The sequence below is a fragment of the Erpetoichthys calabaricus genome, chromosome 12 (genome assembly GCF_900747795.2).
Source record: "Erpetoichthys calabaricus chromosome 12, fErpCal1.3, whole genome shotgun sequence".
Lineage (NCBI taxonomy): Eukaryota > Metazoa > Chordata > Cladistia > Polypteriformes > Polypteridae > Erpetoichthys > Erpetoichthys calabaricus.
The window spans coordinates 145,881,676-146,458,391 of record NC_041405.2 but is presented as its reverse complement, the minus strand read 5'-3'; the positions used below and the strand labels follow the sequence as shown (position 1 = coordinate 146,458,391).

At 43.1% G+C, this 576,716-nt stretch overlaps 4 protein-coding genes across 5 annotated transcripts; 3 read left to right on the top strand and 1 right to left on the bottom strand.

Annotated features, from left to right (window-relative positions):
• The first annotated feature begins 136,482 nt into the window (after window positions 1–136,482).
• Window positions 136,483–365,820, top strand: sema6bb (sema domain, transmembrane domain (TM), and cytoplasmic domain, (semaphorin) 6Bb). 2 transcript variants are annotated; one of them, XM_028816503.2, is made up of 17 exons: window positions 136,483–137,268; window positions 295,378–295,563; window positions 311,722–311,836; window positions 312,676–312,736; window positions 315,261–315,323; window positions 317,713–317,814; window positions 318,178–318,268; window positions 326,726–326,848; window positions 328,193–328,281; window positions 333,035–333,252; window positions 335,720–335,851; window positions 335,962–336,108; window positions 336,276–336,455; window positions 343,052–343,192; window positions 343,353–343,430; window positions 354,778–354,836; window positions 364,278–365,820. In XM_028816503.2, the coding sequence occupies exons 2-17, from the start codon at window positions 295,380–295,382 to the stop codon at window positions 365,273–365,275; spliced, it is 2,781 nt and encodes a 926-aa protein (XP_028672336.1). In that variant the 5' UTR covers window positions 136,483–137,268; window positions 295,378–295,379; the 3' UTR covers window positions 365,276–365,820. The 2 variants fall into 2 exon arrangements, with proteins under 2 accessions (XP_028672336.1, XP_051791215.1); XM_051935255.1 differs by lacking the exon at window positions 136,483–137,268 and adding an exon at window positions 139,824–140,168.
• A 41,227-nt stretch (window positions 365,821–407,047) lies between these two features.
• plin3 (perilipin 3) lies at window positions 407,048–426,405 on the top strand. The gene is made up of 7 exons (XM_028816502.2): window positions 407,048–407,192; window positions 419,126–419,268; window positions 419,358–419,553; window positions 424,780–424,862; window positions 424,967–425,252; window positions 425,337–425,671; window positions 425,768–426,405. Exons 2-7 carry the CDS (start codon window positions 419,173–419,175, stop codon window positions 426,107–426,109), a joined length of 1,338 nt encoding a protein of 445 aa, XP_028672335.1. The 5' UTR covers window positions 407,048–407,192; window positions 419,126–419,172; the 3' UTR covers window positions 426,110–426,405.
• A 13,931-nt stretch (window positions 426,406–440,336) lies between these two features.
• hdgfl2 (HDGF like 2) lies at window positions 440,337–511,806 on the bottom strand. Its single transcript, XM_028816500.2, has 16 exons — window positions 511,640–511,806; window positions 504,140–504,216; window positions 489,267–489,405; window positions 486,859–487,035; window positions 482,932–483,060; window positions 475,619–475,687; window positions 473,644–473,881; window positions 471,450–471,534; window positions 470,821–471,142; window positions 456,903–457,012; window positions 451,551–451,612; window positions 451,377–451,447; window positions 451,149–451,250; window positions 450,895–451,057; window positions 449,175–449,307; window positions 440,337–443,059 (listed from the first exon to the last, which is right to left on the bottom strand). The coding sequence occupies exons 1-16, from the start codon at window positions 511,709–511,711 to the stop codon at window positions 442,984–442,986; spliced, it is 2,025 nt and encodes a 674-aa protein (XP_028672333.1). The 5' UTR covers window positions 511,712–511,806; the 3' UTR covers window positions 440,337–442,983.
• An 18,897-nt stretch (window positions 511,807–530,703) lies between these two features.
• On the top strand, window positions 530,704–572,338 carry ubxn6 (UBX domain protein 6). The gene is made up of 11 exons (XM_028816499.2): window positions 530,704–530,894; window positions 549,396–549,553; window positions 554,056–554,120; window positions 554,389–554,520; window positions 554,690–554,787; window positions 560,030–560,105; window positions 560,205–560,289; window positions 562,140–562,359; window positions 562,663–562,793; window positions 566,698–566,840; window positions 566,935–572,338. Exons 1-11 carry the CDS (start codon window positions 530,812–530,814, stop codon window positions 567,058–567,060), a joined length of 1,317 nt encoding a protein of 438 aa, XP_028672332.1. The 5' UTR covers window positions 530,704–530,811; the 3' UTR covers window positions 567,061–572,338.
• The last annotated feature ends 4,378 nt before the right edge of the window (window positions 572,339–576,716 follow it).

Genomic DNA, 576,716 nt, shown 5'->3' with positions numbered 1-576,716 from the left:
GCATTTGTTTGCGCTAATGTGATCTTTACAATCATTTTTTGGAGACTTTTGAATTTTCGTACTTCCATTATCTCTAACCTGCTCTGCATGTGTATTGCGCCAACGTTTTTGAATTCTTTACGACGTTCAACTTTGTCATCTACTCTTTGTCTCGCAAGACGTGAAAGTGTCTCTCTGAGAAAGTCTCATCTCCTCCCAAGATTTTTTTATATAACAGAGAGATACAGTACAGTGCGTCAAGAACGTATTCCCAGCACATCACTTTTTCCACATTTTGTTATGTTACAGCCTTATTCCAGAATGGATTAAATTCATTTTTTTCCTCACAATTCTGCACACAACACCCCATAATGACAACGTAAAAAAGGTTACTTGAGATTTTTGCAAATTTATTAAAAATAAAAAAACTGAGAAATCCCATGTCCATAAGTATTCACAGCCTTTGCTCAATACTTTGTCGATGCACCTTTGGCAGCAATTACAGCCTCACGTCTTTTTGAATATGATGCCACAATCTTGGCACACCTATCCTTGGCCAGTTTCGCCCATTCCTCTTTGCAGCACCTCTCAAGCTCCATCAGGTTGGATGGGAAGCGTCGGTGCACAGCCATTTTAAGATCTCTCCAGAGATGTTCAATCGGATTCAAGTCTGGGCTCTGGCTGGGCCACTCAAGGACATTCACAGAGTTGTCCTGAAGCCACCCCTTTGATATCTTGGCTGTGTGCTTAGGGTCGTTGTCCTGCTGAAAGATGAACCGTCACCCCAGTCTGAGGTCAAGAGCGCTCTGGAGCAGGTTTTCATCCAGGATGTCTCTGTACATTGCTGCAGTCATCTTTCCCTTTATCCTGACTAGTCTCCCAGTTTCTGCCGCTGAAAAACATCCCCACAGCATGATGCTGCCACCACCATGCTTCACTGTAGGGATGGTATTGGCCTGGTGATGAGCGGTGCCTGGTTACCTCCAAACGTGATGCCTGGCATTCACACCAAAGAGTTCAATCTTTGCCTCATCAGACCAGAGAATTTTCTTTCTCAAGGTCTGAGAGTCCTTCAGGTGCCTTTTGACAAACTCCGGGTGGGCTGCCATGTGCCTTTTACTAAGGAGTGGCTTCTGTCTGGCCACTCTACCATACAGGCCTGATTGGTGGATTGCTGTAGAGATGGTTGTCCTTCTGGAAGGTTCTCCTCTCTCCACAGAGGACCTCTGGAGCTCTGACAGAGTGACCATCGGGTTCTTGGTCACCTCCCTGACTAAGGCCCTTCTCCCCCGATCGCTCAGTTTAGATGGCCGGCCAGCTCTAGGAAGAGTCCTGGTGGTTTCAAACTTCTTCCACTTACGGATGATGGAGGCCACTGTGCTCATTGGGACCTTCAAAGCAGCAGAAACTTTTCTGTAACCTTCCCCAGATTTGTGCCTCGAGACAATCCTGTCTCGGAGGTCTACAGACAATTCCTTTGACTTCATGCTTGGTTTGTGCTCTGACATGAACTGTCAACTGTGGGACCTTATATAGACAGGTGTGTGCCTTTCCAAATCATGTCCAGTCATCTGAATTTACCACAGGTGGACTCTAATGAAGCTGCAGAAACATCTCCAGGATGATCAGGGGAAACAGGATGAACCTGAGCTCAATTTTGAGCTTCATGGCAAAGGCTGTGAATACTTATGTACATGTGCTTTCTCAATTTTTTTATTGTTAATAAATTTGCAAAAATCTCAAACGTTTTTCACGTTGTCATTATGGGGTGTTGTGTGTAGAATTCTGAGGAAAAAAATGAATTTAATCCATTTTGGAATAACGCTGTGACATAACAAAATGTGGAAAATGTGATGCACTGTGAATACTTTCCGGATGCACTGTATATCCAGGAAAAATAATAAGCAAATTAAGGTTGTATATATTTCAAAATAGAAAAGCAAACACAATATATTTATGAAGGCACATGCTTTATCGTGAATGTGTCCATGAAAGACACTTTACCTTCCTAAAGGCTGTTTTTTTAATTAATTATTTTTTTAAAAAATTGGAAATGCCTAAATATGCAAAAAAAATCCTAAAGTCGTGTCTTTGTTTTGTCATTCTGGGGCTTTGAGTGTTGCTTGACGAGAGAAAAATGAATTTTATTGATTTTAGCACAAGGCTGAAACTTGACAGAATATGTAAAAAGTGAGGGGTCTGAGGCCTGTGTGAAAGGCGCTATATTTACAAAGAGTCCTCAGCGCAGTGAGCAGATGGGTGCTTTGCTCAAAATCAGAACTGAGAAGACACCAACAGAACAGTCACTGTCACCACCCATTCCACCATTTACTGTAAAAGAAATAAATAAGAATGGTGACATTGGTGACATTGCATGAGATTAAAGGTCATTGAGGTTGTGGATGAAGTTAATGTCGTTGCTCCTACCAAAGGCACTTCAAGTTGACATTTAACAAATGAATGTCCGATCTGTAGCGCCACTGCCTCGCAGAAAGGAAACCTGGGTTCGCTTCCCAGGTCCTCCCTGCGTGGAGTTTGCATGTTCTCCCCGTGTCTGCGTGGGTTTCCTCCCACAGTCCAAAGACATGCAGGTTAGGTGCATTGGTGATCCTAAATTGTCCCTTGTGTGTGTGTGTGTGTGTGCGCCCTTCGGTGGGCTGGTGTCCTGCCTGGGTTTGTTTCCTGCCTTGTGCCCTGTGTTGGCTGGGATTGGCTCCAGCAGACCCCCGTGACCCTGTAGTTAGGATATAGCGGGTTGGATAATGGATGGATGGAAGTCCGATCTGAAAGAAACTGCTGTGCCCAAGTGAAAGTTGACTCGGTGTAAAGGTTTGTGTTATTCGTACATCTGAGTAGACCTGTGCTGAAATTGAAGGCAAATAAATTGGGGGACGCGTTTGTACCACAAACCAATGAAACAGAATAACAAATTAGAGCAGTAAACAGTGCTGGGGACCGGTGATATTTTCATAACAAAAACGAGAACTAGATCTAAAAATATTGTTTTTCGTTTTACAAATACAAGAACTGAAATTAAGGCAAACAGAGAAACGAAAACTAAATAAAAATTAGTGATATGTGAACGAAATAAAACGAGAACAAAAATTGAGTAAAAACAAAAAAAAGAAGCAATAGCATTTTCATTCGGTCGTGCAGAGGTGTTGTTTGTAGGTCGCCCTGAGCCTTCACTTACGTTGCGCAGTGGTCTTGTAACTTGGGCTTACTGTAGTCACGTGGCGCAACTTCCATAAAGGACCGTTGTTTGCTCGTTGGGCACATTTGGCTCGTCGGGGTTGAAGCAGTAAGCACGTGTGGTTGACGATGGCGAGTTTTGCACAGATGTTTGCGGGCAGAAATCGAGGAAGTAACGTGTGAAAATACTTTAATTACAGCGTAGATGATAATAAAAGCAACTATAGCGTGCGAGAAGAAGAAGAGAGTCTCGGAGCTTCAGTGCTGGATCAGTAGGCTACTTAGTGGAAGTCCAGCACTCCTCTGGCACCAGGACTGCACATCAGGGCAACAGAGTGATGCTGCAGACCGCAATACCTCTTATGTCAAATAAAAAAAATAATAATGATAATATAAAGTAAATGTGTCCACAGGTCTGTGCTATAAATTTGTTTTCTGTATATATTCAGTACTGGCAGCAGAAATCATCAACATACAGTCTGCTAGCTCCAGGACCTCGTCTGTGCGCCTGCATTACAGGCATTAATCGATCGAGTATTTTCACTGTGTGACTGTCTGTGCAATGGACGTCGCTGCAACATTAAGAAATCTCTCGAAATGCTCGCTCGTTGAAAGCTTAACAGCAGCACGCTCGCACAGACTGGTTTCTTGGGTTGAAACATTTGCTCTTGCTGACTACACTCATTAGGCCACTTAATCTGTTTGCTCCTTGATAGTCAAGTTGTGTTTAACGGCATTATGAACTGTGTGTGTATTTTGTTGACTGAAACATAACTTGCATTGAAATCTGTGTATGCCAACATCTGTGTGGTCTTGCAACAGAAAAAAAACTAAAATTGTACTAATATTATGTAAAAAGACCAGAACTAAATAAAATTAAACACTAAAATTTTAAACATGGTACTAAATAAAAATTAAAAAAATTTGACTCCACTGAAAACTAGAATGAAATAAAAAGTAATTTTATAAAATAAAAACTAAAACTATAATTAATATCAGAACTGAAATATCACGGCTGGGGACGCACTCGGGTCGGGGTGTGTGATGAACACAAGGTGGGCTGATTCCCCACTCTCAGTATAGTGGAAGGTGTATTCTCCTAAGTGCTACACCATGATTTATTATTATTATGATCTTATTATGGCTAACACTTTTATGCAAGGCGACTTGGCAATAGTTAGTTACTTTTCTTTTGTTTTCCAAATTGGAGCACAGCCAGGTGAAGTGACCTGCACAGGGTCACACAGTGTCAGTAGTGGCATTTGAACTCCAAAGCCTCAGCCATCCCGCCACACTCAATACAATACCATTTATTTTTTGTAAAGCCCAAAATCACACAAGGAGTGCTGCAATGGGCTTTAACAGGCCCTGACCTTTTGACAGCCCACCAGCCTTGACTCTCTAAGAAGACAAGGGAAAAACTCCCAAAAAAAACCCTTAATAATAATAATTCATTACATTTATATAGCGCTTTTCTCAGTACTCAAGCACTATAGGGAAAAATAATGGAAGAAACCTTGGGAAAGGCAGTTCAGAGAGAGACCCCTTTCCAGGTAGGTTGAGCGTTCAGTGGGTGTCAAAAAGGAGGGTCAATACAATACAATACACAGAACAGAACACAAGTAATCCTCAATATAATAGTAAAATAGCAATATTACAAGTACAGAGCAGAATTCAACAGTAGATAATATCACATAATATGATTTGGATTTGTTCAGAGAGTCCTGGAGACCTCAGCCATCAAGCTGCCTCCCCCTATTGGCCATTCCACAGCTGAGTTAGCGCTGGGCCAGCCAATCCGATGACAGGACCCCTCTACCTGATGATTCCTGTGATCCTCCATCTGGGATGACTTTTCCTTAGGCAGGCAAACAACTTGGCAGGTGGGCCGTGGCACCAAGTGCCACATTTGAGTACAGAGAAGAGAAACAGAATAGGTGAGGGTTAGTAACACAGTGAAATTTGTGAATTTCCCCTTGGGATTAATAAAGTATCTATCTATTATATAGTGCCTTTCCTTTCTATCTATCTATCTATCTATCTATCTATCTATCTATCTATCTATCTATCTATCTATCTATCTATCTCTAGCAATCAATCAAATTATAACTATCATATTACTTATATTTCAGTGTTAATGACTAACAACAGAGATGCAGTCTGCACCGTTAATCAGCAGCTCTAGTCAGGGTGTGCTAAACTGAAGTTGTGAGTCTTCAGCTGGGATTTAAAAGCTGAGACCGAGGGGGCATCTCTTATAGTAGCAGGCAGACCAGTCCACAGTTTAGGGGTCCTGTAACTAAAAACTCGCCCTCCCACTGTTATTTTATTAATCCTTGGAATCCATAAGCAGACCGGCATCTTGAGATCTTAATGTGCACTCAGATTTGTAAGTCATGATAAGTTCAGACAAGTAAGCCAGACCATGGTCATTTAAGGCTTTATATCTTAAAAGGAGGATTTTGAAATCTGCCCTAAACTTAACCGGGAGCCAGTTTAAGGATGTGAGAATGGGAGTTATGTGTTCGTACTTTCTTATTCTTGTAATAATTCTTGTACTTGAGCCCTGTCTGTGTAGATCAACAACACTTTGTACCTGCCTTGTGCCCGGTGCATGCTGGGAAAGGCTCCAGCACCCCCAAGACCCTGCACAACATGAGTGGGTTTAGGAAATGGATTTATGGAAGTCAATAAATGGACTCTGTGACTGCAATTAGCTGTGGGGAATGAGGGGTCGTTTGTAGAACTTGTTATGAAAATTCCACCCACCACTGAGAGCTAAAGGTATTTACAGTAAGCCCATTTATTTATGCTGCTCTACTAAATGAAGAATACCCATCTCTTGAACTCCCCCACTGTTTCCAATTTGGGATCTTCAGAGAGAGTCTCACTGCTCCCTCTTGTGGTCACTTCTGTTATTTTCCTTCTGTCCCTTCTACTAGAGTGTTGTGCTGTGTTAGCCATTATGGATGTAGTGAGAAGTCCAGCAGAATGACCTCTTTTATTGGCTAACTAAAAAGATTACAATATGCAAGCTTTCGAGGCAACTCAGGCCCCTTCTGCTTCAAATGCTTGCATATTGTAATCTTTTTAGTTAGCCAATAAAAAGGGTCATTCTGCTGGACTTCTGTCACTTCTGTAATTCGAATGTAGCCAGTACAGTACTTGTTTTTACTGCCCCCTCTAATGGTCACACTTGTGAATTGCAGGCTGACCCTTATGTGATTAGAGTTATGCCCAATTGTCTTTTAACTCACTTTTGGTCACTTCTTTCACCTCATTATTTATAACTGAGGTTCCCAAACGTTTTAAAATCAAGTGTTGTATCACCTGGCCACCCTTCTAGTATAAATCCAGTGCTGTGAAGGTGAGCATGGTCCTGGATGTTGGTTTCTGCTAATAGCAGCCCCACAGCATACTCTTGGATGATAACTGCCTTATTATTCAAAGCAAATGCTCAACAATAGCAGAATGTTAATGAATATGAGATGAAATGTCATACGATACCTTTAGGCAGGGGTCCTCCACCACCAGGAATTGAAATCTTCTGAAGTGCCGCTGTTCTTTTTGTGTTAAATTGTTTAAGTATTGAACTCCTACAAGGTACAGCTTAAGGTGATATTTCTTCATTCTTCACCCCGCCATATTGATTTGGGAAATTTAACAGGGGAATATTGATAGTTTTATGTGTGGGTCCATATTTTATAAAACGTTTCATGTACGGTATATGTCAAAGCCTTTTTAAATGTCATCAGTCAGTCATTATCCAACCCGCTATATCCTAACACAGGGTCACGGGGGTCTGCTGGAGCCAATCCCAGCCAACAGAGGGTGCAACGCAGGAACAAATCCTGGGCAACAACAACAGCAACATTTATTTATATAGCACATTTTCATACAAAAAAGTAGCTCAAACTGTTTTACATAATGAAGAAAATAAAAATAAAAGCCAAAGTAAGAAATTAGAATAAGACAACATTAGTTAACATAGAATAAGAGGAAGGTCCGATGGCCAGAGAGGACAAAAAAAAACCAAAAAAAACCTCCAGACGGCTGGAGAAAAAAATAAAATCTGCAGGAGTTGCAGGCTAAGACCACCCAGTCCCCTCTGGGCATTCTACCTAACAAACCACAGGGCACACACACACACACACACACACTAGGGACAATTTAGGATCGCCAATGCACCTAACCTGCATGTCTTTGGACTGTGGGAGGAAACCCACGCAGACACAGGGAGAACATGCAAACTCCATGACAGGGAGGACCCGGGAAGTGAACCTAACTGCGAGGCAGTAGTGCTACCACTGTGCCGCCCTTGAATTATTTTAAATGTTAAAACATTAGTTTGATTTGATATGAAATAAGAAAAAGTCATTTCAATGCTGTATATTTACAAAAAGTATTCAAGTTAGGAGTAGGAGAAAAGCAACTCATGGTGAAAAAAAACTAAAAATAATCCACAAATGACTCCAAGTTAATGGAAAGACTGCGGCTGCTTCATGGCTGCCCACTTCTGCTTCTGTTTTTATTTTTTAAGGAAGGCTGGAGGTTACCAAACATTATCGACTCTAAAGGCTTTCGCTATTATATATATATGTATATAAATACCTGGGAGTGCAGCTGGATGATAAATTGGACTGGACTGCCAATACTGATTCTCTGTGTAATGGAGGACAGAGCTGGCTATACTTCCTTAGAAGACTGGCGTCCTTCAACATCTGCAATAAGATGCTGCAGATGTTCTATCAGACGGTGGTGGCGAGTGGCCTCTTCTACGCGGTGGTGTGCTGGGGAGGCAGCATAAAGAAGAAGGATGCCTCATGCCTGGAAAAACTGATGAGGAAGGCAGGCTCTATTGTAGGTATGGAGCCGGACAGTTTGACATCCGTGGCAGAGTGACGGGTGCTGAGCAGGCTCCTGTCAATCATGGAGAATCCACTGCATCCACTAAACAGGATCATCTCCAGACAGAGGAGCAGCTTCAGCGACAGACTGCTGTCACCGTCCTGCTACACTGACAGACTGAGGAGATCGTTCCTCCCCCAAACTATGCGACTCTTCAATTCCACCCGGGGGGGTAAACATTAATATTATTCAAAGTTATTGACCGTTATACCTGCATTTTTATTACTCTTTAATATTGTCTTTATCAGTATGCTGCTGCTGGAGTATGTGAATTTCCCCTTGGGATTAATAATGTATCTATCTATCTATTATATTAAAGTTTTCTGTTGTGTCCGTGTTATTCAGCCTTGGCCACGCCCCTTCATGCCACTCGCCCAATCATGACTCCTACAGCGCACATCCTCTCTTTGCCCCGCCCCCAACTCTCTCAGTGCTGCTAACTCGCTGCTTCAGCTCAGTCGGTTATAATGGCAAGGCAGAAAAGCAAACCATCTGTTCAAGAGCATCAAATTTTACATTGTGATAGACCAGGGGTCCTCAATCACAGTCCTGGAGGGCCGCAGTGGCTGCAGGTTTTTGCTCCAACCCAGTTGCTTAATTAGAAGCTCTTATTGCTCAAGTGACACTTCTGCTTCACTTTAGTGGTCTCGCTCGTGACCCTTATTGCTTATTTCAGTCTTAAACAGCTGTATTCTCGGTTTTTAATGGCTCCTAATTAGCAATAACATGCAAATGACAAAAGAGACCAGCAGTTCTCCATTTAGCTTGTTACCATTCACACCGGTGTGCATTTATCATGCGCTGTTTGATTTAATTAAATACTTGGAAGGAAAGTGAAGAGGAAAAAGTGAAGGACTGAGAATTACTCCTCCATTTTAGCCTTCAAATCATTTGGATGATATCCTTAGAAAGGAGAAGAAAATCCAGGATATGAGAACAACATGACATGGCAGAGTTAAAGCACCAACAAGCCATGAAATTAAATTGTTGGCAAGAATTGCTTTCTAATTAAGCAACCGGGTTAGTACAAAAACCTGCGGCCCTCCAGGACTGTGATTGAGGACCCCTGTGATAGACAAAAGAGAGGCAAGAGCTGATAATACATCCATCCATCCATTTTCCAACCCGCTGAATCTGAACACAGGGTCACGGGGGTCTGCTGGAGCCAATCCCAGCCAACACAGGGCACAAGGCAGGAAACAATCCCGGGCAGGGTGCCAACCCACCGCAGAGAGCTGATAATGAACATCAGAAAAAAGAAAAATTAACAAAAAAGAGCTGCATATAATAAAAATCAAGAGCAGAGAGGATCGTCCAATAAATGAAAAAGAGTAAAATATGCAAACAGAAATGCAAAAAAGGAACGTTTATAGAATGCAAGTTAGAAGATAATAATAATATAATAATAATAATAATATTGTTTTTGACAAGGCGTTAATGTAATTTAATTTTTTATTTACTTTTTATTGTTTTACGAGCCATCCCCTGCGGCTTTGCCCGTGTATTAGTGAAACAGGACAGTGAGGAGGGACCCGTCCAGCTGTCTACTCCTAACTTCACTCTTAACACTCCCTCGGCCCGCAGCCTCTGTCTCGGATTAGCGCTAATATGTCGCTCCTGCAAGTGAAGTATGATGCTTAGCACGATGAGAGAAGTCGCAAAATCAACCAGAATGTTCAAGCAAATTACAGAAAAATAAGATCTAAATCCGTTAAGTAGTTCTCTTGTTGCGCATGAGTGAGGAGGGTCTCGGCCCGCTGCATCACTGTCAGATTTGCGTTAATAAATCGGTACCGCAAGCAAACTATGATACTTAGCACAATGAGAGGAGTTGCAAAATCAACCGCAATGTTCAAGCAAATCATTGAAATAAATCCGTTAAGTAGTTCTCTCTCGTGAAAAGCGGACAGACAAACAGAAGTTGGATTTTATATATATACTAGTCATTTAGCCCGTTACAATAACGGGCGCTAGAACAGTAGTGCATAAACATTAGTAGGAACAGTCTATATTAAATGGCAAGGGACTTTGACCTCATTCTTTTTGTTGGTCGTATTTTTCTTTGTCTTTCAGCCTTTCTTTTGTTGATGTTTACTTGCTGAGCTGACTGTTCTTCGTGGGCTGCCGCAGTGTATTGTGTGTCTTTAATTTTCTGTGACAGTAATACTGTCTTGTACGGCTCTATTCAATAAGGGCGCATAGATAATTTAGTTCAAATGGCTCTGGAATATGTGAAGAGCAACAGGTGCAGATCTTTTTTACATGCGCCTTTATTTGCTGCGCCCAATTGAGGTCGTCCTTTTGAGGCTCGCCTTTTTGTGCGTGCCCTTATTGAAGGATACCGTGTTGTACGTCCGCTGGCTTGTACGTCCGTACGTCCGTAATATACCTTTAATTTTCTCTGGCGGTAATACAGGCGTGCGCGTCGGTAATATGCCTTTAATCTCCTCTGACAGTAATACTGGCTTGTATGTGGCTGTAATATGCGTCACTGTATTGTGTACCTTTAATTTACTCTCACAGTAATACTGGTTTGTATTTCCGTAAAACGCCTCTAACTTTCTGTGACAGTAATATCGCGCACTCACCGTGCCCCGCGCATGCGCACTTCACCAGAAGACACCCACACACGGACACCTGGACGCACATAGGGATTTTATATATATAAATAATATATATATATAGAGAGAGAGAAGATCTTCTCTGCCTCCTTGCTCAGGTTACTGTTGTCATCTGGGATCGTCTAATCGATGAAGACGCATGACTATGCTCTTCTTGTTGTGGAACGCGATGTCCGGTGTCAATGACCGTATCTGGTATGTGCTTGTACCACTTGTTCTTATTATGTTGTATAATTCATATACCGAGTTGTTATTATCGTGGCCAGTGTAGTACCCCTCAGAGTTGGTAAATTGTGATGCCCACACTATTTTAGTTCCCTTTTAAGAGGGTCAATGCTGCGCATCTGCACTGAAGGACTGTTTTAATTGTTCGTCAGTTTCTATCGCCTACGTGTTGTCACTTCTCACAGCTCAGGAATATCTCAGCCAAGCTTCACCCCATCATGATCCCTGTGCTGGATGCCATTAACTGACTAGCGAGGTGTCACATCCAGTTTTCATTTGGTGTGGGCGCACATACATAACACATAACAAATCTTTGCCATCAATGAAACGTCGGTTTGTCACAGTGTCCAGTTCTCCTAATGTAACCGGAGCACTTCATGGCACTCATTTTGATTTAAGGGCATCTAGCAAGAATGAATCTGCGTTTTCTCAACCACAAACTGTTAGATTCCATTTACGCATGAGTCATCTGTGATGCCAAGGTGAGACTAACAAACCTCACGTCTCCGTCAGTCTGCCCCGTGGTTCTTTTATTTTGATGCAAAGTAGCTTTGATAGACGTGATGGTGCAATATGTGGTGAATGGCTTTCTGGTAAGGGCTCAACCCTCAGTGTTTTATATGGCCTATATGATTTATTATATCAGCATTCATTACATATGCCTGGTGATAGCGTTTACCCACTTAGATGCTGGCACCTTACACCTTTTCCGGACTCCCAGACGTAGAGCGAGATGCGCTATAATGCCACTCGTTTTTTTGCACGCTCAGTTGCTGAGCACGGGCAGATGCTCTTGAATGTAGTGGGCGGGGCCTCGACACATCAGGAGGGAGAGGCTGCTCTGCCAGCCAATGAAGTCCTGCAGCATCGCGATTGCATATGCATGAGGTTAATTAGCATTGGGGTGCGTTCACAGAAGCGCCTGTACAACATGATTGTGATTTAAAAAGGATACATTTCTTAGAAATGTGCGTACTGCAGGTTTTGAAAATCAGACTTTCTTTTATGGCGTCTGCGTTTTCATGTTTTTTTTTTTTTTTTTTTTTTTTTTAAAGGAGGCCCCAAGGGACCACCCATCTCTACCTACATTGATACAGAACTACCTTCGTGCAAACATTGCAGAACATTATTAGTTATGTTTACATCAAAACTCCATGAGGCAATTTAAAGACAACCTTCAAAATTGGAACAGATTTTTTTAAGAACGTCAACCTCGTCAGAAGGGCCGCAGCCCCCTCATTTGATAACCACTGGCTTATAAGACTCTGCACTCTTCTTGTAGGCATAATGACCCCATAAACTTTATATTTAGGCTGCTGATATGCAAATCAAGCAGGGTAAGTGACCCCATGGGACTGTAGCGACTTTATCACGGTCACAGCAGACAGGCTTGTTCCTGGGAAGAAGGCCACCTGCCTCCCCTGCGCTGTGAATATCTCCATGTTAAAACGTCCAGGAGAAAAATGTAACACAACGTTTAGCCCTCAAAAGGACAGTTAAGAGACTTAAGAGCTCATCTCAATTAACAATCCCCGGTGGGATTCAGAGCGTTTATTTGTCATTCAGCACTTAACGGCGTCTTCGAGATCACGCATGATGCTACTATGGTTGGCCTCTTCAGTGACAATGAGAAGGGAGGTATAAAAGACCTGAATGCTTGGTGCCATACCAACAACATCTCCCTGAATGTCAACCATGTTGACTTCAGAAAGAACAAAGGCAGTCGCTCTTCACTGCACATCAACGTCTCTCCTGTCCAGACGGTTAGCAGCTTCAGGGTCCTTGTTGTTCAGATCACCAGCTGCCTTTCGTGGTCAGTCAGCACCACCTGCGTACTCAGAAAGAGCTCAGCAAAGGCTCTTTATCCCGAGGAGGCTAAAGAGCTTTTGGGTGGAAACCAGAACATTAGTAAACTTTTACTGCTGCACTAGTGGAGTCATTCTGACCCGATGCATCGCGGTGTGGTTTGGTAATCTGACTTGCCAGAATCACAGACTCCTCTGAGGGACTGTCTGTACAGCTTCTAAAATCATTGGGGTTGACCTTCCGCACCTTCATACCATCAACTCAACCTAAATGTCTGAGGAGAGCCAAATCCATCATCTCTGATAGTCATCCAGCTCATCCTGTCTTCACTTCTGCCCTCTGGGAAGACCAAACGGAGACTCGGCACTCACTCCACGCGCTTTGTGAATAGGCTGTAAGACTGTAGCGGTTCGGGGCCGCTAAGATTCACACCGTCAAAAATGCCGGTGATTTATTTATTATAATAGAGGAGATCCCAGGAACGTCCCCAGCCTTGGATCGACCCACACACACTCACAACAGAGACCAAATGAAGCACACTGGGAACATTAAACAATTAAGTATATAATGCAATTAAATTAACTAAATGAAAACAATAATACCACCCCTGACCCTTCGGCGATATTACATTTAACATATAAATACAAACACCACACAGCAAAGTCCATGTACAAGTCCATGGATGATATGAGAGGTGACGAAGTTAAGTCCAGCGATCTGTATGTTGAAAGGGTGAAGGAAAACACAGTCCTACCGGTAGGATGAAGTCGGATGGATGTTTCAGGAGTGCTCCTTTTCTCGCGGGAAAGCCAATGAATCCAAACACAGTCCTCAGTATACAGGTAGCCAGACGATCCAGACCCCAACAAACAAATACACTCCAGGACACAATGGTTAAATAAGCTCACTTAACAGCAGGCAGTACGACAGATAAACGCAACACACTACTTACAATAACAAAACAACTTTCTTCTTTTTGGTCACCTGTCCTCCTTTTAACCTCATTTAACAACCTTTGACCCTGACAGCCCCTGCATGGACTGCTGGGATATGCAGTTCTTACTGACTGTAGTACTGCTACAAGACCACTGAACTGCCAGTAACATCATCCTCCCTGCCCTGTGCTATGTGCTGTACACTCCTGCTGGTTTATGTGTAATTGTACTGTTGTTACTTTTTAACTCTTATCTTGTCTTATTGTAACGTATCTTAGTGTATTTTAGCTAAGCTTATCTATTTATCTATCTTCTGCTAGTCTTATTTACAGTCATATGAAAATATTTGGGAACCCCTCTCAGCCTGCATAATAGTTTACTCTTCTTTCAACAAAAAACATAACAATGGTATGTCTTTCATTTCCCAGGAACATCTGAGTACTGCGGTGTTTTCCGAACAAAGATTTTTAGTGAAGCAGTATTTAGTTGTATGAAATTAAATCAAATGTGAAAAACTGGCTGTGCAAAAATTTTGCTGATTTGAATGCCTGTCACTGCTCAATGCTGATTATTTGCAACACCAAATTGGTTGGATTAGATGGAGAAGTTTAGAGAAGGCCAGAAGGAGTTGCATTGCATCTTTGTGGACCTGGAGAAAGCATATGATAGGGCGCCTCGAGAGGAGCTGTGGTATTGTATGAGGAAGTCGGGAGTGGCAGAGAAGTACGTAAGAGTTGTACAGGATATGTACGAGGGAAGTGTGACTGTGGTGAGGTCTTAGTTGGAGTGAGGCATTCAACATGGAGGTGGGATTACATCAGGGATCTGCTCTGAGCTCTTTCTTATTTGCAATAGTGATGGACAGGTTGACAGACGAGATTAGACAGGAGTCCCCGTGGACTATGATGTTTGCTGATGACATTGTGATCTGTAGCGATAGTAGGGAGGAGGTTGAGGAGACCCTGGAGAGGTGGAGATCTGCTCTAGAGAAGAGAGGAATGAAGGTCAGTAGGAACAAGACAGAATACATGTGTGTGAATGAGACAGTGGAATGGTGAGGATGCAGGGAGTAGAGTTGGTGAAGTAGAGTGGATGAGTTTAAATACTTGGGATCAACAGTACAGAGTAACGGAGATTGTGGAAGAGAATTGAAAAAGAGAGTACAGGCAGGGTGGAATGGGTGGAGAAGAGTGTCAGGAGTGATTTGTGACACACTGGTATCAGCAAGAGTGAAAGGGAAGGTCTACAGGACGGTAGTGAGACCAGTTATGTTATATGGCCTGGAGACGGTGGCACTGACCAGAAAGCAGGAGACAGAGCTGAAGGTGGCAGAGTTAGAGATGCTAAGATTTGCATTGGGTGTGACGAGGATGGACAGGATTAGAAATGAGAACATTAGAGGGTCAGCTCAGGTTGAACGGTTAAGAGACAAAGTCAGAGAGGCGAGATTGCATTGGTTTGGACATGTGCAGAGGAGAGAGATGCTGGGTATATTGAGAGAAGGATGCTAAGGATAGAGCTGCCAGGGAAGAGGAAAAGAGGAAGGCCTACGCGAAGGTTTATGGATGTGGTGAGAGAGGACATGCAGGTGAAGGGTGGAACAGAACAAGATGACGAGGACAGAAAGATATGGAAGAAGATGATCTGCTGTGGCAACCGCTAATGGGAGCAGCCGAAAGAAGAAGAAGAAGCTCGTTAAGCCATGAACTTCATAGACAGGTGTGTCCAATCATGAGATATAAAGGTATCTAAGGTGGTCAACTGCAAGTTGTGCTTCCCTTTGACTCTCCTCTGAAGAGGGACAGCATGGGATCCTCAAAGCAACTCTCAAAAGATCTGAAAACAAAGATTGTTGAGTCTCCTGGTTTAGGGGAAGGCTACAAAAAGCCATCTCAGAGGTTTAAACTGTCAGTTTCAACTGTAAGGAATGGAATCAGGAAATGGAAGGCCACAGGCACAGTTGCTGTTAAACCCAGCAGGTCTGGCAGGCCAAGAAAAATACAGGAGCGGCATATGTGCAGGATTGTGAGAATGGTTACAGACAACCCACAGATCACCTCCAAAGACCTGCAAGAACATCTTGGTGCAGATAGTGTATCTGTACATCGTTCTACAATTCAGCACAATTTGCACAAAGAACATCTGTATGTCAGGGTGATGAGAAAGAAGCCCTTTCTGCACTCACACCACAAACAGAGTCACTTGTTGTATGCCAATGCTCATTTAGACAAGCCAGATTCATTTTGTAACAAAGTGCTTTGGACTGATGAGACAAAAATTGAGTTATTTGGTCATAACAAAAAAGCGCTTTGCATGGTGGAAGAAGAACACCGCATTCCAAGAAAAACACCTGCTACCTACTGTCAAATTTCGTGGAGGTTCCATCATGCTGTGGGGCTGTGTAGCTAGTTCAGGGACTGGGGCCCTTGTTAAAGTCGAGGGTCTGATGAATTCAACCCAATATCAACAAATTCTTCATGATAATGTTCAAGCATCAGTCACAAAGTTGAAGTTACGCAGGGGTTGGATATTCCAACAAGACAATGACCCAAAACACAGTTCGAAATCTACAAGGGCATTCATGCAGAGGGAGAAGTACAATGTTCTGGAATGGCCGTCACAGTCCCCTGACTTGAATATCATCGAAAATCTATGGGATGATTTGAAGCAGGCTGTCCATGCTCGGCAGCCATCAAATGTAACTGAACTGGAGAGATTCTGTATGGAAGAAGGTCAAAAATACCTCCATCCAGAATCCAGACACTCATCAAAGGCTATAGGAGGACAGCGTCTAGAGGATGTTAGATTACAAAAGGAGGCTCAACTAAGTTTTGATGTCATATCTCTGTTGGGGTGCCCAGATTTATGCACCTGTCTAATTTTGTTATGATGCATATTGCATATTTTCTGTTAATCCAATAAACTTAATGTCACTGCTGAAATCCTACTATTTCCATAAGACATATCATATATTAGAAGGAAGTTGCTACTTTGAAAGCTCAGCCAATGAGAAACAAAAATCCAAAGAATTATGAGGGGGTCCCAAAGTTTTTCATATGACTGTATTTATACATCACCGCACCTATGGTGCAAGAATTTCGCTATGCTCTCACAATGGATGTGACGGTAAAGATCTCAAATCGAATCTAATTTTATGTTGTACCTCTCATAGGGGGATCATTTATGTCATTTCCATATATTTATAAATCAGCGTCTGTCTGTCTGTATTTCTGTATGTCTGTCCTCTTTTCATGAGAGAACTACTTAACGGATTAATTAAAGGTGTTAAGGGATAAAGTGGAACAAACAGGTTTGTCCTTCTAAATAGGTCATCATGGTCATTAGAGTGGGCAAAACCAACAGAAAAAAGATCTGCAGGAATCCTGGCCTCTGTGAGGGATGTGCAGCTGAAGGTGGACCTGGAGAGATATAGCTGAAGTTCTCTTAGTGCATTGCAGTCACTACCTTGAGGACACTTCAGAAGACACCAAACAAGTTGTTCTACTGGATCTGACGGCCCCATGTAAAGATCATATGGATATGAGGCTTTCAGGAGAAAACTCACCAAGGAGGAAGGATTGGTCAGTGATCGCAGACATGGTGGTTTTGCAGGCCGGTCCTTGATGAGAGTCCTTGAGTCGTTGGGCGTCAATGGAGTGAGGAGGAGAAAGAGCCATCAGCAACACCACGGAAGCAGCAGGGAAAGCTTCTGGACGGCTGTGGGTCAAGAGAGGAGAGCCAATGGCTTGGTGGGGGTGGGTGGGTTGGTGAAGTTGCCTGTTTCCTATCTGGCAAAAGCGGAGACCTGATGAACCTCAGCTGGGTCACCTAGAGGAGAGTGTATAATGTTGAAAGCCATGAATCACTGGCTGGGGCACCTCAAGATGTATTTACTAACTTAAGTTGTGGTGCTGCTATGACAAATGCAGCTTGGATACACCAAGTAGTGTGAATGGGACAGCTGTGCTAAAGAGTCCTGTTACATTAAAAAGAACTTTCCACTGCGTGAGGGCAGAAAAATGTGCCACAACAAACCACTTCTCGACCCAACAAAGACAATTTTATCTTCTCTTCATAGAAAACTTAGACCAATGTATTTCATAAAAGTGAAGAGCAAGGAAGATGATGGAGTTCGATATCTGAGAGAGATGGTTTCACAAATATCGATGCCGAGATTAAGGACAGCAGTTGTGTTGGTCCACAAATCAGACACATCATCAATGACAAGCACTTGGAGGAAGTCACATGGAAGTCATTCAAGGATGTTGTTGGCAACTACACAACACCAAACTCCATCCAGCTGGTGGACAACATGCTTCAAGCATATGAAACCATGAAGTGCAACGTGTCGCTAAAGATTAATTTTCTGCTTCATGTTTGGACTTCTTTCCGGTTAGTAGTGTTGAACATGTTGAAATGATGGAAACGTAAAATCCGGGCAGGTGGAATCCATAAGTGCTGACCGACTCTTGTTGGACACTGAAATGAGAAGAATCAGATGTGGAGTACAAACGATAAAAACAGCAGCAAAACATTTTCAGCTCAGTTGAACGAATGCAACGTGTCCGCATCATTAACTGAGTAAACACACTAAATTCAGTTGAAGTTAATTTCACGTTTCTACAGAATTCCTACGTGGTAGTTGGTCAAGAAGCAAAATATTTGAAAGCATTTGTTGTCCAGTGTTATATGATTGCAAAGCGTTTTAAACATGTGGACCACAGTAATGTACTGGAAGTCCTTCATCTTCATGGCTGCCTGCACCTTCACTTCTGTCCTGGTGGATTCTGGTTCTTCACTGGCCTAAGGTTGATGGTCACGGCCTACATTTCCCAGGTGAGCCTTCATTACTGTCCTGAAATGAGCTGGACTCTCATCCAGTATTGGCGGATGACTATAAGGTGGGCTTTCACCGGCGTCCTGAGTTCCTGTTGACCTTGGGGTTTATGATGGCTGCTCACCTACTTGACGAGTGGGCTGTCCTGACGTTTTCAACTCCCACTTTGCATCACACAGGGGTTTATCCTCCAACTCTGATTTTATTGGTGCTCCTTTCACCCCAGCTCTACTTCTTTTTCATCCCGGTAGAGGATTACTGCATGATAGAAGTGCCCCCCATGGAAATTACTGACTTTTTTTTTTACCATATGTGAACAGACAAACAGTAGATGGTCATGTAAACAGTGCCCACAGATGAAGGGGATGTCCTGGTGTTTTTATTCAAGTGTTATTTTGTAATGGTTGTCATGTGTATGTGGGGGTGTCACTGGCAGTTTGTACCTGCCCCTGGTCCTGACAAGGGTGGAATGGCTGGATTTGTAACGCCGGCCAATGGTTCATGGGGAAGGGAGCACCTGACTCGGAGGCTGGCAGACAGTGTGGCATAGTGGATAAAGCTTTGGGCTCAAATCCCGCTACTGACACTGTGTGACCCTGAGGGGGACCACTTGACCTGCCTGTGCTCCAATAGGAAAAACCAATAGAAATGGAACCAACTGCATCATAAATGGATAAAGGCATCAGTCAGGTCAGGTTGAGGAGCCTGCACTGATATACAGTGCATCCGGAAAGTATTCACAGCACATCACTTTTTCCACATTTTGTTATGTTACAGCCTTATTCCAAAATGGATTAAATTCATTTTTTTCCTCAGAATTCTACACACAACACCCCATAATGACAACATGAAAAAAGTTTACTTGAGATTTTTGCAAATTTATTAAAAATAAAAAAACTGAGAAAGCACATGTACATAAGTATTCACAGCCTTTGCCATGAAGCTCGAAATTGAGCTCAGGTGCATCCTGTTTCCCCTGATCATCCTTGAGATGTTTCTGCAGCTTAATTGGAGTCCACCTGTGGTAAATTCAGATGACTGGACATGATTTGGAAAGGCACACACCTGTCTATATAAGGTCCCACAGTTGACAGTTCATGTCAGAGCACAAACCAAGCATGAAGTCAAAGGAATTGTCTGTAGACCTCTGAGACAGGATTGTCTCGAGGCACAAATCTGGGGAAGGTTACAGAAAAATGTGTGCTGCTTTGAAGGGCCCAATGAGCACAGTGGGGACTCTTCCTAGAGCTGGCCGGCCATCTAAACTGAGCGATCGGGGGAGAAGGGCCTTAGTCAGGGACATGACCAAGAACCCCATGGTCACTCTCTCAGAGCTCCAGAGGACCTTTGTGGAGAGAGGAGAACCTTGCAGAAGGACAACCATCTCTGCAGCAATCCACCAATCAAGCCTGTATGGTAGAGTGGCCAGACGGAAGCCACTCCTTAGTAAAAGGCACATGGCAGCCCGCCTGGATTAAAAGGCACCTGAAGGACTCTCAGACCATGAGAAAGAAAATTCTCTGGTCTGATGAGACAAAGATTGAACTCTTTGGTGTGAATGCCAGGCGTCACGTTTGGAGGAAACCAGGCACCACTCATCACCAGGCCAATACCATCCCTACAGTGAAGCATGGTGGTGGCAGCATCAACCTGTGGGGATGTTTTTCAGCGGCAGGAACTGGGAGACTAGTCAGGATAAAGGGAAAGAAGACTGCAGCAATGTACAGAGACATCCTGGATGAAAACCTGCTCCAGAGCGCTCTTGACCTCAGACTGGGGCGACGGTTCATCTTTCAGCAGGACAACGACCCTAAGCACACAGCCAAGATATCAAAGGAGTGGCTTCAGGACAACTCTGTGAATGTCCTTGAGTGGCCCAGCCAGAGCCCAGACTTGAATCTGATTGAAGATCTCTGGAGAGATCTTAAAATGGCTGCGCACCGACGCTTCCCATCCAACCTGATGGTGCTTGAGAGGTGCTGCAAAGAGGAATGGGCGAAACTGGCCAAGGATAGGTGTGCCAAGCTTGTGGCATCATATTCAACAAGACTTGAGGCTGTAACTGCTGCCAAAGGTGCATCGACAAAGTATTGAGCAAAGGCTGTGAATACTTATGTACATGGGATTTCTCAGTTTTTTTATTTTTAATAAATTTGCAAAAACCTCAAGTAAACTTTTTTCATGTTGTCATTATGGGGTGTTGTGTGTAGAATTCTGAGGAAAAAAATGAATTTAATCCATTTTGGAATAAGGCTGTAACATAACAAAATGTGGAAAAAGTGATGCGCTGTGAATACTTTCCGGATGCACTGTAGCATGCTGCCGCAATCCCTCAGGTAGACAACCTCCAGAAATGACCGCAGCCAGGTGTTATGTGAGCGTCCCCTTGGTCTGGTCCAGCCACTCGGGTCCCCAACAATAAGGATCCTACGAGCTGGATTACCCTTCGGGGAATCGCGCCACATGGCTGTAGTGCTGTAACTGATGCTCCCACACAATGCAGGTAATGTCGGGACTCCATGAGCAACACAAAGTCAAACCAGCGGTACTCGAGGATTCTCCGAAGAGACTCAGTGCTGAAGGAGTCCAGTCTTCATCTCAGGTCACTGGATAGTGTCCATGTCTCACAAGCAGGGAGCACCAGGACTCTAAAGACTTGGACCTACGTCCTTTGACAGAGATATCAGGAGTGCCACACACCTCTTTCCAGTGACCTCATGACCCCTCCATGCTCTCCCACTCCGTCTACTGACTTCATAGGAAGAGTCACCAGAGACATGAATATCACCGCCGAGGTAAGTAAACCTCTCGACGAAGTCAACACTCTCTCCGCAGACAGACACACTGATGGTTGTGCCTAAGAGTCAAACAAGTAAAAAATGTCTAAATATGTTGAAAACGTTTCACAGTTCCTGTGGGGGGCACTTACTTTTCCACACGACTGCATGTGTCCGTTTTCCTTCAGGGAAGCACCTGCCAGGCGCCTCCATGTGTTCAAGGAGCAAGGGTCTGGCCTACTGCCGGAGCTGCCTGTCTCAGTCCGCTCCTTCAGCTGTGGTGGGCCCAGCGGGTGGGGTGCCAGCTGCTTTGCAGTGGTTTAACTGGCCTGGCAGCTGTGGCTTACTTGCACACTGGCTGAAGCCTCACTAGACAAGCGGCTGTTAATGCGGCCAAGTAGGAGTGCGGCTTCCAGCAGCGAGTATTGATGTTTGCAAATCAGATTTTTGTATAATGAAGTGAATTCATTGGCTTTGGGTTTCTTCTCGCGCTCTGTGCCTATCAATCACGCCAACAAAGACGGCCTTGAAAGGGGATCCTGGGCTGTAAATCCAAATCCCTCGGGAGCCTTTTGTGAAATTCAATTCCTCGTTCAACAGTTGCACTGGGGGGATGGTGGGGGGGGGTTTGGTGGGATTTGGCTTTTCCTTTAAAAGGCAGCCGAGCGGGAGAGTGGGCATCACGTGGCCCCCGGAGAGCAGGAGGCCTCGCTTGTCACAGCTGCACACGCAACTTAAAATATGACATGGGGGGCTTGGCACTTTCGCACCAGGCGGCTTGGCCGGGAGTTCAAAGCCACTGAGGTGATCTTCACGAGAAATGACCTGAGCCCGTGTGAGTGGACCACCCCCTTGCCATAGTTTTGAGATTTCTCTGGGATGTTGGCGGATTTTCTTGCTCGTGGTCTTTCTGCGTTGCAGGTCCTTCCATGTCTCCATCGTGCATCTCATCACTTATGAGGTGATGCTGTTGGAACAGGCTGGCTGCTTAATAACTCACATGAAAGTTGGGGTCTGACCCTGATTTAGTTCAAATCCCACCTCCCTTGAACAACCCTAAAAGATTTGCTTTGTCCTGGTCCTCCAGTCTTGTCGGAAAACCTTAAAAAGTTCTTGGAGAACCGGATGAGACCAAGATGTCTATCAAACAATTTGGAAGAGACGCCTTGGACTGGAAAGTGACGTGTCATTCAGTCAGATCATTCAAGGCCATCTCCTGCAATCGGCAAACGAAATGTCCAGACATCTGCTTGGGGGACACCTTTCCTGATTGCTCACTGCGATGGTGTCTTCTATTTTTGTTCTCCTTTTCATTCTGCTGTGAATCCGACAAAACAAAATGGTAAGACCCTGTGATATCCTTAAAGAAATGAAGCAAAGCCAAGACCAGGATCTGACTATTCTGCCCAAAAATAGAGACCCCCCCTCCCAGACAACCTGGCTCCCAACTCAAAATGCAAGCATCAAAGCCTGCACAGGCGCAAAAATGGGGCTCAGGCTTTTATACCTGAAAAAAAAACCCCACACACACTTCAAATCTTCAAAATTTTCAAAAACACCCTTTAAACGGAGAGGATAACCGTAAACCTCCTCGCTTGAAGGACACAACATGTAGAGATGTTTAAATAAAAACGATCAAAAGGTCACACCTACTCGATTAATCGAGCCAAGTTCATCTTCAAAAAGTCCAAACTGATCAGTCGTTAAGTCAAAACGCTACCAAAAATTAGTTCAAACTAAGAAACTCTCAGACCTTCCCGGTCCTCAAAGAAAGGCAGTTCATGAACTTCATACTGTAAAAGGCGCTATATAGCGCCCGACCCAACACAGACTGACGCAGAGGCATGTGTAAAATAAACAGACTTCTTATTTTTCTTCAGCCGTGGGGCACACCAACAACTCTCCACTTTGCACCACCACTCCTCCCAGGCAACCTCGTCCTCTTCCTCCCGAATCTGGCTCCTCAAGTGGTGGTGGCTGGGTGCTTGACCACCTGGTCCTAATTGCACTTCCGGATGGGGCTGAAGATTCGTCCAGCCGGGCTGTTGCATCCAGACAGCAAGCAGCCACCCCAGGCCCCAACCAGGCTGTGGAGGACTCCATCTCCCATGGAGCCCTGTGGGAGGTTGGGGAATCACCGTCGGCCAAAGGGAGGCTGCCACCAAGCGTCCCGGGGGAGGTATTGCACTGCCCATTTTTGCTCCCCCGGAACATAAGCAGCAGGGGCATCCTGGATGGGCATGGGACCCGACTGTTCGTCACAATATAAAACACATCACCCTGGCTCTGTGATGGTGCTCATTGACCCCTGTGCTACTGGGTCCTTATGGGGAGCTTCTTGAACCCACTGCCACCGATAACGTACCTGAGGGATGAGCCAGCGGGTAAGGACACAACACACAAAGCAAAGGGGTTGGTGCATAAAAGTGCCAATGAGTCGAAAACAAAGTGTCCAAAAGCGTAGCGCATCCAAAAGTTCGAAAAATAAATAATCCACAAGTGACAGTGATGCTTAAAAACAATTCTGCAAATAATCTATTCAAATGAGGGTTAAAATGCAGGTAGGTATCCATCCTTTTAACCTTTTTCACCCAAAAACGGCCCTCTACTCGGCGTACCCCCAGGTGAGGCCTTGCAGCTGAAGAGACGCCTGAGAGTCCAGCCACCCGTTTGCAGCCTTGCTGTTAGGCTCAGGCCCCTGCAGTCGTTTCTGGCTCCCAGCAGGGCAGCACCCCGTGTCTCCAACTCCTGCTGCCATGGCATTGCCCGCAGGATGCCTCATCGGGCCTTCCCAGTGCCTTTCTCCTGGCCATATGAGGAGTCGTGCCAACTGAGCAACACGTAAGACATTCCAGCTTCCAGGTCATTCAGCTGGATGGCCATGATGCCCACCCAAGGACTGTCTGCCTTCCCTCTCTCTTTCTCTCTCTCCTGTCCACTCACCCACAAGGACCAGCCCCATTTGCCTCTTTCTTTCTTTCTTTCTTTCTTTCTTTCTTTCTTTCTTTCTTTCTTTCTTTCTTTCTTTCTTTCTTTCTTTCTTTTCATTCTCCTTTGTGATTCTCTCAATTCTCTCTCGTCTTTCTCTTCCTTATACGCCTCCGTGAGCGCAGCATCCCAATCACGCACCCTCACATGCAGGCGCATCTCGCCCCCAAGTACTCAACCAACCTCCCGCTGATGCGAGAGCACACACACTCATGGAGATCGAGCTGGCCATTCATTTATTTACTTATTTAAAATAATCGGCCAGGTAAATTCCTAGCCCCGGACCCGCTATAGCACAGGGGTCACTCAGCCAAGGGTGTCGCTGCCTTTTTTTTTTTGTGCACTAACGGAGTGTAAACGATCCGTCGCCCTGTGCTGTGTGCCCCACTTTGTGCCTGCCCCCACTGTTCTTTTTATGGCGGCCATGTTGTGCGGTCACAGCGCCACTTGAATTTAGAAGGACCTGAAGCCCAATTCTGTGGTGTAGGTAGTGCACTCCTCCTCCTCTTTGTGGTCGTCTGTGACATTCTTTGGCGTTTGTGTAGCGTATGACTTGTGTTTCGTATTACAAACAAGCTGTCGATATGTGCAATGCGCCTCACTGTCAGCAGATGTCACTGCGGCTCTTTTTCTGTCAGGCTCAGCCGCTAAATTCTATAGCCAGTTATGAGGTTTTTGTGATGGTGATGTTAAATTAGCTCACAGCTAGTTGGCACTGGTTTACTCCTCCCAGCATAGTGTGTACTGTGTGTGTGTGTGTGGCAGATGCTGCTCTGAACCTCCTATAGGATTTAGGAAAAGAAACCAATAACAGCTAAAAACCTTTCCTTCACAAAGGTTCTTACCCTTCAGTTACATTGACACCTGTGTTGACTTCTTCCTCCAGCACACGATGAAGGATGCTTGCTGCTGCTGCTTCTTTCTCTGTTCAGGAGTTCCTCTCCTTCTCTTTGTTTGCTTTGGTCACATCTTCTGGTTGCAGGTGCCGCTTCGGTTTTCTCTCAGGTTTGACTCACTGTGGTCCTTGTTTACTTGCCTAAAATGGATGTCTGCCTGGTAGCCGGTGGTCAGTCGATGCACTTCTTTAGCAAGATGGATGCTCGTTTTTACCTATGGTCCCTCTGTTGCTCGTGCACCTTACTTATACAGATGGTCCTGCGCTCTTCCAGGTTGTCCTTCTGAGTATGAGGGGCCGCTCCAGTCTTTGTTGTAGCCAAACCCCGGCCAGCAGGGGTCCTGCTATGGAGCAGAGTCAGACTTGGGGGTATTCTTTAAAACTCACTTTATAAGCCCTCCACAGATTTTCTACTAACCAACTCTAAATTTGGCAGACTGTTTAAGACATCGCCTTTGTGCAGGGCAGAAGTCTTTTTTTCCCCATCCCCATCCCCAGTCTTTCACGTGTGATTCCCCGTATCACAATTCCAGTGGGTCACAAGTAAGTGTCCGTACACTTTTTTCATATTTGGTAGCATTGCCTTTAAATTATTTAACTTGAGCCAAACATTTTGGGTCGCTTTCCACAAGCTTCTTACAATAAGTTGCTGGAATTGTGGCCCATTCCTCCAGACAGAACTGGTGTAACTGGGACAGGTCCATAGGCCTCGTTGCTCACACATGCTGTTTCAGTTCAATCGGATTGAGGTCAGGGCTTTGTGATGGCCACTGCAATACCTTGACCTTGTTGTCCTTAAGCCATTTTGCCACAACTTTGGTGGTCTGCTTGTCCATTTGAGCCTGAGCTGTAACTGCCTTGCTGAGCTCTTGAGGTGTTGCCACAGTGTATCTCCATCATTTTCCTTCCTCGTGATGCCATCTGTTTTATAAAATGTGCCAGTCCCTCCTGCAGCCCCCACAACATGATCATCCCACCTCTATGCTTGACTGGTGTTCTTTGGCTTGCAAGCCTCACCCTTTGTCCTCCAAACATAACGATGGTCATTATGGCCTAACAGTCCAATCTTTGATTCATCAGACCAAGTGACTTTACCCCAGAAGGTAAAGTCGCCCCAGCAGTTTTACTATATTCAAGAACCCGGAGAGGCGTCAGCTAGCTCTTAAGAATTACCACCCATGGTAGACGACGTGGACCCACCTGTGCTTGCTGCCCCACTGGCTTTCGTAAGAAGACACTGGCGATACCATACCTTAGCTGTATTGCTGTCCTGTTAATCTTTGTCTCGAGAAAATACCTCCAGACAGACAAAGTGTTTAGTGAGAACTTCAAGGGGTTTCACTTGCATGTTGCAGAGCCGCGGCGTTTGCTTCATTTCGGTGTTGTGTCTCTTCATCTGTGTTATTAGCACAACGTTGGTGTTTGCTGCACACAGGGCTTTCATACTGAGAAGTGAAGTGCATGCAGGCGCCATCTAGTGGCTGTGGTTCAATGTGAGAAGAGCAGACTGCTCCATACACACACACACACACAAGTCTTTCATAGTCAGAAGTGAGGTGTGTCCAAGCACCAATAAAATATAAAAGTGCGTTTATGTGCCATCTAGTGGCTGTGGTTGAGTGTGACCAGAGTGGACTGCTCCATACACACACACACACACAAGTCTTTCATAGTCAGAAGTGAGGTGTGTCCAAGCACCAATACAATATAAAAGTGCGTTCATGCGCCATCTCGCCAAGTGCAAGTCACACTTGTATGAGCTTTGACATCTTTTGTAGAAGTCACACCAACTCACGTGGCTGTGGTTGAGCGTGAGCAGGAGAGTGGACTGCTCCATACACACACACACACACACACACACACACACACAAGTCTTTCATAGTCAGAAGTGAGGTGCATGTAAGCATCAAAAAAATGTAAAAGTGCCTGCAAGCGCCATCTAGTGGTTGAGCGTGAGCTGAGCAGACTGCTCCATAGATACACGCATAGGTCTTTCGTAGTGAGAAGTGAGGTGCATGCAAGTGTCGAAAAAATCTAAAAGTGTGTGATGTGCCATCTAGTGGCTGTGGTTGAGCATAAGCAGAGCGGACTGCTCCACACACACACACCCAGGTGTTTCATTTATACAGTATATGTCTAATAATAATTCAATGGAGTGGGTAATTATACATAAGGGAATGAAGAACGAAGAAGAACAGACCTGAGGTGAGTGCAGAAGGCGGATTGCAGGATGGTGGTCTCTTTGGTTTCATCAGCACCGATTGACAGGTGGCTGCGCTCGCACCCGCCTACCACTTGAAATGAAATCTACAACACAAGAAATTGTGCAGAAAGTGAAGGAGCCTGAGGGCTTTCTGAAGGCGTTGTCCTCGGGACACTGTTGACCCTAAGACCCTGCAGATGGTGCCCGCTGTGTCATCGTTGAACTTTTTGATTTTTCTGTGTGTGTCCTTTTATTGAGTTCCATGATGCTGTGTGCCCACAACCTTGAACCTGCACATAAAAGCGGCTCAATCTGAGAAGAGGCCTCATTTGTCAATCTGTACCATCAATATGCAAATGCAGGGACATTAATTTGCATATCGTTGATATGCACATTTGGTTAATTGGTGACTTTCAAGTGGCCCCATATGTGTGCCTCTGAGGGCGGGAGTGACAACTGTGCCCTGTGACAGACAGGCACCCCATTCATGGTTGGTACCTGCCTTGTGGCCGATGCTGCCAGGAGAGGGCCCGGCCCCTGTGACCCTGAACTGAATGGATGTCTGCACAAAGATCAAAACACGCGCCCTGCTGCTCTCCCTATCTTGTCAGGGGATCACAGGTTACATGTGGACATTAACAGAAGGCAGCCGTGTGTGCCAGTTCGTTGCAGGTCACTTTCAAGATGCTAATGGCCTAGCGCACATGTGGTGGGGATGTGAGAGGAAGCCCACTGGGATAGTAATTGAGCTGGGAATTAAGCCAAAGTCTTTGGAACTGGGAGAGAGCCATGCCATTCACGGTGCCACCCTTGGCTTAACACACTGACTGAAAATGTTACATGTCATTCATTAACCACTGGTCTACCTCTGTGCCAGGCTGTCAGAATTAAATGGGGCTCAGGAGGAGATGGCCAGACCTCCACAGTCGCGGACCACTCTGGAGGAAGTCCCCCTCCCTAGATCTGCAGTTGTGGTTGCATGCATTCCTCTGCCAGGGCTGCAGGCTGTCACTTTTAGACTTTTGGGACGCGCCTGATCTTCGCCATTATTCAGTCTCATTTGCATAATTAATGAGTGATAAACACAGCTGTCAGGCAGCTGGCAGGCTGGCACCGCACAAGCCGCGGGTCACGCCCAGGTAGGCTCATTCATGGTGAACCTGCTCTTGTTCGCGCTGTACCCAGAAGACAAAACAATTCCCTGGAGCAGTCGCCAGGTGGCACGACGAGTTGGGCTGCCATCAGTGAATGAAAAATTACCAAGAAAAAAAAAATACAAAAAAAGTACAGTGTGACATCCCATAATAATGTCAGCAGATCAGATGACAACAGGAGAAACAATTGAGTACAATAGCAGCTACAAAATAAATAAATACATGATATCTGAGGATGGCACAGTGGTTGGTGCTGCTTCCACACACACCTGCAGGGATCTGAGTTTGATGACTGGGATCACTGGTGCTGTGTGAAGTCCTGGGGGGCGTCTGAAGCACCTTGAGGGGGTGTGCGCCATGGACAGACGCCATTTAACATCAAAAGCCATCCCGTGCCATGACTCATCACTTCACTTGGCAGTTCTTATAAATATGGGAACCCGGGGGGCTTCTTTCTATTGTCTCTGAGGGCACGATGACGGTCCGGGTCAGCTCCACCCTTCCTGTCACATTCAGGAGCCTCTTGAACCCAAACTGTCGATAGACACCTACCGAAAATAAGGCCACGCGCACACACACACATCCAGCAATGGGTTAGGTGCAAAAAAAATGGGGTCTGGTGCTTTTCTTAAAATCCCAAAAGGAAAACCAAACAGAGTTCAAATAGGGCAGTGATACAAATCTACATGTCTCTCTGTATATAAAATCCAATGTCTGTCTGTCTGTCCGCTTTTCAATAGAGAACTACTTCACGGATTTAGATCGGGTTTTTTTCTAGAATTTGCTTGAACATTCCGGTTGATTTTGTGACTTCTCTCATCGTGTTAAGTATCACAGTTCACTTGTGGTACCGATTGAAAAGCGGGAATCTGAGGGAGACGCTGCGGGCCGAGGACCTCCTCACTCACCTGTCAGCCTTGGGGCGTATCTTAAATCCGCTTAGCCAACTACTTCACGGATTTAGATCAGGCTTTTCTCCATAATTTGCTTGAACATTCCGGTTGATTTTGCGTCTTCTCTCATCACGCTAAGCATCATAGTTCGCTTGCAGGAGCGACATATTCACGCGAATCTGAGACAGAGGGTGCAGGCCAAGAGGAGGGGAGCACTCACGCGCCAGCCTCCGTTCGAGTTGTTCTACCTCTCGCCACATGTTGGAGTGGACCTTACCTGTTTGTTCGGTACATCATCTAGTGCAGCGGTTCTCAAACTGTGGGGCGTGCCCCCCTAGGGTAAGTAACAATAAAGGGGGCGCGGATGTTGCCATATGTGGCGTAATTTCGCTATTCGTAGGGAAATTTTAAACTTGTAGCGGTGTATTGGCAGCAAAAAATATAGGAATACATTTTATTAGGGTTTCAAAAAAACGTTAGGGGGGCGCGATTAAAACTGTTATGAAAACTTGGGTCGCAAATACTTAAAGGTTGAGAAATGCTGAGCTAGCGATTGTTAAGGAGTAACGTTTGACGAGCGAGATCAGAGCTATGTGTGTTTTGGAGGGTATCACGGCCACGCGCTTTTCTCCCCTAGGGGGGGACGCTCTCCCGAACACGATCAGATATACAGTGCCAACATTTGACGATGGAGTGTACCTGCCTTTCGCTTGGCCAGAATTACATTTTTTTTAAAGATTTTTAAAGTTTGTCCTGTTTCACTACTATGTTTAGGGAGCCACGAGGGACAGCTAGTGTTCAATAAAGAAATCCATCCATAAAATCACGTGATGCGGAGGTCAGAATCGTTTCCATAAACGGTCCCTAAAAGTCCAAATCCAGAGACAGGTCTTTAAAATCTCACGAGCCCCAGCTCTTCCTTTTTCAAACCGATGTCTCCTCAGCTCACTCTGCGTGGGATCCTTTATAGGAAAGAATATTCTTAAAGTTGATGATTTGCATCTATTCAACAACAACAACATTTATTTATATAGCACATTTTCATACAAAAAGTAGCTCAAAGTGCTTTACATAATGAAGAAAAGAAAAATAAAAGACAAAATAAGAAATTAAAATAAGACAACATTAGTTAACATAGAATAAGAGTAAGGTCCTGACGGCCAGGGTGGACAGAAAAAACAAAAAAAACTCCAGACGGCTGGAGAAAAAAAGGTTCCAGGCCACGAGACCACCCAGTCCCCTAAAATGAAATAGTCCTCTTTGTAGTTAGGGTTCTCACGGAGTCACTTGATGATGGTGGTCATGCAGACTTCTGGCTTTTAATCCATCAATGTTGGAACATCACGGTGCTTTGAGTAGATGGTGGTAGACCAAAAGGAAACCGGAAAAAGAAACAGAAGAGAGTAGGGGTTAGTACAGATTTTAGAACCACCATGAATAGTTATTATAATGAATTGCATATACAGAGTATCAGGATTAAATTACAGTGAAGTTATGAGAAGGCCATGTTAAAGTAATGTGTTTTCAGCAGTTTTTTAAAGTGCTCCACTGTATTAGCCTGGCGAATTCCTACTGGCAGGCTATTCCAGATTTTAGGTGCATAACAGTAGAAGGCCACCCGCCTCACCACTTCTTTTAAGTTTTGCTCTTGGAATTCTAAGGAGACACTCAGTTGAGGATCTGAGGTTGCGATTTGGAATATAAGACGTCAGACATTCCGATATATAAGATGAGGCGAGATTATTTAAGGCTTTATAAACCATAAGCAGAATTTTAAAGTCAATCTTGAATGACACAGGTAACCAGTGTAGTGACATCAAAATTGGAGAGATGTGCTCGGATTTTCTTTTCCTGGTTAGGATTCTAGCAGCTGCATTCTGCACTCGTTGCAAACGATTTATGTCTTTTTTGGGAAGTCCTGAGAGGAGTGCGTTACAGTAATCTAGTCCACTGAAAACAAAAGCGTGAACTAATTTCTCTGCATCTTTCAATGATATAAGAGGTCTAACTTTTGCTATGTTTCTTAAGTGAAAAAATGCTGTCCTAGTGATCTGATTAATATGCGATTTAAAATTCAGATTACAGTCAACAGTTACCCCTAACCTTTTTACCTCTGTTTTGACTTTTAATCCTAATGTATCCAGTTTATTTCTAATGTTGTCTCCATTATTGCCAATCACTAAGATTTCAGTTTTCTCTTTATTTAGCTTGAGAAAGTTACTATTCATCAATTCAGAAATACAAATCAGACATCATTTTGTTAGTGAATCAAGAGAATCGGGGTCATCAGGTGCAATTGATAAATACAGCTGTGTGTCATCAGCATAGCTGTGGTAGCTCACGTTGTGCTCTGAGATAATCTGACCTAATGGAAGCATATAGATTGAGAAGAGCAGCAGACCCAGGATAGAGCCTTGTGGAACACCATATAGGATATCATGTGTCCTTGAGTTGTAATTACCACAACTAACAAAGAATTTTCTCCCTGCCAGGTAGGACTCAAACCAAATTAAGACACTGCCAGAGAGGCCCACCCATTGACTAAGGCGAATTGTAAGACTATTCAAAGAGAATCGTGAGCATATATGAAAATTAGCATTATATCTTAGCGCACGCTAGTATACTGTAGTAAGGGTTAAATCACTAAAAGGCCTGTGGCTGTGTATTTTTTATTTTTCTTAGCAAGCTGGAAACCACCAATATTTCATAAGTCAAGGTCAGGTTTGCAGAGAGGGGCCGACAGGCAGAAAATTGTGGTGAACGTGAGCTGAGGACTTTTGTCCATCTACCTGTTTGTGTCCCCTCATGACCCTGCTCAGTATAAAGCGGGTTAAACAACTCGACGGACGGATGATCCACAGCCGTACTTTCTGAAGAATCACCCTCACGCTGTTATGGCCACAGGAAATGCCTCGTAAAATACCAGCTACTGACACTAGCTGTGCTGACTCCGAAGTCGCATTCACTCTCCCAGTAAATCTTCCTGATCGTCTTCCAGAGTTGGGTGCTGTACATCTCTCTGTGATCCCCGCCCCCTCCCGCCCCCCCCCCTTCCCTGACAGTCTCCACCTGCCTTCTTGAACCTTCTTAAGCTTGTCAAATGTAATGCAGATATTCCAGGGGTTCATGGATTGTACCTGTGTGACATGTTGCTGTCAATCACTCATCCAGCCCTGCCTACCAGTAGGGTGTACTACTGCAGCACAATTTGACTCCACGACCACCGGTGATATCACTTGTGATTGACATATGTGTGCTCATCCACACTCGGGGCTGTGATCATCAGGCGTGTGCCATCATACCACACCAGCCACTCCAGGAAAACCCGTAATGCGCAGGAGTGCTTTCACATTATCTGCTGGGATGGTGGGGAAAAACTGTGTAAACGTGCATACCACCTCATGTGTCTGGCGCAAAGTTGGAGAAATGTTATCGGCAAAAATGGATATAGTGAGGTTATGAGTAAGAAACTTGACCCCTTAGGCTTAAAAGTCAAGTCGCAGCTAAAGAATTTAGGGGTAACTATTGACTCGGACATGAATCCCATCGGAATCAGATTACTAGGACTGCATTTTTTTCACTTAAGGAACATAACTAAAGTTAAACCTCTCATAACTTTACAAGACGCTGAAAAATTAGCTCACGTTTTTGTTTTCCTTCGGCTGGATTACCGTAATGCACTTCTAACAGGACTACCTAAGACAGACGTCAATCGTTGACCGTTAGTTCAGAGTGCAGCTGCCAGAATCCTAACTAGAAAAAGAAAATCGGAGTGCATCACACCAGTCTTAGCGTCACTGCACTGGTTACCCGAGTCATTTAGAGTTGACTTTAAAATACGAGACGCGACTTTCTCAGAGAGACACTTTCACGTCCCACGAGATGAGACTTTGTGCCAAGAGTTTTAACCACACCCAGGGCCGGAAATAAAAGACAAAGAGTAGATGACAAAGTAGAACGTCGTAAAGAACTCAAAAACGTTAGCGTGATACACAAGCAGAGCAGGTTAGAGATAATGGAAGTATGAAAATTCAAAAGTCTCAAAAAAATGATAGTAAAGATCACATTAGCGCAAACAAAACGGAAAATATTACTCGGTGGAATAACGGAACAGCGAAAAGAGATCGAATATATGTTCAAATTTAAACTTTAAGTCAGAGACTTGTAGATCGTCTAATTCATGTTGCCATCATTTATAAGTAGTGTTTCTTCCCAATGAAGAGGCCAATCTGTGAGAATTAAAAGGTTTGTTGTTTGGTGAAAGTGAAATCCACATACGTTGTCACGCTTGGGTCACAGAGTGGCACAGACACACAGTAGATTTTAGAGACAGTAACGTTATTCAGACACTTCAAACAAACATAAGTCTCTTTTAAGAGTAAATCGAGCTCCGTGTGTAGTCGGAGGGGACAGTTCCGTGTCTCAATTAAAAGAATCGAAAATCTTCCTCTTCATAGGGTCACACCTCGGTAGCGGGACCCCCAATAGGAGCTGATGATGTCTGGGGGGAGAAGAGAGACGAGGCAAGAGACAAAAGGACAGCCGCTGTACAGGCTTTTAAATGTTTGAAGCTCCACGCGAGATGCAGATCAGGCGGCATGGCAGCAGCAGCAGCAAGACAGCAGCTGATCGAGCAAAGAGGAGGTAAAAAAAAAAATTATTTGTTTCCCATTGTGTCACCGCTTAAGAGGGGGTTTCGGAGGAGCGACCACATCTCCTAGGGGTAGATCGTCTAAATTGTGTTTCCCATCAGGGAAAAGTAGTGTTTCTTCCCAATGAAGAGGCGTATCCGCGAGAATTAAAAGGTTTGTTGTTTGGTGAAAGTGAAATCCACATACGGGTGAAGCCCCCTAGTAAAGCCTTAAATAATCTCACCCTGCCTTATATTTTGGAGCGTTTGTCCCCCTTAAGCTCCAAGTCGTCACCTCAGATCTTCAATTGGTGGTCTTCTTATAATTCTAAGAGCCAACCTAAAAAGTAGTTGCAAGGGAGTCTTCTGCTGTTATGCACCAAAAATCTGGAATAGCTGACTGACAGAAATGGAGCACTTTAAAAAACTTCTAAAAATCTAATATTTTAAAATGACTTTTCCGTAGCTACGTTTTAGCCGTTATGCCTGTTACTCTTTATGGACACTGAATTGTCATCTTCCTCTCTGGGTTCTGCAGTTCCGTACTCATCCCCACTTTTCTCTGCTGTCTTTTCTGGTTCTTCTGTGGTGGTGATCTGCACCACCACCACCACCTGATCAAGGCACCGTGCTGCCCCCTGCGTTTATGGCTTGAATGGCAGGGGTCCCAGATATCCACCTGAACATCATCATCATCAAATCCTATCACGTGAAGCCTATAAACAATGAGGGCTGATTTAGAACATCTGTGTTAGGTGGAATGTCCAATGGGGGCTTGGGTGGTCTTTTTGGCCTTGGAACCTCTGCGCATATTTTTTTTTTTCTCCACCCAAACTGGAGTTTTTTTTTCTGTTCTTCGCTCCCCCTGGCCATCCGAACTTCGCTTTTTCTTTGTTATATACTGTGTAATATAATTATAAGTCCTCAACAGGTTTGTGGGGGTCTGCTGGAGCCCATCCTGGCTAGCATAGGACACAAGGCAGGAACAAACCCTGGGCAAGGCACCAGTCCATCACAAGGCAAACACACGCAAACACACACGCACACATGACCCAATGTCCGGGTCCTTGGGTACCTCCAGAGGGCGCTGTCGGGGTATGACAGTACTGGTCTCCATGTGACCCAGAAGTGCTTCCAGACTGGCAATGCGGTGACACTGGAAACAGGCCTGGGTTTTGCTTGGAAAAAAGCCCATTGCCTCCCATGGAGTCGAGAGGCAGTGGGCGACACTCCCTGGAGAAATTGATTTGCTTTGGGAAGTGTTTTGGGTGGCATTGGTGTATAAAATCTGTACATTTTGGTTTAATTTTCCATTATATTTTGGTAAAGATAAAACAATAGATGAACTAAATTAAAGACAAATCAAAGCAGGTTTTCTTACACCTCACTTTTAAAACAGCTGTTTCCAACATTGAAAGGAAGACATTTCTGGTGGCTCAGTTACTTTATAACCTGGGAAAGGAAGCCTGAGCTGATACCTCAGGCTATTGATTACTTTATGGATGGGCATCTGGGACAACAATTGGGTTTATGGTCTGGGAAAGGGAAACTGAGGCAATATCAAAGAACTTTAAGAGTTTGAGCAAAATTCATCAGTCACATTGACAGCCAGCCAATCAGGTGCATGTGTTGTGAAACCAAGGCATGACATTTCATAATAAATATGCCTTGGTTTGAAAGAGGAAGAAGAGGAGAAGGAGGAGAAGAAGAAAGTACAGAAGGAGAAGAAGAGGAACGGATGAAGACGTCAGAAAGGCATCATGAACATCGATTGCTAAATCAAACGCCTCCCTGTGACATTCATCCTTGTCATCTGTAATTTTTTCGTAAGCTATTCCTAAAGACTATATATATTCAGACTTTCCTATCAGTACCTATTTTCTATTATTCTTTGTTCCTGTGGTATTATTATTATTCTTGTAATAAATACCATGATGCTTTTAATTTTCTGTGCTTTGTCTTAATGTCTAGAGTGATTGAATTAATAAGTTAGATTTCTTTGAGCACCTGGTGACAGCCAGATTATTTGCCATTATATCTGTGCTGCGAGGTTTATTAGGCTGAAGGTGAGGGTGCCACTCAATAGAAGGGACAGTACGATAAAAAGAAGGTATTCTTGGCAGATAAATGGCCTATAGTCAAGAGTGCTGAGTCTTTGTATGTTTAAATGTATTCTTGTAGACCAAAAGTAATATTTAGGTCTGAGATATCACTAAAACATCGTATGTTGTTCGTACCGATAATAAGTAAGTCTCTTGAAGTGCTGAGTGACAGGCTGATGTGTGATTTGAAGTGCTAAGGGTTAATCAGCGTGTGTGTGTCATTCATGGGGCACTGTTGTGGTTAAGGTCTATGTGTGTGTGTTCACTTGACGAGAACATTTACCCTTGAGAAAACAGGTAAAGGGTAAGTAGAGGGAAATACTACGATAATACATGTTCAAAAGTGTTGGTGTAAAACAAGCACCATTTTATCTGAACCTGGACTTGTGCTGCGTTGGGTAACGCTTTGGGGCTCCCCCTTGTGGTCACATTTGGGATTTTTTTTTTTTTTATAACTCAGTCCAGACCTCTCCTTCTCCACAACTTTGTCTCTGACCTGTCTGGTGTGCTCCTTGGTCTTTATGTTATTTGCTTAGTGGAACTGCAGAGTCAGGGGATTTTCAGAACTGGTCTGTTTATCATGCGACACTTTGATGTTACGCAGCCGAACCCTAATCATGACTTCTGAAATTAATTGGTTGGCCAAGGTTTCAGTTGAGGGGGTTTCATACCAAAGGGGGTGAATACATACGCACTCACACCTTTTCAGTTTTTACTTGTTTTTTTTTTTTTTTATATATTGTGGACAGCTGGGGGCACTCCAGCCCCCCAAACACCCGACACAGTGGCTCAGACACAAGTGTATGAAATCAACAAGAGGATTTTATTTTGGGAATCTCTTTCCCAGGAAGTGTTTCCCACAGCACAGTCACAGTACAAAGCCCCAGCAATAAAGTGCAATACTGCAACTCTTTGTCATTTCCTCTCTCTCTCTCTTTCTCTCTCTCTCTCTGCCACCAGTCACTGCCTCCTCCACTTCTCTTCACAAGCTTCGTCCTCCTCCTTCCAACACTGGCTTGAGGAGCTGAGGTAGTTGGCTTCTTCTATGAAGCACCCAGGAGGGGTGGAAGGTGGCACCATAGTTTAGGCACGGCCCACCGGTGCTTTTGTTCTTTCAGTGTTCACTTGTTTGAGGAACAATGACAGGACCCAAACCAGCCCCCCCAATCATTATCCTGAAAAGAACTGGCCTAATGGTCTCCAGATCTTCATGAGGGTGCCAGTATCTCCTTTGTGTTCATTTGGGGCCATACAACACTGCAACTCTCTGTCATTTCCTCTCTCTGCCTCCTCCACTCCTCCTCGCAAGCTTCATCCCCCTTCCTCCCGACGCTGGCTCGTCTGCCTCGTCTGACTCATGAAGCTGAGGTTGCCAGTCTCTTTAATGCGGCACCCAGGAGTACCTCTGGTGTCCCAAAGGATTGGCCCGGGTCAAGTGGGAACCCCAAAGCAGGGTTCCTCAGTACCCACAGCTCCCATTGAGCTCAGTCGGCAAACTCCAAGTCCAGTGATGCCCTGTGGGAATCATTGCTGCCAACGAGAGGCTCGGAGGATGCAGTGCCCTACAGAAGCTGCCTTGCCCCATCGCTCCACCTCATGGGCGTCCTGGCCGGGGTAAGGATGCCAGCCGTCCCTCACAGTATTGTGAAGTCCATAACATAAAATCCAAATGAAAATGAATTTTACTTCCAGGTTGTAATGTGACAAAATGGGACAAACATGGAGAGGGATGAAGATGTTTGCCAGGCCCTGTAAATCCACACTTGAAGGGGGTGAGCACGTCTGACATCGACTGTTTTGTGTTCTATATTTCTAATTAATTTTGCCCATTTTGCAGAGATCTGCTTCTTTTTCCCACCTGGACGAGCTGATTCACTTGGCCGGCTTTCAGCTGTATAAATACTGTCTGACTGAAAGGCGCTATATGTAAGCAAGTTTGATCGGCGCCTCATTTGGATTTCTTTGCTTTCGATGGTAAGAAGCAGTGTGGCCCCCTAGTGGCTGTCACTGTCATCGCTTCTCTTTCCCCTGAAGGTCACGTCGATGGCAGCTCATCACGCAGGCACGAATGTCAGTGCACAGGCGCCTGCTGGCTTGCCAGGCTGAGTGTCACTTCTTGGCAGCTGAATGCAGGTGCCCATGACATTCTCCGACAGATGCATCTGGGAGATATCGGTGGGGTTGGTTGGGGGGGTGGGGGACTCGCTGGCACAGAGGTGGGGGTCATTGTGTTTCCAGCTGCCGCTGCCACATTCCCACAGATGGCCAGGCCGCTCCACAGCTTTTTGTTCACCCTGCCTTCAACAAGTCAGCAGCTGGCGGCCATGGCGTCTGGCCAGTGTGGAACAAAGGCGCCTTTAAAAAGCCGGCGTCTCACCCACGCTGCTTTTGGAAGTGCAAGGAGGTCACCTTCGACTAGGCATGTGACCCCCAAACCCCCCACACTGTGGTCCATACAGATGGTGATTTCCTCCCAGTATGTTTGCCCACCAGGAGGTTTCAGGTTGTGAAGTTGTGGTCAGTGGGCATTTGAAGATGGAAGTGCCGGTCGGTGAGAGATGCCCTCCAGTCCCATTCCCCGTTGCTGCCCATCACGAATTGTGACTCACAGTCATTTCAGTTTTTACTTGTTTTTTTTGGATTGTAGATAGTAGGGGGCGCTCCAGACCCCCAAGCACCTGACACAGAGGTTCGGACACAAGTGCATCAAATCAACAAGAGGATTTTATTTTGGGAAGCGTTTCCCACAGCACAACCACAGTACAAAGCCCCAGCAATAAAGTGCAACATTGCAACTCCTTGACTTCTTCTTCTTCTCTCTCTCTGTCTCCTCCTCCTCCTCCACTCCACTTCATCCTCCTCCTTCCTCCCGATGCTGGCTTGAGGAGCTCAGGCTGTTGGCTTCTTTTATGCAGCACCAGGGAGGGATGAAAGGTGGCACCATAGTTTAGACACGGCCCACCGGTGGTTTTGTTCCTTCAGTGTCCACTGTCTGGGTACCTTTGAGAAACTGTGACAGGAATCCCCCCCCCCAAACCCAATCATTCTGAAATGAACTGGCCTAATGGTCTCCAGATGTTCTCAGGTACAAATGAGGCTGGCATGAGGGTAAAAGCATCTCCCTGTGTTCATTACTGCAACTTTGTCTCTCTATCTCTCTTTCTCTCCTGCCTCCTCCACTCCTCCTTGCAAGCTTCATCCTCCTTCCTCCCGACGCTGGCTCATCTGCCTCACCTAACTCGTGGAGCTGAGGTTGCCAGTCTCTTTAATATGGCACCCAGGAGTACCTCCTGTCCCAAAGGATTGGCCTGGGTGAAGAGGGATCCCGACAAAGCAGGGTTCCCCAGTTCCCACAGCGCCCCCTGGTGGCACCCACGGGACACAACAGGACTGAGTCGGCAAACACCAAGTCCCCTGATGCCCTGCAGGAATTCAGGGCATCACTGCCACCTAGCGGCTCAGGGGAGTCAGTGCCTTACATCAAAAGAGGACAGACTCCTCCTTGCGAATGAGTCTTACCACCCCACCCTCGGTGATGGTTGTGAAAAGCACCCTGGGGGGCTCAGGATCCAAGCTGAGTGATGCTGGAAAGCTCTGCATTCGGCCTTGTGCTTACATTAAAAGCAATTAGTGGCGGGTGTTGTGGTGGAGGGAGGCAGAGGGTGCCACCATATTTCCATTTTTTTCCTTTGGCTAATGGTGTCCACTGTCTGGGTGTGTTTCAGAATCTGTGACCGGACCCCCCCCCCCCCAAGTACTAATCAGTCTGAAATTAACTCGCTTAACGGTCGTCAGATGTTCCCGGGTGCAAATGAGGCTGGCATGTGGGTGGCAATGTTTCCTTGTTTTCATTTGAGGCTGACCCTGCACCTTCGATATGGCGACTTCGGAACAAAAATAAAGCTGGCAAGGTGGGCAGCGTGAGGTTGGGAAGGACAGTGACATGCGGTCAGGCCTGGAGTGGTCCGACTTTTGTGTGAATTGGAATTTATGAATCATGTATCTTTTGGCCCACTTCTTTGCCCACTCACCAGTCAGGCAGCCGTCAGATGGCGCTTCCTCCATTAATATGCTGAAGAAGAGTCACAGGCGAGAATAAGGTCAAAAGCTGCTTGCATTTCTTGGATTCTGTGCCCCGAGTCTCAGTTGGCACACAAGGGGTGGGCTGGGGGGGGGCACACATGTCTTGTGAATAAGTCAGAAGATTTTTCTGAAGTGCAGAGCAAAGAGCTCTGAAATATTCATCAGAGTCGTCTAATGAGATGGCACTTGCTGAGACTGCGCTTCTTAGAAGATGCCCTAATAAGCCCCGGTTCTGTGGCGCAGTGGAGTCGGCACCTTCTCACGGCTCTTTGATGTCCTCCTAATGGGGAGCCAGGCAGCCTGGGATGGCCAGGAGCAGCGGGTGCCCTGGAGGTGACCTACTTTATATGTGGGGGCTGGCATCCCTGGGTGAGCAACAGGCTTCTGCTGATTGGGAAAGGGGGGTGGGGGGTGCAGGGGGTGGCCTGATTTACTCCCCTGACTATGAGAGAGGGGCCTGATATGCAAACTGAAGGGGGGGGGGGGGGGGGGGCTCGGATTCAAATAGGAGAGAGCAGGCTGATATGCCCCACCCCCACACACAGAGACAGTGTGGGGGGGGGGTGTTCTGATACGCTCCCCCTGACTAGGAGAGAGAGAAGGGTCTGATAAGCCCCCCCCCCATTAAAGCAGAGAATTCCAATGTGTTCTCCCCAGTTTAGTAGAGGGGCTAACCTGAAAGATAGGGGTCTGATATGTGCCCCCCCCTTGACTGAGAGAGTGAGAGATTAAAGGCTCTGATATGGCCCCCCCAACTAAAAGGGACAGGGGAGGGGGGGGCTCTCATTTGTTCCCCCAACTAGGAGAGAGGAGGGTCTAATAAACCAGTAATGAAATAAAGAGTGCTCTGAGACACTGTCTACGTTTAGAGCTGGGGGGCTATCATGAGCTGCTCATCCCACCTGGGAAATAGGAGTCTGATATGCACCAACCCCCCCGACCCCCCACCCCAGCCCACAGACTGAGAGACAGAGCAGCGGGTTTTGCTTGACTCCTCCAACTTAGAGAAAGGGGTCTTATATGACCCCCCCCCCACTGAAAGAGATGGGAGGGTTCTGATACAGCCCCCCAACTAGGAGAGAGAGAGGAGGGTCTGTAAAGCCCCCCCAAATAAAAACAGAGAATTCTGATCCACTCTCTCCAGTTTAGTAGAGGGGCTAACCTGGAAGATAGGGGTCTGATATGTGCCCCCTCCTTGACTGAGAGAGTGAGAGATTAAAGGCTCTGATATGGCCCCCCCAACTAAAAGGGACAGGGGAGGGGGGGGCTCTCATTTGTTCCCCTAACTAGGAGAGAGGAGGGTCTAATAAACCACTAATGAAGTAAAGAGTGCTCTGAGACACTGTCTACGTTTAGAGCTGGGGGGCTATCATGAGCTGCTCATCCCACCTGGGAAATAGGAGTCTGATATGCACCAACCCCCCCGACCCCCCCCATCCCCCAGATTGAGAGACAGAGCAGCAGGCTTTGCTGGTCTCCTCCAACTTAGTGAAAGGGGTCTGATATGCCCCCCCCCACTGAAAGAGATGGGGGTTCTGATACAGCCCCCCAACTAGGAGAGAGGAGGGTCTAATAAACCTCCAGTTTTCTGATACATTGTCCGCATTTTAGAGGGGGGGCTATCCTGAAAGACATAGTGGCTGATCTGTACATCCCACCTGGAAAATAGGGGCCTGATATGCACCCCCCCCCCCACCCCCGACTAAGAAAGATGAAGAGGAACGGGGGTTTGGTTTGCAGCCCCAACTAAGAGATTGGGGTCTGATATGGGGCTGGGGGGTTCTGAGATCCTCTCTCCACTAGGAGAGAAGAGAGAAGGGTCTCATAAACTCCCCCCAAATGAAAATAAAGTATTCTGATTGCTTTCCCCAGTTTAGAGAGGGGAGGCAACCTAAAAGATACAGAAAGGGTCTGATATGTGCCCCCCGGCTAAGAGAGAGAGCGAGAGAGAGACGAAGGGCTTTGATATGACCCCCCAACTAGAAAAGAGGGCTCTGATATGGCAGCCCTCCAACAAAGTGAGACAGATACAGGGGGGCTCTGATAAACTGACTAAAAGAGAGAAGGGTTCAGCCCCCCCTACACAAACCATACGTTAAACAAAGGTGGGGAACCTGGAAGATTAGGGTCTGAGGTACTCATCCCACTTGGAAAATAAGGGGATGATATGCACCCCCTGACTGAGGAAAGGTGATAAAGGGCTCTGATACGCTCCCCCAAGAGGCACCGAGGGTCTGGTAAGCCCCTCCACCAGATAAAGTTTTCTGATACCCTTCACTGGAAAAGAAGGTTTTGATATCTCTCACCAATTTGGAGATGGAAAGAGAGCAGGAGGGGGTCTGGGAATGAGGGGCCTGATTTGTTCAATCCCCCGGAGTCTGATAGAGCCCCCCCTACTGGATGAGAGGGGTCTGGTGCAGTACATTACTGGACTCCCAGGCTGAGTCTCTTTACCTGCCGGCCCTCGACTGGTGTGACTCAGAAGCCACAGTCCTGTCCGCTGCCTCAGAACGATGTAGGGGGGCTCAGTCCATGGACAGGCGCTGAATGTTTTGTGCGCTACAAAGGGGTCTTGATACACCACCCAAACTGGGAAAGAGGGGTCTGATACAACACCCAGACTGCAAAAGAGGGGTCTGATACAACACCCAAACTGGGAAAGAGGGGTCTGATACAACACCCAGACTGCAAAAGAGGGGTCTGATACAACACCCAAACTGGGAAAGAGGGGTCTGATACAACACCAAAACTGGGAAAGAGGGGTCTGATACAACACCCAAACTGGGAAAGAGGGGTCTGATATACCACCCAAACTGGGAAAGAGGGGTCTGATACAACAACCCAACTGGGGAAGAGGGGTCTGATACAACACCCAGACTGGGAAAGATGGGTCTGATACACCACGCAAACTGGGAAAGAGGGGTCTGATACAACACCCAAACTGGGAAAGAGGGGTCTGATATACCACCCAAACTGGGAAAGAGGGGTCTGATACAACAACCCAACTGGGGAAGAGGGGTCTGATACACCACCCAAACTGGGAAAGAGGGGTCTGATACAACATCCAGACTGGGAAAGAGGAGTCTGATACACCACCCAGACTGGGAAAAATGGGTCTGATACACCACCCAAACTGGGAAAGAGGGGTCTGATACAACATCCAGACTGGGAAAGAGGGGTCTGATATACCACCCAAACTGGGAAAGAGGGGTCTGATATACCACCCAAACTGGGAAAGAGGGGTCTGATACAACAACCCAACTGGGGAAGAGGGGTCTGATACAACACCCAGACTGGGAAAGATGGGTCTGATACACCACGCAAACTGGGAAAGAGGGGTCTGATACAACACCCAAACTGGGAAAGAGGGGTCTGATATACCACCCAAACTGGGAAAGAGGGGTCTGATACAACAACCCAACTGGGGAAGAGGGGTCTGATACACCACCCAAACTGGGAAAGAGGGGTCTGATACAACATCCAGACTGGGAAAGAGGAGTCTGATACACCACCCAGACTGGGAAAGATGGGTCTGATACACCATCCAAACTGGGAAAGAGGGGTCTGATACAACACCCAGACTGCAAAAGAGGGGTCTGATACAACACCCAAACTGGGAAAGAGGGGTCTGATACAACACCCAGACTGGGAAAGAGGGGTCTGATACAACAACCCAACTGGGGAAGAGGGGTCTGATACAACACCCAAACTGAGAAAGAAGAGTCTGATACACCACCCAGACTGGGAAAGAGGGGTCTGATACAACACCCAGACTGGGAAAGATGGGTCTGATACAACAACTCAACATTGGGAAGAGGGGTCTGATACAACACCCAAACTGAGAAAGAGGGGTCTTATACACCAAACAAACTGGGAAAGAGGGGTCTGATACAACACCCAAACTGGAGGTCTCATACACTCCTCTACTGGGTAGAGAGGGGTCAGATGTGCTCATCCCTCCATGTAAATAGGGGTATGATATGCTCCCCACAACATATATAACTCCCCCCTTTCTGAAAAAGAGGGGTCTGATGTTCTTCCCCCATATAATAGAGAGGGGTCTGATACACCAGCCCAGCTAGGAAAGAGGGGCCTGATGCACCTCGCTGACTGAGGGTGAGTAACCTGATATCCCAATGGCTGCTTGGGTGGTCTGATATATGCCATCACATGGGACAGAAGGGTCTTATATGCTCCTCCTTAGCTGAAAGAGTTTGATTTGCCCCCCTTGGTTAAGAAAGAGATGACTGATACACTTCCCCACACCCTGACTAAGAAAGAAGGGTCTCATAAAACCCCCCTTATTTGAAAAAAAGAGGCCTGAAACACTTACCCAAATAAGAGAGAGGGGGGTCTGATATGCTCATTACGCCTGAAAACGGAGGTCTCATATGCTCTCCGCAACTTGGGTGTGGTCTGATAAGATCTACACTACTGGGTGGGATGAAGGGTCTGATACATCCCCTTATTGGAAAAGAGGGGTCTAGTGCATAGAGTCAGCCAACCAAGAAAGGGGTCTGCTATACTACCCCAACTGGAGGACGCATACTCTCCTCTACCAGGTAGAGAGGGGTCTGATGTGCGTATCCCACCTTGATATGCTCCCCACAACTGATATAACCCCCCCCCCATTCTGGGAAAGAGGGACCTCATGTGTTTCCCTTAAATAAGATAGAGGGGTCTGATACCCCAAAACCAGAAATATGTCTGAACCACTCCCTTGAAAGGGGGGGTTGTCATTCACCTGGATGAGATGGGTCTAAAAAATACCCCCCCCCCCACACACACACTGAGTACTGAGTGTGAAGAGAGGCAGCTGATAAGCCCCGCCCATACTGGCCTGAAGCCCAAACAGACCAGTAAGATCTGCTTCTTGTATCCTAACAAGCCAAAGAGCCACAGACAGCACCTGCACATTGAGAACGTCACGCCGCTAATGGGGGGGACGTTTGTCTTCCGCTTCACGTGATGTTCCCCCGCTCCGCTTTATGAAGAGCTCAATCCAGGTCACATTAATGCTCAGCAGCTGGGGGGCCATTAATCCTAAAACTGGGTTCTGCAAGGCTCTTGTGCTAAATTAAAAAAATAAGGGTCTCTGAGGGGCACTGCTTCACTTTCACCTCAGGCTGATGGCCCCCCACGAGTAACTCTGAAGCTGGACCCCTGTTTCATTTCGGGGTGCGGCCTCCGCAGAAGTTCATTTTAATGTTTGAGGTCATTTGTTCATTTTTTTACATATTGTTCATTCAGTCCCAGTCAATTCAGCATTGGGGTGTTGCCCACCAAGAAGGCTGTTTGATATGGTGGGGGGGGGTGGGGTGGGGGGGTCCATATTGATTTATTATTACTTAGCTGCTGTCCTTATCCAAGATGACTTAACATTTGTGTTGTCCAAGTGGAGGAGTGGCAGGTGAAGTGATGTGCTCAGGGTGACACAGGGGGTCAGTGGGGGGAGATGAGCCCACAGCCTCGGGGCTTGACGTCCAAAGCCTTAAACGTGTTGACCCACACAGATTCACTTTACTATAAGATGGTTGTTATACTTTTATTCATTTTAATGGTGGGCTGCTGCCCCCCGCATATCTGGGTGATGTCCTCATCCTGATGCACTTTAATATTGGAATAAAACTGAATTGAATCAATTTGAATTAGTCTCCAGCTTCTCCTTTTGTCCACACTACCCACGGTGTTTTTCAAAAACGTTCTCCACCGTCCTGTACTTTTGGGAATGCCAGCTGAGTGTTGCAGTGTGGGTGGGTGAAAATGGGGGGCTTTGAAAATGCAGACTCCAGGCTCTAGTCTCTCAGGACATGTGGATTCGTATCCCACCGCTGCCACCATATGTCAAAGGTTAACATCACACCCAACTCCAAATAGACCATATGACCCCCTATCTAATGAACCGAGGATGGGCACAGAGGTGAGTGAGAGACAAAAGCGGGTTCAAAGTTCCAAATGTGCAAAGAAAGTCCGTAAATAATCCATTATAGAAATCGGTGCTATTGTGGAGTTTAAAATAAAACGAACAATAAAAACTTTAAAATGCCCAATTCGAAAAATCGCACATCATTGGGTAAGGCTTCTCCACAAGTCCCTCGAGACAAACCACCTCTGTCTCCCACTCACACTTTTTCTTTTGATCATGTCACCAAAGCCAAAATGACCAATCAGATTTTTCTAAGGGACCAGGGACACACAAACAAGCACACACACACACACAGAAACACACACAGACCTTAGCATTTTATTACATTGTCAGATAGCTGGTTGATTTCAATTTTGAGGGTCCTGTTGTGATTAGGTTTTGATTTTTAATTGTTTTCCTCGTTATCAAGTAGAGATTTCTGCAGTGACACGCTTATGACTCTTACGTTTTTGAGGTTCCTGAATCCATTCACAAACGTGATTTCATTTCCAAGTAGTTTAAAGATACAGAATGAAGAGGCCCTTCTGTCTGATGTCTCATGTTTGTCATGCCAGGTGTAAACAATAGAGGGTGCCACCAAGCCCCAAACCCCAGGGCCAATAATACTCAATGTAGTCACGGGTTCAAATAATAGATTTCTATTCCTCCAAACCTCTTGTACAATAAAGCACAGACCATAATCACACTGTGACGATGCGGGTTCTCTCTGGGAGCGCTAAACATGACACCGTCTGTAATGTCACCGAGATGAGCTGACAAATGAGGACAAATCTTACATGAAACTAGGGGATATGTCCAAAAAGTGCATAAGTGCTTTTATTAAAACAACAAAGTGTCCAAACAAAAGTGCAGTGCCTCAGGTTCAATAAATAATCCATAAAACGAGTGTCCAGTGAGGATAAAAACCATCAAGAAATACAGAAAATCCTTTAACATCAGAGGTAAAAATGCAGAAGTTACAACGCAATCTCTCTCTCTTTACTGTCTGGCCCACCTCCATCTCTCTTTCTCCCCGGCTCACCCATTGCTCCCTCAGCCGGCGGAGACCCCACAGCCACGAGCTCCTTCTGACAACCTCCGTCTTGGCCTCCTTACGGATGTCACTGACAGACCGTCCGAGGCCGGCTTTCCTCCCTTCATCTTTCGCGCTCTCGCAGTCGCTCCTCAGATCCCTGCCCGGGATAGACACCTGCCCTGCTCACCCCACTCACTCGAACTTTCAGTGGGGCGAACTGTCCCCCCAGAGCACCACCGACTAACGCTCCTTCGTGGGGCCCAATACTCGTTTGTCTTCCTCTTTCAGGTGGCCAGATCCTCCTGCTTAGACTGCCTTTCTCACGTCACTTTACCTTGATCAATCTTTCCTGTTCTAGATTTCTCCATTTATCTATCCCCCATTCTCTGGTGTCGACCCATATATATACACCCCCGTGCGCCTCTGTGGGTGCAGCGCCTTAATCACGCACCGCAGGAAGCCAATGAGGCAATCGAGAACGACCGCACCCTCAGGTGCAGGTGCGACTCGCTCCCACTACCCCATTAACTCCCCGTGGACAGGCAATTGCACCCACGGAGAATGGTACGGCTATACAGATTTAAAAACCCGCCATTTTTTTATTGGAAGCCGCGGACCCGCTATACAATACAATACAATACAATACAATACCATTTATTTTTGTCTAGCCCAAAATCACACAAGAAGTGCCACAATGGGCTTTTACAGACCCTGCCTTTTGACAGCCCCTCCAGCCTTGACTCTCTAAGAAGATGAGGGAAAACTCCAAAAAAAACCTTTGTAGGGAAAAAATGGAAGAAACCTTAGGAAAGGCGGTTCAAAGAGAGACCCCTTTCCAGGTAGGATGGGCGTGCAGTGGGTGTCAAAAAGAAGGGGGTCAATACAATACAATGCACAGAACAGAACAAATCCTCAATACACTATAAAAATAAAAATTTTACAAGTATGGAGCAGAATTTAACAGTAGATGATATCACATAATATGATTAGGAATTTTTTAGAGTCCTGGAGACCTCAGCCATCAAGCTGCCTCCCCCATTAGGCCAGTGTTGGGCCAGCCAATCCGATGAAAGGACCCCTCTAACCCACGATTCCTGCGATCCTCCATCAGGGATGACTTTACCTTAGGCAGGAAAAACAACTTGGCAGGTGGGCCGTGGCACCGAGTGCCACATTTGAGTACCGAGAAGAGAAACAGAATAGGTGAGGGTTAATAACAAATTCTAACGATCATGTTACTTATGTTTTAGTGCTAATGACTAACAACAGAGATATGCAGTCTGCACCGTTAATCAGCAGCTCTAGTCAGGGTGTGCTAAACTGAAGTAATGAGTCTTCAGCATCTTGGGAAAGGCAGTTCAAAGAGAGACCCCTTTCCAGGTAGGTTGGGCGTGCAGTGGGTGTCAAAAGAAGGGGGTCAATAAAATACAATACAATACACAGAATAGAACAAATCCTCAATACAGTATAAAAATTATAGAAATACAGAGCAGAATTTAACAGTAGATGATATCACATAAGAAGATTTGGATATATTTAGAGTCCTGGAGACCTCATCCATCAAGCTGCCTCCCCCATTTGGCCATTCCATGGCTGAAACAGCGCTGGGCCAGCCAATCCGATGAAAGGACCCCTCCTTCCCACGATACCTGCGATCCTCCACACACCTCGATATACCACACACACAAAATCAATGAAGCTCTTTCCTCGAGCAGAGTATCCACTGCTGCCTTACCTCGAGTCGGGCAGGAAGGAGAGGCAAGAGGTTCATTGATTTTGTGTGATTATGGTCTGTGCTTTATTGTACAAGATGCTTGGAGGATCATCAGCTTCTTTTATGCTGGACCCAAAATGGCTTCCAATGACCCGGCATGACTTGTGGGGAGCACTTCCGGGTTGTTTGGGAACCAGGGCAGTCCTCCTCTGACAGGGGTACCACATCTGGACTCCAGTTTCCATGAACTCCTGCGGGTGTCCAAGCTGGGACAGCTCAAAGTGGACCATTGCCACCCAACATATGGGGGATGGAACCACTCCTAGCCTCCCTGGGACCTTCCCTTCTGACAGGAGGTCATGCCATCATCCAGCCGGGATGCCCTTCTGTCCTCCATGACACTCACACAAGGACAGAACAGAAAAAGAACAGCAAAGGGCAGGGACGGCAGCTGAACTTGTCATACCAGGAAAGCTTTCCTACAGCACCGGCTCTGTCACCGAGCTGGAAAATTGTCACAGAGTCGTGTGACACCCTCAAGGTGATGAGATCCAGCCAACTGTAAGAATCACATGTGATACCCCTCAAGAATTTATAATGAAGGGACAAACGTATCAGGATGGGGTTGCCCGGCTCCTGCAAATCCCCAAACAAGATGCCTGACGATCCAAAGTGTTTCCAGCTTCACCCCTCTCTTTTATCAGGGACTGACATAAATCAGGAGCTAAAAAAACAGAAAACCAAACTTACACCTCTGAAAGTTTTTACACTGAAACTGTAAACGTGTGCTGAAGCTCAAGCTGGAGCTCTCACTAAAGGCGTAAAACACGGCAAGATCTCACAGTAGCAAACGATTCCACAACACGCCAGGAGCAAGCGGCCTTCAGCTGCCTCAGAACTCGCTGAAATTCTGTTTAGACGACATTCCATCAGAGACCACCAGGAGCAGCTGAAAAACGAAGAAGATGGGCATTCATAGCTCCTGAAATACAAAACCATAAAAAATGACTTGGCGGTTCTTCAGCTGGTTGTCCCTCGCTTTGCCATTGCAGTCTGCCCCACTCAACACTGCCACCCCATGCCAGATTGTGACCCCAGGCGTTATGAAAAACTCGCTGGAATATGGAGGAGCTCACCTAAGGCCATCTCGGGGTGGTGAGATATGGAATGACACAAAAAAATAAATTAATTAACAACAAAAAAGAGGCAATGAAGGTGTTTGGCGGAGCTGAAAGAAGCTTGTCGTGGTGACATGGTGCGTGTCTCTGCTCTCCTCTCCTCCTTTGGGATTCTTATGGATTCTTTTTTTTCCTCTGCCTGGCTGTTTACTTCTTAGTGAATCTTCTCCTTAGTTAAACGTCCTTCTGTTCAGAGCTGGAGCTGCTGTTCAGACCCAATGCAGTCGTGGCTGACACCTCAACTCCTAAAATTAGGTGTGCCGCACCAGCACATCACAGCCCAAGGAGGATCTGAGTGATTTAGAAATTGTAGAGGGAGACAAGCTGCTCTGATTGAAAAGGCTGAAGTCAAACAAAACCACCAGGGCCAGATAATATTTACCCTCGAGATCTTAAGGAGGCTAGCGACTGCAGATATAAACCCTCGGCACAAACTTTTAGGAAGTCACTGCACACTGGAGAGATTCTGGAGGACTGGAAAATGTAAAATGTTATCCCAAATATTTAAAAAGGGTGACCGGGCAGATCCAAATAACTGTAGGCCAGTAAGCTTAACGTGCATCACAGGAAAATTAATGGAATGAATTAATAAGGATAAGATGCAGCAACAACTGGCAAGGGCAGGAGATTTACTGGACAGTCAGCATGGGGTCAGAAGAGGGAGGTCATGTTTGACTAACATGGTAGAATTCTATGAGGAGGCAACCAAAGGATACGATCAAAGTGGAGCAGATGAGATTATTGATCTGGACTTTCAGAAAGCATTTGATGAGGTGCCACATGAGAGGGTGGGCATCAAACTAAAAGAAGTGGGACATGTTTTTAGATGGGTGCAGAATTGGCTCAGACACAGGAGGCAGAGGGTGATGGTGTGAGGAACTTCATCAGAATTGGCCGAAGTTAAGAGTGGTGACCAGCAGGGGTCAATGCAGGGGCCGCTGCTATTTTAAATAAATAGAAATGATCCATCCATCTGAATCTGAACACAGGGGTCTGCTGGAGCCAATCCCAGCCAACACAAAGCAGGCACCAATCCCAGGCAGGGTGCCAACCCACCGCAGGACACACATAAGCACACCAAGCACACACTATGGCCAATTTTCCTAACCTGCATGTCTTTGGACTGTGGGAGGAAACCGGAGCACCCGGTGGAAACCCACACAGACACGGGGAGAACATGCAAACTCCACGCAGGGAGGACCCGGGAAGCGAACCCAGGACCCCAGGTCTCCCAACTGCGAGGCAGCAGCGCTACCCACTGCGCCACCGTGCCGCCCCAATAGAAATGATTTAGATAGGAATATAAGTAACAAGCTGGTTAAAGTTAGATAGATAGATAGATAGATAGATAGATAGATAGATAGATAGATAGATAGATAGATAGATAGATACTTTATTTATCCCTAAGGGAAAATTACAAATTTAAATTTATAATACATTTTATGTACAGATTTATACAAAATACTATTTTATTTACATACAAGACACAATAATGAATTTTATTACTACAAATGTTTGTGATGTGCCATCTGTTGGAATGACAAATGCAATGCATTTTGTTACTGAACAAACTACAAGATACATTCCAACAGTTGGTGCACAGCCAGCATTAACGCTGAGGTCTCGGTTGATTTCTTAGATTTCAGCTCATCTTATGCGGGTGGCACTTTTAGCACAGACAGTTCGTATTCTACTTTTAAGTACAATACATAGCTTATAAAATAATTTAATATTGAAGACTGAACATTTCAATTACATTAGAGACTCCACCAAGGTTAATTAAAGACCCTATTTGGGCAGTTCAAGTCTCATAGGGGCCGAGCCCCCCCTCTCTATACGAATTTCTGTTCGTACTGGGGACTCTCTTTCCTATGGATGGGGATTCGTGTCCCTAAAAAGTACAAAGAGGCAGCCTGGTACTCCCTGGCCTGCTTGAGGACTGCGTTTCTCAGTCCAATTCATCTTCTCCACTCTTTGTTCTGAGAGGCGCAGTTACCTGATCTCGTGTCACCGCAGCCTGTGGGCACCCGACGTCTCTCGTGACAAGCCGCCGCTAACGACGCACATATTAGCTGATGATAAAAGCCCCCAGAAATGAGATCACTCGGACAAGATTTCGGTAATGGTGCAATCCAATCTGCCGCATGACAACCAGTTTTTTTTTCCTTCCTCCTAAGTCGTGGTTGAGTCCTAATGAGACTTTTAACCTAATATCCTGCAGGCCCGCGGCCTTGGAGGGTCAAGCTGGGTGCCACGCAGAGACATCTCCTCCAATTCTCTCCCCTTTGCTCTCAACTTTCACAGGACCAACCCCCACCTTACTCAGCACTCGCATACCTGGAGCTGCCATCGGCATGCTGGCACATCAAAAGAGGAGGAGGAGGAAATGGAAGAAGATATAAAGTGCGAGACACTCTTTATGGATCCATTTCCTGCTTTATTTTTCCTTGTAATAGGGGAGTCTCCTTTTCTGAAATCCCCCTTTTCACCTTTCCATCTTTGTGCTTTGTTTTGCGGTGGTGCTGCATTCCAATGAGTTGCCGAGTTTGGGGAGCTCTGCCTTTAGAAATTGTGTCAGGATTTCAACAGCAGCACTGATAGGTCAGGTCAGGTCAGGTGGGAGAGCATGCAGTGGTACACAACGTTGGCACACCCACCACATGACAAAACAGCTTGGGATGCCAGTTGGTAAACCCCCAGGGCAGACACACAGTCCAGTCCCAACCTCCTGAAATGACCCTCTATCTGCCGCAGCCAGGTTACATGGGCATCCCCTTGGCCTGGTCCAGCCACAACAATGAGGGTCCTGCGAGCCGGATCACCCTCAGGGAATCGTGCCACTTGGCCGTAGTGCCGTAACTGACGCTCCCTCACAATGCAGGTAATGTGCCCCATTCGGGACTCCATGGATTCTATTCAAGGAGTCTCCGTCTCAGGTCACTGGATAGCGTCCATGTCTCACAACCATATATCAAGACAGGCAGCACCAGGACTCTAAAGACTTGGACCTTCGTCCTTTTGCAGAGATATCAGGAGCGCTACACACCCCTTTCCAGTGACCTCATGACCCCCTGTGCTCTCCCAATCCATCTACTGACTTCATAGGAAGAGTCACCAGAGCCATAAATGTCACTGCCGATGTACAGTAAGTAAACCTCTCGACGCGGTCGACACTCTCTTCGCAGACAGCACTGACAGCCCATCAGAAATGTCCACTATGTGTTCAGACTTCAGCAACGTCTGCGTGAACTTAACCACACTAATCATGCCTGTCCTTCTTTTGCTAATGACCACTGAGACATGCAGATGTCACCGTTCACATCAGAAAAAAAATCCAGGAACGGGAGGCTGGTGCCTGGTCTGTCACAGCTGGCATCAGATCATCGTGATATCCGCTGCCATGGTCACCATCTGACACAGCAATGGCAGATTCCAATGGCAGGTAAAGGGAGAGCCTCACAGCTTCTGACTGCTCATGAAAATCTCTGGGCTATGAAGTGTCTAAGCTGAAACAGCAGCACCTCAATAATAATAATAATAATAATAATAATAATAATAATATAGAGCCTTTAAAGGACTTAAGTTTAGAAGCAAATGGCTTTGGGGTGTAAAAGGACAAGTCACAATAACACAGAGCCCTGCGATGGCCTGGCGTTCTGTCCGGGGTTTGTTCCTGCCTTGTGCCCTATGCTAGCTGGGATAGACTCCAGCTGACCCCCGTGACCCTGTTCAGGACTAAGCAGGTTAGAAAGCGACTGACGGACTGACTGAATATCAAGGACAGAACAAGCAGACAATCCACACGGCACGACTCAAACTGCACGCTGCATGTCCGGTGGCAGAGCTAACTAGCGTGTAGCCAGATGTCTGCTGGACAGCATATCAGGACAACAACCAAGTCCAAGGAACTCTCTGGAGGCCTCTACGGTCACATTCTGGTGATACATAGAATCAGGACAAGGGGGCCAAACTAAAGGGTGGCGCACGAAAAACCAAACCGTCTCCGACCGGCTGGCTTGAGCTATTATACAGGCGGGGTGCCGTCGCGTCATGGATGGAGCGACATGTCACACTTCTCGCGAGTTCACTTTCTCGAACGTCTTCTTCACAGAGGAATGAACTGTCAGCAAAGATTTGTGGCCACGTAGTAAGTCGATCTATCCACTTGCTACTTTTTCCTGTGGGGCAATCTGAAGAGAAAAGTGTATGTCAATAATCCAAAGACATTAGAGGAACTGAAGGACAATATTCGGAGTGAAATTTGAAAAACTGAAGTAATCGAGTTGCATCACGTCTATGACAATATGGTGCGGCGTGCAGAAAAGTCTATTGATGCACAAGGAAATCATTTCCAGTGCCTCCACTAACCAGTAAGTACAGATTTTGGTGTTGCATATCTTTCGTTATGTGTACGGGCTAAGAAACAATACGTCGATGTTGGAGTCGGAGATGGTTCGGTTTTTCGTGCGCCACCCTGTATTTCCAATAGCCTCAGTAATTGTGAAATGGGAGAAGTTTGGAATGACCAGGGGCCTCATGCATAACGCCATGCGTAGAATTCACACTATAACATGACGTAAGCACAAAAGTGGAAATGTGCTTACGCACAAAAAAATCCATCCATCCATTTTCCAACCCACTGAATCCGAACACAGGGTCACGGGGGTCTGCTGGAGCCAATCTCAGCCAACACAGGGTGCAAGGCAGGAACCAATCCCGGGCAGGGCGCCAACCCACCGCAGGACACACACACACACACACACACACACTAGGGCCAATTTAGAATCGGCAATGCACCTAACCTGCATGTCTTGTGGGAGGAAACCGGAGTACCTGGAGGAAACCCATGCAGACATGGGGAGAACATGCAAACTCCACGCAGGGAGGACCCGGTAAGCAGGCCTCCTAACTGCGAGGCAGCAGCACTACCCACTGCGCCACCGTGTCGCCCCACAAAAAAAATCCTGATGCATAAATCTGTGCGAACGCCAGCTTCCACGTTCTTCCACTACATAAATCCCGGTCAGCGTGAAAATTAACACATGTGCATGCGCCTGCTGTCCCGCCCCAACTCCTCTTTGAATATGCAAATCAATATAAATAACCCTTAGGATCAGCCTTCTGTGAAAAGACAATGGCAAAAGTATGAGGGAAAATAGAAGAATTTCAGCAAATACCATGTGGAGGCAAAGAGAAACGTACTACTTGTTGATTTAAACAGTGGGATAAACAACAAAAGGAAGTTGATTGAGTGATGTAGCGTGTCGGAGAAACTCGAAAGCTCAAGTTCACAAAGTCACACAGTGCCCGAAATAAAAAAGAAGTTGTCAGATATCAAAGTCGCCGTGAAAAGGTGAGTCGTAGCCCACCGTCTGAGTGTCATATGAAAGCTTATTAGGGTACAGAGAAAAAAAAAAGGCACACAGTGTGAAAAAAGCACGAAATGTCAACTTTAATCTCGAAATTTCCACTTTAATCACGTAGTTTATTTTGTCATTAAAGTAGAACATCATAAACTTCATTTTAAAATCGTTTAATTTACTAGTTTCTCAAATCCCATTGTAACTAAAGTAGTACATTAAATGCTTTGTTCTGTATTTGATCTTCTTTGTGCTCTGTGTGTGAATCACTATGTGCTTCCATAACGGGCTTTCTCTTCCTCCGACAGGACACAGAATCCATTACATTTGTGATATTACAGCTCTCTGAATAATTAAAATACTGAGATGTATACGTGATATCATTTTCATGATGATAGGAGTTAAAGCATGTTATTAAACATGGGAACATGGTGGCGCAGTGATTGTTCATGTCTCATGCAAGATGCTTGCTGCGCCCTCCGTGACCTTCGATGAAATAATTTACTACAGCAGTGCTGTCTCTTTCAAACGTACTAACCTCCAATTCCTGTCCTTACTTTTCTTTCTCCAAATACCCAATCGCCACACAATCAGCTCTGTAATAGACGTTAAGCCATCTGTAAGCTTAGAACGCTGATTCTTCAAAACTTTTAAGGAATGTTGAAATATCTTCGTAATGTTTAATTATTCTGTCCATCTGTCCTTCCAGTGTTGCGCCAGCTCTAGCAAGAATACAGCGCGAGGCAGGAACAGTCTGTGAACGGAGCTCCAGCTCCTCGCTAGCGCTGCGGCACCGTGTAGTTAAAGTTAAAGTTTTATCTGTATAATGTAATAAACATATTTTGCTGCATTTCATCTTAAAAATGATATCGTCATCATATGTAAATATGCGCTTTATAAAGTGGCTCAGGTTGTGCAATATTATAAATGTATCGCAAGTTTAGTGAGGTGATTGTACTAATAAGTACAAACAGTTCTACAAGGAGCACTTGATGGACTTGATTGAGTGCGTTTAGAGTTCTTGGGATGAAACTGTTTGTGAACCGCGAGATCTGCACAGGAAAGGCTCTGAAGCGTTGGTCAGATGAGAGCAGTTCAATAAACAGCATGGCTGAGGCAGCGTGTGCTTGATGCTGTATCCCGATAATTCTCTTTCCGATCAGCTGCTGTAGAGCTGTGATTCCCCACTCAGATACAGTGATATAAATACTCCGAGTGGTGCAGTGAGAGTAATAATGGAAAAAGATGATCCGATGTGGCAACCCCTAACGGGAGCAGCTGAAAGAAGAAGAAGAAGGTGCAGTGAGAGTAACAACACTAAAGCAGCTATTGTATTTAGAATAGTTTGACCATCCTGTGGACCATTATATTGCTACAGGTTAATTACAATCAGATGCATTACACTAATAAACAATATGCGGTTAATTTCAGTGTATTTATAAAGCTGCGTCAGGGATGTGGATCTGAAAAGGGGCCGCTAAGATTCACACCGTCCTGGCAGACGGTGATTTATTTATTTTAATATAAGAGATCCCAAGAACGTCTCCAGCCTTGGATCGACCCACACACACTCACAACAGAGACCAATAAAGCAAACTGGGAACGGAAAACAATTAATAGTATAATGAAACACAATTAACTAAAAGAAAACAGTAATACCACCCCTGACCCCTTCGGCGATATTACATTTAACATATATACACACACAAACACCACACAGCAAAGTCCATGAAAAGCAATCCGGATGAAAAGTGGGAAGTGACGAAATTAAGCCCAGCGATCTGTAGGTTGAAAGGGTGAAGGAAAAACACAGTCCTACCGGTAGTTACTGAAAGGATGAAATCAGATGGATGGTTCAGGAGCGCTCCTCTCTTCCGGAAAACCAATGAATCCAACACAGTCCTCAGTGCACAGGTAGACAGACGATCCAGACCCCAACAAACGAATACAGTCCAGGACACAATGATTAATTAAAGTTCCAATAAACAGCAGGCAGCACAACAGATGAATGCAACACACAACGCACCAAACAAAACAAAACAAAAAAAAAACTTTTTTTCCTTTTGCCCTCTGCCCTCTTTTAAACCTCCTTTGACCACCTTTGACCCCAGCAGCCCCTGCTAGGACTGCTGGGAGATGCAGTTCTTAGAAAGTAGCACTGCTACAACCACACAGGAACAGTAGCACTGCTTTGACGCTGGGTGCTGCCAGTCTGCAAAACGGAGCAGAGAGCTTGCATACGACAAGGTTGGAGCTTCCGTGGAAATGTGCATGGCTTTATGCCAAGTGTAGGTTTTATACATCGCGATTTGAACGTGGAAACATTCTTACGCAACATTTTTGTGCGTACGCATCGTTTATACATGAGGCCCCAGGAATATTCCTAGAGTTGGCGGTCCAGCTAATCTGAGTAACTGGGCAAGAACGGCCTTGGTAAGGGAGGTGACTAAGAACCCCAATGAGACGGGAAAACCAGTTGGAGAGACGAGCACCTCAGCAGCACCCCATCAATCAGACACATGGGACAGCATGCTTGGAGTTACCCAAATTGGTTGTAAAGGACTCTTTAGAGCAGGAGGATTAGATTGTTTGGTCTGATGGAACAAAAAATTTGGGTAGAACTCCAAGGACTATGTCTGGTGAAGATCAGGCACTGCTCTCCACCTGCCTAATACTGTCTCTGTGGAGAAGAATGGTGGTGTCAGCATCACATTGATTGGTCCGAATTGAGGGAAGGACGACTGCAGTCAAATACAAAGAGGTCCTTGAAGAAAACCAGCTTCACAGTGCAGCCCACCTCAGACTGGGGAGACGGTTCACCTTTCAGCATGACAATGACCTGAAGCGTAGAGCCAAGATAACACTGGAGTGACTTCAGGACAAGTCTTTGAGGGTCCTTGAGTGGGCCAGCCAAAGCCCAGACTCAAACTCCATACAACATGCGTGGAGAGACCTGAAAATGGCCGTTCACAGACGCTTCCGATTCAGCCTAATGAATCTTGAGAGGATCTGCCAGGAAGAATGAGAGAAACTGCACAAATCCAGGTGTGCAAATCTTGAAGAGATTTAAACATGGCGACTTGAAGCTGGAATTAGTGCCAAAGGTTGGTTGGGGAGCGTGCACTGATGGCACATTGCTGCACCCACTACACAACAGACCACCTGGATTGGGACCCGAGTGCTGTGAGTGACACCTCAGCACCACACTGGAGCAGTGTGAGGTTATTTACAGTGGCTGGAGTGCCAATCCTGCTGCCAGGCCCCAGGTTTTTCCTGTAAGTTGGAGGGCTTGATGCAAATTAACGTGATCCAGGATGAAGCAATGTCAGGTTAAGGGTCTTGCTCAAGGGCTCAGCAGAGTAGAGTCACTTCTGGTGTTTACGGGATTCGAAACGGCAACCTTCTGATTGCCAGAGCAGATCCCTAGCCTCAGAGCCAGCACTTCGCCCAACTGCCAAAGGAGCTTCTACTAAGTCCTGAATTGAGGGTCTGAGTACTTCAAAGACTGAGAGATTTCAGTTTTTCTTTTTTAAAATCTTTCTGAAAACGCTTTCACTTTGTCGTTATGGATTATCGAGTGTAGATTGATGGGCAAAGTTGTCCATTTAAAATGAAATATACAAAGTAATAAAGCCTGCAGGAAGTGAAGGGGCCTGAATGCTTTCTGAATCCGCTCTATGGGATGCGGTAAGAAAATCCAGAGGCAAACTGACACAGACAAGGGGAGACCATTCTGACACCACAAGGCCGAGTCCTGGGACGACAGCATCTGCTTTTCAGTGCTTCTGTTTCAGGGACTCCATTCAGTCCTTCCATGTAACAGTTGAGGAGGCCACTCCACTCCACACTGAATTTACCTGAAATGTTTATCCAAAGGAACTTCCAAATCACAAGTGCATGTTATGAACTTTCTTGGATGACTGGCGTGTAAAATAACTCACCAGGGGTGGGTGGCTTTACCATCCAACATCTCACCCACTTGACCCCAATACCTTCAATGCCACTGATGCTGCAACTCACTCACTTGTGTCTCCCTTAGGTGAGGTGGGTGTCCTTAGCATTGGAGATGTGATGGGGTCTCCCTATTTATGGCATCCCTCTGCTCATCTGGGTTAATGAATTGGGGTGGGTGGGGGGGGGGGAGAGAAATGCTAATTGTTAAATTCTTCTGCTTTCTTCTCTCAGGCTGTGTAAGGCGTTGTGGTGGTGTGGAAGGATATTGGCAGTGCAGTGAAGGCTATGAAGCCAATGACTGCTCGCTCAGCACTTTGAGGGGCATCTCTGGATGTTGCCTATCTGGGTCAGGTTTAATAATTTAGAAAGCATCTGTCTGGCAGTCCTTAATGGCATGAAATATTCATTTGATATTAGTGGAGGGCGGTTTGAAATGGGGTGGGGGGGTGGGGGCAAACAGGGAGCGCAACTGGGCGCAGACTGCAGCAGCAGCAGCAGCAGACGTTTCTAGGGTTTACGAATCCTGAGGCTTACAAGAGAGGAGGACGTCACATTAGGTCAGCAGAGGGCGGCTGAGATGGCCCTTGTGGAAGACGGCCCAGACACAGACAGACAGACACCGATGGTTCACCCAACACACGTTTATCTGTCATCCTATTTACAAAAGTGCACCTCAAAACCCCTAAAAGTCCCCAAAGTCCAGGCCACAACACAAATGCCTTTCTCTTCAGGCTGCCTCCTTGTCTCTCCTCCCGAGCTCCGTCCTTCTCAACTCCCAACTCAAGCCAACGAACGGAGGGAGGCGGCCCCCTTTATAATCACCCGGATGTGCTCCAGGTGCTTCCCAGCAATCTTCCACCGGCACTCCCCAGTGTGGTGGAAGTGCCAGCTGAGCACCCAGAAGCACTCCGGGTGTCCCAACTTCTTTTCCCGACAGCACTTCCACTACACCCGGAAGTCCAGAGCTCCAAAGGCATTGGGGCGCCCCCTGGCGGTGACCACAGGCCCCTACAGGGTTGAGCTTCAAAGCTCTGTATCCGTGGTCCCCATAGGTACCAGGGTGGTCAACCCCACGTGGTCTGGGGAAGGTGTAAGCCTCTTCTAGTCCTCCGGGGCGTCCCGGCTGGGTTGCCCCCCCAGCCACCTGCGACACCCTCATTCAGAAGATGACTGAACGATTGATTATCTCAAAGGCCCCCTTACTGGAACTTAAACAAAACAGACAGAATCCCATCTAATTTTCTCCTCCTCTCCTTCTGTGTGTAGTTTGCTCATTGCTCCCAATATCCTGTGGGGTTTCTCCTTCTCTTCTGGTTTTCTCCCTCATCTCAAAGTTTGGAAGGGTTTAGGATCACATTATGCTTCCAAATAGCACTTCTTATTGAAAGGCACTATATAGCGTTGCAGTATTTATGTTTGACATGTTCTGATTCCTTATTGTCATTTCTGTTCAGGTATCCTGTGTGTGACTATAATCCTCATTTTTGAAAATTTCACATTTGGGTTTACTTCCACTGGTGTGAGAAGTGGGATTTATCAGTGCTGCTTCCTCCAATTTGCCAGGGCCTGCTCACGATTGTGCATTCTGTAAAGACCATCAAAGAGTCTACCCACCTGGACCACCTTATTGAAAGGCTGTTTTATTCCTATGTGACTCTCCGTTCCCCTTTTGTGCTCTTTATTGTGTAGGCTTCATCAGAATGTCATTAAATCCCATAGACCAGGGTTCTTAAACTCCAGTCCTGGAGAGCCGCAGTGGCTGCAGGTTTTCATTCTAACTCTTTTCTTAATCAGTGACCTGTTTTTGATGCTAATTAACTTCTTTTGAGTTCATTTTAATTGACTTGTTTTTTTAAGATTTGTTCCCCAGAATTTCTTCATCGTTCCTCTGAATTGCTTCATTTCTTTCCTTAAACAGAAATGAAATGTGAAGTGAGTGAGCCAACAGAAGGCCAACTAAGTCAGGTCCTCAAACTCCAACCAGTTTCATTCCAATCAGTTGGTTAATTAGGCGCTGAGTCTTGTTGTTAACTCTTTCTGGGCTGATAGATAGATAGATAGATAGATAGATAGATAGATAGATAGATAGATAGATAGATAGATAGATAGATAGATAGATAGATAGATAGATACTTTATTAATCCCAATGGGAAATTCACATTCTTCAGAAACAGCATACTGATACAATAAATAATATTAAATTAAAGAATGATAATAATGCAGGTGAAAAACAGACAATAACTATGTATAATGTTAAATGTTAATGTTTACCCCCCCGGATGGAATTAAAGAGTCGCATAGTTTGGGGGAGGAACGATCTCCTCAGTCTGTCAGTGGAGCAGGACAGTGACAGCAGTCTGTCGCTGAAGCTGCTCTTCTGTCTGGAGATGATACTATTAAGTGGATTCTCCATAATTGATAGGAGCCTGCTGAGCGCCCGTCGCTCTGCCACAGATGTTAAACTGTCCAGCTCTATGCCAACAATAGAGCTTGCCTTCCTCACGAGTTTGTCCAGGCGTGAGGCGTCTTTCCTCTTAATGCTGCCTCCCCAGCACACCATTGCGTAGAAGAGGGCGCTCGCCACAACTGTCTGATAGAACATCTGCAGCATCTTATTACAGATGTTGAAAGACACCAGCCTTCTAAGGAAGTTTATCTAATTTATCATCCAGCTGCACTCCCAGATATTTATAGGTCTGCACCATCTGCACACAGTCACCTTTGATGATCACTGGGTCTATGAGGGGTCTGGGCCTCCTAAAATCCACCACCAGCTCTTTGGTTTTGCTGGTGTTCAGGTGTAGGTGGTTTGAGTCGCACCATTTAACAAAGTCATTGATTAGGTCCCTATACTCCTCCTCCAGCCCATTCCTGATGCAGCCCACGATAGCAGTGTCATCAGCGAACTTTTGCACATGGCAGGACTCCGAGTTGTATTGGAAGTCCGATGTATATAGGCTGTACCGGAAAAAGTACAGTCCCCTGTGGCGCTCCTGTGTTGCTGACCACAATGTCAGATGTGCAGTTCCCAAGACGCACATACTGAGGTCTGTCTTTAAGATAGTCCACGATCCATGCCACTAGGTATGAATCTAATCCCATCTCTGTCAGCTTGTCCCTAAGGAGCAGAGGTTGGATGGTGTTGAAGGTGCTAGAGAAGTCTAGAAACATAATTCTTACAGCACCACTGCCTCTGTACAAGTAAGAGAGGGATCGGTGTAGCATATAGATGATGGCATCCTCTGCTCCCACCTTCTCCTTATATGCAAACTGCAGAGGGTCAAGGGCGTGTTGAACCTGTGGCCTAAGGTGGTGAAGCAGCAGCCTCTCCATGGTCTTCATCACATGTGATGTCAGAGCAACAGGCCGGAAGTCATTCAGCTCACTAGGACGTGATACCTTTGGGACTGGGGTGATACAAGATGTTTTCCAAAGCCTCGGGACAACTGTAAACTGTGACAAAATCAGCCGTTATATAGGACTCTCATTGCTAGAAGGAACACTAGATTTGACCGAGATTCCCTGCACTCACGTGAGTAGCAAGGCGCACACAACGGCAATAATGGCACCGACATATGGCGAGAGGTCAAATCAAAAAGCAAAATACTCCGTGGACGACGTCTTGTCTATTATCTCTGAACTGGACTATGACTGGTCAGAATTTGATACAAGCGATCGAAAACGAATGTGAGGTTCCGGCTTCAACTTATCGGTCCCTAGCTAGTCGTGGTACTGACAATGTTCGCCAGGGTGGACTGCCACTTAACAATGATAAGAGGTAGAAACCAGATTGTAATGCACTGTAACCGTGACCGCCATTGCTGCTGTCCCAGCCATGTGAAGACAGCCTGGCAGCAAGCCTGCCACTCATTCTTGGCAAACTGGCAGCCACAGCATGCAGCAACAGACGTTTTATGTTGGTTTCTGTGTGAAACCATCCTTTTTTGGAAAACATATTTAGCCCTCAAAGAGTTAATTAAACCCGTTCTTTAATTCTGTGGTGTGTTGCTGCTCTCATCTCTCAACAGCAGACATTTGTGAAATTGTTGCTTTTCTCTTTTCCGAGAGCACACTGTTAAAATGTCTTGTGGACCTGAGAAGATCGGCATTCCTGAGACCTTCACCTTTCTATATTTTCAGACTTAGGGGGTTTTACCCCCTGCTCGCTTCGCTCACCAACCCCCTGGGCCAGCGCTAGTCTCTTTGTGGTTCTGCCGCTCGCGTATGGGGAGGTGGATGTGCAATTTAAACAGATTTTAATTTTCATTGGAATTGATACATTTGCATCCATGTGACGTGTAACTGGCAGTGATTGAATTTCGTTTTTATCTCTCTATTACATATAACGACTTTTTCGAATGTTTGTCCCTGTGATTTGTTAATTGTCATAGCAAAAGGTATTCTAACGGGAAACTGTAAACGTTTTAATACGAATGGCATATCAAGATCTCCTTTGGCGTCTCATGTTACCTGCTGAAGATGTACTACATTACCTGTCTTGGATACGTCCTTCTTTCTACAGTAATTTGTGCGGAGCAAGACCAGACGGTGTTAATGGTTGTAGATACTCTTCGTGATATTGTAAGTTGATGTTTTCATCTTCCGCACCATCACCACCAACTGTTTCAGTATAGTCTATTGATACATATTTAACCAATTTGCAGTGTAACCGATTAACAATTTTCGCGTTAATCTGTTTGACTTCATCGTTTCTCAGTGCTAGGATTGCCCGTGTAACTCATTTTTTCTGTTGATAACCCTTCAGGATGAAATTCTTCAATAAGATTTGGACATAATATGTCTTTTTTAATTGGGAACTATAAAGTGTGGAAAACGTTCAACTTTATAAGAGTTGAGAGTCTGTGTCTGTCAAAAGCATTCACACGAATTAGAGGTGAGAGGACCACGGTCTTGTTTGAAAATGGTTGAGTGAAGGGTGGGACTTGAAAAAATCTTCCAAAAAGTCTCGTCGCGTCGAATGATTTTTTTATTGTGGTGCCCGGATGGGGATGGTACCCAGCCGGGACGCCCAGGAGGACCGGAGGAGGGCTTATGCCTCCTCCAGACCACGAGGGGAAGACCGCCCTGGTTGCTTTGTGGACCACGGGTACAGACCTTGGAAGCTCTACCCTGTAGGGGCCAGTGGTCACCGCCAGGGGGCACCCCAATGCCTTGGGGACCCTAGACCCCAGTGCTTCCGGAAGTGCTGGGGGGAAGAAAAGAGGGGACACCCGGAGTGCTTCCGGGGTGCACTTCCGCCACACTGGGGAGTGCCGGTGGAAGATTGCCGGGGAGCACCTGGACCACATCCAGGTGCATATAAAAGGGGCCGCCTCCCTTCAGACGGAGACAAGAATCGGGTGGAAGTTGGACGACGTCGGGAGGAAGGCAAGGAGGCGGCCTGAAGAGAGAAAAGGCATTGTGTTGTGTGGCCAGGATTTGGGGTCTTTGGGGTTTGTGAGCACTTTAAAAATGATAAATAAACGTGTGTTGGGTGACATGAACGTGTCTGCCTGTCTGTGTCCGGGCCAACCTCCACATTATATAATAGAGAGATATTGTATAATGGTCACAGTTTACTGGTCATGTTTTGGTTCATTTTGTATCTCATCTAATTAAGGAAAAAGAAACAATTAAGGGGTCCGAGTCTTCAAGAGCAAGTGTTTTCCTCTAGGGGGTTCAAATAACTTCTTTTTAATTGTGGCGTTTTAAGTAACCTGAACCTGAATAGATATATTATAACGAGGCGATATCCCTCCCATAGTGATACGGCGATAAGAAATCAAATAAGAGAAAATAAGTTTGCTTTCTTTAATGACGATTTACGCAGCCTAACAGATGAGGAAGCCATAGCAAGACTATTATCGAAATGGGATCTCGATGTATAGAGTCTGCCGTTTTCGTCGCTGCACTGGGAGGATTTTCAGGATTGGATGATGTTATCTTCCATCCATCCGTCGGCTTCAGAGGTGTGCCGGGCAAAGGTGTTCCATGGCTTTATACTCTCTCTCCATGTGCAGGCCCTTACTTAGGTAAATCATGCCATTCCAAACAAGGCAAAGAGAGGCATGCTGACTCTAACACACAGAAATAGTACAATGGCCATTTTCGTAGTTGTCCCTTTCTCGTCTTCTAATGCTTGCCTAGCAGTTCTAAATGATGAGCCTCTGTGTGCTAAATCTGGCCTTGTGTTAGCTGTACACTAGGGGGCTTCGCCCCCTGCTCGCTTCGCTCACCAACCCCCGTGTTTGGTTAATCTGATATACAATTTAAATGTTTTTTTTTCTTTGGAATTGTTTCAATATCATTATTTGAACTTTTACTTTACAGCTTCATTAAAAACAATTTTTTTTGGAGACACATTTTGACAATGCCCGTAAGTGAATATTGTTTCTGTTTCTCTAATAAATAATCTGACCTTTTCTAATGTTTGTCCCTGTGATTTATCGATTGTCATAGCAAATGCTATTCTCACGGTAAACTGTAAACATTTTAATATGAATGGCATGTCACGATCTCCTTTGGTGTGTAATGTTATTTGCGGAATATATACATTACCTTTCTTTTTTGCCTGTTAAAATTTGCATCGCTTCTCCGTGATCATCAATAGACACCTGACTGAATTGTGTATTCTTTGAAATTTAACTTGTCGTTCCTTTAACTGTTCCGGGACCACAGATTCTCATAGCGTATGGTCCATTATTGTGTAAATCCACGTTTTGTGCATTGAATGATGCAAATGCGAAAGGACTTTGTTGTTTACTCTTTGCCGTTTATTTCTGACCCTGATTTGTCCTGCTATTTTTTTCAATTGCACCTGGCTCTGATGACTAATCACCGTTTGTTTGCGGTAATGCCATCTTTTCTATCTTTTCTTTGATACTGTAGCGACTGACATGATAAAATGTCACAAAAGTTTTACTTGAACAATCGCCGACTTCCTTTGCTTGCGGCATTTCAGACGCACGTTGTAGGCGCCTGCGTTCATTGATTCTATCCAGGCGGGCTCGTTTTTGTACCTCCGTCAGTTGTGGTCTTTCGTTTTGAACCCATGCCTGCTTTGCTTCCGCAGTTTCAGACGCGCGTTGTAGGCGTCTATGTTGATTGTATTTGTCCATGTGGGCTCGTTTCTCTAGCTCTGTTAGTTGAGCTGTTTGGTTTTGCAGCCGAGAGAGTTTTGCTTCCGCGGTTTCAGACGCGCGTTGTAGGCACCCACGTTTATTTGTTTTCTCCATGTGGGATCGGGCTGGTTTTTGGAGCTCTGTTAGTTGAGCTGGATCGTTTTGGAGCCGTGACCGTGACTCCATCAGTTATCCGTTGTCTACCGTTAGTAATATGGATAATAGCACTTACTGTTAATCCGGAGCGTATTCTGTGGTTGTGCTGTTAATAATGCATCAGTGTAATGTGATTCACATATATGCTATATGGTTTAGATGTGTTAGGATGCCGTACGTTTAATACGGAGAGTCCATTCATTGTTATTACTATGTTGTGTAATGTGGACGTTTAGTTCCGAGCCTTTCGTACTTTTTCGTGCCTTCCGTCCTATCATTGTGGACCTTTGCGGACTCCGTAGTGTCATTACGTTTGACTTTGGGGTGCAGTGCAGAATCCTCTTTTCTGTGTGGCTGTGTTGTTAGTCCTTAGTTATGGGCGCGTTGTTACTTCATGTCATATTTACGTTAGTTGAGCTCTTTCGTTTTCTTGCTGTATTGTGTTTGGATTTGGTGTAAAGCGTTCAGCGGTTTGTACAATCCCAAGCAGCACATTATTCCTAACTTCACTCCGCAGTAGTGCCACTCACAATATGGCGGTGACGCCTGCGCCTTCCGTACCATCTCGGGTTTCACTATGCTGTGTAGTGTGGACGTGTGCGCCATCCATACTCGCTCTGGTTTGACTTTGGGCGGGGCGCCGAATCCTGCTGTGTTTGTTTGTTCTGTGGCCGTTCTCTGGGGCCGTGTGTTAGTTAGTTGAGCTGTTTCGTTTTTGTGGCTGCGGTGTTTTAGACGTGCGTTGTAGGCGCATGCAACTTCCTTACTATGCCGGGTCTGACTATACCGTGTAGTGTCGGCGTGTACGCTTCCGTACCCCTCCATCTGGACTCGTGTCTGTGTGTCCATCGCCGTGTACTTGCGTCTGTGCCTTCTGGTTTAGCGAGAGACCTGCGTCCATGCCATCCAGTTTACCATTCTCGGTTAGTAATATGGATGCGAGAAGAAGCAGATTTTTAAAATATTTTTTATACAGAGCATAGTGACATATTAAACATATAAACTTAAATGGAGGGCCGCTGGTTTATTTTGTCATTTGAATCTCATTGCGCTAATAAGGAGCAATTAAAAATCGAGAATACAGCTGCTTAAGCCTAAAATAAGCAATAAAGGTTCAAAACCCTAAAGAGGGACACAATAGAAATGAAGCAGAAGTGTTACTTGAGCAATAAGGCCTTCTTATTAAGCACTTTGGGTTGGAACAAAAACCTGCAGCCACTGTGGCCCTCCAGGAATGACTTTGCTCACCCCTGCTCTATAAGTTATTGTACTTTAGCACTACTCCCCAACGTCCCTTCTACATCTATAAGCTCAGGCAATTAGATGGAGTAAAAGGACAGGCAGGAGTTAAGGTACACATTTTAATAATGTATTATTGATAATATTCATAAAATAATAATAATGAAGAGCAGAGTCCATGTGAATATTGGCAAACCCATACAATCTGATGAGTGCTTGATGTGTAGTTGCCAGCCACACACAGACTTGCAATCACTCAAATGTCTCTGGTCAACTCCTCATTTCCAGTCCGCTTTCCTCACGACAGGCCGCATGCCCGTCTCAATATGGTTGCCAGGTTGTGCTCCTCATTGTGTTCTCTTTATGGCCATGGTGTGTGTGTGAGAGAGAGAGAAAGGGAGAGGATAAAGCGACCAACTTTATACATTCCTCTCCAAATCCTTAGACCAATAGGGTGTTGTGGTATAGAATAGCCCTGTGATTCAATGCCAATCCCAAACAGCCATACTTCAGACCAACAGGGGCACACACGGCCTTTTCACGCCTGCCCTCAAGCATTTGTTTAGCTGAAGCTGACCAGCCACGTAGTTTTATGGCCTTCCTGCGGGGTGGGGTGGTGGTGGGGGGCTTATAGAATGTCTGACAATTGTATCTCCCTTGCCAAACCATTCCAAGACCAATCCAACCCTGCAATAAAATTCACATCCCGAGTCAGACATGAAAGTACAACCAGCCGAATGAAACACTGATATTACAATTGGCATTTCTAGCTTACAAATAATGACACAAAATATTGATTGACCTACGTACAAACCATCCCTCCACCACCAAGGCACTATATAAAGTGTAGTCAACAGGCTGATATTCCTCCTACAGAAGTGGAAACGGGCGGCACGATGGCGCAGTGGGCAGAGCTGCTGCCTCGCAGTTAGGAAACTTGGGTTCACTTCCCGGGTCCTCACTGCATGGAGTTTGCATGTTCTCTCCATGTCTGCGTGGGTCTCCTCCCACAGTCCAAAGACATGCAGGTTAGGTATATTGGCGATCCTAAATTGTCCCTAGTGTGTGCTGGGTGTGTGTGTGTTCTGCGGTGGGTTGGCACCCTGCCCAGGATTGGTTCCTACCTTGCACCCTGTGTTGGGTAGGATTGGCTCCAGCAGACCCCCTGTGACCCTGTAGTTAGGATATAGCGGGTTGGATAATGATGGATGGAGAAGTAGAAACGTGTTTACTTACTGAGCTCACTTGATTCCCGATTCATTTTTGCTCAGGTATCCTTAGTTGAGGTGGTAGTTCTCATTTGTTCGATTTATTTCTGTCATGTCGTCAGTTAATTTTTCTTTGTGATTATTCCATCTATTTCCATTATTTTTTCTTCTTTTTAGGAGTTTCTGAACACCTGGAATTCAGACCAGGCATGGGCACCCTCAGCCCCAAAGAAGGCACTCGGAGTCTCTGGACAGGCAGCAGAATCAGGCTTTATTTATTATGTGATGCACACAGGGTTCCAGGTCATATGAACTGAGCACCCAGCAATGGGTGGACCATACTTTTATTACACATCTTCTCATAGAACCCATTTCTTACTCTCGTCTGACTCCCACTCATTTTGTAGCCTTGGACCTGCCTCCAATTAGTTCCACCAGTCTTTCCCAGCCTAATAAGAATAGCACTTTGTCCTGCTCATCACGCCCACTTGGCAGGTCTTCATCATTACCTAATGCCCATTAACTGACCCCATGTCTATCATCTGATTAAAACTTTATTACCCAGTGCAGGTGTCTGAGACCTGTTTATCGATCGATTCCCACCAGCAAGTTGCAATCGGGCGGACCCCCACATAGGATACTGGGCCACTCAAATGAATAGCTTCTTGTTGCACACACACCCCTCATGGCTAGAAGTCTAGGCAGCTGCATCTTTAAGACAATGGCGCTGTTTCTTATAGAACACACTTTCCTTGGCTTGTCATCACCTCATGTTAGGGTCCAGACAGGCAGACCGGGTGGCAGAGGCCCACACTCTGCAAGTGAAAGCAAGCGGCCTGTTTGACTTTCTCTCACAGTTAAAGTCTCAGTAGCTGCGTTTCTTAAAACAATGGCCTGTTTAGCCCTCATAAAGTACACAGCGTCCTTGAGTGAAGGATTTAAACTTAGCAGCAAGATATTGGTGGTTTGCAGCTACAAAGAGAAAAATAATAAAATACGCAGGTACCGGCCTTTTATGATTTAACCCCTACTATACTAGCGTGCACTAAGACAATTTGAATTTATGCAAATCATCAACTTTAAGAATATACTTTTCTATAGTCGTTGGTTTTCTTACCTGACTCATCTTTGTGAATTGTGAATTTCCCATTGGGATTAATAAAGTATCTATCTATCTATCTATCTATCTTGAGTTTGTTTAAAGTATTTCTTGTCTGGGCTTTTCCTTTTGAGCTGCGTTGCTAGGAGTTGCTATGCCGGTTGCTATGCCATGTGACATTTGAAGGATGTGATGTCACCAGAGTGACGGTGTAAATAAAGGTTGGCATTGTCCTCCTCCTACTGTCCAAGTTTCTGGATGTGTCGTAACTTCATGAGTTTTCCTTTGATTTTTTGGTAATGAATTCTACCACATCATTTACACCGGTGGTGGTGGGTTTGTTAGGTGGAGGGGTGGTTCTCGGTCCCGGGGACCCCGTGTGGCTGCAGGTTTTTGTTCCAACCAATTTCTGTTGTTATTTAGACTCTTGAGCTAATTGAGTGAAATGTTACTTCCCAGATTCTGTGTTTTGGGTACAATTGAGAAATTAGAAAACTAAGTTTGGTAAAAAAAAAATAAATATTAAAATGTACTAAGCATCCATCCATCCATTTTCCAACCCACTGAATCCGAGCACAGGGTCACGGGGGTTTGCTGGAGCCAATCCCAGCCAACACTGGGCACAAGGCAGGAACCAATCCTGGGCAGGGTGCCAACCCACCGCAGGGGACACACAAACACACCCCAAGCGGCCAATTTAGAATCGCCAATCCACCTAACCTGCATGTCTTTGGACTGTGGGAGGAAACCCACGCAGACACGGGGAGAACATGCAAACTCCACACAGGGTGGACCCGGGAAGCAAACCCAGGTCTCCTAACTGCAAGGCAGCAGCACTACCACTGCGCCACCAATGTACTAAGCAGTTATATGGGAGTAAAGTATTTTTTTTTCTTTTTAACAATATTTCTAATTGTTTAATTAATCCATTGTTTTCTAATTAGTGGGTCTGATGCTGCAGTAGTTGCCTCCTGTCAGGATTCAGTGTTGTTTGCCTGGGTGTCTGCTCTGCTCGTTTTCAATTGTCATTAATAACAAAAGGGAGCAAACTGCACAGAGAAAGGGCAAAATATAATGAAACCAACAAAAGAGAGTTAAGAATTTAAGTCTATAGCAAAAATAGGACTATTTCTAAATCTATCTATCTCTCTATTATAATAAAAAAAATCCTGGGACGAGACAAGACTTTTTAACCTGGGACGAGACGGGACTTTCTCAGAGAGACACTTTCACGTCCCGCGAGACGAGACTTTGTGCCAAGAGATTTAACCACACCCAGGGCCGGAAATAAAAGACAAAGAGTAGATGACAAAGTAGAACATCGTAAAGAAGTCAAAAACGTTGGCGTGATACACATAGAGAGCAGATTAGAGACAATGGAAGTACGAAAATTCGAAAGTCTCAAAAAAATGATAGTAAAGATTGCATTAGCGCTAACAAATGGAAATGATTACTCGGTGAAATAACGGAATAGCGAAAAGAGATCGAATATATTGTTCAGGTTTAAAGTTTAAGTCGGAGACTTGTAGATCGTCTAATTCGTGTTGCTATCAGGGAAAAGTAGTGTTCGAGCAGCAGAGACGTGAAGTGGCTGGCGTGTAACGTGTAGCGCAGGTCGGGGGGGTTGGTAAGCAAAGTGAGCAGGGGGCGAAGCCTCTAGTATATATTTATATACACAATATCAAAAACATTTGCCAGTCCGTCTGTCAGTCCGTTTTTAACAAGAGAACTACTTAACGGATTTAGATTGTATTTATTTCTATAATTTGCTTGAACATTCCGGTTGATTTTGTGACGTCTGTCATCACGCTAAGTATCATAGTTCATTTGCGGTACCGATTCATTTCTGTTAATCCAAGAGATACTCTGCGGGCCGAGGGTAAGGGGCCAGGGCCCTCCTAACTCACGTGCCAGCTTTCGTTCGAGTCACTCTGCCTATCGCCACATGTTGCCTCTGCTTAGCTAGCGATTCCTGTTTGTTCAACAGACATTATCATCTAGAGATTGTTAAGGAGTAACGTTTGATGTTCTTCAGAGAGAGATCAGAGCTACGTGTGTTTTAGAGGGTAGCTGCTGATTGGCAGAGATATCACGACCACGTTCTTTTCTCCCCACACAGGGGACACTCTCCAGAACACGATCAGATACAGTGTCAATGTTTGACAATGGAGCCCACCTACCTTGGTCAGAATTGCTTTTCTTTTTAATTTTTTCACTGCCATGTTGGCGGAGATCAGTGTGATCAGGTGTTGTCACTGATTATAAATGTGGCTTGAACAAAAACCTGCAGCCACAGTAGACCCCCAGAATGGAGTCTGAAAATCCCTGATTTACACTGTGCTTTTGGTTTACAGATTCGTTTAGGTGCTTATTTGGTTTGACGTCCTGGTGCTCGGCCCTAGCCGGTCTCTTAACACTGATTCAGCGTTTCCCGTCTCTTGGTCCTGTCTGCAGATTCTTGTCTCTTTACCTTGCCAGAGAGTACATATTGATGTTAGCAGTGGGATGACTTTGGTGCTACATCACCAAATTTGTGTTGGCACTCTTATTTTGTACATGTTGTAGCATTGTTAATTAACCTTCACACTTCTGAGTGGTAATTGGCTGGAATTTTGTGATTTTATTGAAAGGCATCTGTGTAAAGTTTAAGCAACCCTGCCACATTTTCATTTGGACTCGTCCAACTAGTCTGTAACATTCACGTACGTCTGTGCTCCCAGAGATGCTCTTATTTTCATCTGAGAACAATGGGATCTTTTTCCTCACATTCTCTGACACCTTTAAAGTGTTCCACGTTCCAGTGACCTGAGATGAAGACTGGGCTCCTTCAGTACTGGGTGTCTCTTCAGAGAATCCTTGAGTACTGCTGGTGTGACTTTGTGATGCTCATGGAGTCCTGAATGAGGTACATCACCTGCATTATTCTGCTACTATAAGAGATGCCCCTTCACTCCGAGCTTTCAAATCCCAGCTGAAGACTCATTACTTCAGTTTAGCACACCCTGACTAGAGCTGCTGATTAACTGTGCAGACTGCATCTCTGTTGTTAGTCATTAGCACTAAAACATAAGTGATATGATAGTTAGAATTTGTTATTAACCCTCACCTATTCTGTTTCTCTTCTCGGTACTCAAATGTGGCACTCGGTGCCACGGCCCACCTGCCAAGTTGTTTATCCTGCCTAAAGTAAAGTCATCCCTGATGGAGGATCGTAGGAATCGTGGGTTAGAGGGGTCCTTTCATCGGATTGGCTGGCCCAGCACTGGCCTAATGGGGGAGGCAGCTTGATGGCTGAGGTCTCCAGGACTCTAAAAAATTCCTAATCCTATTATGTGATATCATCTACTGTTAAATTCTGCTCCATACTTGTAAAATTTTTATTTTTATACTGTATTGAGGATTTGTTCTGTTCTGTGTATTGTATTGTATTGACCCCCTTCTTTTTGACACCCACTGCACGCCCAACCTACCTTTCTCAAGGTTTCTTGCATTTTTTCCCTACAGGGTTTTTTTTTTGGGGAGTTTTTCCATGTCTTCTTAGAGAGTCAAGGCTGGGGGGCTGTCAAAAGGCAGGGCCTGTAAAAGCCCATTGCGGCACTTCTTGTGTGATTTTGGGCTATACAAACATAAATTGTATTGTATTTATTGTATTATAAGGGAGTGTCACTTACGGCACTACAGCCATGTGGCGCGATTCCCTGAGGGTGGTCCGGTTCGCAGGACCCACATGATTGAGGACATGAGTGGCTTGACCAGGCCGAAGGGATGTCCACATAGCACTTGGCTGTGGCAGATACAGTAGATGGACATTTCCAGAGGGTGGGAGTTGGGGTTGCCAACGGGGATTCCGAGCTGTTTCGTCATGTGGTGGGAGCGGCAACACGCTGTACCAGTGCAGACTCCCCAACCTGACCTAACCTGACCTGATAATTCTTGTCAAAATGGCTTATAGTGTCCTTTAAAGTGTTGGCGTTTCTATTTCAATCAACGTTTGACCTTAGAAAGAGTAAAGTACTATATGTCTATCTCTGGGATCATTGGGGACATCAGTATTGGGCACAAGAGACTGAAGGAGATGTGTCTTTTCAGATTAAGCAAAAAGAGATGAGACCTGAGGAGAGGAGACCTGACTGAAGTGTTTAAAATTGTGAAGAGAATCAGTACAGTGGATCGAGACGGTGACTTTAAAATGAGTTCATCAAGAACACAGGGACACAGTTGGGAACTTGTGAAAGGAAATTTCATACAAACATTAGGAAATTTTTCTTTACTCAAAGAACCACAGAGACCAAGGAATCATGTTGTTTTGACGCCAGTTATTTCCAGCAAGACAGGTTCCTAAATATGTCTGTGGGTGGAAGAAGCAGGACTTTCTGTCAAGAAGCAGAAAAGACATCAGAACTCCTTTGGTCAACGATCCTCAGATCTAGGAGGCAAAAAAGGGTAAAGATCTTAAGTGACTGTGACATCCTGCTACAAGGAGTGGAATTGCAGCCATTGCAGAAGACCTGAAGGTGCCCCTGCTACTCACATGACAATGTAGAGGTGGATCCATGTACCACCTACCCTGAAGACACTATTACCTATATACGCTCACTGGGCAAATTTGTATGACCACTGTACTATCTCTGGGTATGACCCTCTTTTGTTCTTCAGTTTATTTTGGTGGAATGGATTGAACAATCTTTTGAAATTCTGGTCCATGGTGACTTGACTGCTTCTCGTATCAGCTACACATTCATACTGTGCATCTCCCACTCAGCCACATCCCAAACGTGTTCTGTTGGACTCAGATCTGAGAAGGCCACCAAGTACTCTGAACTCATCATTGTGTCCGTGACACCAGCATCATGACGTGGTGAATTATCAGGCTGGAAGAAGCCTTTAGGAGGTGTATGTGGTCAGCAATACTCAGATAGGCCGTGCCATTCAAGCAACAACTGATTGGTATTAATTAGTCCATAGTGTGGCAGGAAAACATTCTGCGCTCCTTTACACCGGCACTGCCAGTCTGGACTGCTGACACAATGCATGCTGGGTGCACGGATTCATGCTGTCAGGGGCGCCAAACTCTGACCCTTCCGTCACACCAGGGGGCATTTCTCCGGCCTTCAGCTGCCCAGTTTGACTGAGCCTGTGCCCACTGCAGTCTCAGCAGTTTTGTTCTTGGGCAACAGGAGTGGAGCCCAATGTGGTCTTTGGCTGTTGTAGCCCCTCCACCTAAAGGTTCAACGTGTTGTGCGTTCTGAGATGTTTTTCTCCTCACTACGGTTATACAGAGTGGTTATGCGAGTTGCCCTTCTGTCAGCTCAAACCATTCTGGCCATTCTCATGTGATGTCCTTCATCCACAAAGTGTTTCTGTTCACAGAACTGCCTTTTATTTGATGTTTTTTTAATTTCTCACACCATGCTGAGTAAACTCTGGAGACTGTTGGATGTAAAAATCCCAGGAGATCAGCAGCACCATCAATCCCACCACGGCCCAAATCATATTTTGCCCCCATTCTGGTGTTTGAGACCAACATTACCTGAAGCTCCTGACCTGCATCTGTGTGGCTGATCAGATAATTTTTTGTTCTTTTTTTTTTGTTCTTTATTTCGTCTTATACAATTTCTTGTATTAGGAATTTGTTAGTTTTCGCATACCCCTTGGGGTCAGAGCGCAGGGTCAGCCATTGTACAGCGCCCCTGGAGCAATTACAGGTTAAGGGTCTTGCTCAAGGGCCCAGCAGAGTAGGATCTCTTTTGGCAGTGACGGGGTTCGAACCAGCAACCTTCAGGATACCAGCACAGATCCTTAGCCTCAGAGCCACCACTCCGCCATTGTATTGATTGTATGGATAGGCAGGTATACTGGAGGTCCTAATCATTTCCTCCGTGACTCTGTATTCTCATTACTAAAATTTATATTTTTTATTTCTTACTATATTGAGAAATTGTTCTGTTCTGTGTATTGTATTGTATTGACCCCCTTCTTTTGACACCCACTGCACGCCCAACCTACCTGGAAAGGGGTCTCTCTTTGAACTGCCTTTCCCAAGGTTTCTTCCATTTTTCCCTACTAGGTTTTTTGGGAGTTTTTCCTTGTCTTCTTAGAGAGTCAAGGCTGGGGGGCTGTCAAGAGGCAGGACCTGTTAAAGCCCATTGCGGCACTTCCTGTGTGATTTTGGGCTATACAAAAATAAATGGTATTGTATTATAATTGTATTGTATTACACCATTCGGAGTAAATTCTATTTGGACTGTTGTGTGTGAAAAATCCCACTTTAAACAGCTTGCTGCGCCTCCTGTCTGTCTGGGGTTCAAATTGAAAGACCCTCGTTAGTAGTCACAGGTCCCAGTGGCCTGACTAGAACTTGATGGACCCCTGGCACAAAAAACTAAATTAAATCCAACAAAAGTAAATTTTACACAAACCTTAGCAAAGAGCCATAGACCAGGTAGTATGATGGAAAGCAGGACTTTATGGACCTTCAGATTTGGACTTGATGTTATTCTGAACAATGCCAGTGGAGCACGGAATGAATGGGTGAGCTCACTGGCACTGAATGATGAGCTCTAATGTTCTAAAGATGGAGGCCAGCTGTAGACGGGGCTCCAACTCATCAAAGGGCACCCTAACTCACAGCTGCCCTATCCCAGGTCTCCCCATCCGTGCAATTTGGGTATGGGGTATCCTGGCACACACTTTACAGTGCCCACATCTTTGGAATGTTGCTGATAAACCAGAGGAGGAAAGTCCCACGGCAACCCAAGAAAAGTACACAAATGTCATAGAGACAACATTTAGCCCCCGGCTGTCCGGAGGTCCACAATGCCACCCTGCTGCCCACCACACATATCAGTTTCATCCATTTGCAGCAGAAGACAAAGAGCTGCTGTGCTTCTCTTCCCGGTGCCTGAACAAACTGGATTTAAAATCTCAGCAGAAGTTTATTTATAACTTTTTTGTCCCTCAGGTGGCCCCTCCGATGAGCGCACCTGTTCCTCAGCAGTCAACGTCACCCGCTGGGCACACAGGCGTCACACCTGTCCTCCGGAGAAGATCTGGGAGGAGGAGCAGAGCGCCACTCGGTCACATGGCCTGCGGCGGACCGCCGGCTACACCTGCTTGTCAAACACGAGGAGCAAAGACACCAGAGATTTGTAATCTGAGCCATCCAGCCGGTGTGCTGTGAGCGGAGCAGTGGTCTTTCATCTGCACGGCTCCTTTCACAGTACGTGAGGTCACAAGGAACTTCGTAGTAAATCAGTAATGATAAAAGGACAGCCCCACAGCGAAACCCAGAAGGATGAGATAAACAAATGACACAAAATGATGGAGAGCTTTTTAGGGAATGTATAGTGCCAACCATGTCTGAGCAGCACAGGCCAGCGTGGTCCCCTCCGAGTGTCACTAAAACAAGAAGACAGGTGTGACTTTCAAGTTCACCTCCAAATCTGTCCTCAGACTGTCACCTTCAAGTATCCCGGTGGCATTTTGACCAGTCCTGGTCCTTCTCTCCATACCAAGACTCATCAGGGTCTAACAGCCTCCATCCATTACTGAATACTTTGAGCCCAGTTTGGTGCCCGCCTCGCCAAAGACTTGCAGATGAGATTAGTTAGCATCTGTGTTTATGCAGGTGCCTGACTTGTACCCAGTTGTCACCTGGATAGCCTCTGCAGTTAACGATGTCACCCTCCAACTTGAAACCACATGGACAAGCAGGCACAGGATGGCACATACGCCCAGAAGAAACTGAAGCTATAATCCAATAGTGTGTGTGTGATGCGTAGAGACATATACAGACTGTTAATCGTGACCCCCATTGTGTCCGTTTGGCTCCTTTCTTAAACAGCCCGCTTAATTAACCTTCTTCCCAGCAACCCCTGATTCTGCCCAATAGCATAATACTGACAGGGCTGCTGGGAGTTGTAGGCAATTTTAAGCAACTGCACTTGTTAAAGTAATAAATGACTTGTGGGTACATGCAGACAGAGGCCATGTATCTGTTCTTATCCTCTTAGATCTGAGTGCCGCGTTTGATACCATTGATCACAATATTCTTATAAGTCGCCTTAGTCAATGGGTGGGCATCTATGGCAATGTCTTAAATTGGCTTAAGTCTTACTTGACAGGCAGAAAATTCTTTGTTAGTTGTGGTGATTGTACTTCAAAGCCACCTGTTATTCTGTATGGTGTCCCACAAGGATCTCCTTGTCGATCTCCATGCTCCTCCATGAGGTCAGAATATCTCAAGGCATAACGTGAGCGTGAACTTGGAGGTGAACTTGAAAGTCACATTTGGCTTCTTGTTTTAGTGACAGACTTAAAGCTGAGGACACTCGGAGGGGACCAGCTCTACTTATGACACACAACTGTATTTATCAATAGCGCCTGATGACCCCGACTCTCTTGGTTCACTGACCCTCAATGCATTACTTGTGTTTCTGAATGGATGAGTAGTAATTTTCACAAACTAAATAAGGAGAAAACAGAAATCTTAGTTGTTGGCAAAAATGGATATAAAGAGGATAAACTTGAAAAGTCAAGACAGAGGAAAAGAATTTAGGGGTAATTATTGACTCTGACCTGAATTTGAAATCACATATTAATCAGATTACCAGGACACCATTTTTGTCACTTATGGTATTTAGCAAAAAGTTAGACCTCTTATAACTTTGCAAGATGCTGAGAATTAGTTCACACTTTTGTTTTTAGTCGACTAGATTACTTTAACACACTCCTCTCAGGACCACCCAAAACAAGACATCAATCGATTGCAACGAGTGCAGAATGCAGCGGCCAGAATCTTAACTAGGAAAAGAAAATCCAAACCCATCACCCCAGCTCTGATGTCACTACACTGGTTACCGGTGCCTTTTAGAATTGACTTTAAAATCCTGCTGATGGTTTACAAAGCCTTCAATAATCTGCTCCATCCCGTATCCCAGAATGCCTGTCACCTTACACTCCAAATCGTAACCTTAGATCTTCAAATGAGGGTCTGCTTAGAGTTCCAAGAGCTAAACTTAAGAGAAGTGGTGAGGCGGCCTTCTGCTGTTATGCACCTCAAATCTGGAATAGCTGACCGATAGAAATTCACCAGACTGATACGGCAGAGCACTTTAAACAACTGCTAAAAACACATTACTTTAACATGGCTTTCTCAAAGCTTCATTTTAGTGTAACTCTGATATTCTATATATGAATTTAATTATCATTTTTATCATGGCTCTGTACTAACCCCTACTTTCTCTGCTGTTCTTTTTCCAGTTTTCTGTTGTGGTGATCTGCACCCACACCACCTGATCAGGGCACCATGCCATCCCTACATTGATGGATTGAAGGCCAGATGTCCACATGACCATCATTGTCTAATTCTTCCACGTAAAGACCATGAGGACTAATTGAGATCATTGATGTTGGGTAGAATGCCTAGTGGGGGCTGGATGGTCTCGTCTCAGAACCCCTGCAGATGTTGTTTTTTTTTTTCTCCAGCTGTCTGGAGTTTTTTTTTTTTGTTTGTTTTTTTCTGTCCTCCTGGCCATCGGACCTTAACTTATTTTTTGTTACTTAGCATCACCTAATCTTATTTTCATATTTTTATTTTTTCTTTCTTCATCTTGTAAAAGCAACATCATGTGTATGGAAACGTGCTCTAGAAATAAATGTTGCTGTTGTCTCCTTATTTATCTTTTTGACTGGATTTTCCGGTCTTCAGGTAACCATCTCCTGTTATATTTGATCTCACAATCAGACCCCGGCTATGAAAACCCAATTGGTGGTTTCATGGTGAGAATTTAATTCAACAAGTCGTTCCGACTTAGAGGATACTTTCTAGGTGTTGATATTTGAGGGGCTTAGCCAGACTAAATAGCCCCCCAGAGCCAACAGATCTTTGCCACCATCATAACACAAGTCGTAATATGGACAGACGCACGGTAAGAAATAGCTGTGTGCTTGAAAAGTGAATCTGTGATTTTGAGAGACACTGCCACAGGTCACAGTTTTTCTCCTTTTACAGAAAGTCTGCGCAGTTTCTCGCTTTTTTCTCAGCTTCGTATATTGAGAATGTATTAATAGAAAACTGTGTTTTAACCAAAGATAAAAAATAGCAAGCTGAGCAGTAAGACCACCAGAACATGTGACAGGAGGCCACGGCCCGCTGATGTCTTTCTTTCTTCTTAGCCTTCCTGTTTGACACGGCTGAGTCATTTCCGGGGACCCAGGTGTGAATCCATGGTGCAGTTCTTCTGGTCAGCCTAGCGCCCTGCTGACTGGCAGCCTATTTACAGAATCGCTCGTCTGACTGCCTCTGGTCTGCCCATTCAACACTCTAACCACACGGATGGCTGAGCTCTGTGTTAGTACCAGCAGGGTGCCAGGCTCTCGTATTTATTTAGGATGATCGGCAGCTTTGGTTTAGTAATGGCCTTCACACTTGGTTCACCTCAAACTTAACCTTGCATAATGTGTGAAGCTTCAGCAATGGCTGGCCTAGTGATGGCTTGGTGAGGCCCTTATGCTGTTCTATCTGTGTGTGTCCTGTGAAAGGTTCTGGGGTTGGGGGTAAAGAGAGCACTGAGGAAGAGTATGGTGTGAGGTCTGACCAGCGTAGGAGAGGAAGAAGAAAACCAACACGGACAAGTAGAGAGTGGCACTGTGAGCCAATCTCAATGGCCTCCCTGGAGAGAGAGACAGGAATCTCTTTCAGCCTGGTGAGTGACAATAGTGACGCCTCACCTGGGATTGTCTTATGGAGGAAACAGAAATTACTAAGAACTAAAACAGTCAGCTAGAAGAAGGTCAGGGCTTGGGTGGCAGTGGTGTCAGGGTCACCAGGGGACCAGCACTTCATTTTGGTTCTCCTTCTCTGGTCATTGTAGCCTGATGTTTATGCCTATCTCACTATTTCTTTGTTTTAAGTAAACGTTGTGATTGAACCAGGGGACCAGCAAGCCCCAAACCCCAACACAGTCACATAAATGGATGTTTATTAACCACAATACCTCCAAAGTACCCAAAGCACAAGTCGTGTCTCTCACAATTTCCTCACAGTTCTTCTCCTCTCCTCTCACCACCACACTGCCCTCCTCCAGTCGAGTGTTGCCTTCTGTCCTTCCAGCTCCAACTCGCCTGGATTAGGGAGTGCGGCCCCTTTTATTGTGGAACCGGGAGTACTTTCAGTGCCAGGGCTGTTACCCGTTGGAAGTACTTCCGGGTCGCACGGAAGTCCCATCTAATAGGGAGCACATCTCCCTGCAGCGCCCTCTTGTGACACCCACGGGCCCCAGCTGGGCTGCTCTGCCAGACTAAATTTCCCAGCATTCCCTGCAGTTTCCTGAATGGACAGCAATTTGGAGTGATGTTGCTTTTTAGTGCCTGATGGAAATAAGCAGCCCTTGGAGGAAGTCCTTCCCTGTCCTTCTCTTTGTTTCCCCCATAGAGGCAAGGTACTGAACCCCGTCTAGTCGGGACGCCTGTCCATTTGCCTGGAGCCTCCCATGCGGGTAAGGAATCTCCTTCTCTGTCTGGGCTGTCCATCCATAACCCTTGGGAAGTCCCGTTTGTGTATGGCACCTTTCCATTCTTTGGTCGGGATGCCTGAGTGACCTCCTGAAGCCTTCAGTCCAGGCAATGAACCATTCCTCTTCCTGGTCGGAATGCCTGTCCAACCCTTGTGTCACTTACAACCTAAAGAGGACTTTTCTTGAAGCTGTTTAGTATTTTTCAGACAGGAAGTAATGGCCCCTCTGTTTGATAGTCTTTAACAGTGTCTAGGATTGGACACTGTCCATCTCAGCGTTTCCCAACTGTAGGGCCATGATGGCATTGGAGGTGGGCCACAGCTGACCCCAGACAAAAGTAACCTCCCAACCATAGTATCTCTGTTGATCAGCCTTTATTCTCAGCTACAGCACCACATGTTAGATTGTGGCTCATCCTGGGTGACCTCCTAAACCCCCCACTCTGACGATCATAAGTGATTCACCATGGAGGAAAAGCATTGAAGATTGAGCTTGATTAATCTAACGCTCTGGTGCTCTGGTAATCACCAGGACCCCCACTAATCCCCCCAGCCATGCTTTGACAATCATGCTCAATCCACCAAGGGGTACCACCTGATTCACCTTACTGAGATGATTATGCAAAACTCACGACTGGGATCGCCACACAAAGTGGGTTGTGAACCACACTGGAATGAGAAAAACTGAGCTGCAACACCACCAAGACTGGGAAACCCTGGTCAGTCTTTTACACAGATCTATCTATCGATTATATAGTCCCTTTCACATCTATCTATTTATCTATTATCACACACGTGTGCATGGGAAGCAGCTAAAGGGCTCGAAAGAAGGTAATTCCATGCCAGACCAAGGGATGGCAAAGTGTGCTAACCCTTTCTCTCTTTCTTCTGCAGACCAACTATGGGAAATTCCACCTGGGCCCGATGACATCAATTCCGGTTCAGGACTCATTAACATCATTTCCTCTGACTGGCCTTAAAAGACATCATTTATGTGTTTGCAAGTCAGTTCTATCTATCTATCTATCTATCTATCTATCTATCTATCTATCTATCTATCTATTATATAGTGCCTTTCATATCTACCTATGTTCACACGACTGAGTCCAAATTAGAACTGCATACTTGGAGGTAAGATGGCTTTTCTAAGGGCTGGGAAAGGAAATGATGTCATCTATGCCTGAACCGGAAGTGGCATCATCAGAGGTGCCGGGACCTGAGAAACTGAGAGAGACAGTCAGCACATTCACTGTGTAGGGCCATCCACTGTAAGGGTGCATGATCCGTCACAAGAGTGAACTCCCGACCCAAGAGGTAGTACCTCAACTGGATAATTGCCCATTTAATCACAAGTGCCTCCCGCTCCACTGCCGCATACCTGGTTTCCCGATCCAACAGTTTTCGGCTGAGGTACATGATGGGGTGTTCTACACCATCAATGTTTTGGCTCAACACGGCACCGAGACCTGTGTCCGCAGCATTGGTCTGGAGAAAGAAAGGAAGAGAGAAATCAGGAGCTTTCAGAATTGGTGTAGGCGTAAAGGCCTGTTTTAAGTAACTAAATGCAGCCTCCGTCTTGGGCTTGGGCCTGCCGCTTGGTTCGTGGACGGGGCCATCGTATTATGGCTTCTATCTTTGAACACTCTGATTTGACCCACCAAGTAGCCCAAATATTTAGCTTCCTTCAATCCGAAGAACCATTTCTTTGGATTAATTTGAAGCCCAGCTTTTCCTAGCATTTGTAACACTGCAGTGACCTGATGTACGTGGTCCTTCCATGTGCTGGTATAAATAACGATGTCATCCAGATAGGCAGCACTGTACGCATTATGGGGGCGGAGCACTCTATCCACCAGAAGCTGAAAATGTCACAGGTGCCCCGTGTAACCCGAATGGAAGGACACGATACTGCCAGTGTCCTCTAGGGGTACCAAATGCGGTCTTAATCTTCGCGGAGTCCATTAAAAGAATTTGCCAGTACCCCTTAGTCATGTCAAGTGTGGTCAAAAACTTAGCTTGGCCATGCCTTTCGAGGAGGTCATCCACTAGGGGTATCAGATAAGCATTAAATTGGGATACTTGATTAAGCCGACGGAAGTCATTGCAAAACCTCCAACTCCCATCAGGCTTATAAACCAAGACAAATGGACTGGACCAGGGACTATAACTTTCCTCTATTACTCCTAGTTCCAGCATACGCTTGAATTCATGCTTTACTTCTATTTTCTTTGCCTCGGGAAGTCGATAGGACCGCTCTCTAACGATAACCCCAGGTGCTGTCACTATGTCATGTGCAATCAGAGGGGTCCTTCCGGGTTTTTCACTCACCACCTCCGGTATGGACAGGATAGCTGCTTCCAGCTCCTGTCTCTGTTTGGATCTTAACTCTGTGCCAAAATTAAGGTTGATTGTGTGAGCAAAGAATGAGCTGGGCTGAGCAGAGGTGGGATCAGGATCCCTCTCCTTCCATGGCTTCAGCAAGTTCACATTATAGATCTGCTCGCTTGGTCGATGATTGGGTTGTTTCACCAAATAATCGACGAGTCCTTTCCTCTCCTTAATTTCATAGGTCCTTGCCAATGGGCAAGTAATTTAGAATGGGAGGTGGGAACCAAGACCATGACACGATCTCCCGGGTGGAATTCTCGGAGGGTCGTACCACAATCATAATAATGGCCCTGTGCTGCTTGTGCTTTTTCCAAGTGACTTTTTAGAACAGGTCGAATTTTTCCAAATCGATCGCGTAACTGCGCGATATACTCCAATATATTGGTAGAGGGAAGGGCCTCTCCTTCCCATCCTTCTTTCAAAATATCCAATAATCCCCAAGGTTGTTGTCCATATAATAATTCAAAAGGCGAAAACCCCATAGAGGCTTGTGGGACTTCCCGATAGTCAAAGAGTACGAGGGGGAAAAGCTGATCACAGTTCCTCCCGTCCTCGCTGACCACCTTGCGAAGCATTTGCTTGAGTCTCATTAAACCTCTCCACTAGACCGTCGGTTTGAGGATGATACGCAGCGTTCTTTAAGTGCTTTATTTTAAGTAACTTGGCAACTTCCCTGAACGTCTCCGAGGTGAATGGCGTCCCTTGATCCGTAAGGACCTTTCTAGGGATGCCGACACGTGCAAAGACCCCTACAAGTTTCCGTGTGATTGCTTTCGACATGGCTGAGCGCAGGGGAACAGCCTCGGGATATCAAGTAGCATAATCAACAAGGACTAATATATATTTATGTTCTCGGGCTGAGTGCTCTAAGGGTCCTACAATGTCGACCCCAGTTCCCTCAAAGAGAACATCAATCCGGGGAAGGGGAACGAGAGGAGCCTTCTAGGAATTTGCTGTAATTGACAGTCTGGGCAAGAGTCACAAAAACAGCGAACCTCCTCATTAATTCCCGGCCAAACAAATTGGAGCTTAATCTACTCTAGTGTGTTTTTGGTGCCCAAATGGCCACCTAGGAGGTGGGCATGTGCTAATTCACAGACTTGCCGCCGGTAAATTTGTGGGATTAACAACAGCTTTCTCACCTCTCCCTCTTGCTCAGCTATTCGATATAAAAGGTCGTTTTCTATCACAAAGAGAGGACCCTGTGGCATGGGCTGATGAGTGCGTTGGCACTGGAAGACAGCAATAGTTCAATCAACCAGTCTTCATTCAGGCACCGGTTGGATAGGATGGGATTCATGCGTTGCAATGAGGACTGATTGAGGTCATTTATGTTAGGTAGAATGCCTAGAGGGGGCTGGGTGGTCTCGTGGCCTGGAACCCCTGCAGATTTTATTTTTTTCTCCAGCCGTCTGGAGTTTTTTTTAATTTTTTCTGTCCTCCCTGGCCATCGGACCTTACTTTTATTCTATGTTAATTAGTGTTCCGTTATTTTAATTATTTATTTTGTCTTTTTTCTCTTTCTTCATGATGTAAAGCACTTTGAGAGGCATTGTTTACATGAAAATGTGATATAGAAATAAATGTTGTTATTGTTGTTGTTGTTGTTGCAAGGCAGAAGAGCACATTTCACTTTTTGGTCGGCTTCTTTATATTTATTTTCCTCCTTCCCCTTTACTTGTGAAACAGCATCTAAGCGTTTCATCTTATATGCTGCAAATCGGCCAAACGTATCTTTTTTGTGTACATGTCCTAAAGAGGAAAAAGTCATCTTTATCTTTTTCATTTGTTCCTGTGTTTGACGGACGCGCTCCTATAAAAGGAAGTCACCCTGGGTCAGCTCACATCACCCGGTTTTACGGCGGGCGCCCGTATTAATAACCTTTTACTACAGCAGGTCAGCTTTGCCAGCTTTTAACCCTTTGTAGCTTGCAAGTAGTTTTTTTCAACGTCAGCCCCCGTGGTGGTCTGTTGTCGCTCGTTCAAGATGCCGTCCGGTGAGGGCTGCGTTCTGTACACAAATGTTAAATTCGGATCTGATTCGCTCGGCTGTAGCCCACTCTTCTTGCTGTTCCCCTTCGACTTCTCCCGAATCCAAAAGCAGTTCTCTTTCACAGAAAGTCTATCACTGGAAGTTTTTATCTTTTTACACCATTTACTGTAAACTCTCAAGCAGCAGTAAGTGAAAAGCTTGTGATGACAGCCACTTGTTGGGGGGGGGGGAGCTAGAAGTGACACCCTTACTGCCAACTATCATGGCACGCGCACAGAGCCCCTCGGCTCATTTGGTTTGCCCATTCCAACACTCGATTGAATTCCAACTGATGCTGGGAATGCTTGATTAAAACCACAAGCCGGCATCATGAGATGTGTTGGAATGGAGAAGACGCGTGAAGGTGGGGGGCCGTGGGGGGGGGGGGGGAGTACACCTAAGAAACTGGCCACTCAGTCAGAAACTCCTCATACTTTTTAATTATGTTGGCGATTTAAAAAAGTAAGCAAATGAAAACCTTAAATATCTCCTTCCTAGATGTGTTGAGACCCTCTGCTGTTTCACTCCACATTGTGCTCAGGTTGGGGGGATGGCAGCCTGTGCTGATTACAGCGAGTTGCCGCACCCACCATATGACGAACCACCTGGATTGGGATCCAAGTGCAGCTTTGCAACGGGTGACCCCTCAGCCCCATACTGGAACAGTGGGAGGTTTTTTGATTTTTTTACAGTGGCTGGAGTGCCAATCCTGTTTGGTTTAATTCTCCTTGAGATGTTTCTAGAACTTGATTGAGCCAACTGAAGTGATTGGACATCATTGGTGGGTATCTGTGCACAGTAGGTTCCTGTGCACAAGCCACACAGGACAGAAACCAAGCCGTAAAGACCAAGGAGCCCACTGTAGACCTCCGCCATCAAGCTGTGGGGAGGCATCCATCCGCACAAGGGGATAAAACCCACTGTAAGGCTTTGAGTGTCCCCAGGTGCCTCAATAATGGCTGCCGTAATTGTGAAATGGAAAGAAGTGTGCAGCAATCAGGACTCTTAGAGTTGGCCATCAGGCCAAACTGTGTAACTGGGCAAGAAGGAAGGTGACTGAGAACACAGTGGCCACTGCAACAGAGCTTCTGAAGTCCTCTGCTGAGGTGGGAGAACCTGTTGGAATGGATGACCATCTCAGCAGGCCTCCATCAGTCAGCTCTTTATGGTCGAGTGGTCAGACGGTAACCACACTTAAGTGAAAAGCGTAAGACTCTGGGAGCATCAAGAAGAAAGTTCTCTGGTCTGGTGAGGCAACAAGTGAACTCTTTGGGAAGCATGTCTGCTGAAGGCCTGGCACCACTCATTCCATATGGGGATCAATGCCCGTAGTTGCATCATGCCAGTGGGGGTTCTCGGTAGCAGGGTCAGGGAGACTGGATAGAATTGACAGAGAGGACCTGCTGCAGAGTGCAGACCACCCCAAACTGGGGTGACAATTCACCTTTCAGCATGACGATGACCTGATGTGTAGAGCCAAGACAACGCTGGAGTGACTTCAGTACAAGTCCGAGTGTCGTTGAGTGGGCCAGACTTAAACCCCATAAAACATCTGTGGAGAGAGCATGAGCTGCTTCTGCTGCTTCTTCCCTCTTTCGGCTGCTCCCGTTAGGGGTTGCCACAGCGGATCATCTTCTTCCATATCTTTCTGTCCTCTGCATCTTGTTCTGTTGCCCCCATCATCTGCATGTCCTCTCTCACCACATTCATAAACCTTCTCTTAGGCCTTCTTCACTTCCCCTTACCTGTCAGCTCTATCCTTAGCATCCTTCTCCCAATATACCCAGCATCTCTCCTCTGCACATGTCCAAACCAACGCAATCTCGCCTCTCTGACTTTGTCTCCCAACTGTCCCACCTGAGCTGACCCTCTGATGTCCTCAATTCTAATCCTGTCCATCCTCGTCACACCCAATGCAAATCTTAGCATCTTTAACTCTGCTACCTCCAGCTCTGTCTCCTGTTTTCTGGTCAGTGCCACCGTCTCCATCCCATATAACATAGCTGGTCTCACTACCGTCCTGTAGACCTTCCCTTTCACTCTTGCTGATACCCATCTGTCACAAATCACTCCTGACACTCTTCTCCACCCACTCCACCCTACCTGCACTCTCTTTTTCACTTCACTTCCATAATCCCCATTACTTTGCACTTTTGATCCCAAGTGTTTAAACTCATCCACCTTCACCAACTCTACTCTCTTCATCCTCACCATTCCACTGACCTTCTTCTCATTCACACACATGTACTCTGTCTTGTTCCTACTGACCTTCATTCCTCTCCTCTTTAAAGCAGATCTCCACCTCTCCAGGGTCTCCTCAACCTGCTCCCTACTATCTCTACAGATCACAATGTCATCAGCAAACATCACAGTCCACGGGGACTCCTGTCTAATCTCGTCTGTCAACCTGTCCATCACCATTGCAAATACGAAAGGGCTCAGAGCCAATCCCTGATGTAATCCCACCTCCGTCACTCCCACTGCAGACCTCCCCACTGTCACACTTCCCTCATACATACCCTGTATCCTGTACCACTCTTACGTACTTCTCTGCCACTCCCTGTGGTGTAGCGGGTCCACAGCTCAAGTCAAAAAGGCCACTTTTTAAATAAATAGTCGCCGCACTCACAGCTTAGAGAGGGGGTGTGGTAGTGTGGCGGATCGGTTCCCAGATGAATTCGTGATGCGGGCGGACCTCGCTTAAGTGCACAGGTGAGGAGTCATCCGCATCCATAATTGATGCCGGGAGCTGCTGATTGCCACACCTGATCCACGTCCCCGTAATAAATAGAAGCGTGAGGCGGCTAGGATGGGAGAACAAGGAAGGAGAAAAGAGAGGAGAGAGAACGGGAGGTTAAAGGAGAAGAAGGCTGGAGAAGTGGGGAGCCAGAGCGAGCGGGTGACAGAAGGCTCACATGAGCAAAGGCAGGCAGCTGGTAGGAGTGCAGCCAACTCTCGGAGGGGGCAGATTGAGCGATTAGGAGGAGCTGGAGTGACCAGCAGTGGAGTCGACTGGCCGTTGACGATAGTGGGAGTCGTGGAGGCGTTGGTGTGCCCCGGTGTGAGCGCCCTGGCCACTGGGGGAAGAAACCCAAGTCTCGGTCCGGCTAGAGCCCAACGTAACCGGGGATTGGGGGGCTACCGAACCAGTATTGAAGGAACTGCATAAGCTGGTAGGGCGACTCCCCTGTGGTCGGGCCCGGAAGGGAGAAGCAGGGGACTTGCCGGGTTAAAGAAGGATTTTTAAAAGACTGCTTCCAGCCGTTATTGTAACCTCGTTGTTTTTTACAGGATTTATTCATTGTGTTATTAACCTCCACAATTCACTCGTTTCAATGGATTATTTATATAATGACATTGCAACACTGCACTATTTATTTGAACACTTTGTTTTTGGTTTGTTGATTTTAAATAAAAGCACTCTGCACTTTTTGCACCATCCCCTTGATTCAGTGTTATGCCTCACTGTCCAGCTCATCGGTGACATTACCTTTGGTGTTGGGTTCGGGGGCTCCCAGAAGGAAGACAGAAGCATGGAGCAGAACCCGCATCGTCACACTCCTGACTTCCTCATACAATACCACAGCTCCTCTCGACTGTCATATGCTTTCTGCAGGTCCAGAAAGACGCAATGCAACTCCTTCTGGCCTTCTCTAAACTTCTCCATCAACATCCTCAGAGCAAACATCACATCTGTGGTGCTCTTTCTTAGCATGAAACCACACTGCTGCTCACTAATCATCACCTCACTTCTCAACTGAGCTTCCGCTACTCTTTCCCATAACTTCATGCTGTGGCTCATCAATTTTATTCCCCTGTAGTTACTGCAGTCCTGCACATCCCCCTTATTCTTACATATCGGCACCAGTACACTTCTTCTCCACCCCTCAGGCATTCTCTCACTTTCCAAGATTCCATTAAACAGTCTGGTTAAAAACTCCACTGCCATCTCTCCTAAACACCTCCATGCTTCCTCTGTTGTAGCAGACCCAGCTAAGATTCACAGCACCTTTGACGGTGATTTATTTATTTTTTTCGGTGGGGAATCCTAGGAATGCGCCCAGCCTTGGCCCGACTCACACACACACCCTCACAGAGACAAAAAGCAAACGCCAATAAAACAGAAATTGAAGAGTGTATTGAACAAATTAAATATAACTACTGTGTAGACTGGCCCAGACACAGACAGGCGGAAATCGTTGGTTCAAAAACCCACCACACGTTTATTTACAATATTTACTATTTACAAAGGTGCACACAACCCCAAAACTCCCCCAAAATCCAGGCCTCTATCACAGTGATGCCTATCTCTCTTCAGGCCGCCTCCTTTCCACTCCTCCCGAGCTCCATTCTTCTCTCCCAACTCCATCCACTGAATGGAGGGAAGCGGCCCCTTTTATAATCACCCGGTTGTGCTCTAGGTGCCTGCCGATAATCTTCCGCTGGCACTCCCCAGTGTGGCAGAAGTACCGGCCACGCACCCGGAAGCACTCCAGGTGTCCCTGGTCGTCTTCCCCCCAGCACTTCTGGGTGTGGCGGAAGTGTTGAGGACCAGGGCTCTCCAGGCATCGGGTAGCCCCCTGGCGGTGACCACGGTGCCCCTCTAGGGTTGAGCTTCCAAGCTCAGTTCCCGTGGTTCCCAAAGCCACCAGGGCAGTTGCCCCCTCGTGGTCTGGAGGAGGCGTAAGCCTATCTCCGGTCCTCCTGGGCGTCGCGGCTGGGTACCACCCCCAGCCACACGCCACACTACGCAAACTACAACAATCCCACCCCAGTTCCCTTCCAGCGATTATACAATAAACATCAATTCAACGATAACATACGGCTAACAAAACCCTCACACAATGAAGTCCATAAAAAATAGGAATGGTTGTAATGAAATGTTGTAGATAGACAGTCCAGAAATCAGCTCGCTGTATGTGAATGTACAGATCAGTCCTACCGGTATTTCCTGATGAAGGCGTGTGAGGGGATCAGGAGGGTTCCTTTCTTCGACATTCGCCAACCAATCCTACTGCAGTCCTCATGCAGCAGGAAGACACCAGACAGTCCACACACCGATCAGGAGATGATCCAAGACACACCAAGAATCCACAGGCAAACAGACAGGTAACTCCAGACATGAAACAACAAAAAAAACTCCGCTCCTCTGCAGAACTGGCCTCCTTTTAAATCTCACGATGGCCTCCTCGTCCCCAGCAGCCCCTGCACCCTCAGCAGAGCCCTTTGCAGGGACTGCTGGGAGTTGAAGTTTTCACTCCCCAGTAGCACGCGCTACAAGCTGAAGATGGCAGTTCACAGACACATCTCATCCAATCTGACAGAGCTTGACAGGATCCGCCAGGGAGAATTGGGATGAGCTGCCCAAAGCCAGGCATGCAAAGCTTGTAGAGACTCAGACAAGAAGACTTGACGCATTAACTGGACTTCTACAAAGTACTGAATGAGGGGTCTGAATACATCTAGGAATGAGAGATTTCAGCTCATTTGCAAGCAATTTTCAAACATGTTTTCGCTTTCTCATTATGGGCTATTAGGGGCAGGCAGATGGTCAAATTGGAAAATGGAGACACCTGATCAGGGCTCTATGCTGTCTCTGTGTTGATGGACTGAAGGGAGGACCCCAGATGTCCACATGACTGTCATCATCAAATTCTTTTCACGTGAAGCCTGAAAGCCATGAGGACTGATTGAGATCATTTATGTTAGGTAGAATGCCCACTGAGGGCTGGGTGGTCTCCTGGCCTTGGAACCCCCGCCTAACTGGAGGTTTTTTCTTTCGTTTTATCTGTCCTCCAAGCCATCGGACCTTACTTTATTCTTTGTTATTTAGTATTGCCTAATCTTATTTTTGTTTCATATAAATATTTCTTTCTTCATCTTGTAATGCACTTTGAGTTGCATCATTTCTATGAAAATGTGCTATCGAAATAAATGCTGTTGTTGTTGTTAAAAGGAAACCTAGAACACCATAAGGTGTGCAGAGCATGAAGGGGTCTGAATACGTTCTGAATCTACTGCATTGTGGTCTTCTTAGAAGAGCGATACAAGTTTAAAAGAAACCATAACTACTATTTTTAAAAACGCAGTGTCTCTGTTCTAATGAAATGTGCTGCATGTTTCCTTCCTGTGCCATTTACAGAGAATCTGAGGTGGCATTGATGCTCTTTGGCCAACTCGCCAACAAGAAGAGCTGCCAGCAACACTCACAACAACAACAACAATAACATTTATTTCTATAGCACATTTGCATACAAACAATGTAACTCAAAGTGTTTTACAAAATGAAATAAAAAGGAAGTTAATATGTAAAACATAAACTGACAAGTTGGCTGGCCTTCTGGTAAGGGGTCTTCTTGAGTGTGGCCCTGTAGCTGCTGCCCCCTTATTTCACTGAAATGATCGGTCAGACAGCCGTGGCTGCTGCTCAAGGGACTGCTGCTTCATTCAGATTGTTTAGTTTCACTCCCCGGCTTTGAAGCCAGCCTGTCACAGCAGTGTCTCAAACAGAAACAACAGGATTTGGGGTCACAAAAAAAAAATAAAGATCAGTGGTCTAATTTCACTTTTCTGTTTTATTTTAATTTGCTGAATTGTTTAGCTTTTATCCCTCACTATCTGGTTTACCCAGTGCTGACCCCGTGGGAAAGTGGAAATGTTAAACGTTACAAATGATATACTGCCAACCTTAATTACCCTTAAATGTGTTACAGTTCCAACATGTGGTGACCCTAAAAGTATTCACTCATCCTTCTAAGTTATTTCCAACATGTGTCACCTCTAAAAGTATTCACCCCCTTCTAAATTATTTACAACTTGTGGTGTTCCAAAAAGTATGCAACCCCTTCTAAATTATTTCCAACATGCGGTGCTCCTACAAGTAGGCACCCCTGTTCTAAGTTATTTCCAACATGTGGTGCCTCTAAAAGTATTCATCCCTTCCTAAATTATTTCCAACATGTGGTGCCCCTAAAAGTATGCACCCCTGTTATAAGTTATTTCTCTCATGTGGTGACCCTAAAAGTATTCACTCACCCTTCTAAGTTATTTCCAACATGTGTCACCTCTAAAAGTATTCACCCTCTTCTAAATTATTTCCAACATGCTGTGCCTTTGAAAGTATTCACCTCTTCTAAATTATTTCCAACATGTGGTGCCTCTAAAAGTATTCACCCCCTTCTAAATTATTTCCAACTTGTGGTGTTCCTAAAAGTATTCATCCCCTTCTAAATTATTTCCAACATGCGGGGCCCCTACACATATTCACCCCCTGTTCTAAGTTATTTCCAACATGTGATGCCTCTAAAAGTATTCACCCCCTTCTAAATTATTTTCAACTTGTGGTGTTCCTAAAAGTATGCAACCCCTATTCTAAGTTATTTCGAACATGTGGTGCCTCTAAAAGTATTCATCCCTTCCTAAATTATTTCCAACATGTGGTGCCCCTAAAAGTATGCACCCCTTCTAAATTATTTCTAACATGCGATGCCCCTATAAGTATGCACCCCCTGTTCTAAGATATTTCGAACATGTGGTGCCTCTAAACATATTCACTCCTTGAAAGTTTTCACATTTTCTTGTTGTACAACATTGAACCAGTGTGGATTTAATTTGACTTTTGTGACACTGATCAACAGGAAAAGACTCTTTAATGTTGAAGTGAAAGCAGGTCTCTGCAAAGCGGTCTAAAATAAATAAAAATACAAAACATAAAATAATTGATGCCAAGTATTGATCCCCCCTTAATATGACACACCTAAATCCTCACAGGTGCACCCCACATTGGCACGAGGAAGCTCAAGCCTATCCTAGCAAGCATCGGATGCAAGGCAGGAACAATCCCTGGACAGGGTCAGTCCATTGCTGGGTGAACACACACACACACACACACACACACACACACGCACACACACACACCAGGGCCAGTTTAGTTTCACCAGGCCACCTAACTTGCATGAAGAGGATTTGGAGGAAACTCACACTGAGAGCACCCAGTCCCCTTTTTGTGTGGCAGCAGTGCCATCTCGGTGCCACTATGCCACCCCAGCCTATTTACACTCCAGTTGTATTTTTAAAAGCCACTTATCCAGTCATAATTGATTAGCTTTGTTATATATGGAGTCCTACTCCCCCACCCCATACCTCTCAATGAGACTCCATCTTTCCTCGCCTCCAGACATTGGTTGCCCACGGGACACACTCTGGTCTGCTTCACACTTTATGAACTTTGAAACCCTTGGCTGGCAGGCCTGGATTGCCATAGGCATCACTTTTGAGTCGAGACTGATTTTGAACATGGACGCGCCATACCAGACCCCTAATTACGAGCCCGAGGCACAAGGGAGAGGAGCTTGTTCCCTTTTATAGTGCAGTGATGCACATAACAGTTGGTCTGTGCTGGGGGGGGGGGGTTCTGACAACTGAAAACATCAAAAATCATGAAACAATACTGCAACTCAGACAAAGGGGGTTTCAGGCATCATTATGCCCTGTGGAGATGGCGGCCCCCTTCTAGTTATTAGCGAAGGCCTAGAAAAGCTCAGCCACGAACATATAATTCAGTTCATCGTATACAGAATGTACAGCACACGTCTGAGTGACACGCCTGGACTGCTGTGGACATTTACATATAAAACATGAGATTTTCAACCCCACCTAATTCTAACTCAGGGGCCTTTTGGGGTCAGGGCCTATCCTGAAAGTGCTGGGAGGAAGGAGAGCCGATCCATCACAGGGCCCCCTGACACACACACAGAGGAACTGCCCACCAGCTTAACATGTGTGTGTTTGGAAAGTGGGAGGAAAAATGGAGGACCCAGCTAAAAAAACAAAGGAAACAAAACAAGGGAGACACAGGAAGAACACAAAGACCCCCCAGTCAAAGCAAAGGAGTATGGGATCTGCACCCAGGACTCTGATGTCAAACTCCCTCCATATGAAATCTACAGTGGTTTCAGAAGGTCATCAGAGCTCTTCACGTCCTGCACACTTCACTGTGTTGGGAGTTTAATTTTGCTATTTTGGCCTCTCATTCGACACTCAACATCCCATAATGACAAAGTGAGGACATGTGACCTACGGTGACAGACTCAGAGAATGAGACCTATTTAGTCTCGAGCTGTGAAGACTGCGTAGGGACCTCATCCAGGTCTTCAAAACCCTCGAAGGTGTTGATTAAGCAGATCCAGCAGCAGTTGTTCAGATACCAGAGGACATCAGGGGACATTAAGGAGGAGGGCATTGAGGACTAAAGCCAGGAAGTACTTCTTTACGCAAAGAGTTGCGGGACTCGGGAATAAACTGCTGAGACATGGAGTTGAAGCAGAAACCTGGATGACCTTTAAGAAGAATCTGGACGAGACATTAGGGACAGCTTAGCTGTTCGTGGGCTTGATGGGCTGAGTGGTCTCCTCTCGTCTGTCAAATTTCTTATGTTCTTATCAAGTGAGCAGCAAGACTGTGCAGATGTCCAATCTACAGGGACTAGGAAATGCAAACATTTCTGGGTGGTCTGACATTCCTGAGCTACACATCCAGCATCTTATTGAGTCCATGGACTGATGAATCCATGCTGTTCTGAAGACTGCAAGAGGTGCAACACCCTACTTGAAGGTCAGACCTAAGAAACTGGCATGATTGTGGCATGGAGATGCAGCGGTTGGCACACTCCCTCACAGGGTTCAGCTTGGCCAATGTCTTTATGGAGTTTGTACCTTCTGTCCTGGTCTGGGTGAGCTTTACTTCCCCCTCCATGAAGACCTGCAGGTTGGATTTGATTGTCACCTCTGGTTGCCACCATACCACCTGCACTTCAGAACAGGTAATCCTCTTAAAGCTAAGCATGTCTGTGTCTGCCAAGTGCTTGGATGGCAAGATCAACTCGAAAATGCTGGGCTTGCTGCTGGAAAACTGAGGGAACCAGAGGGTGTGTGGTCTGTGTGTGGACCCCAATGCCACACTTCTGTAAAAATGGTGGGACATATAACCGAGGTCCTGACACTCTGTGGTCATAAAAGATCTTAAAAGGGTAGGGTACCACCTAAGGTCCTGGCTAAACTGCCCGCCACAGCCTGGTCATTCTGGCCCCTAATAATCCCCCCGTCTCTAATTGGCTATCAGCCCCTAAAGTGTGGTGAGCATACAGGCACAAGAATGGCTGCTGTCACATCATCCAGGTGGACATTGGTGGTGGCTGCAGTGGTTCCTCATTGTCTATGCATAGTACCTTGAATGGGTCAGAAAAGCGTTTTATAAAAGTAAAACATTATTATAATACACAATAATAATACATCTGTGAGCAGCAATATGGTTTCATGCCAAGAAAGAGTTCCACAGATGCGATGTTTGATTTGAGGCATTGATGGAGATGTACAGAGAAGGTCAGAAGGAATTACATTGGATGGTTGTGGACTTAGAGAAAGCGTGTGACAAGGTGACAAGTGAGGAGCTCTGGTACTGAAGGAGGAAGTCGGGAGTGGCAGAAAAGTATGTGAGGATGGCGCAGGGTATTCATGAGGACAGTGTGACTGTGGTGACGTGTGCGGTGGGACTGACAGCCTGGGTCAAGGTGAGACTGGGATCCCAGTGCCACAACGCAGAGACAGGAATGTAGTGCTGTAAAAACGGAGAGACATAAAGCCGAGGTCTGTGACTCTCTGTGGTCATAAAAAAATCAAAAAAGGGGTAGGATATCACCCAACATCCTAAGTAAACTGCCCACCACGGCCTGGACATTCTGGCCCCTAACAGTGTGACTGTGGTGACGTGTGCAGTGGGACTGACGGCCTGGTTCAAGGTGAGAGTGGGATTACATCTGTGGTGGGCTCTGAGGCCTGTCCTGTTTGCAGTGGTGATGGACAGGATGACAGACGAGGTCAGACAGGAGTCTTGGTGGGCTGTGATGTCATCTGTAGTGATAGTAGACAGCGGGGTGAGGCAAACCTGGAGAGGTGGTGGTCCGCACTGGAGAGAAGGGGAATGAGAGTTGGTAGGAGTGAGATGGGGTACAAGGTGGTGCAAGGGTGTGACCACAAGAAATCAGAGGTGGTGAAGGTGGACGATCTTAAATACTTGGGTTCAATGGAGGGTGCAGCAGAGAGTGCAGGTGGGGAGGACTGGGTGCAGAAGAGTGCCAGGAGTGATTTGTGATAGAAGAGTACCTGGAAGAGTGAAAGGAAAGGTAGTGAGACCAGCCATGTTGTATTGTTTAGAGACAGTGGCAGACTGGCAGTGTGGCATGCTTGAAGATGCTATGAGTTTCGCTCTGAGTAATGAGGGTAAACAGGATTAGAAATGAGGACATTAGAGGGACAACACAGGTATGACAGCTTGGTGACCGAGTGAGAAGGGTGAGACTGAGATGGTTTGGGCCCATGCAGAAGAGAAATGAGGGGTACAGTATGTCGGGAAAAGAATGATGAGGATGGAACTTCCAAGCAAGAGGAAAAGAGGAAGGCCAAAGAGGAGGTTTATGGATGTGGTGAGGGAGGACATGAAGGCAGTCAGTGTGGCAGAAAATGATGGAAAAGACAGGAATAGAAGGAGACAGATGACCTGCTGTGGCGACCCCTAAAATGGGAGCAGCAGAAAGTAGGAGAAGAAAAGTAATAAATTGTAAATATAAATTGGTGCTGTGTGCAGTGCCGGTGTTTGGTTGTTTTGTGCCCTATGCCAAGCTTATTAGTGTGCCAACTGACTGTTTGATAGCTAAATCGTGCAGCTAGGTCCCCCCCCCCTTATAATCTGAGTGCCTAATTTTCTTTAATGGTGGTGCCAGCCTTGGCTTTGTGGGTACACTCAGTCAAGCACGCTAAAGTGGATTGAATCAAACTGAAGCGTGTGAGTGTGCCCTGCACTGGACTGGCACTCTGGTCAGAGATCGGTCCTGCCCTTCAGTCCACTGTTGCCAGATCCCTGAAATGCTAATACTGATTAGCTGGTTAAAAGTAAATATACAAATGGGTACAGTTTGCATATTGTGAAAGGGTGCGTCACATGAGCTTCTTGAACAGGCGCTCTATAAACCAAACGAAAAGAAAATGTGGCCAAGCCCCGGCCGTCTGCAGCTCGCTTTGGAGATCCCCAATCTAAATTATTAACGACGGTTGTAAATGAACCCTGCCGGCCACACCATTTGCATACAGGTCACTGACCAGTAACCACGGTCTTCAAGAGGGGAAAGCCAAGCTATTTAATTAAGAGTTGTCATCTTTAATTGATGAGGTCGCAAATGCTGCCCTGCAACAGTCACAGCCCGCTGAGCACCCGGGTTGCCAACAGTGGGAAAGGGCACCGCTGCGACATGGCATTTGTAGTTTATCTCCAAGACTGTCACACTTTTTGGCAGCTGCAATTCCCAGCGCTGCCTGCTTGCTTTCAATGCTGCAAGGGGAACAAATGAGCTTCCATGTGTGGGGCCAGGTGGAGATAAGATGGCAGGTACTGAGCTGGGCTGGCCAGAAGGAGCTGGCATGAGCTGGGCAGCTCCTGTCATGGAGGTTATGCTAACCAAGTTGAATTTGCTCTGCTGCACTGGGTGCTTCACCTCATTTGCATTTCTATGCATGTAAATGATGTGTTTTGCATTACAGCTGCACACGTGTTTTTGGCCTTGAACTTCATGAAGAGCGCTTTACAGAAATAAACTCCAATGAGCTGAACATTAGCTGGGCAGAGGGGAGAGTGGCAGAGCTGACGTCGGGTTCTCTAAGTGGTGCTTTAAGATGGCCGAAGTGGAGGTGGCCTGAGCTATTGTGATTAGGTGGAGCTGGCATGAGCTTTGACAGCAGGTTTGATATTAGTGGTGCTGTGCCTTGGAGTGGAAACATGAGTGAAGTGGAGCTTAGCTGAGGGGCTTCAGGCTTAGTGCTCAGCGATGGACAGAAGGGGGCCTGGGGTGAGATCATCTCAGCAGCCTTTTGAGGAGATGGGTCTAGAGGGTTTAGGGGTATCAGGGAGGTGGTCTAAGACGTCCCAAGTTGAGATTGGCTGATTATTTGTTACGTGAACTACAGTGGATGTAGATAGTTTTAGGACCCCTTCACTTTTTTTCTCACAATGCTAAAACTGCTTAAATTCCTTTTTTCCCCCTCGTCAAGCAATGCTGAATACCCCCAAATGACAAAGCAAAAACAGAATTTTAGGGATTTGTGCAACTTTATTAAAAGTAAAAAAAAAACAAAACTGAAATCTCACATGGACACAAGTATTCAGACCCTTTCCTTGGCACTTTGTTGAAGCCCCTTTGTCTGCCTTTCCAGCCAGGGGTCTTCTCGGATCTGACGGGACAAGCTCCACACACCTGGATTTGGAGATTTTCTGCTATTCTTCCCTGCAGACCCCCTCAAGTTCTGTCACATTGGATGGAGACCACCGGTGGTCAGCTATTGTCAGAGATGCTTGATTGGGTTGAGGACCAGGTTCTGGCTGGGCTGATCAAGGACATTCCAACAATTGTCCTTATGCCACTCCTGGGTCATGAAGTCACTGGACAGGGGTGTGTGGTGCTCCCGATATCTCTGCAAAAGGACGAAGGTCCAAGTCTTTAGAGTCCTAGTGCTTCCTGTTTTGCTTTATGGTTGTGAGACATGGACGCTATCCAGTGACCTGAGATGAAGACTGGACTCCTTTGGTACTGTGTCTCTTCAGAGAGTCCTTGAGTACTGTTGGTTTGACTTTGTGTTGCTCATGGTGTCCCGAATGAGGCACATCACCTGCATTGTGAGGGAGCGTCAGTTACAGCACTGTGTTCATATGGCGTGATTCCCTGAAGGTGATCCTCATTGTTGAGGAGCCACATTGTTGTGAACCCGAGCGGCTGGACCAGGCCAAGGGGATGCCCACGTAACACATAGAGGGTCATTTTCAGAGGGTGGGAGTGGACCACGTGTCTGCCTGGGGGGTTGCCAACCAGGATCTCTAGCTGTTTCATTGTGTGGTGGGTGCGATGACACGCTGTACCAGTGCAGGCTTCCCAACCTGACCTGTGTTGTCTTTGCTTTGTCCTGTTAGAAAGTGAACCTTTGGCCCAGTCTAAACTCCAGAGCAACCTAAAACAGGTTTTCATTAAGGATATCTTTGTCCTTCTCTCCGTTCAGCTTTCCCTGTCTAATCTCCCAGACCCTGGCACTGAAAAATAACCCCACCATGTTCATCTTTTGGAATAGTATTAGAACATTAGAACACTCTAGAGGAGAACAGGCCATTCAGCCCAACAGAGCTCGCCAGTCCTCTCCACATATTTCTTCCAAAAAAACATCAAGTTGAGTTTTGAAAGTCCCTAAAATCCTCCTGCCTACCACACTACTTGGTTGCTTATTCCAAGTGTCTATCGTTCTTTGTGTAAAGAAAAACTTCCTAATGTTTGTGTGAAATTTCCCCTTAACAAGTTTCCAACTGTGTCCCTGTGTTCTTGATGAACTCATTTTAAAGTCACCGTCTCGATCCACTGAACTAATTCCCTTCATAATTTTAAACACTTCAGTCAGGTCTCCTCTTAATCTCCTTTGGCTTAAACTGTAAAGGCTCAGCTCTTTTAATCTTCCCTCATAACTCATCCCCTGTAGTCCTGGACTCAGCTCTGTTGCTCTTCTCTGGACCTTTTATAGAGCTGCTATGTCCTTTTTGTAGCCTGGAGATCAAAACTACACACGGTTTGCACATCTTGTACAGGTGATGAGCGGTGGGAGCCTGGTTTCCTCCCACCATGATGCTAATCTTGGTTTCCAAGTCCTTTAGGTGCCTTTTCTTCAAACTCCAAATGGGCTTTCACGTGTCCTCTGCCCACTCTGCCATAAAGCCCAGATTGGTGGAGTGTTGCCATGGTGGCTGTCCTACTGGACGTTTCTCTTATCTCCACACAGGTTCTGTGAAATCTCAGCCAGAGTGACCATCTGGGTTTTTGTTCACCGCTCTTACCAAGGCTAGGTGTCCAGGTGACCAGCTCCAGGAAGTGCTGTGGTTGTTCCAAACTTATTCCATTTAAACATTATGGAGGCCACTGTGCTCTTGGGAATCTTCGATACTGCGGACATTTTTTGTCGTCTGCCCAAAATCGGAGGACACAATCTGAAGTCACGAAAGATCTGCATGGCATGTCCTTGGACAGGTGTGTGTTTTTCCTAATCAGTCCAATAGATTGAACTGGCCACAGGTGTGACCTTGGAGATTTTACAACGGTAAAGAACGTATACAAGTGCGAATATGAAATGATGGGGTGCCGGATGGATGAAAAACATGATAAAAATGTGGTGTGGAGGGGGCTTGAAATAACCCAAAAATAGACCTTTGTTCTTTTTTTTTTAAGTTGCCAAAAAAAAAAAATACACACAAACTCGCAAAGCCAACATTTTCGATCAAAAACAGCCAAATTGGGCGAGAAAACCGCGGAACCGCCAATACTGCTTGGAGGAGCGACACTAAAAACCCCTAAAACAACCACTGCCTCCTCGACCCTCTGGAACAATCATCTGAAACTGAACACATCCCTCCACCTGCCTTTCACTGAAAGGAGTCAACCGCAGCCGATCTCCCAGAAATGTCCTCCACAACCAATGAAATGTCTTGCCCCTGCCATTTCAAAATCCTTGCTCTGCCACTCCAAATAGGGTTTTCAAACACAACAGCAAAACATCCATCAGTGGCCCTTCATCAGGTAAGTTTATTTGTTTGTTACACAGAAAACACACCTCACACGACCCCTTCGCTGCCTGTATTTGCATATCTGCACCACTAACAGAGTTCTTGTGCAATCACACGTCATGTTGTCAGCCCGCCTAAAGTTCGATTTACACATGACGTGTCCTCGCGGGGGAAAATGACGTCAGACCTGGAGACACGCCCCTGTGCGCTGAGCTGAGAATTTTTTCCAATTACTCAGTGTGGCACACCTGTAACCAAAATGGTGAATTTTAAAGGAGAGGCAGGTGACGTGGGTGCCAGAATAATGAACAGATGGCTTTTTATGACTCAACAGATCATCAAAATGCAAGGAAGATATGCAAAGCATTTGAAATGCATCTGCCCATTATAAAGGTCCGCCACTCACGATAATATTCCTCTCGCTCTTCCTTCACCGCTTTTGGTCAAATAGGTCTGACACTCCACCTTCTCCATTCCGTTTTTTTTAATCTGTAATAGCAGGCACGACCCTCCATCCATCAACAGAGCCTCACATTATTAGTTCTGCGACACTGACCAGACACTGACACTTCTTGATTAGGAGAATAGCAACGGGACGATCGAACGGGGCGCAACAAGTAGAAATGTGTTTCGCTTACACACCGCGCGTGCGCATTAAGGTGCCGTCTGCGCGCCTGCTTCACGCGGTAAGAACAAATCAGACTTAAGGCCGACATGCCTACCTTGTGTCTCCTGCCGACCGGACATGTATTGTGTGATCGTTAAAAACATGGATGAGATGGGTTCAATTTGCTGGAAGTCCAAATGTAATTCTTGCGGAGGGACGTTGTTGTTAACTGGCGTTTGTGCTGTTCTCTTCTTGTAAAAAGGCTTAGGTTTTGTTAGCCTGATGTCCGAGGAGGTTAAAGCTGGCGTCATGTTAGCAGCTGCTTATTCGCACAGGTCTGTCCAACATTTTATTTAAAAAAATAAATAAACAAACACAGTGATATCTGTCACCAAACCTGATCATTAACTCAAAAAACAAAATGTCACATTTTAAGTTCATTTAGGGTTGCCAGATAAGAAAATTAGAAATACGGGACACTCTTAAAATCTCTCTCTCTCTAATTTATATATATATATATATATATATATATATATATATATATATATATATATATATATATATATTATACATGCCCCTACACACCCAGACCAATATATTATATAAAAGTAGAGATATAAGTTAAAACATAAAGCAAGGATTTTAATGGGTTATGAGAAAAGCAAAAGTAAAATTGTTTAAAATTTTTTTAATACAAGCTAGAAAAAATCTGTAAAAGTGAAATCATTTGAAAATATTTATTTAATACAGACAACAGAGAAATATTATTATTTAATACAGGCAGTTAGAAGAAAAGTGGCCATGGTGAGTAGTAAGAATGCACTTTGCTGACAATCACTGGATGTTGCAATGCTGATCCAGAACTGCACAGCAGTGCGGCTGGAGAGCAAAACAGTAAGAGTGTCGCCGTCCTCAGCCAACCACAGCAACTGAACAAGCTGTAAACAGGCAGCAAACACTTGTTTCCTCGTGACATTTGGGTTATTTTCATCAAGAGAATCTGAGAAAAGAAAGTACAATTACTTATAAACTTACAACTAAGTACCGTAAGAAGGTATTACGAAATTTGAAAATGAACTAAATACATATTTGTGAATTTCCCCTTGGGATTAATAAAGTATCTATCTATCTATCTATCTATCTATCTATCTATCTATCTATCTATCTATCTATCTATCTATCTACAGGATATTTGGGTGTCCCTGAAAGGTTATCAAATATAGGACATGTCCCGTATATAAGGGACGTCTGGCAACACTAAGTTCATTTGACTTTTGCCCAGCCCAATACTGAAAGACACCCCACTGTGGCATTAGCTCACATCTGTGGCACTGAACATTTAGTGAGCACATTAAAGGGTTAAACTGCGTGGCCCGCTTTCATTTCCAGGAGTGTTTCACCAAAAAAAAAGGATTTAGGTGTTTAGATTTTTAAATGCAGAAATGTGTCAAGAGCACCTAAAATGAATGAACAGTTAATGTAGACTATGAGGCTTTCATAGGAGATCTCACTGCAGTGAAAAGCAGGAAACAAATGTTTTGAAAGTAACCCACTCTGATTGTCGTGAATAACACTTATATTTTATATAAATTAGGCTGATATTTTAATGACTCATAATGAGCTAATAATATTTCATTATCTAATGTGTTTCATGATGAAAACAGCTGTTGTACTTCATAAATAGAGCATAAATAGCATCAATGTACCATTATTTATACTGCAGACACCTTTAATCACTTTTTAATTTTATTTTACACACACATACTTATTTATATATTGTGACGGGCTGTAGGAAACAAGAGCAAAGCAGCAAGGAATGTTGGGGAACCAGCCCAGTACTGCCATTTTACTGGTTTGAAACAGAAACCAAAAGGGTGCACAATGGCACAATAACAAACATGCTGACCACACAGACTTCTCCATCTTGGTTTCTAGCAGTCCAGTTTCACATGGTAGCTCATTTGGTATCAACTCCTGGTCACAAAGGAGACACCACCTTCCTGGGCTGTCCATTTTTATGGCATCCTGACTGGAAGGGGCAGGCTCTGCTCTGGGCATCATGGTTGGGTACCCTCACTGGGCGTCTTCTCAGGGCTGTAGGAAAAAGAAAAGATACCATTATAGATAATGCCCCCTCTCGTCCTGGAGTGGTATACCTCAGTCGATGATATATACTGTAGGAGATACACAGGCGGGACCGGCATCCCAGCAGGAAGTCAGGAAGATCCCTTACCTGGACAGGAGGCCCCAAGTGAACAGAAAGGGATCCCGGCCAAGATAGATAGATAGATAGATAGATACAGTGGTGTGAAAAACTATTTGCCCCCTTCCTGATTTCTTATTCTTTTGCATGTTTGTCACACAAAATGTTTCTGATCATCAAACACATTTAACCATTAGTCAAATATAACACAAGTAAACATAAAATGCAGTTTTTAAATGATGGTGTTTATTATTTAGGGAGAAAAAAAATCCAAACCTACATGGCCCTGTGTGAAAAAGTAATTGCCCCCTTGTTAAAAAATAACCTAACTGTGGTGTATCACACCTGACTTCAATTTCCGTAGCCACCCCCAGGCCTGATTACTGCCACACCTGTTTCAATCAAGAAATCACTTAAATAGGAGCTGCCTGACACAGAGAAGTAGACCAAAAGCACCTCAAAAGCTAGACATCATGCCAAGATCCAAAGAAATTCAGGAACAAATGAGAACAGAAGTAATTGAGATCTATCAGTCTGGTAAAGCTTATAAAGCCATTTCTAAAGCTTTGGGACTCCAGCGAACCACAGTGAGAGCCATTATCCACAAATGGCAAAAACATGGAACAGTGGTGAACCTACCCAGGAGTGGCCGGCCGACCAAAATTACCCCAAGAGCGCAGAGACGACTCATCAGAGAGGTCACAAAAGACACCAGGACAACGTCTAAAGACCTGCAGGCCTCACTTGCCTCAATTAAGGTCAGTGTTCACGACTCCACCATAAGAAAGAGACTGGGCAAAAACGGCCTGCATGGCAGATTTCCAAGACGCAAACCACTGTTAAGCAAAAAGAACATTAGGGCTCGTCTCAATTTTGCTAAGAAACATCTCAATGATTGCCAAGACTTTTGGGAAAATACCTTGTGGGCTGATGAGACAAAAGTTGAACTTTTTGGAAGGCAAATGTCCCGTTACATCTGGCGTAAAAGGAACACAGCATTTCAGAAAAAGAACATCATACAAACAGTAAAATATGGTGGTGGTAGTGTGATGGTCTGGGGTTGTTTTGCTGCTTCAGGACCTGGAAGGCTTGCTGTGATAGATGGAACCATGAATTCTACTGTCTACCAAAAAATCCTGAAGGAGAATGTCCGGCCATCTGTTCGTCAACTCAAGCTGAAGCGATCTTGGGTGCTGCAACAGGACAATGACCCAAAACACACCAGCAAATCCACCTCTGAATGGCTGAAGAAAAACAAAATGAAGACTTTGGAGTGGCCTAGTCAAAGTCCTGACCTGAATCCAATTGAGATGCTATGGCATGACCTTAAAAAGGCGGTTCATGCTAGAAAACCCTCAAATGAAGCTGAATTACAACAATTTTGCAAAGATGAGTGGGCCAAAATTCCTCCAGAGCGCTGTAAAAGACTCATTGCAAGTTATCGCAAACGCTTGATTGCAGTTATTGCTGCTAAGGGTGGCCCAACCAGTTATTAGGTTCAGGGGGCAATTACTTTTTCACACAGGGCCATGTAGGTTTGGATTTTTTTTTCTCCCTAAATAATAAAAACCACCATTTACAAACTGCATTTTGTGTTTACTTGTGTTATATTTGACTAATGGTTAAATGTGTTTGATGATCAGAAACATTTTGTGTGACAAACATGCAAAAGAATAAGAAATCAGGAAGGGGGCAAATAGTTTTTCACACCACTGTATACTACAACAACAACAGCATTTATTTATATAGCACATTTTCATACAAATAATGTAGCTCAAAGTGCTATATACTGTCACACACATTAGCATGGGAGGCAGCTAAAGGGCTTGAGTAAGGACAGTTCTGAACCAGACTGGGATGTGGCAGAGTGCAAAGGGAAAGGATATCACACTGAAAGGGAAGAATATCACACCCGGACAAGGCAACCCAAAAGAATGGATGAGTATCCCAGCCGGAGAAGATTCCTTACCTGGACAGGAGGCCCAGGGCAAATGGACAGGTGCCCCTACCGGACATGATTCCAGTACTTTTCCTGGATGGGAGAAAAGAGAAGGGCAGGGAAGGGCTGACTCTAAGGGGTGTTTATTCCCCCTAGGCACTAGATGGCAGCAGCCCTCCATACCTCCACATAGGTAGTTTAGGGATTAGTTTTCTGGCAGAACAGCCCTGCTGGGGTCTGTGGATGTCACAAGGGGGAGCTGCACGGAGATGCACTCCCCAATTTACTGGACTTTCGTATGACCAGGAAGTGCTTCCTTCCAATGGGCAGTAGCCCTGGCACCAGAAGTACTCCCCGATCCTCAATAAAAGAGGCCACACTCCCTTGTCCAGGCAAGTTGGAGCTGGGAGGATGGAGAGCAACACTCAACTGGAGGAGAGAGGAATTGTGAGGTATTGTGGAGAGAGACAGAGAACCTGCACTTGCTACTTTGAAGAGGTATTTTTGAATACATTTTTATTTGAACCTGGGACTGTGTCATCATGTTTGGGGCTTGCTGGTGCCTGGTTCCATTGCAATACACAAACACATGCATGCACACACACACACACACACACACACACACACACACATATATATATATATATATATATATATATATATATATATATATATATATATATATATATATATATATATATATATATTGTGATGGATGGCCTGCTGGCATCCCGGCTGGGTGGGAATTGCTAGAGGGCAGCCCCCCTGGTTTGCCACAGCACCACGGATTCCCACAGGGCATGCTGGGACATACTTTGGAGCAGCTCTGTTGGGTTCTGTGGGTCCCACCAGGGGGTGCTGCACGTGCTGCTGGGTCCTTGGAGGAACTACTTCCACCACACCTGGAAGTGCAACCGGAACAAGGTCGAGAAACACCTGGAGCACTTCTGGGTATGCTATAAAAGGAGTCACCTCACCACCAATCAGGGAGTCAGAGTTGGGAGGGGGAGGACAAAGAAGAAGAAAGCACAGTGATTATTTATATTGGTGCTTTGTGCTGCGCTGTGTAGTCGGGAAGCCAAAGAAAAGCGCTTTCCCACTGAAGAATAAATAAATGTGTGTGCTGTGTTGAACTTGTGTCTCAGCCCGTCTGTGTCGGGGTTTGGGGAGCGGTACGCCTCCTGGTGGTCTACAATATATATATATATTGTCAGAAACTCCACACAGAGCCATAGCAAGGTTTGGGGCAGCCACCCGTATAGTTGGTATCCTGGCTGCAAAGTCGAAAAATGAATACAGCACTGATGTGCACAAAACCGAGTCCAAAACAGAACTGAGGGATTAGGGGAAAGGTGGAGGTATTTAAAGGGGAAGACAGGAAGTGAAGTCAAAGGGGTCGGGCTCACAAGGGTCTTCAGCTATAGGCTCGAGCCTGGACGTGACATCAATGGAGCCGGAGCCAGCAAAGTCTTCCTCCATAGGCTCGGACGCGGAATTGACGTCAAGAGGGCCAGGTGGAAAGGAAAGGGAGAAAAAGAATCAGTGCACTCTGCCACATCCCAGTCTGGTTCGGAACTGTCCTTACTGAAGCCCTTTAGCTGCCTCCCATGCTCACGTGTGTGACAGTATATAGCACTTTCAGCTACATTATTTGTATGAAAATGTGCTATTTAAATAAACGCTGTTGTTGTTGTAGTATGTATATATATATATATATATATATATATATATATATATATATATATATATATATATATATATATATATATATATATATATATACTGTATATTTGGGCGGAGTGGTGGCTCTGAGGATAAGGATCTGTGCTGGTATCCCGAAGGTTTCCGGTTCAAATCCCCCATCACTGCCAAAAGAGATCCTACTCTGCTGGGCCCTTGAGCAAGACCCTTAACCTGTAATTGCTCCAGGGGCGCTGTACAATGGCTGACCCTGCGCTCTGACCCCAAGGGGTATGCGAAAACTAACAAATTCCTATTACAAGAAATTGTATAAGGCGAAATAAAGAACAAAATATATATATATATATATATATATATATATATATATATATATATATATATATATATATATATATATATATATATATATATATATGCATTCATTTTCCACTGGATTAATATATATATATATATATATATATATATATATATATATATATATATATATATATATATATATATATATATATTGATGGCTCACATATTCAAACACCAAATGATGGCTATCAGGATTACGTTAGCAGAAAAGGCTGGACATCTATTGTACTGCAGGCGGCCGCTAATGACAGATTAACAATTAGTGGCATTTGTGTTGGGTCACCTGGTAGTGTTCATGACGCTGTTGTATTCGCCACATCATTTTTGCCAGGTATTTGAAAATTTACGTTATGCCATGTGACCTAATGTGAAAAAAGTGTTTCCATCGCAGTTTTGCGAATTATTGCTTTGCCAAATCGCCTGAAAAAAAAAACACTCAAGCGAGTTGTCTTGCATGGGCATTGGAGGACTCCTGTAAGGGCCGGGGAAAAGTATTCAATAGCCTGCCAAGATAAGGGTGGGGGGTCTATCACTGACTTTGTCCTGTTGTTCTTCTTCCCTCACAGCACTGAGCAGCCACCTAGTAAGAGCACTTAACCCAACCCCTTCCGGAAGTTTTGCTATAAAAGAAGTGCTGATTAAGAAAAGGCGTCTTTTTTGCCGGAAGACCCAAACGAGCCGCACGGCGGAGCAGGTGACTCTCAAAAGTCCTTAAAGAAGGAGGAATCCCTGATCATTTTTTCGTTATTTTTTCATTTTTGTTGTTTCATCTTGCAACGATCAAAAGGAACGACCTGGCCCGCGTCCCAACATTTTGAGTGTATAAACTTTTTTTGCGATTTTTGAGAGGTTTTTTTTTTTCGAAATTCACGTGTTTCCATTACTTTTTTTTTCTCGTTTTGCAATTTCAAAATGCGCCTTAAGGAGGTTTATGAAAACGTGGCGGGTAACCACTCCAAGATGGCGGAACTTCAAGTGAAAAAGGACTTTCGGGAGGAAGAGGCAGGTCCAAGTGGGCAGACACTGGAAGTGATGTCAAGGGTGGTAGTGCTTCTGCCAGTCTTCCAGTCTGCAGAGGGAAGAAGAGAGAAGGTGTTTGTAAACAGCGCCATCCTGTGTGTCGGTGGGAAGTTACCATTTTCTGAGTGTTTAAGGTCACATGTGACACTGTATATGGGAAACGTTGGGTCACAACACTGAAAAGGCTACCTTATATGATATTAGAACTGACACTGGCTATGCTGGGATTAGACAAATTGGTCTAAACCGAGCTTGGTTGTAGCTCAGATGAGATTAAAAAAATTAGAATAACAAATTCATTATCTCCTTTAATAGATTTTATGGCAACCCTCAATTATTTAATAAAAAATACTGAAATGGTGCTTGCTGTGTGACAATGCTGATTGATGAATGAAACACATGACTGACTGATTCATGGTTCCGAAGCCAACGGTGGGCTAAACTTGGCATGGCATGCAACTGTTGAGTCATCCCAGTTTTCTGTGACTAGCTGAAAGTTGAACTCAGGTTAGTACATCACCTCTGGCCTCTGTCACTTGAAGAGCCCCTGTTTATAGACCCCTGTCATGCACGGAGCTAAACTCAGTTGAGCACACGATGCCTGTTGAGTCCTTGCCACTGCAAATTCATTGCACTCATTAAAACCGAGTCCTCCCTTCTCTTCAAAAGGCACCTGCCATAAAAAAACACAACTCTGGGCATGTGCCAGCCTGAGATGGCCTTTAGTTAACTAAAATGATGAGGCCGGACTAATCTGTGACATTTGTAACCTCTAATTATTATGGGGTGGCTGTGCGGCTCACAAAGTTTCAAGTCTGTTTAGGACTTTATCTTACCTGCTGCTCAGTTGCTCAACATTCAGTTTTAGTTGTAGTTTGACTTCTTACTCTTTTCTCATTCTTATGCACTTTATTGAAATCTGTAATTTGCTTGACCCTCGGCAGATGTTTCTGCTCTTTTTTTCTTTGTGCCATTATACTGGTTATTACTTCATTTTTTAGTCTCTTTGCCATAAACACACGACTACAGGTTACTTTACCATTCTTTATTTATGTTTAATAAAGTTTGATGTTCAATGATCAATAAACACAATACTTACTATTGACTGGGAATTATGAACACATCTGTACCGTGTCCTGGAAGAATACAAATAGATGTCACTTGTTTATTGACCCCTGAAACTCAGTTCAGCACACGATGCCTGTTAAGTCAATGCTGCTGCACATTCATAACGTTGCACTAATTAAAACCGAGTCCTCCCTTCTCTTCGAAAGGCACCTGCCATAAAAAACACAACTGTGGGCATATGCCAGCCTGAGCTGGCATTTAGTTAGCTAAAATGATGAGGCCAGGCTAATCTGTGACATTTGTCGCCTGTAATTATTATGGGGTGGTGGTGGGGCTCACATAGTTTCAAGTCTGTTTAATGTCAACGAGTGCAGCGGGTTCGTCTTCATCTTTGCTGCTGTCATCACATAAAACACTCATTGAGTGGTAGTGCCCCTTTAGGTGTCTGAGCATTGTGATGGAAACTGGAGGCGTCAGCGAGCCCCAAACCCCTAAACACGATCACACCAAGTCCCGGGTTCAAATAATGGAAGGTTTATTAAACAATTCCTTCACAAAGTCGCACAAACACAAACAGACAAGTTTTCTCTCTCCACAATTCCTCTCCCTTTACAATCGCACTGCCCTCCTTCACTCAAGCGTTGCCCCACATACTCCCAGCTCTAACTCGCCTGGATAAGGGAGCGTGTCCCCTTTTATTACGGACCTGGGAGTACCTCCGGTGCCAGGGTGATTGCCCAATTGAAACACATCCGGGTCATGTGAAAGTCAATTATAACAAGGAGGCTTGTCTGTAGGTTCCCTTTGAACTCAGCCACAGTGACCATTGGGTTCTTGGTCACCTCTTTTATCAAGACCCTTCGGCCCCCAGCTGCTCAGTCTAGTCAGCATTAAGGAAAACCTGTGGTTGTTCCAAACAAATTCCATTTAAGAATTATGGAGGCCACTGTGTGTGCTTCAGTGCTGCAGAAATGTTTTTGTGGCCTTTCTCAGATCTACGACTCAACGCAATTCTGTCTCTAATTTCTGCAGGCAGCTCCTTCGACTTCATGGTTTGGTTTTTGCCATCCTGTCATAAAGCCCAGATTGTTGGTATGTTACAGTGATAAGTTTACTTGTGGAAGCTTCTCCACACAGGTTCTCAGGAGCTCAGCCAGAGTGACTGTTGGGCTCCTGGTCACTTCTCTGACCACAGCCCTACTGCCCCGATCGCTCAGTTTAGCCAGGCAGCCAACTCTAGGAGGAGCTGTGGTCGCTCTTAACTGTGTCAAAGGTCTGTAGTGTGCCACTGTGACCTGTAAGGGTTACTCATACACAACGAGAATCTCAATGACACGGTGAATGTGACAGGGAGACAAGATGAGTCAAGTGTCACAAAGCTGAAGGGCTGATGAGCCAGGTTTGATCTGTCTATCTATCTATCTATCTATCTATCTATCTATCTATCTATCTATCTATCTATCTATCTATCTATCTATCTATCTATCTATCTATCTATCTATCTAAACCTGAAACTTGGGTGTGTCTGATCTTAGACAGCAGTCATTCCAAATACAGTAAAACCTCAATTATCCATCACTTCTTTAACCGTCACGACAAAAGGGGGTCCTCGGGTTACGACACAGTTCCGTTCGTACAACAATGATGTAACCCGAATTTTGGTGTAAGTCGAAACACACCGTAGCCTAAGTCACTTACCTATCCTAACACATTTGCAAAATCATAATCTAGAACATAAAAACACAACTAAGCCACAGAAAAAGGAAAAGGACATAAATATACTGTACTGTACACTGTACTGTAGTAACAGAAAAAATGAGTGTAAAAAAATCCTTACCTTTATTCCTTCTCACGTCTCATTTTTTTTTAAAAGTTTTTATGGGAGTGAGCGTTGTAAACTCGAAACGTTGTATGTCGAGACGTTGTAACCCGAGGACTCTATCTATCTATCTATCTATCTATCTATCTATCTATCTATCTATCTATCTATCTATCTATCTATCTATCTATCTATCTATCTATCTATCTATCTATCTATTATATACATGCATCTAACTATGTAAACAGGTAGGAAAAGCTGATCTGTCTGGGGAGATCTGGGGCCTTTCATATCTCTCAATCTTTCAATCATATAGTGCCTTTCATTTCCATCTGCTGTAAAATCTTAAAGACAAGACAAAAAAACCCTTTTTCTCTTTCTTCTGCAGACCAACTATGGGAAATTCCACCTGGGCCCGATGACATCAATTCCGGTTCAGGACTCATTAACATCACTTCCTCTGACTGGCCTTAAAAGACATCATTTATGTGTTTGCAAGTCAGTTCTATCTATCTATCTATCTATCTATCTATCTATCTATCTATCTATCTATCTATCTATCTATCTATCTATCTATCTATCTATCTATCTATCTATCTATCTATCTATCTATCTATCTATCTATCTATCTATCTATCTATCTATCTACTTTTTCCCCAGTAGACTGTTACATCTATGGATGTTTTATGTTGAATGCATGGTTGTGCTTTTATTTAAGTGGATCACCTTCGTCTGTGGACACGGTTTGCCTGTTTATATATTTACATTTACTTATTTGGTGAATTCACACTATTTATGATACAGTTGGTTGCATTTCTTTGGGTGTTTCAGTTGGAGCCCAGGCAGCCCAAATGACTTGCTCAGGGTCACATGGTGTCAACAGTGGGATCTGAACCAACAACCTCAGGGTTTGGAGTCCGAAGCCTTCACCACTACATCATTTTATGTTGTGTAGCCAGCAGTTTCCATGGGGTGTACTTAATTTTTCACACGACTATATTATCTGTGAACTGTCAGAGGTTTGGGAAGAAGATACTTTTAATGAGTTTATTTTTTTGCTCATTAGACAGCACATTATTATCTGATGATGCAGTGCACGGTACAAGCACGCTCAGGCAGAGCTGGTTGCCTCACCCCGGCCTGTTCATAAGAGAACCCCAGGCAGCGGCCTCCAGAGAGGGGTCTGTCCACAGATGCGTTTCGGGGGGACTGCTGAGTCTCATTCAGAAAAAGAAGAAGAAAAAAACTGCTTTATGTGTCTCCCGGGTCGCCTTCTGTGAAATCATCTGCGCAGCTTTCCATAACCTGCTAATTGTGTCAATACCAGAGTCTCAACAGCATAACAACAGCATTTGCCGTTGCACTTCCATGACAAATAATGAGCCACAGTAGAGACTGAGGGGCTCCTGGGAACGCCTTCTGCTCTTTCTGAAGTGTTTTGCCGCCATCAGATCTTTGCGTGCCTGCACACACGTGACTTGCAGGGCTCATACGACCCACCATTTGCATTTCAATGGACAGAATTTCAATGTCCCCCCACACCCCCTTGATGGAGCCACCCAACTAACATTTCACTAATGAATGAGCTGCGCTACTCGTTTGTTGTTGGCCCCCGACAATTTGCTTTAACTCGATTTCCTTTATTATTCCTTCTGATTTCATTTGATTAGAGCAGCCAATAGAAGTTGATTCACATGAATTGAATTAAGTCTTGGAAGAGAGCAGGGACCTTGCAATTCCCTGGTGGGAGGGCTGGTAATATGGGGGACGGGTAGAGTGGGGGGACTGGGCTTCAGGCAGGGACAGGGAGATGGAGCGGGTTGGCTTTTCATTTAAGCCATGAGCTCTGAGACGCTTATTTCTGAGGCACTGCCACGCAACAATTCATCATCCGTGTCACAAGAATGGGCAGGAGACATAAAAAGATTTGGGGCAGCCATCTGTATATTAGGCCCTGACTGCAAAAAGGGCTGAAATTTGTAGAGTTGTGTCTGGTTCAAAGTCCAAAACAGAACTGATGACATGTGGCAAAGATGGTGGTTTTAAAGATCTTGACCAGAAGTGACGTCATCATGGGTCCCGGAACCAGAAGTGACGTCACCACAGGCGCTGGAACCAGATGTGAGATCATTATGGGTGCTGGAATAAGAAGTGACATCATCATGGGCACCAGAACCAGAAGTGACATCATCACGGGTGCCAGAACCAGAAGTGACGTCACCATGGGTGCCAGAACCAGAAGTGACGTCATCATGGGTGCTGGAATAAGAAGTGACATCATCATGGGCACCAGAACCAGAAGTGACATCATCATGGGTGCCAGTACCAGAAGTGACGTCATCACGGGCACCAGAACCAGAAGTGACATCATCATGGGTGCCAGTACCAGAAGTGACGTCATCACGGGCACCAGAACCAGAAGTGACATCATCATGGGTGCCAACACCAGAAGTGACATCATCACGGGCACCGGAACTAGAAGTGACATTATCATGGGTGCCTGTACCAGAAGTGACATCATCACGGGCACCAGAACCAGAAGTGACATTATCACCGGTGCCAGAACCAGATGTGACATCATCATGGGCACCAGAACCAGAAGTGACATCCTCATGGACACTGGAACCAAAAGTGACATCATCATGGGTGCCTCGCCATCTCCTGGCCAAGCATGGAATCGTCACTATTCGGACCCTTTAGCTGCCTCCCATGTGCACATGTGTGACATCCAGCATTTTTATATAGCGCCTTTCCAATGAGCACAAAAGAATTATCAGAAGCATACTGAGAGTCACAGAGCAAATTATTAGGAACACCTGGGCTGACTTTAGCATTTTTTGCTGCCCAAAGCTGTAAATGGCTCCCCATGTGACCCCCCTTTGCTTTGAGTGGAATCTGTCAGGGTCTTCTGTTTTGAGTATTTTTTTTTTGCATTTTGCACAGTGGGGGGTGGGGGGGGGGGGGGGTCATGTAAAAATTTACCCCAAGGAATCCTTTGCCTTCATTTAATCTTGAATAACACCATTTTGGGTCGTTTTGTCGCGGCTACTTTTTGATTTTTGTTGCCAGGACCACCCCAGGGTGGGCGTGTCCTCAGAGGTCGTGGAGCTGTCAATCACAGCACAGTGAGGAAAAAAGTACATTGAAAGGTTTACTTCATCCAGCGACATGGAGATTCCAAAACCCTTCAAACTTTTCCAAAAATATTCTTGTTTTTTGAGCTCTCTGCAGTCCTTCTTGACTTCGGTTTGGTCGCACAATTCTTGGTTTGGGTTATGGATGGTTGTTCTCCTGTATCTGAGCCTCGCTCCAGTCGCCATCTGAAATTTGGTGCCAATGGAGCATAACAGGATCATTTTTTGCAAGACTTCAGGGGCCTAGGGAGAGTGAAATGTGTGTGTTGGGGGGTTTGGATACAAAATAGTTTGGATTTGGGTCTGGGATACATAACAGATACGTAACAGTTTGGGTACAAAACAGCGAATTGACAATTTGAGAATGTCACCGGGGACATCGGCAGACTTAAGAAGGTAGAAAACAGGTAAGAACTGGGCTGTGTTAGCAGGATTTATGTATCGATTTATTTGTTACATTTAATGTCTCACTATTATAAAAGAAGTTCTTGAGATGAGACGAGATGAGACTATTTCCAAGAGATTTTGTTAAGTCCCGCCCTCCTCTCAAACTTTTCTGGTTCACGGCCCACGCCCGCGGTCCTCTCACCTCTCATTCATGTGAATGTTTTTGTCAGACACAGTTCCTGCGTTCTCAGTGCTTATAAATTTTAACATTTTCCTCACTTTAAGTTCCCAATAAAAGAAGACGTATTATGTCCAAATCTTATTGAACAATTTCATCCTGAAGGGTTATCAACAGAAGAAATGAGTACACGGGCAATCCTAGCACCGAGAAACGATGAAATCAAACAAATTAACGTGAAAATTGTCGATCAGCTACACAGCAAATTGGTTAAATGCGTATCAATAGACTCTGCTGAAACAGTTGGTGGTGATGGTGCAGAAGATGAAAAAATCAACTTACACTATCACAAAGAATATCTACAACCTTTAACACCGTCTGGTCTTCCACTGCACGAATTACTGTGGAAAGAAGGACATATCCAAGTAAGATAATGTAGGACATCTTCAGGGGATGACATTAGACACCAAAGGAGATCTTGATATGCCATTCGTATTAAAACTTTTACAGTTTCCCGTTAGAATAGATTTTGCAAAGACAACATATCACAGGGACAAACATTCGAAAAAGTCGTTTTATTTATTAGAGAGAAAGAAATGAAATTCACTCACGGGCAGTTATACATTGCATTGTCACAATGTAAGACCAAACACAGAATCAAAATTCAAAGCGATATTGACGAACAGTTCATTCCAAATATTGTTTTAACTGAAGTTTTACAGTAAAAGTGTAAGTTTAAAAAGTATTTGCGTGTTAATTTCAAAGCCAAACATGAAACATAATTTTCTTTCAATTTATTACGTTTTACTATTTTTTAATGTGGTTAATTACTCGCTGTAATGTAAAATAGTTCTATTATATCCATATGTTACAACTCCCATGGAAATAACAATCTGTTTAAATTGTACATCCGCTTCCCCATACGCAAGCGGCAGATCAGTGAATTGACTAGTGTGTAGTGCTCACCCGGGTGTTGGTGAGCGAAACGAGCAGAGGGCAGAGCCCTCTAATCTTTAAAGAAAACAACTTCTCACATAACCAAATCCTCTTTAATAAAATCCCTGTGTGCGTCCATGTGTCCGTGTGTGTGTGTGTCTTCTGGTGAAGTGCGTATGCGCGGGGCATCGCTTCAAAGCAGATGCTTCAAAGGCCGCCTGACGCGTCACACAAGACAGAGAGGGCGGGGCCTATAAAATATTGCGCGGCCGATCCAATCGGATTTCGGTAAATGAGGTAACACCTAAAACATAAGGCACGAAAAATCCAATCGGGTACTGAGACGCGGAGACCAGCTTCCCCAAAGTGGTGGGATTAGTGTTTGTTGTTGTGCAAGTGTTCACTCTTGAGGATGTCAGATTTGCGATTAACAAACTTGGCCCGGTAAAGTGTAAAGTGTCAGTTGTTGAAGGGGTTTTCCTAAATATACGAATTTTCATGATATTACAATAGGATGACTTTTAAAAGTAGATTTATTTTCGCGCACAAAAAATCCGTTGCTGGGGAGACGTCACACATACTAAATAATCAGCTGCACACCAGCACAGATTAAAATACTTGCTGGGGAACTGCACAGTACTTGCTGGAGAGACATATTAGTGCGAGAGAAAATTAAAGGCACACAATACAGTGACGCATATTACAGCCACATACAAGCCAGGATTACTGTAACAGAAAATAGACGGTCCCTTGCCATTTAATATAGACTGTTCCTACTAATGTTTATGCACTACTGTTCTAGCGCCCGTTATTGTAACGGGCTTAATGTCTAGTTATTATGTAAACTCTAATGGTGTGTTGTAGCTCGGTATTTAAGCCACCAGCACAACATTTAACTTACAGTGATGGTGACAGTGTTGCTATAATCTTATTTTTAAGATAATGCCATCAACATAAACAGACCATTTTAGTTAGGTTACTGGTGTCACACACATGCGAATAGGAGACAGCTAAAGGACCTGAGTAATAGTAATGCCATGCCAGACCAGGGGGCGGCGAGGTGCACTAACCATCTTTCTCAATTCCTTGTAGGCCATTCTCGGGAAATCCTGCATGTTTCTGGCACATCTGATGATGTCACTTCCGGTTCTGGCCCGATGATGTCATTTTCTACACTGGCCTTGAAAGCCACCATCTTGCCTCCACATCTTTAGTTCTGTTTTGGACTCAGTCTTGTGATCATCTTGCAATTATTTCAAATCCCTTTTGCAGCCAAGGCACATTATACGGGTGGCTGCCCCAAACCTTTCCAATGTTTTTGTGTCATTCTTGTGACATTGGATTAAATTGACAAGTCTAATATAATGACAAAATTCAATAAATCTGAAGTATAAGGATTATCTTTAAATAGTTTAAACCCTAAGCCTAAGCCTAACCCTACCCCTAACCTTATCTTTAAACAGTTACACGATTCCATGTATCCTCACTAATGTATGCAAATAATGCAATATCACTATCCAATCAATGATAGGTCACGATTTGCTGCTGGGATGGTTCGAGCGGTGGGTCACAAATCTGATGACCATGTTTGTCACCCCCCCAGCCCCCCCGATTTTGACAATTGCTCTCAATTACCCCCGATGGGTAATGAGTGGTTATAACAGAAAGGTTGAGGAACACTGTCATAGATGGTGGTGAACAGCAGAGAACGACACTTGCCAAGTTTTATGGCGTCTTAATGCGAGTCCACTTGGGAGATGGTTACAGATTGAATTAAATCGGCCTTTAGCAATGCATTCAAGAATGACAGTCGTGTTACTGTTTTGATCATTTAATTTTGTTTTGCTATATCTTTGTGTCCTATGCTGTCATAGAAAATTACAATTATTATCTTTATCATAATTGTTGTTGGATTATTATGTGTTGTAGATAATCTTGTTGAAATGTTATTTTAAAGCTAAAACTACAAATGTGCACCTAAAGAACATTCTGCATAAAGAGAGCCACTGAGTTGCTGAGCATGGTGCATTCTGGGATTTGGAGTCCATTTTTTAATAGGCTGTTTAAGAGTAAACATCGCTAGTATGTGGAAATAATATAATTAGGCTAAAGGGAATCAGACAGTTGTACTGGATTGGAGGGTTCATAACAGATTATGTTTTGTTTAAAGAAATGCCATCCATTCCCTAATTTTGCCACAGTAGGGGACCACCGAGTTCACCTAACTGGTAGGGCCGGCCTAGTCTGTACAAATACTGAGTTGGGCCTCCTTTCGCTCTCAGAACAGCCTCAGTTCTTTGTGGCATGGATATCACAATAAGGTGGAAACATTCCTTGGAGGGTCGGGTACGTGTAGGCGTGATTTCTGCCGATCTGTCAGCTGCACGTTCTTGCTGTGAATCCTCCGTTCTTCCACATCCCAAAGGTGTTCTGTTGGATTTCAGATCCAGAGACTGGGAAGGCCACTGAAGAAAATTGAACTCATTGTCATGTTTATGAAACCAGTCGGAGACTTCAACGTTTGCTTTGTGATGTGGTGCATTATCATGCCATTAGAAGATTGATAAACTGTGGCCATGGGGGTGGTGGGTACACAAGATCAGCAATAAAACTCAAATAGGCCACGACATTCAAGCAATAACTGATTGGTATTAAAGGGCCGAAATTGTGCCAAGAACACATTGTCACCACCAGCATAGACTGCTGACATAAGGCAGGTTGGGTGCATGGAGTCATGCAGTTGGCATGACCTGTGTGCTACAGCAGAAATCAAGATACATTTCTGAGGTCTTCAACTGTCAAATTTTGCCGAGCTTGTGCCCACAGCAGCCTCAGCGTTCTGTTCTTAGCAGACAGAAGTGGAACCCAACGTGGTCTTCTACTATCGTCGCCCATCTGCCTCAAGGTTTGACGTCTTGTGCATTCTGAGATGTTTTTCGGTTATCTGAGCTATGGTAGCCTTTCAGTCAGCTCACACCATTGACTTCTGACCTGTTGCCATCTGGTTGTTTGTCTGGAGCTAACAGTCCCGTGGGAAGATCATTTGGATGAAGACTTTGAAAGGAAGTTCTCGAATTAGGCGGGACTGGTCAGCACCTGTCAGCAGTCAAAATGGAGAGCTAAGTGTCTCCCAGTGAAGGACAGGTACAGGGCAAGGTTGGGTGCATGGAGTCATGCTGTTGGCACTAAATACTGAGCTTACCACCCGTGTGCCTCAGCAGAAACCGAGATCCATCACACCAGGCTACGTTTTTTCCAGTCTTCTACTGTCCACTTTTGCTGAGCCTGTGGTCACTGCAGCTTCTGCTTTCAGTTCTTGGCTGATGGGAGTAGAACCCGAGGTGGTCTTCTGCAGTGGTATAGATAGGTGACCGACCCTCCAGTCTCAAACATCCACGTGTTGTGCATTCTGGGATGCTTTTCTGCTCACCACAGGCGGACAGAGTGGTAATCTGAGTTATATCACCTTAAACCAGTCTGGCCTCTCACATCAACAAGGTGTTTCCAACCACAGAACCGCCAATCACTTTCTGGTGTACGAGAGTATTGGAATCGTTCGAAAATTCCATTTCGAGATTTTGATGAATCTCGACGTTTTAGACCTCCCTGAGTCCGAAAATACCATATTTGAAATTGTCTGTCTGTGTGTGTGTGCGTGTGTGTGTGTGTGTGTGCGTGTGTGTGTGTGTGTGTGTGTGTGTGTGTGTGTGTGTGTGAACACGATAACTTGAGTACACTTTCACTTAAGTCAACCAAATTTTGCATACAAGTTTTAGGTACAAAACGTACATTTCTATCAATTTTTGGGCTGTTTCTGCTGCTTTACCTGTTATTCATGCAGCTTCAGAGTCCAATTTATTCAACTTTTCTTTTATAATAATTGTTCAATATATTATTCATTTGATTAGATTTTTTGTTGATTGTTCTTTAATGTACAGAATATAAAAATGTAATCATTGTCTTACTGTTTACTACATCCCCATATCTGAGTATATGAGAAGTTGAGGGGAGACCACTCCCGATTTTTTATTTCACACACCATTCTGAGTAAACTCTACAGTCGTGGCCCAAAGTTTTGAGAATGACACAAGTGTTGGTTTTCTGCTTCAGGGTTTTTAGATCTTTTTGACAGATGTTTCTATGGTATACTGAAGTAGAATTACAAACATTTCATAAGTTTCTAAGTCTTTTATTGACAATGACATGAAGTTTATAGTCAATATTTGCAGTGTTGGTCCTTCTTTCTTTTTCTCTGCAATTCGCCCTGGCAGGCTGGCAATCAACTTCTGGGCCAAATCCTGACTGATGGGAGCCCATTCTTGCACAATCAATGCTTGGAGTTTGTCAGAATGTTTGTCCACCCGCCTCTTGTGGATTGACCACAAGTTCTCAATGGGAGTTTCCTGGCCATGGGCCCACATTTTCGATGTTTTGTTCCCCGAGCCACTTATTTCTCACTTTTGCCTTATGGCCCGGTGCTCCATCATGCTGGATTGTTCATTGTGGGTCACCAAACTGTTCTTGGATGGTTGGGAGAAGTTGCTCTCAGAGGATGTTTTGGTCCCATTCTTTATTCGTGGCTGTGTTCTTAGGCAAAATCGTAAGTGAGCCCTGCACTGCCTTGGCTGAGAAGCAACCCCACACATGAATGGTCTCAGGATGCTTTACTGTTGGCATGACACAGGACTGATGGTACTGCCACTCACCTTTTCCTTTTTCCAGATGCCCCAAACAATCAGAAAGGGAATTCATCAGAGAAGATGACTTTCCCCCAGCAGTCCAATCCCTGGACCTTTTGCAGAATCTCAGTCTGTCCCTGATGTTTTTCTTGGCTTCTTTGCTGTCCATCTTGACACCCACCAGGCCATCCTCCAAAAGTCTTCACTTCACTCACAACTGCCTGCTGCCATTCCTGAGCAAACTCGGCACTGGTGGTGCCCACAGCTGAATCAACTTCATGAGACGGTTCTGGCGCTTGCTGGACTTTGTGGGTGCCCTGAAGCCTTCTTCACAACCATTGAACCTCTCTATTCATGTGATCTCCAGCCTCGTCCTCGGCGACACTCTCACCCGTGTCAACGAGAGGATCACTGAAGTGACGTCAGCAGGTCCTTTTGTGTCAGGGCTGACATGCAGTGGAAATGGGTTTTATGGGATTAAGATCATTTTCATGGCAAAGAGGGACTTTGCAATTAATTGCAGTTCATCTGATCACTCTTCAGAACATTCTGGAGTCGATGCAAATGGCCATCATAAAAACTGAGGCAGCAGACTTTGTGAAAATTCATATTTGTGTCATTCTCAAAACTTTTGGCCACGACTGCAGAGACTGTGCTGTGTGACAATCCAAGGAGATGAGCAGCTACAGAAACACTCCAGTCCAACCAGCCCACTGTGACGGTGCGGGTCCGGCTCCAAGCTCCCTCTTCCAGTTTTTGGGAGTAACGTATCTGGATGTGCTGCCAGGTGGGGAAAAAGCAACATGATGGTGCAAAGTGCATTTATTAAACAATAAAAAAAACATCAACACAGTCCAAAAAGAAAGTGCAGTGCTCCATAGTACCATAAATAATCCATAAAAACAGTGAAAATCCAAGGCTGAAAACGAGAGCAAAAAAACCCAACAACAGTCATTGGGTCAAAGGAGCCAAGCACAATGCCTTCCTTCTAAGTCTCCCCAGTTCACCCATCAATCAGTCAACTGGCAGATACTTGAGCAGCCTCTCAATCCCGACCCCCATCTTGGCTGCCTCCGTTGGCATCTGCCAGACCGCTCGGGGTTGGTTGTCCTCTCGTCATCGTTCTCACTCACGTAATCGTCCCTCGGATACCAGGAGAGGACGCCACCTCGATTGCACCCACTCCTCAGCACAATCAGTGGGTACGATCCGTCCCTAGAGCACCAATTCTTCACGGGACCCCTGACCGTGCTGTCATTCCTTTCTTTCTTTTTTTCTCTCTCTCAATCAATCAATCAATCAATCAATCAATCAATCAATCAATGCCGCACTGTCGCTCTTCATGTCTTTCTCTCTGTTTTACCTTTTTTTCTCCTGTTTCTGTGTCAGCCCGTACTTGTGTGGCTCCGTTGGGCGCAGCATCTCAATCACGCACCGCAGGAAGCCGTTGAAGCAACTGAGAAAGATCACACCCTCACATGCAGGTGCGACTCGCCCCAATTACCTCACCAACTCCCCGCAGCTGCGCGCGTGCGCCCACGGAGACACGGACACGGCCAATGGATTATTTTAAAAAAAACTGGTCGTTCTTTCAGAGCCGCGGACCTGCTATACCACACCCGACTGGCACCAACAATCATGCCATGGTCCAAATCCCTCAGATCACATTTTTTTTTTTCCCCAGTTCTGGTGTTTGATGTGAAGGTGAACTGAAGCTCCTGACCCGTATCAGCACTGCTGCCACATGATTGGCCGATTAGAGCAGGCGTGCAGGTGGTCCTAATCATTTGTCCATGCCATAAGGGCATCTAGAAAGAATGAAGGCCATCCATCCATCCATTTTCCAACCCGCTGAATCCGAACACAGGGTCACGGGGGTCTGCTGGAGCCAATCCCAGCCAACACAGGGCACAAGGCAGGAACCAATCCTGGGCAGGGTGCCAACCCACCGCAGGACACACACAAACACACCCACACACCAAGCACACACTAGGGCCAATTTAGAATCGCCAATCCACTTAACCTGCATGTCTTTTGACTGTGGGAGGAAACCGGAGCGCCCGGAGGAAACCCACGCAGACACGGGGAGAACATGCAAACTCCACGCAGGGAGGACCCAGGAAGTGAACCCGGATCCCCAGGTCTCCCAACTGCGAGGCAGCAGCGCTACCCACTGCGCCACCGTGCCGCCCAAGAATGAAGGCGTTTTTCTGAACTTTCAGCAGTCACATTACATTAACGTACGAGTCACCTGTGATGCCCAGACGAGACTGACAGCAGGGCCGTCTTAACAGCATTATAGCCCCCCTGGGCAAAGCAGTGCACCAGGGCCTCTACCTACACAACCAGTTTTTTTATTTTTAAATAAATATATAAAAATGTCTAAAGTCCTGTTTTCGCTTTTTCATTTTGGGGCCCCTTCATGATATTAGGCCTAAGGGCCACTGGTTTGCTTGCCAACTTTGAAACAGGAAGTTTTTCCACAGCAGTGACACTTTCAGGAGGCTTAGGGAGAAAGTGAACTGGCAACAGAGGAGCCCCATATGCCAACTCCATTGACGTTTCATGTCAGGCAAAGCCACCCTGGCTGAGGGTCACCCTGAGGATGATACGGAGTGGTCTTCTTTTTTTTCCACACCCAATAGATCCAACAACTTATGAATTAGCTAGAGTGTATGTGCAGTGAATTGGAGTCCGACAGGGTCACTTTGATAAGGACCTCCTGGGAAATGACCATCCCGGCTTGGACTTTCAGGCCTACGATACCTAAAGTGTCCGGCTGCTCTGGTCTCCACGTGAAGAGCTTTGCAAAGCTGCTTCATTATACGAAAGCAGAAGCTTCAAGAGAAGTGACTGATTGACTGATTCATAATAAAGGTCACCATATTGCTATGTAAGCATCTTCTTGTATTGCTAAAGCCTCATTATCTCATGAACAAGGTGGCCGTATGCTGGGATCTAAATGTGGATTTATTTGTGATTTGCGACGTTCATTCGTTCTCTTGACTATGAGCTCAAATTATACTCTTCCAGTTTCCTCAGTTCTGTTTGTTACCATAGAAACCAGCTTCTAAGAAGAAACAGAACTGGGATGTAGCCGACAGAGCCTGAGCAACAGCACCCTGGCACAGCACGGGGTAAACACCGCACCCCCTCTGCTGCTGTCGCCTGTGCGGTGGTCCTGCTTCTATTCAAGGCTCTACTGACGCTGTGAGCTGCTCCAGAATATTCTGTTTTAGACCACCGTGTCAGGCAGATGTGCAATCTGTTTGACATCTGATTGTGAGAGTCAACACAGCTGAGCAAACATCTGCAATCAAGTACCCCTTGTTTACGCCAGCGCCCTCTGTTGGACGCTCTGGTTTTATCTTATTTACACAGAATTGTTGGCCCTCTGCTGGTTTTCTCTGTCCCCATTGTTATTTTTATTAATATAGTGAGTTCTTTTATCTATGCTGGACCAAAAATCATAAATATGGAAAGACAACTGTGCACATGTTTGTGTCAAGTATAGAGTAACAGCCTGTAAATGATTTTAACTCCATACATGCGCCTTACAATGTAAACGGGTAGGGAAAGCTGATCTGTCTGGTGAGATCCGGGGCCTTTCATATCTCTCAATCATTCAATCATATAGTGCCATTCATATCCATCTGCTGTAAAGACACAAGACAAAAAATCTATCTATCTATTATGTAGTGCCTTTCACATCTATCTATCTATCTATCTATCTATCTATCTATCTATCTATCTATCTATCTATCTATCTATCTATCTATCTATCTATCTATCTATAGTGCTTTATAGTATATATAGTATATAGTATATATATTGTCACACATGTGCGATTGGGAGGCAGCTAAAGGGCTTGAATCCTAGTAGTACCACGCCAGACCAGGGGGTGGCGAGTTGCACTGACTTTCTCTCTCAATCCTCTGCGGACCATCCACGGGAAATCCCGCTCAATTCCGGCGCCTATGATGACATCACTTCTGATTCCCCTGGTCCCAATGACGTCACTTCCTGTCTCGGCCCTTAAAGCCGCCATATTCTCACCCTACAATCAGTTCTGTTCTGGACTCTGTTCTATAAACAACTCAACCATTTAACCATTTGCAGCCAGGGCTAATATATGGGAGGCTGCCCCAAACGTTTTTTATGTCTCTGGCTCATTTATATGATATATATTGTCACAGGTGGCTGGGGGTGGTACCTAGCCGGGACACCCCAGAGGACCGGAGGAGGGCTTATGTCTCCCCCAGACCACGTGGGGGCGACCGCTATGGTGGCTATGGGGACCCCAATGCCTATGGAGCCCTGGACCTCAGCACTTCTGCCACACGCAGAAGTGCTGGGGGGAAGAGGATCGGGGACACCTGGAGTGCTTCCGGGTGCGCAGCCGGCACTTCCGCCACACTGGGAAGTGCCGGCAGAAGATTGTCGGGAGGCACCTGGAGCACATCCGGGTGATTATAAAAGGGGACGCCTCCGTCCGTTTGGGGGCTGGAGTCGGGAGGTTGAGAAGACAAGGTCTTGGTGGAGAGGCAAGGAGGCGGCCTGAAGAGAGAGGCATTGTGTTGTTGGCCTGGACTTTTGGGGACTTTGGGGATTTGTGTGCACAATTGTAAATAACAGACTGGAAAATAAAAGTGTGGTGGTGCTTAATATGATGTCTGCCTGTCTGTGTCCGGGCCACGTTCCACAATATACACACTAGGGGGCTTTGCCCCCTGCTCGCTTCGCTTACCAACCCCCCTGCCTGCGCTACACACTAGTCTCTTTGTGGTTCTACAGCTCGTAGATAGATAGATAGATAGATAGATAGATAGATAGATAGATAGATAGATAGATAGATAGATAGATAGATAGATAGATAGATAGATACTTTATTAATCCCAAGGGGAAATTCACATACTCCAGCAGCAGCATACTGAAAAAGAAACAATATTAAATTGTATGGGGGCCACGGGATCAGAGCTTAGAAGCTCAATCCTGTTGGTGCCCTTGACCACCACTTGGTGGCGCCCAGAGGATTGGTGTATGTATAGTATGTCTTGTCACACATATGCATCATAGGGTCACCCTCCAAGTTCCTCCCACCCTGAGCTGAGAGGGGGCGCTGCTACTAACTGTCTTGTCTTCAGAAAAACCGCCCATTGAGGTTAGCTGACTCCGCCCCTTTCGGTCCCAGGGCCATAAAGCCCAACTGCCCAGAAGGAGGCGTCATTTCTTGTCCAAGCGATCTGAGCAGAGGAGCTCCACAGCTTAATTACAGTTGAAGAAGCCACTCAGACTGTCTTAGCCAGAGTGTTACGGTGGCAGCGTTTTTGTTTCTTTTTTCTTGAACGCCATCATGTTGTTGTTTTTATTCCAGTCTTTAAGTAAATGGGGACGGCCCCAGAATTTGGCCATTGTATCAGCCTGTCATTCCCTCAGACGACCACAATACAGTATATATCTACTGTATATATGAGTGTTTAGATCATTGCTTCCCAACCTCTCCCAAACCATGGCACCTTCAGTGAAATCTTTTCAGCTAACGGCACCCCTTCACTCTGATATGTAACTACTCAAATTAACAATTTAATCTTAACTCATCAGTTAAAATATCATCAGTAAAAACGCCTAAAATATGCCGAGTTCTTGTTATTTGCATTCTGATACTTGGTTTGAAAGTGACGTTGCAATTTGCTTGGAACCATGGCTTCATTTGCAAGGATATCACCACACAACAAACATCGCGGGTGCTGAATAACTTTTTTGACAACAAATGTAAACCCATAATTCAAGTAACTGCCCTGATAGTATTGTGTTTTCGTTTTTGCAACTTTACTGCTCCCCGCGTTATCATTTTCATTGAGGTCGTTGATGCTGCTGTTGTTTTTACGTTTACGACTTTCACTACAGTCGGCCATTTTCGGCGCAAAAAAACAAACAAACAGACAACAGGAAGCAATGTCACTTACCCTGTGGCAAGTAAGTAAATTAGAGCTAATATTTATTAATTCGTCAGACTGCAGTTGAAATAGGATCCACACTGGACTGTATTAAAGCACACAGGTAGCATGACTTTAGTCTTGAGGTGTAACTGGTATTATTATTATCAGTTCAAATCAAATTTTTTTATGTTCTGACACCTGGCAACGGCACCCTTAGTCCGTGCTCACGGCATACCAGGGTGCCGCGGCACACGGGTTGGGAAGCACTGGTTTAGAAAGACAAATATGAAAAGTACTATTTGAATGCGGTTGGCACCATGATGGGGTGGGAAGCAGGGCAGGGGTCGGGTCAATTTTGCCCACTGACTTTTTTACATGCGTTTTATATAATAAATGATATACATTAAAAAAATGAAGTAAAAAGACGTATTTTGCGAAAAATGTAAAACATGACAAAATGTAATGACGAGTGGAAGGCAAGCGTTTCTGTTTCCAGGCGACTTGCCGCATTCTGCTTTCCTATTGGTCAGTTCAGTGGTTTGACATCTTGCTGTTGTATTCCACCTCATCTTTCGTGCAGGTTGACGTTTCCCACAGGTGGAGTGTGTCGATAGCTCACTAATCTGACGACTGTGCATCATTGACGTTATTTCAGTGGCCTTGTTAGCTGCATGAAGTGGCCAGCTAAGCTACTGAAGAATCATTCTTGAGTTGTCTTATGTTGCCCTCCTGCTAAATCTGCTTTGACGCCCACCCTGTATATCAAATATAACATTACAGAGAGATGTAAAAAGTTATACCACCGATACAGAAATATCAGAAATTAAATTAACAGCTGAAATAGTCCACACACACAGTTATGAAATGCACTAATTAATCTAAACTGAAAGTCACTGATAGATATGGGGGGCATTGCTGAACCTGCTTACTCCATTTTAGGGTGTGGAGGGTAGAGGTGGGCCCAGCAGCATTTGGCAGAAAGCGAGAACCAACCTTGGATGGGGCAAACTTACACACAGCCAGTCTGGAGTTGTCGGTCAAACTAATATGTAATCCTCTGGGACGTGGCGGAGAGAGAGCCGTACATGAAGAGGAATAACAGGAGGCGTTACACAGACGGCTGGGATTTGAACTCAGGGATAGGAAGAGGCAGCAGCCATACCCGCTGTGCCACATAACACCACTCGCTACATAAAAGGTGTTTCCGTTTGTCTGCCTTTCTTCCTGCATTACTGCATGTTGTTCTCTATTAATTTACTTAGATTTTTTTTTTTTAATGTACTCCTGTTCAAATTTTGACTCTGAGAGGGGAAAATAACACTAAAGCCGAGCTCTTCTTTAATTAGAGTGGTGTGCAGGCTACTGAAACAGGCAATATGGGGGTGCAGAGAAGTCACTGTTGTCCCATTGAGCTCACCTCAACTGAAGTGCTGATCTGGGTCTTGTATCTGAACACCAGGTTCCAGTAAGCCCTGACGGGCCAACTCAGACCGGTTTAGACAAGTCCTCTCCTGCTGAGGCCAGCCAAGTCCAGTCCAGTCCAGCCCAGTCCAGCTCAGGCCAGTCAAGTCTGGCCCGGTCCAGCTCAGACTAGCTATGTCCATCCCAGTCGAGATCAGACCAGCTCAGACAAGTCCAGTCGAGCTCAGGCAGGCTAAGTCCAGCCCAGTCCAGCTCAAACCATTCTTCCCAGTAGCTCAGCCCAGTAGATAGATAGATAGATAGATAGATAGATAGATAGATAGATAGATAGATAGATAGATAGATAGATGTGAAAGGCACTATACAGTGCCACTCATGGACCCCGTGATCATCAGAGGTGACTGTGTGCAGAAGGTGCAGACCTATAAACACCTGGGAGTGCAGCTGGATGATAAATTAGACTGGACTGCCAATACTGATGTTCTGTGCAAGAGAAGACAGAGCCAACTATACTTCCTCAGAAGGCTGGCGTCCTTCAACATCTGCAATAAGATGCTGCAGATGTTCTATCAGACGGTTGTGGCGAGCGCCCTCTTCTACGCTGTGGTGTGATGGGGAGGCAGCATAAAGAAGAAGGACGCCTCATGCCTGGACAAACTGGTGAGGAAGGCAGGCTCTATTGTAGGCACGGAGCTGGACAGTTTGACATCTGTGGCAGAGCGACGGGCACTGAGCAGGCTCCTATCAATAATGGAGAATCCACTGCATCCACTGAACAGGATCATCTCCAGACAGAGGAGCAGCTTCAGTGACAGACTGCTGTCAATGTCCTGCTCCACTGACAGACTGAGGAGATTGTTCCTCCACCACACTATGCGACTCTTCAATTCCACCCGGAGAGGTAAACGTTAACATTATATAAAGTTATTGTCTGTTTTTACCTGCATTTTTATTACTTTTTAATGTAATAGTTTTTTTTTGTATCAGTATGCTGCTGCTGGAGTATGGGAATTTCCCCTTGGGATTAATAAAGTATCTATCTATCTATCTATCTATCTATCTATCTATCTATCTATCTATCTATCTATCTATCTATCTATCTATCTATCTATCTATCTATCTACGAGCTGTAGAACCACAAAGAGACTAGTGTGTAGCGCAGGCAGGGGGGTTGGTAAGCGAAGCGAGCAGGGGGCAAAGCCCCCTAGTGTGTATATTGTGGAACGTGGCCCGGACACAGACAGGCAGACATCATATTAAGCACCACCACACTTTTATTTACCAGTCTGTTATTTACAATTGTGCACACAAATCCCCAAAGTCCCCAAAAGTCCAGGCCAACAACACAATGCCTCTCTCTTCAGGCCGCCTCCTTGCCTCTCCACCAAGACCTTGTCTTCTCAACCTCCCGACTCCAGCCCCCAAACGGATGGAGGCGTCCCCTTTTATAATCACCCGGATGTGCTCCAGGTGCCTCCCGATAATCTTCTGCCGGCACTTCCCAGTGTGGCGGAAGTGCCGGCTGCGCACCCGGAAGCACTCCAGGTTTCCCCGATCCTCTTCCCCCCAGCACTTCTGGGAGTGGCAGAAGTGCAGAGGTCCAGGGCTCCATAGGCATTGGGGTCCCCATAGCCACCATAGCGGTCGCCCCCACGTGGTCTGTTGGAGACATAAGCCCTCCTCCGGTCCTCTGGGGTGTCCCGGCTAGGTACCACCCCCAGCCACCTGTGACAATATATATCATATAAATGAGCCAGAGACATATAAACCGTTTGGGGCAGCCTCCCATATATTAGCCCTGGCTGCAAATGATTAAATGGTTGAGTTTTTTATAGAACAGAGTCCAGAACAGAACTGATTGTAGGGTGAGAATATGGCGGCTTTAAGGGCCGAGACAGGAAGTGACGTCATTGGGACCAGGGGAATCAGAAGTGATGTCATCATAGGCGCCGGAATTGAGCGGGATTTCCCATGGATGGTCTGCAGAGGATTGAGAGAGAAAGTCAGTGCAACTCGCCACCCCCTGGTCTGGCGTGGTACTACTAGGATTCAAGCCCTTTAGCTGCCTCCCAATCGCACGTGTGTGACAATATATATACACACACACACACACACATATATATATGTGTACATATTGTGGAGGTTGAGCTCCGAACACAGGCAGACAGACACCAGATGTCCAACAACACACATTTATTATTTTTTTGTTATAAACAAAGCAGCCAAATACTCAGTCCCTTCTCTCTTCTCTCTCTTTTCTTCTCTTTCTGCCGCCTTCACTCCTCCCCATACCAGCTCCGTCCTCTTCCTCCCAACTCCGGCTCGACTAATGGAGTGAGGCAGCCCCTTTTATAACATTCCGGATGTGCTCCAGGTGCTCCATGATGATCTTCCGCCACACCAGGAAGTGCTGCCCTTGTACCCAGAAGCACTCCGGGCGTACTTAGTTCCTGTTCTGGCAGCACTTCCTGTTGTGGCGGAAGTGCTACAATCCCAGGATCTATAATCCTCTGGGCGCCACCAAGTGGTGGTCAAGGGCACCAACAGGATTGAGCTTCTAAGCTCTGATCCCGTGGCCCCCATGCAGACCAGGGCGGCTGCCCTCTTGTGGCACAAGGAAGGTATTGTCCCTCTTCTGGTCCTTCCAGGCGTCCCAGTTGGGCAGGATCCCCATCCATCTGCCACTATATATATATATATATATATATATATATATATATATATATATATATATATATATATATATATATATATATATATATATATATATACACTGTATATATGTATATATATATATATATATATATATATATATATATATATATATAGTGGAACCTCAGGTCACGAACGTATTGGACCATGTACAAATCAGGTTGCAACCAAAAAAGTTCGCCAGACTTTTGCATCTGTTCACGACCACACACTCGAGTGACGAACAAGCCAGTTTCCCTTCCGGTTCGTACACGCCGATGATTTCCGCACGTGTTCAGTCTCTCCCTGTGCAGTGAGCGAGTGAGAGAGAAAGAGCGCGAGAGAGAAGTAAGAAGTAAGTAAACATTTAGTTTACTATTACACTGTGCATTCTATGGTATAATTAACTATTTTTGTGCTTAAAAATCTTTAAAAAAATATATATTTACATACAGCTCGTACGGTCTGGAACGGATTAATTGTATTTACATACAATCATATGGGGGGAAATTACTTTGGGTCACGACCAAATCGGGTTACGACCAGAGTTTTGGAACGAATTACGGCCGTGACCCGAGGTTCCACTGTGTATATATATATATATATATATATATATATATATATATATATATATATATTTATATATATTGTGGGAACCAGCCTTGATGCAGATAGACACCAAGAAAACTTATGTCCAAAACACACACGTTTTATTCTCTTTTATCAAATACACTACAGTGCACTAAACTCACAGTCCTTTGTTCTCTCCGTTTCTTTTCTTGCCACCTCCACTCCTCTCTTGTAAGCTTTGTCACGCTCCCGCCCAACTCCGGCTTCTTGACTGGAGTGAGGCGGCCCCTTTTATACATTACCCGGATGTGCTCCAGGTGCTTCTTGACGATCTTCCTGCAGCACTTCTGGGTGTGGCGGAAGTTCTGCCTGAGCACCCTGAAGCACACCGGGTGTATTTGCCTGCTGGCCTAGCAGCACTCCCTGTTGTGACGGAAGTGCTGCAGTCCACGTCTCCTGGAATGTCTGAGCAGACCCTCGCGGTGGCCACGTGCCCCAACCGGGTGGAGCTTCCCAGCTCAGAACGTGTGGCTCACATGTGAACCAGGGCGGTTGCCCTCTCGTGTCCCGGGGGAGGTATTGGTCCTTTCCCTGTCCTTCCCTGTTCCACCTCCGTCTGTCACTATATATATATATATATATATATATATATATATATATATACATACACACACAGGGGATCCTCGGGTTACAACGTCTCGACATACGACATTTCGAGTTTACAACGCTGACTCCCATAAAAATGTAAAAAAATTGAGACGTGAGAAGGAATATCCATCCATCCAATACCCAGCCCGCTGAATCCAAACACAGGGGCACGGGGGTCTGCTGGATCCAATCCCAGCCAACAAAGGGGACAAAGCAGGAACCAATCCTGGGCAGGGTGCCAACCCACCGCAGGACACACACAAACACACCCACACACCAAGCACACACTAGGGCCAATTTAGAATCGCCAATCCACCTAACCTGCATGTCTTTGGACTGTGGGAGGAAACCGGAGCGCCCGGAGGAAACCCACGCAGACACGGGGAGAACATGCAAACTCCACGCAGGGAGGACCCAGGAAGTGAACCCAGGTCCCCAGGTCTCCCTACTGCGAGGCAGCAGCGCTACCCACTGCGCCACCGTGCCGCCCGTGAGAAGGAATAAAGGTAAGGATTTTTTTTTTTACACTCATTTTTTCTGTTACTACAGTACAGTGTACAGTACAGTATATTTATGTCCTTTTCCTTTTTCTGTGGCTTAGTTGTGTTTTTATGTTCTAGATTATGATTTTGCAAATGTGTTAGGATAGGTAAGTGACTTAGGCTAGGGTGTGTTTCGACTTACACCAAAATTTGGGTTACATTACTGTTGTAGGAACAGAACTGTGTCGTAACCCGAGGACCCCCTGTAGACAGATATATCGGCACCACAGAAAACCGGAAAAAGAACAGCAGAGGAAGTAGGGGTTAGTATGCTAGTCTGGGTTTGGCGGATGCCAGGATAATGTTGCCTGCCTGACTGTATTGTGCCAAATTGTGAAGTTTGGTGGAGGAAGGATAATGGCGGGGGGCTGTTTTTTTTCAGGGTTTGGGCTCGGCCCCTTACTTCCAGTGAAGGGCAATCTTAATACTTCAACATACCAAGACATTTTGGACCACTCTAAGATTCCAACTTTGTGGAAACAGTTTGGGGAAGGCCCTTTTCTATCCCAGCATGACTGTGACCCAGTGTACAAAGCAAGGTCCATAAAGACATGGTGGGTGAGTTCAGTGTGGAAGAACTTGACTGGCCCACACAGGACCCTGACCTAAACCCCATCAAATACCGTTGGGATGAACTGGAATGGAGATTGTGAGCCAGGCCTTCTCGTCCAACATCAGTGCCTGACTTCATAAATGCTCTACAGAATCCCACAGAGACACTTCATAATCTTGTGGAAAGCCTTCCAAGGAGAGTGGAAGCTGTTATAGCTGCAAAGGGAGGGCCACCTCCATATTAAAGTCTATGTATTTCAATGCAATGTCATTAAAGTCCCTGCTGGTGTAAAGGTCAGGCGTCCTAATACTTGTGTCCATATAGTGTATGGTGTCTGCAGAGATTGTCCATATACAGTGAATACATATATATATACAGTATGTATATATATATATATATATATATATATATATATATATATATATATATATATATATATATATATATATATATATACCCAGAGGACATGCCCTATATGTATATACACTCATGGAGGAAATGATTAGGACCACCTGTACACCTGTTTATCCATACAATTATCTGATCAGCCAATCATGTGGCAGCAGCCCAATGTATAAAACCACACAGATGCAGGTCAGGAGCTTCAGGTAATGTTGGTCTTAAACATCAGAATGGGGACAAAATGTAATCTCAGTGATTTGGACCATGACAGGGTTGATGGTGCCAGATGGGCTGGTTTGATTGTTTCTGTAGCTGCTGATCTCCTGGGATTTTCACACACCAGCAGACCCCAGAATATACTCAGAATGGTGTGAGAAATAAAAAAACAAAAAATCAATGGCAGTTCAGTGGCTGGAAATGCCTTGTTGATGAAAGAGATCAGAGGAGAATGGCCAGAGTGGATCGAGCTGACAGAAAGGCTACAGTAACTCAGATATACGCTCTGCACAACTGTGGTGGGCAGAAAAGCATCTCAGGATCCAAAAACACATTGAACCTTTAGGTGGATGGGCTACAACAGCTGAAGACCACCTCGGGTTCCAATCCTGTCGGCCAAGATCAGAAAGGTGAGGCTGCAGTGCGCACAGGCTTACCAAAACTGGGCAGTCCAGGACTTGAAAAACGTAGCCTGGTCTGACAATGCATAGTCTGTGCTGAGGCACATGGATGGTAGGGTCAGAGTTTGGCACCAAATCTGCACCGAATCCACCTTGTGTCGACAGTCCACAGTGGTGGTGGTAGTGGTGGTGGAGTAATAATGTAGGGAATGTTTTCTTGGCATAGTTTGGGACCATTAATACCAATCAGTCATTGCTTGAATGCCACAACCTATTTGAACATTGTTGCTGACCATATCATCCCTTAATGACCACAGTAATCCAAAGTAGAAGTCACCTCAAACTGGTTTCACTGGATCTGAATCCAATGGAACACCTTTGGGATGGGATGGAATGGGACATGCGCAGCATAGATAGGTATATATAAAAGGCTCTATATAACATAGATAGATAGATAGATAGATAGATAGATAGATAGATAGATAGATAGATAGATAGATAGATAGATAGATAGATAGATAGATGATATGAAAGACACTATATGATAGATAGATAGATAGATAGATAGATAGATAGATAGATAGATAGATAGATAGATAGATAGATAGATAGATAGATATGAAAGGCACTATATGATAGATAGATAGATAGATAGATAGATAGATAGATAGATAGATAGATAGATAGATATGAAAGGCACTATGATGATAGATAGATAGATAGATAGATAGATAGATAGATAGATAGATAGATAGATAGATAGATAGATAGATAGATATGAAAGGCACTATATGATAGATAGATAGATAGATAGATAGATAGATAGATAGATAGATAGATAGATAGATATGAAAGCCACTATATGATAGATAGATAGATAGATAGATAGATAGATAGATAGATAGATAGATAGATAGATAGATATGAAAGGCACTATATGATAGATAGATAGATAGATAGATAGATAGATAGATAGATAGATAGATAGATAGATAGATATGAAAGGCACTATATGATAGATAGATAGATAGATAGATAGATAGATAGATAGATAGATAGATAGATAGATAGATAGATAGATAGGGCACTATATAATAGCCCTACCCAGTATTAGTGTAGTGGTCCTAATAATTTGCTCATGGCGCGTCAAAGCCGTGCATCCCTGTTGCAGCGGCGCTAAGCACTGCGTCACCGTGGCGCAACACTAACCGAGACATATCCGTGAACAGACGGACACCGCACAGGCACAGCAGTAACTAAAAGTGCGATGTGCGCATCCCGACATTGCCGTCTGCTGCTGTCTACGCACGCCCCCCCACCCCGTACGGATCGCTCTCCCCAGTATTATGTACGGAAGCAGACGTGCGCTAACCTGAGAGGTGCGCTTCTGCCTGTCTGCCGTGTCCTTTTAGCTCTTATGGAGTCCCGCGCCAGCCGGTGAATCTTCTTTTGAAAGTCACACACGCGTGTGCTCGTATGTTGGTGTGCATGTACTGTATGTGTGCGCCTGTGCGCTGTGGGCTAGTTTTCCCGATGGCCGCCTCCCCTATAGCACACCCCCGCCCGCCCCCTCCTCCTCCTCCTCCTCCTGCAGCTGCCGAGTCAGGTACTGCAGGGTTAACGGCTGGGAGCTGTGAAACGCCACCAGAAAGAAGCTGGTGTGTTAAGCTGAATTGGCGTATAACATCGCCACATAATCTTATTATTTCTTCGTGTCTTTTATTCTTCTTCGCCTAATTATTTAATGTCTGTGTGTGTGTGTGTGCGCGTAACTGACAAGCAGCAGCCCGGCGCCGAGTTGCACCACACAGCGTCTCTGTTGTGCTGAAGCAGACTGGTAACGATGAACGCCTGAACGAGGGAGCAGATGCCATTTCCCGAAGCGCAAGTGTTTGCCGATCCTGAGAAGTCTTCTTGTGCATCGACTGTCCTTCCTTCGAAGGAAAAGGAAAGAAACAGCTTGCCTGCCATGTGTTGGGGTGCACCACAAAGGTGCCATTGTCTTCAGCGCCGTTCCTGCTGTCGAGAAGTCAACGTGCAGTTGTCTTGAGGATGTCACCCGCTCCGCTTGAAGACAGAGACAGGTGCGGTGGCGCAGCGGATTAGTTAAAAGAGCGCAGACGGGGCTGCTTTGGGGAAAAGGGGGGAAATCGGTCAACCTGTGTGTTTAAAGCTCGAGCATCAAGGAGCAGCCTGCTTGTCCGCCGTGCCTGGTAAGCCCACGCTGCTGACTAAGGAGCTGTGCCACTGTCCACCTCACTGGCACGGGTAGAGACGGTACAGACCTGTGCTTGATGCATGCCAGACAGGTCGAAGAAAAAAAGGAAATGTGTGACTTGGGACCATTGCCTCTGCATGCCAGGCAGGTCCAGGTAGAAGTTAGCAAATGCGGACTTTAGTGTCACTGTAAGCCAGGCCGTCTAGAAAAAAATAATATTTATTACCAATATATGCCGACGCCGCCAATGCATGCCACCAGCTTCCAGAAAGAACAGGAGATCCGCTCCGCCGCTGCTTGCCGGTCAGACCCGCGACCAAAACCGGAGGTGCGGCTGCTGTTGCTGCTTCCCAAGCAGGACTTGCGATTCCGAACCGCTGCTGTAGGTCTGTATGGTGCTGACCATAAATCAAAGGGGGCTTGGCTATAGGATGCTGGTGCTTGCGAGGTTATTAAAAAAAAAGGATTAGAGCACCAAGATTTACGCTTCGTAGGGATATCAAGGGCAAAAGACTGTTACACGTCCGGAGGGTCCAGAAAATACAGTTAAAATATTGGCGGACCGCCGCTGCCGGTAAACTTTTCTGTTTTGCCTTTAGGTGTCAATTTGTTTGTGTTCCATTTTGCATGCAATCGGATATTTTTATTTATTTAATTTTTTTTCCTTCAATGCTTTTGTCACGAGACTGTTTTTTTTTTTTGCAGTTTTATCTTTGATCAGTCGTCGGGTTCGTTACTGCTTACCTTCGTGGTCTTTAGAGGGAGGGACGTGGAGAGGTTGGGGGGGGGGGGGGGTCTTTGATGTCAAGCCATAAAAGTCATAGAAAAATATGAGACGACATGAGCATTTAATACGTTATTTGTCAATTAGTCCGCCGCCCGATTTAATTCGCCTTCCTAGATTTCCGTTCTTTGTAGTTTTGATCGTTAACCGCTTTATACACCTGCCTCTGACGGTTATCCTCGCGGTTTATTTAACGATGCAGTTTATGTTTTTTTTTTTCTTTATCAGTTTACATTCCATCGATCTTTTTTACTGATACTTTAATAACTCCCATCTAAACTGACCCCTGCATTAAAACACGACCCTTAATAAAAGGGGACGCCGGTTATTGTTAGTCGAGCTATTAACGCCTTTAATTTTACAATTACTCCTGACATTTATATAACAAAACAAGCTCCTAATGATGGACTATTATGCAACCGCGCACCAATGCACATCCCGTTTTCCCTATGCGAAAAAGAACATTCCGTCCATTGATTACAAATGCTTTATACAGCCACCGCAAAAGCCAACATTTAATATCTGTCTGAGGTGAATTTATATGTATAATAATCTCGGAAATACACAAAGGCATTCGCTCGCGTCCTCTTTTTCTTCTTTCACAAGACTAATTATTTTAATACTTAGACTAGGCACTGTAATGCCACTTCTTACAGTGCACGGACAGTACGCAGTACATTAAATGTATTTCCGACGTATGACCATCGCCCCCCCACCTACCCACCCGCTTACCACATCCAATGCACTCTCTTTTACCTTACTGCGTTATAAAACGTTGGGTAAGCCTGAAGTGATCTTATAAAAAATATTCAGTGTATTGAAAACGCATAAGCTGCAACTATTATCACAGTATAATTGCACACAATATTCCATCTGTTCGGGCGCAGGCGGATTTGTGGAGCGCGAGCTCGGTGGCTCAGCGGTTACTGCAGCTGCCTAACCCGCGCATCCGTGCGCACTTATGGGTCTCAAAGCTCACGGGGATGCAGTTCATCCTTGTCTCACCTTTGGCTAGTTTGGTTTAGGTTAATTCATCCATTGGTTCATTTTTCAAATCCGCTTTATCCCGAGCAGGATCGCGGGGTAGCTGAAACCCATCTCAGCATGCTGCTTCTTTAATGGCACTTTATGGTTCTTCACTGGGTTGCGTGGTTTCTTGTATAAAACTATTGCGTGACAAAGCACCATTTCATTCTGGTAAGGGTTATTTGCATATGAAGTTGACTTTTTGTATTTTCAAAAACGTTCTAATACGTGGGAAAACTGAATTTGTAATGTATGGTTGGCAGGACGCTAACAGATTAAGAAAAGCTGGACTTTACCTGTGTTGTTGTAAGCAGTAAGAGTCCTTGTAAAATCAGGACCCATTGGTGTTTCCCAAATCTTTTACCTGCTACAGTAGGCATACTGTAAGAAGCTTGTCACGGGTCTAAATAAATCAAGTAAAAAAATGTTTCCCCTGTGGCATCGCTCTGAAGAACCGCTCGGGCCCCTTTATTTTTAAGAGTGTATAGCATGGGGGCGTAAGGCAGGGGAAATCCCTCCAATTTGGTGCCTTTAAATTGTGTCTGACGTTGCTGGAAAGAGTTATGGCTTCCATTCGACCCCAACCAGAAATGAACAAGCTTAGAAAACGAAGGCGTGAGTGACGCTGGAAAATATCGCGAAAGGCTCGGCGGCAAAGCGTGAACGATAACCGGACGGGACGCAAAGCAGGACGAACACGGATTCAGTCATTCATAGCCACTTTAGTTTGGCCTGTTAACACGTCATACCTGTCCTTTGAGTACAAGCCGACGGAGGAAATGAGAAAACATGCAAATGTCACACACACTTGATAATCCTGGTTCTTCGTAGTGCGGCTGCTTCATAACGAGGCATTTCACTTTTGTTACGTATAGAGGCGATCTTCACTCTGGCACTGAGTCCGAGACACGGCCAGTACTCTCCGTTGTGGAAAACCCGAGGGGTTCACACTGAAGGTATGTTTCTGTTCTAGTTTTTATTCACCGAGATCTGAAAGCAAAAATGTTATATAGAAGTGGATTATATATATATTGTAACAACGGACAAGTTTGACATCCCAGGAGGCTCTGCGGCACTGCCCCTAAAATTAGACCTTTAATTATAATTTCTTTGATGCCGAGTTTTAAACAATTTGTTGTGTTTAACTTTGTTTTGTAACTTTTGGCAATAAGGCTGTTTTATTGGGGGGCGGGTCTGAGTTTGCCTACCACCACTAACTGATGCTGCCTACTGTGTGCGGTTCGGTATCGGGAGCAAAGGAGACTGGTTTAATTTGAATACTGTTGTTTGTACTGGTTGTCTGCATTACTTGAATGTGTAACGCTACTAGCATTAAGAAAAAGTAAAAAAAAAAAAAAAAAGTATTACTTTTGATATTTCGACTGTGTCTGTTTGTCGTAATAAATTTATAATTACACAACCAGACCCACAATTATCCCCGCTGCACACACAAGACACAGAAAAGAAAACGGGAAAACGAATTGCAATGGGGAGGCTAAGTAATCATCTTACAGTAAGTTATCATTTTTTATTCATTATATTTAAATAGTAGTAAAATAAACTGAACGGGAGATCACGCTTTACGCAGTTACCCCGAGGCAGACTTACCGCGAGAGAGGGAAGGCGCGCAAAGCTCGCGAGCGTTGAAACAACAGGGGCAAAGGTCAACAATAAAATAAATAAATTAAAAATAATTTTATCGTAAACTACATTCAACATAATTGCATAAATGAGGGATTTTGGATAAAATTAAACAACATTAAAAAAAAAAAAAAAACACGTAGGTTCTTTGGGCTTTACAAGGGATCCTAATATGCGGGATAAACAGATATAGCAGGATAGGAACAGATCAAGAAAACTTGAGCTCAACCTGTGCGATTGTATGCAGGTTAAGTCTTGCAGGTTGTCTTGATCTGTTCGTATCCTGCAGTCTACTAGACAATAACGATTTCTGTTTGGTACACATATTTTTAAAATGAGGAACCCATTGATGATTCACAAATCTGCCCTATCATTTGCGGAGCATGTTACAGATATAAATAAATCAGGGTTCTCTCTGGAACTTTCTTGTGGATGGTTCATTTGGAAATCAAAAATGGTTTCCCCATTTCACCCCTCAGAAGAACCTCTTCTGGCTCATTTATTTTGAAGCGTACAGAAAGTGGCCTGAAGGGAATTCGAGTTGTAAGATGAAAGCGCTAACTACTGCGTCACCGTACCACCACGTTGTTCTAATAGAGATGACCAGGTGACTTCTCAAGGGGCGAATACATGCCTGGTGTGTCATGCCTTCCACAGATCAGTGTTTTATAGCTCCCTCACAACCCTATAAGAAGTGGCACAATACAAAAATGGCTGGATGGTACAGTACAGCGCCACCTCCAGAACAAAATATTAAGGGAGGCCCTGTGAAACACTGAAATACGGCTTGTGGCAAGGTGTCATAAAGTCTTAAAAATCCAAAAGAGGAACATTATACTTGACAGTGAGGGTGGGTGGGCGTCACACGATATTGTGGATGGGCTATGCCCGGCTAATGTCTCCCTGGAGATGGACCTGCTACAGTATTAAGACAGATCTGACACAAATGTTGGACCTCATACGGCATTTTTCTGTATTAAAGAAATGGACACTAAATGCAAAGATCATTTGGAGTTCACGTTCATGCCTGAACCAATGCCTGTGTGTGTGTATAATGTGCCGCCTCTAGCTGTTGTGTTTTTATTTCTTTTTAAGCGGATGCACTGAGTATGCAAATCCGCTGCTTTGTAGCAGGCTCCTCATTTATGCGAACTGATTTGAAAACTCTGATGAAGGAGACGGTTGTTGGGCCCGGGTATTTGCATTTTAATGCTTGCTTTATCGCTCACGTGAGATCGAGGCCCTCTAACGTCGCGTGTCACTTGGTGCAAGAATGTTAGGAGCTGATTTGTGTTTGGCAGATGCCAAGATTAGAATACATTGAAGCTGCTTATACACACACACACACACACTCGCTCTGTGATGGACTGGCATCCTGGCCAAATGTTGTTCCTGCCTTGTGTCTGATGCTTGCTGGGATAAGCTCCAGCTTCCCTGGGACCCTGCACTGAATGAGATGAGTGGGGTTATGAAAAATAATGAACAGATGTGTGCGTGTATATATAATGTGTGTGTGTCTATAAACCGCTTCAATGTATTCTAATCTTGGTGTCTGCCAAATAGTAACATTCTTGCACCAAGTGACATGCAACATTAGAGGGCTTCAATCTCACGTGAGCGATATATTCATACGTCTGGGCCCTTGACCTGCAGTTGCTTCACCCTGGGTGTGACGTTATCCTGCATCCAGCCCTGCAATCCGGTCCTCCAACTTGCAGAGAAAACTTTGGGGCTGGTGGCAGGATTGGCACTCCAGCCACCATAAATAACCTCATACTGTTCCAATGTGGTGCTGAGGGGTCACCTGTTGCACGACTGCACTTGGGTCCCAATCCAGGTGGTTTGTCATATGGTGGGTGCAGCAGTGTGCTATCAGTGCATGCTCCCATCCTCTCTCCCCTCTGTATCACACACACACACACATATATATATATATATATATATATATACTAGAGGGCTTCCCCCCCTGCTCCCTTTGCTCGTCAACCCCCCTGGCCCACACTACATACCAGCCACTTCACGTCTCTGTCATTCACGTATGTGGATTTCACTTTTAACCAAACAACAAATCTTTTAATTCTCGCGGATACGCCTCTTCATTGGGAAGAAACACTACTTTTCCCAGATGGCAACACAAATTAGATGATCCACAAGTCTTCATCCATCCATCCATTTTCCAACCCGCTGAATCTGAACACAGGGTCACGGGGGTCTGCTGGAGCCAATCCCAGCCAACACAGGGCACAAGGCAGGAACCAATCCCGGGCAGGGTGCCAATCCACCGCAGCACAAGTCTTCAACTTAGTTTAAATCTGAATAATATATTTAATCTCTTTTCGCTGTTCTGTTATTTCACCGAGTAATAATTTCCATTTGTTTGTGCTGACGCGATCTTTACTATCAGTTTTTTGAGACTTTTGAATTTTCGTACTTCCATTATCTCTAACCTGCTCTGCATGCGTACCACGCCAACATTTTTGAATTCTTTACGATGTTCTACTTTGTCATCTACTCTTTGTCTTTTATTTCCGGCCCCAGGTGTGGTTAAATCTCTTGGCACAAAGTCTCGTCTCATGAAATTATCTCTTTGAAAAAGTCACGTCTCGTCTCATGATTTTTAAAGTTATTTTATATATACAGTCGACCCTTGATATACGACCGGCCTGACATGCGAACAACTTGGTTTACGACCAAAATTTACCAACGTCTTGCGTTACGACCCGAATGCGGTCACGTGTATCCGCTTGTGCGATTGTAAACAAACAGCTGAGAGCGTTAGTAAGTGTTAGTCGGAGCCCAGATACATGTGTTTGTGGACGTAATTTTGGTCAGTGCAGTGCTTTATATAATTTATTTTGATAATTGCTAAGGAAGGAAGAGAAGGTAAAGAAAGCGATCACAATCAAAACGAAGAAGGAAAATGTGCGGAAATATGAGAGTGGTGTTTGTGTGACCGATCTCGCTAATATGTACAGCATGTCGAAATCCACCATCTCGACAATTTTACAAAGAAAAGATTTGTATAAGGAGGCTCCTTCCAAACAATAACCACCTTCCATTTCATTCTCCTCCTGCTCCTCCCTTCCTGCAGCCCAAAGATATCAACTTAAATGGTGAGTACAGTATGAAATTGTTGTTTCTGGTAGGCTAGGCACTTTTTATAACTTTTTGGTTAGTACATTAGAAAAAGTATTGGTGTTTTTGGTAAATTATGCACATTATACAACCCTTTTTTATTAAAAAAAATTAAGTAAGTGTTGCTGTGGGAGGTTCGGAACACATTAAGGGCATTTCCATTATTTCTTATGGGAAAAATAGTCTTGACTTACAACCAACTTGAAGTACAACCAGCCCTCGCGAACGAATTGAGTTTGTAAGTCAAGGGTCCACTGTATATATATATATATATATATATATATATATATATATATATAATATTGTGAAGACTGAAAAACACAAGAGACTGTCGTGAAAGTTTGGGATGCCTTCCTGTATACCGCAGGTCGTTTGCTTCGTCTTACTGCACCGTAACCCAAGTACATAACAGACTTTTCATGAGACATTGATGAGTGGAACAAGGGGGACTTTTATGTCAGACAGACAGGAATTGACATTTGCACTAGAAGAAATAGACCGGAGATGATGATATGGAGGGAAGGTCATCGGGAGTGGACCGGAAGTGAAGTCATCTTAGTGGCATTGGATCTTTGGAACACGGAAGAGAGTTGCTTTTTGTGGACGTGTGTAGTTGTGGCTGAATTCCAAAACGAACGCCGTTTATTCATCTTCTTTTTTGTTGGAGGATAAGAGAGAGAGGCATAAGCATTCTGTATCAAATCCCCTTGGTTGTTACTTTCACGCAGCATCTGGCCTGTTGGCTGTCTTATATTCGCACGTGTGTGACAAAATATATAAATATATATATATATATATATATATATATATATATATATATATATATATATATACACACACACTAGGTTTAAGATGAAAGAACATCTATTAATGGATACTCACACAGAGTTCATTTGGAGTATCACTGTTCTGTGTGACATTCACAAGTTACCTGCCCTCTGTTGCCCATGTCACCCAGGCATAATAATAATAATAATAATAATAATTCATTACATTTATATAGCGCTTTTCTCAGTACTCAAAGCGCTATCCACACAGGGAGGAACCGGGAAGCGAACCCACAATCTTCCACAGTCTCCTTACTGCAAAGCAGCAGCACTACCACTGCGCCACCTGCATAGCACCTGCAAATGACGGTGGGCAACCCAGTCCTTATTAAACATTTACAGCTGAAGGGAATTAGAATTAGGGTTACCATATGCCTGGGTTTCCATTTGAATGCCCTCTTTTTAGGCACCTAGCTGGGTGTTTTTCTTTATAGGTCTGTCGGTTTGTCTGGGATTGTCGTTCTGCGGCCCTTCGCTCTTAACTAAGATTACCTTAATGATTTTAATTTAATTTAATATTGTTCTTTATCAGTATGCTGCTGCTGGAGTATGTGAATTTCCCCTTGGGGATTAATGAAGTATCTATCTATCTATCTATCTATCTATCTATCTATCTATCTATCTATCTATCTATCTATCTATCTATCTATCTATCTATCTTTTTTCAGTTCAAATTTTTTTTTTTTTTTATGTTTTACCTACTGTATAATTAATTCCTAACAAACATTAGATAAACCCACAACGATGATGCCACAGATCAGTGGTTCTCAGACAGAGAGCTCTTCACATTAAGGAAGTAACTAAGTAAATACTCTTCACTGGAGCCCCCCAGGACTTACATGGAGAGACCCCCCCCCCCCATATGGTGAAAAACTCCCAAGAGGGAAACCCCCCACAGTCTTTTCTCATTCTGTGCCCTCTTTTATGGCTTGGAAAAACATGGTACCCTTAATTAGAATGTCAATGTGACCACTGCAGCCATACGAGGACATCTGCTACCCGTATTCAGAACAGAAAGACTGAAAAATGTCCTGTTTAAAATCTGTAGCCTCATGGGGCAGAATAGGAGTCCAGACCCCCAGTGCTACTATATACAGTATATCTCTCTATTATAATCAAAAAATCCTGGGACGAGATGAGACTTTTTTAGAGAGATACTTTCATGTCCCACAAGACAGGTCTTTATGCCAAGAGAGTTAACCATGCCTCGGGCCGGAAATAAAAGACAAAAAGTAGATGACAAAGTAGAACATCGTAAAGAATTCAAGAATGTTGGCGTGATACACATGAAGAGCAGGTTAGAGATATTGTATGACGGGCGCAGGTTAGCTGGTCATGCACTCTTTCAAATGCTGTCTCTTTAATGGCACTTTATGGCTCTTCACTGGGTTGTGTGGTTCCTCGTAGCTCCACTGCTTGACAAAGCACCATTTCATTGTGGGATGGGTTCTTTGTGCTTTGAAAAACTTCATAATATGTAGAAAAAAAAATTGGACACCTTTAGTGTATGGTAGGCTAGATAAATGTGTGAATTTCCCCTTGGGATTAATAAAGTATCCTATCTATCTATCTATCTATCTATCTATCTATCTATCTATCTATCTATCTATCTATCTATCTATCTATCTATCTATCTATCTATCTATCTAAAGAAAACCTGGGCTTAGCCTATGTGATTGTATACAGCGAGAGTCCTTTTCAAATCAGGAACCTACTGGTATTTCACACATCTGCCGCCATCTTGTTGTGGCAGTTCACTGTATGGAGCCTGTCACAAACCTAAATAAATAAAAGACTCCTTCTGGAACTTTCACATGGATGGGTCTTTTGGCTACCAGAAATGGCTCCCCTATGGCATCGCTCTGAAGAACTGCTCTGCCATCTGGATTTTTAAGAGTGGGTTGACTCATTTTGTATCTCGTTGTTGTATGGCTATTTGGCCTGCAGGGGGCGCACCAGCCACCCAAACCTGACACAGACAGACGCAGACACAAGAAGCACAACACACACTTTACTGTTCGTGGGAAACGCCTTCCCTTCTAGGTTTCCCACATACCAAAGCGTAACCCAGAAAAGGTCCCCAAAAATAAAACTCCAATAATAAACAGTGTTTTTTCTTTCTCTTCTTCCACCTTCACCAAGCTTTGTCTTCTTCCACCCGAGTCTAGCTGTTGGAATGAAGGCCGGCGGCTCCTTTTATGCTGTACCTAGGAGTACTCCAGGTGGCTCGTTAGTGAGATCCGGAAGCACTCCCTGGTGTGGTGGAAGCCTGGCAAAATAGGGCTCCGCAGCTCCCCCGGTGGCACCCACAGAACCCAACAGGGCTGTCCCAGACTCCGAGTATCATGTTGCCCTTTGGGAATCCTAGGCATTGATGCCAGCCAGGGAGACTGCCATCTAGTGGCCCAAGGGAGGTACTGTCCTGTGTTTGCTCTCTCCCAGTCCTTCTGGTTTTAAAGAAAAAAGAAAAAATTAAAGGGGGTCTAAGTCTTAAATAGCAAATCAATTAAAATTAAGAGAAAAGAAGTTAATTAGCAACAAAAACTGATCACTGATTAAGAAAAGGGTGAGAATGAAAATCTGCAGCCACGGTAGCCCTCCAGGATCAGAATTGAACACTCCAGGGTGGTGATGGCCCAGGCTGACGTTTACTTGATTATGCTGTCTTGGTTTGTAAGTCGCTTTGGATAGAAGCAGCTGCTAAGCAAATACGTGTAAATGTAATACTAGAGATAGTTTGAGGGGTACAGACATTCGGTTGAGGTGACACTCTTAACAATAAACGTTCTTAAATGGCACTTCAGAGGGTCGTGTGCCTCCTCGTGACCCGTTTCATTCTGTGTAGCCTTCTGTGGCATATCAGATTGGTTCCTTGAGCTTTGAAGAGGTTCCTAATTTGAGGACAAAATGGAAATCTTTGACCTGGCAGGGTGCTAACAGATGAACTCCGGCCGGGGTGATTGCATGCAGCAAGAGTCCTTCCTTTTCAAATCAGGAACCCATTGGGGTTTTAGAAATGTTCTGCACTCTTAAAGAATGCTGGTTCTGTAACGGCACTTTATGGCTCTTTACTGGGTTGTGTGGCTCACCATTGGACCTTCGCTTGACAAAGCGCCATTTCATTCTGGGACGGTGCTTTGAAAAACTTCCTAAGATGTGGAAAACAACTGTAATCTTTAATGAATGCTAGGCTAACTAGCAGGACTCTTAACAGATTAAGAAATCCCAGGCCGACCCTGTGCTATTGTATGTAAAAATCATCACCCACTGGGATTTCACAAATCTCTTACCATCTCTTCATGATTATTTACTCTATGGAGCCAGTTAAGGGTCTAAATAAATGAAGTTCTTTCTAGAACCTTCACCTGGATGGGTCTTTTGGGAACCAAAAAAATGGTCCCACTATGGCATTGCTCTGAAGAACCGCTCTGGCACCTCTAAAGGGTGTGTATAATCTATTTATGGAGCCTGTTTTGTATCTAAGTAAATTAAAGAACTTTCTGGAACCCACATGCGGATGGTTCTTTAAGAGCGCCAAAAGTGGTGTAGCACGGACACATAAGCAGTCTCTGGTAGGCACCTTCCTCTCAAAAACCAACTTTTAATTCCAGGCTTCTAGGATAACAGTGGGCCCTCGGTAATCATTACCCTTCAGACTATGATACCCATGGCTGCCCTGTGGCATCGCTCTGTAGAACCACTCTGCCCAGTGCAGGATTTACGTATAAGCTACACAAGCTATAGCTTAGGGCCCCCACCTTCTTGGGGGCCCCCAAAACAAATTGTCCGAGTGAGCAATTGTCATATATACTTAAATATACTACAGCATTATTTGTCCCAATCAGGTCCGGCCTTAGGCATAGGCGAAGTAGGCGACCACCTAGGGCCCCGGCATCCGGGGGGCCCCAGATCGACTCCTTGGTCTAATATTCACGTATTTCACAGAGCTTCCAGGGGGCCCCTGGACCCCCCTTTCGCCTAGGACCCCATAATACCTAAGACCGGGCCTGACTCTGCCACTTTTATTTTTAAGAGCCTTGAGCATGGGAAAGTTGCTATATAAATAAAATGCATTATTATTAAGAGTGTGGTTCAGGCATCTGGTTAGGATACACCCCCGCAGAGATGTTTCAGTAATGTCCAACCAGGAGGAGATCCCAGGACACACAGGAGAGATTATATGGCCACGGTATCCCCAACCTTGGAAGTGTTGGAGGCGGTGGCAGGGAAAAGAGACGTCTGCGCATCTTAACGTAGACTGCGATCCACTCGACCCAAACGCAGCTCAGTGGTAGAAAAATGGATGGATGGTCACATGATATTCGCGTATATCCATCCATTCATCGATCCATCTTCAAAGTTAAATGCCCTCTCGACCCTGAACTGGGTTAAGTGGGCTTTAGATTTGAAGTATTTATAATTAAAGAAAAGTTTTTACTCAGGGTCACACGGGTTGGAATTTACAATGTCAGCCGATCGATTTTTTTTAATCTCCAGCGCCTCAACCACAAAGCCAGCCTTACCTGACGGTGGTTTACATGTGGTATGGAAACTGAGCTGGCAAGACCGCTCCAGAATTTCGAGCGCCTGATCGGCTCAGCCAAGCAGTGTCCATTACCTTCACGGGTTTCTTCGCGCGCGTCTTTCTCTTTTTTTTGCTCGGCAGCCGCCCCAGACAGACAGACTGACAGTGCGCTTCTTCCCCGCTATACGGTGCGCTCCCAGAGCTGAAGCTGTAATGTTGATGTCTTCTTCCGGTAGCCACACACACACACACACACGCAGACACACACATCGCGCTGCTTTATGAATTCAGTTTACTTGAACCAATTATCCAGTTGCTGGTATTGAATTTGTTTCCCTCCGGCGCTAACTCGCTGCAATTGAATTGGCGCTACACTGAATTTCGCGGCCCTACCCTTGTGTGTGGCGTGTATGGCTTTGACTGGCGGCTCTCCGCTGCAGAGGGGTCTCTATTGAATTGCCTGAAAGCTAGCAGACCACCCCCCCCCCGAACGCCCCCGATCCCCCTTTCTGTGATTCACAAGCCATTCTTAGTGTGTGTGTGTGAGTTCCTGTTTTCAAATTTAAATCTGCGCTTTGAGCTGCTTTTCTCGCGAAGAAATCAGAGGTTGCGGATTGTAAAGCAGCTGGCGAACTGGAGTTCGTGGGTCGCGGCTTTCTCAAAATAGAATAAAGGGGTGTGCATGTGTTGGTGGGGTATGGGTTGGTGGAGAGGGGCTTGGGATCGGCTAATTCTCATGAACGTCATACCTAGCAGACCAATCAGCTGGCCCGGGCCTTAAAGGAGGTGTTGCTTACATCATAATTCTTTCTCTTTTGAGGGACAAAAAAAAACCCGAACTTCAGTTTGGTCATAAAAGCTGACACAATCATCTGGAGACATTAAATTAGAGGGCCGAATGAGAATTGCATTTCATTATAATTTATGCACAAAATATGTTTCTCCTAAGTATAAAATGTCAGCATTTTTTTTTTTTTGTAAAATATGTATTGCTGCATGTGTAAAAAATAGTTTAGACAAACCGTGAAGAAAACGAATGCTTTGCTTTGCGTTATGTACTTTTTAAATAAGAGGTGCCAGATTGGTTCTTCATAGCGATGCCATAGGGGACCCATTTTTAGTTCCCAAAAGACCCATCCACGTGAAGGTTCCAGAAAGAGCCGTTTATTTATTTAGAATTGTAACAGGCTTTAGAAATAATCATGAATTATCGTGACAGATTTGTGAAATCCCAATGGGTTCTTGATTTTAAAAGGACCCTCGCTGTATACAATCACACAGGCTAAGGTCAGTTTTCTTTAATCTGTTAGTGTTCCGCTAGGCAGCCTACTTTACATTAAAGATTTAACGTTTCATCTACATATTAGGAAGGTTTTCAAAGCATAAAGGACCAGCTTCTTATGCACAGACCCCTCCCCAGATAAAATGGTTCTTTGTCAAGCAATAGTTCTACGAGGAACTACACGACCCTCAACATGAAGTGCCGTTAATGTGCCAGGATTGTTAACAGTGCATATGCACATTTTTTTCCTCGGTCTGTCTACGCAGAATAACCCACTTGTCCACAGAAGCCTCCTTTTTCTTTTGTGTTTCTTTTATCTTGCGCGGTCTTTTTCTCTCTTCCCTGCTTTTTCCATTTCGTGGTCACAGGGGGCGGAGCCTATCCCGACAGCAGCTGCCGTAAAGCGGCGGTGACCCTCGCGCACGCGCACACTCTCACTCATACACCAGGACTGTCCGCACATGGCACTTCCAGAGCGCCCTATCCTGGTCAAGGGTCGGCAGACTTGGACACAAGGGTGGGAACCAACCCGTCCGTCGTGGGGGCCAGGGTCGTCTAGGGACTTAGCACATTTTAGGGACTTCAAATCCATTCCGTTAGTTCTATAAGCATGACAGATGGAAAAGTGGCGAGGTGACTTGATTAAGGCGCCACACTCAAGCAGAGCAAGCCTTCTCAGAGCTCCCAATGACTTGATTTAGGGCACACTCAGACCCACAGAGCCCCCTAATAACTGCTTATGGTGGGGACACTTAAGCCTACAGACCCAATTCAGAGGCCTCAATGACTGTTGATTGCCAGGCACACTCACACGTAGAGAAGCATCTCAGGGCTCCCAGTGACTGCTGCTTTTAGGACTCACTGAAGTCCACGGCGCAATTCAGAGGCCTCAATGACTGTTGGTTTAAGGGGCACACTTACAGCCACTGAGCAAATTACGAGTCACCCATGACTGTTGATTTAAGGTCACACTCACTCACACACTTGCCCATTGAGCCAGTTCCGAGCCCCCATGACTGTTTATTTTAGGACACACTTACACCCACTGAGCTAATTCAGAATCCTCAATGACTGTTGTTTTAAGAGGCACACTTAGGCCCAACAAGCCAATTCAGAGCCCTTATGACTGTTGATTTTAGGGCACATTTACACCCACTGAGCCAATTCAGAGCCCCCAGTGGCTGTTCATTTTACGGCACACTCACGCAGAGCAAGCCATCTCAGAGCCCCGAGTAACTTGATTTTAGGGCACATTTACATCCACTGAGCCAATTCAGAACCCCCAATGACTGTTGATGTAAGAACACATTTAGGCCCCCTGAGCCAATTCAGAGCCCCCCAATGACCGGTAATTTTAAGGCACACTCAGGCCCACCGAGCCAATTCAGAGTCCCAAGTGACCGTTGACTGCTTAGAGCAGGGGTGTCAAACTCCGGTCCTGGAGGGCCACAATGGCTGCAGGTTTTCATTCTAACCACCTTCTTAATTAGTGACCTGTTTTTGCTGCTAATTAGCTTCTATTGCCTCAGTTTTAATTAACTCAGCTCAGACCCCTTAGTTCCTTCCATTTCCTTAATTAGCAGCCAAACAATAATGAGACACAAAACGAGCAAACAGGTGACCAGCTAACCACATTATCTGAACATAAAGAAAGGTGAGGGTCTCAGTAAGGTTGATCTCTCAGGTCAATAATCAGAATCGGAAAATCAACAGTTTGGGAAATGTCTTCTATAGTAGAATGAGAGCAGCAGCAAGCCGAGGAATTAAGTAACGGCTTTAATTCACAGCAAGAATCATTAAGAAACTGGTTGGAATGAAGTTGGTTGGAGTTTGAAACCCCAGTTTAGCTGGTCATCTGTTGGCTCGTTTCATGTCACATTTCTGTTTGGCTGCCATTTAATGAAGAAAAGAATCAATTGAGAGGACTGAATCCTTAAAAACAGGGCTATTAAAATGAAGGGAAAAGGAGTTAATTAGCAGTAAAAACTGGTCTCTGATTAGGAAAAGGGTGAGAATGAAAACCTGCAGCCACTGCCGCCCTCCAGGCCTGGAGTTTCACACCCATGGCTTCGAGTCTCCAATTAGCTTAACCTTTGAGATCTGAGGACAACACGGGGGTACAAAGAAGAGGAGAACATTCAGGGTCTGCACAGATAGGGATTCATAACTCTGGATTGGAGAGACAGCATCATTTACCTCTGGCGCATTTTGCACATTTTTGCAATTTTTCAACCTTTGACTTCCATTGACCTTAGGGGTGAGGCAGGTGTGGGTACTCGGACGACTTCTTAAATGTCACACTGGCAGGAGATCCCGTCCTGACGTCCTGTCCCCACGGCCTTTACTCTCGCACACTTGGTGGTGGCACAAAGCAATTTACTAATCAGAGCCTAACGAAAATGTCATCAGTCTCCAACTGGGAGAACTGGCCATACTAGTCTGAGATCCCGATTTCTGAGTGTGTGTGTGTGTTTTATGGCGTTGTTCTCCAATCAGCTGTGTATTGTTTGGTATTGTGCGGTCTAACGGCTCGTCTGGCTTTGTTTCCACCAGGCTGCATGCTTTATGGCACTTTATTCAATGGGTGTAACGTGATAGAGATGATCCTACTTGGGCATCTTGTGATACCCCCATGACGTTAACTGCTAGCGTCACTGAAGCTTTTTATTGTATGCAGGCAGGGTGGTGTAGCAGGTAAGGCTTTGAGCTTCAGACCCTGAGGTTGTGGGCTCAGACTCTGACACTGACACTGAGTGACCCTCAGCGAGTCGCTTCACCTGCCTGGGCTCCAACTGCAAAAAAAACAAAAAGCAACTGATTGTATTTCACATCACCTTGGAGAAAAGTGTCAGCTAAATTAAATACTTGGAGTTATTCCTTTATTATAGTGGCTTACTTGGTTAGCTAGTTTTCTTTGACACCAGCACAAGGCGACAGCATTTCTCATAACATGAACACATTTTAGTTAGTGTGGTGTAGTAGTTAAAGCTTTGGCCTTCAAACCCTGAGGTTGTGTGTTTAAATCCCACTACTGACACCAAGAGACCCTCAGCAAGTCACTTCACTGCCGTGTGTTACAATTAAGAAAAAACAAAAAACAAAAGAAATGGAACCAGTTGTATCTCAAATGCTGATAAAAGAGTCCGCCAAATAATAAATAATAATGATAGACTAAAATGAAAAAGAGGCATTGATATGAAAGTCGCTGCATTTGATTGCGAGACTAAAATAAAAAAGACAGAGATATGAACATCAGGAAATATCAAAGACAGATAGACAGACAGATTACAGGGTGATGTAGTGGTTAAGTCTTGGGCCTTTAAACCCTGAGGTTGTGGCTTCAAATCCCACTACTGACACCCCTTGTGAGACCCTGAGCAAGTCACTTCACCTGTTTCGGCTCTAATGGGAGAAACAAATGAAATGGAACCAGTTGTATCCTAAATGCTGTAAGGCACTTCGGATAAAATAGTCCGCCAAATAATAAATAATAAGGATAGACTAATGAAAAAGAGACATTGATATAAAAGTCGCTGCATTTGATTGAGAGACTAAAATAAAAAAGACAGATATGAACATCAGGAAACATCAAAGTCAGATAGAAAAACAGATTACAGGGTGGTGTGGTGGTTAAGGCGTTGAATTTCAAATCCCACTACTGACACCAAGTGACCACAAGGAAGTCACTTCACCTCTGCCTTGTGGTACAATTAGCAAAAGAAACATAACCGTTTGTATTTCAGATGTTATAAGTAACCTTGGTGTCAGCTAAATGGAATACGTGGAGTTATGACTTTATTATAGTTAGTTGTTTTCTTTGACGCCAGCACGAGGTGACAGCATTTCTCATAACATATTTGAGGCAGGGTAACAGCTTTGCTTTCATATTAGGACAGGCAGTGTGGTGTAGTGGTTAAGTCTTGGGCCTTCAATCCCTGAGATTATGGCTTCAGATCCCACTGCTGACACCAAGAGACCCTGAGCAAGTCACTTCACCTGCCTGGGCTCTAATGGGAGAAACAAAAGAAATGGGACAGATCTTGTAAGTCACCTTACAGAAAGGTGTCACCCAAATAATAAGTAACCGAACCTCTGCCCAAACCCAGCCATTTATTTTTTTCATATTCTCCCATCGCCCACTCCCAACGGATTGCCTTCTCCTTGGACACACGTGCCGGCGGGTGTCTTGCATGGATGCCGTTCACCTTCACACCAGCTCCACATGCTTCTGTAAATGTGTGGTTCGTTTTAATGACCGCCGCCTGGCCCCTGAGCTGTTCTCACAGTGTGGCAGCCTCGGGGTTAATGTGACCCCCCAGCATATCCACCCCCCCCCCCCACCACCGCCACCACCCTCCCCGTGGCCTGCAATTAAGTGCTTGAGTTGTCAGTCAGCTGGGGGTCTTTGTGCGCCTGTCACACTCAGAGGCACATGCCTGCGGTCGCATTAAAATGCAATAAAGAACGCACTTCTCGTATCCTCCCTGTCACGCTGTCTGAGTCAAGCTTGTTGTTGATGTTGCTGTCCATTCCTGTCACAAATATTAAAAAAAATATATATATATTCTGAAGCAATTATGGCATTGTCTTTTATATATGGTGGGCGGTTTTGGTTTGGGGTTGAATTGGGGCTGAGTGACTGCTTATATTTGCTTGAAAAATTCCATTTGATTGCAGCCTGGCGAAAATGTCGAGAATTTTAGATATTACAAAACAGTCGCTCCGGACCCCTTCTCTTGAGGGGGGTCACTTTTATTCTTTGCTGGAGCTTTGCTGGCTCTTTGCTAGTCATGGAAAACGTTCTAGTCATCACTATTCTGACAGTGTTGCCTTGCTGAGAACCCCCCCCCCCACACACATAATTCTTTCCTTTGAAGGCTTGAAGAGGTGGACCCCCTGTGACATTCTCTAACAGTGGGGGCAGTCCAACCCCTCTGTAGCTTTGGCGATCACAGGGAATCCCTTTTGATCCCCTGTGGGACACATCACATTCAAGGACAGGTGGCTAGAATGTTCCAGACCCCTGAGTAGCTTTAACACTGATGGTCTGGGTTTATGGTGGAAATGGGGGCTATAGTCTGGGCTAATTTTAAAGGAATACGCCACCCAAAAACAACTTTTATTTTTATATGTTACTTACCCCGTGTAGTTTGTCGTGGTGGCCGAGAAAAATTTTGTAATCTCATATTTTCATGCAGAATGGAGAGAGAGAAGATTCTCATATAATTGAAGCCAATGGTGACCAAAGCTGGACGACGGCAAATGACGTGAAAGACGGCCATGGAAAAAGAAAAAGAAAAATCTCACGTTGCATAATCGGAATATCAGTTACCAAATCCTAAACTCAAAATGGGCAAAGCACAGGCCCTTTTTGCTAAAATAATGTTCAAGAAATTATAAATTAGCATAATCCGCCCTAATTCAATGTAATGATATACTTCATAAAGGAGAGGTATTTAATAAGAAAGAATACATAGGTGAAATATTTGAACTATTAAAATATGTGCTTCAGTACAAATACTTAGTCATATTAATATTCTCGATTGTAATAGAAATTTATTGTTTGTCACCCTCTGATAGAGGCCCATAGAGGACTAAATCCCAAGTCTTCCTCTTCTTCTTCCTCTTCGTCTTTTTCCACTTCTACATGGGGTCGATGTGCTTGATCAACATTCTCCCTGCACCTCCTCGCCCATCAGGCCCTTTTCCTTTTACTTTATCCATCCACCTTTGCTTTGGCGTCCTTTGCTTTCTCTTCCCCTGGACCTCCATTCCCATCAGCCTTCTGCCACATTTTCCCTGTCTCTCCTCACCACAGGTCCATACCACTTCAGGTACTTTCTTCGATATCTCACCTACTTTTGTTGTACCATCTGATTGTTTTATTTCTAATTCTGTTCTCTTTTATAACTCCACATGTCCATCTTAAGCTTCTCGTTTCTGCCACATTGAACACCAACTCCTGTGCCCCCTTTACTGCCCGTGTCTCAGCTCCATTCATCATTGCTGGTCTCATCACTGTCATAGGAACCTCACCTTTAAACTTCATCTTAATTCTTCACTCACACAATAGTCCTGACACCTTCTTCTAATTGTTTCATCTGTGGGTTATCTCTGTATCTAATTCTCCATCTCGGGCTACCACTGGTCCCAGATATTTAAACTTCTCCACACATTTCAAAGGCTCTCCCTTGCAGGCTAACTTCTGAATCCTGCTCATCATCAAACCTCACATATTCTGTCTTCTTCTTATTTATCTTCCACCCAATTGCTCTGTCCTGGGTATGACGTTAATCTACATCCAGCCCTGCATGTAGGCCCTCCAACCTGCAGGAAAAACTTGGGGGTTGGTGGCAGAAATGGCACTCCAGCCACCATAAAAAACCTCCCAGTGTTCCATTCCACCTGAACTGGTGTGGTGCTGAGGTGTCACCCGTTGCATGGCTGAACTCGGGTCCTAATCTGGGATCCAGAGTTGGTTTGTCATGTGGTGGGTGCGGCAATGCGCTGTATCAGCACGTCCTCCTAACCTCTCTCTCCTCTCTATGTTCTCCATCCTTCCAACTTCCTCTCCACTTTCTTCTTTCTGGTGCTGCACAACACAGCATTATCAGCACAAAGTCTCCACCGGGGGGATTGCTCTTTTATCCCAGGAGTCAACACATCCATAACCAGACCAAAGAGTCCAGGACTTCAAGAAGATCCCTGCTGCAGACCTCCTCTCACTGGGATCTCATCTGTTACCCCACCCCGAGTCCTCGCTCCCTCATACACATCCCTGACAATCCTCCACAAACTTCTCTGGTGCTCCTTTCTCTCTCATGCACCGCCAGTCCTGTTGACGTGGCACTCCATCATAAGCCTTCTCCAGATCGATAAACGCCGTATGCAGACCTTTCTGTTTCTCTCGATGTTTCTCTCTCAGCTGTCTCAATGCAAAGGCTGCCTCAGTCGTTCCGCTCTCTCTGGCGTAAACCCAAACTTCTCCTTCCTTATGGTGGCCTCTGTCCCTAAGCCTTTTCTCTGTAACCCTTTTCCAAATTTTCTTTGTTCCTGACATCAGTTTTATCCCATTAAACTTTCCTCTATCCTGAATATAAATCTCGTCCTGGGTATGACGTTAATCTGCATTCAGCCCTGCAAGCAGGTCCTCCAATCTGCAGGGAAAACCTGGGGGTTTGGTGGCAGGATTGGCACACCAGCCACCGTGTAAAACCTCACAGTGTTCCAGTGTGGTGCTGAGGGGTCACCCGGTGCACTCGGCTCCCAATCCAGGTGGTTCATCATTTGGTGGGTGCGCTATCAGCGCCTGCACCCGACCTCTCTCCGTCTCTCTGTTATAAATGGTACAATCCCACTGCTCCTCCACTCTTCTGCTATTCTCTCCTGTTCTGAGATCTTCTGCATTCGATCCCACAACACATCTACTCCCTCTTCTCCTAAAGGATCAGAAATCAAAAATAACATCACATTTGTAATCACAGACCTTGAAATAGCCCTAAACGAGACCCCACACGCTTATGTTTGAAACCTTCTGGGAGTGGCTCTTAAGGGGTTAAGACCACCGATAATGAATCAGATGTCAAAAATATTATTATATTTGTGATGAGCAAACTCTCAATAAGATAAAATGACATACCCTTATGAAAAGGAGTAACTTTGACCCTTAGTATCCTATTAGGGGGTGAACCCCCTGGGGTCGGTTAATGTGGCATTTACAACGTCAAGTCCTTCTGATTGTTTTTGTTGAAGACCCCTATTGGCTTACACTTCAGCTTAAGGGTATAATTTCCTGCACAAAATAGGGTCGAAATAGTCCTACAAATGAGGGTGTTTTAGGTCAGGAGGTTCCAAAACGTTTGACGTCTTGCATAACTAAACATCAGGATGAGTCAAACAGTAAGTCAAATGTGTGGTTACATCAGCACCAGACCAAAACAACTGAAGTGATTTCAAAGCATTCATCAGTATGAACATAATCTACAGTATATCATATATAAATATAGGGGCTTTGCCCCCAGGTCACTTCGCTTGCCAAGACCTGCGCCAGCCACTTCACGTCTCCGTCACTCGTGTATGTGGATTTCACTTTCACCAAACAACAAATCTTTTAATTCTCGCGGATACGCCTCTTCATTGGGAAGAAACACTACTTTTCCCGGATGGCAACACAAATTAGACGATCCACAAGTCTTCAACTTAAAGTTTAAAAGAGAAACAACATATTCGATCTCTTTTCGCTGTTCCGTTATTTCCCCGAGTAATAATTTCCATCTGTTTGCGCTAATGCAATCTTTACTATCCTTTTTAATGAGACTTTCGAATTTTCGTACTTCCATTATCTCTAACCTGCTCTTTGTCTTTTGTCTTCTATTTCCGGCCCCAGCGTGGTTAAATCTCTTGGCACGTGTAAGTGTCTCTCCAAGAAAATCATGTCTCGTCTCCTTCCAAGATTTTAATTTATAATAGAGAGATATAAAATCCACTGTCTGTCTGTCCACTTTTCACGAGAGAACTACTTAACGGATTTAGATCAGGTTTTTTCCTACAATTTGCTTGAACATTCCGGTTGATTTTGCGACGTCTCTCATTGCGCTAAGTATCGTAGTTTGGTTGCGGCACCAATTTGTTCGTGTAAATCTGAGAGAGAGAGGCTGCGGGCCGAGGGGAGGAGGAGGTGGCAGGACCTCAGAAGTAGGGAGCCGAGCAGGGCCCTCCTCACTGACATGCCAGCCTCCATTCGAGTCGCCGCCACTTAGCTAGCGGTACCTGTTTGTTCAGCAGACATCATCATCATCATCTAGAGATTGTTAAGGAGTAACATTTGGCGAGAGAGATCAGAGCTACGTGTGTTTTAGAGGGTAGCTGCTGATTGCCAGAAATATCACGGCCACGTGCTCTTCTCCCCACGTGGGTGATGCTCTCCCGTCAGTGCTGAACACGATCAGATATACAGTGTCAACGTTTGACCCACCTTCTGCTTGGCCACAGATATCTTGCCAACTTTTTACATTTGTGGCAAAGGGATCACAGCTACTGTACATTCTTGCCCCTGATAGCAAAACCAAAAATATTGTATATCAAGAGGCCCTCGTTTACGAAGCTATCAATATAAATTCTCAATACAAATTATTACTTTTTTTATTGATTTTTAAAGTTTGTCCTGTTTCACTACTACGCAGGCAGAGCTGTGTGGGACAGCTAGTTTATAATATATATATATATAATATACTGTGAACCACCACGGGGCGCTCCAGCCGCCCCAACACCAACACAGACAGACGCGAGGCACAAGTGCAGCGTTTTATTTACGAGTGGGGAGGCGCTTTTCCCTCGCTGCCCACAGCAGCAAAATACAATGGCAGTACAGAGCCCAGTCAAAAACTGTAAGTACAACACTCTTCTTCTTTCTTCCTTTTCCCAGTCCTTCTGCCTCCACTCCCCTTCTGGCAAGCTTTGTCCTTCTTCTTCCTCCTGACTCTGGCTTCTGGAATGAAGGCAGGCGGATCCCTCCTCACTCACGCTCCAGCCTCGGGTGTACCTTACCTCCGCTTAGCCAGCGAACAAGACAACTACTTCACGGATTTAGATTGCAGTTTTTTCTATAATTTGCTTGAACATTACAGTTGATTTTGCGACTTCTCTCATCACGCTAAGAATCATAGTTTGCTTGCAAGAGCGACATATTCGTGCTAATCTGAGACAGAGGCTTCAGGCCAAGGGGAGTGGGGAGTTGGGCAGGGCCCCCCCCTCACTGTCCTGTTTCACTACTATGTGGGCGGAGCTGCAGGGGACGCATACATATCATAAACAGCAAATGAAGGCCTCATGGCAATGACTTTTTGAATTGAAGACCCACCTCTCCCCCAATTCGTTGGTCTGTCTTCTAATCAAAAAGTCCTGTGAGTCTTTATTTTCTGTTTTTGATGTGCACCCAGAAGTTCATATTTAACATTATTTAGCCAAAAAAAAGAGCCTGTGTTTTGTGCATTTTGAGCATACCACTGGATAAGAGACATCTGGATTATGTGGCACGAGTGACGTGACATTATTTTTTTTTCTTTTTTCCATGGATGTTTAAATAGCATTGGTCAATATTGGCTTCTATTATGTCATAAACTTTTTTCTCTCCGTTCTGCATGAGCATGAAAACATGAGAGTACATTAGGTACTAAAAAATATATATATATTGTATATACAGGGTTGGACAAAAGTAGGTGTACAGTTGTGAGTATGCAAAACATATATTGTGTATTATTATTTATTGTTATTTGTATTATTTGTCTTCATTTTATTATTGTTATTAGCAAGTAGACTGCAAGAATACTCTACATGTCTTTTTCCATATGAAGAGCTGTAAAGTACTTTTGCCCACCCCTTATATATATATATATTGCCTTTGATTCTTGTAAGTCTAAGCATTATCCTCTGATGAAGACCCCTGATAGGGGTTGAAAGCTCAGGAATAAAACTATTTTATTATACGTGATTCGTTTTTTCTCCCTTCGTGGATCTCCAATTGCAAATATGCAAACCGTATCACAGACCTTCTCTTCCATTCATATATATATATATACTGTATATGTACACCAAGCACACACTAGGGACAATTTAGAATTGCCAATGCACCTAACCTGCATGTCTTTGGACTGTGGGAGGAAACCCACACAGACATGGGGAGAACATGCAAACTCCACGCAGGGAGGACCCGGGAAGTGAACCCAGGTCTCCTAACTGCGAGGTAGCAGCGCTACCCACTGTGCTGCCCTATATATATATATATATATATATATATATATATATATATCTATCTATATATATATATATATATCAACCATTCTATGATCTGCTTCTCGCAACTGAAAGAGGGCACCGTGGCAGATGTTAGCTGACTTGCTGACCAACCACAAGCATTACCTGGTAGGTATCCACCCATACAATCAGATTGTGATTCAGACTACAAATGCCATGAATATATATATATATATATATATATATAATATATCTCTGCGGTGGGATGTAGTCCTGCCCGGGGTTTGTTTCCTGCCTTGCGCCCTGTGTTGGCTGGGATTGGCTCCAGCAGACCCCCGTGACCCTGTAGTTAGGATATAGCGGGTTGGATAATGGATGGATATATATATATATATATATATATATATATATATATATATATAATATATTTACACAATATACTGTATAACACAGTACCTATCAGATAATACAGACTACGCAGCACGTGTTTCGCCCTATTTGGGGCTCGTCCGGTGTAAGCACTTTGGCTTCCCTTTGCGGGGATCGAACCTCAGACCCCTGACGTTGTGCCACAGCGGCTGGCTCCCATACTTAACTGGGTGAAGATCGAAGTATTCCATTCATAGATCCGAATCGCAATCTGATTATCTGGGTGGTCACCTACCAGGTAACGCTTGTGGTTGGTCGGCCAGTATCCGCCACAACCTCTCAGGTGCGAGAAGTAGATCATACATAGATATGTGATACCGTACCTGCCATACAATGAAAAGAGTACATGACAAGTCACGTGTCGTCAGGTATACTCACTTTGGCTTCCCTTTACGGGAATCGAACCTCAGATCTCAGACGCTGGGCCACGGCGGCTGGTTTGCTTACTTGATAGGGTGAATATCGGAGTGTTATATTCATAGGTCCGAATCGCAATCTGATTATCTGGGTGGTTAACCTACGGTGCAAATGTTGGATTAAGACAGCCGGAGGGGCAGAAGGGGTTACCAGCAGAGGGCTTCGGCTACGATTTCAGGAGATGTGCGCCAGTTCTTGTTCCCCGGATGTCCGTGGCGGCGACGTGCACGTTCCTTTCCGTCCACTTTATTTTTTTGTATAGCGCTCTTCATTGAGTGCAGGCGCAGATCGCTGTGACAAGCGCTCAGTTAAATTCATTTACAAACTTCGCTAATTACATAATGAGTATATAAAGACACAGCGTACTTTGAAACTGATTAATATAAATGAAGCCAGCGCTATCTAGCCATTAATTAATTTGCAGTGTACTGCAAGCGTACCTGGCCGGCTGAGCTTGAATGGAACTCCGAATTTACTTGAACTTGGTAACTCGTGAGACGGAGGGTTGTGATAATAAGGGGTCGGCCTGGTGGTCGGGCACCTTTAAAAAGGGTGTGTCATGTGACTAAAACGAGGAATGAGGTCTCAATTATTAAGAGTTACTTGGCTGATGCTTTTATCCAAGGCGACTAACAAGAATTCAGATACAATCGGTTCCGTTTATTCAGTTTTTTTTTTTTTTTTATAATAAGGAGCACAGGCAGGTCACGTGACTTGCTCAGGGTCACACAGTGCCAGTAGCTGTAATTGAACCCACAAGCTCAGGGTTTTGTCGTGTGAAGTCACTACGCCACACTGCCTGCCCCATAATAAATTTCAGATATTCATAAATAATGAGGAAATAAAGATGAACACTTTTTTGTGTAGGGGATTCCGATGTAAAAACTAATATGTGCAGAACAGCCTTGGGATGTTTGATTTGAATTAAGTGAACGCTTTTGAGTTATTCGTGGCAAAGACAAAGTGGTTCAAGGAGCAGAAATGGAAAAAAATAAATAAATTGCAAGTTATTTTTTAATTGCGGTCATGTTTGATGTATTTACTGAAAACGCATCCCACCATCTCCATTTTTCTGTGTTAAGTGTACAACGCCACGCAGTCAATAAAGGAGGTTAACCTAAATAGTGTTGGAAGCCTTTATTGTTTTCTAATAGTTTCTATTTAGGTTTAAATGTTTTTTGATCCAAATAGAATGCAAGATTACTTTGTTTTATATTTCTCTATAGCATTTGCATTTTTGATTCGCTTTCCTTGAAACAGAACCTGGCACAATCAATAAAAAAGTGTTTGCTGTTTTTGGTATTATACCTTTTTATTTTATTGTCCTTCCCCAAAACATTAAGGTTTTATTGCGTTATTTATTTAGATTGTCACCTATCTGATCATACCTGGCGTATAAGAGAAAAAGAACAATATCAATATTTCTTGACTAATACTCTTTAATGCAAAAGTAAAACATTCTCATCTGCGTAAGAATGATTTTTATGTAATAAAGTAATGGTGATTATTTCAAATAACTATCAATATTCTAACTTTATAAGGTTCACACTACCACTACTTGTTAAAATTATTTTTGCTGTCGGGTTTTCTTGCATTTCTCGCATTACTTGCCTTTGTTACCATAACAACGTCAGCGGCATGAAATGTGATTTGGTCACAGACAGCGGACCGCTGGAGATCAGGCTGCCGCTTCACAGACCGCCGGTATGGGCTCAGCCTCGCGCTCTCGGTGCACTTCACGCGCTACCCTGGCTCGGGCAGGGCTTAGATTGCCTGCTTTGTGCTGATTAGACTTACAGACGTCTCTAAACGCGTCCAAGGGGGTTGGGGAGTTTACCGCGAGGTGGATCGGAGTTCAAGGAGGGGAGTTCACCGTGAGATGGTTCAGAGTTCCGTCCTGGTACTTATTTTGTACTTAGTGGAGTCGTGGGAAGCTCGGGCCCCAAGCCACTGAAAGAAGTGGATGGATACACAATATACTGAAATAATAGGTCATGAACTTGAGCAAATTGTTATTGCCATCGTTACCTGAAACTTCTATTGCTGTAGGTGCTTTTTGATTTTCTTCAATTGTGTTAATTACAATATAATAGACTGTAGCCTTATTGTTGTTGTTGTTGTTATTATTAATAATATAATAGTAGTATACTGTCTATAATCTTGAATTGAATTAAGTTATAACATATATAAAAGTATAGTATAAGGTTTTGATAAATTGTGTTAATTACAATGTAATAGACTATAGTCATTTCATTATTATTATTATTATTATTATTATTATTATTATAGCAGTAGTAATAGTACTCTGTCTGTAACAATGAGCTAGGGAAAGTGTATTACAAATAAATATATACATAATTTGTATTAGGTCTCTGTTTGAATTGTGTAAATTTCAATTAAACAGACTCTATTCATTGCTTTATTATTATTATTGTTATTATTATTATTCAGATAATAGCATGCTGGCTGTAATCTTGAACTGCATAAAATGTATTAGGTTTTGATAAAGTGAGTTAATTACAATATATTAGACTATAGTCATTTTATTATTTTTTATTATTAGTATTGTTATTATTTTAATAGTAGCGATAGCATTCTGTCTGTAAAAACGAACTAGATCAAGTGTATTAAATAATTTAAATGCATTATTAGTATTAGGTCTCGCTAAATTGTATTAATTACAATATAATAGACTTTAGTCATTGTTTAATTATTGTCATCATCAATAGTAGGAGTAGTAATCTACGGAGCCCCAGAAGGGACATGAGCAAAAAAAAAAAAAGTTAAACGTGTGGCTGCAGATGTGGTATACCGGAAGTGTGCGGAGCTCTGAAGGATTCGCGCATCCCAGAAACACGCAAATAGATCTCGCGAGTCGTACGCACGAGAAAGCGTTTTTGCTTTAGGGGCTCCAGAGTATTCAATCTGTGACCTGGAGCTAGATACAGTATGTTATAAAAAATACAGTACATAAACACGTTTGGTTTTACTAGATTGCGTTAAACTATAACAGACTCTAGTCATTGAATTATTATTATTTGTAGTAGTAGTAGTGTGCCATCTGTAATCTAGAATTGAATAAAATGTTAAAATTATAAATAACTAATATTACGTTTTGATAAAGTGAGTTCATTATAATATATTTAGACTAGTCATTGTTTTATTTTGTCATTATTATTATTATTATTATTAGTTATAAAATCGATTGACGACACACAAACGTTGATAATGATTCTTAAATATAGTTTTTAATAACTGTAAAATCGTGTCAGTTTTCTCATTAGGTTCTCTCAGAAAAAGACCAAAATGCCCTTTTTTAAGAACTTCCTTTTTTCCTTCTAAAATCCCACGCACTGACATTCTACTGGATGTCAATCAACACCAATATAAATTTAACTTGTTACTGAACATACAAATACACAACAGTAGTAATAATAGTATTCCATCTATAAAATTAAACTAGATCAAGTGTATCGAATATATAAATATATTATTAGTATTCTCGCTAAATTGTGTTAATTACAATATAATAGACTCTAGTCATAGTATTATTATCATCGTCAATACCAGTAGTAATTCACGTAGCCCCTCATAAAAAAAAAATAAAAAAAAAAACACTTAAAATTGGATATGCGCATCCCAGAAACACTATCGCGTGCACACGCAAAAAGATCTCGCGAGTACGGGGCAGTGTCACGTACGCGGGAGAAATAACTTCCTTTAGGGACTCCGGAGTATTCCATGTGTGACCTTGAGCTAGATACAGTATATTAAAAAAAAATGCAGTACATAAACACGTTAATAGCATTTGGTTTTACTACATTGTGTTAATTAAAATATGATAGGCTATTGTCATTGTATTATTATTATTATTATTATTATTATTATTATTATTCCATCAGTGACCCAGAATTATTTACAGCATGCTAAGAAATGGATGGACAGATAGAGTATGACAATTATTTAGTTTGTTAAATTATATAAGGTGTTTGAAAATGGATGAGAAGATTACAGTGTTAATTTGTTTCGTCAGTGCTTTGCAGTTTAATAGGCTCTATTCATTTTCACAATTACATGAATGTTCATATTGACATTTATAGCATTATTATTATTATTTTGTTTTTTTAAATATGGTTATAACATTATAGTGGTTCATAGTCATTTTATTATTATTGTTATTATGGTTGCTCCTTGTGTGAAGTTTGCAGTCCATCTAGGTTTTCCTACTCTGGCTGCTCTGGTTTCTTCCCACAGTCCACAGACACGCAGGTCAGGTGGATTGCTCATGTTAAATTGGCCCCTGACGTGTGTGTGTGTGTGTGTGTGTGTGTTTGTGCTCAGCTTCAGATGGCCTGGCGCCCTGTCCAGGTGGTGTTCTTGCCTTGTGCCCAGTGCTTGCCCAGTGCTTGCCCAGGTGCTCTGTAGCTCCCCTGCTCTGGATGAGTGCAGTTTAGCAGATAGATGGATGTTGAATGCTGACACCCCCTACTCCCTCATTCATGATGTCAGTTTTCTTTTATCTTTGACAGCCAACCCCATTAAAGCCATAATATGTTGATTGTGGACACAGCCCATCTCCTGTCATTCTGATGTTGTTTTGAACAACCCTTTTTTTGAAAGAAAATTGGTGAAGATGGTTCCCATAACTTTTGGGGTAATCAATTGTCTTGAAGCTGACAAGACTGCTCCTTTAGGGCATCAGATACAGAAAAGTGACAACATCCCATCTTTTACAGTTTCTTTGAGATGACACCTGTGCTTCTTAGGGGTGTGTGATAATGGAGATTGGCCCTGCACTACACCTCTGTGCTTTTGATCATCTTTAACCAGAAAGCCACACCCCCTTTGGCCACACCTCTCATATCTAGTGGTTCTGATTGGGTTAAAGTTGAGTGTCCTACCCCTTTTTGAAGAATTTTTGAAGATTGTTATGTGGTGGGCCGGCACCTTTTTCAGGGATTGATTGTTCCTGCCTTGTGCTGGATGTTTGTTACGATAGGCTCCAGCTTCTTACTGGAAAATGGATAAATGGATGAAAGCAGTTTTATTATGATGATTGTTATCCCCTGCGGTGGGCTGGCGCCCTGCCCGGGGTTTGTTTCCTGCCTTGCACCCTGTGTTGGCTGGGATTGAGTCCAGCCGTGACCCTGCAGTTAGGATATAGCGGGTTGGATAATGGATGGATGGATGGATGATTGTTATCCCTAACCCTGAAGCTGATAAAGCACATTCAAAGATGGATGGAAGGATGGATGGACTGATTGTTATTTGTTAAAAAGTGTTTTTATATATTACTGTGATGGACTGTCGCCCCGTCCAGGTGTTGTTCCTGCCTTGTGCCTGATGACTGCTGGGTTAGGCTCCGGCTGCCTTGTGTCTCCCTTGTGTCTCTGCTCTGGATAGGTGAGTTAGAAAAATAGATGAATGGACGTTTATAATTGTATTTAGTGGGTGTAGTGACGTCCATTACATAATCTAGAATTCTGTGATGGGCACATCTCTTCTGGGGAGGCCCACTAAATCAGCAAATTAATTAAAAAGACAGGCTCTCTCTGGTTACCCCTCAATGGACTTGTAATGTCATTTGGTTACTTGTATTATAATTATTATCATTTGTTTTGTTGCAGTTTGTCTTATTCAGTTGTGACACTATAGTGGTCCTTAGTCACTTTGTTTCATTTATAAAAATGGCACTGTTGCATATTATCTTTATTGCTGGTGGGCTGCCTGTTTGCTTTTTATTAAACTGTGTGTGTTACAATATAATCCTAATCATTTCTAGTTTTTATTATATTAGAGTTACATTCATTCCAATTTTTTGCCTATTTATTTGTAACCTTCGAAATATGCAGACCTATGGTCCTAAAATAAAACACAAAGAACTTACTCTTAATTATGACATCTGAGCACATACAGTATGTCCTGTGTCCTGGGAGACGGGGGTCATGCTTTAGTTGCCATACATTTTTCTGCCTGCCTGGTTGCTGCTACCTAACATTTTTTGAACAGATCAGGTCATAAGCTTTTGACTGAGACCAGGATCAGGGTTCTAGCCCCATCAGTTTGTGAGTAAGCGTGTTTCAGATGGACAGACATTAGCATTTTACATGTTTATGGACTAGCTGTGCTACCTGTCTAAGGCGGTTTGAAATCTTAAGCAATCCACATAGACCTCAGCGTTAATGTTTGCAGTACACCATCTATTGAAATATATTTTGTAATGCATGTAGGAATAAAATGCATTGCATTTGTCATTTCAACAGATGGCTCATCACAAACATTTGTAGAATAAAACGAGTTAGTACAAATGTTTCTGAGGCATCATCTGTTGGAATGACAAATGCAATGCGTATGTCTCTATTACATGACATTTGGTATGGGATTTGTAAAAGCAGTGTTAATGTTTGTGATGCTCCATTTGTTGGAATGACAGACACTTAGCGACCTGTCACACACGCAGGCAGATATACAGGCACTTATCGTTTTATTAAGGTTGTCGAGCTGTGCTATGCTAAATGTCTAAGACGGGTTGAAATCTAGATAATCAATGTACACCTCAGTGTCAACATTTGCAATGCACCATCTTTTGAAATGCTTTTTGTAATGCATGTAGGAATAAAATGCACTGCATTTATCATTCCAACTGATGGCTCATCACAAACATTTGTAGAATTAAACGAGTTAGTACAAATGTTTCTGAGGCATCATCTGTTGGAATGACAAATGCAATGCGTATGTCTCTATTACATGACATTTGGTATGGGATTTGTAAAAGCAGTGTTGATGTTTGTGATGCTCCATTTATTGGAATGACAGACACATAGCAACCACACAGACAGACATGCAGGCACTTATCGTTTTATTAAGGTTGTTGAGCTGTGCTAAATGTCTAAGATGGGTTGAAATCTCAATAATCAATGTAGACCTCAATGTTAACATTTGCAGTGCACCATCTATTAAAATGCATTTTGTAATGCATGTAGGAATAAAATGCATTGCATTTGTCATTCCAACAGATGGCTTACCACAAACATTTGTAGAATAAAATGAGTTAGTACAAATGTTTCTGAGCCGTCATCTGTTGGAATGACAAATGCAATGCAAATGTCTCTGTTATATGACCTTTGGTATGGGATATGTATAAGCGGTGTTAATGTTTGAGATGTTCCATCTGTTGGAATGACAGAGGGCATAGCCACTGGATGGACACGCAGACACTTGGCATTTTATTAAGGTGAATTAATTCACCTAGCCATCTAAGATGGTTTGAAATCTGTGTAATTAATGTGGATCTTATCGTTAACATTTGCAGTGCACCATCTATTGTGATGTATTTTATAATGCATGTAGGAATAAAGTGCATTGCATTTGTCATTCCAACAGATGGCTCATCACAAACGTTTGTGATGCATTATCTGTTGGAATGATAAATGCAGTGCATACAGTGGTGTGAAAAACTATTTGCCCCCTTCCTGATTTCTTATTCTTTTGCATGTTTGTCACACAAAATGTTTCTGATCATCAAACACATTTAACCATTAGTCAAATATAACACAAGTAAACACAAAATGCAGTTTTTCACTGATGGTGTTTATTATTTAGGGAGAAAAAAAATCCAAACCTACATGGCCCTGTGTGAAAAAGTAATTGCCCCCTTGTTAAAAAATAACCTAACTGTGGTGTATCACACCTGAGTTCAATTTCCATAGCCACCCCCAGGCCTGATTACTGCCACACCTGTTTCAATCAAGAAATCACTTAAATAGGAGCTGCCTGACACAGAGAAGTAGACCAAAAGCACCTCAAAAGCTAGACATCATGCCAAGATCCAAAGAAATTCAGGAACAAATGAGAACAGAAGTAATTGAGATCTATCAGTCTGGTAAAGGTTATAAAGCCATTTCTAAAGCTTTGGGACTCCAGCGAACCACAGTGAGAGCCATTATCCACAAATGGCAAAAACATGGAACAGTGGTGAACCTTCCCAGGAGTGGCCGGCCGACCAAAATTACTCCAAGAGCGCAGAGACGACTCATCCGAGAGGTCACAAAAGACCCCAGGACAACGTCTAAAGAACTGCAGGCCTCACTTGCCTCAATTAAGGTCAGTGTTCACGACTCCACCATAAGAAAGAGACTGGGCAAAAACGGTCTGCATGGCAGATTTCCAAGACACAAACCACTGTTAAGCAAAAAGAACATTAGGGCTCGTCTCAATTTTGCTAAGAAACATCTCAATGATTGCCAAGACTTTTGGGAAAATACCTTGTGGACTGCTGAGTCAAAAGTTGAACTTTTTGGAAGGCAAATGTCCCGTTACATCTGGCGTAAAAGGAACACAGCATTTCAGAAAAAGAACATCATACCAACAGTAAAATATGGTGGTGGTAGTGTGATGGTCTGGGGTTGTTTTGCTGCTTCAGGATCTGGAAGGCTTGCTGTGATAGATGGAACCATGAATTCTACTGTCTACCAAAAAATCCTGAAGGAGAATGTCCGGCCATCTGTTCGTCAACTCAAGCTGAAGCGATCTTGGGTGCTGCAACAGGACAATGACCCAAAACACACCAGCAAATCCACCTCTGAATGGCTGAAGATAAACAAAATGAAGACTTTGGAGTGGCCTAGTCAAAGTCCTGACCTGAATCCAATTGAGATGCTATGGCATGACCTTAAAAAGGCGGTTCATGCTAGAAAACCCTCAAATAAAGCTGAATTACAACAATTTTGCAAAGATGAGTGGGCCAAAATTCCTCCAGAGCGCTGTCAAAGACTCATTGCAAGTTATCGCAAACGCTTGATTGCAGTTATTGCTGCTAAGGGTGGCCCAACCAGTTATTAGGTTCAGGGGGCAATTACTTTTTCACAGAGGGCCATGTAGGTTTGGATTTTTTTTTCTCCCTAAATAGTAAAAACCACCATTTACAAACTGCATTTTGTGTTTACTTGTGTTATATTTGACTAATGGTTAAATGTGTTTGATGATCAGAAACATTTTGTGTGACAAACATGCAAAAGAATAAGAAATCAGGAAGGGGGCAAATAGTTTTTCACTGTATGTCTGTGTTAAATGCCATTTGATATGGGATTCATAAAAGCGGTGTAGTTGTTTGTGATGTACCATCTGTTGGAATGACAAACACAATGCATTTTATTACTACAAATGTTTGTGATGCTCCACCTGTTGGAATGACAGGGGCATAGCAACCAGACAGACACACAGACATGTATCCTTTTATTAAGTTTATTGATTGATAAGATTGTATTACAGTAAAACCTCCTAGCACAATCCCATTTTAATTTTCTTTAAATATGCTGCGTGTTTTTCCACAAGACCAGTTTGGTGTCTGTCACCTTGTCCTGCCACCTCTGCACCCCTCTCCCTTTTAGACCACAGTCTGCAGATCTTCAAGGGGGACGAGCAGCGGTGCTGAGCCAGGATGGCTCTTTTGAATTTGGGTTCCCTTGTGGAGTCTCGCCTGCCTGAATGATTGACAACGTATCCATTTTGCTCTGACCTGAGCCTGACATCTGTTAAAAATTCCAGAGCATTTCCTTCAGTTTAAATGTCTGAAAATAAATTCAATTAAACCAGCGGGCTGGAAAAGAAAAAAAACAACGTGAAGGGAGGTTTGGGTGTTGGAGCAGTTTTCCATTCCGTTTGGCTGCTTTTTGGATTCTTAAGCTCCTTTTTTTTTTTTTTCATTTTTCTTTTTCAAAGCGTTTTAAGATTTTTGCTTGGTTTCTGCCAAATGCGGTGCCAGTTCCGTTTATAGCAATTCATCTGTGCTGCCTTCTGCTATGAGAAGGTGGCCAAGTAGGTGGTGGCAGTGGGGGAAATAAATGTGCCCTATAGTGCCTTGCACTTAGACAGCCATCCTTTTCCTATCGTGCTTATCCTCAGCTGCAGGGGGCTGCTGTCTGTCCTAGCAGCACTGTAAACAGAAGGGGAACCCACCCTGGAGGAGACGTTCTCACAATTTAATCTGACTTACACGCACAGATTGCTTGAACTTCCATCACACATGGGAGTGATTCCAGGTAACGCTAATGAGCCACCTGGAGCACTCCCAGGAGTAACATAAAAGGGACCGCCTCACTCCATTCAGGGAGTGGAGTTGATAGAGAGAGAGAGACAGAAAGAGAGAGAGAGAGAGAGAGTGAGTGAGTGAGTGAGTGAGTGAATGAGCTAGGGAGAGAGAGAGAGAGAGAGTGAATGAGCTAGGGAGTGAGAGAGTGAGTGAGTGAATGAGCTAGAGAGAGAGGAGAGAGAGAGTGAGAGAGAGAGAGTGAGTGAGTGAATGAGCTAGAGAGAGAGAGAGTGAATGAATGAGCTAGAGAGAGAGAGAGAGAGAGCGAGAGTGAATGAGCTAGAGAGAGAGAGTGAGAGAGAGAGAGTGAGAGTGAATGAGCTAGAGAGAGAGAGTGAATGAATGAGCTAGGGAGAGAGAGAGAGAGTGAGAGCAAGGTAGGGAGAGAGAGAGAGAGAGCTAGGGGGGAGAGAGAGAGAGAGCTATGGAGAGAGAGAGTGGGAGAGAGAGAGAGAGAGAACAAGTTAGAGAGAGCAAGCTAGAGAGAGAGAGAGAGAGCTATAGCGAGAGAGAGGGCGAGCTAGAGAGAGAGAGAGGGCAAGCTAGAGAGAGAGAGAGAGAGAGAGAGCGAGCTAGGGAGAGAGAGAAAGAGAGCTATAGTGAGAGAGAGGGCGAGCTAGAGAGTGAGACAGAGAGAGAGAGACAGAGAGAGAGAGAGAGAGTGAGCTAGGGTTAGGAAGGCTTAATTAAGTTCGCTTTGCATGCAGGGGATTCTGGATCACGTATCGAATGGCCTCATTTTTCCATGTGTGGTGTCGCCTTGGCGTCGGGCGTGCTGCACTGTAATCTCGGCGAGATGAAGCTTTTTTATTGTGCTGGCTTTGCCTGTCATGTGCCTGGGTGTGTGCCATTGTTGTGCCAGTCATGTGATTTGCTGCCTTAATGGTGCCTATAATTAGGAACACTGAGTTAGGTGCGAATTTGACTTTTTAAATTGTGTTCTGTCAAGGCATTAACCTCTTGGGCTTAGTGCCCCAATTTTCTTTCACAGTGGGTGGTTGGGAATGTTGACCTTCTTTGTTACGTGGTCAGCATTGTGTCAATTTTATATTTTACTTCACTTTATTGCCATCACAGTGTTGGAGCAGCTGCATTTTCCTTGTTTTATTTGTCAGAATTTATAGTGTCTTTCCTATGGGGACCACCATCTTATTACACTTTGCCCACCTATGCTGTAACAGTTAATCTGTGCTCTACAGTGGGGGCACCGGCAGGTTAAGCGACTTGATCAGGGTGGGAGGTGGGGGGTCCATTGCTTTAACGGCTAAGCTGTGCTGCCAAGGCTTCTTCTATTATATCTTGGCTCCTGCATTGACCTCTGGGACTTCGCAGCGCTGGGCTGTAGAAATACAACGTGGTGTGAGGGCAGAGGGTTTCCATTTTTAATTTCAGTTTGTGCCAGCAGCATTGTGCCAGGTCACTGTCGTTCGGTCACTGGCTATTTGGTGTTTAGTCTGTTAAGCCCAGCTTTGTGCCAGTGTTTTATTTTTTAACTCCAGTCGTCTTCATGACAGTGAGCTTAGGTGACATCTGGTTTGTACTTCTGGCTCCTGAAACACCACTTTTTGTTTTTTGGCTCAGGCCGTGTCACATTTGATGACGTTTTTTTCTGCGATTTTCAGTCGTGGCCTTCATTAACAGTTGGAGGCAGGCTGCCATGCGCTCCTGTGATGGTCGATGGCCTAGGGTCACATCCCCAGCGACTTGCCCCAACTAAATCCGACAGGCTTGATTTTTGTCTTTAGTCATAAGGTGGGCTCTGTGTCCATGTCAGCTGACGACTAAAGAAGGCTCATCAGGAAGTACACGGCAGCGAGGAATAAGGAATGCAATGGCTTTGGACCTCTGAAGAAGAAGAGAAGCTTGTCTGCGTAATGTCATGTATTGGGGACAAAAAAAGAGGAGGGCAGTTGCAGCTGAACTTGGCATACCTGTTAACCCTTTGTACAGCATCGGCTCCGTCTGGTAGCCTGTCATTGGCTGTCACACAAAGGGCTGAGCTGGAAAGTCATCCTGTGGTCCCTAAGTGTGACACGCCCAGTATTTATTAAAGTCGTGTAAGTTGACCGCACACCCAGTGACTAGAAGTCCCATCATGTGACATCAGCTTTGCTGCCATTTAGAGACCCCCCCCCCCATTGTTTGGTTAGGCACACTTCAGCTGTCCCGCTTGTATGGCACTGAGTTCTGGCTTCTTTTGTTTTGCATTGGCTGGCATCAGATGTCTAGTGGTGGTTAATTGGGACTGGACATCTGTCTGTTTGAAGGCATCCTTACTGGTCTGGATTTTGACCTCCATTAAATGTTAGGAGGGGATTTGTCTCTTTTAATGAGTGGCAGCCCCTTTTCAGAACGCCAGCAATGTGTTATTTGGCTTTGCCCTGTGAGTTTTGTTTTAATGGCAGTTTCCTGGCTTTGCATCTTTTTGTAATTTTATTATTTATTTTTCTTGAGCTTTCCTTAAGCTTAAAAATTTAATCTTCATGTCTATTCCGGGTTTTTCCTGTCCAGTGAATCCATTTTGGTTGTTCATTTTTTTTTATTTGTGGCCTGTATTTCATAGTTGTTTATTTAATAAAGTTGTTTCAGGCGCCATTTTGTTTTGGTGATGGGCCCCACTGTTTTGAGAGCCTTGTGTCACCCATTGCCTCGGTAACATTCCCATCATGCATTGAAAGTATCAAGGGTGACGGTATATAAGGTCACTTCTCAGAAGCCCCCAAGCTATCTTACCGGAGATGACGTGCGATTCTCTCCGTTATTTTGGTATTCGGTCCCTGCCTGAATTAAGGCTTTGAATTTTACGGGTTTTGTCGATCAGTTCCTTTCCTTTGACCACGTTATTCTCCCAGTCCCTCCATTCAAACCCCTTTCTCCTTTCAGATCTGATTTGGACCCCCAGTAGACCTGTATCTTTTATTGAGTCGTGGCTCCTTTTTGGTTGCCTTCAAATATAAAAAAACAATTTCCTCTTGGGGATTAATAAAGTGTCGTCGTCATCATCATCATCATCATCATCATCATCATCATCATCATCAGGTCTCCAGCAATGTGTTATTTGGCGTTGACCATTTCTAATTTTTCCTGGCTTCATTATGCTGAGTTGCACTCATCTGGATTGGACCCCCCAGTAGATGTTGGGCCAGTCTTATTCTCCATCCGGCGGTTGTATTAGTGTTGAGTTGTGGTGGTCTTTATTTTGTATTGAACTGCTTTAGACTTACAGTAATGTTTTATTGGGACTGGATGGCTCTGTTTGATAATAAGGGGTCCTGACTTTCTTATACTTAGTTGCGCGGGTTTGGGTTTAGCCCCCTGTGATAATTGCCCAGACACCACCAGTCTCAGACCACATCTTTATCCAAATACTTTTATTTTCTTCTCTACATAACAACACAACTCACAACGTGCTTCTAGCCCCAGTCTCCCTTCTCCTGGGCCACCTGTCCTCTCTCTCTCCAGGAGCTTCGTCCTGCTCCTGCTCCCGACTCCAGTTTGTTGATTGGAGGGAGGTGGCCCCTCTTATCCTCACCCGGATGAGCTCCAGCTGCTCTACCTGATGTCACGTCCTGGTGTGGCGAAATCACTCCGGGTGACCCTGGAAGGATCGTCCTCCCTATGTGTGGCGGAAGTAAATAAATCCCGGGGCTCCATGAGGCTCGGGGTGCCCCCTGGCGGTGACCAGAGGCCCCAACAGTCTTGAGCCTCCCTGCTCTCCTTCCGTGGGCCTCTTCTACTCCAGGGCGGTTGCCCCCTCGTGGCCCAGAGGACAAATATGCCACAACTCCGTCCTTCCAGGCGTCCCGGCCGGGTCTGACCCCCAGCCATATACGACACCCCCAATAAATGAAGGGCTGAGATTTGTCTCTTTTAATGAGTTGTGGCTTCTTTTTGGCCTTCAAATGTGAAAAAAACAATTTCCCCTTGGGGATTATATCATCATCATCAAATCTCCAGCAACATGTTATATGGTTTGGCCACGTCTGTTGTTTTATGGATGGTTTCCTGGCTTCGTTATGCTGAGTTGCACTCGCCTGGCTTAGACCCCCAGTAGACGTTAGGCCAGGTTTCTTCACTGCCTGGCGGTTGTGTTAGTGTTGAGTTATGGTGGTCTTCATTTTGTATTGGCCTGCTTTAGACTTGTAGTAATGTTTTATTGGTGTGGCCATCTCGGCTTTTTATAATAGTGAGTTCTGAATATGTTATGATTTGTCTTGAGCTACGTCCACACGGCTGAGTTTTCATTTTAAAACAGTGTTTATAATCGAAATCACCTCCGTGCACTGCCGCGTTCTCACGTCACTGACAATCAATTCCTTTCTACCTGTTTGACCTCCTACTTTCTTTTCCTTTGACCTCGTTATTCTCCCAGTCCCTCCATTCAAAACCCTTACTCTCTCCTTTGAGATCTGATTTGGACCCCCAGGAGATGTTGGGCCAGGTGTATTCTCCGTCCTGCAGTTGTATTACTTTTGAGTTGTGGTGGTCTTTATTTTGTATTGGCTGCCTTTAGACTTGCAGTAATGTTTTATTGGGACTGGATGGATGGCTCTGTTTTGATAATAAGGGGTTCTGACTTCCTTATTCTCAGTTGCACTGGTTTGGGTTAATGCCCCCCAGTAAATGTTAATATGAGATTTGTCTCTTTTAATGAGCTGTGGCTCCCTTTTGTTTTGGTTGCCTTCAAATTTACAGCAACGTGTTATCTGGCTTTGTCACGTCTGAATTTTATCGATGGTTTCCTGGCTTCGTTATGCTGAGTTATACTCATCCGACTTTGGACCCCCAGTGGATGTTACACCAGGCTTATTCTCTGCCTGACGGTTGTATCAGTTTTGAGTTGTGGTTTCCTTAATTTTGTATTGGCTGCCTTTAGACATCCGGTAATGTTTTATTGGAACTGGACATCTTTGTTTGATAATAAGGGGTCCTGACTTCCTTATACTGAGCTATACTGATGTAGGTTCAGACCCCCAGTAAATTCTAGTCTGAGATTTGTCTCTTTTATTATGTTGTGGATCCTTTCTGGTTGCCTCCAAATGCGAAAAAACATATTCCCCTTGGGGATTAATAAAGTGTTTAATCATCATCATCATCATCATCATCATCATCAGGTCTCCAGCAATGAGTTATTTGGTGTTGCCATTTCTAATTTTTATTGATGGTTTCCTGGCTTTGTTATGCTGAGCTCTACTCATCTGGTTTAGACCCCCAGTAGATGTTTGCCAGGCTTATTCTCTACTTGACTGTTCTATTAGTTTTGAGTTGTGGTGGTCTTTACTTTGCATTGGCTGCCAGTAATGTTATATTGGGACTGGATGTCTCTATTTGATAATAAGGGGTCCTGACTTCCTTATGCTCAGCTGCACTGGTTTGGGTTTAGTCCCCAGTAAACGAAGAGCTGAGATTTGTCTCTTTTATTAAGTGTTGGCTCCTTTTTGGTTGCCTTCAAATGTTAAGACAGTTTCCCCTTGGGGTTTAATAAAGTATATCATCATCATCACCATCAAGTCTCCAGCAATATGTTGTTTGGTTTGGCCACATCTGTTGTTTTATTGATGGTTTCCTGGTTTTGTTATGCTGAGCTGTACTCATATGGGCTTAGACTCCCAGTAGATGTTTGCCAGGCTTATTCTGTACTTGACTGTTCTATTAGTTTTGAGTTGTGGTGGTCTTTATTTTGCATTGGCTGCCTTTAGACATCTTGTAATGTTTTATTGGAACTGGACGTCTCTGTTTGATATTATGGGGTCCTGAACTCCTTATACTGAGCCATACTGATATAGGTTCAGACCCCCAGTAAATGATTTGTATCTTTTATTGAGTTTTGGCTCCTCTATGGTTGCCTTCAAATGCGAAGACAGTTTCCTCTTGGGGATTAATAAAGTATATCATCATCATCATCATCATCAAGTCTGTAGCAATGTGTTATTTGGCGTTGCCATTTCTAATTCTTAATGATGGTTTCCTGGTTTCGTTATGCTGACTTGTACTCATCTGACTTTAGACCCCCAGTAGATGTTTGCCAGGCTTCTTCTCTTCCTGACTGTTGTATTAGTGTTGAGTTGTGGTGGTCTTTATTTTTGATATTTAGAGCTGCTGATTAACTGTACAGACTGTATCTCTGTTGTTAGTCATTAGCACTAAAACATAAGTAACATGATAGTTAGAATTTGTTACTGACCCTCACCTATTCTGTTTCACTTCTCGGTACTCAAAGGTGGCACTTGGTGCCACGGCCCACCTGCCAAGTTGTTTTGGCTGCCTAAGGTAAAGTCATCTCTGATCAGGGCCGGATTAAGATGAAATTGGGCCTGATGCTGCAGCGCAAAAAGGCCTGTTTTTTCTCACCATTGGTGTATTCGACACTCACCGTGCATGCGCACTCAAACCGACCAAGGAGCCTTAATTGCTTGCGACGCCTTTATTGAACATGAATAATAATAACGACATAGTATCATAAAAACTTGAGATTAACATCAAACTATGTAACATCAACATCCATCCATTTTCCAACCCGCTGAATCCAGACACAGGGCCACGGGGGTCTGCTGGAGCCAATCCCAGCCAACACTGGGCACAAGGCAGGAACTAATCCCGGGCAGGGTGCCAACCCACCGCAGTAACATCAACATTCAATAGCAATTGTCTGAAAAGTGCACTTAATGCAGAAAAGGCTAAACCTGATCAACTTAACCTTAGGCATATTGTCACCCTAACTACTGCGCTAGTGCTGCTTACTTCTATTGCTGTTTCTCGAGCTTTAGCAAGCGCAAATTCTTCGATCGAGTCAGTGAAGTCAAGGCTGCGCAGCATCTCATGCTCAATGCTCATAATCGCCAGCATGCTTAGCCTTTCCTGCCCCATTGAGGACCGCAGCTCTCCTTTTGACTATTCCAAACTTTGAGACGCTCCTCTCGCCGGAGGCATTGGACACCATCATGCACGGATAGATGCGCAACCAAATCTCGACGTTTGGAAATGTCTGAGAAAGATTCAACGATGACAAAAGCCTGTACATGATAATCTCAAAATTTCACAAATTCTCTTACGAAACAGAGTAAGAAAAAATGAATTTGCAGAGACATTGGGTCAAAGTGACTCAGTTCAGGCTCTTGAGGGTAAAAATTTGTCCACGATTTAAATTTCATAATAGACCAGAATCCTGTCGAGGATTTTAAAAATTCTAAACATCCGTGCCGGGCCCACAGGCCGGCTTTTAGTTTTACCTTTTACAGATAACCATTTAAGTAGCCATTGATTTTTACTGTACAACTAACTTTCAAGGTGAAAAATTTACTACGTGGCACTGACTGAACAATAATAAAGTGGCAAGAATCCCCAAGATATTGCAAAAAACGCAGCTAAATTACTAAGTAAACTGTTTAACGTAAAATTGATAGCATTAACTTGAAATCTTCGGTTAACAATAAACACAACGATGTTATAGTTGTGTCACAGTGCAAAGAACAATAGTAACTGTATAATAAGTAACTCTGTGTCTAGGCGTCTGAAAGTTGGACTCCAAATTTCATTCTAAGAATTATTTTGAGGTTAATGTTCAGCTTCCGGAAAATTCTCGTCTGTTTTCATCTGGGCCTATTTCAGGAATGGGCCTAATGCTGCAGCATCAATAGCACCCACCTTAATCCGGCCCTAGTCACGTGATGGAGGATCGCAGGAATCGTCAGGTAGAGGGGTCCTTTCATCGGATTGGCTGGCCCAACACTGACTCAGCTGTGGATTAGCCAATTGGGGGATGCAGCTTGATGGCTGAGGTCTCCAGGACTCTAAACAAATCCAAATTATATTATGTGATATCATCTACTGTTAAATTCTGCTCCGTACTTCTAATATTTTTATTTTTATACTGTATTGAGGATTACTTGTGTTCTGTTCTGTGTATTGTATTGTATTGACCCCCTACTTTTTGACACCCACTGCACACCCAAACTACCTGGAAAGGGGTCTCTTTTTGAACTGCCTTTCCTGAGGTTTCTTCCATTTTTTCCCAATATGGTTTTCTTTGGGAGATTTTCCTCATGGGCGGCACGGTGGCGCAGTGGGTAGCGCTGCTGCCTCGCAGTTGGGAGACCTGGGGACCCGGGTTCGCTTCCCGGGTCCTCCCTGCGTGGAGTTTGCATGTTCTCCCCGTGTCTGCGTGGGTTTCCTCCGGGCGCTCCGGTTTCCTCCCACAGTCCAAAGACATGCCGGTTAGGTGGATTGGCGATTCTAAATTGGCCCTAGTGTGTGCTTGGTGTGTGGGTGTGTTTGTGTGTGTCCTGCGGTGGGTTGGCACCCTGCCCGGGATTGGTTCCTGCCTTGTGCCCTGTGTTGGCTGGGATTGGCTCCAGCAGACCCCCGTGACCCTGTAGTTAGGATTCAGCGGGTTGGAAAATGGATGGATGGATGGATTTTCCTCATCTTCTTAGAGAGTCAAGGCTGGGGGGCTGTCAAGAAGCAGGGCCTGTTAAAGCCCATTGCGGCACTTGTGTGATTTTGGGCTACACAAAAATAAATTGTATTGTATTTTGAATTGGCTGCCTTTAGACATCCAGTAATGTTTTATTGGAACTGGACGTCTCTGTTTGATAATAAGGGGTCCTGACTTCCTTATACTGAGCCGTGCTGATGTAGGTTCAGACCCCCAGTAAATGACTTGTCTCTTTTATTGAGATGTGGCTCCTTTTTGGTTGCCTTCAAATGCTAAGACAGTTTCCCCTTGGGGATTAATAAAGTATACCATCATCATCATCAAATCTCCAGCGACATGTCGTTTGGCTTGGCCACGTCTGTTTTTTATAGATGGTTTCCTATGCTGACTTACCCTCATCTGACTTTAGACCCCCAGTAGATGTTTGCCAGGCTTCTTCTCTGCCTGACTGTTGTATTAGCGTTGACTTGTGGTGGTCTTTATTTTGCATTAACCTCCTTTAGACTTCCAGTAATGTTTTATTGGTGTGGCCGTCTCAATCTCCTATAACGACGAGTTCAGAATGTTTTATGATTTGCCTTAAGCTACATCCACACTGCTCAGCTAGCAGTGTTTTTAATCGAAAGCGATCTCCGTCCATTAGTTCTATCTTCGTCCATCCTAAAATGACTGAACATGCATCTGATGCTGCCGTTTGCCTACGCTGGGCGTGCGTGTAATGGAGGAAGCAGAAACGCAGAGCCAGTGCATTGTCAGATATCTCCGTTTTTGGAGGTTTAACAACCCCAGGGTGGTGTGCATGAAAGGCAAAAGAAAAGACTCTGATGTCTGCATTTTCAAACAGAAGCATAGCAGTGTGGACGTAGCATGTATTGCACTAAAGTGACCAGAAACGTATCAGACTTCGCCGTCCTCTGCACTGGGAATGTGTGACTCGGTGCAAACAGAAAGGGGAAAGTGTCCTCCTCCTCTTCCTCCTCGCAGTGATGGCTACACCGCTGGCCACAGGACTGAACACAACACAAAACTGTAGTGACCGGTACATTTTTTTTTTGTCTTTTGTACACGTATGCAGCATTCAAACAGTAGAAAACTCAAATTTAGATGCACCATGGAATGTAACCCCTCTTAATCCCTTATTTTGGAAAATAGTTCTCTTCCATGATGGCTGACCAATCAGCAAGTGAGATGTGGTGTTGAGCAGCATCCAATCAGGGAAGAGCCACGTAATTAGCATGAACCAATCAGAGCGCGATTTGGTCTGAATGTTCAGAACTCTCCCACCCACATTAAGCCGGCGTTTTCCAGAAATAAGACGGCTCAGCAGGGCATTTTCAAAGGTCGCCATTTTTCTGGGGTAGTGTGGACTGATGTCTGCGTTTTTAAATGAAAATGTATTGGGGACGTAGCACTTGGTGTTTAAAATTACAAAAAAAAAGAGGAAAAATTGTGACTTGGCGAATGATTAGAGAGACACACTTGTGTCAAGAAGAGCAATTGGGGCTCCCGCGTACCTGTGCCTTTATAGCGCCTTGCAGGGACTGTGAGTGCCCTTTTGCCTTTATAATACTACTTGAATAGTGACATCCCTGTAATACAGAGTTCTGCAGCAATCAGTCCCCCTCCTCCTCCCCCCCCCCGTCCCCCGGCTACCGCAGATGCCTTCCACGGTCCATTAGGGTTTAGGCCTCCAGTAATAGACTAAGATGGCCTCCACTTGTGTTTGCTTTAGAATTCTTATGTTCAGGCTAATTTGCTGCTACAGAGCTTTAGTCAAGTTTGCCTTATAATGTTGAGTTCTGGCTTTCTTGTTTTTGTTTTTAGGGGATCTTTGTTTAAGCTTTCAGTAGATAGCTAGTCTGGATGTTGCGTGTCTCCAATGAGGAGCCATACCTTCACTGCCCTGTCACATTGTGCTGCCCAGCAATGGTCGATCCAAATCGTTTTTTCTCAAGTGGTCCATCCAGACCAATGGGTTGGTTCCGCTCTGAGGTGACAGCGAGCACATCTTGGATGGTCTTGTCTGTCTTACCGCTCTGCTGACACCTTGCTGGTGGTTGGGACACCATGGAGCAGGACCCCCTCAGTGTCCATGTAGATTTTCACCAGAACCCCCTCAGTGCCCATGTAGGTGTTTTCTAGGACCCCTCAGTGCTCATGTAGGTGTTTTCTAGGACCCTTCAGTGCCCATGTAGGTGTTCTCCAGAACCCCTCAGTGTCCATTTAGATATTCACCAGGACCCCCTAAGTGTCCATGTAGGTGTTCTCCAGGACCCTGTCTGTGTCCATGTAGGTGTTCTCCAGGACCCCTCGGTGTCCATGTAGGTGTTCTCCAGGACCCCTCGGTGTCCATGTAGGTGTTCTCCAGGACCCCTCGGTGTCCATGTAGGTGTTCTCCAGGACCCCTCGGTGTCCATGTAGGTGTTCTCCAGGACCCCTCGGTGTCCATGTAGGTGTTCTCCAGGACCCCTCGGTGTCCATGTAGGTGTTCTCCAGGACCCCTCGGTGCCCATGTAGGTGTTCGCTAGGACCCCTCCGTGCCCATGTAGGTGTTCACCAGGACCCCTCAGTGCTCATGTAAGTGTTCTCAAGGACACCTCAGTGTCCATTTAGATTTTCACCAGGACCCCCTAAGTGTCCATGTAGGTGCTCTCTACGACCCTGTCTGTGTCCATGTAGGTGTTCTCCAGGACCCCTCGGTGTCCATGTAGGTGTTCTCCAGGACCCTTCTGTGTCAATTGATATGCTCGCCAGGGCACCCCCTCAGTGTCCATTTAGATATTGTCCAGGACCCCTCACTGCCCATGTAGGTGTTCTCCAGGACCCCCTCAATGTCCATGTAGGTGTTCGCTAGGACCCCTCAGTGCCCATGTAGGTGTTCACCAGGACCCCTCCGTGCCCATGTAGGTGTTCACCAGGACCCCTCAGTGCTCATGTAAGTGTTCTCAAGGACACCTCAGTGTCCATTTAGATTTTCACCAGGACCCCCTAAGTGTCCATGTAGGTGCTCTCTACGACCCTGTCTGTGTCCATGTAGGTGTTCTCCAGGACCCCTCGGTGTCCATGTAGGTGTTCTCCAGGACCCTTCTGTGTCAATTGATATGCTCGCCAGGGCACCCCCTCAGTGTCCATTTAGATATTGTCCAGGACCCCTCACTGCCCATGTAGGTGTTCTCCAGGACCCCCTCAGTGTCCATGTAGGTGTTCTCCAGGACCCCCTCAATGTCCATGTAGGTGTTCTCCAGGACCCCCTCAGTGTCCATGTAGATGTTCTCCAGGTACTTTCAGTTTCTTTCACATCTCAAAACACATGTAGGACCAGTGTGAGCAGTTGTGCCTTATGAGAGACTGGCATCCCCTCCATGACGGATTGCAGTCTTGTGCCCAGTGTTGCTGGAATTGGCTACAACTCCATTAACAAAATGAACGACTGACCTTAAATTCTCCACTGCCTTCTTAAGATGGAGAATGTCTGTCACTCTCGGCTGCTGTTACCTTCCAGTGCCTACAACAAGTGATGAGATGTCTTCACGTTTTCTTGTTGTACGACTTTGACTCCCAGTGGATTTCATTGGACTTTGTTTGGTACTGATCAACAGACGGAGACTGTTTAATGTCAAAGTGGAAGCCGATCTCTGCCAAGTGCTCTAAATTAATTACAGATACCAAACAAATAAGAATAATAATTCATTACATTTATATAGCGCTTTTCTCAGTACTCAAAGCGCTATCCACACAGGGAAGTGAACCCACAATCTTTCACAGTCTCCTTACTGCAAAGCAGCAGCACTACCACTGCGCCACCTGTGAGGACAAACCTAAAATAACTGATCACAGCAATATGTGAAAACCTCCAAGGTGGGTGAATCCTTTTGAGAATCGTGTGTTCCAGGACCCCCAACCCCCCGACACACCGGCGTTGTGTTATGATCGGCTGTAAGGTTTGTCCACATTTTGGGTCTTTTCAGATAAGCCGACTTACGTATTGTTCAGTGATTGGCAGCATGGTGGCACAGTGATTAGTACTGCAGCCCCACAGCTTCAGATCCTGAGGCCTGAATCCCGACCACACACACACACACATACGGTGTCTCTGTTGGCTTTGCTTCAGATTCTCTGGCTTTCCTCCCACATTCCCAAGACATTTTCATTATGTTAATTTACGCTCTAAATAGCCTGGTGGGAGTGCTTGTGAATTTGCATGGTGAGGGGCTGCTGCCCCATCCTGGATTGTTGCCTTCCTTTTTCCAAGCGTTCCCAGCCTAGAAAACGGCTCTCCCTGACTTCTCCTGGATAATCTGTTCAGAAAGAAATTAAAGATGGATGGCTTTCTGCCTCCTTCATAATTTATTAATGCGGGTTTAGGCCTCCAGTGAGTGCTCTTCACATCTCTGTTATGTAAGAGTGGATTCCTGGATTCAGGCTCACTTTGATTTGTAGGCCTTGCACCCTGGGCAGACTCTGACCCACTCCGTTATGTAATTCTTACTTATGAGGGGCTATTTTATGTTGTGTGTGTCTTTAGATATTTTTTTGTAATGTATGGAGAGGGGGTTTTATCGCGGAATTTGTGAGACTTATCAGGGTACATTACCGGATTGGTCTACTCCCTCACTTTAAGATTAACACACACACACACACACAGATACACACACATGTACATAGGGGTCCTATCTGGACAAAGTCTCACTCTCAATATTCCACATGGGACCCCCCTCACTTAAGTACATATAAGAGTGATGCTAAATGCCGGTCATTCTTAGTACTCCACACTGGAACCCACAGTCACACGGGCGTCATTGTGTCACTTGAAGGCTCAGTCACTTTAGTTATAGGGCCACTTTCTAACCAACAGGTCTAAATATCGAGGAGCGACCACTCAGCCTTGATAACCCTGCGGACAAGAAAGCGGCAATCCTCCCACATCAGGGGCTCTAATATTTACTTGAATCGCTCGAGAGCGGGCGGAAACGGCTTTAGCTATGGATGTCGAGTGAGTAACCTGTGCCAGAGTGTTATCGAATGTTATCTGAACCCGTAGACCCTATGCAGAATATTATATTGTGGGTTTTCTGTGTTATCGATGTTTAGTCAGTAGCTGCTTTATTAGGTCCATCTGGTAGGCCTCACCATTGACATTAATTCAAGCTAGCTGTGCTACCCATCTAGGACAGGATAAAATCTAAGTAATCAACATAGACCTCAGCCTTGACATTTGCAGTGCACCGTGTAATGGCTATGGCTCTGTTATATGCCATTTGCAATGGGATTTGTAAAAGCAGTGTTAATATTTGTGATGTGCCCAGTGCCAGTGTTAGGTTTTTTTGTGCCCTAGACCAAGTTTATTAGTGTGCCAACCAACTGTTCGGTGACTAACCTGTGTGGGTGGGTTCCCCCCCGTTATGATCTGTGCCCTAGACGAATGTCTAATTCTCAATGATGATCAGCATGAATGGGATGCCTCCCGAGTGCCATAGCAAAAGGGTCTAAATACTTGTGTCAATGTGAGATTTCCAACAGGGCAGTGAAGCAACAATAAAAAAATCATTGTAGCCACGGATTCAAGCATGGGTTAAACGCATGTAGAAAGAAATCTCTCAGTCCAAAAGTTCGTTTTAGAAGATTTAGTGAAAATTCAAAGCAAATAGAAGAATACACAAGAATAAAGAAAAAAAGGAGAATAAAAGGCAAAATATTATAAAAAATGTATCTTCTCTAAACTTAACTTTTCTTGTCAAACTTTAGTTGTTTCTATACTTAGGGATGCTTTACTTCTTCTTCTGTACACTTTAAACGTAAGGCACTGCACATTCAATAAAGCACATTGTCTTTCATGCTACTTGGCACATATGGCACAGTTTACAACCATGTGCCCTCTACACCTTAAACATGGCAAGGCAGATCACTGAGTATAAAGTATAGTCAGAGAGGCCAGAGATAGTTAGAATATACCAATTCAATTCAATATATGGGGGTCATGTGCCCTCAGCGCCTTACACCTGGCAAAGCTGATCACTAACTGAGTATAATGTATAGTCAAAGAGCCTAGAAACAGTAATATACCAACTCAGTTCAACTTAGGGGGTTGTAAGAACCTCCCATAGACTATGCATTAATATTTAGGCAAATATTTCTATAACTTAAATACCTAGCAAATGGCTCTTACAATCATTTTAAGTTCATTTTGGATATCCAAATGCCCATTCCAGAATGGCATCCTGGTAATGCCAATGGTGGCTCACTCCGGTCTGGTGATGCCTACACTTGAGACATCCAGAGCTCTCGTCTTCTCTCTCAGAGTGTGCCTTTAAAGTGCACTTCATATTCTTTGTTTTTTTCTTGTATACAAAGATGTCTTTCTATCATCCTGATAAATGAAACGTACACTTCAGAAAATTCCCCACAGTTCTAGGTGCCTGCAACATAATCAATCTGTGTTTCGAGGTTTGACGTGCTTCTTTCTCTAAGGCTCATCTGGGAGTCCGATTAAAGTGGTCTTCTCCTGGATGCAAACCTGCGGTAGCTTAGCTAATTACTGTAGTGGGTTTTGGTGGGGGGGTGGTGGAGGGGATGTCGGTGTTCACTTTTCCAGTCTCAAAATTTATTTAAACGTCACAATGCTAATCTTTTAGCCTCCTAGTGCTGCTAACACAGATAACAAACATGGGGGGGCTCGGGCCTCCCTGTTGGGCAGAACTGGAGTGTACGTGCAGCACAGCATCATCATGCAGAGCTGCTGTTTAGCCTGATAACAATAGCAAATCCATAATGATGGGTGCAGTTAAAAAAAAAAAAAATGCCACTGTACAGAAATCTTACGCCGCCACTGATCGATAAAATCCTGAGGGTGGGCTACAGCACAGTTACACATACGCACGCACGAAACCCCAATGAGGTGAATAACCCGGTTAGGGCAGAAACCTCCATTCTTCAAAATCCGTGTTTACATGGACAAGTACGGTTCAGGAGTTCTCCCATTCCTGGGCACTCTGGCGTCATTAAATTGCACAAAAGATAAAAGCTGAACGCCATCATCGCCCGCAGTGAAATTGAAGACAAGCATGAAGCTTGGGATCTTTTTCTGGTGTTTTTAGTAACACGTTTAGTTGCTCCTGTGCTGTGAAGTAACATCGATCTCCATTTTACCTACCAGTCGAGAGCCACTGATGATTCGTGGCATGGACACTGCCTGCCACGTCGCCCGATCACACTGTTATAACATATCTATAGCAAGTAGACGGATAAAAATCAGACCAAAGCTTTACTTATATGTTTCTGTCACTGGATTGCACGCAGTCTACTCTTTTCTTCTTGGCTGTGTGATTGAGCCCCACAATGGGGCGGCGTACACATTTGTATGTGTCTTGCCTTACACGGTGCTGCTGGAATGATAATAATAATAATAATAATAATAACTAGGGGGCTCTGCCCTCTGCTCACTTTGCTCACCCACCCCGGGTTTGGTTTACCGGATATACAATTTAAAGGGATTGTTATTTTCATGAGAATTGTTACATATGCATTATTTTCACTTCTACTTTAAAACTTTAGTAAAAACAATACCTGGAATTAACTTTTCTTCAAAATCGCATTCTGATTCCATGTTTGGACTGACATCGTGACAACACAACATATCACACTGCCTGTGAGTGAATATCGTTTCTTTCTCTCTAATAAATAAAACGACTTTCTCCAATATTTGTCCATGCTCTTTCTTCTTCGATAGATAGATAGATAGATAGATAGATAGATACTTTATTAATCCCAAGGGGAAATTACCATACTCCAGCAGCAGCATACTGATACAAAAACAATATTAAATTAAAGAGTAATAACAATGCAGGTATACAGACAGACAATAACTTTTTATAATGTTAATGTTTACCCCCCCCCCCCCGGGTGGAATTGAAGAGTCGCATAGTGTGGGGGGGGGAACGATCTCCTCAGTCTGTCAGTGGAGCAGGAACGTGACAGCAGTCTGTCACTGAAGCTGCTCCTCTGTCTGGAGATGATCCTGTTTAGTGGATGCAGTGGATTCTCCATGATTGACAGGAGTCTGCTCAGCGCCCGTCGCTCTGCCACAGATGTCAAACTGTCCAGCTCCATGCCAACAATAGAGCCTGCCTTGCTCATCAGTTTGTCCAGGCGTGAGGCGTCCTTCTTCTTTATGCTGCCTCCCCAGCACACCACCGCATAGAAGAGGGCGCTCGCCACAACCGTCTGATTCAACATCTATAATAAGATGCTGCAGATGTTGAAGGACGCCAGCCTTCTAAGGAAGTATAGTCGGCTCTGTCCTCTCTTGCACAGAGCATCAGTATTGGTAGTCCAGTCCAGTTTATCATCCAGCTGCACTCCCAGTTATTTAGAGGTCTGCACCCTCTGCACACAGTCACCTCTGATGATCACGGGGTCCATGAGGTGCCTGGGCCTCCTAAAATCCACCACCAGCTCCTTGGTTTTGCTGGTGTTCAGGTGTAGATGGTTTGAGTCACACCATTTAACAAAGTCCTTGATTAGGTTCCTATACTCCTCCTCCTGCCCACTCCTGATGCAGCCCACTGTCGTCAGCGAACTTTTGCACGTGGCAGGACTCCGAGTTGTATTGGAAGTCCGATGTAATATAGGCTGAACAGGACCGTCGTTGACTTGTCATCTAGAGCATTTTAAATTATTGTCCTCATAAAATTTATAAGAGCTGAGAGCGCAGGAAGTGTGTCTGTCAAAAGCATTCATACGACTGAGGTTAGATGACCGTGGTCTTGTCTGAAATAGTTGTGAGTATGGTGTGACTTGATAGAATCTCATGGACTTCATACCGCAACCACGTTTTTGGAGTCTCTTAATTCTCACTAGCAACATGAATTAGACGATCAACAAGTCTCCGGCTTAAAGTTTAAATCCGAACAATATACAGTATTCGATCTCTTTTCGCTGTTCTGTTATGTCACCGAGTAATAATTTCCATTTGTTTGCGCTAATGTGATCTTTAGTATCCTTTTTTTGCGACTTTGGCATTTTCGTACTTCCATTATCTCTAACCTGCTCTGCATGTGTACCGCGCCAACATTTTTGAATTGTTTACGACGTTCTACTTTGTCATCTACTCTTTGTCCTTTATTTCCAGCCCCGGGTTAAATCTCTTTGTTTCGGGGCGTATAACGCTGCTTGTGTTGTGAAGGGTGGGGGGGCTGAACGCACGCTAAGGAGATGCAGTCGGCTCAGCTGCTGCCTTGCTTCTGCTGCTGCCGACCTGCGTGTTCTGCTTGTCGCGCTGTGCGTCGATCATTTAAAAGCTTGTACAGCAGCTGTCCTTTTGTCTCACTGCCTTGTCTCACTTGATGTCAAAGTGTCTTCCAAGAAGATCAGGTCCCAAGATTTTTTTTTTATAATAGAGATATATAATAATAATAATAATAACAGGTGTTTTTTCCTTCACTTTAATTGCTCCAGGTCCCAAAGGGACGTGGCTGATTGCTCTCAGTGGGTGTCATCTCCCGAGCTGTGGGTGATGAGAGAGATTCGAAAGCCAGCCATTGCACCCCCTGGTGTCCCAGAGTGGTAGCGCTTACCTCAGACAAGCCCAGAAGGTGGTTGGCAAACTGTTCAGGCCCTGAACTCCTGATGCTCCCTCCACCGTACTTCACAGCTGAGACGATGTTGGTACACAGCTCCCTTTTTATAGTATATGCACTGCTGCATATTCTTCAAGAACAATTCAATCTTAGTTTCATCAGTCTACAAATCCACAGTTTCTCACTGGCATTGTGAAGTGTCGAGGTGGTCTTTGGCAAATTTCAGGCATGCGGTGATGTTTTTTATTTGGAGAGCATTGGCTTCCTTCCTTATGCCCTGCCATGGACAATACATTGCCTGTTGAAGGTTTTGCATATGGTAGACTCATGAATAGAGATCTTCACCTCCCAATGAGTCCTTCAAGTCTTTAGATCTGACTTGTGGGTCCTTTGTTGTCTCATTGAGTATTCTGTGTTGTACCTTTCAAGTCATCTTGGATGGGCACCCATTTCTAAGGATAGCATCCACAGCACTAAATGGTCTCCATTTATATACCAATGCCTGTCTAACTGTGGACTGATGAATATCTAAACTCTTTAAAATGATTTTGTAACCCTTTTAAAGCTTTATGCAAATCAACAATTATTGGTCGTTGATCTTCTGAGATCTCTTGTTTTGAGGCATGTTTTACTCTACTTGTAAATCGCAGACTCAAAATGTTAAAAAGTCTTTATTTGTTGGTCAGTGTATCACTAAACCACACCTCCAATCTCGTTTCATTGGTTAAACACCAGGCTTGCCAAAGCTAAACCACACCTCCAATCTCCTTTCATTGGCTAAACTCCAGGTTTGCCAACACCTAAACCACACCTCCAGTCTCATTTCATTGGCTATACACCAGGCTTGCCAAAGCTAAACCACACCTCCAATCTCCTTTCATTGGCTAAACTCCAGGTTTGCCAACACCTAAACCACACCTCCAGTCTCATTTCATTGGCTGTACTCCAGGTTTGCCAATAGCTAAACCACACCTCCAATCTCCTTTCATTGGCTAAACTCCAGGTTTGCCAACACCTAAACCACACCTCCAGTCTCATTTCATTGGCTGTACTCCAGGTTTGCCAATAGCTAAACCACACCTCCAATTTCATTTTATTGGCAAAACTAAAGATTTGCCAACACCCAAACCACACCTCCAATCTCGTTTCATTGGGTAAATTCTGTTAGCTTTTGTTGAAGTCATCAGCCTTGGGGTCCAGCCTACACCAGTGAATATCTGATGATGTATTCAATAAGTACATGAACAATAGCATAATTGTGCCTTATTAGTTAAAACTGACTGTATAAGTTCATTATTGCAAGTTAGATGAACATGAGTCCATATTTTAAGGCACACTTCTACATAAATGTATTATTTACGAAGGGTTCACTTTCTTTTTCTTGCTGCTGTATCGGAGAGCTGTGCAGGCTGTGCCTTTTGCCTTTTCCTAATGACACCGAGTCCTCAGAGTATTTTCTTTGGGTGGCTTCTCTTGTCCTTTTCTTCGTTGCCAAATGCCCTTAGTTCAATACTGTATATTTTGCATTGCTCCCTGCTTCTTTTTCCACTGTTAGCAGGCTTAAGAACTTAATTAAAGAGAAAAAATATGTCTATATATTATAAAGGATCGTGGCCTTCTGGAATTTCTCCACATTTGGAATGCTGCCTAGCTGACTTATTTTCAAATAAAGCACAGAGGAGAATTAGAATATGGAACTAATCCTGGCTTCTCTTTTGGGTCTGCCATCACAAGCTGTTCACCTGTCTGTCCTGTGGGGGTGACTCGTCCACTTTGCTTAAGTCAAAGTACCACCTAAGCATTCCCTCTCCTCTCCCATCCTTATTTTTCAAAATCCTAATGTCTCACAAATCCTGTTTGTGAACTCTCACTCTGAAGTAACTGTGCTTCCAGCTCCAGGATCATTGGAGCTGCAGGCCTGAGGTGGCTTTACACACCGTCCCGGGATCCTTTCTCGCCAGGTCTGGGGATTTCCTCCAGGATGACGATGGCTCTTCTTTGTCCATTGTAGAGCTCCCTCTGGTGACCACTAGTTTGTCAGCACCTTTAAGCCCCTCCCCTGAAAGGATCCACACAGTCCCATTTGTCTGAGTCAGTGTGCTACCAAACAAGCTGCCAGTTGAGAGATGACGCTTTGAACTTGTATTGCATGACATTTGTGTTTGTTTCAAAAATGTTTTGTGTTTAAATTTTTGTTTTTCATACAATATGTTATTCTTATATACTAGCTGTGCTACCCATTTATAATGGGTTGAAATCTTAAGTAGTCACCATAGACTTCCGTGTTAACATTTCCAGTGCACAATGCAATGCATATGTCTCTGTTGTGTGCCAGTTAGGGTGGGATTTGTAAAAGCAGTGTTGATGTTTGCGATGCACCATCTGTTGGAATGACAAATGCAATACTTTTTATAACTTAAAATGTTTATGTGCCATCTGTTGGAATGACAAAATCAATGCATTTTATTGCTACAAATGTTTATTGTGCCATCTGTTGGAATGACAAATGCAATACTTTTTATAACTTAAAAAGTTTATGTGCCATCTGTTGGAATGACAAAAGCAATGCATTTTATTGCTACAAATTTTTATGTGCCATCTGTTGGAATGACAAATGCAATGCATTTTATAACTAAAAATGTTTATGTGCCATCTGTTGGAATGACAAATGCAATGCATTTTATAACTAAAAATGTTTATGTGCCATCTGTTAGAATGACAAATGCAATGCATTTTATTACTAAAAATGTTTGTTATGTGCCATTTGTTGGAATGACAAATCCAATGCATTTTATTACTACAAATATTTATAATGTACCATCTGTTGGAATGACAAATTCAAATCCCATAGCAAATGGCTTATAGCAGAGACATATGCTTTGCATTTGTGATGCCCATCCTCTCCTGTGGGACCTTATCAACAGCATTCTTGTCTCGTTCTGCACAGTTTCTCACCATCATGCTTACACATAGCTGTAGAACGCCAAATGAGTGACCACAATCTGAAGTATTCCGGAGTCCTTAGCCTTTACTCCTCCAATCCTAGAAGCTATTTCTGGATGGATGAACACGGCCCAGTCTGCATCTTTTTTAGCTTGTCAGGCATGTAGGACACCCTTAGCAAGCCTGACATGTGCAAAGTCCTCATGGATGCCCTACTCTTTCTTGTTAATTTTAAAATGCATAAAAAAATGCCCCGAGGATGCTGTCATGAGGAAAGCCGATGAATGTCAGGATAAGGGCTTTAGGAATGGCTCCTTAATGAATGGAAGAAAGCATGGGGGGTGGGGGGCTTATGGATAGACCTAATTGACAGAAGGGAGACGGAGAGAGAGAGAGAGAGAGAGAGAGAGACTGACTTAGAAAGTCGCTCCAAAACAAACGCTTGGACTGTGTATTTAAAAATCGGTGCTCGGTGTGTGGGTGTCCGCCATGAAGGAAACGTGACCCGTGGATAGTCGACCGCTCCAATAGACAAAACCACAAATGTTAAATCCTGAAGGACAAGCCACTTTTGATCATACTTCATTTTTTACATTGTGATTTTATGTTTTTGTTTAAAAATGGATTTTCTGTATTGCCATCTTCGCTGTTTGGTTGTGTTTTTCAATCATGTCGATGGCCTTTTGTAGTCATGGCTGTGGCTGAGGACACGGTGGTTATTGTTGGAATCATATGTTCATGATGCATGTTGTATCAACATCACAATAATGACCCTATAATTATTATTTATTAATATTATTATTAATAATATTATAATTATTAACTATATATTGTGAATTTCCCCTTGGGATTAATAAAGTATCTATCTATCTATCTATCTATCTATCTATCTATCTATCTATCTATCTATCTATCTATAAGCTTCCACTTTGAAGTTGGACAGCTTGGCAGCCATATTACCTACAGGAAGGTCATCTGAAGTTGGCTTGAAGCTTAGACTACGTCTCAAGAGATTTTCCGACGCTATAATTAAATTTTCAGGAATTGATTTTGAAACGTCTCGTTGTCTGCCTGGTGTCTCAGATGTGATCCTGACCATCACATCTTATTGGACATCCCATTCCAAATCCCTGGGCATTAATATGGAGTTGGCCACCCTTTGTGGCTATAAGAGCCTCCTAGCTCTTCTTTCCATAAGATCCTGGAGAAGACCATTTGTGAGGTCAGGTGCTGATGTTGGGCGAGATTACCTGGCTCTCAATCCACATTCCAGTACAGATGAGGTCAGGACTCTTGAGTTTCTTGGTTTTGTGCACAGGGACACAGTCACACCAGAACAGGACCCAATTTAGTGTAGCCCACACCCTGCCATTATCCATCCTTCACTAAACTTTACACTTGGCACCATGCAGCCCAGAAGGTAGGGTTCTCCTGGCATCTGTCAAACCCATCAGTCTTCCAGATGGTGAATTGTGATTCATCTTGCCAGAGAACATGTTTCCACTGCTTTGGAGCCCATTGGTGGTGTGCTTTACACTGCGCCAGCTGACACTTGGCATTGTGTGTACTGGAAATCTACTTCGTGAAGCTCACATCTTGCGCTGATGTCGCTTCCAGGCAGGGATGCAGCACGGAACTCTGGACCCGATACATAAGCAGTCTCTGCGGGCCCCTTCCTCACGACCTACATCCGTCACACGTCCTGTTCATTCCAGTCTTCTAGGCCCCCCCTACCCAGCGGGTCCTCGATAATCATTACCCTTCCTAAACTATGACTCCCATGCTTCCAGGGGCAGTTTGGAACCCTGTTGTGAGTGGTGATTTTTATGTACTTCAGCCTTCACTTGCCTTACTCTGGTCTACCATTTTATGGCTGAGCTGTTGTTGCTCCTCAGGACTTCCACTTCACAGTAACGGCACTTACGGTTAACCAGAGCAGATCTAGCAAAGCAGAAATTTCACCTACTGACTTGTGGCATAGTTGGCATCCTATAAGAGTGGCACATTTAAAGTCACTGAGCTTTTCAGTACAACCCGTTCTGTTGGTCCATGAAGACTGAATGGCCTGGTGCTAACATCTGAACTCAATAGTGTGGAGGGCTGAGCACATACTTTTCCCACATAGTTGGTGTTGGACTGATCTTCACGAGCGCGACGGCTTACAACATGGTGTTGAATTCAGTGTTTTTCCTTCCTGGCTTGTACATGTTTTCTGTTTTATAGCTGCTTTTATTAATTTATTTCTTTATTATTTGTAGTCTGAATCTTTAAATGTGCTGCCATTCCTTGTGCTTTGTGGGTGGAGCCACCAGGAGGCAGAGCCACCCTGACATCATTACTGTCGCTGGCTCCGCCTTCTGCCTTTATATTCTCAGTCTGAAGCACGACCCGGCAGTGGACCTCGGTGTCTTGGTACTTCTTGATTTTTCTGGTTTTTCATGAATTTTTTTTGTGCTTCTCTTTATCGGATTCGGATCTTGAATGATACAGTGGGGCTTGTTCACCGATTTGCATTTTAGGCAAATTCTTTTTGTCTTGTTTTTGCCTGTCTCCTGTTTTTCTGTCTCTATATCTATCTATATATATGAAATTCTTTTCGCGTTTGAAACGGAAATGACATATGACCACGCGATATGGAAATTACGTATGAAATGGAAATTACGCATGACCACGCGATATGGAAATTACGTTGAGAACAAAGTGGATGCTGGGAGGCACGGAATGTCGGGCTGCTCTGCCAGGTCGAGAGCTTCACAGTTTCGGGCAGCGTCCTCTCTTCTTGCACCGTTTGTGACACTTCAAGTGCCCCGTTGGCTCCTGGGAGAGTGGCAGTCTTTGCGAATGAGTGTAATCGGCGCCATCAAAGCAGGACTCTGTTTGTAAATTGCCCTGCACTGCTACTTACTGTCCCTTAAGGTGAGTTCGGGTCACTAAAACCCCGCAACATTCAAGGTTGCTTTTGTAATCAATTATTTTAAGAAGATGAAGAGTTTACATCTAAGAAGATGTACAGACCTCTTCATGTAAAGTGTTGGACTTGGGAATTGTTTGGACCTTCTGTCCGTTAAGCACGGAAGGGTAGTGTCCACATTTATCAGAATTATTTTTCTCTTGAATCACAGACACACAGTGCAAGGTTGTCAGGCGCTGTAATTCCTTTTTGTATTACAATTAACCTGTTTCACGTCATCCCTCCGTAGGCACGTGATGACGTGAAAGTGTCTGCAAAAAGTGGCGTCTCCTGCCTTGCAAAAACACTATAAAAGTCGATCAGCCGGCGTGCGCGCACGCCTTTGAGACGGTGACTGCGCTTCTGCCTTAAGTGAAAGTAAGCACTTTTAATTTTTTTCCTCCTTCCCCTGAGCTATAGCCCAGACAACTGCAAACACGGGATCCCTTTTCTAGACTGCGGCAAACTAATATTAAGGTGCTTCGCACTTTCTTTTGCATGTATAGGGTTATGAGGTCGCGGGAGGCATGCACAGGAGTGGAGGACCGATAGTGCCATCCCGGCCGGTTAATAGCAGGGCCGTCTCTCCAGTCTACACGAGACCCGCCGCGACGCTCCCCAAAAGGCGCTCATATCGTCAGCGAAGACGTCTCTCTACACTACATAAAAGAAAAAGGCAAATTTCCTTTCTTTATAGCTTTTTTCCTTTTTTCCCAAACCAAAGCCTTTCTCTCTTAACACTGCAGAGGACACAAAACTCATTTTCTTTAATTGCTGGTAATGCCAGTAAGGCACATTACCACAGGCAGAAATTTGGACGTTCACATAGAAAATGTAATTTCTATACAACAGCGATCGTGTAGCGCCTCTCAAAAGGGATCTACTACCGAGAGATGATCCAAATACATTTTACCTGCTGTTAGTACCACTTACCTGTTGTGTTATAGCGCCTTTAAAATGTAGTTTACCCCAAACCACTCCAGTTGTGCTCAATATATCTTTACTTCTTAAATGTTAATGTTTTACTGTTTAATAACTTATAGACTACATTTTATTTTTTTCCCTTGCACTCAGTGAGCGAAGCCACTGGGTAATCAGCTAGTATAAAATAAATGTATAAAATCCAACGTCTTGTCTGTCTGCTTTTCACGAGAGAACTTCTTAACGGATTTAGATTGGGTTTTTTTCTAGAATTTCCTTGAACATTCCGGTTGATTTCGCGACTTCTCTCATCACGCTAAGAATCAGAGTTCACTTGCAGGAGTGATATATTCGCGGTAATCCAAGACAGAGGCTGCGGGCCGTGATGAGTGGGGAGCGTGACATCAGGAGTGGGGTGTGGGGCAGGACCCTCCTCACTGTCCTGTTTCACTTTCACGCAGGCGGAGCCACGGGGGACGGCTAGTCATTACTAAATCCGTCTTTTACAAAGATTACAAGTTGGATTGTCAACGTAAGCCACAGATTTTGATGGATGGTCTCGATTGTAAGCCATTTTCTTAAGTTTGAGACTTTAGTAACATTTTGAACTTTTAAAGCCAGTTCCCCATATTTTAGGCCTGTGTATTCCACAGCCTGCGGGTAGGCAGTTGTAGGGTTGTCTGATTTTTTTTTTTTTTTTTTTTGGCCTGCTTTGGGGGTCTTTTGGAGGCTCACACTCACAATGTGTGTGCGCACCTCCATACCATCTGAATGTTAAGGACATGTGAGGAACCTCAAAAAGTGCACACTGCAGGGACTGGGACATTGTAAGTCGGTGACAACTGTTCTTCATTTTCCTATCGCTGGACCAAAGATTCTCTCAAAAGTGAAGAAAAGTTCTAGCATAGTAAGGGGAAAGAACCCCGAGTCAGTGTTAGGGAAATCTTGGCTATCGGCTTTGGGTTTGGGTTTAGCATTGATGTGATTCACAACATGAGGGTAGTTTCAGTAACACACAAAATGGCACCACAATGATCCATTTATTATAAAGCCAGAAATACAAAATCAATATATTGTATGTAAAAATAATCAAAAAGGGCTGCCAAAACCTTTCCTTGAGCTCCCCAACTCAGTCCCAGAGATGTTCACCGATCCTCCCTCATCAATTTCATATGCAATTGTGAAGGCACTGATCTCCATGGGGCACAACGCCCAAACTTGTCAATTTCATATGCCATCGCGTGGGCACTGACCTCCAGGAGGCATCCGCCCAAATGGTCGATTTCATATACAATCGCGAAGGCATGGATCTCCAAGGGGATCCTCTCCCTGCTCGTACTCTACAGTTATGGAGCTGACCGTGCAGATCTTAAAGGGGGACGCTCTTTTGGATGTTTCTTGTTGGGTGTCCACGGGCCTAATGTTCCCTAAGGTGGTCCTGGGTGGTAAACTAACCCACAATCATGACAGTTAATCTCCTGGTTTTGGCCTCCCACTATATTACTATGACTATTCATGTGCTTTTGTGCCATTTGGCGCTGCCTTCATTTCCCTGATCCACAATGTGAAAATTATCCTTTTGAATGAACATTTATACTTCACTAATAAGAAGTGCTTTGTGTGGGAGGAAGATGTGATGCAAGAAGTTGAAAATAGATGGGAAGTAACAGAGATCTGAGAAAGAGCTGTTCAAAGATTAGGGGCAGACAAGAAACTTGTATCCTGAAAATTGTAAGTGTCACCTGTGGCGTCTTTGTCACATGTATTCATGGCGGTCTCTGTGTGTCTGAGTGACAGCAGCTTTCAGATGATGGGATCCCGACGACGACTTCACAGTCCGCTTTATTTCTCTTTTGCATTTGCTACACTTGGACCTAAATGAACCAGCAGGATGGGTGGGCTTAGTGTTGGGGAGTGGAGTGTTTTAGGATGCAAGGCGAGGAGTTAGTGGAGTCTGTAGGAGTCTGTGTTTCCTCCGCTGTGTAAGCCAAATTACAATACTTGGATGAAAAAAATAATAAAGACACAGGCGAATCCCAAGTCCTGGCGGGAAGAGCTGTCTGCAGCTCGGCAATCTAATTATTGTAATGTGGTTGTGCAAGTAATTCGGAGTTGTTAAGTGACAGGCCCGAGGTAAATGTTTTACCAGGGAGGATAATTCATTATCAAAGCACTTATTTACGTTAAAATACAGCTTCTGTTTATTCGCTTTGCAGGGAAGCTTTGACTCGTTCCCCTCATTGTGTCCTCCTCTGCCAGCATGTGAGCCATCATTCGCTTTTGGGTTTTTAATGGAGTTTATACCGTCGCCTCTCTGCACTTTCCTCCTCCACCTTGGTGCCTCTTGGAAGTGCATAAGTTCCACTGAGCTCCTCTGTTATCTAGCCCTTTGTAAACCTGTTTTTTATATTGTAAAATGTGCTATATATGCGCCCGACCTGACACAGACTCACAACGGAGGCACATTAAAATCAACAAAAGATTTTATTTTCTTCACCTGAGGTCCCGCTGCAGCACCCCTGGCGGCGCCTGTGGAACCCAACAGGGCTGCACCAAACTCCAACTCCCATGAAGCCCTGCGGGAGTCCGAGGCACTGCTGCAATCCGGGGAGGCTGCCATCTAACATCCAGGGGGAGGTATTGGGTCTCCCATGCTTGCTCCCCAGGAACATATGCTGAAAGGGCGTCCTGGCTGGGCAGGGGCCCCTGGCCATCCGCCACAATATATATATGCAAATATGTGTGTGTGTGTGACAGACTGAGATTTATTACTCTTTAATTTAATATTTTTTGCTGCTGGAGTATGTGAATTTCCCCCTGGGATTAATAAAGTATCTATCTATCTATCTATCTATCTATCTATCTATCTATCTATCTATCTATCTATCTATCTATCTATCTATCTATCTATCTATCTATCTATCTATCATATAGTGCCTTTCATATCTATCTATCTATCTATCTATCTATCTATCTATCTATCTATCTATCTATCTATCTATCTATCTATCTATCTATATATATATATATGCACATACAGTATAGAGTCAAAGAAAAGACAAAGAGCCACAAAAAGGTTTGGGGCAGTCACCTGTATACTTGAACCCGGCTGCAAAATTGGTAAGTGGAATTGTACGATTCTGTACAGATTGGAGTCCAAAACAGAACTAACTTGGCTGAGGCAAAGATGGCGGTTTTAAAGGAAGTGACATCATCAGGGCCAGAATCAGAAGTGATGTCATCGGGGCCAGGCGGAGTTTCCCATAACTGGTCTGTAGTGGAAAGAGAGAAAAGATTAGCACACTCCTCCACCACTTGGTCTGGCATAGAATTACCTTTATTCAAGCCCTTTAGCTGCCTCCCATGCACACGTGTGACAATATATATATATATATATAATATATAATAAATCTTCTTATATAATATGCTGCCATGGCTGTTCGTTTGTCTGTCCAGGATTTTAAATCACCTGTAGCTAGCAAACCGTTTTTATTGACCTGAAATTTGGTACACATATACTATGTGACGTTTACTGTCCCTTTTCGGGGTGATGATTGACCTCCAAGGTTATTCCTCTTTTGATTTTTATTTTATTCTATTGTAGAATCAACGCTTGGCAGTGGGCAGCAGGGTGGCCATGTGGCGCATGCATACGGGCGCTGTTCTCCTCCCTACCACCTTTGCCATCACTTCCCCTACCTCTTCATATCTGAAATCATTCTTGAGGCAGATTGAAGACTTAATTGCCAGCTTAAGTGAAAAATTAAAGAAATCACACTAAGTAATTGCAACATGAACACCAACTTAATCAGTTTTAACGTGAAAAGATGCCGACGGAAGAAGAGAAGAAGCGGGCCACTAGAGTGGAGGAAACAAGAGCTGCTCAGGAAGCAGCAAGCGCATCAGCCTCTGAGCAAACGAATGATAAACGTACCGAGAAAGAGGATGAAAACTAGAAGTCAAGTGTACTCACTGCACGTTATCGTGCAGTGTGCCATTACTGGTATAATATAATGTGTGTGTATGTGTGTGTGTGTTATATTAGCCATCCCCCACAGCTCCGCCCACATAGAAGTGAAACAGGACAGTGAGGAAGGCCCCACTCGGCTCCCCACTCCTGACGTCACACTTCCCACTATGTTGCTCCTACAAGCGAACTCTGATTCTTACCACGATGAGAGGAGTCACCAAATGAACTGGAATGTTCAAGCATGTTCAGGATGTTCGGGATGCCCATCCAACCCCTGTGGCATTTACAATATATATTTATATATATATATATATATATATATATATATATATATATATTATACAGTATGTACCCAAATGAGTGCTAACCTCTTGCTTGCCTGCAAATGTTTTTTTTTCTGGTTTGCTGTTGTTACTCTGGTATTTAATCTTTTATATTTATATATATATATATATATATATATATTCACAGCATTCGAAGTCTGTGTCACAATCTGATTGTATGGGTGGTTACCTACCAGGTAACGCTTGTGGTTGGCCAGCAATCTGCTAACATCCATACAATCAGATTGTGACACAGACTTCGAATGCCGTGAATGTAATTACCCCGATCTACATGCTGTCAAATAAACGAACCACACGCCGTGGCGCAACGTTAGGGGCATCGCCTCTGGCGCTAACGTCCGAGGTTCGATTCCGAGAGGGAGTGCAGTGGAGTGTGTACACCTGATGATCCCAGAATGAGGACGAAACACGTGTCGTGTACTCTTTGCATTTATTTGACAGTAAACTATTTCAACCATATATATATATATATATATATATATATATATATATATATATATATATATATATATACATATATATATACATATATATATGTATATATATATGTATATGTATGTATGTATATGTATGTATGTATATGTATGTATATTGTTTGATCATCATTCCTTCTTTCATTCTGATTGTGATTTTTTTATTAAGGATGGAGGTTTCTCTTCCATACTTTTTGCCCATATTGAAAAACAGCCTCTCTCTTTTTTTTTCTTTTTGAGTTGTTACTCTTGTTTTTTTCCTACATGTCTCGTGGCCATAATGTAATCCCTGCTTTTGTGGCTTTTTCTGTTCTTGCTCTTGTGTTGTTTTGTCTACTTGAAGGGAGATGGCTGCCCCTTCCTGCTTCTGCGTCACTTTCAGCTATGGCTGTGCGTGTTGTTTTTGCCATCACAGCATCTGCCAGGTGCTTTTTTTTTTTTTTTTTATTCTTCACTTCAAAAACAAAATCTCCTTGTGTGGCTTTTTTTTATAAAAGGATTTAGTTCTTTTATTCAGTGCGCGTTTTGACAGTAATTGTAAACGTGCGTGCGTTAGACTGATTGGTGACTCGAGTCGGTGGGTACAAAAGTGTAGAAAATTAAAAAAGGTGAGACAGTGAATGGAATGATGGGAGTCGCGTCATATTGTAACTCACTTAATCCACACCAGGGTGGCAGGGTGGCTGACTGGAGCTTGTGGCAGCTGGCATCACATACACGGCAGGAGTAAACCCTGGACAGGGTGCCAGTTCATGGCATGGCAAGCACAGACACATGAGCACAAACACACACACACACCTATACATGCACACACACACACATACTTACACACACACACAGACACACACCTACACACCCACGCACACCTACACATGCACACGCACACACGCACCCACGCACACATACCTATATACACACACACACCCACACACCTACATACACACACATACCAACACACACACACACACACGCACGCATACCTATATACACACACACACACCTACACACGCACACATCTACACCCACACACACCTACACCTACACACGCACACAGACACACACCTACCCACAACAGACACACACCTACACACTAGTGTGGCAGTTACACCTTTCTTTGTAGTTTGGCTTCTTTTTCTTGTATTTTTTTTTTTTGACTACAGATGTGGCCAGATGTCTTCGGTGGGCTGGCGTCCTGCCTGGGGTTTGTTTCCTTCCTTGTGCCCTGTGTTGGCTGGGATTGGCTCCAGCAGACTCCTGTGACCCTGTAGTTAGGATATAACGGGTTGGATGATGGATGTGGACAGATGTGTGTTGTTACCCCTCCATGAAAAATAGTCTCTGAAATAACCTGAAACTGACCAAAGTAATCGTCATCCATCACTTTTTATTCTGTATTAGCAAACTTTTGCTTTTGAATTTTGATTCAACAGAATTTTTCAAATTATAACACAAATGACAATGGCCAGGACACAAACGGTGGGACCCTTTGCCTAATATTTTGTTGCACCATCTGCACTCCATACAGCGCTGCTCCAGTTGCTCTCCGTGAGACGTCTGCTCCTGTTGACAGGTCGTTTGGCCCACTCGTCCTGTTCAAGGTGCTCCGGCTGTGTCAGGTTTAAGGGGGTCTTCTCCAGGCTTTCCATAGATGTTTGGGATTCAAATCAGGGCTCACAGAAGGTCACTTCAGAGTAGTCCAATGTTTTCTAGAGTGCCTTTAGCTCGCTGTGTGTTTTGATTCCTTACCCTGTCCATGACCTGTGACTCGGACCAAGCTTTTTGACTCTGGGCAGTACATTTCACTGCAGCATGTCTTGATGGTCTTGTAATTTCATTGTTCCCGGCACAGACTCGAGGCAGACGCAGCAAACCAGAAGCAAAACATAACCGAGACTCCTCCATGTTTCACAGTAGCTATGGTGTGCTTTTCTTTGAAGGCTTCTTTTTGACATCTGTGGACACAGAGCTAATGTGACTTGCCATAAAGCTCCAGTTTTGTCTCGTCTGTCCAAAGGACATTTGTGCCTAAAGCACTGTGGCCTCTCAATATCCATTTTAGCAAATTCCAGTCTGCTTTTCTTTCAACAGTGGAGTCCTCCTGGGTCTTTTTCCATTAGCAAGTTTCCAACCCCGTGTTCTAGAACTCATTTCGAAGTCACTGTCTCAATCCACTGCACTAATTCCCTTTGTAATTTTAAACACTTCAGTCAGGTCTCCTCTTATAAACTGTAAAGGCTCAGCTCATTTAATCTTTCCTCATAACTCATCCCCTGTAGCCCTGGACTCAGCCCTGTCGCTCTTCTCTGGACCTTCTCTAGTGCTGTTATGTCTTTTTTGTAGCCTAGAGACCAAAACTGCACACAGGACTCCAGATGAGGCCTCACCAGTGTGTTATAAAGCTTGAGAAGAACCTCCTGTGACTTGTACGCCACACATCAAGGCGCTATATAACCTGACATTTTGTTAGCCTTCTTAATGGCTTCTGAACACTGTCTGGAAGTTGACAGTTGAGTCCACTATGACTCCTAAATCCTCCTCATAAGGTGGAATTTCGATTTTATGACCTCTCATTGTGTATCCAAAATAACATGAAGTCGAGTTTTGAAAGCCCCTAAAGTCTTCCTGTCTACCACCCTACTTAGTCGTTTATTCCAACTTTCTGTGGTTCTCTGTGTGAAGCACAACTTCCTAATGTTTGTGTGACATTTCCCCTTCACAAGTGTCCAACTGTGTCCCCGTGTTCTTGATGAACTAATTTTAAAGTCACCGTCTTGATCCACTGCACTAATTCCCTTCATAATTTTAAACACTTCAGCCAGTTCTCATCTTCATCTCCTTTTACTTAAACTGTAAAGGCTCAGCTCTTTTAATCTTTCCTCATAACTCATCCCCTGTAGCCCTGGACTCAGCCCTGTTGCTCTTCTCTGGACCTTCTCTTGTGCTGCTATGTCCTTTTTGTAGCCTGGAGACCCAAACTGCACACAGCACTCCAGATGAGGCCTCACCAGTGTGTTTTAAAGCTTGAGCAGAACCTCCTGTGACTTGTACTCCACACATCAAGGCGCTATATAACCTGACATTCTGTTGGATTTCTTAATGGCTTCTGAACACTGACTGGCAGTTGATTGTGTCGAATCCACTGTGACTCCTAAATCCTCCTCATAAGGTGGACTATTGATTTTCTGGCCTCTCATTGTGTATCCAAAAAAACATCAAGTCGAGTTTTGAAAGCCCCTAAAGTCCTATTGTCTATCACCCTACTTGGTCGCTTATTCCAAGTTTCTGTGGTTCTCTCTGTGAAGAACAACTTCCTAATGTTTGTGTGAAATTTACCCCTAACAAGTTTCCAACTGTGTCCCCGTGTTTTTGATGAACTCATTTTAAAGTCACCGTCTCGATCCACTGGACTAATTCCCTTCATCATTTAAAACACGTCAGTCAGGTCTCCTCTTATAAACTGTAAAGGCTCAGCTCTTTTAATCTTTCCTCATAACTCATCCCCTGTAGTCCTGGACTCAGCCCTGTCGCTCTTCTCTGGACCTTTTCTAGTGCTGCTATGTCCTTTTTGTAGCCTGGAGACCCAAACTGCACACAGGACTCCAGATGAGGCCTCACCAGCGTGTTAGAAACTGAGAAACTCCTTCCATGCATTAACAAATATAATTTTTTCCAACATGTGAATTTCCTTCTTATTGTTTTTTATTTTCTTTTCTTGTTGTCCATATTGAAAAAGGAACTCTGTTTATCTTTTCATGACAAGAGAGACCCCTGAGGTTTTATTTTTTTTCGTAATAAAAATCCTTTGTTTTATACACAGTACAGTGTGCGCTAATGACAGTGGTGTTGCCCTGATATGGTGGCATAATTTATCTTCTGGGTTGTCGTCCCTTTCCATTTTTTTTTCATTTGTACATGGGGCTATTTATAGAAGTAATACATTTTGGTGATTATTTTTTGTTTCTCTCACTTGGTTTATGCACACAGTTTATATTATTTGACCCAAATCGTGTTTTACTGCAGCTTTGTCTGCACAGACGGTTCCTCCCCTTGTACATTTTGAACTGGCCGCCTCTTTAATATTTAATTCTCACCCCCGGTGCCTTTCTGTGAATTGGATTACAGCGGAGTCCCGTTTGTGATTTTGTTTTTTGTCATTTGCTCCAGAGGTTCCCTTCTGTAGTTTTTAATGGTGGGATTTTGCCCCCTTTATTTAAATCTCCCCACTTTAATTTAGAATGGTTGCATCGTTTTGTTCCTCTTGATCTTATTATCTCCAGGCCCAGGTTTGTATCCACACATTAGAGTCCGCTTTATTAGGATGATGGTGCCACAGAGGTCTGGGCAGGGCAGGGCCAGGTGGAATGAGATGCCAGTTCCTTGACTTGTCCCTTCATACTCACAGCCGCACTCTTCTGGGGTCTCATTTATAAAAACATTTGTAGATTCGAGTGTGAAAGTACAATGCCAAGGTTTTAAATTGTGCACAATGAATTTTGTTTTCTTGTCAAATATTTTTTATAACATATTTTTACGTAGGTATTTTAGTTTCTTCTTCCCTGGCACCATTCTTTGTGGTTTCTTCACAGTTATGTGTATCCTGAATGTAATGATTAATTAGTCACGGAGCCACAACAATTTATTTGGATTTATAATCAGGTGCCACCATGTTATTATTGCCATTGGTGGCACTTGGCTCCCAGTTGTCAATAAAGCTGCGCAGCACAACGTCACACCTTGCGTCATCAAATATAGCCAAAAGAGTTTTTTGGTACCCGTTATTTGGATAAAAGCTTTAACAAGCGAGTGCGTATTCTTTCTCGACTTTCTGTTTTTCGATTCTGTAGTTTCTATCTCTGGCTTTGATTTCTGTTTTACAATTAGACTTTGGTGTATGAGATTTAGTTTTAACAGTAAATTGAATTGTCTTTGGTTGTTAAATCATTTTGTTTCCGTGTCCTCTTCTCGCCTTTGGGCAGAATTTGTAAAAAAACAAGAAAATACATACACTAAAAATTCCTATTTTATAAAACCTGGTGAACCTTTGTAAGCTGCAATCATCTTGTGGTTGTGTGCACTAGATTACACGCCTTTGACTCCGCCCAGTTGCCACCCAGAAACAACCATACATGGAATATGCTAATCAACCTCATACATATTGAAGCGACGGACGGCACTGACGTCCCAGGGGGCTCTGCGGTGCTGCGCCTAAAATCCATCCATCCACTTTCCAATCCAAACACAGGGTCATGGGAGTCTGCTGGAGCCAATCCCAGCCAACACAGGGTGCAAGGCAGGAACCAATCCCGGGCAGGGCACCAGCCCACCGCAGGGGCCTAAAACTAGACAGTTAATTATGATTTCTTTCATGTTGGGTTTCAAACAGTTAGTTAGTTTATAGATTTTGGCAATGGGAGTGTTTTATTGAAATTTAAAGGTGGGATGGGGGGGTTTGAGTTTGCCTACCACTATTAACCGATGCTGCCTGGTATATGAGTCCCAGTATCGGGACTAAAGAAAATGTAGTGATTGTATTACCAGTATGAAGTAAAGAATAATTGATTTCTTGATAAATCACGTGTGTCTGTCTGTTACAATATGGAATCACAACGCTGCAGAACGTCATTGGCTGGGAGAGCAGGCGCCCACCTGACACATCGAGACACTGCCCCCTGCATTTGAGAAATGCTATGGTTTGCTCCACATGACATTGTACCACCTCTGCTCTGCACTCTGGGGGTCAATACCAGTATCTGAGCTAGGGCCGGATTAATACCTTTAGAGGCCCTAAGCACTTATATGGGGGCACCAAAATCTTTTATGTGAGCTGAACTCAGTCTCAGTGGTCAAATGAAACGGGACAGCCGACATGCCCAAGGCAAGAACAATGATGTGAGCCTCAGTGGACCGTGTGGCGCTTACCAGATTCTAATTTTGTTGCATTTCCAAGATTCATATATATCATGAACCTTTGTTATTACTATTTTATTATTATTTTAATTATTGTGTGTGTTGGAACCTGTGGATCCCAACAGGACTGCACCACATTCCAACTCCCATGAAGCCCTGCGGAAGTCCGAGGCACTGCTGCTGCCCGGGGGGGTTGCCACCTAGCGTCCCTGGGGAGGTAACGGTCTGCCCACGCTTACTCCCCTGGTCATCCCAGCGTGGTGGCCTCCCGGCCATGCACTTCAATAGATATATATTTTCATTTATTTTTGGAGCCCCATTATGTGGCACCTGGTTCAGCTGTGCCAGTTGCAGTTTTGCACCATTATGGTCCATGGTAAATCTGGCAATGGAAAGTTTCTGTGTTGCCCCAAAGCGCTTATTTTGTTTAATGATTGATCCAGCCCTGGTTGTGTCACTTGTACTGACAAATTGCTCTTACATTGAATAGTAAAGGCCATTTGTAAAGCTGAGCCATCAGGTACACCACAGCATGACAGGGATGGCGAGTTCAGCCTCAATCTCGGCTCTTTTTTCCATTTTTTTCTGTTCAATCGTTGTATAGAAAATATGCGACATCAGACAGACGAGTCTTTTGTTGGTTTGTCAAATCCAAAACAGCCACATTCTTTATTCCTCATATCTGCGTTATAGACATTGTACTGCTGGGTGAGTGCTCATTGGTTGTCCGCTCTCACACACACACGCCTGATTGGCTGGAGTCATTGGATATGTCGGACTACACGACTGGCAGTCATGCGGGTGCTCACTCGCAGCTTCTGACTCACTAAGATTATGAACATGAATGAAGTCTGTGGCTCAGAAACGCTGGAAAAGTCGTGTTAAAACGCTAATGGTGGGCATTTCAAAATTGTTCCCAATTCTTTGCCTATGCAAATTTTCCAAAAGCCAATGTTTTAGATAACTGGCTGAAGAAAATTTTGTATTTTTTTCAGTTTATTTTATGTTTAAAAAAGGTTACATCTGAATGATTTGAAATCAAATCCTGTCCTGCACCTGACTCGCTGGTACGAGAAAACCCCACAATATGACATACCTTTCAACTCGTCTTGAAGTCTAGTCATGCAATATGTTGAGCTTTTAGGGGGTCTTCCCTATGTCTGACCCTCTAGACCCAAACAAAAACTAATTTTAGCCCTGTTTTGAACTATATCTTTGTCCAGGAAATTGCACAAAAGAGTAAACCAATAGGTGTCATCAGCAAAAACAACCAGAAGGACTTCAAATTATGTAGGCGACATCAGCCGAACCCAGGGGGTTCACCCTCTAGTGGGATATAAGGAATCAAAGTTAATTCTTTTTACAAAACTTTAAAAAGAGGGGATTGATAATTTGGGCATGTGGAGTCTTGGTTTATTCTATTTCAAGGTTGCTGGTCCTAATCTTTACCGGTGATCCTAGGCCTCTAAGAGCCCCCTCTCAGAAGGTTAAAATTGACAAATTACAAAGATAAGCATGTGGGGTGTCGTTTTAGACTATTTCAGGGTCAGGGATTATGAATATGAGATTATTTTTGATATTTGGTGCTTTAATAGCCCTCAATGGACTTCAGTCAGAGGGTGACAAATGACAAGTTTCTATTACAATTAAAAATATTTGGACTTTAAACATTTTAAATGAAGCATGTGTTTAAATATTTCACACATTTGGCTCAACTATTCATGTTTATTAGGGACTTCTACCTAATGAAGTAGATCATTACGTTTTGTATGAACACCCGAAATTAGGGCAGCTTACGCTAATTCAGGGTTTTCTGGTTTGAAATTTTGTCTAGTGAAATATACATAGTAAAAGCAGCCATTTTCATTTGAGAATGTATTGAAGTAAAAGGAAAAAGAGACTGAATTTTATATTCAAATAAAGTAGAAATATTCTCAAAAGCTATTCAAGTACAGAAATTAAGTAGAAAATTCAACACTGCATTCATCCGTCCATCCATTGCTGAATCCGTATAATCCGCTTGAGAGTCCAATGAGAGGGGCTCATTTAGGGTCTCCGCTTTACCCAATGTGCATCTCTTTGGTTTATGCTCACTTGAGCATTCCTCACATTAAACTGGTATCTGAAAGGCATGGTGATGACTAACCAGGCATTTACTAGAATTGTTTATAAAGGCTCTGTAGTCAATGGGACAAGGTGGCTGATATTTTTAAGGAGCACCATCTTTAGTTTTGTAGTATACGTCACAAGTAGTCAGACTTTTTGACTTTTTTTTGTGCTGCAGAAAGTTACGTGTTGGCACAAAAGTGCCCAAAGAATTTTTTGTTTGCTTGATCTCTGGATGGCACTCCAGATTTGGCCCGCTCAAGGCACACAAGCATGAATTTTCCCTTTGCTGCGAGTTCACATTCTTGCATGCCATTCTGTGGGATTACTTTTTCTTTCTCTTTCTCTTTTGCCAGCGATTTCAATTAGAGAGAGCTGGTGCTGGCACCGTGGAGATGGAGAGGAGGGGTTAGACATTCCCAAAATGGAACAAAGAAACTGAGGGAAGAGGAGACAAAGACGTAAAACGGCTCAGATTGAGCTCCAGGGGTGCTCTGCTCGCTGTGCGCAGCAAGCCAGTTTTGAGAGACTGTGTTTAGCTGGAGTTCACTCCCACATTTTTTGAATGAATTCATATAAATTCTTTTTTTATTTTTGTGAAGATTCGTTATGGATTTGTTTCTCAAGCCAAAAGTCTGACAGTTTTGTGCATTTTTGTATATTTTGGGTCATTTAAAGTATTTTGAACATTTAAAAGCCTGTTCTCCAGTTTTTGGGGCCTGGACAGGCCAAAGCCTACCAGTAAAGGTTGGGGGTCAGTCTGCTTTTGGGTTCCAGGTATTTTAAGGTCTGACAGTTCTGCTTTCTCTTGAGAAGTATTGTGGTATATTTTGCGGCAGTTAAACGTATTTTGAACATTTCAAAACCTGTTCCACAGTTTTTTGTGCCTCAGCAGGCCCAAGCCTACCAGTAGAGTTTGGGGTCAGTCTGCTTGGGGTGAAGCCTGTTTTCAGGTTCCAGATATTTTAAGGTCTGACAGTTCTTTTATTATGGTATATTTTGGGACATTTAAAGTATTTTCAACATTTTAAAGCTTGTTCTTCAGTTTTGGGGGCCTAGAGAGGCCAAAGCCTACCAGTAGAGGTTGGGGGTCAGTCTGCTTGGGATGAAGCCTGTTTTTGGGTTCCAGATGTTTTCGTATATTTTATGACATTTAAAGTATTTTCAATATTTAAAAGCCTATTCCACAGTTTTTGGGCCTCAGCAGGCCAAAGCCTACCAGTAGAGTATGGAGTCTGTCTGTTTGGGGTGAGGCCTGTTTTTGGGTTCCAGATATTTTAAGGTCTGACAGTTCTGATTTCTCTTGAGAATTATTATGGTATATTTTGGGACATTTAAAGTATTTTCAACATTTTAAAGCTTGTTCTGCAGTTTTGGGGGCCTAGAGAGGCCAAAGCCTACCAGTAGAAGTTTGGGGTCAGTCTGCTTGGGGTGAAGCCTGTTTTTGGGTTCCAGATATTTTAAGGTCTGACAGTTCTGATTTCTCTTGAGAATTATTATGGTATATTTTGGGACATTTAAAGTATTTTCAACATTTTAAAGCTTGTTCTGCAGTTTTGGGGGCCTAGAGAGGCCAAAGCCTACCAGTAGAAGTTTGGGGTAAGTCTGCTTGGAGTGAAGCCTGTTTTTGGGTTCGAGATATTTTAAGGTCTGTCCCCCTTTTGGCCATTTCTTGTGCAGTAATTCATAAACTCATCCCCCTCAGCTAATGCTTTCCATATACAGGCTGGCACTCTGTTCTCTCAGAAATAGACAGAAGTGCTAATAAGGAGTATACTACTACAACTTTCACTTACAGTTGTTGTGTGGTGGAGCCATCTTGGATTTTGAGGTTGGGATTGGCTCTCTCGACGTTCCGAGTACAAAATCTACATTCCAGTTGAAACTTCCTACTTGGAACTTGCAAATTCTGACTTTCCAGTTCAAATGAAATGCAGCATCCATTTCAGGAATTTCGGTTCTTCCACAATGTGACCAGTAGTCAAAGATTCAGTGACTTGGCAGGGTTCGCCATCGCAACTTTGTGCACAGTTTGTTATGATGAAAGGCGATATACATGCTTTGGCTGGACTTGTAAATGCAAAGGTGCAAGAATGGTTCTTCAGAGTGATGCCACAAGAAAAACATTTTTGGTTTCCAAAAGTCCCAGAAAAAACAAGTTTATTTATTTAGTTAAATTATGAATAGAAAAGGGAGCCAGCAATGGTGGGACTGTGATTGTTGTCACAGCTGTAGCTCTCCTCCATTGCTGTTTTGCCACGCTGGTTGATGACAGGAGCGCTCATCCCATACATATAGGCAAAAAAGAAAAAGCATGAATTCTGATCTCAACGCTCTCATTCAGGTCGCACAGCACGGAATCAGATACGTGTCCAATTTAGGGCCACATATGAAAGTGACTCAAATGTGATTTAAAAAAGATTGGATTTCGGAGTCCAAATGGCTCTGAAAACATCTAATCTGTGTCACATTGAGACAAAAAAAAAATGGGATTTGAGTCACTTCGGCCTGGTCATGTGAACGTTGTCTTGAAAAGACTTCTTCCTGCATCTTGCATTCTGCTGGGGTGGCCCGGCCTAACTGATGATGGACTTACCCTTCAGATGGCCACTGTTATGATTCTGGACCGTGGAATGGTTGATTTCCAGTTGTTTGGAGATCTTTTCAAAGCCCTTCCTAGACTCACAGACATCTATGACTTTCCTCAGAAGGCCTTAGAGAGCTCTTTGATCTCCACATGGCGGTAACATAAACTTCATCAAGAAAGAGCAAGTCCATCTAAATGTCGCTGGAGTTTTAAATAGTTTTTCAGTGGGGTTACTCTTACTTTTTCCACTTGTGAAAATTGCATTTTTGTTTATTTAAATTCTACAAGGGCCTGCAAAATGCCAATGTAGCACAATGCTTGTTACTTCACCTTTATTTATAGACACTGTTTAAATCAGGGGTGTCCAACTCCAGTCCCGGTGGGCCGCAGTGGCTGCAGGTTTTCATTCTAACCGTCTTCTTAATTAGTGAGCCGTTTTTACTGCTGATTAACTTGTTTTGTTTTAATGAGCAGCCAAACAATAATGAGACACAAAACAACCAGCTAACCTGAAAATAAAGAGAGATGAAGGTCTCGGGCATGTCGATCTGCTCAGGTCACCCAAACATCTTGACGGTGGTCTTAGAAAAAACAGAAAATCAACAATGAGATCAGCAACAAGTCGTGATATTCAATAACGGCTTTTATTAGCAGCAAAAATGGGCTTCTCATTAAGAAACTGGTTGGAGTGAAATTGGCTGGAGTTTGATGTTCCAGTTTAGCGGGTCATCTTGTCGGCTCGACTCGCGTCTCATTTCTGTTTGGCTGCCATTTAATGAAGAAATAAATTAGGTTTAGGTTTATTTGTCATATATAGGTTAACACAGGGTCAACATACAATGAAATGTGTATGACGAGAAAAACAAGTCACTCAGCCTAGATCCATCCATCCATCCATTTTCCAACCCGTTGAATCCGAACACAGGGTCACGGAGGTCTGCTGGAGCCAATCCCAGCCAACATAGGGCACAAGGCAGGAACCAATCCCAGGCAGGGTGCCAACCCCCCGCAGGACACACACAAACACCACGCACACACCAAGCACACACTAGGGCCAATTTAAAATCACCAATCCACCTAACCTGCATGTCTTTGGACTGTGGGAGGAAACCGGAGCGCCCGGAGAAAACCCACACAGACACGGGGAGAACATGCAAACTCCACGCAGGGAGGACCCGAGAAGCGAACCCAGGTCTCCCAACTGCGAGGCAGCAGCGCTACCCACTGCGCCACCATGCCGCCCAGCCTAGATCCAATAAAGCTAAAAAATAATTTTAAAAAAATTACAAGTTACAAATAGACTAGCCATATAAAATAAAATGTGTATGTTTTAAAAGAAGTTATAGAGGAATGTGAGTTGAATGAGCAGCAAGTACAAATGACAGTTATTGCACAGATAATGTTTTATAAGTACAGATGCATATTCCATAAAGTGTAGATGCATGTTCCAGTCAGTATTCAGAGTGTGTGCAGGTACAGTTTGTGTGTGAATAGTGCAATGTAGGTGTAATGTAAGTGTGTGTAAGTGTTCAGGTGTTGCTGTTGAGGAGTCGAATGGCCTGGTGGTAAAAACTGTTCTTAAGTCTTGTAGTCCGAGCAGCCAGACTCCTGTATCGTCTGCCAGACGGTAACAAGGAGAACAGCTGGTGTGATGGATGGCTGTGGTCCTTTATGATGCTGTTTGTCTTACGCAAGCACCGTTGGAGGTAAATGTCTTCAATGGCAGGGAGATTCTTGCCCGTGATGTGCTCTGCTGCCTTCACCACTCTCTGTAGTGATTTCCGGCTTCTGGCAGAGCAGCTCCCATACCAGACGGTAATGCAGCCTGTCAGCAGACTCTCGACCACACTCCTGTAAAAGTTTGAGGTGATGTTGGCATTCATGCCAAACTTCCTCAGCCTCTTCAGGAAGTAGAGCCACTGGCGAGCTTTCTTAACCACAGTGTCTATGTGAAGGGTACACGAGAGATCCTCGGTGATGTTTACTCTGAGGAACTTGAAGCTGTTAACCCTTTCAACTTCTACGCCGCTGATGTAGATGGCCTGGTGTTCTCTGCCTTGCTGTTTCCGATAGTCCACGATCATCTCCTTGGTTTTGCTGACGTTAAGAGACAAGTTGTTATCCAGGCACCAATTACTCAATGCCAGCGCCTCCTCTCTGTAGGCCGTCTCATCGTTGTCAGTGATAAGTCCTATGATGGTTGTGTCGTCTGCAAACTTGATGATGGTGTTTGTGCCGTGTTTTGCAACACAGTCGTGGGTGAACAAGGAATATAAGAGGGGGCTAAGCACTCAGCCCTGCGGCGCTCCTGTGTTTAAAATGAGTGATGAGGACGTGTGTTTGCTGACTCTCACCACCTGGGGCCTGTTTGTGAGGAAAGAGAAAATCCGTCAGCAGATGGTCGTCCCCAACCCAAGGTCGTCAAGCTTCAAGACGAGTTTTGAGGGGATGATGGTGTTGAATGCCGAGCTGTAATCTATGAACAGTATTCTTACATATGTATTTCCTCTTTCCAGGTGGGTGAGGGCAGTGTTTATTGTTAGCGCAATGGCATCCTCTGTAGATCTGTTTGCTCTGTAAGCAAATTGGAGAGGATCCAGTGTGTCGGGGAGGGAGGAGCAGATGTAACCTTTGACCAGTTGCTCGAAGCACTTCATAATGACCGATGTCAGTGCAACCGGGCAATAGTCATTCAGACAGGAGACCACCTCCTTAAAAACAGGGCTATTAAAATGAAGGGAAAAGGAGTTAATTAGCAGTGAAAACGGGTCACTGATTAGGAAAAGGGTTAGAATGATTTAAATAGAAGATCAGATCTTAATATGTCCACATACACCCACTTTATTAGGTACACCTGGCTAGTAACGTGTTGGACCCCCTTTTGCCTTCAGACCTGCTGTAGTTCTTCATGGCATAGAATCAGCAAAGTGCTGGAAACATTCCTCAGGGATTTTGCTCCATATTAACATGACGGCATCACGCATTTGCTGCAGATTTCTCAGCTGCACGTCCATGATGCGAATCTCCTGTTCCACCAAATCCCAAGGTGCTCTACTGGATTGAGATCTGGTGGTGACTGTGGAGACCATTTGAGCCCAGTGAACTCATTGTCGTGGTCAAGGAACCAGTCTTAGATGATCTGAGCTTTGTGACATGGAGTGTTATCTTGTAGCAATCAGAAGATGAGTACACTGCGGCCATAAAGGGATAGACATGATCAGCAACAATACTCAGGTAGGCTGTGGCATTTAAATGATGCTCAGTTGGTACTAAGGGGCCTAAAGTGTGCCATGAAAATATCCCCCACACCATCACACCACCACCAGCAACCTGAACTGTTGATACAAGGCAGGATGGATCCCTGCTTTCATGCTGTTGACCCTACCATCTGAATATCACAGCAGAAATCGAGACTCATCAGACCAGGTAACGTTTTTCCACTCCTTCTCTTGTCCAATTTTGGTGAAACTGTGTGAATTGCAGGCTCAGTAGCCTGTTTGTAGCTGACAGGAGTGTCACCCGGTGTGGTCTCCTGCTGCTGTAGTCCACCTGCTTCAAGGTTTGACGTGTTGTGTGCTCAGAAATGCTCTTCTGCATATCTCAGTTGTAACGAGTGATTATTTGAGTTCCTGTCGCCTTTCTATCAGGTTGATCCAGTCTGGCCATTCTCCTCTGACCTGTAGCATCAACAAGGCATTTTCGCCCAGAGGACTCACTGGATATTTCCTCTTTTTCAGACCATTCTCTGTAAACTCTAGAGATGGTTGTGCATGAAAATCTCAGTAGATCAGCAGTCTCTGAAATACTCAGAGCAGCCCGCGTGGCACCAACAACCATACCACGTTCAAAGTCACCCCATTCTGATGCTCGGTTTGAAATACACTGAAATACACTGAATTGCTGCCATGTGATTGGCTGATGAAAGATTTGCATTAACGAGCGGTTGAACAGGTGTACCTAATAAAGTGGCCAGCGAGTGTATGTTGAAAAAAGAATGAAACATTCATGGGGTCGACTTACTTTTTTACTGGATTGTAGCAGCATTTCGTTAAATTGAAGAGTTAAGATCTAGAAGTTGGGGTGGGGGGTGCACAGCACATTGAAAATGCAGCTGTAAGAGATAACGGAGCGGCGGATGGAATAAAACCGATAAGACCGGGGAGCGTGCTAATCAGCGGAGAGCTCAAGATGGGATTCACTTCAGACTGGATCTGTGACCGCCATCCTCCCTGCCTTGGCGTTTGAAAGGTCATCTGGCGGGTATCACATGCTTGCCACAGACGGCCCTCCAGCGTGACTGCTGCACTGTACCGACCGCTGCTTGCTTTTCCAGCGATGGCGTGCTACTTAATTTTTCATGAAGGGGAACCTGAAGCGGCACAGTGAGCTACTGCTTCCTCCCCCAGCTCTGTTCCTCACTTGGCTCCATCTGTCTGAAATGAAATTTAAAACCGCCTCCCCCCCCCCCCCCCCCAAAGCCCCCCATCCTTCGCTTTCCAATCAGAGCAAGGGGCCAGGCATTAGGGGCTGTAGGAGATTTCATTGCCAAACTGGCTTGGCTCATGAGGAGAGGCACGGAGGCAACTTACTGGTGGAAAAGAAAGCAGAGAGGGGAGGCCCATTTTATCTTCAACAATGTCTACGGGGACCGGGGTGGGGGAGGAAAGGAAAGACCGCCAAGCCACAGTGCTCTTTAGAAAATTTCATAATGTGGCAAATCACAGATGAAGCAGGGCCTTCTTATTATTACCAAAGCAAAAAAAAAAAGCAGAAAATGGGAGAATCCCATCACTGAATGGCAGAAGTGCAGCAGCACATGTTGGGACCTTCACCTCCTAAAAGAGTTAAAGTAAAGGGGGCCGGCCCCCACCTCTCACACCCATCCCAGATCACCCCCTTACCTTGACCCATCCTGAATCCACACACCCAATGGAGTCTTGGTGGCTTTCTAGATGTTTTCTTGGTGGCTCCCCAACCCAACTTTAAAGACCCTTCTGTCCTGACCCCCATCCGGTTGTGATGACTCCAGGTCCTGTCCTGCTGATGCTTTGTGTCCAGAGTCAAGTAGTGAGGCAGTGCTGTGAAATGAAGCTGGCGGTTTTGTGATTTGTAATGGGACACCATCCCAAGGCGCTCTCCAGGACAGTGCGCTTGTTTCCGTGTGACTGCTGTCAGCGTCTTTCCCCCCCAGAATCGGCAAGTGAGCCACTGATGGAGACTCCGTGCCATTCAAAACCCACATGGAGTCCCAGTTGAAGAGGGTGGGGGGGGGGGGGGAAGTTTCCCCCTCAATGTCCATCGCACATTCAGTAAATTAGACTTTCAGAACTGAGTGGGGGATGGGAGGTGTCCCGTGAGTTTCCAAAATGGTGCCCAGAGATGTCCATGGCGCAGCTGGTTAATCAGAATCGAGCACCTCTTGAATTACATAAGTGGCACCTCACGGTGTCCGGAGTGCGCACCCCTCGGTGTCCATAACGCATTCAGTATTATTAGACTTCGCGGACTGGGTGAGGGGAGGGGCAATGTCCCATGAGTTTCCAAAATGGTGCCCAACAGTGTCCACAGCATGGCTGGTAATGTAATTTTGATTGAGCGCCACTTGATTTACATAAGTGGCTCCTCCCAGTGGCTGGAGTCCACGCCCCTTGGTGTTCATAGCGCATTCAGTATTATTAGACTTCTCGGACTGGGTGAGAGGGATGGGCGGTGTCCCGTGATTTTCTAAAATGGCGCCCACAGCACGGCTGGTTAGGTAATTGGGATCAACCGCTGCTTTATTTACACAAGTGACGCTCATCCCTTAACTTTCATAAACGGCACCCTGGGCAGTCGCCTGTGTTGCCCAATGGATTTGACCGTCTCTGTGGAGATTAAACCTGCACATGTTGTTTTATATACTGTAGCTTCTTTACACAATGAAGACAACCTAAAGGGCTGTAGAAGTACAGTTCATCTCTTTGCATGTTTAGGTGACTTTCTCAGGGTCATGGAGGGTCATGTTTGTTATTTAACTTTTGTAATGGACTCCATGGGGGAATACAGCCTTGGCAGTTAGAGTGCAGTTGAGCCAATGGCAGGTTAAGTGACTCACACAAGAGTCACACTGGGATTTCAGCTTCAGATACACAGCATAGCAGCCAACGTCCCTTCCACAGAGAGCAGACTCCCAAGACACTTCCCAGCACATTTCGACTACTGTGGTTTTGTCAGGGGCATCCAGTGAGTCAGAGGTGATAAATAAACCATATAGTGCCTTTCCGTAGACTTAATATATAGACACTGTTATTATGATTATTCAATCCATTCGTCCGTTTTCCTAACCCACCTAACCAGGGCAGGGTTGCAGGGTACCTGGAGCCAATCCCAGCAGTCATGGCAGGAACACTGACACTTGGACAAGGTGCCAGTGCATTAAAATAAAATAAATAATAATCAGTCCATCCGTCCTTTTTTTAAATGAGCATTGTCAATTTCAAGGTTAGGGATAATAATTATAGCATTATTATTATTGTTATTATTATTAATAATATAAATTTTCCAAACCTGCTTATTCAGAGCAGGGTCATTTGAAAGCTGGAGTCTATCCCAGCAAATATCCCTGGACAGGGTGCCAGCCCATCTAATAATAATAATAATAACGCATTATTATCATCATCACCATCATCTTCAAATATTTTTCAAAATGGACAAGGTATTCAAATTACAGTCTTGTGAAAAAGTAAGTGCACCCCATGGAAATGATTGATTTTTTTCCCACTTATTCGAATAAGGCAAACAGATTTTCATGCTAACAGTGCATACAGATAAAGGTGATCTACTCCAGCAGATGACCCGTCAAATCAACGTGGCTTATTCATTCTTATAATCTAAATTAATAAAAATGCAAAATTGTCCACACACACCCTCCCCCCATTTCTTACCACTTCAAATTCATCAATTTTGATTTGGGTGTTCCAGATAAAGTGCCCATCATTAGAAGCTCCTCAGGGAGTCTGCTGGTGGACCTGATTGTCTTATTTAAGCCTCAGAGAGATCGAGGGTCTGGTGTTTTCTTTGCTACTGACGTGTGTGGTGTCATAATGCCAAGACCAAAAGAGCTCTCTAAGGCCCTCAGGAAGAAGGTTGTACAGTAGATGCCTATGAGTCTTGCATTCGATTTGAAGAGATTGTCAGATTATTAGAAGTAAATCATTCCACAGTAAGGAGAGACATCTACCAGTGGTGTAGATTTCTAACAACTGTTGATTTATCCAGGACTGGCCGGCTCAGCAAATTCAGACTAAGAGCTGACCATTTGATACTGAACAAGAACTCTTCAAGAATCTTAAAATTTCATCACAGAATCTGCTGGTAACTCTTACAAAATATTGTATGAAAGTGCAGGCATCTACAATCGGAAAGAGCTTGTACACATTTCACCTGCATGTTAGATGTGCCAGGAACAAGCCTTGGCTCCCCAACAAGAACATCAGAGCAAGACAACAGTTTGAACATTTTGGCAAAGAGTGGGCCTTCTGGGACAATGTGCTCTAAAGAGATGAGTCAAAGATAAGAGCTGTTTGGCCACATTGACTGTGGTCTTGTTTGGAGCAAACATGAAGACAGCATTTCAGGAGGAGAACCTCATACCAACCGTGATGCATGGTGATAGAAATGTTATGGTTTGGAGCTGGTTTGCTGCCTCATCGTGTCAATTCTGCATCATATCAAATTATGCTTTAGGAAATTTGTGAAACCACCCATTTGAAAGTCTAAAGTTGAACTGGAAGTGGACCTTTCAGCATGATAATGATCCATACCATACTAGCAAATCCGCCAAGGAATGACGCATAAGAAGAAATGGAGGGCTGTGAACTGGTCTAGTCAAAGCCCTGATTTGTAACCCAATGAAGTATTGGAATTTGAAATGGGCAGGGTATGCAAGAAAACTCACAAACATCTTGTAAATTAGGGAATTAGGAATGGAGGAGAGGTCATCATTGACATCAGAGACTGATGGGAAGGCCTTCAAGAAGTCATTTCCACTAAAGAGAATAACACAACCTTTGGGACTTTGCCCATTTTATAAGTAAAGGGGGCAGTTCCCCCACCTCCCACATCCATCCCAGATCACCCCCTTACCTTGACCCATCCGTAATCCACCCACCCAATTGAGGTCAATTCTCGATGACTCACCCACACCGACCTTCCTGCCCTGACCCCCATCTAAGTGTGATAACTCCAGGTCCTGTCTTATTGATGCTTCGTGTCCAGAGTCAAGTAGTGAGGCAGTGCTGTAAAATGAAGCTGGTGGTTTTGTGATTTGTAATGGGACACACCATCCCAAGGCACTGTCCAGGACAGTGCGCTTGTTTCTGTGTGACTGCTGTAGGCGTGTTCCCCCCTCAGAATCAGCAAATGAGACACTGATGGAGACTTAGTGCTGGTCGAAGCCCCAGTGGAGTCCTAATTGAGGAGATTGCTGGAGCGCACACCCCTCGTTTCCCATAGCACATTTAGTATTATTAGACTTCCGGGACTGGGTGGAGAGAGGGGCAATGTCCCATGAGTTTTCAAAATGGCACAACAACAATGTCCATGGCACAGCCGGTTAGATAATCGGGATTAAGTGCTGCCTCATTTACATAAATGGCACCTCACAGTGTCTGGTGTGCGCACCCCTCGGTGTCCATAATGCATTCAGTATTATTAGACTTCCGGGACTGGGTGGAGGGAGGGGCAATGTCCCATGAGTTCCCAAAATGGCACAACAACAATTTCCATGGCATGGCCAGTTAGATAATTGGGATCGCATGCTGCCCCATTTACATAAATGGCACCTCACGGTGTCTGGAGTGCGCAGCACTCTCATTCAGTATTATTAGACGTCGCTGACTGAGTGGAGGGAGGGGTGATGTCCCATGAGTTTCCAAAATGGCGCCCAACGGTCTCCATGGTACGGCTGGTTAGATAATCGGGATCAAGCGCTGCTTGATTTACATAAGTGGCACCTCACAGTGTCTGGAGTGTGCACCCCTCGGTGTCCATAACGCATTCAGTATTATTAGACTTCGTGGACTGGGTGTGGGGAGGGTGGTGTCCCATGAGTTTCCAAAATGGCACCCAACAGTGTCCATAGCATGATGGGTTAGATAATTGGGATCGAGCACCAATTGATTTACAAAAGTGGCACCTCACGGTGTCCGGAATGCACACCCCTCAGTGTTCATAGCACATTCAGTATTATTAGACTTCGTGGACTGGGAGAGGGGAGGAGCAATTTCCCTTGAGTTTCCAAAATGGCACCCAGCAGTGTCCACAGCGTGGCTGGTAATGTAATTTTGATCGAGCGCCTCTTGATTTACATAAGTAGCTCCTCCCAGTGTCCAGAGTGCATGCCCCTCTGTGTTCATAGCGCATTCAGTATCACTACAGGGTGGAGGGAGGTGCACTGACCCTCGAGTTTTGGAGGCCAAGGGTGGTCATTTCCCCAGTAGACCATTATATCTTATGATACTTTTTGTTGAATACACAATTGAAGTGGCAGATATTCCTTGTGTTTTTATCCAAGTATGTCACTTTATCTGTTGGCACTGCTTGCATGAAGAGCACCTTTGCTCTGTTCAGATATGTTGAGAAAGTGACCCGTTTCCTTGGGGGTGCACTTACTTCTTCACATTGATGTTAGTCCAATCAAAACCATAAAGTGTGAGGGGGCGTGTTCAAAAGAGGAGTGGCCTTCAGGTTACAGATGACCAGAACCGCATAGGTGCAAGGCAGGCCCACTCCTCAGTTTTTAGCAGTCTAGTCACCTTCAAGATGATTGATTATCGTACATGATAGGGAGGAGCACCTTACGCAGCCTAATCAATCAATACTACAGCATGTCTTTGAACTGAGGAATGAAAGCCAGAGTCCTCAAGGAAGTCCTACAGAAGCACAGGGGGAAGATACAACCTGTATAAAGAAAATGAGTCCGGGATAAAGGAGTGAGGGGCGTCAAAAGTGCCTGCAGTTTGCTTGTCGTATTTTTATAACCATCTGAGGACCTCTTGAGCGCTTTGTCAGCCCATCCATCTCCGTCGCTTTCTTTTTGCTCCATTGCAACCTAGGAAAAGCAAGTCCACAAAAAGTGGATACAAGTATTGAGTATTTTTCTTGGGGGTTGGGGTGTCTCTGAAAGCTTTTATTGCCCTTCATACCACGCATTCCTTTTCCAAGAAGCAGTCAGATAAGGTTCACAATGTAAACGGTTAAGCGAAATAATAAACGGCCACCTTGACTTGAAGCTGACTGCTTAGGTCAAAGGTTGGGTTGCCATTGAATTCCATTACCTCTAAATTTTAATCTCCTTAAATATGAAGAAAAAAAGGCCTCTCATGGACTCTCGCTGCTCACCCCTCACTTCCCACCGAGCTCATTCATCAGAAGTTTAGGGAATGGTCATGGCAGCTGATGTTCCTGTTACACTTGGAGGCCCCTGATGGTGACCAGAATGTGAACATAAGAGGATAAACAAGAGAATTGAATGGAATCGTTAGGCAAACTTTTGTTAATGAAGTCTTCTCTTTAAATTCTCACTAGCAGGGCATCAGAAAGTGGTGACGTGTTGCATTTTTGGTCAGACGTGTAAATTAGAATTTCACCCTACTTTGTTAAACCTGACACTACCTTTACTGCTACGACTGTGGTTTTAAATCACAAACATTAGTCTTCATTTTCACTGTCCATCCGCACTACTCTGACATTTTTAAAATGGAGACTTTCTTAAGATGCTCTCCAGAAAACGTCTGGAAACGCTGGCTTGGCATTGCATTATGAACAGGTCAGAATGTATACCTCTGATTGCACTCTGATTGGTTTGTGCTTATTACATAGTCCCTTCTGATTGGATTGCGCTTATTACATAACCTCTTCTGATTGGATTGTGCTTATTACATAGCCCCTTCTGATTGGATTGTGCTTATTACATAGCCCCTTTTGATTGGATTGTGCTTATTACATAGCCCCTTCTGATTGGATCGTGCTTCTTACATAACCCCTTCTGATTGGATTGTGCTTATTACATAGCCCCTTCTGATTGGTTTGTGCTTATTACATAGCCCCTTCTGATTGGATTGTGCTTATTACATAGCCCCTTCTGATTGGTTTGTGCTTATTACATAGCCCCTTCTGATTGGATCGTGCTTATTACATAGCCCCTTCTGATTGGTTTGTGCTTCTTACATAGCCCCTTCTGATTGGATTGTGCTTATTACATAGCCCGTTCTTATTGGATTGTGCTTATTACATAACCCCTTCTGATTGGATTGTGCTTATTACATAGCCCGTTCTGATTGGATCGTGCTTCTTACATAGCCCCTTCTGATTGGTTTGTGCTTCTTACATAGCCCCTTCTGATTGGTTTGTGCTTATTGCATAGCCCCTTCTGATTGGTTTGTACTTATTGCATTGCCCCTTCTGATTGGATTGTGCTTATTACATAACCCCTTCAGATTGGATCGTGCTTCTTACATAACCCCTTCTGATTGGATTGTGCTTATTACATAGCCCCTTCTGATTGGTTTGTGCTTATTACATAACCCCTTCTGATTGGATCGTGCTTATTACATAGCCCCTTCTGATTGGATCGTGCTTATTACATAGCCCCTTCTGATTGGATCATGCTCATCACAATATCTCAGTCCCTCATTGGTCACCCGTCATGGAAGAAGAACACATTCCAACATAGTGGACGCAGACGAGGGCTTGTTGTGTTGTTTACCTTTATGCAACTAAATTGCGTTTTATACAGTTTGAACATTGCACTCGCTACAGTTTTGGCATTGCCACCCCTTCATGGCTTTCTCCACAGATGTCCATGCCCAGTGTTTGTGAACAGCTATGTCATATGCATTTGATAAGGTGCCACATGAGAGGGTGGGCATCAAACTAAACAAAGTAGTAGTTCAGGGTGATGTTTGCAGATGGGTGCAGTATTGGCTCAGACACAAGCAGAGGGTGATGGCGTGAGGAACCTCATCAGAACTGGCCGATGTTATGAGTGGTGACCAGCAGGGGTCAGTGCTGGGGCCGCTGCTATTTTTAATATATATAAATGATTTAGATAGTAATATAAGTAACAAGCTGGTTAAGTTTGCAGATGATACCAAGATAGGTGGATTAGCAGATAATTTGGAATCCGTTGTATCATCTCAGAAGGACTTGGATAGCATATGGGCTTGGACAGATTTGTGGCAGATGAAATTTAATGTCAGTATTACACATAGGAAGTAAAACTGTGAGGTTTGAATACACAATGGGGGGTCTGAAAATCGAGAGTCAACCTTATGAGAAGGATTTAGGAGTCATGGTGGACTCTAAGCTATCGACTGACCAGACAGTGTTCAGAAGCCATTAAGAAGGCTAACAGAATGTCAGGTTATATAGCACCTTGATGTGTGGAGTACAAGTCCCAGGAGGCTCTGCTCAGACTTCATAACACTCTGGTGAGGCCTCATCTGGAGTCCTGTGTGCAGTTTGGGTCTCCAGGCATCAAAAAGGACATAACAGCACTAGAAAAGGTCCAAAGAAGAGCAACAGAGCTGAGATTAAAGGATCTGAACCTTCTCAATTTAAGCAACCATAGATTAAGAGGTGACATGATTGAAGTGCTTTAAATTATGAAGGGAATTAAATTACTCCAGTGGATCGAGACGGTGACTTTAAAATGAGTTCATCAAGAACACAGGGACACAGTTGGAAACCTGTTAAGGGGAAATTTCGCACAAACATTAGGAAGTTTTTCTTTACACAAAGAATGATAGACACTTCGAATAAGCGACCAAGTAGTGTGGTAGACAGTAGGACTTTAGGGACTTTCAAAACATGACTTGATGTTTTTTTTGGATGAAATAAGTAGATAAGACTGGTGAGCTTTGTTGGGCTGAATGGCCTGTTTATGTCTAGATTGTTCCAATGTTCTAATGTTATCAGTCGTTTCACTTTTGTACACTATGTGAAAGTGCTAGTGTGGACAGAGCATTTGGACATAAGAGGATAAACAAGACAGAGACAGAGGATGACCCCTTTTGTTTTAAAAACGTCATTTTTAAACAAAACTGTAGCAGCATGACAGAGCCCATGAAAGCTGCTTTAAAATACAAATGATGGATTGGTTCTGCTGCATGCAAAACAGCCGCCGACACATTGGGAACAGGGTGGCACTTAATGCAAACGTTCAGAGTATGACATGAGCAATGAACCACGGAGTGGCAGGTTTTCAAAATGATGTGATTCTGGGAACCACCCAGTTGGCACAAGACCCAGCACAGCTGGTCCTGTTGGCAGGCAGGTGACATCAGGGATTGTTTACTAACCCATCCATCCAGTTTGCAACCTGCTTATTCAGGTCAGGCTTGTGGGAAATCGGAGCATGTTCCTATTCATTTTGGGGGCAAGGTGGGAACCAACAGTGGGCACTGTGCCAGTCCAAGTTGAGAGATACCAATTGACCAAATACTCGTCTTTGAACATTGGGATGAAAACCAGTAAAGTACCCAGTATAGTTGTGGCCAAAAGTTTTGAGAGTGACCCAAGTGTTGGTTTTCACAAAGTTTGCTGCTTCTGTGTTTTTAGATCTTCTTGTCAGATGTTTCTATGGTGTACTGAAGTAGAATTACAAACATTTCATAAGTTTCAAAGGCCTTTATTGACATTGACATTAAATTTATGCAAAGAGTCAATATTTGCAGTGTTGGCCCCTCTTTCTTTTTCAAGACCTCTGCAATTCGCCCTGGCAGGCTGGCAATCAACTTCTGGGCCAAATCCTGACTGATGGCGGCCCATTCTTGCATCATCGATGCTTGGAGTTTGTCAGAATTGGTGGGTTTTTGTTTGTCCACCCACCTCTTGAGGATTGACCACAAGTTCTCAATGGGATTAAAGGTCTGGGGAGCTTCCTGCAGAGTTACGGCACTACAGCCATGTGGTGCGATTCCTTGGGGATGATCTGGCTCACAGGACCCTCACTGTTGAGGACCCGAGTGGCTGGACAAGGCCAACGGGATGCCTATGTAACACCTGGCTGTGACAGATAGAGGGTCATTTCCAAAGGGTGGGACTGGATCAGGTGTTTGCCAGGGGGGTTGCCGTCTAGGATCCTGAGCTGTTTCGCAGTGTAGTGGATGTGGCAATGCACTGTACCAATACAGGCTCCCTGACCTGACCTGATAAAACAAACTATCGCATAAAATCACTCAATGGAAACACCAGACAATTCACATTTGTGTTTTGTCGACTTTTCAGAAGCATCACTTCAATTTTGCACATAACTGCAATGTAAACCCGGCTACTGTCTCTTGGTCTTGCAGATTCACACTGTATGACGTCTGCAATATCAGACTGTATCTGACAGAGTATGCAGCACAAACTCCTGGTCCTGGTGTTGGTCCTGCCACCCCTGGACTACTGTAACTCTCCGCTGGCATGGGTCACCAAGCTTCTGAAGATGATTCAGATTGCAGCGGCATATCTTGGTGTTTAACCAGCCAAAGAGGACACATGTCACTCCTCCTTTCAGGTCACTACATTGACTCTCTGAAGCAGCAGGCCTTAAGTTCAGACTCTTGACGCTTACCTACAGGGTAGTCAGTGGGTCAGCACTGTCCTGTCTATATGGAGACACTTGGGAGGTCCTATGCTTCCTTCTCGCCCCCTCAGGTCTGCTGATGAATGGCATGGTCTCAGATCTTCACCCTGATTCTCTTCATTGTAGCGCCTAGATGAATGAGATGCCCACCTCAACCTGAACTACTGAATCCCCTCAATGTGTGTTTAAGAAGAATTGGGTGAATTTCCTTCTAATCATTAATGGCTTTCATAGTTTCTCAAACCTAAGGAAGCGTAACTGGCTTGCATTTTGTTGAGAGCTCGTCACTTGTGATGGTCACCTTATCCTGTAAGACTTGCTCTGAAACGGACTCCCTGACTGATGTTTACTCGATTATGTTGACCTCCGTTGCAGGTCACATTTGGTTTAAGTATCCGCTAAGCAAATAAATGTAAATGAAATTTGGTTCTGCTTGTCCTCACCTTCTTTTGTGGACCTTGGCCTGGCATTGCTGTGACGTTAATTGATAATGAAGCCTTGCCTGTTGAGCCAGTTGTGAGCTGGTGGTTTGACCACAACTCTCTCTCTCTGTCTGTAAAGTCATTCAAAGGGTATTTCCAAATCATAATAGCCCACCTAGCTTAATGGTGCTCCAATTATACAAATCTGGGGACAATAACACTGAATGTGTAAAGGACCTTGGGATGGTAATTACCATGAAAGGCACTATATAAAGACATTTTTCAATGCTTATCACTGACTCGCGTTTTACTGATTGAGTCATCTGCCAGCCTTCCGATTGGAGAAATATGAAGTGAGCTGCCACTGTAAACATTAAGAAATAATTCTAGTGTGGCGTGAAGGTACCTATGCTTACAATTATCCGAGTAATAAAACACTTGTAGATGGCTGTGTCATTTTCTGTCCTTCACCTGCTCTCGGTTCTTTTCGTCAATGTCCTCAGTAGACCTATTGGTCCTGGCATTGTTGTAAGCATGGGAGTGGGAGCCTGGCAGCACCAGCACTTTCTTAGACAGACCTTATTCCTTTCTTAGTCCATCTCTAAAAATGAATCTTATTCTGGTGGTTCTACCATTGCCACGTGGTGCTGTAACGTCTTCCATTGGCTCCACCATTGCATATCGCAACAAGATTGAATGAGCAAAACAAGAAGGTACATTTTAGTCTGTTTATACCAATGATGTCGGATCTACTGATTCTGATCAAACCCATTGTGCCATTGGGTGCACTATTGGGTGAACCTGAATATGTTGGATTATCTTCTAGAATGACTTCAGAAATTTGGTTTTGTTTGGTTCTTGGCCTTTGGTTTCTCCGAGCCAACTAGTTATGTTACTGTGTAATAAATACATCAGAGCTTCTTCTGTTTGTCCCGATGTTGTTATGAATGTAGGACCTAATCTGGGAGTGGTGCCACTTAAGATTCTAGAATGACTTCAGAAGTTGGTTTGGTTCTTGGCCTTTGGTTACTTCGAGCCAACTAGTTACATTACTGTGTAGTAAGTACCTTATATACTCACGTTTAAGTCGGGTCTTGAAACCCAAAAAATCAATCATAAAATCAGAACCTGACTTATACACCCATTCAAAAATGCGACACTTCTGATCGAACGCTCCATCGTAGATAAGGGATGCTCTTACGATAAAGGTGTATGAGGGTGTGAGATACAAAAAACACAAATCAGTGCAAACATCACTTCGGAGTAGTTCGGGTATTACCGTGTGGTCACGTAGGCACAATACATAGAAGAAAAAAGGGCTGTGTGCTCCGTGATTACTCTCTCAGGTAGGAGTTAGCATATTGTAATCTCTTGGACCAATAGCGTGAGCTTTCCGCATTCGACTTATACGACTGACATTATAAAGTACCAGAAATTATACGATAAAGTCAAGTCCCAACTTATCCGCAGGAGAACTTAAACAATACGGTACATCAGAAGTTCTTCTGTTGGTCCCAACGCTATTATGAGTATGGAATCTAATCTGGTAGTGGTGCTACTTTCTTAAGCTTCTAGATTGACTTCAACTTCAGACGTTGGTTTGGTTCTTAGTGTTTGGTTTCTTCAAGCTAACAAGTCATGCAACTGTATAGTACATCAGACCTTCTTCTGTTGGTCCCGACCAACGCTATTAGAAAGGTAGGACCTAATCTGTGAGTAATGCCACTTTCTTAAGTTTCTAGAATAACTTCAGAAGATGGTTTGGTTCTTGTCCTTTGGTTTCTTTGAGCCAACTAGTTATGTTACTGTGTAGTAAGTTCATCAGAGCTTCATATCTGTTGGTCCTGACACTATTATGAGTGTGGAATTTAATCTGGTAGTGGTGTCATGTTCTTAATAGAAATACTTCAGATGTTGGTTTGGTTCATGGTCTAAAAAGTTATGCAGCTCTATAGTCCATTGGCGCTTCTTCTGTTTGTTCCGACACTATTATGAATGTAGGACCTAATCTGTGAGTGATCCCACTTTCTTAAGATTCTAGAATAACATTAGAAGTCAGGTTGGTTCTTGTTTTTTGGTTTCTTCAAGCCAACCAGTTACTGCATAGAACCTCAGAGCTTCTTCTGTTGGCCCCCACACTGTTTTAAGTATCATAGTTTATTAGAGTGAAGCTGAATCTGTTCGGTCCGCCACTTTCTATTCACGTGAAACTGGTCCTGTTCAGTATGTGGTACAATGAAACTCAGCTGGTTCTGACAATATTTATTACAATAAAAGGTGTATCTGTTGATGCTGCTATTCCTTGGGTCCGTTAGTTCTGTTGGTTTGAAGTTTAACGAAGCTCAGTTCATTGGTTTTGATGGTATTTATTACGATAAGGATGTACTGTTTGGTTCTTCCACTTTCTGTTACATTCCAACTGCTCTGTTGGTTTCTGTTGCTTTGCGTTGCAATGAAGATAATCTGTTGGGTTCAGCCGCTCCTTGTTACAATAAAGTTCAAGCCATTTCTGCTGCCACTTTCCTTTACTGTGAAATGTTGGTTCTGTCACTTGGTGGTACAATAACACTCAATGAGATGGTTCTCACAATGTTGAATACTATAAGAAGGAATTGGTTGGGCCTTCCACTTTCTTTTTTTGTGAGGCTGTTCAACTGGTTGTTCCATTTTGTGCTCCTGTCAAACTGAATCTGTTGGCTCTAGCTGTACTTATTACAATAGCGCTAAATCTGTGCATGATGGACACTTTCTACCACTATGAAACTGGTTCTGTCGGTTTTGTGGTTTAATTAAATTCTGTTGGTTCTTAAAATGAGGATGAAACTGTTGGCACTGCTGCCTCTCATTACGGTGAAGCTGGGGCTGTTGGTTCTATCAGTTTGAGGAGGGCCAGTTGAAGCCCTAGGTGGGGTGAGGGACGTTGCCTCTCACTGTCTTTAGTGGTAGTTGGTATTATTAGACTTTGATGACCTGTGGGGTGAAAGTGTGTGCCCCTTGGTGTATCGAGCATGCACAGCAGCCACTCAGTATCATCAGAGTTCAACAACTGGGATGGGCCACCTTTGTCACCTAATAGATTGTCCAACTCTGATTTTGAGGTTTAATGAAACTCGATTAGTTGATTCTGACAACATTATCACAATAAGGATGGATTATTTGGTTCTTCACTTTCTGTTTCAGTTGAACTGCTTTGTTGGTTTCTACTGTTTTGTGCCATAGTGAAGATTAATCTGTCAGGTCGACTGCTTCCTGTTATAGTAAACCTGAATATGTCAGTACAGTGAAGCTGGGTCTGCTAGTTGTTTAATGAAACTCAAGTTAGGTGGTTCTGACATTATGTATTTATTACAATAAGGATGTATTGTTGGGTTCTGTTCTGTTGGTTTCTGCTGTTTTGTGCCACAGTGAAGATTAATCTGTCGGGTCGGCCACTTCCTATTATAGTAAACCTGAATATGTCGGTGCTGCTGCTGCTCCTTGTTGCTGTGAAACTTGGTCTGTTGGTTTTGTCAGTTTGAGGTTTAATGAACCTCTGGTAGTTGATTCTGTTCTATTGGTTTCTTCTGCTTTGTGGTGCTATGAAGATTAATCTGTTGGGTTGGCCACTTCTTATTATAATAAAGTTGAATCTGTTGGCACTGCCACTTCCTGTTACTATGAAGTTGGGTCTGTTGGTTCTCTCAATCAGTGGCACAATAAAACTTATTTGGTTCTGAGATTTATGATACTAAAGATGAATCCGTTGGTGATGCCTTGTTTTGTTACTTTTAAACTGGGCCAATTGGTTCTGTCAATTTGTGGCCTGATGAAACTCCGTTAGTCAGTTGCAATGTGAGTTGTTTGGTTCTTCTGCTGCATTTTACTTCTATGACGCCGATTATGTTGGCTCAGCCACTTTTTATTGGGATCTCTTGGTGCTGACATTATTTATTACAGTGGAGCTGAATCGCTTTGTCCCTCCTGGAAAAGTAGTCTTGGGTGTCATGGGGTTCTGTGTTCCTTGGTGCTCCTTAAAGCCTTTTCACCTGTAGACGTGGTCTGTCCCACATCTGCACCTGGGGATTACCTTCCCAGGCTCTGCTGAGGTACCACGATGGGACAAGAGGAGGGCGTTGATGTAAATGGTTTCTCCCTTTCCACCTGCAGCTATGAGAAGCCACCAGGAGAGTTCAACTGGCACGACGGTGGCCCCCAGAGACTATAAAGACCTGACAGCCCCTAGAGATGGTTGTCTGCTTTTTGGTCCTGAACTGGGCCTGGGGGAAGCACCTGCAGAATACCCGAACCTCCATAAGAGGAACCTTTTTCTATTGAGCTGGCCAATGCTCCTTGATTTCTGTTATTGGTGCCATCAAGTACAGTTTTTGCTTTTTATTTGTGCATATTTAACAGGGACACCCGGTTGGTGTCCCAACATTTCAAAGCAGCTAGCTGTCCATCCTGGTACACAGACCCGTGGCAGGTGTGGTTTAAGGCAAATGGCCAAAAAATACAGTAAATGATCCAAAAATTACTCTTATCATAGTCCCAAATAAATGTGAGTCATCCTGGTGTTTTTGATTTAATATCACAAGTGACCAAAACTGGTGTGAAACCTTCAAAAACACCCAGGGAAGCAAGTCAGAAACCCACCAGCCTGCCTGGCGGAAATGCTCCAAAAAGCAGCCTAGCTTCCCACTTGAGTGGCCAGCTCCGGCCTACACCAGGCTAAAATGCACGTCACTTCCAGAGCTCCAAGCAAAATATATTCTGTAATACACTTGAAATGCCCCACAAAGGGAGAGGATAACTGTTAACCCCTGGCTTGTAAAAAGCAAGGACACAAGAAAGCTTTGAAAAGGAGGATTCATTGATGGAAAAGGAAAAATATACAAAAGAAAAGTGTAAAGAGTAAAAAAAATCAAAAAAGGACTTGCCTAAAAGGCAATCCAAAGCAAATGAGGTCCAAATCGAGAATAGGCAAAATAAGTGAAAACCCGAGGAAAAGTCAATATTTATGAACCCGACAAAAATTCACCAGGGTGCATTCAAAATGAACCCTCCTGGACTTGAATTCCCAACATCCATTGTACACCTAGGGGTGGTCCCTTGATCTATGGGTGGCCCCGCCTCCTGGGGATTCACCCACCAAATACAAGGAGTATGAGGAATTTTCAAGACACAAATACAGTAGATACTACACAATAACCAAACAGACTATACTGTACATAATTAAACAAATGCTAAAAGAACCTAACAATATTACATACATGAATAGAAAACAATGAACAATAAAGAAAAGAGAACAAATAAGATGACAAGCATTTTAAACATGAAACCTGGCTTGACCACAACACCTGGAGACGCCGTTGTGATCGAGAAGTGCTTGGTGGTCAGTTGGTCCTTGTAGCTCAGCTGGGCTCAGCCCCAGAAAAGCTGCTTGGAGCCTCCATGTGAGCTCACCACCCACTGGTGAAAGCAGGGAGAGGTGCCAGTCGCATGAATCAGTTAGCTCTGCCACTTTATGACACAAAGAAGATGAGTCAGTTGGGTCTGCCACTCTGTGCCCCTCTGAAGCTGTCTCTGTTGATTCTGACGATATTTACCAGCTGAGTCTGCCGGTTCTGCCACCTTTTTGTGACTATGACACCCAGCCCGACGGCCGTGACTCTTTACATATTTATTTGACTGGATCCAGCTCTTCTCCTGTTTTGTGTATAAATGGGTTGGGTTTCTTAGCTCCGACCCTTTCGTTTTGTGCCACCAGCATTGACTTGTCTGTCACATAAAGCTTTGAAAGGATTATGTGGCTCTTTGATGTCTCCACCAAGCCCAGCTTTCATATCAGCTGTGTAATGCTTAGGTTGTGCTTCTCTTTTCATTTTCTTGGGCCTGCTTTAGTCTGCCATAACAGTGAGTTTAGCTGTGCTCTGTTTCATTATGCTGCCTTCTGACTTGCCCTCCCGGTCAGTTGTGTCAGTTTAAGATTTAGACCTCCTACTTGGTATGTCGCACTTCAGCCGTCTGTCTTTGATAAATGCTGAGTTCTGGCGTCTTCTGTTTTGGACTAGCTTGCCTCAGATTTTATTGAGCTTGGCCATTTTACATTTCTAACAGTAGATGGCGCTATACCAGCGCTCAACCCAACACAGACAGACGCAGGAGGCACGCTGATAAAACAAATTGATAAAACAAGTAAATGTTTTTATTTTCTTCACCTCGTGGGAAAACACCTTCCCCGTTTCACCTACAGGCACAACACAGTCTCAAGCACAATACTTAATGCTATTTACTTTCTCTTTGCTTCTTATTCTTTCTCTTCCACTCCTCTCTGGCAAGCTTTGTCTCCTTCCTTCCGACTCTGGTTCCCGGAGTGGTGACTGCTGGCTCCTTTTATAACGCCATCCCGGAAGTGCTCCAGGTGCTCATTGACCTACTTCCGGGTGTGGCGGAAAACCCGCCCAAGAGGGCTCAGCAGCTGTTGCAGCACCCCCTGGCAGCGCCCCCGGATCCCAACAGGGCTATAGATAACTCCAGCTCCCATGAACCCTGCAGGAATCCGAGGCACCACTGCAACCCATGGGGGCTGCCGTCTAATGTCCCGGGGGAGGTGCTGTGCTGCCCACACTTGCTCCCCTGGTCCTCTCCGTGAAGAGGTGTCCCGGCCCGTCTGTGACACATTTTAATAACTTCTTGGTCATCATGACACTGGGGAATGGCAGCATGTGGCACTTTGGTGGAACGTACAAGTATGTTCATTGTAATCTGTTCGCATGAGAGTGCTTCTACTATTACAGTTACTGTAAGAATGCTTGTATTGCTACTGCTTGTCTCATTATGAAATGTATGCTGCCATTTAGCATAGTAGCAATTTAGTTTAGGTAGTGCAAAAATACACTCATCTACTCTTCTAGTGGATTCAGAAAGTACTCAGACCCCCTCACTTTGATGTGTCTGTATATGTTTGCTAGCCACGTTACTTGTAAAATCACTTTTAAAAAATTGCTATCTCTTACCCCATGTGCACTTTCGGCTTCTTTCTTTGGTATCTGCGTGTGTGTGATCACTAATTCACCAGTGTTCCCTGTCTCTCAAGTGTGTTCCCGTAAAGCCTGTATCTCAGACTCGGTCGTTATTTCTGCCGCAGCGTTGTCACCTCCCGGCCCCTGTGATACTCGCCATCTTTGAAGGTGACCCTCTGTGTGTCTCCTTGTGTTTCTCCTCCTTGTGTGTCTCACGTTTGCACTTCCTCTTTCATTGCATCATCAAAGCCAAACTAACCAATCAGATTGCTCAGGGAGACAGGGGGCACAGAGTTTGGTGTTTCATTGTAGTAGATCTTTAGTATAAACTGTGTATATATATATATATATATATATATATATATATCCATCCATCCATCCATCCATTTTCCAACCCGCTGAATCAGAACACAGGGTCACGGGGGTCTGCTGGAGCCAATCCCAGCCAACACAGGGCACAAGGCAGGAAACAATCCTGGGCAGAGTGCCAACCCACTGCAGGACACACACAAATACACCCACACACCAAGCACACACTAGGGCCAATTTAGAATCGCCAGTCCACCTAACCTGCATGTCTTTGGACTGTGGGAGGAAACCGGAGCGCCCGGAGGAAACCCACGCAGACACGGGGAGAACATGCAAACTCCACGCAGGGAGGACCCCGGGAAGCGAACCCGGGTCCCCAGATCTCCCAACTGCGAGGCAGCAGCGCTACCCACTGCGCCACCGTGCCGCCCCTATATATATATATATATATATATATATATATATATATATATATATATATATATATAATAATATAATATAGTATACTGTATTGTGTTGTAGATTTCATGATACATGGATGAATTTGCCATTTTTGCCCATCAATTTACACTCAGTAACCCGTACTGTGTATTTTTCACTTCCATGCATCCATTATCCAACCCAATATATTCTAACTACAGGGTCACGGGGGTCTTCCGGAGCCTATCCCAGCCAACACAGGGCGCAAGGCAGGAAACAAACCCTGGGCAGTACACCAGCCCACCGCAGGGCACACACACCCACACACCAAGCACACACAAGGGACAATTTAGTCACCTAACCTGCGTGTCTTTGTTCTGTTTGAGGAAACCGGAGCACCCGGAGGAAACCACGCAAACACGGGGAGAACATGCAAACTCCACGCAGGGAGGACCCAGGAAGAGAACCCGGGTCTCCTAATTGTGAGGCAGCAGCACTACCACTGCACTACCGTGCCGCTCTGTTTCTGAACTTATTTAGGTTATTTATTTATTTACTTATTTTTACTTTACTCCTTTTGCTGGACGTCTGATAACCCTACATACGTATAGGTGTTAGGGTTAGTGGAGAATGACCCATATAGAGTAAGCTCTGGCACACATACCCTAAAATATTAAATTTGATTTAATAAAAGTTCTTCAACCTGCACGGTTGTCTCCCTAAAAAATTAACAATCCTTAATTAATAAAATTTTCATATCATGTGCATAAAACTATCATATTATATCTATCTTATTTACATCCCTTACTCTATTAAAACAAGGTTAAAGGAGTAGGGTCTTAAAAAGATGCACCTCCTCCTATCTCCATAATTAATTAATTTTAAAGATCTAGGATATAATACATTGTATAAATAAATAAATATATTTTAATTAAATGCACATTAATCATAAATAAATAAATTAAATATTTCTATATTTAAATAATGGTCTTACATATATACATTATTTCAAAAATTAAACAATAAAATTAGGGTTTTTAGAGAAAAGAAAGGGCTCCACTACAATTTTTAATATTAGTGCCCTTTTTGTAGATATTAAGATTAGGGTTCCTATTTAACTATAAAAATAAGACTGAAAAAGAAAAACAGAAAAGAACAGAATTTTAACCTCAGGGTTCCCTAAGAATCTTTTTTAACATTAGGGTCCCTTATTTTACTCACTTTAAGGTTAGGGTAAAGGGTTGGGGATAGACCTTAAATTTTTCAGTACAACAGGGGGGACGCGGTTCTTGTTGTCTTTGTTTTTATATTCCAGAATGTTGTCTCTGGGTGTGGCAGTAACGCTACTTACTTTGGGGGGGGGGTTAAGTAGTTGATCCCCTGCTGAATTTGTATGTTTGCTCAATGCACACTCTCTTAATTTTTATGGTAGTTTCATTTTAATGGAGAGAGACAGAATATCAACTAAAAATCCAGAAAAAAAGCATTGCATAAAAGTTATAAATTGATTTGCATGTCATTGAGAGAAATAAGATTTTGATCCACCAACAACCCAGCCAGAATTCTGGCTCCCATAGATTGGCGCACAGGTTACAATCAATCAATCAATTGATCAATCACAGATACTCCTGATCTGAACTTGTGATGTGTATAAAGCACACCACTCCATAGAATCAATTTCTTCCATTCCAACCTCTGCACCACCATGGGCAACACCAAAGAAATGTCAAAGGACGTCAGGGACAAGACCTGCACAAGGCTGGAATGGGCTACAAGACCATCAGCAAGAAGCTTGGTGAGAAGGTGACAACTGTTGGTGAGGTTATTCAGAAATGGAAGATAAATATAAAATGACCATCAGTCGCCCTCGGTCTGGAGTGCCATGCAAGATCTTGCCACATGGGGTGAGGATGATCATGAGAAAAGTGAGGGATCAGCCCAAAACTACACATGAGGAGCTTGTTAACAATCTGAAGGCAGCTGGGACCACCACAGTCACCAAGAACTCTGTACGCAGTAATGGATTGAAATCTTGTAGTGCCCGCAAGGTCCCCCTGCTCAATAAGGCACAGGTACTGTATAGGCCTATCTTAAGTTTGCCAGTGAACATCTAAATGATTTCAGAGAAAGTGCGGTGGTTGGATGAAACCAAAATCAAGCTCTTTGGCATCAACTCGACCCGCCGTGTTTGGAGGAAGAGAAATGATGAGGGTGACCCAAAGAACACCATCTCCACAGTCAAGCACAAAGGGGGAAACATTAGGCTTTGGGGCTGGTTTTCTGCTAAGGCTATAGGACGACTTCATGCATTGAGGGACCAATGGATGGGGCCGTGTACAGTAAAATCGAGGGCGACTGATGGTCATTTTATATTTATCTTCCATTTCCGAATAATCGCACCAACAATTGTCACCTTCTCACCAAACCTCTTGCTGATGGTCTTGTAGGCCAATCCAGCCTTGTCCCTGACGTCTATTGACATTTCTTTAGTGTTGCCCATGGTGGTGGAGAGGTTGGAATGGAAGAAATTGATTCTGTGGAGTGGTGTGCTTTATACACATCACGAGTTCAGATCAGGAGTATCTGTGATTGATCAATTGATTGATTGATTGTAACCTGTGTGCCAATCTGTGGGAGCCAGAATTCTGGCTGGGTTGTTGGTGGATCAAAATCTTATTTCTCTCAATGACATGCAAATCAATTTATAATTTTTATGTAATGTGCTTTTTCTGGATTATTGGTTGATATTCTGTGTCTCTCCATTAAAATGAAACGACCATAAACATTAGAGACTGTTCATTTCTTTGTAAGCGAGCAAACTTACAAATTCAGCAGGGCATCAAATACTTATTTCCTCCCTCCCTGTATTTGAGCGTCTGTTGTTTTGGGGGCGTAACCTTGCTTGATGAAATCTGCAGTTGTTCATCCCGGTCTGTCAGGTCTGAGCAGATACGGTTGTAATGTATCGCTTGGCTGAAAATACTGGAGCGCCTTATATGCTCGGGGTGGAAGCTGTCACTTCTCAGGTCCGTCGTTGCAAGGGTGTTGTCTTTCAGTTGAACGGTGGTGTCAAGGAAGCGGAACTCCCTGAATGAGAGATCTCAGTTATTCATTTTGAATCAATTTGCTGACCTTTCTGGAAACATTACGGTTGACTTTTGTCTTTATCGAGTTTAGATTGACGGGCAAAAATGGCAAATGTATCCAGCTTGAAATGAAATCCACAACACAATAAAAGTGCGCAGAATGTGAAAGCGTCGGAATTCTTTCCAAATCCACTGCATGTGACAAATCCTCAGCAGAGGCCTCTTAGTAACACTTAGGTGGTTATTCATCTCTGCAGTACGTCCTACTAAATTAACTTCACACCTTGCAGCGGTCAGAGGTGGCTTGAGTGAGATCTATTTCTCATGTTATCGCATACATCAGTTTAAGACCTGAGACTCCTTCATATCTACGTGTAATTCTGCCGGCGTATCACAGGCCACCTTGCACCGAGATGAATCTGCGCTTTACTGACGCGTTGTCGGTGTCGTAAAAATCTGAAGGAGCTCTGTCGAGGTCTTGGTACGCAGGGGTATTTAAACGTAAGCGTTACCTCAAACGTTGCCCTGCCAGTGCCCCTTTCTCGATTCTCCGTTTCGGCTCCTTTGTCTTTTAAATCAGGGGTCGCCAACTCCGGTCCTGGGGGACCACCGTGGCTGCAGGTTTTCATTCTCACCCTTTTCTTAATGAGTGGCCTGTTAGTGCTGCTAGTTAATTTCTTGTAAATTCACTTAAATTGAATTGCTTTTTTAAGATTTCTTCATCGTTCCTCTGAATTGCTTCATTTCTTTCCTTAAATGGCACCCAAATAGAAATGAACTGTGAAGTGAGTGAGCCGACAGAAGCCCAACTAAGGAAGGGCCTCAAACTCCAACCAGTTTCACTCCAACCAGCTGCTTAATGAGGTGCCAATTCTTGTTGTTAATTAAACCCGTTCTTTAATTTTGTGGCTTGTTCGCTGCTCTCATGGTACATTAGCAGACATTTCTGAAATTGTCGATTTTCTCTTTTCTAAGAGTTCTGATAAAATGTTTTGATGACCTGAGCAGACCAACATTCCTGAGATCTTCATCGTTCTTTATTTTCAGATACTGTATGATGGACACCAGTTGTTTTGGCTCATTTTGTATCTCATTATTGTTTGGCTGCTTATTAATGAAAAAGAAACAATTAAGGAGTCTTGAGTCTTCAAGAGCAAGTCAATTAAATCGAACTTAAAAGAAGCTAATTAGCAGCGTAAAACAGGCCACTCATTAAGAAAAGGGTTAGAATGAAAACCTGCAGCCACGGTGGTCCTCCAGGACCCCTGTTTTACATGAAGCCTGGTGGTTCGGTTTCTCTAAAAGTTTTTATTTATTTTTTTTAAGTAGCCATGTGGCTAATTCACATCGACTTGAAATCCTGCTGCCGGTTCTCCAACATGACAGAACACTTGTCTGTGTCACATTATTGAATAATTAAAAGCTGCCTTTTATTTATTTATTTATTTATTTATTTTTTTGCCGTCTGCACCACTTTATTATTGAAATTTGGCCCGCCGGGCACACCACTTCACTTTGCAAGTAGAAAAGAAAAAACAGAAAAAAAGAATAAAGGGGCCTAAGCGTTCTCACATCGCCTAGCATTAAATAAAGAATTGTTTTGTTTGCTTTACAGGAAGCGCATGTGTACTTCAGAGCGTAGCGTGGATGTGTTTTTAATTTTATCTGACAAGAAGGAGCCATTGTGTAGCTGTCTGCTTCTTAGACGTTGAGCACAGTGCAGACATTTGCCGTACAATAGGTAACCAGCGTTACAATGAAAAGCCTTTCTGCGATGACCTTCTTGCTTAGCACAGAGCACATGGCGCCAATGCAGCTGAACAGGCAGCTCCGTGCCAATGGGGAGGTAATGGTTTGGCTCTGTGTGTGTGTGTGTGTGAATGGCTGAGGTCCACGGAAGTGATGAGAGCGTAAATCTAAATTCTGCTGCAGTGGGAAAAAAAAATATTCTATTGCTGAACCCTGTGATGTTGATGAAAAGGTCAGGCCTTGCAAGACGCTATATAATTACAGTTCACACTGAACGTTTTCTTTCAGACATTCATTGCCAATGTTCTGAGCTGACCTCACAGGGGTCAAATGACTTGAAGGCATTGAGAAAAGCTGATTCAGTGGAATTCTTTCAACTAAATGACAAAATAAAAACAGAACATTGTGTGTTTTGGACCTTCTGCTCTTATTGGCCCCTCAATAACAGCTACTGTAAGCCCCTCGCAAAAAATCTTGGTGTGATTTGTGATAATGCCCTCAAATTTGATAAACAAATTGCTGATGCCTGTTTCTGTCACCTCAGGGGATCGGCTAAGGTCAAGCCCTTTGTTTCTGGAGATGACTTTGAAACATTAATTCCTGCATTTGTCTCGTCTCAGCTTGACTATTCCAACTCCATACACGCTTGAGTTCATCAGTCACCCCTCACTCGTCTTCAGGTCGTCCAGAACGCTGCAGCCAGGCGTCTTAATGGGCACACGAAAAACAAAATCGCATCACACCAGTCTTGGCGTCTCTGCACTGGCTTCCTGTTTGCTAATGGATTGAGTTGAAAACTTTTAAGTGCCTGAATGGTGTAGCCCCCTTTAATCCTACTGACATCTTGCACCATTACTCTCCTTCACGATCTTTAAGGCTCTCTGACCAGAAGTTACTGGTTGTGCTGAATTCTAGACTGAAGCTTAGAGGGGGCCATGCTTTTGCAGTAGCTGACCCTAAACGTTGGCATTATCTATCTTTTTATATTAGGTCAGCACCAGCTTTGGTCACTTTGAAATCCCACCTGACAGCCTATCTATTTGACCTAGCTTTCAGTCTTGCATGTGAGTATTTATTTTTGGTGTATTTATTTACTGTATGCATATATATATAATATATACGTATATATACTTGTGGCAGATGGCCGGGGCCCTTGCCCGGCCGGGACACATCTTCTATATATGGTCTGGGGGAACAGGTATGAACCGAACAGCACCCAGGACACTAGACGGCAGCCCTCCTGGGTGGTAGTGGTGCCTCAGATTCCTGCAGGGCTCCATGGTAAATGGAGTTCTCTACAACCCTGTTGAGATCCGGGGGTACTGCCAGGAGGAGCAGCAGTTGTCCCTGAGCCTGTGTGGATGGCTGTGTGGGCCACACCCGGAAGTGCAGCCGGAAATAGGTCATCAAACACCTGGAACACTTCCAGGTGGGCTATAAAAGGAGCCAGCAGCCAGCAGTCGGGTGGTAGTGGATGAAGCTTGCCAGAGTAAAGTGGTGGAGAAAAGAGGAAGAGAAGTAGTATTGTGGGGATTGTGCTTGTGCGTATTGGAACTGTGTTGTGCCTGTAGGAAAAAACATTTAATTGTTTTATCAGTATGCCTACTGCGTATGTCTGTGTGGGGTTGAGCGCTGGTATAGCGGATTTTGTCACAATAATATATATTGTGTATAATACATATACAGTCATATGAAAAATTTGGGACCCCCTCTTAATTCTTTGGATTTTTGTTTATCATTGGCTGAGCTTTCAAAGTAGCAACTTCCTTTTAATATCTGATATGCCTTATGGAAACAGTAGTATTTCAGCAGTGACATTAAGTTTATTGGATTAACAGAAAATATGCAATATGCATCATAACAAAATTAGACAGGTGTATAAATTTGGGCAGGGGTGGCACAGTGGCACAATTGTAGTGCTGCTGCCTCACAGTTAGGAGACCCAGGTTCTCTTCCCGGGTCCTCCCTACGTGGAGTTTGCATGTTCTCCCCATGTCTGCGTGGGTTTGCTCCGGGTACTCGTTTCTTCCCACAGTCCAAAGACATGCAGGTTAGGCGCATTGGCGATCCTAAATTGTGCTTGGTGTGTGTGTGTGTGTGTGTGTGTGTGTGTGTGTGTGTGTGTGTGTGCGCGCCCAGCAGTGGGCTGGCCTTGCGCCCTGTGTTGGCTGGGATTGGCTCCAGCAGACCCCCGTGACCCTGTAGCTGGGATATAGCGGGATGGATGGATGAATAAATTTGGGCCCCCCAACAGAGATATGACATCAATACTTAATTGAGCCTCCTTTTGCAAATATAACAGCCTCTAGACACTGTCCTCCTATAGCCTTTGATGAGTGTCTGCATTCTGGATGGAGGTATTTTTGACCTTCTTCATACAAAATCTCTCCAGTTCAGTTAAATTTGATGGCTGCCGAGCATGGACAGCCAGCTTCAAATCATTCCATGGATTTTCGATGATATTCAAGTCAGGAGACTGTGACGGCCATTCCAGAACATTGTACTTCTCCCTCTGCATGAATGCCTTTGTAGATTTCAAACTGTGTTTTGGGTCATTGTCTTGTTGGAATATCCAACCCCTGCGTAACTTCAACTTTGTGACTGATGCTTGAACATTATCCTGAAGAATTTGTTGATATTGGGTTGAATTCATCTGACCATCGACTTTAACAAGGGCCCCAGTCCCTGAACTAGCTACACAGCTCCACAGCATGATGGAACCTCCACCATATTTGACAGTAGGTAGCAGGTGTTTTTCTTGGAATGCGGTGTTCTTCTTCCGCCATGCAAAGCGCTTTTTGTTCTGACCAAATAACTCCATTTGTGTCTCATCAGTCCAAAGCACTTTGTTCCAAAATTAATCTGGCTTGTCTAAATGAGCATTGGCATACAACAAGCGACTCTGTTTGTGGCGTGAGTGCAGAAAGGGCTTCTTTCTCATCACCCGGCCATACAGATGTTCTTTGTGCAAATTGTGCTGAATTGTAGAACGATGTACAGATACACCATCTGCACCAAGATGTTCTTGCAGGTCTTTGGAGGTGATCTGTGGGTTGTCTGTAACCATTCTCACAATCCTGCGCCTATGCCTTTCCTGTATTTTTCTTGGCCTGCCAGACCTGCAGGGTTTAACAGCAACTGTGCCTGTGGCCTTCCATTTCCTGATTCCATTCCTTACAGTTGACTGACAGTTGAACCCTCTGAGATAGCTTTTTGTAGCCTTCCCCTAAACCAGGAGACTCAACAATCTTTGTTTTCAGATCGTTTGAGAGTTGCTTTGAGGATCCCATGCTGTCACTCTTCAGAGGAGAGTCAAAGGGAAGGAAGCACAACTTGCAGTTGACCACCTTAAATACCTTTATATCTTATGGTTGGACACACCGGTCTATGAAGTTCAAGGCTTAATGAGCTCATCCAACCAATTTGGTGTTTCAAATAATCAGCATTGAGCAGTGACAGGCATTCAAATCAGCAAAATTACAAGGGGACCCACATTTGTGCACAGCCAGTTTTTCACATTTGATTTAATTTCATAAAACTAAATACTGCTTCACTAAAAATCTTTGTTCAGAAAACACCCCAGTACTCAGATGTTCCTGGGAAACGAAAGGCATACCACGGTTATCTTTTTTGTTGAAAGGAGAGTCAATTATTATGCAGGCTGAGAGGGGTCCCCAAACTTTTTCATATGACTGTATATACTGTATATGACTAGCTGTGCTCTGTGGCTCCACCCACATAATAGTGAAACAGGACAGTGAGGAGGGTCCTGCCCTGCTCCCTACTCCTGACGTCACGCTTCCCCTTCCACTCGGCCAGCCCCTTCCGTCTCAGATTAGTGCGAATATATCTCTCCTGCAAGTGAACTATGATTCTTAGCATGATGAGAGAAGTCGCAAAATCAACCAGAATGTTCAAGCAAACTCTAGAAAAAAGCCCAATCTAAATTCATTAAGTAGTTCTCGCGTTCGCTAGCTAACCGGAGATAAGGAACACACGGAGGATGGCGCGTCAATGAGGAGGGCCCTGGCCCATTGAGTATCTCTCAGTTTCATGCAAATAAATTGGTACTGCAAGCGAACTATGATACTGAGTGCAATGAGAGAAGTTGCAAAATCAAGTGGAATATTCAAGCAAATTCTAGAAAAAAAAGATCTAAATCTGTTAAGTAGTTCTCTCATGAAAAGCAGGCAGACAGATGTTGGATTTTATATATAAAGAGATCTATACAATATTAGTAAGAAAAACAAAAGAGACAAGAAAAAAGGTTTGGGGTCCCATCCTGTGTATTTGAATTCCTGCATAGAAAATTATTGTGAGTATCAATGGGGCCAAGTAGTTACTTTAGACAGTGTTCAAACGGGACTGAGGAGTGAGGGAAAAGGGGCTGCTGAGGAGGAAGGGGTGTGTCCAAGGGGACAGAACTAGAAGTGAGGTCACTGATAGAGAAGGTTCTGGAAGTGAAGGTGGAGTTAGGCAGGATTCTGTTGAGAGGGTCTGGAGGGGAGACAGAGAAAAAGGCATTAGTTTCCTGCCATAAACCCTTGTTTTGGCATATCACATCCTATCAAGCCCGCTGACTGCCTCCCATGCACTTGTGTGTATATAGAGAGAGAGATCCACAAAGGAAGAAAATGAGTCATGTGTCTTAAAAGAGTTTTTTATTTCTAAGCTTTCGACAATCTTCCAGGTGTCATCATCAGAGGAAAATGATTAGATGTACAGGAATTAAAAGCAAAGAATAGCTGGTGAAGAGTGGGGATGGAGAGAGAGATTATAAGGGGGGAATAATAAGGTGGAGTTCAGAAGGTGTTGGTCATATGCAAACCATATCACAGACCTTTGCTTCCATTTTTATATATATATATTCCTCCGGGCACTCCGGTTTCCTCCCACAGTCCAAAGACATGCAGGTTAGGTGGATTGGTGATTCTAAATTGGCCCTAGTGTGTGCTTGGTGTTTGTGTGTGTCCTGTGGTGGGTTGGCACCCTGCCCAGGATTGGCTCCCTGCCTTGTGCCCTGTGTTGGCTGGGATTGGCTCCAGCAGACCCCCGTGACCCTGTGTTCGGATTCAGCGGGTTGGATAATGGATGGATGGGTATATATATCTATCCATCCATCCATCCGTCATCCAATCCGCTATATCCTAACTACAGGGTCACGGAGGTCTGCTGGAGCCAATCCCAGCCAACACAGGGCGCAAGACAGGAAACAAACCCTGGGCAGGGCGCCAGCCCACCGCAGAGATATATAGATATATACATACATACAGTGCATCTGGAAAGTATTCACAGCACATCACTTTTTCCACATTTTGTTATGTTACAGCCTTATTCCAAAATGGATTAAATTCATTTTTTTCCTCAGAATTCTACACACAACACCCCATAATGATAACGTGAAAAAAGTTTACTTGTGGTTTTTGCAAATTTATTAAAAATAAAATGTATATATATATATGTGTATATATATTGTGAAATAATCATCTTTGACACACAAAGGTTTGGGGCAGCCACCTATATAATAATAATAATAATAATTCATTACATTTATATAGCGCTTTTCTCAGTACTCAAAGCGCTATCCACACAGGGAGGAACTGGGAAGCGAACCCACAATCCTCCACAGTCTCCTTACTGCAAAGCAGCAGCACTACCACTGCGCCACCTGTATATACTTGAGATTTGGCTGCAAAAACAATAAGTAGGTTGCATAGTTGTGTACAGACTGAGTATAAAACAGAACTGATTAACAGAGGAAAGATGGCAGGGTTTTAAGATCTGTCAGGGGAAGCGATGTCATCGGACCCAAGCAGAATTTCTCATTTTTGATCTGCATGAAAACAGAGAAAGGATTATTGCACTCTGCCACCCCTTGGCCTGGCATGGGATTACCTTCTTTTGAGCCCTTTAGGTGTCTACCATGCGTACATGTGTGACAATAAATATATATATATATATATATATATATATATATATATATATATATATATATATACTAGGGGGCTTTGCCCCCTGCTCGATTAACTCTCCAACCCCCAGGCCTGCATTACACGTTAGCCTCATTGCGTTTCTGCCGCTCGCTTATGGGGATGTGGATGTACAATTTAAACAAATTGTTATTTTCATGGGAATTGTTACATATGCATAATTGAACTAACCATTTTACATTACAGTGAGTAATAACCATATTAAAAAATAGTAAAATGTAATAATTTGAATTAAATTATGTTTCATGTTGCGTTAGAGATATTCGTTGTTTTATACGATTTTGTTCTGTTTGGTTTTATACTTAACAAGCAAAAACTTTTTAAATTTGCACTTTTACTGTAAAACTTAAGTAAAAACAATTTTTTAATTAACTTTTTATCAATATCGTATTGAATTTTTGGACTTTCATCGTGATAACACAACGTATAACTGCCCATGACTGAATTTGTCTTTGCAAAAGCTGTTCTAATGGGAAACTGTAAATGTTTTAATATGAACGGCATATCAAGATCTCCTTTGGTGTCTAATGTTATCCCTTGAAGATGTACTACATTACATTTCTTGGATACGTCCTTCTTTCTACAGTAATTAATGCGGTGGAAGATCAGATGTTGTTAACGGTTGTAGATATTCTACGTGATATTGTAAGTTGATGTTTTCATCTTCCACACCATCACCACCAACTGTTTCAGCAGAATCTATTGATATGCATTTAACTAATTTGCCATGTAGCCGATCGACAATTTTTGCGTTAATTCGTTTGACTTCATCGTTTCTTGGTGCTAGGATTGCCCGTGTACTCATTTCTTCTATTGATAACCCTTTGAGATGAAATTCTTCAATAAGATTTGGACATAATAAGTCTTCTTTAATTGGGACTTTAAAGGAGCTGAGAGAGCAGGAAGTGTGTGTGACAAATGCATTCACACGAATGAGAAGTGAGAGGACCGTGGGCATGGGTCAATATGGTTGACAGGAGGGCGTGACTTGAGAACATCTCATGTCCAAGTCTCAATTCGCAGGACTTGAAGAAATCTGTTGAAAAAAGTCTCGTCTGGTCACAGGATTTTTTTATATAATTTTCACACCTTGATTATCGTAATTCTTTACTTATGTGTTTAAAGAGGCTGTCACTGCTGCGTCTTCACTCTATTCAGAATGCTGCCTCTAGATTGTTAACCAGCTCCAGTAAGTGGGCTCACATTACTCTGAATTTTTTTGATTTTATCATCGGTTTATTGGCTTCCGGTGGAATTTAGAATCCGTTTTAAAATTTTAGTAATCATCTCTACAGCTCTGCACGGTCAAACACCCCAATATATTTCTGATTTTTTACAACATTATACCACCAGTCGCCCACTTAGGTCAACTCACCGGGGTCTTCTTACTGTTCCACGGCTAAAGACTTGTGGGGATCGGGCATTTCAGTCCATTGCATTAAAATGGTGGAATAGCCTTCCTTTTGCTTTATGGGCTGCTGATACAATTGATACTAGCATATGGGTGGCCATTTTTGGCTCTTCCATTTTATGTGCATTTGTTGAAATGTTGGTTTGATTTTATTTATTATTGCTGTGTGTGTTAATTGATTTCTGTGGCGTACAGCCCTTTGTTGACTCTTGTCTGCGAAAGGAGCTTTATAAATCAATTTTAAACAATTGTATGCAAACCATATCAAAGACCTGCACTTCCATTTGTATGTACTGTACGTTGGTGTATTTATGGAAGCTGGACAGCACTTTGGTCAACTTGTGGTGTTTTCAAATGTAAATTGACTTGACTGACTTAAATAGCAAATCATATACATGAGGACACCTAGAGGTCATTGACTTCAATAGCAAATCAGATACATGAGGACACCTAGTGGTCATTGACTTCAATAGCAAATCAGATACACGAGGACACCTAGTGGTCATTGACTTCAATAGCAAATCAGATACACGAGGACACCTAGTGGTCATTGACTTCAATAGCAAATCAGATACATGAGGACACTAGTGGTCATGAGGACACCTAGTGGTCATTGACTTCAATAGCAAATCAGATACACGAGGACACCTGGTGGTCATTGACTTCAATAGCAAATCAGATACATGAGGACACTAGTGGTCATGAGGACACCTAGTGGTCATTGACTTCAATACCAAATCAGATACACGAGGACACCTGGTGGTCATTGACTTCAATACCAAATCAGATACACGAGGACACCTGGTGGTCATTGACTTCAATACCAAATCAGATACACGAGGACACCTGGTGGTCATTGACTTCAATACCAAATCAGATACACGAGGACACCTGGTGGTCATTGACTTCAATAGCAAATCAGATACACGAGGACACCTAGTGGTCATTGACTTCAACAGCAAATCAGATACACGAGGACACCTAGTGGTCATTGACTTCAATAGCAAATCAGATACATGAGGACACTAGTGGTCATGAGGACACCTAGTGGTCATTGACTTCAATAGCAAATCAGATACATGAGGACACCTAGTGGTCATTGACTTCAATAGCAAATCAGATACACGAGGACACCTAGTGGTCATTGACTTCAATAGCAAATCAGATACATGAGGACACTAGTGGTCATGAGGACACCTAGTGGTCATTGACTTCAATAGCAAATCAGATACACGAGGACACCTGGTGGTCATTGACTTCAATAGCAAATCAGATACATGAGGACACTAGTGGTCATGAGGACACCTAGTGGTCATTGACTTCAATACCAAATCAGATACACGAGGACACCTGGTGGTCATTGACTTCAATACCAAATCAGATACACGAGGACACCTGGTGGTCATTGACTTCAATACCAAATCAGATACACGAGGACACCTGGTGGTCATTGACTTCAATAGCAAATCAGATACACGAGGACACCTAGTGGTCATTGACTTCAACAGCAAATCAGATACACGAGGACACCTAGTGGTCATTGACTTCAATAGCAAATCAGATACACGAGGACACCTAGTGGTCATTGACTTCAATAGCAAATCAGATACACGAGGACACCTAGTGGTCATTGACTTCAATAGCAAATCAGATACACGAAGACACCTAGTGGTCATTGACTTCAATAGCAAATCAGATACACGAGGACAGCTAGTGGTCATTGACTTCAATAGCAAATCAGATACACGAGGACACCTAGTGGTCATTGACTTCAATAGCAAATCAGATACACGAGGACACCTAGTGGTCATTGACTTCAATAGCAAATCAGATACATGAGGACACCTAGTGGTCATTGACTTCAATAGCAAATCAGATACACGAGGACGCCTAGTGGTCATTGACTTCAATAGCAAATCAGATACACGAGGACGCCTAGTGGTCATTGACTTCAATAGCAAATCAGATACATGAGGACGCCTAGTGGTCATTGACTTCAATAGCAAGTCAGATACACGAGGACGCCTAGTGGTCATTGACTTCAATAGCAAATCAGATACATGAGGACGCCTAGTGGTCATTGACCTCAATAGCAAATCAGATACACGAGGACGCCTAGTGGTCATTGACTTCAATAGCAAATCAGATACATGAGGACACCTAGTGGTCATTGACTTCAATAGCAAGTCAGATACACGAGGATGCCTAGTGGTCATTGACTTCAATAGCAAATTAGATACACGAGGACGCCTAGTGGTCATTGACTTCAATAGCAAATCAGATACATGAGGACGCCTAGTGGTCATTGACCTCAATAGCAAATCAGATACACGAGGACGCCTAGTGGTCATTGACCTAAATAGCAAATCAGATACACGAGGACACCTGGTGGTCATTGACTTCAATAGCAAATCAGATACATGAGGATACCTGGTGGTCATTGACTTCAATAGCAAATCAGATACACGAGGACACCTGGTGGTCATTGACTTCAATAGCAAATCAGATACACGAGGACACCTAGTGGTCATTGACTTCAATAGCAAATCAGATACACGAGGACACCTAGTGGTCATTGACTTCAATAGCAAATCAGATACACGAGGACACCTAGTGGTCATTGACTTCAATAGCAAATCAGATACACGAGGACACCTAGTGGTCATTGACTTCAATAGCAAATCAGATACACGAGGACACCTAGTGGTCATTGACTTCAATAGCAAATCAGATACAAATAGCAAATCAGATACATGAGGACGCCTAGTGGTCATTGACCTCAATAGCAAATCAGATACACGAGGACACCTAGTGGTCATTGACCTAAATAGCAAATCAGATACACGAGGACACCTAGTGGTCATTGACTTCAATAGCAAATCAGATACACGAGGACACCTAGTGGTCATTGACTTCAATAGCAAATCAGATACACGAGGACACCTGGTGGTCATTGACTTCAATAGCAAATCAGATACACGAGGACACCTAGTGGTCATTGACTTCAATAGCAAATCAGATACACGAGGACACCTGGTGGTCATTGACTTCAATAGCAAATTAGATACACGAGGACACCTAGTGGTCATTGACTTCAATAGCAAATCAGATACACGAGGACACCTAGTGGTCATTGACTTCAATAGCACTGGCAATCGGAAGGTTGCCGGTTCGAATCCCATAAATGCCAATAGGGACTCTGCTCTGGGCCCTTGAGCAGGGCCCTTAACCTGCAATTGCTGAGCACTTTGAGTAGCGAGAAAAGTGCTATATAAATGTAAAGAATTATTATTATTAAGAATTATTGACCTAAATAGCAAATCACATACATGAGGACACCTAGTGGTCATTGACTTCAATAGCAAATCAAATACACGAGGACACCAAGTGGTCACTAACATGGAAGTGCAGTTCCAACAGACTCCAGGAAGCACTTCTTCATACAAAGTGAGTGGTGTGGGGGGATCTGTGGCAAACTAGCGAGACGTGCAGATGAGGGGGAAGCTATGGTGACATTTAAAAAGTGTCAGGGTGAGACAGCAGAACAGCTTTAGTTGTCAGCTAACCCAGTAAGTCTGGTGGACTGAACGGTCTCCTCTTGTGATCTTCAGGAGCTCGATTTGGGGAAGTTGCCTACCTTGCCTTTTCTGTTCTGACTATTAACATTCACTAAAGGGTTTACCCAGACGTTATCTCGGCCCCCCTCTGTGCTGTAAAAATAATAAACCCTTGTGGTCCATTGCTTTGACACAATGTGGTCAAAAGTGTGTGGTGACCTGACCATCACACCCTAATGAGCTTGTTGGAGACCCCGTTCCAAATCCATGGGTGTATAGAGTTGACTCCGGCCCCCCACCGTTTGCGGTTACAGGAACCCTTTTTCACTTACAGGAAGGTCACCTGAAGTTGCCTTGAAGTGAAGTGTAAACAGAGCTTTTCTTTGATTTTCAGGATTTTCCGGAAGTCGATTTGAAAAGTCTCAAACTCTGATTCACATTATTCACTATTCACAGTCTCGCCTGGCATCACAGCCGTGATCTCGGCCCATCAGTGTAAATAATAAACACTGGGGGGTCATTGCTTTTAAACTATGTGAAAATTGGCTTTTTTTAATAGAAGCACAATAAACAAATAAATATTATTGTATCATGACAAACAACAAACCCCTCTCAAATACACACCAGAATGACAAAAAAATAAAGAAAACCTCCGACTTAGGAGGCCCGGTCCCTGTAAGGCACTGTAAAGGCGTAGATATGAAGGAGCCTCACACACCTCTTCTGGAAGTCCACGCGCTCGAGTGTGCATGTGTGTGTGTGTCACAGAGAGAGGACGCCCAGCTTCGTTCATAATGGCTATCAGTTTTGTCTTCATTCTCTTCTCCACTACGACCTCCAGCAGGTCCACGGTGTGTCCCATAACCGAGTCGACCTTCGGTTTAAAAGATGACAAAGCCGCCAACTTCTTGCATACCAAACAAATTGAGGAGGCACATGCAGCCTAATCAGCCAGCCATACGTTCATTTTCCAAGGTACCTAACGAATCAAAGAGTTACAAAACAAAGGAAAGACAAAGCCCACGTCACAAATACGCCGGATTAATGGATGGCAAGTTTCGGAGAGAGGCTGGGCCCTGTTTCATTCCTTTGATGGAGAGCCCGTCACATGGGAGTTCATTCTTTTGATGTCTGCTGTGCCCTGACTCAGCCATGCGTGCCGTCAGAAGAGCCCAGCGATCGCCTAGGCTTTGATACGGAGACGGCTCAGGTACCTCTGACTACACAAGGCGCCATGAATATTTCATGGGGAGCGCAAAGTAATCAGGGTGAGATGAGGTGTTGACTCCATTCAAGAAATGATTTCTGCTCTAATTCCACCAAAGAATGAAAGCATGTGAGGCCTACAGGAGCGAACGGCACATTATTACCGAGTAGCACACGACTCTCCTGCTTATCGATGTCACACGCTGACCTCTCCTGCACTGGAGCTCCTTGACTCTTTAGCTCCAGCACGGGACCACCTGCAGGCCTTCGTGGCTTTGATGGCCGGGGGGGTAACGCAAGTACATTTTGGTAATGTTAAGTCTTGAAGCTATCACTCCAAGCATACTGAACCTGATAGCTCTGTGTCTTCACTTTCTACAGACAATATCCATCCATCCATTTTCCAACCCGCTGAATCCGAACACAGGGTCACGGGGGTCTGCTGGAGCCAATCCCAGCCAACACAGGGCACAAGGCAGGGAACCAATCCCGGGCAGGGTGCCAACCCACCGCAGGACACACACAAACACACCCACACACCAAGCACACACTAGGGCCAATTTAGAATCACCAATCCACCTAACCTGCATGTCTTTGGACCATGGGAGGAAACCGGAGCACCCGGAGGAAACCCACGCAGACACGGGGAGAACATGCAAACTCCACGCAGGGTGGACCCGGGAAGCGAACCCAGGTCTCCTAACTGCGAGGCCACAGACAATATTGGATCTCAATTTATTTAAAAGCGCAAAAAAAACCCATCAAAGCCTGCATTTGCTTAACCTCCTTAGTGTTACATTTTTTCGCGGAAAAACTTGTCAAAAGCTTCTAAAAAACAGCACCCTCTGATGAAACCAACAGGCTTAGTTCATATTAAAGTGTCCAGTGCTGTACAACTGCAGACGATTTGAAAAATGTCCATGTGGAAAAAAAATATACGTTCACGGTACTTGTGTTGTATAATTCACGTGCTTGTTATCCAGCTGTATGCTCAAAACCTGCAAAACGTATGAATTTTTTTTACCATATATGCTCACGTCTGCGGTGGGTTGGCGCCTTGCCCGGGATTGGTTCCCTGCCTCGCGCCCTGTGTTGGCTGGGATTGGCTCCAGCAGACCCCCATGACCCTGTGTTCGGATTCAGCGGGTTGGAAAATGGATGGATATATGCTCATGTATAAGTCGGGTCTTGAAACCCGAAAAATCGATCATAATCGTTCAAAAATGCAACACTTTTTTTTTACATCTTCTTGCCTCCTCCAATCTCTCATCAGTTTCTCAGACACATCAAAGTTTGTTGCAGCAGCGCAGTTACCAACTTCTTTTGCTACTTCAACGACTTTTAATTTAAAACCAGCTTCATATTTTCTTCTGCTCGAACGCTCCATCGTAGATAAGGGATGCTCTTATGATAAAGGTGTATGAGGGTGTGAGGTACAAAAAAACACAAAACCGTGCAAACGTCGCTTCGGAATAGTTTGGGTATTATCGTGTGGTGACGTGGGCACAATAGATAGAAAACAAAAGGCCGTGTGCTCCGTGGTTACTTTCTCAGGTGGGCGTTAGCATATCATAATCTCTTGGACCGATAGCATGAGTTTTCCGCATTCGACTTATACGGCCGACATTGTAAAATACCAGAAATTACAGTATACTGTAAAATCGTGTCCCGACTTATCCGCGGGAGAACTTATCCACAAATATATACGGTAATTGGCGTGCATCATAAATGGGAAATACTATTTTTCTGAATTGAAGATTTGCCTCTTCCCCTCATTCATTGGTCAAGAGTCCTGTCCTGTGTTTAGGATGGCCAGACAGGTGTATGTTGTGTGTTAAAAAATAAAGAGAGGGCGAGAACCATGAAATGAAACCAGGTCAGAGATCAAAGTGAGTGTCCTCATCGAGAGGACGGTGGGGAGAGCTCAAGTAGTAAAAATGAGCACCCAAGATAATCGAAAGCAGAAAATCAGAATGTAACAGCACAACACGTTGATAAAGTACACAAACACGGATTATAGCACCAGGACATAACGAGTTGCACTAATGACGTCACACGTCACGTTACACCAAAACACAACTCCTGGCAACCAGGACTAGCACCTTGATGACAGATTCACAAAAATGGTGCTGTGCATCGAAAAAACTAAATTACAATTTAGTAAAAAAAAAAACGTACATAACAGAAAAGTAATCTTTCCATTAAGATAGAGAATAATCACAATCACCCAGTGGCGGGCCATCAGGGCCTGCAAGGCCTTCTTCCATCCATCCATTTTCCAACCCACTGAATCCAAACACAGGGTCACGGGGGTCTGCTGGAGCCAATCCCAGCCAACACAGGGCACAAGGTAGGAACCAATCCCAGGCAGGGTGCCAACCCACCACAGGACACACACAAACACACCAAGCACACACTAGGGCCAATTTAGAATCGCCAATCCACCTAACCTGCATGTCTTTGGACTGTGGGAGCAAACCGGAGCGCCCGGAGGAAACCCACGCAGACACGGGGAGAACATGCAAACTCCACGCAGGGAGGACCCGGGAAGCGAACCCAGGTCCCCAGCTCTCCCAACTGCGAGGCAGCAGCGCTACCCACTGCGCCTCTGTGCCGCTGCAAGGCCTTCTTTGCTGGCCTAAAAAAATATCTGAATCACAAACTGATGTTATTTATATTTTGTCCATGAATACTTATTAAATAATTCCAAATAGTCTGTCCGCTTCTTTTCATAGCTTTTCCGATGGTTGTGCAGCTTCCAGACATGTATTTTCGTATTAAAGCATTTAACCAATCACATTTCAGCCATCATTTGTTACCAGGCAGGGTCAAAGTCAAAGAAGTCTGCCCGGAGGGCTTCACAATCCGTTCTGCAGGCCCTCTAACACAAAATAATTGTCGATTAAACTGTTGCTTCAACCAATCAGATTTTGAGTTGGTTTCACTAGGGCCCTCTAGCAGGCGTACAGCAACATCACCGTATTCAGACCCGTTGATTGGATAGGATGGTGCGGATGGTGTAATAGAAAAATCTGAATGAGAGCATCATGGGGCAGCTGTACACATTGGTATGTTTGGCGGTGAGCATTCCCTTGTCCACTGCTTCTGTCGAGCGGACATTTTCAGCCCTAAAGCGAATTAAAACTTATGCCAGAAATACGACAGGGCAGGTTTGACTTTCAGCATTAGCTTCGATGGCGATAGAAAGGGACTTCGTGATGGAACTGAAGCACGGATAATATGTACAACAGAGTAATTGAACTGTTTTTGAGGAAAGAGAGGAGGATGGATTTTGTTTACAAATAATCCGAATTTTTGGTGAGTAAAATGTTGCGATTTTCCTAAATAATATTGCAAGTTTATGAGTTATTATTGGTGTTTTTTATGTGTGTTGTGGGCTGTAGATAGATAGATAGATAGATAGATAGATAGATAGATAGATAGATAGATAGATAGATAGATAGATAGATACTTTATTAATCCCAATGGGAAATTCACATGTAGCTGCAGTAGAAAGGAACTTGTTCACCCCTGGTTTGTCTATTCAATAAAGGCATTTATTGTGGCTACAGGAGTTATCTATCTGCGATGCAATGGCTCTTTATACTGTATTTCTGCATATTAAGATGGTTTTTATAAGCATAAATTAGTTTTTCAGGGGCGGGTTGATTCAGACGGAGCACTACTGAAGGCCTAGGTGTGAAATGCACGGTCTGCCACTGCAATCACCTCATGCTTAACATTATTCATGGAGAAAAATAAATTTCAAAAAGAACAAATGTGATTAAAACCCAGAACATCATTTACAAATAACAAGTGACTTTCATAACTGTGGGGAGTTCTGTGTAACTTTAGCACTGGTGTCAGTAGTGGGATGGCCCTTTAATTTTAGCAAGAAAACGAGCACAGATGGTCAGTAGGATGGGGCTCTGATCAATTTGCTATTTCCATCAAAGTGGACTAAAAAGTTAATATATGAGTGAGGTGGAGATTTTGTGCATGCAGAGTAATCCGGACAGAGCAGAGGTCACTTTACAAATTAGCCATCAAACAGATGGACCAGGCAAGTTTGAAATAGTAAAGGCTACAATTCAAAAGTATTTGGTGACTCAGTTAACTGTTGTGAAACTTGGAACATTTTTTATTTGTGTTTATTTTTTTTCACCGCAGACAGAGATGTCACATATTTGTTCATGGCTTATTTTTGTAACCATGAGTCATATTTAAAAAGTAACAGTGATAATAAGATGTGATGGCGCGTATTAGTACAGAACTTAAAATACACATCTCTAATAGCACTTTATGATATCATGTAGTTAAAAACGGAGCCTAAATAGCCTTGAAATAGCTTTTTCACAGACCACAGATTCCAACTCAATTGACGTAAAAATGGCATCAACTGATGTGCTGTTGTTGGTTGTGGGGAGCGAGTAGCGGACTGCAGGTCACATTTTTTGAACTTAAAATTTCTGAAAACAGTGACTGATGGAGATTTCAAATCTACAGTATGCTGAAGTCCACCACTCTAATGATGTTTCAGCAACTGGTATTACAGACATTTGTTTTTCACATAGGTGGCACTCAGGGCTGCTTGCCACCATATCCTTAAGGTGACTTACAACATTTGAGATATAATTGGGTACATTTTTTATTTCTGTTTTTTCAAATTGGAGCACAGGCAGGTGAAGTGACTTGCTCCTTGTCACTTGTGTCAGTAGTGGGATTTGAACTCGCTGCCTCAGGGTATGGTGACTTGGTGTCAGTAGTGGGATTTGAACTATATGGTGTCAGAAAAACAACCAACAGACACCATAAAGGTTTGGGGCAGCCACCTGTATAATATGCCCTGGCTGCAAAAGGTTGAAGTTTAACAGAGTTGTTCACAATACTGAGTCCAAAACAGAACTGAATATGTGGAGGTAAGATGGCGGCTTTGAAGGCCAGTGGACGAAGTGATGTCATCGGTGTCGGGAACCGGAAGTGATATCGTCACACATGCTGGGACTGGAAATGATGTGTTCGGAGGCTCTGGAACCGGAAGTGACATCATCAGATGTGAGAATGGTCTGCAAGGAACTGAGAGAGACAGTCAGCACACTCCACCGCCCCCTGGTCTGGTGTACAATTACAATTACTCAAGCCCTTTAGCAGCCTCCTACTCACATGTGTGTGGCAATGGTCACTTGGTGTCAGTTGTGGGATTTGCACTCACAGCCTCAGGCTGTGGTCACTTGGTGTCAGTAGTGGGATTGGAACTCTATGGTCACTTGGTGTCAGTAGTGGGATTTGAACTCACAGCCTCGGGGTATGGTCACTTGGTGTCAGTGGTGGGATTGGAACTCTATGGTGACTTGGTGTCAGCAGTGGTATTTGAACTCTATGATAACTTGGTGTCTGTAGTGGGATTGGAACTCACCACCTCAGGGTATGGTGACTTGGTGTCAGTAGTGGGATTTGAACTCTATGATCACTTGGTGTCAGTAGTGGGATTTGAACTCGCAGCCTCAGGATATGGTCACTTGATGTTAGTAGTGGGATTTGCACTCACAGCCTCAGGCTGTGGTCACTTGGTGTCAGTAGTGGGACTTGAACTCTATGATCACTTGGTGTCAGTAGTGGGATTTGAACTCGCAGCCTCAGGATATGGTCACTTGGTGTTAGTAGTGGGATTTGTACTCACAGCCTCAGGCTGTGGTCACTTGGTGTCAGTAGTGGGATTGGAACTCTATGGTCACTTGGTGTGAGTAGTGGGATTTGAACTTACAGCCTCGGGGTATGGTCAGTTGGTGTCAGTGGTGGGACTGGAACTCTATGGTGACTTAGTGTCAGCAGTGGGATTTGAACTCTATGATCACATGGTGTCTGTAGTGGGATTGGAACTCACCACCTCAGGGTATGGTGACTTGGTGTCAGTAGTGGGATTTGAACTCTATGATCACTTGGTGTCAGTAGTGGGATTTCAACTTGCAGCCTCAGGGTATGGTCACTTGGTGTGTGTAGTGGGATTTGAACTCTATGATCACTTGGTGTCAGTAGTGGGATTGGAACTCACCACCTCGGGGTATGGTGACTTGGTGTCAGTAGTGGGATTTAAACTCTGTGGTCACTTGGTTTCGGCAGTGAGATTAGAACTCACAGCCTCAGGATTTGAAGTCCAAAGCCTTAACCTCTACATCACACTGCCAGTAGTACTAGTAGGAGGAGGAGGAAGAGGAGGTACACATGCAGAGTAGAGTTGTGGTGGTTGTACACGTACAGCGTACACTGAAATTCCTACTTCCATGTCTGACCAAAACCATCCCTTGTAGCAACCCTCTCAAGACACTCCTATTTTGAGCCACACTACTGAAAATTGCACTGACTTCAATATGAACTACGCCTGTTGGTTTCATCAGAGGGTGCTGTTTTCTAGAAGCTGAGTGTGTGTGTGCGTGTGTGTGCGTGTGTGCGTGTGTGTGTGTGTGTGTGACACGCTCAGCTGATCCGAAGGAAATGCTGTACAGGGCTTCAATGAGAAGGAATTAAAAGCCTGTTCATCTGTATCACAATTCATTTCCTTCTCCCGATTAACCTGCCAAGAGGTGGACAAGTCATCTGCAGTTTAAGAAATTAATCTTGTCGCCAGGAGACAGTAAGCGCCTTCCCAGGAGGCCGGAGGAGAAGACTGAAGGCTGAGCTGTAAATGTTGCTCCACCTCGGCCTGGCCGCAGCCTGAGTCCTCACATGGTGGCTTAACTGTGCGTCCGTTTAATTGGTGAGTGTTTCTTTAATGAGGCGAGAGCGAGACTTGTGTGTCATTCTGACCTGCTCGCTAGCTGAAGACCGGGCACACGCACACTCTGTGACTTCGGCACAATTTTAAATCTGATTTGCAGTCGCCAATTCTGATTCAAAACGTGAATTTTAGCTTCATCAGTCGTCGTTTCATACGATACGTCTTATATTTTTGTATAGCGCTCTTTGTTGACTTCGTTGTGAACAATTCTTAGTCAAAACACAAGTATTGATGATATTAATTACTAAATGCATAGCTGGCACGTATAAATGCAGATTAGTTAAAACAAGGTAGAAGCTGATTAAACATAAATGGAAACCCAACATGAATTAATAGATGAACTATGGCCAGTTGACAACGGAGACGAGATTAAAATTGTAAAAGCTTCATGTGCAGCGTGAGAGGGGCCGTGATGCCCGATTGAAGAATTTCTGCCATGTTAGACATTTCAGTCTTGTCGCGTGAGCAGGCCTCACAAGCTGATCTTCTGATGTCGCCATCAAATTGCATTTCATCAGTGAGCTCCATGTGGCAACAATAATAAAGCCCAGATAGACATTTGTGTGGATGGAGAGCATGGAGGCCAGGTCAGCCGAGCTCTGGCAGCAAAACCCGGGCCTACGTGATGTCTCTGTATTGCCGTTGTCGCGCTCAATTTCACGTTTTTCGATTTCAAAAATCCAGCTATCATATAGCAACGCACATACAACGAAATGGCCAATGACAAAAGTGTCACACGCACACATCAGTAAATGACTTGAGATTACGGACCTCCAATTTGCTCCATAAAACAGACAGACTGTCATGTCCTCATCTTCCCAGCTGGGGATACCAAATTTCCTGTGCCAAAAAAGAGGTCATAGACATATACTGTAGGTATAGTAAGGGGGGATGGAGGGGTTTGGAGTTTCTCTCCATTCCATGTACAGTAAGTCCCGAGGGTGAGCATATTTACTTATCAACTTCCCTAATGTGTGCAGCACATCATTTGAGGACCACTGATCTATGGCATCACCTTTGTGGGTTCCCTTGATGCTTCTTAAGAATTACAGTTAGGTCCATAAATATTTGGACAGAGACAACTTTTTTCTGATTTTCATTCTGTACATTACCACAATGAATTTGAAATGAAACAACTCAGATGCAGTTGAAGTGCAGACTTTCAGCTTTAATTCAGTGGGGTGAACAAAACGATTGCATAAAAATGTGAGGCAACTAAAGCATTTTTTAACACAATCCCTTCATTTCAGGGGCTCAAAAGTAATTGGACAAATTAAATAACTGGAAATAAAATGTTCATTTCTAATACTTGGTTGAAAACCCTTTGCTGTCAATGACAGCCTGAAGTCTTGAACTCATGGACATCACCAGATGCTGGGTTTCCTCCTTTTTATTGCTCTGCCAGGCCTTTACTGCAGCGGCTTTCAGTTGCTGTTTGTTTGTGGGCCTTTCTGTCAGAAGTTTAGTCTTCAACAAGTGAAATGCCTGCTCAATTGGGTTAAGATCAGGTGACTGACTTGGCCATTCAAGAATTTTCCACTTCCTTGCTTTAATAAACTCCTGGGTTGCTTTGGCTGTATGCTTTGGGTCATTGTCCATCTGTACCATGAAAAGGCATCCAATCAATTTGACTGCTGTATTTAGCTGGATTTGAGCAGACAGTATGTCTCTGAACACCTCAGAATTCATTCAGATGCTTCTGTCCTGTGTCACATCATCAATAAACACTAGTGTCCCAGTGCCACTGGCAGCCATGCACGCCCATGCCATCACACTGCCTCCACCGTGTTTTACAGATGATGTGCTATGCTTTGGATAATGAGCTGCTCCACGCCTTCTCCATACTTTTTTCTTGCCATCATTCTGGTAGAGGTTGATCTTGGTTTCATGTGTCCAAAGAATATTTTTCCAGAACTGTGCTGGCTTTTTTAGATGTTCTTTAGCAAAGTCCAATCTAGCCTTTCTATTCTTGAGGCTTATGAGTGGCTTGCACCTTACAGTGCACCCTCTGTATTTACTTTCATGCAGTCTTCTCTTTATGGTAGACTTGGATATCAATACGCCTACCCCCTGGAGAGTGTTGTTCACTTGGTTGGCTGTTGTGAAGGGGTTTCTCTTCATCATGGAAATGATTCTGCGATCATCCACCACTGTTGTCTTCCGTGGACGTCCAGGTCTTTTTGCGTTGCTGTGTTCACTAGTGCTTGCTTTCTTTCTCAGGATGTACCAAACTGTAGATTTTGCCACTCGTAATATTGGAGCAATTTCTCGGATGGGTTTTTTCTGTTTTCGCAGCTTAAGGATGGCTTCTTTCACCTGCATGGAGAGCTCCTTTGACCGCATGTTGTCTGTTCACAGCAAAATCTTCCACATGCAAGCACCACACCTCAAATCAACTCCAGGCCTTTTATCTGCTTAATTGATAATGACATAACGACGGACTTGCACACACCTGCCCATGAAACAGCCTTTGAGTCAATTGTCCAATTACTTTTGAGCCCCTGAAATGAAGGGATTGTGTTAAAAAAATGCTTTAGTTGCCTCACATTTTTATGCAATCGTTTTGTTCACCCCGCTGAATTAAAGCTGAAAGTCTGCACTTCAACTGCATCTGAGTTGTTTCATTTAAAATTCATTGTGGTAATGTACAGAACCAAAATTAGAAAAAAGTTGTCTCTGTCCAAATATTTATAGACCTAACTGTATATAGTAGATAAAACTTAAAAAAAAAAAAAAAAATGATGTGAATTGAAAAAAATAATAAACTAGGTTGGGACCAATGGGCTGCAGTATGAAAAACACGACAGCTTTGTAAAATCAGCCCAGGATACCCAGAAAGGTGCCTGAAAAGAGAACATTTCTAGGGAAATTGAGACATATGGTGTCCCCAGCCACTCGTGTGCCCAGTTAAGCCAGTCCTGCAGGAGTTTGCAGAGCAGCTCTTTTGTTTCTTGATATTTGTGGCCATCATGTTTTTTGGTTTTTTTTTTTGGAATGGGTTAGCCTTTATTGAAATCAGTTAAGGAGTGTAAGAAAAGGCGCTATATTGTGCCCGACCCGATACAGATTGACATGGAGGCACGTGCGAAGCAAACTGTTATTTTTCTTCAGCTGGAGGGCACATCTTCCCCGTAATCCCTCCAGCCACAACACAGTCCCAAGCACAGTATTCAATAACCCAAAGCACTTTCTCTTCCTCCACCACTCCTCCCTGGTAACCTCATCCTCTTCCTCCCGATTCTGTCCGCTGAGTGGTGGTCGCTGGCTCCCTTTTATTGGGTACCCAGAAGTGCTCCAGGTGTTTGATTGGCAACATCCAGCTGCACTTCTGGGTAAGGCGAAACCAGTGCCCAAAAGGGGCCAGCAGCTCCTGCTGCAGCACCCCCTGGTGGCCCACAGATCTGCACAGAACTCCAGCCCCCATAAAGCCCTGGGGGAGTCCGAGGCACCGCTGCAACCCAGGGAGGCTGCCATCTAGCGTCCAGGGGGAGATACTGGGCTTCCCACCCTTGTCCCCCTGGCAGATGTGGTGAAGGGGCGTCCCAGCCAGGCATGGGCCCCAGCCATCCGTCACAGGGGTAAAACCCTCCCACAGTGGGATCATCTGAGTCCCCCCACATCGTGGTATGTCAATCAGACCGCACATGTTTGTACCGTTTGAGTAGACTGGCGATTCTGTCGTGCAGTGTGAGTAGTCGCTTTATAAAAATCTCACTGCGTATGCCCAGCCTTACTGAGAACAAGACGCACAGTGTGTACGACGTCCAGAATCTTGGGTTTGGATGGCAGGCCTGGGCATTGCCTGTGTGGAGTTTGCAGGCTCTCCCTGTGTCCATGATAGGCGGGTTGATCCTTGGCTTTGACTTGGTCTTTCACAATTTTCATCTCCTCCATTATATGGGTGGCACAGTGGCGCAATAGTAGCACTTCTGCCTAGTGGTAAGAATACCAGGATTCACATCCCAGTGTGGAGTTTGCATGTTCTCCCCGTGTCTGTGTGGGTTTCCAAAGACATACAGGTCAGTTGAATTGGTGACACTAAATTGGCCCTGGCGTGTGTGTGTTTATATGTGTATTTGCCCTGTGATGGATTGGCGCCCTCTCCAGGGTCTGTTCCTGCCTGGCGCCCTGTGCTGACTGCGATAGGCTCCAAGCCCACCATGAGTCTGGTCTGGATTAAACAGGTTAGAAGATGTCATGACATCTCCCCCATTGTCAAGTGGCCATAGTTGAACAATTAATTAATGGACAGATATTGTGGGCATCACTTTTTGTTAATCAGTTTCTATTTTGTCTTCTCTTGTCTTTTAGCAAACCGGCATTTTTATAAGTACTAATTCTGCATTTCATTATTAGCAGAATCTACTCTTGCAGTTTACCTGAAAAATTGTCACAGTGCTCTGCGCCTGCCCTTAGTGTAGAGTGCTATACAGAAATAAGCTGTGCTCTGTTGTATTACCCTAAACACATGTGGTTAGGTTACTGGGCAACTGTATCAATGAGTGTGCCCAGTGATTGGTTGGCACCCTGTCCTGGTTTGGTTCCTGCCCTGCATCCAGTGCCACCATGATAAGCACTGGCTGCCTGTGATACCAAACTGGATGGGAAGATTAGAAAAAGTTTGGGCAGGGAGATGCTTCTCTGTTTCGACAGCTCCCTCAAATATCTGCAGTCATCACACGGATGCAGTTGTAAATCCAGCTGATGATATTGTAATATTTAATCTATACAATAAGCCAGGGGCTGCTGTTCTATAAACAGGCAAATTATGCACATGTGAATCTATACATGAATACATCACCCATAAAAGAGCAACCGCCGCTGCCTATTTTATAAGTGAGTTATAGCAATATTACCAGCTGCCTTTTAAGAAGGGTTACAGCTGGCTGATACTGCCGCCATTCTCAAGGAATCAATTTACTTTAGAACTTGTAAAGGATATGGTGAAAAAAATCAAAACTGGTAGACTGGGGAAGGTGTATCTATTAAATCATCCACCTTAATAAAAGCATTAGTGTGTTTGTGACTGTCTGTGTATCCATCCGGCTGCTATGTCTCCATCACTCTAACAGATGGTGCATCACAAACATTTTTAGTAATAAAATGCATTGCATTTGTCATGCCAACAGATGGTCCATCAAAAACATTTTCGGTAATAAAATACATTGCATTTGTCATTCCAACTAATGGCACATTACAAACATTGTTAGTAATAACATGCATTGCATTTGTCATTCCAACAGATGGTGCATCACAAACATTTTTAGGAATGCATTGAATTTGTCATACAGTACCCACAAATGGCACATGACAAACATTTTTATTTTGCTTTCTTTCTCAGGATGTACCAAACTGTAGATTTTTCCACTCATAATATTGTAGCAATTTTGGAGCAATATTGTAGCATTGAATTTGTCATTCCCGCAGATGGCACATCACAAACATTTTTAATAATAAAATGCATTGAATTTGTCATTCCCACAGATGGTGCATCACAAACATTTTTAATAATAAAATTCATTGCATTTGTCATTCCAACAGATGGTGCATCACAAGCATTTTAGTAATAAAATGCATTGATTTTGTCATTCCAACAGATGGCGCATCATAAACTTTTTAGTAATGCAATGAATTTGTCAGGGCGGCACAGTGGCGCAGTGGGTAGAGCTGCTGCCTCGCAGTTGGGAGACCTGGGTACCCGGGTTCGCTTCCCGGGTCCTCCCTGCATGGAGTTTGCATGTTCTCCCCGTGTCTGCGTGGGTTTCCTCCAGCGCTCCGGTTTCCTCCCACAGTCCAAAGACATGCAGGTTAGGTGGATTGGCGATTCTAAATTGGCCCTAGTGTGTGCGTGTGTTTGTGTGTGTCCTGCGGTGGGTTGGCACCCTGCCCAGGATTGGTTCCTGCCTTGTGCCCTGTGTTGGCTGGGATTGGCTCCAGCAGACCCCCGTGACCCTGTGTTCGGATTCAGCGGGTTGGAAAATGGATGGATGGATGGATTGAATTTGTCATTCCCACAGACGGCACATCACAAGCATTTTTAGTAATAAAATGCATTGTTTTTGTCATTCCAACAAATGGCGCATCACAAACTTTTTTAGGAATGCATTGAATTTGTCATTCACTCAAATGGCAGATCACAAACATTTGTAGTAGTACATTGAATTTGTCATTCCCGCAGATGGCACATCACAAACATTTTTAATAATAAAATTCATTGCATTTGTCATTCCAACAGATGGTGCATCACAAACATTTTTAGTAATGCATTGAATTTGTCATTCACTCAAATGGCAGATCACAAACATTTTTAGTAATAAAATGCATTGCATTTGTCATTCCAACAGTTGGCTCTTCACAAACATTAACACTGCTTTTACAAATCCCATAGCAAATGTCATATAACAAAGATATACGGATGGCATGGTGCACTGCAAACATAACATGTGGTCTACATTGATTATTTAGTTTTCTTACATGGGTAGCACAGCTTGTATTAAACAAAATTAAGTTTTATGTTGTTAATACATTCTTGTTTATTATGGCACTAGTGAGTGGAAACATAGTGTGTGGCATGTTGGTCAGACATGCAAGTAAGAATTTTCTGTTCTTTGTACACTTGACAGTACGACTGTAACTACTACCACGACCACTGTTTAATAATACAGAGTCAAATATTATCTTTACTAATTGTGACACAAGACGAGAGGACAAGATGAAGATTTAGGTGGTCTGAACAACAAGTTCCCTTTAATCGAAAAGGAAATCAAAACAGTTAAGCTGAAAGAAAAAACCAAGGTTGGACTGTTGAGGCCCACCAGTCAGATGGTTGCTTCTGGTGGGGAGCTGCGTCCCTCACAGTTGTGGGTTCTCTAATGAACACCCACTTGCAGGTTGTCTTATTGTTATGTATCGGCATAGGTGGACGACATTTATTTTTGTATCATTGCTTTTCTTTTTCCAATTGGACCACAGGCAGGTGAAGTGACTTGCTCAGGGTCACACACGATGTCAGTGGTGGAATTTGAACCCACAACCTCAGGGTTTGAAGTCCAAAGCCTTAACCACTGCACCACACTGCCTGACAGCAGCAGGGCTTCTGGGCTCTGTACAGGAAGTGACATCACAGCTCATCCAGAAGTTCTTCATCCTCTCTACAGGCAAGAAAGGGAGCAGGAATCCCCAATTGTGCCCTCTCTCAGTTGGGGGTATGCATAACCTTCTTTGTACGTGGGTGTCTGCCACAGTTAATCAGTTGTAATTGATCTGCACCTTCCTCACCATCAGACTCCATGCTCGGCCAATGTCTAATCTCCCCCTGGGTCTGTCTGGTTTCTCTCACCAGCCTACACAGGCCTCAGTAAACATCAGTCTGACAAAGAAGGCTCATATTTATGGAGAAATTTTGGGAGGGTGATTGAGGGTTGGGCACTGTGGCAGGGGGTATTTGTTGCCTGCTGTTGTGTGAATTTCTTTTTCTGTGATTTCTGATAGTTGCTTCTACAGATAGAACTCAAAATAAAAATTTTGATTACAAAATAAAAGGAAACCCTTTCTAGCTAGCGTGTGTTCTTGACAAGTTTCCAACCGTGTCCCCCCGTGTTCTTGTTGCAGAATTTATTTTAAAGTAGCAACTGGGAGTTTTTTTGTTTGCAGACTGCATATCCATATATATATTGTGCCTAAGATATGCATATCTTACCTGGTAACATTCTCCGTTTGTAATTTATCGTGTATTCCGCAGAACCAGAGTTGCGATTTCAGTGTTCAGCCATCGGGACTCCCCCCGCTTACCACGGGATGTTCTGCACACTGGCCACAGGCCTATTTGCAAAGATCTGCTGAGGTAGAAATAACAATTTTTATTAAAACCTCCTCATTATTATTTCATTATTGTTACAAAAAGAGTCTCGAAATGTTTCATTATTATTATGTTAATGCCTCAGCAGTTTTCCCCTGAATTGCAATAAACTGCCCAGGCACAGTGCGGCCACCAAAAAAAACATTTATTTGAATAAATTTCTAACTTCAGAGGAGAGGCAGGCGGCTTTAAAACAATGAAACTTTTTATGATGAGGGGGCTCGACTTCTGTTATTTTGGGGAGTGGGAGGGTGCTTCATGAAATTTGCAGTACACCAGGCCTAGGGGTCGGAAGGTTGCCAGTCTGAATCCCGTAAATGCCAACTGGGGCACTTGAGCAAGACCCTTAACCTGCAATTGCTTTACTCTGGGTGTGATGTCAGTCTACATCCAAAAGCTGGACCTCCAACTCGTGGGGAAAACTATGGAAGATTGGCACTCCAGCCACCATAAAAAATTTCCCAGTGTTCCAGTGCGGTCCTGAGGGGTCACCCGCTGCACTCGAGTGCCAATGCAGGTGGTCTGTTGTGTCTATCAGTGCCTGCTCCCAACCTCGCTTCAGTAACTATACCATACATCCATCCATTATCCAACCCGCTATATCCGAACTACAGCGTCACAGGGGTCTGCTGGAGCCAATCCCAGCCAACACAGAGCGTAAGGCAGGAAACAAACCCTGGGCAGAGCCCCAGCCCACCACAGGGTGCACACACACCCACACACACACACACACACATGGGACAATTTAGAATCGCCAATGCACCTAACCTGCATGTCTTTGGACTGTGGGAGGAAACCCACACAGACACGGGGAGAACATGGAAACTCCACACATGGAGGACCCGGGAAGCGAACCCAGGTCTCCTTTCTGCAAGGCAGCAGCGCTACCCACTGCGCCACCGTGCCGACCACTGTACCATACAGTTGTTATTATCCATCCATCCATTTTCCAACCTGCTGAATCCGAACACAGGGTCATGGGGGGGTCTGCTGGAGCCAATCCCAGCCAACACAGGGCACAAGGCAGGGAACCAATCCCGGGCAGGGTGCCAACCCACTGCAGGACACACACAAACACCAAGCACACACTAGGGCCAATTTAGAATCGCCAGTCCACCTAACCTGCATGTCTTTGGACTGTGGGAGGAAACCCACGCAGACACGGGGAGAACATGCAAACTCCACACAGGGAGGACCCGGGAAGCGAACCCTGGTCTCCTAACTGTGAGGCAGCAGCGCTACCCACTGCGCCACCGTGCCGCCCGTTATTATTATTATTATTATTATTATTATTATTTAGCAGACCCCTTAATCCAAGGTGACTTACAAAGCAAGTTATAATACATACAAGAATGATTAGAAGGGGCAACCATCAAAAGCAACAGAGAATGAGATAAAACACCGAACGTGAGGGAGTCGCACTACTAATATACATAGTTAACTATGACACAAATCAACATCCGAAATACTCTGTCGTCAGCACAACAGCAGCTTTCCTGTAGAGGGGTCCCGCTAAGCAGATCTAAAATATTCAATGAACGAAAGGACACCTGAAGATTTGGGAGCACTTTGAACATCCAAAGGGTGATTGAGCCACAGCTTTGGAGCAACAACGGAGGAGCATTGTCCAGTCTTATCAATCACGTCTGGCAAGAGGAGGGACGGTCAGCAGTCAGGCAGAGGCAGAACGGAGACTTCGTGAAGGGAGTTACAGGGAGACCAAGGATGGGGTTGGGGACACTGAGGAGCAGAACCATTCAGAGAACTGAAGGCCAAGACATGAGCTTTGAATTGAATTCCTTCAGCAACAGGAAGCCGGTGGAGAGGAAGAAGCAGAGGAGCAGTAGGAGTGACATTGGGAACAGAGAAGAGCAGGCGTTGTGGAGGGGACTGGAGAGGTCAGTTAGGAGCTGAAGGACGTTGCAGTGGCTTAGCTGAGAGAGAACCAGCACCTGAAGGAGGAGCTGCACGGCATTCAATTATAATATTATGACGAAAGAAATGACATGATTGGGTTACTGAAGACAGTGAACGAGAGTGATTCTCGACTGTGACTGGTGGTGAACGGGTGACATCTTCAAGAGCAATGTTTAAGAGACCAATCTGAGGAGGGAGAAGAAGAAGGATGTTGACTTTAAAAGGTGGTGAGCATTCATCCGGGATGATATGGCAGACAAGACAGTTGGAGATCTGGGCTGAAACCTGTGGGTTGCTAGAGGGAAACGAGAGGAAGATCTGTCCATCATCTGCATGGAGGTGGGAAGGAGAAGCCATGAGACGAAATGACATTACCTGAGGAGTGAATGTAGAAAGAAAAGAGAAGTAGGCCCAGCGCTGATTCCTTGAGGCACACCAATGGAGACTTTCCATGGAGAAGATGATAAGCTTCACCAGTAGACACACAAGGATCAGATGAAAAGTGTAGGACTTGACCAAGTCCAAAAAAGAACCACAGATTTTGAGTTTACTGAGGAAAGAGATGAGCAAGGAGCGGTTAACAGTACTGAAAGCTAATGGAAGGTCAAGAAATGAGAAGAACAGAGGAGAAAGAAGCAGCTCAAACAGATCTAAGGGAAGCTGTGGCTGAAGCAGTTGTAAGAGAACAGATGGACCACGATAAAGACTTTGGGGCGCCCCCCTGGTGACCCCGTATAACTGGAAATTAAGCAACACGAAAGAAAACCGGCAATAATTGCTATTTTATGATGGTGGAACTTCCAGTCTCAAGTCCTTCTGGCAGGAAGAGGTGGGTCCAGACACTGGAAGTGACATCAGAGGTGTTGCAGCTATCAATCATCCAGCCTGGAATGGCAGGGAAGGTTTGGTTTGTAAGGTTTGAATACACAATGGGGGGTCTGAAAATCGAGAGGACACCTTAGGAGAAGGATTTAGGAGTCATGGTGGACTCTAAGCTATCGACTTCCAGACAGTGTTCAGAAGCCATTAAGAAGACTAACATAATGTCAAGTTATATAGCGCCTTGATGTGTGGAGTACAAGTCACAGGAGGTTCTGCTCAGGCTTTATAACACACTGGTGAGGCCTCATCTGGAGTCCTGTGTGCAGTTATATACAGCACAAGAGAAGGTCCAGAGAAGAGCGACAGGGCTGATTATGGGGCTACAGGGGATGAGTTATGAGGAAAGCTTAAAAGAGCTGAGCCGTTACAGTTTAAGTAAAAGGAGATTAAGAGGAGACCTGACTGAAGTGTTTAAAATTATGAAGGGAATTAGTCCAGTGGATCAAGATGGTGACTTTAAAAATGAGTTCATCGAGAATACATGGAGACAGTTGGAAACTTGTTAAGGGTAAATTTCGCACAAACATTAGAAAGTTTTTCTTTACACAAAGAACGATAGACACTTGGAATAAGTGACCAAGTAGTGTGGTGGACAGTAGGACTTTAGGGACTTTCAAAACTCGACTTGATGTTATTTTAGAAGAAATAAGTGGACAGGACTGGCGAGCTTTGTTGGGTTGAATGGCCTGTTCTCGTCCAGATTGTTCTAATGTTCTAATTACGATCACCAGAGCCCTTAAGCTGTCCCCAATGCGCACATGCGTGACACAGGCCAGTTTGGGTAGAGTGACCCTTGCTAGAATCCAGATTGAAGAAGATCGAGTAGATTGTTGTCAGAGAGAAACTAGGAGAGAGCGCTAGAGTCTTGGACAGGAATGGCAGAAGGGACATGGGATGGTCATTCTCCATGGCAGATGGGTGGACAGAGGGTTTCTTGAGAATATGGGGACACTTCTAGTCACTGATGTGTTCTGCTCATTGGTCATGAACTGTGATGCGCATGCCTTTGCCCATTTTCTTTATACTAATGATACTTGACAAAGTGCCATTTGTCTTTGATACCCGGCACAGGGTTGCAGCGGGCAGCCATATTGGGGTCATAGTGCTTGTGGCCCCAGTTAATTTTCCAGACTGGGCTGCCTTATGTGCGATTCTTGCATGTTCTCCCTGTGCTCCAATGCTTTTCATTTCCAAGTTTAGCTTTTCCGCCACAATCTTATTGACGGCTCTTTTCTTTCTAACTTGGCCTGATCCCGGATATAAATGTTCATGGATACAACTCTTCCCCCAATCCCACTGTTTCGTTCCATTGACATTCCCATTCTCAACACAGATGTCGGGCAGGTCGGCATTTTCCAGCACCTCAGGAGGTTTATTTGTTTTATTTTCCCTTTTGTGTTTGGCTGTGGTTTCAATTTGTAATACTCGTATTTCTAATTTTCTTACTATTGTGAAATATGATGATCCTTCTGTTTTCACATTACTTAACAGCTGCTTTTTTTCCAAAGCTATTAGGATTTTTAAATAACTAATTTCTTTTTTACTTACAGCAGTGATTGTTTTTTTCACTGCTTTTCAAATTGCATTTTCTCTGGAACTTTCCCATGAATGATTAATGCTATTTTGAACGTTCTCTTCTGTCTGATATTTTAAAGTTCACTGTGATGTGTAAAAAATTGTCCCAATTATCCATAACCTTCATTTTTTAGTGGCAAATTAATAATGGAATTGGAAACTGGGGTTGGAAATACAGCAAGCTAAAAATAGTGAATGTGATGGACGGCGCAGAGGCAACAGAGTCACGCCAATCCTGGGTTCAAATCCTGGGAGCCGTCATCATGTCACGTTTCAGCCAGCATTTCCAAGTCCCACTGCTGGTCTGTTTTGTCTAATTTTGTATCATTTAAATGATTCTCTTCTTTGTTGTGTATATTTTTCTTTGTGTTTTATTATGTAGAGGGTTAAGGCGGCACGGTGGCGCAGTGGGTAGCGCTGCTGCCTCTCAGTTAGGTGACCTGGGTTCGCTTCCCGGGTCCACCCTGCGTGGAGTTTGCATGTTCTCCCCATGTCTGCGTGGGTTTCTTCCCACAGTCCAAAGACATGCAGGTTAGGTGCATTGGTGATCCGAAATTGTCTCTAGTGTGTGCTTGGTTATTGTTAAACTGATGCTGTATAAATTTAAAATACAATTAATAATAGTTATTGAAAGAATATACGTTATACTGAATACAGTTTTAATATCGTGTACACATTTATATTTCCATGATACAAAACATTTGGATGGTTGCTAAAATAAAATACTACTTCCGGTTGGTTAGTTTTTCTCAAATGTCATATCTGTTTGCTTTTTATCATGATTGAAATTTTGCATAAATATTTATAATCTCTGTAATTATAACCATAGTTTACTTGAAAATTCATAAAAGTATTCAACTAAAGTACCACTTGCCGGAAGTACCCCAAAAGTTGATAGCATTCCTTATTTTTGATATAAATAAAGCAGGTGTACAAAACCTCACTGACCAGGCGTTTTCGAGTTATCGTGTTTAAACACAGATAGACAGACAGACATAATTTCAAAAACGGTATTTTCGGACTCGGGAAGGTCTAAAACGTCAAGATTCATCAAAATCTCGAGGTCGATGTTTTTTTCACGATTCCTATACTTTCTCAATACTACGAATACGAGAAAGTTAAAACTGAAATCCTTAATGTATGGCAGGCTATAGCAGGACACCAATAGATTAAGAAAACCTCGACTTAGTCTGTGTGCTGCGAGAGTCCTTTTAAAATCACGACATATTGGTATTGCACAAATCTCTTGCCGTCTGCTCTACTCTGTATGGAGCTTGTCACAGAGCTAAATAAATAAACATTCTTTCTGGAACCTTTATGTCGATGGGTCTTTATGAATTAAAAATGGTTCTCCTATGCCTATTTTATGAATGAAAAATAAATTTCATATGCAAAGAACCCTTCCCGGAATGAAATGGCTCATCGTGAAGCAATAGAAACCATACAGCCCAGTAAAGTGCCATTAAAGGACCCGTATTCTTAAAAGAGGATGTGTGTATGGCCCTCAAACCCGAGAGAATGCTCCACTCAATAGCGATGAAGATGCTGTGCTGGTCATTGCGCCCAATTCAGTTCGACCACATCACAAACGGAGAAGTCCTTTATTTTTAAGAGTCGAGCGTGCCCTGTGATGCGCTGGCACTCCCCTCTGTGCTGCTGGACTGGACTCAGAAATGAGTTACACGGGGTTGAAAACGGACGGATGGAATAATTCCAAAAACACAAAGGGTTTTTTAAAAAAAAATTTATTAAGGAAATACACCAACTGTCTTCACTAGCGATCCTAAACGATGCGACTCTTGTTCACTAACAGGTGCGTCACGTCACCACTTCTGGAAGTACTACAGCGAGTGTCTCAACGCGCATGCGCCTTTACGTCGTCATACCATTGTGCGTCTGCTCTTGCTGGACCGCAGCTCTCCTGTCCCATTCAGCTCACTTGCTCCTGTTTCCTCGTGCCATTCCACACCCATCCCCCCCTCCCAATTTTCGTTAGTCATCCTTCCAGCCCATCTCCACAATGTCGATCAGTCTTCTCTGCTTTGTCTCCTTAGCAACTGGCTCGCTAAACCGGGACGATTTTCGTGCTGTCATTGCATTGCTCATTTTCTTTTGAGATGTTTCCGAGTTGAGAACTTCATTGTCTGCTGTTCATTTCAATGATCCGTCGGCTACTTATTACTGTGTGCTGTGCATTTGCAAGAGAACATGCAAAGGAATTTAAATCTGCTCTTAACTCAAGCTGCGCGTAGTGAGTCCGTGATAAACCACAATAATTGGAAGATAACTGGGGCGGCGAGGGGCTTAGGGGGGCTCATCCAGCGGCAGCTTCTCTGTGTGATCTGAGAGCGAGTGCTGAAGCGTCAAGACCTGACCAGCGAGGGTCCGAGGGGGAGACCCCAACACCAGACACAACTTCACCAAACAGTTTAGGGTTAAAATAAAAAGGTTTTATGACACAGGGACACGTTCACAGGCTTTTTAAATCAATCCAACAATACATCAGCCATTAATAAAGGTCCATCTCCTCCTTTCACTCCCTCCAAGTGAGTTTTGCCCTATGCCTCCAGACTTGGTTTAACCTGGATGAGGATGTCGAATCTCTATTGCATGCCTGGGTCACAGGTAAGCTTCCCAAAATAGGGAGGTCCATTCTTCACAATGACCACCACCCGCCAACCCCAACTACTACCCCTCCAAACCCACCCAAGGAGCAGTCTGGGTCGCCTTTCATCACTACAATACCCAAACAACCTTGCGGGTGTCCATACTGGGTCCCAACCAGAGGAGTACTGCCACCTGCCATGCTGGGAAGGAGGAATTCTTCAAAAGATCCACTCATCCCTTGTCCATCCATTATCTGATCATCCAGAGTGGGACAGAAACTGAGGATCATCCTGGCAGGGGTGAGTCTTCATTTTTGTACTCCATCCATTACGGCTTCCTGGCCAAGTAGCAAATTTTGCCCAGCCACAGCTGGGATGCCAGCTCATACAGTCCGGCACTTACTTAATTTAGCATAGGAGACTCCCAAACACCAGACAAATCTTGACCATCTAAGTCCAGGGTGCAAATAAAGTAAATGAATTATTTAATCAAATTGTCTTCTCCCAGCTTTTCCCTTTTCACAATTCTCCTTCTTTCTTGATTCTTTGTCCCTTTCTCTTTCTCCTCCACTAATCCCAGGTGAACTTTGCCCAGCTCCACTCCTGAGTCTGACTGTGGTGTACCACCAGTGCAACAGCAGCGCCACCAAGAAGCACTTCCTGGTCAGGCAGAACCAGCCTTGGAACAAGAGGAGCGTCCTTTTGGTAGCTCCACCTGACAGCACCAAGTACCCTGACAGGGTTGCCCATTGGGACCACAGTTCCCATGCTGCCCTATAGGTGCACAAATGGGAGGCTCACCAGAGGTATGCTGCCACCCAATGTATTGGGGGAACTCATGTATGTCCTCAAGAAGGATGTCTCCCATTATCCTTCTGTTATAGATGCCACCCTGCCAGGAAAGATTCCAAACACTATTCCAACCAGGATTCCCATCTATCCACATCCTTCCATTCTTAAAGCTTCCCTACCAGTTAAGAAACCATCAATCCCTTCCAGATGGTAGCCATCCCATGTCGTCAGTGACATACGTCCATATGGTCATAAACACGTGTATCGCTATACGTGCATCCACTCCCACAGATTGAGATGTTCACCATAAACATTATAACAGACATAAGGGATGGACTGGCATCCCAGCTGAAATGGAGAGAGGTCCCTTACCCAGCTGGGATTCCATTATGGAAGGAAGGAACAGATGGATGTGCATGCTGGGCAGGATGGTTCCTATTCTCTATCCGAGTCAGGGAAAAGATAGAATGCATGGACACGTGGGGTTGGTGGAGGCTGCCTGCCAAGAAAATTATTCCCCCAGTATGGTAGTTGGCAGCACTCCTCTGGTCTCGCTCCAGTTTAGACCCCCACAGGGCATGCTTGGGACATTTAGTTCAGGAAGGCAGTCCTCGGTGGTAGCCAAAGCTTACCTGGGAGGATATGAGGAGGAATTGGCATTGGAATTGTGATGGTGGTGATTTGGGGAGAAGCTTCTGTGAGGAATTTTCCTTAAAAAATAAACAGCCATTTTAAGGCAGGCCTGAGTCTGTGCAGTTGTGTCTGCCACACCATACATATACATACTATACATACATACACATTTAAATACACATTGTAACACTACATACATAATACACACATACATACTGTGGTGGACATCACGGGTGAACTGGCATCCCCACCATGATGGATGGTGCTCTCTTATCTGACTGAAAGACACTTATGGATGAACAGCATGGATGGATGTTCATCCCGGGAGAGACGGATTCTATTCTCTCCTGGTCAGGAGATGCCTACCTTCCAGGGCAATGTGCTCCTTTAGTCCACTGGTTGGCAGCATCAGTCTGGTGTAGCTCCCGTGTGGGGGGTTTGTAGTGCTGGAGGGCGGCCCTGCTGGGATCCTTGGGAGCCATTAGACCATAGTTGTTGGAAAGAAGACCAAGACGTGCACACTATAGTTAACACCATGAAGAAATACTCCTGGGTCCAGGTTGTGAATTGAGTCAGAGTCAGAAGGGGAAGAGGATGAAGCTCCTCTGGAGGGGAGTGGAGGAGGAAGAGAAAGGGGGGATTGGATTGTTGGGTGGATTGGACTGGAGAAGACGCCAATCTGGAAAAGATGCTTTTTTGCATAAAGAAATATTTATTTGAACTCGGGACTTGTGTCGCTGTGGTTGTGTCTGTGGTTTGAGGCTCTGAGGCGCCCCCTAGTGGTCATATAGGGGCAAATTTAATGATTTAAGGCAAAGATAAGAACGGGGTCCTCATCAGTCACCATTTCTTGTGCTTTGCAGTCAAACCAGGGGTGGGCAAACTTGGTGGCAGCTTCACTGAGACACGTTTCGCTTGATAGTATGTTATTTAGTATAAGAGCCATGAATCCTTCACATTCTCAAGTCATTTTAACCAGCATGTCAGTATGCCGCACTGCACATAAATGAATAACCGACCTACTGATGTTTCAGAAGTGTTCATGAAGACTCAAAGAAACTTTCGTTAAGGTCTTGTTACATAAGCTTAAATGAGAAACAGTGGCATTTTTGCAGTACCTATGTTCTAAGAAACGGTTTCATTATTCCACTTTTTCATTAAAACCTATTAAGCGCAGTGCTCAAACACCAATAAGGGAGCCATTTTTGCTCCGGTACTGAACATCAAAACGCTTGCTTCTGCACGAACACTTAACATCAACTGAGATTCCGGACGTCACCACAATTAATTTATTGCAACGATTTCTATCTGTTAGTGCGCCTCTGTGTTTGCTTTTAGTAATTCTCATTTGTTTAAAGACTCGCTCGCAACTGAGATGGCACATAATGATGCAAGTGGGCTTGCAGAGCCTTGGAAACAAACCCTGAGTCATGTGCAATCAGTAGAAATTGCAAAGCAAAGAAACCTTTTTTTAAAACGTCTCGTCGCACAGGAATTCAGCTTCTTTCAGCTGCAAGATTTCTGGCACGTGAACAGCAAAAAGAGGTGGGAGAAAAATGGCAAATTCTGTCCACGGGGCTTAAAGTTATGGAAGAGAAATTCAGATTCAAGATGAAGGTGCTGGCAAAGTCCACACTTCTGTCTGCACGCTGTTGCTTAAAATTTGAAAGAGGAACGGGTTTTGATTATTGTAAAGATCGGAAGAATGGAGAAAATGGTAAATGAACAGTGGTAGAGTAAAGCTGATGGTGCTCTCCGTTGCTGTCCGCCAAATCGGAATGAAGCATTTGAAATACACACGCGCGAGCACATAAGCACACACGCGCACACGCATTGTTCAACTGCACCATCCCGATGCCACCATTGGTCAGTGCGATTTACGGCGAGCTCATCTCACCCACCACACAAACTGAAGTGCAGTATTAATCTGTTCTGGTGAATTGCTACCCGGAAAACCTTTCTTATTGTAACCTCCTTCTATCACATTTGTAAGTTGCGCTTTTTATGTTGATGCAGAGCCGGACTGATCCCCAAAGTTCCTTCAACAAAATCCCTGGCTGATATTACGCACGCGCAAACTCATAATAGGCTCTTTTCCCCCCACCGCAGAGACTTTCTAGAACTTCGGGAACTTTCGTAGCATTCCCACATTAGGAACTCGGGTCAGTTGTAGTTTCTGGTACTTTTTAGCTCCTACTCCTGGGTATGAACATTCCATTTGAGCAGGAACTATCGTAAGTAGGCCTCTATGAGCGATGAATTGTGCTATTTGGTTGGCCCCAAGGACTTTGTGGTAGTTTGGAGAGTTATTAGTGGAGATGGAGCGTCGCACTTTGCTCCGCAGCACTCTTAATAGCTGTCTCGCTGGTGTGCTACGCCATGCGGTATCCGTCAATAAGGGCGCGCACATAAAGGCGACCTCAATTGGGCGCGGCGAATAAAAGCCATGCACCACCACTTTGAAGTCATCATCTCCCACGTGAAGTCGTGATTGTTTTGAAGTAATAAGGTGTCAAAAGCTCTGTCATCACACAAGTACAGTGTACAGTACGGTGACAACACGTTTATATTAGAAAGTGTTAATTGTTTGGTTTTGTACAATTCATTATTTCAATTGTTTTAAGCGGATAACTATTAAAACTAATATGTTTATGTCCTTTGGTACATTCAACCAATTAGTCACAGAAAACTGAACCTTATAAAGTGTTGCTTTATTTTCTAACAATTATTTGCGTTCTGCTATTTTAGCGCACACTTTTGTACGCCTCATAGACTGCACTGGTCATGAATCATTTACTGATTTCTTTTGAGTTTGAAACGAGTCATTACCGCCGAACGAGTGACACGATTCTCATTCATTTGATTCGTGAACTGAATCATTACTCATAAAGGAGTCTCACGATTCAAATTCACTCGTGATTCTGTAACGAAACGTCTTACTTTAATTAAGCGTCTTAAATGTGTTGGCATGCCTTGTGCACTGAAACAGGACATAATCATTTGAATTATCATATACTCTGTATAATTAATTACAATAAATAAAATGCCTTAAATTATATGTTTGTGATGCAATCAGGGGAGAGGGCCTGTCCCGCCTCTAATCCTCGAAATAAAAAATGAACTTAAATGGGTAGTTTGACAAAATCAATTCAGTAAAGTAAATCAAAATGCCCATTACTATAGCACAGTAACATGAAATAGTCCATTATAGCCTGGGGCTGGGGAAGAGGGGGGGGTGGGGGGCACATTAACAGAGGGCCACTGAAAATACTAGCTACAACAGCCAGTTGGTAAGTTTAAAATATTGGAATAAGTTTTTTAAAAATATATTAATATATGAATGCATTTTATTATGCACTCCTAAGCTACCTGGGATCCTTGGTGCTTATCTTATTTTGCCTACTGGTTAAGTTCATCCCTGCATACATTCATGCATAATTATATAAATAAGTATATTTTATTCTCTCTCTCTCTCTCTCTCTCTCTCTCTCTCTCTCTCTCTCTATATATATATATATATATATATATATATATATATATATATATATATATATATATATATATATTCACGGCATTCAAAGTCTGTGTCACAATCTGATTGTATGAGGGCGAAACACGTGTCGTGTACTCTTTGCATTTATTTGACAGTAAAGTATTTCAACCATATATATATATATATATATATATATATATATATATATTATATGTCTGTATATCTGTCCACTTTTCACGAGAGAACTACTTAACGGATTTAGATCAGGTTTTTTCTATAATTTGCTTGAACATTCCGGTTGATTTTGCAAGTATATGAGAGTTCGTTTGCGGTACAGATTTATTTGCGCAAATCTGAGAGACACACAGCTGGGCAGGGCCCTCCTCACTCACGCACCAGCTTGGGGGCATATGGAATGAGAGAACTACTTCATGGATTTAGATCGGGCTTTTTTCTAGAATTTGCTTGATCATTCCAGTTGATTTTGGGACTATAGTTAAGGCTAAGAATCATAGTTCGCTTGCAGGAGTGATACTGTATATTCGCGCTAATCCAAGACAGAGGCTGGGGGCCGAGGGAACAGGGAAGCGTGACGTCAGGAGTGGGAAGCTGGGCGGGGCCCTCCTCTCTGTCCTGTTTAACTTCTACGCCGGCGAAGCCGCGGGGGACGGCTAGTACCACGGTTTTTAAACTTTCTTGAATAAGTACCACTCCGCGAGGACCAGCAAACAGAAGTACCACTGTCAATGAATCGTTAATTTACGCCCATGTTGTTTTGAAGAAAAAGTCACTATAATCACTATAATGACTATAATTATGACGATAAAGTGATATTAAACTAATTAAGGAAATGGGTGCCCGCGCTAATAAAAGCTGGCTTGGAGTCTTCCACGCATTTACAGTAGTATACTTATACTATATATGATTATATGCAACATATTGGCATTCTAGCAACATCGATTCGTGGAAAATAAAGGACCACACGAGTACCACTTGGCATGATTTGAAGTACCACCAGTGGTACGCATACCACAGTTTGAAAACCGTCGGGCTAGTATTATATATATTATGAACACAGATGTACAGGCATACATGTGTACATACCAATAGATACACATTGTAACAAGCATACTTTCTCTACACACATTCACATGTGTATAAATTCATATTTATATACAGTTTGGTCCATAAATATTTGGACAGAGACAACTTTTTTCTAATTTTGGTTAAAAAAATGCTTTAGTTGCCTGCACATTTTTATGCAATCGTTTTGTTCACCCCACTGAATTAAAGCTGAAAGTCTGCACTTCAACTGCATCTGAGTTGTTTCATTTAAAATTCATTGTGGTAATGTACAGAACCAAAATTAGAAAAAAGTTGTGTCTGTCCAAATATTTATGGACCTTACTGTATATGACAGTACCCGCCAGATAATACAAAGACTACGCGGCACGTGTTTCGCCCAAATTGGGTTCATCAGGTGTACGCACTTTGGCTTCCCCTTGCGGGGATCGAATCTCGGACCTCTGACGTTGTGCCACGGCGGCTGGTTCCCTTACTTGATAGGGTGAAGCTCGGAGTATTCCATTCATAGGTCTGAATCACAATCTGATTATCTGGGTGGTCACCTACCAGGTAACGCTTGGGGTTGGTCAGCCAGTCGGCAAACATCCACCGCGTCCTCTCAGTTGCGAGAAGCAGATCATAGATATGTGGTACGGTATCTGCCAAACAATGCAAAGAGTATGCGACACGTGTTTCACCATAATTGGGGCTCGTCAAGTGTAGACGCCTCTGTTTCCCTTATGGGGACTGAACCTCGTGTATATACAGTATATGCAGTATGTATGAATGAAAGCATAAACACTTGGGCGTAGGCATACATACGTGCATTTTTACAGAGTGATATTCACAGTGCTGCATAAGCACATATACATAAATGCATACACACGCATATTTAAATAGACCAATAAATAGAGGTGTGAAAGGCACTATAGTAGATGCATATTTAAGGAACTATATTATATAATGATAGAGGGATAGATATGCAAGAAATGAAAGGCACTATGTAATACAATGATATATCGATACATACATATGCAAGAAATGAAAGACAGAATATAATAGATAGATATGAAAGACAGTATATAATCGACAGATATGAAAGGCACTATATAATAGAAAGATACTGTAGAACTTTATAAATAAAATGCCAGAATATGCACATAGGGCGGCACGGCTGTGCGCTGATTAGTGTTGCTGCCTCAGAGCTCCAGAACCTGCAATTCAACTCCTGGCCCGGCCCAGTTACCACTGAGGTGGATTCTGCACAGTGTGTGTTTTCACGGGGTACTCCGATTTCCTCCCACATCTCAAAAGTCGTACACATGAGGTGAATTAGCCTGAGGGTGTGTGGCTGTGCTTTGAAAAAGGCTGGCATCCATCCAGGGTGGGCTCTTTACACCCAACGCTGCTGGAGTCCGCTTCAGCATATAACATGACCCTGTACTGGGAATAAAAGAGTTCTGAAAATTGGCATAATCATAAATCGAACATCACAGCAGGCTGGTAAAGAAGGGAGTGAGAGACATGAGAGGGTCCAGTTAATCTGGCGTAGGGTCTCAGAGATGGAGAAAAAAAAAATTCAGTTTCATATTGACAAAAGAAAAAGAAAAGATAGAGGCAGAGGAGGAGAGGCGGCTTGGCAGCACCAGGCGGCATATGTCATGCCAGTAAAGCCTTTTTGAATTAAAATTGATTTGGGAGAACAATTGGTCTTCTGGAGTCTTAGCTGCCCTGCTAGCTTAATGTTCTTTTAGATGCACAGTGGATTTAGAAAGTATTCAGACCCTTCACGTTTGACACATTTTGTTGCAGCCTTGTGCTAAAATCATTTAAAGTCATTTTTCTCCTTGCGAAGTAGCAAGAATGAAAAAGAGAAAACAGGATTTGAGAAATGTTTGCAAATTTATTCAAAATAAGATGCTAAAAGCAAGAATTCAGACCCCCTCCTCCTCAGCACTTCGCTGAAGCCCATTTGGTAGCAATTCCAGCTTGGAGTCTTCTTGGGCTTGTCGTGATGAGCTTCACACCTCTGGATTTTGAGGGTTGTCTGCCATTCTCCACTGCAGATCCTCTCAGACCTGTCGTGTGGATGGCTCTTTTCAGGGGTCTCTCCAGAGATGTTTGATTGGGTTCAAGTCTGAGCTTCAGCTGGGCCACTTGAGGACATTCACAGAGTCGTGCCAAAGCTGCTCCTGTGTTGACTTTGCTTTGTCCTGAACCTTCAACACCCTAGAGTGAAGTCCAGAGCTCTCCGATGCAGGTTATCATGAAGGACATCTCTGTGCTTTGCTAGGCCCCCAGTCCCTGTTGCCCACCACAACAAACGCTGCACCATTGGAGTGGTATTGCACAGGTGATGAGCACTATCTGGTTAGAATGCTTAGAATTGAGACCAAACAGTTCAATGTTGTTTTCAGCAGGTCAGAGAATCTTGTTTCTCATAGTCCTTGAGGGGCCATTTTGTAAACTGCAAGTGGGCTTTCATGAGCCATCTGGCCACTCTGTCATAAACCAAAAAAAAGGTGAAGATGACAATAACCTGCTTACAAAGAGAACAACAACACAAAAAGATAAGCAGAACCTAACAAATACACAATCATTTGAAGCATACATCAGTATATTGATTAAATCAATAAATAAATAACACACTGTATAATGAGGAATTTTATAAATCATGCACGGCATACATTGTAGCTGCTTGTGAGTAAGGCAGGATCCAGCATGAGCCAAACACTTACCGAAAGACATCTCTCAGTCCAAAAAAGTTTGTTTTAAAAATGTTTAGTGAACATTTTAAAAGCAAACAGTCCACACAAGAATAGACAAAGGTTGTTACACACGCAAAATACGAGGGGGAGTCAAGCTAAAGTTCGAAAATGAGATTTATCAGAAAATGGAACGAACCTTATAATGTCATTTCTCAATGTCGTCTCCACCCTTCTCAATGCACTTGCGCCACCTGCCCAGCAGAGTGTAAATCGCAGACCGCAGTACCAGTGAGGTCAGTCATTTAATGCCCCAGCATCACAAAACGCCCTCAACGTCAGTCACGAAAAACCCATCGCATTAGACTGTGGTGAACATTAGGGCCCCGTCACACTGTGGTTAAGATTAGGGTTGTGACGGATTGTCTGACTCAAAGGGTGTTTCGTGACTGGCATTGTGGGCACACGTTACCTGCCCTACAGTATGTCCCAGGTATTGCAGGCTGCAGTTAGCCCCTTCTCCACCTGCCTGGAAGTGCCAGGATTCCAGCAGAGTGAAAGGTTTTGTCTTGTCCTCGCCGCCACTCACACACCACTTTCTTCTCGTATGTCATCTGTCTTGAATCGACGACCACCCAGATGTTTATTTAGAGGTCCAAAAAAGGTGGAAATCACACGGTGCCAAATCTGGCGAATAAGGAGGACGTGGCAATACCTCAAAGTTCAGTTTCTTCAGATCCTTGGTGTTCTTAGCAGTGTGTGTGTGTGTCATTGTGATAATGTCAGTTCTCAATGTAGTCTTCATCCTCCTCAATGCACTTGCGCCACCTGCCTGGAAGAGTAGATTCCAGCCAGATAAAAGGTTTTGTCTTGTCCTCACCACCACTCGGGCACCGCTTTCTTCTCATCGTCATCTGTCTTGAATCGACGACCACCCAGATGTTTATTTAGCAGTCCAAAAAAGTTGGAAATCACACTGTGCCAAATCTGGTGAATAAGGAGAATGTGGCAATACCTCAAAGTTCAGTTTCTCCAGACAAGCCTTGGTGTTCTTAGCAGTGTGTCATTATGTTGAAGCCAAAGGACTCCTTGAGACAGCAGACCCCACCACTTGGATCGAATAGCAGGCTTCACAGTGGTCTCCAGCAAGTCACAGTAACCTGCACTAGTGACTGGAGTACCCCTCGGCATGTGTTAGGGTGCACGAGTGGCTGTGAGGACGAGACCAAACCTTTAATAGTGATGGAATCCAGGCAGGTGGCACAACTGCATTGAAAAAGGTGGAGATGACATTGAGAAATGACAGCATCAGTTTTGTGAAGGTTCATTCCATTTTGTAATAAGTCTAACTTTCTAACTTTAGCTTGACTCCCCCTCGTAAAAAGCAAAAAAGGAATTAAACGTTTCTTCTTGTTAAACTTCAGTTGTTTCTATACTGAAGGATGAGTTATTTCTCTGTGCTTTATTTCACATTCAGTACATTCTAAACGTACAGCTCTGCACATACAAGTGAGCACGTTAAGGCACAGTTTGAAATTGTGTGCCCGCCACACCTTACACACGGCAAGGCAGGTCACTAACTAACTAACTAATCTGCAATCAGAGGGACAAGAAATCGTTTAAATATTAAATTTCAATTCAGCTTGTTCAGGGGGTTATAATAGGACCTCCCATATACTATGCACTAATTTATAGGAAAACATTTAATATAACTTAAAAAACTAGCAAATGGCTCTTACATACATAGCAAAACGCAATAGACAAATCAATATAATGAACTATATTTATACAAGAAATATAGCAATACAAAATATAAGGTACTAGGGGGTTTTGCTCGCCAACCCCCCTGCTTGCTTTGCTTGCCAGCCACTTTGCATGTCTGCCGCTCGTGTTGTGAAGAGGGGGGCTGAACGCACCCCAAGGAGACGCGGTCACTCCTCCAAAACCCCCTGTTAAACGGTGACACAATGGGAGACAAATAGTTTTATTTTTTTTACCTCCTCTTTGCTCGATCAGCTGCTGCTGCCGTGTGATCTGCATCTCGCGTGGCGCTTCAAACATTTAAAAGCCTGTGCAGCAGCTGTCCTGCTCTTTGTCCTTTATTTCCGGCCCCAGAGGTGGTTAAATCTCATGGCACAAAGTCTCGTATCGCGAGACGTGAGTTCTTGATAGTTTTTTGTTTATAATTTAAAAACGGAATAAGAATCTGAAAAGCTAACAACATCACATTAAAGTTGGATACATTCTGATAAGAATGATACCAAACATATATACAGTATGTAGGTTTTAAAATAAGCCCGACTTAAAACATGACAAAAAAAATGTGACATAAAAACGTCACTGTTGCACTTTAAGGCTTAGGATTTTATATATGTAGAGTAGATGTGTACTGCCCCCCTTTTTTTGTTATGTTGGTTACTAGACACGTTAGATTATCTAAAAAAGAAATCGGGAGTGCTCTCCACACAACTTTCTCGTATACTCAGATATGGGGATGGATATTTGAGGAGTAAACCGCAAGACAATGATTATATTTTTATATTATGTACATTAAAGAACCATCAACAGCAAATCAAATCAAATGAATAATATATTGAACAATAATTCTAAAAGTAAAGTTGAATAAATTGGACTCAGAAGCTGGATGAATAAAAGGTAAAGTACTTCACTGCAGGTTAGCAGAAATGGCCCAAAAGTTGATAGAAATCTACATTTACATTTTCTAAAGACTATACTTCTTTAGATGGCTGGCGTCCTTCAACATCTGCAATAAGATGCTGCAGATGTTCTATCAGACGGTTGTGGCGAGCGCCCTCTTCTACGCGGTGGTGTGCTGGGGAGGCAGCATAAAGAAGAGGGATGCCTCACGCCTGGACAAACTGGTGAGGAAGACGAGCTCTATTGTAGGCACGGAGCTGGACAGTTTGACATCCGTGGTGGAGCGACGGGCACTGAGCAGACTCCTGTCAATCATGGAGAATCCACTGCATCCACTAAACAGGATCTTCTCCAGACAGAGGAGCAGCTTCAGCGACAGACTGCTGTCACCGTCCAGCTCAACTGACAGACTGAGGAGATAGTTCTTCCTCCACACTATGCAACTCTTCAATTCCACCCGGGGGGGTAAACGTTAACATTATACAAAGTTATTGTCTGTTATACCTGCATTTTTATCACTCTTTAATATTGTTTTTGTATCAGTAAGGTGCTGCTGGAGTATGTGAATTTCCCCTTGGGATTAATAAAGTATCTATCTATCTATCTATCTATCTATCTATCTATCTATCTATCTATCTATCTATCTATCTATCTATCTATCTATCTATCTATCTATCTATCTATCTATCTATCTATCTATCTAAAACTTGTATGCAAAATTTGGTTGACCGAAGTGAAAGCGAACTCGGGTTATCGTGTTTACACACAGACAGAATTCCAAAAATGGTACTTTTGGACTAAAACATCGACATTCATCAGGATCTCAACATCGCATTTTTGGACGATTACAATGCCTTCCCTACACTTCGTATACAAGAAAGTAAAAGAAAGCGGGTAGTACACATACCTTATATTTTGTATTGATCTATTTCTTGTATAAATATAGTTCATTCTATTTATTCCTCCATTGTGTTTTGATAAGTATCCTGTGCATTATTCATACAATTCCTCATTACACAGTGTGCTATTTCTGTCTTGTATGCTATGCTAAGATCTCATTCATCTACTGATTTATGTTTCAAATGATCATGTGTTTGTTTAACTCTGTCACAAAGCCCAGATTAATGGAGTGCTGCAGTGACGTTTGTTCTTCTAGAATTTTCTCCCCATCTCCTCACATGGTCTCAGAGCTCAGCCACACCAACCATTGGGTTTCTGGTCACCTCTCCTACTAAGGCCCTTCACCCCAGATTTGCTCGGTTTGACTGGGTGGGAAGCTTTAGGAAAAGCCATCATTGTTGTTCCAGACTTCGTCCATTTAGGAATTATGGGAGCCTTCTTTGTAGCCTTCTCCAGCTCTGTGGCTCCACACAATCCTGTCTCTAAGCTCTCTGGGCCGTTCCTTCGCCCTCATGGCTTGGTTTTTGTCAACTGTGGGACCTTCTGGTGACAGGTGTGTCTGCCTTTCCTAGTCTCGTCCAATCAGTCGAATTGACCGCAGGTGGTCTCCCAACACGGTGTAGAAACATCTCAGTGATGATCAGTGGAATGGGGTGCACCTGAGCCACATCTCATGTGTCACAGCAGGGGGTCCCAATAATTCTGATGTTTCAGTTTTTTAAAATCCTGTTGTCGCTTTGTCATTTTGGGCTGTCGAGTGTTGCTTGGTGAGGGAATTTAACCGATTTTCGCAGAAGGCTGCCGCATAACAAAACGTGAGAAAGTGAAGGGTCTGAATATCTTTGAACTTTTTTTTTTTTGTTCCGACCCCCCCCCCCCCCACAAACACGTATCGGTTTCCTCTGCACTTCTCTCCAATGTCTCACAGCCCTTCTGTTGGAGGACTAACCATCCCAGAACACTTTAAAAACGAGACGGCTTTCTTCATTTTGGGTAACAAGCTGAGCCTCTGGTGCTGCCAAAATATCCAAAGAATGTGGTCCTAGATCAAAGACCACCAAGTAAACTTTAGAATGAATTAAAAAAGGAAAGAAAAAGGATGTGGAAACCACCAGGCAGCTGGGAGAGGCACCTCTGACTCAGACAAAACACAAAGTTGGCCGGTTATGGGGGGCTTATGAATTAAATAAGGAACAGGTGCACCCAGAGGGATCGCCGTCTCGTGCCTGGGTCCATCTGCTTTAAGAAACAAACACGGCATCATATTTTTTGTTTTTTAACATCTGTTAAGGTTTGCTTTGTGAGGTGGGGGGGGGGGGTAGGACATAAGGAATTGGAATATGAATAAAGTAAAAGTGAGTGGAAAGCCCCTCCACATGCAACAACTTGCTGTCTGAAGTGAAGTGAGGAGGATCACAGGTGGCATGTGAGGTCAAGTGGTACACATGGGGGCCTCTTTTTGAATACTTGGAGGAGTGAGGGATGGGGGGGTCACTGGAGACGCAGTGGTGGGGGGGAAGTTGGCTTCAGTGGAGAAATGATGAGCATAGGGAGGAGACAGGTGTGTAACGTGCGCTGAGCTGCCTGCTTCTTAGGTCCGCCTGTCTAGTGGCGTGCTGTGCCTCCTTTACCCTTCAAAACAGCATGAGGTTTCTGGGCATGGATTCTACAAGACCACCAGATGTGCTGTTCAGAAATGTCCGACCCTACTGAAATGATTATGTTTGAACAGTTTATAAATCAGACAGCTGCACCATCCCACTGCCAACAGCCAACTTTCCACCTCATCCAAAAAGTTGCTCGATGGGGTTGTGATCAGTGGAGGGAGCCTGGGCAGACCACTGAAGTAGTGACAACTCACATCAGAACATTAGAACAATATGGACAAGAACAGGCCATTCAGCCCAACAAAGCTTGCCAGGCCTATCCACTTATTTCTCTCTATTATATAAAAAAAATCCTGGGACGAGACAAGACTTTTTCAGAGAGATAATTTCATGTCCCACGAGACAAGACTTTGTGCCAAGAGATTTAACCACACCCGGGACCGGAAATAAAAGACAAAGAGTAGATGACAAACTAGAACATCTTAAAGAATGCAAAAACTTTGGCGTGATGCATCATGCAGAGCAGGTTAGAGATAATGAAAGTACGAAAAATTCGAAAGTTTCAAAAACCTGATAGTAAAGATCGCATTAGCGCAAACAAACAGAAATTATTACTCGGTGAAATAACGGAACAGCGAAAAGAGATCGAATGTATGGACATAGGTGATATGACAGAAGTATAAAGATATTGTTATGCTTTAAACTTTAAGCTGGAGACTTGTAGATCATCTAATTGGTGTTGCCATCAGGGAAAAGTAGTGTTACTTCCCAATGAAGAGGCATATCCACGAGAATTAAAAGATTTGATGTTTGGTGAAAGTGAAATCCACATACGCGAGCGGCATAGACGTGAAGTTGACGAACAAAGAGAGCAGGGGGCAAAACCCCCTAGTCTTCCAAAATAAAATCAAGTCAAATTTTGAAAGTCCCTAAAGTCTTAATTTCTACCACACTACTTGGTTGCTTATTCCAAGTGTCTATCGTTCTTTGTGTAAATAAAAACTTCCTAATGTTTGTGCGAAATTTCCCCTTAACAAGTTTCCAAGTGTGTCCCCGTGTTCTTGATGAACTCATTTTAAAGTCACCGTCTCGATCCACTGGACTAATTCCCTTCATTAACACTTCAGTTAGGTCACTTCTTAATCTTCTTTTGCTTAAACTGTAAAGGCTCAGCTCTTTTAATCTTTCCTCCTAATTCATCCCCTGTAGCCCTGGACTCGGCCCTGTTGCTCTTCTTTGGACCTTTTCTACTGCTGCTATGTCCTTTTTGTAGCCTGGAGACCAAAACTGCACACAGGACTCCAGATGAGGCCTCACCAGTGTGTTATAAAGGTTGAGAAGAACCTCCTGTGACTTGTACTCCACACATCAAGGCGCTATATAACCTGACATTCTGTTAGCCTTCTTAATGGCTTCTGAACATGGTCTGCCAGTTGATATCTTAGAGTTCACTATGACTCCTAAATTCTTCTCATAAGGTGTTCTCTCGATTTTCCAACCACCTATTGTGTATTCAAAACTCACATGTTTACTTCCTATGTGTAATTCTATACATTTACTGACATTAAATTTCATCTGCCCAAGCCTGTCTGCTATCCAAGTCCTTCTAGGATGATGTAATTGATTCCAAATTATCTGCTAATCCACCTATCTTGGTGTCATCTGCAAACTTAACCAGCTTGTTACTTATATCCATCCATCCATCCATTTTCCAATCCGCTGAATCCGAACACAGGGTCACGGGGGTCTGCTGGAGCCAATCCCAGCCAACACAGGGCACAAGGCAGGAACCAATCCCGGGCAGGGTGCCAACCCACCGCAGGACACACACAAACACACCCACACACCATGCATACACTAGGGCCAATTTAGAATCGCCAATCCACCTAACCAGCATGTCTTTGGACTGTGGGAGGAAACCAGAGTGCCCGGAGGAAACCCACGCAGACACGGGGAGAACATGCAAACTCCACGCAGGGAGGGCCCGGGAAGCGAACCCGGGTCCCCAGGTCTCCCAACTGTTACTTATATTCCTATCTAAATCATTTATATTTATTAAAAATAGCTGCAGCCCCTGCACTGACCCCTGCTGGTCACCACTCTTAACATCACCCAGTTTTGATTTGGTTCCTCACATCATCACCTTCTGCTTCCTGTGTCTGAGCCAATTCTGCACCCGTCTACACACCACCACACCCTGAACTTCCACTTCGTTTAGTTTGATGCCCACCCTCTCATGTGGCACCTCATCAAATGCTTTCTGAAAGTCCAGATCAATAATCTCATCTGCTCCACTTTGATCGTATCCTTTAGTTGCCTCCTCACAGAATTCCAGCCTGTTAGTAAAACACGACCTCCCTCTTCTGAGCCCATGCTGACTGTTCCTAAAAACTCCTGTCCTTGCCAGGTGTCGTGCAATCTTATCCTTAATAATTCCTTCCATTAATTTTCCTGTGATGCATGTTAAGCTTATTGGCCTATAGTTGCTTGGATGTGCCCAGTCACCCTTTTTATATAATGGGATTATATTTGCCATTTTCCAGTCATTCAGAATCTTTCCAGTGTGCAGTGACTTCCTAAAAATATGCGTCAAGGGTTTATATCTGTATTCGTTAAGGTCAAGGCTCATTTCACGTGTGATGTAAGGCTCACTGGCGCATTTCTGGAGCCATTCATTGACAACAGATGCTGTGCCTGTCACTACCTGATCTGCACTACATTGTGAGAAGATAGCATTCTGTGCAGAACAACAACGTATTTGTATACCTTTTATTATTTGAAATACTTTGTTAATCCCCAAAGAGAAATTCTTCTCACATGAAATTAAGGGGTCAGAGCACAGGGTCAGCCATTGTACTACGTCCCTGGAGTAATTTACAGGTTAAGGGCCTCAAAGGCTCAACAGAAGTAGGGTCCCCTCTGGCCGTAAGGAGATTTTAACCAGCATCCTGTGGTATAGCGGGTCCATGGCTCAGATGAAAGACCAGTTTTTAAATAGATAATCACTGTACTCGCGGTTCAAAGAGGGGGTGTGGTAGTGTGGCTGGAGCAGTTCCCGGGTGCTTCGTGATGCAGACGGTCCTCGCTTATGTGCACAGGTGAGGAGTCGTCCGCATCTGTAATTGAAGCTGGAAACTGCTAATCGCTACACCTGAACCACGTCCCCATTTTATATGAGCGCAGAAAGGAGGAAAACAAAAGAAAAAGTGAACAGAGGTTAAGGGAGAAGAAGGTCGCTGGAAGTGAAGGAGCCCGTGCGTACGTGCGTGAGGAAGCGAGCGGGCTCACTGTAAGAAAGAAGGCAGCTGGGCAGTGAGCCCTAGCAGGGTGTTTGGCCAGCACCCGGGGGCAGTTGGTAGTGGTCGCTTCCGCTGAGCATTCGTGAGGAGCGGGAGTGACCAGAAGGAGGATGGCTCACTGCATATGGCTGCGGGAGTCTGGGACTTGGGAAGTGAATGCCCCAGCGTGAGCGCTGTGGTCGCTGGGGAGCCCAAATCACTGTCTGGTGGAGCCCACCGGAGCCAGGGATCAGGAAGGCGAACAGACCAGCAGATGTCAGAGCAGGTCAGCTGCAGGTAGGGTGGCTCCCCAGGTGCATAGCCTGGATGGGAGAAGCAGGGGAGTCGCCAGTAGAAAGAAGGCACCAGGCTTTGTTTTTAAAAGGACTGCATCCAGCCATTGTTTTAACCCCGTTTTTAACTGGATTTATTTATTGAATTTTAACCTCCACATTTTTCACTTGTTTAATTGAATTATTTATTTCTTGAACTTTATGCACTTGTTTTTGAACACTTTTGCTTTTGGTTTAAATAAAAGCACTCTTGCACTTTTTTGCACCATCCCTTTGCTTCGTTGTTGATGTCTTCACTGTCCAGCTTATCCGGTCACATTACTGACGGTGTCGGGTTCTAGAACTCCCCAGAAGCCAGATGGGAGCATGGAGCCGAATCCGCATCATCACACATCCTTCCAGATACCAGCGCAGATCCTAAGCCTTAGAGCCAATATTCTCCATATAGTCCCCCTCAAATGATAATTCTGCAACTTTTTTCTTGTTTTTAATGCATGCCAGGTGCTCAATAATGACATCACTCATCCAGGAAGCAAATTTGTGAGGTGGAGTACACCTACAGTACAGTACGCACCTGTGAAAATCCCCCTCATGGCTGATACAGCTCAGTGATGTCATGTTAGCCTCACAAAGCATCATGGGGTAGATAAAAAGAAGTTCATCTTAAGCTGACGTCCCCTTATGAGACTTTCTGTCGTGGCATATGTCAGATTTGCCAACCACAGTCACTGATCTGTTGCAGCACCGTGTCAGATTCCACAACTGGAAAAATCACAGCCCACGTCACTTTTACCGACTTAGCGCCGATCTTCCAGGTACTTTTTCTGACAGCCAATAGCATACTGTCTGATGGAGACGGAGCTGTACAAAGGGTTAATCGCCAGTCATGGTCTCGGCCCTTTTATTTAGTTTTTTCCATTCCGTCATGGAACACAAAACACGAGACATCAGACAGACGATCCTCTCTTATGTTCGTGAAGTTCAAAGCATGTGTGTTCATCATCACTTTGTTTATAACATTGTACTTCTGGTGGAGCATTTATTTGTTGTCAGCTGCTCTGCACACGCAGCCCACCCTCCCACTTAAGGCAAAGTCAAACGTGTATGAGGAGCGAGTCACAGACTAGTTGGAGTGAATCGTTGGGTATTTCACGTTAGACAATCGGCTGCACTGAGGCTACAACTAAAAATGACTGGAAAAAGCCGCATCATGTGACATAGGCTTAAGCCGGGCGTGCAGCAAATTCCTAGAAAAATATTTGGCTAACACGGTCACCAGCCATCACGGTGTATTCACTGCAAATTTTTGTCGATCATCACTTAAGAGATGTGGAGTGTGTAATCGAGCCGCATTACAAATGGATACCTGGGCTTGTTCAAGGGGGATTTAGTGGAGATGAATGAGTCTGTCGGGTCTTTAGGGGTGAGGTAAGGAGTTTTAGTTGACACACATTTTATGGAGCTCACTGGAAATAGATGAGGAAGTTGGATTAGTGGGTAAATGCATTCTGTGGGGTCACAGAGCAGTTAGAGGGGATAGCAGGAGATATGAGGGGGATCACTAAATGGGGCACCTTGGGAGGTTTCATCTGGATTACTACAAATGCCTGAAGGGGTTACTGGAGGTGCCATCTGTAAATTGGGTTGGGAGTACTGGACATGTAATGAGGAGAATGACTTAGGGGACATGGCCTTCCTTTTGTTGGTCAATGGAAATTATTTCTTTAGGGTCTCTGCAGACTTAGAGGAGATAACAAGAGATATTAGGGGATCACTGGTGACACCTTGTGAGGTTCCTTCTGGATTACTTCAGACACGTGAAGGGGTTACCCGAGGTGCTATTAGTGAGTTGGTTTGGGAGTGTTGGACATGTAATGAGGAGAATGACTTAGGGGACATGGCCTTCCTTTTGTTGGTCAGTGGAAATGCAATCCATGAGGGTCACCGCAGAGTTAGAGGGGATAACAAGAGATATGAGGGGAACACTGGTGACACCTTGTGAGGTTCCTTCTGGATTAGTACAAATGCCTGAAGGGGTTACCCGAGGCACCGTCAGTGAGTTGGTTTGGGAGTACTGGACATTTAATGAGGAAAATGACTTAGGGGACATGGCCTTCCTTTTTTTGGTCAATGGAAATGCAATCCATGAGGGTCACTAAAGATGCATTTGAGGAGAAATTCTGGAGATGTAACTGGGCACATATTTGGGAGTGGGTGGTTTTGCAGGGAGATGTTACTTCGGCCTTAACAAAGATGAATTCAGGGTGACTGGTATGATTCTGGTAGCAGGGAGCTGCAACGTGTGCCAGCGTGTGTGCATTCATGGCGTGTGGGTATTGAATGTGCACATCTCCCTGCAGCTCTTTGCATTGTCACAACCCACAGTTTCTAATTATGTTAGCTTAATGTGTGGGGCCTGACATCCTGTCATAAATTATTAAGCAGACACACACAGACACACGAGTACACAGATGCACACAGACGCTCTCCCATCGGTCAATGGCGATTTAGGATGCCGGCTGCCCCTTAATCTCCGTCTCTTTCATTGTTTCATGGGTGTCTCTCATTACTAAATTAAAGCTTTGCCATATTTCCAAATCCAAATTCCCAGCCCCCTTCACAGCCATAAAACTGCCCATTTCTGGAATAATTCCTCCAACTCTGGGGAATTAAACCATTGCTGAATTTGTGCAACATTGGCAAAAAAATTAGCAGAGTGGAGTTGAAATGGGAGCATGAGTGGGTGGGGGGGGGTAAAATGGAAAACAACTCTCAATTAAATAATCACGTATATAGCACCTTTTATATCATATCTGCTCATCCAGGGTGGCAGGAGCTGAAACTTATAGAGGGGGCAACGGGCGTGAGGTGGTGGTTTGGGAAATTACACGTGTGGACCAAGAGTGACTTGCCGAGTCCCAACCCAACCCTCCCATTTCATTGTGAGGCAACAGAAAAAATAAAACAAAACAAATATAAAAATAAAATATAATAACCAAGGTATAGCATAGGTTCATTGTGAGGCAACAGAAAAAATTAAATAAATCAAATAAAATATAATAACCAAGGAACAGCCAATCCGGCTCTGGCTTGTCATAGGCTCATTGTGAGGCAACAGAAAAAATAAAATAAACAAAACAGATAAAAAAAATAAAATATAATAACCAAGATATAGCCAATCCAGCTGATCCTGTCATTGGCTCGGCCTCATTCTGGGGATGGCCGTTTTTTATGTTCTGGCCCAGAAGGGGCGTGGCCTTTTTGGGGCCATGGGGGTGTGGTCAGAGGGTGTCTTGGAGCCATGGGGGTGTGGTCAGAGGGTGTCTGCTCTGAAGAGACAAGACAGTTGACGACAGCGCCCCCTCTCATCACGGGGTAGTACTGCATACCTGATCAGAGCCGGCAAGGTGAGCCTCGGACGCACATGTGTGACATACTGTAGGCCACATTAATAGAAGCAAGAAGGGGGCCTGTAAAGGTCCAGACTGGGAGCTGAGGTCACTTCATTGAAAGTTTCTCTCTGTTGCCAGTGCCTAAACTGGGTGAGAGGATCTTTTTCCTGGGAGGGGGGGGCACACTGGTAATTTGTGTCTGTCCTGTCAAGATGTGAAGTTAAGGTAATTGGCAATTTTTAAACTGGCTCAGTGTGGGTGAAGATGTCCTGCAGTGGTGTCTCCTGCCTCACAAGCAGTGACATTGTGACAGGTACCAAGTCCCCATGACTCTGAACCAAATGAGCGTCTCAGAACATGAGTGAATGTATGAGTGGACAGATGGTTCTGGAGAGCAAAAATGCTGAAGCTCAGGGAGTGCATGGATATCAATGGCAAGCAAACCCTCTGATCACAGAGCTGCAGTCTCGGACAGCAGGGGTCATCAAAAGCCCTTCATTTACTGGCACCTCCAGGTGTTGAGTGGCCATCCCAAGGTGGTGCTTTTTATTATACTGCCGTTTTTAGAAGTGTCTCTTTTGAGGGTCCTCGACTGCCTGTAACTGCTCTTTACTAGCTCAGCCACTCTGTAATAAAGAAATCTTTTTTTTTCTTCTGTTATTTCAGTGATGTCGGGAGGGAAAGAGACAATTCCAGCGGTGTCTGATGGCACACCTTTCTCTCTGACAAAGCGCTCTCCTGCTGCCATGACAACCCTGACACTGGCCTTGCTGCTGCTCGCTGTGCTGCTTCAATTGGCTGAGCCCGCCTTCCCCGATGAGCCAGCGCCACTCAGCGTGGCCCCCGTGAACGGTGAGTCTTTTCTTTCTTCGTCTCCTCTCTTGTTTTGGTATGGAGAGATTAAGGCGGGGTGGGGTGGCAGTTCGGTTTGGCTGTCCTCGCTAAACTCGGCTATGTCGCCTTCTGCTTACTCTGCATGTCGGAGTTTGCCACTTCAGAGCAGATCAGAGGATCCCAACTCAGGGAGCTGTGGTGAATGTTGCAGTCAGCCCACTAAGAATTGGACAGGAGCTGAAACTCGCGCTGTGCAAAAAATGAGCCTTAAACCGTCAGGGGTCTGATGGCTTACTGCTCTGTAGAGACGAAGCACGGAGCTTCACACCTCCTGCTCCCCTGTAAAACACAGAGGCTATGAATTGATGAGCAGCTCACAGCTTTTCTAGTTTTACACATGTCTATTTATAACGTGTGCGACTTATGGTTCACAGCTACTATCAAAACACTTAACTGACTGCTATGAAAGGTGCCATAGAAAATAAACACAGAACTGACGGATGGCTTCATCGAGCAAGTGAGCAGAATGTCTGACCAATGGCACTCAATGGCTCATTGCTTTCAAAACGTACTTAGGTGAGCTGATGCATGCACCCATAACTAAAGGCAGAGGAGACTCTTAGCTCTCTGGGGACTGCACTCCCTTAATGTGGGCAGTGACGTCCTTTACATGTTCTATGACTCTGTGGTGGCCAGTGTGGTGTGCTGGGCTGGTAACATCACTTCAAGAAGCCCACCAAATCAACAAACTAATGAAAGGGCAGGCTCAGTTAGGGGACGCCATCTGGTCCTGCTGGAGGTCCTGCTAGAGGAGCAGAGAACAAAGTCGAAATTGAGGGCCATTATGAGCAACGCTGCACATCCTCTCCCTGACACACTAGCAGGGCGGAGATGTGTGAAGAAACACCATGGGGTCTCCTTTATACCTACAGCAGAGGGTCTTTATAGTGCCTCACTCTGACTGTGACTGCTCTTTGTACCTTTACACACGTGACAAGTTTTCATTCCTTTTAGTCATTGGATAACTGTCTCTGTCACCCCTTGTGTGTGGCACACATACTGGCACATAAATGGCTGTCATGGCATCATCCAGGTGGACTATACACACTGGTGGTGGCTGAAGTGGCCCCCCAGTGTCTGTGTAAAGCACTTATTTATTTAGCCTGAAAAAAGACAAACTTCCCCCAAGAGAAACATAAAGTGCTATTCATCTCCTATAACGTGCCGTTCACATCTATCTATCTATCTATTATATAGTGCCTTTCATATCTGTCTATTATATAGTGCCTTTCATATCTATCTATCTATCTATCTATCTATCTATCTATCTATCTATCTATCTATCTATCTATCTATCTATCTATCATGTAGTGCCTTTCCTATCTATCTATCTATCTATTATATAGTGCCTTTCACATCTATCTATCTATCTATTATATAGTGCCTTTCCTATCTGTCTATTACATAGTGCCTTTCACATCTATCTATCTATTATATAGTGCCTTTCCTATCTATCTATTATATAGTGCCTTTCACATCTATCTATCTATCTATCATCTGTTATATAATGCCTTTCCTATCTGTCTGTCTGTCTGTCTGTCTGTCTGTACTGAATGCTATAACCACATGTGTACCACCCTGCCAGACTTCATACTGAGGACTGTGGTGGTAGCGCCCCTGCTGGTTATAAACAGCAACTCTACCTGCCATATCTTTACTATATTTAATAGTGTGGTAACCAGGAGGCGTGCATCTCCCCAAACCCCGGACCCAACAGGCACAGAGGCCAAGTCCGGCACACATCACACCTTTATTCAGCTGTGGGAAGCACCTTTATCTCACTCCCCACAGAAGCACACCGTACAAAGCACCAAATATTAAATTCCCAGTCCTTTTTCTTCCCATCTCTCAACTCTCCACTCCTCCTCCCGACTCTGTCTCATTCCCCAGCGGGTGGTCGGTCACATCCACTGTTGGACCTCTGGCTACTCGCTGATTTAAAATTAGCAGGCAATTCGCTCAGATGTCCCCTTTTATGTGCGGTGTAAGATCATTAATTGGTTTGGCCGGCGACAATATCGGGCTTTAGTGGGCTGCTCCGTCTGCTGGCCGTGAGCGGGTGAGCATGCAGCTCTTTCCTTTGAGTCCTGCAGTGTCTTATGGGAGATGGAGTTCTGGGGGCTAGCCAATAGCTGTCGGGATTCCCAATCGGCAGAGATCTCAGCCACTCCCCATCCTTCCTTACCTTTTGCGGAGGCGGTGCATCCGTCGCCCACCTCCCCCTTCCCTTTTATCAAGCTTCATCCTCTTCCTCCTGGCTTCGGCACCTTGAGTAGTGGCGGCTGGCTCCTTTTATAGGATAAAATGTTGTCTTTTATAGCACCTCCGGGTGTGGCGAAAGTGCTCCCAAACAGGGCTCGGTAAATGTCCAGGCACCCCTTGGTGGTTGCCACTGGCCCCAGCAGGGATAAGCTTCTAAGCTCCAAACCCGTGTCCCCATCTGCAAGCCCGTGGGCCTGCCCTCTAGCATTGAGATAGTGTCCAGAATAAGCTGTCTACCTTGGTCCTTCCATTATCAAGGTGTCCCAGCCAGGTAAGGGCCCCGGCGGTCTGCCACAATAGATATTAGTGAAAGACACAGTCTGCCGGTCACATGCACTTCTCCGTCTTTGTCATTCTTTCATTCTGTATCCCCAACTTGACACTCATCAGATGGTTCTGCTCTTCTTGTTTGTCTTCCTATCATGGTGTTCTTTGGCACGTCATCGGCCTCTGCAATTTGTTTGGTACTCAACAGATGTCGCTAGTTCATTTTTTCTTTGTCTCAATAAACCCATGAGCACCGGTCAGTTTGTCAAGGTTGCCATTATGTGAAATGCTTTGAATTTCCAGAACGTATGCGGTCATCAGCTTTCGATCAAGTCCAAGATCAAGGTTCTAGTCCCACTAGTTCACGAGTAATTGCGTGACAGATGGAGCTTTGTATTTCATATATGTGGACAGTAGTTTCAAATCACATTTTCATTAATATTAAATAGCTGTCTGATGTTAAATTATATACTTGGCATGCTGACAAATACTGTATTTAGTAGTGCCTGAATATTAAAGCCTGTTTATGATATGGTGACGTGTAAAAACGCTTCATAACATTGGGGAGAAGATAAAGTGCACTTAATAATAATATAATATTATAATAATGATTCTTTACATTTACATAGCGCTTTTCTTGCTACTCAAAGCACTTTACATAGTGAGTGTCAAGCCACTTCAGCGACCACTAATGTGCAGCACCCACCTGGATGATGCGACGGCAGCCATTATTGCCCCAGTACTCTCACTACATGTTATAGCTGTTAGGTGGCTAAGAGGTGAGGAAGAGAGAGAGACAATTAGAAACAGGGGGTGATTAGGGGGCCAGAATGACTAGGCTGTGGTGGGCAATTTAACCAGGACATCAGGATACACCCTGCTCTTTACAAAGGATGCCCAAGGATCTTTAATGACCACAGAGAGTCAGGACCTCAATTTAAGTCTCATCTGATGGACGGCCCCCCTTTTTTACAGGACAGGGTCCCCGTCACTGCACTGGTACTTTGGGATCCACACACAGACCTCAGGGTAAGCGCCCCCTGATGGCCTCACCAACTCCTCTTCCAGCAAAAATCCAAGCTTCTCCTAGATGGTCCCTCATCCAAGTAGCTTCAGGTGGATTACCTGTTCTGAAGTGCAGGTGATCTGGCAGCTTAGGGCATGCTGACCAGAGCTTCATGGCTGACCTGAGTTAAGAACACATCGAGTACTTCACGAAGACTTGTCAAACATTAAAGCCTGTTGATGACAGGAGGACATGTGTGTTTCTCATCAGCATCACACTTAGCTAATGTTAGCAGTCTCTCATAAAAGCACGGGAAAGGTGCTATATAAATAAAATATATGATTATTATTATGATGAAGAAGATGATGATGATGATTATTATTATTATATTATGATGAAGATGGTTATTATTATTATGATGATGATTATTATTATGATGGATGATTATTATTATTATTATGAAGATGATGATTATTATTATTATGATGGTGAAATTGATGATGAAGATGATGATTATTATTATTATGAAGATGATGATGATGATGATGGATGATTATTATTATTATTATGAAGATGATGATTATTATTATGATGATGATGAAGTTGATGATCGATTATTATTATGAAGATGATGATTATTATTATTATTATGATGATGATGATGGATTATTATTATTATTATTATTATTATGAAGACGGTGATTATTATTATTATGATGATGAAGTTGATGATGATTATTATGATGATGAAGATGATGATGATTATTATTATTATGATGATGATGATGATGGATGATTATTATTATTATTATTATGAAGATGGTGATTATTATTATTATGATGATGAAGTTGATGATTATTATGATGATGAAGATGATGATGATTATTATTATGATGAAGATGATGATTATTATTACTATGAAGATGATGGTGATGAAGATGATGATGATGGATGATTATTATTATTATGAAGATGATGATTATTATTATGATGATGAAGATGATGATTATGATGATGATCATTATTATTGTTATGATAGATAGACAGATCTTAAGATACATAGATGCCTCAACCGTCTGATAGAACATCTGCAGCATCTTATTGCAGATGTTGAAGGACGCCAGCCTTCTAAGGAAGTATAGTCGGCTCTGTCCTTTCTTACACAGAGCATTAGTATTGGCAGTCCAGTCCAATTTATCATCCAGCTGCACTCCCAGATATTTATAGGTCTGCACCATCTGCACACAGTCACCTCTGATGATCATTGGGTCCATGAGGGGTCTGGGCCTCCTAAAATCCACCACCAGCTCCTTGGTTTTGCTGGTGTTCAGTTGTAGGTGGTTTAAGTTGCACCATTTAACAAAGTCCTTGATGAGGTTCCTATACTCTTCCTCCTGCCCATTCCTGATGCAGCCCACGATAGCAGTGTCGTCAGTGAACTTTTGCACGTGGCAGAACTCCGAGTTATATTAGAAGTCTGATGTATATAGGCTGAACAGGACCGGAGAAAGTACAATCTCCTGTGGCGCTCCTGTGCTGCTGACCACAATGTCAGACCTGCAGTTCCCGAGGCGCACATACTGAGGTCTGTCTGTAAGATAGTCCACGATCAATGCCACCAGGTATGAATCTACTCCCATCTCTGTCAGCTTGTCCCTAAGGAGCAGAGGTTGGATGGTGCTGAACGCGCTAGGGAAGTCCAGGAACATAATTCTTACTGCATAATTGATTGATGATGATTATTATTAAGATGATGACTTTTATTATTGTTATTTTGATGATTATTATTATTATTAAGATGATTATGATGATGATGATTATTATGATTATTATAGTAGTCCAATGCGTATGTGTAGTACATGTAGACAAAGGCCAGGAGACAAAATGTCGTCTTTGGCAGAATCAAGGCCAATGTTTTCAGGCTGTCTTGATGTTCAGCATGTCTGTGACAAGGCGGCCAGTGATTCACAGTTTTCTAATGTCAGACGTGACATTTTGACAAATGGTTAGCTGCTGTTTACTTTTAAAGGACGGGAAAACGTTTCACAGCTCTCTTAATTGTTTCCTTACATCCTGACAAAACATTCTATGGCTGTTTAAAAGAAGGTGCGTTCACGACGTGTTGATAGATGCTTTGCAGCCACCTAAAATGAGTGTGTTTGTTGTTCCAGCGTGCCGATTGTGTGTCAAACAGCTCTCTTGTCATCAGAGGACGCTCAGGATGTGTGTAATACCTGAAGGACCCATTCACACGCACATCCGATCGGCCTTCTGAGAAATCCACGCTTCCTCTCTTCCCTTCACTTTGAAACATTTCCCCTGGTGGTATTGACAGTTTCCAACATTCCTAGGAAATTTGATGCTGTATTACATGTGTTTGACATGTCGACAAATAACCCACCACTGTCTGTTAGGATGGGATGCAGATTGCTCTGTCCGTGGAGGCATCTTTAGCAGTCTGAGACCATCCAACCATCCATCTGTTTTTCAGTCTGGATGGTGAACCCAGCAGTCTCTAAGCAAAGATGTCCAGAATTCTCTGTTCCCCACCAGCTCCTCCAGCTCCTCTATGGGGGGATATCAAGGCGTTCCCAGCATAGCTGGGAGATACACTATAATCTCCCCAGCATTCCCTGGGGGCTCCTCCTGGTTAGAAGCCTGAAACCCCTAACCAGAGAGCAGATGCTTGAACCACCTCCACTTGCTCCTTTCAATAGGGCCCATGTGTCTGTGCTTCTTATCCAATAAGGCTGAGCACCCGACACCCTGCGAAGAAAGGACATTTGCACCATTTGTATCAGCAGCTGAGTTCTTTTGGTCACTACCCAGAAGCTTGTGACCACAGGTGAGGGTAGGAACATCGATCAGCTGGTAAATCGAGGGCTTTGCCTTTTGACTTAGCTCTCCCTTCCTCATGACAAACCAGTACAAAATTTGCAGAAAAAGAATAAGTCAACTGTGAAATATCAGCCCAGCTACTGGCAGACACTGAGACAATGTCCAAAAGCACACACTTCTATTTCTTCTGCACACAAAACACAGCGACCCAAACCAGCAACAATACTGTTCACAGTCCTCTCTTTTTCCTCTTCCCTCTCTTTTTCTTCTGCCGCCTCCACTCCTCTCCCGCTAGCTCTGTCTTCTACCTTCTCAATTCCAGCTCCCTGAATGGAGTGAGGTGGCCTCTTTAATTCTGTACCCAGAAGTGTGGTGGAAGTACAGTGATCCCTCGCTATATCGCGCTTCGCCTTTCGCGGCTTCACTCCATCGTGGATTTTATATGTAAGAATATTTAAATATATATCGCAGATTTTTTTCTGGTTCGCGGATTTCTGCGGACAATGGGTCTTTTAATTTCTGGTACATGCTTCCTCAGTTGGTTTGCCCAGTTGATTTCATACAAGGGACGCTATTGGCAGATGGCTGAGAAGCTACCCGGCTTACTTTTCTGTCTCTCTTGCGCTGACTTTCTCTGATCCTGACGTAGGGGGTGTGAGCAGGGGGGCTGTTCGCACACCTAGACGATAAGGACGCTCGTCTAAAAATGCTGTAAGATTATCTTCACGTTGCTATCTTTTGTGCAGCTGCTTCCTGAAACGACATGCTGCACGGAGCTTCACATACTTAAAAGCTCGAAGGGCACGTATTGATTTTTGATTGAAAAACAAACTCTGTCTATCTCTCTGCTCCTGACGGAGGGGGTGTGAGCTGCCGCCTTCAACAGCTTTGTGCCGCGGTGCTTCGCATACTTAAAAGCAAAACAGCCCTATTGGTTTGTTTGCTTTCCTCTGTCTTTCTGACAGACTCTGCTCCTGACGCGCACTCCTTTGAAGAGGAAGATATGTTTGCATTCTTTTAATTGTGAGACAGAACTGTCATCTCTGTCTTGTCATGGAGCACAGTTTAAACTTTTGAAAAAGAGACAAATGTTTGTTTGCAGTGTTTGAATAACGTTCCTGTCTCTCTACAACCTCCTGTGTTTCTGCGCAAATCTGTTACCCAAGCATGACAATATAAAAATAACCATATAAACATATGGTTTCTACTTCGCGGATTTTCTTATTTCGCGGGTGGCTCTGGAACGCAACCCCCGCGATGGAGGAGGGATTACTGTACTGCAGTCCAAGGCTCCGGAGCTGTCCAGGCAGCCCCTGTGGCCCCGATGCAAACCAGGGGAGGGCTGCCCTCTCGTGTCCCAGGGGAGGTACTGCTGTTGTCATGTCCCTTCCCCCGGTCCTCTCCTCAGAAGGGGGTCCCAACCGTGTAAAACTCCCAGTCATTTACCACACAACGACAACAATTTATTTCTTGTACACCCCGAAATCAGACAAGGGGTGCCACAGTGGGCTTTCACAGGCCCTGCTTTTTGATACCCCCCCCTTAGTCTTTGACTTTTGAGCGGGAAAAAAACTCCCAAAAAAGACCCTTGGGGGAAAAAAAATGGAAGAAATCTTGGGAATTGCAATTCAGAGAGTGAACTCCTTCCCGGTAGGTTGGGCGTGCAATGAGTGTCAGAAAAATGGGGTAAATTCGACATACAAAACGGAACACAAATAATCCTCTTCACAGAGCTCGATGGCTAGAAATACAAAATGCCATCAGTAGAAACTACAAGGCAAAATGCAAAGATATAGAAAACAAAAGTTACAATCTCCACAATGAATGTAGGCTCTCCTACTCCTGAGCCTTCTCAGCAGACTTGTATGGCCAGGGGGAGGAGAGGAGTAGTGATATCAGGGTGGCCCCGCCTCCTGGGGCTCCAACCATAAAGGGCAAAAAACATAAGCACACCTAAGGGAACAGTACACGATTACAGAATTACATCTTGCCTGAAGAAGGGGCCTGAGTTGCCTCAAAACCTTGCATATTGTAATCTTTTTCGTTAGCCAATAAAAGGTGTCATTTTGTTTGACTTCTCATTACATTCATAATGGCTAACACGGTACAACACCCTAGTACTGCAGAATTACATTGGAAACCTACAGAAATAACATTAAGACATGAAAAAATGAGAGGTCAAAACTGACAAAAAAGAAACACCATAAAGCATAAAATATAAATAAATTAACACCGATACGTAACACTTGGCAGATGCTGACACTTGTTTCACAGCTATCAGAAATGACAACGTTCTGCTGTGCACACGTGTGTCCCGGTGTCCTAGTGCTGAAGAATGATGCACCGTATATACTCGCGTATAAGTCAGATCTTGAAACCCGAAAAATCAGACCCCGACTTATACGCACATTCAAAAATGCAATTTTTTTTTTTTACATCTTCTCACCTCCTCCAATCTCTCATCAGTTTCTCAGACACATCGAATTTTGTTACAGCGGCGCAGTTACCAATTTCTTTCCCCACTTCAATGACTTTTAATTTAAAACCAGCTTCATATTTTCTTCTGGTCGAACGCTCCATCATAGATAAGGGATGCTCTTATGATAAAGGTGTACGAGGGTGTGAGATACAAAAAACACAAAACAGTGCAAATGTCGCTTCGGAATAGTTTGGGTATTACTGTGTGGTGACATGGGCACAAAAGAGAGAGCGCGAGAGGTTAGGAGCACATGCCGGTACAGCGCAATGCCGCACCCACATAGAAAACAAAGGCCGTGTGCTCCGTGGTTACTCTCTCAGGTGGGCGTTAGCATATCGTAATCTCTTGGACCAATAGCGTGAGTTTTCTGCATTTGACTTGTATGACCGACATTATAAAATACTGGAAATTATACGGTAAAATCAAGTCCTGACTTATCCGCGGGAGAACTTAAACGCGAGTATATACGGTAATATAAGTTTCACAGCAGTGTGAGGTTCTTAACCTGTGAACAAGCGTTTTGAAACTCTTAATATTTGTCTGTGACAAGCTGAAAGATGTTCCTGGCTTGTAGACAAATGTTTACCAACGCCATCTGAGTGACTCAGGGTGGATCAGAGACAATTCAGACGCAAGACCCGCATGACACAGATTCTAAAAATGTGCTCGACTGATTAGTCAATGTGACTGCCTCTTTTTTTGTTCATTATGCTTTCACATCTTAGAATAACGCGGCTGAAAGTCTCCTCCGGTTTTTATTTTATTTCCACATGTTAGAGACACCCATAAAGGTGTCTCACAGTGTGCCGGACCAGAAGCACACACTTTTGCTAATTGCATTTGCATTTTTGCTATTGTGCTTTTTTTGTCTCCTCCATGTATTCTGTGAAGAAAAAAAGATCATCCTGGGCTTGTTAGGATTTACTTTCTTTTTTATTTTTTTCTGACTTTATTAGGATTCATTTGCAGTTTTTTTTTACTTAGTTTCAATGCCCGCAGTATCACATTGTGAGTCAGTCTGTCATTATCCAACCCACTATATCCTAACTACAGAGTCACGGGGGCTGCTGGAGCCAATCTCAGCCAACACAGGGCACAAGGCAGGAACAAACCCCGGGCAGGGTGCCAGCCCACCGCAGGGCACACACACACCAAGCACACACCAAGGACAATTTAGGATCGCCAATGACCTAACCTGCATGTCTTCGGACTGTGGGAGGAAACCCACGCAGGTCTCCTTACTGCGAGGCAGCAGCACTACCACTGCGCCACCGTGCCACCCATATCACAATGTCTGCTCTTTAAATCATAATTTAAGGATGTTAGTTTAGTTTCGACTTTTGTTGCATTTTGTTCCCATTGCCTTTGTTGTGATCGACGAGTCCCAGGGTCCCAATAAGTGCCAAAAGGACTTGGAAAAATCAGGAGTGGTCTCCCCTCAACTTTCTTGTATACTCAGATATGGGCATGGATATTTGAGGAGTAAAATGTACATTAAAGAACCATGAATAACAAATCAAATCAAATGAATAATATATTGAACAATTATTATAAAAGTAAAGTTGATAAAATCAGGCTCTGCAGCTGCAGGAATAAAAGGTACAGTGCCACTTCTGGTTAGCAGAAATAGCTCAAAAGTTGATAGAAATCTACATTTTGTACCTAATACTTGTATGCAAAATTTGGTTGACTTAAATGAAAGCGTACTCAAGTTGGTCTAAAACATCGAGATTCATCAAAGTCTCGACATCGAATTTTTGGACGATTCCAATACTTTCCCTATTTACTTTGTATGCAAGAATGTAAAAAATGACAATAAAATGACCACTAGAGGGGGATGTCAGCATCAAATCCTGGCTATATAAATAAACTGACACCAACATAAAGACCTGAAAAATAATAACTCAAAATTGACCAAAACATTAGGGTTGTCAGTTCACATGACTGAAAATCGCTGGCCATGTCGCGTTTATCGATCGCGCGCTCGCCTTCCAGCACAGTCGTTGGGCAGAGACGTAAATTTGTGAGGTGGAGTAGGCCTTGGTGAAAGTTCTGCACATGGCAGTTACAGCTCTGTGATGTCCTGCTGGCCTTGCAAAGCATCATGGGGCAGGTAAAAAATAGTTTGTCTTGAGTGGATTGTAGCGAGTTCATCTTAAAGTAGGATGAGGAGACCGGCACACACACGAATCTCCTGCTCTTAGGAAAAACTAATTCTATCGAAAAACGGAACCAGACAGAACCTTAGCCCCAATTTGATCCCCTTAGATAAGATAGAGATGTCCTTTATGTATTTAATGAAAGGAAATAACCACCCCAACAATAAATTCAATTAAACAAATAAGAATATATTTTATAAACAACCAAACAAAACTATAAACAACCTATAACCAATCCTACCCAAATCCAGAACAAATAAACAGAAACTAATTAAATATGACACCCTCCCCCGAACCCCTCTATAATGCACTCCCCATGTGACCATTTACAGACAGCACAAAAAAAATTTACAACACATACATATATGGATGGCACGGTGGCGCAGTGGTAGTGCTGCTGCCTCACAGTAAGGAGACCTGGGTTTGCTTCCCGGGTCCTCCCTATATGGCGTTTACATGTTCTCCCCGTGTCTGCGTGGGTTTCCTCCCACAGTCCAAAGACATGCAGGTTAGGTCATTGGTGATCCTAAATTGTCCGTGGTGTGTGGGTGTGCGTGGGCTGGTGCCCTGCCCGGGATTGGTTCCTGCCTTGCGCCCTGTGCTGGCTGGGATTGGCTCCAGCAGACCCCCGTGACCCTGTGTTAGGATATAGCAGGTTGGAAAATGACTGACTGACTGACATACATATATATACAAATATAAATTAGACATACACGCTCCCCACACGTTCCCCAGTCCCTTTTATATCGACTTTCTCTTAGCTTTGTTCCAACCGGCCTGGGAAGTCAGCCAATAAATCCAGCGTACTAGCCAGAGTATCCCACTGACTTGTTAAAAAGAAGCAATCTCACCGGCTTGGCAACGACTCTTTTATCAAATGCTGAAGTCTGCCTCACCCGGGTGTATTGGCATTAACATCCCTCCATGGAAGATGCAAGGGTCACAAATTTAAGTTACAGCCATGCGCTCCGATGACCTTTCCTCGTTAGCCAGCACTCTCTCTTTTCTGTGCGCCTGAACCGTTCTTGTTACGGAGCCTTATTTGCTTTACAGATCGCTTCCTTTCTAATTCACCTTCCCATCTCCTTCCTAAACAATTCTTTTTAAAATGCACGCCTCCTTCCCTTTTGACATTGGTTCTCCTTCTTCCCACATACACCAGCGCGTTTAGGCAAGGACCCACAGGCGTGGTTTGGCCCCCTGCTCCCCTTAAAGAGATATCCTCTAAGACACTCATTCCCTCGGATATCTATTCCAAAGGAAGCAAGCGGCAGAAACAGATAAAAGCGCATAAAATATGTAGCAACCGTTACAGGATTTCAAATTATGCAACTTTTTCTTGTGGTGTAGGTCAGATTTGCCAGTCTTGGTCGCTGACCTCATCTCTACATTTGTTATAGCGTATGCCAGATTTGCCAATCGTAGTCACTGATCTCATCACTACATTTGTCATGGCGTAGGTCAGATTTGCCAGTCTTGGTCGCTGACCTCATCTCTACATTTGTCATTGAGTATGTCAGATTGCCAATTGTAGTCGCTGACCTCATCTCTACAGTTATCATGGTGTAGGTCAGATTTTCCAGTGGTGGTCGCTGATCTCATCTCTACATTTATCATGGCGTAGGTCAGATTTGCCAATCGTAGTCGCTGACCTCATCTCTACATTTATCATGGCGTAGGTCAGATTTGCCAATCGTAGTCGCTGACCTCATCTCTACATTTGTCATGGCGTATGCCAGATTTGCCAGTCTTGGTCGCTGATCTCATCTGTACATTTGTCATGGCGTATGCCAGATTTGCCAGTGGTGGTCGCTGATCTCATCTCTACATTTATCATGGCGTAGGTCAGATTTGCCAATCGTAGTCGCTGACCTCATCTCTACATTTATCATGGCGTAGGTCAGATTTGCCAATGGTAGTTGCTGACCTCATCTGTACATTTGTCATGGCATATGCCAGATTTGCCAGTCTTGGTTGCTGATCTCATCTCTACATTTGTTATAGCGTATGCCAGATTTGCCAATCGTAGTTGCTGACCTCATCTCTACATTTATCATGGCGTAGGTCAGATTTGCCAATCGTAGTCGCTGACCTCATCTCTACATTTATCATGGCGTAGGTCAGATTTGCCAATGGTAGTTGCTGACCTCATCTGTACATTTGTCATGGCATATGCCAGATTTGCCAGTCTTGGTCGCTGACCTCATCTCTACATTTGTTATAGCGTATGCCAGATTTGCCAATCGTAGTTGCTGACCTCATCTCTACATTTATCATGGCGTAGGTCAGATTTGCCAATCATAGTTGCTGACCTCATCTGTACATTTGTCATGGCATATGCCAGATTTGCCAGTCTTGGTTGCTGATCTCATCTCTACATTTGTTATGGTGTATGCCAGATTTGACAGTTGTAGTCGCTGATCTCATCTCTACATTTGTCATGGCGTTTGGTGTTTCACCCTCTCCGGGGTGCAAGGGTCCAGATTGATGGTATATTTGGCCATTTATTCTGTAACAATATGGACCATGGCCTGGAGGCAGGGATATTTGTGCACCCATGGATGCACAGGCTAATGCACTGTTGTACTTTCTGATATTTTCCAAGAAGTGCTTGGAGTTTGGGTCTAAATATGTCAACAGGGTCTTAAACCTGTCAGGGTATCTGTAAGGGTTAATTCGAACTCGACCTTTATGGCAGCAATTGTATTCTCCACCTTGCTTGTTCTCACAGGTGAAGTTGAATGAATTGCAATGTTTGCATAGGTTGTCCAATGCGCCAGAGTGGTGCTCCAGAAATTCGTCCTCAATAATATCGGTGTGATTGCAGATGGCAATGCCGTGCCGCTGAGCATTGTCTTTCAACCCGTGCTGCATTTGCGGCTGATAGAGCTTCTTCAGTCGCTTGTGCACGATTTCTTTCAGCGTTAGTAGCATTTATAGCCGCACGCTGCTCATCCGTTTGTTGTGCACGTTGTGTACGTCTGGTCACATTAGCAAGTCTACGTTCCTCGTCAGTCATGTGACTTCATTTCCTACGCATCCTTTCCGCGGCCGCTGCTGTTGTGGCCGCGTTGCGATCGTCACTCATTTTAGATCTGAGATCAGCTAAAATTTAAACAATGACCGTTGTTAATACCCAGCCATCATTACTCATGCTTCTAACTTGTATTGAGTCGAGGTATTGACATGAACACCATACATACGGATACTATCAAATTGTATATAAGGATATAAAAAGTACTTTTTTAAAAACCACACTAAGTAAAGTAAAAAATAAGTCTCTCATACATCACTCATAAAATAAAAGCGTGGGCGCTTTTCAACAATCAACATTCAAAAAACACTTCTTAAAATCTTAGCAAAAGCACCCAACGTTTATTTTATGAGTGATGTATGAGAGACTTATTTTTTACTTTTTAGTACACTTTTTAACTTAATATAAGTGTGTTTTTTAAAAAGTATTTTTATATATATATTATTTTCAACTTTTTAGTCTTGGGTTTGTTTTAGTATAATTTTGTAATCCATATTTGAACACTTCCTTTAATATTGCTATCCATTACTAGCGCCATCTATTGGTGAAATCTTGAACTATGCTTCATATGAACATTTCATTTCTTAATTAACATGGATTAATTGATCAATTAGTGAGACTGATTATTGATTCCTGTATTGTCATCGGAAGTGAGTATGTGTGCAAAATTTCAAGTCACTTGGACAATAGGAAGTGGGTTAAATATCGATTACAGGATTTGTACCAGACAACAAACAGATGATGTTAATATAAAGCGTGGTACAGTAATCCCTTGCTATATCGCGCTTCGCCTTTCGCGGCTTCACTCTGTCGCGGATTTTATATGTAAGCATATTTAAATATATATCGCAGATTTTTTGCTGGTTCGCGGATTTCTGAGGACAATGGGTCTTTTAATTTCTGGTACATGCTTCCTCAGTTGGTTTGCCCAGTTGATTTCATACAAGGGACGCTATTGGCAGATGGCTGAGAAGCTACCCAACTTACTTTTCTCTCTCTCTCTCTTGTGCTGACATTCTCTGATCCTGACGTAGGGGGATTGAGCAGGGGGGCTGTTCGCACACCTAGATGATACGGACGCTCGTCTAAAAATGCTGAAAGATTATCTTCACGTTGCTACCTTCTGTGTGCAGCTGCTTCCTGAAGCAACATGCTGCACGGTGCTTCGCATACTTAAAAGCTCGAAGGGCACGTATTGATTTTTCACTGTTTTGCTTTTCTCTCTCTCTCTCTCTCTCTCTGCTCCTGACGGAGGGGGTGTGAGCTGCCGCCTTCAACAGCTTTGTACCGCCAGTGCTTCGCATACTTAAAAGCCAAACAGCCCTATTGATTTGTTTGCTTTCCTCTGTCTTTCTGACAGACTCTGCTCCTGAGGCGCACTCCTTTGAAGAGGAAGATATGTTTGCATTCTTTTAATTGTGAGACAGAACTGTCATCTCTGTCTTGTCATGGAGCACAGTTTAAACTTTTGAAAAAGAGACAAATGTTTGTTTGCAGTGTTTGAATAACGTTCCTGTCTCTCTACAACCTCCTGTGTTTCTGTGCAAATCTGTGACCCAAGCATGACAATATAAAAATAACCATATAAACATATGGTTTCTACTTCACAGATTTTCTTATTTGGCGGGTGGCTCTGGAACGCAACCCCCGCGATGGAGGAGGGATTACTGTAATAATAAAATAGTCACAATTTATTTTTTGCTGCATGATGTGATTTTGTCCACTAGATGGCAACAGAATCGATATTGAGACTCAATACTTTACATCAGATCATAAAAGCTGAACCCGAGGGGCACTCGGGCTTAACCGTTTTTACACAGAGTTCCAGCCCGAGAGACACTCAGGATTACCAACACCATGGAGGTTAAGACATCTATCTGTTGAAGCGGGTTTGCTTTGTTTTGGCGTTCCCTGGTGGCAGCACATGACTGAAGATCTAAAGTTTTTTAATACTTTGTACGGGGTTGAAAAATGAAAACTTGGAAAAATTGAATTCTGCTACTGGTGGTACATGTGTGCCCGTCGCCACCCCAACCTCACCCTTTGCTCCTCTTGCTTTTCTCCATTCAGCTGTGTCAGAGTATGCGGTGTTCACTGGACGGGCGTATGCATCCCAGTCGAGTCCGAGGAATCTCCACATTGTGACTGTGCTGAAACTCAAACGCACCCTGCTCATTGGAGGCAGGTGAGTGGTGCAAAACTCACCAATGAAAATGTGCCCACCTCAAAGGGGGGATCCCAAGAAGGAGCTCATTTACTTAATTTAATTTTTAGATTATTAATACTGTATGTCAATAACTTGGGATGGTGGAGTGAGTTAGTGGGGGCGGGGGAACAGTATTTGGGTGACTTGTAGTTTTAATTAGAAGTTTACAGATGAAGAGGTCAAATTCCATTAGAACAAACTCCATTTTAATGAGATCCTGGTCAATTTCCTGTGGAACTAATGTTAAAAAAAAAAACTCATGACAACAAAATTCATTTTATTTACAAAATTCATTACCACAATGTAGTTTTCCATGAAAAAAGCAGCAAAACACGTGTGCTTCTTCAGGCCCTCCACTCAGGAGCTCCGCTGAGAAGCCAATTAGATTGTGAGTTTATGTCACATTGGGTATTGCAGCAGACCGGCTTTCTTGTGGGCGGGACTAAGGGGCGAGGTAACCGTCAATCAAGTTTGACTTCAGCTCTACTTGTGGAGCTTTGGAGCTCCTTTGCAAGTCTCAGTGATTTGATGGGCACCCAGCCTGACTGTCTGAAGTCCCATTTCAACAAAGTCTTTATTATTAAGAAGGGACATCGGGGGGCCACAGAAGATCTTAAAGCAGACTATCCTGGCCAGTCCTTCACACAGCATTCCATTCCTGCTGGCAGACTTAGTGGGATGTATATAGCAGCAGTGCCAATTGGCTAAACACGTCTTTCTGTACTTACTGTAATTTGGCCAAAGAAATGGAGGAGGGGACCGAAGATGGTTAAAAAGCTCAGTCTAACAACTTGCCATCTTTCTCTGTGTCATGCCAGGGATAGCATCTACAGCTTAGACCTGGAACATCAGCCGCAAGATGAAATATTCTACCGCAAGGTAAGTATCACTGCCAAGGCCTGAAGCAGGGTGGCTCAGAACACAACAGGTGATAAAGCCGATTTCTATTTGTTCTCAGTTGTTGTTATGCCAATGTGCCCTATATATGCCCCAAGGCAGATGTAGCACTCTGAGTAGCTGTTACCTTACTGTGACTCTGGTTCACTCGGATTGACAAGGTCCTGGTAAGGTCTGCATTTTAAAGTTAAAGTAGATACCCTTGCCCTTATGTGCCACTCTGTGCTCTCCTGTCGATATGCCATTTAGTCTTTGTATTCTGTTTGCCTGTGTTCTAATATAGATATGCCACTCTGTGCTGCCAGTGCTCAAATATAAGTATGCCGATCCTTAATATGTTTCTCTGTACTGCTGCCTCTATAATAAGCCAGTCAGCACCGTCCCCTCCTTAATATGCCATTCCTGAAATATTGTATTGTTTTGAAACTTTTTTATGATTGTGTCTTCATTTTCTTCATTCCTCTCAAACTCTGTCCCTACATGTGATGTTATTATTACTTCTACTGTCCTTTCTGTAATATGCCAGTCTGTATTGCCCATTTCTTGGTATATCATTCTATAGTCATCTTCTTTAATATGCCAGTCTGTACTGCCTACACCTGAATATGCCAGTTTGTGTTTCCCCTGTCTTAGTATGCCAATTGGTGTTACTTCTGACTCAATATGCCAATCTCTACTGCCCCTTCCTTTGTATGCCAAGCTGTACTGCTCATTCCTTGACATGTCATTCTTTACTATGTCCGTTTTAATTGCCCATTTCTTGGTGTTTCATGCTATAGTGCTCCTTCCTCAGTATGCCAGTCTTTACTGCCTTTGCTTAAATATGCTAGTCTGTACTGCCCATTTCTTGGTATTCCATTCCGTGGTATTCTTTAATATGCCAGTCTGTACTGCCTTCACCTGAATTTACCAGCCTGTGCTGCCCCTGTCTTAGTATGTCATTCAATGCTACTTTTGATTTAATATGCCAATATCTTCTACCTCTTCCTTAATATGCCAGTCTGTATTGCACATTCCTTGATATATCTTTCTATACTGCACCTCATTTACTATGCCAGTCTGTGTTGCTCATTTCTTGATATGCCATTGTATAGTGCTCCTTCTTTAATTTGCCAGTCTGTACTGCCTTTGCCTGAATATGCCAGTCTGTGTCATTCTAAACTAGTCATCTTCTTTAATATACCAGTTTGTTCAGCACAGCCCATGATGTGCCACTCTGTACTGCACCTCCTTTACTATGCCAGTCTTTATTGTCCATTTCTTATTATGTCATTCTTTAGTGCTCCTTAATATGCCAGTCTGTGCTTCACTTTGCTTGAATATGCCAGTCTATACTTTACATTTTTTGCTATGTCAATCTATAGTCTTCTTTAATGTGCCACTCTGCACTGCCTTTGCCTGAATATGCCAGTCTGGGTTTCCCCATCTTAGAATGATGTGATATAGTCTTCTTCTTTAATATGCCAGTCTTTACTGCACACCTCTTGATGTATCATTCTGTACTGCACCTTCTTTTCTATGCCAGTCTGTATTCCCCCCTTCTTGGTATGTCTTTCTATAGTCTTCATCATAAATTTGGCACTCTGTACTTCCTTTGCCAGAATATGCCAGTCTGTACTTTCCCTGTCTTAAAATGCCATTCACTGCTACTTTTGATATGCCACTCTCTACTGCCCCTTCCAAATATTCCCATGACTTATCAGAGCACTTCCTCTGCCTGAATATACCAATCTGTGTTGCCCTGTGCCTTTGTGTGCCACTCTGTGCTTCCTCTGCCTTAACATAATTCTGTTCCTACCTTTGTATGCCAGTCTTTACTGCCCATTTGTTAACAGACCACTCTATACTGCTCCTTTTTTAATGTGCCTGAATATGTCTGTCTGTTCTTGCCCATGGCCTAATGTGCCAGTCTCTGCTGCCTCTAATCTGTACTGTCCTTCCCTTATTGTGCCTATCTGTATTGTGCCTTTCTTACTATACCAGTCCATACTGTTCCCTTGTCTATCTCTACTGTTTCTTCATTAATATGCCAATCTGTATTGCCCCTGCCTTAATTTGCCAGTCTTATGCTGTACTTCACTGCCCTTCCCTAAAATAACAATGTTGGGCTGTGCTGCCCATGCCCTGATTTGTCACCCCATACAACCCTCTTTAATTTGCCACACTCCACTACCTCTAACCTAATGGGATTTTGCCAGTCTATGCTGCACCTTTTCTAATGTGGAAGTCTGTGCCACCCTGTCCCTTCATACATAAAAAATGCAATCCAGTGTCATCCATGTCTTGGTCCAGTTTTGCCATCCTGCTTCCCTGTATTGCCCCTGGCCACTTTGTGCTGCCCCCTGCCTGATGCATATATGCCATTTTAAAATGATGTGCCCCCTACATTTCAGCAAACTCCTTTTCTTAAATTGCTGGGCACAGCAGAGTGAAGTGCTTACTATGTGCGGGTGCATCCTGTGTTATGTCCACTGGTCTCACCGTCTGTCTGTCTGTCTTCCTGCAGAAGATCACATGGGAGCCCACCGAAGAGAACATCAAGAAGTGCTTGCAGAGGGGGAAGAGGAAGGTGAGGCTGGCAGCTGCCCATCCGTGTGCAGAAGCCTGGCATGGGCCATGCGGTGCCCCCACTGTGCTCCACCTGCAGCCTCCTCGCATGGCTGCTTTGTCACGGCATGTTGTAGTTGGATTTTAACGAAATGATTTTGTCAGAAGTGATTTATTAGCCATCGAGGTAATTGGATTTGCAATTAATTATTTCTGGTTGGCCGATCAGAATGTGCAAGTCCTGCTAATTCGGTAGAAAATTACACTTCCTAATTCTATTACCGTCGGCTCTGGCCTCTGGTGAGTAACCCTCTCTAGGTGGTGATGTGGGTGGCGTGAGAAGCACTTGTGCCGGCACCCTGCCACTCTGTGCCCTCCCTTCAGAAATGCCAGCGTGCAGCCTTTTGAGCGGAGTGAGTCACTGGCATCACGCTCTGCTTACGCACAAACACCTGCCAGGCTCCCTGGCACAACCTCCTGGCACATCTCTCAACTTTTTACTGTTCTGGAAGCATTGGCACAACCTGTTTGGCGACCTGAAGCAACTGAAAGAAGCCAATGCTGCTTCACAACCACTCACACTGCTGCTTGGTGCCCTTGAAGTGCTGGCACCGCCCGCTTGTACCTGGCATATGCACAAGATACCCTGTTACCCTGTAAGCTGCCCTTGAGCCCCTGCCAAGACTTCGATGCCCTGCAGCAGAAACCCCTTTATTACAGTGGACGTGGAAAGAATTCGGATCCCTTTGGTTTTTACACACTTTACATTTTAAATGGATAGATGCCCATCAGTGTACACTCGGTAACCCATGACGACGGCATGTTTTCAGAAATGTCTGCAAATTTATTAAAAATCAAAAACTGAACTCTCTCATTCATGAAAGTATTTGGACCCTTCATTCAGTACTTTGTTTAAGCCCCTTTGCCAGCAATTCCAGTTTTAAGTCCTTTTTGGAGAAGTCTCTACGAGCTTTGTACTCCTGGATTTGGGAAGTTCATCTCATTGTTCTCCATGAGATTGGATGGGGAGCGTCTGCAGTCAGGACACTCTACAGATGTTATATGGGCTTTAAGTCTGGACCACTCAAGGACACTCACGGCAGCGCTGACTGGACTGTATGCTTCAGATGATTGTGGGGTCCCCAGTCTGAGGTGGTCTGCACTCTGCAGCAGGTTGTCTTCAAGGACCTCTCTGTCCCTCTTGTTTTATGCTGCCACCACTATGCCAACCATAGGGATGATGCTCTGTACTTGTAATATTTCTGTTGCACTGTTATACTGTATTAAGGATTACTTGTGTTCTGTTCTGGGTATTTTATTGTATTGACCCCCCTTTTTTGACTCCCACTGCACGCCCAACCTACCTGGAAAGGGGTCTCTCTTTGAACTGCCATTCCCAAGGCTTCTTCCGTTTCTTTATTTGGGAGTTTTTTCTTGTCTTCTTAGAGAGTCAAGGCTGGGGGGCTGTCAAGAAGCAGGGCCTGTTAAAACCCATTGTGGCACTCCTGGTGTGATTTTGGGCTATACAAAAATAAATTGTATTGTATGAGTTGTGCCCAATCTTTGCCAAACATAATGCTTGGGGTTTTGCCCCCAGAATTCATCTGACTCATGCTCTCCAAGTCTGACATTTGCTTTTCATTCAAGCGTGGCCTCCATCTGATTGATGGGGTGCTGCTGTGATGGTCGTCCTTCTCAGGGGTTCTTCCCATCTCTGCAGAAGTTCTGTTAGAGTGACCACCTCCCTTCACTAAGCCCTTCCTGCCCGGTTAGTCCGTTTGGCCAGGTGGACAACTCTAGGAAGTCCTGGTGAAGCCAGATTTGTTCCATTTCACCATCCTTGAAGCTAATGAGAACACTTGGCGTGTTACATATGGTCACTTCTCATTGGACCTCTTGGGTTTCTGTCCTGGCGTGCCGTGTGAATTGCTGGACGTGTGACTTTCTAAGTCACTTCAGTTGACCACAGGTGGAGTCTAATCAAGTTCTAGAAACATCTCAAGGAGAATTAAAGCAAACGGGAGGCACCCGAGCACAATGTGGAGGGGCACATCAAAGGCTCTGAATACGCCTAGGAAGAAGAGATTTCAGGTTTGGATTTTTTAATACATTTTCTGACCTTTCTGAAAACATGTTCACTTTCTCGTTGCAGGTTATTGAGTTTAGATTGATGGGCAAAAATGGCACATGTATCCATTTAAAATGAATCTCCAACACAGTAAAGTGCTTCCTAAATTTACTGCATGTACCAAGTAGCTTTCCATTGGCCTCAGACATACCTCTCACTTTTAATGCCAGTGACGCTCTTCAGGCCTGTAGAATCAGGGGCACTCCCAGGGTACCTTATTGCCTACACCGTTGGACCCCCAAGACGTGGTCTCATGATTTTTCTTTTTCTTTTCCTGCGCTAGGAAGAGTGTCGGAACTTTGTGAAGGTCCTGCTGTCCTTTGACAATGGAACTCTGTTCGCCTGCGGGACGAATGCGTTCAGCTCAACTTGTATAAAACTTGGGGTGAGTTGCAGCCATCGGTGGGCGTTGGCGGCGAGGCTCGTCAGAGACCCTCCTATTTCATTTCCAGTTCTCCTTCTCGGCTCGTTTTCCTTTCATTCTTCCCAACTTGACAAACCGCCCTTTCCCAGTGACACTTTTTTGTCCTCTGCTGCCCCCTAGTGGTTTTAGTACCCTTTTCTCTTTCTCTTGTAACAGGTGAGCTAGTGAGGGTGATTTATTTATTTAATTTTTATTTTTCGTTCTCTCTTTTCTGTTTATCGGTTCACCAGCCAGGCACCGTTTGCCTCTGGTAGTCAACATCTGTGCCTGAGTTGTGAAGCAGACGGCCAAGTGCGCCTCTAACGCGTGTTTATGTGCTTTCAGGCAGACTCTCTGGAGCGGATCGGAGACCCAGTCAGTGGAACCGCAAGATGCCCACAGGACGTCCAGTACAACAGCGTTGCCATACTTGCAGGTGATGTCTGGCGACCAGGGAGCTTGATGTCTAAATATAATAGTTTTTTTTTTTAACTTGATAGTTTATTTTTAAATGTTCTGTACATCCAGATGGAAAGGCAGATGTTAGCGCACTTTGGATTGGTAAGCGGAGGATTTTATTGTGTCGGGTACAGACAAAGTCCAAAGAAAAGATGAGGGGCCACTCCGTTTAATAACAAACCAACAAATAAAACGGCTCGGCAGCAAAATAAACAAGGCGCTCGATTGCGCAAGCTCAGAAAATAAAGCACACGAATCGCAGCCTCTGATGGTTCCCTGCTAACGGTCTGCCTGTGTCTTGTGGAGCTCCGTCCTGCAGGAGGCTCGGGTCAAGACTGAGCCAAGTCCTTCTGGAAGTGGGCGGGGCGTTTTAACGCGATGATGGCACCCTGAGACGCTTCCTTCTGGAATGGGGCGGGGCGTCTCAGCGCGATGAGGGCAGGGTCTTGTCGGAGCTGCGCGCACTCTGGCATTTTATGGTTCTTACTGGGATGTGTGGTTCGTTTGTAGAACCCATTGCTTCACAAAGCACCACTTCATTATCTTTGCATATGAAGTTTTTTTTTCTTTGTGCTTTGAAAAACTTCCTAATGTGTAGCGAGAGAAAAAAAAATGTTTGGCAGGCTACCTAGCAGGACAATAACAGATTAAAACCTGGATTTAGCCTGTTATTGTATACAGTGACAGTCCATTTAATATCATGAGCTATTGGTATTTCACAGATCTGTTTATCATCTACATGTGGTTATTTACTTGTGGTACCGGCAGTGGCGTAGCTATGGGCGAGCGGAGGGGGCGGTCCGCCCCGGGCGGCACATTTTTGGGAGCGGCATTATTGGCCTAAATGCTCAGAACACTTCACGTGTAAACAGCAGGGTTCGAAAAAATATCACTCATGAATGAAAAAAGTGAAATTCTCTGATTTTCATCCACAAATGCTTCAAAAATCATTTTCAGACAGTCCTTCTGTGACGGCATCAGACACTGCAGTTGAAATTTATGAGGCAATAACAAAAATAAACAGAAACATTAGACAGAGATAGATAGATAGATAGATAGATAGATACTTTATTAATCCCAAGGGGATATTCACAAATTCATTACACCGATAATAATTTCTAGGAAGATAAACAACTAATTCACAATGTATAATTTCGTTTCGTTAACAATCCGAATGCGTTCTTGCTCATCCCCACCTATCACTTGTACACCACACCGATTCTGGTTTTCGCAGCGTAATTATATTAAACTAATAATCAGAACACGGCTTATCAGTGCGTCTGTACTATATTCTTGTCTAGTTGATGCTTATAAATAATTACAGTATATGTGAAAAAAATATTGCTGTTTATCCTCTTTAATAAAATCCCCGTGTGAGTCCAGGTGTCCGTGTGTGTCTTCTGGTGAAGTGCGCATGCGCGGGTCACGGTGCGATGCGCGATATTACTGTCAGAGAAAGTTAAAGGCGTTTTACGGAAATACAAACCAGTATTACTGCGAGAGGAAATTAAAGGTACACAATACAGTGACTCATATTACAGCCACATACAAGCCAGTATTACTGTCAGAGGAGATTAAAGGCATATTACCGACACGCACGCCTGTATTAGGCCTACCGCCAGAAAAAATTAAAGGTATATTACGGACATACAAGCCAGCGGACAGTATTACTGTCACAGAAAATTAAAGACACACAATACACGGCGGCAGCCCACGAAGAACGGTCAGCTCAGCAAGTAAACATCAACAAAAGAAAGGCTGAAAGAAAGAAAAATACGACCAACAAAAAGAATGAGGTCAAGGTCCCTTGCCATTTAATATAGACTGTTCCTACTAATGTTTATGCACTACTGTTCTAGCGCCCGTTATTGTAACGGGCTAAATGATTAGTATATAAATAAATCTATGCAAAATGTATCTTAATTTTTCTGTATACGTCATTTTAATTTCCTATTTAAATAGGTTAACATATTCAGATACGTTGGAGGGCGGAAAATTGAAGCCCCGCCCCAAACCCCGAGTGGCACGAACTCGAGCTACGCCACTGGGTGCCGGTTACTGATCTAAATAAGTAAAAGCTCTTTCTGGAACCTTCAGGTGGATGGGTCTTTTGGGAACCTAAAATGATTCCCCTATGGCATCGCTCTCAAGATCCACTCTGTTACCTTAAGAGTGCTGGGAAGAAACAAGACTGTTAGCGACAGCGCCCCCTCTCGTCCCAGGGTGGTATCGCATACCTGACCTGTGCTGATAAGGTGATCCACAGACAGGCATGGGTACATGTCAGACTAGAGTACACTATATGTGTGCCTGTTTCTAGTGTACATTTGTCTGCTTATGTCACTACAGACTGGAGGAGCCCACAGCTTTCCAAATTGCTTGGGGTCTTCCTGGTCTACAGAGAGAGCAAAATGCAACCAATTAGCTAACACAACTAAATCAGGCTCTTGGTGGCAAAGGTGGTCTTTCTGTGGCAGACGGACTCCCATTTCCGCATCAGCAATTGAGACGATGGCCACCGTGGCTCATCTCAAACTGCTTGTCTTCATATTTGTAAGCAGAAAGCGGACGAGTGCAGTCCCTTCAGGAAGGATTCGGACCCCTTCACTTTTTCACATTGCGTTTGGTTGCAGCCTCGTGCTCTTCTCAGACAGCACATGGTATCCCAGAATGACCAAGCAAAAACAGGATTGTGGGGATTTTTGCAAATGTATGAAAAGTAAAAACTCAAATCGTACATCGAACACTTGCCATTTGGCTCAGATGCCTCCCATTCTAATGACAGTTGAAGCCCACCTGTGACCACTTGAACTGATTGGACTGATTAGTACAGGCCCCACAACCCACTTAGTAGAAGGGTCGTACAAGTGACAAAAACCAGGCCATGAGGTCGAGGAAGCTGCCTATTGAGCTTTTTTGGATTTAAATTCTCCCTTATTATTACGATTCTTTTCTCGCCCATCTCTCTACATGCCAGGGGTTTATGGTAATCCTCTCCCCTGTGAGCTGTTTTTGATTATATTCTGGGACTTTGCTAATATATTTCTGAAAATTCGAAGGCAAAGCTCACTTGGCCCAGCCCGACTTGTAAAAATTCCACAATGTTCCTTATCGGGGCAGGCTATTTCGGTTTCTGGCCTGCTTCGTGGTTATATTTTGGAAGCCTCACACCACTTTTTTTTTTTTGTGCCACAGTCACAGCAGGTACAGGTTGGCGTTTTATTTCCTTCTCTTTCCTCTCCTTCGTGGCTCAGATTGTTGTCGGGCAGGCCTGGTAGATCCCAGAGTGTGGCGTGTTAACAAAAGCCTGCTAATTCTCAATCCACACGATACTCAAGTTTGTTGTCAAGCCTTTTTTGTCCGTCCTGAGAGTGGCCTAACATTTCATTAGTGATTGATCCTTGTCTCTTTTGATTTTCTTCTACACCCCTTTGTTCTTCAAGAAAAGGGTTATTATAAGCAGCCGACGGTAAACCACTCTGCCACTGCAGCCGCCGTGACAATCTTGTGTGGCACGTAATTAGAAGATAATTTCAGGGACCTTTTGTGTCCTTTCCTATTGAAGGAAGGCAATTTACTCGAAATGCCAGCTCTTCACACATCTCCCTGGAATTTATTTATTTTTGCATTTGTTATTTTGGCCCTCAGAGCCTGCTGTTAAATGCTTACAAGTATAATAATCAAACACATCCCCCCATATTTTTTAATTGACCAGGGTAAGGTGCAGAACGGGGAGCAGCCCAAGATCACTCGACCCACTCCCACCCCTTTTTGGATTTTCCTTTTCCTCGTTTTTCACGTTGAAGGTTATCAGATCGTCATCCATCTGCCCATCCCTCCATTTTGAAATGAATTTAATTTCAGTTCAGGGTTGGTGGAGGCCTGGGTTCAGATTTAGAAACGTTGTGTGTGCACAGAAAGGGGGCCCAAAATGAGAGAAACCTTCCATGCAAAGGTGGGATCTTTAAAAGACCATTTGCCTGGTGGGAACAGGCGTGCATTGACTGACGACAACCCTGACCCAGGACAGAGAAACTGGGAAATGGCGACACCTGTGGTCAGGTAGGGAATTGCATCCAAACCTGCTGAGTAACCGAGTTGTGGATAATAATTCAAATCATGATGTGTGTTGACGGTGCAAACGTATTAAACCTCACAAGGACGAAAATGATGTGCAGACTCTGAGGGCCAATTCTGTGTTTTGGCTTTTTTGACGGTTTATATCCGTTGTTACTTGTCAGGGAACTGGTGAACAAGTCAGGAATATCAGCCACCTTCACTCTGTTACGCTCGCTGTGCTGGAAGCCATTAACAGAGGAGCGAGGTGCTACATCCCATTTTGGATGGTCCAGGTGCACATACATTAAAACGTCTGCACTTGTATTTGCCAGCAAAACAAAAAGTCCATTTGTCGCCATGTCCGGTTCTCATAACGCAATTGGAGCGATTCACTAAGGGCCCCTCGTGAGAATGGAGCTGCTTTTGTTAATGCACAAGTCGTGTGTGTGTGTGTGTGTGTGTGATCCCAAGAAGAGGCCGACAAATGTCATTGTGGTAAAGCGGCTTGCCAGGCACTACCATATTATAGGAGAACGTTCAAAGAGGAGGGCAAAACAGCAATAAAGGCGCTTACCTTTTAAACAGTCGAAGTGCAGATATGCGCCTCCATGAATGTTTTCATTTTTCTCCTCTAGGTAGGATCACGCTGTGTGACGCCGACGGCGGGGTGGATGCGTCTTCCAGGAACAGGAAAGGCCTACTGGACTCGACGTGTACCCGGTCAAAACGCAAACGTCGTCATAGTAACTGCCGCCGCAAAGTCAGAAGCGAGGAGCGTTGGGTTTAATGACTGCATGCGTTATAGCAGAGAAGGGGATCCCGCTGCGTGAGTGTGTGCACTTGGACACATCGTCAGCGACAGAACCTGCCTTCACTCCTACCAGGTGACCCAACTGAGACCGCAACTGTGTCCAGGAGGGCTCACTACAGCCAGAGCCACTCCTATGTTCTGTTTCTGTGCTTTTGACTTCAGGTCCCAATCTGTAATTCTTTTAACCCTTAAACTTCCACATATTTGGGGGGATTAATGCACCCCCCGATGCCAAATACTTTTTTGCTGCACTTTTTAAGTAAATGTCACAATTCACCAAGAAAAAGTGAAATTCTAATGGAACACATTTTATTTAATACAAAGAGCATCACAATTACTGCAACGCTTATCATTTTACACACAGTCAATGAACTGTAAAAACTACTGGAACAATCTCTTATTACATGTAGAAGGTGCAACTGACGCCATTGATGAAATTCAGTAAATCACTGAGCCAACTGCGCTTGAACTGGCTGCACACAGAGGCCAACGCCGATGATGCCAGCAGGCCAGTCTAGTGCAGCGCCTGAATCCCAGGGACACAGTGATGCTGATTCACTAGGGGGCGCCAGTGGTCATAATCTGGCTGCTCAACGAATGGACGGCACGGACTGATCAGCTCCGGCGGGCTGGCAACTAGCGCTGGGAAACGGTTATAGCTGGTTGTGGTGATTTAAGGGTTAACACTGCCACACATATGTGACTTCAACTATCGAAATTAGCTTCGTCCCTAAGGCAAGACGCAGGCTTGCTTCCTGCTCAATCCCAGTTCTGAACTTGGCCTGGCCAGTCTTAATAGTGGATGTCATGATTGAATGTTATTTGTTGACACTGCCACACAGATGTGAACCAAATGTGTAGACCTCACCTATCCAAATTAGCTTAGTCCCTAAGTCAAGATGCGGGCTTGTTACCTGCTCAATCCAAATTCTGGACGTCATGATTCTGTGTTATTTTTTGAAACTCCCACAGATGTCTTAACCAAAAGTTATAATCCTCATGTATCCAAACTGGCCGAGTCCATACCTCAGCATACACACTTATGGTCTGGCCAGTCTTAGTAATGGGTGTCATGACTGAATGTTATTTGTTGACCCTGCCACACAGATGTAAACCGAATGTGTAGACCTCAACTATCCAAATCAGCCTTGTCCTTAACTCAAGTTACAGACGTATGGCCTGCCTCATCTCAATAGTGGATGACATAAATTTATGTTATTTTTTTGAGACTCCCGCAGAGGTCTTAACCAAACATTGAGGCTAAGGATCTGTGCTGGTATCCCGAAGGTTCGAATCCCCGTCACTGCCAAAAGAGATCCTACTCTGCTGGGCCTTTGAGCAAGACCCTTAACCTTTAATTGCTCCAGGGGCGCTGTACAATGGCTGACCCTGTGCTCTGACCTCAAGGGGTATGTGAAAACTAACAAATTCCTAATACGAGAAATTGTATAAGGCGAAATAAAGAACAAAAAAATAAATAAATAATCCACGTCTATCCAAACTGGCCAGTCTTAGCAATGGGTGTCATGATTGAATGTTATTTGTTGACTCTGCCACACAGATGTGAACCGAATGTGTAGACCTCGACTATCCAAAGCAGCCTTGTCCTTAACTCAAGTTACAGACATATGGCCTACCCCATCTCAATAGTGGATGTCATGAATTTATGTTATTTTTTTGAAACTCCCACAGAGGTTTTAACCAAACATTATAATCCACGTCTATCCAAACTGGCCGAGTCCATACCTCAGCATACACACTTATGGCCGGGCCAGTCTTAACAATGCATGTCATGATTCCATGTTATTTGTTAACCCTTAAACCACCACATACTTGGGAGGATTAATGCACCCCCGGATGCCAAATACTTTTTTTGCTGTACATTTTAAGGAAACGTCACAATTCACCAAGAAAAAGTTACATTTTAATGGAACACATTTTTTTCATGCAAAGAACATCACCATTACTGCAATGCCGATCATTTTACACACTGCCAATGAACTGTGAAAACTATTTAAAAACTACTGGAACAATCTCTTATTACATGTAGAAGGTGCAACTGACGCCATTGATGAAATTCAGTAAATCACTGAGCCAACTGCGCTTGAACTGGCTGCACGCAAAGGCCAACGCTGTTGATGCCGGCAGGCCAGTCTAGTGCAGCGGCTGAATCCCAGGGACACAGTGATGCTGATTCACTAGGGGGCGCCAGTGGTCATAATCCGGCTGCTCAACGAATGGACGGCACGGACTGATCAGCTCCGGCGGGCTGGCAACTAGCACTGGGAACCGACTATAGCCAGTTCTGGCGGTTTAAGGGTTAACACAATTTTCAAGCCAAAATTTCTTTTGTGATAGTAGGGGGCATCATCTTGTCCCAAGATTTTTTTATATAATAGAGAGGTAATTTCTTGGGTACATCAGTTAATAGTTTCTTACGTGTCAATGACAAAACTATCAACTCTGAGCATCATATTTAGCACGTCTTGACGTCACATCATGACTCACTCCCGTGACTTGTCACGTCCTATCGACGTGGAAACTGTTTGATAATAAATGTTGACATTCTAAGGTGTTCTTCGATTACAATATGGCAGAATATGAAGTGTACTGTTCTTGCATTTAGTTAGACATTTTATATGTTTATCATATTTAACACGTCTGTTTTTCTGTTTTTTTCGGTTACACGATCAAAGTTTTTGCTGAAAGTTAGGGTGGCGACACTGATCAGCCTCCATGTTGTTCTTGATGGCTCTTGCTCTGCTCTTGCTCTGCTTGCGCCGGTGGAAAAAGTGATGCGCTGTGAATACTTTCTGGACGCACTGTATGTTGTATACATTTGACTTTATTGATATTTACCTTGTAGATGTACTTCTATATTTGTTCACAAAAAATAATACAAGTTCCATTGCCTCTGTTGATTTTATTGAACAATAGGTTATGATTTATGCCACAATTTTTGCTTTTATATGTTACATAAAACTATGTTGTTATTATTATTTAACCTCCCTACAAAAATGGGAATGGATGGATGTTTTTTGCCCCCCCAGACAAGCCAAATGCCCACCCACACATGATGTTCTGGTCACACCTCTGCTTTTAGAGAAGGTTTATTATTTTCTTCCTCTATTCAACTTTATTTAATTTGCCACTGCCATTCATTACCATGTCTCTCGGAACCTCTAGCGATGTCTCGCAGAACGAACCCCGGTTGAGAAAAGCTGCTTTACAGAGTGGTTTGAGAAGTTGCATTAAGCGCGTCGAAACGATGACGTCACGAAAGCTGAAGGCGCACCAATGAAATGTTCAAACGTCCGACTTCATTTTTTTTGGGGCCAGGCAGTGTAGATTGATAGCTGGATTGCTCTCAGTGTGTGGATCGTGTGGGGTCCGCCCTTGCTGGGTAAGTGAAGCGCAAAAACAGAAGCCATCATTTTAGAAATCGCGTTACAAGAAAACGTTCAATAGAATTAGCCTCATGGTGGGCAGCAGCCACACGGATAATATAAGAGGTTTCAGGTTATAATCTAATGCTCTTTTTTATCTGTAATTTGGCTCTTGTAGATGGAAGTCTCTACACTGCAACAGCGATAGACGTCCGTGGGATCGACCCCGTCATCTACAGGAGTCTGAAGGAGGGCACCCCAAACCTGCGTACAAACAAGTATGAATCCAGATGGCTGCAAGGTGGGCCAGGAAGATTGATTGTCTTTACCATGTGGTGTGGTGTGGTGTTCTGTCTGGCAGTCAGCATTGGCATAATGGGACCGGTAGAGTGGTGTGATTGGACTCGTGTGTGTGTGTGTGTGTGTGTTAAGGTGCCACATGAGAGGGTGGGCATCAAACTAAAAGAAGTGGAAGTTCAGGGTGTGTTGTGTAGACGGGTGCAGAATTGGCTCAGACAGAGGAAGCAGAGGGTGCGAGGAACCAAATCAGAACTGGGTGATGTTAAGAGTGGTGTCCAGTAGAGGTCAGTGCTAGGGCTGCTGCTATTCTTAATAAATATATATAAATTATTTAGATAGGAATATAAGTAACAAGCTAGTTAAGTTTGCAGATGATACCAAGATAGGTGGATTAGCAGATAATTTGGAATCCGTTATATTTTTACAGAAGGACTTGGATAGCAGACAGGCTTGAGCAGATTTGTGGCAGATGAAATTTAATGTCAGTAAATGTAAAGTGTGACACATAGGAAGTAAAAATGTTAGGTGTGAATACACAATGGGCGGTCGGAAAATCAAGAGTCCACCTTATGAGAAGGATTTAGGATATAGTGGACTTGACTATCAACTCCTAGACAGTGTTTAGAAGCCATTAAGAAGGCTAACAGAATGTGAAGTTATATAGCACCTTGATGTGTGGAGTACAAGTCACAGGAGGTTCTGCTCAGGCTTTATAACACACTGGTGAGGCCTCATCTGGAGTCCTGTGCGCAGTTTTGGTCTCCAGGCTACAAAAAGGACATAGCAGCACTAGAAAAGGTCCAGAGAAGTGCGACAGGGCTGAGTCCAGGGCTACAGGGGATGAGTTAGGAGGAAAGATTAAAAGAGCTGAGCTTTTACAGTTTAAGCAAAAGAAGATTAAGAGGTGACATGATTGAAGTGTTTGAAATTATGGAGGGAATCAGTCCTGTGGATGGAATTTAAAATGAGTTCATCAAGAACACGGGGACACAATTGAAACTTGTGAAGGGGAAATTTCACACAAACATTAGGAAGTTTTTCTTTACACAAAGAACGATAGACACTTGGAATAAGCTACCAAGTAGTGTGGTGGACAGTATGACTTTAGGGACTTTCAAAACTCGACTTGATGGTTTTTTGGAAGAAATAAGTGGAGAGGACTGAGGGGCTTTGTTGGGCTGAATGGCCTGTTCTTGTCTAGAATGTTCTCATGTTCTAATGTGTGTGTGCCGAGAGTGGGACAGAGGAAGAGAATAAGAATCATCAGCCTCCCTCTCTCTCTCTCTCTCTCTCATACTTTATGTAAGTCCGTGGCTCCATGATTTTCCTCCTCTGTCTCTTTCAGATCCTCATTTTGTCCACTCTCTGGAATGGGGAGAACACGTCTACTTCTTCTTCCATGAGATCGCGCAGGAATACCTCTATTTGGAAAAGGTACCCATCAACTTGTAATCTGTCACCGTTAGGCACTGAAGACTAGGGGTGGGTATTCCATGAAATCGAGACTTGGCTTTGGGGGCAAATCTACTGTGAAACTAAACAGGCTTAAGCTTTAGGGGCCCCAGAATCGACTTTAGTCCAAGATGCTTAAAAATGTTGTGGTTTTTTAAAAATAATAATAATAAGGTGTAAATCCATACAAAATAATAATTTAATTTTTTTTTATTTTAATTTTCACCCCCTCCCCCACCCAATAACTCATAAACTATTAGACCTAAGAAAATTGTATTCACACCAGTGACTTGGACATGTGAGATAATCTGGCACAGCAGTTTCATTCAAAATCTGAGACACAGTGGTTAAAAAAAATAAAAATAAAACAAACCACCAAAGAAGATAACGGGGGTCACCCAGACCTCGGGACCCTCATAACTGTTGAAGCTTCAGGGCCTCACTGATCCTCACTGAATAAGTCACACTCTCCAGTCAAGGCTCAGCTGGGTCCACAAACGCAAAGCGTTGACATGAGAAGGGCCTGGACAATCCACAATATGACGCTTAACGTTTGGCTTTACCGTGGGTGCCACCGCCACCGCCATGCATGTTGTTCATTGCGCCCTTCACCCTTTGGATGCCATCAGTTTCAAAATGACTTGGCTTTGTGTCGCCACTCCAAAGCTCAGAGTCTCAATAGTCTTCATCTTTGCCAGCATGGGCCCTGACACCTGCAAAATGGGCGTTTTTGTGCAGTGGCTTCCTCCCACTCAAGCGTGGTGCCAGGTGCCGTTATTGCTGGCAGGTTAATTAGTGTTGGCTCACACAGCTCACATTTTGAGTTGTTCTTTCAGTCCATTTCCTTATTTTATATGCTGATTAATGGATAGTTCAGTATTGCGAGTTTTGAACATTAAAATGGCTTATTTTATATAGCAATTCAGGATATTGAGAATCAATAGAATCAATTTGAGATACAGTGTTGGGCGTGAACGAGTTCAGAAGAGCGCCTTCATTGAACGGGCTCATGTTTCTTAGAATGGCGAACTTAACGTAACGTATTAAAAACTTGAACGTGAGCGAGTTCAGTTTTAGGTGACATTCCGGTCCTCATTAAACGTGTAATGTACAGGTGGAGCTGAATCCGAATACGGTATTCAGATAAGCACAAATAGTGGGTTTTTACAAATATTTATTTCCTACAAATTTTTTGCCATTTATTTGTATTTGGAAAAAATAACATAAAATCTAATTGGCACCGTCTGTGTCTGCCTGCTTGGGCTTAAGCTGCACCCCCGCTGACTCGAGCACGCGGTGAAGCTCCACTTTCACTTTTAGGAAAACGTTGGACTTCGCGAGGCCACTTGATATTATAACGGCCGACCCCTTACCCAGACCAGTCACTACACTACCAAGATTTATTCCTTGGATTACCTGAGGTTTCCTGCTCTAATAACAAGCCGTACTCCTTACAAGTTGTCTTATTTTTCCTGACACGACGAAATAACCAGAAACAGTAAACAGATACGTAAAATTAAACACTGATATATTGGAAAATGAAAAGACAGACAAATATTCAATAATAAATATATATGTGCGCGCAACCTACCACTTACCCCCAAAACACCAGTGACTAATCTATACTAATAAAAGGCAAAGCCCTCACTGACTCACTGACTGACTGACTGACTCACTCACTCACTCATCACTAACTCTCCAACTTCCCGTGTAGGTAGAAGGCTGAAATTTTGCAGGATCATTCCTTACAGCTCACTTACAAAAGTTAACCAGGTTTCATTTTGAAATTCTAAACGTAACCGTCATAACGTTCGACAACGTCCGCCATGTTAAACTTTCTTATTTATGGCCCCATCTTCACGAAATATTGGTAGACGGCTTCCTTGCGCTCACCGAAACCGATGTACGTACTTATTTTGGTGGTATGACACCACTGTCGGCCGCCATATTGAACTTTCCAACGGTCTTTGTTACTTAATGGGCCCATCTTCAAGAAATTTGGTAGGCGTGTTCTCAACGCTAACTGAATCCTACTTACGTACATATATACGTCCATAGCCTGCAGCTCGGTCCACACTCTGAATCCTCCAGGCACTCCTGAGCATAATCTAATTTTGAAGGTTGGGGCACCAATGATGTTATTGAGAAACTTACAGCCACCGAAACTTTGTAATGGCACGGGACTTCAGTTCACATGCCTGCAAAAGAACCTAATTGAGAGAGTTTTTATTCCTCGCATCCCCGTTATACCCTCTGATCTCCCATTTCAATTCAAACGCCTCCAATTTCTAGTAAGGCTCTAGTTCACAATGACAATTAATAAGTCTCAGGGACAGACCCTACAAAAGGTTGGCATTGATTTGAGGCAAGATTGCTTTTCACATGGCCAACTATATGTTGCATGGTCAAGAGTAAGCTCAGCGCACAGCTTGGTCATATTACAACCAGAGGGGCAAACTGACAACGTGGTATACAAAGAGATCCTTAACAAATAATTATTGGTACATTTTCCCTCAATTTATTATTTAAAATTTTAAAGCAGTACTTCACCGCTGCGAAGCACAGGTATTTTGCTAGTTACTATATATAAGAATACAGATATTTACACTAAACCCTCCCTTTCCCCTAAACAATAAACAGAAGCACACAACACAAATACAAACATGGATTGAATAAACACAGCAGTTGAAAATGTGGTGAAAAATGTGTCCCAAAATAAAGTCCAGCGGCATTGAAACTGGCTGTAGTGATATTGTGCTTCCTCCCGACAACAAAACGACCTCATAGTGAAAGTCCTGGCAATGGTTGGAATGAATTCGAACCCTGGGGGTTTCTCGGCTCTGGCTGTCGTGATGTAGGATCGGTAGTTGAAAAAGCAGGCAGCGGAATAAAGCAATAAATAGCAGGGATGAGTTGTGCTTTTTTAATTTTTTTTTAGATGGATGGTTAAATTGTCTTCGTCCGTCTGTGTGTGTGTGTGTGTGTGTGTGTGTGTGTGTGTGTGTGCGTGCGTCTGTCTGTCTGTCTCTCTCTCTCTCTCTCTTCCCTTCGCTCCTCCTTTTTAAATGTAAAATGTCCCGGATGTATCTGGTGCGTAAACAGGTGATTTCCGTCTTGGGGCTGCGGTCTCTCTCCATCATCCTTCCTCTCTGCACTTATGGGGAGAACATTCACTGACGCACACATAACAGACAGTAAACGGGACGATGAAAACAAAACGCACTCAGCACAAGCATAGAATATAGTATTATGTAGCCCACGCTACAATAGTTTTCCCCTTTGGACATGCAATATGTGACGCGAATTTTGACCGGCAGTGTAATCGGTTAGTTCAGGGCTGGGCAATGTCGGTCCTGGAGACCAACTGCAGGTTTTTGTTGCAGCTCAGTTTCTTAATGAGAAGTCAATTGTTGCTGATGAAGCACTTCTTGCTCAAGTGACATTTTGATGCTTCATTTTAGTGGTCTCGCTTGCTAAAGATCCCCACCCTTAATTGCTTATTTCAATCTTAAGCAGCTGCATTCACTGTTTGAATGGCTCCTTATTAGCAATAATGTGTAAATGACAAAGCAGTCAGCAGTTCTCCATCTCGCTTGTTTCGATTTACATCTCTGTGTGTTCATCATGCACTGTTTGATTTAATAAAACACTTAATAGAAAAATGTGACAGGCTTCAAATCATTTGGATAATATCCTTGGAAAGGAAAAAATCTACAATGTAAGAACCTGACATTGCAGACTAAGGAGGAGGAGGAGGTGAGGAGCAGGCGCTGACACAGCGCATTGCCGCACCCACCACATGACAGATCAACTCAGGATCCCAGATTAGGACCATGAGACGGGTGACACCTCAGCACCACACCAGTTCAGATGGAGTAGAACAGTGTGAGGTTTTTTTTATGGTGTCTGGAGTGCCAATTCTGCCACCAACCCCCAGGTTTTTCCTGCAGTCTAACAAGGCAAACATTAAATAAGGTCTGAGATTGGCAAGGATTGGTTTCTAATTAAGCAATTGGGTTGGAATGAAAACCTGCAGCCTCTGCGGCCCTCCAGGACCGATGTTGCCCACCCCTGGTTTAGTTCTACAGTCGCCATTTGTGTTGGAAATAGAGCAATAATTTATATGGATACTTGCATCTATTTAATTTCTTTTTTGACCAGGAGGATATTAGCATATAGGGTTATACATATTTGCTGCTGGGTATAACTCAATAAAGAGTATTTAAATTAAAAAGTCTTCCTAATTGTTGTGTTTTATTCAAGAACATTGTAATAAGGCATGCAAAACTGAAAAAAGTAAACTTGTGGGTCATTTATTCTCTTTCCTCAAAAAGTACAAAATGAGCTGAACATGAATGAGTTCAAAATTGAAATGGTGAACTATGAACGTAAATGTATTCATTTAAATCTGCGCGAACTGAACTTTGAGTGAGTTGTTGTGAGGTGTGAACTTGCACAACACTGGTGAGATACCTCCACGTGATCTTTAGCCGTTCTTTCTTCGTTATTCCCTCTTCTCCTACCCAGCACGGTTAACTTTGCGATAAACACCATGTGTTCCCCTAAAAGGTCAACGCCTTAGAGGCCCACAGATGCCTGAAGATGAAACCTGACTTTCGAGAAGCCCACTTGCTTGTGAATTCTGAGGGACTTCATTCGTGGCATAGAAAACTGTTGGCCGTAATTTCTGTTCATCGTCAAGGCTGGTGATGTCCTCCCTTTTCTTTTTTTTCAGATCTTAATATCCCGTGTTGCACGGGTTTGCAAGAATGACATGGGTGGCTCGCCGAGGGTCTTGGATGGCCAGTGGACCACATACCTCAAAGCCACCCTGAACTGTTCGGTGCCTGGAGACTCGAATTTCTACTTCAATATTCTGCAGAGCATGACCGACATCGTGACCATCAATGGGAGGGAAATGGTGCTGGGAGTTTTTTCCACCCCGTCCAACAGGTGAGAAGGAGATGGAGGTTAAAGTGCATGAACTATTGGGACAGACCCTGGTGGGGGACGCCGCTGTTGGGCCACAAATTTGTGAGAAAGGTGCTGGATGGAGAATGACGCTCGACTTTTCTTTTCAGAGCCCCACCAACAGGTCGGGTGACTTGCTTGGCCCCTGAATCGCTTTCACCCTTTGTTCCTCCTTTAGAAATGCCCTTGGACGCATGTTTTAGGTCATTATGGTGATGAAAGGGTGCCCGGCAACCTGGAGGCATGTCGAGATGGTAGCATCTTCTCCTTATGGGTTTCACAGCCCATCTGTGAATTCATGATGCCACCATTGAAGTCCCAGTTCCCAACAGCACTCATGCTGCCCACCACCGTGCTTTACTGTGGGTACCATGCGTGGTTCATTGTTAACTTTGTGCCACTACTCCAAATTATAAACTCCCAATAAGTCTTCACCTCTGTCATCGTGGGCCCTGGCAAATGCTAAACGGGCTCCTTTTGTGCATGGACTTCAGCAGAGGCTTCCTTGGTGGGCGACACCCTTGCATGTCACTCCTCGTCAGTATACATCATATTGTGTCACTGGAAATGGTACCCCCAGTTTCCCTCTCTACTGCTTTAGCAAACTGCGATGAACTGGCATGGCGACTTTCTTCCACTCTTCTCATCACAAAATGCTCACATTGAGGTCTTGGCTTCTGTGGACGGCTTGGACGTCTCGGAGGGCTTCCCGACGGGCCAATCATTTTTAGCAATGCTGTCCCTCGTGTTTGTGTAGGCCGTGACCTCAAGTCTTGAGACATTTCTCTTCCATGTGGTGCCATTAATGTCAGCGCTGACTGGGAGAGGATTTCAATTGTTAAATACAACCCCCCCCCCCTCTCAATTTCCAGCTATCTGGTGGTCACCTGTGTGATGATCGATTAGGCTCATCTGTTATTGAATTCCTGTCAGTTAGCATTTTATCAAAAGCTCCATTGGGGTGGACCCATTTTTACACCATGGTCAAAATTCATTTTGTTAAAAATAAAAATTTCCAAATTTGTTTTCTCTTCCGACAAATCGCATATGTAACCAATAAACCAGATTATGACAGACTGGACCCCCTAGAAAGTGTTCGTTCTAAAGGGAGAGCGATGATCTTCTAAAAATCTTTTCAGGTTGACTCATTTATGCTGGGCACTCTACTTTGGGGCACCAGTTGCCTGGCCGGGACCATTGCCTCTGTCAGCCTCCCATCCAGATACAGGAATGGGGTCCACCTCTCTGCATTTACTTATTTATGCTGGGCACTGAACTTGTCGGGGCATCAGTTCCCAACACCCCCATTCAGATACAGCAATGGGGCCCACCTCCCTCCATTCATTCATTTATGCTGGGCACTATATTTGTTGGGGCACCAGTCGCTTGGCCGGGACCATCACCCATGTCAGCCCCCCCATCCAGATACAGGAATGAGGTCCACCTCTCTCCGTTTACTTATTTATGCTGGGCACTGTACTTGTTGGGGCACCAGTCGCCTGTCTGGGACCATCACCTGTGTCATCCCCCCATCCAGTTACAGGAATGGGGTCCACCTCTCTCCATTTACTTATTTATGCTGGGCACTGAACTTGTCGGGCCACCAGTTCCCAGACCCCCCATCCAGATACAGCAATGGGGTCCACCTCCCTTCATTCATTCATTTATGCTGGGCACTGTACTTGTCGGGGCACCAGTCGCCTGTCTGGGACCATCACCTGTGTCAGCCCCCCATCCAGTTACAGGAATGGGGTCCACCTCTCTCCATTTACTTATTTATGCTGGGCACTGAACTTTTCGGGCCACCAGTTCCCAGCCCCCCCATCCAGATACAGCAATGGGGTCCACCTCCCTTCATTCATTCATTTATGCTGGGCACTGTACTTGTTGGGGCACCAGTCGCCTGGCCGGGACCATCGCCCATGTCAGCCCCCCCATCCAGATACAGGAATGGAGTCCAACTCCCTTCATCCATCCATCCATCCACATCCATGCATTACTACATACACATTCATAAACCACAAGCAACATGTATACACTGAACCAAGACCAATTCATTTTCATGTAGTTCTGCCACAAAATTTTGACCCCAGAGTTTCCTTGCTTGAAACGGTGGCACACCCTCTTCGGGGTGGGCGGCACTATTAATCACAGCTCAAATGATTGTCCAGCCTGGCAATGGTACTGGTGTTGTGCCCATTAGTTTAATAAGAGCCCCAGACACTGGTGGCATTAGGGATGTGCCTGGTGCCCATTCATACCATCCTCCCCCCAATAAACCCCCATACATTGATTGAGTTCAGCCGTTCAAACTGGGTTACCTAACTGGACCAACGAGCCAAGCCAAGTCTAAACCCTGAGCCCCTCTTACCAGCCAGTTGCCAGCTTTGATAAAGTCCACATCTGCCCACTAGTCCTACTCGGATGTCTCATCTTTTGTCCTCTCCAGCATTCCCGGCTCCGCGGTGTGTGCTTTCGACTTGCAGACGCTAAGTGCAACCTTTGACGGGACCTTCAAGATGCAGAAATCCTCCGATAACTATTGGACCGTTGTCCAAGATAACGATGTCCCCAAGCCCAGGTAATAGGCAGCCATAGGTAATCATTTTATTTGTGTTGTCACTTTTTCGCTTGGCTCTGGAGGTTGTACGTCATGAAATGCAGTCACCTTTTTCCCACCTTCCTTTTCAGACCCGGAACTTGCATCATCCCAAACACCACTTATAGCTCCAAGAATCTTCCGGATGATGTGCTCAGATTTGTCAGGGAGCACCCCTTGATGAACGATGGAGTCCCCTCGCTGGGGAACTACCCTGCGGTCGTACGAACGGTACTCCAGTAAGTCACGTAATGCAGGAGCCGCCATCACGAGTTTGAAATGTGTCTTAGATCCCTGGGTGGTAGTCAGCCGGCCGTGCCTGGCACTACATCGGTGCGTCCCGATCTGCTGGCTAACATGCATGACTGGCCCACCACGTAATAACGGCTGTGTGTGTGCTCTCCAGGTACCAGTTCCGCGAGATCGCCGTGGACACGGAGGCCGGCCCTTACGGCAACTACACGGTCCTCTTTCTGGGCTCCAGCTCTGGCATCATCTTCAAGTTCCTCTTCAGCCCAAATCTGACCCCGAATATGCACAGCTCCACCATTTTTCTGGAAGAGTTTGACAGCTTTAACCCTGAGAAGTAAGTTTTTATATTGCAATCTGTTGTCTTGCCTGAGTGTTGTGTCGCGGAAGACAGTTTTATAATGAGTTTAAGACGAGTCCACATAACCTGCCTGTCCACTCCGACTTTGGGTAACCGAGTGTGTAGAAACTGAACACATTTATTCTTCCAAAGAATGAGTTGAGAAAGCTCATTTTTCATTGAGGTCTCTCCAACAGAGCGTGTTGTACAGTTAGGTCCATAAATATCTGGACAGAGACAACTTTTTTCAAATTTTGGTTCTGTACATTACCACAATGAATTTTAAATGAAACAACTCAGATGCAGTTGAAGTGCAGACTTTCAGCTTTAATTCAGTGGGGTGAACAAAACAATTGCATAAAAATGTGAGGCAACTAAAGCATTTTTTTAACACAATCCCTTCATTTCAGGGGCTTAAAAGTAATTGGACAAATTAAATAACTGGAAATAAAATGTTCATTTCTAATACTTGGTTGAAAACCCTTTGCTGGCAATGACATCCTGAAGTCTTGAACTCCTGGACATCACCAGATGCTGGGTTTCCTCCTTTTTAATGCTCTGCCAGGCCTTTACTGCAGCGGCTTTCAGTTGCTGTTTGTTTGTGGGCCTTTCTGTCTGAGGTTTAGTCTTCAACAAGTGAAATGCCTGCTCAATTGGGTTAAGATCAGGTGACTGACTTGGCCATTCAAGAATTTTCCACTTCTTTGCTTTAATAAACTCCTGGGTTGCTTTGGCTGTATGTTTTGGGTCATTGTCCATCTGCATCATGAAACGCCACCCAATCAATTTGACTGCATTTAGCTGCATTTGAGCAGACAGCATGTCTCTAAACACCTCAGAATTCATTCGGCTGCTTCTGTCCTGTGTCACATCATCAATAAACACTAGTGTCAACCATGTTTTACAGATGATGTGCTATGCTTTGGATAATGAGCTGCTCCACGCCTTCTCCATACTTTTTTCTTGCCATCATTCTGGTAGAGGTTGATCTTGGCTTCATCTGTCCAAAGAATGTTTTTTCAGAACTGTGCTGGCTTTTTTAGATGTTCTTTAGCAAAGTCCAATCTAGTCTTTCTATTCTTGTGGCTTATGAGTGGCTTGCACCTTGCAGTGCACCCTCTGTATTTACTTTCATGCAGTCTTCTCTTTATGGTAGACTTGGATATCGATACGCTTACCCCCTGGAGAGTGTTGTTCACTTGTTTGGCTGTTGTGAAGGGGTTTCTCTTCACCATGGAAATGATTCTGCGATCATCCACCACTGTTGTCTTCCGTGGATGTCCAGGTCTTTTTGCGTTGCTGAGTTCACCAGTGCTTGCTTTCTTTCTCAGGATGTACCAAACTGTAGATTTTGCCACTCGTAATATTGTAGCAATTTCTCAGATGGGTTTTTTCTGTTTTCGCAGCTTAAGGATGGCTTCTTTCACCTGCATGGAGAGCTCCTCTGACCGCATGTTGTCTGTTCACAGCAAAATCTTCCACATGCAAGCACCACACCTCAAATCAACTCCAGGCCTTTTACCTGCTTAATTGATAATGACATAACGGCGGACTTGCCCACACCTGCCCATGAAATAGCCTTTGAATCAATTGTCCAATTACTTTTGAGCCCCTGAAATGAAGGGATTGTGTTAAAAAAATGCTTTAGTTGCCTCACATTTTTATGCAATTGTTTTGTTCACCCCACTGAATTAAAGCTGAAAGTCTGCACTTCAGCTGCATCTGAGTTGTTTCATTTAAAATTCATTGTGGTAACGTACAGAACCAAAGTTAGAAAAAAGTTGTCTCTGTCCAAATATTTATGGACCTAACTGTATGTACAAGTTTTTTGAATTTCAGAAGTCTGAAGTCTAGAAGTACATAATTCCTATTCCCTTTCCCAGTTACGATGAAGATGAACGTCTTTGCATCTGACAAACAATTACATTCCAAATGTAACTTTCCAGAAACACATTTCTTTCACTTCCTTCAAATTAGAAACTTTGTTAAACAAAACCTGCCCATCTTTCCTCACCTCCCACCTTTTTCTATTCCAGAAGGCCTCAGACTTTGCCCCCTGCTCACTTTGCTCGCCAACCACCCAACCAAGCGCTACGTGCCATTGTGAAGAGGGGGGGCTGAACGCACCCGTTGCTCTGCCACGGATGTCAAACTGTCCAGCTCCATGCCTACAATAGAGCCTGCCTTCCTCACCAGTTTGTCCAGGCGTGAGGCGTCCCTCTTCTTTATGCTGCCTCCCCAGCATAAAATCGCATAGGCGCTCACCACAACCGTCTGATAGAACATCTGTAGCATCTTATTGCAGATGTTGAAGGATGCCAGCCTCCTAAGGAAGTAAAATGATGAACTTCAGTACTGGACACTTGCATGGGCCGTTTACCATTAGAGCGTTCGTTTTTTTCTGAATGGTAACAGAATCAGTCACAGTGCCATTGGTTTGAAATGAGCAGGAATTGAGGAGATGCCCCAAGCTCTCACCGGTGAAGAGACGGGCACCAGGACTAAATTGGTTTGCAGCTTGGGAAAGGAAGACATGGCGAGGCTTCAGACTGTATCCGATTACTTTGGAGATGCCGTGGGACCAGAAATCCACCTTACAGCTTGGGACAGGAGATTCTTCAAATCTTCAAGTAGCTGTTCGTTTATCCATCTTTTCTGTCATCCATCACGGCCTCAGTCTCGACCCCGGATAGATAATTAAGGTTTTACGGTACCGAGAAGGACAAGAGTGTGTTTTATTAAATTTTATTTATTATATTTTTCGAGTGGACCAGACATTTTATTAAAAACAAACAAATCAAAGGATCACAAAGGATTCCTCATCACAAAGCCCATTGCATGCCAGTCTGCCCACAGACCCGAACTGCCACCTCCATCTGTAACAGCAGTTCCTGAAGTGCCAGTTCAGCTCAGCTTGGTGCTTTCATTTCCTTCTGGATGCCGCTATGCCGTGGGTCCTCCTCTCTACTTCCTTCTGCGGACAATCTCCAGGCTCCTCTGCTCTCCTTCCTTAAAATCAGCAGATCTGAACATGGCTGCACCCTAGAACCTCCACACCAGCCATCGGCCCTACTCCCTTAGGTACGTCAACAGGGCCAACGCGGCCTGCCCTCTCACCCTAGAACAGCATTTCTCAAACTTTAAAATTTTCCTACAAATAGCAAAATTACGCCACATATGGCAACATTCGCGCCCCACAGTTTGAGAACTGCTGCCCTAGAACACCTCTAAGCCAAACTGGTTTTGTCATAAGCATTCGCTATTATATTCTAATGCTGTCTCCCCCTCAGCACTAACAACCCACCTCTCTTATATTGTGCCCGCCTGACTCTAGTTAATTACGCTGTCACTCTCCTCCTGTAATTAACTTGACACGGGCGATCACACACACTCATACACTAAGCCATTGGGGAAGTGCACTAAAACCCATTAAAATCACAGATAAATGAAAGTAATAAAACGCCCCCCGGACACGACTCGTCACAAGGTGGGCAAAGGAAACAGAGAAGAAATTGTGTGTTGGAGTTAAACCTGTGAAGGCACTGCTTTGAATAAAAGGTGCTTTGAGGCTGGAACTGTGTTTGTGTGGTTTGCGACGCCCCCTACAGGTCACAAGTGTCATTACTGTCGTGACTACCTCACTAACACTGTAAATATTGACATAGCCCCTCAGTAACTCGCTGTCTGTTATGGTCGGACGCAGACTTTGATTGTAAATCTGCATCAGATGTTTCTTTAATAAATATGAACTCCGATTATGCCATAGTTAGTTGCTCCATAATCAGCAACTAGCAATAAGACATCAGTCGACACAATTTTTACATCACTTGAGTTAGAATCTGCTGTCTGGGAAAGCCACTGAGCCACCACAAGCCTACTTGGGCTACGCTTTTAACTGCCTGATGTTCTATAGTGCCGTACTGTACTCTGTGTTCTCTACTAATCCATTGATATAATTGTGACAAAAATATTCAAAAAACAACAATGAGATATTCGTCTCTGATCAACAAAAACTTTCAAAACTTTTATACAAGTCCCCAAATACATCTGACCATCACACCATTTTCAAAAAAATCTTCCTTTGACTTGTTTTTGACCTGGGTTGAAAGGTAGGGGTGGGTTTTTTATTCATTTGTTTCACGAACTGAATCACTGAATCATTACCTCTGAACAAGTCACATGATTCTCGGTCATCTGATTGCCAACGACCAATGTGATTGTCATTCATTTGATCTGCGATCTGAATCGCGGACTCATTAGCTGAGAGGAACTCACCCAATTCTCGTTCATCTGAGTCACCAACGACTCACACTGTGCTCGTTCATTTGATTTGTGAGATTAATCACTGATTCGTTACCTTATACCAAGTCACGTGATTCTCATTCATTTGATTCAGGAACAACTCCCATGGTCCTCATTCAATTGATCCGTATACTGAAACACTGAATCATTACCTGAGAACAAGTCACACGATTCTCATTCATTTCATTTGTGAAGTGAATCACTGAATCATTCAAGTCACATGATTCTCGTTCATTTGATTTGCAAACGACCAATGTGATAGTCATTCATTTGATTTACGATCTGAATCGCTCAATCATTAGCTGAGAGCAACTCAACCAGTTCTCGTTGATTTGAGTTACGCCAACGACTCACACTGTGCTCGTTCATTTGATTTGTGAGATTAATCACTGATTCGTTACCTCATACCAAGTCACGTGATTCTCATTCATTTGATTCAGGAACGACTCCTGTGATCCTCGTTCAATTGACCCGTGTACTGAATCACTGAATCATGACCAGAGAACAAGTCACATGATTCCCATTTATTTGATTTGTGAAGTGAATCACTGTATCCTTACCCAAGGGAGAGTGACACGATTCTCGTTCAATTGATTTGCTAACTGAATCACTGAACTATTACCCGTGAACAAGTCACATGATTCTCGTTCATCTGATTTGCGAATAACCAATGTGATTGTCATTCACTTCATTTGCGATCTGAATCGCTGAATCATTAGCTGAGAGCAAGTCAGCCAAATTTCGTTGATTTGAATCGCCAACAACTCACACTACTGTATGCTCGTTCATTTGACTTGTGAGATTAATCACTAATTCATTACCTTATACCAAATCACATGATTCTCGTTCATTTGATTTGTCAAGTGAATCACTGAATCATTACCTGAGAACAAGTCACATGATTCTCGTTCATTTGATTTGCAAACGACCAATGTGATTGTCATTCATTTGATTTGCGATCTGAATCGCTGAATCATTAGCTGAGAGCAACTCAACCAGTTCTTCTTGATTTGAGTCGCCAACGACTCACACTATGCTCGTTCATTTGACTTGTGAGATTAATCACTGATTCGTTACCTTATTCCAAGTCACGTGATTCTCATTTATTTGATTCAGGAACGACTCCCATGATCCTTGTCCAATCTGACTCACTGAATCGTTACCAGAGAACAAGTCACACGATTCTCGTTCGATATGTGCAGTGAATCACTGTATCCTTACCCAAGGGAGAGTGACACGATTCTCGTTCAATTGATATGCTAACTGAATCATTATCTGAGAACAACGATTCTTGTTAGTCAGTCAGTCAGTCATTTTCCAACCCGCTATATCCTAACTACAGGGTCACGGGTGTCTGGAGCCAATCCCAGCCAACACAGGGTGCAAGGCAGGAAACAAACCCCTGGCAGGGCGCCAACCCACAATTTCGGATCGCCAATCCATCTAACCTGCATGTCTTTGGACTGTGGGAGGAAACCCACGCAGACACAGGGAGAACATGCAAACTCCACGCAGGGAGGACCCGGGAAGCGAACCCAGGTCTCCTAACTGCAAGGCAGCAGCGCTACCACTGCGCCACCCTGATTCTTGTTAGGATTCTCAAATTTAGTGTTTTATTTTGATGATGCACTTTCACTGTATTGTCATGTGTCATGCGTTCAAACAATTTAATATTATAAGGTATGAATAACGTGTTTGATATGTATCATTAAAATTTAGTAAGTGTTAATTAATTTGCAATTCAATCAAGGGGGACCCACCCTGAAAGATTTGTTTTTTTATTATTGATGAATCAAGCAAATCAAATGAATTGCTCCACTTAGTTAGAAAGAATGAAATCAGTAAAGTGAATCGAAATGTCCGTCACTAGTGTGAATTGAACAGAAAGTGAGATTGAACTTTCGGGGGGGGGGCTGTTTTAGGACGATGGAGGTCTTGAATTCTATACTAGTAAGCCACATACCTTTTACTAGAATGTTCCCATGATCCCCCTTACTGACCTGCCAACCCCCTTCAATTAGAAAATGTGAATGAAGAGGCCAATGGCCCATAGGTGGTCAGTAAGACAAATGCAAACCCTGGAATCTTCACATGCAAAATCCTTCAGCTGTAATTAAGCACCATGTCCAACAGGTGGTGCCCTTTCATGACGGTGGGAGAGCCACAACTTGAGGATCCGGCCGAGGCTGCAAGTGGAGGTGTGACTGGCTCGACTCGGGATGAGCTAAGCAGTGAATCTTAAATTGATGGACTCTTAAGACATGGATGTCTTTTGATTTCTTTTTTCTTAGGTGTGGGGGGAACAGCTCGCAATTCAGGCGCTTGGAGCACCTCGTCCTGGATAAGCCCAGCAACTCCCTGCTGGTCACCTTCCCATTTTGTCTCGTCAGGGTTCCTGTGGCTCGGTGCCATCTTCACACACTCTGCATGAAGTGAGTATAGAGGTGAGGGTCAGCTCACCACCAGCAGGGGGCACTGTCTTGGGGGGCTGGGGTGGGCTTGGGGAGAAATTTCCGTTTGTTTTTTTTAAATTGAATTTTTTTTTAGTTGCTTCTTCTTAGTGATCACTTATAATTTTAACCTTTTTCCCAGAAACTGTATTTCCACTCGGGACCCCTACTGTGGCTGGACGAAAACCAACACGTGTACCTTTCTGGAGCCAGGGGCCAGGTGAGCTGAGCAGCGAAAAACCTTTTGAGAATGCTGAGCTGTAGGATAAAGTGCAAAAGTGTGAAAAAGTATTTGCCCCTTCATGATTTCTTTTTATTATTGCAGATGTCTGACATTGAATCCTTTCAGGTCTTCAACTAAGGCCTCGTTCACACTGTTTTTAAAATCACAGACGTTTGTCTCCATTTACGCCTTTTGCCCTCACTACCCTGGTGTTTTAAATACCCCGAAAATGGAGAATTTTGAAAAAGCTCTCCAGAGTTGTATACAGTGATACCTTGAGATACGAGTTTAATTTGTTCCGTGACTGAGCTCGTAAATCAAAATGCTTGTATCTCAAATCAATTTTCCCCATTGAAATTAATTGAAATTAGATTAATTCGTGCCAGCCCCCAAAAAAACCACCCCAATTTTTTGTTAAATGTTTTCAACATGAGGAAAATGTATTTATAATGAACAAATATTGTATACGGGCAGCACGGTGGCGCAGTGGTAGCGCTGCTGCCTCGCAGTTAGGAGACCCAGGTTCGCTTCCCGGGTCCTCCCTGCGTGGAGTTTGCATGTTCTCCCCGTGTCTGCGTGGGTTTCCTTCGGGCGCTCCGGTTTCCTCCCACAGTCCAAAGACATGCAGGTTAGGTGGATTGGCGATTCTGAATTGGCCCTAGTGTGTGCTTGGTGTGTGCTTGGTGTGTTTGTGTGTGTCCTGCGGTGGGTTGGCACCCTGCCCAGGATTGGTTCCTGCCTTGTGCCCTGTGTTGGCTGGGATTGGCTCCAGCAGACCCCCGTGACCCTGTGTTCGGATTCAGCGGGTTGGAAAATGGATGGATGGATGGAAATATTGTATACAAACCAAATAAAACATAATACATAAAAGAGAATCTAAAGAAATAAACAGTTGTTGGTGAAGCCGATAAGCGTATCGTAGTGTTTTTTTCTTTCACTTCACTTTCTTCTTCACTAGTTTTTTTTTCTTTTTTTCCACACTTTCATCACTTTCATTCTCAAGGCGTTTCAATAAAAATCTGTCCAAGGAGCTTTGTTTAGTCCTCCCCTTTATGAGTTAGGCAAGTGTCATTAAATAGCGCCGCTGCACCATCAGTTGTAACTTTTTCAGGGTGTTTCTTTTCTTTATAAAGTTCAAAACTTTTTCCCACATTGGAAACACTTCCATTATGTCACTTTAAGAGATAATCTCCTCCACCGTACCGATCTCCTGCAGAACCTCCGTATGTTGCCGCGTCTGTAGTTGCGTCAACTCCTCCGTCGTCAGTTCCTCGGAATGCTCTTTGATGGCTCGTATTTCGAATTTTTGGCTCGTAACTCAAGGTATACAAAATCAACCCTAGTGACGGCTCGTATCTCAAAAAACTCGCACCTTGGGGCACTCGTATCCCAAGGTACCACTGTACTTCTAAATGTGAAAATGCAGACTGGAATTGCACTGTGATTGGTTTGTGGTTATTCCGAAGCCCTTTTCTGATTGGATCCTACTCATTGCAACATCTCATTCCCTGATTGGTTACCCATCACCAAAGAAGACCCTAATCCAACCTAGTGGACACAAAGGAGTTGCTTTCCATGGCGCTTGTTGTGTACACATCTAAGTTATGTTTGGATACGCACGTATGTGTGCCAAAGGCAAATAATTTAGCAGTTGCTCCAGTTTTGCGCTAAATCTCGTAAACACATCTTCAAGAATAGGCAAATGTGTGCGTCATATGCTGTAACAGTAGGGGGCGCTAGAGCTCCCTTGAACCTTCAGGTACCACGCCAAACACCAGGTAAAAGTCCAAGACTTTTTATTTTTGTAATAATAACGTGCACTAAGCACCCTCCACTCCACACTACTCATACAATAATCACTAATCAAATAATCCAACACTAATACACACTCCTCCTCTCCCAGACACTTAGCCACCCTTCCTCCCAGCTCAGCTCAGTGTTCTGGTCTCCCAGAGTCCTTTATATAGTCCGTGACCCAGAAGCGTTTCTCTCTTCTGTCCATGTGACCGGGAACACTTCCGGGTCGGATAAAAAGCTCCTTTCTTCAACCCGGAAGCACGTTGTTTCTCCTGTTCACGTGATCAGGACGTACTTCCAGGTTATAGGGCACATAGCATTCCCCAAGCCTCCCTACAGCGGCTCCTGGTGGTCTCCAAGGTATACAGCAGGGCTGTGTATACAAACTACAAGGTCCATAAGGCCCTGCTGGAGTTCAGGGAACCTCCATGCTGTTGGGAGGACTCCACCTAGTGGCCTGGAGGTGTGGGCCAGAATATGTAGCCGGCCATCCATCACAATGCATTTTCATTTGTTTTAGTGTGGGCTGAAACACTTTAATAAGCAATATAAAAAGGCTGCCATGGATGGAGAAAAAAAACAATTTGGACATGAGCGTCAGTAGGCTTTGTGCCTTAGGAACCAAGGTACCTGAACTATTCTAGAACATTTCAGTAATTACCGCTCTGATGCTGCTCTTTCTAATCATTTAATAGGTCATTACGAAAGCAATTGACAAGAAGATTTCATAATTAATTCCAGAATTACGGTATCTGAGGGCTCCTCTAGAGTGCCTCTTCTTTCTCTTCCACGATTTGGCTCGATAAAACTAATCATCTCATAACAGGCTTAAGTCTCGAGTTTGGTATTTTTCCATCCAGCCATTTTAGCTCGAGGTCGTCCTCATGAAACTCTGACACACAGACGAACACACACCCATAATCGAGATATCGATGTTTTCGGTATCAGGGGAACCTAAAACATGGAGATCCATTGAAAACCAGAGATCGAAATTTTTGACGAATCTAAAGGCTTTCGCTCCTCCCCCGTTGATGATGGGTTATGGTAGAGGAGGGCGCAAAGCAAAAAAAAAAACTTTATTTAAGGAGAACTTAAATAGTGTGGACGTAGGTCAAAAATCGAATAAGAGATGAAGAGTGTCTGAGTGAACGAATTAATTTTACAAAATCATTTAACATCAAATGGAGTTGTGCAAGCAGGAATTCGCCCCTCTCTTGAAAAAGAGAGAAAGATTTGAAACAGAGGACCAAGAAACAAGACGTAACCTATGACATGCAAAGAGCGTAGCTGGGAAATCAAAAAAGTACCTAAAAGACTAAGCAGAAGCCTTAGCCAAAAAGTCGTTAACAACAAGAGGTAGCGGTAAAGAAATTTTTGCGAAATATGTCCGCAGACTCTAATCGAAAATGGCTGCCAAGATGACCTTTGTAACTATTTTTTTTCGTAAATGACATTGACGCACTTGACCACAACTCTGAGAACCTGACCAGTGTCAGGACGTGGAGGCCACAAAATGGCGTCAAAACAAAACGGTAAAGCTGTAAAGTAAATTTAGAAACGCTAAATTGATGTTCAAAAAATGAAATACGAAACTACTGAATAAGTAGTAAACATCCAGAATGATCATAAAAAAGGGAAACAGGAATTAGACCTGTATGTGTATAAATGTTCCAGGGAAGGTGGATCTGTAACCCCTTTGCTCCCCCTTTGTGTATTTCTGTCCATCAGATGAGGCTCCAGGCCGTCTTCAGAAGTCATTACTGTGAGCATTGGGCCCAGGTCCACCTCGCTTGTACATTTGGAGCTTGCCCTGTCGTCATTCCATGGATTAGCGCGCTTCGGCCACAGATAGGGATCCATGCATTCCCAATCTAGGAGGTAGGCTCACAAGACAAACATGTAGCACTCCCTTGGCTGATCTTCCCTGGGCCCGGCCCCTCGTACTTCTCTCCGAATCCCGTCTTCCAGAGCTTGCGCCTTCTGAGTGCACCTCTCAATGATAGTGTGTGCCTGGACCTCCTTTTCCCCATCAGGGCAGGGGTGGTGTTTCAGTGCCTGTTCGGTGAGCCCTGTGTGTGCTGTTGTTCCTGCTGACTATGCCGCTTGTGGCCTGCAGAGGTGCACCAGCTCCCCAAACCTGACACCGACTGTTCGTTCATGCCACACAAGTTTTATTCAGTGGGAAACACTTCCCAAATCATTTCCCTCCAGCACCAATGAACAGTACAATAAAGCACCAAGCAGTACACAGCACTTTGTCCTTTTCTTCAGCACCTCTTTGTCTGCCTCCACTCTTCCCAGCAAGCTTCATCCTCTTCCTCCCGATTCTGGCTCCTTTTATGCTGCACCCAGGAGTACTTCCAGTGGCCTGTTAGCATTTTCCAGAAGCACTTCTGGGTGAGGTGGGAACCCGAAGAAGTAGGGCTCTGCAGTCCCTGCAGCACCCCCTGGTGGCACTCATGGAACTCAACAGGGCTGTGCCAAACTTCAACTCCCATAAAGCTCTGTAAGAATGTGAAGCACCACTTCAGCTCAGGGGGGCTGCCATCTAGTGCTCCAGGGTGGTAATGTCTTGCGCATGTTCTCTCCTCTGGTCCTTCCAATATACAGGAGTCTCAGCCGGGTAAAGGTGCCGGCTGTCTGCCACTATATACATATATATATATATACTAGCAAAATACCCGCGCTTCGCAGCGGAGAAGTAGTGTGTTAAAGAGGTTATGAAAAAGTAAAGGAAACATTTTAAAAATAACGTAACATGATTGTCAATGTAATTGTGTTGTCATTGTTATGAGTGTTGCTGTCATATATATATACATATACACACATACACACACATATACACACATATACAGATATATTATATATACATATACACATATATTTTTTATATATATATTTTATATATATATATATATATATATATATATACACATACATACATACATATACACACATAGATGCACTTACAATAACATAGAAATCAATATAAACAACATTAACATCATTATCATATGAGAATATGAAGTAATATATAAGAAGCACATTTCATATAAATATAAATTATTAAACAGTAAAATCTTCTTCTATAATTTGCTACCGTGGCTTTTCGTTGGTCTGTCCAGGATTTTAAATCACCTGTAGCTTGCAAACTGTTTCACCTATTGACTTGAAATCTGGTACACATATAATACGTCACGTCTGCTATCCGCTTTATGGGTGATGATTGTATTACTCTTTTTATGTTTATTTTATTTTAGAATCAACTCCTATCTGCGCACACCAGGGCGGCCGTGGGCAGATGCGTATGGTGTATTCACTCCATGTTATCGTGCATTGCGCTGTCACTGGTATTTTGATAAAAGAATTTGAACAATATATAAGAAGCGTATAAATTATTAAACAGTATAACATTAACATTTAAGAAGTAAAGTTACATTGAGTACTACTGCAGTGCCTTCGGGTATACCTCATTTTTTCTTTGCCCATTACATGCTTAAATGTATACATTTTGTGGTGTACCTACCCGAGAACACGCGACATATAACCGACCGTGGGAGAAGCATGGATTTTAAACACGCGTTGAGTTCATCTGCTGGTCTCCCTCGTGGAATAACTGGTAATGTTTGACTAAAATCTACAGCGAGTAAAACGACATTACCTCCTTTTTTTTTTGTACGATCTCTGAGATGTTGCTTTTTTCGGTTCAAGGCTTCATAAGCTCTTTTATGTTCAATGTTGTACTTAATAAGTACTAATTATCCCAAACCATCATCTTTGAATGTTGCAAGACTTTCGCCTTGTATGTAGATCGGGGTAATTACATTCATTGCATTCCTAGTCTGAATCACAATCTGATTGTATGGGTGGTTACCTGGCACTGTAGGGTTGCCACCCGTCCTTTAAAATACGGAATCGTGCCGCGTTTGAGAATGAAATTGCGCGTCCCGTTTTGAATCAATACTGGACGGGATTTATCCCGTATTTTTTTAATCATTTTTTTTTTAAAGCAGCGTCTCATGCAAATCATCCCACACGCATTTTATGAAGATGCCTCCTTTCCTACTTTTGATTGGGTAATACTTGATGTCATCGTTAGTTTGATTGGTGTTTTTAACTGTCCAGTGAGGAGGGCGTGTCTTTTAAGTACAGTCTGCAAAGTGTTGGCACTGAGATGTGGCGTCAGCGCCATACTTGAAGCCCCTAACGTTGCGGTCAGCAAGTCGGCTAACATCCGCCATGTACCGTCTTTCAGTTGCGAGAAGCAGATCATAGAATGGTTGAAACTGTTGCCCCTAACGTTGCGCCACGGCGTGTGGTTCGTTTATACCTCGTGTCTTCTCATTAAACTTTTATCTCGCGAATATGTTATTGCAATCCGCAGCGGGAGCGTTTCTATAAACTTTATTTAAACTTACGTTTTACACCGTGCTTTGTTTCCCTTATGAACATGCTTGTATGCTTAACTCGCTCCGTTCTCAATTGTTTAATTAATTTTTTTGCTCTTCGCTGTTTGCAGCTGTTCCTCCATTTCCCCCTACTTCGTTCTTTTATCTCGCGAATATGTTATTGCAATCCTTAACGGGAGCGTTTCAATAAACTGATTGAAAATAGTTTTGCATTTACCTTTTTAGTAAAAGGCGAGCTTTTAAGCCTGAGAAATCACTCCGTAAATGCACACGTTTAATTGCACATGTGTTAATATATATGGTTACACAGTATTAAAAGACAGTGAACAACGTCAGTTACCTTTGTTCCCGCGTTTGATAAAAGGTGAGCTTTTAAGCCTGAGAAATCACCCCGTAAATGCACACGTTTAATTGCACATGTGTTAATATGTATGCTTACACAGTATTAAAAGACAGTCAAAAATTAACGTCATTTACCTTCGTTCCCGCATGCGACTCGTGCTGTAAATCTCTTCCTTGTTTTTAGTTCACGTGATTACGTAGGAGGCGTGATGACGCGATACGTGACTCCGCCTCCTCCATTACAGTGTATGGACAAAAAATATGTTCCAGTTATGACCATTACGCTTTGAATTTCGAAATGAAACCTGCCTAACTTTTGTAAGTAAGCTGTAAGGAATGAGCCTGCCAAATTTCAGCCTTCCACCTACACGGGAAGTTGGAGAATTAGTGATGAGTGAGTCAGTGAGTGAGTGAGTGAGTGAGTGAGTGAGTCAGTGAGGGCTTTGCCTTTTATTAGTATAGATATATATATATATATATATATATATATTGTGGGACACAGACAGGTAGACATTGTTTTATCACCCAACACACATTTATTTACAATATGTACAATACAGTCAACACACACAACCCAGTGCCGCAGCAACAATCACCCCAGAGTCCAGGCCCTCAACAATGCCTTTCTCCTCTCCTGACTGCTTCCACTCCTCTCCTTCAAGACTCCATCTTTCTCTACTCCCGACTCCAGCCATCAAATGGAGTGAGGTGGCCCCTTTTATATCCACCCAGATGTGCTCCAGGTGCCTCCCGATGAGCTTCCACCGGCCCTTCCTGATGTGGCGGAGGTACCGGCAGCGCACCCAGAAGCACTCCGGGTGTCCCTGGTCTTCGTCCCCCCAGCACTTCAGGGTGTGGCAAAAGTGCTGAGGGCCAGGGCTCTTCAGGCATCCGGGCACCCCCTGGCGGTGACCGCGGGCCCCTATAGGGTTGAGCTTCCAAGCTCTGTTCCCGTGGTCCCCATACCATCCAGGGCGGCTGCACTCTCGTGGTCTGGAGGAGGCGTAGTCCCTCTTCCGGTCTTTCCGGGCGTCCCGGCTGGGTACCGCCCCCAGCTGCTTGCCACAATATGTACATTTAAAATGCATTTATAATATAATGTGAATGTAAAAGAATAAAAAGGTTTGGGGTGAAACCGTGACCGTATATATTATAAATGAACAATAAAATAAAGTGTTTTTGAACAAAATTAACATTTTTCAAGATGCAAGTCTGAAATTATCGTATTTACTTGTGTACAACGCGCCCTCGTATAAAACGCGCACCCTCATTTTTACAAAGAAAATCACGAAAATATTTTTTGCCCCGTGTACCACACGCGTTGTGATTGTATAGGAAGCGTTTAGGGCACGTTTTCCGCAAAATGCCCTTCTGTTTTTGTTGCATGACGAAAGTTTTTCTTTCTCCCGAGAGAGAGCGAGAGAGAGTGCAAGGGAGCGAGCGAGCGAGTGAGTGAGTGAGAGAGAGAGAGAGCGAGCGAGACAGAGAGAGAGACAGAGAGCACAAGTGAGTGAGCGAGCGAGTGAGTGAGAGAGAGAGAGAGAGAGAGAGCGAGCGAGAGAGCGAGCGAGAGAGAGAGTGAGCGAGCGAGAGAGAGAGTGAGCGAGCGAGAGAGAGAGAGAGAGCGCGAGCGAGCAAGAGAGAGAGAGAGAGAGAGAGCACAAGTGAGCGAGAGAGAGAGACAGAGAGCACAAGTGAGCGAGCGAGCGAGTGAGTGAGAGAGAGAGCGAGCGAGAGAGAGCGCGAGCAAGTGAGAGAGAGAGAGCACAAGCGAGCAAGTGAGCGAGCGAGAGAGAGAGCACAAGTGAGCGAGCGAACGAGTGAGTGAGTGAGAGAGAGAGAGAGAGTGAGCGAGAGAGAGAGAGAGCGCGCGAGCGAGCAAGAGAGAGAGAGAGAGAGCGAGAGAGAGCGCAAGGGAGCGAGAGAGAGAGAGACAGAGAGCACAAGTGAGCGAGCGAGCGAGTGAGTGAGAGAGAGAGAGAGAGCGAGAGAGAGAGTGAGCGAGCGAGCGAGAGAGAGAGAGAGCGCGAGTGAGCGAGTGAGCGAGAGAGAGAGAGAGCACAAGTGAGCGAGAGAGAGAGAGAGTGCACGAGCGAGCGAGCGAGCAAGAGAGAGAGAGAGAGAGAGCACAAGTGAGCGAGAGAGAGAGAGAGAGAGAGAGAGACAGACAGAGCGCGAGCGAGAAAGAGAGTGCACGAGTGAACAAGAGAGAGAGAGAGCGCGAGCAAATGAGCGAGAGAGCCCAAGCAGAAGAAGTAAACATTACAGAAAAAATGTCCTTGTCTATGACGCACACCTGATTTTCTAATGCTAATTTTCAGGAAAAAATGTGCACGTGGTACACGCGTAAATACGGTAGACTGTTCAAAACAGCGACACTTCTGATTAAGTACAAGCCCGGCAGGAAGAGGTGGGTCCAGGTGGACTAACACAGGAAGTGATGTCAGAGGCGGTTAAGGTTGTCAATCATGCGGTCTGCAGAGGGAGGAAGCGAAGAGGTGTTAGTTTACAATACCATCCTGTGGATCGGTGAGGAATTACCACCACCAGAATGACTAAGCTGCCCCCAAAGCACATGGGTGTCACAATAAATATATTTTAAAATGATAAGGCAACACACCAAAGACGAACTGGGGGTGTGGGGCACCAGCAGGTGATCCCTGTATGTTATAAGAAAGATACACACTACAATTGCAAAGTAGCAAATTTAGAGGGACGTCTTTCCAAAGTCAAGTCCATAGTAAGACTGTTGGCTAGGTGGAGGCGTGGCCCTTAATTGGCTTCTTTCCCAGAAGGGGAGGAGTTTCCAGAGGCAGTAGATGAGTTTTCATGTACCATCGAGCCTCAGTGCCTCCGGTCTGCAGATGCAAGAATAGAAAATGTGAATGACGGCGCCCTCTCACGATTCAAAGTGGTATTGCAATCTGTACCCAAGCCCTGACAGTGCCTCTTACTCACCTGTGTGGGACAAAATATAAATATATATCTCTACCCCTTGGCTGTTGAAACTCTGTGCTGCCCCCCCACCCCCAATCCAATACATAGTAGCCTATTTACAAGCAGTTCATTTGTTACACTATTGTTGTTTTTATTACTAGTTATTTATGTATTAATGTATTGTAAGAGATCAGCCTCGGCACAGACAGATACAGACTCCCGATGTCAAAAACACTCACCGTTTATTATACACTACACACAATGTCATGCACAGACTACAAACCCAGTCATTTTCTCTATTCTTCTTCTACCACCTCCACTCCACTCCACTCCTCGCAGCTCCGTCCTCTTCCACCCGACTCCGGCTCCTTGAGTGGTGGCTGCAGGCTCCTTTTATAGCCCACCCAGAATTTCTTCAGGTGGTAATTAGCCTAATTAGGCTGCACTTCCGGGTGTGGCTCATTATAAATCGTTCTGCTCCCCCTGGTGGTGGCCACGGAGCCCAAAAGGCATGATCTCCGGTGTTACAAGATTGTGGCCCCGATACCACCCAGGGGGGGCTGCTATCTTGCTCCCAGGGAAAGATAGTGCCCCTCTCCCAGTCCATCCTTCTTCCAGGTGTCCCGGTTGGGCAAGATCCCTGGTCATCTGCCACAGTATTTATTTATTTATTACTTTCTGTTTCATATTGTTACTATCCACTACCTTAATATTTATTTACTTAGCAAATGACTTGTATTGCCATCCTGGGGAATGTTATTTCATGCCACTGTAAGCTGCAATACAGTGTATGGGTATAAAGCTACTTGACACTTTAACCTCGCACGTTCTCTTCCTGATGGAGTGTTAGGAAGAAATGTCAAAACTGGTTATGTAATTGTTTCCTATTAACTTTTTACTGGTCTCACTGTCCCCCGTATTCAACCCTGGGGACCTCCACTTGGTAAGCTGCTCCCAGACTAGGACTCTGCTTTAATTTCACTGCTTTACTTCAGTCCAGCTGACCACCAACAGAGGACTTCACAAAGCATCCTTCATGCCCTTGTGGGACTGCAGGTAGACCAGGAATGGCCAATCCTGCATTACACAATGTTATTAATCCATAATCAAACACATTGAGAGACACATAGTCGAGATATTGACTATAAGGTTTCACTCAAAAATGATATTTACTGTATTTGCATAATAGCCAGTAGCAGCAAACATAACCAGCACAAAGAATTTTAAAACCCAGGTGGGTTCATGCCATCTTCATTCAGTCCCAGATGGCAGTTTCTTTGTTACAGATTGTATATCCTTAATCAAAAAGTAACAAAAACACAAAGAAAAAAAAGATTTCTTGCCAGAGACGGAGCTCCTTGGAAAGTGTCCAGCAGCTAAGCAGACTTGTAGCAGGCACCATTGAAATGTCTGTGGCTTCCCTCAAAGTGTCAGAAACACAACAAAGCACCAACTGAACAAAAACTAAACTAAAAACTTGGCTAAAAAATTGAACTCTTCTAATAAATGGTAGCCACTCTACTCTCTTTCCTCATTTTCTCACCCAGATTAAGCACACATGTCTGGCTTACTGTCCACTAGCAAAGTGGCTAACACTTTTACGGTTTCTCGTTGCACAAGCTTCAAAGTCGGTGCCCACAGGACTCCAAAGCCGCAAAACAGACTGGCTCTACAAAACATTCCAACGTGTCCTCATTTGCCTTTCAATTTTCCCAGAATACTCTTCGCTCCTGTCCAGCTTGACATCTCTTTCAGGCCTCAGCTGTTTACCTTAAATCTGTCATTTTAAAAAAGGTTAAAACATTCCTCCGGTAACCCCAGCGTTTTAAGTTTGTAACTGTTTGTCGTTATTCTGACAGGTACCCCTTTGTTCAGGATGTGGATTATGGAGACACGTCTCATTTGGGATCCTGTGAAGGTAAGGATGGTGCAGCTTTTCTCACTTGGGGTGTGGTCAAGGTTGTGTATGTGTGAGAGAGAGAGAGAGAGAGACTTTGAAGCCCCTCCCCTAAAATGACATCACAAAATACACCTTGAAGCCCCTCCCTCCATGCTGACATCATAAGTGTCACTTTGAAATTTCACTCCTCATCTGTCCTGACTCGACAGGAAAACAGATGGCTAATTTGGCGAGTAAACCAGGAGAAGCAGGCAAAAGGCAAAACAAAATCCAGACAAGACGCAACGATTAAGGTCAAATAACAGGCAAGACAAAAAGAGTAAACACCCAATAAGCCAAAATGGAATTAACTCAGAGCAGAAGGCTGACCTTTAATGCTGTGTGCTGTGACCCTGGAGACCACACCCCTAGAAACGTGGGACGTGACCCTGACAACAGTACACAATATGGCTTCCCTAGCTACAAAACGTAGCTGTGACGCTGCCCTTGGGATTGACATCACAAGCTACACCTTGAAGCCCCTCCTCCTCATGCTGACATCTTGACCTACACCATGAAGCCCCTCCTCTTCAGGTTGACATCTTGACATACACCATGAACCCCCTCCTCTTCAGGTTGACATCTTGACATACACCATGAAGTCCCTCCTCCTCAGGCTGACATCTTGATATACACCATGAAGCCCCTCCTCCCCAGGCTGACATCTTGACATACACCATGAAGCCCCTCCTCCTCAGGCTGACATCTTGATATACACCATGAAGCCCCTCCTCCTCAGGCTGACATCTTGACATACACCATGAAGCCCCTCCTCTTCAGGCTGACATCTTGACATACACCATGAAGCCCCTCCTCCTCAGGCTGACATCTTGATATACACCATGAAGCCCCTCCTCCTCAGGCTGACATCTTGACATACACCATGAAGCCCCTCCTCTTCAGGCTGACATCTTGACATACACCATGAAGCCCCTCCTCCTCAGGCTGACATCTTGACATACACCATGAAGCCCCTCCTCCTCAGGCTGACATCTTGACATACACCATGAAGCCCCTCCTCCTCAGGCTGACATCTTGACATACACCATGAAGCCCCTCCTCTTCAGGTTGACATTTTGACATACACCATGAAGCCCCTCCTCTTCAGGTTGACATCTTGACATACACCATGAAGCCCCTCCTCTTCAGGCTGACATCTTGACATACACCATGAAGCCCCTCCTCCTCAGGCTGACATCTTGACATACACCATGAAGCCCCTCCTCTTCAGGTTGACATCTTGACCTACACCATGAAGCCCCTCCTCTTCAGGCTGACATCTTGACATACACCATGAAGTCCTTCCCCCTCAGGCTGACATCTTGATATACACCTTGAAGCCCCTCCTCCTCATGCTGACATCTTGACATACACCATGAAGCCCCTCCTCTTCAGGTTGACATTTTGACATACACCATGAAGCCCCTCCTCTTCAGGTTGACATCTTGACATACACCATGAAGCCCCTCCTCTTCAGGCTGACATCTTGACATACACCATGAAGCCCCTCCTCTTCAGGCTGACATCTTGACATACACCATGAAGCCCCTCCTCCTCAGGCTGACATCTTGACATACACCATGAAGCCCCTCCTCCTCAGGCTGACATCTTGACATACACCATGAAGCCCCTCCTCTTCAGGCTGACATCTTGACATACACCATGAAGCCCCTCCTCCTCAGGCTGACATCTTGACATACACCATGAAGCCCCTCCTCTTCAGGTTGACATCTTGACCTACACCATGAAGCCCCTCCTCTTCAGGCTGACATCTTGACATACACCATGAAGTCCTTCCTCCTCAGGCTGACATCTTGATATACACCTTGAAGCCCCTCCTCCTCATGCTGACATCTTGACATACACCATGAAGCCCCTCCTCTTCAGGTTGACATCTTGACATACACCATGAAGCCCCTCCTCTTCAGGCTGACATCTTGACATACACCATGAAGCCCCTCCTCTTCAGGCTGACATCTTGACATACACCATGAAGCCCCTCCTCCTCAGGCTGACATCTTGACATACACCATGAAGCCCCTCCTCCTCAGGCTGACATCTTGACATACACCATGAAGCCCCTCCTCCTCAGGCTGACATCTTGACATACACCATGAAGCCCCTCCTCCTCAGGCTGACATCTTGACATACACCATGAAGCCCCTCCTCCTCAGGCTGACATCTTGATATACACCATGAAGCCCCTCCTCTTCAGGCTGACATCTTGACATACACCATGAAGCCCCTCCTCCTCAGGCTGACATCTTGACATACACCATGAAGCCCCTCCTCCTCAGGCTGACATCTTGATATACACCATGAAGCCCCTCCTCTTCAGGCTGACATCTTGACATACACCATGAAGCCCCTCCTCCTCAGGCTGACATCTTGACATACACCATGAAGCCCCTCCTCTTCAGGTTGACATCTTGACCTACACCATGAAGCCCCTCCTCCTCAGGCTGACATCTTGATATACACCTTGAAGCCCCTCCTCCTCAGGCTGACATCTTGATATACACCATGAAGCCCCTCCTCTTCAGGTTGACATTTTGACATACACCATGAAGCCCCTCCTCCTCAGGCTGACATCTTGACATACACCATGAAGCCCCTCCTCCTCAGGCTGACATCTTGACATACACCATGAAGCCCCTCCTCCTCAGGCTGACATCTTGACATACACCATGAAGCCCCTCCTCCTCAGGCTGACATCTTGACATACACCATGAAGCCCCTCCTCCTCAGGCTGACATCTTGATATACACCATGAAGCCCCTCCTCCTCAGGCTGACATCTTGACATACACCATGAAGCCCCTCCTCCTCAGGCTGACATCTTGACATACACCATGAAGCCCCTCCTCCTCAGGCTGACATCTTGACATACACCATGAAAAGGCACAGCAAGAAATGTCGGAAAAGGCAAAGGCAATCCAGGCAAACAAGCAGCAATCACAAATCCAGCAAGTCAAAAAACAGAGCACAGAGATCAAAAAAATCCAGAAATTCCCCAAATAATCAAAGAGCAAAATAACATCATCACCACCTTCCTGAGTGTATTCAATGAACGGCAAGGGACTGAGGGTTGCCCCTGCCTTTATAGGGCTGAGGGAAGTCTCTTGATGGTGATGGACAGGTGGCCCCGCCTTTTGGGGGACCACCCACTAAAAACAAGGCACATTCTAAAAGATACTTAGACATAAAGAAACTAAATAATCAACATAAAAAACAAACAAAATAGACACAAAAAAGACATTGGAACCCAAGTTAGGGGAAGAACCCTGGCTGAAATACAACATTGACATTTTGTGTTTTATTAGTATTCTTCTGCTTATTATTATTAATTGACTGTGGCTTGATTTAACGTTATCCATCTCCTGATTCTCTTTTTACCCTAAATACAGTTGTTACCCACTGAAGCCATTACATCTGGACTGTGTGGAGACTGGCTCGGATACAGACAGGCAGACACACTCATGTCACCCAAACACATTTATTTACAACACTATTTACAATTACGGTGGCACAAACCCCAATCTTCCCCAAAGTCCAGGCCAACCACTCTGCCTCTTCGGACCACCTCCTTCTCTCTTTCTATCACCTTGTCCTGCTTCCACCCGACTCCAGTCTCGAATGAAGGGAGGCAGCCCCTTTTATCCGTACCCGGATGTGTTCCAGGTGTGCACCAGCAAACCCACGGACACACCCCAATGTGGCGGAAATGTCGGCTGTCCTCCTGGAAGCACTCCGGGTGTTCCCTCTCTTCTTCCCCCCAGCACTTCCTGGTGTACTCCTCCTGTCTTCCTGGGCGTCCCGGCCGGGCATAAGCCCCGTCTGGGTGCCATAATTGTCATCATTACCTTATAACATACACTTAAAAATCCCTCCCCCTTGGTTTGACATCATAACAAGCATGTTAGAACTCCTCCCCAGGACTGATAACATAACATTAACTTAAAAACTCCTCCCCCTGGACTGACATCATAACATACACTTCAAAGCTCCTCCTTCAATCTGACATTATAACATACACTTTTAATGCACCTCTCTCTACACTGACATTATAACATGCACTTTAAAGCCCCGCCCCCTGGATTGACATCATAACATGCACTTTAAAGCGCCTTTCCCTGGACTGACATCATAACATGAACTTCAATACCCCTCCCCACCCCCCCCCCCCCCCGGATTGACAACAAAACATTAACTTAAAAACTCCTCCCCCTGGACTGACATCATAACAATAACTTGAAAGCTCCTCCCCCTGGACTGACATCATACAATACACTTCAAAGCTCCTCCCCCAATCTTAAATCATAACATACACTTTAAAGCTCCTCCCCCTGGACTGACATCATAACATACACTTGCAAAGCTCCTCCTCCAATCTGACATCATAACATACACTTTAAAGCTCCTCCCCCTACACTGACATTATAACATGCACTTTAAAGCCCCGCCCCCTGGATTGATATCATAACTTTAACTTAAAAACTCCTCCCCCTGGACTGACATCATAACAATAAATTGAAAACTCCTCCCCCTGGACTGACATCATAACATGCACTTTAAAGCGCCTTTCCCTAGACTGACATTATAACATGAACTTCAATACCCCTCCCCACCCCCCCTCCCCCGGATTGACAACAAAACATTAACTTAAAAACTCCTCCCCCTGGACTGACATCATAACAATAACTTGAAAGCTCCTCCCCCTGGACTGACATCATAACATACACTTCAAAGCTCCTCCCCCAATCTTAAATCATAACATACACTTTAAAGCTCCTCCCCCTGGACTGACATCATAACATACACTTCAAAGCTCCTCCTCCAATCTGACATCATAACATACACTTTAAAGCTCCTCCCCCTACACTGACATTATAACATACACTTTAAAGCCCTGCCCCCTGGATTGATATCATAACATTAACTTAAAAACTCCTCCCCCTGGATTGATATCATAACATTAACTTAAAAACTCCTCCCCCTGGACTGACATCATAACATACACTTCAAAGGCCCCCCCCCCCCCGGACGGACATCATAACAAACTTCAAGCCCCTCCCCCTGGCCTGACATCATAACATACACTTCAAAGCCCCTCCTCCTGGACTGACATCACCGCTCACATGTTGACTGAAATGGTTACATATATTTTGAAGCCCCTCCAGCTGGGCTGACATCATAACTCTTAAACCCCCCCATCATTTTGAAGCCCCCTACTGACATCATCACATGTAACTTGAAGCCCCTCCCCATGGACTGAGCTCTTGAAGCCCACAGTCGATGTGCCGTTCCTTAAACTGACCTTGTGTTATGTTATCCCAACCTCCACTCCCAGGTGGCTCTCTGTGTTTTTCTCCCCTTTTCTGGAGCAGACACCACGGCCCGCCTTGTCTCTTCACTTCTCCTCTCCTCCCTGCTAAAGTTTACGTGGCTGAGAATCAGACGAAGCGTCCTTAAATCTTGTGACCTAATGGGCTTAATGTAGCGAGAGCCGGAATTGTCAACGGAGGTAATGAGGCTGACTGCGGAGCTCTTCCTCATCCCATTAGAGAGAGGGAGGATGCTGAAAGATAGAGATGCGGGAAACGAGACAAGACACTTGGAGGTGAAAAGAAAGAGAAGACAAGAGCAGAGGTGGGGGGGGGCACAGTGGAGGGGGCTGTTTGTTCTCAGGCGCTTGCTGTCGCTCTGTTGGCCAAGTTAATTGCAATTGCTGGCAGTGGATCCGTTAACTCTGTCGCTACTGCAGCTGGAGAGGAGGCGGACGAGATGCTGGCACTGAACACCCAAAGGGGCCTCACTCCGCCCAGTCTAGGGGGCAAAGGGGGGCTTAAATGTAAAGGTGTTCACTATAGCAGGGCACTGTATAAAATAAAGTAAGGTGGATCTTGTGTTTTCAAGTCCAAAATGTAACAGTAAACCTTCTTATGACGACATGTTTGGATGTGCCATCCTGGAGGAGCTGGACTACCGGTGCCACCTGAATCAGCTGCAGGTGCCACCTCTTGCTTCTAGTAGTGACAATGTCTAGGACACAAGCAAAAAGCAAAACTAGAGGAAAATCAGTCAGAAAGGATAAGGAGAGAACAATTGTCTGTGGCCACCACCTGCAAAACCATTCCCTGTTTGTGGGTTGTCTTGCTGTTGCTTTTGTGAGTTGGGAGTCCCAAATGCACATAAGATTCAGAAAAACTTTCAAAGAATTGGCCCTCTTAAGGGGCGGGGGAATACCATCAAAACCCGACTAGATACAAGAAAGGGCCCAGAAAAATCTTTATAATATTAAAGGTTTATTTTGACTAAAGTTTTCAAAGAGCCCAAAGTTCGAATATCCACAAACACAGTCCCAGTACAGAATCCAACGATGTAACAAACCACAGGCTCGAAAAAAAATAGGAACAAGCAGCAGAAAACACCAGAAACCCTCCAGTCCAGGAACTATGGAAGGCTCCTCCCATAAATAAGGTGGAGGGCTGTTCCCGGCAGTGATTGGCAGGTGGCCCCGCCCCTTGGGGAACCACCCACAAAAACACAAGGGACATTACGGCAGAGTGGTGGCTCTGAGGCTAAGGATCTGTGCTAACAATCGGAAAGTTGCCAGTTTGAATCCCCTAAACACCAGAAGTGACTCGACTCCATTGGACCCTTGAGCAAGGCCCTTAACCTGCAATGGCTCCATCCGGGGTATGACGTTAACCTTGTAGCAGTCTGGTGCTGCTAAGATTCACACCATCGAAGAGACGGTGATTTATTTATTTATTATTTTGGCGGAGATTCTAGGGACGCACCCAGCCTTGGCCCGACCCGCACACACTCACAAGCAGAGACAAAAAAGTGACCGGTAATAAAACCGCAATCAAAGAATGTATTAAACAATAATAAATGAAAACAACGACTCCACCCCAGTTCCCTCTTATGGCAATGTACAATAAACACGAATTCGACAATAACAAACCACTAACAAAAATCACACTCCATGAAGTCCATGAAAACGGCAACTGATGAAATGAAATGATGGTAGAAAGTCCAGTGATCAGCACGCTGTATATGAATGTGAGGGTCAGTCCTACTGGTATTTCCTGATGAGATGATGGTGTATGAATGGGATCAGGAGCGCTCCTTTCTTCGCAAGACGACAACAAATCCTCAGACAGTCCTCATGCAGCAGAAAGACACCAGACAGTCCATACACTCAATACAGGAGACGATCCGGGACAAAAACAAGAATCCACAGGTGTCAAAATGGAAGGAAGGTAGGCCGTGTGATAAGACAGCCCCCGGGCACAGACAGACATGACACCAGATATCCAGAACACGCACTTTTATGTTCTCCTTCTTTAACAGCACCTCACAATGTCCTTCTAGCCAAACTCAGTCCCTTCTTTCCTTCACTCTCCCAGTACCTCTACTTCTCTCCTCCTCCCGACTCCAGCTCCTCTACTGGAGTGAGGTGGCCCCCGGATGTGCTCCAGGTGCTTCCTGATGATCTTCTGCCACACCAGGAAGTGCCACATGAGCACCCAGAAGCACTCTGGGTGTGCCTGGAATCTCATCCGGTTGTGGCTGAAGTGCTGCAGTCCACAGGCCCCAACAAGGATGATCTTCTAAGCTCTGATTCCTTGGCCCCCATGCAGACCAGGGTGGGTGCCCTCTCGTGGCCCAGGGGAGGTATTGTGCCTCTCCCGGTCCTTCCAGGTATCCCGGCTGAGCAGGATCCCCAGCTGTCCACCACAACAGACAGGCAATCTCAGACACGAAACACAAAAGACTCCCCCCCCCCCCTTTTTGGTAACACTAGCACCCTTTTAAATGTCACGCCTGGCCTCCTTGTACCCAACAGCCCCTGAACCCTCAGGCAGATGACCAATCAGAGCCACTCCAGGGAATGCTGGGAGTTGAAGTTTCAAGCAGCGCTACAACCAGCATCCAGCGCTGCAAGCAGGTCCTCCAACTTGGCAGGGAGAACTCAGAGGCTGGTGGTAGGATTGGCACCCCAGCCACCATAAAAAAAAAAAAAAAAAAAATCTCACATTGTTCAGTGTGGCGCTGAGGTGTCACCTGCTGCACTCGGATCCCAATCCCAATTGTGTGTTGGATGCGACAACGCACCGTAATCAGCACATGCTCCCAGCCTCCTCCTCCTATTACCAAGTACAACTGCACACAAAGAAATACAAATAAATGGCATAAAATTACACAATGCAAACAAACAAAACAACTCAACTGTGAACCCCAGCCAGGGTGGCTGAAACATGACAGTTGCCCCTCCAGGTCACCCTGTTGTCACTTTCATTTGCACCAAAGCAGGTGAATTTGATTCTCCATCCCTTCCGCTTCCTAACTGGACAGGCTGATATCCCTGCAGCTTCACTGACTTGGTGGTCCCCTCTCAGTTCTTCCAGCAGGACATGTGTGATTTATGGCAGTGATTCAATTTATGTCACTGTACAGGTACAACAAAATGTGGCTATCACATTGCCCTTGTGGGGTCAGGGCACAGGGAGCGCAAACCCCCCTTCCCAAAGCCGCACACCCGGGCCAATTGCAGTGTGAGGGGCCTTGCTCAAGAGCCCAACAGAGTAGGATCCCTTCTGGCAGTAATAGGTTTTGAACGGGCAACCTTCTGGATTTAGCCTCGGAGCCACAGCGATGCCATTTTATGTATTTGTCATACATAATGCAATATTTCATAGCTGTTATTTTTCATAACTAATAACTAGGGGGAAGAAACACTACATTTCCCTGATGACAACACAAATTAGACAATCTACAAGTCTCTGACTTCAAGTTTAAATCCAAACAATATATTTGATCTCTTTTCGCTGTTCCGTTATTCCACAGAGTAATATTTTCCATTTGTTTGCGCTAATGTGATCTTTACTATCATTTTTTTGAGACTTTTGAATTTTCGTACTTCCATTATCTCTGCATGTGTATCACACCAACGTTTTTGAATTCTTTACGACATTCTACTTTGTCTTCTACTCTTTGTCTTTTATTTCCGGCCCTGGGTGTGGTTAAATCTCTTGGCATAAAGTCTCGTCTCGCGGGACGTGAAAGTGTCTCTCTGAGAAAATCACGTCTCGTCTCTCCTCCCAAGATTTTTCTAGTATAATAGAGAGGTGTGGGGTAGTAATTCACTTATTTATTTTAATCTGGGGTGAAAGGCAGGGTTATTGAATGATCCATAGTCACCTGGGCTGTATGTAATATTTCACACCTCTTATTTATCTTATGTAATAATCTCAAGCCAGGCGCCGTGTTAATAGGTTTGGTCATATGCAGAATTTCAGAGTATCTGTCCTCACCATGCCAGGCTGCCGCACCGCCGCTGAGATACAGTAGTTCTCTTAGTTAGGACATTTCCTCCCCAGCTGATGTTGTCTCATCTCTGACTTTCTTTCAGGGCTCCAGCAGGAGAACTTTGTGAAGGACCCGGAAGGCATGGTCTCCGTCAACATAGTGGTGGCATCGGCGGTGGCCGCGTTTGTCGCTGGCGCCTTGCTCTCTGGCCTCTCCGTCTGCTGGTTTATGAGGCACCAGCACCAACTTCGGAATGCTGTCAACTCGGGAAATTCCAGATTTCGAGGAGAGACAACACAAAGCATGATTACGCACTCGACGGGGTCGGTAATGAGCGTCACCCGACCCAATGGAGGCTACGGTGGAAATGACCAGGCACCTCCCAGGAGCCAGTCAGAAACTTTGCTTTCACCCCTGATAATGCAGAATGAATGGCATAAGGCCATGATGGGGTTGACCTCAACGGACGTCGACGGCGAAGGCATCTTGCCCACTCCAGAGCAAACCCCACTTCAGCAGAAACGGCGGCCGCCTGGGCTGCAGCTGAGCGGGCTGGATGGCACCTGGGAGCAGACCGCCGTGTACTTCGGCTCGGGCCCAGTGGCCTGCCAAGGCTTATCCACTTCTGTTATGTACCTGAGCTCCAAGAACCTCCCTTCTGCCGTCAGCATGGGAAGGGGGGTCCGGCAGTCCTGCGTGGACCGAGGCAGCACTTGTCAGCTGGCAGACCGCCCATACCTTGCGTTGGCGATGCCGGAGCATCGGCCTATGCCATCTAACCACAGGAACTCTTCGGGGGACTACCCGTACCCCGTCACCCCTAAGGATAGCCCCAACAGAAGAAAGGTGGTCTCTGCTCCCAATACCAATCTGGATTTAGGAGATCACATATGTGGTAACCCAGAAAGCCTTCGTTGTAACGGCAACAGTTCTTCCTCCATGCGGGCCAGCAGCCAGCACCTGCACCACTGCAAAAGTCACAGCCAGAGCAGCCAGCAGATGCAGCAGGGCAGCCTGGGCCTGCTGAGCTCGTCTCTCCACCAGACCTCGTTTCACGGCCTGGCAGACTTTGGCAGCGAAAGGACTCCTACAGGGCAGTGAGGAGGCACGGGGAGGGCCAAGATGGAGAGTGACCCGCACACAGTTTGGAAATGAATTGCCGCTCTTCTTTGCCGGTGAGGCTACGACGCCACTCCCCCCCCCCGGTGGGCTGAGCTTCTCACTTACTTGCTGTGTTTCTCGATTTACCCTTTTTAGCAAGTGAGCCGAAGTCCACACGTTCAGTCTACCTCCACCGCACCTCTTGAGGACAGGGCCGACCTGCCAGGCAAGGGGGCATCACCTCCTGCTGCTGCTGCTGCCCCCCCTCAGGCATGTACCGGTCCAAGGTGGCACCGAGTGCCAGGAGGAGAAGACGTCATCGTCCTTGGAGAGCTGAAACGGGGACTCGTCAAGCCGAACTGAAGCTCTGTAAATTGGAAACACAGCATTTTATTTAAAAAAAAATAATAATAATACAACGAGTAACGTGAATGTTCAGTGTACGTCGTCGGGACGGGATATCCAGTAGGCAAAAATACAAAAGGAACGGGGACTTCTCCGAATGTGACAACCTCCACAGGAGTGAAAACTGCAAAGAAAAGAAATGCCTGGGAGGTACCGAAAGTGGGGGGAATCAAGGAGCTGCGGCCCCCCCCACCCCGTGACGTCCCGCAGAGAACAACGACTAGGGTTTATTTGTTATTCATATTTTTGAAGTTTAAAACTGTTGAAAAAAAACGGAGAAGCCAGAACCCAAGTGGGTGGTGGTGATGGTGGTGGTCTGGCACTGGAGGTCAGGGCAGGGTGTGACCCACTTGACCTCCTTCTCTGTATCTGTGGCACTTAAGGACTTTTTTTGGGGAGGGGGGAGAATTTAAACATTCAGATGCCATTATTGTTATTATTTATTTTTTTGAACAAGAAGTGCATTTCCAACACGGGGTGTTAACTTATCTTTTAATGCCTTGGAAAGGCGAGGATCACTGATAATTGGCTCATATGCATTTCATAGAAAGAAAGAAAGAAAGAAAGAAAGAAAGAAAGAAAGAAAGAAAGAAAGAAAGAAAGAAAGAAAGAAAGAAAGAAAGAAAGAAAGAAAGAAAGAAAGAAAGAAAGAAAGAAAGAAAGAAAGAAAGAAAGAAAGAAAGAAAGGTATTTCTTCCAGGGGGATTCACGCAGACAGATAGCTTCTCTCATCTCCATAATACAAGGATAAATCACAACTACAAATAATAGACGAGAAATGTACATCCGTGGGCGAGCACATCTCATCTTTCACACATTTTTGGAACTTTAGGGTTATTATTACTGAAGGCTTCTAACCACACAGACACATGACAAGAACGGGCCATTCAACCCAATGAGTGTGGCCATCCCATTCACTGAGATTCTCCATTAGAACATTGCGACAGTTCTGATGAGAACAGGCCATTCAGACCAACCAGCTTGTCCATCCCATTCACAGAGAGTCCAAAATAACATCAAATTGAGATGTGACAGCTAGAGCAGTTGTGACAAGAACAGGCCATTCAGCTCAACACACTCGCCAATCCTAACCACCAAGATTCTCCATCACACCAATTGTGACAAGAACAGGCCATTCAGCCCAATGAGTGCGGCCATCCCATTCACTGAGATTCTCCAGTAGACCATCAAAACAATTCTGATGAAAACAAGAGAGATGCAGATCAACAAGCTCATCCATCCTTTTCACCGAGATACAGTGATCTATAATAACATCAAGTCAAGATCTGAAGGTTAGGGCGCTTATGACGAGAACAGGCCATTCAGCCCAACAAGCTCGTCCATCCCATTCACTGAGATTCTCCATTAAAACATTGCAGCAGTTCTGATGAGAACTGGCCTTTCAACCCAACAAACCCGTCCATCCTATTCATTGAGATTCTCCATTAGATCATCAAAATGCTTCTGATTAAAACAGGCCGTGTAGATCAACAAGCTCGTCCATCCTATTTACAAAGACACTCCAAAATGACATCAAGTCAAGATATAAAGGTTAGAGCAGTTATGACAAGAACAGGCCTTTCAGCTTAACAAGCTCACCTAACCTATTCACCAAGATTCTTCATTAGCCCATCAAAGCATTTCTGACAAGAACGGACTATTCATATCCAACTATCTCATCCATCCTCCATCAGAACACTAGAACAATTCTGATTAAAACTGGCCATGCAGATCAACGAGCTCGTCCATCCCATTCACTGAGATACAGTGGTCTAAAATAACATCAAGTCAAGATCTGAAGGTTTGGGCACTTATGACGAGAACAGACCATTCAGCCCAAGAAGCTCATCCATCACATTCACTGAGATTCTCCATTAGAACATTGCGGCAGTTCTGATGAGAACAGGCCATTCAGACCAACCAGTTTGTCCATCCCATTGACAGAGAGTCCAAAATAACATCAAACTGAGATGTGACGGTTAGAGCAGTTGTGACAAGAACAGGTCATTCAACTCAACACGCCCGCCTAACCACCAAGATTCTCCATCACACCAATTGTGACGAGAACTGTCCATTCAGCCAGACAAACTTGTCCGTCCTATTCACTGAGATACAGCAGTCCAAAATAACATCAAGTCGATATCTGAAGGTTAGGGCACTTATGATGAGAACAGGCCATTCAGCCCAACAAGCTCGTCCATCCCATTCACTAAGATTCTCCATTAAAACATTGCAGCAGTTCTGATGAGAACTGGCCTTTCAACCCAACAAACCCGTCCGTCCTATTCATCAAGATTTTCCATTAGATCATCAAAATGCTTCTGATTAAAACAGGCCGTGTAGATCAACAAGCTCATCCATCCTATTCACAAAGACACTCCAAAATCACATCAAGTCAAGATATAAAGGTCAGAGCAGTTGTGGCAAGAACGGGCCATTCAGCTGCTTAACAAGCTCTCCCACCCTAGGATACTATAACAATTATGATTAAAACAGGTCCTGCAGATCAACGAGCATGCCCGTCCTATCCACCAAGATGCAGTGGTCCAAAGTAACATCAAGTCAAGATATAAAGGTTAGGGCAGTTGTGACCAGAACAGGCCATTCAGTCCAACAAGCTTGTCCATCCTATTGACTGAGATGTTCCAAAATTACATCAAGTCTAAATGTAAAGGTTAGTGCAGTTGTCAGCCCAACAAGCTCACCCATCCTATTCACAGAGACGGTCCAAAATCACATCAAGTCGAGATGTGAAGGTTAGAGCAGTTGTGACGAGAACAGACCTTTCAGTCCAACAAGCTTGTCCATACTACTCAGAGATTCTCCATTAGAACATCACAATGATGTTCAGGTCAACAAGCTCACCCATCCTATTCACAGAGACGGTCCAAAATCACATCAAGTCGAGATGTGAAGGTTAGCGCAGTTGTCAGCCAAACAAGCTTCTCCATCCTATTTGTGGAGATTCTCCATTAGAACATCAAAACAATTACACATAGAACAGGCCATTCAGCCCAACAAGCTCACCCATCCTATTCACAGAGATGGTCCACAATAACATCAAGTCGAGACGGGAAGGGTGGAGCAGTTGTGACAAGAAGAGGCCATTCACATCAACCGAGAACGGTTCATTTGGCCTAACCGGCTTGTCCATCCTATTCCCCTCAATTGTCCAAAATAACATCAAGTTGAGAGTTGGAAGTCCCTAAAACCCAACTCTCCACCACACTATTGGTCCTTTAGTCCATATGTCTGTTTCTTTGATTCGTTGCCTGAAGAAAGAGACGATATTCCAGCAGAATGTGACCTGTTGGATATTCATGGAGTACGTACAAATATGATAGTTGAAAGTGTCAATGGGAGGAAAGGAGAAGTCAGTACCAGATAAGGGTTACGTGCCGCCATAAATGAATCACCCATTTGTTACCAAACTGGCTTAATCCAGTTCAGGGTCAGAGAGACAAATAAATCATAAAAATATTTTTAACGGTGAATAGCAAACCATGTATGACCCTGAAGTAGATAACAGGGCTAGAAAGTGGATGCATTTTGCAGACACACTTTTCTTAGCCCTCTGATCACATTCATACACCATTCGAGTCGTATGGTGTGCATAATTCTTAATCCATTTGTATTCTGACTTAGTAAATTTTCATGTCTAATATGCACACTATGTGATACCAGTTCACATTCATATTATCTCATGCTAATTATCATATATGCAGAGTACATTATGTACCCTAATCCTTCTCCAGTAAAGTGTCCTTAAATCCTGCTAATTATTATCACAAGTTAATCCTGTAAAACGTTCGGCACACAGTCACATGTGTTACTACAAACGTGATCATAATCCTGAAATGAACGCAAATCTCATGTACTTTATCATAGAGATTTATAATAATTTAAAATATATTTAATTTAAAACTGATGACTGAGAGTAGAAATGACCCAACGTATAGTGCACGTTGGAGCCACACGGTGGTCTCAGTGTGTTACTGCAGGTGCTCCTCATACATTCGGTGGAGAGCCATTGTGCAGGAAATCGCAAGCTTCCTGGGTGACCGTCTGTTCTGTCACTCCACTTTTTAATCAGTTTATTTAATAATAACAATTAAATTTGCGTCGCACTTTTCTAGATATTCAAAGCACTTTGCATAGAGAGAAGGGAGCCACTTCAGCCCCCACAAATGTGCACCATCCGACTGGGTGGTGTGGTGGCAGCCATTCTTGCACCAGCACACTTCAGCTAACAAGTGTTTTCAAGGGCCGAGAAAGATAATTAGGCAGTTAGAGATGGGGGGCGTGATTTGAAGGGTCAGAATGGACAAGGTCATGGTTGGCAATTTAGCTGGAAGGGTCATGGGGGGGGGAATTCACTCCACTGATTTCAAAAGATGCTCAGGAATCTTTAATGACCACAGAGAATCAGGACCTCTGTTTGACTCCACAGCCGAAGAATGGCTATTTCAGGGGTAAACATAAAGCTAAGGGGGCTACTTTTTAGCACATAACAGGTACAGTGTTCATGTTGTGCAGGAACATTACACCTTGTTATCCTCCTGAACTCACATAGTTTTTCATTCATTCACCTTAGTAAAAGGAAAGGGTCTGTGTATCTTGTCAGATTGCTAGGTCTCTTGACATTCCAACAGATGACACATCCATCCATTCATCCATTTTCCAACCCGCTGAATCCAAACACAGGGTCACGGGGGTCTGCCGGAGCCAATCCCAGCCAACACAGGGCACAAGGCAGGAACCAATCCCGGGCAGGGTGCCAACCCACCGCAGGACACACACAAACACACCAAGCACACACACTAGGGCCAATTTAGAATCGCTAATCCACCTAACCTGCATGTCTTTACATCATAAACATATTAATACTGCTTTTATGAACCAAATGGCATATGACAGACATACGTGCATTGCATTTGTCATTCCAACAGATGGCACATCATAAACATATTAACACTGCTTTTATGAACCAAATGGCATATAACAAACATACATGCACTGCATTTGTCATTCCTACAGATGGCATATCATAATCATTGACACTGCTTTTACAAATCCCATGCCCAATGGCATATAATGAGACATACGGATTGCATTTGCCACTCCAACAGATGGCGCATCACAATCATTAACACTGCTTTTATGAATCAAATGGCTTATAACACACATATGCATTGCATTTGTCATTCCAGCAGATGGCACATCATAAACATTGACACTGCTTTTACAAATCCCATACCCAATGGCATATAATAAAAGACTTATGGATTGCATTTGGCATTCCATTAGATGGAGCATCAAAATCATTAACAATGCTTTTATGAACCAAATAGCATATAACAGACACATATGCATTGAATTTTGTCATTCCAACAGATGGCACATCACAAACCTTATCACTGCTTTTATGAATGCAATGCCAAATGGCATATATAAGAGACATAAAATTGCATTTATTATTCCAACAGATGGCACATCACAAACCTTTTTTTGGATATACTTAATTAATTTAACACTGCTTTTACAAATCTCATACCAAATGGCAAAAAACCAAGTGCATGGTGCAGGTCAAATGTGGGGCGGCACGGTGGCACAGTGGGTAGCGCTGCTGCCTCACAGTTAAGAGACCCGGGTTCATCTTTTCTGGGTCCTGTCTGCATGGTGTTTGCATGTTCTCCCCATGTCTGCGTGGGTTTCCTCCCACAGTCCAAACACATGCAGGTTAGGTGGATTAGCGATTGTAAATTGTCCCTAGTGTGTGTGTGTGTGTGTGTGTGTGTGCGTGTGCGTGTGTGTGTATGTGTGTGTGTGTGTGCGTGTGCGCACCCTGCCCCGGGTTTGTTTTCTGCCTTGCGCCCTGGGATTGGCTCCAGCAGACCCCTATGACCCTGTAGTTGTGATATAGCAGGTTGGAAAATGGATGGAGGTCAAATGTTAACACTGAGGTCTAAGTTGATTACTTAGATTCCAACCCATTGTAGATGGATAGCACAACTAGGATTAAATAAATAGATATTATCTTATGGAATGCATAAATGATGTGCTCTTTGCCATTACTGCGTCTCCTCCCAGACGTCACATATACTGTAGTCCAGGATTCACCCTATAAAACACAACCTCTCATGTTTATATGCACCTCACATACAATACAGAATCCTTATCCCATAACATCTTCATAATTTATTATGCTGTCTGTTAATTATGACGCACCTACATGATTTCCGGTTGAGTAAAAGCATTAAAAATAAGTGAGCCTCCAGTGGTAATGCACTTCTCTCAGTTTGTTTTTAATGCTACTTTAGAAATCTCTCTTTTGTGACTGCCATCTGGTGGTCAGTATTGAAGTTGTAGCTTAAATTTGTCTTGTTTAAAGACTGTTTGTCTGGGTTGTGGAGACTGGGCATTTCTGGCCATCTTATCCTGTCCAAGTCTGTAAGTTGGTGATCAATGCGTTCTGAATGAAATCTCAGGTGTTTGAATTAACAATAATGAAATATGCTCCCTTTCCATATGCACACACACACACACACACACACACACGTGCACACTCAGCAGAGGCCTTGATGCCACCTTTAAGATGCCGCTATCTTCAAGAGTTGAATCAGACGTCCCTGCAAGTACTGCATGTTCAACACCGAGTTTCCAAGTCACCGGCCTAAAAATCAGACCCCCTTAAAAGCACTACACGCTCCTAACACCTACCCCATAACGCCACACAGCATCACAGGGATCCCTGCAATTCCGTGCTATAGCCATCTTCAGGGAATTGCCTGGGATCGGCTCATCCCCACACTGCTCAAGGAGTCGGAGCCAATTCTGAGAATCGGTGGCTGTTGCACAATCAGAGCAGTGTAGTCATCGGCCATCTGTGCCAATGCGTAGTTTGGCATAGTGACCATTAGGGTATAGTAGCCTTGCCAAACTGCTCCAAAAAAAAAAAACTAAAAGTAAAAAAAAAAAAAATGAAAAGGGAGTAGTGTTGCCTTGAAGGGAGGGGGGGCTCATTGACCGGCGGCCACCCTCCACACCGCATTGGAAGCTTGAGCGTGGCTCGATCATCACTCGCCGAGTGTCAGGTTTCTAAGAGGGCGTCTTGTTGCAGATGTCGTGTTCTGCATGGCCTGTGCTGAAGCATGCTTTGAACCTTCTCACCCTGACTCTTTGTTTTTTTTCTGTTTATGTAAATACAGTGACACATATAACTAGCATCACTGTAAAAAAAAAAAAAAATCGGTTTTGTACATTGAAACGATATTTCGTGTGTCTCACCACTACTTTTAGTACAAGCAGGATATAGGGTTAGTTATTGGTGTTTTGCACATGGCAGAGACCTCTTTTAAATGTAAAGAGTTGGCTGAGAAGAACAAAACCCAACATGTGCCATCTTAAGCTGAACAGAGCCTGCCCGATCAGATGAATCCCATCCCCTCCATTTCACAATCCCATAATACCCCCCCGCCCGCCAAGCACAAGCGATGAGTTCAACAAAGAACTTAACCTCATGCACCTTTTTTTGCTCATAATGGTTTTCTCCTCCAAATGATGTTAACACCTTCATCTATGGGACCGGGGGCTTTTGTTATTTACCTCTAGAAATTTTGTCATATGATTTCCATCCCAAATGTTAGCCAATTAGACTTTGAACTTTTACTGCAATTCTTCAAAACTGAGATGATTTGTGACGTGCAAGTCAGTGGCAGTTCATCTGGCGACGAGGATGGGATTTGCGCTGTGGAGTGTAGTGGCAACACCACCTTCAAAGGCTAGGGGCAGACACGGAGAGAGCTCAGCTGACGTCACCAGGAGGTGCACCCCTCACAGTGGTCTCTGTGTGGCCGACTAAAGGAGTTCCCCTACTAGTTCACCTGGTAAGGAGACCACTTCTTGAGCCAGACATTGTGGGTTCGCAGTTGACCACCACATTGCAATTCTTGAAACTGAGATGCCTCATGGTGTGTGAGTCCACAGTAATTCATTTGGTGAAGAGGATGAGATTTGCACTGTGGAGGCAGGTGGAATTTAGTGGCAACACCCCATGGAAAGGTTTAGGGGCAGACCCAGAGAGAGCTCAGCTGATGTCTCCAAGAAGTGGTCCCCTCAGAGTGTTCACAAGTGGGGTCTCTATGGATGACTAAAGGAGTTCCTCTACTAGTTCACCTGGTGAGGAGACCACTTCTTGAGCCAGACATCGTGGGTTCGCAGCTGACCACCACATTGCAATTCTTGAAACTGAGATGCCTCATGGTGTGTGAGTCCACAGTAATTCATTTGGTGAAGAGGATGAGATTTGTACTTTGGAGGCAGGTGGAATTTAGTGGCAACACCCCATGGAAAGGTTATGGGGCAGACCCAGAGAGAGCTCAGCTGATGTCTCCAAGACGTGCTCCCCTCAGAGTGTTCACAAGTGGGGTCTCTATAGCTGACTAAAGGAGTTCCTCTACTAGTTCACGTGGTAAGGAGACTTACTTCTGAGCCAGATGTTGTGGGTTTGCAACTGACCTCCACATTGCAATTCTTCATCTTTTGACTCCACGGAAATTCATTTGGCAACGAGGATGGGATTTGCACTGTGGAGGGAGGTGAAGTGTAGTGGCAACACCACATGGAAAGGTTAGGGGCAGACCCAGAGAGAGCTCAGCTGACATCTCCGGGTAGTGCCCCCCACAACAGTGTTCATGAGTGGTCTCTGTGTGGCTGACTAAAGGAGTTCTCCTACTAGTTCACCTGTTAAGGAGACTATTTCTTCAGCCAGATATTGTGGGTTTGCAGCTGACCACCACATTGCAATTCTTCATCTTGTGAGTCCATGGAAAGATTTGCACTGTGAAGGGGTGTGGAGCGTAGTGGCAACACCACCCTCAAAGGTTAGGGGCAGACCCAGAGAGAGCTCAGCTGATGTCTCCAGGAAGTGCCCCCTCAACAGTGTTCACAAGTGGTCTCTGTGTGGCTGACTAAAGGAGTTCCCCTACTAGTTCACCTGGTAAGGAGACCACTTCTTGAGCCGGGCATCGTGGGTTCACAGCTGGCCACCACATTGCAATTCCTTCAAAACAGATGCCTTGTGGTGTGTGAGTCCACAGCAATTCATTTGGCGAAGAGGATGAGATTTGCATTGTGGAGGGTGTGGAGTTGAGTGGCAACACCACATGGAAAGGTTAGGGGCAGACCCAGAGAGAGCTCAGCTGATGTCTCCAAGACCTGCTCCCCTCAGAGTGTTCACAAGTGGGGTCTCTATGGCTGACTAAAGGAGTTCCTCTACTAGTTCACATGGTAAGGAGACTTACTTCTGAGCCAGACGTTGTGGGTTTCCAACTGACCTCCACATTGCAATTCTTCATCTTGTGACTCCATGGAAGTTCATTTGGCAACGAGGATGGGATTTGCGCTGTGGAGGGGGATGGAGTGTAGTGTCAACACCACATGGAAAGGTTAGGGGCAGACACAGAGAGAGTTCAGCTGACATCTCCTGGAAGTGCCACCCACAACAGTGTTCATGAGTGGTCTCTGTGTGGCTGACTAAAGGAGTTCTCCTACTAGTTCACCTGGTAAGGAGACTTATTTCTTGAGCCAGATATTGTGGGTTTGCAGCAATTCTTGAAACTGAGATGCCTCGTGGTGTGTCCACAGCAATTCATTTGGCGAAGAGGATGAGATTTGCATTGGGGAGGGTGTGGAGTTTAGTGGCAACACCACCCTCAAAGGCTTAGGGGCAGACACAGAGAACGAGCGATGGGTTGGCGTCTCCAGTAAGTGCTCCGCTCACAGTGTTTTCAGAAGCAGTTTCTGCGTGCTTGACTAGTAGAGATCTCCATTTAGCTCACACTTCCTGAGCCAGACGTTGCTGGTTCGCATCTCGGCACCGGTGCATAGCACAGCACAAATCTTTGAACTGAGATGCTTCAGGGTGAGATTCCACAGCAGTTCAAATTCTTTCAAGAATCTTCACCATTTTCCTTTAGAACGTTGAACTTTGGGGTTTTCTACCAGAATTTGTTGTCCCACGCATTCCTCTCTCGAATGTAAGCTTGTTCCTCTGTGTCGAATTTGACTTTTTCAATTCATCTCAAACAATTTCTATTTTGACTTTCCCTCCAGAATTCTGGTTCACTCATGCAGTACACTCCCTCCCAGAATTTAGCCTAATTCTTCTTGGGAACTTGACCTTTATTTGTTTCCTTCTGTAATTTAGTTTTCAGCGTGTGTTTTTCCCTAGAATTTTGCTCAAGTTAGGTTCCTTTCCAAACAATGAACTAATTCTTCTCAGGAATTTGGCCATTTCAGTTTCCCTGCAAGAACAATGGTCACATATACCCTGAAGATTGGGCATGAGGAGTCCTCTCCAGAGTCTTCACCACATGAGTTCCTTTCACTATTTTGATCACACAAGTTCTCTTACAGAATCTAAATTAGGTCCTCCCAGAAAGTTGGCCTTTTTGTTATCCCTCCTCAATTTTGGGTATGAGAGGTCCCCCACCAGAATGTTGGTCACTGGTCCTCTCGGTAACTTTGCCCTTTCTGGTTTCCCTCCACAACTTTGGTCATAAGCAATACCTTCCTAAATTCTGGTCACAAGGTTCCCGTTTGGAATTTTCTTTCCGTCAGCTCCCCTTTCCAGTTCTAAAGATGAGGCTTAACCTTTGGAATTTTCACCCTTTCCAAATTTTGGTCATATGGCTGCCATTCCAAAATCTATTAAACTATCCCCTCTTGGTATCTGGGACTTGTTAGTTCCTTTGAGGAATTTCTTCACCTGGACTCTGCGCAAAAATTTTTCTCACATACAGTAGGTTTTCTTTCCAGAACATTCCTTTGTTCCTCTCCGTAACTTTGCCCTTCTGGTTTCCCTCCACAACTTTGGTCGTAAGCAATACAATACAATACAATACAATTTATTTTTGTCTAGCCCAAAATCACACAAGAAGTGCCACAATGGGCTTCAACAGGCCCTGCCTCTTGACAGCCCCCCAGCCTTGACTCTCTAAGAAGACAAGGAAAAACTCCCAAAAAAAAAAAAGGGAACTAAATTTTGGTCACATGGGTTCACTTTCAGAATCTAGACAAAAGCATTTCAGAAATTTTTGCTTTTTAGTTTCCCCCCAGAAATTTTGGGAACAAGCAGGGCCGGCACCACCATTAAGGCGAATTTGGGGTTTGCCTAGGACATAGATCATAAGCTGGGGGGGCGGGGAGGATTGTGGGGAAATGGGACAGCCGCACAGGTTAGTTACCGAACAGTAATAAGCTTGGCCTCAGGTGCAAAATAACCGAGTACCAGTCACGCGCACAAGGAGTCACCTCCTAAATTTTCAAGCAGAATTTTACCCATTTCCTCTATTGGACTTGAGCATAACGGTTTCCTGGTAAAATTTTGGTTCTGTAGTTTTCTTCCTGAATCACAGTCCCAAGAGCTCCTCGGAGAACATTGTTTTTTTTAATGTGTTTTTTTGGTCACACGTTGCTAGTTGAGAACTTTACTCAAACAGGTCCTTTAGCTTTGTGGTTTCCCTCTCGATTTTTTGCGCTAATGAATTTCCGTCCTTTTTCTGCCCGACGTTCACACGCTTGTTCCGTTGGGCTCCTCTCTCTCGCTCCCCGTCCTTTTTCATCTTTGCCAGTTCTACTTTCACGATTTTTGTTGGCCTCCTTTCTCTATAAAGACAACTTTGCCATTTTGTCTCTTCTTGAATCTCCTCCATCAGGTTCCCATCTCGAGTTTCACTCGCTCAACTCGTGTTCTACGATTTTGGACGGCTCTGCTGCTGAATTAGCGGTCACTTCTGAATTCTTATGAGCAGAGTCGTCGCCATGTTCCCCTTTGGTCGTGTGGTTCCATTGCACTCCCTGCCCAATCCCCACCGCCATCTTTAACCCAATCCCACCAAACCCCAACACAATTCCAGGTAAAGTCTTTTTTTGAACTGCAACAAACCGTCCCATCATTTTGTTCATTGCTCTGAAGGTTTTAATAAAAAGCACAATATTTGTTTTTTTCTTGCATTTTTAATGTTGGAAAATATATTAGAAAACAAAAAAAGATTTTTCAGTTTTGTTCATTTTTATTCCTTGATATCATTTCTTGCAATACGTGAGTGTTGCCCCAATATAGCATTTGGTTGTTGTTTGATTATTTTTAATTTATAACTTTTATTTTCTTTGTTTTTTATTATTAAAGAGGCAGTTTGGAAAGTGAACAGTTTTTTCTAAGGGGTGTCCATTTTACACTTGAAGGTGCTGCAGTTCATAGACGAATAAATCATAAAATAGAAAGGGGGCTTCAGCCAGAAATATGCCATCCTGAACACCGGCTGGACCACCTGAGGCCAGGAAGACCTCCAGAATTTTTTTTTCTTTTTGTAGGTTGGTCAAGACATGAAGCGGCCCATGAATTCAGAGGTCAATCCGGCCGACCGGCCGCCCGCCCATCCTGGAGAGCTGAACTAACATTTTGAGACGTCCCAACCTGCATTTCCACATACGGGGGATTTCAAACGTATTCAGAAACCCCCATAAACCCCATACCCGCACCCCTTTCACTTTCTGTACACTTTTTTGGCTGGGAGATCTCAATTGAAATGGAAAAAAATCTGACATTTTTGCCCATCCCTCAATATCCGATAACCCAGAAGGACAAAGTGAAAACATTTTCAGAAGGGTTTGGAAAAATATTAAAAAAACAAAAACCTGAAATCTCTCCATCCTAGAAGTGTGCAGCCCCTTTGCTGTGCCCCTCCACATTGTGCTCAGGGGTCTCCTGTTTGCTTTAATTCTCCTTGAAATGTTTCCAGAACTTGATTGGAGTTCATGAGGCCAACTGAATTGATTGGACAGCATTTAGGAAGGGACACGTCTAGCTCTGTGTAGAAGGTCCTCAATTCACACTGCATGTCCACACAGAAACCAAGCCATGAAGTCCAAGGAACCCTCTGTAGCCCTCCGTGATCAAATTCTGGTGAGGCAGAGACCAGGACAAGGGGATAAAACCACCTGCAAAGCTTTGAGTGTTCTCAGCAGCACAGAGTCCTCCAGAACTGTGCAGTGGAAGACGTTTGGAACCTCCAGCACTCGAGTTGGCTGTCTGGGCAAGAAGGGCCTTGTCAGGGAGGTGACCAAGAAGCCAATGGTCACTCAAACAGAGCTTCAGACGTCCTCTGCTGAGATGGAAGAACCTGCCAGAAGGACAACCATTGTAATAGCATGTCATCAGTCAGGTGTTTATGGTGGAGTGGCCTGATGGAAGCCAGATAGATAGATTGATGTGAACGGCACTATATAATAGTTATCTGAAAGGCACTATATAACAAGACAGACAGATAGATAAAGGCACTATATAATAGATAGATAGATGTGAAAGGCACTATATGATAGATAGATAGATGTGAAAGGCACTATATGATAGATAGATGTGAAAGGCACTAGATAGATAGATAGATAGATAGATAGATAGATAGATAGATAGATAGATAGATAGATAGATAGATAGATAGAGTAAAAGGCACAATAAAACAGATAGCTATCTGAAAGGTACTATATAACAAATAGATGGTAAAAAGGTACCAAATAACAAATAGTTGATGTGAAAGGAACTATATAACATAGATAGATAGATAGATAGATAGATAGATGTGAAAGGCACTATATGATAGATAGATAGATAGATAGATGTGAAAGGCACTATATGATGGATAGATAGATAGATAGATAGATAGATAGATAGATAGATAGATAGATAGATAGATAGATAGATAGATAGGGTAGAGAACTATATAATAAATGTGAAAGACACTATGACAGATAGATAGATAGATAGATAGATAGATAGATAGATAGATAGATGTAAAAGGCACAATAAAACAGATAGCTATCTGAAAGGTACTATATAACAAATAGATGAGAAGTGCGCTATATAACAGATAGATGATAGATAGATCTATGAAAGGCACAATTTAATAGAAGTGAAAGGCACTATATAACAGATATATAGATGTGAAACACATTATATAATAGATGGATAGATGGATGTAAATGGCACTACAAAACATAGATACAGTAGTTATCTGAAAGGTACCAAATAACAAATAGTTGATGTGAAAGGAACTATATAACAGATAGATAGATAGATAGATAGATAGATAGATAGATAGATAGATAGATAGATAGATAGATAGATAGGGTAGAGAACTATATAATAAATGTGAAAGACACTATAATAGATAGATAGATAGATGCATTATATAATAAATAGATTTATAGTTCAAGGACATTTTGCGACCTTTTAACAACTTTTGGTTGTTTTTTTTCACGTTTTGGAACTCTTGCGACTCTCAGGATTCTGGACCAGTGAGTTAGTGGGAGAGGCAGATCTTCAATTCAAAAGCATAATATTATGAAAATGCCTTTCCTGTACGATGATTTTTCCAGAAGTAACTATCCACCTTGTCTGTGTGTACATCTCATTCCAATAGATGGTGTATCACAAACATTAAGCTTTTATGAATCCCGTATCAAATAGCTTTTAACAGACATACAGTGTATATGCATTAAATGTTGTCATTCCAATAGATGGTGCATCCCAGACATTTGTCATAATGAAGTTTATTACTACAAATATTTGTGATGCACCATCTGTTGGAATGACACATGCACTCCATTCCAATAGATGGTGCGCTGCAAGCATCAATGCTAAGGTCTGCATTGATTACTTGGATTTGAAGCCATCTCAGACGAGCAGCACAGGTAGTCCCACTATATAAAGGGATGGGACGTCCAACCATCCAGCATCCAAGAGGAGTTGACTGAATAAGGTTGAAACCTACCACAAACACACCGTGTTTCCACAAGTGAGCCGGGAAAGCCTTAACAGCCAACCCCCAAACAAAAATATCCCAAAAGTGCGGATAATTATGGACTTGGAGAATACTAGTCAGTCAGTGATTTTCCAACCCGCTATGTCCTAACTCAGGGTCATGGGGGTCTGCTGGAGCCAATCCCAGCCTGCACAGGGAGCCAGCTCACCGCAGTGGAGGATATTATCAGTTAGGATATGCAGATCTTCGGCAGACAAATCAAATTAAACCCGGACATGTGCAAACAAGCGCCACGTCACCTTTTGCGCCACACATTTTTCATGACGCCCGAACTTCGCTGCTGGAAAACTGAAGAAAAACCGACTCGCCGTAAATGCAGAGGCGCATCGGCGGCACTGAAACTTCTGATTAAATTTCCTCAATTGGTACTTTTTCTTTGTTACGCTTGATTTCGTTTAAATTAAACCCAGCATCTACAAGCAGATCATTTTCTTTTAACTTCTGCCTTGCGAAGCAGAGTTGGTCTAAACTACAGTGTTTTACGATGTAGAAATTCTCTGCTCTTACACCGGAGTACGGTTTGAGATATTTCTAAAGTAGCTGAATATAATTTTTGTCCACATTCACTTTTACTTCGCCTTCAAACACAAATGGCTCCATCACATCAGATTCTTGTGGTTTACACTGACATTGTTATTATCTTCTCCTGCCACCACATCCAAATTGGCAGCTGATGGTGAGCACAATGGACCGGGAATCATTAGCCAGTAATGATAGCGGGAGGCTCAAAACTACCATGCGATTTATAAATCAGACCTCGACAATGAACAGCACTTGGTGATAAGCAATGCAGCAGATTTTCTGCTAATATTTTGGTAGATGTAATAAAAGTAAAATTATCTCTTGGTTGAAAACAGACACATTGATATGAAATAAATAAGAGTGCCTGACCGGTCACAGGGCACAAAGCATTAACCGGGCGTACACCTGTGCTCATCCACACCAGGCCATTGCACTGCAGGGAGGGTACTTCTGGGGGAAGAGTGGGAAGAGTGGGATCGGACACGACCCCAGCGACTATGTGCTGCAGGTGATCAAGTCACGGAGGAGCCTGAGGGACGAAAGACCGAGAAACACAGGGAGGCGCAGCAGTGCCCTCTAGTGTCCACAACCCGGAAACACGTATTGGCTCTTAAGAGATAGAAAGTGCCCAAAGAAGGTCCGCCTGGCTCGACGACCGTGATGTTATACTTACATCAACAGCAATAAATTAGCTTTTGGTTTCCAAAATTATAGTCTACACAAATATATATTGACAAAGTCAAAAGAAGAGAAATTAGTGAAATGGACAATAAATAGATAGATATGAAAGGCAATATATCAAATTAACAAATATAAAGTACATATATAAAGGCTCTATAAAAGATAGATAGATAGATAGATAGATAGATAGATAGATAGATAGATAGATAGATAGATAGATTATTAATCCCCAAGGGGAAATTCACAATATAATATAACAGACAGCTATCAATCCAGACAATAAACTCTCACGACGATGTCCTTATCACAGATCCAATGCAGCAGAAACAGACGAAATGGTATGGAGTAGAGATGACGATGACGACCAGCTTCAGTAATAAATGAACTAAACAGTCCTACCGGTAGTCCTGAGCAGTGAGGGGTGAGATTTGTGGGAGCGCTCCCCCCAAGATGCACAACAACGACTAATCCACTGCTATTTGCACAGTCCATTAATCCTTGCGAGAAGCGACCCAGGGTATACTTAACTTCACAGTGGTCACATTGGACGGGACACATGGGATACACAGAAGCGCAGCCTCCACTTGTTGCTTCCCCGGCCCCTTTTTCAGTTTCCCACTGGTCCTTCTTGTCCCCAGCAGCCCCCTGCACCCATTTCAGACATCCAATGAGGTCAATGCTGGGAAATGGAGTCCTTCCAGTGGTAGCTCCTTCTATCCCTGTCATCCTAAAGATTATCTATGCCTTTCTAAGACCCCGCCGCCTCTGCAGTGATGAGGGTGACCTCTGTAATGAAGCACTCACAATGAGGAGCTTCTTCATGTTGTGGACAGGGCCCTCAATCTAGCCAGAAGCAGACCTTGCAACATCCACTCTAAGAGGAACCCCAGTACTGAAACCTGCATCCCAGTGGTCCTCCTATTCCACCCTAACAGTCCCATCTCTGCCAAAGGTCCCCATTGTGTACAGGAGCCTCTTCTCCTAACCCTCCCTTGATCTCCTCCTGTCAACCACCTAACCTACACAAACCTTCTCGCCCGCAGCTCATTTCACAAAGGAGAGCCTCGTTCATCATCCGGTAGTCTGAGCTGTGACAGGAGCCGCTGTGTCACTTGCAATTATGTCACCACCAATCAACCTTGTGTCAGGCCTCTCTGGTAAATTGGACAGCAGGCCTTTAGCCATTCTAAAAATCTCATTTACTGCAGGTGGTGTCCAGCCATCTACAGAGGTGAAACAGGGACATGGCCAGCAGACCGTTTCTGGTTGGTGACCAGAATTTTTTGGGTCAATCTGGGGACCGGGGGGGAGGGGGGGGGTGGGGTTTGGGGAGTTTTAGAATCTACAGATCACATGTAGGGACTCTAAACACTACAGAGTACAAAGTGAAAGCTTATCACGTGATTTCTCGCCAAAGTTGCAGGATGCAGTAAAGCATAACCTCCGTCAAAACACCGCGCATGCGCGCCGAGTTCAAATTATTGTGATTATGAGATACATTCAAAAAAGTGAACCAGCTGAAAACGGGGACATGTTTCTGAGTGGGGACAGTTGTCTGAAAAAGGGGACTGTCCCTGGAAAACGGGGACGGATGGTCACCTTATTATAAAGCCAAGTGAAGAACACTTCACAGTCCCTTAGCATAGCCACACTGATCCCTCTGTCTGTGTTCTTTCACAGGGCTTCAAAAACACTTTTCAAAGAGAAACCTAAGAAGCAAAGCTCATTCTCAGCATGGGATCAGATATTTTTTCAGATCTTAATAACTGATGACGCTAAGATTTGCATTGGGTGTGACCAGGATGAACAGGATTAGAAACGAATACATTAGAAGGTCAGCTCAGGTGGGACAGTTGAGAGACAAAGTCAGAGAGGTGAGATTGCGTTGGTTTGGACATGTGCAGAGGAGAGATGCTGGGTATATTGGGAGAAGTATGCTAAGGATAGAGCTGACAGGTAAGGGGAAGAGAGGAAGGCCTAAGAGAAGGTTTATGGATGTGGTGAGAGAGGACATGCAGGTGATGAGTGTGACAGAGCAAGATGGAGAGGACAGGAAGATATGGAAGAAGATGATCCACTGTGGCAACCCCTAATGGGAGCAGCCAAAAGAAGAAGAGTAACCGACGACCTTAGTAATCTCTCCCTTCATCTTCTCTAATGGCAGCTTTCCTTTACCTACTCTCACCAGGTCTCTTTGCTCCCTCCTATCTTTGTTACTTGCTCTTTCTATTTCAGTTGCATACCTGATGCAGGCTACACGGCCAAAACGCTGTGTCTTTAACCTGTTTTAGCGTTTAGAAAGGCAACACGTCTACCTCCGTATAGAACAGAGGAGTCCAACTCCGGTCCTGGAGGGCCGCAGTGGCTGCAGGTTTTCATTCTACCCATCATCCTAATCAGTGACCAGTTTTTGCTGCTAATTAACATCTTTTGTCTTTGTTTTAATTAACTTCACTCAGACCCCTCAGTTGTTCCTTTTTCCTTAATTAGCAGCCAAACAATAATGAGACACAAAATGAGCCACCGCCACATGAGCAGCTCAGCTGTGCCCACCACTTAATATCTGAAAATAAAGAAAGGTGAAGGCCTCAATAAGGCTGATCTGCTCAGGTCACCAAAACATTTTCAGTTTTGGAAATGTCTGCTGTGGTAGCAACAAGCCAAGGAATTAAATAACGAGTTTAATGAACAACGGCTTCTAATTAAGAAACTGGTTGGAGTTTGAAGGCTCGATTTAGCTGTCAGCTCGTTTCACATCTCATTTCTGTTTGGCTGCCATTTAATGAAGCAAAGAATCAATTCAGAGGCCTGAATCCTTAAAAACAGGGCTATTAAAATGAAGGGAAAAGAAGTTAATTAGCTGGGAAAAGGGGTCACTGATTAGGAAAAGGGTTAGAATGAAAACCTGCAGCCACTGCGGCCCACCAGGACTGGAGTTGGACACCCCTGGTATAGAAGGCCCACAATTCACATCGCATGTCAAAAACCCAAGTCAGGATTTCCAAAGATCTCTCTGTGATCAAATGACGGCGAGTTAAAGATCAGGTCAAGGGGATCAAACCATTTCTGAAGCTCGGAATGTCTCCAGGATCACAGTGGCCTCAAGACTTATGAAATGGAAGAAGTTTGGAACCACCAGGACTCCTTTAAGAGTTTCCTGCCTGGCCAAACTGAGCAATTTAGGCAAGAAAGGCCCTGGTCAGGAAGGTGACCAATAACCTACTGGTCACTCTGATAGAGCTTCAGAAGTCCTCTGTTGAGATGGGAGAACCTGTCAGAGGGACGGCCATCTCAGCAGCAGTGCATTCATCGACCTGGCGTTTATGGTTGAGTGGCCATACGGAAGCCACTCTTGAGTTAAAGGCATATGGCGGTTTAAAACAGTTGGAGAGCATCGGGAAGATGTTCCTCTGGTCTGATGAGTCAAGAAATTGAACTCTTTGGGCAGAACTTCAAGCAGCATGTGGAATGACCAGATAGAGAGAGAGATGTGAAAGGCACTATATAATAGATATAATAGTACTATATAATAGTACTGGGGTGGCACGGTGGCGCAGTGGGTAGCGCTGCTGCCTCGCAGTTGGGAGATCTGGGGACCTGGGTTCGCTTCCCGGGTCCTCCCTGTGTGGAGTTTGCATGTTCTCCCCATGTCTGCGTGAGTTTCCTCCGGGCGCTCCGGTTTCCTCCCACAGTCCAAAGACATGCAGGTTAGGTAGATTGGTGATTCTAAATTGGCCCTAGTGTGTGCTTGGTGTTTGGGTGTGTTTGTGTGTGTCTTGCGGTGGGTTGGCACCCTGCCTGGGATTGGTTCCCGCCTTGTGCCCTGTGTTGGCTGGGATTGGCTCCAGCAGACCCCCGTGACCCTGTGTTCGGATTCAGCGGGTTGGAAAATGGATGGATGGATAATAGTACTGCCTCGCAGTAAGGAGACCCGGGTTCGCTTTCTGGGGGGTCCCTGCGTGGAGTTTGCATGTTCTCCCTGTGTCTGCGTGGGTTTCCTCCCACAGTCCAAAGACATGCAGGTTAGGTGCATTGGCAATCCTAAATTGTCCCTAGTGTGGGTGTGTGTGTGTGCCCTGTGGTGGGCTGGCACCCTGCCCCGGGATTTGTTCCTGCCTTGCGCCCCGTGTTGACTGGGATTGGCTCCAGCAGACCCCCATGACCCTGTAGTTAGGATATAGCGGGTTGGACAATGGATGGATGGATATAATAGTACTGACTCAGTTTGTCCCCCCTAAAACTGCAGCCCTGCTCAAATTATTTTTCACCAGCTGCCACTGCTGAATACTTAGAGGAATGTCTGGAGGTGACCAGGCACTGCTCATTACCCACCTAGTGCCATCCCTACTGTGAAGCGTGGTGGTGGCAGGATCATGTCAAGGGTGAATGCAGCCACATGCAGTGAGGACCTTGAAGCAAACCTGCTCCAGATTGCAGACCACCTCAGACTGGGGTGACAGTTCACCTTTCAGCATGACAACGTCCTGAAGCGTAGAGCCAAGACAATGCTGGAATGGCTTCTGGACAAGTGACCCAGTGAAAGCCCAGACTTTAAATCACATGTGTGGAAAGAGCTGAAGATGGCAGTCTATGGCCATCTAGTCTAACGGAGCTGGAGACGTGTAAACAGAAGCCACCCCTGAATAAATGGCATTTGACAATTTAAAGGACTCGGAGACCTTGAAGGAAAAGATTCTCTGGTCTGATGAGACAATACCCAACACATTGGGCAAAACATCAAGCATTATGTGTGGTGAAGACCAGGCACTGCTCATCATCCACCTAGTGCCATCCCTGCAGTGAAGTACGGTGGTGGCAGCCTCATGTTATGGGGGGTGCAGGAGCAGGGAGACTTGGGTCAGAATTGAGGGAAGGATGAATGCAGCCAAATACAGAGAGGACCTTGAAGAAAATCTGCTGCAGAGTGCACACCACCTCAGACTGGGGTGGCAATCCACCTCTTAGCATGACAATGACACGAAGCGTACAGCCAAGACAACACTGGAGTGGCTTCAGGAGAAGTCTGAGTGTCCTTGAGTGGCCCAGACTTTAACCCCATAGAACACGAGTGGAGAGACCTGAAGATGGCAGTTCACAGACACTTCCTATCCAATCTGAAAGGACCTTGCGAGATCTGCCGGGATGACTGAGAGACACTGCCTAAATCCAAGTGTGCAAAACTTGTAGAGACTTACCCAAGAAGACTCCAAGCTGGAATTTCTGCTAAGGTACTTTTTTAAGGGACTGAATACTTCCAGTAAATGAATGAGAGATTTCAGTTTTAATTAAACTACAAGCCATTCTTAAACATGTTTTCACTTCATCATTAGCAGATATTGAGGACAGACCGATCATTTACTTATTTGGGTAACACCTTTATCGGAGGCAACTTAAAACATTTGAGATTTAATTGATTACGTTTATTTTTTTTTCCACTTAGAGCATAGGCAGGTGAAGTGACTTCCTCAGGGTCACACAGTGGCAGGATTTGAACCAACAACCTCACAGTCTGAAGTCCAAAGCCTTAACCATTACACCACAGTGCTGCATGGTCAGCCAAAATGGTACATTTAACACAATAAAGTGTACAGAAACGGATGGGGTCTGAATACTTTCTGAATCCTGGGCATATTGCTAAACAATTCCAAAAAAATGATTTGTGTTACAAGTGATGAGGTTGCCTGTGTAGAAAGGAAATTAACATGACATATAAAAGACCCATCAGGGCAGGACGCACTCACTGACGGCCATTTGGAATCCTCATTCAACCTCATTTTCATGTTCTTGGGAATACGGGAGGAAACCCCCATAAAGACACGGGAAAAACATCCAAACTTCACACAGACAGGAACAGGGGCAGAATTCAAACCCAGAATACTGGACCACTGAGGTAGGAATATTAGCCAATGAGCCATTCATGAAGGGATAAATCTCACATTAGCACACCTCCGACTAACACTCTGAGCGTCCATTTAGAGTTACACCAACAGAACAGATGAGCTCAGTCTAATGATTACCTAACCAGCCGACTGCAACATGGCAGCACAGGTAGAAATCTCCTTCTCTCCAATGTAACAAAATTATTAACTGAAAGCCCAAAAGTCCTCAGGAAGATATTGACATTCCTGTCAGGGAGCAAATGACAACATGTCAGGGTGACACCCTGGACTCATGATGCTAACACTGCTGCTTGGACTTTCCAAAAAATTAAATTACTTTTAAAACTATTGCAGAAATAATGAGCAGACAGTCCAGAGGCCCAACATGTGAGAAGCTGCGTCCGTAACTTTTGGAAGCCTTAAGGTCTGATGAAACACTTTAAATGAAACGAGCCTCAGAACTGGAGGAAAGTTGAAGGCTTTAGTAACTGCTGGCTTAGCACCAGCGGCTCTCGTTACATGGGTGGTGTCTACCGATTCACGTCCTGGCAGTAAAACAATTTCATTTATAAACTGTAATTACGCTAATTAAGATGATTCAGATATGGGGTGATATGTGTTAAGCAGTCAGAATTATACAGCAAGCAGCCTGGCATGAATCACCCAACCATCAATTACAGCGCCTTCAGAAAGCATTCGCACCCTTCACCTTTCACATATAGTGCGTTTCAAATCGATCTGTCTATGTATTATATAGTGCCTTTCATTTCTATCTATCTTATAGTGTCGTTCATATCTATCTGTCTATTATATAGTGCCTTTCATTTTTATCTTTCTAAATATTATATAGTGCCTTTGATTTTTATCTATTTTATAGTGCCTTTCATATCTCTCTCTATTATATAGTGCCTTACTTTTTTATCTATCTATCTATTATATAGTGCCATTGATTTTTATCTATCGATTATATAGTGCCTTTCATTTTTATCTATTATATAGTTGCTTTCTATCTATCTATCTATCTATCTATCTATCTATCTATCTATTATATAGTGCCTTTCATTTTTATCTATCTCTCGATTATACAGTGACTTTCATTTTTATCTGTCTATCGATTATATAGTGCCTTTCTTTTTTATCTATTATATAGTTGCTTTCTTTTTTATCTATCTATCTATTATATAGTGCCTTTCATTTTTATCTATTCATTATATAGTTCCTTTCATTTTTATCTATTATATAGTGCCTTTCATATCTCTCTCTATTATATAGTACCTTTCATTTTTATCTATCTATCGATTATATAGTGCCTTTCATTTTTATCTATTATATAGTACCTTTCTCTTTATCTATCTATCTATTATATAGTGCCTTTGATTTTTATCTATTGATTATATAGTGCCTTTCATTTTTATCTATCGATTATATAGTGACTTTCATTTTTATCTATCTATCAATCATATAGTGCCTTTCATTTTTATGTCTTTTATAGTGCCTTTCATATCTCTCTATTATATAGTGCCTTTCATTTTTATCTATTTATCTATTTTATAGTGCCTTTCATATCTCTCTATCATATAGTCTTTCATTTTTATCTACCTATTATATTGTGCCTTTTATTTTTATCTATCTATCTATCTATCTATCTATCTATCTATCTATCTATCTATCTATCTATCTATCTATCTATCTATCTATCTATCTATCTAATAAATCACTCAGATAAAATACCAATCACCAGTGAGAGGAGATGGCATGGGATATCCTAACTTATAAAGTATATTTTACACTTCATTTGAGTATTTTAGGCAGGCACTGAGGTGCAGTGGTTAGCGCTGATGGCTTGGAGGTTTATTTTTGGTACTTCCAGTTTACGGTCAACATCTCAAGATGTCCCAGTTTGGATTATTGGAACTTTAAATGTACCCATGTGGGTAATGTGCAGGATTGGGCCCTGTGATGGACGGGCACCATGCCCACTGCTGGTTCCTGTCTTGTGCCTGATGCCACTAAGGTGTACTCCAACCTCCCATGACTCTGAATCGGACTAAGGAATTGTGAAAATGTTATGGAATTAGAGTACTTCTGACATTCAGATATAATCATTAATAGAAGGCCGCATTCCTAATGTTTTTTATTTCTCGTTTGCCCCCAGCTGTGTGAGCGCCCTCCTGCCAGCCGACAGATGTCCAAGTGGAGCATGTCCTGCTGTTTGGCCAAGTTCATATCAGCTGCGTTAGATCAGATTAGATTAGATTCCGTTTTATTGTCTATGAATGCTGGACGATGTACCATGTGGAGACTTGTACCATGACAACAAAGTGCAATAGAAGTTATTTGCAAGTAATCCGATAAATATAAATATAAAGAGCAGTGAGGGATTTACACAGGCAGGAGTAATTGAGACTTAAACTACAATATGAACTGTAAAGAGTAAATCCAGTATGAACAGAGTTGAATAAGTACAGTAATGTATAAAAACAGTTTAAATATTAGAAACAGTAACATGCAGACAGTTGTATGCTTATGAGCTCAGATAGCCCTGAGGTAGTAATAATCCAGGACTACAATGTAAACATTATAAAGCTGAGGCGATTACAGGGTCCTGGGGTGTACACTGTGTCACATGCGTGCGCATCGGTGGCGGCTTATGGGCTCTGGTGATGGCAGTTACTCACTGAACCAGGGGTTGGCGCTGTCTTCTAAGGCCTTCTGTCCACCTCCCTCTGCAGAACTCAAGATTGAGGGCTGTTCCACCACTTCCATCAATCGCCCTTCTGGACCCGCCCCTTCCTGCACTGGTACAGCACATTGGTGCACCCACCACAGGACGAAACAGCTAGGGATCCTGGTTGGCAACCCACCAGGTAGACACGCGGTCCAGTCCCACCCTCCTGAAATGACCCACTATCTGCCACAGCCAGGTGTTACGTGGGCGTCCCCCTGGCCTGGTCCAGCCACTCGGGTCCACAACACTGAGGGTCCTGTGAGCCGGATTACCCTTTGGGGAATCGCGCCACATGGCCGTAGTGCTGTAACTGACGCTCCCTCACAATGCAGGTAATGTGACTCATTTGCGACTCCAAGGATTCTCTGAAGAGACACAGTACTGAAGGAGTCCAGTCTTCATCTCAGGTCACTGGATAGCATCCATGTCTCACATCCCTATAGCAAACCAGAAACCGCCAGGACTCTAAAGACTTGGACCTTTGTCCTTTTGCAGAGATATTGGGAGTGCCACACACCCCTTTTCAGCGACCTCATGATCCCCCAATGCTCTATGAATCTGTCTACTGACTTCATAGGAAGAGTCACCAGAGACATGATTGTCACTGCCAAGGTAAGTAAACCTCTCAACGAGGTCAACACTCTCTCCACAGACAGACACACTGCTGATGGTTGTGCCCAAGAGGTCATTAAAGGCCTGGATGTTGGTTTTTATCAGGACACTTGCAAGCCCAGACACTCAGACTCTTCACTCAGTCTCTCGAGACCCCCGATCAGAGCTTCCATTGACTTCACGAAGATCACAGCATCATCAGCAAAGTCAAGATCCGTGAATCTTTCTTCATCAACAGATACCCCACAGTCGCTGGACCTCACGACCCTGCCCTACACCTCCGGTCGCTGGTAGGTAAGCAAGTGATCATGGATCCTATTAAGGACGACCCTAGTAAGGACCTTACCCGGCAGTGTTACCCCCTGTAGTTGCCACAATCCAGGCCATCACCCTTCCTTTTCCAGATAAGGATGACCAGTCCCATTTTCCAGTCAGTTGGGATGACGCCTGTCTCCCAAATGAATGCAAAGATGGCTTGCAATGCCAGGAGGACAGCCTTACCACCAGCCTGGAGAAGTTCAGCTCGGATACCACAGATCCCTGCAGCCTTCTCTCCCACTCAGCTGGTTCACCACCTCAATGAGACTGGGTCGTTCACAGCTAATTGGAGGATCAGCTTCAAGAACCGTGGACCAGAGACATTCAACGTCCTAGCCGGTGGATCAGTTTTGAACAGCTGCCAGCCCAGCAGGTCACAACTGCAGTGTCATCTGTAAGGATCATTCCATCAGCCGCCCTGACTGTGACTCTCCAAAGAACAGATTCAGATGTGTGTAATGCTCCGATTCCTCTGTAAGCAGGACATGGGTGGCTAGACCACAGATGGTGTGTCACTTGCTCACAGATTCCTCTAACAAATGCCTCCTTATCTGCCCTCAGACCCTCACAGACATCCTTCTCAGTTCCCGGTACATACTGGAGTTGCCATCAAGCCGTGTCCTGTGACTCCTCTCGATGATATCCAGGGTGCCCTGTGAGATGAAACACTTCCTTCTGGGAATACTGGTAACACCAACACAATGCCCAGTAACCTTCAGGGTCTTGTCACAGAAGGTCCCCCACATCACATTAGGATTGGCAGTCACACCCAAATCCATAAGTTCCTCACACAAACTGTGTGCAAACTTGTCAGAAACAGTCTGATCTTGAAGTCTGGCCAGGTCCAGCCACTCATTCTCCTTGCAGGTGGTAGCCTACTGGACCTAAGCTGGATCTTCAGAGTAGCAATAAGTCTGTGGTGAGAATTCACAAACTGGGCACTTCTGTAGACCCTGCAGTTTTGTACGAGCCTCCGGCGTCTGCCCACGAGGGTGTGATCAGTCTCCTTCACCGCACCGCCAGTATTGGAGAACCAAGTCCAACAATGTGGCTCAGGGCGCTGGAACCAGGATCCAGTAATCTGCAGTCTCTGACCTTTCCAAAGTGAAGAAACTTGGAGCCACTTTCGGAGATGATCCACCACAGCAACAGCTACTCCTTGAGTAGACAGAGCAACTAAACCAATGAAAGGTGTACCCACCTACACAGGTCTGGTCGGTCCCAGGTCTGTGCACCTCAGAGAGTGCCGCCACTGAAATGCAGAATTTACGAAGCTCCTCTCACAGCAGAGGAAGATGATCATCATGCCGGAGAGACAAGACGTTCCACACATCTACCCAGATGGGTTGCCTCAAATTGGAACCCGAGTGCTGCTGTGCAGCGGGTGACGCCTCGGCACCACACCAGTTCTGATCCCCGACAAGCCTGACCCCATTGACTCTCTGACGGTTTTCCGGGGATGAGGCTCCCAAGGGCTTTCCTACATCCCCATCAGAATGCGAGCAGCCTTCCTACGGACAGCTGCAACAGAGTTACTCCTGCAGCGAGCAGAAAGGAGTCCTGTCTGCCATTTCAGAGCTGCGTGAAGTTTTTACGGTATGGAGTGCCAATCCTGCCACCAACCCTCGAGATTTCCCAGTAAACCACTTGCAGAGCTGGATGCAGGTTAATATCATACCCATTAACCGTTAAGCAAAATCAGCACATGCTCAGGGCACCAAGAGTAGGGGGGCACTAAAGACTTTTTTCCCCCCTAGCTGTCATGCCCATAAGTTTTTTTTTTACTGCCACACTCAACTTTACTCAGGGGCAGATCCACCATCAGGGCATTCTGGTTGTGTGGCCAGGAGTACAGAACAGCAAGGGGCCTTTTCACCAAGACCACCCAAAGTATAATCTGGTTATACAGAAAGGTTTTTCCCTTTCAACAAGTTATGTTCATTTTTAACACGTGTAAATCATTCTCCACACACAAGGCCCACATTGATACGTCTAACAGAGGTCCTTATGGGATAATTTCCTCCACAGAGGTTACAAGCTTGCTGTCTCTCTGCATTCATGAGATGTTAGATTGTTTTTGAAACTTCACCACTGAGTGAACTGTCTAATTGTGCCCATCGACTTTTATGCCAAGTTCACTCATGGTTATCTCCGATATCTGTTTTATACGTCTGGATCTGTAAGACTACCAGGATACAGTCAGAGGCGGCCTTAGGGGTGGGTGGGGCTTAGGGCTGACCAACCCCGCGCAGGGCCGGTTACGTCAAACGCTGTTACTGCTATGCGTGGACTGTAGAAACTTGCACGCAAATTTAATAAAAATAATGTTAACATACACTGGATTTTCTGATTACAGTATTCAACTAAATTTTTGCAAGATAACACGCGGACTTTATTAAAATATAACTGGAGAATATAACTTGACAAATCCACTCGAATGGGACACGTGGACCTCAAAAGCGGAGCCCCCTTAGGCGCGGGGCCTGGGGCAGTCGCCCCACTTGCCACCCCCAAATGCTGCTCTTGGATACAGTAAACCATGGGTAAATGTTTAAAGATAATCATTACACTTAGATTTGGTTTAATTTTGTGATTACATTAGGCTAGTCAGTTTATTTCTGGGGCTGAAATTCAATTTGCATACTTACAGGGGCTGAATGCTAAGATGATGATTGCATTGTCACCGTCAGTGTAAGCTGCCTGTTAGGCTGACAGGTTAAATACAAAGCTACTGGCTTGTGCCTTTATTTACATTGTTATACTTTTCCTTTGGTCATTTTCAGAAACCTGGAACACAAAAATGAGTGAAACCCTGCCAGTATGCTGCAGTCACTACATGTCTTCTGAAATGTCTAGCTTCCCGTGCACGTCTTGCCGAGTGGCTCCTCACTCGTGTCCACACGTTTCTACATCAGATTCAAAAGTGAAGGTCCACTCGAAGCATTGCTCTTATTTGCCCCTTTGCTCCCCCCCCCCCATAGACAGCACCTATGATCGTATTGTCCCCTTAACAGAATCAGTCTGTTTTGAATAAAAATATATATCTCTATTATAAAAGAAAATCTTGAGACAAGACTATTGCCAAGAGATTTTTTTCAAGTCCCACCCTTCTTTCAACCATTTATGGTTTACGGCCCACACCCGTGGTCCTCTCACCTCTCATTCATGTGAATGCTTTTGTCAGACACAGTTTCTGCTCTCTCAGCTCTTATGAATTTTAATGTTTTCTTCACTTTTAAGATCCCAATAAAAGAAGACTTATTATGTCCAAATCTTAATGAAGAATTTCATCCTGAAGGGTTATCAACAGAAGAAATGAGTACATGGGCAATCCAAACACAGACAAACGATGAAGTCAAATGAATTAACGTGAAAATTATTGATCGGTTTCACAGCAAATTGGTTAAATGCGTATCAATACACTCTGCTGAAACAGTTGGTGGTGATGGTGCGCAAGATGAAAACATCAACTTACAATATCACGTACAATATCTACAACCATTAACACCGTGCGGTCTTCCTCCTCACGAATTACTGTTGAAAGAAGGACATATCATAATGTTATTGCGCAATTTATGTCTGAGTGATGGGCTATACAATAGGACAAGATTAGTTGTATTCAAAATTGGTCGAATAATTCTGACATGTAAAATTTTAACAGGCGACAAGAAAGGAAATGTAGTACATCTTCAGGGGATGACATTAGATACCAGAGGAGATCTTGATATGCCATTTGTATTAAAACGTTTACAGTTTCCCGTTAGAATAACTTTTCCTATGACAACTAACAAGTCACAGGGACAAACATTAGAAAAAGTCAGTTTGTTTATTAGAGAAAAAGAAACGAAATTCACTCACGGACAGTTATATGTTGCGTTGTCACGATGTAACTCCAAACATGGAATCAAAATTCAATGCGATATTGACAGAAAGTTAATTCCAAATATTGTTTTTACTGAAGTTTTACAGTAAAAGTTTAAGTTTAGAAAAGTATTTGCATGTTAATTTCAAAGCCAAACAGAATGAAAATGTATAACACAACCAATACCTCTAACGCAACATGAAACATTTTTCTTTCAATTTATTACGTTCTACTATTTTTTAATATGGTTAATTTCTCGCTGTCATGTAAAATAATTAGTTCTATTATCCATATGTAACAATTTCCATGAAAATGATTTTATTTACTTTAGTTATAAATGCACTAAAAATCAAAAAATAAATTTTTCTTTAACCACAGTTTTCGTGTATGTTGTATGTGACTAAATAAAATCGTGGGGTGCACATAAATTAATTGATTCAAACAATGGTGGGGAATTACAATGTTGTCTTTTTTTATATATTGTGATAGGTGGCCGGCCATTTATCCTGGCCAATACCCCCAGGCCGCCAGGTGGAGCTCTCCTTGCAGTATGGAGGTACCCTGAATGCCAGCAGGGAATTATGGACATTGGAGTTTTCCTTTACAACCCTGCTGGATACCACGGGGGCTGCTAGAAGGCGCTGCAGGGAGGAGCAGTAATTATTTTCCCTACACCCTGGAAGTATGTCAAAGTCACATGATCAAGAGGAATGACATGCTTCTGGGGTGAAGAAAAGGATTTTTTTCTGACCCGGAAGTGTTCCTAGTTACGTGGACAGAGAGGGTGAAACACTTCCGGGTCAAGGACTATAAAAGGACTATGGGAAATCCCAGACATCGAGCTGAGCTGGGTGGAAGGGTGGCAACGCGTCTGGGAGTGGAGGATTGTGATTATTGTTTATTGATTATTGGATTTATGAGTATTGTGGAGTGGAGGGTGCTTTGTGCACATTATTATTATAAAATAAAGTCATATTGAACTTTTATCAGGTGTCTGGTGTCTGAACAAGGGTTCAAGGGAGCGATAGTGCCCTCTATCTGTTACAATATATTTTATGATGAAACTAGCTATTCTATTAATTGATTGAATTAATTAATTTACAGTATGTGTGCCCCATGATTTTATTTAGTCACATACAACCATGAAAATTGTGGTTAAAGAAAAATGTATTGTTTGTTTTTTAGTGCATTTATAACTAAAGTAAATAAAATTGTTTTACTTAAAAAAATTTTTTTTTATATATTTTTTACTTTTTAGTTTTTGAGTATTTTGCAAATGTTTTTTCTTTAATCATTTTTAATGAACGGGAAGCTTCTTTAAAAGTATTACTTAATATATCTTCATTGCAGAATTATTTGAATACTAAAAAGAATTATATTTTAGTCTCTATTTTCCTGTTCAGGCTCCTATGAGATTAGCGCTCGGTTGCTGTGAAAAAAAAAAATAGACAACAAAACGTCAAGCTTACAGCAATCCTCCCTCACCGTGATCATCAAGACTACTCCTTCACAAGAGTAAACAAGTAAAGTCGGCAGGCGTATTTATCCACTCCACTCACTGGAAGAGGCAAGTGGGGGTAATCCAATACGTCTCTCACTTGTATGCTCTTATATCTCACTATATTCTGTCTCCATCATTGTTGTGTGTGCGTCAATTGAAATCGCGTAACCATTGATTGACGCAACATTTGTTACGTTATTGCATCAATTTTGATGGATTATTGTATTGTCATCGATACTGAACACTTATGAAAAATCTGAAGAAATTTGCTTCACCAAAAGTGGATTTAAAATCAGTTGCAAGATTTGACCCAGACAAACAAACAGACAAAAGAGTCAAGTTAAACAAAATGGTTTAATAATTAAAAATACTAGTGGGCTTCGCCTCCTGCTCGCTTCGCTCGCCAACCCCTTTCTTCCTCCCGCCTGTGCTATGCACTGTTGTGAAGAGGAGGGCAGAACGCACCCCAAGGAGATGTGGTTGCTTCTCCAAACCCCCTCTTAAATGGTGATACAATGGGAAACAAATAACAGTTTTGTTTTTACCTTCTCTTTGCTCAATCAACTGTCGGCCTGCTGTTCCTGCCGTGCCGCGTGATCTGCATTTCGTACGGCGCGGTGATCATTTAAAAGCCTGTACAGCACCTTCTTCTCCCCCAGACATCCGCAAACACCATATGATCTCTTTTCGCTGTTCCGTTATTTCACCAAGTAATATTTTCCATTTCTTTGCGCTAATGCGATCTTTACTCTCATTTTTTTGATACTTTCGAATGTTCCTGCTTCCATTATCTCTGACCTGCTCTGCTTGTGTATCATGGGACTTGCTTCCAAAGGTTGTAAGTATGACGTGACTTGACCGTCTCGCGGGACGTGAAAGCATCTCTCTTCAAAAGGTCTCTCTTCCAAAGATCACATTTTGTCATAAGATTTTTTTTTATAATAGAGAGACAGGAGCTAGATGGAGGGCCCAAATACTTTATGCTAAAAGCAACCAAACTGACAAAGCATTTAAATAAACAAAAATTGCTGGGGTGGCCCAGTCAGGGAGAACAAACAGCCTCCCAAGTGTCTTGTTATTGCATTTCTGTCATGAACCAGGAGTCCCAAAGCACTAAATTGTTCCTCCCCCACACTATGCGACTCTTCAATTCCACCCGGGGGGGGGGGTAAACGTTAACATTATACAATGTCTATGTATATATCTATATCTATCTATATATCTATCTATTATATAGTGCCTTTCACATATCTATCTATCTATCTATAGTGCCTTTCACATCTATCTATCTATCTATCTATCTATCTATCTATCTATCTATCTATCTATCTATCTATCTATCTATCTATCTATCTATCTATCTATCTATCTATTATATAGTGCCTTTCACATATCTATCTATCTATCTATCTATCTATCTATCTATCTATCTATCTATCTATCTATCTATCTATCTATCTATCTATCTAAAGAGATTCAAAACACTTTCAATAACACCCACTAGAGGGGGATATCTCCATTAAACCGCAGCTATTAGTAAGGGCAAGCACCTAATCTTTATAAAATAAAAGCTTTATCCTTAAAAAAACGATTTCATTCATTATGAAGCTCCATATAGTACAAAGGTAAAATGAAATTGCTGAGAAACGGATCAAACAGGTAGAAAATCCAGAAATTCACAAAAAGCTCAGAAAAAGGCACAAGTAAACTCACCACTCCCAGGCACATTCGAAATGAACCACCAGGAACTGTGGGAGACCCTCCAGATTTATAGGGTGGAGATTAGCAGGTAGCCCCGCCTCTTGGAGAACCACCCACAAAACACACGGAACATAACACAGGCAGTTTATAGAGAAATGAACGAAAAAGATGTGAAACAAGCCCTGGCTGAAACATGACAGTTTCAGGACTACATTTGTCCCTTCTTCATGCCATCTACTGTCAGATTAATTATATTCTGTTATAAAGTTGTATATTTGGCATTATTTTTTTTTAATAATAAAATCCTAAAAATTTTCAGCTGGACAAGCAAGGAAAACAACTAGGGGAAAGGTGAAATGTGCCCAGTGTGCCACAATGGAATTCATGGCAGGCCGTCTTGTGACCTCAGGCATTCAGATCGTATGTTTGTTTTAAAAATCCTCTGCCTGTCCACGTATCCATTTTCTTTTTTAAGCAGAGGGCACAGTCTGTCAGACTGTCAGGGCTAGTGGCTTAAGTGACAGCAGGAAAGGGAAGCACATAATGTGAGGAAGTATAAGAGGACTTGACAAAGAGGGAAGAGGATTTAAAAATTTTACAAGGAGACTCATGCAGTCGTTTATGTTTACTTTGGCCCCAGTGATTCTGAAGAGTACGATGGTGGATAGCAGAAAGTGGTGCAGACACCAGCAGCGGTCATGTTACAGGAGGACACTGCTTTCCTCTCAAAATTGTTTAAGCTGGTCACATTACACGACTTTGAGTTTTAAGGGATGTCAAAACTACACTTGCTTTTCTTGTTGCCTCCGTATGTCAGACTTTGCCAGATTACATGACTTTCTACTAAAGACATGTATAAGCAGGATTCAGTATAGGGAATAAATTAAATCGATATATTAAAAGAAAATGACACAAAATTGTAAACACAGAAAAACTATCATATTCAAGTATATCAAGTGTACACAGAAACAATTGCCAAATGACTAGACAAAGTTCAAATGTATAAATAAAACGGATGAAAAGTACCAAAAATTACACAATATGACAAAGATGTAAAAAGGAAAAAAAAACAAATAAAATCAAATAGAAATATATAATATATAAGTAGAAATGGAAACACACAAACTGGAAACAGGTAAACTGTGAGATAGTCATCTTAAAAAATGCAACACAGGTATGGCATATACACACCGATTAGCCACAACATTCAAACCACTGAGCGGAGAAGTGAATCACGTGGAGTATCTCGTTACAATGGCACCTGTCATGTGGTGGGATATATCAGGCAGCTAGTGAACAGTCACATTGCCTCATCCACCACATGAAAAACCAACTCAGGATCCCAGATTAGGACCCGAGTGCAGCCATGCAATGGGTGACACCTCAGCACCACACTAGTTCAGATGGATTGGAACACTGGGAGGTTTTTTGTGGTGGCTGGAGTGCCAATTCTGACACCAACCCCCAAGTTTTTCCCCTGCTGGTTGAAGGGCCTACATGCAGGGCTGGATGCCGATTAACATCATACCCAGGACGGAGGAATTGCAGGTTAAGGGCCTGTTCAAGGGCCCAACAAATTAGAGTCACTTTTGGCGTTTTTACGTGTTTTCAAACCGGCAACCTCCTGATTGCCAGTGCAGATCCCTAGCCTCAGAGCCACCACTCCGCTCTGGTTCAGAGCATCTCCAAAATGACAGGTCTTGTGGGGCGTTCCTGGTATACTGTGGTTTGTACCTACCAAAAATGGTGTAAGATAGGGCCACCGGTGAACTGGTGATAGGATCATTGGCACCCAACACTTATTGATGTGCATTTATATGTACAGTATATACAGTGGTGTGAAAAAACTATTTGCCCCCTTCCTGATTTCTTATTCTTTTGCATGTTTGTCACACAAAATGTTTCTGATCATCAAACACATTTAACCATTTGTCAAATATAACACAAGTAAACACAAAATGCAGTTTGTAAATGGTGGTTTTTATTATTTAGGGAGAAAAAAAATCCAAACCTACATGGCCCTGTGTGAAAAAGTAATTGCCCCCTGAACCTCATAACTGGTTGGGCCACCCTTAGCAGCAATAACTGCAATCAAGCGTTTGCGATAACTTGCAATGAGTCCTTTACAGCGCTCTGGAGGAATTTTGGCCCACTCATCTTTGTAAAATTGTTGTAATTCAGCTTTATTTGAGGGTTTTCTAGCATGAACCGCCTTTTTAAGGTCATGCCATAGCATCTCAATTGGATTCAGGTCAGGACTTTGACTAGGCCACTCCAAAGTCTTCATTTTGTTTTTCTTCAGCCATTCAGAGGTGGATTTGCTGGTGTGTTTTGGGTCATTGTCCTGTTGCAGCACCCAAGATCGCTTCAGCTTGAGTTGACGAACAGATGGCCGGACATTCTCCTTCAGGATTTTTTGGTAGACAGTAGAATTCATGGTTCCATCTATCACAGCAAGCCTTCCAGGTCCTGAAGCAGCAAAACAACCCCAGACCATCACACTACCACCACCATATTTTACTGTTGGTATGATGTTCTTTTTCTGAAATGCTGTGTTCCTTTTACGCCAGATGTAACGGGACATTTGCCTTCCAAAAAGTTCAACTTTTGACTCATCAGTCCACAAGGTATTTTCCCAAAAGTCTTGGCAATCATTGAGATGTTTCTTAGCAAAATTGAGACGAGCCCTAATGTTCTTTTTACTTAACAGTGGTTTGCGTCTTGGAAATCTGTCATGCAGGCCGTTTTTGCCCAGTCTCTTTCTTATGGTGGAGTCGTGAACACTGACCTTAATTGAGGCAAGTGAGGCCTGCAGTTCTTTAGAAGTTGTCCTGGGGTCTTTTGTGACCTCTCGGATGAGTCGTCTCTGCGCTCTTGGGGTAATTTTGGTCGGCCGGCCACTCCTGGGAAGGTTCACCACTGTTCCATGTTTTTGCCATTTGTGGATAATGGCTCTCACTGTGGTTCGCTGGAGTCCCAAAGCTTTAGAAATGGCTTTATAACCTTTACCAGACTGATAGATCTCAATTACTTCTGTTCTCATTTGTTCCTGAATTTCTTTGGATCTTGGCATGATGTCTAGCTTTTGAGGTGCTTTTGGTCTACTTCTCTGTGTCAGGCAGCTCCTATTTAAGTGATTTCTTGATTGAAACAGGTGTGGCAGTAATCAGGCCTGGGGGTGGCTACGGAAATTGAACTCAGGTGTGATACACCACAGTTAGGTTATTTTTTAACAAGGGGGCAATTACTTTTTCACACAGGGCCATGTAGGTTTGGATTTTTTTTCTCCCTAAATAATAAACACCATCATTTAAAAACTGCATTTTGTGTTTACTTGTGTTATATTTGACTAATGGTTAAATGTGTTTGATGATCAGAAACATTTTGTGTGACAAACATGCAAAGGAATAAGAAATCAGGAAGGGGGCAAATAGTTTTTCACACCACTGTGTATATATATATATATATATATATATATATATATATATATATATATATATATATAATTGTAAATAAGGAGAGCAGGGGACTCAAAAAGGTTTGGAGATGGCCACCCTGTATACTGATAAGTGCAGCTAAAAAAAAATCATGTGGTTACAACCGATTTCAAAACAGAACCAAATACAGATGGGAAAACGAAGGCCTTTATATGGTAGAGACAGGAAGGGGATGGTCTAGGGTGGCCAGAAGATGAAGTGATGTCTTTGGTAGGTGGGTTCTGAGAAGAAAGACGTCATCAGGTAAGAACAGAAGTGACATCATTAGAGGGAGGGTTGGTGGTGATGTCACTGTTTGACTGGTTCTTCTGCTGCTCTGCAGAGGGTCCAAAGGAGAGAGGGTCAGATGACAGCACCAGCCCCTGGTCTGACTGAAAAACAACATTATTTGAGCCTACCAACCTTCTCTCAAGAGCACATGTGTGGCAATATATATATATATATATATATATATATATATATATATATATATATATATATATATATATATATATATATATATATATTCACGGCATTCGAAGTCTGTGTCACAATCTGATAGTGTAGGTAACCACCCACACTATCAGATTGTGACACAGACTTCGAATGCCGTGAATGTAATTACCCCGATCTACATGCTGTCAAATAAACGAACCACACGCCGTGGCGCAACGTTAGGGGCATCGACGCTGACGTCCGAGGTTCGATTCCCGAGAGGGAGTGCAGTGGAGTGTGTACACCTGATGAGCCCAGAATGACGGCGAAACACGTGTCGTGTACTCTTTGCATTTATTTGACAGTAAAACTATTTTCAACCATTCTATGATCTGCTCTTCACAAACTGAGGGCACCGTGGCGGATGTTAGCAGATTGCTGGCCAACCACAAAGCGTTACCTGGTAGGTAACCACCCACACTATCAGATTGTGACACAGACTTCGAATGCCGTGAATGTAATTACCCCGATCTACATGCTGTCAAATAAACGAACCACATGCCGTGGCGCAACGTTAGGGGCATCGCCTCTGACGCTGACGTCCGAGGTTCGATTTCCGAGAGGGAGTGCAGTGGAGTGTGTACACCTGATGAGCCCAGAATGAGGGCGAAACACGTGTCGTGTACTCTTTGCATTTATTTGACAGTAAAAACTATTTTCAACCATATATATATATATATATATATATATATATATATATATATATATATTATATATCTCATCATATCACATCTTCAGGTGTACACACTCACTGCACTCCTTTCGGGGATCGAACCTCGGCAAATAAACGAACCACACACCATGGCGCAACGTAAAGAGGATTTGCCTCTGATGCTGACGTCTGAGGTTCGATCCCTGAGAGGGGTGCAGTGAGTGTGTACGCCTGATGAGCCCAAATAAGGGAGAGACGCATGTTGCGTACTCTTTGCATTATTTGACAGTAAACTATGCAACATTCCATGATCTGCTTTTTGCAACTGAAGAGGGCACCGTGGCAGATGTTTGCCGACTTGCAGACCAACCACAAGCATTACCTGGTAGGTAACCACCAATATAATCAGATTGTGATTCAGACTACAAATGCTATGAATGTATATATATATATTTGTGTACTTGTTTGACCGTCACTTTTGCTGCCAAAACTGTAAAACACGTGCATAGGATGGGGTGGAGTTTGCTGACCGAGTATTAACATATAGGCAAGGAAGGAGGTGAGATGGTGGTTTTAATATTGTGAGTAACTGGTGTATATGACAGAAAAATAAGAATAAAATCTGAAAATAAAGACACAGAACTAAAAGACCATAGAAAACTACAAATGACACAAATATCCTTTTTAGGTTTCACAAAGGTTGCGTAAGGTTGAAGTTTATTTGTTATCTTCTTATGGAGTCATGGCCTGTCAAAAAATAGGGCCTGTTAAAGCCCATTGAGGTATCCCTTGTGTGATTTGAGGCTATGCAGGAAATAAACTGCTGCTGTGTAAAATGGGAATGTCTCTAAGCTTTTAATACCTGTGTGTACAAATGTGCAAAAAGTCTTCAGATGGGATGAAGCCTTTAGTATATCAGGCAGAGGGCCAAAGTATTTTAAGGAACTTATCACTCGATTCTTGAGGGCCACATAAACAAATCTCTCAGAAAAGAGAACAGAGTAAGAGAATTTATGATGAGGAGAAAAACAAAAAAGAAATTGAGAAGCAATGAAAACTAAATACCTGTTGGATGAATATTCAATAACACAGAAAGGATTCTCACTGTCGTAGAGTAATAATTGGAAGGGGATATAAAACTAAACTGGAAAACAGTAAATATGAAATGATTAAACTAAATAAATTCTTTAAAAAAAAATGAAACAAAAGCCAAAACAACAGAATTATTATGGCTCACAGATGTGAGATAAAAACAAAACGGTATGTATTCTTCAAACTGAACTGAATAAATAATAAGATGACTCATTAATTGAATATTAGAGCAAAGGAATACTGCAATTAGATTTTTTGTTTTGTTTTCTACATCATTGTAAAATTGGTTATTTTTTTCACTTTTCTATTATTCTGTTTGCACATTTTGATCTATTCCCATTCATTTGATTATTACTACTGTGTTCACTTTATGTATACTTTTTTATGTACAGTTTTTCTGTTTTCTATTTGTGAATTTCTCCTTGGGATTAATTATCTATCTATCTCTATCTATCTATCTGTTTTGTGTTATTAATTTAAACTAGAGGGCTCTGTCCCCTGCTCTCTTTGCTCAGCAGCTCGCTAGCCACTTTGCAGCTCTGCCACTTGCATATGGCGGATGTACAGTTTAAACAGATTGTTATTTTCATGGGAATTGTTACATATGCATAATAGACCTAACTATTTTACATTACAACAAGTAATTATCCATCCATCCATCCATTATCCAACCCACTATATCCTAACTACAGGGTCACGGGGGTCTGCTGGAGCCAATCCCAGCCAACACAGGGCACAAGGCAGGAAACAAACCCCGGGCAGGGCGTCAGCCCACCGCAGAGCAAGTAATCAACCATAGTAAAAAAATAGTAAAATGTAATAAATTGAAAGAAAATTATGTTTCATGTTGAGTTAGAGGTATTCATTGCGTTACACGTTTTCATTCTGTTTGGCTTTGAAATTAACACGCAAATACTTTTTAAACTTACGCTTTTACTGTAAAACTTCAGTAAACACAATATTTGGAATTAACTTTTCATCAATATCACATTGAATTTTGATTCTCTGTTTGGACTTACATCATGACAATGCAACGTATAACTGCCCGTGAGTGAATATAGTTTCTTTCTTTCTAATAAATAAACTGACTTTTTCGAATGTTTGTCCCTGTGATTTGTTAATTATCATAGCAAAAGCCATTCTAACGGGAAACTGTAACTGTTTTAATACGAATGGCATATCAAGATCTCCTTTGGTGTCTAATGTTACCCCCTGAAGATGTACTACATTACCTTTCTTGTCGCCTGTTAAAATTTTACATGTCAGAATTGTTCGACCAATTTTGAACACAACTAATCTTGTCCTATTGCATAGCCCATCACTCAAACATAAATTATGCAATAACATTACGATACACCCTTCTTTCAACAGTAATTTGGCCTGTGGAAGACCAAATGGTGTTGACAGTTATAGATATTCTTCGTGATATTGTAAGTTGATGTTTTCATCTTCCGCACCATCACCACCAACTGTTTCAGCAGAGTCTATTGATACGCATTTAACCAATTTGCTGTGTATCCGATCGACAATTTTCACGTTAATTTGTTTGACTTCATCGTTTCTCGGTGCTAGGATTGCCTGTGTACTCATTACTTCTGTTGATAACCCTTCAGGATGAAATTCTTCATTAAGATTTGGACATAATAAGACTTCTTTTATTGGGTACTTAAAGTGAGAAAAATGTAAAAATCTATAAGAGCTGAGAGTGCAGGAACTGTGTCTGACAAAAGCATTCACACGAATGAGAGGTGAGAGGACCATATGCATGGGCTGTTAACCGTAAATGGTTGAGAGGAGGGTGGAACTTGAAAAAATCTCTTGGCAATAGTCTCGTCTCATCTCAAGATTTTCTTTTATAACAGAGAGATATACAGTATTAATTTGATGTATTCATTATAAGCAGGCCTTTCACTACCCTGACAGTTTTGCTGCGGTGTGTATTATGCGGCTTTTCCAGCGATTTCCAGTTGCAGACCTTACATACATGTCCTAATCTTAGCGAGTTGGAGGCTGTCGTGGTGCACTCCTGTGAAGGCCAGTCATCTAGTCTGACATATCCAGTGACTCAGTCTCACCAGCCTGCAACTCACCCCAAAAATAATCAAACAGTTTTGATTTTGTTTCAAGTAATAACTGTGAGTTTGTATGCACAAGAGTTGAGGACCAATAAGCAGTCACCCACAAGTACAATGCACAGAATAAGAAGTGCAGGTGTTTTGGACCTGACAAACAGAAGAGGTGCTTGTGATGTCTCATGTTACCCAAGGCATCAGCCATAGTGATGCCACCGCTGTCCTGGGATTGTTCCTGCCCTGTGCTTGATATTTAAGTCATGAAATGCATTCACACGAGTACAATACAATTCAATTACAATACAATTTATTTTTTTATAGCTCAAAATCACACAAGAAGTGCCGCAATGGGCTTTAACAGGCCCTGTCTCTTGACAGCCCCCAGCCTTGACTCTCTAAGAAGACTACGTGGTGGGGCAGTGGTTAAGGCTTTGGACTTCAGACCCTGAGGTTGTTAGTTCAAATCCTGACGCCGGTTGGCCCCAAGCAAGTCACTTAACACACTTGTGTTCCAACTGGAAAAAGAAAATATAACCAATTGTATCTCTGATGTTGTAAGTCGCTTTGGATAACGGTATTGACCGAATAAATACATTTAAAATTCCTGGATTTGGTTCCGGCTTAGCGGTGATAGTGGGGTACCAATCTTTTCATTCATGTATATATCAATTGATTTAGCCCTCCCTAACTTTTTTTTTTCCCCCAAAGTGGGCTCGCCTCGCCCGATCCGGTCACCCCATCTCAGCGGTCATGGACTTCAATAAGATTGCATTTAATCGCCTTTGATCACATGCTATGTGAAAGGTCGTTGTCCTGAGAAGATCTCACAGCGGCCTTGTCTTTGTAAGAGGGCGTGAAAATGAGAGTGAAAGCAAACACAGCGAAAACACACCCCCTCCTGCCATTGGATCTCTGGAATGACGTCACAACCCCAGCCGCTCTCAAAAGTTCTTCGGGAAGAAGTTTGGGACTCGGCCGTTCAAGGAACTGATTGCGTGTTAGAAGAGGTCAACACCCCACGAGCAGCTCCATAACAGACGTGAGTTTTCTTTATTTTCATATTCTCGTTTTGTAGCGCCCTGGTTAGATTTTAGGAGTACTAGCGCACATTCATGTGCTTCTGTTATGCTTTTATTTTGACTTATTCATCTAATTTGCGCAATCCGATCTATTATTTTCTCACCTAACAGTCGATCAATAGCTCCACGTTGCGTTTTACGGTTTGGGTAAGGTTAGCGGTTCCCATCAAATAAAACTTAACTCGGCCCAGTGTGCCACAAACGACGTTGAACCCAAACTCTATCACGAGATGGGGCGCATCGTGTCAGTTGAGTCATCGCCTCTCGCGTTCGCTGCGGTTCAGCCGTAAGGTGAGGAGGGCGACGCGTCTCGCCATCATCCCATTTCGTCTTATCTGCTCCACTTTTGGACCCGACTTTGAACAGCCGCGCCTTCTCATCTGCGTGGCGGGTCGACCGGTCACCGATGTCCTTTAGAGTTTGTCCTTTCGAAAAGCCCCGAAGGCTACTGGAACGGAGAGGACTTGCTTTGGCATTCTCTGGCTAGGAAACGGCGACTGAACCAGTACGTGATTTTGAGGGTGTGCCAGTGTTTGGGATAGCCGTAAACTTTGTGGGGCTTCATGATTATATGTAGGCCTTGCGGCAGAGTTTCTTTAAAAAATAATAACTTGTGCAGGTTGACCTCCACATTTTCTCTAGTTTGCGAACTCTGTCTTAAAAATGGAGCGCAGCAAGTGTCATTTTGATTGAACTTGAAGTAAATCGAAGATGTACAGTGTTAATAATGGATATGTGGAATGGTATATGGCTGTTAGTTTAAATTTCACCCACAACACCACTCATCATTCGTTAATTGCCCGGAATTTACATACTTAGTTTGTTACGGTTTGTTCACTCTGGGATTCGAGTGATGTCATGGAGTACTACGGACGAGTGTGATACAATATTCGTTAAGGTCAATTGGCGAGTCACGATTCGCACTTTTATAAGCGAGCTCAGTTTTGAGTTCGGGTCTCTTTCCTGCCTCGAACCCACTGCTGTCGGGGTCGGCCATGGATGGCTGTTTTCTAGATAGTGCGGCGACATGTACACTACAGCAGCGCCCTCCAACAAGGTCCAGGGGACTCCCTGTCGCTGCAGGTTTATTGTTCCAGCCAGATTCACAGTAAGTGATAACTGATCTGCTATCAGTTGGCTGTTCTTTTCTTTTTTTTTTTTTTACTCTTCTGCATTCAGAAAAGCATAGCAGTATGCCTTTTACATCATAAGACATTTTAAAATATTTGTTTTTTTGCTACAGCTTTAAATGCTATGTTTCCTTTATTTTGTGTAGGCTTCTTAATCGTGACAATTAAATGCAAGCAAAGCAGAAACCTGGGCGAACAACAGTAAATGATAGGCTACAACTGCTTCAGTGTCAGACCCACTAATTAGTCAATAATGGAAATTGGGATAAATTATAAATAAAAAGTAAAAAAAAATCCACATAACTGCTTAATTTTAATTTAAAATGTATTAACACACTTTTGTAATTTCTTCATTGACCCCAAAACACAGAAACTGAGAAATCACAGCTCATTTAATTAGGCTGGGAGTCCAATGGTTGGAACAAAAACCTGCAGCCCCAGGGGGTCCCCAGGACCGAGTTTGGGAATCAGAGCTCTACAGAAGGCTCACCTACGGTGAAGGGTGAGGTTGCTGGCTTGATTTAAATTGTGGTAGGTTTTTGTGTTGGGCTGTGATTTAAATGCTGTGTTTACAGTTCACTTAAATGATTAGTTGGAGGATCTTGTGTCAATTGAATGTAAAACGTCTATGTAAATGTAACAAATACTTTAAACTCTGCTCAAACAAGTTACTTAAACCGTGAGAACGTAACTTATTTGAGTTACTCAGACTTTAAGTTCACAGTTGTCAGTTAAATGTTTTCTTAAATCAAATTACTGAATGTTCACAAAATGCAAACTCTTGCATTGCCTGATAATTAAAAAGACAAAAAGCAAACTTTAGAACCTTATTTCCAGAAATGTTTTATTTTGCCATTGTAATTAAACTGGCATTCCTCCTATCACAAACATGTAATTGTTAAATGCTATTGCAAGGTAGCTAATTACAATATTCCATTGCCAGTTGCTGGAACAAGGAGAAAAGCCTGCTCATGTGGTACAGGGTGGGCAGTGGGCTTATCAAAGACCAATGCATCCAAAGCCACCATCATAAACACACATATCACCGGTGCTTAGTTCTGTTATATTGGGTCATGTCTTTCTCAGACAACCCATAAATGAATTCCTGAAATTATACAATATCTTTACAAAAATGGTGGCCCCTTAAAGCAAATTGACTAAACATATGCGAATAGAGCCACCACAATAGTCCAAAAAATAGGTTGGTTGGGAGTATGCACTGCTAGTGCGCCCACCACACAATGAACCACCTGGATTGGGACCCAAGTAGCTCAATGTGAAATCCTTCCCATCCCCCAACCGGGAAATTGTAAAAAGATTTCCAGATTTGGCAACTTTGCTGTGTGGCATCCTAACATAACTGGTGTTAACTTGGCAATGTAATTCATTTGGTTTTTATAAACCTAAATTAACAGAGTTATGACAACCAAGCCTGCGGTGGGTTGGCACCATGCCCGGGATTGGTTCCTGCCTTGTGCCCTGTGTTGGCTGGGATTGGCTCCAGCAGACCCCCATGACCCTGTGTTCGGATTCAGCGGGTTGGAAAATGGATGGATGACAACCAAGCAAATTATGTAAATTGTACTAGAAACAAATTCATAAAAAAATGCAAACTTTCAGTTGAATCAGCTTAAAATAACCGTGCCACCCCTTTTAAGCAAATTATACTTTGTAATGTGAGCCCCAAGATATAAAAGTCGGTTGTACCAGAAATTGATGCAGAAACAAATGCATAAAAGCAACAAATGCACTCTTTAGTTGAATCAACTTAAAACACTTGTTCAAATGACCCATTTCCTAATATGCTATTTTAATGTTTAAAAACATCATCATGTTGAGTAAAGTCAACCTAAAGTAATTGGATAATAGCAACATACTTTAGAAATGATTTCTGTGAGTGGCACTGTTGTCAATTAAAACAATGAAGTCCATTCGTGTTGTTTCTAAGCAAACATCATGTCACTTGCTAACCTGCTTAAACCAGACTTGAGTCTGGTCTTGAGGGGCTCAAGCCGATCCCGGCTAGCATAGGGCACAAGGCAGGATCAAACCCTCAACAGGGTGCCAGTCCATCACAGGGTGAACACACACACACTAGGGCCAATTTAGAATTGCCAATTCGCCTCGCATGCATGTTTTCGGATTGTGTGAAGAAATCCATGCAGACCCAGAGAGAATGTGCCCGCCACACTGTGCCACCGTGCTGTCCCCTCTAAGCAAATTATACTTTGTAACATGACCCCCAAGATATAGAAGTCATTTGTACCAAAAATGGATATGTAAAGATTTACAACTTATCCATTTTCAGTAAAGGCAACGTAAGTTGGATAACTATTGGCAACATACCTTTAAAAAAAAAAAAAAAAATTTGAGTGATACATTAACATTGTAAATCTGCAGGCACATTAGGGAGGAGACCGTACAACCCCTTAAAATGGCCGACGTGTGCAGATCGCAGGTCCAAAGGCAATGCCGTGCCAACTACTGGTTCCTTTTATCCTTCTCTAAATTTACTAACATTAAGACATTTTTAACTCGGTCTTCCCCTTCCCGAATTTTTGCACTGTCTCCAGTCTAACTCCCTGCACTTGCACCTTTCCGTCATAGCTCTCCACTAGAGAGCGAGAGTCAATTTTGAAGTTGTAAATTTAATTAATATTAGGGTTCTTGCATATATCCTTCCACTAAACTTGGAAACTTGACATTGACTAGAGAATGTAGAAATTGAAAATCTGACACAGAACCTAGAGGGTGATCCTCCAAATGTTGAGAATTTAGAGTCCGTTGTATAGAGCCCAGATAGGCTGGATTTGCTACAGTGGATTCTCTTTGACTGCGGTGGGTTGGCACCCTGCCCAGGATTGGTTCCCTGCCTTGTGCCCTGTGTTGGCTGGGATTGGCTCCAGCAGACCCCCGTGACCCTGTGTTCGGATTCAGCGGGTTGGATAATGGATGGATGGATGGATGGATTCTCTTTGAATCCGTACTTCCAATGTCAAAAGAGCACTCAACATCTTTGAATTAAATTTCTATGTCAAGTTTTTTTTGTCTATCTAAATCCATTAAATCCTAATTTAAAACAGTATTTTTACTAAATATACTTGCTTTGCTTAACTTTGTCAAATGCATGTCATCACATTATGTCAAATGCAGATCATGGATATTATTTTAAAACTAGCCGTGTAAGGCCGTACTGTAAAAAGCCCGGGCTCCTAGAAACTATTTAAATCGTTACAAAAAAAAATTGAAATGCAGAGTCGGCGGTTTCATTTTGCGGACATGCTCGCCTCCCCTTGTGTATCAACGGCTAAGCAAGTTTCTCATTTGTCTCATGTCGGCAGTTCCACTTTGGTGACGGAGTCGCTTTCTTTTTCGCACTTCCGAGCCAGACAGACACACACATACTTCCACACGTAGATGAAATTTATATATATAAAAGACTAGCCAGGTACATTGGGTGTAATTAATATTTAAATTGTCATTTATACTCTATCAATAGTGAAAAGTCAAGCAAAATGACACCTTTTTTTGGCTAACTAAAAAGATTACAATATGCAAGCTTTCGAGGCATCTCAGGCCCATTATTTTGGTTGATTGGACTTGTTGTGTAACCTTGGAAGTAGTTATACAGTGTATAAGGCAAGGATAAATAAGCATGGCATAGTAGTTAAGGATTTGGACTTTCAGAGGGCAGTGTGTTCAAATCCTGCTATGGACACTGAGTGGTCATGAGCAAGTCACTTCACCAGTCTGTGGTCTAAATGGAAAAGCAAAAGGAACCAGTTTTATCTCTTAAATGTAAGTCATGGTGGATAAAAGTGTCCACCAAATAAGTAAACGTATCAGAAGCAAAGTAAAGGATGATTTTCTGCTGTAGGGTGGGAAACCCGTTTGCCAGTGTATTAAAATAAATTTAAAATGATCCTGAATCAGCTTCCACAGCCACACAACTTGCAGCAATCGTAAAACAAACTTTTTCTCTCCAACTGTACTAAGATGTGGGGATCCGGTGACGAAACAAGTGGTTCTTTATGCAAAGTCACTTGCATAATGCTTGTTTTTCTTAAGCTAAAACAACTTAATCTGTACACAGGTGAAAATGGGACTGCTATGAGTATTACAAAAGTGTTAATTTTGAGTAAGATTAACATGAAATGGGTATAATGACAACAGTGGGCGACATGGATTATGCCTCTGTTAAAAAGAAAATGTAATGGTTTCAATTAATTGTGTTAATGTAACATCTAAAAAAAATTGTCGGCGTGACTAGAAAAAGCTGTGTAATACCAGCAAACATGACGATTTTAAGTTAAGTCGACGTACATTATATGCATAAACTACCCAGTTAGTTCATTTTTTGAGTGAGCGATGAATCTGCCATCTTGTAATTTTACAATTCAGAATGTTTGTGAATCCCATGTAGTGGTTTTTTTTTTTGTTTTTTTTTTTTTTTTTTTTTTTTTGCACCAAAGTTCAATCCAACATATTAACTACATTTCGATGAATATGCACATGGTGCTCCTAGTGTATTGCATTTCAGTTCAAGACCACACATTAATCTTGCCAAAACAGAATGTAATCAAATAGTCAAACCGTATCAAAAGGTGGGGCAAGGGGCTTGAATATACTTGTGGACACCAGGGGGTGCTCCAGTTTCCCCAAACACCCAACAAAAAATGGGCACGGACACAAGTTAAAAGTACAAAGTGTCTTATTGTGGGTAAACTCTTCTCAGAAAGCATTTCCCACCACCACAGCAACAAGTATATGCAATAAGCACAATAAAGCAACTCTGTCTTCCTTTCTCACTCTCTCTAAGGGACACTTCTACTGCATCCTCCACTCCTCCTTGCAAGCTTCTTCCACCTGATGCTGACTTGTCCCTCTGAGGCAGGCAGCTCCTTTTATCTCCCACACAGGAGTACTTCTGGTCTTCCATAAATGTGGGTCAAAAGCACTTCCAGGTGAGATGGAAACCCCATGAAATGGGGCTCCCCAGTACCTCCAGCACCCCCTGGTGGCACCCACAGAACCCAACAGTGCTGATTCGAAGAACTCAATGTCCCATTCTGCACTGTGGGAACCTGAGGGGGCTGCCATCTAGCGCTCCTCTTCATGCTCTCTTCCCCGGTCCTTCAATCTCATGGGTAACCTGGCCATCCCTTACAAGTAATAAGTGTTACATGAAATGTTTTACCTCTTATTAAATATGTGTTTTATTACTTTATTTCCATGACCCCTCGCACAAGATGACATGCATCTTGAAATGTTGTGGAGAAATAATTCAGAAAAAAACGAGCAGAGAATTCAGAGAAGCAAAACAATTTAGACTATTGCAGAGCATAGGTAATTTAAAGCAGTCATTTTCACCTGTCAAGGTTGAAAGGATGGGCTCTAGAGAGTACTGTTTTTCAATTGGTAAATCATTGGGGGGGGGGTGTCCAGTTACTTTGCACATGTCTGTGAGCCACAGAATTCCCAAGGCAAGCAAAGCACAAGCTCCAAGTTGTGAGCAGACTTGAGTGCATGAAATAGTTGGCCAGAAGTAATGAGTGAAGCAACTACTAGAAAGGATACATTTGGTACTTTAAAAGCCAGTTATTTCTTCACACTCATGGGACATATTAATTTGCCTCATGAAAGTGTTACCAAGTGAGTCATTTTTTTCCTAAATAATAATAAACTAGCCCACTCCTGCCTTTTATAATAGTTTACGGGTACCGTACTCCCATTATAAACGATAGCTTTAAAACTTAATTAGCAAAGGTTTTGATTTAAGAAAACGTACCTTCTGTGTTGCTGAGGTATGATTGTGACAACCAATGTAAACCGGGAAAAATACATTTTAGTGCAGATTCTTGGTATAATTTTTCTCAACGCAAGGATCGGTTTCTTGTTTGCAGCCATTGTGCACGGAATTATGGAAAACCCCACACTGGAGTTTCATTGTACTTTTGTATCCGTCACAATAAATCTAAAAATGCTTTCAAGACTGCATTGTATTTTAAAGAGAGGCCCTCAATGTATTGAAAGAGCGAAGCTACTTGCGACATATGGCCATGGCATGTCTTGTGCCTGCTTGATGATAAATAATAAAAAAAAAAAACCCTAAGAAAATGGAAAAGTTAAAACACACGCAATGGGGCAAACTGAATTCCCACAACCCAATTATCAGCTTTTTAAATGCACGAGGAGTCAATCTTGTTGATGATACAATGTTAAAAGAACTGAGGAGAACACGTCTCAGACATTTCCCTGAGACCAGGTAATCCATAAATTTATAAGAGGAGAGCATGCAAATGCCATATAGACCCCGTAACTATGGGGCACAAATGACAGCTCTGCACCGCCACTCTGCCTGTGTTAAAACATCTGTGCTGAATTTCCTAAACTTCACCCTAATTAGCAATGCCAATTCACTTCATTTTACAGTGGCGTGTGAGTGAGGTGTTTTAGGACCAATACTGTCAGATTTCATGTTACTGGAATTGGAGGCTTTTTTTTCTGTCTCTAATCCATTTAAAAAAAAAAAAATAATAAAAAAAAAAAAAAATTACAACCCCAATTCCAATGAAGTTGGGACGTTGTGTAAAATGTAAATAAAACCAGAATACCATGATTTGCAAATCCTTTTCAACCTATATTCAATTGAATACACTACGAAGACAAGATATTGAATGTTCAAACTGAAACTTTATTGTTGTTTTGCAAATCTTCACTCATTTTGAATTTGATGCCTGCAACACGTTCCAAAAAAGCTGGGACAGGGGCAGCAAAAGACTGAAAGTTGAGGAATGTTCAAAAAACACCTGTTTTGAACTTTCCACAGGTGAACAGGTTAATTGGAAACGGGTGTTTGTCATGATTGGGTATAAAAGGAGCATCCCCGAAAGGCTGTCGTTCACAAGCAAGGATGGGGTGAAGTTCACCACTTTGTGAACAACTGCGTGGGCAAACAGTCCAGCAGTTTAAGAACAACATTTCTCAATGTACAATTGCCAGGAATATCATCAAAAGATTACGAGAATCTGGAGAAATCTCGTAAGCAGCCAGGCTGAATACCAACACTGGATGCCCATGACCTTCGATCCCTCAGGCGGCACTGCATTAAAAACCGACATCATTCTGTAAAGGATATTACCATGTGGGCTCAGGAATACTTCAGAAAACCATTGTCAGTTAACAGTTTGTCGCTACATCTACAAGTGCAAGTTAAAACTCTACCATGCAAAGCGAAAGCCATAAATCAACAACACCCAGAAATCATCTGTAATGGACTGACGCAAAGTGGAAAAGTGTGCTGTTGTCTGACGAGTCCACATTTCAGATTGTTTTTGGAAGTCATGGACGTCGTGTTCTCCGGGCCAAAGAGGAAAAGGACCATCCGGATTGTTGTCAGCGCAAAGTTCAAAAGCCAGCATCTGTGATGGTATGGGGGTGTGTTAGTGCTCATGGCATGGGTAACTTGCACATCTGTGAAGGCACCATTAATGCTGAAAGGTACATACAGGTTTTGGAGCAACATATGCTGCCATCCAAGCGACGTCTTTTTCAGGGACGTCCCTGCTTATTTCAGCAGGACATTGCGAAGCCACATTCTGCATGTGTTACAACAGCGTGTCTTCGTAGTAGAAGAGTGTGGGTACTAGACTGGCTTGCCTGTGGTCCAGACCTGTCTCCCATTGAAAATGTGTGGCGCATTATGAAGCGCAAAATACGATGATGGAGACCCCGGACTGTTGAGCAACTGAAGTTGTACATCAAGCAAGAATGGGAAAGAATTCCACCTACACAGCTTCAAAAATTAGTGTCCTCAGTTCCCAAACGCTTATTGAGTGTTGTTAAAAGGAAAGGTGATATAACACAGTGGTAAACATGACCCTGTCCCAGCTTTTTTGGAACGTGTTGCAGGCATCAAATTCAAAATGAGTGAAGATTTGCAAAACAACAAAGTTTATCAGTTTGAACATTCGATATCTTGTCTTTTGTAGTGTATTCAATTGAATATAGGTTGAAAAGGATTTGCAAATCATTGTATTGTTTTTATTTACGTTTTACACAGCGTCCCAACTTCATTAGAATTGGGGTTGTACACTAAGGTTCTGCATGACCAGAGGTGTAGAAGCCATATGTCCTATATTAAAGTGTTAACCTTGAGGAGGAGGTCGGAAGCATGTGCTGATACCCACCATACAACAAGCCACCAGGATTGGGACCCGAGTGCAGTGGGTGACCCCTCAGCACCACACTGGATCAGTGCGAGGTTATTTACAGTGGCTGGAGTGCCAATCCTGTCACCAACCCCAATGTTTCCCCTGTAGGTTGGAGGGCCTACATGCAGGGCTGAATGCAGGTTAACATCATACCCAGGATGAAGCAATTGCAGGTTAAGGGATTTGCTCAAGGGCCCAACGCAGCAGAGTCACATCTGGTGTTTACGAGATTCAAACCGGCAGCATTCAGATTGCCAGCGCAGATCCCTAACCTTAGAGCCACCACTTTTTTAATTAAACTGTAGACCACAGGTGTTCATTTTTAATAACAAAGTTAAATTCTGTATGCTTATAGCTCAGTGACCATAAAAGTACTGAAATAACATACAAGGTGTTTTCATGTGCATATGGGATGCTTTCACATACGTACGAGAAGGGCTATCCCATAATTTTTTATTCCCCACTGTGTGGTTCGGAGTTTCCATACAATATGAAACACACCATCCATCCATCCAGTATCCAACCCGCTATATCCTAACTACAGGGTCGCGGGGGGTCTGCTGGAGCCAATCCCAGCCAACACAGGGCGCAAGGCAGGAAATAAACCCTGGGCAGGGCGCCAGCCCACTGCAGTATGAAACGCACCATGAAATGAAAAATGTTATTCTTCACCTGCCAAGTTCTGTCTCGACTGGTGATATGTAAGTGACACACATACACAAAGATGTGACTGCATGTCTGTGATGGTTGAGTGCAATAAACACTTGCACAGAATTATTGCACAGAGTGTCTACTTTAAAAGAAGTCCTCAGGATTCTATACGTGAACTGTCTGCTGTGAATGTGATGCTCGATGGCTGCAGATTTATGTCCTCTGTACTCACAATTCAGCAATCGAAATGCCGAGCGTGCTTCAATTTTGACTTAAAAATAACATTTTTCTTTGTGTATTTTGTGTGTGTGTGTGTTGTTACTGAAATAAATGCACAAAGAAATATTTATCAAAACTTTTGTAAGCTTGCATTGTCATATTTTGTAGTTCATTTTTTTTGTGCATTTAATTTTATCTTAAACTAGCCTTCCCCCGTGGCTTTGCCCCCGTATTTGTGAAACAGGACAGCGAGGGGTGTCCTGCCTGGCTCCTACTCCTGACGTTGTGCTTCCTCCCCTCGGCCCGAAGCCTCTGTCTCGGATTAGTTCGCTTGCAGGAGTGATTTATTTGCGCTATGATTCTTAGCGCGCTGAGAGAAGTCGCAAAATCAACTGGAACGTTCAAGCAAATTCTAGAAAAAAGCCCAAACAAAATCCGTGAAGTAGTTCTCTCGTTTGCTAGCTAAGCGGATGTAAGATACGCCCTGAGTTTGGCACGTGAGTGAGGAGGGCCCTGCCCACCTCCCCTCGGCTCGCTGTGTCTCTCTTGGATTTGCACAAATTGAGAGAAGTTGCAAAATCAACCGGAATGTTTAAGCAAATTATAGAAAAAAACCCCATCTAAATCTGTTAAGTAGTTCCCTTGTGAAAAGTGGACAAACATACAGTCAGACAGATACATAGAATAGAGAGAGAGAGAGAGATTCTTCCATAGCCAAGCACCCTGGGCAATCTACAATACACAAGTTTAAAGTTATTCACCACAAACATCAATCCAGTTTCTTCAATTCTAATTCTGGCATGAAGACCTGATATATAAAATGTAGCCTAAAGTACTTTTACAGCATTGTAGAGGTATGCACAGCACCATCTACTGGTGTGCCTGTGTATTGCACTTCATAGCAATGCATATGAAAAGCAAGAGAAAACGTAAACCTTTTTAGTGTGTGTGTGGTGGTCAGCACTGCTATTTCACAGGTTAGGATAAATAGGTCAAGCATTCCAGCTTGGTGACTGGGTGGGGTTTCCTCCTAGTACTCCTTATCCACCCAAATCCCAAAGAGGTAAATGTTAAAGGTGATACCCAGCAGATCGGATATGTGCAAGTGTGTCTTGTGATAGGCTAGCACCTCCAGCTAGTGTTGTTGCACGCTGTTGGGACATGCTGGGGCTCCCTAGAAGAAAACGACATCTCTTTCACTAGCAAGTGTGAAGTTTGTAGCTCAGAGCACCATGGCTGAGGATGTAGAGGGAAAGAGGTAAATGTTTTGAAACTGATTGAAAATGTATTCGCTTAGCTGGGCAAACTAAGTTGGGCAAAGTTTTCCAGCTACAATACTTTGTTGCAACATTATATTTTTCAAAAGTGAAACAATCAGAACAGGTGACACATTGTGGAGTATTGAATATAAGACATATGACACACATCCCTCTGTGTGGCCCATATTTTGTTTGTGTCTCTTGGCCTTCATGTTGATGTGTAGTGGATATATTGTCCCTAACTGGATCCTTCCTAAAGTCCACTCTTGTTTCAAATCTTTACTAGACAAAGTTGAAACTTTAAATGAGTCACGTCCTGACAGACTTACCACGATTCTCATAGCAAGAAGCAGTAGCCTGAATTGTATCTGGAAATTGGAAGCTTTGGAAATCCTCTCATATTAAAACCTTTTTGTCCTAGGTTCTCTTTCTAAGGACACACAAGAAATCCTCTTCAACACTATAAGAATGGCAGATAAGCAGGATGAACCCACCAAAGGGCAGAATGAGAGTGGCCCGCAAGCCGAAGAGACTCTAAGCACCGACTCCTCAGGGGAACGCCAGGTAAACCTCCACTTCTCCATCTCACATGCCACCATCCATTCAACATCTTTCACTTTTGGCTTCACCCCATCTGTGTTCTTGTATCATAGAGTTTGGTCAGCCGGGTGACCAACCTGCCACTGTTTACCTCTGCTTATGACATGGTTGCCAGCACCTACTCCAGCACCAAGGAGAATCACCCTTACATCAAGTCTGTGTGCGACGTGGCGGAGATGGGCGTGAAAACCTTGAGCGCTGCTGCAGCCAGTGGCTCCAAGCCACTCCTCGACAAGTTTGAACCCCAGAGTGAGTGTTTCTCTTTGTGCTTTGACTTTGAAGTTCATTAAAAGGTATGCTCCTTGCATTGAGTGAGGTCTGTATTGGCTAAGATTTTTCTGGAACACCAGGTCATCATTCAGTGCCATCCAAATGACACCCTACATACAGAAGAATAAAGCCTTTAGTCTGATTTTTAGATTCAAATTATGGGAAAATTCTAACTGTTCAGAGGTAAATCTTTGAAGGCAAAATAATTTTCTCAAAACACACATCGCAACTGTTGGCATCCCTGTATTTTGTACTTCCCCCTTACAATGCTCACCTCATTTAAATGGACTGACTTCTACTTTATAAAAACCCTTATGGTGCTCCCCCCCCCCCCATAAACTATCCATCCATCCATCCATCCATTTTTCCAACCCGCTGAATCCAAACACAGGGTCACGGGGGTCTGCTGGAGCCAATCCCAGCCAACACAGGGCACAAGGCAGGAAACAATCCTGGGCAGAGTGCCAACCCACCGCAGGACACACACAAACACACCCACACACCAAGCACACACTAGGGCCAATTTAGAATCGCCAATCCACCTAACCTGCATGTCTTTGGACTGTGGGAGGAAACCGGAGCGCCCGGAGGAAACCCACGCAGACACGGGAAGAACATGCAAACTCCACGCAGGGAGGACCCGGGAATCGAACACAGGTCCCCAGATCTCCCAACTGCAAGGCAGCAGCACTACCCACTGCGCCACCGTGCCACCCCCCCCCATAAACTAGTAAAATATTAAATACAAAATATTTTGTAATTGAGGATATGCCATGAAGTAGAGACACTCCTTATACTTGTGATGATTTTCATACAGATGTTTGTGGTTACATTCAGTGAATGAAATGAGAAATGTGTGGTAAGTGAATCTCTGCAGGCTTCTGTTTTGACTACTTCACTCCTTATTTGGCACCAATACATGTCCACTCGTAACCATTCTTTTAAAAAAAAAAAAAAATATATATATCTTCATTTCCTTGCATTTCACTCCTTAAAAACTAATTATTTCTCTCTGCTTAGCTAAACTTTACATACAGTAAATTTACCAGTGCTGTGCAAGTTCTCACCTCACAAGAACTATAGCTCAAAGTTCAGTTCACACAGATTAAAATGAATAAATTCACGTTCATAGTTCACCATTTCAGTTTTGAACTAGTTCATGTTCAGTTCATTTTGTACTTTTTTGAGGAGTGAGTAAATGACCCACGAGTTTACTTTTTTCAATTTTGCATGCCTTATATTAGGCTATTACAGTGTTCTTGAATAAAATACAATAATTAAGAAGACTTTGTTTAAATACACTTTAGTTTTACCCAGTAACAAACACGTATAACCATACTGTATATGTGAATATCCTCCCGGTCAAAAAAGAAACTAAATAGATGCAAGTATACATTTAAATTACCGCTATATTTCCAACTGTGACACAAATGGTGACTGTGGAACCAGCATGTAGGTGAACTAACCGATTACACTGCCGGTCAAAATTCATGTCACATATTGCATGTCCAACGGGGAAAAAAAATAAAGTGGCCTCACGAAGTCCAAAGTTTTCCTCAAAGCGAAAGCAGAGTTCCACTGTGTGCTTGTGTCCATTGGGGTGCAGCTTAAGCACAAGCAGGCAGACAGACGGTGCCTATTTGATTTTTACATTTTTTCCCGTATACAAACGGCAAAAAATTTGTACAAAATATTCATAAGAAATCCATTATTTGTGCTTATCTGAAAATCTGATTCGGCTCCACCCCTACATTACAGGGTTAAGGCAAAACGTTTAATCTGGACCTAAACCAGATCCAGAATGTCACATAAAACTGAACTCGCTCACGTTCAAGTTCTTCACTTAGAAAGAGATTTACGTTAAGTTCACTGTTCTTAGAAAAATGAGCTTGTTCAATGAAGGCGCTCTTTTGAACTAGTTCACGCACAGCACTGAAATTTACACTGCTAGTGAACAACCTCAGAAGTCACTTCTGTTCACTTCTGAAGAATTCTTCAATAATGTTTGTTTTACACTTTAATACTGTATTTATGTCAGAAATGTGCTTGAATGGAAGCAAACTGTACTGCACCCCCCCCAAAAAAAAAACCCCCATGCTGTATAATGGAATAGATGCTGTATGATGGACACACATGTACAAATGAAGATTAACTAGTCATATGTTGATTTGCTTTGCCTCTTATTTTATTGCTAATTGGAGATTAAAAAGAGAAGCTTAAGGGGTCTTAAAGCAAGTCAATTAAAATGAGGGTAAACTAATTCTATTTAATTAGCAGCAATAATTAAGATACTAATAAAAAAAAAGAGGTTGTTAGAATGCAAACCCACAGCTGCTGCTGCAGGCCCCCAGAATCGGAGTTTGACACCTGCTTTAAAAGGTAAAATTTACACTCACCGGTCACTTTATTAGGTACTCCTTGCTAGTACCAGGTTGGACCACCTTTTGCTTTCAGAACTACTGTAATTCTTCATAGCATAGATTCCACAAGGTACTGGAAAACTTCTTCGGGGATTTTGCTCCATGATAGCATCACGCAGTTGCTGCAGATTTGTCAGCTGCACGTCCATGAAGTGAATCTTCTGTTCCACCACATCCCAAGGGTGCCTTACTGGATTGAGATCTGGTGACTGTGGAGGCCAGTTGAGCACAGTGAACTCAATCTGTTCTAGAAACCATTTTGGAATGATTTGAGCTTTGCGACAAGGGACATTATGCTGCAGCCATCAGAAGATGAGTCCACTGAGGTCATAAAAGGATGTACATGGTCCGCAACAATACTCTGGTAGGCTGTGGCATTTAAACAATGCTCAGTTGGTATTATGAGGCCCAAGAGAATATTCCCCCACACCACCACCAGCAGCATGAACAGTTGATACAAGGCAGGATGGATCCCTGCCTTCATGTTGTTGACACCAAATTGAGACCAGGCAATGTTTTTTCCAATTTTCTGTTGTCCAGTTTTGGTGAGCCCAAACTGCCTCAGTTTCCTGTCCTTAGCTGACAGGAGTGACACCTGGTGTGGTCTCTTGCTGCTATAGCCCACCTGCTTCAAGGTTCAGCATGTTGTACATTCAGAAATGCTCTTCTGCATACCTTGGTTGTAACAAGTGGTTATTTGAGTTACTGTTGCCTTTCTATCAGCTCGAGCCTGCCGCTCACTGGATATTTTCCATTTTCAGACCATTCTCTTTATTCTCTAGAGATGGTTGTGCGTGAAAATCCCAGTAGATCAGCAGTTTCTGAAATACTCAAACCAGCCCGTGTAGCTCCAACAATCGTGTCACATTCAAAGTCCCGTCAGTTACCTTTTCTTCCCCATTCTGATGCTCGGTTTGAACTTCAGTGCTTATAGGCCTGTGGACCTCATCAAGGCAATCTGCTGATCATCTGCCACCTGATTGGCTGATTTAGATATTTGTCAATAAGCAGTTGAACAGGTGTACCAGTGTAAATAGGAGTAAATATTAGTCAGATTTTGTTAATAATTTCTACAGGTGTCACTTGTTATACATATATATTTTGAGGGGATATTTTTTTGTCCTTCTGGCTATTGTGCAACTACCATAGTGAGAGGTTAGATTTGTCTGATTTGAGTGCATGATCAAGCTGAGACTCCCCACCGCATAGCCTTTTGCTCATCTTGAACCAAAGGTACTAATCATTCTAGTTGGCAATGAGATAGGACTGATGTGTGAGCAGTGGTGAGGAGCCTGCACCTTTTATTTTCTTTTTTTCTTTAGCATTTTATTGATTTTTTTTTTATTAAGATCAAATAACATTCAATACAAGCAAGTCAAGTTTAACAAAACTAGGTTCGAAATAAATCAATCCCCACCCATGAGAGAGAGCTAGGCAAGCAGAGTAAAACTTTAAACTAGTAAAAATATGTAGATAAATTTTAAGAAATCAATAAAAAAGACGGGAGAGAATCTGCTTCCTCGATTTTAAATGCTTATTCTAAAATGTTATTGATTAGGTCCTGCCAGGTTTTGTACAGATCCTCTAAGTGAGAATCTGATTTTTTCCAGTTTCAAATAGTATATAATATCAGTTACCCACTTTCTCTTTTTATAAAGAGATGGGTTAGGATTCTTCCAGTTGAGTAGACGTGCTAATAGGGTAGTAAAGGCAATTGCCATTTGTTTGTCCTTCTCCACTTTAAGCCCATCTGGAAAAACACCAAACACAGCTGTTAGTGGATTTGGAGAGATCATAACACCAAGGCTGTCTGAAAGGCATTTAAACATTTTGGTCCAGCATGATGTTAATTTGGTGCACACCCAAAACATTTGTCCCAGTGAGGCTGGAGCTTGATTGCAATGTTTGCAGGTTGGATCTTGCACCAGAAACATTTTGGACAATTTTAAACGAGAAGAGCCTGCACTTTTTTCTTGGGGGTATAATCGATCAATCTGGTTCAGCCTTGAATGAAGCGAGAGGCCAAAACGGGGTTTGGTCCGTTCCTAAGGACTGTGTGGCCTGCTAGGTGGGATGTGCCAGCCTTAGTACGGCCACTTCTCATACCATACACATTCTCCTTGGCCTAATGTATTGGATCTTTCAAGATGTTAATTGTTGTTTTAAAGTGCCTTTCATCACCAGAGCTACGGGCTTAGTGTTTGGCCTCCTTTCTTTTTTTTTAAATCCTATACTTTTTTTTTTTTGAATGAAAGCAGGCTGCAGTGCAATGTCAATGTGTATCCAACAGCTATGAATTTAAAATGGACACCAGGTTGCTCCAACCCAGTTAACCATCCCAGGCTTAAATAGGCAGCTTTGCAAAACTGAGCACATGGTTAGTGATAATGTAAGGCACAATATAGTAATACATTTTTATTTTATATAGAGCATTAAAGGGGCAGAGAGTATAACCTCTCATGGTCCTTGATTTTTACCAGACCTTTCAATATATGAGCTCTATAAAAATCTGTATGTAGTGCTTTCTTCACCAGATTTTAAACTCTTTGCTGTTCATCTTTCCAGAAAGAGAAAAGGTTGATTGCATTGAACTTGCCTGCGTTAAAAGGAACAATGCCATAGTCCCGGTGACGTGGAAAGGCAGACTGAGGTGGGCAGTGCATCTAGCAGCTGTGAGGCTAATGTCTATGCCCAGCTGCTGCTGTCTACATGAGTCTGCATGAGCCAATGTATCTTTTGGTTGGTCAGCAAGAAGGGTAAAGAACAATCTTTCATTTTATTGCAGTTGCCACCGCTAATGATTATGCTTGCAAGGGTCTCGATCATCTGGAGCAGAAGCTGCCCATCTTAAAGGAGCCAACTGAGAAGGTGAGCCACTGTTTTTTAGTGGATGTGAAGCACTACTGCACATTGTTATGAAGTGTGGTATAGTGTGGACGGTTTTGTTAAATTTATTTCTGGTCTCCCATCAGGTGGTTTCTGATACCAAGCAGCTTGTGAGCGGGGCTCGAGACTCCGTCACTCGGACGGTTTATGGAGCCAAGGATACCGTAACCAGCACTGTGACCGGTGTGGTAGACATGGCCAAGGGGGCGGTTCAAGGTGGTGTTGAGATGACCAAGTCTGCAGTTGGTGGAGGGGTCAACACTGTCATGGGGACAAGAGTGGGCCAGATGGTGGTCAGTGGAGTCGATATGGCACTTGGTAAATCTGAAGAATGGGTGGACTATTACCTTCCCGTGACAGAACAGGAATTGGGTGAGCCATCCTTCCTTTTTCAATGTCTGACACTTCAGTGTTTTTTTAGGAAACTTCTTACATTTCAAGTGTTCTTTCTGGCAGCCCAGCTCTCCACCCCTGCAGAAGGCTCAGAAGTGGTCCAGGTGGTACCTGGTGCTGGTCAGCCAAGCTACTATGTGCGTCTGGGTGTGCTTTCCAAGAAGCTTCAAACGCGGGCACTGCAGCACTCTCTGGGCAAGGCTGGGCAGGCACGGCAGAACATGCAGCAAGCGCTAGTCGACCTGCATAGCACCATTGACCTCATCGAGATCGCCAAAAAGGGAGTTGACTCCGCTAGCCAGAAACTGAGTGATACACAGGAGAACTTGCACCAGAAGTGGCAGGCATGGAGTGGCAGGCAAGCCAGTCCACCAGAGGACGGAGTTCCCAAAAATGAGGTAAGGTGCCATATGAGAATTTAGTGGAGTTTGATTAACACCCCAAGCCGTTGTTTTGTTATAGCTTCTCACCTGGTGTACATTTCTGCTTTTCAGCCCTTGGAGTCACGCATACTGACCATGGCCCGAGGACTTAGTGGGCAGCTCCAGAGTGCTTGCCTTGGCGTGGTGTCCAGTGCCCAGGGCCTGCCACAACACGTTCAAGAGCAGCTGGCCCAGGCAAGGCAGGCTGCTGCTCAAGTACATGGCGCCTTCAGTTCAGCTACCTCCTTCAGTGACCTGTCCGCACCAGTCCTGGCCCAAAGTAGGCAGCAGCTGGCACACGTGCGTCAGTCTTTGGATGGGGTGGTGGAATACCTGAAACACAACACGCCTCTCAACTGGCTGGTAGGGCCCTTTGCACCGCAAATTGCTGAAAAGCCTGAACAAGCTCAATGAGGGCTCAAGTTTGTGGAAAGGATGGATTTTTGTATTGCACTTACAACATTTCAGTATTCTGTCGCTCTTTGTAGTGTTATTAATCAAATCTACCTGCTTCCAGTATTCACTGCCCTTCTAATCAGCCTGGCGTGCCTCACTGCTTTCTTAGCTCTTGGATTGGGTAGCTCATGAGTGTTGATCTAGTGCCTTACAGTGGGAGCTTTCAATTAACATGACTGTTCAATTAGAAAATCTGAGGCTGGAGAGGGTTGTGAGTGCCCGTATTTCAATAAAGTCTGTTGTGAAAGCGAAAACCTAAAGTGGTGGCACATTCGTTTTGGGGGCATGGGGTTCTTCTGTTATGGCTTTGGTCTTTATGGAGTTTTTAAAAAGTCAATTATTCTTAAGTCTCATCCACTTTATTTCAATGAACCGAGGTCAGATTTAGAAAACATCCCATGCAAAAGTCTGGATTTATAAAAGAACTTTGCGCAAGATATTTATTTACAACAATTTCGACCCATCCATACACAACATTTTTGAGAAAGTGGCAAATGTCACCCTTGATCAAATAGGAAACTGCTGGAATCACCATTTAGCTGTTTTGGCAGCAAGCAAAAATTCATATCGCTGATCTGTTCTATTGTGTGTTTGTGATGAGCACATTAAACCTCAGAACATGAATATGATGTACAGACTTTATTTTAGCACTGGCCCTTCTAAAAGGCAGTTATGTATTTGTAGTGAAGAACCCAAAGGAAACCCAAGTAAGTTATCTATTGTCATGTCTCCGGATTGGAGACCAAGGCAGTCACTTGGTAAGTAAAAACACAAATGTGATTCGCTCTCCGCATACTGAAAGCTATAAATCTCATGCCCTTTAGCCTATTCAGGGCTTGATGCAACATGGCTGGTTTTATGCAAATAGTCATATAGGAAAGGGATGGCAAGATTTTTTTTTTTTTTTTTTTTTTTGGCGGCACTGACTTATGAGCCAATTTACACTTGACAGCCATTCTGTTAGAATTATGTGCGGAGTTGAGCCCTACGTTAAAAAGACAGAATGCCTGGACTCCTGCAACAGCTGTTCCAATGCAGGTTTTAACAATGGTTGGTTTTTTGGCAACCGCATCTTCTAGAGGAAACTGGCCAACAGGACAGGAATATGTTGGCCAAGCTTCAACACCATCATGCCTGCTGTGCTAGAAGCCATAAACTGACAGGTGAAGCACTACATTCAGTTTCTGTATGGGGTGAGTGTGCAGAGCAACAGAAAAATACAACTAGCAGCAGTGGCCGGGTTTTCCTAACATAATCCGGGCAAATGAATGCACTCTTATATCAGTAAGAACATCTAATGGGATGAAAATGCTTTTGTTAGCATTAAACAATTACATTCCACTAACATACAGGTCATCTGTGATGCCAAGGTAAGACTGACAAATGCCCAATTAATTTATTGGAACATTAGATTTAGATGAGAACAGGCCATTCAGCCTAAAAAAGTTTGCCAGTCCTTTTTTTCATTTAATTCTTCCAAAATAACATCAAATTGAGTTTTGAAGGCCACTATAGTCCTACCATACTTCTTAGTTAACTTATTCCATGTGTCTATGGTTCCCTGTAGTTTGAGGGGAAAGTAGTGTAGTAATGACTTGCAGATGGTACTGCACATGATGGGTGGTTTGTTGGTAAGGTGCTTGGCAGAACCTTCAGTTTTTCATATATCATATTCATTGTAACCGTAATCGAGTCATTACATGTGCCAGATGATAGTGGCTCCCTGACCCCCCAGAGCAAAAAGGTGAGACCCCACACATGCTATGGCCACACTCGGTTGCAGAGCGCACCATTGGGCTCCTCAAACACTGGTGCCAGTGGCTGGAGCCTGAACTACCATCATCATGAATGCATGTTGTGGCAGATGGCATGGGGCCTTACCCAGTTGGGATGCCCTTCTGATGCGAGGACATGTCAACAGCAGTACCACCCCTGGAACACAAGAGTGCGGCCCCCTGGATGGCATCGGGGCCACAGGCTTGGAGCTTGGAATCTCAACCCTGCTGGGGCCCATGGCCACAGACAAGGGGGCACCTGGACAGCTCCGGAGCCTTGGACTTCAGCACTTCTGCCACACACAGAAGTGCTGCCAGAAGAGGAGCAGGGAGCACCTGCAGCACTTCCACCATACCTGGAAGTGCTGCCAGAAGAGGATCGGAGAGCACTTGGAACACTTCTGCATGCGGTATAAAAGAGGCCACCTCACTCCATTTGGGGAGCTGGAATTAGGAGGTGGAGGACAGAGCTTGTGGGAGAGGAGGTGGCAAAAGAGAAACTGAACAGTAGAGAGAGAAAGAAAAGAAGAGACTGAGCCATTGTTGTGGGTAATATGTGTACTGTGTCAAGTAAGGTAAGAAGAAAATAAATCCTGTGTGCTTTGAGCCTTGTGTCATTGTGCCTGTCTGTGTCGGGGGGGGGGGGGGGCAGTTTTCCACACTGTGTATGAGGTCAATTTGCATGGTCCATAGAAGATTGTTTCAGGGTGGTAACTAGGTAGGTTTCGAGACGTGTTCACGTACGCACATTTACAAGATGACTGTGATTTATTTATAAAGGGGAAATTGCGTACGCCAGGTTTTATAAATCAGTTTTGGCATTTTCCTGTTTTTTGATATACTGTAATTTTACACTCAAATTCTCACAAAACTTTTTAAATGAAACCTTCTGATCCAACAGGTATAATAGTATTACAGTGACTGATTCAGAAGAGGGTTTTTTTTTTTTTACACAATACTGTATATGTGTGTTAGTTTACATTTATGGTGCAGTGCACTGCTTAGTATTGTGGTTTCAATTAGCCCTTTCCACACTTCTGTATTTTTATTTATTCTAGGGGGCATCGTCAGTGGCTAAACTCTCTTCCTGCTATCCTAAACAATAGCAGAATCACAAAAGAGCTTCTGAAGTGCCCTTCTGTCTTCAAATTCGAAACAAAATCATCCTTGCCCGAGTTTTAACAGCTTTCCCGCTGATGAAATACAGTGAAGAAAATGAATCCAAGCAGTCACACCAGATAAAGGGCCACATTTTTTTATGCACCACGGTAGCACTTCTGTTTGAAGCCAGTGCTGTAAATCTGTTGAGTACATAAAGTTTATGATGCGCTGCCTTTAGATTGATGGTTTGCCTTTTTAGCTGGAACAACTCTGGTGTCGTACTGACCTGTGAAGCAGCATTTGAAAGGGCAGATGCTCGTCTCGGTGTTAATGTGCAAGAGGCTGGGCTGAGAGAAAAACCGCACAGTGAGCTGTTCCTTAATGGAACACGACTAGGACACGGCACCTGCACCTGGTCAGGTCATACAGTGCCTTCAGAAAGTATTCAGACACTTTCACTTTTTACAGCCTTTTTGTAAAATCATTTAAATGTGTTTCCTTCATTAATTCAATCCTCTCATTGGGCAACACTCAATACCCCTGGATGACAAAGCGAAACCAGAATATTAGACATTGGTGCAAATTAATAATAAAAAAAAAATATATCGGTCCCTTTACTCAGAGCTTAGTTAAAGCCCCTTTGGCAGTGATGCCAGGTCAGAGTCTTGCTGGGCATGGCACGACAAGCTTCACACACCTGGATTGGGGGATTTTCAGGCCATTCTTCTCTGCCGATCCTCCCACACTCCATCCGCTTTGATGGAGCCCTTTCAGTGGAGGTCTCTCCAGAGATGTTTGACTGGGTTCAAGAACATTCCCACAATGTCCCTAAACCATTCCTGGGTTATCTTCACTTTGTGCTTAGGGACATTGTTGTGTTGGAAGGTGAAACTTTGGTGCAGTCTGAGGTCCAAAGCACTTCGGAGCAGATTTTCATTAAGGATATCTCTCATCAGCTTTCCATCAACCCTGTTCTGTCCAGTCTTCTAGTCCGTGACACTAAAAAACAAGCCTACAACAAGATGCCGCCACCACCACGCTTCATTGTTGAATGGTATTATGGAGGTGATGCGCAGTGCTTGGCTCCTTCCAGACATAACTCTCAGAATGGAGGTCTGACAATTCAATCATGATCTCATCAGACCAGTTCAATCATGATTCTTATAGTCTGAGCATCCTTTAAGTACCTTTTTGCAAACTTCATAAGGGTTTTCACGAATCTTTTACTGTAAAGAGGCTGCTGTCTGGTTATTATGCCATAACACCCAGAGAAGTGGAGTGCTGCAGCGATGGTTACCCTTCTGGAGGTTTTTTTCCATCTCCACCCAAGTTCTCTGGAGTTCAGCCAGAGTGACCATCCTGTTTTTGGTCACCTCTTTTACCAAAGACCTTCTCCTCCCATTACCCAGTTTGTCCATGAGTCCAGGTCTGAGAGGAGTCATTGTTCTGAATATCTTCTATTTAAGAATTATACAGTAGACCCTTCAAAGGTGCAGAAATTTTTTGTAGTCTTCCCCAGATCCATGCTTCGATAAACTGTCTGTCTGTCTCTAAACTGCAGAAAATTCATTTTACCTTATTGCTTGGTTTTAGCTCTGATACACAATTTCAGTTGTAGGAGCCCATATCGAAAAGTGTGAGCCTTTTCTAATCATATCCAAACAATTGACCTGACCACAGCTGGACTTCAAACAAGGAGTAGAAACATCACTAGAATGGGATGCGCCTGAGACAAATTGCAAGTGCCATAGCAATGGGTCAAAATACGTCTGTCAATGGGATGTTTCAGTATTTTATTTTTAAAAAATTACAAAAATTCCTAAAATCCTGTTTTCGCTGTGTCATACTTGAGTATTGAGTGTTTGATGAGGGGATAAAAATTAATTTGTAATGATATCAGCACAAGGCCACAACACTGTAAAATGTGAAAAAAGTGAAGGGGTCTGAATATTGAAGGCACTATACAGCTTAACATAATGGCAACATGATTACATTTTTTCTAACAATATGAATCATAACTTTAAATGCTGTATGTCTGTGCATTTCATGGCAGGAACTTAACTCACATACAACAAACATGGAAAAACATTTGAAAACAATGGAAACATAAATGGTCACTAGGTAAACACAGATCAAATACAGGTAATTTATATACAGTAGTTACAGCTGACTTACCTCTTTTAATCTGGCCATGTGAATAAGTAAATATACACCATGAAATATTTTTCACTTTAACAGAGATTGATAGATAGATGTGAAAGGCACTATATAATGGATAGATAGAATGAAAGGCACTATAAGATAGATAGATAGAATGAAAGGCACTATAAGATAGATAGATAGATAGATAGATAGATAGATAGATAGATAGATAGATAGATAGATAGATAGATAGATAGATAGATAGATAGATAATTATCTATCTATCTATCTGGGTTAGTTTTAGATGCTAGCAGCTCGGGATGATCATGTGCTGATCTTGTCTTAGTACCAGTTTATGGTAATTTTGGGGTTTAGTGCTTTTGCAGCGGACAAAAGTCAGAGAAAGAGAAGAAAGTTTCATACTAATTTAGACCACCTCATGGGCAGGACCAATGGACTTAGCATGGTGGGTAATGCTCCAAAATGAATTCTGCACACCAGGTGACTTCTAAGGCCATTACTAAACCCTCACTTTGAGTTTCCAAAAGGGATTTATTAGTGGTGTATTTCGGATTTTGGTCTTGTCGTAAAAGCCATCCTTGTCTCTGCTTCAGTTTCCTGACTGACTGACGTTTTCTTTCGAGGATTGTTTTGGTATTTAGTGGAATATGTTCCTTCCTTTACTTGCCATGAAGCCCCAGAGCATTGTCAATCCACCACATACTTAGCACTCGGCAAAGTGTTCTTTCTTCAAAAGCTGCTCCCTTTTTACTCCAAACAAGCCTTTTGCGGGTTTGGCCAAAGAGTTTGATTTTTAACTTCATTTGTCCATTTTTTAATTCAAATGTGAGCAAAACATGTAATTTGTAATGTCCAAACTATTGCATGGAGCTGTATATAATCAGTTTTATTTTTATACAGTGCTAGTCACAGAGTGCTGTAACAAGCTCTGTTGCTGTAACTTTACTAATTATATAATCCACACACAAAGATACAGATTAGTTAAAAAAAAGTTTAAAAGATCCCAAGGGAGTCCAGCTGCAGGCGAGACAGTTTGAAGCCTCAGACCAATTAAGCAACCTGAGATCCGTAAGAAGACACCCCTGTCAGCGACATCCCTTTGGCTCCACCCACTTTCCAAGAGCCACTCCCCATTTTTCGCCGGAGTACTGATGCATATATTGCACACCCGTCATATCGATTTCAATTCCTTTTAGTTCCTGCTCTCAACCCTAAAGAAACAGTAGTTTAGAGGCCTGTATATTCAGCATTTATTAAACTTCTAAAATATTGAGGTCTCTCGGTTCTGCATCCGAAGCAAAACCATAGATGTGTCTTTTGTAATTGGTTATAAATATATATATTTTTTTTCTTCATAAGTCAACATAACTTTTTTTGTGTGAAAAAATGAATCAATTTGTTAGGTAAAGCAACACATCACATTAAAAATGTCTACGGAATCCAGTTAATAAATTATTTAATTGTAAGAGGTAAAAATAAATGTTGTGTTTCTCACATGAATATAAAGAGTTTCTAGACCTCATAGTGTGAAGTGCTCAGAACTCTCAGAGGCCTAAAACTCTCTTGACTGCCACTGGATACTTCTCAAAGATCTTAACAATATATGAAGCTGTGACCACTCTGTCACATGAGGTGCTTTTACGGTCTTCTCCTCTGTGTGGTGTGTTTGCCGTGTGTGTGTTTCGTATCCCATGGAGCAAAGACCAGGAGTCACACTAAGGTGTGCAACAGCAGGTTTACAGGGTCATTATTATCATGTGTAGATAGTACGGCTACATTTTTACTTGCATGTGCTAATCAACATGCAACAAGCCTCTGCTCCGGCGCCATGATTTAGCAGTATAACTTACCTGAAGTAACTACCTTACCTTGAAAATTTGATCTTCTTTACCTGAAGAATCGCAGGATTCTGGAAGGACACCATGCTCTTTGCTTCTGGTTTTTAGCCAGTAAGTGAAAACCCTGAAGCTTCATCTACTCTTGCAGTGCGAGGATTTTGATACTAATGGGGAAAGAAAACACAACATTTTGCAGAATGAGAAAACACCAATTCTAGCTTGTGCAGTTTCACAAAGAGTTATCAATTTGTCTAGTAGCCTCTGACCAGCAAAACGTCTTATTGAAAGAAGCATCGTAACTTTTCAAATACATGAAACTCATCAGGTATACTTTTATTCAACACAATGACATCCCTTTTTTTCACAGCCAGGCAAAATATGCAGCAGGGAAGAATTTCACAAAGATGGATGCACTCTTTTATTATGCTTTATGTACCAGAACGCACAATTCCCAGCCTTTAGCCCTCTTATATGTTACAAGATAAGAGTACTAGAGCAAGCAGTTGAAAGAAAATTAAATATTTTGTTTATGTATTATAGATAATATGTCACCTAATACAGAAAGAAGTTAGGAGCATGCGCTGATACAGCGCATTGCCGCACCCACCACATGACAAACCAACTCAGGATCCCAGATTGGGACCCGAGTGTAGCCATGCAACAGGTGACACCTCAGCACCACACAAGTTCAGATGGAATGGAACCAGTATGAGGTTTTTTATGGTGGCCGGAGTTTTTCCCTGCAGATTGGAGGGCCTGCATGCAGGGCTGGATGCAGATTAACGTCATACCCAGGACAGAGCAATTGCAGGTTAAAGGCCTTGCTCAAGGGCCCAACAAATTAGAGTCACTTTTGGCGTTTACAGGATTTGAACCAGCAACCTTCCAGTTACCAGTGCAAATCCCTATCCTCAGAGCCACCACTCTGCCGAAATACGAGGGGCGTTCAAATATAAACAGGAATTTCAGCTACATTTTATTTATTGAATACAATGAAATGACTTACACATTACTTTTCTATATAGTCTCCTGCTACTACAATACACTTGTTTCAGTGCTCAAGAAGCTTCTTATTCCCAGGAGAGTAGAAGTCTTTTGACTGTATGTTGACCCATTCTTGCACAGCGTCAATAACCTGCTCTTTTGAGTTGAATTTCTTCCCTCCTAAAATTCCTTAAATGGACCAAAGAGATGATAGTCCCTCTCTGAATGACTTGCACCATCTAACACTCTCGACTGAGAGAGACACTCATCCCCAAACTGACTTTTAAGTCTCAAATCTGAGACGGAATAACTCCTTCATTTGTCAAAAATTTAATAATAATTTGGTGCGCAACACTACTGTGTACCTACTTCTCCGGCATGTTGATTACAACTGACAGGAAGGGGAGAAAGAGCAGCAAGCACTACTAACGACAAGTTCAAACATGTATGTGTTTGTCCAAGGAGTCATGTCTACCTTGAACTCTTTATAAGAAAAGAGCATGAAAATTATATCGTATCGTATAAGGAAGCAGAATAGAAAAGAATGTTGATAAAATACTATGAAAACAACCTGTATACAGGTGCTGGTCATAAAATTAGAATATCATGACAAAGTTGATTTATTTCAGTAATTCCATTCAAAAAGTGAAACTTGTATATTAGATTCATTTATTACACACAGACTGATGTATTTCAAATGTTTATTTCTTTTAATGTTGATGATTATAACTGACAACTAATGAAAGTCCCAAATTCAGTATCTCGGAAAATTAGAATATCAATTAAGACCAATGCAAAAAAAGGATTTTTAGAAATGTTGGCCAACTGAAAGGTATGAACATGAAAAGTATGAGCATGTACAGCACTCAATATTTAGTTGGGGCTCCTTTGGCCAGGATTACTGCAGCAATGCGGCGTGGCATGGAGTCGATCAGTCTGTGGCACTGCTCAGGTGTTATGAGAGCCCAGGTTGCTCTGATAGTGGCCTTCAGCTCTTCTGAATTGTTGGGTCTGGCATATTGCATCTTCCTCTTCACAATACCCCATAGATTTTCTATGGGGTTAAGGTCAGACGAGTTTGCTGGCCAATCAAGAACAGGGATACCATGGTCCTTAAACCAGGTACTGGTAGCTTTGGCACTGTGTGCAGGTGCCAGGTCCTGTTGGAAAATGAAATCTGCATCTCCATAAAGTTCGTCAGCAGCAGGAAGCATGAAGTGCTCTAAAACTTCCTGGTAGACGGCTGCGTTGACCTTGGACCTCAGAAAACACAATGGACCAACACCAGCAGATGACATGGCACCCCAAACCATCACTGACTGTGGAAACTTTACACTGGACCTCAAGCAACGTGGATTCTGTGCCTCTCCTCTCTTCCTCCAGACTCTGGGACCTTGATTTCCAAAGGAAATGCAAAATTTACTTTCATCAGAGAACATAACTTTGGACCACTCAGCAGCAGTCCAGTCCTTTTTGACTTTAGCCCAGGCGAGACACTTCTGACGCTGTCTCTTGTTCAAGAGTGGCTTGACACAAGGAATGCGACAGCTGAAACCCATGTCTTGCATACGTCTGTGTGTGGTGGTTCTTGAAGCACTGACTCCAGCTGCAGTCCACTCTTTGTGAATCTCCCCCACATTTTTGAATGGGTTTTGTTTCACAATCCTCTCCAGGGTGCGGTTATCCCTATTGCTTGTACACTTTTTTCTACCACATCTTGTCCTTCCCTTCGCCTCTCTATTAATGTGCTTGGACACAGAGCTCTGTGAACAGCCAGCCTCTTTAGCAATGACCTTTTGTGTCTTGCCCTCCTTGTGCAAGGTGTCAATGGTCGTCTTTTGGACAACTGTCAAGTCAGCAGTCTTCCCCATGATTGTGTAGCCTACAGAACTTGACTGAGAGACCATTTAAAGGCTTTTGCAGGTGTTTTGAGTTAATTAGCTGATTAGAGTGTGGCACCAGGTGTCTTCAATATTGAACCTTTTCACAATATTCTAATTTTCCGAGATACTGAATTTGGGACTTTCATTAGTTGTCAGTTATAATCATCAACATTAAAAGAAATAAACATTTGAAAAACATCAGTCTGTGTGTAATGAATGAATCTAATATACAAGTTTCACTTTTTGAATGGAATTACTGAAATAAATCAACTTTGTCATGATATTCTAATTTTATGACCAGCACCTGTATATACTACCAGCCAGCACGCGGTCTTATTTTATAGTCTTTTGTCTGGATCCAGCATTGCCTCTGCATACAGCTCTTCTACACTGGTGACACGGAGAGGGAAGACAAAAGAGAGAAGAGACTGAGGGGAAAAAGGTGCTTCATCTTTCTACTGGTTCAACTTCCTTGGCATACCTCTGAACCAATGGGCTCAGACCCTAATCCTTTAGCCTAGGCTTTCTTCCATTTTGGAAGTTGGGTTTGTAGGTTCCTACAAATTCAAATAACATAAAACTCCCCTACACACTCTCAGTCCACTTTGGTTAACTCACCCTTCCCCAACACAGATGGTTCAAGAGAAGTGTTATCTGAACTAGTAGGGTCATACATATGCTAAAGCTACAACTAGCTACAAAGCTTTCTTCTCTTTAAACATTATACAAGTATAAAACTATTTTACAAATAAAAACTTACAAAACATTATCAGCCTATATGTTACATATTATTTTTTTTTATACTCTGACACTAGTGTTGTCACATGTAAAGAACCAAGTGCAGTTCTTACTTGCGTGCCCAACTAGAAGATAAACAGTAAGAATATTGCTGTCTATACTGGAGTTTTCCCAGAATTCCAGGAACTGGGAGCACAACTGAATAAGTGGAATAGAAACTGGAGTAAAGATACATGAGGTAAACCGACGTACATCTTCAATTAAGTTCAGTATTTACTTCAATTTTACTATAATGGCATCAGAGCCTGCAGTGGTGTTGTATGTTGGTTAGAATTTAACTGTGCTCTGTACAACATGTCAATGCTAATGCTACTATTTAGTCAGTTTTCTGTCCATTCCATAAATGCCAGATGTGACTTCTACTCCATTGGGCCCATGAGCAAGACACTTAACCTGCAATTACTTTATCCTGGGTATGACGTTAATCTGCATCCAGCCCTGCAAGCAGGTCCTCCTCCTTACTGGGAAAACTTGGGGGTTGGTGGCAGGATTGGCACTCCAGTCATCATAAAAAAAACCTCACACTGTTCCAGTGTGGTGCTGAGGGGTCACCCACTGCACTCAGGTCACAATCCAGGTGGTTCGTCGTGCAGGCTCCCAACCTCATTAAGAAACCTCTACTATGCCTTCAAAAGCAAGGGAGGGGGGCACTGGCATGCTGTAGGCAGGCCTGTCTTGTGGCAGCATTGTCAACACTATGGATTAAGTACTAGGCATAGTTTTGGCAGATCAACAGGACAGGTGACAGTACAGGATCTGGTGGCACTCAAGAACCATCAAATTTGTCCATCTGAGAGCTCATTTCAGACCTGCCACTGAAACTGCTGGCAGACATGATGTCCATATAAATGACACAGGAGTGAAAGACAGTGTCTTTGCTACTGGCCTTAGAGAAAGACGACCCACCAAAGGCCTCCTGCTTACACAACAATCTGACAGATTAATGCTGCTGTGCAGGTGCTGCCTTGGGCAGCCATCTCTTCTGATCTTAAAGGATAAGTTTGATATTTTTCAAGTCTTGTTATTTCTTCACTGACATAGTATATATAAACATGCATCTACTACGTGAAATTATGTTCTAAAGTTAAGTGCTTTCTATAAATTAAAAAAAAAAAAAAAAAAAATTTGCCTGCACTGGTACTTTACATTGGAGGCTATGGGGTATGGAGGAAAAGCTTAAAAACTTACCAAATATTGTGGAGTATTGATCCGTACCTTCCGTGTTTCTGATGCTATTTCTGTGACAACAAAAGGGATCAGGAAATAATCATTTTATCGCATATTCCTGGTACTTCTCTTGTGGTAAGGATATAATTTCTATCCACTTGTGCTAATTGTAACATAAATTTGGAAGTAATTCAAAACACAACCAGCCTTGTGGCATGAAAAGTTTACTGTGATTTGGTTTTTTGAGAGGAAACCACCCACCAGGGTGTGAAAGGTTGTTACACAGCGAGACTAAGTGTTGGGCTGTTGCCACAACTCTTTTTTTTTTTTTTTTTTAAATGGCCGAATCTCATAAAAGTGGTGCTTTTTGTGTGTGTAACTGCAGGATTCCGATCAATACTCAACAATGTTTTGGGTTGAAAAATGCACATATTTACTAGTTTTTATGCTTTTCCTTTGTGCCCCATAGCCTCCATTGTAAAGTACCAGTGTGGGTACGATATTTTAGAACACAATGTCACATGGCAAATGCTTATATGGGATGTTTGTGAAGAAATAACTTCAACTTGAAAAATATCAAACTTATCCTTTAACGTAATACTGCACACATGCTAGCATGACCCTCTGACTATCAATGACCAGCAATTTTGCCAGATCCTTCTTCAGGAATGGGATAACAACCGACAAATGCAGATTCAGAAACTCATGGGTTCAGTGTGGCAAGAGGTGTCTAACAGTGGTGATTGCACAACGTAACAAAGAACTGCGAGATGATCGCTATTTTATATATATATATATATATATATATATATATATATATATATATATATTTACAGGCAGAATTATTTTCCTGTTGATTTTGTTGAATTTTTTTATTTTGTTATTCAGTAATGAAGGTTGAAATTTTAGCCCACCAACAGGTTTTCACATTTCTTTTTTCCATTAGTATAGTTTGTATTCTTATGCTACAAAACAATTCTTTCTATACTCCAGTTTAAGAGTTAGTATACAGTATAAGAAAAAAAATGACATACAAGATCGCACTCTGTAGTCTAAATTTTTAAATAAGCAACTTACTTCAGTAATGTATCTAGCCGAAGTAAACATGGCATAAATGGTGGTTAAGTACAAGGCGGGTTACTGCGGAGTAGACATGCAAGGTCTTCTTGGCTGTGGTTTGAATTCTTCCACTGCTTAAAAATACTGGAAATTCAATGCAGATGTTTGTTTTTTTTCTCAACCATTTTTATTAGAAACATTTCTCTGAAAAACAAAGTCACAGTGCCATAGATGATGTAGTCTTTTAACCCCTCAATAAAATGTAAAATGACGGCAGACCAGAAACATTGAAAAAATGCTTTGAAAAAAAATATTATAGACCTTTTAGAATATCTACTACTTTTATTTTAAATATATTTTTCACAAAAAAAGAACTTTTAGGGTCACTTCTGGTAAAATAAAAAAGGAATCTTGTTAAGTAAAGCAAATTTTACCGAATTTAATATGAATATGAAGTTATCCAACACCTAATGTGGTCCATTGTTAATGAGTGTACCTTTCAATGCAAAATATGGGTTCAGGTGGTGTTGGATGCCTTTATATAAAAGTTCACTTCCTTCTTCATCCGCTTGTCCTTGCGAGGATGTGATGTCCATATGCCAGGTTGGACAGACCTGACCAGCCTTTCACTATCAACACTGTGTTGTTACGTCTATGTACAGCTGACCAAGCTATTTATTTTCTCCAGCATATTTTGGGTCTTCTCTTGGTAAGCTGTGTGTGCAATAGGGCTCTGCCCTTGGGGGGGTGGTGGGGGTTTTGTACCCAAGGAAAATCTTCTTTATATGTCCAAATGACCTCAGCTATCCCCTCTCAGCCCAGAGAAGCAATGGTGCTACTCTGAGGCCTTTCCATATTATTAAAACTTCTCATTCTGTCTTGTAGGGTAAGTTCGGAAAGCTTTAACAGCAATGTCATTTCAATAATCTTACTATTTTAATTGTATCTATCACTTTTGCTAGATCAGAATATATGTTGATCAATATGCGAGGACTTAGCTACCTTTTGCCAGTACAGTCTGATGCAACATTTGCAAGACTGTTTCCAGACAAAAGCTGGGTTCATAGTAGGCACTACTGTCTTCTCAACGCTCTTGGATCCTGAGATGATTCCAAGTTACAACTTTGTCAATGCAAAGTTACAGATTCACTTCATCCTCTTTCATGTTTCAGATTTCTTAGCAGCTCTGTGCAATTTGCTGCAATATGTGTGGTTGTTTAAGTATAGCAGCATTAAGTAATTTCTACCCTACGGGAATAGACACACTGTTGTATGCTTATGCTGGAGTCTGTCAGCCATTCCCTACCATTACATGAAAACCTTGCTTATGCATTCTTCTAGCTTGATCTCTTTTGACATTCTTATAAAGAAGCCACAATTTTTTAAACTTGTTTCAAATCCACTAACCCCCCCCCCCCCCCCAAATTACTGGGTCATGAAAAGCCAAATCCCCTTTCTTTCAGGAACAGACACGTGCATAAAACAGATACAAAGTAGAGGCCAATCCATTGTTGGGTCCCAGCTAACACAGATGTGCTGGTCTTTAAGTGGTGGGAAAACCCAACTAAAAAACTAAGCCTTTTCAACACTAACAAAAGAATAGCTTGTTAAACCATGCTATTGCTTTTTAGCTAACCAGATTAGATAAAAAAGTGATTATGTTTCTATAAACTCAAATGTAAAGCATAAAGAGAGACCCCAGGACTAAATCCTAAGTAGACGTAGGCTTCCTCCATTTACATATGCAAGTTAAATGTAAAGTGTGGTGGGTACCACTGTTCCCTCACAAGTACTCTTGGTCATTTTGGTTTTGGACTAGGCACTTGTCCACCCACAACACCATGCATGGGTTGTTTAAATGTCAGATCTTCATATCTTGCTTAAAAAAACCCATCAGTCTCTCCAGATAACCACCACCCGTCCCAAAGTCTGGACCTCCTCCATCTTTAATTTCAAGTACAACTTCCGGTCCTTAAAAGAACATCAAAAATACAATGTAACATAATTGTATACACACATATACACACAGGGTCATCAAAAAAAGATCACCAAGAACTGGTAATCCTTTTACCATATGTGCAGAAGGTCTCAAAGCTTCATGTCATATAGTAAGGTGTTCCAGTGTTTGAAAGACATCTTAGAATTTAACCTTTCTCCAACACCAGCTGAAATTTAAAATTGTCATTTTAAATCTTGAAAGCATCTTTTGAACAAAATAAAAGTAACACTTTATCAAATATTAGGATAGCATTAGCATTTTCAAAATTTACATATAATATGAAAAATGAAATAATAAAATGGCTGTCAGCCCTGTTGACTTTGTTCTGTATCATTTGCATTCAGTTTACTCTACAAAAGTTTGTAGGGCCAACAACCATTTATTACATACAAAAAGAAAAATAATTTCTAAAAATATTGTCTAAATATTTGATATGTTAAACACTTCCATATATGTTTTTTGTTTTTTTTTTTTTTTTTTTTTTTTCAAAAGCTGATAATTTTTAAAATGTCGATTTCAAATTCAAATGAGCAACGTTCAAGAAAGGTTAAATAATAAAATATAAAATTTTTACCAAAATGGTTAAGAGGACCAACGGCCTCAAGTTTGCTAAACTTTCACTGACCCCAAACTGCAAGCCACATCTCTACTCAGAGAAGTCAAAGAGAGGGCTGCGAACACAACTACATATAAGGCTGCAAATCAGTGATTACTTTAACACTTACAAAAATGTTATTTTAACTTTTGAGATCTTCAGCACTTTTTGCTAAAAAATGTGTTTGTGCTATATTTAAAAGGATGTAACATTTTTAAATTCTGGATATTCTTCCCCAAGACCCCATCCACCCCCTTTTTTTTTTTTCTTACAAAGTCAAAGATACATCATTTTTGATATTTGACTTGCCTTGTTTAGTGCTTGCATATTGTTAAAAAGGTATCTAAAAAGCAGATCATATAAATAAAACAAGAACAAAAGATTTTTTTTTCTTTTCTTCGACAAAATCAAGTTTTGTTTCACTCAAATGAAAACAAGTAAAACGCACAACAGTTACAAGCTTGAATCACAAATGTCACAGCAAGCACCCTAGTGCTGGACATGGTGAGGAAATGTTACCCTCTAGATCAGGGCCCCATAAAGAAATCCATTGCTGGGATTGTAGAGGAAAATAGGAGGGGGATTTCTTACACACATTAGGATTCCATTTCTGTTTTGTTTTTTAACACCTTAACCACTTTCTGTATCCACTGAATTCCAACATTCTATTCCATCCCCATAAAACATTCACTACTGCATGGACAAAGCAGCATTTTGGTAAAGAACATCCATTCTTGCCCAATGATTTCATCTTTAAATTATTACACATTTTGTTCCATTGCTTGGCTAGGAGATGAAGTACATTTTTGAGGATACTGTAAATCAGCAGCTACTCCATTTCCCAATTCTTCAGACAAACAGATTGAAACAAACAACCGCAGCACATATTCAAATTTTTAGTTACTATTAAAAAAATATCAGAGGGCAGAGTCAAGATTCAAAAGATGTGCCTCATTCACAAGCAGAACCAGGCTGATGAAATCAAGACATTGTGGCACCATCCCTCATTGGAAAAAAAAATCAATTTGAGCAGACCGCACTGGCACCCAGGAGCTCTATTACCTATCACACCTTAAGCATCCTCACTAGCTTAAGGATGAAAGTTAACCTGAACCCAAACCCTACCCCAAGGGATCTGTGCACAGCAGGAACCCCCAGAATTGGTAACAATACAATCTTTGTCGAAGACAGAAGTCTTCAAACATTATTTCATTAAGAACTCTGCATTCAGGTTGTATGGAGTAAAAGAGGACATTCATCAGAAGGAATTAATTTGTATTAAAAAAGTTACATCTTTAAACAAAGAAAAAAGGGGAGTTGAAGTTGGGTGGATATCAGAAAAAAAAAAAAAAAAAGTTTGCACTTTGGCTGTGCCAGATTTTGTTGGTGTGTATCTGTCTGACCGTAAATGTGTTGTGTTTGAGATATTCTGCATCCCACAATCCTTTGCTCACAAATCCTGAAATGTTCTCAGCTTTCGGCACAAGCAGTTTCCATCTCCATATGAGTGTTGTGTTTTGTGTTCGATGTGTCATTCTTCTCAGTACTGGGAAAGTGAAGGAAGGAAGAAAAGAGAGAAAATTAATAAAAAATAAAACACCATCATTCATTAAAGATGTATTTTAAAATTTGCTTTTAACATGCATGCTCCAGAAAGGTGACCAGGATTTCCTCAATCCATTTCAAGCTAAAGTAATATGCATAGTCATAGAAAAAGTTTGGGAACCCCTCTTAATTTTTTGGATTTTTATTTATCATTGGCTAAGCATTCAAAGTAGCAACTTCCTTTTAATATATGACATGCCTGGAAACAGTAGTATTTCAGCAGTGACATTAAGTTTATTGGATTAACTGAAAATATGCATTATGCATCATAACAAAATTAGAGAGGTGCATAAATTTGAGATATGACATCAATACTTAGTTGAGCCTCCTTTTGCAAATATAACAGCCTCTAGACGCTGTTCTCCTATAGCCTTTGATGAGTGTCTGCATTCTGGATGGAGGTATTTTTGACCTTCTTCCACACAAAATCTCTCCAGTTCAGTTCAGTTCAATTTGATGGCTGCCGAGCATGGACAGCCTGCTTCAAATCATCCCATAGATTTACGATGATATTCAAGTCAGGGGACTGTGACGGCCATTCCAGAACATTGTACTTCTCCCTCTGCATGAATGCCTCTGTAGATTTTGAACTGTGTTTTGGGTCATTGCCTTGTTGGAATATCCAGCCCCTGCGTAACTTCAATTTTGCAACTGATGCTTGAACATTATCCTGAAGAATTTGTTGATACTGGGTTGCATTCACCTGACCATCGACTTTAACAAGGGCCCCAGTCCCTGAACTAGCCACACAGCATGATGGAACCTCCACCAAATTTGACAGTAGGTAGCAGGTGTTTTTCTTGGAATGCGGTGTTCTTCTTCCACCATGCAAAGCGCTTTTTGTTATGACCAAAAAACTCAATTTTTGTCTCATCAGTTCAAAGCACTTTGTTCCAAAATGAATCTGGCTTGTCTAAATGAGCATTGGCATACAACAAGTGACTGTTTGTGGCGTGAGTGCAGAAAGGGCTTCTTTCTCATCACCCTGCCATACAGATGTTCTTTGTGCAAATTGCGCTGAATTGTAGAATGGTGTACAGATACACCATCTGCACCAAGATGTTCTTGCAGGTCTTTGGAGGTGATCTGTGGGTTGTCTGTAACCATTCTCACAATCCTGCACATATGCCGCTCCTGTATTTGTCTTGGCCTGCCAGACCTGCTGGGTTTAACAGCAACTGTGCCTGTGGCCTTCCATTTCCTGATTCCATTCCTTACAGTTGAAACTGACAGTTGAAACCTCTGAGATAGCTTTTTGTAGCCTTCACCTAAACCATGAGACTGAACAATCTTTGTTTCAGATCTTTTGAGAGTTGCTTTGAGGATCCCATGCTGTCACTCTTCAGAGGAGAGTCAAAGGGAAGCACAACGTGCAATCAACCACCTTAAATACATTTTCTCATGATTTGACACACCAGTCTATGAAGTTCAAGGCCTAACGAGCTAATCCAACCAATTTGGTGTTGCAAGTAATCAGTATTGAGCAGTTACATGCATTCACATCAGCAAAATTACAAGGGGAATCACATTTTTGCACAGCCAGATTTTCATATGTGATTTAATTTCATACAATACTACTTCACTAAAAATCTTTGTTCAGAAAACACCCCAGTACTCAGATGTTCCTAGGAAATGAAATACATACCGCTGTTATCTTTTTTTGTTGAAAGTAGAGTCAATTATGCAGGCTGAGAGGGTTTCCCAAACCTTTTCATATGACTGTAGATATGAAGCTATTTTAACATGTGTTAAATGCAACTGAGCCAACACTATTCATGCTATTTCAACAGCTTTTCTTATTCAAAAGAAACACGTCCACATTTTACAGAATCTAACAACTACCTGAAAACTGACTAAAGTAAATTTGAAGGCTGTTTTTAGGCACAGTCTCATCCAGCACTGTAAGTTCTTAACAGCAAAAAAGCACACGTCACATCTATTGGTGCACCTGGCTAAATAACAAAGATGGAGACAGCAGGGGAATACACATTTGTTGAGTAAGGATAAGCAGAACAGAAAAGAAGGGGGGGGGGGATTGCTGTTTATGTCAAACAGAATTTAAATGCAAGTTTCCTTTAGATGGATGACGAGCCCCATCTTAGTGAGGTCATCTACATTAGTCTAGAAACCATTAGTGAAAAAGGACTTATTTTAGGAGTGTGTTATAGATTCCCCCGATGCAGACAGTAATTTCAATGAGCATCTTTTAACTAATATTAAAAAGGCAAGTTTACAGGGGGATATTATAGTCATGGGGGACTTTACCTAAATATTAGTTGGACTAACCTTGCTAATAGTGGAGTTTTTAGATGTAATCAGGGACAGTTTTTTAACATAGTATGTTAAAGCACGAATGTGGGGGAAGGCTATCTAGATTTGATATTTTGTAATAATCAGGATAGAATTGACAGTACAGTATAAGGGTGATTGAACCACTAGGGTTAAGTAGTAGTAGTAGTTTATTTATATAGCGCCCTTCACAGACAAGGGTCACAGAGCGTTGAACAGCAATACAATATAAAGCATAACAAACAGAACAAAACATATACATTATCAATAAGATAACAAACAAAGAGGAACTATTCAGCACTGATTAAAAGCCTGTTTAAAAAGAAATGTTTTCAGTTGTTTTTTTAAAAGAATCAACAGACTCAGTTGTGCGCAGACCGTAAGTCAAGCTATTCCACAGACTGAAAAGCACAATCCCCACGGGTTTTTAGCAGTGCGCGTGGGACAACCAAAAGGCCGTTGCCCAGATCTATGAGCCCGACAAGCTGTATAACATTGGAGCAAGCAAGTAAGGTACTCAGGAGCTTGTCCATGCAAGGCTAAATAATTAAGTACCAAAATTTGAAAATGAACTCTATAAAACAATGGGAGCCAGTGCAGTGCGTACAGAATGGGAGTGATATGATCATTCCAGCTGGCGATTTAAAAGCCTAGCAGCTGCATTTTAGACTAGCTAAAGACGTGAGTGAGAAGACTTGCTCAAACCTGTATAAAGAGCATTACTTATAGTAATCAAGTCATGAGGAAACAAAAGAATGAACAAGTATCTCCAATTCTGAACATAATATAAATAAATTCCTTTGTTTTGGAAGAGTGCAGATACAAACACTAAAATTATTAAGTTTAACTTTGGTAGGGCAAATTTTGAGCAGATACGGCAAAGTCTAAGGAACATGGACAGGGATAAGCATTGTGGTGCATAATCGAGGAGCACATAAGTGTAAAGTAAGTGTGGAGATAGTCGAGGAGCAGAGGAACAGGTGTAGAAGTGTTTTAAATATAATGCAAGACAGGTACATCCCAAAATTTGGAATTAGTAGGAAATGTAAAAAAAACACACTCTGCAGTAGACTAATTAGGACCTGAAAAAGAAGCTGTACAGGAAAAAACAGACGAATAATGGGAATAAGATTAGTAACTCCAATGTGAATCATAGGATGTTTGAAAGCATGAGGACAACCATCAAGAAGGATATTAGGGAGGCTAAAAGTTAGAGAAGAATTTAGCAGATAAGGTGAAAGAGGACCCAAAGGGGTCCTTTCAGTGTTAATAGTAAAAGAACAGTCAAGGAGGAGGTAGAGTGCATCAGGAATAGTAAAAGGGAATTACAAAAATACTGACAGTAAAATAACAGATACTCTAAACTCACATTTTTTCTGAGGTCTTTACATGTCAGGAAGTGAATAATCTCCCATCGGTAAAAGGGACTGCTAAGAAGGTACTGAGTGATTTAGAAATTGTACAGGAAGAAGTGTTGCTCAGATTAAATAAGCTGAAATCAGACAAATCGCCAAGACCAGATAATATTTATCCTTGAGTTCGTAGGGAGGTTAGTAAGTACAGATATATAGCCTTGATGCATATTTTTAGAAAGTCATTGCATAATGGCGAAATCCTGAAGGACTAGAAAGTGGCAAATATTATCCTGTTAGATAAAAATGGTGATCAGGTAGATCCAAGCAACTTTAGGTCAATGCACTCAATAAGCTTAATGCATACACACAGGTAAACTAATGGAAAGACTGAGCAACACATGGCAAGAACAAGACATTTCCTGAACAGTCAGCATTAATTCAGACATAGTAGGTCATGCTTTGCTGACATTCTGGAATTCTATGAGGAAGCAACAAAAGGATGTGATCAAAGTGATGCATATGATATTATTTATCTTGGTTTTCAGAAAGCATTTGATAAGGTGCCACATGTTTGATTGGTCATCAAACTAAATGAAGCAGGAGTTCAGGGTGGTATTTGTAGATAGGTGTAAAATTAGCTCAGACACAGACACATGAAGCAGAGAGTAAATCGCTGCGATATTAAGATTGGTATCCCACAGGGGTCAGTGCTGGGGCGGCTTTAATATATATATATATATATATATATATATATATATATATATAAATAAATGATTTATATAGGAATATAAATAAAAAGATGATTAAGTTTGCAGATGATACCAAGCTAGGTAAATTACCAGATAATCTAGAGTCCTTTGAATCATTACAGAGGGACTTGAACAACAATACAGGCTTGGGCAGATTTACAGCAGATGAAATTTAATGCCAAGTAAATGTAAAATATAGTACATAGGAGTTTAAAACGTTAGGCTTGAATACACAATGGAAGGTTTGAAAATTGAAAGTACACCTTATGACAGTGTTTCTCAACCTTTAAGTATTTGCGACCCGAGTTTTCATAACAGTTTTAATCGCAACCCCCCCCCCCTTATGTTTTTTTGAAAGGAGCCCATTAATACCAATTTGTTCTTTTTTAATTAATGATATATCAAAGATGCATATTTTTTATACCTACTTAACTTTTATCGACATTTATCTAACTATATTTATTTTTCTAGTATCAGAATGTAGTTTAACTTAATTTGCTTTGGTTTCAATAGATGTATTTTTCTTATTTTCGATTCTTGTTTTATTTTTTTTTCACATCTTCGTGTCCCCCCTAGGGGGGCCCGCCCCACAGTTTGAGAACCACTGCCTAATGAGAAGGATTTATGAGTTGTGGTGGACTCGGCACTATCAACAGTCAGACAGTGCTCATAAGCGTTTAAGATGGTCAACAGAATGTTAGGTTATATAGCACAATGTGTAGAGTACAAATCAAAATAGGTTATGTTGAAGCTTTATAACACACTGGTAAGGCCTGACCTGGAGTACTGTTTACAGTTTTGGTCTCTAGGTTAGAAAAAGGACACCGCAGCACTAGAAAAATTCCAGAGAAGAGTGTCTAGGCTGATCTCAAGGCTAAAGGGATGAGTTATGAGGAATATGAGGAAAGATTAAACTGAAAGGGCTAAGCTCTTTTAAACAAAAGCAGATTAATAGGATACATGACTGAAGCATTTCAAATCATGAAAGGAATTAGTACAGTGGATGAACAATGTTATTATAAAATGAGATCAGCAAGAACATGGCGGAGTGGTGGCTCTGAGGCTAAGGATCTGCGCTGGTATCCCGAAGGTTGCCGGTTCGAATCCCCGTCAGTGCCAAAAGAGATCCTACTCTGCTGGGCCCTTGAGCAAGGCCCTTAACCTGTAATTGCTCCCGGGGGCACTGTACAATGGCTGACCCTGCGCTCTGACCCCAAGGGGTATGCGAAAAAAAACTAACAAACACTGTTGTAAGTCGCTCTGGATAAGAGCGTCTGCTAAATGATGTAAATGTAAACATGGGAACACAGTTGGAAAATTGTTAAGGGTAAATTTCAGACAAACAATAGGAAATTTTTCTTCACACAGAGAACAATAGACACATAAGTTGCCAAGTAGTGTGGCAGATGGACTTTAGGAACCTTCAAAACTAGACATGATGTTATTTTGGAAGAACTAAGTGGTTAGAACTAGCAAGCTTTGTTGGGTTGAATGGTCTGTCCTCGTCTAAATTGTTTTAATGTTCTGTTGAAAGCTTTATTTATGATATTATTTTTCACTCTTCCCCTTACCAACCCCAATAAAGAGGGTCATTATTGCACAATACAAACTATAACAGATGGATGATACTTTAGTAGGCAGGAGTTTTAATCTCCTCCTATACCTGTTTTGTTGTGAATCTGCAGCGTTGTTACTCTGATCGTCTTCTGGGAGATGTGGGCTAGGCACAGCCAACTCTGTGGATTTGTTTTCTTCCTTTTGAGATTCTGTCTCTCCATTCACAGGTGCTGACAAATCTAAAGGTAGAGGGGAAAAAATGGACCATTTAAAATTTTGCATTACAGCCTGAAAGGTGAACAGGACAATTGCTTAGAAAAACATAACAATAAATCCCTATAAAAAGAAAAAAATATATATTTTTTTAGAAACTGGATTTCTAAAGAAATGTAATTTATAGGAAGTAGACCATGAAGACAACATTGTAACTGTTGACTAAAAACCCTGTCATAAATCACAAGTTGATTTATCTCTCTGGGAACAGAATGAAATGGGATTTTGAAATGGACCTGCAGGACGTGCTGTAGCTAAGAAACCATTCTTGCGTATAGGCCACAAGAAGAAGAGACTGCAGTATGTGAAAGACCATAAAGCAGGAAGCCACAATTTGTGGCACAAAGACTGAGGAACTGATGAGTCCAAATTAGAAGTTTGCTGTTTGTAAAGGCACCTACATGTCAAAAGAAGTTGCTCAAAAATATATCTATCCCTAACTGCAGTCTTCTATAAATCATGATTCCAGCTCTTTCTGGGGGTACATTCCAGCTAAATAGTGTAGGACAGAGGTCCTCAGGTTTGTTCCTAGAAGGCCACAGTGGCTACAGATTGTTTTTTTTTTTGCAACCTACTTAATTCAAAGTAAATTGATGCTCATGTCATGCAGCATTTTTGTTAACTCACTTGTTAATACTCAACCCTAAAGTACATACAGTGGAAGTCTGCAAATAGAACACTTAAGATGATGTGGCATTACACAAATTCTAGTCGGTGGGGATGTCAAACTTGACAAATGCAGTTGCTGATCTCATCGAGCGAGTATGTCAATTTACAGGACTAGAAATTGCAGGGTATGTCAAATTTTATGACTGCATAATGACTTTCCAGCACAGTTTTTATATTTCTTTTTACATGTACTTGCTCTTTTTTTCCCGAAAGCTAATAACATGCAAGATAAGCATGTCATTATGCTATGAGATAAGCCAATAACATGACAGAGGAGGTGTTGTATTAAAGGCTTTACAGGTAAATTAGTTAAGACATAATCAAACCTGGGTATATTAAACTACATTACTGCCTCTGACTCACTAAGATTATGTAACTGAAGCCTGCTACTAAAAATATGTGGAAAAGCGTGCATTGTGACATGGCCTTAGCACTATTAGACTGCTCGCCTCAGAGCCCTAAACTCTGCATAAATCAGGCTGTGTGCGATCAAATTTTACAGGGAAAAAGATAAAATATCAGCCATAAGAGAAAAAGAGAGTAACAGCAAATTCTGCAAAAATGTTTAGACAGGCCTACTTAAAAAACGATTAATCAGTTTGCAAAAGAAAAAGGATTAAGTTTTGTACCCTAGCAGGGGTCACGGATTTTGATTCTATCAATGTTTGTGTTTCTTTTAATTTTACAGTGTTTCTTGATTAAATAAACACTTGTCATTTACTGCACCAATACCTTGCCAAAGCCTATTCTGAAAGCATCAAATGAAAGAAAGGAACCAACCTCAGAAGAGAACACCAGGCTATGTCAATGTACACTCAGTCATATTCAAACTTCCATAATCACTAATGCTGAAACAGTATAAACCTGAGCCCCAGACTCCATACCTGTGTTCTGAAGTGTGCTAGGAGTCATCTCTTCTTTGTTTGGAGCATCCACTTTGGACTTGTGTACAGATTCCCCTTTTGCTCCAAGGAATTGCAGTTTCAGTTTATTGTACACTTCTGTTGCCTTCTCCATTACCTCTTTGCTCGCTTTGTACCGACGGATCTGGTCATAAGAAATATGTGTAAGTAAATCACTCTACAACTTAGCTAGGCTGTGGACATCGCTTGGATTCATTGCTTGCTCATAATTCTACCTTTTTAAGAGTGGCCACAACATCAGTGTTCTTCTGCAGTATATGGCTGGTCACCTGTACCATCCCCAGTTCATCAAGTGCTTGAATGCACTTCTTCACATCCTGCAAAAGAAGACTACGACAGTCAAAAACCACTCTGTAGAAACAATTTAAAGGAGAGAGTTTTGTGTTTATGCATGTGCATACTGTAACTCAAAAAAAGTATAGCGGGCACATGAAGTCACTTACAGGGTTATCAACCTTCAGTGCAAATTTGATATCTGTGTGCAGCTTCTGTAGCTTCTCTTCTGGTGAAGGCTCTGAGTGAATCAAATGAAAAAAAGATGAACACTCATGTTCCTTAAACATTCATTCAAAGAAAATGTTTATTACTACAACAGCTCAATTCATAAAGAGCCTCACCCTTCACCACTTTTTCATGTATTTTCTCTGTTTTCCTCTTTGGCTTATCTGATTTTGGTGGTCTGGAAAAAAATAAATAAATGCACAGATATGTACAGTTCAGTCCATGAGTATTGTTACATTAACACAATTGTTGTTAGTGTTATTCTCTACCCATGCATACTGGCACTGAAATGTGAACTTCAGCACTAAAAATCGATAGGATTTACATAAAACAAAACTGGTGAACAGTATAGGAATTGCAGCATTTCTTATATGTAGCCCCCTCCCATTTTAGCTGTCGAAAAGTAACTGGACAATTAGCTGCTTAGCAGTTCCTCAGTGTGTGTCACTGCATTGTCATGTCACTTACAATTAATCTGATAAAGGCCTACAGGTGATTCTAAATGTGTTCCCGTTTGTGTGAAAACTGTTGCCACTCAATTTGAGATTACAAGACCCGTAAAACAGGACATTATGAGGCTTTGGGGGGGCTCAGGGCTAAGATCAGGAAAGGGGGGGGGGGGATGCCAGGGTGGAGATCAGGAAAGAACAACAATCCAAGTCATGGCAAAAAATGTAGGTTTGCCCAACTCAATTGCTTCATACATTAGTAAAAGGGAAGAATGCACTGGTGAACTTAATATCAGACTGCCTGGTAGATCATAGAACATTACTGCAGTGGATGACAGAAGATTACTTTGTCCTGTAATGAAAAGTTGATGGCAAAATCAAAAATTTTCTCGAGGAAGTAGGTGTATTTGTGTTTAACATGACCATAAAGACACAAACCACTGGCAAGCCTTAAGAATAAAAATGCCAGGTTACAGTTTGCTTAGAGGTACATAAAAAACCTGGATAGTTTTGGAACAACATTTTATGGACAAATGAGACAAAGATTCACCTGTGCCAGTGTGATGAAAAAATATAAAGAAAGGGAGTATTTGTGAACCCAAGAATACCATCTTCTCTATGAAACATGGTGAAGGTGGTGTTTTGTGTATAGCTGCCACTTGAACAGGTTCCCTTTTATTTATTGATGAGGTGGCTGCTGATAAAAGCAACAGCATTAATTATAAGGTTACAGAGGCATCTGCTCCATTTTACACTACAGCTGGGTAATGAGCCAAAGCATAATGCAAAAGCAATCAAAGAGATCATCAAGGCCAAAAAGTTGAATGTTCCTGAAGGGCCAAGTCAATGACATAACCTAATCTTGCCTGTATTTCATTTGCTGAAGGTAAGACTACCAACAAGCCCAAGAAATAAGCAGGAATTGTAATGGCGGCAGATTATCTAGCAGAGCATCACCAGGAAAGAAACTCAGCAGATGGCGAGATGTATGGATTCCAGACTTTGTGCAGTTATTGACGATGACAATTTTATTTAAGTTAATGTTAATTTGTCCAGTTACTCTTGGATCTTTAAAACTAGGGGGCTCCGCCCCCTGCTCGCTTGGCTCGCCAACCCCTGGTGTTGGGAAATTACAAAGAGCGTGATGTATGAATGAGATATAGCATAGTGTGAAGGTGTAGATGACGCAGATAGGAAGCAAACAATAAAGTGTTTGGCACAGTGTAAAGGTTTATTGGAAAATTTCTTTGTAAACAACATTAGTAGTAAAGATGGTGTCTTGTCCTTGAATGAGTTTTCCTTGGCATGGAGCATTTATGACCTCAACTTTAACGTGAGATGAACGTCGAAGTTGTGAGAAGGCCACATAAAGTTGTCCATGTCCAAAAACGGGCTCAGATAGGTAGATGCCAACCTTGTGCATGGTTTGTTGATGGTCATGGCAAAGGCAGGTTTAATGGGGAATTGTTTCCGTTTAAGTGTAAAAGGTAATTCCAGGTCAGAACTTGTAAGGTCAATTTTAGGAATTAGAACAGTATTGTTAGCATGTGATCCTGTAAGAACTGTTGCTTGAATAACATTGTGTGTTATGGTGTAGACGACTAACCGTGTGCCATTGCATAAACCCTGTTTAGTGTTAAGGTTTCTTAATAGCATGATTATTGTTCCGTTTTTAAGGCTAAGACTGTGTTGTGGTAATCCGGCTGGGTTAATAGTGTTCAAATATGCTAAGGGGAAATTAAGATGGTCATTGTCATTATCAGAGTCAACTTTGTCAGAGCTTAGAAAGAGGTGTGACTCTCCAGGAAGTAATGAAATGACCTGGTTATTAATGTGATCAACAGTAATATTTTTTGGACATAAAAAAAAAAAAAAAAAAAAAAAAAAATTTGTTGTGTTAAAAGGGGCATTTGGTCTAATGAGACCACTGTTCCAAATATCTCCGTAAGTAAGTCGTCGCAGATGAAGGGTTGAGGAATTGTAATAATATCTGGGTGAAGTCCATCTGTATTAGTGAGTGTACAATGTTCTAGTTGTAATAACCAATTGTTATATTCGGGATCTGGAAATCGCATGTTTTGTACCAAGTGTATCTTTAGAAAGCAATGCCAATTGTTCGCGTAACATTTTTTGTTCCGCGGTTTTAGAAGCGCGCCGAGGTGAATTTTTTTTTTTGATGCGGGTTCGTGTTTGTGGTCCCGTTACTCGAGCCGTCTAGTTTTGTATCCGTGATCGTGAATTGATGACTTGTTTGATCTTTATCGTTAGGAATATGGATAAGTAATAAGTAGGATCGAACTCACTGTTAATATGCGGACTGTTCGTTTCTTCGTATTATCACCAATCAGGTCTCGCGTCTGTATATGTATTGTAGTTCGGTCTCGTGTTGTTTATATGACGTCGTCGCGTATTTTAAGGTGGACTGAATAATAGCTGAGCGCATGGCATGTGGAGCAATAGGTAAGCACTGTCTAAAATCTACTCCTAATAAAAGTACCTTTCCTCCAAAGGGAATATTATTATTCATCAACGCAATGCCAATTGTCCGCGTATTTTAAGGTGGACTGAACAATAGCTGAGCGCATTGTAAGTGGAGAAATAGTTAAGCACTGTCTAAAATCTCCTCCTAATAAAAGTACCTTTCCCGCAAAGGGAATATTATTATTCATCAACGTTTGTAGAAGTTTATCAATGGTGTTGAGTAAGTGACTGGATGCCATTGTACATTCATCTATAATTAATAGTGTGGCAAGACGGATGTCACGTGTATTGTTACTGTGCATTGTCATAGTGGATACCGATGTTTCTGTGATTGGGACCGGTATTTGGAATAAGGAGTGACATGTGTTTTTGGAGCCGAGACATTTTTTCTTCCGTGGTTTCAGAAGCGCTTTGTAGGTGCCGACGTGATTTGTGCATATTTGCGTTCTTGATTTGTTTCAGGGTGCACTGTTCCAATGCGATGTAATATGTGTCCACATACGCGAAAGCAGTATGGGTCATTGCCTTTTGGTGACCTGATATTTACTCCGGTAGATGCAAAATCAAATGAACTATTGTAGGATGTAATGCAGTTCATAAAGTTTTTACTTTCAGGTACTTCGTTAGTTAGAAGCTTCTGTAGATATGCAGGATATGAATGTAAAGGAGGCAGTGTAATTTGACCCTTTTGATAACAACGTGTAAATTCATTACTTGTATTGCAAGTTGTTTCTTCAGGGAAGTTAAATGAATGACAATGATTGCAAATGACATTCATTAATCCCAATGAATTTTCATGAAAAGTGGACTTATTATTGAACGCGCTGTCAGCTAACTGGCGCAATCGTTAGTGTGGTCGTGGGTCTGAATCGTCCTTTTTGTGTACGTTTCGCGTGCTATGTCCGTAGTCTGTCCCGTTTCGTGTCCAATGGGCTTTGTGTGGCGCTCGCGGCTTGTTTTTTTTTGTGTGCTGGGGGCTTGTTGCCTAAGTTTTTATTTCTGTTAGTGGAGGGGGTGTTTGTATGTCGTGGGGCTGAATCGTCCTTTTTGTGTGCGAACCGTTTCATGTGCTATGTGTGCCTGCGTGTGACTCCTTTGTTTTTGGTGTCCTAGGGGCGCGTGGCCTCATTTCTTATTTCAGTTACTGGAGGGGGGCTTTGGGTATCGTGGGTCTCAATCCTCTTCTTTGTGTGTGTCCCGTTTCGTGTGCAATGGCTTCGTGCGTTTCTGTTGCATTCCATCCGGCCGGTTTCCGTTGCTTGGTTCGGGAGTTGGGGGTTGTGGGGCGCCTGCACAGTACATCTTTTGTGGCCACGGCCCATGGCCGGATGTCCCTGCGTCCATCCGGTTTAGCATTCTCAGTTAGTAATATGGATAGGGATGCTACAGGAGAGTGCTGCAATTCCAATAGCATCTTCCCATTTTATTTAACATAAATAACCTCAAATTATTGAGGAAAGTCTACATTTAAAACTCATATTCTTTGTTTTATTTCAATACAGTGGAACCTCGGTTTGCGAGTAACTTGGTTTACGAGTGTTTTGCAAGACGAGCAAAAATTTTTAATAAATTTTGACTTGATAAACGAGTGAGGTCTTGCAGTACGAGTAGTATGTATACGCTTTGTCTGCTGAGCGTCATGTGATCACAACTGATCTGATGGTTCTTCTCTCTCTTTCGCTGCGGGATTGTGGACAATCGTCTCCTATTCTCCGTCTGAGTTGGTGTGCCTTACTCATATAGTCAACATCCGTACGAGCGTATACGGTTTACTGCAGCATTAGCATTGTGACTGTGTGTGCGCGTGTGTTTGTGCGTGTGTGTGTGTGTGCGCGTGCGTGTGTGTGTGTGCTGTGACGTGAGAGTCCCCGTCTTGCACCCTAAAACATGAAGCTGAGTCTCAGTACTTTAGCAACACCAGCTTTATTCAGCTTGAAACAGCAACAGCGCAGTTATTTATTTATTTACTCTCCTATACACAAACACAGCAGTCAGGCAGGGCCCTGCGCATTTATAATATTCCTTGTTCCTTGTATCACCCATCGATGGCAGGCGCTTATAGCATGTCCGCGATCTTTTCGGATTCGCTTTTACAGCGAACTGCTACAGCGCTGGGAGACTGCAATTGCTTTGGGACGCTCTTCCACGTGTCATCCCATTGGGTGGAATCCCACAAGAGTAGAAACTCACTCACACCAGCCATGATTCTTTTCAAAGGTAAAGTGCAGGTTAATTTGTTTTATGTATTTTTACTTTATATTTTGTATTAATTATTTTTATATGAATATTTTTGGGTTGTGGAACAAATCATCTGAGTTTCCATTATTTCTTATGGGGAAATTCAATTTGATATACGAGTGCTTTGGACTACGAGCACGTTTCCGGAACAAATTATGCTCGCAAACCGAGGTTCAACTGTACCATTATGCTTGGAAGAGATACACACTAATAACAATTGAGTCACTCTCTAATGCATATGGACTGTACTGCAAATAAATAAATATTTAAAGTCATTTGCCATGCACAAATTTTCCTCACCTGCCTCGTGGCCTCTCCTCTGATCTCTGTGGTTTCTTCTCCTTAGGCTCCCTTTCTTTCTTTGGTCTCCCCTTCTTGGCAGGTTCTGGTCGCTTTACGGACTTCTTCACCTAAAATACCCAGGCACCATTGGAATTATTACTATTTAAATGACAGGTAATCCAAGGCCTAGGTAAGAGCCTCAGCTAACTATTACACTGCTCCACTGACACACATCATTACTGTATGGCTAAATCCTCTAAACAAGCAAGATCAGCAATACCAGAAATCAGGATTTGTGTAGTCAGTGGACATAAAGCGACTATATTAAACAATATAAAATGTTGCTTAAAGCTGCCTTGATTGCGTACACAAGAACAAATGGCCTACACTTACAGGTGATGTTTATATTAAATATACAGAGTATTGCAACTACCAAGTGGCCATTTTATTATTCCTCCACTTATTTTGAAACAAAACGTGGAATCAATAAGATGTTGTAAGTGAAGCACATAGATGCTGTGTCAAGCCTAGCCAAGTCTGATGTGCCCAACAGTTTTTGTAGTTTTGATGATGGTGAATCTCAACTTGGAACACTGTCTTCCATCTTGCTTTGCCAATGCTTGTCTAAACTGAGATCTGGTAACTGCAATAAGATCTGCTCTCCTAGATGTCTATTGAAAAATGGCTGGATTTCTTTAGCCTATTTACTGTTGTCATGGACTGGTGCATCTTATCGGCAATGATATGGAAACATCCAATGGTATCCTAACACTGTTCTACTTATATGATGGCAGCCAAAGCCAATCTGTGTCATTAAAATACACTTCACCTTAACTCCCATTATTGCTCTGAGCTGCACATGCTGTACATGACCTGCTTTAAATATAGCTACCCAAACTTGTATGAGCTGGCAAACACACTGTAAGGGCCTATAATTAAGCTGCCAAAAAATTAATATTTTGAATCCCACAAATGTAAGTGTATAACCATCCATCCATCCATCCATTGTCTCCCGCTTATCCGAGGTTGGGTCGCGGGGGCAACAGCTTGAGCAGAGATGCCCAGACTTCCCTCTCCCCGGCCACTTCTTCTACCTCTTCCGGGAGAATCCCAAGGCGTTCCCAGGCCAGTCGAGAGACATAGTCCCTCCAGCATGTCCTGGGTCTTCCCCGGGGCCTCCTCCCGGTTAGACGTGCCCGGAACACCTCACCAGGGAGGCGTCCAGGAGGCATCCTGATCAGATGCCCGAGCCACCTCATCTGACTCCTCTCGATGCGGAGGAGCAGCGGCTCTACTCTGAGCCCCTCCCGGATGACTGAGCTTCTCACCCTATCTTTAAGGGAAAGCCCAGACACCCTGCGGAGGAAACTCATTTCAGCCGCTTGTATTTGCGATCTCGTTCTTTTGGTCACTACCCATAGTTCATGACCATAGGTGAGGGTAGGAACATAGATCGACTGGTAAATTGAGAGCTTCGCCTTGCGGCTCAGCTCCTTTTTCACCACGACAGACTGATGCAGACCCCACATTACTGCGGATGCCGCACCGATCCGCCTGTCGATCTCACGCTCCATTCTTCCCTCACTCGTGAACAAGACCCCGATATACTTGAACTCCTCCACTTGGGGCAGGATCTCGCTACCAACCCTGAGAGGGCACTCCACCCTTTTCCAGCTGAGGACCATGGTCTCGGATTTGGAGGTGCTGATTCTCATCCCAGCCGCTTCACACTCGGCTGCGAACCGATCCAGAGAGAGCTGAAGATCACGGCCTGAAGAAGCAAACAGGACAACATCATCTGCAAAAAGCAGTGACCCAATCCTGAGCCCACCAAACCGGACCCCCTCAACGCCCTGGCTGCGCCTAGAAATTCTGTCCATAAAAGTTATGAACAGAATCGGTGACAAAGGGCAGCCCTGGCGGAGTCCAACTCTCACTGGAAACGGGTTCGACTTACTGCCGGCAATGCGGACCAAGCTCTGGCACCGATCGTACAGGGACCGAATAGCCCTTATCAAGGGGGCTGGTACCCCATACTCTCGGAGTACCCCCCACAGGATTCCCCGAGGGACACGGTCGAATGCCTTTTCTGAGTCCACAAAACACATGTAGGCTGGTTGGGCAAACTCCCATGCACCCTCTAGGACCCTGCTAAGGGTATAGAGCTGGTCCACTGTTCCGCGACCAGGACAAAAACCACACTGTTCCTCCTGAATCCGAGGCTCGACTATCCGACGGACCCTCCTCTCCAGGACCCCTGAATAGACTTTTCCAGGGAGGCTGAGGAGTGTGATCCCTCTGTAGTTGGAATACACCCTCTGATCCCCTTTCTTAAAGAGGGGGCCCACCACCCCGGTCTGCCAATCCAGAGGCACTGTCCCTGATGTCCATGCGATGTTGCAGAGGCGTGTCAACCAAGACAGTCCTACAACATCCAGAGCCTTGAGGAACTCCGGGCGTATCTCATCCACCCCTGGGGCCCTGCCACCAAGGAGTTTTTTGACCACCTCGGTGACCTCAGTCCCAGAGATGGGGGAGCCCACCTCTGAGTCCCCAGGCTCTGCTTCCTCATTGGAAGGCATGTTAATGGGATTGAGTAGGTCTTCGAAGTACTCCCCCCACCGACCCACAACGTCCCGAGTCGAGGTCAGCAGCGCACCATCCCCACCATATACAGTGTTGACACTGCACTGCTTCTCCTTCCTGAGACGCCGGCCAGATGGTGGACCAGAATCTCCTCGAAGCCATCTGAAAGTCGTTCTCCATGGCCTCCCCGAACTCCTCCCACGCCCGAGTTTTTGCCTCAGCAAACACCAAAGCCGCATTCTGCTTGGCCTGCCGGTACCTATCAGCTGCCTCCAGAGTCCCACAGGACAAAAGGGACCGGTAGGACTCCTTCTTCAGCTTGACGGCATCCTTCACCGCCGGTGTCCACCAACGGGTTTGGGGATTGCCGCCACGACAGGCACCGACCACCTTACGGCCACAGCTACTTCTGACAGGGGGCTCTGCCAGACGTTCCCAGCAGACCCTCACAACACGTTTGGGCCTACCACGCCTGACCGGCATCCTCCCCCACCATCGAAGCCAACTCACCACCAGGTGGTGATCAGTTGACAGCTCCGCCCCTCTCTTCACCCGAGTGTCCAAGACATGTGGCCGCAAGTCCGACGACACGAGCACAAAGTCGATCATCGAACTGAGGCCTAGGGTGTCCTGGTGCCAAGTGCACATATGAACACCCCTATGCTTGAACATGGTGTTCGTTATGGACAATCCGTGACGAGCACAGAAGTCCAATAACAGAACACCACTCGGGTTCAGATCGGGGGGGCCATTCCTCCCAATCACGCCCTTCCAGGTCTCACTGTCATTGCCCACGTGAGCATTGAAGTCTCCCAGCAGAACGAGGGAGTCTCCAGAAGGTATGCCCTCTAGCATCCCCTCCAGGGACTCTAAAAAGGGTGGGTACTCCGAACTGCTGTTCGGTGCATACGCACAAACAACAGTTAGGACCCGTCCCCCCACCCAAAGGCGAAGGGAGGCTACCCTCTCATCCACCGGGGTAAACCCCAATGTACAGGCTCCAAGTCGGGGGGCAATAAGTATACCCACACCTGCTCGGCGCCTCTCACCGGGGGCAACTCCAGAGTGGTACAGAGTCCAGCCCCTCTCAAGGAGATTGGTTCCAGAGTCCAAGCTGTGCGTCGAGGTGAGTCCGACTATATCTAGCCGGAACCTCTCAACTTCGCGCACTAGCTCAGGCTCCTTCCCCTTCAGAGAGGTGACATTCCACGTCCCAAGAGCCAGCTTCTGTAGCCGAGGATCGGACCGCCAAGGTCCCCGCCTTCAGCCACCACCCAACTCACACAGCACCCGACCTCCTTGGCCCCTCCCATAGGTGGTGAGCCCATGGGAAGGGGGACCCACGTTGCCTCTTCGGGCTGTGCCCGGCCAAGCCCCATGGGTGCAGGCCCGGCCACCAAGCGCTCACCATCGAGCCCCACCTCCAGGCCTGGCTCCAGAGTGGGGCCCCGGTGACCTGCGTCCGGGCGAGGGAAAACGCCGCCCAAAAGTGTTTTCCATCATAGGAGGTTTGTTTAATTAATATTTTGAATCCCACAAATGTAAGTGTGTAACAACAACAATAATTCTTTACATTTATATAACGCTTTTCTCACTACTACCAGCACTTTTCATAGTGAGTAGGGAGCCACTTCATCCACCACTAATGTGTAGCATCCACCTGGATGATGTGATGGCAGCCATTTTTTGTGCCAGTACACTCACCATGCTTTAGCGATTAGGTGGTGAAGTGGTAAGAGAGAAATAGCCAATTAGAGACAGGAGATAATTAGAAGGCCAGAATGACTAGACAGACAGACATACTTTGTTTGTCCCCAAGGGGAAATTAGACCTTTACAGAAGCGAAAAAAGAGAAAACAAAATATATAAATATACGGATTCAAAAGGATTCATCCGATTTCAAAGTGCCATGTTTTTAAATCCGTGAGGCACCTAGGAACCAATCACATACCAACTGAAAGAGGGGGTCATAGAGTTTCTGACTGTCACTGGAAGATGGCTCCCTTCAGTCTGAGAGGAGATGGCGACCCCTGAGCAGACAGCATTTTGCATTTTAGTAAGAGTGAATCCGTCATATCTGTGCAACGTGATTTTCATCAGAAGTATGGCAGTGAACCTCCAACAGCTCAAAGCATTCGTCTTGTGACTTTTTTCTGTGGGGGTACATTAAGGACTGGATGATACCCAAAACTGCATTGAAAGAGCCGTGAGTACAGTGACACCAGACATGCTCAATCGAGTATGGGATGAGTTTGACTATTGCGTTGTTGTCCGTACAGCTGGAGGAGGTCATATTGAGCACTTGTAAAATGATACAATAAACTTTATGCTCACCTAAACCATTTACAATTTACTACATTGTTCTGTAATGATTTACAAGTGAAATAAATCATTTTGAAATCGGATGAATCTTTTTGAATCACCCTGTATAAATAATAAACCAAACAACAATCCCCTAAGCACACAAGAACTTCTGGCTTGGATACTGGAGGGCATAGGAAGCAGTAAGATAGTCAGACCTGTCCAGATGTTCATCTGAAGGCCTTAGCATATGAATAAAGCAGGTCCAGCTTGTTGAGTCAGATAAAAAGAACATGCTGTTAGATGTTGGTTCAGAATTACTCATTGTTTAAAAGTAAACATCAACAGGATGAAGCAACCACTCCTCGACAGTAACGTGCACAAATTCAGTCGGATTTTCAAAGACTGGATCACACTTACCAGCTTTAATTGTAATGGGCTCACATCTCATTCATAAGTATCTTCTGATTTAACCACTGTCCTACATAAAATAGCTTCCAAAATACGTTTAAGCTGGTTCTCCGCAATAAACAAATGCCACCGTACTAGGAACGGTCTATGACTCGCAATAACACCTAAAAGTTCATCCCACTTATTTAAAAGCGACCGAACATTCCACATTTATGGAGACAGGCCAATATGAGATCTTTCCACGTTACTCTTATCCTTGCTCTGTAACGTTTCCATCTTCGGACATGTGGTTTCTGCGATAAGACACAATAGTCATCTGTGATTGCAGAGCTACCAGCCAAGTACGGGAACATTTCATATTTCCCTATTTATGTGCTCAGAGTCTTCTACATTCTCCAATGTTACAGACACAGGTAGCCATCAGATTCTTCCAAACTGCTTTGTTTACACTGTGATAAGTTTCAAATTCCCACCTCCATCCAAAAACCAGTTGATATGTGCTGACAGCAGGGGTCTGCATCTGTGATGGCAGCAGCATATCTTCAAATTAATAATTCATCTAAGATTAACAGTAATGAGCCAGAGGCCACATCTTAACGTTATCATTAAGAATAATTAAATAAACTGATAAATAATCTTAAAAAAAAAAAAAAAAAACAACAATTGGAGGCTACGGAGGGCAACTTAGCCTGGACATTGGGTTACACCCTACTCTTTACAAAGGATGCCCAGGGATCTTTTATGAACACAGAGAGTCAGGACCTCTGTTTTATGTCTCATCTGAAGGACGGCGCCATTTTTATGGCACAGTGTCCCCCTTCACTGCACTGGAACATTGGAATTCACATTCATACAACACGGTAAGCGCCCCCAGCTGACCTTACCAACAACTCTTCCAACAGTTTTTCCTAAATGGTCTCCCATCCAAGTACTGGCCGGGCCTGACCATGCTTAGCTTCAGGTAGAAGACCTCTTCTGAAGTGCAGGTAGTATGGCTGCTGACAACTGTATAAATAACATACACAAGGTACACCAAAAGAAAAGTCTCAATAAATCCATGAATGCCCTACTTAAATGGTTAGAATTCCAAAGATGCCTTAAAAAACAAAAAGAAAATGATGTATTTAAGTCATCTGAACATGTTTTTTTCCACAACAACATGTCATTCAGTCTAACACAGTATGCCAATTCCTAATCCTAATCAAATTCTGGACTCAAAAATGTTTAGTTGTAATTTAAAGATGTTCGTTCAAGAACACAAGACGGTAACTAGTTCCACGAAGATCTTTTTAACATTTGATATCTATTTTTATCTAGCTTCCATCTTTGATACAATGCTCTGGTTGGCAACCATAAGGTAAAGTAATAAATAGCAGGCATCAACTTTACTAATTCCTTTCTCCATCTAAAATAGAAGTGGGTAGAGTAGCCAAAAATTGTACTCAAGTAAGAGTAGCGTTACTTCAAAATAATATTACTCAATTAGAAATAAAAAGTAATCATCCACAAAATTACTCCAGTAAGAATAAAAAAGTATTTTGTGAAAAGACTACAAGTACTGAGTAACTGTTTGAATATAATAAATGATTTATTTCTTGGAAATGTTGTAATAAGACAGACAAAAATATAAATAATGTGCAAATTCTGCTATTCCCAAATAGTAAAATAAAAAATGAGTAAAAATAAATCACATCTTTACAAAATAAAGACGCACAAATAACACAAAGTTCCAAATCTCAGTTTTTCACAACAAAGCTTTTGAAGCCAATACCTACAGTAGGTAACATGTATGTTTGAACAGTGCAAACTACTTGCAGTGACAAGATAACCTGTACACTGACAGTATAATACTGTATATTCACTTTGTGGTGGAGTCGGTCCATAACTTCAAAAAAAAAAAAAAAGCCAGTTTCAAATCCATAAAGCCATGTCACTCTCCGTAGGCGCAATTGCACGACCGCAGGGAGTTAATGAGGTAGTTGGAGCGAGTCACACCTGCACATGCGGGTGCGATCGTTCTCAATTGCTTCATTGGCTTTCTGCGGCGTGTGATTAAGGCCCAAGGAGACAGGAGTGTGTATATACGGGTCGGCACAAAAAAAAAAAAAAGAAGGGGGAATCAAAGAAAAGGAGAAAAGAAAACAGTCTGTAGGGGACCGGCATCGTCACACACTTGCCCTCCAAATAGCATAGCTGATAGAAAATAACATTGGAACAAGGCAGCTTGTGCACGTACAAGAAGTCTCACTTTACCATGACTGTCTGTGTCTATGCATGTTTGGTTAAAACCTGCTTGTTCTTCACTCAGTGAGGTGATGGTTAAGTTTCAGCAGGAGTTGGCTCTCAAGGTTCTTGCAGTGAAGCTGTGACCGTTTAGTAGTGAACAGGAGCCCCGCATGACTAAAAGTCTCTCACAGGCTGCAGACGCCGGAAGTTTGTGTGTGGTCAGGTGACTGCATGGCTACATCCGATTGGTGAAACGAAGTCATGTGATTATTGTCGCTACGTTTGATTGGTGAAACGCAGTCATGTGATTATTGTTGCTACGTCTAATTGGTGAAACAGTCATGCAGTAGCTCCACTGGCGACTTCTCTCTGGCAAAAATACAGCGTATATAATGGAAAAAAAGTAACAATTCGAGTGTTGCCCAATGTAGCAGAGCAAGAGTAGCGTTTCTTCTTCACAAATGTACTCAAGTAAAAGTAAAAAGTATGGTGCAGTAAAACTACTCTTAGAAGTACAATTTTTTTTTTTTTTTAAAGTTACTCAAGTAACGGAGTAAATGTAACTCGTTACTACCCACCTCTGGTCTTAAATACCCAGGCCATGTCTTCAATTATTGTTGCTTTCCTATCATTCAAAAGTTCAACTCCTTCAAATTAGCTCATACCCTGTGGTCCTGGAATAATTCTAATAGCTCTTCTCAAGAGTTTCTCTAGTGCTGTTAGTTCTTGCAATATGGACACCAAAACTGTACCCATTCCTCCTAATGTGACTGCACAGGTCCTTTAAGCAATCTCTACTCCACATAGCATTTTGTAGAACTCCACATGCCATTAGCTTTGTTAATTGTGTCTGGTGGAAAGTGGAATATTCCACAAGGACTCAAGGATTTTCAGTGTGTGATTCAAACTATAAAACCTTCAATTCTGGGGTATATCTAGAGTTTTCTATATTACATGTAAATATTTTTAAAATTTACTGTCAGTACATATCTACTCCTATATGAATTCTTTCTGATTCATATGCAATCATTTAGCCAAATGAACCGCATTTGCTAAAACAACTTATACATTAATAGATATTGTAATACAAGCAGCTGGCCTTTAAATGATAAATTAAATTCAGGCCCCAGTGGCTCATAATGTAATTCTCAGAAAGGCATTTAACTTGCTAATATGCCAAAAGTACAAACTGAATAATAAATGTGTATAAATGTGATTTTTAATTTGCATTAGATAAATGTGTTAAAGCCTGTAAGTAAAATACAGTATTACATACACGGAACTATTGTTTGCAGCATTAAATTTATCTAATGGCAAGGATTTGAGGAAGCATGATGGTGGTGTGGTACCGCTGCTAGCTCACAATAAAATAGGCCATGGTTCACATCGTGGGTGTTCCCTGCATACATTTTACATGTTCTCCCTGGAGGCTACGGCTTCTCCCCACAATCCAAAGACATGCAGATTAGCTGAACTGCCATTTCTAAATTGGCCTTGGTGTGTGTGCCCATGTGCCTGTGGGTGTTCTCCCTGTGATGGTTTGGCACCCTGTCCAGAGATTATTTCTGTCTTGTGCCCGATAATTGCTGGGATAGGCTCTAGTTTTCCTATGACCCTGCCTAGAATACCATTTAGATAAAAGGAAGGATGAATAAATATGAGTTAGTATCAAATATGATTTATGAAACACTGAAGTGGTCAAAATCATACCATTACCATAAATTATATAATTAGGAAAAAAAAAACTTTACAAAAATGTATTTTGAAATAAAGACACAAATATAATCACTGTATTGTGAAAATAGTCATTATGAATTAGGAAAAAAAAAATTATAAAAATGTATTTTGAAATAAAGATACAAATATAATCACTGTACTGTGAAAATAGTCATTATGAATTTAGCTCTCTTAATAATGAAGTAAATTTGATTTTTGAAACAAAGCGACACCTTGATTTATTTACCAATTTAGTTTATACACACCAGCTCAGGAGATGACAAATACCTGAATAAACTGATCACAAAGACCCCAATACCTTACAGCACTGACACTGGTCTCAGTGAAGGAAGTGTCAGGAAAAGAGGATGATGGCCAAATTAGAATCAATAACAATTAATGCCGTCCATCCCTTCTGTATTCTGGATGATGTAAATAAAGCAACTCATTCACCACATTGTGCCTGCCAACAGATATCCATCAGCTTGCACGATACCTCCTCCCACTGTGCCGCCCATCTTCATCCAAGCCAGTTATAATAAATACACTGGCACAAACACTATATTTCAAGTCAAGTAAATTATCATTTGTCCATACAATAATGAAATTCATACTAGCATGTTTCCTTGGAACAGCTGGCAAAAATACAAAAGCTTATATATATTTGCTAAGGAGTAGACAATAATCATTTGGAATCTTGCAGGCACTACAGTCTGTAAACAACTTTTCTGGACATAATCCAGTGCGAGCAATGCAATGATTGGCACTCTGAGAGACACTGTTTTAATCCTACATATTTTGCAAATTTTCCTTCTCAAGCTTATGCAAAATTTCTTTTATTGTTATCAACATTATAATCTTAGAATAGAATGACCAAACATTTTATAACTCAGTGTTAGATAGGAGAAATTCTTTTCCTAAGGCAACTGAAGAAGAACCACATAAAGTACCATCGTCAATATAGTGTTTTTCACATACTTTTTGTGATCAAAGCCTTTAGGCAGAGCTGCCCATCACTAAAGCAGCTAGCCAATTATCACTGTGTAACATCACAAGGTAAGGAGTCAAATGTGTGCCTTTTACCATAAAGAACGGCCTGTCACAGATTAGAAGAGAGACAACAATGACAGAGTTCTAAATTCCATCAGCGAGATTTCATCACCTGGACATTGAAGACCCCATCCATGCATCAGGCCAATTCCTGAATCTAAAGTCCATCCACCTCTGACACAGATGTTATTTTTATCTTTACAGAAAACACTGCTTAAGCTCTCTGAATTTAAAGTAAGAGAATGTTAGGACTATACATAGAAAAAACTGAATAATGGTGAAGTTTCTATCACTTATTTCACTTGCTATTTTTCTATTTTAATAAATACTGCTTAGCTTTTAAAGTTACATGCTTTATCTACATATCTTAAGTGATTAAAATAAATATAAGGCACTTAGTATAGGGAGATTATTGCTTTCTTTCCCAAAGGATTAGCAGACAGAGGGAGATGTCCCAACAGAGGACCACACACTGAGAGTTGCGCACTGCTGTTTGGTAAGTGGCACTGCCAAAAGTGTATTAGCCTCCATGTGTCAAGGATATTCTCGGGGGATCAAGGCTTGTCAACCATTAGGTCTACATTACATTCTTGAATACCAGTGTCTTATTCATTCTGAGTACTGAGATGTGATAGTCAGTGCTTAACTGGACAGGGTTTGTGTGTGTGTGTGTGTGTGTGTGTTAAGATTAGGGTGGGACAGTAGACCGATCAATAAAGAACTTGGAGAGTTCCACCAACCCTATGATAATAATATTTTTTTATTACATTATATCATACATTGTGTATAGTTCAGAGTCTTGCTTTCATATATTATATATATATATATATATATATATAATATATATATATATATATATATATATATATAAATATATATATATATATATATATATATATAAATAAACATATATATATATATATATATATATATATATATATATATATATATATATATATATATATATAAATATATATAAATATATATAAATATATAATATATATAAATATATATAAATATATATATATATATATATATATAAATATATATATATATAAATATATATATATATATATATAATATATAAATATATATATATATATATATATATAAATATAAATATATATATATATATATATATAAATATAAATATATATATATATATAATATATATATATATATATATATAATATATATATATATATATATATATAATATATATATATATATATATATATATAAATATATATATATATATATATATATAAATATATATATATATATATATATATAAATATATATATATATATATATATATATATATATATATATATATATATATATATATATATATATATATATATATATATATATAAATATATATATATATATATATATATATATATATATATATATATATATATATATATATATATATATATATAAATATATATATATATATAATATTAATATATATATATATATATATAAATTATATATATATATATATATATATATATATATATATATATATATATATATATATATATATATATATATATATATATATATATATATAAATATATATATATATATATATATAAATATATCCATCGCGGATTTTATATGTAAGCATATTTAAATATATATCGCGGATTTTTTGCTGGTTCGCGGATTTCTGCAGACAATGGGTCTTTTAATTTCTGGTACATGCTTCCTCAGTTGGTTTGCCCAGTTTATTTCATACAAGGGACGCTATTTGCAGATGGCTGAGAAGCTACCCAACTTACTTTTCTCTCTCTCTCTTGCGCTGACTCTCTCTGATCCTGACGTACGGGGTTTGAGCAGGTGGGCTGTTCGCACACCTAGACTATACGGACGCTCGTCTAAAAATGCTGAAAGATTATCTTCACGTTGCTACCTTCTGTGTGCAGCTGCTTCGTGAAGCGACATGCTGCAAAGTGCTTCGCATACTTAAAAGCTCAAAGGGCACGTATTGTTTTCTCTCTCTCTCTCTCCCTCCCTCCCTACGGAGGGGGTGTGAGCTGCCGCCTTCAACAGCTTTGTGCCGCGGTGCTTCGCATACTTAAAAGCCAAACAGCCCTATTGATTTGTTTGCTTCACTCCTTTGAAGAGGAAAATATGTTTGCATTCTTTTAATTGTGAGACGGAACTGTCATCTCTGTCTTGTCATGGAGCACAGTTTAAACTTTTGAAAAAGAGACAAATGTTTGTTTGCAGTGTTTGAATAACGTTCCTGTCTCTCTACAACCTCCTGTGTTTCTGCGCAAATCTGTGACCCAAGCATGACAATATAAAAATAACCATATAAACATATGGTTTCTACTTCGCGGATTTTCTTATTTCGCGGGTGGCTCTGGAACGCAACCCCCGCGATGGAGGAGGGATTACTGTATATATATATATATATATATATATATATATATATATATATATATATATATATATATATATATAACTCCTAAGCCTAAAAGTGCAACGATTTTATGCAACATTTTTATGTCACTTTTTTTCATGCTTTAAATTGGGCTTTTTTTAAAAACTACATATAAATGTTTGGTATCATTCATTTCAGGATTTATGGAACTTTAATATGTTATGTTGTTAGATTTTAAGATTCTTATTCAGTTTTTAACTTATAAACTAAAATATCAGGAACTCACATCCCGCGAGACAAGATTTTGTGCCAACAGATTTAACCATGCCTGGGGCCAGAAATAAAAGACAAAGAATAGATGACAAAGACAGCTGCTGTACAGGCTTTTAAATGTTTGAATCAGCACACGAGAACATCAAGCAGCAGCAAAGAGGAGGAAAAAAAAAAAAAAAAAAAAAACGGTACTTGTTTCCAAATTTATCACCGTTTAAGAGAGGTTTCAGAGGAGCGGCCGCGTCAACAAACAGAAAATATTACTTGGGGAAATAAAGGAACAGTGAAAAGAGATTCAATATTCAGGTGCTCTTCAAAACGGTGGCTACTGCTGGGGGGATAGGCGAGCAAAGGGCAGATCACATGTGAGGGCTACAGCAGCAGCAGCTGCTCAAGCAAAGACGAGTTTAAAAAAAAAAAAAAAAGTATTTGTTTCCCATTCTATCACCGTGTAAGAGGGGTTTCGGAGAGGACAGTGTGTGTGTGTGTGCATATATATATATAATTTGGCATTTGCATATTTTCATGCACAAATCCAAGATTTATTAAAACAAAGACGAACCCTAGACAAGGATTCAAATGGAGGACTCAACCTGCACTAATCACTGCTCAAAAAGCATCTGAATCAGTAACAACTATACTTGCATACATATTATTATCAGGAACTTTCTTGAATCAAGCGGAAAGTAAAAAAACAATTGCTAGTTCACAACTGAAATGATTTCTAGCAAGGCTGATCATAGTTTCCCTTCTTAATGTTGGTGGATCATTAATAAAAGCAGGTAACCTGCTCAAATGAGATATAAAGCAGCCAAGGAGGCCTACCAGACAACATACTACACACACAAGAGGAAAAAACAAAAAAAACAGCCAGCAACGAATATTAGGGATGTCGTAGGAAGATCAATGATTATTATCAGTTATAAAGTCTCTAAAGGTGAGGGGAAAAAATAAAAATCAAACCAAATATCCTACCTCTTTCTCAACCTCTGAATCAGAAGATGATTTTGCTGGGATGGGAGGTGGAGGTTTTTTCGTCTTCTTAGGCGGAGTTTTACGGCGCACCATATCATCTATGCTGGTATCACTGCTGCTGTCATTGTCCTCATTGCCACTGACTTTAGTACCTTTTGACTCCTTCTCTTTCTTCTTCTGTTCCTCCTCTTCTCTTTCTTGCTCTCGTAACCTTCGAACCTCTTCTTCTTGCTCTCGCCGCCGCTTCTCTTCCAGCTCTCTCTTCCGCTCCTCATCCCGTCGCTTCCACTCACTGATTCGGTCAACGTCACTATCACTGTCGCTGTAAATGAGTACAAATACTTGATCAGCAGTTCACTTGCAGTTTTGCCATTATTTTTATTGAGTGCCTCTAATGACAAACACTATCGGAAAACTTTGTGCCCACTACAAAATGACTTGCAGTGACATTTGCCATTATAAGCTATGCAAGCCACCTGATCCAGCCAAATGGCAGATTTGAACCTGCAGTAATTAGGTTTCAAGTGAAACCAAGATTCCGCTGCTTTACAGGGGATAAATAGCCTTTGAATTGAAACTAACTTTTTGACAACATGAATCAACGCACCATAAAATGATCACCGACTCACCTGTCACTACTGGAATCGGAAGGTGTTCTGGCAGGTGCTGGCACAGGTTTCCTGGCACGAGGCTTTGGGGGAGCTTTTGCAGCAGCTTAGGAGCAGAGGGAACAAGCATCAAGTAAAAAAATAAGTTAAAAATATGAGTGTAAACCAAATAGAAAAAAAAAGATGAAGGAAAACAATTAGAACACAGAGACAGATAAAAGAAAAGAAAAAAATAAGTTGACAGCAGTAAAAGGGAGGAAGATAATGAGAAAATAAGCAAGACAAAACAAGCAGAGGTGAAACAGATGACGCAGCAGTCAATAAAAAGGCAGATACATCAAAATTTGCAAAATAAGAATCTAATTATTAATGCTTCAATTGTTGAGGGTCAAAGTACACAAGAATAATTAATAGATTTGATAACTGTCATTTTTGAGTTGTCAGTCTACATTATCTGCATGAATGGGACGTTGGAGGAAAATATTTACTTAATGTCACTATGGACAAAGACTGTATAATGGTTAGTACTGCTGTCTTAATACATTTTATTTTTATTCGTAGGCACCTTTCTAAACACTCAAGGGCACGGAACAATAGATGAAAAACACATTATAAACAAAACTAAAATATAAAATTTAAAATCAGACAGAGCAATTGTAGTCAAAGAGAAAAAGCAGTCTTAAACAAATGAGTTTTAAGTTTAGATTTGAAAAGTGAGAATGAGTCAATATTTCTAAGTTTAGATGGTATCAAGTTCCAGAGCTGGGGAGCAGAACAATTGAATGGTCTGCTCCCCATGGTGGTAAGACGGACGAAGGGGACAGTCAAGTGGATGGAGGAAGAGGATCTAAGGGTGAGGGAGGGAATGGCAATATGGAGGAGGTCGGACAGATATGGAGGGGCAAGGTTGTGGATAGCCTTAAAAGTGAATGCGGAACCTTAACTGGAAGCCAGTGAAGCTGCTGCAAGATATGGTGAATAGAGGGGGTTCTAGTAATGATGCGGGCAGCTAAATTCTGGACCAGCTGAAGCTTATAAAGAGATTTGCGAGAAAGACCAAAGAAAAGGGAATTGCAATAATCCAGACGAGAGGTGACATGGCTATGAACAAGGAGAGCAGTGGTGTGGGGAGAATACGATTCATGTTACGCAGGTGGAAATATGTAGACCGGGAGATATTATTGATGTGGGACTGAAAAGATAGAGTACTGTCAAGGATGGCACCCAGACTCTTAACCTGTGGGGAACGTGAGACAGAGGAATTATCAATAACAAATGAAAGATGATCAGTTTTGGATAATGTTGATTTTGTACTAATGAGGAGAGCCTCAGTTTTGTCACTGTTTAATTTAAGAAAATTTGAAGAAAACCAGGATTTGATTTCTGCTATGCAATCAATAAGCGAGGAAGGTGGAAAGGAAGAAGTAGGTTTGCTAGTGAGGTAGAGCTGGGTGTCATCAGCGTAACAGTGGAAGCTAATGTTATAGTTACGAAAGATATTGCCAAGGTGAAGGAGGAAAATAATGAAAAGGAGGGGCCTCAGGACAGAGCCCACCTGAAGTAACAGCGGTGGGTTGGGATGTGAAAGTTTTAAGCTGAATGAACTGAGTGCGGCCTAAGAGATAGGATCTGAACCAATCTAGTGGAGTGTGGGTAATGCCAATTAAAGATAATCTGTTGAGAAGAGTAGTGAGACAAATAGTGTCAAAGGCCGCACTCAGATTAAGAAGGATGAGAATAGTAATTTAACCAGAATCAGCTGCCATAAGGAGTTCATTAGTAATTTTGATAAGTGCCATATGTAGCTCCAAAGTCCTGGATTCAAATGCTGATATAGGCATTGTTCGTTTTTAGCTTATACACTCCTTCATTGCCTGTGTGGACATTTCTCTTGAAAGACTGATTTACTCCCACATGCTTCTAATAGAGAGAGAGAGGATATGTAAATGAATATGTTCTGTGATGGACTGGTATCCTGTCCAGTATAGGTCAATGACTTAGGCAAGGCAGCAAAAAAGGGCTCAGGTCTCCAAGGAACATGCACTAGATTAGAAGAGTTAAAGAAATTAATGCATGATTGGTAATTTAATAATTAGGTTAATTAAACAATTTGGAGCTGGGTGGGAATAGAAAACCAGAGGAGATCAAGATCAGGATGGAAAGTACATCTATTAATGTCACTGCCTTCACACAACTCTGCCACAACTACTCTTACCTGGTTTCCGTCCACGGCGTACCACCTTCTTCACTGGTTTATCAGAATCCGACTCGGATTCAGACTTGGACTCAGATTTGGACTCCGACTTGGATTCTGAATCCGAGATAACAGAGGCTTTCTTTTTCACATCTTGTTGCTGCCTTTTTTCTTCTTCTTCCTCCTCTTCCACCACTTTTTTAGGAGATTCTGGTTCCGAATCGGATTTTGAATCAGATTCTGAATCAGAAGCCACTTTCTATTGAAAAGAAGTATACAAATAAAAATAAAAAAAAAAAACTATCGGAAAAAAAAATGAAATCTTTAAAAAAAAAAATGTATAATTATAAAATTTATCAGGATTCCCTCCCAATGAATCTAAACAACCATGTTTTGAATGCCTGTGTTGTTCCCAGAAGAGTGGAGGAAGGAAGTACAGGGAGCAGCTATGGTCCAGTTTGATAAACATTTGTTATAAGTGATATTTTTACCAAAATGGTATACAAATCAAAAGTACATGACAGTTACATATTGTGAACACTAGAGGGCACTGTCGCTGCTCTAACCCAACAGACAGTCACTGACAACCAAGTTAAAAGCACCACGAATTTGTTTTATTTATTTTAAACTAGCCGTCCACATAATAGTGAAACCGGACAGTGAGGAGGGTCCTGCCCAGCTCCCTACTCCGGACATCATGCTTCCTCCTCTCCTCGGCCCACAGCCTGTTTCACCTCAGTGGAAATATATCACTCCTGGAAGCGAACTATGATTGTTAGCACGATGAGAGAAGTCACAAAATCAACCACAATGTTCAAGAAAATGTTAGAAAAAAACCGATCTAAATCCGTTAAGTACTTTTCTCGTTCTCTAGCTAAGCGGAGGTAAGGTACACATCCCGAGGCTGGTGCGTGAGTGAGAAGGTCTCCGCCCCACTCACCTCAGCCCAATGTGTGTCTCTCAGATTCACGCACATAAATCAGTACCTCAAGCGAACTGAGATACTTAACGCGATGAGAAGTTGCAAAATCAACTGGAATGTTCAAGCAAACTATAGAAAAAAAAAACCCAATCTAAATCCGTCAAGTAGTTCTCTCATGAAAAGTGGACAGACATACAGACAGACTTTAGATTTTATATTATATATATATATATATATATATATATATATATATATATATATATATATATATATATATATATATATATATATATATAATTTCTCCACAGTGCTCTCCAGCCACCACAGTCACAGGTAAACAGGTAATAAAGCAGCACAAATCACACAATGTCTCCTTTTCTTTATCTTTTCTCCTTTACATCTCCAAGCAAGCACTATCCACCTCTTCCCGACTCAGGCTCACTGGCTGGGTTCATGGCAATCCTTTATATACTGTCTAATCCAGAAGTGCTTCGCCTCTTCTGCCCACATGGGCTGCCAGTACTTCCGGGTCAGGCAGATAATGTATATCTCACGGTTCATCCACAGCACCTCCTGGCGGCACCCATAGTATCCAAAAGGGTTGAGATACAGAGCCCTAAATCCCATGATGCCCTGTGGGAATCCGGGGCACTGATGTAAAATGGGGAAGCTGCTCTCTAATGTCTTGGGGGAGGCAGTGCCCTAAAAAAGCTGCCTTCCCCCATCCTTCCATATCCGGGACTTTCCGGCTGGGTTGAGCTGCTGGTCGTCCCTTACAATATTTATAAAGGTTATAAACAGTGAACCACGTAGTGAGGGTTGAACTGTCCACCTCGTGGTCCACATTCCAAATTCCAGTTATCACTAAGCCACGAAACCTTATCTGAAAGTACTTTATGATGGTGCTTACTGTGTTACCAAGTCTATTTTCATACAGCAAGCAAAATATGAAAATGTGTATTCACGACCAGCCACCCAATGGTTAATTAAAACTGTATTGAATAAAGTCACGTATTCAAGTGTAATGTAATACGTATGTTAAAAACTGAACAAGTAATGCAGCATAGACTTTACCTTCCTCCTGCCAGGTCCTGAAGTTCTCCTGGGAGCTCGAGCAGCAGGTTTTTTTTCAGGAGTGAAATCCTAATGAGTGTTAGGAAAAATGAAAAAACAAAAGATCACTCTAAAATGCTCAGAATTAGAAAACCAATACAGTCGACACAAGCTGTGAAGGCAGAGCATTTTCTCCCAATCTCTTAGAACAACCAACAAATGCTGTCAGCGCATCCAGTACTAACAATCAAACATTCTAATTCTGTCCTATCCAGTATGGAGCTTTACTGGTGCAATACCAACTCCAATAGATGGCTAAAAACACAAACAGATTACATTTGAAAAATTGTGCATGTCTCTGTGGTCTCTTTTCCCTCAGAAAATAAAAGATTCTAAGTATGCTTAAAAGAAAATTGCAGAATTAAAACCAAATCTTATCCTTTGGAACAATATTGCTTAAAGTAAAGAAAAAACAAAAATTTTTCAAATTGTCTGCCTGATTTAAAGTGTCGTTACCATTCGCACCATTGTGTGCAGCTCAAACAATCCTCTCCTTAAGCTTGCTGCAACACCTGAAAATTCACGGTGAAGTCTTGACCATTTCACACATCATTTCACAGAAACACATTGCTCTTCAAGATCCTTCATATTTCAACTTGCAAAAATAAAAAATAAAATAACTGACATGGTGTGATCGAGCAAGTAAGGATTTTAAAGGTCAAGGTCACCACCACACACCAGCACTAATCGCTAGTCTGCAATGTTGGTTCATTGCCATTTAAGAAGTTTGGTTTCTTTTTGGGCAGACTTCGAATAAATATGTGCCCAATGACTTTTCACAGCACTAGAACACTTGAACTTTTTCAACTCGGCTCATTCCTATTATACCCCACTAAAAACAAACTTTTTAGATAGCACTTTTTATACATAGAAATGCAGTTTTAAGTCTTTCCATACTTGATGTGCAGCCTAGACACATTATCAGTGATGTAACCTGGGGTCATTGTGTGTTTCAGGGCTTTCACCATCATACACTCTTCACCCAGGCGACCCAGCCAGGGATGATTAGCCCCAGACTTTTGTCTAGGTAGCTTATAAGGTCAACGGATCATTCAGTTTGATCCACAGCCATCTTGATGCTTTCTCAGTGGCATCAATGATGTTTCTGATGGTCATTTATTGTGCAGTCCTCTCATCCCCAGCTCCTTGAGGGCCCAGCAGAGCAACTGGCCAGCAAATCCTTGACAGCTGACCTCAAAGGGGTAGCAATGGGACTTCCATCCCCTGTTTCGCCATTCGTTATGAGCTCCTCGTACTTAGCTCTCTTTCTCTTCCTCTCGAATGGCTCTCCCATCCGGTATTCCCAGAGCACAATCAATTCCAGCAGGACCACCACCTGCCTTCACACTTGTGACAAAAGAACCATATCAGGCCTGAGCGTGGTCACAGTGATGGTTTCATAAAATTTCAGATGTCTCCCCAGGTCGATGGTTAGCTAACATTCCTGGGGTGTTGCAAAAAGCCCCCCTTTTGAGTATGTGTGCTGTTACAGCTTCTCTTCGGTCTTGGCAAAAGTAATAGTGTGCTTTATTGGTTGTTGGTGCCTACTAAGAGATCCCTGTACTGATGTCCGCTGTGATAACCCTCAGCACCTGGTCATGGCACCACTGATAATGCCCCTCTCCCAGGACTTTTGGGCAACAACTTAAAATATGTTCTAGGGATCCTCTTCTCTGGCCCAGTGGGTATGCAGGGGTTTCTGCCAGTCCCCAGAAGAAGAGATTAGTTGGGCTGGGAAGGACATCGTAGAATGACTGGATAAGGAAAACCCGGTGTGGTTCAGCTTTCCACAACTCTGACCACGAGATCTTCTGGTCCATTACCTGCTCCCATGTCCCTTGCTTTCACATCCCTACCATCCTGTAGGTGTAGGTTTCCTCCACCCCTGCATGGATTTCTTTGACTGACCAACTAGCGTCTTTCCTTCCCCAGGGCCTTGTCATACCTAGGTCTTGGGATGCTACTAAATCCTACCCATCCTGATGTAACTGCCCCCACCAGCACACTGTGCCACAGTCGTGCTTCAGCCTGGTCAACTGCACCCTGAGCCCTCCATTTCTTACCCGTCTTCGCCTTTATGCCAGCCAAGGACACTTTAGTGTCACTAGATTCTCTGTACAGAACCTCTCTTGCCCAGGTAACCATAAACTTTTCTGACAGGCTAATGAAAAGGAGTTGTAGCTTGTTCTTATAAAGCTGAATATATATATATATATATATATATATATATACAGTCAGCACTTTGTTTCCGGGGGTTCTGCATCTGTAGATTCAACCAAATATTTAGAATAAAAAACACAGTCAGAAAGTTCCAAAAAGCAAAACTTGAATATGCCACACCACTCTGAATCTAAGATTTGTTTGACGGGCAAAGAAAAACAAGGAACAGCATTCTGAGAACAATGTTTCTAACTAAAGCATCTGCAATTGTGAACCCTCGGCCTTCAGTACTTAAAGATCCTCACCCTCAACCTCTACAGATCCTGACTTAATATTGTGGGAACTTCAAGGTCCGGAGCTTTGACAGAAACACTCCACGTGTGGCCATGGGCTGCCTGAGGGGACAGGAATACCCGGAGAAGTCAGCTGTGAAGCAGCGCCATAAGGAGCGGGTAGGAAGGGGCACGTATATGGCAGATGCACGTCTCCTTTTCTATTCACTTTGTACACCTCCAACTACAAAAATAACACCAGGTTGTGTCACTTGTTGAAATTCTCAGATGATTCTTCACTTATGGGGTGTATTGATAAGGGAGATGAAACAGAAAGGAGAGGAGTCAGGGGGGAATTTTGTTTCTTGGTGCAAAGAGTATTGTCTGCATCTTAACATCAGCAAATCCAAGAAATTGGTAATTGACTTCTGCCACACGAAATAGCCCCTATGTCAAGTCACTATTCAAGGAGTGAATGTAGAGGGCGTTCACCACTACAAGTACTTGAGGGTTCACATTAATGACAGGTTAGACTGATCTCAGAAAACAGAAGAACTATATAAAGAAAAAAGTTAGAACACAAGAAATTTGACAAACAAGAGAAGACCATTCAGTCCATCGAGTCTATTTGTTTAGCTAATAGCTAATTTGTCCCAATATCTCATCCATATTTTTCTTAAAAGTTGTCAAGGTTTCTGCTTCAACTCCTTCCAACTCCAACTCCAACTCCTCCTTTCTGCTTCGTCTCAGTAGTTTGTTCCATGTGCGACAACTCTTTGTGTAAAGAAGTGCTTCCTGGCTTCAGTTTTAGATGCTCTTCCCCTCAATTTCCACTGAGTCTTCAAGTACATGATTCACTGTTGAGCCAAAAAGACTGTTGCTAGATCTGCTTTATCAATGCCTTGGAGGATTTCTGGATTAGGTCCCCCACACAGTCCCCTTTGTTCGAGGCTAAACAGATTTAATTTTCCATGTCTGTCAGAGTAGGACATGTCCTCAAGTCCTGGGATGCACTTGGTTGCTCTCCTCTGCACATCTTCAAATGCTGCTATGTCTTTCTTATACAGTACCATGGTGACCAGAATGCACACAGTACTCCAGATGCAGTCTTACTAGTGTATTATATAATTTGAGCAAAACATCTCTTTAAATTCAACTGTTTTTATGAAATAACCTAACATTTTATTTGCCTTTTTAATTGCTTCTGTGCAATGCTTAGTCAATAGAAATGTTGAATCAACATAAACCCCTAAATCCTTTTTAGAAGTTGCTTCCTGTAGGACAATGTCGGCCTTCTTGTACTTTTAACTGATTTTCCTTTTGCACTTTGCTACATTAAACTGCATTTTCCAGGTGTTTGTCCAGTTCTGAAGGTAGTCCAGGTCTTTTTGAAAAAAAAATCTTTCTGTTGCCTCCTCAGTGTCTGCCATGCCTCCAATTTTAGGGTCATCTTCAAACTGCACAAGTTTACTAACTATACCTGAATCAATGCCATTAGCATAAATCAGAAAAAGTAACAGACCAAGGATAGACCACTGATAACCTCACTCCATGTGAAGCATTCTCTTTATAACTGTACTCTTTGTCTCCTGCTGGTTAACCAACTAGAAATCAAGTTTTGTAGGTGACCTCTGATGCCTATAGCTTCTAATTTCAAAATTAATCTTTGGTGTGGGATGAAAGAGTCAAAGGCTTTTTGAAAGTCTAGGAAAATTATACTGTATGTTTTGTGCTTGTCAACTATTCCATTTGCATCTTCAAAAAAATCTAAAAGATTGGCATGGCAGGACCTTCCTCTCATGAACCCATGCTGGCTGCTATTTAGAACACTATTTTAGTTTAGGTAATTTTCCTCATTTATTTCCCATTGTAATTTCCGCAATTTTGCAAGGCACAGAACTAGGACTGATTGATCTGAAATTAGTACGATCCATTTCGTCTTCCTTCTTGAAGACTGAAATCACATTTGCAACTTTCCATTCCTCAGATACTTCTCCTTTATGACACAACTGCTTAAATATGCCTAATAATGGTGAATAGATGACGCCTTCCACTTTTATTTTAATACAACTGGTAAGATCCCATGAAGTACCAGGGTTTTATTAGTCTTCAATATATGGAGGGACGTGAAGCACATCCAACTGAATTTTAAAATCTATGAACTCAGAGTTGCTTTTTAGTTTGGCATGAGGCATTCCACTTACTTCTCCCTTTATAAATACTTTTGTACAATAGGGCGGAGCAGGTTCTTTTACCTTAGGCCAGTGGTTCCCAAAGTGTGTGCCACTTCCTCACAGGGGCGCCGCAAAATATTACAAAATTTTCATAATTTTATTTCCATTTTCAATTCAATGTGATAGGACGTGACATCTGGCAGACATGGTGCAAACCAGTAACTCACTTAGTAATTACTGCTTGCGGAAGCCTTTACAAACGGTTACTAGATGGCGCTCTACAATAATTAAGTTTCTCAATTATTTTAGTAGTTTATCAAACTTTCTCAGTACTTTGTGTTCGTATATAAATAGCTGTCGGTTTCGCACAATTTAGTTTTCGGAGATTGTATCAACTGTACATTGTGATTAAGTCAAGTGAAGTTTTTGAATTATTTCTTCTCGTATATATTTTTAAAAATGAATGTTTTTACTAAACAGTAAGAAGCGTTGTGAGAGTGAAAATAAAAAGGACACACCGTCAACCAGTGGCAACATCAGCCAGAGTGAGAAGAGCAAATATCGAAAATATGATGACAGATATTTGGACTTTGGTTTTACTTTGACAGAAGTCAATGGTGAAGAGAGGCCACAGTGTGTACCGTGTATGAAAGTTTTGGCACCAGAGTGCATGCTACCAAGTAAGTTGAAACGGCATTTAGAAACCAATCGTCCCAGCATGGTTAGTAAATTTCGTGACTACTTCAGCAGAAAGTTAAAAGAGTTAAATCAACACAAAGGTAGTTTTTATGAGCAGGCATCAATACCAAGCAATGCATTGCTAGCACCTTACAAGATGGCACATAGAATCGCGCTGACTTCTCTCATTCATACTGGCTGGCTTGTCCTCTTTCTTTCACCCCAATGCCTCTCTCTCCAAGCCTTTTTCCTTTCCATCTCTTTTTTTTCCTTCTCCTTCTGCGCCGGCCTGTTCTTATATGGCTCCGTGGGCGCAGTGTCTCAACCGACCACAACAGGATGCGGATTAAGCAATTGAGAACGATCGCACCCTCACATGCAGGTGCAACTCGCCACAATTACTCCATTAATTCCCCGTGGCTGCACGATCGTGCCCACAGAGACAGACATGGCGAATAGATTATTTAGAAGCCGCCAATCTTTCGTAGCTGCGGACCCGCTACACCACAATCCCACTAATTATAATTAGTTGAATTTGTTCAATTACATTTTTTTTGTGATCTTAATTACATGTTTTGTTTATTTTTTTACTTAACCCTTTAATTAAAAAAAAATATTGGCTATTTCGCAAATTAGACTTTGACGGGGTGCGCCATGGGAAAACCTGGATTCAGCAAGGGCGGCAAGACTCGAAAATGTTTGGGAACAACTCCCCTAGGAGACTAGGAGTGTGTGTGTATATTTTTTTTTATTTATTCACTTACTTACATATGTACCTATTTATGCATTTATTTAAAAAGCTTCTGTAAAATGTCAAATTTTGTCCTGGAGACAAATAAAGTTCTATCATGGCTGCTGGTGAGTTTTGGACCCTGGGCTGTAGCCGATCTCAGCTTCACTAGGCACAAATAAAAGCCCTTAACAAAATGCTAGTCTATCAAAGGGCCCATTCATACAGACATCTACACTTTCAGGGCCAATTTGGAATAGCCAGTCAACCTAAGAAGCACACTTTTGGGAATGTTGGAAGAAAACCATACAAACACAGTGGATAAGCAAACTTGAAATTGACAAAGTTGTGACCTAAGATTCAAACCCAAAATAAACATTAAAAACAATGCTAATACCAAGAGTTAGCAACAATATCAACTATGCCAACCAATATTTTTTATATAATGAAAAGTATTTCTTGATAGTACCACTGATTAAAAAAAATTACAAATGCTCCGAAAATACAGAATAAGATGCAGTGGTACTGCAGCAAAGTAATAGTACTATTATCAAATTATAAAGCATATCAGATATATTCATACAATATATGCCAGACAGAGCAGTTTAATAACCATTCAGTCAGCAGTTCAAACTTATGGGCAGTACAAATACGCATATAACAGAGTCTTAGTTACAGGTCAAGCGAACGATTGTATGTACAAAAGTGACAACATATTCCAACCCCTCCATAATTTTCTGCATGATAAAAGATTTGTGCCCATACTTATGCATTCAGTATTTAAATACATTGCTACGTTTAAAGGGGCATAAGTGAAGTTAATGGAGAGTTACTGGGAGAATACAAAATCAACTGCTATATAATGGATGAAGCAAACACCAGAGTACTGGTAGAGTTTAGATAGGCTATAGAGAGTACAGTATGTTTGAGCTTATCTGCACATCTAAAAGGATTTCAGGGACTACATAAAATTCTGATGTAAACTCTTGCCAAGTTAAAGGCAAAATCAATTATTGTGGAAAAAATGAGAGAAAGATACAATATCATCATTATCACATCATTAGATTGAACAGGTAATTGCCAGGTTTGCCAATAGCCAGTATTCAGGTTGGCCAATCGACTCCAAAATGGGGGTATTTTAAGTCAAATGTTTTAAGAAATCCATGAGACATAGACCAAAACTTTCAGAAGTAGAGGAATGGTAATGGATGGTGGGAACTGGAACTGTCTTCTGCGGCAGAAATGATCTGAAAAACATACCTGGTCACTGTTTTTTTCAGATTCCGACTCTGAGCTCTCTGTGTTTTCAGTTTCTGTAGGTGAACCGCTCTCTTCATTAGGTGCTTCTCTCTCACTTGAACTCCCACGAGCACGTTTTGGGGGTGGCATCTGTTTATTAAAAAAATGAAATATATATGCAAATTATATATACAGTATTTGGTATAAACATTATGTTGGGTATTCATCAAATCAAAACATTCGTAATTGAAAGAAAAAAAGGGCAGAGACAGCATCTAAATTTATCATACCTGCTAACCCTCCGTACAGCACTAGTCCTGTCAAGCAGCAAGTTATTTGCTGTCAGAAAAAGGGGTGAGCAAGATTGTCCTGGAAAGTTGGCACTCAGTCAGTAAATGGGCAATAACCAGTGATTTTCAGTCATTTAAACTAACATGATACCGCAATGAGATCAGCAACTGTAGTTGAAGTCCGACATGCCCCACAACTAAAAGTCACCCTTATGCGGCATCAGCATTCGTTGTCCAAATTATTCCAGGACCAAATTCTAGCTATTGGGGAGCCAATAACCAGATTTTCTGTTGGTGGTGACCTGTTCTTTATATGCTAAGGCTCTTAGTGTTACATGAAAACCCACAAAATTGCATTTCTGTTTCTGATGAATTTGTGATGGAACCTTTGGAACTCACACTCAACACAACTGAAAATATACTTAAAGCTCTAGTCTCACCCATTATCCCTGTTAATTTGACACTAAGGGCCAGTTTATAATTCACGCTCAGAACGCAAACGTGCACGCATCATGGCTGTCACGCATTCTCAGCATTCATTTGACGCATCCTCTGAGCACATCCTCAGAAATTAATGCGACGTGTTCACAAGTTGCAGTACCAGCAACAAGTCGGGGGGCAGTGTGATCAAGTTGGCATGTGACATCAGAGTCTGTTTACTATCTACATGTGACAGAAAGCTGCTTTGAGGATCAATGTGTGTGCTTTAATGTTTGATGAATGGTTCGATGTGGTGAAGGAAAATGCCAACATACAAATACATTTGTGGTGCTTTTATATTCAAGTGTCGCAAATTCCCCATCGTAATGACACATACCATCTTCAGTGCTGCCTTTTTTATTTGTAGCATCACAACAGCATCAGAATGTACGGCAGCATATTTGAGCCACTGAGAAAAAATTAAGGACACAGTAAAAAGGTTAATTTTGTGATTAAAGTGAAAATTTCGGCTTTAATCTTGAAATGTCCACTTTAACCTCGCAGTTTATTTTATCATTAAAGTAGACCGTTGCATACATCATCTTAAACCAACCCAGTTGTTAATCACTATGTGCTTCTGGGGCTTCCTCCTAAACTGACAGCAGCGGCAAGCAGCAATAGTGTGCCACACAAAACACATTAAATTTGTGATATTCCAGCTCTCTGCACATTTAGAATCCTTAGATTTATACAGTCATATGAAAAAGTTTGGGAACCCCTCTTAATTCTTTGGATTTTTGTTTATCATTGGTTGAGCTTTCAAAGTGGCAACTTCCTTTTAATATACGACATGCCTTATGGAAACAGTAGTATTTCAGCAGTGACATTAAATTTATTGGATTAACACAAAATACGCAATATGCATCATAACAAAATTAGACAGGTGCATAAATTTGGGCACCCCAACAGAGATATGACATCAATACTTAATTGAGCCTCTTTTTGCTAATATAACAGCCTCTAGACGCTGTTCTCCTATAGCCTTTGAGGAGTGTCTGGATTCTAGATTGATGTATTTTTGACCATTTTTCCATACAAAATCTCTCCAGTTCAGTTAAATTTGATGGCTGCCAAGCATGGACGGCCTGCTTCAAATCATCCCCTAGATTTTCGATGATATTCAAGTCAGGGGACTGTGACGGCCATTCCAGAACATTGTACATCTCCCTCTGCATGAATGCCCTTGTAGATTTCAAACTGTGTTTTGGGTCATTGTCTTGTTGGAATATCCAACCACTGTGTAACTTCAACTTTGTGACTGATGCTTGAACATTATCATGAAGAATTTGTTGATATTGGGTTGAATTCATCCGACCCTCAACTTTAACAAGGTCCCCAGTCCCTGAACTAGCCACACAGCCCCACAGCATGATGGAACCTCCACCAAATTTGACAGTAGGTAGCAGGTGTTTTTCTTGGAATGCGGTGTTGTTCTTCCGCCAAGCAAAGCGCTTTTTGTTATGACCAAATAACTCCATTTTTGTCTCATCAGTCCAAAGCACTTTGCTCCAAAATGAATCTGGCTTGTATAAATGAGCATATACATACAACATACGACTCTGTTTGTGGCGTGAGTGCAGAAAGGGCTTCTTTCTCATCACACTGCCATACAGATGTTCTTTGTGCAAATTGCGCGGAATTGTAGAATGATGTACAGATACACCATCTGCAGCGAGATGTTCTTGCAGATCTTTGGAGGTGATCTGTGGGTTGTCTTTAACCATTCTCACAATCCTGCACATATGCCGCTTCTGTATTTTTCTTGGCCTGCCAGACCTGCAGGGTTTAACAGCAACTGTGCCTGTGGCCTTCCATTTCCTGATTCCATTCCTTACAGTTGAAACTGACAGTTTAAACCTCTGAGACAGCTTTTTGTAGCCTTCCCCTAAACTTTGAGACTGAACAATCTTTGTTTTCAGATCTTTTGAGAGTTGCTTGAGGATCCCATGCTGTCACTCTTCAGAGGAGAGTCAAAGTGAATCACAACTTTCAATTGACCACCTTAAATACCTTTTCTCGTGATTGGACACACCGGTCTATGAAGTTCAAGGCTTAACGAGATCATCCAACCAATTTAGTGTTGCAAGTAATCAGCATTGAGCAGTGACAGGCATTCAAATCAGCAACATTACAAGAGGACCCAAATTTTTGCACAGCCAGTTTTTCACATTTGATTTAATTTCATACAACTAAATACTGCTTCACTAAAAATCTTTGTTCAGAAAACACCCCAGTACTCAGATGTTCCTAGGAAATGAAAGACATACCACTGTTATCTTTTTTGTTGAAAGTCGAGTAAATTATTATGCAGGCTGAGAGGGGTTCCCAAATTTTTTCATATGACTACTTGATATCACTTTCATGATCAATTGCATTAAACTATACATATTACGTTTTACAGGTAAATCGTTAACTTCATTTAAATAATGAATACTGTTAATAATACTTTTCAGAGATATTGTGGCAAGGTGTCCTCAGAATTTAATGGATGTTTCAGGCAATTCACAACACAGCGAAGCAGAACCTGTTCTCACCATGATGATATCTTGCACTGCCACCTGGTGGGATCTTCCAGATTTACATAAAGTATGTGCGCAAATATAAACAGTACACCGCTTTTGTAGCAGTAGCCTCCGCTGGAGCACACGTTGCGTCGCATGAAGTATAAACCAGCCTAATACACAATCCCTAGCTTTTTGGCGGGTGAGACAGACCTTGGGAGAGAGGTGACTGTTTTTGGTAAGAAAATAATAAGTCTGACAAATGAGTGAAGATTAACATGGAGCTCATTTGATTAGCTAAAAATATTGCCCCAATACCTACATACTTTGAAGAAGAAAGCTTAAAAGTAGTTTGCGAGCAGAAGGGCTTACAGACTTCTGTCTTAAATGCATTTTACCTTTGTTTCCAACAGAGTCCTGAAATATGCAACTCATAAATGGATGGGTAAATGTTATCATTATACACAACAACAAATACATTTTTCCTGTTTGTCTAATGGGTCACACAGAGCTAAATGGAATGTTTAATAACTCAGAAATGGTTTTGAACTTCCCTATAGTCATGTCTCCAACATCGATGGATCCTATTACACATACATTAAACATGTACAAATACAGACACACACACATACTGTATATAGTCATACTTCACATATTTGGTTTAGGGAGATACTCGCCTTTTGGGAGGCCCCTTTGCGCTTCACTCCACCTTTTGCATGCTTTACTCTTTCTTCATCAGATTCAGCATCACTACCAGATTCTGCCTTCTTGGGTATGATGTTCTCCTCCTCAGAAGCATCACTTCCTCTGCCACCCTCTACCTCTGCAGCCTCACTGTCAGATGAGTTAGCTGCCTGCAGGTGCAACAAGACATAAAATATTATATAAAGTAGTTTTTATTCCTGAGCTTTCAACCCCTGCCAGGGGTCTTCAAGAATGCTTAGACTTACAAGAATCAAAGGCAATATATAGCAAAAAATTAAGTGGAGGGGTTGGGGGGGGTGGCTAAGTCAGTGTGATGGGGGGGGGGGTATTGGGTGTACACTTTATTTATTATGAACATGTTCTTCTTAAGTTTGCATATGCTGGATTTATGTCCAAGTGTCTGTTGATGGCGTTCTCATTTGATAGCCAAGATTCGGCCAGCTCTCTGGCACTTTTAGTACTGGCCTTAAATTTTACTTGTACATTGTCCCAGTTAAATGTATGTCCTGTTGATTTAGTATGCGTGTAGATCAATGAAAGAGAGTCCTTTCTTCTGACGGCATTGCGATGTTCCTGTATATGTGTTGCGATTCTTTTTGAAGTTTGTCATATGTAATTATATATATATATTACTTTCATCTCTTCATATAAGTGAGTGAGTGAGTAGTGTGGGAGATTCTCAAATAATAAAGCACAGAAATCTTTAAGGTGAATTGAAGACAAGACTCTTGCCCAATGGATAACAGGGAGGGCAGATCTTCAATACAAAAGCACAGTGTTTTGGAAATGTGCCTTTCCTGTTTATACTGTATGCCAAGTTTTCTAGAAGTATTTTAACAAAAAAAATGTTTTGCGAATACAAATGGCTAGCAGACTGGATTACACGAGACAAGGTCCAAGAGAATTCTTTTCTTTTTCATATATAGATATAGCCTGCACATGGAGGAAGACAGACAATCTGGAAAATACTTCCAACACAGTGACGAAAATGTCAGACTCTACACATCAGGCTCCCACTCCCGAACTGAGTTTTTGTCATGGCTTCCTAGTCTGTTATGCAGCGTAAACCGTCATTAAAGAAAGCGAAGTTATTTCACCTATGTGATTTCTTACCACTGTATCACTAAGGGAGGGGTATCACCTTTTTATATCATATCTATATAGTTTCAGGTTATGTAACATGCCGCAATTACAAAAGAACTTATTCCAAGGGAGCTAGCGCCCCCTGCTGGATACACATGGACAATTTTTACATTGTATGCTGTTGTCCCACACTGGTCACAATTTGATCCCATTCTATAAGAATCAGTTTTATGTATTTTGTCTGAAAATATGAACATTTTCCTCAGCGACCAAAACAAACTATGTAGGTTTAAATAACACAAAAAAAAACAACTTTTGGGTAGAATATTTCTTTAAAATAATAAATAAAAATTAAATGCAATATAGCCACCATGCTATATGATTTATTTTTTGCATGGCTGCTGCAGCATTAGTTCTAAACAGAGCCAAATTTCCCATTGGGATTAATAAAGTATCTATCTATCTATCTATCTATCTATCTATCTATCTATCTATCTATCAAAACAGTTATGGAGAGCAATGCCACAAAACAGCTGGCCCATGGCTGCTTTACTGTTATTTAGAGAAATATTTTGTCTCTATGGATTACTGGTCTGAATACAACCTTCTTTACACATTTGGCAGGTAGATTGAAACTGAATGTAGACAGCATTGCTACTAAGACTTTACATAACTGTATACCCTCTATTAAATTACCCCTTTTTCTTTGTTACCTATGAGTCATTAGAATTTTTCTTTAAAATGGTAATACCCAAAACAAAAAAAAAAAAAAAACCACCAAACTTGTATCTGCATCTGCATAATGGTGACAAGACTGTCTTTATGCCATGTAATATAGCTATGATAATGGTGCCTATTGACACATGATGCTTTAAATTTTAAGTTATCAATATATTACTCATTTTTACAGGTAAATCGTAGATACAAAAACTACAAAAGCATGAAAGCTCAAAGTATTAAATTATTCAAAATATGACAATGCAAAGTAGTCCACAAAGTACTGCTTGAATGGTCAAATTTATTTGCAAGAAAAGTTGTGTAAATAATAAACAAAAACAAATATATCTTAGCAACTAGCACTGCACAGGATCTGAAGAACTAACTGAGACTAGTGGGCACTGGTGATCAGGAAATGTGTAACTTGCCGTTTTTTGGCAATACTTCTATTTATACAAATTAAGAAAAATTAAACTAAACTATTCAATGGGGGAGTGTCAAAGTTTCTAGTCTTCTCTGATAAATGTTTTTCATAAAAAGTGTTAGAAAAACAGTCAAATATATGATTCAGGGTACTCACCACAGGGTTAGTGTAACTGGCATGCGGGTTATTTTGGATTTCCCACAATCCCTCGTTGAAGCCCTTCCGCTTGTTTGGCTTACTGTATTTATCTCTGCACTTCTCATATGGGAATAAGTCTTTAGCTCCGATGAATGCCCTGAATGTTAAAACAGAAAATTGTATTTTAAAAAGAATTGAAATTTCCAACTTCTTAAGGAAACAAAAAGAAATAAAATAAACTGTAAATGTTGTTATTGCCGTAACTTTTTTTTTTTTTTTACCTTCAACCACAGGATGGTATGCTCTACAGAAACTGGCTCTTGGGACGTGGAATGTCACCTCTCTGAAGGGGAAGGAGCCTGAGCTAGTGCGCGAAGTTGAGAGGTTCCGGCTAGATATAGTCGGACTCACCTCGACGCACAGCTTGGACTCTGGAACCAATCTCCTTGAGAGGGGCTGGACTCTGTACCACTCTGGAGTTGCCCCCGGTGAGAGGCGCCGAGCAGGTGTGGGTATACTTATTGCCCCCCAACTTGGAGCCTGTACATTGGGGTTTACCCCGGTGGACGAGAGGGTAGCCTCCCTTCGCCTTCGGGTGGGGGGACGGGTCCTAACTGTTGTTTGTGCGTATGCACCGAACAGCAGTTCAGAGTACCCACCCTTTTTGGAGTCCCTGGAGGGGGTGCTAGAGGGCATACCTTCTGGGGACTCCCTCGTTCTGCTGGAAGACTTCAATGCTCACGTGGGCAATGACAGTGAGACCTGGAAGGGCGTGATTGGGAGGAATGGCCCCCCCAATCTGAACCCGAGCGGTGTTTTGTTATTGGACTTCTGTGCTCGTCACGGATTGTCCATAACGAACACCATGTTCAAGCATAGGGGTGTTCATATGTGCACTTGGCACCAGGACACCCTAGGCCTCAGTTCGATGATCGACTTTGTGGTCGTGTCGTCGGACTTGCGGCCACATGTCTTGGACACTCGGGTGAAGAGAGGGGCGGAGCTGTCAACTGATCATCACCTGGTGGTGAGTTGGCTTCGATGGTGGGGGAGGATGCCGGTCAGGCGTGGTAGGCCCAAACGTGTTGTGAGGGTCTGCTGGGAACGTCTGGCAGAGCCCCCTGTCAGAAGTAGCTTCAACTCCCACCTCCGGCAGAACTTTCACCACATCCCGAGGGAGGTGGGGGACATTGAGTCTGAATGGGCCATGTTCCGTGCCTCTATTGTTGAGGCAGCTGACCGGAGCTGTGGCCGTAAGGTGGTCGGTGCCTGTCGTGGCGGCAATCCCCGAACCCGTTGGTGGACACCGGCGGTGAAGGATGCCGTCAAGCTGAAGAAGGAGTCCTACAGGACCCTTTTGTCCTGTGTGACCCCGGAGGCAGCTGATAGGTACCGGCAGGCCAAGCGGAATGCGGCTTTGGTGGTTGCTGAGGCAAAAACTCGGGCGTGGGAGGAGTTTGGGGAGGCCATGGAGAACGACTTTCGGACGGCTTCGAGGAGATTCTGGTCCACCATCCGGCGTCTCAGGAAGGGGAAGCAGTGCAGTGTCAACACTGTATATGGTGGGGATGGTGCGCTGCTGACCTCGACTCGGGACGTTGTGGGTCGGTGGGGGGAATACTTCGAAGACCTCCTCAATCCCATTAACATGCCTTCCAATGAGGAAGCAGAGCCTGGGGACTCAGAGGTGGGCTCCCCCATCTCTGGGACTGAGGTCACCGAGGTGGTCAAAAAACTCCTTGGTGGCAGGGCCCCAGGGGTGGATGAGATACGCCCGGAGTTCCTCAAGGCTCTGGATGTTGTAGGACTGTCTTGGCTGACACGCCTCTGCAACATCGCATGGACATCAGGGACAGTGCCTCTGGATTGGCAGACCGGGGTGGTGGTCCCCCTCTTTAAGAAGGGGGATCGGAGGGTGTGTTCCAACTACAGAGGGATCACACTCCTCAGCCTCCCTGGAAAAGTCTATTCAGGGGTGCTGGAGAGGAGGGTCCGTCGGATAGTCGAGCCTCGGATTCAGGAGGAACAGTGTGGTTTTCGTCCTGGTCGCGGAACAGTGGACCAGCTCTATACCCTTAGCAGGGTCCTGGAGGGTGCATGGGAGTTTGGCCAACCAGTCTACATGTGTTTTGTGGACTTGGAAAAGGCATTCGACCGTGTCCCTCTGGGAATCCTGTGGGGGGTACTCCGAGAGTATGGGGTACCGGCCCCCCTGATAAGGGCTGTTCAGTCCCTGTACGATCGGTGCCAGAGCTTGGTCCGCATTGCCGGCAGTAAGTCGAACCCATTTCCAGTGAGAGTTGGACTCCGCCAGGGCTGCCCTTTGTCACCGATTCTGTTCATAACTTTTATGGACAGAATTTCTAGGCGCAGCCAGGGCGTTGAGAGGGTCCGGTTTGGTGGGCTCAGGATTGGGTCACTGCTTTTTGCAGATGATGTTGTCCTGTTTGCTTCATCAGGCCGTGATCTTCAGCTCTCTCTGGATCGGTTCGCAGCCGAGTGTGAAGCGGCTGGGATGAGAATCAGCACCTCCAAATCCGAGACCATGGTCCTCAGCCGGAAAAGGGTGGAGTGCCCTCTCAGGGTTGGTAGCGAGATCCTGCCCCAAGTGGAGGAGTTCAAGTATCTCGGGGTCTTGTTCACGAGTGAGGGAAGAATGGAGCGTGAGATCGACAGGCGGATCGGTGCGGCATCCGCAGTAATGCGGGCGCTGCATCGGTCTGTCGTGGTGAAAAAGGAGCTGAGCCGCAAGGCTCAGCTCTCAATTTACCAGTCGATCTATGTTCCTACCCTCACCTATGGTCATGAGCTATGGGTAGTGACCGAAAGAACGAGATCGCGAATACAAGCGGCTGAAATGAGTTTCCTCCGCAGGGTGTCTGGGCTTTCCCTTAAAGATAGGGTGAAAAGCTTAGTCATCCGGGAGGGGCTCAGAGTAGAGCCGCTGCTCCTCCGCATCGAGAGGAGTCAGATGAGGTGGCTCGGGCATCTGATCAGGATGCCTCCTGGACGCCTCCCTGGTGAGGTGTTCTGGGCACGTCTAACCGGGAGGAGGCCCCGGGGAAGACCCAGGACACGCTGGAGGGACTATGTCTCTCGACTGGCCTGGGAACGCCTTGGGATTCTCCCGGAAGAGCTAGAAGAAGTGGCCGGGGAGAGGGAAGTCTGGGCATCTCTGCTCAAGCTGCTGCCCCCGCGACCCGACCTCGGATAAGCGGGAGACAATGGATGGATGGATGGATGGATGGTTAAGATCCCACAAGTCTAACAACAGGCAGCAAGACAGTCCCGAGTACTATGCCTAGTCCCCTACTGTACTACACATATTACTGTACATAAGTGACTGTCTTGTACCACTTTTACACTAAACATAAAAGGGAGTACAGACATGTCAGACTATGTGTACATATGCAATGAAAGAAACCATCAATGATTAAGAATTAAGCTGGCTTATAGGAGTAATAATACACAAACATACACACACATCCACTGTATCTAAATCTATATCTAGATCAACAGATATCTAGATCGATCGATGTCTAGATTGATAGATATTTAGATCGATTGATGTCTAGATCGATAAATTGATCGATATACAAACACACACACACCCCTCTGCCATGGCCTTTGACACTGTTATCAAATTATTTTACTTGATCACGCTCTCTATTTCAGCCTAGACAGATTCAGATGATATGGCTGCATTCATTCAAGAATGCTCTGTTAGAGAGAATTCTGTGGTGCCCTTAGGGTTTGATTCTTGGTCCATTATTAATTTATTTATATATGCTACTGTCAGCTGTCATTATTCATAGCTTCAATGTTTTCTTTCTTCAGTATGCTATGATGCTTAACTACATCTGCCCCTGGAACCTGATGCCTTTAACTCCCTTCTCTCTCTGACTGCATTGATGCCATTAAAGGCTGAATAGGCGCCAAAGTAAAACACACAGGTGTGTTTGATTGTTTTCTTTATGCAAACACATTAGAAAGTTAAAAAAAAATAATTTGTCCACAGAAAATGCAGGAGCTTGAGGCATTCAATAAAAAGACTGACTTAGTCATCAGTAATAGTGAACAGCTTTACATACAGTGCATCTGGAAAGTATTCACAGCGCATCACTTTTTCCACATTTTGTTATGTTACAGCCTTATTCCAAAATGGATTAAATTCATTTTTTTCCTCAGAATTCTACACATAATACCCCATAATGACAACGTGAAAAGAAGTTTACTTGAGATTTTTGCAAATTTATTAAAAATAAAAAAATTGAGAAAGCACATGTACATAAGTATTCACAGCCTTTGCCATGAAGCTCAAAATTGAGCTCAGGTACATCCTGTTTCCCCTGATCATCCTTGAGATGTTTCTGCAGCTTAATTGGAGTCCACCTGTGGTAAATTCAGTTGATTGGACAGGATTTGGAAAGGCACACACCTGTCTATAGAAGGTCCCACAGTTGACAGTTCATGTCAGAGCACAAACTAAGCATGAAGTCAAAGGAATTGTCTGTAGATCTCCAAGACAGGATTGTCTCGAGGCACAAATCTGGGGAAGGTTACAGAAAAATTTCTGCTGCTTTGAAGGTCCCAATGAGCACAGTGGCCTCCATCATCCGTAAGTGGAATAAGTTCGAAACCACCAGGACTCTTCCTAGAGATGGTCGGCCATCTAAACTGAGAGATCGGGGGAGAAGGGCCTTAGTCAGGGAGGTGACCAAGAACCCGATGGTCACTCTGTCAGAGCTCCAGAGGTCATCTGTGGAGAGAGGAGAACCTTCCAGAAGGACAACCATCTCTGAAGCAATCCACCAATCAGGCCTGTATGGTAGAGTGGCCAGACGGAAGCCACTCCTTAGTAAAAGGCACATGGCAGCCTGCCTGGAGTTTGCCAAAAGGCACCTGAAGGACTCTCAGACCATGAGAAAGAAAATTCTCTGGTCTGATGAGACAAAGATTGAACTCTTTGGTGTGAATGCCAGGCGTCACAGTTGGAGGAAACCAGGCACCGCTCATCACCAGGCCAATGCCATCCCTACAGTGAAGCATGGTGGTGGCAGCATCATGCTGTGGGGATATTTTTCAGCGGCAGGAACTGGAAGACTAGTCAGGATAAAGGGAAAGATGACTGCAACAATGTACAGAGACATCCTGGATGAAAACCTGCTCCAGAGCACTCTTGACCTCAGTCTGGTGCAACGGTTCATCTTTCAGCGGGACAACGACCCTAAGCACACAGCCAAGATATCAAAAGAGTGGCTTCAGGACAACTCTGTTAATGTCCTTGAGTGGCCCAGCCAGAGCCCAGACTTGAATCTGATTGAACATCTCTGGAGAGATCTTAAAATGGCTGTGCACCGACACTTCCCATCCAACCTGATGGAGCTTGAGAGGTGCTGCAAAGAGGAATAGGCGAAACTGGCTAAGGATAGGTGTGCCAAGCTTGTGGCATCATATTCAAAAAGACTTGAGGCTGTAATTGCTGCCAAAGGTGCATCGACAAAGTATTGAGCAAAGGCTGTGAATACTTATGTACATGGGATTTCTCAGTTTTTTTATTTTTAATAAATTTGCAAAAATCTCAAGTAAACTTTTTTCACATTGTCATTATGGGGTGTTGTGTGTAGAATTCTGAGGAAAAAAAATGAATTTAATCCATTTTGGAATAAGGCTGTAACATAACAAAATGTGGAAAAAGTGATGCGCTGTGAATACTTTCCAGATGCACTGTATATTAAAATAAATATATTGCAATGGGGAACACAGGGATTAGCACTACTGCCTCCCACATCCATTGACCCAGAGTTTGCCCATTCTTTCAGAGTACACCTTGGGTGTGGAGTTTTTCTCCTGTATCGCAAAGGAGAACAGGTATGTCTGGGCAGAGTTAAGTGTTCCTTGCAAATTCCACTTTGGAAATTTTCATTGTAAATTAAAAGCACGGCCAAGTTAACACCACAGCTGTTTGTTTGCATGTATACAATATAAACACATATAATGCCTTGCTCGCTGGACTAAGAAGGTTAAGGAATTGGATAGATAGACAGATGCTTTCATATTTACTTACCCAACTGTTATTTTACACATTTGCATACAAGACCCAAATAAATAATACACAAGTGCTACTGATGTCATCTGTCATTCCACTTTCCAAATTACTGAAAAAGTTCAGAGTCACCTGGTCCAGATGCCTATTCTAGCAGCATCATATGAGATGTGGGGAAAAAATGGTCATATTGTACTCATCTGTCTCCATATAAACATTAAATAGACATAAAAATAGTACACTACACTTTAAAGTGTAGTTTAAACATGAAGTGTCCGCGTTGGGTGTGAGGGCAGATGACAAAAATGACAACAGATTTGGAGACAAGCATGCAGATTTTGCTGTGCACGGCGCATGGAAATTTGGAAAACTTCATAGCACGGCAGCCATGTATCCACAATGGTGATAAGCAAAAACATTTGAAACACATTTGGTTGCTCACCGTGCGCATGCTTTGCATTGCATTCTGTGCCATGACTTCATGCAGTAAGTATAAACCAGGCTTTTTACACTTAATTATGAATTATTTATCAGATGAAAAATATATAGACTAATGAATTATTCATCCTAACATAACACAACATCTTAAAGATTTTGTTTCATACATGCAAGGACAAGCTTCAGAAATGCTATGTATGACTTATAGTAAAACTATTCATACCTGATGAAAGCCTAAAGTGCAGTGATTATGGTAAATTACGCAAATTTGAAAAAATGCAAGCGAGGTGCTGCCATAAACATAAGTTGACTGAGAAATTTTTATTGATCATATGCTTTAAATTTAAATAACAGACAATTGTTATACATATAACAAACATACACACACAGCAAATACTGATGGAACTCACTCACTTTCATATAAATATGCAACAAATCTGTTTCAGAGCAAATCATTACCATTACAAAGTCTAACTGCTGAAAGTACAAATGGTCCCTTATATCACATTTTATTCTATGTTGCAGAACTCTATCCCATTAGAACAATTATTGCACAAACAGGCCATTTTGCCAGACAAAGTCTCATCAGTCCTATTCATCTACTCTCTTCCAAATTATATCATGACTAGGGGGCTCTGCACCCTGCATGCTTTGCTCGTCAACCCCCGGGCAGGCGCTATGCGCCAGTCACTTCGCGTCTCTACCGCTAGCATATGTGGATTTCACTTTCACCAAACAACAAATCTTTTAATTCTCGCGGATACGTCTCTTCATTGGGAAGAAACACTACTTTTCCCTGATGTCAACATGAATTATACGATCTACAAGTCTCCGACTTAAAGCCAAACAATATCTACATACTTCTGTCATACCACCTATGTCCATATATTCGATCTGTTTTCGCTGTTCCATTATTTCACAGAGTAATAATTTCTGTTTGTTAGCGCTAATGAGATCTTTACTATCAGTTTTTTCAGACTTTCGAATTTTAGTACTTTCATATTCGCTAACCTGCTCTGCATGTGTATCGTGCCAATGTTTTTGAACCTCTTTATGACATTCTACTTTGTCTCCTACTCTTTGTCTTTTATTTCGGTTGGAGCCGAGAGCACAGGAACTTTGTCTGACAATAGCACTCACATGAATGAGAAGTGATTGGACCGTGAGCGTGGTTGTAAATGTTTGAGAGGAGGGCGGGACTTGTTAAAATCTCTTGGCAAAAAGTCTTGTCTCACGGGATCTGAAATTATGTCTGAGAAATTCTCGTCTCAGAATTTCCTTTCATAATAGAGAGATATGTTTCAACTATTCCTAGAATCCTTTTCTGTTTCACACTACTTGTAAATCAATGCCAGGCATCTGTAACTCTCCGAGTGAAGGAAAACGTTTCTGACATTTGTGTGAAATCTACTCTGTAACTAGAGGTAAAAAATAACTAAACAGCACTGCAATTTGTGAGCCAAATATCCTTACATTTAGTGTGCATACATACATAAGGGCAGAATACTGTACAAGGCTTGCTAACAAGTTGAAGATTTTTTTCCTGGCAATGTCAGATCTGTAAGATAATAATAATAAGAAGAATCCATTACATTTATATAGCGCTTTTCTCAGTACTCAAAGCGCTATCCACACAGGGAGGAACCGGGAAGATGGAACCTTAAAAGCTTTTAGTGATTGCAGCAGGTTCAGTGTTCACAGATAATGAAAGAAAGTGTCATATTGGGAGATGTGAGCCTAATTCGTATATTGCACGGGTCAAACAGCAAATAGCTCACTGAATGTGCTAAAGTGGAAGAACAGAGCCTAACCCATTGATAGTATTGGTCAGTGGAATGTACGAGTATAAAGCCTGGTGGAGCTTCATTCAGCTGGAAGACACCTTGTACAGATCCAAAAAGCCTGCATCTAGCATGAATTGCCTAATCCAAAGATGGGCATACAATTGTCAAAGATCCCACTGAAAAACTGTAAGACAACCATATTATTCCATGGAATGTCTTCCTCTGTATGTATGTATGTATGTATGTATGTATGTATGTATGTATGTATGTATGTATTGTGGCAGACGACCAGGGACCTCGCCCCACCGGGACGCCTGGAGAAGGGAAGGACCGGGAAAGGAGCAATATTTTCCCTGGAGCACAAGAGGGCAGCCCCCTTGGATTACATCAGGGCCACGGATTGGGAACTTGGAACCTCAACCCTGTTGAGGTCCGTGGCCACCGCCAGGGGGCGCCTGGATGATCCCAGAACCCTAGATGGCAGCACTTCTACCACACCAGGAAGTGCTGCCAGAAGAGGAACCAAATGCATCTGCAGTGCTTCCGGGTGCCCATGCAGCACTTCTGCCACACCAGGAAGTGCTGCAGGAAGTTCATCAGGGTGTACCTGGAGCACATCCGGGTGCAACATAAAAGGGGCCACCTCACTCCATTCAGGGAGCCGTAGTTGGGTGGCAGAGGACAGAGCTTGTGAGAGAGGAGTGGAGGCGGCCAAGGAAAGGAAAGAAAAGAGGACTGTGAGCTATTGGTGAATTGGTGGGTGCTGTGTGCAGAAAAAGAAAAATAATAAAAACTGAAAGGAAAGGAAAGAGGACTGTGAGCTATTTGTGCATTGGTGGGTGCTGTGTGCAGAAGAAGAAAAATAATAAAAACGTGTGTTGTGGGATGTTTTGTCTTGGTGTCTGTCTGTAGCCGGGCTGGTCTTTCACAGTATGTACAGTATGTATATTTTATATACTGTAATGCAGGGGTATCATGGCGGGCCACTGTGGATGCAGGCTTTTATTGTAACTCTTTTGTTAATTAGTGACCAGTTTCTTTTACTAATTAACTTCCACTGCCTTATTTGAAATTGACTTGCTATTTCAGACACACATGACCAGCTAACCTGTGTCCATCATACAATATCTGAAAATAAAGAAAGGTGAAGGTCTTAGTAATGTTGATCTGCTCAGGTGCATAAAACATTTTGATGGTTCTCTAAGAAAAAAGAAAACCAAGTGTTTTGAAATTATCTTCAGAATAAGAGTCACCAGCAAGCAATGGAGGTAAATAACTGGTTTCATTAACAATGAGAATAGTCTTCAAATTAAGAAACTGGTTGGAGAGAAATAGGTTGGAGTTAGCTGGTCATCTGTTAGCTCAGTTCACGTGTCATTTTTGTTTGGCTGCTGTTTAAGGGGAAAAAAAAAAAAAAGAAAGAAAATCAAAAAAAAAAGGACTGAGTCTTTAAAAACACAGCAGTCGAAAGGAAGAGAAGTAAATTAACAGCAGAAATTGGTCCGTGATGAAGAAAGTGGCAGGAAGGAAGACCAGCAGCCACAAAAGCCCTCCAAGATCAGAGATGCGACCACCTTGCTGTAATATATATTAATAATGAAAGCTGTATTTAAAAGCAAGTTTAATATATCCTTTCCTTATTATCGTATTTCTCCTTTCTAAATATCCTCGCCACAGTCACTGGAAAGGGATGGTTTAAAGTAGGAGCTGCAATTCTCAAGGAACACATTCCTAGAGAGCATGTTCCCATTTGGATACATACCCTTAAATAGTTTGTATCTGTCACTGCATGGTCTTGTTGAAGTCATAAAGTAACAACTGGAATCTACTGTACTGAGTCCCTCCTTATCTTTGAACACTTCAGACATGTTGTTCCTGAGGTCTGGTTAAAGGTTCAACTGCTTTAATCATTCCTCAGAGCTTATAAATAATGTTCCTGGAATCAACCTAGTCGCTGTAATTTCTCTAGAACTGGTTTTCTTTTGTAATAAGGAGATCAAAACACAGCACTCCAGATCAGGGCAGAAGCTATACCTGTTCATACTCATCTCATCGATCCAACTGACTTGGCCTATTTTAGTCAAGTATTACAGTTTAACTTTAATAAAGCAAATTTACAAAGGCACAGATCAGAATAAATAATTTCCCCTTAGGGACAAATAAAGTTCTGTCTATCCATTTATCTATCTAATGCAAAATAGAAACATAACACACTTGAGTTATTAATAATGCAAATAAATAGTTAATGAAATGCATTATACAGCTTGCAATTGTATGATAACATATAATAAGAAATACAGTATTTACTTGTGGTAATTAGAAATACTTGGCAGCTTCTAAAATTATTAATATGAAAATCTTAAAATTTATATTTGTACACTGATGAAGATCTAAATCTCATTAATTCAGAATTTGATTTGTACAGTTTACAAGTCTATAATACTATAGTAAATAAGTATAGCTTGGTCTCTTATTGTATCAGTAGGCTTATGTACAGAAAAATCAACAGCAGCAAAAACACTCACACTGCAAAAATTATTAGCACTGGATTTCTGTGACATGTCATGTATAATGTAATAAATACAGTGTACACCGAATACATATGCATAAATGCAACTTCAAAAGATATTCTAAAATGGGCACCACAAGCAATATCAAATATGTACTGTATATATCGCCTGTTGCAATGTGCAAAATTAACTCAAGGGATGAAGGCAACAGGAAATTTATTTGATGACAAACTATACACAAACTACTGCTTTTACAGGAGAGATGAAACACTTTTAAACAAGGTCAAAAAGTGACATTATCCTGTCTAACCAAGAATAACAGTTAAAGGAGAGCCAATAATTGCCAACCACCATTGGACTGATATGGTTTTCATCATTTTTTTTTCTTTTTAAGGTGGGCACATTAATTGACTTGAGCGATTCAGTAAAGTGACGTTTCAAACTATTCCCTCATGGATTCAAACGCATCAATTCATATTGCCCAAATATTAAAAGGCTAACAGAGTGGAGAAAAGCAGAAGATTTCTGTTCTCTGTGAGGCAAGTTGCAGTCAGTTGTTAATTTAAGTAAGTATTACATTCACAGATTAGCTTTATTTCAGGTTGAACTTGATCTGCAATACATAAAATATAACTCTGCAATCTACTCAATCCAATAGATAGATAGATAGATAGATAGATACTACAGCATCATGGACAGCCAAAGCAACAAAAGGCACAAGACCCACTCAGATACAGAGCCAAAATGATTTAATTAAGAACTGCCAGTTCTCCTACTATACATATCTTTGGGAATATGGGATGAAAACACAAAGGAAATGGGAGAACATGTAAAGTCTACATGAACAACTACCAGGTGTGGGATTTGAGCCCAGGACTGCTAGATCAATGACGAAGACAAACTAACTGCTATACCACTTTGCCACAGTGGATCTGAACACAAACAAAAAATAACTTCATGCTCATATTCAAAAAAGCTGCAATTTATACATTTTGATTAACTCACCATTCTAACCAGGCACTATAAGTGTGTGGGTTAATATGTTGGTAGGCCAGTTCATGTCCTGGCACTTTAGGCACATGGCAGGAATTAACAATGGATAATGCTGCCAGGGTGAGGTCTGCAAACATTGAATTAAATTACCTCAACAGTAGAATGAATGGATGCTCAACTCAATGAAAATCTGTATAATTTAATTATAATTATTATTACCACCATCCAGGGAAGGTCTCTGCCTAGCTGAAAAGACTCACACCAGACATTTGTAGCTGTGAACTTGATTAAGCCCATTTGAGAATGCTATTATTATCTTTTTTTGGTATGGCGAAGAAGGAGTTTGTACAATTCAAAATAACACAAGAATGATGCATACAACCAACAAAAAATAAATACGCTTTTAATTGTGTATATAGCAGCCTTCTCATAGTAAATGCAATCTTAGACTACTTTATTGCTATAACAATTTCTTCCCCTACTTCTATAATTAGAACATTGGAAGAAGTGACACATTTGGGATAATATAGCAAGTCAGAGATGGAGATCAAAATAGTACAACCTTAATCAGGAGAACTAGTGATGTGCGGATATAAATCAGACGATTTTCACTTAAAAAAAAAAAAAAAAAAAACCTGTTTGGTGATTGGTAGATTCCCCAATCACAAAAAATGCTTTTATCGGCATCTACTACTCTAAGCATCACTGTAATTTAGTTGTAGTATTATAGTAGTTAAGCTGGCAAACATCTTTTTTTGCTGCAAGCTTTGTGTAAACAGAGAGCAGTAAGGCACACGATAAGCAAGCTTCGTATATGAAGTATAGGGAAAGTATTGTAATCGTCCAAAAATTCGATTTCAAGATTTTGAGGAATTTCAACGTTTTAGACCTCCCCGAGTCTGAAAATACCATTTTTGGAATTATATCTGTGCGTCTGTCTGTGTGTGTAAACACGATAACTTGGATACGGTTTCACTTGGGTCACCCAAATTTTGCATGCAAGTATTAGGTACTAAAAGCAGATTTTCTATCAACTTTTCAGCTATTTCCACTAACTGCAAGTGGTACTTTTTTTTATTCATACTGCTGCAGAGTCCGATTTATTCAACTTTACTTTTATAATAATTGTTCAATATATTATTAATTTAATTTGTTCTTGATGGTTCTTTAAATGTACATAATATAAAAATATAATCAGTGTCCTGCAGTTTACTCCTCAAATATCCATCCCCATATCCGACTTACAAGAAAGTCAAGGGGAGACCACTCCCGATTTTGTTAGGTGCAGCAGTTCATATTTTCATTAGAAAAAGATGAGATAAAGAATTTGAAATGGCTGCTTAGTAAACAAAAGGCTTGCTAGCTTATCAGAAAAATGTGTCTATTTTACTCATAAACTAACCTGTTAACCATGTTAGCGTTGTATCTTCTTGGTAAACATGTGAACTTTTGATAGATTTGAAGATTTTTCAAAGATTTGTAATGTGCTTCTTGTTTGTGTGCCATACAGTACAAATTATGGTAAACAATTATTGAATAATTAAAATGGCAAGTTATATTTATAATTACACCTTAAGAATTAAGAATGTTTAGCTGGTACAGTGGGGGAAAAGTGTATAAATATAGTAAATGTATATTTGAACAGCAAAGAAAAGCTGTACTGAAATTTATAATTATAATCTATAAGTACATTCATTGGACAGTTGGAAGTCAGAAAAGCGAGACTGCGTTGGTTTGGAAATGTACGGAGGAGAGATGCTGGGTATATTGGGAGAAGAATCTTAAGCATAGAGCTGACAGGTAAGGGGAAGAGAGGAAGGCCTAAGCAAAGGTTTATGGATGTGGTGAGAGAGGACATGCAGGTGATGGGGGTGACCGAGCAAGATAAAGAGGACAGAAAAATATGGAAGAAGATTATCTGCTGTGGCGACCCCTAACGGGAGCAGCTGAAAGAAGAAGAAGTGCATGCATATTTACATTTAAGCAGTGTTCAACTAAATCAAAGTGTGAGAAAGTATAAATCTTTTTATTACACAGATGGCAAAAACTAGTTCTTTAAATTAAGCCTTGTTTCAGATAAGTACATTACATAAGAAATTAAACAATGTGACAGAATGTACTTATAAGAAGCATTTTAGTTTTAATGCAATATGCATTACGGATAAATATATTCTCTGCGTATTTTATTAGTTTAAAAAAAGTTCATATTTTAAGGGAATTTTATTTATTTTAGTATTTTTATGGTCACTGAACAATAAGCCTGCAGAATTTCATTTTACTGTTAATTTTTTTTTTTTTTTAAACGACACCACCTCTCGTTATAATTGAATTTAAAAAAAAAAAAAACAAGTTAACACCTTAATATTTAGCAAAAGGCTTCTCCATGTCTGGTTATGCAGGAGCTAAGTGTGATATATTTAAAGAGATAAAGAAATGAAGGGAAACAAATATTGGAACGTTTTTTTGGATGGACTGACTTACAGATTAAATTTGTATGTCAAGTACTATGTTACTCAAGGACCACCCATATATTTTTTTTGTGTAGGACACCATTTCAGTTAACAACCTTAACCACTACAGAAGAACGGTTTGTATATTTTATATAACTGAAATATTGGCATATTACTTGCTCGGTTCTCCCAGTCACTTAATGGCGAGGATTCATCTGACAATACTTACAGCTAAATTCTTTCCTAATGAAGCTACACAGCCTATACAAAAAAAATCTAGACATGGTAGAGGGGCATCCATACTTAAAAACAGAGACAGAAAAGCAGATAAATTCAGATGAGAATAGACAGAGATGAGGACCAGGATGCCAGCAGAGAGACTAGTTTGGAGCAGCTTTATTTGTACTATATACATTTACACTGTATATGGTTTTGTGACACAGCTAGTCAGGTACGGCACAAGTATTTCCATATTTCTACAGCTGAAAAATAAGCGTCTTATTTAAAGTCATTGGTAACAGCCTGCCACTTTGTGTTTAAAACGTTCATTTCCATGCCGCACTACTACGTTGCTGAGAAATTAAAAAACTTAGATTCCTGGCAAAAAATGAAATGAAAAATGTATAGACATCAAGATTGGATTGTCCTCCCTCCCAAACACTTTACTTACGTTTCATGTGTGCCAAAAAAGAATATATGATATTTATTCGGGGGTGGCTTCACTGCACCCTCAGCAACATCTTCGATCTAAGAAGAAAAAAAAAAAAAAGTGTAAATGGGATAAACATATTTTATAAAATTACTAAAATACCCTTATTGAATGTATATTTCAAGATGCCTCCGTCTCTGTGTAAGAGCCATTTGCTAGTTATTTAAGTTATATTAAATGTTTGCCTACAGTCAAAGTAAAAAGTATGTGAACCCCTAGGAATTATCTATATTTATATCTAATTCCCATATAAAACATGGTCGTATCTTCATGTCAGTCACAATAATGAACAAACACAGTCTCCTATAACTAAAGATACACAGATTTTCAGAGAATTTTTGACCAAATTGAATAAATCATTCAAACTGTGAAACTGAAGGTTGGAAAAAGTACAGAGCATCCGGAAAGTATTCACAGTGCATCACTTTTTCCACATTTTGTTATGTTACAGCCTTATTCCAAAATGGATTAAATTCATTTTTTTCCTCAGAATTCTACACACAACACCCCATAATGACAACGTGAAAAAAGTTTACTTGAGGTTTTTGGAAATTTATTAAAAATAAAAAAATTGAGAAAGCACATGCACATAAGTATTCACAGCCTTTGCCGTGAAGCTCAAAATTGAGCTCAGGTGCATCCTGTTTCCCCTGATCATCCTTGAGATGTTTCTGCAGCTTAATTCGAGTCCACCTGTGGTAAATTCAGTTGATTGGACATGATTTGGAAAGGCACACACCTGTCTATATAAGGTCCCACAGTTGACAGTTCATGTCAGAGCACAAATCAAGCATGAAGTCAAAGGAATTGCCTGTAGACCTCCGAGACAGGATTGTCTCGAGGCACAAATCTGGGGAAGGTTACAGAAAAATTTCTGCTGCTTTGAAGGTCCCAATGAGCACAGTGGCCTCCATCATCCGTAAGTGGAAGAAGTTTGAAACCACCAGGACTCTTCCTAGAGCTGGCCGGCCATCTAAACTGAGCGATCGGGGGAGAAAGGCCTTAGTCAGGGAGGAGACCATGAACCCGATGGTCACTCTGTCAGAGCTCCAGAGGTCCTCTGTGGAGAGAGAAGAACCTTCCAGAAGGACAACCATCTCTGCAGCAATCCACCAATCAGGCATGTATGGTAGAGTGGCCAGATGGAAGCCACTCCTTAGTAAAAGGCACATAGCAGCCCGCCTGGAGTTTGCCAAAAGGCACCTGAAGGACTCTCAGACCATGAGAAAGAAAATTCTCTGGTCTGATGAGACCAAGATTAAACTCTTTAGTGTGAATGCCAGGCATCATGTTTGAAGGAAACCTGGCACCATCCCTACAGTGAAGCATGGTGGTGGCAGCATCATGCTGTGGGGATGTTTTTCAGCGGCAGGAACTGGGAGACTAGTCAGGATAAAGGGAAAGATGACTGCAGCAATGTACAGAGACATCCTGGATGAAAACCTGCTCCAGAGCGCTCTTGACCTCAGACTGGGGTGACGGTTCATCTTTCAGCAGGACAACGACCCTAAGCACACAGCCAAGATATCAAAGGAGTGGCTTCAGGACAACCCTGTGAATGTCCTTGAGTGGCCCAGCCAGAGTCCAGACTTGAATCCGATTGAACATCTCTGAAGATCTCTTAAAATGGCTGTGCACCGATGCTTCCCATCCAACCTGATGGAGCTTGAGAGGTGCTGCAAAGAGGAATGGGTGAAACTGGCCAATGATAGGTGTGCCAAGCTTGTGGCAACATATTCAAAAAGACTTGAGGCTGTAATTGCTGCCAAAGGTGCATCGACAAAGTATTGAGCAAAGGCTGTGAATACTTATGTACATGGGATTTCTCAGTTTTTTAATTTTAATAAATTTGCAAAAAACCTCAAGTAAACGTTTTTCACGTTGTCATTATGGGGTGTTGTGTGTAGAATTCTGAGGAAAAAATTGAATTTAATCCATTTTGGAATAAGGCTGTAACATAACAAAATGTGGAAAAAGTGATGTGCTGTGAATACTTTCCGGATGCACCTGTAAGTGAGCCCTAAGCTAATGACTTTTTAAAAAGCTCATTGCAGTCCGAATTTAGCACACCTGGAGTCCATTCAATGAAACGAGTTCAGAGGTGTGGCCGAGAATTACTCTGATTGATAAAAAACACTAAAGTTTGACTTTGAGCTTTTGACAAGAAGCATATCCAGATGGGAATCATGCCTTGCACAAAAGAGCTGTCTGATGAGCTGCGATCGAGAATTGTTCAACTACATAAGGCTGGAAAGGGTTACAAAGTCATCTCAAAGATTTTAGATATTCATCAGTCAACTGTTAGGCAAGTTGTCTATAAATGGAGACAATTTGATATTGTGGCTACTCTGCCTATAAGTGGGCACCCTGTCAAGATGACCCCAAGAGCACAACGCAAAGTCAGCAATGAGGTACAAAAGAACCCTAGAGTGACAGCTAAGGACTTGAAGAAGTCATTAGAACTAGATAACATCTCTGTACATGAGTCAACTATACGCAAAACACTGAACAAGAAAGGAGTCCATGGATGGACACCAAGAAGGAAGCCACTACTACCATAAAAGAACATTGCTGAACGCCTGAAGTTTCCGAAAGAGCACTTGGACACTCCACAACGGTACTGGGAAAATGTTTTGTGGAGTGATGAAACCAAAATTGAACTATTTGGGAGGAACAAGCAGAGCTTCATTTGGCATAAAAAGGGCACTGCATATCAACATCAAAACATCATCCCTACAGTAAAGTATGGTGGAGGGAACATCATGATTTGGGCCTGCTTTGCTGCATCAGGGCCTGGACAGCTTGCCATCATTGAGGGGAAAATTAATTCACAGGTTTATCAACAAATTCTCCAGGATAATGGGAGGGTGTCTGTCCGTCAACTTAAGCTCAGAAGAGGCTGGGTGATGTAACAGGACAATGTTACCCCAAACATCACAGCGCAATGGCTTCAGAAGAACAAACTCCGCCTTTTGGAGTGGCCCAGTCAGAGCCCAGACCTCAGTCCTATTGAGATGCTGTGGAATGACTTGAAGAGAGCCATACACAGAAGACAACCAAAGACTATGGAAGAGTTAAGGCAGTTCTGCAGGGAAGAATGGGCTAAAATTCCCTCTGCACGATGTGCAGGTCTGATCTGCAGTTACAGGAAGCACCTGGCTGAGGTCATTGCTGCCAAAGGAGGGTCAACCAGTTATTAAATCCCAAGGTTCACTTACTTTTTCTACTACCACTGTGAACTTTGAACACGTTTGTAAAATAAAGACATGAAAGAGAAGAATTTTTTGTGTGTCATTGGCTTAAGCTCATTGTGTATATCAGTACCTGTGACTTAGATGAAGAGCAGATCACATTTTATGACCAATTCATGCAGTAAACCAGATAATTCCTAGGGGTTCATATACTTTTTACTTTGACTGTATATATTAGTGCATAGTCTATGGGAGGTTCTTATAATCCCCACAAGCTGAATTGAATTGGTGTATTCTAATGATTTCTTGTCTCTCTGATTGCAGATTAGTTAGTTAGTGACCTGTCTTGCCGTGCGTAAGACATGGAGGACACATGGTTTCAAACTGTGTCTTAACGTGCTCAGTTGTATGTGCAGAGCCGTACGTTTAAAACGTACTGACTGTGAAGTAAAGCATAGAGAAATAACTCATCCTTAAGTATAGAAACAATTGGAAGTTTAGCAAGAAGAAACATTTTGCCTTTTTGTTTGCCTTTTATTCTATGTGTATAACAACTCCTCTCTATTCTTGTGTGGATTGTTTGCTTGAATTTTTCACTAAACCTTTTAAAATGAACTTTTGGACTGAGAAGTTTCTTTCGGCACGTGTTTGACCCGTGCTTGATCCTGCCTTACCTTCCAGCAGCTACACTCTGGGAAATTACATTAATGAAAGCAAACAGCCACCTGTGCTCATAACAATGCTATTATTATACACGCTACCTGTAGAAGATTATAATTGGAATTAGTGATAACAGTATCTCTAACAGATGGTTTTAACCCCCAGATTATAGCAAGATGAATGAAATGCTACAAATGTCAAGACTTTCTGTAGCTTGTAATTTATAAAAATCTAGACACCCGCCAGCCCCGACACCCCCCCTACAGGTGACCTAATTTCAAGACTAATTACAACTAGTTGTAAACAAAATAATAAGCAAAACATGAATCACATTTTCACATTCACATTCTGTTAGTTAAGCATTTGACACAAGTGATAAAATGAAAATAAAAAAACTAAAAAAACAGTTTCTTATGTGGGTGGCACAGTGACACAAGGACTGTCATTACTCTCTAACAACTCCAGAGTCCCAGGTTCAAAATCTGACTTTAGCACGGACTGTGTTCTCCCCATTACTACACAAAGTTTGTCACCACATCACAAACACATGCATGTTTGGCTCATTGGTGCCTTTTTTTTTGGCCACAGCCAACATAATCAACTAAATCCCCATGAAATCCTGTAAGTGACAAAGCTGATAAAAAAGCAAATTTAGGGGAAAAAAATCAATTTAAGTTAGTAACTTAACCTGCCCGCAGAGCAAGTATTGCCTCATGCACATTTTTTGATCACGTTCTGCGTCCTAAAACTGCCATCAGAGCTGTAGACTGGGAAGCTGCCATTTCACACAAGAACATAAGAAATTTGCCAGATAAGAGAAGACCATTCAGCCCATTATGACCCGTTTGTTTCATTAATAGCTAAGCTATCCCAGTATCTCATCCAGATAATACTTTCTGGTTCATGGCTCCAGCAGACCCCCATGACCCTGTAGTTAGGATACAGTGGGTTGGATAATGGATGGATGTCTCAATACTTTGTTCCAGATTCTCTCAACTCTTTGCGTATAGAGGTGCTTCCAGACTCCAGTTGTAAATGCAGTTTCCCCCTTAAATTCCAATGGTGTCACTGAGTATGTGATTGACAATTAAGGTGAAAGAATTCTGCTGGATTTACTATATTACTGCCTTTGAAAACCTGGGTTAAGTCCTCAGTCTCTTGTGCTTAAGGCTACTCTGTAAGATCTAGAGAAGGGTTTCTCAGGTTCAGTCCTGGGGTCGCAGGTTTTCATTCCAGTTTCACTTTCCAAAATTTCTTTTATGGTATTCTTTTTAATTCTCTTTTTTCCTCTGGATTTCCCTTCTTTAAATTGTTCCCACATACTGATAACTAGTGATGAACAGTGACAGGTAAATGCTAAAGGGGAGCAGCTCCTTCAGTAACCTGCTCATTCATGTGTTAATTATAAGAGAAAAGAAAAAAAGGCTAAAATGTAAGTGTAAAGGTAATGTAATGTATTACAATCCAAATGACTCACACAGCCCCTTTTCAACATACTAAAAATTCCACTGTTTTCACAGTGCCTTAGATTCCATTGCCTCTGCAGTGATGAGGGTGACTTCTGTAATGAAGCACTCAGAATGAGGAGGTTTTTCATTGATAGAGGGATTCCCAACTCATGTTACAGAAAGGGCCCTCAATCAAGCCAGTAGCAGACCTCACAACAGTCACTCTAAAGGGAACACCAATAATGAAACCTGCACCCAGCTGTTCCTACCATTCCACCCTAACACTCTCCCCCACAGGTTATTACATTTCTCCATCCTTCCACAGGAGCCTTTTCAACGGTCGACCACCTAAGCTACACAAACCTCTCACCTACAGCCCATTTCACTGAGGAAAGCCACATTTCTCCACTATGCAATTTAAGCTGCAGTAGGACCCGTTGTGTCACTTGCAAATATGTCACCAACAATAACCATGTAACTGTTCCCTCTGGTGAATTAAACAGAAGACAACAGGCCTCTTGCCAGTCGAAAAATCTTATTTACTGCATTTCTTGCAGGAATTGCCCAGCCATCTACAAAGGTGATGCAGGGAGACATCTAACAGATCACTTCAGAGAACAAAGTCTATTGTAGAACATTCCATATGCTTTGATCACAGCCACATTGATTTTTCTTTTTGTTTGTGCTCTTCTACAAGGCTTTAAAGACACATCTCGAAGAAAAACAGAAGAAGCTAAGCTCATTCTCACACTGGGGACAAACATTTCTCCAGGTCTTAATGACAGCCAAACTTTGTAATCACTCCCTTCATCTTCTCTAATGGCAGCTTTTTACTTTCTTGTTACACCTATGCTCACCTTTTCTCCATTCATCTGCCCTGACTTTGTTCCCTCCTATATAATACCTGCTTGTTTCTTTTTGAGACGCAAACCTGATGAAGGCTATACAGCCTAAATGTTGCGTCTTTAACCTTCTTTTCAGCAGGGAACTAACCTTTAACCTTTTTGTTTCTTTTGCAGAAGCATATTGGCACAGAAGTTCATTAACTCCATAGAATATATCGGCACATTTTTCTGAATGCAAAATATGAGATGATAAAAGACCAGCTTATGAAACAATTAGACTGACCCACTGTTTTGTTAAACTGGCTGGAATTTTAAAAAAAACTGCAGCCACAGGTTGCATCCCAGGGGTAAACTTGAGAACCATTGATTCCAAATAAATGAATTAAATTTCCAATATAAATTAAAAAAAAAAAAAAAAAAAAAACACACTTTGCCACCAGAGCAAAAGTAAAAGTATTACCACAATGACAGCCAATCGATATTTATATTTCAGATCACAAGCCATTCCAAAGCAACTTACAAAGTTAACATAACAACAAGGTTTTCCACCAAGGGCGGCACGGTGGCACAGTAGGTAGCGCTGCTGCCTCGCAGTTAGGAGACCCGGGTTCTCCCTGCATGGAGTTTGCATGTTTTCCCTGTGTCTGCATAGGTTTCCTCCTACAGTCCAAAGACATGCAGGTTTAGTGCATTGGCGATTCTAAATTGTCCCTAGTGTGTGTGTGTGTGTGTGTGTGTGTGTGTGTGTGTACGCGCCCTGCGGTGGGCTAGCGCCCTGTGTTGGCTGGGATTGGCTCCAGCAGACCCCCGGATGGATGGATGGGTTTTCCACCAGAATCTCATTCATTCTATAAATATAATCATAAATTCACAAAACCGTCCATCAAGACTAAGTAGTCCTCTTCGTATCGGTGACCCAGTCAGTCTCCTACTCGTTATTACGTGTACGTGCATTGCTCCATTCCGTTCCATCGGGCAAAACGATTTGATCGGCAAAACCCATCTGACCAGGTCCCTAAACCGTCCCTGTCAACTTATCCAACTTGATCCTTATTTGTCCCTCCCTCTGTACAGACTCTTCGAAAGCACCTTCCAGCATCCGTGCTTCTCTACGTGCTTTCATCCATCTTGTGCAGAATGTGTGTACCATCCAAACCCTATCAGCAATTCACCGGCATGTCTCAGGTCCCTGCGCCTCACTCTAGCCTCCTGGAAAGCCGAGCTTCCCGCCCACCTTATCCCCTCGGGGAGCCCGGCCCGTTGCCCCATCATCTCAATAGCTCAATCCATTCGCGTCTCGGACCCGTCCACTCTCACCCTGGCTGGCCAGTGCGGGTATCCCTTCATCTTTGCGAACACCAGGTCTCCAGGCTGAAAGTCGTGCGGCATCTTAGCTCTCGATCTCTCAGCAGCTCGCGGTTCAGTGTTTATGCGGGAGCGCAAGACGACCGGCTGCCGGAAGAAGGTTAGTAGATGAGACGGGAAGTCCAGCCTCCGCCAGCAGCGATTGGTTAAAACACAAGTTCCTCAACGATTCATCCCGCCTCTATAAAAATGTAAAGATCGCGTTTACAGAGCTGTTATCTGTTTAAAATGTAATCATTATATTATGTTTTTACAATATGAAATGCAATGAAATGAAAAATGATAAAGTGAAAATAAAAGATAGACCATAAAACGATTTTTAATTGGAGCCCCCCGACTCACAGCCAGCCAATTGGATAAGAGCAGTTTGTGGGCGGGTCAAACGTAGTCATGTCTGCGGTGAACTAGAACTTTCTGTGACGGTGGATGTGTAAACGGAGAACACGTGCGTGTAGTAATTCACGCTGAAGGAGTTGTGACGAACTTTTACAAATGCAACTGTTCTGCACACAGCGGAGAAGATGAGTAAGGTTGTGATTTCGGGTATACTGGCCATTATAAACTTCACAAGACGAGTTCTTGCATCCAGAGATGCGCAGATCTGCGCAGTAACCTTCAAGCTTGCGTCTTGATTATTTGATTCCAAATGGTCGTTTGAGAATTTTTTTTAAATGAAATATAGTTCTGTTATACAGTAGATAAGTTTAATTTAAAGAGATGAACGTCTGAAACAGCGTAAACCCCCCAATTAAGAAGGCAGAAAGCGTTTGATAAGGTGCCACATGAGAGGTTGGGCATCAAATTAAAAGAAATGGAAGTTCAGGGTGAGGTTTGTAGAAGGGTGCAGAATTGGCTCAGACACAGGAAGCAGAGGATGATGGTGCGAGGAACCTCATCAGAATTGGCAGATGTTAAGAGTGGTGTCCAGCAGGGGTCAGTGCTAGGGCTGCTGCTATTTTTAATATATACTTTATAAATGATTTAGATAGGAATATAAGTAACAAGCTGGTTAAGTTTGCAGATGATACCAAGATAGTTTGATTGGCAGATAATTTGGAATCCGTTATATCATTACAGAAGGACTTGGATAGCATACAGGCTTGGGCAGATTTGTGGCAGATGAAATTTAATGTCAGTAAATATAAAGTATTACAGGAAGTAAAAATGTTAGGTTTGAATACACAATGGGCGGTCGGAAAATCGAGAGTATGAGAAGAATTTAGGAGTCATAGTGGACTCTAAGCTATCGACTTCCCGACAGTGTTCAAAAGCCATTAAGAACGCTAACAGAATGTCAGTTTATATAGCACAGTGTGTGGAGTTCAAGTCACAGGAGGTTCTGCTCAACCTTTATAATGCACTGGTGAGGTCTCATCTGGAGTCCTGTGTGCAATTTTGGTCTCCAGGCTACAAAAAGGACATAGCAGCACTAGAAAAGGTCCAGAGAAGAGCGACAGGGCTAATTCCAGGGCTACAGGGGTTGAATTATGAGGAAAGATTAAAAGAGTTGAGCCTTTACAGTTTAAGCAAAAGAAGATTAAGAAGTGACATGATTGAAGTGTTTAAAAGTATGAAGGGAATTAGTCCAGTAGATCAAGACTGTTACTTTAAAATGAGTTCATCAAGAACACGGGAACACAGTTGGAAACTTGTTAAGGGTAAATTTCGCACAAACATTAGGAAGTTTTTCTTTACACAAAGAATGATAGACACTTGGAATAAGCCAGGGGTAGGCAACGTCGGTCCTGGAGTGCCACAGTACGTGCAGGTTTTTGTTCCAACCCAGTTCCTTAACGAGAACTCAATTATTGCTGATGAAGCACATATTGCTTAAGTGACATTTTAATGCTTCATTTTAGTGGTTTTACAATAAGATGTAAAACGGGTAGGCAATGTCGGTCCTGGTGAGCCGCAGTGGCTACAGGTTTTCATTCCAACCCAATTGCTTAATTAGAAACCAATCATTGCCAATCTCAGACCTTATTTAATTTTATGGCTTGTTAGTCTGTGCAATGTAAGGCTTTTATATCGTAGATTTTTTTCCTTTCCAAGGATATCATCCAAATGATTTGAAGCCTAAAACAGATCATTTTCAGTCTGTCACATTTTTCTATTAAGTGTTTTATTAAATCAAACCGTGCATGATGAACACACACAGATGTAATTGGAAAAAAGCTAGCTGGAGAACTGCTGGCTGCTTTGTCTTTTACATCTTATTGCTAATAACGAGGAATTAAAACACTGAATGCAGCAGTTTAAGATTGAAATAAGCAATTAAGGTTGGAGAACCTTAACAAGCGAGACCACTAAAATGAAGCATTAAAATGTCACTTAAGCAATATGTGCTTCATCAGCAATAATTGAGTTCTCGTTAAGGAACTGGGTTGGAACAAAAACCTGCACATACTGTGGCACTCCAGGACCGACGTTGCCTACCCCTGGAATAAGCTACTAAGTAGTGTGGTAGACAGTAGGACTTTGGGGACTTTTAAAATTCAACTTGATGTTTTTTTGGAAGAAATAAGTGGATAGGACTGGCAAGCTTTGTTGGGCTGAATGGCCTGTTCTCGTCTAGAATGTTCTAATTTGGGGTGTTCATAAGAAATGTTATCATTTACATCATGAGGTAGACATATATAATACTGTGACATTCAGGCGGCTGGTGATGGGCTGTGGGAAGCAGAAAGGGTGTAATGGTGTATGTGGTGGGACTGGGAGAAGGGCTTCTGTCTGTAAGGGGCGGACACACCTCTTACGAGATGAGTGACAGGAGAAGTTAGGAAAAAAAGGAATGTGCTGCAGAAGGAAGTTTTTAGAAGTCAGGAGACAATAAGAAGGAGTGTTTGTGGTATAGAGAAAGCCAGATCGCAAGTGGCAGGAGTTAAACTGACTGGTAGGGAAAGCCTTATTTTATCGATTTGGAGGTGTGCTCCATAACCCAGATAACAGAGTGTAAGACAGGGCACCATTTGTTAAGGAACAAAGATCACAGTAAAACGTAGAAAATTCCAGTACTTCTGAGTTATGTTTGCTTATTACACTGATCGTTACACTGGTGTTAGAAGTGGGATACTGGGTGCAGGCAGCTGCCACTGTCAGGACTCCAGGTTTTCCTTCACCAAGACAGAATGGCCCCCTAACAGGGAAATCCCCCAACAGCAGATGACCAGAGGAGCTCAGAAGATCCCACTTCTAGTTGTGAGGGCCACCAGGACACGCCTTGCATTCCTGTCAACAGGTCCCCATGGGTACCAAGACCTTCTCGACAGCGACATTTGCCTGCACGTTTTGTGCTACCTTGGGGATGAGAAGCTAAAGAGGGTGGGGTGGGGGAGGTGCACACAGCAGAAAAGGTGGAATGCTGTATGTGATAGGACTGTGGGGAGGGCTTCTGTTCTGTAAAGAAGATGAGTGACAGGAGATGTTTGGAGAAAATGGAAGGTGTGGCAGAGGGAAATTTTTAGTAGGGAGTCAGGAGACAATAAGAAAGAGTTTTTGCGGTATAGAGAAAGAAAGATTGTGAGTGGCAGGAGTTAAACTGACTGGTAAGGAAAGTGTTCTTGTATTGTTTGGGCGGTGTGCTCCATAACCCAGATAATGGATGATAGGACATCACCATTTGTTACAGAATGAAGACTCCAAGTAAAACATAGAACACTCTAGTACCTCTGAGTTGTGTCTACTTATTACGCTGGTTGTTACAATATGAAAGAATAGTTGTGTCAAGTGTTTGAAATATTCAAATGTGTGCTTTAACGTAAATGTTCAATGTCTAAATATTTTCAATTGTATTAGAATTGTATAATTCTTTAATGCTGTAACAGAGGTCCACAGATCCCTGGTATAAGATCAAAAATAACATCATATTCATAATCACTGACATAGTCTAAAATGACACCCCACATGCTTATATTTGAAATTTGTCATTTTTATGCTTCTGGGAGTGGGATTAGAGGGCGACAACCACCTGTAAATAATCAAGTATTAAGAATACTGCCATATTCGTGATAACCAACCTCAAAAGAGTATAAAACAACACTCCACATGCCTATATTATTGATCCTCATTTTTTTTAATTTTGTGAAACAGTGTATCTTTGACAGCTCGTACCCCATTAAGGGGTGAACTCCTGGGGTCATTTGATGTGGCATGGACAAGTTCAAGTCCATCTGATCATTTTTGCTGCATACACCTATTGGTTTTTCTCTTTATCAGAAAGGTGTAATTTCCTGCAACAAGTAGGTTCACAAATGCCCTGAAAATTAGTGTTTTTTGGCTATAGAGGGCCAGAAATCTTGATGTCTTGCCTAACTAGACATCAAGACGATCTCAATGGCGTATCATGTGTGGGGAGTTTTAATCTCACCACCAGGTTGGCAAACCAGCCCAACCTGGTGCAGAACCAGAAAAGAGGAAGTGGAGAGGACGTTGGAAGATAGACGATTGAAGATAAATAGGAAGATGAAGACAGAATATATGAGGTTTAACAATGATCAGAATTCAAAAGTTAGCCTGCGGGGAGAACTACTGAAAAGAGTTTATACATTTAAATATCTAGGATCAGTGGTAGCCCAAGACTGTGAACTAGATGCGTGGATAATCCATAGAGTGCAGTGTGGGTGGAACAATAAGAAGAAGGTATCAGAAGTACTGTGTGATCAAAGAATTAAGGCAAAGATTAAAGGTAAGGTTTTTAAGACTAGCAATGATATACAGAGCTAAGATATGGGCAGTAAAGGATTACAGATGAAGAAGTTCAATGTGGCAGAAATAAGAATGTTGAGATGGGTGTGTGAAGTTACAAAAAAGGATAGAATAAGAAATGAGACATTCAGAGGTACGACAAAAGTGGGAGAGAAATCTAAGAAAGTACAGGAAAGTAGGCTGAAATAATATGGACATGTGGTGAGGAGAGACAAGGAATATGTGGGCAAAAGAGTGATGGGAATGGAACCCTAGGGAAAGAAAGTGAGGGAGGTCTAAGCGGAGGTGGATGAAGGAAAAGGACTGGCTTGTCTGGCGAGGGGGTGCAGGGCTGAACTGTCTGGAGAAGGTTGATCAAGCACGTCGACCCCACATAGAAGTGGGAAAAAATAAAGAAGAAGATCATATGTGGAGGTTTTCATGTACTGATGAGTCAGGAGGCGCCAGACAAAGTAGAAAAAAAGACAAAAAACTGAAGTGATTTTAAAACATCTACAAGTAATTCTTAATGAACACAAAAACAATTATCATGCAAAACAATTGATTGAAATTTGACCGTGACAAACATGTTGTCCATAATGTAAGGGTGGGGCCTGTTGGTTGAAGTTTTGGGCTTCATACCACAAAATTTCTAGTTCTTATTTATACTGCCATGGATTGTGGACTATCTTACAGACCTCAGTATGTGCGTCTCGGGAACTGCAGGTCTGACATTGTGGTCAGCAACACAGGAGCGCCGCAGGGGACTGTACTTTCTCTGGTCCTGTTCAGCCTATATACATCGGACTTCCAATACAACTCGGAGTCCTGCCACGTGCAAAAGTTTGCTGACGACACTGCTATCATGGGCTGCATCAGGAGTGGGCTGGAGGAGGAGTACAGGAACCTAATCAAGGACTTTGTTAAATGGTGCGACTCAAACCACCTACAACTGAACACCAGCAAAACCAAGGAGCTGGTGATGGATATCAGGAGGACCAGGCCCCTCATGGACCCCGTGATCATCAGAGGTGACTGTGTGCAGAGGGTGCAGACCTATAAATACCTGGGAGTACAGTTGGATGATAAATTGGACTGGACTACCAATACTGATGCTCTGTGCAAGAGAGGACAGAGCCGACTATACTTCCTTAAAAGGCTGGCGTCCTTCAACATCTGCAATAAGATGCTGCAGATGTTCTATCAAACGGTTGTGGTGAGCGCCCTCTTCTACGCGGTGGTGTGCTGGGGAGGCAGCATAAAGAAGAAGGACACCTCACGCCTGGACAAACTGGTGAGGAAGGCAGGCTCTATTGTAGGTACGGAGCTGAGCAGTTTGAGATCTGTGGCAGAGCGACAGGCACTGAGCAGGCTCCTGTCAATCATGGAGAATCCACTGCATCCACTGAACAGGATCATCTCCAGACAGAGGAGCAGCTTCAGTGACAGACTGCTGTCACCGTCCTGCTCCACTGACAGACTGAGGAGATTGTTCCTCCCCCACACTATGCGACTCTTCAATTCCACTCGGGGGGGTAAACATTAACATTATACAAAGTTATTGTCTGTTATACCTGCATTTTTATCATTCTTTAATTTAATATTGTTTTTTATCAATATGCTGCTTTTGGAGTACGTGAATTTCCCCTTGGGATTAATAAAGTATCTATCTATCTATCTATCTATCTATCTATCTATCTATCTATCTATCTATCTATCTATCTATCTATCTATCTATCTATCTATCTATCTATCTACTTACTTCTTAAATGTCCCTGAGTAAGTTACTTAACCCACCAGGGGTCTTACTATAGAAATGCAGGAGAAATTGTTTAAAACTATAGAGTGCATTAGGGGGAACAAAGTGATGTGTACAAAATGTTTATACAACAAATACATACAATAAAAGAGGTACATATATTATTTTTAGAAGGATTTTAATAAGATACCATGTGAGAGGTTATTAATTTATCTAAAAGAAGTGGGAATTCAGGGTGTGGTTGGTAGGTGAGTACAAAATTGGCCCAAACACAGGAAGGACAGGGTGATGGTGAGGGGATCTTTTTCAGAATTGGGTACAGTAATCCCTCGCTATATCGCGCTTCACCTTTCGCGGCTTCACTCTATCGTGGATTTTATATGTAAGCATATTTAAATATATATCGCGGATTTCTGCGAATGGGTCTTTTAATTTCTGGTACATGCTTCCTCAGTTGGTTTGCCCAGTTGATTTCATACAAGGGACGCTATTGGCAGATGGCTGAGAAGCTACCCAACTTACTTTTCTCTCTCTCTTGCGCTGACATTCTCTGATCCTGACGTAGGGGGATTGAGCAGGGGGGCTGTTCACACACCTAGACGATACGGACGCTCGTCTAAAAATGCTGAAAGTTTATCTTCATGTTGCTCCCTTCTGTGCAGCTGCTTCGTGAAGCGACATGCTGCACGGTGCTTCGCATACTTAAAAGCTCGAAGGGCACGTATTGATTTTTGATTGTTTGTTTTTCTCTGTCTCTCTCTCTCTCTCTCTCTCTCTGTCTCTCTCTCTTTCTCTGCTCCTGACGGAGGGGGTGTGAGCTGCCGCCTTCAACAGCTTTGTGCCGTGGTGCTTCGCATATTTAAAAGCCAAACAGCCCTATTGATTTGATTGCTTTTCTCTGTCTCTCTCTGACATTCTGTGCTCCTAACGCGCACTCCTTTGAAGAGGAAGATATGTTTGCATTCTTTTAATTGTGAGGCAGAACTGTCATCTCTGTCTTGTCATGGAGCACAGTTTAAAATTTTGAAAAAGAGACAAATGTTTGTTTGCAGTGTTTGAATAACGTTCCTGTCTCTCTACAACCTCCTGTGTTTCTGTGCAAATCTGTGACCCAAAAATGACAATATAAAAATAACCATATAAACATATGGTTTCTACTTCGTGGATTTTCACCTTTCGCGGGGGGTTCTGGAATGCAACCTCCACGATGGAGGAGGGATTACTGTAATGTTAAAAGTGGTGTCCCTGAGGTATAAGTGCTGCCATTGCTGCTTGCTGCTCTTTTTAATACTCTTTTTAATCGCTTCACTTGCCAACCCCAACCCCCCACCTGCGCTATGCGCCAGGCACTTCTCGTCTCTGCTGCTTGCGTTGTGAAGAGGGGGGCTGAATGCACCAACTCCTCCGAAACCCCCTCCTAAATGTTGATACAATGGGAAACAAGTTGTTTTTTTTATCTCCTCTTTGCTCGATCAGCTGCTGGATTGCTGCCATGCTGTGTGATCTGCATGTCGCGCGGCACTTCAAACATTTAAAAGCCTATACAACAGCTGTCTTTTTGTCTCACTGCCTTGTCTCTCGTCTCCCCCAGACATCCTCTGCTTCTATTGGGGGGTCCTACTCCCGAGGCACGCCCCTATAAAGAGGAAGATTTTGTATTCTTTTAATTGAGACACGGAACTGTCTCCTCCGACTACACATGGAGCTCGATTCACTCCTGAAAGAGACTTTAATGTTTGTTCGAAGTGTCTGACTAACGTTTCTGTCTCTAAAATCTCCTGTGGGTCTGTGCAACTCTGTGACCCAAGCGTGACAACGTATGTGGATTTCACTTTCACCAAACAACAAATCTTTTAATTCTCGCAGATACGCCTCTTCATTGGGAAGAAACACTACTTTTCCCTGATGGCAACAAGAAGTCGACGATCTACAAGTCTCTGACTTAAAGTTTAAATCCGAACAATATATTTGGATATATATTTGGTCTCCATGTTACAAAAAAGACATAGCAGCACTAGAGAAAAGTCCAGAGAAGAGCAACCTGGCTGATTAGGCCTGAGCTATAAGAGAGGCTGAAGGAGTTTACCCTTTACAGTTTAAGCAAGCAGAGATTAAGAGGTGATATGATTGAAGTGTTTAAAATTATGGAACTAATAACTACGGTAGATGCCACTTGTTACTTTAAAATAAATTATACGGTTGGAAGATTTCATACAAATGTTAGAAAGTTTTTTTTCACGCAGAAATTAACCTAAGTAGGGTAGTGGATAGTAAAACTTTAGGAACCTTCAAATCTTGACTTAATGTTTTTTTGAACAATCTCGGTGTGTATGATGGATAAAACTTGTTGGGCTGAGTGGCCTGTTCTTGTCACAATTTTTTCGAATGTTCTGATATTGTAATGGCACTGACAAGTTGCGTCAGCCCGAGGTTGGCACCACGAATGAGTCACTGACAGTATGAGTGGGCATCAAATCATTCAAATGAGAAGCATCAGTGCCAGCCACGGTGTAGCCTATAAAAACTCCAAGCCTATCTAGTTGCATGGATTTTAGCTAGAGCAGCAACAATGAGATGTCCTATTGAGTTTAAAGAAGACAAGACACAATCTAATGCATTACAGATACCACAAATAGATACTCTTAGTGCAGAGGAATTGGATAAACCTCTAGCGCTACCAGAATTACTAGATGCTATAAAGTCACTTCAGAGTGGGAAAGCAGCAGGCCCCGATGACTACCCTGCCGAATTTTATAAGAAGTTCTCCACTCAGCTAGCTGCCTTTCTATTAGCAACATTAACAGAAGCTAGAGACAATAAAATTCTACCTCAAACTTTTCGTCAAGCATCAATCACCTTCTTTCCTAAACAAAATAAGGATGTATTACAATGTGCATCATATAGTCCAATTTCACTTCTGAATAATGATGTTAAAATACTCTCCAAAGTCCTAGCTAGAAGGATGGAGAAAGTGCTGCCTTCAGTAATATCACAAGATCAAACTGGATTTATTAAAGGCCAACATTTAGCGCCCAATCTTCAACGCCTGTTTAATGTAATATACTCACCCGCAAAGTCAAATATACCAGAGATTTTATTATCCTTGGATGCAGAAAAAGCATTTGATATGATTGAATGGAACCACCTTTTCACTACATTGGAGAAATTTGGGTTTGGGCCAAACATTTGTGCATGGATTAAACTACTGTATACCAATCCAGAAGCTTTAGTTTGTATTAACAACATTAATTCAGACTACTTTAAACTAGAATGTGGTACCAGACAAGGATGCCCCTTGTCACCACTACTTTTTGCAATCGCTATTGAGCCACTGGCAGTTCACTTTCGAAATGCATCAGAGATAAAGGGGATTATCAGAGAAGGACTTGAACAGAAAATTTCTTTATATGCAGATGATATGGTACTGTATATATCAGACCCACAAAATACTGTGCCTACAGTCCTAACAGCACTAACAGAATTCCAAAAGATGTCTGGTCTCAGAATTAATTTGACTAAAAGTGTGCTCTTTCCAGTGAATTCTCAAGCACACAACATTAGATTGGACACCTTCCTTTTTATCATCACAGATCAGTTCAAATATCTAGGGGTAAACAACACAAGTAAACATAAAGCTCTTTATCAACAAACGTTTTTCTGTCTGTATGGAAAAAGTCACGCAAGGCTTGCATAGATGGTCAACCCTTCATCTCACTTTAGCTGGAAGAATTAACATTGTTAAGATGAATATCCTCCCTAAGCTTCTCTTTTTATTTCAAAATATTCCAATATACAGTGGAACCTCGAGATACGATCACCTCTGTATACGAGAAATTCAAAATACGAGGAAAGTATGAGCGAAAAATTCAGATCTAAATACGAGCATTGGCTCGCGTAACGAGCCACGAGCCAGGCTGTGGGTATAACTCGCGGCTTAGCGAGGGGGCGTGGTAGCAGTAGCGAGCCGCAGGGCGATCTGCGGTGTCTGCATTTCTCACCTAAGTGCACAGGTGGGAAACTGCCCACATCCATGATTGTTCCTGTGGCTGATGGGCTGCAGCTGCCATGTCCTCCCCGCATATATAGAGAAGCGCGAGCCGGTTAAGGGGGAGAAGAAGTAAAAGAAAAGAGAGTAGAGGAGAGGAGAGAGAACGGAGGTTGCAGGAGGAGGCAGGAATCCGCAGCAGTAGGAAGTCGGTGCGGGAGAGCAAGCGAGTGCAGGCTCGCGTGTAGCTGAACAAGCGAGCCAAACAGCTGAAGCAGGACGGTGTAGAGAAGGTCAGCTGCATTAAGTGTCTCGCCTGTTACAGAGCCCGCAAGGGAGAAGCAGGTGAGACGCTAACAGAGAAGAAGCATCGGGGATTGTCATCTGTTTTTTGAAGACTGCTTCCTGTTGACGTTTTAACCTCGTGTTAAAGGATTGTTATTCTTGTGTACTTTAAACCTCCACTTCACAACTGTTTTAAGGATTATTTATTTAAAGATTTATTGAATGCTCTACTGCACTTTGGACACCTGTTTTGATTCTTTTAATAATCAGTTATATTATTTACCAGTGTTATTTATTAAAGGTAGACTACAGTATATATAATTTATCAGTGTTATTTGTTAGGAAAATTGATTTTTATGTTAATATATTTGGGATGTGGAACGGATTAACTGGATTTCCATTATTTTCAATGGTGACGTTTGTTCTAGATACGAGAAATTCGCTATACAAGCTCAGTGCTGGAACGAATTAAACTTGTATCTAGAGGTTCCACTGTACATCAATAAATCATTCTTTAAGAAATTAGATTCAACCATAACCACATTTATTTGGAATTCAAAACATCCACGTATCAAAAGAGCGACCCTACAAAGGCCAAAGGTAGAAGGTGGCATGGCTCTGCCTAACTTTCAATTTTACTACTGGGCAGCTAATATACAACATATAAAAACCTGGACATTGACACAAATAGATGAACATATGCAGGCTTGGTCTACAATAGAAATAGAATCCTGCAGTTCATCTTTATATTCCTTGCATTTTGCCCCAATAAATGCAAATTATCGCCAATCTTAATACATAATTCGCCAGTCTCCTCACTCACTCACTCACTTGTTCACGTCCGTCCGAAGCCAAATGCGCAGTCGCCTTCTGCGCATGTCCGAAGGCGAATGTGCAGTCGCCTTCTGTGCAGCTGCCCGAAAAACCATACAAGACCGACATTGCGGCAGGCGGCGGATTTACGGCCGCGAAAATTCAAAGAGAAAGGCGACTTCAATTAAAGCTCTAGAGGCCTGAAAGGCGATTTCAACTACAGCTCGAGGCCTAATTACGCATTCATTCAATACACCTATATCAGGTTTGTGGTGCTTATACTTATCACTATTCCACTCGTGCCCGTTTCATCTTCATTCATGTCTAGTATACTAATAACCCAATAGTGTATCACTCACTCAGAATATGGAACCAATGTAGGAAACATTTTAAGATACAGAATCTTTTATCGGTGGCACCACTGCACGAGAACCACCTTTTTCAACCATCGCAAACATATGCAGTTTTTAATGTCTGGAAAACATTTGGGATTAAATCACTTAGAGATCTGTACATAGACAACGTCTTTGCATCCTATGAACAATTACATTCTAAATTTAACTTTCCAGCAACACATTTCTTTCACTATCTTCAAATTAGAAACTTTGTTAAACAGAACCTGCCCAGTTTCTCTTATCTCCCACCTCCCTCTATGCTGGAAAAAATACTCATCAGTTTCAAGGACTTAGACAGAATCTCTGCAATATATAAAACCATTTTACAGTCCCTCCCTTTCAAAGATCCTAGAGAACAATGGGAAAAGGATCTCTCCCTCAACATATCAGAAAAGGAGTGGAAGGTAGCAATGCAGAGAATTCACTCGAGCTCCATATGTGCAAAGCATACAATTATTCAACTAAAAATTATATATCGAGCACATCTGTCTCGCTTAAAATTATCCAAAATGTTTCCAGGGCAAGATCCAACCTGCGAACACTGCAATCAAGTCCCAGCCTCATTGGGTCACATGTTCTGGGCCTGCACCAAACTAACATCATTTTGGACCAAAATTTTAAATGCCTTTCAGACAGCCTTGGTGTTACAATCCCTCCTAATCCACTAACAGCTGTGTTTGGTGTATTTCCAGAGGGGCGTAAAGTGGAGAAGGACAAACAAACTGTAATTGCCTTTACTACACTATTGGCACGTATACTTATCTTGCTCAACTGAAAGAATCCTAACTCTCCCTTTTTAAGTCAATGGGTAACTAATGTTATATATTATTTGAAATTGGAAAAAAGAAAATTCTCACTTAGAGGATCTGTGCAGAAATTTTTCCAAACCTGGCAGGATCTAATCAATAACATTTTAGAATAAGCTTTTAAAGCACTGAGGAAGCAGATTCTCTCCCTTTTTTGTCTTCTCCATTTATCTATATTCACTTATTACTCTATTTGCTTATTTTTACTAGGTTTAAATTTTATTCTGCTGGCCATGCTCTCTTTCTTAGGGGTGGGGGTTGATTTGTTTTCAATCCTATTCTTGTAAAATTGTTGTATTTGTATGGAATGTTGTGCGATTTCAATAAAATCAATAAAAAAAAACAAAAAACAATGAGATGTCCTTCTCAGGACAGTGAGCTACCTAAAAGAGCAATGTAAAAAAACGAGAATCCATAGGTGCCGGTGCTGGCGAGTGCCAGTGCAGCACTATAGTAAATACATGTGTGTGTAATGTGACACACATAAATCCCAGCAGCATGCCACTGACTTTAGTCAGGTAACTTTGACAGGGAAGGGTTTGAGTGCAACACAATTGGTAACTCCTTTTACCTTTATTTCCCTAGATCAGAGAAAGAAATTGCCAGAAGGCTGTGACATCACTTTAGTCAAAATGCAAGAAAGCGCTGCCCTTTCTGGTATTTCTCTTATTTAAGACAAAGGACAACCAAAATTTGGCATTTATTTCCGACCCTGCTCCCAGTGAGATAACATCTTACGTGGTTTCATTCTGAATATTTTTGCTGCATACCTTTGGATCAATAGTGCTTCATTTTTGTGCCATTAGAGAAGATGAAGGAAAAGATTAAAAAGTTATTTGGTCATTAAGACCTGGAGAAATAAGTGATCCCGTGATGAGAATGAGCTTGGCTTCTTCTGATCGTCTTTGAAAAGTGTTTTTGAAGCCCTGTGAAAGAACACAGAGAGATCAGTTTGGCTGTGGTCAAGGGATATGAAGTGCTGTTTAATAGGCTTTGCAAGGTCTTTACTTTTAAAGGCTCAAACATGCTCTCTGAAGCAGTCTATAAGCTGTCTCCATGTTCCACCTCTACAAGAACAGCAGTAGATGAGATTTTTGGATTAGGCAAGAGACCCTTTGTCTGATATTGAATTTACCAGAGGGACCAGATACAAGGGTGTTGTTGGTGACATATTTGCAAGTGACACAGCGGCTGATGTTGCAGCTTGAGGTACCTTGTAGGGAATGTGGCTCTCCTCTGAAAAGTCTGCTGTGGATAAGAGGTTTGTGTAGATTAGATTGTCAACAGAAGGAGATCAAGGAAGGGTGAGGAAAAAAAGCTCCTGTGGAAGAATCAGTTTGTAAAATGGGGAAAGTTTTATTTAATGACATGTGGGAGAGACAGAATGCTAAGGGTGGAATGGGAGGGCCACCAGGATACAGATTTCATTACTGGGGTTCCTCTTAGAGTGGGCATTACAAGGTCTGCTCCTGGCTAGATTGAGGGCCCTGTCCACAACATGAGAATGGTAATCGCGACCAATGAAGAAGCTCCTCATTCTGAGTGCTTCATTACAGAAGTCACCTTCTCCTCTGTGAGGGTAGTGGAGTCTAAGAATCGAGAAAGACTTGGAGTTTTTAGAATGCCAGGGATGGAAGGACCTGGAGAGCAGGTAACTGTATAAGTCACTTGGCTTGTAATAGACAGGATTGAAGTCCTAAAAAGCTGATTGATATCTAAAACTGGTAGTGTTGTGTAAGAATCATCTACTGTAACGCTGAGAGATGGATGGAAACTAGTAAAATCACTAATTCCTGGAGCTTTCTTTTGGAACAAAACATGGAACTTAGACAGTCATTGATATATATCTGGTACCACTATCATACAAAACCTATGCAGGAAGAAAATAAATGCTCTTCTACCCAGCCGATTAAGATGCTGGCATAACTAGGTACCATACTAATACCCATTGCAACTCCACTTACCTGGTGAAAACGTTATCAAAAGAGATGGTGCCGAGGGTAAGAACCAGTTCTGCCAGCCTGATAAGGGTGTTCGTGGGAGGACCCTGGACACGGTGTCTATTGATTGCCTGTCTGAGAGCAATGAGATCTTCACTGTGAGGAATGACTGTGGTAAAGATAAAGTAGTTAAGACTGTGAAATCTAAAGCTGTCAAACAACTGGAGAGCACGGTTAGTATCTTTGAAATATGAAGGGAGACCTTCCACCATAAGACTGTTGAGGAAAGCTGAAATATAAGTAGTGGTCCAGTTGCATTCATAATCAATATGAACACTAGTACCCCACAAGACTGTGTGCTGAGCCCCCTTCTGTACTGTCTCTACACCCATGACTACAGTCTGGCCCCACAACAACCTCATCGTCAAGTTTGCTGACGGCACCACAGTGGTCGGACTCATCTCAAAGGGAGACAAGGCAGCTTACAGAGAGGAGGTCCTGAAGTTGGCAGCCTGGTGTTCAAAGAACAATCTGGCTTTGAACACCAGGAAAACCAAGGAGATCACTGTCGACTTCAGGAGGCACAGCACCTTTATATCAACAGCGACTGTGTGGAGAGGGTCCATACCTTCCGGTTTCTCTGCATCCTTATCTCCGCTGACATCTCCTGGACAGACAACATCACAGCAGTCATCAAGAAGGTTTAGCAGTTGTTATACCTCCTGAGGGTCCTCAGAAAGCACAACCTGGACTCCAACCTGCTACTGACCTTCTACCGCTCGTCCATCGAGAGCCTGCTGACGTACTGTATGACTGTATGGTACGGCAGTTGCACCATGGCAGACAGGGAGAGGCTTCAGAGAGTAGTAAAGGCAGCACAGAAGATCATCGCGTGCCCTCTCTCCTCCCTGATGGACATTTACACCTCCCGCTGCCTCAGCAGAGCAAAAAACATCATCAAGGACAGCTCCCACCCTGGCTCTGATCTGTTTGACCAGCTGCCCTCAGGAAGGCGCTACAGTTGCATCACAACAAGGACAAACAGACTCAAGAACAGTTTTTTTCCCAAAAGCCATAACCATTCTAAACTCACACATGCACTGACTACACAGTCTAATCCCGCAACCCCTGGACTTCCTTCTATCCATCAACTGTGCAATATCCAATATCTAAATGGTATTGATAATAACTGTGCAATATCTGTATACTGTTCAATATCATTACTCTCAGGGTCCAACATCCACTACTCACTGCACATGATCATCATTATTGTGCAATATTTAAATTATGTGCAATAACCAAATAGTGCAATAGTTATTATTCTTTCCATATGTATATAGCGTCGCTGAACTTTTTTGCAACTTTTTGCACCATTTGTTTATTTACTTGTTGTGTTCTACATATATGTCTGCACTGAAGGAGCTGCTTTTAATCTCATTGTACATGTGTATAGTGACAATAAAAGGCATTCTATTATATTCTATTCTATGGTATTGATGATTGTCCAGCTTGTGGATTTTGGGGTGCTGCGATGGTTAAAGTGAGGTATCTGTGGGTTTTCATTAATATTGCACTTAGCATTGGGAGGCAGTTCCTTTCTGTTGATGAGAGGGGAAGCAGTAGAACTTACCTCAGGTCCCACCAGAGATGTTTGATTGGATTCTGGGCTTTGTCTGGGTAACTCAAGGACATTCACAGAATCGATCATAAGCCACTCCTGTGTTGTCTTTGCGTTGTTCATAGGGTCACTGCACTGTTGAAAGGAGATCCTTTGGCCCAGTATGAGGTCCAGATGACACTGGAGCAGGTTTTCATTAAGGATATCTCTGTTCTGTTCAGCTTTCTGTTTACCCTAAATTGTTTCCCAGTCCCTGATGCTGACACCACTATTCTTCACTGTTGGAATGGTATTGCTCATCAGCTTCCTCCAGATATGATGCTTAGAATTGAGGCCAGACAATTCAATCTTGGTTTCATCAGACTAGAGAATCTTGTTTCTCTTAGTCCGAGAGTCCTTTAGGTGCCTTTTTGCAAACTTCAAGCTGGCTTTCAGCTATTGTCTGGCCACTCTATGATTAAGCCCAGATCGGTGGAGTGTTGCATTGATGATCATCCTTCTAGAAGCTCTTCCCATAACCACACAGGTTCATTGGAGCCCTGCCAGAGTGGCAATAAGGTTTTTCTTCACCTCTTTTACCAAGATCATTGTCCCTTGATTGCTCAATTTGGCCAGGTGGCCAGCTCTAGGAAGAGTCATGGGTGTTTCAAACTTCTTCCGTTTAAAAACTATGAAGGTCACTGTGCTTTTAGGAACCATCACTGCAGCAGACATATTTTTGCAGTCTTCTAGGGGGTCTGTGCCTCAACACAATCCTGTGTCAAAGCTCTGCAAGCAGTTCCTACGACCTTATGGTTTGGTTTTTGATCAGCTGCTGGACCTTCCATATACTGATGTGTGCCATTCCTAATAAGTCCAATCAATTGAATCAACCACAGGTGGTCTCCAAACAAGGTGGAGAAATATCTCAATGATGATCAATAGAATGTGATGCATTTGAGCCATGCAAGGGTCTGTTTGTTTATTTTTTTTAAATAAATTTGGAAAAATATACTAATATTTTCTGCTTTGTCATTTTGGGATATTGAGTGTGGCATGATGAGGGAAAACAATTTAAATGATTTTAGCATACTGTATGGCTACAACCAAACAAAAAGTAAAAAAAGGGGGTCTGACTACAGTACTTACTAAATGCACTGAACTGTATGCGTAAATTAATAATTTCAGCAGCCACACCACATGTTCAAAACAGGTAATCCATCTGAAGCTAAACAAGTTCATGCCCGACCAGTGTTTGGATGGGAGACCATCTAGGAGAAGCTTGGGTTGCTGCTGGAAGAGGTCTGAATATGGATTCCAATGCCCCAGTGCAATAAAAATGGAGCCGTCCTTCAGATGAGACATAAAACCGAGGTCCTGACTCTCCATACACATTAAAGATCCCTGGGTATCCTTCGTAAAGTGTAGGGTGTATCCCAATCTCCTGGCTAAACTGCCCACCACAGCCTAGTCATTCTGACCCCCTAATCCTCCAGAGTTCCTAACTGGCTCTCTCTCTCTCTCACACCTTCACCACCTAACAGCTAATGTATGGTGAGCATACTGGTGCAAAATGGCTGCCAGGTGGATGCTGCATATTAGCAGTAGATGAAGTGGCCCCCCACTCTGAAGTAGCGAGATAAGCACTTTATAAATGTAAAGATTATTATTATTAACAATAACACTATAATGAACAATTAAAGTAGGTGTTAAATCAGTTATTATGAATGTCAACAATATATTAAAGAAACATCATAATTGAAAATAATTTGCATGCATCCATTTTTCTTGTATTTTTTTTCAATCATCCTTCTTTTTATATAATATGCTACCATGGCTGTCCGTTTGTCTGTCCAGGATTTTAAATCAACTGTACCTCGCAAACCGTTTGACCTGAAAATTGGTACACATATACTACGTGACCTCTACTGTCCGCTTTCGGGGTGATGATCTTTATCACTTTTTTTTTTTTATTTTATTGTAGAATCAACTCTGGGCAGCGCGCACCAGGGCGGATGTGCTGCGCATGCGTATGGGCGCCGTTCTCATCCCTACCACCTTCACTTTACCTACATCTTCATATCTCAAATCATTCTTGAGGCTGATTGGACACTTAAATGCCAGCTTAAGTGAAAAATTAAGAAAAACGTACTAAGTAATTGCAACACAAAAACGGGCTTAATCAATTTTAACGCGAAAAGAGGCCAATGGAAGAAGAGAAGAAGCGGGCCACTAGAGTGGAGGAAACAAGAGCTGCTCACGAAGCAGCAAGCACATCGACCTCTGAGCAAACGAATGTACAAAGAAAGAGGATGAAAACTATGAGTCAAGTATTCACGGCACGTTATCGTGAAGTACGCCGTCACTGGTTAGCAACATTGGCTAAATAATCAACTTAGCGTGGTCTTTCTGGAAAGAAAATGAAAAACCTCTCTTAAATGGCAAATAAACACAATGAAAACAGCAGGCACACAAGCCGCGAATCGAGCTTGGGGAGCACGCTACCTGATGCGCCATCGTGTCGGCTACTAGCATTGCAGTGCATCCTACACCTACAGCGTTCACTGTCACATACACACTTTCGAAAAGAAATACCACCCATGTCCCTTTAGCTTCCAGCGTACACTTTAAAAGATTAAATTACAACATGACAGCACCCTACTGAATACCTTCCCTTGTACGTATTAAAAAGGCGACCTCGATTTTTTTAAAAGGGCGGAGCGTAACGATGACGCATTTCCGGGTCGAAGGCGGGGAAGAGTACTGGTGGCCGCGTACCGGAAGCTGTGACTGTTGTTGACAGTTCGATTCTGTTCCTGAATGATTTTTTGCACTTGGGCGGCTTTTTCCTCACGTACATCATGAAAAAATTTTTGGAAGACATTAAAAAGGATATCAAGTTCAAATCGGCCGGTCCTGGAAAGAAGTTAAACGAGGAGAGCAGGTAAGGCACACTTTCAGAAAAAGATAAAGGGAATGCATATTTGGCTTGTGCGACACCAGTTTATTACAGCAACAAGGCGATAAACGATATTAACTCACCGGGAGCCGACTGAAGCCTGAATGAAGAAGCCTGGTAATGGCACAGGTTTAGAATTTGTGGAGATTAAATGTACGCAATGGAAACAGGCCGTGGTCAAACGGTTACCAGGATAAAAAGCCCTGAATGAAAAACTTAGCAAATACGTTTGATCGTAAAGTATGGTAATCTTATTTGGTGAAAACTAGGTGAGGATGATAGATTTAAGATAACAAAGTCAGATAAGCAGGTGTTTGGCAGAACCTGGGGTCATTGTGCTACTCTAAGAGTGACCAGAGGGGTAGAATAAGGAGACAGTGATGGATTGTTTGGAGGAAGACTTCTGGCGTCTTTCTTTTTGATAGTATGGAAGTCAAATATAAGAAATGTAACAGTGCTCGTATAAGAAATATAAAACTGTAAACATAATTTTCATACCTCTTTGAAATGCAGTGTTTGAAAATATAAATTAGTAATTAGTTTGAAAAAGTCCTGATAGGTATTGTACTGTATCTATTTGTTCTTTGTGCATTTCCGCACCCTTGTTCCAGTCCCTGCCACACGTATCCCACTTTGTCAGGAAGAGACACTAGACAACTTTGGAACCCACAGTTTTGACCCTGGGGTTACTGGGGTGGAGTTCTTTTATTTTTACTAGTGTGTTTTAAGGGACAGTGCCTCTTCCCAGGTTTTGAGCCCTGAAATGCATTTATTTAATTTGTCTCTGAGAGGATGGATGGATGGATTTATTTTATTGTCATTTAAGCCATAGAAGGAGTGCACAGCTGAAAGAAATTGTGTTTCTCCAAGCTCAGTATACGAACACAAACATAAAGACAATTGCACGTTATACAACAACAGAAGACATAATAGACAGCATAAACAGAAAGAATATATGTATAATCCACTAGACACATTGGTGAATAGCTGTGTGAAAAATATTAGATAGATAGATAGATAGATACTTTACTAATCCTAAGGGGAAATTCACATACTTCAGCAGCAGCATACTGATACAAAAACAATATTAAATTAAAGAGTAATAAAAATGCAGGTAAAAACAGACAATAACTTTGAAAAATGTTAACGTTTACCCCCCCGGGTGGAATTGAAGATAACATAATGCACAGACATAATAGCATTTTAGGACATACAAGATTCCTAATATATGTGTTCAAACAGTCTGTGTGTGTGTGTGTGTTCAGGAATTGAACAGTCCCAGAAGGTCAGCATGTTGTTTGTTGTTAGATTGAGTTGAGTAGTCTGATGGTCTGTGGGAAGAAACTCCGACTGAGTCTGGTAGTGTTTGCCAGAGGGCAAAAGTTTGAACAGTCCATGGGCTGGGTGGGTTTGGTCTCTGACTCTCTTGGTGGCTTTCTTGGCGCACTGTAAGAAACTCCATTTATTAACGTTAGATATTTCTGCCTTAAAATTACTTAGCTGGGAAGAGGCTGGTGCTGCTGCTAGTTACAGATTGAGTTGAAGACAGATCATTTAAAATACATTTTACTTTCAAAAGTTATGCATAAGCAGGAGGATTTATGTGTTTTTTATGTTGAAATACATTGGAGCCATTGTCACATTTATTAGGCATTTTTTTAAAAGGTTTTTATATTTTACTAGCTGTGTAAGCCCATGCTTTGAAAAGCACCTAGAAACTATTGAAATCATCAGAAAAAAAATTGAAATGCCGAGTTTTGTTTTATGGATGTGTTCGCCTCCCTTGTCTATCAGTGGCTAAGCGAGTTTCTCTCTCGTTTGTCTTTCCTTGGCAGTTTCACTTTGGTGGCGGAGTCGCTTTCTTTCAGCTTCATGCTGTAGCCTCGTACTCGTTTCTTCTTCCGACTCGTTAACTTGGGGCTGCCTTGCCGGATCTTTGAGCTTCATGCTGTAATCTCGCACTTCTGGGCTAGACACACACACACACACACACACACATAGACGTTTATGTATAAAATTGCTCTGTGTTAATAGGAAATTTGGAGAGAGGCCTTTAAATAAAAAGAGAAACTCTTCCATCAGGTAGAAGGTTCTGTAGCATCCAAATCAGTTCTACCAGGTTCTGCAACAGCTTCCAGCTTCTACCCTTGGCTGCCCGGACTCAGACTCAGCCCCTCAGATCTGCTCCTAGTAGTTTATTTATATGCAGTACATCTGTTACTACTGTTGTCCTTGTTGTTGTTATTATTTTTTTATTACTGTTTTCAATTTATTGCTATCATTCTGTTTACCTATTATTTATTTCTTTATCTGTCCATTGTAGTATAGTATAGTCCTTTACTTGACTTGCACTTATCCTTTGTTTATTTATTAATGTTCCACTGCAATCCTGGGGAATGTTATGACATGTCCAATGTGTGCTACGTGTGGATGGCATTACAATAAAGCCACTTGACTTGAAATGAAATCTGTTGGTTGTGTTGGGTATATTTCATGTTTAGAAAGAAAAAAATTCTAGTAATATTCCTCTTAGTAGTTTTGAGTTACAGTTGAAATATTACATTTAAAAAATGTGTAAACTTGAAAAATAGTAAAAGAAGGAAATTTTTATATATATATGTAAAAATATACAGTATATACTCACTGATACAATTCTTAGGAACACTATTTACTGTGTTGGGTATATTTCATGTTTAGAAAGAAAAAAATTCTAGTAATATTCCTCTTAGTAGTTTTGAGTTACAGTTGAAATATTACATTTAAAAAGTGTGTAAACTTGAAAAATAGTAAAAGAAGGAAATTTTTATATATATGTAAAAATATACAGTATATACTCACTGATACAATTCTTAGGAACACTATTTACTCCATAGGGCCTCCTTTTGCTCTTACAACAACCTCAGTCCTTTGTTGCATAGATTCCTCAAGATGCTGGAAACATTCCTTTGAGATTCTGGTCCATGTTGACTTGATTGCATCATGCAATTTGTAGAGATTTGTCAGCTGACATTCATGCTGCAAATCTCCTGTTCTTTCACATCCCAAAGGTGTTCTATTGGATTCAGATCCGGTGACTAGGAAGGCCACTGAAGAACATTGAAGTCATTATCAGGTTCGTGACACCAGCTTGAGAAGATATATTTGCTTTGTGACATGGTCTACTATCATGCGAGAAGTAGCCTTTGGGTAAATTCTGGCCACAAAGGGATCCACATGGTAACAAAAATCAAAAAAGGGCCATAGCCTTCAGGCAAGGACTGATTGGTATTAACTGGCCCAAAGTGTGCCAAGAGAACATTCTCCACACCATTATATCACCAACACCAAACTGGACTGTTGATACAAGTTAGGTTGGGTGCATGGATTCATGCTGTTGGCCCCAAATTCTGACCCTGCCATCTGTATGCCTCAGCTGAAATTAAGATTCATCAGATCAGGCTGTTTTTTCAGTCTTCTGCTGTCCAGTTTTGATGAGCCTGGGCCAGCTACATCCTCATCATTTTGTTCTTGGCTGACAGGTCCTCTGCTGTTGTAGCCCCACAGGGGTAATTTTTTCCTCTTTCTGGTATTTGCTATTAATATTACCCAAACATCCTGATCTGTATATGCATGAATTTATGCATTTCGATGTTCCCACATGATTGCCTTATTAGACTTTGCATAAATAGGTATACAGGTGTTCCTACAAATTTTTATTCAGTGAGCATATTTTCTGGGTTTTTTTCTTTTTATTTTGTATTTATACATTCTTCATAAAATTAATACAAATGTTTGCATGTTTGAACCAGGGATATAATTAAACCTTTCCAAAAGATCAGGAAAGTGCTAGAGCAGAGTGAAGAACCTATGATCAATAAGGCCAGGAGTTCATTGTGTTTTTTTTCCCATCCATCCATCCATTATCCAACCCGCTATATCCTAACTACAGGGTCATGGGGGTCTGCTGGAGCCAATCTCAGCAAACACAGGGCGCAAAGCAGGAAACAAGCACCGGGCAGGGTGCCAGCCCACCACAGGGCACACACAAACACCAGGGACAATTTAGGGTCGCCAATGCACCTAACCTGTATGTCTTTGGACTGTGGGAGGAAACCCATGCAGACACAGGGAGAACGTGCAAACTCCACGCCGGGAGGACCCGGGAAGTGAACCCAGGTCTCCTTAGTGCAAGGCAGCAGTGCTACCACTGTGCCACCGTGCCGCCCTGTGGTTTTTTTTTCCTCATCTATTTGTATTTGTAAGTTCTGAATATAATTAGTAAAAAAAATAAATAAATAAATAAGCTTGCACATTTGCGCCAGCGTTATAAATGAATCTCACATAGAGACCAGGAAAGTGCTAAAGTGACGTGAAGAAACTGTGACCAATGGGACCACAAGCAGAACTTCACCATGAGTAAAGCTCCCAGAAGGAAAAATTGGGAGTGGCCCCCCCTCGATTTTCTCGTATACTCAGATATGGGGATGGATATTTGAGGTGTAAACCGCAAGACAATGATTATATTTTTTTTTTTTACTAGGGGGGCAAGCCTCCCTGGCGCCTTTGGTGCCCAACAAACCCCCCAAAAACTCTCCCCCCACCTCCCCGGGGCTTCAACCTTCAGCTAACTAAATCACCTAAATACAAACATTGTTATTATGAATAGTTACTTTTTTTTAAATAGTTTACTCCCCAGAAAGAAATTTTATTCAATCAAAAATAAAAACCACAAGTTTCTTGATATTAAAAACCATGACTTGATATTTTAGTTTATAATTTAAAAACGGAATAAAAATCGGAAAATCTAACAACATCACATTAAAGTTTGATAAATTCTGAAAAGAATGATACCAAACATATATATGTAGGTTTTAAAATAAGCCAGATTTTAAAGTGTGACAAAAAAAGTGACATAAAAAGTCACATAAAATCGTTGCACTTTTAGGCTTAGGATTTTATATATAGAGAGAGTATATCTTATGTACATTAAAGAACCATCAACAACAAATCAAATCAAATTAATAATATATTGAACAATTATTATAAAAGTAAAGTTGAATACAGTAATCCCTCCTCCATTGCGGGGGTTGTGTTCCAGAGCCACCCGCGAAATAAGAAAATCCGCGAAGTAGAAACCATATGTTTATATGGTTATTTTTATATTGTCATGCTTGGGTCACAGATTTGCTCAGAAACACAGGAGGTTGTAGAGAGACAGGAATGTTATTCAAACACTGCAAACAAACATTTGTCTCTTTTTCAAAAGTTTAAACTGTGCTCCATGACAAGACAGAGATGACAGTTCTGTCTCACAATTAAAAGAATGCAAACATATCTTCCTCTTCAAAGGAAACAGAGAGGAAAGCAAACAAATCAATAGGGCTGTTTGGCTTTTAAGTATGCAAAGCACCGCCGGTACAAAGCTGTTGAAGGCGGCAGCTCACACCCCCTCTGTCAGGAGCAGAGAGAGAGAGACAGAGGAAAAACAAAGTCAAAAATCAATACGTGTCCTTTGAGCTTTTAAGTATGCGAAGCACCGTGCAGCATGTCACTTCACGAAGCAGATGCACACAGAAGGTAGCAACATGAAGATAATCTTTCAGCATTTTTAGACGAGCGTCCGTATCGTCTAGGTGTGCGAACAGCCCCCCTGCTCACACCCCCTACGTCAGGATCAGAGAAAGTCAGCGCAAGAGAGAGAGAGAGAGAAAGTAAGTTGGGTAGCTTCTCAGCCATCTGCAAATAGCGTCCCTTGTATGAAATCAACTGGGCAAACCAACTGAGGAAGCATGTACCAGAAATTAAAAGACCCATTGTCCTCAGAAATCCGCGAACCAGCAAAAAATCTGCGATATATATTTAAATATGCTTACATATAAAATCCGCGATAGAGTGAAGCCGCAAAAGGCGAAGCGCGATATAGCGAGGGATCACTGTAAATCGGATTGTGCAGCTGCCCGGACAAAAGGTATAGTACCACTTCTGGTTAGCGGAAGTAGCCCAAAAGTTGATAGAAATCTATGTTTTGTTCCTAATACTTGTATGCAAAATTTGGTTGACCTAAGTGAAAGTGTGCTCACGTTATTGTGTTTATACACACACACACACACACACACACACATACACACACACAGACATAATTCCAAAAATGGTATTTTCAGACTCATGGAGGTCTAAAACGTCGACATTCATCAAAATCCTGAAATGGAATTTTTGGAAGACTCCAATACTTTCCCTTTACTTCATATACAAGAAAGTCAGGGAGGCTTAAAACATCGAAATTCATCAAAATGTCGACATCGGATCCTTGGATGATTACAATACTCTCCCTATACTTTGCATACGAGAAAGTAAAAAGCAGGCAAGATTTAATGAAGCAGGGGGTGTTACTGGAGTAACTGGACAAAAAGTGAAATAAACGGAGCCGTGCTAAGCCAGACAAACAGGCATGGGTCAGAACATAATCATACGCCATATGGCCAAAACTATGTGGACACCCCTCCAAATTGTTAACAGGTGCATAAAATCAAACACATAGCCACACTATCTCCATTAGCAAACAGTGGCAGTAGAATGGGTCATACTGAACAGTTCAGTGACTTGTAATGTGGCATTATCATGGAATGCCAGCTTTGTGTGAAGTCAGTACATGAAATTTCAGTGAAGTGAAAGTGTGTAGGAACAACAACAGCTCAGCGATGAAGTGGTAGATTATGCAAACTCACAAAGTGGGGCCAGTGAGTGCAGAAGTGCACCATGTGTAAAAATCATATATCTTCTATTGCATCATGCACAACAGAATTCCAGCTTGCCTCTGGAAGCAACATCAGCAAAAGAACTGTGTGCCAGGAGCTTCATGAAATTAATAGGTTTCCATGGCCGAGCAGCTGCATGCAAGCCTAAGATTAATATGTGCTGTGTGATGTCAAGAGTCAGCTGGAGTGGTGTTAAGGCATTGGACTGTGGAGCAGTGGAAATGTGTTCTCTGGAGAGACATATTGGCATTTGGCCAATGCCAGGTGTACCCTACCTTCTAGACTGTATGGTGCCTACTGTAGAGAAAAGCCAAGCAAAATGACACCTTTTATTGGCTAAGGGAGGATGGATAATAGCAGAGTTTGAGCTAGACGTGCTACAGCATACAAAGACATTTTAGACAACTGTGCACTTCCAACTTAGTGGCAAGAATTTGGGCGAGCCCTTTCCTGTTACAGCATGACTGTGCTCTGTGCACATAAAGACATGGCTTGATGAGTTTGGTGGGGAGGAACTCAAGTTCCTTTCACAGAGCCCTGACTTCAAACACAAAGAACATGTTTCTGAATGTCGATTGTGAATTACTGTAGGTCTTCCCATCCTACATTAGGACCTGACCTCACAAATACACTTTTGATTTAAAGGGCAGAAGTTACCACAGGATAACTCTAAAATCTTGTGGAAAGAAAAGAAGAGGCATTGTAGTGCATTGGAATCTGAATACATTACTGTATTATGGTGATCAGTTTTGTGGCAATGCTGGGCCAGAGTAAACTGTAGGGAAAACTTAGGCTAGTGCAGTGGAGTAGATTAGCTGATTCACTGGCATTGCCCGGGTGAGAAAGTGGAAAGGTAAAAAGTAATTATACAGGGTGAGTCAAAATTATGTTAACACTAATGGATTATTTTTATCTCGAGCACACCTTTCCAGATAGGTCATGGTGGACCATTGCCATGGCCTCCACACTCCCCTAATTTGACACCCTGTGACTTCTGGTTATGGGTTATGGTGAAGGAGCGTGTGTATAGCAGGACAGTGTGTGATAGCAATGACCTGAAGAACAGAATACAGACTGTGGTATCATTTATTCCCCGCGAAATGTGTGTCCGGGCTCTAAATGGTACTGTTGCTCATTGGTTTTTGTGTGTCAGACATGATGGTGAAAAGGTTGAGACACTTCTATAAATCATCTTGCACATATGAAGTATGTTTAGTGAATAAACTGTTTCTGTCATTCAAATGTTAACATAATTTTGACTCACCCTGTATATTACCAAAACATTATCACTTTTAAACTTATATTTAGTACATAGCTACGGTTTATATTGGAAACTCCTTTGTAGAGAGTATTCTTAGTTTTTCCTTTCAGAGCAAAGACCCCCCAAGTTGCAGTAAATAACACCGGAGACTGTATGGCTCAGGGGTTCTCAAACTCAGTCCTGGGGACCCTCTGTGGCTGCAGGTTTTTGTTCCAACCAAATTCATAATCCATGACAGCACCTGATCACACTAATCTCATTTAATTAGCTGGTGTTTTTTCTCATATTCTACATTCAGAAAAACAGAGCAGCATGATTTTTATATTTATAAGACATTATAAATATTCCTGTTTTTGCTTTAAATTTAAATACTTAACTCTCTCTTGTTGATTTCATTATATTTTGCCCTTTCTCTGTGCAGTTTGCTCCCTTTGTTGTGTCCTAATAATGACGATTAAGCAGAGCAGACACCCAGGCAAACAACACTGAATCATGAAAGGCTGCAACTACTGCAGCGTCGACCCACTAATTAGTAAATAATGGTTTAATTAAACAGAACACCTGGAAAAGTAGAATGAAAATATTGTTAAAAAGAAAAAAATACATTATTCCTATATAACTGCTTGGTACATTTTAATTTTCATTTTTTTTACGAAATTTAGTTTTCTAATTTCTATATTGTTACCAAAACACAGAGCTTGGGAAATAACAGTTCACTTAATTAGCCCAGAAGTCCAATTAAAAACAGAAGCTGCTTGGAATAAAAACCTGCAGCCACAAGGGGTCCCCAGGACTGAGTTTGGGAATCACTGGTATAGCTTAAAAGCCATGACGAAAGCAGTGAGGGAAGTGCTTGGCTAAAGAAAAGGTTACATTTATTAGATGAATTTCTCGCAATTTGTAATTGTAGCTGTCTTTTCTAGCTTTGCGTTGGTATTATTTCCAAAGTACGTCATACATTTAAAGTGGGAAAATAAATTATTGTCTTTAGACTAAATGCAAATGGTGATCCCAATTTGTTATGAGATTTGGGTCAACTGTAGGGTTACAAACATTCACTATTGATCTCGAGCTGGAGGGCAAGACTGTCAGTTATACTGTATGTCAAAAAAATGATTTAAGGTAAGAAGGACCTGTGTGCCAGATTTAAAGCTTGTGGCTTAAAGAACAAAGCTATGCATAAAGAACAAACAAAGCACAAGAAAGTTAGGAGTATGGCCACACTAGTCTACTGTGTTTGAGACTGGGGGCATAACTGGACTAGACTGAAAGAGCTGGTAAAGAATGAGATCAGTGTAAAAGTGCTCAGGACAGAACTATATATACAGTATGTACATATAAAAAGGTCTGAACTTCAGCTTTGAGGAATGAATAGGGCCTTAGGGAATCTGTTTTACTTTTTCACAAATTCCATTTTATTTTTTGATTGATTTTCGGTTTTTATCATTTTATTTTTCCTTGATTCAGATTTTTGGGTTTTTCTCTTTTTTTTTTTTTTTTACTGTAAGTAGCAACAGCTACAACAAAACAAGCAATAATGAAATGGCACTTTACATTCCTTTTAACGAAACAGCACATTAGCACAACTGAACCGTATTTTGCAGTTCCATTCAACAGGTAGGAACCCAGATCATCCATGATGCTGTATGCTGCTAAAATGTCATTAAGATTCAGCTGGTTGTTGTGAAGGGACTGAAGTGCTTCCTGCGAAAAGGTGGAAAAGTTGCAGCTCTCCATAAAGATAACATCTGCCAAAAAATACTGGCCTCCAGTACCTGTAATTATGCAAATTATTTCAAATGATTCTTAAACCCTAAACGTTTACAGATTGAAAATGTGCATCATTACATCTGTAGCTTTATCTACTGCATATCTTAAAATAGTTTGCTTTTGCTGTGTAATTAATCAATCTACAAAACGCTAAATCCGGGAATTAAATAGAAAAAGAAGAAAGAGAGACTCGCTTTTAAGGGCTTGTTGCATCTGAGGAGAAGCCTGCTCTTCTGCCCAGGTTTGTAGGTGCCGAGTTTATAACGGAAGAGTCAAATGTGGACTTTGTGTGCTTCGTCACCACGAGGCAAAGCATTTATTAAATCCAAAAACGTTGTTAATTTTTAAAAGGGAACCCGTTAACAATCAGTGCCGTTCACTAATAAAATTTTTAAAAAGGGAAAGACCGATTTCCCTTCCGATTTTATGTGACGTTTTAATACCGGTTAAATATAATTTCATGTACAGTTAGAACTGCTTACATAAAAGAATTACCATACAGCCAAATGTTTAATCACCTATCAATATTTTGAGAACTATGTGGTCTCGGTGGTTTCATCAACTACAAAATAAATTGTATTGCCAAGAATTTTTCGAAAGAATGTCATCCATGCGTTGTGAAAAGTTGAGTTTGACGAAGACTGCTCTCATTTTCTGGAAGCGTGCCCCCTTGTTTACAATGCTTAATAAAGAAAGGACGTATCTTCATCATTTTTTTGAGCGGGATGTCTGACTCGCCAAATTATATTTTCGTGTTCAGTCTATATGGTATGCTGGCAAAACTTGCAGAAAAGTTGTTGTCCAGATTTGTAAAAGTCGCCGGGATATTGTTGTGCCCTCAATTTTGCAGTTAAGCTCGTGTTTCATTTTTTTTCTTTAAACGTAGTTAGGGTATCTGATACTGCTCACTTCAACAGTTCTGTCTTGCGCAGCTGGCTAACTCGCGTACCTTTAACGAGGAAACACGCAGGAAACATGCACACAAACAGGCAGAGGCACGACTGGATTTCTACAAGAATTGAACAACTACACATTAGGGGTGGGCAGTATGACCAAAATTCTATATCACGGTATTTTTCTAAATTATCCCGGTTTCACGGTATTTGACGGTATTTTTTTCCCATGCATGAGTGGATGTTAAACACATTTTCCACTGCAATTACTGGCTAAGAATAACCTATTCCACTGTCAAGAGCATTGTACATTGTACAAAAAAAACATTTTAATGTGCACACAAGTATTAATACAGGTTTGCATTGCCCCATAAAGTGATACTTTTCAAGGGGGTGGCACTAATGAACACAAGTGTTAATACAGGTTTGCATTGCCCCATAAAGTGATACTTTTCAAGGGGGTGGCACTAATGAAGAGAAGGAAATCACATTGCATGACAGATGCAGTCAAAATATAGAACCTTTTTATTTAACAAATTTTGCAAAAACTTACATTATAATTTTGACAACATATTTTCAACCATCCAAAGAGGTATTTAGACTTAGGAAAATATCCAGAAGTGCTTGTCAAAAGTTGTATTGCACTGAACATGTCTTAGAAAAGGAATAAATAATTTTTTGTAAAACAACTACACTTTCTGTTAATGTTAACAATCTCTGTCCACTGACATGTTAAAATGAATTTTTAAACAACTTTACCATCATTAAACTGCATAATATTTAAACTAATAAATAATAACAATAAAATAAATAATTGTATTATTACTGATAGTTGCACTATTACTTCAAGGCTTCAAAAGCCCAGGTGCATTACACAGTATTCACCAAATTAAAATAAAATAAAACAAGTGCAATCTTGGTGATGACAGAATTCACTGTCTTAATCTTCTTTATTTATTTATATGGTTTGTACAATGCTATATACTGTATACACTTATATTCTGCAAGTGCCTTGAGCATGGGAAAGGCGCTATATAAATAAAATATATTATTATTATTATTATGACATCTTTACCAACTGAACTATCATTTAGGCAAACTGCATTAATATGGACCTTGCTTGAAGCTAAGCTATATACATAAATAATACAACTGCAACTTGCATTTATAATTGTATTTGTGGTATAGCCCTACGGAATCGTATTAGGGCCATGGTGAAGAAAAAAAAATACGGACACAGGGAAGAAAAAAACAAACTATACGTCGAGAATAAAGTCGACATTTCCACTTTATTCTCGCCGTTTATGTCGAGATTAAAGTCGACATTTCCACTCTATTCTCATAGTTTACTTTAGAATTAAAGTAGAATGTCGTAAACTAAACTTCATCCTAAAATCATTGTTTAATTTACTAGATTTTCTCAAACCCCGTCATAAGTTAATGTAGCACATTAAATGCTTTGTGTTGTGTTCCCCGACCCAGTTGTCCCAGATATTCCTGCTCTCTGAAAATTTAGAATTTATATCAAGTATTTATTTATATCAAGTATTTATCTTGGCATTCTAAATGTTCAGAGAGCATGAATATCATGTGAATGGATTCTGTGCGGCGATCACTGCCGGTGCCGGTGCCTCCTCTTAGTGCAGAGGAAGTCAGTTTAAGAAGCTCGGGGAACACTTAACACAAAGCATTTAATGTGCTATATAACTTATGACGGGGTTTGAGAAAATCTAGTAAATTAAATATTCATTTTACGATGAAGTTTAGTTTACGATGTTCTACTTTAATGACAAAGTACGAGAATAAAGTCAACATGTCGTCACAATATTACACAGTACCCAGGTACATTACACTGTATTGAAAACAAATAAAAGTACAACTTGGCTTGCAGTATTATCCAGTAGTATAGAAACAGTATTTACACATCTGACCTTTTAAAACTAAAGCATCTCCAGGCGACAGACGTGACTAATTTTTTTCAGCTCTCTGTCCATTTTCACCGCGCGGCATACCTATGCTACCGCCCACTATTTGGTGGTGTAGCAGTGAAAAAGAGCCCTAGTGCAACAAATCTGTGTTTAGCGGTGTAGCAGTGAAAAATGTCCCCACTTGAACAGTTTCCCGCTGCGCCACGTTCCGAACGTCGTTTAGGCAATTTAAACCGGTGTTGCGGTATAAGAAAAATCCATATCATAAAAAAAATTTTAAACGGTTTTCGGTATGAACCGGTATACCGCCCAGCACTACTACACATTATTCAATTGTTTAATTCAGGGGTGTCGAACTCCAGGCCTGGGGGGCCGCTGTGCCTGCTGGGTTTCCTTGTAACCCTTTTCCTAATCAGTGACCAGTTTGTACTACTAATTAAATTCTTTTTCCTTTCATTTTAATAACTCTGTTTTTAAGGATTCAGTGCTCTGAATGGATTCTTTCTTCATTAAATGACAGCCAAACAGAAATGAGACGTGAAACGAGCCGACAGGTGACCAGCTAAACTCCAACCAGTTTCTTAAAGAGAAGCCGATTCTTGCTGTTAATTAAACCCGTTATTTAATTCCACAGCTTGTTGCTGCTCTCGTTCTACCACAGCAGAATTTTCCAAAACTGTTGATTTTCTGTTTTTTACCGAAGAAGACCATCAAAATGTTTTAGTGACCTGAGAGATTAACCTTACCGAGACCATCACCTTTCTTTATTTTCAGATATTGTGTGATGGGCACAGGTGAGCTGCTCATGTGGCGCCATGTTTTGTGTCTCATTATCGTTTGGCTGCTAATTAAAGAAAAACAATAAAGGGGCCTGCGTCAAGTTAATTAAAATTAAGGCAAAAGAAGTTAATTAGCAAAAACTGGTCACTAATGAAGAAGATGGTTAAAATGAAAACCTGCAGCCACTGCGGCCCTCCAGGACTGGAGTTCGACACCCGTGGTTCAATTTATCGGAAAGTTTTGTATCAGTCACCCCTCCACTCTCTAAATTCCGCACATTTCCGTTTTTAAATCTAAAATCCGTTTTTATGTGTTAATTCTGTGATTCCGTCTGTGTTTTCCACATTGCGGAAATCATAGGGCCCTAAATGAACTTGTTTATGAGTTTTGGAATTCTTCTGTTTTTACAGTAAACTCTTAGTCAGATTCAGGGCAATGTTATGCTGCAAAACAACTTGTATTTTTCTGTGTGTTTTGCCACTTTAAGGAAACTCCACAATATTCATGAGTGGGGCCATCAGATGTTGACATGGATTGAGATGTACACACAGCACTGTACAACTGATCTGCCATAATAGGCCTGGTGAATTTGGTCCTGTGAAGCTTCATCGTGGTGCAGGCTGCTTTGTGGCAGAAAAGGTTGAAATGACTGCAATTGAGTAGAAGAATAAAAAAGATGTTAGCCCTCTAAGTGCTGTTCACAATGCAGCAAGTATAAATGTGGGTTTCTGGGGAAATGTGGAAGTCATTAAGCCTTGTACTGTGGCAGCCTATAATAACACAAGGGGTTCATCGATCATTCAGATCAGGCATGGACATTCTTCCCTTTCATGCACAAGCAGTAAAAAAAAATATAAGAAACGTGCGCAAAGAAACTGTCTAGATCAGGCATGTCAAACTCACTACCATTGGTGGGCCGCTTCAACTGCAATACGTGTGTCAGCGGGCTGCACTGTAACAAATACTATTATACAAAGTTACTGTAGCTTTCTTTCCTATACTGAAAACTTTAAAAAAATGTAACACTTAAAGTTTAAAGAAAAGCAATTTATTTCCATACAATCTCCATACAACAGCGTACAATTAGAGTCTTAGCCTCTTAGCTAGGTCCTTATATTATTATATCCATTATATTATATTCATTGCTTATATAGGAGTCTTACAGTGTGAGATATATTTCTTTTGTCCCGACACTTGGCATCTCTTGTTAGTAACCAGTTTGTCAATATCAGGCTTGAAATCTTGTGCAGCTGCAACTTTTATGAGGGATGAAAGGTGCTCGACGGTAAGTCTTGAGCAATGTGGGGTTTTTGGTAGCTTTCATTAACGAAAACAATTGCTCACAAAGGTAAGTGCTTCCGAACATTGACAGTACTCTCGATGCCAACTTACGGATCTGCACATACGAGGGTGGCAGGTAAGCATACAAGCCTGGCACACCAACTTCGTTGTATTTTGCCTTCAGAATAGAATCTGACTGCAGTTCAATCAATTCCATTTGGATATTCTCAGGTGCATTCTCAATGTTGTAAGAGTATGGTGACATAAACAGCGCAAAGTCCTGTTCGTGTGAACTGAAATCACGAAAACGCTCACTGAATTCATTGCTCAGTAATTCAAGTTGGAAAACAAATCCTCCAAAAATCAAATTTTACTTTACTAAGTTTACTTCAAAGTTTATATTGTAAAATAAGCCGATATGCAAAAAGCCACCTGACCTACACTAATTATACAAACTCAAAATCACAAAAATATATTAATAAACAACTCGCCAACTTCTCGCGTCCACTTTAGATCTTCAGCTGTAGTCTGCACTAACTGATCGTTACAATACTAGCACAAAATTACATAAAACTAGAGCAAAAAAAATGTGAAAATATGCGGGCTATTACTACTCGTGATGGTCAGTTCTGCCCAGTGGCCAGTCTCAGCAGCCCAGCCAGTAGTGTAGCCTGCCAGGGGCGGCTCTAGGGTCGTGGCGGCGCTGGGCAGAGAAAGAATGGGTGGCCCCTTCGCCCGCCAATGTCAATACGGTATCTTATGCACGGTGGATGGCCACGTCTGTTGCGGACACTGCATAGCCGCCTCGTGCTCATGACATGCTTCTATATGTGCGTGTCCGTAACTTGAAAACCAAGTGGCGGCCCATGATATTCTCATTATGGCAGAACGTTATAATACTACATATAGCTTACTGCTCCGACTCTAGCGACATTAGTAAATACAGCGTACTAATTAACAAGAAACACAATGTTTTTCAGCCACATATTCAATATATATTGGCGTGGCAGCCCCAATAAAAAAAAAGTGCATACAAACAGTCATAATGTATACTTCACTTGTATGATGCCTTGGATAAAAACGTCGGCCAACCACTCAGCAGAAATAATTGCACGGACCAGAGCAAGTGGAAATAGTCTTATAGGTGAATAAATATGGCAATATATTTGTGTATCTACTTTTACTGTTTCATTAGTACCTTAAATGCTTAAGAATATATAGTATTTGAAGTGGCATATAAATTATGTACACAGTCCTGGCACTGCATGATAATGCCAGTTACCTTACACCTTGACAGATTATACTGAATTGTGTCTTTTTTGTTTTGGTTTGAATCTCACAGAGTATGATAGGAAAGAGGACTTGTAGAAATTGCAGTAACAGTTTAGGCTTTTTGAGTCATGGAATGAACTATCTACAGGGTGAGCCATAATGAAGTAAATGAAGTCATTGCGCAAGGTAGAGGCAGCCGAGAGGGTCGGGGTGGGGGGTCCTTTGATTGGCGATCCCTTGTTGTTTTGGTCCGGTGTGCACTGTGCTTTCACTGTTGAAGCGTTCTTTAAAAACAACGACTCCATCATCAGTACGCAACACGCCATCCGAATGCACTTCAGCATTCCTCCCGACGGTGACATCCCAAATTGGAAAACAATTCTTCAGTGGGTGGCTAAATTTAGACAGACGGGTACAACATCCATCCATCCATTTTCCAACCTGCTGAATCCAAACACAGGGTCACGGGGGTCTGCTGGAGCCAATCCCAGCCAACACAGGGCACAAGGCAAGAACCAATCCTGGGCAGGGTGCCAACCCACCGCAGGACACAAACAAACACACCCACCCACCAAGCACACACTAGGGCCAATTTAGAAGGGTACAACATTGAGCAGAAAATCTCCAGGCTATCCTCAGACTGAATGAAGAGCTGAAAATATCCAAGCTGTAAGGGCATCAATTTTGCAGTCTCCTAGATGTTCAGCGAGCTTCTACCTTAAGCATTTCCAACACGTCTTTGAGGACCTTAATTTCCATCCGTACAAAATGATGGTAGTGCAGGAACTCATTGATAGAGACTGGGAGAGTCGTAGACAGTTGTGTGCAAACATTCTGCAAACCGTCCATTGAGATGCCATCATCCTGTGCAATGATGAGGCACATTTCCATTTGAATGGTTGCGTCGATAAGCAAACCTTTCATTATTGGGCTGAAACCAACCCTCGTGAACTTCATCAGAGACCCCTACACAGTGAGCGTGTTACAGTTTGGTGTGCCGTTGCAAAATTTGGCATTGTAGGCCCTTACTTATTTGAGGAGGGGGTCAACGGTCACCGTCACTTCAGAATACTCATTGAAATGCTAGAGAACTTTTAGATGCCCCAACTGGAAGAATGGATGTACAGTAATCCCTCCTCCATCGCAGGGGTTGCGTTCCAGAGCCACCAGCGAAATAAGAAAATCCGCGAAGTAGAAACCATATGTTTATATGGTTATTTTTATATTGTCATGCTTGGGTCACAGATTTGCGCAGAAACACAGGAGGTTGTAGAGAGACAGGAACGTTATTCAAACACTGCAAACAAACATTTGTCTCTTTTTCAAAAGTTTAAACTGTGCTCCATGACAAGACAGAGATGACAGTTCTGTCTCACAATTAAAAGAATGCAAACATATCTTCCTCTTCAAAGGAGTGTGCGTCAGGAGCACAGGCTGTCAGAAAGACAGAGGAAAGCAAACAAATCAATACGGCTGTTTGGCTTTTAAGTATGCGAAGCACCGCGGCACAAAGCTGTTGAAGGCGGCAGCTCACACCCCCTCCGTCAGGAGCAGACAAAGAGAGAGAGACAGAGTTTGTTTTTCAATCAAAAATCAATACGTGCCCTTCGAGCTTTTAAGTATGCGAAGCACCGTGCAGCATGTCGCTTCAGGAAGCAGCTGCACAGAAGGTAGCAACGTGAAGATAATCTTTCAGCATTTTTAGACGAGCGTCCGTATCGTCTAGGTGTGCAAACAGCCCCCCTGCTCAATCCCCCTACGTCAGGATCAGAGAAAGTCAGCGCAAGAGAGAGAGAAAAGTAAGTTGGGTAGCTTCTCAGCCATCTGCCAACAGCGTCCCTTGTATGAAATCAACTGGGCAAACCAACTGAGGAAGCATGAACCAGAAATTAAAAGACCCATTGTCCGCAGAAATCTGCGAACCAGCAAAAAATCCACGATATATATTTAAATATGCTTACATATAAAATCCGCGATGGAGTGAAGCCGCGAAGCGCGATATAGCGAGGGATTACTGTAGTTGATTCATGGTTTCAACAGGATGGAGCAACAGCTCATACGCCACAGAGATCCATGCAAGTTTTGCCAGGAAGCTGATCTCCCTGCACGGCGATGTCAGGTGGCCGTCATATTCGCCTGATCTTGCTCCGTGCGATTTTGGCATGTGGGGCCATCTCAAGTCGAAGGTATACACACACCGATCTCAAAACCTTGAAGCCCTCAAGGACGTTATTCACCAAGAAATCACCGCTATTCCCCTTGAAATGGCCAAATGAGCCATGGGAACGTTCAGAAATCGCCTCAAAGAGTGTATCGCTAATAATGGCCGCCGCCTTGAAGACATCATTTTTAAAACACAATGAAAAAAAATCTATTTTGTATCCTTTCTTGTGTCGTAATGAAATTTATTTTATCTTGTACCATTTTTGTAGAATAAACATTTGAAATGTGGTATTTCTTTTTGGCTCACCCTGTAATAACCTTTAGGTACAAGTGATGAACCTCTAAACTAATTTTTCAGGCCCATTTAAAACTGTTAACATCTCTGATATTGTATCATCATACAGTAGCTCAAAAGAACCTGCCAACGAGCCAGCTGCCCCTGCAAAGCCAAGATATGTCCCCAGTGAAGGATCTCAGATGGCTGGTGCTGCAGCCCTAGCAAGAATCCAGCAGCAACAAAAACCACGGCCGCTGTCATCTCAAGATGCAATTCGCAATCAAGGTGAGTGTGTGAGGAGAATATTGGGATGTTTGGAAGACTGAAGCTGTGGAGACGTAAGAACTGAGCGAGTGGCAGAGATTTTTTTTTTTATTTCAGGGATGTCTGTATTAGTATTATCTACTCTAATTCAAGGTGTTCATCAGAAATTTAATAAATTTACTTCATGAGGCAGTACTAGGGTGTTGTATCATGTTAGCCATTATGACTGTAGTGAGAAGTCAAGCAAAATGACACCTTTTATTGGCTAACTAGAAAGATTACAATATGCAAGCTTTCAATCTCGCCCGAAGAAGGGGCCTGAGTTGCCTGAAAAGCTTGGATATTGTAATCTTTTTAGTTAGCCAATAAAAAGGGTCATTTTGCTTGACTTCATGAGGTAGACGTATGTAATAAACAAGAATAGATGTGTCAAATAAATATTTGAAATATTAAAATGTGCGCTTCAATTTAAATGTTAGTCAGTCAGTCATTGTCCAACCCACTGTATCCTAACACAGGGTCACAGGGGTCTGCTGGAGCCAATCCCAGCCAGCACAAGGCAGGAACAAACCCTGGGCAGGGTGCCAGCCCACCGCAGGGCACACCCCATCAAGCACACACTAGGGACAATTTAGAATCGCCAATGCACCTAACCACATTGACTGTGGGAGGAAACCCACGCTGACACGGGAAGAACATGCAGACTCCACGCAAGGAGGACCCGGGAAGTGAACCCAGGTCTCCTTACTGCGAGGCCAGTTTAAAGTTTAAATATTCTCAATTGTAATAGAAATTTGTCATTTTACACCCTATGCTAGTGGTCCATAGAGGGCTTGGTCCTTGTAAAAGATTACAGATAACATCATAGACCTTAAAATAATCAAAAACAGAACCCCACATGCTTGGTTGGGCGTGAAATTTGTCGTTTTTAACCTTGTGGGAGTGCTATTAGAGGGAAGGGACCACCGGTAAATAATCAATAATATTATATTTGTGGTCAGCAACCTCAGTATAATTCAAATAATAATTATTAAAATTACAAGTAAATGAAAAGGACAGGCTCAGTTATTGGTCACTTTCTGGACCCCTTAGAGTTACTATCAAAGGAAAGAATTAAAATAAACTGAGTGTCATTATGAACAATGCTGTACATCCTCTGTCTGACACACCAACATTGAGGACCTCGAGACAACGAATCATTCAACAGAAATGTGTCAGGAAACACGACTGGGGCTCCTTTACACCAACAGCAATACGCCTGCATGGTGCCTCACTGGGACTGGGACTGTCAAGTCAGAATTTTTTCTTTCTTTTTCATTTTCTTCCTTTTCAATCATTATGGTGCATGTTCAGACTATAGTGTGTATGTCTATATATATATTTTATCTATTTATTTATTTAATGAGCTTCTGTATATGTTTTCCTATAGGAGGCGCTAGCTCCCTGGAAATACGTTCACTTTGCAATTGTGGCATCTTAAGTAACCTGAACCTAAATAGATATATTATAAATAGGCAATATCCCTCCCTTAGTGATACAGCGGTAAGAAATCACATAAGAGAAAATAACTTAGCTGTCTTTAATGACGGTTTACGCGGCATAACAAACGGGAAGCCATGACAGGACCTTGTGTAGAGTCTGCCATTTTCGTCTCTGCATTGGAAGGATTTTTAGAATCGGATGAAATTATCTTCCATCCGTCTGTCAGCTTCAAAGGTGTGCCGCGCAATGTTCCAAGGCTTTATACTCTTTCTCCATGTGCAGGCCCCCACTTAGGTAAATCATGCCATTCCAAACAAGGAAAAGAAGATCCAATGTTATGCTGACTCTATCACACAGAAATAGTACAATGCCCATTTTTGTAGTTAGAACATTACATTAGAACACTCTAGATGAGAACAGGCCATTCAGCCCAACAAAGCCCCCCAGTCCTATCCACTTATTTCTTCCAAAAAACATCAAGTCGAGTTTTGAAAGTCCCCAGTGTCTTACTGTCTACCACACTACTTGGTAGCTTATTCCAAGTGTCTGTCGTTCTTTGTGTAAAGAAAAACTTCCTAATGTTTGTGCGAAATTTACCCTTAACAAGTTTCCAACTGTGTCCACGTGTTCTTAATGAACTAATTTTAAAGTCACCGTCTCGATCCACTGTACTAATTCCCGTCATAATTTTAAACACTCTGCGACAGAGAAACACCCCCACAACAGGATGCTGCCACCTCCATGCTTTACTGTAGGTATGGTGTGTTGTGGATTGTGAGCTGCATTGGATTTCCGCCAGGTGTACCATTTTGTATTGAGGTCAGATAGTTTGATTTTAGTCTCATAAGACCTTTTTCCACTTGACATCAGAATCTTCAAGGTGCATTCTGGCAAAGCTCAAACGAGCCTTAATGTGGTCTTTCTTGAGAAGTGCCTTTTTTTTGAGACCCTCCCGAACAAGCCACAATTGTATTGTGGAGCGCTTGCGAAATTGTTGTCACATGCACACCATTAATGACCATTCTTTGCCATAAAATCCTGTAACTCCTTCAAAGTGGCCATTAGCCTCTTGGTAGCCTCTCGTACCAGTTTCCTCCTTGCTGTTCCATCCAGTTTGGAGGGACGGCCAGATCCAGAGAGTGTCCTAGCAGTAACACTTGCCACTTCTTTATTATGGACTTTACTGAGCTCCTTGGGTTTGATGAAGCCTTTGAGATTTTTTTGTATCCATCTCCTGCCTTATGTCTGTCCACAACTCTATCCCTGAGATCTTTTGAAAGTGGCTTGCCACCCATAGTCAGTTGCACTACCAAGCAAGGGAATGAATGCTCCAGGAACAGCTTCACTAATCACACTGATTACACTTGATCACAGGTGGGAGGAAACCAGTAATCATGGCCTACAATGGAAATGGTGGGCACTTACACCTGATTGAGTTTGGGGGGGGGTCCTTTATTAATCTCAGTATTTCTTGTTTTTTATTTTTTTAAATTCTCTTAACTGTAGCTGTGGTATCTTTCACTTGGATGTTGTAGATTGCATTGAGTAAGTAAAGCCGGAAAAAATACTCATTTGTGTGTTTTTATTTAAGGCTGTAAAGCAAAAACAAAAAGGGGAATATTTTGAAGGGGGGGATTCTTTTGTATACCCACTGTATACTGTATCTTATAAGACAGAATGGTGAAAGTGCAGTGCATGTTATTGTAATAGATTGCATATTAAGCAGTAATGGCCGGTTGAGTGCTACCCCTGGATTAAGATTACTGTGAACCCACGATTATCTGATAAGTAAACCCCTCCAACTTTTTCTTAAAAAAAAAAAAAATCCTGTAAGGAAATTTTCCAGAGTGTCACGGAGATAGAGAGGAGTCTCTGGATGCCAAATTGAGTCCCGCCTGACCTTGCGTATTCGCTGTGCAAGTTTCCTGTCATCATGCCTCCAAGTAAAGGAAATGTTGTTTGATTATTTTGTATACTCAACCACGGCCTTCCATCTCATCTGTGATTCATCACCTCCTTACACTTTTTGTTGCAGCAGTTGTTACTCCTACTTTCCACAACACTAATAAAAAATAATTATACAGTAATCCCTCGCTATATCGCGCTTCGCCTTTCGCGGCTTCACTCCATCGCGGATTTTATATGTAAGCATATTTAAATATATATCGCGGATTTTTTGCTGGTTTGCGGATTTCTGCGGACAATGGGTCTTTTAATTTCTGGTACATGCTTCCTCAGTTGGTTTGCCCAGTTGATTTCATACAAGGGACGCTATTGGCGGATGGCTGAGAAGCTACCTAACGTATTTTTCTCTCTCTCTCTCTTGCGCTGACTTTCTCTGATCCTGACGTAGGGGGTGTGAGCAGGGGGGCTGTTCGCACACCTAGACGATAGGGACGCTCGTCAAAAAATGCTGAAAGATTATCTTCACTTTGCTCCCTTCTGTGCTGCTGCTTCCTTTAAGCGACATGCTGCACGGTGCTTCGCATACTTAAAAGCACAAAGGGCACGTATTGATTTTTGGTTGTTTGTTTTTATCTCTCTCTCTCTCTGCTCCTGACGGAGGGGGTGTGAGCTGCCGCCTTCAACAGCTTTATGCCGCAGTGCTTCGCATACTTAAAAGACAAACAGCCCTATTGATTTGTTTGCTTTTCTCTATCTCTCTGACATGATCTGCTCCTGAGGCGCACTCCTTTGAAGAGGAAGATATGTTTGCATTCTTTTAATTGTGAGACGGAACTGTCATCTCTATCTTGTCATGGAGCACAGTTTAAACTTTTGAAAAAGAGACAAATGTTTGTTTGCAGTGTTTGAATAACGTTCCTGTCTCTCTACAACCTCCTGTGTTTCTGCGCAAATCTGTGACCCAAGCATGACAATATAAAAATAACCATATAAACATATGGTTTCTACTTCGCGGATTTTCTTATTTCGCGGGTGGCTCTGGAACGCAACCCCCGCGATGGAGGAGGGATTACTGTATATCTAGTTTACAGATTTGTAAATTTGTTTATACAAGTTATTCTTTTTCTGTCTTTTAGTAAAGAAGGAGTTGATGGCTGAAGCTGAAGCTGCAGCAGCGTCCACTACCTCTGTGCATAAAGATGTAAGTCTACAGATACAAGGTGGGCATGTACTCACCACTCCAAACACTCATTTTAAGGCAATTTGTATTTTCAGTCCGTTACTATTGATATTTTTTATATCAGATTTATTTATTTGGTACAGCACTGACCAAACAGTAGACTTGTGACTTACTCAGTCACATACTTGGTGACATTGCTACTGAACAGATGTATTTTTCCTGAATGTTCACTGAACCCTACAAAAATATTGTTTGTGACACTTCAGCCTTTCCTAAAATGTATTTGTAGGACTCCAAAACAGATCTTAAGGAAGATGCCACATTATTCTCCGTGTCTGGTGTTTACTTCATCTGTCCACTTACGGGAGCTACACTGAAAAAAAATGAAAGAGAAAGTCATATCAAGGAAGCAATACTCATGGTACGGTATTCAGTCCTAAACGCATCTGTGTTGTGCCTTTGGTGTCTTCATCAGTTTCATATACGGAGAACCTTGTCTTATAAATGAATCTTAATTTTGGAAATAACATGTTTGGTCATTTTTGAGACAGTCCCGCAAGGTTTGACTAATATTTGATTCTTCTATGCAGAAATTTGCAGATGACCCACTGGAAGCCTCTATCATGATGGTCCATACGTTCAACAAGGACAGAGAGAAAGTCAGTGCAGCCATTGAAGTCATAGGCAAGTGAGTGTGACTGGCTGGGGTTGGTACATTAAACAAGGCCGTGTCTTTATCTCATGTCAGGAAGATGAGGAAAATGTTGCTAAAGTGAATACTATGAGTCCTCAAGCAGCGTCTATTAGGAGACTTTTTTTAGAACACAGAAGAAATGGGTAACATATTAAAAAAAAAAATAACTCCCCAATTATCTCAAATCCTGATACAACAACAACAACAGCATTTATTTCTATAGCACATTTTCATACAAATAATGTAGCTCAAAGTGCTTTACATGATGAAGAAAAGAGAAAAAAGACAAAGTAAGAATTAAAATAAGACAACACTAATTAACATAGAATAAGAGTAAGGTCCGATGGCCAGGGAGGACAGAAAAAACAAAAAAACTCCAGACGGCTGGAGAAAAAATAAAATCTGCTGGAGTTCCAGACCATGAGAGCGCCCAGCCCCCTCTGGGCATTCTACCTAACATAAATGAACAGTTCTCTTTGTATTTAGGGTTCTTATGGACCCCTGCAATTTTATAGTCCATATGCAATTACCGTGTATACCCACGGATAAGTCGGGACTTGATTTTATCATATAATTTCTGGTATTTTATAATGTCAGTCATATAAATTGAATGCAGAAAACTCACACTATTGGTCCAAGAGATTACGATATTCTAACACCCACCTGAGAGAGTAACGACGGGCCACACAGCCTTTTTTTTCTATGTATTGTGCCCACATGACCACACGGTAATACCCAAACTATTCCGAAGCAGCATTTGCACTGTTTTGTGTTTTTTGTATCTCACACCCTCATACACCTTTAACGTAAGAGCATCCCTTTTCTACGAAGGAGCGTTCAAAGAAGAAGAAAATAAGCTGGTTTGAAATTAAACGTCGTTGAAGTAGCGAAAGAAATTGGTAGCGCTGCTGCAACAAAATTCAATGTGTCTGAGAAACTGATGAGAGATTGGAGGAGGTGAGAAGATGTAAAAAAAAAATAATAGTGTCACATGTTTGAACGGGCGTTTAAGTCAGGATCTGATTTTATGATCGATTTTTTGGGTTTTAAGACCTGAATTATATATGAGTATATATGGTATATGACATTTGTGGATTTACCACCATATAACTTAACTTATAAGGTATAACGTCAAATGGAGCTTTATAGGGTTATTAAGTGTCATCTGTGCAGAGGCCAGTGAAATTCTAACTTGCCTGTGCTAATTAACATACCTCATTTGCCACTCTCAGACACCAGGATTAATGTGTACTTGTGTAACACCCGAACCTGAAAAATCTCAAACACTACTGTTAGGTCGGATTAAATAGTTACATATACATAATAGACCTAACTATTTTACATTACAGCGAGTAATTAACCACAGTAAAAAAAAAAAAAGTAAAACGTAATAAATTGAAAGTAAATTATGTTTCATGTTGCGTTAGAGAAAAGCCAAGCAAAATGACACCTTTTATTGGCTAACTAAAAAGATTACAATATGCAAGCTTTCAATGCAACTCAGGCCCCTTCTTCAGGAAATACTTTTTAAACTTACCCTTTTACTGTAAAAGTTCAGTAAAAACAATTTTTTGAATTAACATTTCGTCAATATCGCATTGAATTTTGATTTCGTGTTTGGACTTTCATCGTGACAGTGCGACATATAACTGCCCGTGACTGAATTTCGTTTCTTTCTCTCTAATAAATAAACCGACTTTTTCGAATGTTTGTTCCTTTGATTTGTTAATTGTCATAGCAAAAGCTATTCTAATGGGAAACTGTAAACGTTTTAATACGAGTGGCATATCAAGATCTCCTTGGGTGTCTAATGTTACCCCTGAAGATGTACTAGACTACCTTTCTTGGATACGTCCTTCTTTCTACAGTAATTTGTGCGGAGGAAGACCGAAGGGTGTTAACAGTTGTAGATATTCTTCGGTATATTGTAAGTTGATGTTTTTATCTTCCACACCAGGGGTGGGCAAAGTCATTCCTGGAGGGCCGCAGTGGCTGCAGGTTTTTGCTCCAACCCAATTGCTTAATAAGAAGCACTTATTGCTCAAGAAACACTTCTGCTTCATTTTAGTTATCTCCCTCATTAAGATTTTGAACCCTTATTGCTTATTTAAGTCTTAAACAGCTGCATTCTTGGTTTTTAATTGCTCTTTATTATCAATAAGATGCAAATGAAAAAGAAACCAGCAGTTATCCATTTTGCTTGTTACCCTTTACACCTGTGTGTCTTTATCGTGCACTATTTGGTTTAGTTAAATACCTGGAAGGAAAGAGAAGAGAAAAAAGTGAAGGATTGAGAATTACCCATCCGTTTTACACTTCGAAGTATTTGGATGATATCCTTAGAATGGAAAAAAAAATCTAGGATATGAGAATGACTTGACATAGCAGAGTTAAAGCACTAACAAGACATGAAATGTAATTATTGGCAAGGATTGTTTGCTAATTAAGCAACTGGGTTGGAACAAAAACCCGCAGCCACTGCGGCCCTCCAGGAATGACTTTGCCCACCCCTGTTGCACACGATCACCACCAACTGTTTCAGCATAGTCTACTGTTATGCATTTAACCAATTTGCAGTGTAACCGATCGACATTTTTGGAGTTAATTCGTTTCACTTCATCGTTTCTCGGTGCTAGGATTGCCCGTGTACTCATTTTCACTGTTGATAACCCTTTATAATAAAAATCTTCAATAAGATTTGGACATAATACGTCTTCATTTATTGGAAACTTAAAGTGAGGAAAACGTTAAAATTTATAAGAGGCGAGAGAGCAAAAACTGTGTCTGTCAAAAGCATTCACACAAATGAGAGGTGAGAGGACCGCGGGCGTGTTTGAAAATGGTTGAGAGGAGGGCATGAGTTGAAAAAATCTCATGGCAAAAGTGTCATCTCGCGGGAAAAAGTCTCGTCTGAAGATTTCCTTTTATAATAGAGAGATAGGTTTATACTAATAATGACAGCTTGAATAGCATCAGAAGTTACCCGGGGCTGATGTGTATATTTGGCTTCATCTAAGCATTTACTTGTTTCTGGCCTACCTTTGCTAACGTTTTCCCACCAACATGTTTTTGACTTGAATATCTGCAGTGTGGGGGATTTTTCACATATTTATTATTACACAGCTCTGTATTACAGTGGATTTAATTTGACTTTGTGACACATCAACAGAAAAAGACTCTTAGTGTCACATAGACAACAGAGTGGTCTAAATGAATTACAAATATGAAACACAAAAATAAGTGACCCCAGACGTATTCACACAACACACCTCAGTGGTCACAGCTGCAGCCAATTGGCTTTATAGGACACAGGATTAGTCCAGTGGAGACCACCTGTCTGGACTTTCACTTGATGGTAGTCTAAATACACCATGTGGAAGGGCTGTCTTGGGTTGAGTCAGTATGGTGGACTGACCTACACAATGAAGACAAAAGAACATTCCAAGCAACTCGGTATACAGCACAAGATGGAGGATGAAGACTAAAAAACATCCAAGTCACTGAATGTATCCAGTGAAATCAATCAGGAAGAAATGGAAAGAGTATGGCAGAGCTGGACGCCTGCTACACCAGACCATCCACACAAACAGAGTGACCAAAAAGTAGAAAAGTGTGGGAGACCACCAAGAGGCCGCTGATGCTTTGCGGTACGGAGATTATTGGTTTGCTTCCGGGGTCCTCCTGTGTGAGAGCACTTTGAGTAGTGAGAAAAATGCTAGAGGAATGTAAAGAATTATTATTATTATTAGGAGAACTCTGAAGGAGTTACAAGCTACAGTGGATTACATTAGAGAGACTGTGCAGACACTAACTGTGCTTCACCAGTTGCAGCTTTATGGGAGAGTGGCAGAGAATAAAATGCATAGCGCATCTTGGCAAAAGGCACATGGGTGAGTCAGACGTCTTAATGAGATCAAAATTGAGCTTTTTGGGCATCCAGCTTAATGGCATGTTACACTCTTACATACCATCCCCATGGTGGTGGCAGTGTCAGGCTGTGGGGATGCTTCCCTATAGCAGGCCCTGGAATACTTATGAGGGGAAAACGAATGGCGCAGAATATGTGCAAAACCTGAGGCACTCTGCATGAAACTTGCACCTTGGGAGGAGATTTGTTATCCATCACGACAACAAGCCAAAGCTACACAAAAATAGCTTTAAAACAACAATGTGAATGTCCTAGAGAGGCCGAGTCAGAGTCCAGAGCTCAATCCAACTGAGAATTTGTGGCTGGACACGACAAAGGCTGCTCACTCAGGACCACCATGACACCTGAGAGAGCTTAAGCAGCTTTACAGAGAAGAATGAGAAAAATGGCAGAGTCCCGATGTGCAAAGCTGATAGAGAAGGAGAGACCTGAGCACACAAACTCAAGGCTGACAGAGGGGCACCTACTAAATACTGACGTGAATACTTAGGAAACCAATTACTTTTGTGTTTTATATTTGTAAGTAGAAGGTTTCCCCCCTGCTTGCTTCACTCACCAACCCTTCTGACCTGTGCTACACGCCTGCTGTTCATGTTGTGAAGAGGGGGGCTGAACGCACCCCAAGGAGACGCGGTCGCTCCTCCGAAACCCCCTCTTAAACAGTGGTATAGTTTTATATTTTACCTCCTCTTTGCTCAATCAGCTGCTGGCTTACTGCTGTGCCACGTGATCTGCATCTTGCACGGAGCTTCGAACATTTAAAAGCCTGTACAGCAGCTGTCCTACTCTTTGTCTTTTATTTCCGGCCCTGGGGGTGGTTAAATCTATGAGTTCTTGATATTGTATAGCTTATAATTTAAAAAAACGAATTAGAATCTGAAAATCTAACAACATCACATTAAAGGTAGATAAATTCTGAAAAGAATGATACCAAACACATATATATATAGGTTTTAAAATAAGCCCGATTTACAGCACAACAATAAGTATGACATAAAAATTCACACAAAACCATTGCACTTTTAGGCTTAGGATTTTATATTTATTTATATATATATATATATATATATATATATATATAAGAGAGAGAGAGAGAGAAGATTAATCTTGACCACTTTACAGAGGATCTGTTTTCACTTGGGCATTAAAAAGTCTTGTTTCCCCAATTAAATCCACTGTAACTCAAAGCTGTATAGCAAGCAACTGTAAACCTCCAGTGGGGGGAATACTTCTTACAGGCAATTGTGTTTTTTCAAGGCATTGTTATCAAAGAAGATAATATATTGTACTTGTACGTTTATTTTGCAGGTACATGGACAATATATGCAACAACCCTACTGAAGAGAAATACAGAAAAATAAGGCTGAGTAATAAAATATTTCAGGTCAGGCATTGCAGTTCTTTCACACACTTGCTGTATTAAGTCCGCTGACGCTGTTGATGTTGTTATTGAAGCCAATCTCTCCGTGTTTGCTTTTGCCAGGAAAAAATCCATCCCTTAGAGGGCACACAGGAATTTCTTCAGGCAGTTGGCTTTGAAAAGAAGAGCTTGGAGGTTTCTGGTCAAGGTAACAAACATAACTCAGTCCCCGTATACACAGTTTTATTTACAGCCAGCTAATGAAGCTCGCCATCGGTAGGCCCTAATATTTACTTGAATGGGCAAACTGATCAAAATGAAAAGTAGGGAGTGGAATGGAAATGGACCCCGAGTCCTAAGGAGAAGGGACTCCGAAATAAGTCAGCGGAACAGTGTGCCTTGCAGTAGACGGACATACCAACCAGATTTGTAACAGGCAGAAGTTTTCTGTCTTTTTGATTTTCTTGCTTTTTAGTTATTCTGGTGTGTGTGTGTAATATTTATGTATCAATTTAAAGAGCTTCAATAAAAAGCCACATTTCCCCCTAGGGACATACAGTTGTGGCCAATAGTTTTGAGAATGACCCAAGTGTTGGTTTTCATAAAGTTTGCTGCTTCAGTGTTTTTAGATCTTTTTGTCAGATGTTTCTATGGTGTACTGAACTAGAATTACAAACATTTCATAAGTTTCAAAGGCTTTTATTGACGATAGATAGATAGATGTGAAAGGCACTATATAATAGATAGATAGATAGATGGATAGATACTTTATTAATCCCCAAGGGGAAATTCACATACTCCAGCAGCAGCATACTGATAAAAACAATATTAATTAAAGAGTGATAACAATGCAGGTAGAACAGACAGACAATATCTTTGAATGATGTTAACGTTTACCCCCCCCCGGGTGGAATTGAAGAGTCGCATAGTGTGATGGAGGAACGATCTCCTCAGTCTGTCAGTGGAGCAGGACATGACAGCAGTCTGTCGCTGAAGCTGCTCCTCTGTCTGGAGATGATCCTGTTCAGTGGATGCAGTGGATTCTCCATTATTGATAGGAGCCTGCTCAGCGCCCGTCGCTCTGCCACGGATGTCAAACTGTCCAGCTCTGTGCCTACAATAGAGCCTGCCTTGCTCACCAGTTTGTCCAGGCGTGAGGCATCTTTCTTCTTAATGCTGCCTCCCCAGCACCCCACCGTGTAGAAGAGGGCGCTCAACACAACCATCTGATAGAACATCTGCAGCATCTTATTACAGATGTTGAAAGACGCTAGCCTTTATTTTATTTTATTTGTTTTTACTTAACAATGACATTAAGTTTATGAGCAGAGTCAATATTTGCAGTCTTGGCCCTTCTTTCTTTTTCAAGACCTCTGCAATTCACCCTGGCAGGCTGGCAATCAACTTCTGGGCCAAATCCTGACTGATGGCAACCCATTCTTGCATCATCAATGCTTGGAGTTTGTCAGCATTGGTGGGTTTCTGAGGATTGAGCACAAGTTCTCAATGGGGGGTTTCCTGGCCATGGACCCAAATCCCCGAACCACTTATTTATCACTTTTGCCATATGGCCCGGTGCTCCATCAAGCTGGATTGTTCATTGTTGATCACCAAACTGTTCTTGGATGGTTGGGAGAAGTTGCTCTCAGAGGATGTTTTGGTACAATTAATGATATTTGTCTGAGAAAATAAAATCATCCATCCATTTTCCAACCCGCTATATCCTAACTACAGGGTCATGGGGGTCTGCTGGAGCCAATCCCAGCCAGCACAGGGCGCAAGGCAGGAACAAACCCCGGGCAGGGCGCACACACTAGGGACAATTTTGGATCGCCAATGCACCTAACCTGCATGTCTTTGGACTGTGGGAGGAAACCCACGCAGACACGAGGAGAACATGCAAACTCCATACAGGGAGGACCCGGGAAGTGTGCCCAGGTCTCCTGACTGCAACGCAGCAGTGCTACCACTGCACCACCCAAAATAAAATCAAAGTTTCACAAATATCAAAAGCCTAATTGTAATTCCTCGCTTTTGGGTTTTTTTTTTTTTTTTTAGAAAACATGGAGGAATTTTATGTAATAAGTGAGGAAACCCTCGTGCAACTGGAACACCTGAAGGAGTGCAAAACAAAGCTGATGTCTGCAGAACCAGTGAGGGCCAAGCTGGATCGACAACCCCGCGTCTTCAAGCCTTCACCGCAGGCCTCTCGCTTTGAGCTGCCAGCCGATTTCTACAACCTGACAGCTGAAGAGCTAAAGAAGGAGCAACAGATGAGGTGCGTATGAGCCGAGTGTTCCAGGACAGAAACGAAGGACTCCAGTTCTATCTGATACAAGCACATCATGCATCCTTGCTCTTCGTCTTGAAGAATAAAACGCTTTTGGATTAGTGGATAAGATACAGCCGAGAGGAGCTTCCTGTTCCTTTGGGCCAAGCTGATCATATACTGTATGTGCAAACTTCATCAGCTTGACCCACATTTAAAATGCCCAGGATGGGGAAAATAAAATGTGCAAAGCATTCGATTCTTTTTATGCAAAGACCTTATCCTGGTCTCTAATGTGTGTTCTCATTGCAGGAGTGAAGCAGTGGAGCGAAATTCAATGCTGCGCACCAAAGCCATGAGGGAGCGGGACGAGCAAAGGGAAATGAGGAAATACAACTATACACTAGTGCGGGTCCGCCTGCCCGATGGAAACCTACTGCAAGGTAGTAATAATAATAATAATTCACTACATTTATATAGCGCTTTTCTCAGTACTCAAAGCGCTATCCAAACGGAGGAACCGGGAAGCGAACCTACCATCTTCCACAGTCTCCTTACTGCAAAGCAGCAGCACTACCACTGCGCCACCTGTGAGGTAATGAAAAGCAACCGCAGGATCTGTCTGTGCCCTTTAACTCTTTACATCGAATACAACTGCAGGTAGCAAGAATGGAAGCTGGAAGTGTCAAAGAGGACACACCAGCCCATCACATGTGCACACTGCCCAATTTAAAGACTCCAGTTTAGTAGCTTAATGGGTGTCGTTGTGATGTGAGGGGCAATAGAAACAGCTGGAAAAATCGATGCAGGCATAGAAAACATCTAGATAACAGTTCTTCTGGTATACAGTGGGTACGGAAAGTATTCAGACCCCCTTCAATTTTTCACTCTTTGTCATATTGCAGCCATTTGCTAAAATCATTTAAATTAATTTTTTCCCTCATTAATGTACACACAGCACCCCATATTGACAGACAAAAAAAATAATTTTTGAAATTGTTGCAGATTTATTAAAAAAGAAAAACTGAAATATCACATGGTCCTAAGTATTCAGACCCTTTGCTCAGTATTTAGTAGAAGCACCCTTTTGAGCTAATACAGCCAGGAGTCTTCTTGGGAAAGATGCAACAAGTTTTTCACACCTGGATTTGAGGATCCTCTGCCATTCCTCCTTGCAGATCCTCTCCAGTTCTGTCAGGTTGGATGGTAAACATTGGTGGACAGCCATTTTTAGGTCTCTCCAGAGATGCTCAATTGGGTTTAAGTCAGGGCTCTGGCTGGGCCATTCAAGAACAGTCACAGAGTTGTTGTGCTTCACTGTGGGGACTGTATTGGACAAGTGATGAGTAGTGCCTGGTTGTCTCCACACATACCACTTAGAATTAAGGCCAAAAAGTTCTATCTTGGTCTCATCAGACCAGGGAATCTTATTTCTCACCATCTCAGAGTCCTTCAGGTGTCTTTTAGCAAACTCCATGCGGGCTGTCACGTGTCTTGCAGTGAGGTATGTGTGGAGACAACCAGGCACTGCTCATCACTTGTCCAATACAGTGAAGCATGGCGGTGGCAGCATCATGCTGTGGGGGTGTTTTTCAGCTGCAGGGACAGGACGACTGGTTGCAATCGAGGGAAAGATGAATGCGGCCAAGTACAGGGATATCCTGGACAAAAACCTTCTCCAGAGTGCTAAGGACCTCAGACTGGGCCGAAGGTTTACCTTCCAACAAGACAATGACCCTAAGCACACAGCTAAAATAACGAAGGAGTGGCTTCACAACAACTCTGTGACTGTTCTTGAATGGCCCAGCCAGAGCACTGACTTAAACATAATTGAGCATCTCTGGAGAGACCTAAAAATGGCTGTCCACCAACGTTTACCATCCAACCTGACAGAACTGGAGAGGATCTGCAAGGAGGAATGGCAGAGGATCCTCAAATCCAGGTGTGAAAAACTTGTTGCATCTTTCCCAAGAAGACTCCTGGCTGTATTAGCTCAAAAGGGGGCTTCTACTAAATACTGAGCAAAGGGTCTGATTACTTAGGACCATGGGATATTTCAGTTTTTCTTTTTGAAATTGTTGCAGATTTATTAAAAAATTCTTTTTTTTGTCTGTCAATATGGGGTGCTGTGTGTACACTAATGAGGGAAAAAATTAATTCAAATGATTTTAGCAAATGGCTGCAATATGACAAAGTGAAAAATTGAAGGGGGTCTGAATACTTTCCGTACCCACTGTATCTCTCTATTTCTATATCTCTACATATGCACACCTGGGACGAGACGAGACTTTTTCAGAGAGATAATTTCAAGTCCCGCGAGACGAGATTTTGTACACTAAGAGATTTAAGCACCCGCACGGTCCACTCGCCTCTCATTCATGTGAATGCTATTATCAGACACAGTTCCTGTGCTCTCAGCTCTTATATTTTTCCGTTTTCCTCATTTTAATAGAAGACATACAATCTATTCATTTCCTTTGATGTAGTCCTTTTCCGGACAATAATTTCAAGTGAAGAAGAAAGGGCGGTGCGTCAAAAAGAGGCCCAAAAGCGTTGGGAGAGAAAAGAATTCAAAAAAGAACAGTAATAATATAAGTGCAAATTTGGAAAATAAGGAAAGTTATAATCAGCCCGGACCAAGTGTAATTAAAAACTTAACAGGTCCCAGCGGGGTCGGAAATAAAAGACAAAGAGTAGAAGACAAAGTAGAACGTAGTAAAGAGGTTCAAAAACGTTGGCGCGGTACACATGCAGAGCAGGTTAGACTATGAAAGTACTAAAATTTGAAAGTCTTAAAAAACTGATAGTAAAGATCACATTAGTGCAAACAAATGGAAATTATTACTCAATGAAATAACGGAACAGCGAAAAGAGATCGAATATATGGACATGGGTGGTATGACAGAAGTATGTAGATATTGTTTGGCTTTAAACTTTCAGTCACAGACTTGTAGATCATCTAATTCGTGTTGCCATCAGGGAAAAGTAGTGTTTCTTCCCAATGAAGAGGCCTATCTGCGAGAAATAAAATTAGTTATTTGGTGAAAGTGAAATCCACAAACACTACAGGCAAAATATCCGAGTCTACAATAATCTGTTTGCATTCGCATCATTCAATGCTCAAAACGTAGATTTACACAATTCAGGACCACACGCTATGAGAATCTGTGGTCCCACAATAATTAAAGCAATGACAAGTTTAATTTCAAAGAAACCACAATTCGGTCAGGTATATATTTATGATCACGGAGAAGCGATGCAGCACAGAATCGAAAGAGTTAAACGGTTGGACGTATTAGAAATTCTACAGCTAATAATGGATACAGATCCATACGTCCAAAAGTATCGCACTTTACACAAAAATTATCTGAAAAACACGGACAAAGATGTTTTCTTGTATTTCTATATGAATGTGAAAGATAACGCTCGCATATATAATAAACCAACATGTGACGAATTGTCAGCAGTAATAGTTTTGAAAGACGCAGATATCAAAGACAGAGCTGATAGTCGTGTTCATCTAAAAGCACAGCACGATTCTTCGCAAGTGGCAGATCCGGAAAAAGACGAGCGTTCAATTGTTCAAAATATCTTATAATAAACGAATGCAGGGCAGGTGCTGCCATCTATCGGCAACAAAAAATAATTTTTTGTGAATTCTCTGTGTAATAAACTTAAGTTATAGTGTAATGAAAATTGCATAATTAGATCTGGACCACCCTGTATAGGGTCACGGGGGTCTGCTGGAGCCAGTCCCAGCCAACACAGGGCACAAGGCAGGAAACAAACCTCGGGCAGGGCGCTAGCCCACCGCAGGGCACACTCACATACACACTAGGGACAATTTAGGATCACCAGTGTACCTAACCTGCATGTCTTTGGACTGTTGAAGGAAACCCACGCAGACACGGGGAGAACATGCAAACTCCACGCAGGGAGGACCCAGGAAGCGAACCCAGGTCTCCTAACTGCGAGGCAGCAGAGCTACCAGTGTGCCACCTTGCCGCCCATGGAAATTATTTCCAACACGAAAGGGAAAGGTGTAAAGATCACAGACCAGCAGGTTGCCTCTCATATACTGTAGACACCGATCTATGAGCGAGAGAGATGGAGTGAAATACTAAAATCAGCAAGTTAGGGTTAGGGTGCTGAATATTGGCCGAAAATGATCAAAGGGTTAATACACACCTCCACGTTGTCCCGGTATAAGGAGGTCTTCTCACCCGAGGTTTCTTCCTGTTTTACACCCAGTGATTCTGGAGTTTTCCTTCTGCTTCTTTGAAATGAGCAGGACAGGTTTCAAGAACCAGTGAGTGGTGATTAAGCTGACCCCTCTCATCCCTCCAGGGACCTTCTACGCCAGAGAGAAAGTTTCCGACGTGTATGAATTTGTCCGCAGTCACCTCCTGAACAGCTGGCAGCCCTTTGAGCTCCGGGCCCCTGCTGGACAGAAACTGAACGAGTCCACCGCCCTGAACGAGTGCGGCCTGGTAAGTCAGCTGAATTCTAAACATCTGCTGCAGCTGATCGTCTGCCATCTGTTGTTAGAAGGCATCATTGAAAAAACAAATGTGTCATTTTCAGGTACCGGCGGCTCTTCTGACATTTGTTTGGGATGCAGCGATCCAGGCCGACATCGAGGCAGCGTGTGCACAGAGTCGAGACATCCTCACCTCTACCCTCATGTCCAGCATTGAAACTCTGACATGAAGAGAAACGTCCTGGTCTTCTCTCATTGTACTGATCTAACAGTCAGGAGGAGTTAAGTCGGGGGGGGGGGGGGGAAATAATAATAATGCTGCTAGATTGAAAAGAGCGAAAGAAAACGAGGCGTGTAGCACCTTATTACTTTAACAAAGTGAGCCGAGTAAGTAACCAGTTTAAACTGTAAAAGGCTCCCCTGAAAACAAGCGGATGACACATTCACACCCTGTAATAAGAATCAAGCTGACGATTTCACAACTCCATTTAAAACTGTAACTGGTTAACGCGCTGTGGGACCCAAAGAGAGAGCAGGTCCCCCTCTCCGCCTTGTACAATATACTACTTTACAAAAGTGTTTGATATTTAGGGAACGCACACTTCCTTTAAAAGATGGCTTGGTCCTTGCGATAACTTTAACTTTTCTGAAGACTTTGAGCAGACAGAATTCAAATTGTATTCCTTTGTATGCAGGTGATACCAGGCTTTTGGCTCTGATGCAACATATCACACTATCCGATGCACTGCCAATGGGAACCCGAAATTCAATATGGCTGACACTCAGTGGGGTAAATGTAACCGTCACGTCCTCACTCGGAGAACAATTAAAATGATGGCTGTGTCTGCACGAACGAGCGCAAAAGTGCATAATCCTGTATGAATGAAGTGTTACAATTAGTGGAAGGAAAATGAACGAGGACTTGTTTTCAAATGCAAATACCACGTGAGCAGACTGGTGATTGTGTGCCCGGGCAACTCCAGTGGGGCAGAATCACTGGGTGTCAGTAAAGTGGCGTGCAGAGCCGTGAGCTCCAAGCCCTTAATAAACTGAAGAGGCTTTCCCAGTGACAGCTGCTGGCTTAACATTTGGTGCACGTCTGTGTGTGTCTGTGTGTGTGTGCATCTCAATCAATTAGAATATCAACCTAAAGTTCATTTATTTCAGTAATTCAATTCAAAAGGTGAAACTCGCAGATTCATTAACACACAGACTGATACATTTCAAGTGTTTACAGTAATCCCTCGCTACTTCGCAGTTCACTATTCACGGATTTTATATGTAAGCATATCTAAATATATAACGCGGATTTTTCGCTGCTTCGTGGGTTTCTGCAGACAATGGGTCTTTTTACTTCTGGTATTTGCTTCCTCAGTTGGTTTGCCCAATTGATTTCATACAAGAGATGCTATCTGCGGATGGGTGAGAAGCTACCCAATCAGAGCACGCAGTTAAGTTCCTGTGTGCTGCTGATTGGCTCAGCGACGGAGTGCTGCATTAACCAGGAAGTCTCATCTCACTCATTCAGCATTAACGTGCTACTGCTTCAGGGGCCGTGTCCAAGCGCCAACAGAAGATGCAAACGATTGCAGAAAAGGTAAAAGTTTTGGATATGTTGAAGGAAGGGAACAGCTACACCGCTGCAGGACACCATTACAGCATAAATGAGTCCACGATTCTTTTTACTTAAAAAGGAGGAAAAGCATATAAGATCTACAGCCGCAGTGTCCTTTAACCAGGGCGCAAAACGAGTTGTAAGTGGACGTGATAAGGCAGTAGTCTGGATGGAATCTGCTTTAGGAATCTTTGCAACAAGGTCGACGACAAGGATTCTAAATGTGCAGAGAGTTGGAATATCATACAGTTAACGTGTTCTGTGTGGTGATCTATTGGTGTTTGCCGCTGCTGTCAGGTCCAGAGGAAGCACTAGAAAAAAGACGGCACAAAAGACAGTACATGAGACTTAAAATGTATCGTGTCATTCGTTACGATCGGGAATATGCGACACTTGAATATGAAAGCACCATGAATGCATTTGTATGTCGGCATTTTGCTTCACCACACTGATGGCTGAGCAGCTACCCAATCAGAGCACGCAGTTAAGTTCCTGTGTGCTGCTGATTGGCTCAGCGACGGAGTGCCGCATTAACCAGGAAGTCTCACCTCACTCATTCAGCATTAACGTGCTCTTGCTACTGCATTCAGGGGATTATCACCTTCACTGTCATCATTTTTACTGCGCAGCATATTCATCACCATCATCACGTCATATATAGCTACGTGTACTTCGCTATACAGTAAGTGTAAACTTATCTACCGATTTCATATTGCTTAGCAGTTGTCCCTGTTATTAATAGAGTAAAGGGTGGGTTGTAAACAATACAGGGAGGGTTTAAAAACGTCCAAATACACATTAAATAATTAAATAAATATGGTGTCCCTACTTAGCGGAAATTCAGTTATTGCGGTCGGCCTTGGAACCTATCTCCCGCGATAAGTGAGGGATTACTGTATTTCTTTTCATTTTGCTGCTTATAGCTAATGAAAACTCAAAATTCAGTGGCTCAGAAAATTGTGAAAAGTTCAATATTGTAGACTCGTGGTGTCCCACTCCACTCGGCTAATGAACCCAAAACACCTACAGAGGGGTCCTGAGCCTTGAAATGGTCTCTCAGTCTGGTTCAGTAGGCCACACAATCGGACTGCTGACTTGACAGTTGTCCAGAAGACAGTCATTGACAAGGAGGGGACACCACAAAAGGTCTTTGCTGAAGAAGCTGGCTGGTCACAGAGTGCCGTATCCAAGCAGATTAATGGAAAGTTGGGTGGAAGGAAAAAATGTGACAGCAGAAAAAAGGGACACAAGCAACAGGGATAAGCGCAGCCTTGAGAGGATTCTGAAGCAGAGCCATTCAAGAATTTGAGGGAGATTCACAAGGAGTGGACTGCGGCTGGAGTCGTTGCTTCAAGAGTCACCACACACTGACGTGGGCTACAACTGTCACAGCATTCCTTGTGTCAAGCCACTCCTGAACCAGAGACAACATCAGAAGTGTCTTACCTGGGCCAAGGAGAAAACGGACTGGACTTTTGCTCAGGGGTCCAAAGTCCTCTTTTCAGATGAAAGTCAATTTTGATAATAAATGTCCCAGAGTCTGGAGGAAGAGTGGAGAGACACAGAATCCAAGTTGCTTGAGGTCCAGTGTGACGTTTCTACAGTCAGTGATGACTTGCTGCTGGTGTTGGTCCACTGTGTTTTATCAAGTCCAAAGTCAGCGCAGCCGTCTACCAGGAAAGTTTAGAGCACTTCATGCTTCCCTCTGCTGACAAGCTTTATGGAGATGCTGATTTCATTTTCCAGCAGGACTTGGCACCTGCCCACACTGGCACAAGTACCAGCACCTGGTTTAATGACTGTGGTATCACTGTGCTTGATTGGCCAGCAAACTCACCTGACCTAAACACCATAGAGAATCTATCAAGAGGAAGATGAGAGACACCAGAGCCAACAATGTAGACAAGCTTAAGGCCACCATCAAAGCCTCCATAACACCTCAGCAGTGCCACAGGCTGATCGCCTCCATTATGCAGTACTTCATGCAAAAGGAGCTCCGACCAAGTATGGAGTGCGTACATCGATAGACTCGCACCTGTAGAGCAACATTTCTGTATCTATCTATAAAATTCTTTTCGCGTTTGAAACGGAAATTACGTATGACCACAGAACATCATATAATCCATGAATTAGCCAGGCGCGTTCTGACAGAAGTTTTATTTATTCGTCCACGTGACTGTCGCAGAAACTGCCATGTTGCAACTTTTTTTTTAGTTGGCAGTACTTGATAGTAGAAGAGATGAGGAACACAGCTTTGCGTCTTTCTACTTTTTAACTGCGCCGAGCTGTAAACAATGTGAAGACGAGACCGGCATCAGCGGTGAGGGGTCGTGAGAACAAAGTGGACGCTGGGAGATGCGGAATGTCAGGCTGCTCCACCGGGTCAAGAGCTTTGCAAGTTTCAGGCAGCATCTTCTCTTCTCACACTGTTTGTGACACTTCAAGTGCGCCGTTGGCTCCTGGGAGAGTGGAAATCTTTGCGAATGAATGTAATCGGTGCCATCGAAGCAGGACTCTGTTTGTAAATTACCCTGCACGACTACTTACGGTCCCTTAAGGTGAGTTCAGGTCACTAAAACCCCGCAACATTCAAGGTTCCTTTTGTGATCAATTATTTTAACAAGTAAAGCACAGGCATGTAGTTCAAGGTTGTCAGGCAAAAATTTGGATGATCACATAGAAAATGTAATTTCTATACCACAGCGGTCATGTAGCGCCTTTCACAAGGGATCTGCTACTGAGAGATGATCCAAATACATTTTACCTGCTGTTAGTACCACTTACCTGTTGTGTTATAGCGCCTTTAAAATGTAGTTTACTCCAAACCACTCCAGTAGTGCTCAATATATCTTTACTTCTTAAATGTTAATGTTTTACTGTTTAATAACTTCTAGACTACATTTGATTTTTTTCCCTTACAGTCATTGAGCGAAGCCACTGGGTAATCAACTAGTTAAAAATAATTTTTTCATTGGTCTTATGTAATATTCAAATTTTCTGAGATACTGAATTTTGGGTTTTTATTACCTGTAGGCCATAATCAGCAAAATGAAAAGAAATAAAACATTTAAAATATATCACTGTGTGTCATGAGTCTATACAATATAGGAGTTTCCCATTTTGAATCCATCCATTGTCCAACCTGCTGAATCCGAACACAGGGTCATGGGGGTCTGCTGGAGCCAATCCCAGCCAACACAGGGCACAAGGCAGGAACCAATCCCGGGCAGGGTGCCAACCCACCGCAGGACACACACCAAGCACACACTTGGGCCAATTCAGAATCGCCAATCCACCTAACCTGCATGTCTTTGGACTGTGGGAGGAAACCCACGCAGGGAGAACCTGGGAAGTGAACCCGGGTCTCCTTACTGCGAGGCAGCAGCGCTACCCACTGTGCCAGCGTGCCACCCCCATTTTGAATCAAATTACTGAAATAAATGAACTTTGATGACATTCTAATTGGTTGAGATGCACCTGAATATCTAAACGTATGCACACACACCCCACGGAGTTTGAGGACTAAACTGTCCTTTGCCGAAGTGTCATCAGGTCTGCAGCAGACGAACTGTTCAACAGGATTAGGCAGCCACCGTGTTTTGTAGTCCTGCCAAGTCCATATAGCATGTCAAAGCTACGCCACATCGCATGCACCATTTGAACATTAAACATAAAAGACGGAGTCCAGTGCTTGCAATAGATTTTTAATCGCGGCCTAAAGGAGCCGACTTAGCCGTTAAAATAAAAGAGCAGCTGCTCAGGCAAAGAACAACGCGTACCAGTCACAGTGTTGTCACACACCTTGATGTATTGCACTGTATGTATGACAAGCTGTATGTTAAACGATTCAGTAATGTACAGTATGTGGTCATTAAAAGATGCTTTATTCTTCATGCTCTGACTCCGTGTATAGATATTTGTAAAGAGAGAAAAACAAATGACAGGCAAAAACAGCAAAGCTCTGACAAGAGGGCCGCTGTGATTATACGCGTACAGCACCAGTCCCACGTTTGGACACACACAGAACATTCATGTTTTTTAATAGAAGTTGATATTTTTTTATCAAAAAAACATGAAATCAATTTAAAAATACATCCAAGCAAAATGACCTTTTATTGGCTAACTAGAAAGATTACAATATACAAGCTTTCGAGGCAACTCAGGCCCCTTCTTCAGGCAACATCTTGCCTGAAGAAGGGGCCTGAGTTGCCTCGAAAGCTTGTATATTGTAATCTTTCTAGTTAGCCAATAAAAGGTGTCATTTTGCTTGGCTTTTCACTCTCTACATTCATAATGGCTAACACGGTACAACACCCTAGTACTAAAAATACATCCAAGAATTCCTAGTGTGTACAAAGGCTGGTACTGCCTGCAATGACTGATTTGTAATGTCGCTGTTCATAAATGACTACAGCCATCGTTTGTGTCCTTTAGATCAACTCACCCTTCATCACTCCTGTTTAAATGCACATTGGTTATTAGAGAAACCTTTCTAACTTCACCGAAATCGGTTATCCAGCTTTTTTTGGGTTGCAAGGTACCGGTGTTCCTAAAGTTCAGTTCTGTGCTCAAAAATGGCCAAAATGAAACTGCCTTCCCAACAAACCTATCGGTTTGGTTTGTTTTTGCAGAATGAAGTTTATTCCAAAGTGACAGACTGCTAAGAAACTGACGATTTCACATAAAAAGGTGTTGAGAGAAGAGGACAGAATGGATTTACTAACCAGGATTAGAAAAGAAAGGAGAAGGCCCAGATGGGCAACTGCATGAGAGGATAAGCACATCTGAGTTTTTAGTTTGAGAAACAAACACCTTACAGGTCCTCAGCGTGCATCTTCATTAAATATCCACAGCGTCATCTGTAACAGAGAAAAGACGACTCCAGCAGACTGGCCTAAGGGGCAGAGTTTAAAAGAAGAAGCCATCTGTCAAACTGGCCAAAGGAAAAATGCAAAACGGGCAAAGGAACACAGACATTGGGCAGAAGACGACTGGAAAAGTGTGTCATGGTCAGCATAACTCTATGAAAATGTCTGGGGGTGTCCAAACGTTTGACTGGTAGTGTGTGTGTGTGTACATAATTACTAGATTTATATAAGTAAATTGTGTGTGTGTGAAGTTCATACAGCAAATCACAAGTCATTACTAAAACAGAAAAACCAGACAGCTGGTGGTTGTGTTACATGCTAAAGACCATCTCACCACCCTGCTGAAACCTCATGAGAGCTGTAGAGTACACCGTTCACCATCCGCCTCAACTTAAAAGTAACATCGGCTCAGGCGTGTCACACAAGTAGGCCAGCATTAACTACACAGCAATGGAATTGCACATCTTTTCACAGATAAGCAGGACTAAGGTCAGTAGCCCTGGCAGCTCAAGATATTTGTGCCCTGTGGAGGTGGCGTGCCATCCTGTCTTAATTTACACTCCTGTCGCAGGAACATTCTCTGCAGAAAATGGATGCTGGCATCATAGAAACTACAAATGGATTGTATGACAAGTCCAGTGAAATCACTAAATGTACATTTCTACATGTATGAAGAAAGAAAAAGACACCCCCCCCCCCCCACTTTATAATTCTAAGATGTGTGAGTCACTTTGGAAGAAACGCAGAAACAAATGGAATGCTGTGCTCCATAAGGGAGCTCCATCAGGACGTACAATGAACTTCTGGTACCACCTCTGAAATATGGGGTGGAGGTTTGGTCCACAACTGAACGGATTGTCTTTTTACATACATGTGTGTTATACTTACAGTATGTATACACACACACACACACACACATAAATATACATACACATACATACAGTCAGTCATATGAAAAGGTTTGGGATCCCCTCTTAATTCTTTGGATTTTTGTTTCTCATTGGCTGAGCTTTGAAAGTAGCAACTTCCTTCTAATATCTGACATGTCTTATGGACACAGTAGGATTTCAGCAGTGACATTAGGTTTATTGGATTAACAGAAAATATGTAATATGCATCATAACAAAATTAGACAGGTGCATAAATGTGGGCCCCCAACAGAGATATGACATCAATACTTAGTTGAGCCTCCTTTTGTAATCTAACATCCTCTAGACGCTGTCCTCCTATAGCCTTTGATGAGTGTCTGCATTCTGGATGGAGGTATTGTTGACCATTCTTCATACAAAATCTCTCCAGTTCAGTTACATTTGATGGCTGCCGAGCATGGACAGCCTGCTTCAAATCATCACATAGATTTTCGATGATATTCAAGTCAGGGACTGTGACGGCCATTCCAGAACATTGTACTTCTCCCTCTGCATGAATGCCTTTGTAGATTTCAAACTGTGTTTTGGGTCATTGTCTTGTTGGAATATCCAACCCCTGAGTAACTTCAACTTTGTGACTGATGCTTGAACATTATCCTGAAGAATTTGTTGATATTGAGTTGAATTCATCCAACCCTCGACTTTAACAAGGGCTCCAGTCCCTGAACTAGCCACACAGCCCCACAGCATGATGGAACCTCCACCATATTTGACAGTGGGTAGCAACTGTGCCTGTGGCCTTCCATTTCCTGATTCCATTCCTTCCAGTTGAAACTGACAGTTTAAACCTCTGAGATGGCTTTTTGTAGCCTTCCCCTAAACCATGAGACTGAACAATCTTTGTTTTCAGATCTTTTGAGAGTTGTTTTGTTGATCCCATGCTGTCCCTCTTCAGAGGAGAGTCAAAGGGAAGCATAACTTGTAATTGACCACCTTAAATACCTTTGTATCTCATGATTGGACACACCTGTCTATGAAGTTCAAGGCTTAATGAGCTCATCCACCCAATTTGGTGTTGCAAATAATCAGCATTGAGCAGTGACAGGCATTCACATCAGCAACATTACAAGGGGACCCAATTTTTTACACAGCCAGTTTTTCACATTTGATTTAATATCATATAACTAAATACTGCTTCACTAAAAATCTTTGTTCGGAAAACACCGCAGTACTCGGATAATAATAATGTTCATAGGAAATGAAAGACAGACCATGGTTATCTTTTTGGTTGAAAGAAGAATAAATTATTATGCAGGCTGAGAGAAGTTCCCAAACTTTTTCATATGACTATGCATGATAGATAGAGATTATATATATACATATATATATATACACACACACACACACACACACCCACATACACACACACACACATACATATATATACATATATACACACACACACACACACACACACACCCCCAGACAGGAAGCTGTTTCTGTGCAGTTGTGTCCCTTCTTCTCCATTTAAATCTTACTCGCCCACTGGCAGCACACACTTTTCCTTTAAATGTTTCTAGTGGTTTAACTTTAAACTTGAGACTAAGCTCCCTCAGTATTTCTCCATCTTGTAACGCAGTGCTAAAATGACGAGTATTCTCTCTGTGGATTTTATGCAGCACGCCGGTGCTCTCATTCCACTGCATCAGACATATTCAAGTGTTCATTTTCCTTTTCTGGGGATATTAAAACAGCAAGAGAAGCTTAGTGTCCTCAGTCCTGTATTTTTCTTTTTTCTCCTTTACAAAAATAGACTTTAACATAAATGGATGCAGTTAGGTTTTGATACATCTCTCTGATAAAGTGGCAGCTAATAAAGGGAATGGAGAACCAGCAAATAAAGGCACTGAACACACCTGCTTAAGACTTAAAGAAGCAGGTAAGGGATTATGAATTTTAACACAATACACAATTAAGAAAGGAGGAAAAAGAGAAAATTCCATTAGCTGCCATGACTGTCTTAACTTAAGAAATGGGCTGGAATATAAATGTGCTCTCAGACGTCCCAGGAGTGGAGTCCATCATCCCTGCCATAAACTGTTACTTGTTATTTCTGCAGTCTTGTAAATAATTTCAGCTTTTACTTTTTAGGATTTAACCACTGGAACATGGTGGTGCAGTGGTAGCGCTGCTGCCTCGCAGTAAGGAGACCCAGGTTCACTTCCCAGGTTCTCCCTGTCATGGAGTTTACATGTTCTCCCCGTGTCTGCGTGGGTTTCCTCCCACAGTCCAAAGACATGCAGGTTAGGTGCATTGGTGATCCTAAATTGTCCTGTGTGTGTGTGTGTGTGTGCGCCCTGCGGTGGGCTGGCACGCTGCCTGGGATTTGTTCCTGCCTTGTGCCCCATGCTGGCTGGGATTGGCTCCAGCAGACCCCCGTGACCCTGTCTTAGGATATAGTGGGTTGGACAATGACTGACTGACCATTGGAACATTTCCCTAAAATACAGACTGCAAAGGTAAAAGCTAAAAAT

Bases quoted from the DNA above. Each gene is read 5' to 3' on its own strand.
- plin3 (XM_028816502.2), top strand. From the start codon at position 419,173: ATGGCAGATAAGCAGGATGAACCCACCAAAGGGCAGAATGAGAGTGGC. The intron at 419,269-419,357 runs GTAAACCTCCAC...CTTGTATCATAG, and splicing joins ACTCCTCAGGGGAACGCCAG to AGTTTGGTCAGCCGGGTGAC. The intron at 419,554-424,779 runs GTGAGTGTTTCT...ATTTTATTGCAG, and splicing joins CGACAAGTTTGAACCCCAGA to TTGCCACCGCTAATGATTAT.
- ubxn6 (XM_028816499.2), top strand. From the start codon at position 530,812: ATGAAAAAATTTTTGGAAGACATTAAAAAGGATATCAAGTTCAAATCG. The intron at 554,521-554,689 runs GTACGGTATTCA...TCTTCTATGCAG, and splicing joins TCAAGGAAGCAATACTCATG to AAATTTGCAGATGACCCACT. The intron at 562,794-566,697 runs GTAGTAATAATA...TCATCCCTCCAG, and splicing joins CGATGGAAACCTACTGCAAG to GGACCTTCTACGCCAGAGAG.
- hdgfl2 (XM_028816500.2), bottom strand. From the start codon at position 511,711: ATGCCGCACGACTTTCAGCCTGGAGACCTGGTGTTCGCAAAGATGAAG. The intron at 457,013-470,820 runs GTAGGATATTTG...TGGGTATTTTAG, and splicing joins ATTCAGAGGTTGAGAAAGAG to GTGAAGAAGTCCGTAAAGCG. The intron at 451,058-451,148 runs GTAGAATTATGA...TCTTATGACCAG, and splicing joins TTGTGGCCACTCTTAAAAAG to ATCCGTCGGTACAAAGCGAG.
- sema6bb (XM_028816503.2), top strand. From the start codon at position 295,380: ATGTCGGGAGGGAAAGAGACAATTCCAGCGGTGTCTGATGGCACACCT. The intron at 333,253-335,719 runs GTGAGAAGGAGA...TGTCCTCTCCAG, and splicing joins TTTTCCACCCCGTCCAACAG to CATTCCCGGCTCCGCGGTGT. The intron at 335,852-335,961 runs GTAATAGGCAGC...CTTCCTTTTCAG, and splicing joins AACGATGTCCCCAAGCCCAG to ACCCGGAACTTGCATCATCC.